Source organism: Mesoplodon mirus (assembly GCF_964341445.2).
Source record: "Mesoplodon mirus genome assembly, chromosome: 9".
Taxonomy (NCBI): domain Eukaryota; kingdom Metazoa; phylum Chordata; class Mammalia; order Artiodactyla; family Ziphiidae; genus Mesoplodon; species Mesoplodon mirus.
In genome coordinates, this window is record NC_138985.1 from 99,648,368 (window position 1) to 100,141,633 (window position 493,266).

The window sequence follows — 493,266 nt, forward strand, 5'->3', positions numbered from 1 at the left end:
TAGTTGTTCTTCTGGGTTTTTATTTTGTTCCTTCACCTGGAACATATTCCTTTGCACTCTCATTTTGTTTAAAACTCTATTTGTATTTTTATGTATACAGTGGGTTAGTTATGTTTATTGACCTTGGAGAAGTCACCCTCTGTAGGGGATGTCCTATGTGCCCCAGCAGTACACTCTCCTCTTATCATCTAGGGCCAGGGACCAGCTAGTTCCACTGTAGGTGCTGACATGTGTTTGCAGACTCAGTTCCACAGGCTGCCAGATCATGCTTTTCTTGCTTCTGGTGTCTGCCCCCTGGTGGGTGAGGTTGGTCTAGAGGCTTGTGCAGGCTTCTTGGTGGAGGGGCTGGTGCCTGTCCACTGGTGGGTGGTGGAGCTGGGTCTTGGCCCTCTGGTGGACAGGGCTGTGTCAATGGGTGTGTCTAGAGGTACCATGGGCTCAAGAATTCTTTAAGGCAGCCTGTCTGCTGATGACTGGGGCTGTATTCCACCCTGTCGGTTGTTTGGCCTGAGGTGTCCCAGCACTGGAGCCAGGAGGCTGTTGGGTGGGGCCAGGTCTCCATGCCAATGGCCCAAGATGGCTGCATGCAGCCAGAGTTCATGTAGGTAAACGCTCCCTGCTATGTCCACTGCCAGCTTTTATGATACCAGCGAGAGCCACAGCCATCCCCTGTCTCCACAGGAGACCCTCTGAAACCAGCAGGTAGGTCTGGCTCAGGCTCCTATAGAGTCACTGCTCCCCCAGGCCTGTGGAGCTCCTACAATCAAAACCCCACTGGCACTGGGCGCTTCTGCTCCCAGTGCCAGACTCCTGGGCTGGGGAGCCTGGCATGGGGTTCAGAGCTCTCACTGCTGTGGGAGAACTTCTGCAATATCATTCTCCCATTTGTGGGTCACCCATCCAGGTAGTATGGGATTTGATTATATTGCAGATGTGCCCCTCCTACCGTTTTGTTGTGGTTTCTTCTTTGTGTCTTTGGATGTAGAATGCCTTTTTTTTTTTTTTTTTTTGGTGGATTCAGTCTTTTTTATTGATGGTTGCTCAGGCTTCAGTTGTGATTTTGGTGTGCTCGTGAGACGAGGGTTGCTCAAGGTCCTTGTACTCCACCATCTTGTCTCTCTCCTCTCCATTTCAAACTTTTGGGTGTATTTCTTGCACATTTTTTTTTCAATCTAAGTTTCCAGAGTTGTACCTTATTTATCACTGTCAAAGTTTTATATATTTAATTTTAAAGACATGCTTACAAGCTACAGGGAATAAAAAGGATTGAGGCAAACTTAATGTTAGGACTTCAATGTCAGACCAACTGGATTTAATGAATTAACTGCTCCAAGGTGAGAGCATTTTACCTGTCCCCTGCCCCACAGTGCAAAGAACAGTGCTAGAAATATGATAATATGCATTTCATCAACGTAATCATCCCCAGCATATTTTCATAGGTGTAACTTACTGAGTTCTTACTATGTGCTAGGCATTGTTCTAAATATTTTTCTAGCAATATCTCATTTAATGTCCATAACAATTCCATTTGGTTGTTGATGGTGTTTTCTATATTTCTTTTTTTTTTACATCTTTATTGGAGTATAATTGCTTTACAATGGTGTGTTAGTTTCTGCTTTACAACAAAGTGAATCAGTTATACATATACATCTGTTCCCGTATCCCTTCCCTCTTGCGTCTCCCTCCCTCCCACCCTCCCTATCCCACCCCTCTAGGTGGTCACAAAGCACCGAGCTGATCTCTGTGTGCTATGCGGCTGCTTCCCACAAGCTATCTACCTTACGTTTGGTAGTGTATATATGTCCATGCCTCTCTCTCGCTTTGTCACAGCTTACCCTTCCCCCGCCCCATATCCTCAAGTCCATTCTCAAGTAGGTCTGTGTCTTTATTCCTGTTTTAACCCTAGGTTCTTCATGACATTTGTTTTTTTCTTAAATTCCATATATATGTGTTAGCATACGGTATTGGTCTTTCTCTTTCTGACTTACTTCACTCCGTATGACAGACTCTAGGTCTATCCACCTCATTATAAATAGCTCAATTTTGTTTCTTTTCATGGCTGAGTAATATTCCATTGTATATATGTGCCACATCTTCTTTATCCATTCATCCGATGATGGACACTTAGGTTGTTTCCATCTCCGGGCTATTGTAAACAGAGCTGCAATGAACATTTTGGTACATGACTCTTTGAATTATGGTTTTCTCAGGGTATATGCCCAGTAATGGGATTGCTGGGTCATATGGTAGTTCTATTTGTAGTTTTTCAAGGAACCTCCATACTGTTCTCCATAGTGGCTGTACCAATTCACATTCCCACCAGCAGTGCAAGAGTGTTCCCTTTTCTCCACACCCTCTCCAGCATTTATTGTTTCTAGATTTTTTGATGATGGCCATTCTGACTGGTGTGAGATGATATCTCATTGTAGTTTTGATTTGCATTTCTCTAATGAGTAAAGATGTTGAGCATCCTTTCATGTGTTTGTTGGCAGTCTGTATATCTTCTGTGGAGAAATGTCTATTTAGATCTTCTGTCCATTTTTGGATTGGGTTGTTTGTTTTTTTGTTATTGAGCTGCATGAGCTGCTTATAAATTTTGGAGATTAATCCTTTGTCAGTTGCTTCATTTGCAAATATTTTCTCCCATTCTGAGGGTTGTCTTTTGGTCTTGTTTATGGTTTCCTTTGCTGTGCAAAAGCTTTGAAGTTTCATTAGGTCCCATTTGTTTATTTTTGTTTCCATTTCTCTAGGAGGTGGGTCAAAAAGGATCTTGCTGTGATTTATGCCATAGAGTGTTCTGCCTATGTTTTCCTCTAAGAGTTTGATAGTTTCTGGCTTTACATTTAGGTCTTTAATCCATTTTGAGCTTATTTTTGTGTATGGTGTTAGGGAGTGATCTAATCTCATACTTTTACATGTCCCTGTCCAGTTTTCCCAGCACCAGTTATTGAAGAGGCTGTCCTTTCTCCATTGTACATTCCTGCCTCCTTTATCAAAGATAAGGTGACCATACGTGCATGGGTTTATCTCTGGGCTTTCTATCCTGTCCCATTGATCTATATTTCTGTTTTTGTGCCAGTACCATTCTGTCTTGATTACTGTAGCTTTGTAGTATACTCTGAAGTCAGGGAGCCTGATTCCTCCAGCTCCGTTTTTCGTTCTCAAGATTGCTTTGGCTATTCGGGGTCTTCTGTTTTTCCAAACAAATTTTGAAATTTTTTGTTCTAGTTCTGTGAAAAATGCCAGTGGTAGTTTGATAGGGATTGCATTGAATCTGTAGATTGCTTTCGGTAGTAGAGTCATTTTCACAATATTGATTCTTCCAATCCAGGAGCATGGTATATCTCTCCATCTATTTGTATCATCTTTAATTTCTTTCATCAGTGTCTTATAATTTTCTGCATACAGGTCTTTTGTCTCCTTAGGTGGGTTTATTCCTAGATATTTTATTCTTTTTGTTGCAGTGGTAAATGGGAGTGTTTTTTTGATTTCACTTTCAGATTTTTTATCATTAGTGTATAGGAATGCCAGAGATTTCTGTGCATTAATTTTGTATCCTGCTACTTTACCAAATTCATTGATTAGCTCTAGTAGTCTTCTGGGAGCATCTTTAGGATTCTCTATGTATAGTATCATGTCATCTGCAAACAGTGACAGCTTTACTTCTTCTCTTCGGATTTGGATTCCTTTTATTTCCTTTTCTTCTCTGATTGCTGTGGCTAAAACTTCCAAAACTATGTTGAATAAGAGTGGTGAGAGTGGGCAACCTTGTGTTGTTCGTGATCTTAGTGGAAATGCTTTCAGTTTTTCACCATTGAGGACTATGTTGGCCATGGGTTTGTCATATATGGCCTTTATTATGTTGAGGAAAGTTCCCTTTATGCCTACTTTCTGCAGGGTTTTTATCATAAATTGGTGCTGAATTTTGTTGAAAGCTTTTTCTTCATCTATTGAGATGATCATATGGTTTTTCTCCTTCAATTTGTTTATATGGTGTATCACATTGATTGATTTGCATATATTGAAGAATCCTTGCATTCCTGGAATAAACCCCACTTGATCATGGTGTATGATCCTTTTAATGTGCTGTTGGATTCTGTTTGTTAGTATTTTGTTGAGGATTTTTGCATCTATGTTCATCAGTGATATTGGCCTGTAGTTTTCTTTCTTTGTGACATCCTTGTCTGGTTTTGGTATCAAGGTGATGGTGGCCTTGTAGAATGAGTTTGGGAGTGTCCCTCCCTCTGCTATGTTTTGGAAGAGTTTGAGAAGGATAGGTGTTACCTCTTCTCTAAATGTTTGATAGAATTCGCCTGTGAAGCCATCTGGTCCTGGGCTTTTGTTTGTTGGAAGATTTTTAATCACTGTTTCAATTTCAGTGCTTGTGATTGGTCTGTTCATATTTTCGATTTCTTCCTGATTCAGTCTTGGCAGGTTGTGCATTTCTAAGAATTTGTCCATTTCTTCCAGGTTGTCCATTTTATTGGCATAGAGTTGCTTGTAGTAATCTCTCGTGATCTTTTGTATTTCTACAGTGTCAATTGTTACTTCTCCTTTTTCATTTCTAATTCTATTGATTTGAGTCTTCTCCCTTTTTTTCTTGATGAGTCTGGCTAATGGTTTATCAATTTTGTTTATCTTCTCAAAGAACCAGCTTTTAGTTTTATTGATCTTTGCTATCGTTTCTTTCATTTCTTTTTCATTTATTTCTGATCTGATTTTTATGATTTCTTTCCTTCTGCTAACTTTGTGTTTTCTATATTTCTGATGAGAAAACTGAGGTTCAGAAAGAGAGAGCTATGTGAACAAGTTCACCTAGTTTCTAACTAGCAACATAGGTGCCAAATCCATGACTGTCCACACTGATTCAGAAAATCCCAAGCAGAAAAGGAATCCACCATGACCTAATTAGATTGAGCAGTGAAGGAGAAACATCCTTCCTTGTTATCAAGACCATATCCTCCATGTAGTTGTAACACATAATGGATATTAAGCATCCATCCTCTGTGTAAGTTCTGGTCCTTTCCATCTGTATGAAACTGAGCTAATTATCTTTATGCCTTTGAAGTGATAGCCTGTAGATTTGAGGAGCTAGCAACCCGTGGCTTGCTGTATTGATCTCTGGGAATAAACACACAGAAAATTCCAAGGTTTGAATCCTACAACAGGTGTGGGGTTGAAGCCATGGATGTCTTATAAAAAGACATTTTAGATTTTTCTTTTTTTTAAACATCTTTATTGGAGTATAATCGCTTTACAATGGTATGTTAGTTTCTGCTTTATAACAAAGTGAATCAGTTATACATATACATATGTTCCCATATCTCTTCCCTCTTGCATCTCCTTCCCTCCCACCCTCCGTATCCCACCCCTCTAGGTGGTCACATACCACCAAGCTGATCTCCCTGTGCTATGCAGCTGGGGCAAATACTACTCAAATGGTAAACTTTGGGGGAGGCTTTAGCAGTTTCCAAAGTGAGGGCTTTGAACAGTGATCATTTTGACACTTTTTTGTCTTTATAATGAATCTTCTATAAAAATGATTCCCATCAGAGAATCCCACCACTTGAGAGAAGAAAGAGGCCAGAGACCATCAGTTTTACAGTCTTGTTTACAGATTAGGAAACTCAGGCCCAGGGAAAGCAAGAAACATACCTGGCTCCTCTGGATCAGAGCTGGGGCTGGAATCCAGTGTATTCTCTTCTACCACGAGTATCTGTTTCATCTTCATAGCCCCTTCAGCTGGAATCTAAAGCATTTGAACATTGCATGTGACACATGTTGCAGATGAGAAGTCCCTGAGCTTTGGTGAACTCTCCCTGTCACTAGTTAGCTATGTGATCTTGGGCAGTGTTTTAACCTCTTGGAACCACAGTTTTCTCCTCTGCACAGTGAAGTTGATGGACTTGCTATCTGGAATCATTTTACTACCATAACATGTGACTCTGTGATTTTAATCTATTTGTGAATGAACTTCTACTTTTCACAAAGCACATGATATTCTTTTTCCTCATTAAGATTCTCTGCATTTCTAATGAAAAATGACTTTGTAACCAGAATTCCAAAGACAGACAAGCTCTAAGTAAAAGATAAGATAGACATTTTCAGATATTCAAGAACTCAAAAATTTATTTCCCTAGTTCCTAGTTTTAATAAGCAATTTGTGGCTATGCTTCAGCACACCAAGAGACTAAGATACATGTGGGCATCAAGAAGTGACAAGACAAATGCAGAAGCCCAGAAGAAGAACATCCTAAGGAGATAATTGGTCAGTTCATCAGAATTAGAACAGGAAGCCAGTGGACACTGAGAAGGATGCCTTCACGAGAAAGAGTGGAATGGATCCCAAGAAATATCAGGGAGCTAGATGATACTAGGGACATATTTTTTAAAAATTACGTGTGTATGTGTGTGTTTTATCTTTCAACAAGAACAAAGAAAAATAACGAACACCAAGAGAAAGAAATTCATAAAAACTAAATCGAAGAGTCTAAATATGAATGCAGAGCGATCCAAAAAAAGTCAGAAACGTGAAATTCTTTGATCCAGATGAAGGAACATTGACTTTCACTGGCATTGGAGTCATGGTCTTGAGTGGTTTCAGGAAACAGTGTGATTGTCACACACTATGACCCTCTGCAGTGCATACTAACATGCCAGGCTAATGAAGTTCTATGCCCCTGCTTTCAACTCTTAGAATAAAATTGGACAACACATAGAACTTCTAATACTGGTACCAGGCAGGGTATAAAAGTTTACATCTGTAACAGGAAATATAGTTAACAGAAGTTGAGAAGGGGAAGAAAGGAGAAAAGATGGGAATGTGCTAAGATTCACACAAAATCTTATTGGTTGCCTCTGTGACCAGAGTGGCAGGAAATGGAACTGAAGTGGGACAACACAGGAGACTGTAATGTTTTGTTAAGAAATAAAAGCTGGGTAGACAGTAACAGGCATTATTCCCAGCCTCGTGTGAGCTGGTTATTGTTCCTCCTCATCATTTGGGGTGGTTCTTTCTCCAGTCTCAGGTGGTTTCCTCACTAGCATACACTGATGAGTATTTTACTGACTAATTGAGTCGGGGGGGTGTCTCTGCAGATCTCTGGGGTTATCCCTCTGTTCAGACCTCTCTTCTCTAACACTTGGCTCTATGAGCTCTAGCTGCCTTGGTCTCCCAAGCTCTCAGGTGTCTCCCCAACTTAGGAAATCTGCCAGGCTCTCCCTCAATTTCCCTTCCCTGAGCTACTGCCAGGAAACTCTCTGAAGTCTGTAAAATGGAGAAATCACAGAGCTTATCTTATTTGATTCTCATCAGTCAGGGATTATTGTCTTTTTTTGCCTGAGTTCCAGTGTCTTAACAATTATTGTTTTATATACAGAATTTTTTTTTATTCAGTTGGGAGAGTAAATCTGGCCTCTGTTAGTCCATCTTGAAAGCAGAAGTCATTTAAAAAAAAAAATTCTGCTTTATCGGAGATCTCTTTTAGTCTCTGCCTTCCCAGACAGCCAACTCTTCGCTTACCTCCCAATTTTGAAAATCTAATTTAACCCCCTTAAAGATAATAATATTCACACCAACTCCATGTAACAGCCAGTAACCAAAGAAAAGAAACTAATTGTAGTTCTAATTTTTATTCTATACATTTCCACACAATTCACAATACAGAAAAAGTGTCCAAAAAGTAACTGTAACTAGTCATTTCTTTTTCAGAGATTAGTTCAGTCTCCCAAATTAATTCCATTGAAAATCTCTGTAGAGCAACACAGTGATCAAGATACTTTGTATAAATAGGAAATGCAAGAAAATTAGGGAAAAATACTTTATGACTTTGTTACAAAAAAACTCCATTCTTCCCCACCCCACCCTTCCCACCCACCCTCCCTCCATTTCATATTATCTGGATCCTACTTTACCTGGAAATAAACCTTCATCATCCTACTGCCACAGATGCTACTCTTTTTTGGATTCCACCTGCCAGCTGGCAGCTTTGCAAAAGCATGGCTCTGGGTTGTGATAGGGCAGAATCAGAAATCATGAAAGAGCCCTTTATAATGTGACTGCAACTCTTCCTACAGATATAGCCTTTGAGAGTGGATTACCCACAGCCAAGGGCACTCTGGATGCCGAGGAACTTTTTCCCACTCAGGAATCAAATTAAATGAAATATATTCATTCATATGGAACTGAGATTGGAATCCTCTATTTCTTTACGGGAATGGTTTTCCTCATTTTCAATCAGCTGTAGTCCATATAATATGCAGATTCATGGCTGTCAACTTAATTATTGGTAATTAAAAAACAAACAAACAGCCTAGCTAACTTTTAACTGAGGCTAATGTGGACCCTAACTTATCAGAGATGTGTTTTGCAAAATATTCTATTGTGCTAGAATATTTTGTCTATAAAATTTCCAAATCTCACTCCCCAGGATGGCAAGAACCCCACACTTCCCAGCCCACAATCAGGATGTTAGCAAGCATCAATCTAGGTTCCAGTTGCACTGGAAATTATACATGTCATCAAAGCCTCAATCCAACCAATGGAGGAGGGGGGCAGGGAATGCAAGATGTTACTGTTAATAAAACCCAAAAGGTTGGGAACCATTTGGTTCATTACACAAGGTGCAGTAAATATCAAAGTTAAACTCTATCTTAAAAGTTGATAAATCTCACTAACCTATTTGAGAGAAATTACCCATAAATTTAAAACAAAATATAGGATAAACCAATTTAGGGCTGTCATCTGTTTATTTTTACAATTTGTAAACATCTCCTATCTCTGTAATTCTTAAGAGGAACGGTTATATAGTCTCAGAATTTGTAAGGATTATGAAAAACTTCCTAAGTTGTCCTTATTTTTCTCAAATTTTATCATAGATCTGCATCAGTCTGTGGTCTAACTTCCAAATGAACACTTAGAGAAACTCCTTCAAAATCAAGCCAGTCCTTTGGAAAGCTCTACTAGAAAGTTCTTTCTATTAGCAGAGTCCTGTTTTCCCCTAAATTCCAGACATAATCTAATTCTTCTAAGCAGCATATGTTGAAAATTTCACAACTGATACTCCTTGAAGCCACTCTAAACAAGTTCACGTTTTTTCTATATCTTCTGAATTTGCTTTCCATGAGGATCAAAGTTTGCTGAGGGGACATATTATTTATTTGTGGGTCACCATGCCAATTTAAGACTAAGAGCCTTATTATTGTACTACACTTGAGAATTTTTTTCCCCCATTACTGTTTTTTCTCACCTTCCCGAGATAGAGGCAGGAGGGGCGGGGGGACGAGGTGGAGTGGAGCAGTTGCCTGAACAAGACTCCAGATATGGGCCCATTTTTCAAGGCGATCTCAAGCATGACTCCCACCCCCATCCAGCCAACCTGAAATCCAGGACCTTATGGAAGTAAGGGAAGGATGGCAATTAAAACTAGTTCACAGGCAGAAACATCACAGGACATGAGTCTAGGGATATGAGGTTGAGCCCTAATTCATGACAGTAAGTTATAAAAATTGCCTCCATGTTTTTTGTACCAGAAAGTACAGGGATCTTCTGCCCCCCTTCTCCAAGCCCCAGTCCCAACTGCACACCCCAAACAAAAAATGGTTAGAAAGTAGGAAACTGAACACTAGATCCTTTGTTTTCACTTCAGTTCCTGAACTTGTGACTGTTATGCCTTTGTAGAAACATATCTTATTCAGGAGATTTGGGAATTGGCAAACAGTGGTGGGTGTATGTGTGTGTAAGCAAAGCAGATTTCTTTTAGGGTCATGAAATACCGGCTTCTAAATGATCTGGGATATATTTACAACGTCTGCTGTTTTTTACAAAAACGCTTTCATTGCATCTATATGGCAGGAACCTGAGAAAAGGGGCTCTGACTGAGTTCTGCCCCAATCCAAAATCATAGAAATCGAAACCTGGAAAACATCACAGATGTCTTTTAGTCCAAGCAATTGCTTTAACATGATCCCTGATCTGGTTGTTCAATTTTCACTTACATACTAGAAGAAACCCTCGGTGTGATAAGTTCACTGTTTTTGGAAAGCCCAATCCACTTTTCTGGATGTAATGTTTAGGGAAAACGAAACCCTTACATAAGAAGTAAAGCGCCTCCTCTCCATGTCTGTTGTGGTCTCGTCTGTCCTTGTTTTATTCTGCAAACTGTCTGCCCTACAGAACTTGAACCTCACAGTCCTAGTTAAGCCATCTCCTCCAAACGTTCCTATTCCTAATCCAAATTTGGCTGCTTCCCAGATCAAACACCCCTCTTCTATGTATTCATCAAACTGCTCACAGAGGTGCCTTGTAAATACAAGATTCAGAACAGAAGGATATCTCAGGCCTGTCCGTTCTTTCTACCTCAAGTGTGGCATCTTCCTGTAGCTGCATTAGACCTCTACGTATGTGACTGTGTATGATGGATGTAGCCTTGTATACCCATCCCAAACTTCAAGCAGTGGAATCTTGAATGGCAAGACCATTTCAACACTTTCTGGTGCAGCATTCTGAAATAATATTATTCCAATAGTGGCTTCCAAGGAGAGAAAATAATACCAACATTTTTAAATGCTGAGAATTACAAAGTAGAGAAGCCAGGAAGTTCCCTTCAGTGTTATTTCGTGAAATCCATCCTGGTACCAAAATATGTGCCCTTTTTTTCCCCTTGAAATATTTCCAAGCTGATAAGCCTCTGAGAGCAAAAATCCTACATTTTTAACATCATATTCTCCCTCAGTCCTAACCAACCCACGCCGTGGAATCTTAGGTCAATATTTTTTCAAGGATTCACCTTCTAAATGATGGAAAACTGAATGATGGATGTAAGATAGCATTGCAAGCAATGGTGGAAAATCACTTAGAAAACATCTGTTGTAGACACGTTAGTTGGTAATATCTGAAGATCTTAGCTGTGCTATAGTTCTACCACTTACTACATGAATCTGTGTTAGTTGAATTCATTGCTCTAAGATACCATTTATTCATTTAAAATGCACTATCTGCATTATCCACCTCAGGGCTTTGTACTGAAGCTCAAAAGTGTCAAAAATGCATCAAAATGCTAAAGCAGTAACAGTCTAAAATTACCGAAATTGTTACTAATAAATTGTACAGATTTGAGTTGTTGAAATTATTTTTATTGAAGCCTATATGCACTAAATGATTGAGAAACAAGAGTTTCAGTTGTTCCCATCACTAAAGTCTCCCATGTCAGATGCCATTTGGCTCAAAATACTGAAACTATGGAAAATGGGTAAAAACCAGAATCATCGCTTTCTTATTTCCATGGGTAAACCCTCCCTTGTAATTATCATGCCAGTAGCAGAAGCCAGGGCACTTTCCATGATTGCCTTTCATGTACATTTACTTGGACCCCAAATATATTTTAGGCAGAATTTTCTTCTGTGGTTATACCAGATTACATTTAATTCTAAGAATATCAAATCACAGCACTTTTTTATATTGAATGGACAGTAAAACAGATTTGTAATAGGACTTTACTTAAGAATGTCTAAGAATATTCATTAAAATCCATAATGCTTCCAGAAGTATTTTGGAGTAACTTATACCTCTTAGTATGCTTTCTTTTCATTAGTTCTTAAATTCATGCTTAGTTTTCAGATTTTTAGATGATAACTAAATGTCATTCTCTTTAAAGACTGTTACAAAGTGATGTTTTAAAAGATTAAAAGTCAAGATTTTCGTAAAATTTTAAAATGAAATCCTGCCATTCAACAAAGTCATTTTAAAAGAACGTTTAAAAAACTCCCAGAATCTAATCCAGCCCCCTCAGATTCATGTCCCGAGTCACAACACCCCTCCATGGTGGTCATGTAGCCTCTGCTTAAATACTCCCCATGACTCAAAGTTTCTAATTCTGGGTCCACTCTGCTGTTTGACGATATTTAAGCTTCACCTTTATATTCGGTCAAAATCCACCGCAAGTTTGGCCTCCTGTTCCTAGTTCTGTCCTTGAGAAATAGGATAAACGTTTTGGCTCTCATTTTAATGGTGTTTCTAAGTCTCATCTTAAAGTCTTGGTTTCAAATCCATTTTTTTAAGAACAGTGCCAAGACCCTAAGGAAACGCAAATGCGAACTATTTCTTCTTTCATGTTCTCATTTCATAGAACTAAAATATGGCTAGCTAAAGAAAGATGGCGCAACAAAAGCCGATCTGCAGGGCATATGCTCCCCTAGTACCGTGGGCTTCTCCTGTACAGAACTTATCAGATTGGAATTTGCATGTTCTCCTAGACTGAGCTCCATGAGGTCAAGAGTTTTGTCTCTTGCGTTCATTCTTATATCCTTGGTATGGTGCCTGCCTCAGAGTAAATGATAAACATATTTAAAAATAGATGATTAAATACATAATTGTATGATCAATTTTGTGAACAGATGATTGCAGGTAAAATAACTGAATGCATGTATAACGAGACTCTAGAATCTGTCCACCATGACGATACCATCCAATATTCAAATCTCTACTTTAAAATGTAATGCTTCAACAGCCTAAGAATTATTTTTTCTGCTTTTTTGGGGGGGGGGACCAGTTCAGTAACTCTTGGTGTCCTGGGCAAGCACATTGTCAGGAGCACTATTCCTTGCTTAGTTCCTATTTTTAGGTTTCTTACTAAACTGTGGGGAGATGGTCTAAAATCCACAGACGGCCAGGAGGGGTATAACGTGCATATAATCCAGTCACCCAGGTGACTTCGTGGAGTGCACTGTTTACATCGCTGGGTGTGGAAGCAGCTGCTACGATTGGGTACTTTTGTGGTGTGACTATGACAGAAATTTGCTAAATCGATCTGGGAGATTACTTCTCAGAATAAGGCCTATTGTAAATATACAAGATGATCAAGGTCAGTGGAAGTCTATTTGTCCTTCAGGAAAAAGGGATACTTGTCCCAGAGAGTAATTTCATTTCGATCCATTTTGAGCATAACATCTGGGGGAGACGGGCAACTGTATTTCAGAATCATTGAAGGTAGTGGCAGAAAGTCCAGGAGCAGGACAATTGCCATGGCCAATCAGAGGGACTAGCTATGGGGTGATGACCAGGACACAGAAAAGGGTTGGAGCCAAAGTCAGTCTGAGAGGCTGGGCAGAGAAAAAACCATAGGACTTATAAAAATCAGCTGAATATGGCATTTAGAGAATAAGAAAGTCGAGCTATTCAGAGATGGTTCTTCTAAGACCTGGGCAGAAGCTATTTTATACTAAATAAAAAGTCTCTAATGGATGTTCTACTTTTTCCCCCTAAAATGAAAATAATCCATTTAAGTAGAGCAATTAATTAGTAGTTTTATTGGATGGTTATGACAAGCCAGTTTAACAACCATCTATTTTATTTTTAAATAGCATAATTGCATAAAATATCATGCTGTTCTCAGTGATTTCATTAGCTACTCCTACTAGAAGGAAGCCTAGCTACTCAGGCCGCACCCATATCCAAGTTACTATGCCTTTTTGCGGTAGCTTACCAGAATTAGATCTCATTAGGCAGCCTACTGAGTGAATCCTGTAACTCAGCCTTGTAAAGGGGTATAAGCATCACAGAGGAAGAAACTCTCCACTTGAGATCCACAAATAGCATAAACAAGTCTCTGGGCTCAGGTAGGTTTCATGCTTCATGGAAGGTAACAAAAACAATTACAAGACCTCTTGGCCATAGATTTTATGACACAGGCAAGAGCAAATGCCATGTGCAATTGGAATGTTCCAGTAATAGAACTAAGCTTAGTAATAGTAAAACTAACAAAGAATAAATGAAAAATTTCTGTTACCTTATCTTTGCCTGTTGGTGTTAACTACACAGGCACAGATGACTAGCATGCTTCTAAAATGTTTTTTTAAACCTATGCAATATGTGTGTGTATAGGACATATACACATATATGTATACAAATAAATGCATTCCTATATGTGTATTGGGGCTTGTATATGCACAGAGTATTTCTGACATAACATACAAGCAACAGTGTTTATCAATATTCCCGCTGTTTATCTCTGGGGGGCGGGACAGAGGACACTACACCAGCAGAGAGGAACAGCTTGACTTTGCATGTGATACTCTTCTGTGGTATTAGAACTTCTTATAAAAAGCACGTTCTACTTTTATAATTTAAAAATCTAAGCATTTAAAATAAAATTGACATGTAAAAAAATAAAACTGCTGCACCCACATTTTCTAAGACATGGATATTGTGAGGAGTCTAGTCAATAAATTCCAGAAATCCTTTAGGCAAAGAAACTGTTACTAGGTCTAAATGAAAACTACCTACTCGTTGAGTATCTCTCAATGCAAACGGATCTGCCTACGCACTAAGGCCAGCTAGGATGGAAGGATGGGGAACAACGGGTAACGTGAGGCTTTCCAGCATCTGTCACTAGTTTCATGGCTGTGTACTTGCCAGCTAAATTCTGTTTCAGAAATTGCATTTATTTTAGGTCATAACCTCTATAGAGGTAACCAAAACTCTCCAAGTGAAATTCCCGGCTGTGGTGTTTATTTCATTCTTGGCTTCTGTTCTTTATCAAGTCCTTGAATGTGATAAAGCATAGCTCAACTGGGTTCTTTTTCATTAAATGTGTAATACTGGAATATATGGCTTCACAAATGACCGCCTTTAAGGTTATATAATGTTGGCTTTTAATAACTCTCCATTTCTCATGCCTTTATCAGTCTAATCTAAAAATGGAATCCCAGAGCAGACAGTGCCACGACATGAAAGGCTCTTCTGAGCCAAACACAGAGGAATGGCAGCTAAGCTAGCTACTCTTGGCAGTACCATCTCAGTTGGTTTTGTAGAAAATTGTATTTCTATAGGTATATAGTTTTATGTCTTTTAAAGTAATGTGGATTTTCAGACCAGGGCCAGACTATTGTTTCTATACTTCCTGATGGCCCATTAGAGGGGATACTACCTACCCTAAGCTGAGTTGGAAACTCCTGAGCACATTCTCTTTGCTCTTTCTAAAGCCCAGGACTGTCACATGCAGTGGCCAATTTTTAAAAAAGCTACAGGAGGTAGATTTAATGTTGAAGCCATTAAATAGGTCACTGTTCTGATCATTTTTGATGCTTTTTTTTTTTTTTGTAAAACCTAAGTTCTCTGGGTGTTTGCTTTTTCAGAGATATTTGCCTTGGTCCTATGTCATTCCCCATCAATAATGTAGGACATTAATGTCTTTATTTTTTTGCTTTGGAACAATTTCCAAATGCACCAGGACCCCTACAGTAGTCATTACCTCATCTGTTTCCATATCAAGGATTTATGTGTGACTTCAGTTGGAGCTATTTGAATTGGCCCATAGCCACCTGTGCCCTCAATTTTCTCTGGGCCGCTTTGAAGCATCACAGAGAAATATGAGATGGTAGTTGGTGGAAGCAGAGTCCTTCATCCCAGCAATGGCAGCTGGTAACTGGCTGCATAGCCAAATGCTTGGCTCCATCTAGGGAATGGAAGGCACCATTCAAAGCCAGATTCCAGTCTGTCATAAGGATTATATTTCTGTCATCACAACATCTCCTTGACAGTCTCACCAACTGGAAAACTCCCAGCAGAAGCCCAGTGATCAAATTCTCCTGGAGCTTTTTTTTTCTCCTAGCTTCTGGAAATAATCTACTCCAGTCCCTTTTGCCCTCACCAGAAAACCCAAAACACAGTTCCATTTCTAAGACTGATGTATGGAAATAGATGACTCACAACCAACCCATTCTCCCACAGCTGGAAATAATGCCAACAATTTGATTTTGAAACAACTAAGGACAGGCTTAGTCCCCATCCACTGAGAGGCTATTCCAACCTAATACAGTATATATCATCTTTGTACTTTCAAAATGATACGTGACCAAAAGCAGTTCAGATAAGCAAGGCATCACCACTGGAGCTTTAAATTAAATGTAGAGAGACAGTCATTTATGTTTACATGCAGAAACACTAGGGAAATACTTTGTCTATGTCTAAGAACTAAATGGAAGAAAGCTCAGAAGACATCGGTTTAGTTTAAAGCAAAAAGGTCACCCACTTTTGCCTTATACCCAAGTCAAGTAGATATTTTCAGTGAAAGAAGACTTTTTCTCCTGATACTTTAGTTATCATAGAGTCCTTAATAGAGGTGCCTGTAGGGACCAATGATCCGTGGCAGGATTAGAAGCTGTAATTCTACTGCCAGCAAGATGTTCCTGGCTAGACTCCCACAGTAGTCTGCACTAAGAACATTCTGGTAGGGGAAACAGAAAAAAGAATGTATTTGACCACCCTGTACTTGAAATATGGGGCTATAGTGCTATCAGGTATGACCTTGGAACCTGACAAGTAGTAGGTGAGGCATCCATCAGAAAGATCCAGGCATCTCGGAAATCTGGCAGTGGAGCTCATAAAACAAGGCTTTGTCCTTGGGACAAGGCTTACTTGGGGTAATGAAAACCAAAACCTTAGAAGGAAAACCTAAAATGGGCCCCCTCTCACCACTGTACCTGAATCTTTTAGCCTCTGTGCAACATTCCAGCGACTGTTTTCTTGCTTAAGTGAGTTATTTTGACATATGTTGCTACTTTTGCTTTTGCTGTTTTATTTCCAGTCGATTAGCCTGCTTTCTATTATCAGTCAAAAAAGCCTAGAAGTAAACGCTGTCGTAGTGCTCCATTTCCTGTAACCACAGTTCCCACACATGGTTTTCTGCTCTGCAATTTCAGCAGCACTTAAAATTGAGTGGTTCTGCAAACTAGCTCTGGGCCTTTGTTGAATCCATTGCTCATCTCTATTGCAGCAAAAGGCAAAGATGGCTACATGTAGGCAGTACGGAGCTGGACCAACAGCCCAAGCTGAACCGGTCCTCCGTGGCTATCGGCAACAGCCCAGCCACCTGGGTTGACCCCTGGGTCCCCTCTCTGAGGTACCTCTGAGCCCAGACAACTCCCATGCCACCTTGCCACGCCTCAGAGATATTGCACACAAGCTGACATTATTTCTGTGGCACTCCCCAGCTCCTGTATAACGAAAAGGGATTAAGGAGGGAGAGGAGACATGCAAAGGTCACTAAGTAGTCTCGGTATATTTAGTCTTGGAAATGGAAGCGGTCTGATGGTTATATTTTTGCAGGACAGCCAGAGGGCTTGAAAAGACCTTCAGAGTCTTCTGGTCTCCAAAGGCTGAATGTAAAGAGAACCGATCATATCATATTTTTTAAATGGATGGGTCATTACAGGAGAATTGTGCGATACAGGGGAAAGGTGAATGCATAGGGGGTGGAGGGAGCAGTGCCATTTATACAAACATCCTTGAATCTTTAAAATAAATTATACAGGTGAACACAGAAGTTCATGCTACTTGCTGGAAGCAATAGGATAGAATTTTGTGGAATTTGTATTCCACAAACCTCCAGGCATCCTGCCTCGTCCTCAGCGGGCTATCATGTTCTGTTGTACATCTTGGTAGCCCTTAAAACTGGTGGCATGGTCTCAGATAGATTCTTGCAGGAGAGAGACAGATTTATGGATTCCATCAGCTTCTTCCAGGGGAGCTGCCCAATCACCAGGAGGGCACAGGTGATATGCTCGTTAAGATTCTCTCAGCCTGTCTACCAGGGTCAAACAGCAGTTTCCAGGTCCTCATGGCCAATGATCTTATAGTTCTGGCGGCTTTCTAGGTAGGCTGCCAAATCCGGGTCTCCGGCCTGCTGTGCTCTCTCTTGAGGTGTCTTACCCTGTAGGTAACAGTGAAAAGGAAAGAGACACAAACACTTGGGATAAGATTTTTTTTTTTTTTAAATCATAGAAACAGAGCTACTCAAAGATGACTTGCTAAAAAGGATCTTTCCATGTTTGCTGTTTTAGAATTGATGAGACACTTTCAGATCTATTATTTGATAGATGCATCTCATCAAACATGTGAGATACGCAAGTTCAAGAGAGATGATCACTTTTCAGAGGTGGGGTTCCATCAAAGGAAATGGAGGCTCACAGAGTAGGTACACAGCAGCAAACTGTGTGGCACAGTGAGTTTGGAAACCCAGATCCTTTCCAGAAGGGGGACAGAAATCACTGAACAGAAAAGCAGGGAAACGGGCATTCTGATTTCTAGTTTGGAACTCTTTCTGTTATACTAAACCCTGGGAAGTAACAAGCAGAAACAAAGAGGAAGGGATGGTCAGAAACAATCTAAAGGGGTTTCTTTGTTGGTTTCAAAGTCTTCAGTTAGGTTCTCCCCAATTTAGAACTGTCTTATCTCTCCAAAAAAGTAAGTTAATTTCTGACGATAAAAGTGATGTGTTGATTAAAGCAAGAGGGATGAGATATGGGGATATATGTATATGTATAGCTGATTCACTTTGTTATAAAGTAGAAACTAACACACCATTGTAAAGCAATTATACTCCAATAAAGATGTTTTAAAAAAAAAAGTATCAAAAAAAAAAAAAAAAAGAAATCTTGGGAAAGTAGAAAAGCATAAGAAAAATCACCAGTAATTCCACTATACTAAGATAACTGCTGTTAACCTTCCATAGAGTAACTATTTTACCTTTTTTCTATAGCTCTACACATAATTATTTTTATGAAAATAAAACCATACTTTGTTTATATACTGTTAGGTAATGTGCTTTTGCACTTAATAATATATCAAACCTTTCTATGTCATGAAATGTTCTTCTGCATCATTTTAAATGATTGTATAACTTTTTGCAGTCTATTATGTTATATGTATATTTATATACACACAGTATTTTTGTTCAGTGATATTTATTTTAAAATATTAAGTTTTTTAAAATTAATTTTTATTAGAGTATAGTTGATTTACAATGTGTTAGTTTCTGCTGTACAGCCAAGTGAATCGGTTATACGTATATATATATATATATATATCCACTCTTTTTTAGATTCTATTCCCATACAGGTTACTACAGAGTACTGAGTAGAATTCCCTGTGCTATACAGTAGGTCCTGATTAGTTATCTATTTTATACCTAGTAGTGTGTGTATGTCAATCCCAATCTCCCAATTTATCCCACCCTTTTCTCCTTGGTAACCATAAGTTTGTTTTTTACATCTGTGACTCTATTTGTTTTATAAATAGGTTCATTTGTACAATTTTTTTAGATCCCACATATAAACGATATCATATATTTGTCTTTCTGCGTCTGACTTACTTCACTCAGTATGACAACCTCTAAGTCGATCCATGTTGCTGCAAATGGCATTATTTCGTTCTTTTTTATGGCTGAGGAATATTCCATTGTATATATGTACAAAATGATATTGAGTTCTAAGGAAAGGGTAGAGGCATGATCATTGCACCAAAGTAATAGCTCCATGTATAAAAATGCACACAAGCATTACAAAAATTATCAAACACTTCTCAGCCTCCATCTCATCTATTGCAGTGGATGGTGTCAAACTCAATTAAGGCTGACCCTCATAGCCTACAAGGGGATATGGAGTAGAAGATAGAAGGGAAGTAACAATGGCTCTAGACTCTTCCTAAAATTTTACTTCTTTAGTTGGGATTTAATATTTAACCATAGCTTCAAGTCCCTATAATAATTTTATTCAACTTGGTTACAGTACTTGTAGATTATCTTGTCTTCAATGTTAATGAGGTTGGGATTCCAAATTTCCAAATATTCAGAGAGAGGGACTGGGGTGGGCCTCTGAGTTGATTTTTAAGGAGCCATTCCCTATTAAGAGAAATTCTCAAAATATTGCTTCTCTTCAAAAATTTCCAGAAGAAGAACCAGTCATAATTATCATATTCAGCTTTCACCTAGCAAAAAATTATGGAATGGAAAAATTATAGGATCCCTGAAAAGGATGAAGCTCTATTACTTCATAAGGTAAGATCTATAAAACAAAATGTTGGGTGAAAGTTTATACAATAGCATGTACAGTATGACTTTACCTACTTGAAGAAAACGAGAAAAGTAGACATACCCACATGTGGGGAGAAATCATTAAAGTTTTAATGGTATATAGGTCTAGATTGTGGGATTTCTAGTAATTTTTACTTAAAATTTTTTTTTTGCATTGCTAGAGTTTTCTATGTGAGAATGCGCTATATTTATAATAAAAGTAATAAAATTTTTTGCATTTGGAAAAGAGCACATACATATGTAACACAAAATAGAAAGGAATCTCAAGGAACATTGAGCCCATTTATTTGATTCAGAAACTTAGATTAAAAAAGAGCCATCTGCTCTGGGGCCGGGTTTCCTGGCCGGTCTTTTAATCGTCCCTCTAGTTCATCTTGCTCCTCCCTTCTCTTTTATCACCTGAGTTGAGACCAGTCTCTGTGTGGTAAACAGGCAATGGCCCTGCTGTGTCTGAGCGGCCCCAGCAAGGAAGGCCAAGTCCACCTCGGATCATGGCCTCAGCTGGTCCTACCTCCATGGGTTGTGTTTCTCAATCAGGTTACACATCAAAGCACCTAAGTGCAAATATCATCTGGGAATAATATCACCGTGAATAATTATCTGCCATTTGGAATCCTACACCCAATTAGCTAACCAGATAGGTAACAGACCAGCTAGAAACCAGGACCCAGCTTAACGAATTTGATAGCCTAGTGCTATCAGAATTAAGGCAGCCTGGGACCTCAGTCAGAGAGCAAGGATCTGGTGGGTTGCAAGGAAAGTGGAGAATCGAGCAATGCGCCTGGCTCAGAACTGGCTCAGAAAGGAAAGAAAGGTCCACATCAGGAAGAAAGTTATGTCACAATGTACACTGCAGTTGGAGGAGACCCCAGGGTGAAGACTGCATATAAGTAGGGGCTCATCACTTAAATGAATCTAATGGGGCTGAAGTCATCAGTAGGCTTCTAAGTAATTTGTCTATGTTTCTTAGCTACATTCACTGACCCCAAACTTAGGTTATTTAGTACCCACTTAATGAAATCCTCATCTCTATATTAAAATTCTTCTTTGTAACCTTCTACAGTTAAGTGGCTTGTCCTTTCTTGGAGCCTACCCAGGGTGCTTTGACCCCAGATCATCACAGAGAATTTCTCTATGGAGTTGATCTTCTGTATGAACTCTTCTCTCTGCCCATCTCTTTCCCATGGGCTGCAGTTCTCGGTCAACAGCACTAAGCTTCAGCTCCTCCTTTACTCCAGCTTTAACCCTTTCCTTGGGAGCTCTCTGTAAACCGGAACAATTCATGGTGCAGCCTGATCTCCCATCCTGGGAGTGCTTGGTCATCACTTTGGCACCCATATATGGGGCCACATAAATCATGGGTTTTAAGCTATTCTGGATTAAGTAGCTGAAGGAGAAATTCCAAAGGGGCTTCTTGGTAGCCAGGCCAATATCTTTTGCACTTGGTCCCGACCCTTCTAGTGCTTTGCACCTCACCCTCTCCACACTTGGCTGCTGGCCGTCAGCAGAAGGAGAAGCCCAAAGTCCAAAGGCCAACGCATTCAGAGGTCTGTAAGTCCCTTAGGCAAGCACACACCCTCCCTTTGTGCTTATACATTTAAACTGCAGTTTCTCTAAATGAAACACTTCATTTTTTCCTCCTTTTTCCGAAGCCCCAGGCACTTCCATAAGTACAGAAAGGATGCCTTTGCTATGGGCACAAGTGAAGGCAATAGTGCCAGAGATCTTGCCCCGTGGGAGGATGCTTGCACTCACTCATCAAGTTACCTTGGAGTCCGTCTTTCTCAGAGATGCTCCTGCGTCCACCAGAAGCTGGCACACAGCCCGGTTCCGCTGGCAAGCTGCCTTGTGCAGTGCGGTCTCACCCCTAAATCAAAGATGAAATGAGAGAAGTGTTGGAGGCGGCAGTGGGAGTAGGGTAGAGGCAGCAGGGAGGGAAGTGAGGGTAGCATCCTCCCCCTGCTGCTCATGTTCTGTGCCCCTCGCCGCTTTCCCTATCATCTGTGGGTGAGACCACGGCTGCAGGGCATGGCCAGGGGAGGTAGGTGAGGGGCTTAGTCATCCACTAACCCTAATATCTGACTCCAGCCTCTTTTTCAGTGTTGGCTGGTCAAGTAGGCTGAGTGATTTTGTTTTAAGCGACTACTGTCTGATTGAAGTACTACCCAATGGCCCTATGAAATAGACTGATGGGTGTAGATGTGTCTGAACAGTGTGGAGCCATTCTTTCTGTGTAGACATGTGGGCAGGGCAGGAGCAACCTAGATGATGCACACACAGGAGCAGCAATGGAGGACCACAGCACAGTGCTTGGTAGACCATCTGGCCCCGGGAGGAGTATCTCCTGGGAACCCAACTTCAAAGACCCAGGAGATTCCCACTCTGCTCTACCTGCTGATTCCTGGTGAGTGGCAGGAGGGGGACAGCCACAGAAGATACCTGGGAGGGATGGTAAGACTCTGGGAGGGTTCTGCAACCAGAGCTGCCCCACTGGGCAGCAGGTCAGCCATCAGTATGGGGAACAGCCAAGGCAAAGTGGCTATTTCCCCCACCCCCACAGGCAGTACAGGGAGGAGGACATTCCCATTCTGAGTCTGAAATTGAAAAGACACTTAATGCCAAAGTGTTTATGGAAAATCAAATGCAGTCCTTAGAGAGGCAAACTGGGGTGAGTGATAACCTTGCCAATGGGATTTGCGGTATGTGGACAAACTCTATGTAGCAATGGACAGTTTCTCCCTTGTCAGTAACTCCTGGTTAAATCCTTCCTACTTGTCCTCCTCCATCTCTCCTTAGCCCCTCCCCACACTCCACCCTGCCCATTCTTTATCCCTTTTCAAATTTCACTGATGTTCTTTAGAGGCTCAACATGGCTTCCAGGGTTAAATGCTTAGCTTTCCTTTGTTTCTGTTTGGGGAATAGTAGCTATTTTGCCGCCTGGGAATGAGAAAGTTGAAAACAAGCATTATCAGTCTGGCAACCATCCACAGAGCTGGTGACTTTCTCAACCAGGGTTTCTCTTCTGAAGCACAAAACATGGAAATGGTTGGAGGTACTATGTTCTTGGTTCTCCAGTGGTTGTATAACTTGTCCCATTCTAGACTCAGCACAGAGAAATTGTTTCACTATACAAAAAGGATGCCTTAGGGCATTAGGGCTTAATTTTCTTATAAACCTCAGTTGAGGAAGAGTAAATGTGATGGGTAATTAAGAGGTAAGTGCATTAATTCAGATTTCTCTGTAGTTCAAGGTGCATCAAAGCAGAAGTACCTCACTTGAAGGAAGTTCTAAATGATGACCAGCAACAGCTACATGTGCAATCATCGTGACGGGTGCCATCTATTTTTATTGTGTATTCTTTGATTTAGAAGATTAGCCCTGCATAGTTATAAATACAACTGAAAGTAGACACTTTTTATCACTGACATTACAATTATCAATTGTATGCCCTAGAGGCTGCATTCTTTTCCTAGATATGTTCTCAAGAAGATAATCTAGACCACATAATGTAAGGCAACACTCACGTTTCGCTGTCTGCCATATCCAATAACTCAGAGGGTCCTAAAGAAGAGGAAAGCAAGATGTCCATCAAAAATAGTTCAAAAACTAACCATTAACAAAAAATTATAGTCACAGAATTAAAATGCCTTGGGAAGCTGAATAAGAAAGAGTATTTGGCGACAGGGATAATAAGACCACCTCCCCTCCCAAAGAGAAAGGATCCCTCTACCTCCCCTCATCAATCATCACCAGGCAATGTGTACAGAATGGGAGATAAAAAAGAATGATATGGCCTCTGCCTTCAAGAAGCTTTCAAACAAGTTGAAGAATAGAACAAATGAAAAATAATTAAGTGGCTACCTAGGGGGGGAAAGGGAGAATCAGATGGACTTTAAAGACCATTTTTCATTCTCCAGCAGCAGGTTGTTTGGGATGTAATCTTATGTAGTATAGCATGAAAGCTATGAGAGACCATATTATTAAGTGTCCCTTTCTCTGACATAACACAGCAAATTACACTAAATCAAGATATTATCCAGTCCAATCTCTTTATTTTAAAAATGGGGTAAAATTCTATTTTTCATGAGATTTCCTTTCCAAAATCTGGAAGAAATGTTATATGTAAACATCAAATGATTATAGATGCTTCATCAGGAATTAAAATGTTCTGTGCTTGCACATTCACAATTTCTCATTTGTTCACTAATTTATTCATTCAACCTGCAAACACTGCTTGGAATGTTCACCTTTTCCCCCAACGCTTCACACAATTCCTTACCTGCAGGTATCAGCTGACATACATTTTCTCCACAAAGCCCTCTATCTCCCCACTCCTAATACTGCATTAAATGTCATTCCTTTGTGTTACCTCACTTTGTGTACTAACCCCATTTCCTAAAATGGTGGGGGTAATAATAATTAATCATCCAAATTGAGACTATCTCTGACAAGTAGGTATATATGATCACCTTACCAATCATGACACTTGTCAAGCCATGTTAAAATCACCTGCTGACTTGTCTCGTCTCTCTCCACAACTAGACTCAGGAAAATCCCTTGAAGTTGTGGCCAATTTCTTGTCCACCGTGTCCTTCCTTGGTGACTGGCATGGAGCCTGGTGCCAAGCAGAGGCTTAAATGTTTGGTTGAATTAATGAATGAATGTGTTTGGAAGGGTCAAACACAGCTCTAGGTATTGAGCACTGTAAACTTTAGAAGTATGATCCTGGTGATTTGCTCTCCATATTGGCAGATATCATTATCATTGAGCATTTATTTATACAACTACTTACTATATAATTAGAAGAAAGAAAGTCCTAACCTCATCTTCCCTAACTCTGAAAGTCAGTGGTCAGTCACTGATGAAAGAAACTGAAGATGACACGAACAGATGGAAAGATACACCATGTTCTTGGATTGGAAGAATCAATATTGTTAAAATGACTATACTACTCAAGGCAATCTACAGATTCAATGCAATCCCTATCAAATTACCAATGGCATTTTTCACAGAACTAGAACAAAAATTTTACAGTTTGTATAGAAATAAAAAAGACTCCGAATAGCCAAAGCAATTTTGAGAAAGAAGAACAGAGCTGGAGGAATCAGGCTCTCTGACTTCAGACTGTACTACCAAGCTACAGTAATCAAAACAGTTTAGTACTGGCACAAAAACAGACATATAGATCAATGGCACAGGATAGAAAGCCCAGAAATAAACCCACGCACCTATGGTCAATTAATCTACGACAAAGGAGGCAAGAATATACAATGGAGAAAAGAATCTCTTCAATAAGAGGTGCTGGGAAAACTGGACAGCTGCATGTAAAAGCTTGAAATTAGAACAGTCTCTAATACCATATACAAAAATAAACTAAAAATGGATCAAAGACCTAAATGTAAGAACAGATACTATAAAACTCCTAAAGGGAAACATAGGCAGAACACTCTTTGACATAAATTACAGCAAGATCTTTTTGGATCTGTCTCCTAGAGTAATGGAAATAAAAACAAAAACAAATGGGCCCTAATTAAACTTAAAAGCTTTTGCACAGCAAAGGAAACCATAAACCAAATGAAAAGACAACCTCCAGAATGGGAGAAAATATTTGCAAACAATGAGGCCGACAGGGGAATAATTTCCAAATATACAAATAACTCATACAGCTCAATATCAAAAAACAATCAAACAATTGGCAGAAGATATAAACAACCATTTCTCCAAAGATGACATACAAATGGCCAAAAAGCATATGAAAAAATGTTCAGCATCGCTAATTATTAGAAAAATGCAAATCAAAACTACAGTGAGGTATCACCTCACACAGGTCAGAATGGCCATCATTAAAAAGTCTACAAATAACAAATGCTGAAGAGGGTGTGGAGTAAAAGGAACCCTCTTGCACTGTTAGTGGGAATGTAAATTGGTACAGCTACTGTGGAGAACAGTATAGAGGTTCCTTAAAAAACTAAAAATAGAGCTACCATGTGATCCTGCAACCCCACTCCTGGGCATGTATCCAGAGAAAACCGTAATTTGAAAAAATACATGCACCCCAGTATTGTACTATTTACAATAACCAAGACATGGAAGCAACCTAAATGTCCATCGAGAGATGAATGGATAAAGAAGATATGGTACATATATACAATGGAATGCTACTCAGCCATACAAAAGGATGAAATAATGCCATTGGCAGCAACGTGGATGGACCTAGTGATTAAGTGAAGTCAGACAGAGAAAGACAAATATCATATGATATCACTTATATGTGTAATCTAAAATAAAAAATACAAATGAACTTATTTATAAAACAGAAACAGACTCATAGATATAGAAAACAAGCTTATGGTTACCAAAGGGGAATGGGGGTGGGAGGGATAAATTAGGAATTTGGGAGTAACCTATACATGCTGCTGTATATAAAATAGGTAAACAACAAGGACCTACTGTATAGCACAGGGAACTACACTCAGTATTTTGTAATAACCTATATGGAAAAAGAATCTGAAAAAGAATAGACATATGGGCTTCCCTGGTGGCGCAGTGGTTGAGAGTCCGCCTGCCGATGCAGGGGACACGGGTTCGTGCCCCGATCCCGGAAGATCCCACATGCCGCGGAGCGGCTGGGCCCGCGAGCCATGGCCGCGGAGCCTGTGTGTCTGGAGCCTGTGCTCCGCAACGGGAGAGGCCACAGCAGTGAGAGGCCCGCATACAGCAAAAAAAAAAAAAAAAAAAAAAAAAAAGAATAGACATATATATATATATATATATATATATGTATAACTGAATCACTTTGCTGTACACCTGAAACTAGCACAAAGTTGTAAATTAACTAAATTTTAATAAAAAATAAAGAGAAAAAAGTAAAAAATAAAGAGAAAAAAGAAAATGTTCTGTGTACTGAACATCAAAAAAAAAAAGAATGAAATAATGTCATTTGCAGCAACATGAATGGACGTAGAGATGATTATACTAAGTGAAGTAAGTCAGAGAAAGACTAACATGATATGGCTTATACATGGAATCTAAAAAAAAAAAAGATATAAATGAACTTATTTACAAAACAGAAATAGACCCACAGACATAGAAAACAAACTTACGGTTACTAAAGGAGAAAGGGGGCAGGGAGGGATAAATTAGGAGTTTGGTATTAACATATATATACTACTATATATAAAAGAGATAACAAACAAGGGCCTACTGTATAGCACAAGGAACTCTACTCAATATTTTGTAATATTGAAAAAGAACATATATATATATAGATATATATCTGAATCACTGTGCTATATACCTAAAACTAACACACTACTGTAAATCAACTATACTTCAATTTAAAAAAAATGTCATTGGGTCAAGGAGAAAGGGGACTTTCACAATCCTCCTGGTCATCCAGGAGCTAAATCACCAACTTCACCTCCTCTCTTTCCCATCTACTGGTCATCTAGGCTGGGTGAATCTTCTCTTGCAATGTCTGTCCTATCTGTTGCTCCTACTTGTCCTATTTGACAAATAAACTTCCTAAAAGGTCTCTGTCAGGAACATATTAGCATGCAGGACTGTTACTAAGAAAACATAAAAAAGATCTTGCAACATCCAGATTTCCAGGTTTTAAATTCATCATATGTCCTGTGTCTCCCCAGGTATTTCAACATTTAAGTTCACAGTCTTTCACTTGGAACTACCCTTCCTCAATTTGTTCTCAAGGCTCCATTTTTTTTGCATAAGCTAAAGTGGTAGCTGCACAATCACCCAAATATTTCTCAGGCTCTCCCAGCTCTGAGCGCTTGCTCTCTCCAATCTTGCTACCCAGAGAGGGATTTTCTACCCACACACCTAAATCTTACACATTCTTTAAAGACCAGTCTGTGACAAGGTCCTCTGAAAAGGCCACCTTTAACAGATGGAATCAACCTGTCTTCTCTTTGACAGAAGGAATCAATCAACAGAAGAACTCCCATAATACTTATTGGAGTCTACCCTTGTACTATGTATTTGCTTTTCAAATGTATGCCTTATCTCCTTAAATAAATTATTCTACATCTTTTAAATGTAAGAACACTTGGATTATTTTTCATATCCTTCTAGCATGTTCCCTATTCTACAGGTTCAACAAGGATTCAATTCATTCATTTTTGTTCCTCAGTCCTGTGGTTCTAAGGAAACATGAATGATAATCCACCCCCTCCCTGCCCTGTACCCCCTGAAGTGCCAAGCAGTCCAGCACAGTGATTAAGAGTGAGGGTTCTGGAGCTGAGCCTCCTTGGTTTCAAATCCCAGATGTATCTTCCACTCACTAGATCTTGGGCAAGTTCATTTCATTTCTCAGCCCCCTGATTGTCACACATGTAAATCAGGATTAATAATAATATTTATCTCGCAGGTTTGTTATGAGGTTTCATAAGTTAATACAAAAAAATGTGCTTAAAACAGTAGCTGGGACACTACATGAAATGCCTACAGTTTAGGTATAATTAAGTGTCCTACTCTCTGACATAACACAGCAGGTTACACTAAGTCAAGATACTGGAATATCAATGGGGGAAGGAGATATAAAAGGGCGCCTTGGCTCCCACTTACATTTGAAGTAAGTATTGACTCCAATTCTGTGTCCTGAGAACCAGTCCTCCAGGCCTATTCAATCGCTGATGAGGCATCCTCCGCAAGGTCAGGAGCAAGAAGGCCTACAGTGCCCAATGGTCCTTTTAGAAAGCTCCTTCAGCAAAGCCATTCATTTTGAAAGGAATTCCATGAGCAGGAGCAGCCTGGCCTCACCAGTGTCTGTTCCCATTGTTACTTAAAATTGTGTAACTGAGCAGGACCTTCCCGGGACAGATCCCTCCCCCATGTCCTCTGCTGTAGCTCCTCTCTGGAGTACCTAGACAATAGTATCTGATGCACACTTCCTGAGTTGTTTTACAGATGCTAAAACCACCACCAAATAGAAAAAGTTAACTACTTGTTGATCATGAGCCCCCAGACATACTGGCACCTAAGGATTGATAATGTTAACCCCTGGGACACTGTCCTGTTACCTGTCACCATCAACCAATCAGAGAATTGTGCATAAGCTGATCACATACCCTGTAATGCCCCTCCCTCGCCTTGCCTTTAAAAATACTTTGCTGAAACCCTTTGACGAGTCCAGGGTTTTGGGGGACAAGCCACCCGTTCTCCTTGCTTGGCCCTGCAATAAGCCTTTCTCTGCTCCAAACTCCAATGTTTCGGTTTGTTTGGCCTCATTGTGCGTCGGGCACACACGAACGTGTGTTTGGTAACAACTGCACAAATTTTTAGGCAACAGGGGCCTTGTCTCAGTTCCTCCTTTCCTCAGCACTGTCACTTGGTGCTCTCAGAGCTGCACCCACAGTGGGTCCATGGACTCTGGGGTCCATGCCTCCATGCAGTGAGAGGATGCTGAAGCAGTTTAATCTGTGCTAAAATGGCAAGGATTTGACACTCTGAAAGTGGGACAAGGAAGAGAAAGCAGCTTGTTCCTCAACTTTCTGACAAGAATCACTGTAAATGAAGCCAACCCAGAAGGATTCCAGAGCTGGTCATCTAATCTGCGAGTCAGGCACGCCTGGAGCTGTTTATTGTCTCCCCCTCCCCCTTTAATCCTCTGCAGCTGACAGAGATGAGAAAAAGAGCTGCTGATACTAAAACAAGATCCTTTTGCTCTTAATATCCAAAGAAACTTCGGTTAAAGGTTTCAGGAACAGCTCTGGAAAGATGGACTTAATTAACTGATAACAAGAAGGGGCTGCAGAAGAGAAAAGGAGAGGAGAGTGCCAGGTGGAGCCGGAGACAAAGCTGTGGTTTCCCTCCCCATTTGTGTCTTCAGTGACCTACAGGGAGCTACTCTTACTAGTACAGCACGCTGTCTAATAGTGCACTGTGTGGGTTAGTAGCATTGGTGTAAGATTGGGAGGTGGAGGCGTAGCCAGAGAAATAAAAACAATCAACAAAGACCATAAAAATTTTCCCTTGAAGGAAAAATACATGTAAAAAAATAGCAACTATGGTTTTTGGAAAAGTTAATTTTAGTCTCACTCATAAGGGAGGGAACAGGAGAAAGAGAAGACATAAAGATGATGGAATTCCTTCAATATATACCAATGGGGAACATCTGGGTTTGGGCTTAGTTTGTATTTCATGAATACATATATCCTGATTGTGGATACCATGCATTTCCCCTAAGGAGTTTGAAGGAATGCCATTAAATTGTCAGCAGAGAATTCCCGATTGTTCCCTGAATATAAAGGGAAGTCTTGGCTCTCTGTCCCTCCCAGGATTTACTAAAATTTCCACACTCCATTCCATAGCTAACCTGCACCAGAAGTTGACTGTTGAATCTCTACTGAGGGGATACGGGTACAAATTTCTCCATGAAATTTTCATAAGATGATCACTGCCCTTCTGCAGCCCTGTACCAGTTGTCACTGGAACACTGCATATGATACTCATTTCAAACTACCCTGTGCTCTGGTTGTTTATCCATGTTTCATTTCCCTCGCTGGGTTTTAGGAATATGGAAGGCAGAAACCAATCTCATATTATGGATGAATTTTGGCAAGTCACCTAACTTTACTACCCTTCAGTTTTTACCACCTGTCAAATAGAGATAAGAGAACTTACCTTGTAGGATTGTTGTAAGAATTAAATGTATGAATACATGTAAAGCATTCAGAACAGTGAAGATGAGCAGTGATTATTACTATAACATTTTTCTTCAAAAGTGCATGGGACTGGGCTTCCCTGGTGGCACAGTGGATAAGAATCCGCCTGCCAATGCAGGGGACACAGGTTCGAGCCCTGGTCTGGGAAGATCCCACATGCTGCGGAGCAACTAAGCCTGTGCACCACAACTACTAAGCCTGTGCTCTAGAGCCCGTGAGCCACAACTACTGAAGCCCACGTGCCTAGAACCCGTGCTCTGCAACAAGAGAAGCCACCGCAATAAGCCCACGCACTGCAACAAAGAGTAGCCACCATTCTCCACAACTAGAGAAAGCCCGCACACAGCAACGAAGACCCAATGCAGCCAAAAATAAATAATTAAAAAAAAAAAAGTGCATGGGAATTTTTGAATGAATGAATGAAACATTTAAAAATCCACTTGGACCCTGGCCAATATATTTTTTCTCAGAAAGAGATCCATAAATGGAACATGGATTTAAGAAAAAGCTATGCTATATGAGAAATGGTCTGAAAAATAAGGGAAAGAAAAATACATTGTGGGGAATACACATCAGTATTCCCTGGTGAAGGCCAGGGAAGCTTTTTTTGCTTCGAAAAGAAGCAAAACTTCACAAACCTCCCAACATGAAAAAGTGAGCAGCATGGTAAGTAGTCAAACCTTCCAAATTTCAAGTTTGCTGCCCAGTCAGTGCTCATCCCATAGGTTCTTCCACTGAACTGATGCAGTTTTATCATCGATACTGCACTTGTATCATATGTGATGTGTCTTTTGTCACACGCATCCTTTAATTTGCTTCCCACACCGAGGCATCCAAATCCCCTTTGCTGTTCCTACCAACTCCCCGTGGCCTCTCTCTCTCTCTCTCTCTGTGGACCTCATTTCCCATTAGTCTCCCTGACGCTGCCAGCAGACCATTCCAAATCCTCCTCTGCCCCAGGACAAAAGCTGCACAGATGTGGGGAGAGCTGGCACTGGGAACTCTTAACAGCACCATCATCCTGTCCCAGCAGGATGGTGGTCGTTTCTCTCGGGGACCAGAGGCAGAAAAAGGGGGGGGGGGGTGAAAAAAAGAAAAGAAAGACTGAAGGCAGAAAAAGAGGGAAGACAAAATAAGCCATTGAAATCAGAAAGGAAATGCATGAGTGAGATTTCTATCAGGAAACGCAGTAGGGGGCAGGGGGGTGGGAGGTGGGAGAATAAAAACAAAAGAGCAGAATGTGCCGGGGTGGGGGGCGGGGGTAAAAGACTAAAACACCATAAAAGTCTCTCGAAGGGCTAACGCTAGGGAGGAGGGAGTGGGCAAAAGTATGGCTGAAAGGAGCTGAAAAGCAGGAACCACCGGGGGTGGGGCGGGGGTCTCTCAGCTGGAATCCCTCCACAACCTCCTCTCTCCACCCTGTCCCTGTGGAATTCTTAAGCTCTCTCCCACCTCCGTTCTCTTTTCAACCCTCCCAATGCCCAAATTCCAGTTTTTCATAAAGGAAAGCAGCATGTCGTGTATTTGAGAGTAGAAGTCCCAAAGAAGATGCGGGAAGAGAAAAATTCAAGCCTCCTGGGGCTTTTCAGAAATAACCACAGGTCCCGCGCCCCCCAGCCCCTCAGCCTGGATTTAAAAGAGCTCTGAGAAGAGAACTTGGTTGCTGAATGTGGTGTCTGGGAGAATGACTAATCTCTCACGACTCCCGTTCAGAGGGCGGCGTCCTCCTGATTGCGGACCCCACTGCTCAGCGTCAATAAACGGTGAAGAAGAAGGCAAAGCAGAGGGGAGAGAGGGGCTCCCTGGAGTAAGGATGCAGAAAGCGAACAAGCCGTATCAGTCATGAGCCTTGAAAAAGGCCCACTGTTTCTGAGGACCCTTGTCATTAAAGGCATCTTTACAGGCAGGTCTTTGAACAGTTTTTAGGATTTATATAATATGAAGACATAAAATTTTAAAAACTAGAACTTCAAGAGGTTTGCAGCAACTGAGATTATTAGGAGTGGCATCTCTTGATTTTTGGCACAGTGGAAAATTTGTATTCATTAATTTTTTTATTTCCATGAATTCAAACTGATCAGACCCACCCACTCTGCAAATCTAATGCTAATTTACAGACAACGATGCCAGTCTGGTAGAAATCCCCAAATCTTAGCCTCACAGAGGCATCTTTGCAAAGGATATTTTCCATCAGATCCGGGGAATTTCAGTCATCATCATTATTAAATTAGGCAAGACTATTCACTGAGCAGAGATCACATTAAGATGATTACAGAGAAAGGGTCGTGTTTTCTGTGTACGCGTGTCCCCGACTTCAAGAACACGATAATTTAAAAGAGTTTCTGTAGTTGAAATGAGATGAATAGTTCTGCAAAGATAGTTTCCAATTCTAAATGCACAGGTTTATAAAATTATATCAGCAACTAAAGATAATAAAACAAATGACAACAGAAATGGTTGAGCCAAAGTTCTTAGCCCTTAAGGAACATGGAGAATTAGGCTGACGACGTCAAAAGATTTTACATCCATGTTCCTGAATAACTAGAGATAATGAGGTTGATATTATGAATGAAATTGACCATGCCTATCAGGTTGATAAATACTAATTTTAGTAAAAATCAACTGCAATTCAGTTTCTGTTATTTGACTGTAGTACTAAAAGGTTAAAAATTGCCACCCATCAATATACAGTGATCCTTGGAATGTAGATCATAGTAAGATTTTATTTTCAAACAGAAGAGATGGATTTTGCTTCATGATCTCCAGTCTTTCCCCCCATGTATCTACTGGCCAATTGGAGACCCTGGTAAGGCAGACACAGTGACCACGAGAACTGTTTGCCTGTGAGTGAAGTTGAGGTGATTACAAAAATCTCAAGTGTTTTCTCATTAGTATAAATATTAAACCAACTAATTTATAAAAGTTAACTAAAAAAATTAGAAAAATAAGCTTCCCCCTACCCCAAGTTACTAACAAATTCCTTGTGTCCTTCAGTTTTGACACAGAGAGCTGTATCACATTATTCACTCTTTGCAAAAGACACCTGGGATCGAAAAGAAACTAGTGTAGTATTGGAATGTCAGGCTTTGATCAGAGCACTAAGAGATTTGCCAGCTGGATTTCATGCCAGAAAGAGTGTGTGTGTACTGATCTATGGCTGAGGTTAGAAACTCCAAGTCTTATGAGCTTGAGTTACAAGGGCTTTTAAAGACCGTCCTAAGGGAGTAGAAAGAGAAGTTGGGGTGTGTGTGAAAATCCATGGTGTTAGAGCAATATCATCTCAGGCCTCATCATTCAAGGCCCTGGGGGGACCCAGCTGAGAAGAGGATTTTTGGTTTTGTTTTTAGTGTAATTATGTCCCAAATACTGCATGGGACATACTTAATGCTTAAAAAAAAAAGTTATTGTTGTCTTGTATTTTTATTTGCTAAATATTGCAGCCTTGGCTTAGGACCCTGAACCAAAGGCAAATATAAACGCAGAGCTCCAGGGAATTCCAAGTGAGTCAGTAGTTCAGGATATTGAGAAGGGAGGGTCATCATTTTCAACTGAAGAAGACAGAGTAAGGGAGGGGGGTAGATTAAATACGGCCATTAATTATAAAGCAGAGGGGTCTATTTCCCCACCCCTTGAGTTGGGGCTGGCTCTGTGACTTGTTTTAGCTGGCAGAATGCCACAGAGATGAGGCAGACTTCCCCAGCCTGACCTCAGAAGGTCTGGAAGCTTCCATCCTCACCCTCCAGGAACCCGAGGACCATCATGCTATGCAGAAGCCTGGGATGAAGGTCCAGGTGTAGAGAAAGGCTCAGGTGTCCCAGCCATCTCAGCTGAGAGCCCCGAACATGTGAGAGTCCATCTTAAATACAGACGCAGTCAAAACGGCAGCTCCCTGAAGCCTCATAGGTAAGACCAAGTGAGATACCAGCAGATCGCTGATGCAGAGCGGATCGCAGAACCAGAGAAGGGAACGCTTGTTCTTCAGGAGAGGTAGAGAGGGGAGGAGAGAGAATTCCTAAGTTGCCTCATCGCTCAAATAGACAAGCCAGTGTCTCACCGAACTCTAGAGTGGTATGTGGGTATGCGGGCAAACACTCAATCTCATCGGGTAAAGGGCAAACTAGGAGGGAAGGATTGAGAATGATCAAGACAACAGCCACCAGGAGTGCTTGAGCCTGAGCTAGAGGCAAACAAAGTGACAGCATATATGTAAAGTTCACCTGAACCTTGTACAGTGGAAATCCTGAGATCTTTTCTATTCAGAGAAAAATAACCACGGAAGCTTTGTGACCTTTATGCACTGTCTATGGGGCCGGGTTCTAATATTTGGTTCTGCCTGTCACAAGCTTTTGGAAGAGTCACTATAAGAAAGAGAAAACACCTATGATGTGTGTTGTTGGGGGCGGGGGGGGTGGTGGTGGGAGAGACAAGCAGAATTGACGCCACCAATGCTTTCGTAAGTCTTGCCCAAAGAGGAATGCTTTAATTGCTGGGGACAGAATGGTCAGGTGAGTAGGAGGCAGAATATGCGCACCCCAGACACAGCACCGGAAATACATCTAGGCTTTCCCGGGCAGACAGGCTTGGGATTATCCAACCTAGCCTACCAGGGGGAAAGAAAGCCCCTAATGGCGACCATCCTACTTTAACTCCCTTTCCTCTTCCTAAACCACTCTTTTTTTGTTTGTTTGTTTGTTTGCAGTACGTGGGCCTCTCACTGTTGTGGCCTCTCCCGTTGCGGAGCACAGGCTCCAGACACGCAGGCTCAGCGGCCATGGCTCACGGGCCTAGCCGCTCCGCGGCATGTGGGATCCTCCCGGACTGGGGCACGAACCCGCGTCCCCTGCATTGGCAGGTGGACTCTCAACCACCGCACCACCAGGGAAGCCCCTAAACCACTCTTTCCACCATAATTCAGGCCAAGGGTTCAAGCAAACTCTCCATGGTGAGAAGGTACTGAAGACAAAGCAAGGTGAGTCTAATGTGACTGACAGTCTAATACTTACCTTACCAGGTCCTTGTAAAGATTAAATGATAGCATGTGCTTAGTATAAGCACATGGCATATAACCCGTGCTTGAGAAATGGTAGCTATGTTATCTATTTGTGGCTTTACAATAGGACTTAAGGCATCTACATACAACTGCTTTAAATTTTATGATGCATGTGCTTATATACTTTTTTAGCCTGCAATTGCTTGATAACAGTGACTGTATTTTGTTTTTGTGTGTGTGCTGTTCTATAACAGGTAGTTCCTGTGAAGTACTCCACAAATATTTGATGAATGAATGAATGAATGGAATAAGACATGTTTGCTGAATTGCATAAAAAGAGGAATAAAAAGGAATGTGAATCAGACACAGAAAACAAACTTATGGTTACCAAAGGGGGAAGGGCAGGGGAGGGGTCAACTGGGAGTTTGGGATTAACCGATACACACTACTGTATATAAAATAGATAAACGATAAGGACCTGCTGTATAGCACAGGGAACTATACTCAATATCTTGTAATAACCTGTAACAGAAAAGAATCTTAAAAAGACTAGATATATGTTTATATGTATAAATGAATAACTTTGCTGTACACCTGAAACTAACACATTGTAAATCAACTATACTTCAATTTAAAAACAGGGAATGTGAATGTGTACTAATGTGCTTACTGTTTACAGCCTAAATATGATACAATGAGGGTAGGCCACAGGCTCAGTGCTAGGGCTCACAGAAAATCTTCCAGGATCTCTGTGTACCTGTATCTAGCAGAGCTAGAGACCCCTCAAAAACAGCCAAGCCAGGGAGATGTTTCCTCCTTCTCTCCTATTTTTCAGTCCTAGAAAAACTATAAACGTGGGAAGCTGAAAGTATGGTCAATATTTGATATTCCTCTCATGTGTTTGTGCCTCTAAAGGACTATCAGAAGTACATGCTAAAGTACATGATCTAACACCAAATTACAGACCCAGTTAGGACACCATCCAGGAGGTGAACATGGCTGGCCACAGAGGGCACAAGAGTACCAGATGTTTTCGAAGAGAATAAAGTGTGACTTGAGTTGAAAAGATGAATGAGACTCAAACAGAAAAAAAAGGGGGGATGACTAGAAAGATGGAAAAACAATATGCTCATTACTCCTCAGAATGATCAGCTATAAATATGGATTAGGTACCTGGTCCCAACTAGTTAGCTTCCCAAAAACATAAAAGCTCTTCCCAAAACAGTAAAGCATGCTATGCCAAGGCCACATTTGGTTTGTCTTCTAGTTTTTCATTAATCAGCCCCCAAATACCCTGCAAAGGCCTTGATATGAAAATTATTTCTGTTAATGGCTTGGTTAAGGTGACCTACATGTGTAAGGGATCTGGAATCCCAGCTCCCTCAAATAAGCAAGGAGAGTCAGCTAAAGTTGGAGAAGATTTCCACCATTCTGAGGACAGCCTGGATGAAAGTCAACTTAGAAAACTCAGTCTATTTCACAGACAAATAATTCCTGGTTCGCTGTGCCTACTCACCGTGGTCAAGGATATATTTCACAATCTCCCCGTTGCCAGTTTTAGCTGCGTAGTGAAGGAGTGAACAGTGGTCTGGTCCCTGAATTAGCAGGCTGCCTCCATTTTTATAGCTTTCTATTAGCTGAAAAAGAAACATAGGAAAAGCAGCTCAGGCACAGTCCAGAACAAGGGAAACAGCTAACCGGTGATAAAATAAAACTAACGTAACAAACCACAAATGTCTCCATCCTCAGAGGACACAGAGAAAAGTCAAGAAGATGAAGTAACCATTCCTGGGTTGTGTTATCACTCAAATAGGTGGCCAGTGTCTCAGCTAACTCCAAAGAGGCTATGTGGGTACTGAACAGCCTAAGGAAATGGAAATATGCTAAATTACTTGTTCCTTTTCTGTTTTTTGTCTTTAACTTTTCTGGGCACTGGTCTCTGACTCAAGGGAGTAAAGGGTGGAGAGGAGAATAAAAGATTTCCTATGTTGGCTCAGCATTCTCTTGAGCGAAAGAACAATTAAGTCTATAGGCAGGAATAGCTTGATGTCTGGTAGCTAAGCTCCTTCCCTGTCCTTTAGTTTTTCTCCAATCTCTAATGAGCCTAGCTACCGAGTACAGAAGCCGCTTCCCATTTTCCAGCATGCGCTCACAACACATATGCACACGGCAGACACATACACACCCATGTATGTCTCCTTCCTTCATCCAGATCTGCAGCCCAGCCTGCATGCCTTCTGTTAACTGTCCAACATATACCCAACAAGGCTTGAGATGATCCATGGGATAAGAACCAGAAGGGTTCAGAGAATGTAGTAGTAGAAACCTAAAAGACTTCAAACATGAGAACAGCCTGGAAAAATCAGATATTGCAGCCTGGGAACTAGGTGGCTAAGTGAGGACACAGTGTAAGTCTGTGAAATACTGAACATTATAGAAAGTGTGACTAGATCTCTGTTCTCTAACCTGCAGTATATCAGAACAAGAAGAGCCTTTCTGGGGCTTCTAAAAGGTAGTTTCAGGATAAATAAGAATCAAATAACTCAGCAGGATATAAGCAAAAGGAATGTGTCTTCCACCAAGAAGTTGGATGGCACAGCATTATAAAAAATCAAACAACTCACAAGGTTCAAGAGAGTAAACTCACAGTTCATGCATTCACTCAACATCATAGAACCGCCATGTGCCAGATGCCAATGAAACAAAGATGAATACAACTCGGCCACTGGCCTCCAAGACCCTGCCGTCCATGGGGGAGACAGATGTGTACAGAATTGCACAGAGACGGAGAAGAACACGAGGAGGGTAGCACAGGGCACTAGTAGGGGATGGAAAAAAGTCAGGAAAGACTTCCTAGGAAATTGATCAAAAAGGAGTCATTGAATGGAAGTGAGGAATATATGGGGTTTTCATGCCTAAACTGTGAAGCAAAGGAACAGGAAGAAGTAGCTAATTGTCTTCCACAAAAATCTAAGAGAATCCTGTTCTGTTCAACTGTCTTGTCTCCCAATGACACTTCCATTCCTTGTGGGCAGAGCCACAGAGGATTTGGGCTCAACAGAATAGCAGAGACCCAACCCATCAGCTGCCCTGATTCTGCCTTTCTGTGGTGTTTACAGACACTGTGAATGTTAAGTTAGTCCACGGGCATTTTATGCAGCCCAGTGTACAGGAGCCACTCATGACAACCTTCACACTGGGATGATCCTGGGTTTTCTGTTCTCGGCTCACTGGTGCACTGCCACCCCCCGCTCCCCACCCAACCTCTCCCTCTCTCTCTCTCTCTCTCTCTCTCTCTCTTTCTCTCTCTCTATCGCTCTCCATCCCTTCCACACACACACACACAGTTTAATATTTAATATTTATTGTACTTTCTATATGGGATAGAAAAATGAAAGGAGATAGAGAAGAAAAAAGAAAAGGGGGAAAAAGTACTTGGGAAGGAAAAGAAAAAAAAAGACAAAGAAAAGAATGAAAGAGAAAAACCCTCAGCCTTTATATTTTACCTCTCAGTAAATAAGGTGTTATTAAGTCATTTCTTAGTCATTTAGGAAATAATTACAACAGAGAATGAAATAAGACAACCAGCTGAATATACTGATTTCCCATCTCTCAAATAATTCTCTACTAAGTACCAAAAAAAAGTGTGGTAATACACCCAGGGACCTGGAAAATCTGTTGCCTAGACTAAAAGTATATACAAAATAAAATGAAAAGGTTTCAAATGTACAATGGTTTGCAAAATTTTCTGGTTTAGAAGCTCTGCAAGGGCAGGAATCAGGTCTTAACTCATGCCTCTCTTTCCCACAGAATCCACTATAAGGCCCTACAGGGAGTACAGGATAGTATTGGTTTAATCCACTGCTGGGAAATGGCACTGAACGCATAGGCACCCACACTGCTTAGAGAGCACTTTCCTCTCGTGGGTAACAATTCCTAGTAACACTATGATCTGGACAGTGGCACAGGCACCATTCCCAGGATTATGTGTCTAAAGATGGCAGTTTATCAAGATGCTGGCAACCTTCTCACCATTTGTCTTCTGCTAGTAACCTGTTAAAAATGTAGCACAGAGATTTTGCAGTTTATTCAACAGATGTGCTTCAGAATAACTTGTATACAAGGGCAGTGCTTCTCAGCTTTCTTTTAAGGCTTCTGGTTTCTCAATATGCAATGGTGCCATACTCCACGAGTAAGGCAGAGTCTCTGCCCAGGGGCAGTTGTCGATATTACAGAACAGATCAATGCCAGTGTGGGTTATACAGGGATATATGGGCAGTCTAAGTCCTGATGCCTGAAAATAACTTGGGGCCAAATACAGCTTTTAGGGTATTCATAGATTATATTTTATAACAAATATTTGCCTCCCCACTATGTTTAGCTACTAAAGAAACACAGATTAACACTATATTAATAAAACAGCTATCATTTTAGAGTCCCTTCTATGTAATAGGAACAGTCTTAAGAGCTTTACATGAATTTTACATTCAATCCTCACAATAAAGCAAAGAGAGGGGCAATGTGATTCCATTTTACAGATGAAGAAACTGAGGCACAGAGAGAGTTAGGTAATTACACAAAGTCACATATACAGTGAATGGCAGAGCCAAGATCTGAACCCACGCAGTCTGACTTCGGAATTCGCATTCACTCTAGAGGCAAGCAGTGACCAACTCCTTCCCTCTGAACTAAATTTGCCAGAAAACATGAGCACAAATCAAAATATTCGAGGCAGATCAGAGTATCTTCTTCTGATTCACTGTGATCCCCAAAGTTCAAAACTGTAATAATGTCGCAAGATGTAGGCTCTTTCCTAGAGGATGTATTTCTGGGTATTGTCCAGGTTATTCCTACAGATGCATTCATTTAAAGACCTATCTAAAAAGAAATCTTTAAACTTCAAATTTCAGAGAGGAGGAAATCCAAGCACTGTGAGCACTGCCTCCTGGGGACATGCATCGGTTGTATCTAGTCAAGGCAAATAGCACAATGCCTTTCCACAGACCCTTTGCTATTAGGACATGTAGAGATGCTGTGAAGACCCCTCTCATCCTCTCTTCTCAGCCCTCAAAAAGAGCATCCTTCCTCCTTCTAACCAGCTAGTACCGGGGGGATGAGAAATGATATACGGGATCATGAAAATTTGGTGAGAAATGATATTGATTTAAAGTTCTTAAAGAATCACCAAAAGTTCTGGTAGGAAGATATCTTACCTTCATAAGATCACCAGCTATTACTGCCTGCAAAATTGCTGTGGAAGACAAAAGAGAGATGTCCCATTAGTAGAAGACCCTCTCATTAAAATATTATAAAGGGCTGGATCCGTATTTTGGAGACACAGTCTACATTTGGGGCAGGAACCAGGGGAGGACAAACATGCCAAAGGGTGAATCTGGGAACAGAGTAAGGCCTTCCCTTTAGCCCTTCCCTACTTGGGCACTCATCTCATACATCATTCTAGAGCCTACCTGAGCCCCCTCCAGCCCAGGGACAGTAAAGAGAACATGAAATTTAGAGTCACACATATTGGATTCAAATCTTAGCCCTGACCCTTACAGGCTGTGGAATACTGGGCGAGTTATTTAACCCCTCTGAGCCTCAGTTTCCACATCTGTAAAACAGCAAGTCTCAATTGTATAGGATCCTTGAAAGGATTAATTCAATCATCTAAATGTTCTTAACTCATCCACTGATGCAAAGTAGGTGCCTAATCATGATTGTTTCTGGTCCCTTCTTTCTAGTTCCTTCTACTTTGTCCTTTTGGGGTTCAAAAATCACTAGTAATTTTGTCTGTGTGTTTTATAATTATAAATAAATACCTACTGCTATGGAAAGAAGGACAAGAGACAGTAAAGAAGAAACACATATTTTGATTATGTTCTGAAGAAAATAACCATATATTTAGCATAAAATTCATTGGTGATTCTTACAGAAAGAACTCTAGAAGTCCTAGGTAACCTAAACTAATTGTAAAACTATGTAGCCGAGGGGAAAAAAATATAAGTACCTGTGCCTGTCAGGTGGGGTGTAGAAGAGGAATGAGAAAATAGAACTGATAAAAGGGGGAAAGAACACATGAGTGTCTAATGACAATTATGGTTCCTAAAGGCAACATGTGTATTAGGTTGAAAAAGGTCCCTTTAGAAGAATAATACTTACATTCTAAAACTGCTCAAAAAAAAAAAAGATTATTTCAAGGCTTTAAAGTCACCAAAAAAATTAGAAGATTTAAAATTTATTTTTCAAAGTGTCATTTTACTCTTCGTGTTTCAGAGTCTCTCATATAGACTTAGCCAAAAATGTAGTATCACGTATCAAAGTACATGGAGCCCTTGACTGTCACTGAACAAAGCCCTTGAAGCATTTGTGATGAGGAGTTATGAGCCCTGGGTGACCAGAGGCAAAGGACCACAGGCATGTTAAACTCGTTCAATGGCCCAGGGCTGAGTGCCTTCCCTCAGACCAAAGCAGAAGCCTTGAAAACCTGTGGAAATGATGAGGGTTCCTTGAGCATATGGGAGGAAGAAGAATGCAGGAAGAATAGAGAAAAAGGAAGAACAGGAAAGAGAGGGAAGAATGTTCTTTTCCATAACAAGCTGTAAGCAATCTGCTTTTTTCACCTCCCTTTGGCTCCCAGCACAATGTTCTTTGTACACTATCAATGCACACCAATCAGTTGTTGAACTGATTGAAAAGAGAGCAAGGAGAAAAGGAGTGAGAAGGCAACGGAGATAAAAATAACAGCAAGGGAATTAATAAAACGTTATGCATCCAAAGAACCCAAGAAACGTGTCTCACTCCTCCTAGTATAGATGTAACACTGGGGTTCAGAGTGCAGTGACTCTCTCGGGGCACAGAGCCAACGGTGGCCCCATCAGCACCATAGTGCAGGTCCCTGTGACCAGTCCCAGCCTCTGTCCAGTGCCCTCTGGGAGGTCACCCTGTAGAAGCTCTACTAGGCCCTGTGAGGCTTACGGAAAATGGAAGAAAATAGTCTAAAGGTTATCAAGCTTATAGTGTTGTGGAAAAGGCACTGGATTGGAGTCTAATTCCAATCTCTATAATTTACTAGATATGTACATTTAAGAAGTCATTCAAACTTTGTGAACCGATTTTCTTATGTAAACTAAGGTTGACAGCTGCCCTGCTTACCTCTCTGTAGTAAAGATGAAACCAAAAAAGAGCTTTATAAATAGGCTAAGTTATATTGACAGACGGTATAGAGTACTTTGTGACTATACGCAAGTACATGAAAGAGACATACAGACACTTCAGAAGGAGCCCAGCCATGAGGGGAAACTGGTGGTGGAGTCAAGCAGACATCTCTCTGTTCATAGGCCCCATCAGAAGTGAGGCCTGGATGAAGGAGCCCGTGGGATGGTTGGTGCTTCACCCCAAGAGGTCAGCTGTACCTCAGAGGACAGGGAGGGAGAGGCAGGGGAAAGTATGAGCAATTGCAGGTCTGGGAGAGCGACTCAGGCTGGGCTTTTATACTGTAGGATGTTCTCCTGACTGAGGTAGAGTGTCCATTTAGGAAAGAAATAAGGTTAGGGAAATTACCTGAGAAGGCAGCTAAGGAAGAGCCTTGAAACTTACGTGCAGAAGGTCCTAACAATGTAGAACCTGCGTTTTCAAGACCATATTGGAACATGTCTCAAGTTTAAAAGAAATAGAAAAAAGAAAGAATAAAGGGGAGAGAAAAGAAAAGTGAATTCGCTAATTTAAAGCACCAGTGAATAAAATTTGGTGCATATAAGCAATAAATCAGGATGATAACAAACATTCCCCAGGATAATACTATTGAAAGAGCCCTGAAAATAAATGAAAGAATGAATGAATGAATGAGAGGCTGGAGGAAAACTTATGCCAGCTGCGGAGTTCAAAGGATTGTTGGAGGAGGTGAAATTTAAGGTGACTCTTCCACAATAAGTGGATTTAATTAGCAAAGAAGATTTGGAAAATCCTTAAAACATGAAGAGAAGATATGAACAAGGACTTGGAAGTTAAGAGTCATGTTGTCTGAGGGGCCCTGGGAAGAGTTCTGCATTATCACATCTGAGGCTGGGTTGTCTTAGGTCATAACTGTAGAGTTCCTGAGGGACTGCTCCAGGGAGCACTCTATGTCAAGAGAAGGAACCTGGATTTTCATCCCAAGAGGAGTGAGAAGCTATGGAGGCACTAAACGTAAATCGAGGGTCGTATAAATGTCCTGACACATGCCAGTTCGATTCCGCCCCTTCCCTCCTGCAAACAGAGTTACGACCTGCTCTCAGCTCAACTGCTCCCGATTACCCCCATTACGGCGGCTTTCCATTGCTACCTCAGACTCACTCAAAAGCATTTTTATTAATGTCTTTTGGTTTCCTACAGCCTCCCAATTTAAAGCCCCCATGAACAGATAGAAGAGCATATAAAAGAATCATAACCACAAATAATTTCCAATTGTACTGGAGACAGAAAACATGAATATTTATTTTTAAGTCAAGCAATACGCTCAAGGGTAGCTATTATGCAAACATTATTAGGCACAAGGCCCTCTTCTCTCCTGATTAATGTCCTTCCCTCCTGAACACTGTTGTTTAAGATTTGCTCTGCATAAACAGAGCCTGAATCCATTAGTATTCAACTTCAGATAATAACCTTCTGAAAGAGCAAGCTTAAAAACAAATAATGAGTTGTTATGATTACAGTATTATTCTTTATTATTTCTTCAGCTCTGAGCCTGCCTTCTTGCCTTTTCCAAAACTCCTTCATACTGAGGCAACAATGCTCCCAAATTCAAAAGAACAAGGGAAGTCAAATGGCCAATGGGACACAAGGGTTATTGAGTAGGTGGATACTAAGTTTCCCAGACAATTAAATCACATAAACTTAGACAGTCAGACAGAAAAGTCAGGGGGTAGAGAACTGAAAAGTTTGTCAGTTTTAGAGTTTAGAAGTTGAATCATTAGTTCACAAGAAATGGTTTCTTTTTCCTTCAGCACTGTGCCTTCCAATCAATTGCTAAACAGTAAACATCCTGAGAGAGAAAGCTGGAACTGAAAAGTCAGGACTACCAGGAAGGAATCACTGTCTTCCTTCTCACAGCCTCTCTCCTAGGCCTGGACTCCCAAAAGCCCGGACATCCTTAGCCATCCGTGCACAGAAGGGAAAAAATGACTCCTATCCCCTGGAATCACGATGGGGAGAAAACAGTCCAAGGGCCCACTGGCTGGCTCGCCTGCTTCTGCCATGCCAGGCCCTGTTCAAGGTTGACCGTACAAAATATACTCCATCCTCTCAGAGAGCTGATGTTTTGGCAAGAAATCCAAATTAGGAAGGAATCTATTTTAATGGAGTCTAGAATCATACTGCCTGAGTTAAGTCTTGTGAGTACCATTAACTAGCTATAACCTTGGGCAATTAACCAAGCTTCAGCTCTTTCATTAGGAAAATGAAGATAAAATCAGTTCTTTTGAGACTCTGCCTTGCAAGTAAGCTCAAGAAACAGCGACTCTGACCACTGTGGTCTTCTGTGTAAAACACCATGGAATACTGATGTTTTTAACACCATTACACAGAAATGAATCACTTTCTTCTATGAAATGAGAAGTTTAGACTAAGGTCAACTATAGTTCTAGAACATGCCATATGACTACTTCCAAAGGGATAGTTTAAGGTTGTGAAGTTTGCTTTGCAGACAAAAATATTTGTAAATAAAAAGTATACAGAACTTGGCAAAGCCACATGTATGTTTATAAATCTCAATAAATCGACCAAAATAACTACACTGTATATAAAGAGTCACAAGCCTGAGCATTTATGTCTATTTAAAATTTTTAATCTTTCATGTTCAGTTATTTTTCAGTTTTAAAATTAATATTGTTGCTGAATTGTTTGTCACTTGCTAATGATAGCAGTCATGTAAATCTTTTTTTTTCAATTGTGGAAGAAAAAAGTAAATGTAACAACAAAAACTGTTGAACAAAGAATGGCTTGTGGAGGCCTAGGCGGTAAAAATCAGTTGATTCATTGAGAATCATAAATATATGTCTGGCTTTGCCAAGTTCTGCGTACTTTTTACTCCTAAATATTTACATCTGCAAAGCAAGAATCACAACATAAAACTAATGCTTCAGAAGCCATATTCCACATTGCAGAGCTCTATTTGGCCTTAGTTAGTCTAACCCTCTCATTTCATAGATAAGGAAAATGGGGCTTGAGAAGTAAATGGACTTTTCCAAGGTCACACAGATAGTTAGCAATCCAGCTGAGAGACAGAAGGGCGCTTGTCTCTTTTATTTTTATTATTTCTTTTATATTTTCTTTTATTATTTCTGACTCCTAGGTCAGAGTTCCTTCCACCATGCTGTTTCTTCTTTAACTTGGAGCAAGGTGGGCAAAAATTAAAACAACCCCAAATAAAAGGTTCATAAATGCGTCACATAGAAAATCAAGTCAATTTATGGCTTTAGGCTGAAACTCTTTTTATGCCAAAGCAGACACTGAAAAACAAGCATCCCTACGGCGAATGTCATGTTCACAATTCCCTTGATCTGATCACGACAGGTGTCTTCACACTTTTCCTTAATTACTTATTGCTCAGCCGCCGGAGAGTCTGCACTGTCAGACGCCCAAGAGCTTACTTCTCTGAGATACATATTTCTGCATAGCTTTTCCTGCATTTACCTTATCAGCAGCATTCTGTCCAATTTTTCTACTTTGTGAGCAGCAAGCCCTGGTACATGAGCAACAAACTGTGAAGGCTTAGCTCCCAAAATGGAATTTAATATAATCTTGAACCACAGTTACGTGAATCAATTACACAAAGGTAATCTAACACACATTTAATGGTAATGGATAACTATCGTGAATTATGCTAATTAGGCATACAGGAGGAAGCAGCTCATGAAAGTGACTGATAATTGATATTACTTTACATAGTCATACTGAACCTAAGACGAGGTGAAAGAAAGGAGGAATTAGATATCTCTAAAGACCTCTGCATTTTAATCTAGGCCTCAAGGAAGTTTTGACAATTGATAATAAGATACATGCCAAGTTCTTTGCTAATAATAGCTAGAATACTAAGGGTTCTTAATAATATATTAGAACAAACTCAAGATTATTCTTATAATGACACATAAACCTGTATCAGTTCCCTATTACTGCATAGCAAACCATCCCAACATGCAGCGGCTCTAACACGGCAATTATTTATTTTGTTCAAAAGCTGGGTTAAGCAGAAATATCTGCTCTATGTGGCATCAGCTGGGGCAGCTTCACTGAAAGCTCCAAGCGCCACTTTTCAGAAGATCACAAGCACAACTGGTAACTGGGAGCTCTGCTCGTGTGGGCTTCCTCGGGTTGCTTGGGCTTCCTCCTGAAATGCTGACTGTTTCAAAAGCAACCATTCCAAGGGAGCCCAGTGGAAGTCACCTTGCCTTGGAAATCACACAGCGTCACGTCCGCTCTGCCGCAGGCTTGAGTTCGCCCATATTCAAGGAAAGGAGACACATACCTCACAGCTCGATGAAAAGAACGTCAAAGTCCTGCTGCAAGAAGAATATGTGGGATGGGAGATACCGCTGTGGCTGTTTTTGGAAAACACAAGCTGTCACATCCCACACTTGCATCGTGATGTGCGAGGAGTCAGTGGGTTGGTGCTGACTTTCAGTTAGGGTTGGGAACTGACCAAGAATGGTAGCTTCTGTCACCTGTGTGATCTATGGGAGTGTATCTGCACACAGTGTCATCTGTTTTACATCATGAGTATCTCAGCAGATAAATAAGAAAAGGTGGAAGACTACTTATCAGAACGACCAGCTTTTTGGAGCAGGAAGTGGAAGGCAAGTAGAAGACCCTGCAGACAACAAATGCCAGTTGAACTGAATTCGGAATTCTGTATAAGGTGTGCTCTCTTTAATCATCAGATGTGAGAAGAGGCTGCCCCTCCTCTGTTTCTTCTCCAGTCAGGCAAACACTCACAGAACTCTAGTCCTATATTCCTCACGCTCTGCCCACTGGCGTCTCCTCCACTGGTGAAATATGAATGGAGGGTTACAGAGCACACACCTCACACAGTTTGTCATTTTATCATCTCATCGTCATTTGGATTAACCCATCAGTGGCATCTAAGGGCCACGAAATGCTACAGTGGTCTAATACTCAAATACCACCTGTGCCAAATCCCTCTTAGCATGTGCACCCAGAGATGGAAGACATAAATAGGTTTTGTGTCTCTCTAATGACAGAGCTAATCCTCTAATTCAATTAGTCCCTGCTAATTGAATTCATGAATGTATATGGGTTCTTTCCATCTGCTACAGTGATCTTTTTGAAGCTGCTATTAGCATGGAAGAGGTTTCCTGTTTGGAGAAAAAATAAACAGCCCCCATCCAGTGTTCCCTCCTGGCAGAAAACGTGCACCTTGCTGCCAGAGGACCAGGACGTGCTCCCTTCAGAAACAGTCAGTTCCATTTCTCTTATACAGCACTGGAATGATCTATAAACAGTGCAGGAACCAGATGTGTCTCCCAAACATCCCACTTGTTTATCTCTTGTTGTGAAATTGTTCTCTGGTTGTTTTACATGTTTAAGTCCCATCTCTGCAATTAAGCCACAAGCACAGGGACTGTGTTTTTAAATTTTTTCCTCTTTGTTTTATCCATACTCCACCTTTCAATGAAAACTCTATAGTATAGGAAATATATGAAGTGCTTACTAACTACCTGGTGGATACTTATGGTCTGGTGATTCAGCTGGCTATCATTTCAATATTCTTCAAACTCTGGGTCAAGGAAGATGTTCTAAGGAATAGAAGAAAGTCTACTTTACTGGCCCCTGCTACACCTGGCAGTAAACTTTGGAGCTGAAAATAGTTCCATATCTTTTTAAGGTATATAGTGGTGTTTATTAGAGGCAGTGACACACCATGGGTCAAATGAGGGCCTTACACTAAGCAACGATGCCTGTTACTTCCTAGGACATTGGTAGTAAGCCTTGGCTCACTGTTAAAACAAATGTCATAGGTTAATTAATCTGCCTTGGTCATTGGGTTAGAGAAGACAAGTTCACAAGTTAAGGGGCCAATTGGGTTCATACTCTTCCACAGTCACAACATGTTACCTTCCACCAACTGTGAAAATATGTGCTAACACTAGTCACTGGGGGACCAGAGAAGTTCTTGAAAATACCTTCTTGACAGTCTATACAGCTCAAAATTAATGTTTTCTCTAGTGATGACAGATTAATATTATCATTTTTGGATGAAGTGGTTCGACACACTTTTTTATGTAGTACCATCTTCTAAAGGAATATCCAGTTATTCCCATAAAACTAGAAAAATATAAATTCATTTTTAGCATCAATATTATAGAATCCTATCAACTATTTTTGTTCAATAAACATTACGCTTCCATCCACAGGGAGGTTTTTTCCTATTTGTAAAGGGTTTCAATCTGATTACAACTTACTAACTTCATGAACCCTAAATAATTACAGTACAGAATAACACTCTTTCTCCTTACGAATAAAGTCATACGTACTAAAATGCTTAGCGCACTGTAAACTGCTTTAGCAACGTAAGAGATTAAAAAAAAAAAAAAGTTCCAGTATTCTCCAAAAGTCCTTCATCCCTAGAATGTTGAGAGAATTTAATTTAGATTGACACACTTTGTTTATTTTTGCTTTCCTGGCATTTGGATGATAAAGCATAATCCTGAGAGGGTAAGAGAAACGGAAGAACTAATAGATAAGGTCCTCGTGAGCCTCACAGATGAGAGGATGGTGCCAAGAAGAGGAGCTGCTGCCGGCCTCAGGTCCTAATGACGTTTGCTGAGGACCTTCACGAGAGCATCAGGGATTCGGCATCATCCCTTCCCTCAACGTCAGGCTGGCGTTCCTCCTGTGATGGGTCTCCTTGAACTCATGTGATGTATTTTAGCAGTGTCCTTCAGGACCTCTAAGAGGAACTTAGGTTGAAGAAGTGCACCCACATTTCATTCAGTGATAGCTGCAAGCAGATCTGACAGGGCCTGAAAGTGATGGATGGTTATCGGTTTTAACCAAATATCAAGACTGCATGGGAAATGGTGTTTAAGACCAAGATCTAAGTACAAATGAGTGTGCTCTTGAGCTCAAAAAGATGATAGGTTTATAGGTCATCCAGTCATCGGGATGTCCTTAAGTACCTTATCATCTCCTAGCAGCACACTGACCGCTCTGTCAGGTAAAGACCTTTGGACTGAGAAGAAGACTAGCTTTAACCAAAACACTCCTCCCTGGAACGAAATAAAGCCAAGGAGGAGGTGACACAGCAAAAGTCACTTTCAGGGACATACCAGCAAAATGCACATACAGCAAAAGTGTACCTTTTTCTAAAAAGGTAAAATTTCTAGAGTTTGTCCTTACTTGTAAGTGTGAAGACAGACAAGACCATTTGCATCTGCAATGAAGTTATAAGAAAAACACTAATTTAGGCTCTTTCCCATATCAACATATGACAGATATTGATTGGAAACACAGAAAAATTAAGCATTTTACTTCAGAGAAAAGAAAAATTAAGTTTTAACTTTCACTTCAATATTATGCTAAGTTAGGACTAAGCAATATCACACCTTAGAAGCAAGAATTATAAGGCAAATGGTTAGTTCTGAAGCTTGCTCAAAGGATAAGATACAAAGTAGAAAAGACTTCAGTATATGAGTTGAACTTCAAAGATATTTATTAAAGATCAGATTCTACTGTTCAGTTGCTAAGAGAGAAAAAAGTAAAACTAAACCTTCATTCTTCTTAGGGATTCACATACTCTAAAGACAGAAAGGTGAGGGCATCTATATAGTAATGTGTGTACACTTACACAACCACATGTGGCTCCGCTTGCTAAAGAAGTGGGGTGATGTATGGGATGATTTCCTAGGGAATTTGTTAGAAATTGTTTAAAAAGGGAAGATTTGCATTGGCAAAAAGATGGCAGGAGCGTTCTCTATAGAGAAGACCGGCAGCATAGAGCCATGGAGGACAAAGTGATAAGCAGTTTCACTTGATAAAGAAGCAGAACTGAAATGGGAGCATGGAGAAGTGAGTCAGAGAGTAAACAGAGGGTGCTTCCAAGACTCAGAGAGCAATGTGAGGTCAAACACTTTTTAAAAAAATGTCAGTGAAAATCACTCAGCAACTCCATTTTCCAAATATAATCTTGGTCATGCCTGTCACTCTTTTCCTTGAAGATAAAAAGAGCTTAAATCTAGAGAAGAGGAAAAAAGGAAAGTTCGCTGGGAAATCAATACCAGAAGAACGTCTTTGGGTGGGTCATGCTTTCCAAGAAAGAGAAGAAGCCCTCAGGGTTAGTTAAGGAAGATTCGAGAACCAGAGAGACGCATGGTCAGAGAAACAGAGCCAACTACTGCAGAAACGGTATGGTTTAAACGACTTTTTTGCTATCTTGTAAAACACCACTCTCATTTTTTCGCAGAGGCTGAAATAACTGCCTTCACTTCCTAGAGTGAAAAGAGGGGATGGGAATGTCACCAGACTGAGCAAAATTCAGTGGATTCTGGCTGCTTACAAACCCCTTTTTCAATAAGCCATGGGGCTTTGCTTTGTCAGGAGAGAAGCTGGAAGCTGCATAATTAAATAGTAATGTATTTTGTTACCTTGATAAAGAAAGCTGCCAGTGTGAAAGCTGCCTGCAGCATTTATGTGCTTTGCAAAGTTTGGTTTCCATCTTTTCGAAAACTGGGTACGTGGTGAGGTGTGAAAAGAGCAGTGCTGTCTGCCATCACAAGCAGAAGTAACAGACTGGCACTCAGCTGCAGGACTCCGTTCCAAACCGGCAGATGACATTTTTGGTTTTGCCTCACGTGTTTCATTGTGCACTATTCCTTCCTAGCTTCGATGCCTCAGTCTACTGAACAGAGGGAGCCTTAGATGTCAGCCAGCTCAGGGTGCTCCGTGAAGACACCAAGGCGTGAGAGCAGCGCTCTGCCTGAGGTTACCCAACCTGCAAAAGGCAGAGCCAAGGCGGTGCCTGGTCCTTCCCACGCCAAGAACAAGGCTCTTGTCTTTGCCTGATGCTACCATCCACGTTCAAGTGACCACTGCCCAGAATGACACAAGTCTTTCTCTGTCCATTGGGCTCCCGAAGGAGATGTTTAGTTCCAGTAAATTTATAAAACAATAGGCTTAAATAAAGTCATAAGTCCGTGCAAATAGATCTATTGGGTCTATTTATAGAAAAATACATTCCCATTTTCGTTATTGGACATTGATAGTTTTTCTTGCTCTCGCATTTTTACACGCCTGCTCTGTCCCTTTCTTTTGTTAATATCTGCAAGCAAACTGTGTGCTAGGCATAGAGCTAAATGCTTTCCCCATATTATCCAATTTATTCCTCACAGTAAGTCGACTAGATATGTAGTATTATTGTTATCACCCCATTTGAAGGATGAAGAAACTGAGGCTTACTGGGGTTGACAGTTGCTCAAAGGCTACTGTCTAACAGAGCCAGGCTGTCAGCCAAGCATGTGAAAGGCTGACGAGGGAGCCTTTTCTCCCCAGCAGGGGACCACACTGCCCCCGCTTATGTGGCTGTACAGACTGTCAGATAGCACTACGGTGTCGCTAGGTGATGAAACGAGGTCCTCTCTTCCCAACATTTCCCTGGTCAGCCACGAGGGAGCAGGTTTAGTTGTCTCCATGCCCCATACTTTTCTAGCTCTGATGAGGGAAGGTGCAGAAAATAAAGCTGTAGCACCGGGGAAAGGAAATGCTGTGGTAATGAACTACTCATAGGTATTGTGTGGAGTTACACTGACTGGAAGAAGGGATGTTGCATGAAGCTAAGAAAGTCATACCCTAAAATTCAGAGCATCTGGGAAAAGAGAATTGACACAGAAAGCCGGCAAAATGAGGAAGGAAGCATTTAGTTAACTTCATTATTTTGAAAAAGAGGGGCTGGACTGATGACTATTTTCCCAGCTCTATCCAGGACAGCACGGGCCTAAGGAGCTATAATGGGCATCATGGGCAAGCAAAAATACACACAGGAAAAATGCTTCCAAGATCCTGGAATGTACAGGTTGAAGTAACACATCCAGGATTAACTTCTAGGAACCACCCTAAAATAGGAACAAGGTATTCTAATATTTTGCAACTGGTACTCGTGACAAGAGAGGCTTAGTCTAAGACCTTGATTCAGTTGCCAGCACCCACCCAGTTCTTTGCAAGAGAAAGCCATCAAAATAAAAAACAAGCTTTAGGTAGAGCAGATTGGGTGAAAAGTTTTCATTGGCTATTAGAGTTTCTAGTTAAGTAGAACACAGACAAATGGAGTAACAATAACAATGATCCTTATATAAAGACCGAACTACAATAACTGCCAATGTACCTGCTAGCCCCTTGGTTATATGGGTAACCCAGATAATATCATTCTACAGAGTAAAGAGCTTAAATAAACAGTAAAATGTATAAAGCAAGCACAGTTCTTCATCTCTGCTCTCACAGATGATGACACGCGGACCAAGCCAGTCATTTCCCACTCCCTTTTTAAACACTTACCTGTAGGACAGGTGATGTATCTGTAGGAATGAGATCTATGAAAGCTTCATTTGTTGCTGGAGGATCCACGACACAACGGTATTTGATGACCTCTTCCCACCCATCCACTTAAAAGCAACCACGAGATTAGCCTTCATCCCTTCCTCTCTCCTTTTTTTCTATTACCTTCTTATTTTGCAGTGTTTTAAATACTTTAACTTAAATATTCTCTGAGGCCAAAGGCAATGTAAGGCAAAATTGTATGTAAATCTTAGTAAAGAATACTCCCCCCTCAACACACAGACATCTATAATAAGGCTTCAAAAGCTAATTAGGTACTGATCACCAACACCACATTCCAAAGAACCCAAAAGGATCAAAGGATTATACAGTTACAGTCGATAGATTTAATAAGGGGGAATGAGAGAGAATAGTAGGGTCAGGAAAGAGCTAAAGTAATACAACCTGATTTTGGAAAGCCCCGGGCAGGGGTTGTTTTGTTTGCTTGTTCTGTTTTATTTTGTTTTTAATCAGCAGTGATTGTCTGTTTTCCTAGGAAATGTGAAAGACTAGCCAAGGAAAAGCATGCTGTCATCTTTTTTTTTTCTTTCTTTTTTTCATGCTGTCATTTTTGTTCCTTTCCTTTCACACAGCCTTTGGGGAGCGCCCAGTGAGACCACCATAAAAGGCCATCTTTTCAGCACATTAGTAACTGAATTTCTTTGGAAAAGGACCAGCACTAACCTATCCTCTACAAGAGGGAACAATGTTAATGAGGCTACAATGGAACTCAAAGATTTGTACTGGAAGGTGCTGTTTGCCAACACCACATACTGCAGCAAATGTGACAGTGAGACTTGTATAGAGGGAATCAGGTCTGTGCCAGGGCATGGCATAGAATGGGGCAACATTTCCATTCATTGAGTATAGAGTTAAATAAGAAGGGCAACACCACCCATGGAGAAAAAATTTGGAATACACTCAAAAAACCAGTCAGCGAATAGGGAAGGACAAATCACGGGCGTTTGAGTTGTTAGAAAAATTCATCATTGTTTGTCCTTAGACTCGATGGAGGTGGTTCGAAAACACAGAATTAACGAGCACAGAGGAGGGGCTGGAATGAAGGACAATGGAGATGGCTTGCCAGAGAGATGGTAGGAGGGTACGTAAGCCATATGGCTGTGTGAATACAAGGGAGATGGGATCTGGAGAGGGGCCCCCAAGCAGGAAGTAGAAATAATTCATTCAAGCAAGTAAACAAAACCAGGGTGAGGAAGAACCTCAAAAGGGAGCACTAAAAAGTTTGAATCTAAATACAAAAGCCAGTAGGGAATCCACAGTCATAAACTGAATTGGGGGCAAAAAAACAAAAACAAAAAAACCCTCTAGCAACTCTGCATTAGCTAGCCCAAGGTCATTGCGAAGTGGCATACTGCGATGGCCAATATTGGAAACTCTTCCTAGCAAGGCAATTAAAGATCTGCAGATGTTTCCATCTGTATCATTAGCCAAGCTTACTTATCACATTTTACTAAAAAATAGCTTATAGAAAATAAAAAGGAAAAACATCTAACTTTCTTAATCCACTCTACTCTTCTGGTCATAAAATAATTGTCTTTCTATGTGATATTTTCTTAAGGAAATAGCTACCTTTCAAGAATTCTACCTTTTTAAGATTGAGTGCTACTGACCGGAAATTAGATCCCTGTTTCCTTGCTTATGGAAGTATGGAGGTAAAATAAGTGGACAAGAATATAGCTTTAAATTGTTTTTCTGTGACAAGGGTACTGCTCACTGATAACAAGAAGAAAAAAATAAAATCTCTTTTCTAACGACCAATTCCAACCCAATAATTATGAGGTCTCCTTTCAACAAAAAGAATCAAGATTTCCTATAACATTAGCTCAAAACTTAGCCATGCTATTGACAGACTATATAGACGGGGGCTAAAAATGGGATCTGGATCTAGAGTATGAGTTTGGATCCTAGTTCTACACATGTGACCTTGAACAAGTCACCTAATAGGTTTGTGCCTTAGTTTCCTCATCTGTAACATGGGAATAATAGTAGTACTATGATTGTTGTGAAAGTTAAATATATATAAAACATTTAGAGCAGTTGGTTCAGTATGTAATAGTTTGGTGTGACCTTAAAGTTACTAAACCTCTCTAAACCTCAGCAGAACATCCCTTAAGCCACTGCCTGGAACTTATTAAGTTTTAATAAAAACTGACCTTGTTTTTCAGTTTTAAGTACACATAAGAGTATATTATGCCAAAGAATTTCAAAGGAGTAGTTGAACTTATTTTTGCTAAAACACAAGGACCCAAACCATTAATCCCTCCAACCTTAGTTTCTCAAAAATCAATTATTCTTTAAAAAAATTTTTTAATTTCAGGAGGTATCATAGATATTTAAAAATATATATAACTCTCAAGATATGTAACTTTTATTCGAATAAAAAAGAATATAGGTTTCTCTTTTTGATAATAAGGGGAATGAGCTACTTCCTTAACAATTTAAGCTAAAATCCTAGATTTAAAAAATCAGGAAATGTGGGAAGATGGTGGTAATAGTTGCAGCAGACTATTTGAATATTCCTGAGTCTCCACATATAGAGAGACAGAGGAACCAGAAGAACCAAAAAACATGGTCAACATTTAAGACAAAGTAACAAGATACCCTTATAAACCTCAAAATTACGAGTGGCTGGAGAGAAGACACCGAGAGTCAAATGACCTGCATTCTATCAACGTCTGTGCTGGAAAGCACAGGGAAGCAGCAGGCAGCTGATGGACCTGAGAACAGGAAGCCCCAAAACAGCCAACAGGTGTTCACTGAACAGTACAGTGGGCCAAGGTGAGAACACCTACGGAAACTGTCAGAAGCTTTTCCCATTCCCACAGCACATGAGTGCAAGGGCCCCCAGTAAGGACTAAAAGTACCTGGAGCACTGCAGCCCCTGTAAACTCTTAAAACTGACCATCCAGGGCTCCCCTTCAAGATAGGACCCAAAGTGAGGGTAATCTTCTAAGTGGAGTACACACTGAGCAGAGCAGGGACAACAGGAGTAAAGGAAAGAGGTCTGGATAAAAGCGAGGCTAGGGGTCAAAGCCAGGAAGTCTGAGAAAGCAAGCTACCACATTAACAATACACAAAACCAACACAAGAAAGAGCTCTCTGAAGTTAGAACAGCTAACAAGTGTTTTTCTTTCTAAATTTCAGAAAAACTAATTTCATATAAAGTATCAAGAAAAAAGCATGTAAAATCTCACATGAAGGAAAAAAAACAAGAATAAGGAACAGAATAACATTCCCACAGATAATGGAAGTGAATCACAAATACTTGCTATACAAAAAAAAGTAGTAACGTACTGTTTCAAATGAGCTTAAAGACACATGATACAAAGAAATATCATGTATCAGAATTAGAATAACTCAGAAATGAGGTGATATTAATTCAACAAAACACTAAAAATAAAAGAATAAAACATTTTGCAAATTAAACTAGAAAGAACACAAGAACAAATAAATTCAACCAATAAAGCCTTAAGTAGAAGAAACAAAGAACTTTTAAAAATCAAAAAGAAAAGAATGTGAGAGAAAATGGCAAAGGTTGAAGATAAGCAAAGAAGATAAAACAAACATACAAAATGAACTTCTGAAGAAAACCAAAGCAAAAAAACAGAACAAACACTTAATTCAAGAACACAGTTCTGAAGTTTAAAAAATAATAAACTTTATATTTAAATAGTGTCATGTCTCAAAATGATCTACATCCAGGCATATTTTCATAAAAATACTGAACATTAAAGGAAAATAAAATATCCTTTGGGTATTAAGACCAAAAAAAGTGACTTTTATAAGGAGAATATTATCATTAGACTTTAATAGCAAATGCTTTATGACAGGAGAAAAATGTAATATTTAAAATGTCAAGGAAAGAACATGTGCCCCAGTGAGTTTGTATGCAGCACAACTAATTTTCAAGGGTGAAAGACTCAGACCAACTGCTATTGTATGAAAAAACTGGTTTTCTAAGGAATCTACCAGAGAATGTGGTTCAGACAACTAAAATAACTAGAGAGACTTAGACATAATGACTGGTGATGAACATTAACTAGTTACTGTCATTATCTGAATACGATACACTCTGAATTAATGTCTCTGTGTTTCCTATGCATTCTAAACAAGAACCAAACAAGCATCCACACACAAAAACTCACAAATGGAGAATTTAATTTATATTAATCAAGTTGGGTAGTTTTCTCTGGTGACTGGAAAACCTCTCTGAAGGACTTAAAGAATTCTCGTGCATAAAGGCCCAAGGAAATGAGCAGCTCACCTAGAATAATCTTAAATGGACATGAATAAAAATCAGTAAAAATGAACGAGAAAACAACTTTGAAGAAATTATCTGGGATGCATTCCAGAGAAACAAAGAGATATAAAATAGGGAATAGAGGGTAAAACATATATAGGATAGCATGAAAATATCTAACACGCATCTAAATGGAATTCCAGAAGGAGATATATAGGGAAGAGAAAGCATTCAGGTAATGTTTGTATTTAAATGTCTGTGTTAGAAAAAAAGTAGAAAAGGAATAAAAATAACCCAAATGGTTAGAAGGAAGGAAACTATAAACATAAGAAACTAATGAAACAGAAGACAAATACATAATACAGAGGACCAATGAAGGTAAAAAATGGTTTCTTGAAAAACCAGTAATATAAAGGGCTCTAAGCCTCTGGTGAGAGGGAGAGAGAGGTGGAGGGGAGACACACACACACACACACACACACACACACACAGCAGGCACAAACAATATTAAAAATGAAAAGGTAGATGTAACCTCAGATCTCATAGAAGTTACACAGACAGTAAGATAGTATTTAAAAATGTATGCCAAAAAATGAAAAATAACTTTAATAAAATGGATGAATTCCTTTAAAAATAGTTACCAATACTGATTCAAGAAGAAATAGAAAATCTATCTCCTCCAACATTAAAAAATACAAATCTGTCATTGAAATTTTCCCCACAAAGGGAATGCCAGCCCCAGACAACTTTACTGATGGGATCTTCTAAGATATTCCAGAAATAGATAACTCAAGTGTTACACAAAGTCTTCCAGATGTTAGGAAATGAGGAGATGCTTTCCAATTCATTTTATGAAGGTATGAACATCATACATGCACCATACTATAAAAAAGAAAAAAGCCAATCACACTCACGAATATGGAAGTAAAAATTCTAAGTAGAATATTAGTAAGCTGAACCCAGCAATATATAAAGGAGATAAATGTAATAACCAATTTGAACTCATCTCATGCATATAATAGTGGTTTCTACTAAAAAATCAATGAAGTGACCATAGTAAAAGATCCAATGAGAAAAAGCATATTGTCATCTCAAAAGATGAAAAAAAATTCAGTAAAATTCAATACCTGTTGAATTTAACAAATTTGAATGAAGGAGAAAATCCTTAAAAGTCTATCCACAGAACAACCACACCATCAACACCACGACTACCTGCCAGTGACCTTCACAAGTAATGGTGACTTGTGGATGGCACTGACTTGGAGGTCAGGAACAAGGCAATACTGCTATCTCTACGTGTATTTGATACGATACTGAGTGTTCTAACTGGCACAGAAAGAATGAGAAAGTACTCATACAGAGCACAGTGACTGGAAAAGATGAAACAAAGTTCTCAGGAAAATACTTTCCTCACAAAAGGACCCTTCAGATAAAGTTTATGAATATAAAAGATTAGCAGGAATCCTGATTCAAGATTTTGAAACAAGATTCTAAGTCAATTGCCTTTTAATACACCAACAATGTTCACTTAGAAAATACAATTTTAAAAATATAAAATCTCACTAAAATGTTAAGTACTTAGGAATATATTTAACAAAAGATGGCCAAAACCTTCATGAAAAAAATCATAAAACTCTGTTGATAGGCACTTTAAAAGGTTAATTAGTTAAAAATAATTAAGTGTAAAGAGATGTGGTTTGAGATGAAAAGACTCATTATCATAAAAATATCAATTCTCTTTATACTCATGTATAGATTCATGCAATTGCTGTGAAAATTGCAACACAAAACTTGATAAGCTGATTCTAAAATTTACCTGAAGAAGCAAAAGTACACATACAATCAAGACACTCTTGAGGAACAACAAATTTTAGGTATCTCCCAGATATCAAGATTTCTACCAAAGTTACAGCAATTAAAACAACATGGTATTGTACAGACATAGACATATGGATAAATAAAACAGAAAAGGGAATCTGGAAACCCACAAATATGGGGAGACAGAACAGGCTTTGCAAGTCAGTGAAGGAAAGTCCCTGTTTGAAAAGATAAACCACAAACTGGAGAAAATTTGCAACACATATAGTCTACACAAATTTTTTACCTAGAATACATTAAAATGTTTATGAATCACTGAGAAAAAACAGCCCACTGGGAAAAAATGGGCAAAGGAAATAAAGAATTACATAGAAAAGTAAACACAAATGACCTACAAATATATGAAAAATGTTCAATCTGATATGTAATTATTTAATGCAAATTAAAATCACAAGATACCATTTGACATTCCCACCAAATTGGCTAAAAATTTTAATCAGTTAATATCAAGTGTTGACAAAGGTGGATTATTAGGAACTCTTACTGCAGTTGGGAGTATAAATTAGAATGATCACTTTGGAAAACAGTTCGTCATTATGTGATCAGTTAAATATGTGTATAACCTACCACCTAACTCTGCCATTGCCAGGTTTAAACCCTAGAGAAATTCTTGCAAATGGACACCAGGAGGAGTTATGAAAAAGAATGTTCATAATATTGTTTGCAATAGCAAAAAGAACAAAAACAAACAAAGAAAGAAACCCTGGAGCCTACCTAAACATTCATCAGCAGAATTTGGGTATATAAATTGTTATATAGTCCTACAACAGAACACTATACAACATGAAAAATTAATGAAATGAATATGATGCTCATCAACAAGGATGAGTTACAAAAGCATTATTCTGTACCAAGGAAGCAAATCACAGAAGAGTTTGCAAAAGAATTCAATTTATAAAAGTTCAAAATAAGCAAAACTATACACATATACACACATATATGGAATACATATATAAAATATATATTTATACACACACATATATCCATAGGTGAAATATGCATACGTGGAGTAAAATGATGAAAAGAAACAAGGGAATTTTTAACAAAAAAAGCAGAGTAGTAGCTATCCCCATAGGAGAGGGAAGAGAATGTAATCAGAAAGGCAATCACGAAGCTTCCAGATGACTACAAGTATTTTATTGTTTAGACTGGGGGCTGGGTACACAGTAGTTCCTTTGGTTATAATTTAAACTGAGCAGATAAATTTTATACATTTTTATGAATATTTCTATTTCAGTAAATGTATATATACATATATATTTATACTAGAGAGAAATATGAATCTATGGTATTTGAGCCAGAGACAGCCACTGATGTATTAAAGAGCTTTAGGCCACTCTGCAATGCGTTTCCCTGCACAACCCACTGCAAAGTAAAACTGCCTCAAATCCTGACAGTGGCTCGTCCTTGGAGACTTAACACTGGTGATTACGGCTGTTACAGTTTTTATCTCCAGATAGCCTCCACTCCCATTCTTGTTCATTGTGTTACCGTTGCAACAGAAGAACTACCATATAAAGTGAGAAAGAACCATTTTTACCAACAACAGGTCTGGGGGCTAGGACAGGAGAGGGATACCTGCTTCAGACATGCCAGGGGGAATCAGATTGTTGGCATTTCCTCCCAATTAATGTCTTTTACTTTGTAAGTGAACAGACATTGGTTGGAAGCTGACCCTCTGTCAGTGCCCCAGCACAGAGGCATTCTGAGAGGCCATAAAGCAAGCAAGCTAAGAGGACAAGACAGAATCTGAGAGCTCAGAGCAGGCGAAGCAGCCTGGGAACCCACCAGAGGTGGCTCCAGGGGCAATAGGCACTAAATGCAGACAAAACTTGTAGGACAGGGCAATTCATCACCATCAAGCTTATCTACTGACAAGGAGTAGGACTCTGGCTTCCAGCTGTAACATTAAAATGTAACGTTCCCCCTGGGACTTAGCATGGCAGGCTTCCCTGAGCTTCAGTTTCACTCAGTTAACTAATTATGAGAGAATGTGACATTGGTATTTACTTTTTCTACTGAGACAAATCATTCCCAGCAGGAGGGAGAAGTTGTTATTTTTGGTCTGTTTTGTTTTGTCATTAAAAGGAAATTACTCACACAGTAGTAAATAACCTCTTGTTAGAGGGAAACTTTTTTCTTTCTATAATTCTATCAATTCACCTGAATGCTGACAATCACTTCTTTTGTTTTCTGGGGACATGGTGGGTAAATGAGCAAGAGTGGAGTGTTAGAACTGGGTTTGAAAATTAACTCTACCACTAACTAGCTGTGTGATCTTCAGCAAGTTATGTAAGTACTGTGAGTTTCCCCCACTAAAAACTGAGGAGAACACATTTACTGGGTAGTGTGCTTTGTTAAAGATGAAATGATGTAGCTGAAACACTTTAGCACAGTGTCTCTGCACAAGAAGCACTCAGTAAATTTTAGCCTTTATTCTTTTTTTTTTTTTTTTTTTTTTTTTTTCCCCGTACGCGGGCCTCTCACTGTTGTGGCCTCTCCCGTTGCGGAGCACAGGCTCCGGATGCGCAGGCTCAGCGGCCATGGCTCACGGGCCCAGCCGCTCCGCGGCATATGGGATCCTCCCAGACCGGGGCACGAACCCGTATCCCCTGCATCGGCAGGCGGACTCTCAACCACTGCGCCACCAGGGAGGCCCTTAGCCTTTATTCTTAATGACTGATACTCTATGATAAAAATAGAAACATTCTACATTTCACTTATGCCTTATATCATCAATTTCCCATATCTAATGATCCCGTATCTAATCAGAAACTGTCCCTTTACTTTGTCACTGCAGGCTAAATTGTGTATTAACCATTTTAGTCCTCCTCACCCAGATATAAAAAGGCTTCCAATAAAATTTAATATTTAATGATAATGCTGAAAGAAACATTTTTCACACCCCTTCTCCTCCCCAGCACATCTTTTAACTTGTCAAAGGCAGTATGTAATGCTGAGCAAACATCATAATAAACACATACTTCCTCATCCACTGCTGACATCAACAGCATTATGTTCAGGGTGCTTTTAACAAATTGGAAGGTGATTTCACAATTGAACTCATAACAATCCCATGAGGTAGGCAGGGTAGATACGAATAGCCTCACTTTACAGGTGAGGAAACTGAAACTAAGAGGGAAAATAACAAAGCCACGATATCCAAGCACATTTTCCATGAAAGGATAATCTGAGGGGATCGAGAAGGTCAGGGTTATTGGACTTTGGAAAATTAGATTTTCTCAAGAATGAAGTCTGTTCTGGGGATAGCCAAAGTGACCAGTCAGAGAGAGGAATAGGATCACTGGTGGAAAGCAAACAAAATAGAAAGTCAAGAGGCACAGAGCTTTCTTTTCCAATTTCACAATCCATTTGCCCGATGTGCCTCGATTTTTCTACCCATAACTTTGAGAGAGCAAAAACGCTACTTCTTACCCCTCTTACAAGTACACTGCAATGTCATTATTGTACACAACACAAGCTTGATGACATGATACTCAAGGTTTTATGCTAGCCACAGCAAACATGAACACTTTAAAATGTATAAACATAAGAAAACACATTTTAAGTACTAATAGAAAATCTTGGTGATAAAAGGAAAAGAATATTTTTCTAAGGATACATGGGCTAGAAGATATGAAAATTAGGTAAGATTAGATCAATCAGCATTATAATTTTACATTACATATTTGAATCATTTTTGGAAGTTGCAGAATCAACGTTTTGAAGCCATGAAAATGTAAAAGCCCTCTAATTTGGATAATGTTTCTTTAACTAATCACATATACCCACTTCTTAAAATAATCGATTCTAAAGTGCTGTTAATACTGAACAAGTCTTCCGGGTAGTTGTCACCGTTCAGGACTCCCCAGGACATTGACACTGCTTGCTGATAGCCCATAACCCTTAAGAATCCCTAGTGGACTACAGAATTGTAATTCAGAAGCCCATCCCCCTTTATTCTGGAATGGGAGATTAAGTTCTTACAGACAGGAAGGCAAATGCAAACAAAGGTCATTAAAGGAAACCCTAGTTCAAAATAAAAACCAAACACAAGTTTCTGGTTTATCATTTGAACCGGAAAATCCAAGGACCTCTAAATATGCAATAAAAAACCTAGTCAATACCAACATCGATGAGCAAAATAGCATATAACAGTAGGTCATCATTAGGTGGGTGATGCCTAATTCTGACTTAATAGGCCTGAACATAATTTCCCCTATGATTTTTCACAGAACATGATACAACTTCATTCCAACACTGGGAGAGACTTTATGATACGGCAGCAGAACAGGCCTACTTAAAAACTCCACCTCTCTCTAAGTATTCAATTAATGAACATCTTTTGAATGTTTGCTGTTTGTTGGGATCTATATCAAAGAACTCACAGTCTAGCAGGGGAGACAGGTAAATCAAGCAACCAATTTTTAAGTTAAATTCTAGGATGAAGAAAAATATGCGATGCAATGTTAAGTAGGGCAGAAAGCTCTCACGGATGATTAACCACGCCTCAGATGGTAAGTATAAATTGTCTATGGCAAAAAGGAGGAGTGACTTCTGTCAGAACAGCCTGGCTAAAAGCAGGGAAACATGATAAACGTGCTGAGTTTCAGAAATTAGATGTAGTGCCGCATGGCTAGAGCACAGAGAGAACGGGAAATATGCCAAAGAAGCAATGAGCAGTAGAGGAAGACAGAGTCCATCACTTAGGACTTTCTATACCATGTTTAAGTTCAATATTGGAAAGATGAATACAATTATTGGTCTATTGAAAAGATTTCATCCTACAGGCAATGGGAGTAGATTTTTACCATAATCAGTTTGGTGATATGTAGGTATACAGGGAAATAAAAGAAGGAATTCTAGAGGTATGGGTATGGCTATCAGAAGACAATTTTAAAAGTCCAAGTAAGATATGGAGTGGCCCTAAATGAAAGGAATGGGGATGGAAAAGAAAACAGAGGTAAAAGAAGTATAAAAAACAGAGTTGATAGAATTTAGTGGCCAGGTAGCAATGGGAGGGTGAAGAGGAAAGCTTAAAACAGCTGTCTTTTTTTTTTTTTTTTTTTAAACTTGCTTGGCTAAATAGATAATGGTGCCTTAGCTGAATTAGGGACAGCATGAAGTGGAATGTCAGTGGTACTCTTAGAGTCCTGGCTTATCCCTCTTTTATAAAAGATTAATCGAATTTCACTTTGTATTGCAGTACGTATGTGTCATTTCACTGCCCCCTTCCCCAAAAGGGAACCAATCAAGCTCCTTGAGGGAAAAAGTTCTGTGTCACACATCACATTGTCCCTGCACATAGCTCCATATAGCATATCTGTATAACATGATTATATAACATAACTGACCCATTGTAAACACTTAATAAAACATTTCTGAATGACTGATTGAATAAATGTACAACTCCAAACCTTAGATGTGTCAAAACTACACATTTTATCCTTTGAATAAAATAGTCATCTCTTAAAATGCAAATAACTCACCTCAACTGCGTAACAACTCAGACTACTACCAATTTCAGACTCATAACATTCTCTGCAAATCTCAATGTCCACTCTGGAAGGGACTTCTGGAAATATCTACTACAAATCCCCACTTTAAAGGTGAAATCTGTGACTCAGAGCAGTTACATGACCAGCCAGAAGTCACACAGAGTACAGCTGACGCTTGAACAACACGAGTTTGAACTGGCAGGTCCACTTACATGAGGAATATTTTTCAATAGTAAAAACTACAGCACTACAGCAACCGCAGTTGGTTGAATCTGCCAATGTGGAGGGACTGCAGATATGAAGGGCCAAGTCTCAGTTACACACAAATGTTTGACTGCATGGAGGGTGCCCCCAGCCCCTGCATTGTTCAAGGGTTAACTGTATCTGGAGATGGGACAGAAATCAGAATACGTTAAGCTTTGAAATATTGGTCAACCAAAATAGTTGTAACAGATTTGAAGATAATACAAGACATCAGATTTAAGTTAAGTTTTTAAAAGCGCTTCATATTGTGCACTAAAAAAACACAAAGTGAACATCTTAAAGACATTTTCTTAAATAATTCTTCCCTCTGACAATGAAATGCAAGGACCACAGCTCAACTTTTAGTTCTGAATTAGTATAAGTAAGACAGATTCTTACCGTGATCTTCTGAAGAGACTGGTGACCTAAAATGAGATAATAAGCATGATAAATCTTTTGTAAGTGACACTGATAATTATAGGTACAACAATGATCAAGAATAAGCTCATAGAAATTATACCCCCAAAATTCAGTTAAATAGAAATTCAGTATAGTAGTAGATGGTGCAATTGATGTGTTGGTTGTATGGTATATTCCAATTAATAACTCCCAAAGCTTACCTGGATTGGTTGAGTGGTAGATGTTACTAAAATAGTCTGTTAGCATGGTGTCATAAGACTGAAACACACTTAAACTCTCTGGATTTATCACACCCAATAAAAGAACTCACAGACATGTGGTGATGGATGAAATCCTGTGAGGTCACTAGTGCTGAAGGCCAGGCCTCCATAGAAAATACCAGGGATGTAACTAAGCACTAGATTAAGTGTCTATATGTAAAAAAGCAATCTACTTGGACAATAAAACATGAGACAGAAGTAAGAGAAACGGCATGTGCCCTTATCAATACTGCTTTTCGCTTCCACTCACTGTGGAATTTAATGTTTCAGTGAGTATGACGTAGACCCTCTACGTGTTGGCCTCATGTCTCTGAACCTGTGAGAGTCAGGATGAGGCAGGAGGGCAGCCATTGGGATCCCACAGAACTTCTACAAAGTGATAACGTCTGCATATCGTTTGAGGCTCAGGTCTAATTACAATATTAAGATACCAACGGATCATCATATCAACCCCTTTCACAAGAATGACCTTCTTTTCTTCCTCGGCTATTAATTGAGTTACTTTGAGCAATACAGACACAACTTTGTTGATGAATTCCCCTCAAGTTTGAAAGATACAGTCTTGACTACTGACTCATGCTTTTCTTGGGAGAAAGAGATGCATAATACTGCATTCAGAGGTGTTAGAATTTTGAAGGGAGAGGCAAGAAACCAGGAGGGAGGGGTCCTCTCCTCTAAATGATGGGCCTGCTGGAGCCCATAGCAGGGAGATGACCAAAGGCAAATGCATGAGTTTGGTAGTAAAGCTACCAAACTTTATATAACTAATATTTATATGTAGTCATAATATAACTAATATTTATGTGACACGATGACAAACGTTGGGACAAGAATGATTCAGTGGGTGCATAGTGGTTGAAGGACAATTCTAGCTACTTTGGGATGCCCGATACCACTTTACTTTATCTACTGATCAGAAATATTTTTGTCCATTATGTGAACAAACAGTACAGTATAAAGACACAGGAATAGGGCCTCCCTGGTGGCGCAGTGGTTGAGAGTCCGCCTGCCGATGCAGGGGATACGGGTTCGTGCCCCGGTCTGGGAGGATCCCATATGCCGCGGAGCGGCTGGGCCCGTGAGCCATGGCCGCTGGGCCTGCGCATCCGGAGCCTGTGCTCCGCAACGGGAGAGGCCACAACAGTGAGAGGCCCGCATACCGCAAAAAGAAAAAAAAAAAAAAAAAAAAAAGACACAGGAATAATGGTGAGACAGCCTTGAACTTCCATTGGGTGTCAAAGTGAAATCATTTCAACCTTATAGGTCTCTTCAAGTAGACTTCTGTGTGTGAAAACTACAGAGTGTCCCCAGATCTGGTGGAGAGAAAACTGGCATCTGAGTGGTGGACACGGGAGCAGAGGGAGAGAACCTGACATAATACTAAGTCATCACTGCGGTGTTGGCTGCTTGAGAAACACTGCTGGGCCTCCTCAGGTGGAGCTGATCTATCCTCTCCCTGGAATCCCCCTATTTCACACTTTCACACACCAGCCTTCCCAATAGGTTGTGAGCTTCTTGGAAACTAGGACTATGTCTTACTTAGAACATAGTGGGTCCCTGATTAAATTGCATTAATTTCAGCACCACACACTAGAGTTCGGACTCAGACACACTCTGGAGCTCCTCAGAAATCACCACGTCACCTTAAAACCACCTTTGAGTTTGCCAGCTCCTAGGTCAGCTGTGAGGGAAGGGTCTAGGGAATGACCTGAAGCTCCAAATTAGTGACAGCGTGGGCACTCTCAGAGCCAAAAGACATCCTGTGCCCCCTGCAACAGAGATGACCACCATCAAACAAAGGGGCAGAGGGAGCTGAACAGAGGTGCAATGGGATTGACATGTACACACACGACTACATTTAAGATAGATAACCAACAAGGACCTACTGTACAGCACAGGGAACTCAATATTCTGTAATAACCTAAATGGGAGAAGAATTTGAAAAGAACAGACACATGTATAGGTATAAATGGATCACTTTGCTGTACGCCTGAAACTAATACAACATTGTTTATCAGCTCAACTCCAATATAAAATTAAAAAAAAAGAAATTAGAGAATTGTTTCAGTTGCAGAGGGCATGAAAAAAGAGTCAGCAACAAGGAAACATCGTCACTCCTGGTGTTTTCTGACAGGACGGAAGCAAAGCATGTCTTGGATGTTTTGCAATTAATTTCTCACAGAGCTATAGGAATAAAGGAAAATCCATACCAATGGACCACTAAATGTCTCAGGTGGAAGGCCAGTGAGGGTTTTTGCTGCCTCTCTGTAAAAGCAAAGCACTAATATTAAATCTGAAAAATTCCAGATGGCTCTTGAGAGCCCCAAGGGGATGCCTTCTGCGGTATGTCCAGGCAGTGGGGAAGAACTATTGATTTCAGACTGTTTTCTAAGGATTAGTCATGTTGAGTTTCTGTGCTGAATGTCTCCCACACGCCTGGGTTTGTGGAATTTTAAGACATATGGAGTATTTCAATCCTCACTCAGTATTTCACCTTTCACTGGAGCGAGTCACTAAATTATTCCACTGAGACATGCACATCATCCATTATTGCTGGAAATGGGCATAAAAAGTTTTCTGGAATTGAGCTCAGGAGAGAAGAAATATCATGAAATCAGCAGTATAAGTTATTTTTACAACAGAGAGGTTGAATCCCTGGAAGAGATAATGTTCCTTAACCTGACAACAAAGGAAGGAAAGAAAGCTCACTGCTTATTCCTCCCACTGCACCTGAAAGACTCGTGGCTTTGTCCCAGCCTGTTCATTTCTCCTCCACATACACTTTATCTTGGAGAACCTATCTGCTCTCACAATGCAGACTATTACTTCACTAGCGCTCAAATAGCTCCAGGATTTAGAGTTTTCCTCCTCACTTCTTTCCTCATCCCTAGTCTTTTATTATGGGCTACAGGATATTTATACTTGATTTTGCTTTGTTTTATTGATTTTGGTATTGTTTTACATTTTTATTTACATTCATTCAAATTCAGCAAAGACACGAAAACAAAAACTCAAGACCCGCATTTAAAAATCTCTCTCCTATTTTATTGACCCTGAATAATTATTATTCAGATTTGAATCTTTCCCTTTATGTTGATTCAAACCTGAATAATAATTATTACTTGAGACCCTTTTAAGTACCAGGCACCGTGCCAAGTGACATGGATCAAAAAACAAACAAGATATCGATTTCAAGGAACTCATAATCTAGTGAATGAGGAAAATATATAAACAAGTGATTATAGTATAATGAAAAAATGCAATAATCAAAACGTGTATGAGTAAAGGGGTAGCACAGAAGAGAGGGAGACCAATTCTCTTCCAAAAAAAGTAAAAGGTGGCTTCAAAAAGCAAGAACCATCTGAGCTGGGCTTTGAAGGATAAGTAGAAGCCTATTAAGTATGAAAAAAGAACTCCAGGTGGTGGTAACAGGCACATGAAATAGGGGTAGAGATAGGAAATTTCATAACATGTTATCAGATATACAAGCAACTCAGTGTTGCTCAAATGTAAAGGAGTCATAAACATCAGGACTAAAGAAAGAGGTGGGAGGGGCATTTCATGTAGGAGCTGAAGGACCAGTTTGAAGTGCTTGTTATTTACCTTCTAAGCTACACAGAGCAAAGTTCTGAAGCAGAGAAGTCACACATTCTCACCTGTGCTTTTGCTCGGGCAGCTGTAGCGAGCAGACTACAAAACAGCAAGAATAAAGGCAGAAGACAAGCTACAGACCAGTATCGCAAAACTGCCCCGTTAGTATCTCCGCTCTTCAATCCTTTTTGAAATTCATGGAAAATAACAGAGAGAATAAGAAACAGAAAAGGAAGTATCATCTTTGGCTAAACTAGAAGATGTCCCTAAACTGAAATTATTATATATGAAGAAGAGCAGCGAAAGTATAGTAAAATTGGACCAAGTTCCAGGGAGACAGAGTGTTTCAACCTTAACTGAGGAGACATGAGCTACATCACGGACCACAAAACCTATGGCAGAAAGCCCTCCGCTCTGAGCCATTCAGTAGCAGAATCAAACCGTGGAGGAGAGAGCTGCTAAGAAAGAGTCTGAAGACAAAAGATTCAAAGTCAAGCTTCCGGAAACACACCAACCCACTATCCCTAATTATCCATCCAAACTAGCGGTTCCAAAAAGAACTCACCCAATACAAATATGAGTAATGAACAAAAAGGAACCATCATGACATCTACACAAAAACACCCAGAGTAGAGAGCAGGACAAGGATCTTCCAAAAAACAAAACTCGGGCTGAGAACATCCTAAAAAGATGATGGCACAAAGCAGGTAAAAACTGTTAACAGGGGGCTTCCCTGGTGGCGCAGTGGTTTAGAGTCTGCCTGCTGATGCAGGGGACGTGGGTTTGTGCCCCGGTCCGGGAAGATCCCACATGCCGCGGAGCGGCTGGGCCTGTGAGCCATGGCCGCTGAGCCTGCGTGTCCGGAGCCTGTGCTCCGCAACGGGAGAGGCCACAACAGTGAGAGGCCCGTGTACCACAAAAAACAAAACAAAACAAAACTGTTAACAAATCTCCATGAAATGGATAAATGGAATAAGGAAAGGAAGGGAGGAAGGAAGAAAACAAGGGAGGGAAACAGAGTCTCTGTGAACAGAAACTTAAAGAAGAAACACAACGGTCAAAAAAATAGCTAAAAGACTACAGCGGAGGAAAACAGCAAAGGTTTGCCCAGATCTCTGAACTATTAAGTTATAGAAAAAGCCGCGGGCTTTCCCACAGTGTCACCACTGCAGTGGGAAAAAAGGGATTAAGGGGAAGTGAGTAACAATTAAAACTATATTAAGTAAGAATCCATTCACTTATTCATCACTTCAAATATCTGCTTTGTGGAAGTGTTTTGCTTTTTAACCACTTTGATTTACTTTTCCATAATTTTAACTGGAACACTTGCTAGTGAAAGTCCCCTTCCCAATGTTAGCCCTGCTTAATTGAATATCCATACTTTTCTTTCCTTTTAAATGAAGGCAAGACTTCCCCAGCTAGGGTCCACATGGGAACTGGAAAATAAGGGAAGCCTCAGGAAAATAAGACACCATTTTTAGATGGGGAATTATAAAATTTAACTGGTAAAATATTATTTTTATGCTGAAACAGGCACAGCCATATTATGGATCCCAAAGCAAAAGTTGCTTGAATTCTTAAAGCAATAAAGTTAAAAAAAAAAATCTGTGTTTGAGACAGTCAGCCTCAGGAATGTCTCCAAGGTCCCCAAGAGGATGAGTTTGTTCTCCTCTGTTCCCAAGGAAAAGACAGAAAATACGGAATTATCCACTTAAATACAGCTATAACATCCTGGAATGAATTATTTTATAAGATTAATGTATGCAGATATCAAGAATCTGAGGGAATGAGACATAGAGTACATATCAGCTGCGGCGGCTGTACTGGACAGCACTGCTTCTAGACCCTGTCATCACTAAGACACAAGGAATGTCTAAGAAACACAAAAACGGTTGTGTAGATTGCCTTCCATCAGCATGTTTCCCTTCAAACCCTCTAATCTTTCCAGTAGATCAATCACAAGGCTGAAGGACACTGAAAAATGTGCCCAGGGTTCTACCAGCAATGTCATAACAATAAGAGCACAAGAGTGTCCTAGTTAGGATAGTGAAAGTCTTTAAGAAATATTGCACTACTTGCAGTGTTTTACTGTCTTCAATCAATAAACCTAGGACGGAGATGATGGGCATCATGACTAGTTCAGCCTTTACGAGGTGCAGAAATGCTTTGCAATACATTTCAGATACGGGCGTTTTCTTGGCAGCCTCCGTGAAGTCTCCAAGCTCTTCCCAACACAATACCTTCTTTAAAAAAATTAATTTTTATTGGAGTACAATGTTGTGTTAGTTTTTACTGTAGAGCAAAGTGAATCAGCTATACGTATACATATATCCCCTCTTTTTTGGATTTCCTTCACATTGAGGTCACCACAGAGCACTGAGTAGAGTTCCCTGAGCTCTACAGTAGGTTCTCATTAGTATCTATTTTATACATAGTATCAATAGTGTATCTATGTCAATCCCCGTCTCCCAATTCATCCCACCCACCCCCTTTCCCCACCTTGGTGTCCATATATTTGTTCTCTACCTCTGTGTCTCTATTTCTGCTTTGCAAATAAGATCGCCTGTACCATTTTTCTAGATTCCACATACATGCGTTAATATACGATATTTGTTTTTCTCCCTCTGACTTACTTCACTCTGTATGACAGTCTCTAGGTCCATCCACATCTCTCTTTTTTTATTTGAGTAATACTGTCCTGACTCCACTTTTCTTAAGCCTCTATAAAATTTTTTTTTTTTCATCTCATGGCTTTAATCCAATAGCATCCATGGCTTTCCTACTTGGCCCTTCCTTGGACTATCTGTATAATTCCCTCCCTTGGAGAGAGAGAGGTCAATAGACTATCCATTTTACATATTCTTTCCTAAAAATAGATTAGATGAATACTGGGGACCCACCTATATGGGTCTGTTACTTTTTGGAGAGAATCACCCACAAATGAATGTTAATCTCCTTCCCCAGTGTCCCCAACACATATACCCTCCACTGAGATTTTCTAAACCACCTCCTGGTGGGGAGTTGGCAACCAAAGGGGCCACCACATAGAAGTGAGCTTGGAATAAAAATATAGGACAGGTGTAAGAGGCATCTGAATAGGCACAAAAGCAGAGATTCATATTCTGAAAATACTTAGCCACGGATTATTTCTATAAGACTGTGGATGGGGGAGGGAGCTCGGAGATATTCATACCAACCCACAGGTCTGGCTGGAGGAACCAAGGCCCTTCATTTCCTGGTTACCATCATGCAATTAAAAGAGAAAACGCAGGAGGAATGGCAGGGTGGTCTAGAAGCTGTGCTACCTCTAGACTCCGCCCGGCACACTGCAAATAAACCATCCTCAGCTGTGCAGTCCTCGTGAACAAGGCAGTCCATAACCACACACTGAAAGCAACTCTCTACATATATTTCACCAATTTTCCTTGTCATGCCTAACATTCCTCTTTACCCTCTAGTTGTTTTTCTTGTTTGTTTGGCTTTTTTGTGGTACGCAGGCCTCTCACTGTTGTGGCCTCTCCCGTTGTGGAGCACAGGCTCTGGATGCACAGGCTCAGTGGCCATGGCTCACGGGCCCAGCCGCTCCACAGCATGTGGGATCCTCCCGGACCGGGGCACGAACCCGTGTCCCCTGCATCGGCAGGCGGACTCTCAGCCACTGCGCCACCAGGGAAGCCCTACCCTCTAGTTTTTCGGATGAGGACCACATCAAAAACACTACTTTCTATAAGCACAGGGTGGATCATCCAACGTACTCAGGAAGAGAAAGAGAAGTATCTGGTTTCTAGCTTTATATCAACTCTGAATGTTGTTTCCCTCTCTCCTTTGTCATTCTACTTTCATTTCTTCTTCCCTCTCCTGACCACAGCCCTGAAAGTTCCCTGGGCTCATCTCATCCACCTTTCTTACACTTTGGTGAAAGCCAGTATCTCTGTACACACAGCCTCCCATCATGTGCTGATGCACCTGCTCCTACTGAAGAAAATCAAGAACATTCAGGCCTGGGCAAAGTTCCCCAGGTTGGACTCTGTTTCCTGCCTGGACCATTATTTCTAGTTGTCTGTTAACAAACTCTTGAGTAATGTCTCAAGTGGAAACTGATTTCCCAGCTGGACATCCCTTCCAGGCACATTTCAAGGGTCCACACACCACTGCTGAAAAAACACCATCTTTGTTTTGCTTCTGTTTTACCTTGAACGGATGAAGCTACAGAATTCAATTTATTTCCTGAAACTGTTGATGGACAAAGAACTTTCATTTAAGTCAAGCCAGCCAAGGGATGATTTAACATGGTCTCAAAGCCTGGCTGTAGGTAATCATCTCTGGGCAACAGGCTTCTCCCTTGAGCTTCCCTCAAGGATATGCATTGCCTAAGGACTGCTATGCCCAACCTATGACATCATTTTGAGGGCTTGAGGGAGCAACAGTGAGATCATAGATCTAGCTGACATCTTCACCACCATCACTCCAGGCCCTAAGCATCTTTAACTAGATAAAATAGAACCAGAAATCCCTTAGCACTGAGAACCTCCATCAACTATACAATCCTCTCTGTTTGCTTTTCCTCCCTCTATTATGAATATTGTTATTAAGACAACAAACAAAGCACATACAGTAAGAGAGCAGGCGAGAATGAGAGCAAAAGAGATGAAAGGTACAGCAACCACACAAAGTGGCACTGAAATGAGAGAAAGACAAACACATTCTCTATTCAAGTGGTCACAAACCCATTCAGGGATTGCCAAACAGCCTCAAAGGTAACATTCACCACCAACAGAAGGGAGGGTTGTGGAAAGAGGAAAGAGAGAGATGGGCATTCGTATGGAGGTAGGGAAATAAGTTCCAGAACTCAAATAATAGAGGCTGCTTGGGGAGTTCTTCATTTGATGTAAATTTCCTCTAATTCTGTTCATGCTCATAATTTCCTATTAAGACTCTCCTATCCAAATATACACCCGATGATCCCAACGTGAGCTGTACTTGAAATATCCTTTTTAATAAGTTCCTGTGTTTAGTTATATTTGGTGTTTTGCAGACAGCACTGTTTTACCACTAGCCTGTACGATTCAATTTCTTCTATACACCCTCCTTAATCAGTCTGCGGCATGAGGAAGAAACTCCTAACGCCCTTTGAGCTTGAAATTTTACTGCCACCTACTATTCATCCCTAAGAACTGCAACAAAATGAGGGGAAGGAGTTTCTTTGAAATGCATGGTTAGAGATGAGGAGAAACGGACAAAAGTGGGAGTCGGCTACAAGAAGAAAGAGATTTTTTAAAAAGAGAGATGACCTGGAAGAACCTAATACAGACCAAGTTCATTAAACATGAAAAACTGACCATCACACTTTTTATTATGTAAAATATGAACACTCCGGGGAAATATTTTAACCGTTTGAAGATGTAAAAACAACAAAAAAAATTGTGCATCAGACGTTGTACAATCATGCAGAAAAGACACAGATGTGATAGTTCCTATTACAAATCGGTCTTTGCAATATAGTTGCCTGCCTAATTTCTAAAAAGGGATTAAAGGAATAGAAAAGGCATGTTATTCTAAAATCTGATCAAGGAAGATATACCTGCAGAGACCTGGTGGGGAGTATCAGCAGGGAATATCTTTTAGAAAGGGCTGCCGGCTTTAGGCTAATGACTCTGGGAGCACTGGCCAACAACTGCAGTTGAGACGCAATCCATCTGGAGTTTTGTAAGTGTGGACTTTTTTTTTTAAAAGCATAAGTTGAAACAGGAAGCTCTAAATTGTGAGGGCAAATCACATGAGTGCCACGTTCGGTATTAACACAAGAAACTTATACAAAATACCATCTCACATATCACATGATTCAGGATAGGCAATATCTACCTTGTGGAGCCAAGGCAACTGAGCAAGGGCTTACCCGCAGTTAATTACTTTTATGAAATACAATACAGATTTTTGAATCCAGCATTGGAAAATGGAAGAAAAAACAGGCGGATGTGGGAGCTGCTTTGGCACTTCTCCTGAAGATAACTATAATATATTCCAGAGGTTTTCCTATCAAAATCTCCTCCCACCTAACCCACTTCTCAGAAGAGGGAATTCATGTTCAAAACACTGGCATGGGAAACAAAATCTCAAAAAAAGTCTCTCTCTCTGCCCAACTCTTCTGTGTCCAAGGAAGGTGCAGTTTCTAAGTGATATATTATAAACAACCCAAAACAGGAAAGGAGCTCTAAGAGAAAACGGTCAATTGATGCAAATAAGTCTGGTCCAAGAAGTGAAAACGGGCTCCACAGACTCCTTGAGAACAACTCAGTTAATCCAATGTTTGAATATTAAGCACCCCTACACGCTTAACCTGTGGCTGATACTGAACTTAGAACATTCGCACTTAGAAATCTCCCACTTTCAAGGAGATTCCAAGGGGGCTATCGGGTGAGGCTACCATTAAAGAGAGCATTGGAGAAAGTCGTAAAGTAATGTCTGTTGCTGTAGTTGCTCTTATGCTTGGTGATCAGCTCAAGAGCCAGAAAAGTTAGGAAAAGGGAAAACGTCCCCATTTCCCTGAATTCCAAGCAAGTAGCTTCTCTACATTGTAGAGCTATTCCTTACCCTAGTCTCTTCGGGGTTGTGGGCTCAGAGGTCCCCAGAGTTTTCCGAGAGAAGTTCCACTCTGTACAACCTCCCATTTCCAAGAGCGATAAACGCACCCCCTTCACCTCCCTGACCCCACTCCTGAGCACACCAGGCGATAACTGGTCAGTATCTCTCCAACCTGAGACTCACAGGCAAATACTTTTGGAAGGATTTCACATAATTATCCTTCACCCTTTAAATCAATTTAATCAAATGATTCACACTGAGACTGACACTGAGAAAACAAGAGGTTTGGTGGGAGTTTGAGAAAGAAGCAAAAGGATGGACGGGTTATTTTGGAGGTGAGTGGTTAGAGAGGCTGTCAGGAGACAGCTGACACCTTGAAACAGACCTCCGAACACTGAATGCACTGGGCTCTGAGGAAGTGGGGTGAATGGGACGAGGAACAGAGGGGCAGGACACAGAGGCTCACTTGCTGTCCCCAGCGCTGTCTCACTGGTGTTCCCTGAAGGCCCGGTCCTCTCTGCAGAGGTCGGGAGGTGGGAAAGAGGGAGCCAGGAGCGAGCTGATTTCTCAGTGACCTTCCGAGGAGATGAGGGCAGCCTTTGAAGGGTTAGTCCCAGGACCAGTGTTGGAGAGAGGACTGACATGCAGAAATATTTCATGTCACAGGTAGATGCACCAAAGTCATATTTAGGAGAAACTACAGCCTCTTCTCTGATTGTTAGAGCGAGAAACAAATATTTAGCTCAGATCCTGACGGGCACCCTTATAAAGTGGCAATCTGTGGGAAAGAGAAGTTGCCTCCCACCTTCCCTTCCGTTGCCAAAACCTGCCATGGAAGCCCAGTGATGGGGCATGTGTCGAGGACCATGGTCCACAGGGTGGCATCCTCTAAAAGTGACATGACAGGACACTTAACTTTGCATATTTGCCCCCTCTTGGAAAGGAAGGAAAATCATTGTTGGAGCCCTCAGAAGCTGTGGGCACTTTCCTGATGGCAGGGACATTTGCCAGCATTCCCAGGGGATGGTTCTTATCACTCTTGAAATTTTAATCCTGTTGTTTAAAAAAACTGGGCCCTTAAGGAGAGGCGTGGCCTCATTTTGTAGAACTAACATTCCCTGCATCTACACCAACATTTTCTAGCTTGAATCCCGTCCAACATACCCTACATCCCTATTTTCCAAACTGATGAGATTTCAATGTCAAGCCTTCAAGGAAGATCCAGCCACTGTTTCAAGGAAGAGAGGACTGACCGCGCAAAAATGGGTTGTACTGTGACCCTGCAGCAGCACAGGGCTGCTCCCAGGGGACACACGACAGAGGAATAAGAGGGGTTCTCTTGTGTGTCCAAGCCTCCACTTGTAGCAGAGCCACTGAAAACAAGACAAAAAAATTCCCGTTCCTATACTGGCATAACAATACTCACTCTAACTTCCCCAGTGCAGAGGGAGATGGAGTTATTTTCCCCATTTTAGAACGGTGCTTAAGTGATTTTGTTACAAAAGACTCCTGTTACTTCTGACCTGCTTTCCTTAATGCCGTAAGGCAGAGCGCGTTGTTGGAAGGAAATAGAAATCTCTTCTGTTTTGTTTTTAAAGAAGACTCAATAATTTCCTAAGAGGCCCTTTCCACTGCTCTCTACCTATTAGGAAACTCAGGAAAAGTGCTTTTCTACACAAATTGCCTCCATACTTCCTAATGCTCTGGCTTTGCCTTGTCTCCTTTAGTTGGAAATCTGAGAATTCTGTTCCATCCACAAAATTTTGATGGTTTATGGTTCCCCACATACCAAGTTTCTTCCCCTCCATCCAAAGAACATCCAAAACCTCTTCAAGAACTAAACTTCACTAACACAACCAAAATAATCCAGAGATACATGGGAGACACGCTAACATCTCACTGCATAGGCTTCTAGAAACAATTTTTCCTCCCTCCTCCCCTCCCCCCACCACTGTGCTCATCAACAGGGCACCTACAACTGCTAATACCCACCAGAGTTACCTTTTACTTGCTCACTTGTAAAATAGCAAGGGTTCCCTGAGTCAGGGATTCAGTGCAGCTTTATTATTTTAATATGTTAATTCCCTGGATCAAATTGAAGAGCAATTATAGAAAGAACTGAGCAAAATTTCTTATTAATTATTTTGCCCACGTAAAGGGACATAGTATCATTATGTGCTTGGCTAGAGAGGACAATGACTGGAGGTAAGTTAGGGAAAAAAGAAGAAAGGAAGATACATGTCAGCTAAATGGCAGTTTTTCCAGCTTGAGTGATTAGCCAGGGAGAGCAAGGTCCCTTCAGTCATGCAAGGGACCATCTCTATCCTGAGAGCACTGATTTCATCTCTACGATATATTCCAGCAAAACCTGTTTCCCACTAAGAGGATTAATTTTCTCCGTCTTATCTGATTGTGATGCTCGAAGGATATTTCCACAACCAAAATCATGGCCCAATAGTCTGTCTTCCTGTTGAGAACCTGGAGCTTCGACAATAAGCGCAATTAACCTTTTTTTTTTTAGAGTCAGGCCATCACCTAACATTCCAAGAAGAAGCTGGGCGAAGGAAATAGCTGGAGACAAGAGAGGCATGAAGCTATTACTCCTATGTTCAGTCCAGAACTTCTGAGTTTTGGGAGGAGGTGAATTTCAGGGCTATCTTCTTGATAGGATGGTTCAGAATTATAGATTATACTAAAAAAGGTCAATTTTTCACTTTAAAATATTGTTAGGTGTTTTGAATATCCCTAAATAACTTGCCAGGTTGTACAAACATCCTTAAATACACATTAGGTAGAGTGATGTGCAACTGTCATGGAGTATTGAATTATTTGAGAGGTATTTCTGGTGATATAATGATGAAAAGCAGATACCTGTTCATGGGCAAAAGTTGAAGAAAATAAGCATAGAGCCCTTAAAAAGCCTCTTTTTTTCTTAGTGGCTTGTGTTTTCATTAATTCTTTAAATATTCATCCTTTTCGTATAAAAATAAAAAAGTAAAATCTGGAGAAAGCAGCAAATTCTCTTTCCTCTTGTTTCCAGAACACTCTATGCATATATCCATTATAGCACTTATCAGAGGGAACTATAATAATTGGTTTATTATTTCCCCTCTGAATATAAGTTCTTCAAAGACAATAATTTCTCATTTAGTTTTACATCGTCAATGCCTAGGTATATGTATTGCTTCTACCTAGAAGGTGCAGAATACATATTTTCTCAATAAATTAATGACTAAATGAATGGCTCAACCCATTTCTTAGATTCTAGTGAAGTCATAAATCAGACCAGATACATTATAGTTCAATTTTTTATAACTGTCTCTTGTTAGAGAGAGAAATGCTCCACTGATCATAAAAATCCATCAACCCTGCTTAAGCTAAGCAGGTAACAGATACCTGAGTATACAGGTGTCTGGATTGAATGTCTGCCTTTGGTGGTTCCCTACACTGTCTCCCCAGTGTCTTAATCCAGTGGCAAGATCTTTTATTTTTACCTGTGTGACCTTCACCTTAGCTCTTCTAGGCTCAGGACTTGGAGATACTAAGAACATGTGCATTTTTTCCTTTTCTTTTTCTTTTGGGGGTTTTGCACAAACCACAAAACATAAGAACTAGAAAAGATTATTTTTATTCATAAACTAAACAATACCTTGCAGTCCCTTTACCTGTTTTCCCTTAACCCAGAGGTTCAGAGATAAGTCTGTCCTTTCCTCAAAGAGGACTTGAAAAGAATATACTAGAGTTTTCACTCAGTGCCTATTTTTTTTTTTTTATCTCATAGATCATGAAGTTGGGAAAACTCTTCCTTTGGAATCAGATTCTGTCTGCTAAAATTTTAGTTGATTACTTCCTTATGAATCTCCTGCCCAAATGAAATATAGTCCTGTTATGAATTGTGGTGGTTCAATTAATGATGAGAGCGAATGTGTTTCCAGAAACATGTTATTTTAGTAGCACTTTCTTAGACACTGAAAACCTTTAAAGACAAATTCCTTATGGTCCTAGCAGTAACAGTGTGAGTCAACTACTTCTCTCCAATTTATTTCAAAATTTTTTCTTAAAGATTGTTTCTGGGGCTTCCCTGGTGGCGCAGTGGTTAAGAATCCACCTGCCAATGCAGGGCACATGGGTTCAAGCCCTGGTCTGGGAAGATCCCACATGCCGCGGAGCATCTAAGCCCATGTGCCACAACTACTGAGCCTGCGCTCTAGAGCCTCCAAGCCACAACTACTGAGCTTGCATGCCACAATTACTGAAGCCCATGTGCCTAGAGCCTGTGCTCTGCAACAAGAGAAGCCACTGCAATGAGAAGCCCCTGCACTACAACGAAGAATGGCCCCGCTCACCGCAACTAGAGAAAGCCCGTGTGCAGCAACAAAGACCCAATGCAGTCAAAAATAAATAAATAAATTTATTTTAAAAAAATATTGTTTTTATTGTGTTCATAGGATTTGAAGATCCTATATGTGTTGTATATCCTTCTTTGGAATTGTAGTCTCCCCTAGAGGACCTGTGTATAAGTAGACAGTACACACATACACATACACACACACAGACATGGAAATAGCTACATATATTAGAATCAGGCCATCACCTAAAGTTCCAAAAAACAAACTGGGTAAAGGAAATAGGTGAAGACAAGGGAAAAATGAAGCTATTACAGATACATACATAATATATATATATATATATATATATATATATTATACATATGTATGTATGTATCCATGAGTTCCAAATCCTGAGTCAACCAATCACGGATCGTGTACTAAGTTTATGATCCACAGTTGGTTGAATTTGCAGATGTGGATCTGCTAATACAGAGGTCTGACTATGGGACTCGAGCATCCATTGATTTTGGTCCTGGAACCGATTCCCCACAGATACCAAGGGATGACTCTATAAATCTTTCTTTAAAACTTGTAATGTATCTAAATGGAATCTTAATATAAATGTAACCAGTGCCAGTAATAACAGAAATCTACTTCATTCTGTTTGTTCATTCTGTCTGCTCTCCCTGAAGTAGGAGGGAGGCTGATGAATCTTAGAAGCTAAAGTTAAAACTATGAGAAAACCCTGAGGAGCCCTGCTCCCCTCTCCGGGAGACTGTGGGGGTAGGTTGGGTCAGTTAGAGTTCGGAGGGGAAAGGTCTCTTGAGCAGATGCTGACTGGGTGCCATGGAGGAAGAATGAGCTGGGAAAGCACTGGAGTTGCATTCCTTTTTATCTCCTGTATTTTAAAATTAACCTTCTCAGAATTTTGTCTCTTATTTACCTTTCGAAAGAACCAATTTTTAAAAATTTTATTCTCGGTTAATCATTTATTTTGTCTGTTTTATTCCCCTTGTCATTGATTTCTATCTTTATTATTTCTCTTCACTCTTGTTTCTTTGTTCTCTACTCTGAGTCTTTTTCCAGTTCATCAAATTGAATGCTTTATTTGTATGGAATCATTTTTCTCTTGAAAATGATTTAGAGTCATAAATCATTCTGTGAATACCACTTCTGTTATTTCCTGCAAATTCTGATAAACAGTATTTTCAGTTCTAAGAATTTAAAATTTCCCTTTTGATTTTTTTATAGAATTATTTAGCCTGGTGAACAAGATGTTAAAATTGAACTTTTACTATCTCCAAGTTGACTGGGGCTTTAAGGCTGAAAGCAATAGATGCCAGTTGTACCTAGAATATTACAATAATTCTTCAGGTCCCTTCACATACTGATTCTTAAATATTCCTAATGGGAAAGTAAATTGTGCAACATGGACCAAAGTTGAAACTGTATACGGACTTCCCTGGTGGTCTGGTGGTAAAGAATCCACCTTCTTGGGACTTCCCGTTGGCAGTGGTTAAGAATCCACCTGCCAGTGCAGGGGACACGGGTTCAAGCCCTGGTCCAGGAAGATCCTACATGCCCCAGAGCAACTAAGCCCATGAGCCACAACTACTGAGCCTGCGCTCTAGAGCCCACGAGACACAACTACTGAGCCCTTGCACCACAACTACTGAAGCCCGTGTGCCTAGAGCCCATGCTCCGCAACAAGAGAAGCCACCACAATGAGAGGCCTGCACACTGAAATGAAGAGTAGCCCCTGTTCGCCACAATTAGAGAAAGCCCGCACGCAGCAATGAAGACCCAAGGCAGCCAAACATAAATAAATAAATAAATTTATTAAAAAAAAAAAAAAAGGTTCCACCTTCCAATGCAGAGGACATGGGTTGGATCCCTGGTTGGGGAACTAAGATCCCACATGCCACAGGGCAACTGAGCCCGCACCACAACCACTGAGCTTGCGTGCCTCAACTAGAGCCCACGTGCCACAAAACTACAAGGCACATGTGCTCTGAAACCCACGCACCACAACTACAGAGAGAGAAAACCCACATGCCACAACTAGAGAGAAGCCTGCATGCCACAACTACAGGGCCCACGCGCCCTGGAGCCCGCGGCGCCACCACTAGAGAGAAGCCCACGCACCTCAATGAAGAACCCGGGCACAGCAACAAAAATAGATCCCACGACCTCAACGAAGATCCTGCAGCCGCAACTAAGACCCGATGCAGCCAAAAATAAATAAGTAAATAAAAATTTTTTAAAAATGTTGAAACTGTATATACACTCTACGACACAGGTGGACACACGCAAAATGTTCATTGTATTTTTAAATAATAAAATATTAGAAATCAATATCTAAATGGAGGAATAAGTCATGGCATATTTGTATAACACAATATTCTATACCAAATTAAATGACTTAAAAGCTACATATATCAATGTAACCGAGGAGGACTCTATGAGGCCGTCCCAGGACAGACCCCTCCCCCACATCTTCTGCTGTAGCTTCCTCTCTGAAGTACCTAGATAATAGTATCTGATGCATATTTCCAGACTTTTTCAGATGTTAAAACCACCACCAAATGGAAGAAATTAACTACTTGATGATCATGAGCAAGTAACCCCACAGACTTTCTGGTGCCTAAGAATTGATCACCATCAACCAATCAGAGAACTGTGTACAAGCTGATCACATACCCTGAGGCCCCCTCTCCCCTACCTTGCCTTTAAAAATGCTTTGCTGAAACCCTTCGGGGAGTTTGGGTCTTTGGGGTATAAGCCACCAATTCTCCTTGCTTGGCCCTGCAATAAACTTTTCTCTGCTCCAAACTCTGATGTTTCAGTTGTTTGGCCTTACTGTGCATTGGGCACACAAACTTGCATTCCGTAACATCGATATGAATGAATTTTAAACATTTGATGTTGCATGAAGTGGCAAGTTCTAAAAGTGTATGCACTGTTCAATACAGGTAGTAAAAAGATAACACAAAACAAAAAAACCCATAAAACAATATATATTTTTATGCTACTGTATGTTGCTATGGATAGAAAGATTTAATGCAAGTAATAACATAAAACAATAGCATGATATTTCAGTGTTGTTGGCACATTAGTATTTTTCATATAATGTTTGAGCTTATTTAGATTGGGGCATATTTAACACATATTTAATAATGTTTAAATAAAAGCCTATCTTTATTTTTTGTTTCAATCTCTTGTTTTTAAAGAAAAAAATGCTTTCAATTAGTTCTCAACCATATTTACTTGTGGGTAAATTTGCAGCTGTACATATTTAATGTGCATATGTAGTCTTCCTATATTGTAGAATTTTTCACCTTACAAATGCTTATAAAGATAGATATCAAAGTAAATCTTTCTTGGGCCCTGGGACTCTGGGCACCCTGCCTTTGCACTGGCCCTTTGGGAAAACAGTGCAGTATGGTAGAGTCCGAAGTCAAGCAGACCTCACTCAAACCACAGTTCCCACACTTGTTATCTTGGGTGACCTAAGATGAATATTTTAAACTCTATGAGCTTCAGTTCATTCATCTGTTAAGCAATGTGAGATTTAAAAGTTGTTGAAAGAATTAAGGATAATTTAATGACAGTGCAAAGCACATAGCAAGTATCAATAGTAGCTATTACTGACCTTATTATACATATCTGTATAAAATATATATTACTACATAATTCCATTGTTCTATAACTGCAATTATACTTATGTGTATCAAAGATGCTCTCTGAAGTAATAAATAAAGAGATGTTCTTCCTAAAGGAATTAATGAACACACATACACAAAAATTTTCAGAATTAATAGACAAATTGGGTAAGGTAAAGTATGTAAATGATTTAAAGCAACCATTTTATTTTGTTCGTACATTCTGTGAGTCAAAGGTTCAAACAGAGCCCAGTGGGGACAACTTGTCTCTGTTACACAATATCTGGAGGTTCAGCTGGAAAGACTCAAAGCTAGAAGTGAATGTTTGTTTTCTAAGTTACTTGACAGAAAAATGTTTTAAAAAGGAGTCAGCTGCTCTAGTGCATTTAAGGCATAAGGTAGTATAAATATCCAGGAAAACTAGTATCTGCCAATCGAAGATCAATAAAATATGAAGAGAAATTCCTAAAAGGATAATATAACCCGAATAAAAAATGAGTTGATTTTGATAAAGGGTTTTAAGAACTTGACTGTTATATAAAATGCACATTTATTTGTGATTCTTGGAAAGAATAGTTACTGTCTTAGAAACAATTTCACATATCATGATATATATATTAACATACTATACACAGAAAAATCAGGGCATAGGAAACTAGATTGAGCTCATGTGCCTGAGCTTTTGTTTCCACTTTTGGAAACAGCCTGTATATAAGAATAACTGAAACACTCATCTGGTTTGTCTAGTCTTAATTTCTATTTCTATGGCTAATTAAAACCCTAATTTTCAAATAAATCTGCCCAAAGCTAGATGGTCACTTTTTTAGCTGTCAGTGGGTGGCTGACTCAGCCTGGTTCACAAGCCTCAATTCCATATACAAAAGAAATGAAAAAAATATCCTGAATTGTAAGCAATCAAATTGCCATCAGAAACTAACAACACTGTTTAATCAAAAAGGAAAATCCATAGTAATTCATTTTTTCTTTTCCACTCTTCATACAACAGAATAAGAGGTAGTATAGAGAAGCAATTAAAACGAAATCACCTTTTGCCCTTGGGGTGTCTGAGTAGAACCTTTACCACCAAAATAATTAGCTTGAGATTTCTCATTTTCCTCCCCTTTGTCACACCGAAATTGCTTCCGATCTTAGAAACAATGCATTGCCCTGCCTCTTCTGTTAACCCTAGGCTTCTAAGAATCTCAGTCATCTTGTTATTTTGTAAAAATGGTAAGACTGCATAGGTACAAGGCCACCATCCCTATTCGATTAGGACCTTGAATCAGACTGGAAACCAGCCTGATCTCACGAATTACAACGAATTTATACAACCTCTGAGATGGGGTGACTGGACTGGAGTCAAACAATGGGTGCAAATGACTGTGTCCATGACCACAGGGTGCACCTTGAACCTGCTCCTGCAAGGAGGGGTGACAGGAGGGAGGATTCTCGGGACACGAGTGTGCCAACACTGTTGCAAAACTCAGTACCCATCCCTCAGATGAAAGCACACCCATTCTCCTGACCTTTGAACAAATGCTGCATCATTTACCCAGAGAGACTACAAGCACTGCACCTCAGCCATCAAAACCACCTGGCAAGGGGCTTCCCTGGTGGCGCAGTGGTTGAGAGTCCGCCTGCCGATGCAGGGGACACGGGTTCGTGCCCCAGTCCAGGAAGATCCCACATGCTGCGGAGCGGCTGGGCCCGTGAGCCATGGCTGCTGAGCCTGTGCGTCCGGAGCCTGTGCTCCGCAACGGGTGAGGCCACAACAGTGAGAGGCCCGCGTACCGCAAAAAAAAAACCCCAAAACAAACAACAACAACAAAAAAACCACCTGGTAATATTACACATCACAGCCAGAGGCTCAGAACTGGAGACTCATGAAACTGACCTGTCACAGCACATCACAATTTTCACACAAATAAAACACTCTACGTCACTTCCAAACTACTCATGTCACTCTCATGCATGTCCTCACAATATGGCAAACACAGGGGCATCTGGTAAACTCTGGGTTCCAGTAAAGCAAACTCTGGTGAGGTTCAAAGTAGTTGTAGGTCCATATGCAAGGTCTCACTGAGGCTCGGGAACAAGAGACATGGAAAGCGAGGCTCCAATGGGGGCTTCAGGGTGAGTAAGAGGGAGCAAGGTGAACAGGGTGACACCATCAGGAGACAGCTGGAGCACCACTGAGAAGAGAATCCTCCCCATTGGCTAGGACCCCACAGAATCCTCTCCCAGCAACCCCAGTGGTACACAGGACAAGAGACAGAAAGAGCTCTTACTGTAGCCCTCGGGAGTGGCTGAAATCTTTCAGATCTGAGTCTTCGTCGTAATACGGAGTGATCATTCCCAGCCCGCTGTCACTCAGCATGCGTCTCCGGAGGGCAGGATTCCACCAGTCTGTCATTCTGGGAGGGAGAAGAAGAGCGCCAGACAGTCAAGCTCAGCCACAGGACTTAGTCTGCTCTTTCTCAGGATGATTCTGTCTCCAAATGTGAGGACGGAAATTAATCTTTATTGGGTATTTACGAGGTATTTCACCCTCATTAGTCCGGTTAATTTTCTCAACCATCAGTAACTCTTTGTATGCTGCCGCCCTCTTTATAGATGAGAAAACTGAATTTCAAGATTAAGTAATTTTAGGGCTTCCCTGGTGGCGCAGTGGTTGAGAGTCCTCCTGCCGATGCAGGAGACACAGGTTCGTGCCCCGGTCCGGGAAGATCCCACATGCCGCGGAGCGGCTGGGCCCGTGAGCCATGGCCGCTGAGCCTGCGCGTCCGGAGCCTGTGCTCCGCAACGGGAGAGGCCACAACAGTGAGAGGCCCGCGTACCGCAAAAAAAAAAAAATAAATAAAAAAAATAAGATTAAGTAATTTTAAATATGACATAGATAAGAAGCAATGGCGCCTGATGTAGAAAGACAGGTTAGAAAATAACAAAGCCTAGATTTGCTCTTTCACAGCTTCCCAGTTCTCAGTTTATTTCCAGAGGGGGCAATGGGAAAGAAATAAGGAACTGATTCAAGTTCTCGTGGATTTGCAGGCTACTTTATCTCTGGAGCTAGAGCTGCTAGAGAACAACTGAGAGGGCAAAGCCCAGGGCGAGCTTGGCAAAATGGGCTCACCCTTCACCAGATCAAACACTACGGCCCCGATCAGGTGGGGTGGGAGGACACCTAGACTCCAGTACCTACCGCTTCTACAGCGGGACACAGCATCACACTTGCTTTCCCCACAACTGACAGCCTTGACTTATCGTATGTGGTTTCCCACTACCTTTGGGACCCCCGGGGTTTTTTATCAGGTCACCCTCCGTGCCTGTCGGCTTTCCCTTCATGCCAGGACAGCTCCGGTATCAGTAGTTCTGGCTCCTAAACACGGCTGTATATCTGTTCCAGCCGCCACTTCTGTTTTCTCTTGGCTCCGCACAGACTTAGGGACGTACCACTATCAGCTGGCCTGGCGGAGTGGGATGCTCAGAAATAGCAGCCATGGTCAAATCAGTGGACAGGGGTGAAGAGGCATGAGGCTTACCTCAAGTGAATATGTCTGTTAATATTGTATAAGTATGTGCACACATTTGCATATGCCGTTTGAGTGCATGTGAGTGTGCTCTCCGGGGAAATCCCTATTTTAACTCTTTAGCGTCTATGTACCAGTAAACTACAAAAGTTCATTAAACTTCACAAGGGCAAAGGTTTCTATGTTTTTACTTTTGCACTGTTGTTTCCCAAGTGCTTATAGTAGTACCTGGCACATAAAAAAGCTCCCTAAATAAACATTTCTGAATTTATGAAATAATCTAGAAATGTTAATATGTTTTGGTGGTTCAATGTGGTGGTTAAAATACACAAGGGCTCTAGCATGGAATAAATCTCAATTTTTCCCCTTTATTTTTTGTGCAATACTGGTCGAGTTACAAAAACTCTCTAAACCTCAATTTTGTTATCTATGGATTTAAAATAATAACAGTACCAAATCTGCAGGGTCATTGTGAAATGATGATGATGATGATGATTTCAATAACATAATTTTTTTTTTTTTTTTGCGCGGTACGCGGGCCTCTCACTGTTGTGGCCTCTCCCGTTGCGGAGCACAGGCTCCGGACGCACAGGCTCAGCAGCCATGGCTCACGGGCCTAGCCGCTCTGCGGCATGTGGGATCTTCCCAGACCGGGGCACGAACCCGTGTCCCCTGCATCGGCAGGCGGATTCTCAACCACTGCGCCACCAGGGAAGCCCTCAATAACATAATTTTTAACGAGTGTCTACCAAGTGCCACCAACTGCCCTAATTTTACATGTATCAACTCATTTAATTTTAAAACAATTGTATGAGTAGGTATTATCATGTCCGTTTTACAGATGAGGAAATAAGCATAGAGCACTTAAGACGATTAAGTCACTATGAAGTAATAGTAGGGATATAAGAAAGGCATTTAGCACAGTATGTGACTCATAATTATAAGTGCTTGATATCTACATGTATCAGGCTGCCTTGATATAGGAGAAAAAAGAGAAGGATGAGGAAGAAGAGGAGGAGAGGAAGAAGAGAAAGGATGTGGAGGAAAAAAATAATTGTCAAACCACCTGTGTCATTTTTTTTTTGTTTTTGTTTGCAGTACGCGGGCCTCTCACTGTTGTGGCCTCTCCCGTTGCGGAGCACAGGTTCCGGACGTGCAGGCTCAACGGCCATAGCTCATGGGCCCAGATGCTCCGCGGCATGTGGGATCCTCCCGGACCGGGGCACGAACCCGTGTCCCCTGCATCGGCAAGCAGACTCAACCACTGCACCACCAGGGAAGCCCCACCTATGTCATTTTTTAATGTGATAATACAGGCATTACAGATGTATATGCACAGACGCAAATACTAGTGTTTTCTAGTTTGGTAGGAAATGCAGGTGTGGTGGGTAAAGAAGGCTCAGACATGATACAGATCTGAGTGGAAACAGTAATTCTACCCAGACATTCATAAGACAGACTTAGAATGGAGCCAGCTGTACTACACTCTAAGGAAACACAAGAAAACCTGTATTTCAAAATAGTTTGATTTCATTAGAAATGTCAAGTGCAAGGCCAAACCAGACACGATGTCACCCTGCGGCCAGCCTCACCACCACACCACCAAGGAAGAAGCCCACTCACCCGGAGGCTTGCTCCACCACCAGATCAGGCATTCCTGGGGGTGTCCCTGCCTGCTGTGACAACACCATATCTGGGTCCAGAATAAAAATCTCATCTTGAGAAATCTCCATCACAAAGTGCAAATGTTCCTAAGGAAGAAAAAGGAGTCTGTCAGATGACTGATAAGGTGTTCAAATCCATCATCTGAAGAATAACAAAGCAAAGCATTCTCGGTCTTGAAGAATAATGAAATTTTATGACATAGCAAATGACCACAGTGTATGTTCAGAGGCCTGACCAGTGGGCATCCCTCCCAGAAACAACATGGTAGCAAGAGGCTGAGGAAGGGGAGTTGAATCCTTCTTGGTTTGGGACTCTGGCCAGGATACTGTTAGGTATAACCAGAGATGGTCTTGCCTCTTCCTCCCAATTACTATCAAAGAAGTGACACCCTACATGCAACTTGGTCCAGCGTGCATGTACTGGACTTCCAGGATCCGGTCAAAGCTCAGTGGCACGGCTAACAACTGGTTTTATCAACGGATTCCATTCTGTACCTTCTTTTCCAGTGGGAGCACTAGCTATCATTGGGCATAAGCATTTTTTTTTCTCATTACTGAACTCTGGGAAGTGGTGAGTTGAAACCAAGCAACATAGATATACACTTGAGGTCTCAAATTTGCTAATCAGAAATAAAGTTAAAAAGGCATAAAATTTGGCTAGGAAGCAGTAAAAGTAGCAGTGTGAATGAAAACTTGGAGTGCAGGCTGGTGACAACATCTATAAGCCTACTTATCTTCTGGATTCATCTTCAAGGTCAAACCATATCACCTTGAGTCCACAAATTACAAAACATGTGAAGACAAATAACAAGCTCATAGCTGAGACTATGAATACCATTCCAGAATTTGTGCACATTTCAGTGCTTTTGTTGAAAACCAAAGTAAAAGATTAGTATAGTTACTGGGGAGTGTTTCACTTTCACACTTACCTGAGATCTGTCTATTCGATAAAAGCGATCAGCAGAAGTAGCTAGGGAAAAAAAATGTATACGGCATTCAGAGAGGCCTGTGTTCTGGCACCAAATTTACAACCTTCTCACCTACGATGACAATCAAAAACCGTACATCCCAGTCATGCTGGACTACTGGCCAGTCCCTAAATCTACTTAGAAGAACTCAGGACTTCACACCTCTGCTGCTGCTATTCCACCGCTTAGGAAGCCCTTCCCCATTACACATGCCTACCTAAACCATGTCTTAACCCATAGAAAACAAACTTATGGTTACCAAAGGGGAAATGGAGGGAGGGATAAATTAGGAGTTTGGGATTAAAATATAAACACTACTATATGTAAAACAGATAACCAACAAGGACCTACTACTGTGTAGCACAGGGAACTATACTCAATATCTTGGAATAACGTATAATGGAAAAGAATTTGAAAAAGAACCTATACACATAGGGTTGGCCAAAAAAGGTCATTCAATTAATGAATACATTGTTCAATAAAGTTCTTGGTGAAAATGAAAAATGTCTTATTTTTATTGAAAACCGAACGAACTTTTTGGCCGGCCCAATATATGTATCTGAATTACTTTGCTGTACACCTGAAACTAACACAACATTGTAAATCAACTATATTTCAATAAACTGTTTTTAATAATACATCATGTCTTAAGGACCAACTCCAATGCCACCTCTTCTGTGAAACCTTCCTCAGCCCCATCCTCCTTGCCCCAGGCAGAATTTGTTGCTCCTACTTCTATATGCACATTTGCATTTTGTGCATGGCTTATAAAAACTATCTTCACAGAGAACTCTGAGACTAAGATATCTGCCTCTTTACAGATCTGTGTTTCATTTCTTCTTTTATGTCTCAAGATATCAGCACAGAACCCTCAACAGAGCTGGGACTCAATATGTATTTATCAAGTAAATAAAGCTAGGAAAAACAAAACAAAAAACAAAAAAAAAACTGTAGGTAGCCTGACTTCCTGAGGAAGTAATTCTCATTTTGGAAAACAGTTTGAGGATGCAGAGCTCGGGACCACATGTGGTATTAAAGGCATCATTTCACTTTAAAACTGAGTCCCTAAGCCATGTCTGAAGAAAGCCAAAACAGAAAAAAAAAAATTATTTAAGCATCCCTATGAGGGACTTGCCTGCATCTGTAGTTTGAGGTGGAAAAAAAAAACCCAACAACTTAATGACAAACTTTGGGCTTCTAGAAATTAATCTGATTATTCTGAATATTCAAAATAATTATGTTCCTCCTCATTTAAATCTATCTAACACAGTCCAATATTATAAGCAGATTTTCTACAAAGTACATAGTACTAGAGGGAAAAACTCAAAATGCAAATAATCATTCAAAAATCATAGATATTTAATGAGTAGCTTCTCTCCAAAGGAAATGAGCTGAGAAATAAGACAATCATGGTTCTTGCCCTCTTACTCAGGCAACAGAGTAAAATTTGCCTGAGAAAGACTTAGTCTACTTTGTTCTTTTAACCATGACTGCAATCACCTGTTAAATGTTTTTAACAAAACCATTTCTAGGGTAAAACTAATATCTAGACCATTAACCACACTTGTAATTTTATCTAAAACTGTATATAAAATAGACTATGTAGAACAATTCATATACATTTTTGTAATTTTCTTAAATATAAGTTGTTCCTCTGTGGATTCAGGAAAAACAAATGATTGTGCTTCTCAGCACTAGGGAATAAAGGACCTGGAAGAAAAGCAGAATAGATTACCTTCAGAGGCAGCTGACAAGCCATTAATGAAAATCGATGTCAAGATTTATGTGGATTAGATTTGATATAGATACAGGTGCTCATCTTCAAAAAGTATTCACACCCTCACACATCCTGTCATTCTCTTATCCACATTTATATCCTTTCAGATGCACACAAAGCTAAACAAAAGAAAGGCCTACAGTGAAAGCTAAATGTCCACACAGACAAGAGAGATACCGGGTAGTAGATACACTGGGAGTATCTAAGCAGGAATGTACTGTAAAATGGGTAATTGGATAGAAAAGTGGGATTAGGCAGCATTTAGGGAGAGAGAGATGGAAAATGGGCTCATGAACCAATCAGAAGATGACCGACCTATTTTACATTCAATAATAGCAGACGGCTTCCCTGGTGGCGCAGTGGTTGAGAGCCCGCCTGCCGATGCAGGGGACACGGGTTCGTGCCCCGGTCCGGGAAGATCCCACATGCCACGGAGCGGCTGGGCCCGTGAGCCATGGCCGTTGAGCCTGCGCGTCCAGAGCCTGTGCTCCGCAACGGGAGAGGCCACAACAGCACGAGGCCCACGTACCGCAAAAAAAAAAAAAATAATAATAATAATAATAGCAGAGCAGATGTGAACGCAACTGAAAATGCCTACCCTTTCACAAAAATTTATACCTCATCCTGAAATGATGGTTTACTGAAAATAATATGGAAGTTCCATAATATGCAAACGACATACCAATTAGTACCCGTCCTCGTGCTTTATGGAATCAATCGACTGGCCTGAGGACAAGCACTCAACACGTTTTTGGAAAAGGGGCATGAAAGGGAAATATCACCTTGAGCAATCTGATGCTGAGAAGTTCGGCCAGATTAACCAACTTGCTTTGAGGGAGATAACTTCAGGAAAGTGTGTTGCAACATCAGCAACTTCACATCGTTTGAGATGCAAATACCAATCACCTGGAGCCACGTGAAGGGTTTCTGAATAGTCTTTTGGAAAACTAGAGTCCACTCTATCCATCCATACCTTGCCCTGTGGCTTCCCCAATCCCCACCCCTCCAGGAAATACAGAAACACTCACCATCTAGAAAGCACCACCGTGGGGAGAGTCTCTGAGCTGAGAGCGCCCTGGGGAAGGAGGTTTCGTGGTCCTGGAAAGAGACATACACATCCTGGTGGCTCCATTTCAATGATCTGAGGGGCGTCCCTCACTCCACATTCTGCCCCATCACCTATTGCTAAGAGTGAGCATCCTTTACCACACAAAGTGCTGGTGAGAGATGGAAGCATACTTTTCACTGCAAGGACACACGGGGACTCTGCTTTGAAATGAATTATTTCACATAACAACTCCCATATAAAGTTTCCAGGAAATTTACAATTATTCCATTAAACATTCATAAATTATACAACTTGGGATATGTACTTCCTTTGGAGACTCTTTTTCCCTTTATGAAGCTGAGGAACTAGTGACAGCTGGCTGTCATTTGTATTTCGGTTCTCCACATAGGTATAAAAATGTCCCCTACTAAAAGAATCTCTGCCGTTAATAATTTCTAAAAACATGAAATGCACATTCTAGTTTACAACACATGATTTGGAGCATTCTGGCCCTGGCTCATAGTGAAATTGAGATCACTGACAGAAATGGAACAAATGATGAGGGAGGCCAGGTCTCTGTGGGAAGACACTGGGAGTTTGACCCTTATGAGAGATTTGAGATGTTCAAATAGAAGGAGCATCCTTGGAGTGAGGCTGGGTGTGCATGATCTTGTGTGTACAGAGGGGGACAGGGGAAGGAAATGGGAAGAACACAGAAGAGATAAGAAGAGAGCGAATCAGGGGTTGCACTGATTTCTCTGGAAGTCTAATCTGCCCCACGTGATCCTCAGGCAAAGCTTCTGCTTAAATCAGTGGTTCTCAAAAGTATGAACACTGGACCAGCAGCATCAGCTGGGAGGTTGTTAGAAACACAAATTCCCAGGTGCCACCCCAGATCTACAGAAACCCTGGGGGTGACACTCAGCAATCTTTGGGGTGAGTCTGATGTATGCTAAAGTTTTAGAACCACTGGCCTAAAGTTATGGGGACAAAGGGGTCCATTATTAGAAATCTTGGGTAGATGGAGTTTTTATATGAATGGATTCTGCCAATTAAATAATTAATAGAGGAAAAGTTGGTCTTACTCAGGACTGGTACCAAGATTTATATGTAGAGATACAGAAGTGATATAGCTATGGATACAGAGATAAATAAATATATAGCCCTCTTTTTTTGAACCAGCTTTGGGCTAGATGAAATCGTGACATGTACCTATTTATATGAGAATTGCATTTAACATTTTGAGAATTATATTTTGACACATGTGATATCTTGTTTTTAAAGGAACTTAGGGTTCTTAATGTATTTTCATAAAACATCTAAAGCTACTAACATGTCTCAGTTTAGTGAGAACTGTAATTATAAATCAAGAAATTCGAAAAGGATCTGAAACATTTAGTGGCAACTGTGAGGGCTAATAAATAAAGATGTCAACAGAAATGTGACTTCCTTCTATAAGAGTAAAGGGGCATAAACACCAAGGTTACTTTCTGAATTTTGATGTCGAATGTGCTACAGAGACCACCATGAAAAATATCAGAATTTCCCTAGGTAAAAATTGACTCTGAAAGAATACAGAAATGCTTGATTTTTTAATTTTTAAAACCTAAAGATTGATAATGTTATTGCTAGAATATTCAAATTCAGGAATGCTGGCTATTATTTAGTTTAATAAAATGCAGGTTGATATATTGCCTCAGCCACATAACCAGCTTACCACAGGCTGTTAACATAATATTGATATAATTGCATACCTTTTCATGTGTGAGTGTCTGTGTATCTGGAGAGTTTTATGTATGTACCTGACTTATTTTGCTTATTTTCTGTTCATTTATTTACTCTGTACCTTGATGCACAAAGCATTTGATATAAGTCAATTTCCTTAAAGGGGTTTTGCTTAAAGAGAATGTTATGTTTGCTCTGTGAAAACATTTTTTAAAGCCATAGAGCTCTTTAAAACACTTCAAATAGGTTCAACAATTCTTGAACTCCCTGCAATTTCCTGTAAATTTGGTGTGTCTATATGTATGTGTATTTTCCACTGCTTTCCATAGATTATCAAAGTGATCTGAGATCCCCAAAAGGTTAAAAAGCTACTAATTTAAATAATCAAAGTTTATATCAGAGGGGATTCAACAAAATAAGAAGATTCTAATCATTGAAATGCCTTAATGATATCCAGACTTACAAAAATAGGAATGACTATTTCAAAGGTACTGAAATACCTCTAGAGTATCAAACACCTGAAGTGCTCTGAGCAGCTGGCTTTTCTCCTACCATCTACTCTACTATTCTTCCTGAACCTCTTTTCTGGGACCTAAAAGCAAGCCGCAAATGAAGAATTGCAGCTTTGAGAATTTAAGTAAACTCACAGAAGTATCCAGATATTAAGTGGTAGAGTTATAATTCAAATACAGGCCTCTCTTACCACAGAAGCCATAATCTTAAAGTCCAGGTTTATGGCTTCTAAAGGAATTACTATCATTTGGGGTTTTGAAGGATGGATGGGGTTTGTATAGGTCAAGTTTGAGAGAAGTTTTTTTGTTTTTTTTTTTTTTTTAACTCAACTCAAGCAAAAACATGAGGAAAGCAAAAGAAAGGATGACCTTCATGGTTATGAAGACCTTCTTTTGACTCTGGTGTTGAAGAATTTTCCATAGCTTCAGCTTTTGTTAACTGTTAAACTAATCTTCAGTATTTCTTAACCGGCAGGTCACTGCCTGGTAACTCAGAATTTTTCCTTCCTCAAATTCCCCAGCCATGTTACTACCTACTCTCCACCCCCATGTACCCATCTGCTTAAGAATCCCCTAGAAATATGGTAATCAATGGGAACAACAGAGACCCAGAGTCCAGAGACAAGGAACTGAGACTACATTCATGTAAAGAAAATTCTGATTATAGAGTTTAGATAGCTTCACTGTATGTGTTATGTGACTGCAATTCGAAACTCTATACAGGTATGGCGAATATTAACAGTGGTTTAGCATGTGATACAGTTACATTTCTGCCACAACTTTATATTCAAATCTGTACAATGATGCTTATTGCAACATTGTTTTTTCAGGCAGAAACTGTATACAACATATGTGTCTATCCACAGAGATAAGGTTAAATCTATACCATGAAACAGGAGCAGTTTTAAAAGACTGAGTTACAGCTTCATGTATTAGCAAGCCAATGTCCATGGTCTATTACTGTTAAAAATAAATTGTGGTATAATATGTATAGCGAGTGCATAAGAAATGTAAATCCATTTTTATTTTAAAAAACCAACAAAACCCCATATGTGTATGATGTACATTGATGTGTGTAACTTTGTATCAATGTGGAGAAAGGTACAAAAGGGTACACGCCGGAAAGGTACTGTCATAAGGTCTACTTTGGGTGGGCAGTTAAAAACCAAGCAGAAGTCTAGAATTATGGGCAACCGGAAAACTAAGATAAGCCAGGATTATAAAACCTGGCAGACTTCATGACACAAGGAGCTAATGAAAGTCAAGAGAAATACCTTGAGAAATGTCTCTAAGAGGCACAGGAAAAGATGCTCAAAATCACTAATTATTAGAGAAATGCAAATCAAAACTACAATGAGATATCACCTCACACCAGTCAGAATGGCCATCATTAAAAAATCTGCAGACAATAAATGCTGGAGAGGGTGTGGAGAAAAGGGAACCCTCCTACACTGTTGGTGAGAATGTAAATTGGTACGGCCACTATGGAGAACAGTACAGAGGTTCCTTAAAAAACTAAAAACAGAGCTACCATATGACCCAGCAATCCCACTTGTGGGCATACATCCAGAGAAAAACATGGTTTGAAAGGGTACATGCACCCCAATGTTCACTGCAGCACTGTTTACAATAGCCAAGACATGGAAGCAACCTAAATGTCCATTGACAGATGAATGGATAAAGAAGTGTTATGTATATACAATGGAATATTACTCAGCCATTAAAAAGAATGAAATAATGCCATTTGCAGCAACACAGATGGACCTGGAGATTATCACACTAAGTGAAGTAAATCAGACGGAGAAAGACAAGTATCATATGACATTGCTTATATGTGGAATCTTAAAAAAAAAGTTACAAATGAACCTATTTACAAAACAGAAATAGACTCATAGACTTAGAGAACAAACTTATGGTTACCAGGTGGAAAGGGTGGGAGGAGGGATAGATTGGGAGTTTGGGACTGACATGGGATTGACACACTGCTATATTTAAAATAAAATGCCTTTCCATGAAAAAAAAAAGAGAAATACCTTGAGGACCTTAATATCAAAGATGAATGTATACTGGGTGGATTAAAAGAAGAGCAGGAATAAAGAGAAGCAGATTGTCAAAAAGGAATTCACAATAACCCAAAGCCAAGATCTGTAAACTTCTTTATACTCTGATGGTACCAACTAATGAGAACCGCAGAGGTGATGAGAGTCTTCTGTACTCATGTAACTCCTGCAGCTTGTCTACCTATACCCGTTTCTCCTACTCAAAAAAGAGAATCAGAATACACGCGAGTGGTTGTGATGTTAGTATAGAGGTTAAGAAAAAACTTACTGTGGTGTTGTCTTAACTCACATTGCTAATGCATTGTAGGTATTACATCAGGTAACCTGTGTCCTCACAGAGGGCCTGGCACACAGGTAGAGTGGGCGACCCTGGCATTAAGAAATCCTGGATTCAGGGGCAGCAGGAGGGTGACCAGCAACACAGTGCAGACCAGGAGTCAGACTTGAGCAGGAAAAGGGGATATAAGGAAACAAAATAGCCCCTAGCAGGAGGTCAAGGCTGGCCCCCAGGATTTCATGGGGCCATGGATCCATAGCCTCATGGACCCACTACGATGGACATGGCAACATCCCTGCCAGTGACAGTGAAAAGAATGGTCAGACATATGTTTGCTTTGTGAATGCTGCACATTAAAGTCAATGTACAAAGACAATTTCTGATGGAGCCAGAATACAATCTAAAAAATATGCACCTTTCAACAGTATCTGACTGTAGACACTTAAGAAATGTGATTGTGTGAAACAGCTACATTTCAGGAGACAGTCACATAATCCCCTGAGCTGTGCCACTAGCAATCACATCAACAGCCTTCAGTACTAGTTTAGGGCTTCTCATCTCCTCAGTCCGCTCAAACTGCATAATCAAATCAATGATTCATTAAAGAGATAAGATACTTGACTTGCTCATTTTGTGATCTGTTATTTTTCTTCGTATAAATGGTATGATTTAGATGAACGTAACTGTCATTGCTCTATAGTGTAGGCAGAATGATATAACCTTGGACATAACCGTGCTCCTTTCTATCTTCTAAAATTGCATGCTCTTTAAATAAATAATATTAACAAAACTACTCATTTCAAAGATCCCTGATATGTGCATTTTCTCTTTTGATGTATGCTAATGGAAAATCTGTTTCTCATGCTAAAAATATAGCATGCACAAAAGCAAACCTGATATTTCTTATATATATTTTTGAAAGTCAACTGGCATGAATTATATGTAATTGATAGGGAAATTATGGGAACCACATTTGCCAAACTTGCCCTTAATTTACATTCAATTACTCGGAGCTGATGCACACATAATTTAATGATTGCACAGCAGCCCCATTATACACTCCAGTAGGTTATCCAATTAAGCAATATTCGCCTAGCATTTAACTACACCTTTACTACAAATGAAATTCTTTTTCTTTCATAAAATTTAGGGAAGATGTATGCAGAGGCAAAATAGAAGTTCCTTTGAATTGGGAATCTCTGCTTCATTGAACAATGTGTACTCAATAATCACTACTTTTAAATTTCTTATGTATAGATCCAAATTTCTTATGTATCCATCCAAACTTCTCCTCTGCCTGCCTTGATATTTCCTGCACTCAACCCATCTATTTATTCATTTTTTTCTCTCTTTCCATCACCAAGTTGTATATCAATATCTCTTCATTCTTAGTGAATAGACCATCAGGGATGATTAGAAATGTGCATTTATGCATCTGTGTCCAACTACAATCCCACTTAATGGACTTGCTACTGTTTTGTTTTATCTTTCAAAACTCTTACTCTTCAAACCTACTCCTTTACCACCCACAACTCCTGCAGCAGAAGAATGTGCAGAAATGGAATAGCCATGTCCAACCCAGCTTTGAAAGATGAAGAAACAGTGATGGTGTGGTACAAGATGGAAATGAGAGAGATTCCAACATTTTCAAGAGCGTTTTTCTGGTGAGAAAGTCTTCCATTAACAACAGCAACAGCTCTGTGTGTGTGTGTGTTAGCTGTCTTGCCTTCACTTGTAACAGCAAACAGACCTGGCCCCAGGCAAGTCTTACTTTAATTCTCCATTTGAGCTATTTCTGACAGTTTTGATCTAGCCCCCACCAAAAAACAACATTCACCAAATTTCCTAGCTAACTCCTGTCCTTCCCTAAGACAAGATAGAGTAATTCCCAGGAGGACTCCCTTGAACTTGTTTCCACCCATCCATTCAGACTCTTCTAGAATCCAGAAAACAAATTAAGGAGGAAGAGATTTCAGATAATGGAGAGAGATGAATAAGGGCAGCCAGTAGGGAAGGAGAATAAATCAAACGTTTGTGGGCACATGCTGTTTGCCTAGGACTAGACAGAGCTCTGATGGACTACAACACGGACCTGTCCTCCAGGAGAAGAGCACGTATGCAGGAAAGAAAAAGAAAAGAGATGAGAGGATGAACAAATGGCTGTAGACTCAGATCTGATCAAGAGTGTTTTCTTATGAAAGTGAAAGATAGATGTAAAGGCTCTAAAGGAAGAAAGGACTTTTTGAAACTGTTATATCTACTGGGAAACATTCCAACCATTCTAGTGTTATTCTAAGTAAATGAATTCTTAAAGAGGAGGAATCACCTGAATAGATCCATTTTCACCTATTATTGAGTCCTACTGTATTTAGTATTAGCTCATTCTGTGTGCCAACTACATTGTACCCCATAGAAATGGGGAAACCCTGAGTGTCTACAACACCCCGAATTGTTCCTGGTCCCATTGCTCCACCATATCCACAGATACCTCTTTCTACTTCCTTTACTACTTTTATTCCTCCTGCTCCTCTTCCCACTTTCTTTCTTCATCTAGCACTTTCATCTGCCTGGTCCCCAGTCATGCCCTGAGAGCCATCAGAATGACTCAGGATTTCTTAAACCCATCACGACTGACATTTGGGGGGCTAGATAACTCTTTGTCGTAGGGGACTGTCCTGTGCATTGTGACATGTTTAGCAGCATCCCTGACCTCTACTCAATAGATTCCAGTAGTACCATGTCCCCTAGTCATGACAAACAAAAATGTCCAAAGTGCCCAATGTCCCATAGGAGGGGCAAATCTCCCCCAGTTGACAATCACTAGAATGGTTGAATCTGCCTCTATTCCTTAGTAACTTTATGACTTGGAGTTAAGAAGAGACATAAAGAAGTCCAGGGAGGGAGCAGAGAAGGAATAATTTCATAGTAGGTGGCTTCAGGAAGCATCTTCATTAAATAGGTATGCAGAGTCCAACTTCCCTATGAATTCTAGTTTATTTGCCAAGCTCAAGAGTATCCCGAATCTGCAAGCACAGTGCATTTTGCTTGTCAAGTTATAACTTATCAGTTACAGGTTACATGAGATGCATTAGGATGGAGGGGCCTTAGTGTTTTGACCTCAGAGATGGCGTAGGCAGGAATATTCAGCAGGCTATAAATATCCAGCATATTCTTGTATAACCTATTATGCCTTGTTAGGTTAATACAAGGTGTCATTTTTGAGACCTAGTACTTTGTTGGCAATTCACTATGAATTTGGGAAAGGAAGAAACCAAAGCAAAGAAATGCTTAAACGCCTAGGAAATGTCATATGGCTCACTAATAAGGTGTCTTGGGCACTTGTACACCTTTCCAAATGCTGATTTTCTCTTGAGTTTCTTCTAGTCTTAGAAAACCGTCAGCTAAAATCCCAACGGCAAATTAGTGAGCCCACTGGAATTTCTCAAGTTTTTAAACTTACTGGTGTTTATTCATTCCATCACAGTTAATTCTCAAGTATGTTTAGCTCCATTGCACACACAAGAAAGGTCATTAAAAAGCATTTAAGGCTTTTTGTTGTCCATGTTTCTTACAGGTCTTTCTCCTAATCACCCTCTAATTCTCACTGACGCAGACTAGAGATGCTGATATTACCAGTTTCTGCATTAGGAAACAAAACATCTAGGGCTAAATTTCCTGCCAGTTGGTTTTGTCACTTTCTACATAAAACTAATACACCTTCCCCATGTATTTTATACGTACTCTCGGGAAAATATAGAAATCAGTCTATGTCATCTCAGCTTCTCCACACCATCTGACACATTTCATTACTTCTTCCTTTTTTGAAACACATTTCAATTTTGGTTTTCATGATACCACCTTCTCCTTGATTTCCAGCTGCCCATCTGTCTCCATGACTCTTTTTGACGGATTGTTCTCTTAAACTTGTGCTCTTCTTCACCATTCAGTAGACAGATATGACAATGGGCCTTTTTCTTTATGCAAACTCTCCCTGAGTGATCTCCAGCCTCATAGTTTCAATTAAATACCATTCATTTGCTAATGACCCTCAGATTTCTATGTCGAGGCCTGAATTTTTTCAATAAGCTTTGAAAGTCATACATCCAATTTTCTACTCACCAAAACCTCTTGCATCTAATAGGCATATTAAAATTGCTATAGCCAAAAAAGAACTCTTTATTCACCATCCCTCCAACTCATTCCTTGTCCTGTCTGCCCAAGATCCCAGCCAAACGGGAAAGTTTATACCCCCTCACTCCTTACCTCAACCAGCTCTCTGTCGCTCTGCTTAGGAAATTTCCTCACTACCCTCTCCCTATTCTCAGGCCACGTTAACTCAAACACCGTCTCCCTCAGTTAAACTTCCTGCTTAATGCGCAGTTCTGGGGTGTCCTTAGACCTCTTATTCCAACCTTCTCTTAATACCCAAAAGGCTCCTGCTTGTTATAATTCTTCAAGGAGGGGTGTGGGGCGAAGTAACACTCCTGAAACTCATCTTGGCTCGCTGCATTGGTTATCCTATGTGGTCAGTGCACAAACCTTTTGTGTACTGACCACATACGATAAATGTCACTTTTTTTTTTTTTTTCTTTTTGCGGTATGCGGGCCTCTCACTGTTGTGGCCTCTCCCGTTGCGGAGCACAGGCTCCGGATGCGCAGGCCCAGCGGCCATGGCTCACGGGCCCAGCCGCTCCGCGGCATATGGGATCCTCCCAGACCGGGGCACGAATCCGTATCCCCTGCATCGGCAGGCGGACTCTTAACCACTGCGCCACCAGGGAGGCCCGATAAATGTCACTTTTGAAGTGACATTTATAATGCAGCAGTTTTGACACCAGGGTTTGACCTTATTGCAAATAAACAAAAAACAGAAAGATTTTGATATGGATAAGTACGATTAAGCCTTCTGCATGTTTTTATTAACAAATAATCAATAAAATAAATATTCTTATCATATTCTAGAGTCTCAACCATCCCCTGATATCTGTGGATATGTACAAACATGGCATAAAGAAAACATGGTATAAAATATCCATATATCAAAACTTATGCCAAAATGACTACATTGAATAAGCCACGATAATAAATAAATGGATCAGTTTCATAAAACTAATCAGAATAAATGTTTTAGATACTTCAGTTTAACTGCAAAGGTTTAAAATGTCCATGTGTAAAAATTAAAAATTCTAAAAAAGAAGACTCTTAAAATCTTATAGCTACCAGTGCCAATCCTTAAAGGGTGGAAATCAGCTCTGACTTTAAAAATACTATACTTTAAAAAATAAAATGACACCTAGATAGTGACTCCAGGTAAATATGCAAATAATGGATACAAGAAATGTTGTGTTCTATCCAAAAAATAAAGTAGAAATTTGTCTTCTAATGGTTGGTAGAAAAACAGTCCGAGAAGTAGACTTTATTTTCTTATTGTAAACACACCCTAAGTGAATTATCATCCTTTCTATTGCAGCCAGATGGAAGACAGGACTCTGGAATAGTGGGGTACTTTGAGCAATAAACATACAAACAAGAACACCAAGGCCATTTTTGTCATCCAGCCTCAGGATAATTAGGCTGCTTTGACTGAGGGTACAGGCTATCGACTGGCAGGGGAAGAAAGTCACCTAGAGGCTACAAGGCACAGAGTTTTTTTTTTTTTAATAGTTGTTTTTTTGCTGTTTTGGCAAAAGGATGCTTAACTAGGAGTTTCAGGTGTAGTGTAATAGACACCAAAACCCAAAGTGAGGTGCTACCAGATTTAGACATTTTAAGTCCTTCCCCCACATGGAGGGAGGTATAGAGGGTCTAGGGGAAGATTTATTTGGAGGGTGTCATTAGCATGCTGTGACTCCCACACACCCCTCCTAGCCAGCAAGGGTACTGGGCTTCTCAGAGAGAAGGGCTTTTATGGGACAACTCAAGACAGCTTTGCATGCGCCCCTTACAGTTGGGGGTGATGGTGTGCATTGGTATCTAAATCATGCCTGGGAAATCTAATGGGAAGAGGATGGCTGGAGAGGCTTGTACCGCACAGTAAGGGTGGGAAAGTGGGGAAGAGACTGCACTCCCAAAGAGTGTTGGGGCAAAGGGTAACTGAGTGTTCTCCCAGGAACTGGATGTGGGTTATTAGAGAGAGGCAGGCTGGGTTTATTGGATCCTGTCCAAGAGATCAGGATGGGACAAATAGATTGCATTTTAGAAAGTTGGTTTCACGGTTGCAGAAGCAGGGAATTTACTTTCCTGGAGGTGAATGAGAAACACACAGCCCCGGTTGCTACTGGCAGCCATCTTGGACCAGGAAAACATCTTGTGCAGAGGTGAAATGTGACAAAAAGAGGAGAACAGAGCAGAAAAAACAACAGAAGAATGGACTATGAACCGTGGCCAAATGGTACACAAAATCCACCCTGCATCTGAACTTTGTGCTGATGTGAACCAACAGACTCCCTGTCAAGCTAGTTGGAGTTGAGTTTTCTAGTATTTGGCACTGAAAGCACTTCATTTTATAATCTTTTCTCAATGATCTGGGAGAACAGCCACAGCCCAAGTTTGCACTAGACTAGGACCGTCCATTTTGCAGGAAAATGCAAAATAATCAGAATGCCAACTTCATCTTGGTTCTTGGAGTGAACTCCATCCCTAGGGAGGATGTGGACTCTAATCCAAATGAGACATTAATTGAAAGATGGACTTCTTTTGGATGGAATGTAAGAAACAAGGAGAGTCAATTATATGTTACCTGGTAATGAACTCTCTGGGAGCCAGAAGAAACTGACTGCAGGTCCTAATGAGAAAATAGAAAAAACAAAAACCAAAAAACCATACACCTTAAGATTAGTTTGAACAAGCTGCCTCAACTCCATCAACTAAACGCCCAATTTTATGTTATTAAGCCCATCTGGAAAGCATCTTACTCTCCCCAGTCCCCCAAGGTTAAACAAAGAAGATAATGCCAAAAATAATAAAAGCACACCCAGTTGGACTAAGAGAAGAAAGGCTATTTAGCTATTGAAACTTATAAATCCTAAATAGCGTTTAGAGGTAAGTGATATAATTTCAAGGATAGAGAAGACCAAAAGTAAAAGACAGGCAATTTTGTTGTAATAAATGGGGGTCCTATTTAACTTGCACCTGGACTTTTGGTTTGTGCAGTAAGCTACTTAAGTCCCCTTAGGCACTTAGGAAGAATTTATTTATCTAAGACCAAAAACATACTGTCCTGATAATTGTGTTTATACTGATAAGTTGCTTGGCAAACACAGGATTTCACAGACTGAAAAGAAAAAATCACTGTCCACCTCTGCATTATCACGAAGTGCAAATTAACAGGGTTGAAATTAATGAGGCTTTACTGGAAGATTCTGAGAGCCAGGCTCCCTTTATAAAGTTTTATAACTAAATTGTCACCACTGTCATGTCCTGCAGGCTTCCTTGTTAACGAGCATAGTGATTCTATTTATAGATGTCAGCAATCCTGGCTACCTGGGTACCTGCTTCCCACAGGCTTTATCAACTTACTCTCTGAGCCCAAGTTTAAAACTTTTCCTCTTTATTTGTGCTTGCTCTTTCCTTTTTTTTAAGAATCCTACTTTTAGTTGTTGAATATCGGTATGATAAGCAAAACAGTAAGTTAATTTTCAACAAAATCAATTCATCAGTCATATATTTTGCTACTGTGGAATCTTAAATTACCCAAGTGTTTAAAAAGAAAAAAAGCTTGGTATCAGTTATGAGTCACTTTTTTTATTGCAGGTTTTTTTTTTGAGGGAAGTTCCACAATAAAAGACCAACATTATTTTGAAAAAATGAGTTACTATATGTTCTAGGATTGATTTGGACCTGAGTCACATATTAAAAAGTTCACAAATTTTAACACATTAAATTTATCTTCAGTAAAAATAGCCAAATGAAGCCACAAGTATAAACTTTGTTGACTTTTCTTCTCTCACCCTTGTTAGTATTCACAGTTTGGCAACTATCTCAAAATATTCTACATTCCCAGTTCCATCTCTATCCTTCACAATGCTGAAGAGAAAAATTAGTAATTTTTACATTCCTTTATGCCTCCTACCTGAGTTTATTTCCACCAAGAGAAACAGACTCTAATGTTCAAAGCTAAGTAGCTACAATTTGAAGGGATTTTAAACATTATATATCTTCTTTATTTGTGATATTTACTTATGTATAATGTGTTGTCTGGAAGAGAGTTGCTCATCTTGGGGTATTTATCAAAATTACGCAACAGCTTTAAAAATATAAACGTCTAGACCACATCCCAGAAAAGTGATTCTAATGTGCATCTTTCACCAAGAAACAAAGACAAAGAAATGGCTGTTTATGCTTTTTGCCATTTGTAGAACAAGACACTGAATACTCTCCCTTGAAATTTTGCAAAAACAACCCATGACCACTGCAGTGATGGATCTGGGTTCTCCTGGCTTTGCTGGTGCAGTTCAAGTTCATGGGAATGTCACATATGAGACCTCCTCCTTTCTCTTTCTCTATGGTAAGACCAGATTGAGAAAAAAAAATAATAGATTATTCCTTTGTGTTCTGATACAAATTCTTCTGAAATATAGGTTTTTCTTTCTTGTAGAAGTTACATTTAAAAACAAATCTAGCTGTCTCTGACAGAAGTCTGTACTAGATGCAAAACATTAAGTAATGCCAAATCTGTTTTCCTTTATTATTTATCAGTGCCCTTTGAAATTCTGTATAGTTCAAAAAACACAGGTGAGCTGTCTGGCAAGACAAGGAGTTCCAGGCTATAGTTATGGATCACACTGGAGCAACATGGTGCTGTACTTAACCCAATCAACCTTTCCCACTCCAACCACCCGAGGAGGAAAAACAGCAGTGGGGATGGGGAGGGAGAAGATGCAGTGTATGCTTAAGAGACAAGAAAGACAAGGCACCCTATTTCCATTTCCTCCCGAAATGCATCATCTTAGAAGTAAATATAGATGGCTGGTAATTACTGACAAAAATGGAAAACTGAGCAGAATAAATTATTGGCTAAAGAAACTCACCTCCTGCAGGCGATCTATGTACATACGGCAAGTCTCCAAATCACAGTCTCCGCGCACAACTAGAATACCCAGAGGGATGGCTAAGGGTGAAGGAAAGAGAAAAGTCTAAAATAACATATTTGATTTTTCTATTTTGGTATAAATGCATTTTTTATGGTTAAAAAGACCTCTCATAAATATAATTGGGTTTTTTTTGATATTTCACTATCTCCCGGCACCTCTTCTATGAGCTCAGTCTCTTTACTTATGCAGTTTTCATATTCTTTCCTTGCATGATCCATGTTGCCCCTTGCCACCTGGCCAGCCTTCATTTCATTTTGTCTTAGTGGCCCTGATAAGAGGTATAATGTCATGGAAACAGTAGACTGACAGGGCCAGAGGCTGTTCACAGCCAGCTGCTAATTTATGCCTGCATTTGCAAGAGCCAAAGTACCAGAGAGGAATTTAAAAATCATGATTCTGGACACTTACCCCTTTCCCTCTTAAATGCATGGGGCTTAATCTTTATGTCACTTTGCAACAGTTCCCTATTTAAGAGACTCAAGCTACTCAAGGCACTGTTGTTACCTGGTGGCCAACGCCAGAATGAAATAGGCAAGAAACATTAAAAAAAAAAAAAAACTTCTAGAAGGTTCATAGCTTAAAAATCCAACTGATTTTAAAGACGGTCGGTGTAAATGTGGTAGCAGCAGGGCTTCAGAAAACAATGAGGAGAAGCTGTTACATGCCTTAAATACCTTTTTTAGGTGGTGGTAAATGTCATACAATGGTTTTAGTGGATAGAAACTCCTACTTCAGATATAACCACGAGATTCCTGAAAGACTGAAAACAGTCTCCTTACCAAAACTTCAAAAAAGAATATATGTGTACACTTCTCACTTTAAAAATTCAGTTATACTATTAAACCCATGACTTAAAAAATATTTCAAAATCTTGAAGCAACCAACTAGAGATTAACAAGGAGATAACAGGACAGTTGTGTCCACTAAAGATTTTAAAAAATCTTTCATTCATTGAATTTTTAAAGCCTCATCGTCAATAAATAGGTCTGAAAATGCAAAGTGCTAGGGCTTTAAAAATGAATTATACAGAAAATAAAATAGATTTAAATGCATGGGAAAATCACCAAGTTGTAGAAAAGACACACATATAAAAAATAATAAATGGAACATAGGCTATGGTAAATGTATGAACTTAATCACTTGAAAACTATAGGAGAGAGGGACTAAGTCTTGCCTGGAGGGTAGATTTTAGGCTCTCTGAAGGATATGGAGCCCCACTGGTCTCTTAGAGAAGCAAGAGTTGTCTAGAGAAAAAGATATAGAGTTTGCTTCTCAACATTACCTCCTAGATTGGTTCCACTAGGGAGATCAATACCACTACCTCATACCTTTAGGTTCCCGAAGTGCTTCAAACATAAGCTGGAAGGCATCCATCAGCTTTCAGAACTACATAAGCCTATGAATCAGTATGGACTCTCTCACCACAGGAATAAGACTTATTTCCTTTTACAACCCCAGTGTCTGGTAGATATTCAATAAAAGTTGTTTAAAAAAAAAAAAAAGGTGGGGAGTGGGGAGGAGGAAGATAGGCTTAGGGCCTGTTCAAGTGAGAAAGAGAAAGTGTGTCTTTAAGAGCTAAGTCTACTTTCCAGGATAGACAAAGAAGAAGGGTTTGGAGCAGGAGTAGAGAGTGTGCATTGGGTTGGAGCTTGCCTTTGCCTATTCTTCCAGAAGCTAAGCAAGAGAACAGCAAGCAAAAGGGTGAGGAACCATGTAAGTATCACATGTTTGGGGGAATAATAATCTGGAAAAATATTTTTTCTCCTTTTTTGAATATATACAGAAATATCCAAAAGGTCTTCAGTATGGTAATCATGCATCTTTGAAAGGAATGAAAGGGAAATTCAATAAAGAGATCCCTAACAGTAGTGACTAAAGTAATCATTCTCAGCTAGACTATTAAATAGGTCCAAATAAGGTGACCTACTTAGGTAAGAGAAGAATAAGGATTTCTAATACTTGAGGAATGATGAGGAAAACCTAGAATTTTAGCCTAGAAAGTAAATCAAAGGTTGTGGAAATAGAATACAGCTATAATTATCATGAGAATCCATGTTAGAATCTTTCTCTTAATCTCAAATGTGCAAATGTAGAGAAATAAAATTTCATTAATATTTACCTATTTACTTAAATGAGGAGACACATTATATGGAAATGCAGGAATTTGGTCAACACCTCTGACTATCAATGCTTGAAGTTAGTCTGGCCATAAATCCAATATACTTGGTAGCAGATATTTTAAACTACAATTAGAGATTGGATATTCCAGACCTAAAATAATGAATGTCTAGGAAAAAGTTTTCAAAGATGTGTCATTAATTTCTACTAAGGGTATAAAATCAGCAACTTTGCTTATTCCTCAAGAAGCTGATTAAGAGAAATGGTGTATTTGATTGATATTAGCTATTCAGTTGGGGTAAAAAAAAATGGCATCCTATACCACAATTTCATAGCATGATTACTGACAACTGTTGTCAAATTTATCCTATGAAGGTACAGAAAGAATTTACAGTCATTTTCTCTTGGATTCAAATCCCAGTGCGGCTTTGGTCTTACAAATTACTCATGTTTGCTGTTTGGTCTTGCAACTTCCTCAATTCCTTTGATCCTTGGATTGAAGGCTATAGTATTTAGAATAGGTATCTTCTAGGATTTTGTGAAGATTAAATACAATACTATATTTAAAAATGAATAACCAGAACATCAATGTTAGTATTCCCTCACTCCCTTTACTAACTTTTGAGCATCTTGAGCTAGAAAATGGATATATCCAATCATCTATCTTTCAATTTATCATACTACAAGGATTAGCTGGTAGTAGTTACATAAGTTATATCCTGTTTACTTAAAACTAACATCTACTCTTTCTTCGAGGGTAAAGATAACTGTAGTACAAAAATATTGTAATATGACACTTCCATTTGAGACTTTACATGGTGAAGAGAAACCAGAAACTTTTGGAAAATTACCACCTTCCTTTTACACTGCTGATGACCAACTGCCAAACCTCACTGCAGTTTCCTTAATCTTAATTGGGAGCAGTGAGGCTACTTATCACCCAAGCATTAGCATTACTATTCCTGATCTTGATGATTCATCTGATTTTAGCCTTAGAGATTTTATTTGACTCAAATAAGCATCAGCCAATACTCAACCTATAGTACATAATGGAACTTTTATTGCAGGGGTCAAACGGAGTTCACAAGTTCTAACTAAGCAATAAAGAACAAGCTGGTTTCTAGATTAAGAAGGCAGATTTAACACATACTTACTTCTCTTGCACCAGAAATGCTACTAAATTACAGCACATGAATTTTAAAAAGACATAAACCAACAAAAAAAAGAGGAGAAACAGTGAGGAGAAAATGGTAATGAATAAAGCATATGAAAAAGTGGTAACTGACTCAGAGCCCCTATAGAGTCTAATCCTAGACTATGGGTGGGGATGGATAAGAACTAATTTACACTTCAAAACCCTCGGAAGATGTGCAAACTGGCAACATCAGTTGCAGCTAAAATAAGAAGCACTGGATATTAAATCACTAGATTCCACCACCCACTCTTGGTAGGTGGAGTTACTTCACAAAAAATGGGGATTAACTGATCATCTACAGAATGCAGAGATCCCCAACTTTCTTCTCTCACTAGACTCTCCAAAAGCTGGCAGCCAGAACCCTACCTTCTTAGAAAGAGATCTGAAGACTCTTCTCTGGGGAATCCTCAGAGTTAAGAGAAAATATTCCATCCATGAAATATAAACATGATTGTATTAAAAGATGAAGAATATGAAAAAGAAAAAGGGAAAGAAGCATCATTCAGAGAACAAACAAGTCCTTGAAATTTGATAGAATAGAGTTTAATAGAAAGGTTAGAAGATGAAGTTGAGGAAATCTCCACAAAAGAAGAGCAAAAATAAAAAGAGGCATAAAATAGGAGGGAAAAGGTAAGAACAATAGGACTGGTCCAGTGGTCCAACATTCCAATAACAGGAGTTCTAAAAACCAGAGAAAAATAGAGAGGAGTAATTATCAGAAACAAACAAAAAATCAAGACTATTTCTTAGAACTGAAGAACATCAGTTTCCCACTTGAAATAGCCCAACAAGTACAATAACAAAAGAACAATAGGAAGACATTTTATTTTGAAGTTTAAGAATATTGGGAACAAAGAGAAGAGTCTACAAGTTTCCAAACAGGAAAAACTAGATGGCAAAGAAAGGATCAGGGATTAGACTGTTTTAAACTTCTCAAAGGCAACTGTACAGTCAGAGAACCAATGAAACAATGCGTTCAGAATTATAAGACTTTTACAAATAATCCAAACTATCAAATTAGTCCAAGGATTGAATAAAGGACACACCCTCTACTAAAAAGTTACTGCAGAATATGCACCAACAAAAGTTGAGTTTGCAACAAGAATGAGGAATGCAGGGGATATAACAAATGGGGAATCCAACAAAGAAAAGATTTTTTAAAAAAACCCTCTAAGGGGATTGGGCTAGAAGAGTCTAGGGTGACAGATATATTGGGGCACTCTGACTCAATAGGCAGAGATGTAGAGAGCTGTCAACATTGAGTCTCATCAACACTGGAGAGTTATTTTTCAACCAAAGGATAGAATGTCTGAGTCTGAACCAGTTTCTTACAATCACCCCCAGATGTGCTCTGCCTTAACCTGTTCTTGAGAGAAAGAGTTAGGTCATGGTGAGGCAGAAAAATTCAAAGAAGTCCATCCCCTCCAACCATAATTCCACTTGATAGCTAGAACCCACCTTAACACCCTGCCAAATGCTTTCTAGAAAGCAGTCATGACCTTGTCCACTAAATCCTCATAGAATGGGCTCATGGGCACTCTCAGGGAAGCCAAAGCCAGACAGTAATCCTGAGACTCTTTTCAGCTCTCTCAAAAGCCTTCAACTAAAAGTGAAAGCATCATCGCTTCCTTGCAGAGGGAGGTTTAGGACTGCTACTTGGTGTTTCAAAGCCACTCTATCTGAATTAGGAATGCATATATTGGTGACAAATATATACCTATGAAGAGAATGGAAAGTACAAAAATCTGTATACTGGGGTTATCTTAGTAGGAGAGGGATAAGGGGAGATACTTGTTCTGTTTCTTAATCTGGGTGGGAGGTACATGAATGTCCATTTTACTACTAATCATCTTATATACATACATATGTGCATATATGTATGTGTGTATATATATATAGGGGTATAGGTGTGTGTATATGTATGAACAACATTTATGAACAGAACATGTATGTATGTGTTTATGTGTGTAAGTATGTGTGTGTTTATGTGTGTATGTATGTGTGTGTGTATATATACACATATATGTGTGTATATATATGTATAGTATTTCAGAATTGAAAATAAGAAATACAACCTATCTGTGGCAACTGATTTTAATGATAGTGGTGCTAAAGTTCACTGCATATTCTCTGATGTTCTCTGTGAATTAGACAAAAGTATAACTTAGCATCAAATAGGAAAGTGAGGGAAAACAGTAGAGAAGCCATCAAAAGCCCCCAAATGACACCTACTGCTGCGATCCATCTCAAGCAATGGACACGGCATATTGAGCAGTCATAACCCTATGGCTTGTCATGGCATGTGTACTTGTTTGCATGTGTGTTTATATAACAAGCAGCAGGATGATCTCTCTGCCTTATCTGGGCCTCAGAAGTCTCTAGAGAAGCAATGTCCAACAGACCTTTCTGCATATCCAATGCAGGAGCCACAAGCCACATGTCATATCGAGTACTTGAAATGTGGCCGGCGTGACTGAGCAACTGAGTTTTTATCTTATTTGATTAATTTAAAGTTTAAATAACCATATGTGGTTAGTGAGCATTAGAGTTTTGTTCTCTGTGGAACCAAAAAGCTGAATGTCCTTAGTACCAGATTCAATATATTTCAAAACCATCCATGTTTTAACCTTCCCATGAGTAGCACATACATCCAACAAACAAAACCACTTTTCTCTTTACCCCTACCTAGTTGGATTCAATGTGCTTCCTAATTCCTAGCAGTAGTATTCCTCGGTTGACTGAGGACAAATTTATTTCCTTTATTCTATATCCTACCTTTCTTATCTTAGCTTTCTTAATCACTTCTCTGACCCTCCTATCAAAACATACTGTCAGATCCTTCTTGGTACTTTGGTATAAATGACTAATAATTAATTAAAGGGTTAACCCTCTAAAAAGCACTTGAGTTTCAACATGTTTGAAATTTGGGCTAACATGATTGTAATAGACTAAATGTTTGGGTGTCCCCCAAATTCATATGTTGAAGCCCTAATCCCCAATGTGATGGTATCTGGAGATGGGCCTTCTTCAGGAGGTAATTATGGTTAGATGGGGTCATGAGGGTGGGACCCTCATGATGGGATTAGTGTTCTTATAAGAAGAGACACCATAGAGCACTCTCAAGCTCACTCTCTCTCCCCCTTTGAGGACACAGTATGAACGCAGCAGTCTACAAGGCAGGAAGAGAGCTCTCACCAGAAACCAAATCAGCCAGCACCTTGATCATGGACTTTGCAGACTCCGGAACGGAGAGAAAATAGATCTCTATGGTTTAAGTCACCAGGCTATGGCATTTTATTACAGCAGCCCTAACAGACTAAGAAAATGAAAAGCTTTGACAAATTTAGGTAAAGAAATACAAAAGAAATTGAGGAGTTGACTGGCAATCCTCAGCCCTGAGGATTATACTACCAATTACTTCTTCCCAGCCGAAACATGAGCCCTGCCCTGGTTCCCCTCTCAGGCTTCACCCTGGCATCCATTAACCTCCTTTCCCTATTTCTGTTTGTTTAAATGCCTCATAATCCAGAATGCAATTAAATTAATTGGTTGAGATGAGGGTGGTGTGGGAAGATGCCGAGTTAGCATCTCCTCAAAACTAGGGTGCTTGCCGGCCACTGGTGGGGGATCCTGACACCCAAGGAGACGGGAGGAACCCCCAAGTGAACCAGCACCCCATGCAGCTTGTGGGATTTTGGTTCACAAGCCGGGGGTTGGGCCGAAGTTCCTGCGGTGGGAGCTCTGAGTCTGAACCACTGGACTAACAGAGAACCTAAGACCCCAGGGAATATTCATCAGAATGAGGTCTCACATAGTTCCTCATCTCAGCACCAAGACCCAGCTCTACCCAACAGCCTACAAACTCCAGTGTTGGAAGCCTCAAGCCAAAGAACCAGTAAGACAGGAACACAATCCCACTCATAAAAAAAAAAAGAGAGATGGCAAAAAAATATGTCACAGATGAAGGAGCAAAGTAAAAAGCTATAAGACCAAATAAATGAAGAGGAAATAGGCAATCAACCTGAAAAAGAATTCAGAGTAATGATAGTAAAGATGATCCAGAATCTCAGTAACAGAATGGAGACACGGATTGAGAAAATATAAGAAATGTTTAACAAAGATCTAGAAGAACTAAAGAACAAACAAACAGAGATGAACAACACAATAACTGAAATGAAAAATACACTAGAAGAAATCAATAACAGAATAACTGAGGCAGAAGAACAAATAAGTAAGCTGGAAGACAAAATGGTGGAAATAACTGCCGAGGATCAGAATAAAGAAAAAAGAATGAAAAGAATTGAGGACAGTCTCAGAGGCCTCTGGGATAACACTAAACGCAACAACATTTGAATTATAGGGGTCCCAGAAGAAGAAAAGAAAAAGAAAGGGTCTGAGAAAATATTTGAAGAGATTATAGTTGAAAACTTCCTTAACGTGGGAAAGGAAATAGTCACCCAAGTCTAGGAAGCACAGAGAGTCCCATACAGGATAAACCCTAGGAAAAACACACCAAGACACATATTAATCACACTAACAAAAATTAAATTCAAAGAAAAAATATTAAAAGCAGCAAGGGAAAACAACAAATAACATACAAAGGAATCCCCATCAGGTTATGAGCTGATTTTTCAGCAGAAACTCTGCAGGGCAGAAGGGAGTGGCAGAATATACTTAACGTGATGAAAGAGAAAAACCTACAACCAAGATTACTCTACCCAGCAAGGATCTCATTCAGATTCAACGGAGAAATCAAAAGCTTTTCAGACAAGCAAAAGCTAGGAAATTTAGCACCACCAAACCAGCTTTACAACAAATGCTAAAGAAACTTCTCTAGGCAGGAAACACAAGAGAAGAAAAAGACCCACAAAAACAAACCCAAAACAATTAAGGAAATGGTAACAGGAACATACATATATATGCTGTCTAAAAGGGACCCACTTCAGACCTAGGGACACATACAGACTGAAAGTGAAGGGACGGAAAAAGATATTCCATGCAAATGGAATTCAAAAAAAAGCTGGAGTAGCAATATTCATATCAGATAAAATAGACTTTAAATTTAAAACTATTAAAAGAGATAAGGAGGGGCACTACATAATGATCAAAGGATCAATCCAAGAAGAAACTATAACTATTATAAATGTTTATGCACCCAACATAGGAGCACCTGAATACATAAGGCAAATGCTAACAACCATGAAAGGAGAAATTGACAGTAACACAATAATAGTAGGGGGCTTTAACACCCCACTTACACCAATGGACAGATCATCCAAACAGAAAATAAATAAGGAGACACAAGCTTTAAATGACACAACAGACCAGATAGATTTAATTGATATTTATAGAATATTCCACCTAAAAGTGGCAGAATACACTTTCTTCTCAAGTGCCCATGGAACATTCTCCAGGATAGATCACATCCTTGGTCACAAATCAAGCCTCAGAAAAGTTAAGAAAACAAATCATATCAAGCATCTTTTCTGACTACAACGCTATGAAATTGGAAATCAATTACAAGGAAAAAAAACTGTAAAAAACACGAATACAAGGAGGCTAAACAGTGTGCTACTAAGTAACCAAGAGATCACTGAAGAAATCAAAGAAGAAAAAAAAACTACATAGAAACAAATGACAACGAAAACATGATGACCCAAAACCTATGGGACACAGCAAAAGCAGTTCTAAGAGGGAAGTTTACAGCAATTCAATTTCATCTCAAGAAACAAGAAAAATCTCAAATAAACAATCTAACCCTACACTTAAAACAACTACAGAAAGAAGAACAAAGAAAACCCAAAGTCAGTAGAAGGAAAGAAATCATAAAGATCAGAGCAGAAATAAATGAAATAGAAACAAAGAAAACAATAGCAAAGACCAATAAAACTAAAAGCTGTTTCTTTGAGAAGATAAACAAAATTGAAAAACCCTTAGCCAGACTCATCAAGAAAAAAAGGGAGAGGACACAAATCAATAAAATTAGAAATGAAAAAGGAGAAAGGAGAAATCACAACTGACACCGCAGAAACACAAAGGATTATAAGAGACTATTACAAACAGCTATATGCCAATAAAATGGACAACCATGAAGAAATGGACAAATTCTTGGAAAGGTACAATTTTTCAAGACTGAACCAGAAAGAATTAGAAAATATAAACAGACCTATCACAAGTAATGAAATTGAAACTGTAATTAAAAATCTTCCAACAAACAAAAGTCCAGGACCAGATGGCTTCACAGGCAAATTCTATCAAACATTTAGAGAAGAGCTAACACTGATCCTTCTCAAACTCTTCCAAAAAATTGCAGAGGGAGAAACACTCTCAAAAATCCTTTCTACAAAGCCACCATCACCCTGCTACCAAAACCAGAAAATGATATCACAAAAAAATAAAATTATAGACCAGTATCACTGATGAACATAGATATAAAAATCCTGAACAAAATAGTAGCAAACAGAATCCAACAACACATTAAAAGGATCATACACCATGATCAAGTGGGATATGCCCCAGGGATGCAAGGATTCTTCAATATACACAAATCAATCAATGTGATACACCATATTAACAAACTGAAGGATAAAAACCATACGATCATCTCAATAGATGCAGAAAAAGCTTTTGACAAAATTCAACACCCATTTATGATAAAAACTCCAGAAAATGGGCATAGAGGGAACCTACCTCAACATAATAAAGGCCATATATGACAAACCCACAGCAAGCATCATGCTCAATGGTGAAAAACTGAAAGCATTTCCACTAAGATCAGGAATAAGACAAGGATGTCTACTCTCACCACTCTTATTCAACATAGTTTGGAAGTCCTAGCCACAGCAATAAGAGAAGAAAAAGAAATAAAAGAATACAAATGGGAAAAGAAGTAAAACTCTCACTGTTTGCTGATGACATGATACTATACATAGAAAATCCTAAAGATGCCTTCAGAAAACTACTAGGACTAATCAATGAATTTGGGAAGGTTGCAGGATACAAAATTAATGCACAGAAATCTCTGGCATTCCTATACACCGACAATGAAAAATCAGAAAGAGAAATTAAGGAAATACTACCATTTACCACTGCAACAAAAAGAATAAAATACCTTGGAATAAACCTGCCTAAGGAGGCGAAAGACTTGTACTCAGAAAACTATAAAACACTGATGAAAGAAATCAAAGATGACATAAACAGATGGAGAAATATGCCATGTTCCTGGATTGGAAGAATCAAAATTGTGAAAATGACTATACTACCCAAGGCAATCTACAGATTCAGTGCATTCCCTATCAAACTATCAATGGCATTCTTCACAGAATTAGAACAAAAAATTTCACAAATTGTATGGAAAAACAAAAGACCCCAAATAGCAGAAGTAATCTTGAGAAAGAAAAATGGAGTTGGAGGAATCAGGCTCCCAGACCGCAAACTATATCAGAAAGCTACAGTAATCAAGACAGTATGGTACTGGCACAAAAACAGAAATATAGATAGATCAATGGTACAGGATAGAAAGCCCAGAGATAAACCCACGCACATATGGTGACCTAATTTATGACAAAGCAGGCAAGAACGTACAATGGAGAAAAGACAGCTTCTTCAATAAGTGGTGCTGGGAAAACTGGACAACTACATGTAAAAGAATGAAATTATAACACTACCTAACACCATACACAAAAATAAACTCCAAATGGATTAAAGGCCTAAATGTAAGACCAGACACTATAAAACTCTTATGGGAAAACAAAGGAAAAACACTCTTTGACATAAACCACAGCAAGGTCTTTTTTGACCCACCTCCTAGAGTAACAGAAATAAAAACAAAAATAAACAAATAGGACTTAATTAAATTTAAAAGCTTTTGCACAGCAAAGGAAACCATAAACAAGATAAAGACAACCCTCGGAATGGGAGAAAACATTTGCAAATGAAACAACAGACAAAGGATTAATCTCCAAAATATACAAACATCTCATGAGCTCAATATCAAAAAACAAACAATCCACTTAAAAAATGGGCGGAAGACCTAAATAGACATTTCACCAAGGAAGACATACAGATGGCCAAGAGGCACATGAAAAGATGCTCAGCATCACTAATTATTAGAGAAATGCAAGTCAAATCTACAATGAGGGGCTTCCCTCGTGGCGCAGTGGTTGGGAGTCTGCCTGCCGATGTAGGGGACATGGGTTCGTGCCCCAGTCTGGGAGGATCCCACATGCCGCAGAGCAGCTGGGCCCATAAGCCATGGCCGCTGAGCCTGCACGTCCGGAGCCTGTTGCTCCGCAACGGGAGAGGCCACAACAGTGAGAGGCCCGTGTACCGCAAAACAAACAAACAAACAAAACACTACAATGAGGTATCATCTCACGCTGGTCAGAATGGCCATTATCAAAAAATTTAGAAACAATAAATGCTGGAAAGGGTGTGGTGAAAAGGGAACCCTCTTGCACTGTTGGTGGAAACGTAAATTGATACAACCACTATGGAAAACAGTATGGAGGTTCCTTAAAAAACTAAAAATAGAATTACCGTATGACCCATCAATCCCACAACTGGGCATATACCCTGAGAAAACCATAATTCAAAAAGAGACATGTATCACAATGTTCACTGCAGCACTATTTACAATAGCCAGGACATGGAACCAACCTAAATGTCCATCGACAGATGAATGGATAAAGAAGATGTGGCACATATATACAATGGAATATTACTCGCCATAAAAAGAAACAAAATTGAGTTATTTGTAGTGAGGTGGATGAACCTAGAGTCTGTCATACAGAGTGAAGTAAGTCAGAAAGAGAAAAACAAATACTGTATGCTAACACATATATATGGAATCTAAAAAACAAAAAATGGTACTGACAAACCTAGTGGCAGGGCAGGAATAAAGATGTAGACATAGAGTATGGACTTGAGGACTTGGGGTGGAGAGGGGGAAGCTGGGGCGAAGTGAGAGTAGCATCGACATATATACACTACCAAATGTAAAACAGTTAGCTAGTGGGAAGCAGCATATAGCACAGGGAGATCAGCTCGGTGCTCCGTGATGACCTAGAGGGGTGGGATAGAGAGGATGGGAGGGAGGCTCAAGAGGGAGGGGACATGGGGACATGTGTATGCATATGGCTGATTTGCCTTGGTGTACAACTGAAACTAACACAGTATTGTGAAGCAATTATACTCCAATAAAGATCTATTTTAAAAAAGTAATTGGTTGAGAAATCCATTATATATTTCACATTGCATGCTCTGGATTTTATGTCTGAAATAAAATGCCACGGGTCATACTAATTAATTTCATTTTCTACAGTTGAAGTTAGGACTACTTGAAGTCATTATGCAAATGTATGCCAAATAGTGCATAAATTAACACCATTCGTCTTCAAAAAATCTAAAATCTTCTAGCAACCAATCCACAAGTATACTCTTTCATCTATAAGAAACTTCTGAAGAATATATGCACTAAAAAAAATATATATATATATATATAAATCATGGTTTCTAAAATATATATCTCACCACAAACGATAAGCAGAGTCAGGAGATAGACCAGGCTTAGATATCCTATATATGGAACTGAATTGCCCAAAACATTGAAAACCAAAGTTCTTAAAGGCTATTAAAGAGAAAATGCCTAGAGTTTTAAGAAAACCTGAAAAATGTTTTCCAAAGAGTCAGAGGTATGATGCAAAAGACAACCAAATAGTTTCCTCAAGACAATCAGTTACTTGATTGAAGAAAGACAAAAGATCCTGTGGACCAACTCTGAGATGAACACCCCTCCCTTCTGCCCCCTCCCCAAGATCTCTGAAGCAATTTTATTCTGGTACAACCATAGGAGTGTGAGTGAACTGTGTTGAGGCCAGTGAATTCCAGTGCATGGGAGTCTCAGGTGAACAAAAATGCAAACTTTGTGAGTTCCCAGATGCAAAACTATTTCCTGCTGGACTGAGTGAGTAGCCCTCATCCTGGCATAGCTGTCCTGAGCCTGATGGTTCAGAGAAGCGGCGATGAGAGGAAGAGGGGGGTGGCTGAAGCCATTCACTGTCTTCTATTAGTGAATCCTACCCTCCGCCTCTAGAAAAGCCAGCTATGCCCGAACAGACATTTTGCACATGTATATTCTGGTAGCATAATCTAAGTCATGTTATATTTAAAGACACAATCTTGAGTTGTGTTACAAGGGTTTAGGCCTGGGTGGAATAAATCTGGGTGAAGAGGAAAATGATAATAATGATTTTGTGATAACTAGTTTTACCGTGTTTGTTAACCTTTGCCACAATCCGAAGAGGTGGATATGATTATTCCTATTTCTAAAATGAAGGAACTCAGTCTCAGGAAGATTACGTAATATGCCCTGAAATGTCACAGCTACGAAACAGAGCGCCCAGATTTCATCCCAGGCTTCTCTTACTCGAGAACCCGTCTCCTGCACTATTCCTCCTTCTCGTCAAACTTGGGCCACACAGAGGGTGGAGTCTCTCCTTTCAACACTGAGCTCAGAGAGGTGAAGCCAGAAACTGCTGACAGGCTGACCAAGGAGTGAGGGCGGAATTACAAGTCCCGTATCCAGAGCTACACAAGAATTGGGGAAAGGCTGTGATCCTCGGGAAGCAAAGCCAAGGTAAGCAATTTCAGGCCGGGACAAAGGAGCATGGCCCTGGGACTCAGAAACCATGAGTCAAGCCACACACATTTTCATAAACACACTTGGCAGGGGTGGGGTCACTTTTAAAGACCCACCATTCCCTTCCCTTCCCCTTCCAGTAGGCCAGCTTCCAAGGGCCTTACAGACTGTGGATCAAGCTTATCTAAACAGTTGACAAGCTCTAACCCTGTCTGTAATTTGAGTCACAGAATTAAACTGACTATTTCTTACTTCATAAAGAACTACATGCAACTATAAAATGGTGAGCAGGATACTCATCATTATGGGGGTAGTAGATATAGCAAGAGTACATCTGACCTTAATCAGAATTGTTATAGACAATCACATGACTTGTTTTGCTATTAAAATCGCTGCTTTAGAATTTCCCATATTGAGCTGAAGAGCTGATTGACAGTTAACATAAACTAAATGTAAAACCCACGTTCTCACTTGAGGTGGAAAAAGTTCATTATGTCAAATGCGCAAGATATTCAAAACATTCGATATCATTAATCTGGTATTTTTTTGCTAGTATAGGTATTTGCATACCATTCATTTTAACATTTATTCTTGGTAGATAACTCTATTCAGGAAAATCCCAACGGCAGATGTTTTTGATCATTTTGATTACTCAATGAGCTTACCTTGCCCTTGATTCTTCTGCAATATAATATGTGAGGTCTCCATGCAAAGATAGATAATCATGGTACCTACCTGTCCGGGTTATTGTGAAGATTAAAGAAGTCAGTGCCTGTAGAACACAATATCTGCAAATCCACCCTATATTCACTCCTATAAGCCTTATGAAATTCATGGATTTTCCCTAATTCTATATCAACATGTACTGGCCATTCATAAAGCCTCAAGCCATTTTCAGCAGACCAAATGTGGTGACTTTTATAGCAGATAATGTGTTCTACCAAAGCTTCTAAAGGCCAGAGCCTAAACCAAAGCATGTAAATAAAAGAACCAACCAAACCTGCAAGGAATCACAGCTGGCTGCTTTATGACACAAGCAAAGACCCTCAGAGCCAAAGCAAGAAAGAGCCACCTTTGCTATGAAATCCACATGAAACTGTTAATGGAATCTATAAAAAGGGAGAAAACTCACAGCAGCTAATTCATTCCCTGCAAGATACTGTGATGCATTCAACAAGGTATCACTGTGGAAAGAAAGGGCTGAAAGCTCAGCATTGAAAAAGAAAGAAAGGATTTAATTATCTGACACATGAGCAATTATAGTGCAATTCCTGTTCAAACAGAATTGCAACTAAATGGGGCTATTTACCTATTCAAATCACAAACAAAACTATCTTCAATAGGGTCATTAAAAGAAGGTGTGAGACCTTAGGGAAAAACTCCTCAGAAACTGCAAGGATTTACAAAGGTTGGATATTAGGCTCTAAATATATACATAAAAATTTTAGAATTGCAAAGTTTCTGTTAAGGCTAAATAAAAAGGTTGTCACTTTCTGAAAAGAACGATAAATGTAACAACAGGGTTAAAAATTCATAAAATAGAAATGAATTTTGAACAGTAGGGGAAACCATCAAAAATACAGATAATCTTAGAATGAATGTACTTTATGTTAACACTCTTCAGAGATACATTCTTAAAAACCTGACATTCCCTTAAGCATTAATTTTAGGTTTACTGACATAATCAAGACAGTTTGTCAAATATTCGCTATCTTTCTATCAATTCATATGCAGTCTTAAGAAACAAATAGTCTGAAAAAGAAACTGTTCCCTAGAAAATAACACAGGAGAAAAGCCAGGTAAGCTTGGGTTTGGCAATGACATTTTAGGTACAACATCAAAAGCATGATCCATGAAATAAAAAGCTGATGAGCTGGAATCAATTAAAATGAAAACTTCTGTTCTGTGAAAGACACTGTCAAGGAAATGAAAATAAAAAACAGACTGGGAAAAAAATCTTGGCAAAACACATATCTGATAAAAGACCAGTATTTGAAATATGCAAAGAACTCTTAAAACTCAACAATAAGAGAGTCAATTAAAAAGTGGGCAGAAGATCTGAACTGACATCTTACCTAAGAAGATGTATAGATGGCAAATAACTGTATGAAAAATGTGCTCAATGTCATATGTCATTAGGGAATTACAAATTAAAACAACAATGTGATACTATTACATATCTACTAGGATAGCTAAAATTGAAAAAAACAGACAATGCCAAATGCTGGTGAGAACATGGAGCAACAGGAACTCTCATTCATTGCTGGTGGGAATGCAAAATGGTATAGCCCCTTTGGAAGAGAGCTTAGCAGTTTCTTACAAAACTCTACAAACCCTTACCATGTGATCCAGCAACTGCACTACTTGGTATTTACTGAAATGAGTTGAAAATTATGTCCCCACAAAAATTTGCCCATGAATGTTCATAGCATCTTTATTTATAATTGCCGGAACTTCAAAGCAACCAAGATGTCCTTTAATAGGCGAAAGGATAAACAAACTGGTTATCGCACTGTAGAATATTATTCAGCAACAAAGAGAAATGAGTTTTCAATCCACGAAATGGAGGAAACTTAAATGTATATTGTGAAGAAATAAGCCAGTTTCAAAAGGCCACATGTTGCATGATTCCAACTATATGGAATTCTGGAAAAGGCAAAACTATGGAGATAGTAAACAGATCAGTGGTTGCCAGGGGTTTGCGGGGAAGGACTGATGAATGGGTGAAGCACAGGGGGTACTTAGGGAAGTGAAGCTATTCTGTATGATACTGTCATGGTGGATACATGTAATACCTCTGTGAAAACCCATAAAACTGTAGAACACAAGAATGAATCCTAACGTAAAGTATGGATTTTAGTTAATAAGAATATATTAATGTTGGTGCATCAGTTGTAACAATGTATCGCACTAATGCAAGATGTCAACAATAGGAGAAACTGTGTGCTGGAGGCTGGGGGGATAACAGGGAGATATATGGAACTCTGTACTTTCACTTAATTTTTCTGTAAATCTAAAACTTCTCTAAAAAATAATGTCTATTAATTTAAAAAAAAAAGCAGGAGAAAAGGGGGAAAAAAGAAACTGTTCCGAGTTTCCCTTAGACAGATATTTTGCTGATACCAGAGAATACTGACATACAGAAAAATAAACTTGCTTTCTTAGCTATAGTGTAACCACTATTCAGAAAGTCAACAGGATGATGGAATAAGGGGCTGGAGGGAAACATCAAGGAGCAGACGTCGTGGACCAGAGAAAGGAAGGAAAGCCCTAAGGGAGGATGGCAGGGGACAAGTGGAGTCTTTCCATTTTACCTCGTTAATTCCAAATGTGTCAGGGTTATCAGGGCACTAAAATTCTAACTTGATGGCTGACGATAATTAAACAGAATGAGTTGGCAATATTTCAATCCAATTTTCCCCCTGTGTACCATAGGTTTATCGTATGACAACCTGTCATTATTACCTGCTCACTGTTCACCTGGAACCAAGAGGAAAAATTAATGGGCATATTAGCATTCAAAAGGAAACATAACACCCTAAGAACTTTCTCTCTCACCATGCCATGCCTGGGTCTGTCAAAGGTTTCACCACCCCTGGTGCCTGTGATTAAAAATGATCCTAGAGTTTGAACTTCATGACTTGAGCTGAGCCGAGTTCCCTCCATGGTTAATTTAAAATGTCACCCATAAGATAAAAGTAACTATGTAGTTTTCATTGCATTTGATTCGAGGATAATATTTTGAAGATGTGCTTTCCAGAAACTAGCAGGTTCTCTACAAATATGGGTTTCAAACTACACGTCAAATTCTGCTATTTATTTTGATGGTATACTACCTAAGAAGGCAACCCAAGGGACATACAAGTCATGTTTCTTTTTAATCCTCTTACATACTTAATAATAATCTTGAATAACAACTTGTGGTATGTATTTTCATTTAATTTGGCAAATGTGCATTGTATATACAAGGGATTGTGCCAAAATACTTTTCAGGTCAGCAAGTCATTCACTTAATTACACAGCAAACAAATTTTAAGGATTTTCTCGTGCCAGGGACAACTCCAGTGCCAGGGACAACTCCAGTGCCAGGAGTTGGGCATATAATACTAAGGAAGACACAGTACCTGCCCTCAAGGTGTCACAGGGGAGCGTGAAAAGGGGAGTGACATAAAAGCATCCTACTGATTATACACATTGTACTAGGAAGGCTGATAGTCATAAACCAAGCGTGTTTAGGACTCAGGAGAGCTACACATTCCCCCAGAGCAGAATCCACTTTCATAAGAAGTTATTTCCCAAGTGAAGAAAACAATGACATTTGACAAGAGACACAAGAGTTTTTCTAGACAAAGGGAATTCTCTAAGTCTTAGATCATCTTTAGACTCTAAGAAACCAAGGCATGAAAAGAAGCAAATGTTCAGGATTGAGAAAGGTAGGTAGGTGAAGAGTAAAAGGGGGTGAGGCCAAGGCCAGAGGCTTGTGGGGTTTTTTTTTCTTTTATGCTAAGGAGTTGGGGCTTTATTCTCAAAAAGATTGGCAGATGCTAAAAGGTTTGCAGCAGAAAATGGTTTCAAGATTTACATTGACCTAGGGGGGCTTAATGTTGCCCCTAACTCGACTAAACTTTATAGACAGGTTTCTCCCTGACTATAGGCCCCTGACCTCCCTTTTCGTAGACTACTTACTTTAGGAGACTCTCACTTATAAATTCTTTCTCTGCTCCTTTGAGAGGTAAATCTTCTCCCAGCCTCCTGCCAGTTCTACAACCCTGGACATCTTTCCCAAAGACCCAGAACCCATCCCTTTGACATGTAATCGTTCACGGAAGATAGTGCTCCTGTTCCTAGTCTCTATAGGTAGCTAGTAAGTGACAATTTGCAAACACAGATAGCCTAATCAAATGGCTAAAGTCCTCTAGCACTTTTCCATTCGCTCACCCCAGTGATGAAAAAGTCTCCCGCCTTTTGTTACAGCAGAGTTCACTTTCTCTTCCCCATTGCCACCGTCTTGACCCCTACTGCAATAGTCTTGAATAAAGTCTTCCTTGCCTGTTTAACTTGTCCATGTGACTTTTCTTTGAAAACATGTTAGAAAAATCATTGGCAGAGATGTGGAAGGCAAATTAGTGGAAGACAAGGTGAGTGGCAGGAAGGTGAGTTGGGAAGCTATAGAAGTAAATGAGATGAGCAATGCTGGAGTCTGGACTAGAGGAAGACAGTAAAGATAAGGGAGAGACACATATGGGAGATGTTACGAATCAGCTCCATAATGAATTGGGTGGTGAGAGGGAAGAGGAACCAGGGTGATTCACAGCTGTTCAGAGTGGCCACGGCAGTTACAACCTTCTCACACACTTGCCTGACACCACAGTAGACGGTGGCCTGCTGAGCTGGAGAGAGGGAAGGAAAACCAAGAAGGCAGGAGAGAGGGAGGGTGGGAAGGGATAGGTGATGGAAATGATATAAAAGCAAGTGGCCCTTGGAAAGATGGTTGATAAGAAGCACTTACAAATGCCTCAAAGGCAACTGATAACACCGAAAATATCTGAAAGGGATTTCAGAGTTAGAATATTGTTACAGGAAGAATTGGGGAGAGAATATTCTCAAGCCTGGAGAATGAAGAGCAGGTGGAGGAAGGGGGAGGGAAGGGGGGACTGTAACTCCTTAGACATCCACCCAAGGCCCAGACCACATCATCTCAGGAACTAAGAGTAATTGATCCTTTTCTTCTTATCTTTCCAGTCATCAGCATGTAGCACATGATGAATGGAAAAGCATAAATGAGAAAGAGAAATCCAGAAAAAAAAAGTAGAAGCTGTGTTCTGAACAAAGATGAAAGGAGTCAGAGGGAGAGTGCAACCCGATCACAGCTAATATGCTTAACATTGCATGAGTTTTCTTTTTTCCTACTTTGGATACATTTGGTTCATGCACTACCAGTAATAATAGAAGAAAGTAAAGGCAAAAGGTCCAATACTGTCTTCTAGTAAATAACAGAAACCAAAGGTCCAGGTCAAACAGTTCTAGAAAATGTCATCATCTTCCAACTTAATCTGAAGGTTTACTAACAATGATGTAAAGCTCTGTTTTTGATGAAGGGAACTCCATGTCAATGAGGATTCCTAATGTCACATACAATGGAATTCTAGAACAACAAAACGATTTATAAAATTCCTTGGAGTGCACTCCCAGTGTTAAATGTGATAGAAGCAATTAACCTAAGGTTCTAGAAGGCACCTGACAATGGGCATTAGAAAACAATATAATTTTTGTCCAGGTACATTCATTAGGAAGGTAATACTCGCAAAATTCCGAGATACAGGGAAGAGCCACCACTGATAATTTACTGCCAGTGCTCTAGTATTTGGGAGGAAGATAACAAGCACTTAACAGTGACATGGAAATCTTGGCTACATGGGTTGGCCAGCCAAATACATGTGAAAGTCAAGGGGAAATACTGTGTCCAAAAGCAAAAAGATTCATAACCAGACCCAAAATTTAGTTAAATACTATACTCAAAATGATGTTTAGAGGGCTTCACTGGTGGCGCAGTGGTTGAGAGTCTGCCTGCCGATGCAGGGGACACGGGTTCGTGCCCCGTTCCGGGAAGATCCCACATGCCGCGGAGTGGCTGGGCCCGTGAGCCATGGCCGCTGAGCCTGCATGTCCGGAGCCTGTGCTCCGCAACGGGAGAGGCCACAACAGTGAGAGGCCCGCGTACCGCAAAAAAAAAAAAAAAAAAAAAAATGATGTTTAGAGACCCTGGTTCAAGTCTCTTTCACAATTTTAACATCTTACTGTCAACTGCACATGACGGTAATGGGCACGGTCACCGACAGATATTGGAGAAACATTCCATCATGCAGCTCTGAATTTGAGCTGATTGGATCCATGTGAAGAATCATAACAGAAGATGTCCTAAAATCTGTTATAGGGGCCCAAGTCTCTTCATGAAAGCAAAAAGAGTAAACCAATTATATATAGACAACTGCCGTGTAGAGATGTGAACTAGAGCAGTCTAAAGAAAACACAATTCTAGCATCTGATAACCAAGGGAATGCTTTAATTCTGCCTATCAGTGAGTCCAGAAGAGGGGCAGTGGATCAGTGATTCGGGAAGCCCAGTAAGTACTAGGAAAGAGTGCTTTCCACCAGTATGAACTATGAAAGGCCTGAAGCTTTTATTCACATAACTAGCAAATACAATTGTGATGCTAAATCATTCTGCAAAGAGGTTATTTTCAGACCAGCACATATTTCTGTCCTTCGTTCTGTTCAGTTCAGTATCTTTACCAACAAGTTGGATCAACATATAGAATAAGTATCCATCTTGTTGAGGATCAAACTCTGGTGTTATCTCTGACTACAATATTCGGTTAGAAATAGCCTGAAATTTATATTACCTTGCCTTTAGATTTCCAATTTCAATTACTCAAATTCCAAAAGGAGAATATTTGGCTTGATAGTAGTTCAGGGCAAACAGAAGCTTTAAGAAAAGGTTAGCATTAACATTTTAGGTTTCCATTTTCCTTAGCTCATTCTGAGGCATCTAAAGAAAGTAATTAGCTTATATTCCAATTCCCTGAATTTGGAATAGCAGGGAGGTCAGGCCAAAAGATGCAAAGAGAGAAACTTGGAGGTTAGTGATACATGAGCCTAATTCCTAGTACCTAGAACAGTGCTTGGTACATAATAAGTGTTCAATAAGTAGTTGTTACATGAAGAAGGGAATGAGTGGACTCAAAGATTTGGGTGTGTGGGTGGTTACATCCTGGCCTTTTAGTTCAAAAATCAGGTGCCGAGTTATGCAGACAAGATGGTGCTTTCAGAACAGATGTGCCCCCCACAGATCCACGATGGGATGGAGGCCCTCATTCCCTCAGCCACTGAAAGTGCTGGCTCTGCTGACAGCTCACAGCTGAGCCTCTCTCTAAGAAGGACGCAACCTCACTCACAGTTCGCTTCCTCCCAGGGGACAGCCTGAACGATCTCCAATGACCCTTGCCTCAGTTGGGACAATTCTAAATGGCGATCCCAGATCCCAATGTCCCTGTGGGAGCGCTCTGCTGCAGTCACATCACAGCTCAGTTTGTCCCTCTGCCCACTGCTACTCCTCGCTCTCCACATCCACCGTTCCCTCCTGGAGAATCTCCAGTAAACCTCCTAACACACCAAGCTCAGAAGTCTCAGAGTGTGTTTCCCAGGGAACACAAACAAGAACAAGAACTACGACCCCAAATTCTTTTTTTTTTTTTTTTTTTTTTTTTTGGCGGTATGTGGGCCTCTCACTGTTGTGGCCTCCCCCGTTGCGGAGCACAGGCTCCGGACGCACAGGCCCAGCGGCCATGGCTCACGGGCCCAGCCGCTCCGCGGCATGTGGGATCCTCCCAGACCGGGGCACGAACCCGTTTCCCCTGCATCGGCAGGTGGACTCTCAACCACTGCGCCACCAGGGAAGCCCCCCCAAATTCTTTTTTAAAACACATTTCTGTAGCATGGACATATATACACTACCAAACGTAAAACAGATAGCTAGTGGGAAGCAGCTGCATAGCACAGGGAGATCAGATCGGTGCTTTGTGACCACCTAGAGGGGTGGGCTAGGGAGGGTGGGGGGGAGACGCAAGAGGGAGGGGATATGGGGATATATGTGTACATAGAGCTGATTCACTTTGTTATACAGCAGAAACTAACACACCATGGTAAAGCAAGTATAATCCAATAAAGATGTTTAAAAAAAAACACATTTCTGTAAGTGCACAGCTATGTCTTTACAAAGCAGGAGGGTTGTGGTTAGAAAGTGTACTGGATTAGGAGAGAGGAGATGTAAATTCGTACTAAAATCCTGTCGCAGCTACGTGAGCCTGTGTGAAGCCACCTTTGTAAGTGTCCCTCTGCTGATGCCTGCGGCCAGTGTATGCGACAGCCCTCTGTAAACTATGAGGCACCAGGCAGACGCTAAGTGTTATTATTTATTATTAAATATGATGTCGTGACTCTGCAGTGGCTAATGCCACACCAAACACACATTAACATAAAGAAAGAAAAAGTATCAAATCTATGCAAAGTTCTTAGAAGAAAGTCTTCAAAAAGAAACGTAACAACCATTTGAGTTCATATCCCAGAGCTGGCAAACTGGGAAGGTAACAACAAAACGGACTAGGGCAGTGAGAATTAGTCATTATGTGTGTGTGTGTGTGTGTGTGTGTGTGTGTGTGTGTGTGTGTGTGTGTGTGTGTGTGTGTGTGTGTGTGTGTGTGTGTGTGTGTGTGTGTGTGTGTGTGTGTGTGTGTGTGTGTGTGTTGTACACAGGATAAACCAACAAAAAGGAAAAATGTTCCTTTGGGCAAGACTTAAAATATACCTGCAAATGATGGTTCTCATTACCAAAGGCTAAGTTTTAACAAGGAAAGAAGAATACAATAACAGTATGAACACTTTAGGCTATTTCCTTGTCTGAGACCTAACTAACATCATTAGCGTCTAATAAAGCACAGCTCTGGAATCACTTCTTATTTCCCTGTACACAAAGCAAGGCTTTGGATCATAAACAGAATTAGATAATGAAGGGGATTATATTAAAAATAAGATCATTGTCCTTCAGCCTAATATTCCCCTGGCATCTGAGTCTTGGAAGCTAGCAAGACAAGGAATGCACTCATGTATAAGCCAAGAAGACCCCCAGGAACTGACAGGTCAGGGTCTCCATGCTTACGAAAAAATCAAGGAGTTCAAGGTTCCAGATCTAACGTGCTGCTCAGCGGTTCCTCCCAGGCCACTCACTGTCTCACTCTTCAAATGGATCTTTCAAACTTTCCCTTTTCTTTCTCCCTGAACACTGATACACGTCCCTTCCCTACTGTTAGCAAGTATGCTTGCTCCTTGTGTCACTGAGAAAATAAAAGTAATCAGAATAGAACTTCTCCCTGGTACCAAATCCCCCAACCTACCTGCCTCTGTACCCACTCCTCTGCCTTCCCTCCCCGTACTCTGGGGACGGTCCCCACCCCTCCACTGTGCACTGGACCCCATCTCCACCTATCCAGAGGCATTGCTCCTGCAGCTGGCCCTCTCTCTCCTGAATCAAGTTCTCCCTTTCTAGTGGACTGGCCCATCAGCACACACGCCACCTACACAGCTGAACTAGCTTACAAATGAAAAAAAACCCAACGACAAACCTCCCTTGATTCCACATCCAGCCCCCATTCCATTTCTCTTCTCTCCAGTTAAACATCTCAGAAGGGCAGTCTATGTGGAATCACTTCCTTTGGTCCCATTGGCACATGAACCTACTCTATTCACCTTCTTCCCTCTACAACCTCTTGTGAGGTTACTAATAACCACCCTCTACCCAAATCCAATGACCAGTTCTTAGCGTGCATCTCTCTCCACCTTCACAGAGCACTTGACCTAGTTGTCACTATTCTTTTATAAAATATTCTTCTTCTCTTGGCTTCTAACCAGCAAGCTCTCCTCTTTTTTGTTTTTTCCTAGCTCACTCTGTGCTGCTTGGTCACCCTTGGGTCCTCTACATCTGCCAACTCTATGCACCAAGTTGCTGAGCCCAAAACCTCAGAGGCATCCTTGAATCACCCTTTCCTCCTACACAGTGCAGCTAATCCATCATCTGATCCTACCAGCACTACCTCCAAAATAGATCCAAAGTCCAACTGTTTCTCCCCAACTCTGCTACTTGAACTCCCTCAACTTCCAGCACACATCTCACTTGGAATATCATGTTAGCCTTGTATCTGGTGCGCTGATTTTTACTTTCACAACCCAGCAGTCAATTCTCCACTCAGCAGCCAGAATTATTCAGAATAAATACAGACATGTTATACTCCTTCTCAAATAATTCCTGGAACTTCTCATTACATTCTGAATAAAACTCAAAGCCTCTCCATGGTCTACAAGCCCCCTCCATGTGCCAGCCCTTTCCTACAACTTCAGAATGACTTCATACCCTTCTCCACGCAACTAACCATGTTTCAGCCACATGAACTTCCCTGTTGTGCATTAAATAGTCCAAGGATGTTTGCACCACAGGGCCTTAGCACTAGCCACTCTCTCTGCCTAGGGACACTCTTCCCTCAGAAATCCAGGTGCATACTCAACCTTTACTTTTAGGTCTCTGCTTAAATGTTACCTTTTTAGAAAGTCTCTCCCTGATCACCTTATCAAAAATAGGATCCTTTGTCACTCTTGCATTATTTCCCATTATACCACTTACTGCTATATCACTTATTCACTTGTCTATTTCTCCAAATGGAGTATAAGCTGTATGAGGGCAGGCACTTTTCAGTATCCCCATCAACTGAAGTAGTACTAGAAATATGGTAAGCAGTCAATAAATACATGGATTTATGAACAGATGATTTATTTGGGGGGGTAGAGAAAGATCCAAAAACAGACAATTGTCCAACAAACCAGCGTCTGGTAAATTAAGGTAAAGTCAGTTTAAATACAAAAAAGCATTTGAAATAGTATTGTGAAAGATTTAAAAACAAGTATGCTATTAAAAATACTTTATAAAAGAAAATAACTACTACTTGGAAGAAATAGGGAGCATAGTGATTAAATAAGTATTCAGAATGTCAGGTCCTTAGAATTTTCCTTAAGTTTCTTGGGCCTCAGTTGCTCTCTATATAAAATGGGGATAACCATGCTACCTAGTACACTGAGATGTTGGGAGAATTAAATTATATGATATGTGTAGAAATATTGACATTTGCTAGCTCACAGTAATAGTACAATATGCATTAACTACAATTATTTTTATTTATCAGCATTACATTTTTATTAAGGATAAATACAAGATACAGACAAAAGACAGGGGAGAACAGTAAAGGAAACTAAACACAAAACTCTGAGTAAATGTCAACTCAGGAAACTAGAAATAAACATAATCACTTGAAAAGCAATGGACAGTGCCCTTCAGAGGACAGACTGACATCATTTAACTCCTCAGACAGATTTCAAATGGAACGCCTACCTCCACCAAATGGAGGCCTAATCTCTACTGAACGGCCCTGTTGTCAACTTGTTAAATGATGGGGAAAGATTCAATTTTAGATGAAGCAATCGATAGGGGGAAAAAATCAGTGTTTTTAGCAAACTCATGAAGCAAAACGCACTTAACACGTTCTGATGCTTGCAATCATTACAATGAATGATGTTGGAGCTTTAAAAACTTTCCTAAGTAAACACGTCAGGAGGAAAAATTTTAAGTCCTATGTCATTTCTACAGGGCTAAACGTTTATTACCATATAGTACACCCTGAGGAAATACAGAGTTTAACCACTGCATTTAGCAGATAAGGCAACTGAAGCCTGAAGAGGGTAAATGCATTGCCCAAGGTCATTCAACTAATTAGTGGTTATTAGATTGGCTTTTGTCATGCTTGCTTATATATTCCATCCCTTCCTTTAGTTATTTAAATGTTTACTAAGAAAATAGATACATAGTGTTTCCTTAGTTCTATCATAATCCTCATCAAATGAGGAAAAGCTCATTTGATGAGCTTTTTCAGGGGTTATTCATGCTTTTCTTTTTCCACCACTGTTTGCTCAGAGTAAGCACTCAATAAATGTGTATTGAATAAATGACACTGTAATGTTACATGTCCTGATTTCATCTTTCAATGTCTAGCATCTAGGGTGATATCCAACATATAACTGATACAAATGTACAGTTTTTGGAAGCATGGATTCATCCATGAGTGAATGGCTCCACCATTTTGGCATGTTTATCAAAGGCAATTGAGTCATACAGAAAAACTGAAAACAAACAAACAAACAAATCCAATGATCCACATCCCCCCATTCTGAAGATGAGTGAAACATGGTGACTCACTTACAAAGAATAGCACAGGGAAAGTAAAAAGACAGGAACTTTACAGTGGAGAAAGCCGGCAAATACAACCTTAACCAAGAGATCAGTTTACCATCACAAGCATGTCATGTGGGAAGCAGGTAACCCCTGATATGACGGGATGGGAAGGGTACTTCACCTCTGCAGTATTCTTTCTAAGAACCTACAACTCCAGTCTAATTATGAGTAAAACAACAGGTGAAGCCATAATAGGGGATATTGTACAGGTCACTGGCCTGTATTCCTCAAGATAATCAAGGTCATGGGGGTGGGGGGTGGAGGAAAGACTGACAAACTGTCAGAGACCAGAGGAGACTGGGATTAGTTAACAGTAATGAAGCGATATCACTTTCTCTGGCAAATGTACTATGGTAAAATAAAATGTTTAACAATGAGAAAAACTGGGTAAGAGGTATGTAGGAACTCCTAGTAGTATACTTGCAACGTTCTTGCAAATCTAAAATTATTCCAAAATAAAGTTTATTTTTAAATATTCCATGATGGATAGCAGATGATACACTTAAGAAAATGTATAAGGACTTAAGAGAGGGAGTTTGCAGACATCTGGCCAGATCACTAAATATGGGTTTCACAGGTGTAAATACCTTGCCATCGTAGCAGTCTCTTGTACTAGCTGACACAATAAAAGTAAATCAAATGATTACTCATATTTTCTTTCCGTAATCTTTAATATATACTAGTGTTTTCAATTCTATTTCTGAAAGTGAGAAAGAGAGTTGGAGGGTGGCGATGGTGTGTGCAGTTTGGTGAGAGGATATATATAAAAAAAAAGGGCAGCTGCTCTGAGCCTGGCTTGTGGACTTGCAGATTGAAGGGCAATGTCACAGCAGTGTCTTTTGGAATAGCAACTCCAATAATCATAGCTACCATTTTGGGAAAGCTTGCTAATGTTGCCAGACTGTGCAGCGGGGCTTTCATATACAATATTCCATTTAACCCTCAGCACCCTACGAGGCTGCAATTATATTCTCGTTTGAGAGATGAGAGATTTGGTCATCAGTAAAATTACTTTGTCAAGGTTGCAAGTGAGATTCAAACACAAATGTTTCTGACACTTCTACTGAGTCATTAAACAGAAGACAAGGAAATTCCATTAGGACAACTGCCTAAATATCTAATTAGCCACAATCATTAGTCTTAACCAGATAATAATATACTGAGATATTATCTACTATATAGAGATACTAAATTGTAAATGGCCGGATAATATCCATGGTACTGAGATACTGTATGTAAAAGGGTTGTTGAACACTGTATTTGATATACAACAAATGTTAGCAATGCCCCCCACCTTTATAGGCTACATCTGTTTTCAATTAGTTCCAAACTGGTTTTTACTTTTCTGCTTTAGGCCCTAGACTCATATGAATTATTATGGCCATTCAGAAGTGCAGAGGAAGCTGATGCCAGAAGTAAAGTTTAGCCAGTTTACCAGAGATAGAGTTACATCTTGGCCAGTATCAGGTTATTCCAAATATAAACATGTATGTCATGTGTCAGTGAAACTCTTTTGTACTTAGAAATATAAGAAAATTAAAAAAAACTGATTACCCTTTGCCTAGACTATATGATTATATGCTTTATTAAGAACTCATTTATGTACTTCATTCTGATTATGGGAGTGAGTTTCCGCTATAATTATTATAGATTTACTTTAAGAATTTTTTTTTAATATGGCTACTTTCTCCTTATGTTCTTTTTTTTTTTTTTTTTTTGCGGTATGCGGGCCCCTCTCTGTTGTGGCCTCTCCCGTTGCGGAGCACAGGCTCCGGATGCGCAGGCCCAGCGGCCATGGCTCACGGGCCCAGCCGCTCCGCGGCATATGGGATCCTCCCAGACCGGGGCACGAACCCGTATCCCCTGCATCGGCAGGCGGACTCTCAACCACTGCGCCACCAGGGAGGCCCTCTCCTTATGTTCTATTTCAAGTTGAATAGACTTTCCTCTCTTGGACCGCATAACCATTATCTTGAGGATTAATAATTCATAAATCCAGTGAAAAAACTATAACTGTTTTAAGCAAGTCTGAAATTTACCAATAAGAGCAGAAGGAGAGACTGGCAAAGACTAACCCTCTCTGTGTTATTATTTTAGAGGAAATGCCGCCAGGTGAGTTGGGGCTAAATGGAAGGGAGACCGGAAGTATTTAAAAGACTATAGCCATCTCTCTCTCTGCCTAAATAAGCATGGCGATGAAAAGGGCTGCCCTCCTGTAATTACCACGGAGTCCTGCCTTACAGACAGAAGCAGGGCTTTGTAGGACAACAAACATTGGAGCTTGTAATCTAATATGAATAATGATCCAGACACATGAGCAAGATTCTATTAAATGGTGAAGGAAAACAGCCACATGCTGCCTAGATGAGTCACTTGGTATATCATCAAGAAAGGCAACTAATTTTTTGAACCCAGTAATGCAGGACTGCTCTAGTTTGGACTCGGATGTTGACAATAAATGAATGACCGAAGAGGATTCACCCCCTTTGTTCTTCCAGGATGCGGGTCAGAGCACATTCCTAGAGTCCCTTTTATCTAGATGTGTTCTCTCTATTTCATTTCATTAATGCTTCAGAAATAACCTATTTTGGCATGCACTGCACATTTGGATTTGAACTGGTTTTTGCCTTTATACTCAGTTTGAGCTGTCGGCCTTCCCATGAATCTGTAGTCACTTGCAAGTTGGAGCCGGGGAAGAAAGGGTGAGTATGAGTAAGTCCATAAACCCCCAAGGACACTCTTTCCTGAGCAGCCACAGTTGAGAAGCATCATCTCCATATATTAAATGTAGAATGACTGAGTTGGCTGCTTTTCCTCCTAATTCATATGTTGTTTTCCTCAAATCTTTAGAATGAGATAATGCTTTGATTCCCTCTTTGAGAGTTTCTTTGTTCTTCTGGGTCCCAAAAGACATGGCTGAATTTATTGGACTTATATTTATATCAAGTCACCTCCCCCAATTTGATATAAGAAGTTTCCTCACATAGATGTTTGATCACATAAGAGATGATAAGCAGAGTACTTGCCAGGAAATGTCATCTTGTAAAAACTCAACTCACAATTACCTCTGGCAATAGCAGACAGATAATGCCCCAGAAAAGATAGAAGAGGTCATTGAAATCCACAGATAAGCTTCAAATCTCATTTCAGCCAAAAATTTCAAAAGCTTCCCCACTCCTAACTGACTCTGCTCAGAGCTGACAGTAAGCTGCAAAATATTACTGGCTTGAGATCCGGTCTCTTTTTTAATTTTTCAAACTGGTAAGCTATTTGTTTAGAAGTTTGTAAGAAAAAGAACATAAAACACCATTCTTTATCATTAGTAGCCTCTAAAAGTCAGTTTAATTTACCCTGTAGCTACATCTCCCATTGCAAACATATAGGTCCACCACCTTATGGGTTAAATTAGAGTTTGTGCTAGTCTGGCCCACATGATCTCATTTACATTAGAAAATATAATCTGCCATTGGCAGAAGGGGGAAATGCAGAAGCTCAGGGAATTGTTCCTCCTCCACCTCAAAGCATTGCTACCAAAGGGAAGAGGAGTGAAGCATGGAGCGAGAAGGCTGGGGAGAAGCTGAAGGATATTGACGTTTACAGAAAAGGATGAAGAGGGTTGAGGAAGCTGAAGCAGTGAAAGCATGGAGAGAGAAATCCCATACAGGATGCCCTGGTAGGTTTAGTGCCTGAGTAACGGGGGAAGCGGATCCTTGCTCACTGTCACCTCCAGGTCTGAAAGTCCCTGCCCCACCCTGAGGCTGTCCCTGGATTTTGGGACTTCCATCCAGTACACCCCACTACAGATCACAGGTTCAGGAATCAAAGCTCAGAAATGTGCCCCCTACTCCCCTCCTGCCAGTGTTAACTATTGCATCTCCTACACCTTCAGGCAGGTCCACACTTGGGGCCAGTTTGGGTTTTAGTTCATAAATCTCTGGTTCTATACAACACTCCCTTCTCTCTGTTGGCATCCCTGCCTGTGCCCTTGGACACTGGCCCTCGTCTTCTCTGCCTTTACTGCACTTGACTACTGGCCCCCACAATTAAGAAGGAACCCAGAACCCTAATATCCAACACACCTGTAGTCTTAACTGCTTCTGGCCGACGTTCCCCAGTTACCTCATATATTTTTATGGTACAGACAAAGATCTAAAATAGTGACTAGAATGTAAAAAATGCCCAATAAATATGGAATATTGAGCAAGGTGATCTAACAGTTATATATATTTAAAGACGCATGTGGAAAATACGAACATTGAAAAGGAATTTGTATGTTGACTCAACTTAAGGTTTCAGAAGCACTGGCACCTCATCAATGACTCATTTTACCATGACATTTACTAGGCTGCGGGCCTTTCTTTGACGTCATACAATCACATAACAGCTAGAAGTGAAGGACGTGTCTTCCCAGATAACTCTGTCACACTGGCCTGAAGAATGAGGACAGTATTTGGTAATGCAGCCTCCAGGAAGAGACGTGTGCTGTCTCAAGAATTTTCTAGATGTTACTATACCATGTTGTATCACCATCATTCTGCTTTTCTCATTTTAGGTAAACCTGAGACTAAAATGGTTAATAAACCAAGAGATCCTAACATGGCCTCAAGAGCGGAACTATTTTATTCTGATTTCCTTTTCTAGTTCCATCTTCTTCAGCCCATATAGCATCACTTGGGGTTCACATGTTACTACACTTCCCTTCATTTCTTTAATCATGACTTTCAGACACAAGGTGAATCTATCCATCAAACCAAGGAGGACCAAGAAGCTGAAAACAGGCTGATCCCATGATATCCATTATGCACTTCCAACTTACAAGCTTCCCGGAGTTTCTCTTTGTCATAGTGGAATCCTTCATAGTCTTGTAAACTGATTTTGTTCACCCGGATCCTCAGACGGTCTGGGACAGACTGGGGACTGTAAAACAAGAACCGAATGGTCAGATATCAAGGAGAGAATGGAATTGGGAGTTATATGCACCCGGACGGACTAAAGGCAATATCATCTCTTATGAAGAAGAAAGAGTTCACATTCAAACCAGAATCATGGGATCTTGATCAGAATACAGCAGTTATCTGGAGAACACTTCTCTGGAACCCTCAAGTTTCTGGAATGGAGGTAAGAGCATGGGAATAAGCAGAAAAAGCTTCTGGAGCCCACTCATTTTTTTTTTTTTACTAACTTATTAAAAACTCCAATAAGATTCTGTGTTCAGTTCCACAATAAATTAGATGCAGCTAATCTGAAGTGCTGAGAAGTGGTGTAGAGCTGGAAAGAACTGCTTTAGCAAATATGCCCACAACAGCTTGGCTCTCAGACGAGACAGGAAAACATAAAAATCAAACCAAGAATCCAGAAAGCACAGGGCTGAGAATGAAATGGCTCCACACACCTCGAACTCCCTGGGGGCACTTCTCAGTCAAAGCAAATTACAATAAATGCTGCCTGTGATGGTGCCACTGAGGACCCCAAAATGGAGGAAAAGTGTTAAAACACGTACAACATGCATTCTTTAGGAAGAGAATGAAGTATTGAATTCATTTTAAAGGAATTCAAACTGGTTCAGGATAGATAGTGAACAATTAAAAGGGGTCGTACCAAACTTTCTGAAGCATCCTATTCACCCTCAGAATGTATTTTACCTGGATTCCTTGGATGTTTTTAACTAATATTTTCAAAATAGTTTAATCATGGGCATTAGTCGAGTGAAATAATTTGATCTTCATCATCACCACTACGGAACAGTATAGTTATTCAATATATTAATATAACACAATCCCCATTTGTCTTTATTGCTTCTCCTGTCTTATATTATGGGGTAAAAGTCCCCATTGACTGAAGCAGAAAGAATAGCATTAGTCCTCAATTCACTTCAGGAAAAGAAAGAAAGGAAGGAAAGGAAGGGAAGGAAGGAAGGAAGGAAAAGAGGAGGGAAAGAGAGAAAGAGAAAAAGAAAAAAGGAAGGAAAGACGAGAGAGGAGGAAGGGACGGGAGAGAGAAGAAAGAGGAAAAGGATGGATGGAAGGACAGAGTGATACTTTAAAAATATTGTCAGGATACCTCTACCCCAACCTCCAGCACACATGCACTCACACACTCAATTTCACTGCAGCTCTGGAAGAGGGAGAAATCATTTTAATTTCATTCTCTTGTCTAAAAACTCATTTTAGGGCAAAGTATAACAACTCCTTCCATACATACTCCAACTTAACAGGCACTGGTGAATAAAACTGACATGAGTAAGTTGGGATGGGAGATGTGGTTTAAAGCACATTTGTGAATGAGCAGAACAGACCTTTAATATCACACATACCCACACCGCCATTTACAGGTAGGGAACCTGAGGTTCAGAAAGGTAAAGTGATTTTAAGGTCACAGAGCTACTAAGTGACAGAGCTGGGAGCAGAGTCTTGGACTCTTCATTCATCCCTTTTATGCTCCTTTTATTATATGATGCCAAGAATCCCACAGATTGACAGCAAAGCCATAGAGCCTGGATTAGCAGAGTCGGACGATCCCTACGTGATGCTCAGACTCTTTGGTCAATGAACAATCGACAGGGGGCTGGTTAAGTAAACTGCTGGTACAAACAGAAGAACGCAGGGCAAATATTACAAATGAGTGTCTACCTTTAGAAGAAAGTCTGAGTACAATATGTTGTTAAGTGAGAAACAAAGTCATCGAAAATTACATATGGCATAATCTCCTTCATGTGAATTGTGGAATTTAGGAGTTTATAGAGAAGTGTCTGAAGAAAATGTTCAGTAAGCTGTTTGAGATGGTTACCTGTACATGGTGGGATTGGGGGATTATTTTACACTGAGTATCATCATTTTTAGAAAAATAACGTAATTATTTGAAAGGTACATCAATAAGTAAATAAATGGTAACTCAGGGCAAGAGTAAAAGTAAGGATTATATCAGTGTTAGGTGTTAGATGTAAGTAGATAGGAAAGAATTGTTAACAGAGTAACCACACACCATTCACACCAAATGCTGATTTTGAAATTAAGAGGGGCCTGATCTTTTTTTTTTTTTTTTTTTTGGCTGCACCACATGGCATGTGGGAATCTTATTTCCCCGACCAGGGATCAAACCTGTGTCCCCTGCAGTGGAAGCGCGGAGTCCTAACCACTGGACCGCCTGGGAACTCCCAAGAGGTGCCTCATCTTTTTAATGTCAAGTTCACTCCAGTGAACTGCAAAGATTTTAATTAGCAAATACTCTCCTGCAAGCGTAGCAGATAAGAGGGAAGCTGGAAACATAGAACGCGGTGGCCCATCATACTCTGTAACAGGAGAAGAGAGAGGGCAGAGGCTGAAAGAGCTCCGCCAAAACATTTTTTGAGGTAACAGCAGATTTAGTGGCAGTGAGCTCTGGTCCTCTCCAGTGAGCTGGAGTCCAGAGCTGGCTATGGCAGCAGCTGCCAAGTTTGAAATGGGATTCAGAGAGAGACTGCAGACCGGTCCCCGCACCCCTCCTCCAGGGGGCTCCTCATGGGCTAACCAGCGTGAACCACCTTTCTCAAAATCCAACAAGTGTCTGCTCTCTGTCCACACACTTCTGCCTTCCAGGTTCTCATCTGAACCCACTGATTCCCACCACACACTACTGCCCCCTGAACCACAGCCTCCCACCAATCTTACAGAACTTTCCAGATCCCAAATGAATTCATATATTATCTCACTTCACCTCCAGAATGGAAAAGAGTGGAGACTCTCACTAACCAGCTGACACTCTGTTCCTTCCACTTCCTACACATTCACTCTTCTGCTCTCATCTCCCGTCTTCTCCCAACAACCTACAACACATCCCACTTTCCCACCAGTGGCAGCTTGCTTGAAACCAGCCTTCTGACTAGGGTACCTGGTATTTGGCCTGCTATCAAATGGTGCCCCAGATCAGGCCAATCAGGAAGGTTGCGGACATTCACCCAGAGGCTCCCTGATGGATAATCCCTTTGAATTACTCTGGACCCTGGTATAAAGCGTAGGTACAGGAGGCAGCTCAGCAAAGTGGTTAAGAGCTCAGACTCTAGGTCAGATGGACTGGATTGGAAATAAAGTTCTTCCAGTTATTGGTTAATCAGGAAACTGTGCTTCAGCTTCCCCATAGGAAAGGTGGGGATAATAACAATATTCACCTCGCGGGGATGTTAGGAGAATTAAGTGAGTCAACACAGGTCATGTGCTTAGAAGAATGTCTGGCACATTGTAAGTGCTCGATATTAGGTATTATCGGTATAATTATTATTCTGAAGCTTGTTCTTTCAGGTAAGTTTCTGCCTAATAAACACTAGCATCTGCTGCTACCAGGTATTGGAAGGAGATTAGGGCATATGCAGGAACTCCCTAGATACTTCTAACAAGCTGCTGGGCTTCCTCTGGGGGCAAACCGTCTAGCCTGGCTGGTGTCATGATTCTCCTGGATCTTCTCTCACTTGGTGTCTTACAGGCCAAGCGATAACATGAAAACAGACAACTAGAACATGGGGGAGAAAAGTGCACAGAGATGAAATGAAAGCCAAGTAATTCGATTGTGTCCCTTGATGGCAAAATATATTAGTGTCCCATTAATGGCTGACCGGAGGTGAAGGACGACAAAGCTATTCCTTGGACTCTGGGGAACAGCACTGCCATTAGTCTTCTAAAATTAAATTTTGCCAAGAAAGTTAGCAGCGCATAGAAGAGACTAACAACCTGGTAAAAATGGATTTGCCTTTGTGCCAACTTCTACCCCAAGCTACTCTATACTAATTTAAGCTCTGTATCAGGGGTTCTAAACCTGACTTCCATGGAACCCCTCAAGGTCCCTAAAAAGGACTCAGCAATCAGTGAACGTCCTTTAAAATCGGGACAATGGCCCCAACCTGTCGCCTTCTCATGAATTTCCTCTGAAACATCAAGAATACATTCCTTGTGTAGAGTGAAAGTTGATGGCTCTGAACTTAACTCATAACATCATGACTTTCTCAAGAACCATAATAAAAGCACCTCTCGCTCAAGTCACTAACAGGGGCCTCAAAATCTCCAGACTGTACCTTCTCTCTCCACCTATGCACACCTGTTACCTTGAGATGCTGGAGGGGGCGGGGGGTAGGTGCAGAGCCATCAAGACAACTCCCTGAACACAACTTAGATCTAATTCTCATCATTCTCTGCTACCCTTTAGTTCCTGCCGATAGATTTTTTTATTTGACTCTTCAAAGACTTTCAATCCATTAGTGTCAAATTCTTTCCTTATGCCTCCAACCTTCTTCATTCTTTCAGTCAATTTCTTTACTACACATTGTCTCTCACAGACTGCTAAAAGACTCCTCTCATCCCAGTCTCCTATGTACAGACACCCCTCATGGGTGGAAGGGATGAGTTGGGTGCTTTTGTTCCCACTTGCAGACAATTGACATCACGTAGTCCCTTCTTCTCACTGGAAACACAAATCACCTGGTAGTAACACCACTTAATGTTAAGACAATATAGCGCAGCCCATAAAGCAGGACGCAGAATCAGGAAAATCTTAGTTCCAATCTGAACTCTATCAATTAACACACATTTGACATTCAGAGCTCTAAAGTTACCTTCTCTAAACCATTTTCCGATCTGAAAACGGGACTAATAGGAATATAGTGAGAACTGAATGAGAAGATGCATGTAAGGCAGTTAGCACACTCCTGTGAATAGTAAGTTTTCAAGTATAACGTATTGTTATTTTGTTACTATTATTAGCATCCTGATGCTTCTTCAATTTCCACAGGCCTTTTAAAAAAACTCAGTTCTGAATAGTAATATCACAGCAGAAGCCACAGTCATAGCTCTAAATAGGAGTTAGTGGATCTCAAACCTTAGCAGGATTTGAGTCTGCTGACATGGGTTGGGTGACAAGGTGCAGAGTTACGTAGCCGTCTATCGTCCGTTGAATGAGAATGCAAGTGGGGACTGTGAATGTTTGCAAGATATTCTACTTAAAGATACTAAGGATATAAATCCTAATTCACATTACAGAGGACATCCTTAAAGCTGTATAATTATTCTACATTTTGTACCTTGCAAAAGTCCTGTTTTAACATTTCTTAAATGGTTCCGTGTAAGACTCACCCCTAAACCGCTATGTAGACTCATCAGTTTTTATGTCAAACTGTAATTTAACTGGGCCTTTGTTACTCATATATAGAGTTTTCCTTTGCAAGGTGGAAAAGCATCACAAGTCCCTTGAGGCCTGATATAATAATAATAATAATGAGGAGGAGGAGGAAGAGGGGAAGGAGAAGAGGAGGAGGGAGGAGGGAGGGGAGTGGGAGGGGAGGAGGGAGGGGGAGGAGGAGGGGATGGAGAAGGGAGGGGAGGAGGGAGGAGGGAGGGGGAGGAGGGAGGGGAGGAGGGAGGAAGGAGGAGGGAGGAAGGAGGAGGGAGGAGGGAGGAAGGAGGAGGGAGGAAGGAGGAGGGAGGAGAGAGGAGAAGTAGAAGGAGGAGGGGAGAGGGGAAGAAGAAGTAGTAATAGTTGTAGATTTAATTTCTTTCAAGAAATGTAAATGTGAGATTCTATTCAGTCATAACCTAGATATAATAAAGGATGTTTCTAACCAATCTTTAATAGAATTCATTTGAATTGGCTCTTGTTTTGTGAATGGAGTTTTGATTAAAATATTAATTTCTAGTGTGAATTCTTGGGATGAAAGACTATTTCCTCATCCTCCTTGCAGCTCCAGCACCTAAAATAGAGTCTGGTCTGTGCTGTTTACAATAACAAATAAATGAGTGAAATGCAAAAAAGTCAAATCCTTCTGGGACTCTCAGTGGCCCTGAGGCTTGAGCACAGTGTGGCATCAGACCATCCATGAGATGCTCACTAGAGGCTTTTCTCTTTGGGAGCCCCAGGCAACCCCTGCTTTGGCTGTGCACTTCTGTCCTTTGTCCATCTGGCTCTCTAGATCTGGAGGTAAATCCATGCTGGATTATGCTCTCTCACCCCCTTGCATCTTATCTCTAGTGGGATCTGCACAAATAAAGAGGGAAGAACTTACAAAAAAAAGAAGATGTCCCTGCCCGAAAGGCACATAAACCATTCAGGACTGCTTGTTCTTTAATTAAATAGTGGTGAACCAGAAACTTTTACTACCAATCCTTTCATCAGCTATCAAGCTGGGCCTTATTAAAATATAACTATACTTAATGTCCTTCCCTTTAGCAACTTCCTAGAAATTGCGTACTTACCCTGGGACATTTCCAAACTATGACTGGTAATAACTTATCCAAGAACACATCCAAGTAGGCCCCTTTACATTGAGCAGTAAAACCAAATTGAATCAAGGCTTCTGAACAGAGATTAAAATGGACTTTTGACACCTACTGATTTCAGAGAGAACTCTAATAATACAGTTGTCTCCTGCCTGGAGTAGAGAACAATAAGTCAGGACTGTGAAATAAATTGTAAAAGGGATTTTGAATTTGGAACCAAGGATAAACCCAAATCACATCAGCGGCGGTCAATCACGACCTCCTACTGTCCGACATATGTTTCTGAGAAAGTACCTTTAAAGGTTGTTAATTCTTTTTTGATAGACATTCACTAAGTTCTTGGCTCCTTAAGACATCCATTTGTGAGGTGGCTAATAGAATATGCCACAGCTTACAAATTATTTGAGAGAGCTAGCATGCCAGATCTCCAACAAGATAATGGAATTAAAGCATTATAGGGTTGGGAGAGATCTCAGATGTCACCTAATTCAATATTTGCTATTCCATCTGACGCCATATTCCCCCATTCCATCTGCAAATGGCTGCTCAGCCTCTGCCTGATTCTTGTCTACTTGTGAGGTACAGGATGGAAGTGCCCTATTCCTTGTTTAGATCGCTCTAAGCATTTGTAAATTTTTCCTAAAGACTCTAAATGGCTCTCTCTCCGTGGCTTCTGTTTATTGACTTTTATTCTACTATTTGGGTCGGAGTTGGGTTTTAAGTCACTGAGGTAATCAGCCACAGGCACTAATGGCAAAGATACGTAAACTTTAAGCACTAAAGCTAGACATATATCAAAGAAATGTTTGCTGACTTCATGGCTAATAAATTAAAAATAGGCTACAAGTAGCAAACATCAAAAGACTTCTATGCCATTGGTTGAAACAAAACTTCATCTTTAAAGTTTCTTGAGATCTTCAAATACACATTGAAATGCAGATTTTCATGCTTCCATTGAAAGTGGAATACATTTCTGTGCTTCTGAAATTGTAATAAATGAATACATGATAGAGTGAAATTAGCATTATTAGGTTCCTGGCATTTAAAGGAGAAGCAAAGAGGATGAACTAGTAGTGGCTTTACTTGGTGGCATCACAAAGCGGCTGGACCAGTACAGCAGTTTCATCATTTCTGCTATAAGGGAAAAGAAAAAGGCCAATAGCCTTGACCCATATTTCAGATTCTCCTTACCACCCATTGACTTTTGTGGCAGTGACTGCCACAGCTGCTAAGGACTCGGTCATCCAACTCTGAGACTTTTATGTGGAACCCGCCCCACATACACTTAATGTTGCAACTTCCGGGTACCAGAGACACAGGTTTATTTTTTAAGTCATGGAAACTCAAACTCTCCTCTCCATAAGATCTCACAGTCTCTTCACTTTCTCCTTTCCCTTTATTCATGCATTTTAAATTTCCTTCCTAGTTTTCACCCTAATGCTCCCTTCAGCAGCATTTCACACGTGGTTAACTCTCTGCTCCTTGAAGCTCTTTTCTCTTGGATTTCAATCCAAAAAACTCTCCTGGTTTCCAAACTAAATTTCTGCCTGCTCCTTCTTTCTCCTCCTCTAAATATCTTCCAAATATGGATGCTTCTCTACCCCCTCCACTAAGACCGTCATGGACCAAGACCAAACTACTATCATCTTGCACCTAACTAACTGTGCCCCTGGCACCCATTAACACCCTCATCACACTGCAGATGCAGCAGTCGGTGTGAAATGTAAACGTGATCATGACATGATGATTTTGATACCTTCCCTTATACTCTGTACAAAAGCAATAAGCTAAAAGGATATGTTGTACAGCACAGGGAATATAGCCAATAATTTATAATAACTACAAATGGAGTATAATCTAGAAAAATTCTGAATCACTATGTTGTACACCTGAAATGAATATAATATTGTAAATCTCAATTAAAAAAGAAGTGAATGCCCAGCTATCTATATACACCTATCTTTACATCTCCCACAATGTGTATTAAATATGAGGCTTTCAACATCTTTAAGTTACTGCTCCCCATCTAGACTTGCTACTTCTGCAATGAGAAAAATGATTTTTCACGATAACTGACTACATGATTCGTTCCACCGAATCATGTGTTATACATATCGTTCATCATTGTCCAGAATGAGAACCACTCAACAGAATTTGGATCAAAGGAAAAATCAGTTCCCATTACTAAAGCCAACAAACAGGGAATAATCTCAATGCTCACGTATCTTATCATTGCTGCGCTCTCCTCACGTATGGAGTTGATTCTCTGGCTTGCCTCTGGTTAATGTGAGTGGAGAATTTCTACCTGTGATTAGATACCATCTACAGATTTAAGTCTTATGAAAGTGGAATCTCCTTCCCTGATATTTGCTGAATTGGTAACTAGGGATGACAACCTTTCAGGAAAAAAAGAAGTCTTAGAATAGGAGTTTTACACCTTAAGTTCCCACTTATACTCTTTTTATACTATTTTATGCTTAAAAGTACAAAATTTGGAGTACATAAAGAGTATAAAAATATCATGATGAAAGGCAAGGAAAACAAATACCACAGGAAATAAAGAGGGATGGAAATCAGAGGAAGAGAGAATATGCATTTTTTTAGCAGAATTCTACAAAGTCAAATTGCTGAGATGAAGAACAGCTGGAATGGGAAAAGTAAAGAACTCGAGCCCTGTCTTTCATCACACCCAGCCAAAAAGCATTTCCACTTTATGAAGTAATTCCATGTAATGGAGGTTTCCTGTATTAAAAATGACCAAAGATTCTATCATAAAACGCTAATATGAGCTACTCTGAGTACTGTAGCCTGCAATAGCATAGAGAATTATTTTGCTGTTCTGCTTGTAGAGGACCATTAATCACTATCTCCAATGAGAAGGAATCACTGGGCTTGAACCAATGAGACATAATAGGATAATATTACTCCTGAGCCATCTAAATGATTTCAGATCTCATGTGCTCAGAAAGGAAAATATTTTTTACTTCAAGTTTCAATTTCGATATATCAAACAAAGGGAAAACCTTTTATGTATTTGCTACTTAAATTGTAAAAATCTTCCCTTGGGTTTTGCAGTCGTTAACTGTTGTAATATCCTGCTCTTATTTGCAACTGATAAAGAAATTGACTTTTCTTTGGGGGAAAAGAGCATGGAGCAAGTGATAGGACTTGAGTAGCTGCAAAAGTATTATTTCACAGAAGAAAAAACTTCTGGCCTTTCACATACATCCTGAAAGACACTGGAAGTAGGCTTAAAACCTAACTTATTTGCTCATCCTCTAGTAACTAAGCACTTTCATGAATCAAGTGGAGGTATTTGAGTGGGTGTCTATATAACATTAAAACAGCATTTTTACAAAAAGAAAAAAAACCCTAGCATACATACAAGTTTTAGTATTTAACATTTATTTCACCTATAAACCTACAGAAAAAATCAAGAATTTAGGATTGTTTATAAGTAAAAATAACCAAACAAAGCAGTGGCCAAAAATGCATAAAGCAATAATGCAGTGAAAATAAATATAACTGTCTTTTGAGGTGGAGAAATGCCGTAACTCCAATCAGTTTGAGAAAGGATTGGATGCATGAATTACAAGATGTGTTTTTATTGAAAAGTTATCATGCAAACTGTGTGGAAGGAGCTCTGCATCCCTAGGAAACAGGCTCAGTAAGGAGAGGATTCCATGTTTTGTTCCATATCAAGAAAATAAAAACTAAGTATTGGCCTGACAATACACGGCATCACATAAGAAACATTTCCATAAATGGTTTCAGCCTTCTACAGGCTGATAGAAAGACTGTTATAAAAAGACTCATATATTTTCCTAAAAACTGGATATCAGAGAAATAATATTTGCAAAGTTGTTTTTTCTTAATAGGTAGTATTTCACTGTGCTATGTTTTTTTGTTTTTTTGTTTTTTGTTTTTGCAGTACTCAGGTCTCTCACTGTTGTGGCCTCTCCCGTTGCAGAGCACAGGCTCTGGACGCGAAGGCTCAGCAGCCATGGTTCACGGGCCCAGCCGCTTCGCGGCATGTGGGATCCTCCTGGACCGGGGCACAAACCCGTGTCCCCTGCATCGGCAGGCGGACTCTTAACCACTGCGCCACGAGGGAAGCCGTGCACTATGTTTTGACTCACATTCCTCCCAGGTTGACAATGGCTCGCCAAGGTTTGGAATACTCAGTGGTGCTGCATTTAGCTCTGGAGAGAGATACGGTGTCATTAACTCTCCTATCCTTCAACCTACAGTTGGTGGAAAGCTAAGTCTCTCACTTGTAGCACAGATGTGCCCCCATTACCCCATGTGTCCTTGTCAGAAATCCAAGAAAAAAGAATCAGAGAATCCTCTAAACCCGACTCTTCTTTCCAACTCAGCAAATTCAGCCAATTAGGGGGAAACTTTTCACCACCTTTCTCTGATTTCTGATCCAATGACTAAGGAATTTTATTTTTGGAACCATCCTTCTTGATAGCATAAGAATAGACAGACTAAAGACACATTGCTAGAACAGAACTTGTAAAAATCATAGAACAATTCTCTTACTACCACAATTACTCATCAACAAAAATAACTTTTGTAAGATTTGACAGTAAACTTGAGAAAAAAAGTTCCTTAGGATAAATTTAGTGGTAGACAAATTACTTGGATGAAGATGAAGAAACACAAAATAACCAGCTGAAATATTAATTGGTTAATATTTTAGTGCTACCAATACTAAAAGGAAAACAGGAAAAGAGAGGAAAAAAGGTTTCTGTTGAAAATGTCACAACAGAAGGTGAAAATAATTTGGGGTACTTTTGCTGGTCCCATTTGTTTCTATCCTCTCACTTATCACATTTAAGTAGATCAAGTCTCTACCAAAGGCAGTATCCTAACATACTCATAAACCAAGAACCTTTCTTCAAGGAAACATGTAGTTGTTGTACTTCGCCTGTACCATAAAATACCATCAGACCAAAAGATTTATGTATGTCCCAACCAGAGGACATAAATCACTTCGAGAGCAGCAGAGCCTAAATGATTAAGGAAAATAATTATAGTTCTCTGTAATATAAAGCTGAAAAGCTTTGTCTTTTTTGTTCCATTTGTAATTCTTCCAATGCCATGTTCATTTTACTCAAATATCTTAGCTACAACTTTTGGAACTTGCTACATTCTTTTCAGAGTTCCATTTTCTGACACAAAATGTGATGATGAATTCTGGGGATTAATTAAATCTAGCATCAAGTATTTTCTTTTTATGTCTTTTAAAATGTACTCTCTTTTCATTTCATATAAGTGTCTCAGGGTATTATGACAGAGGAGGGAAACTCAATTGCATCGGTATAATTCAGCTGAAACTCTCCTATAAATGAAATGCACATTGCATTTCATTACCACCTCAGAAAAGCAATCTGAAATAAATACCCTCTTGGAACACTCAAAACAAAAGTCTAGATTTCTTTGTTATTGATAGTTCTTCATACTCTATGGCAGAATATGGTATCAGTTATCACTGCAGTACCGAAGTAAAAACTGAAATGCTTCTTTTTTTGTCTCTGAATGCAGCAATTCTATGACTAACATCACAGTTGTATCAGTTTATCTAAAGATATTAATAACTGTTTTCTAAAAGTATTTAGTTTTTTTCTGGGTGGAGAGTCCATTTGTAAGTAAATCTTTTATTCACAAAGACTAGCAAAATTACTCCTTTTCCTTGCCATTTATCATCTGTATTTTTATAGCTGTTTTATTATAATAATGTTTTAGGAATTCAGATCTGAACAAAAATTTAAAGTTCATACTGTAAACCACCTTATTTTACAGAAGATGAATTTTGGTCCATAGAGGTCACCAGTCTTATTGTACCCAGAGACTTAATACTTAGAATCTACTATAAATAAAAGAGCAATGTCCTTTAGCCCCTTAGACAGTTTAATAAAAAAAGATTTTAAAGAATTAAACTATCAATACATGTATTGATAGTTGTGTGTATATACAACTCTATAGTTGTATATACAACTCTATAGTTTGTGTATACACAAAGTTCAACCTTCACACAGTTGGTAACAGAAAAAAACCCTACAATTTATTCAAATTTATCTAGTATGATGCTGTTATGGGCTAGGTTGTGTGCCCCCAAAATTCATATGTTGAAGTCCTAACCCCCCAGTGCTGCAGAAATGTGACCGTATTTGGAGATAAGGTCTTTAAAGATGAACTAAGTTAAAATGAGGTCATATGGACACCAATCTGACTGGTGTCCTTATAAGAAGAAGAGATTAGGAGACAGACAGGGACGAAAGACAACGTGAAGACACAGGGAGAAGATGGCCACGTCCAAGCCAAAGAGAGATGCCTCAGAAGAAACCAATCTTACCAACACCTCGATGTCAGACTTCCAGCCTCCAGACTGTGAGGAAATAAATTTATTTGTTTAAGCCACTGTGTCTGTGGTACTTTGTTATGGCATCCCTAGCAAAGTAATACAGATGCCTATTAAAAAGATGCACTAAGAGAACTAACACGCTTCATTTTAATCCTATAATTACTGTTGATTAAAAGATACATAATAGAGGAATGAGATGAATCTAAGTTTTTACTTTCCAAAATTTTAACCTCACTTGGAAAACTCTTCTGGCTTGATATCACTGTTAGGATTATCAGACCCTATTGGACTAATGTTACCTCTAAGGTCAGGCTTTTTAAATTTTAATTTTCTAAAATTTACTTTGATTAAACAAACAAAATTCATGAATTTCCCTCCCCTCTAGACTGCACCCCAAACTTCCTGCAAACCCTCCTCTTTACGCCCCGAAGCTCACTGTGCCCCATGCTCTGCAACAAGCCAACACCTGAGTGAGTATCGGCTTCACTTTTTTGTTGTTGTTTTTTCTTTTGAAGTGACCTTTCATTATACAAGAAGTGCTGACTCGCAGGACTTTTTCTACACCTACACAGACATGAATAATGCATCTCTAAAACTAAATTTTAAAAGCAACGAGATATAACTTTAAATGCTGAGGGAGTCCTAATACCCCTTTACATAACTGCACCAGATGCTCGAGCCATGCTCACCTTCTCCAAGAGAACACAGGCGCCATCCAACCCCCGAGGATGCGAGCAGGACCCTTCCCGATGAGCCTCTTTCACAGACCCAACACCGTTACTGACAAGCCCAAAAGACTCTCCCCCTTCTTTAGCTACACTAGAATTTATTAACTGGGGTTTGTCATTCTGACATTTTTCGTATAATAACACTTAAACTTCAAACCTGTACTACCAGAGATTCATGCATTTGAAACACTCAAATTGAATTCTAAAGTGTTAGTCATCTCTGGGGGGAGTTAGTCATCTCTTAAAAAGGGGAGAAGTTTACATAGTATGATTTGATTAAAACACATAAGTTACATATATATTGATAAACACACAGGAAAATGACCAGAGGTTATATCAACTGCAGAATTCAGTGCCTTAAATGCCATCTTCAAAGAGCCCTGGGTGTTACCTTTATGACTTTATAGCATATGATCTTAGGCAAGTTTCCCAATATTTCTTATTCTCAGTCTTCTCATCTATGGGATGGCAATGATAGCAATCGCTACCACATACAGTTATCAGGATGCTAAATTTGATCACAACTCAATCTCAGGCCCATATTACCTCTTTGGCTAAATGAAAAAATCTGCCTGGGTTCTTGCTGAGAGCAAGGCAAAAGTGTACCAGGGCAGTACAGGGCCTGGCCTGCCTGATCAGTACTAAGGATAAAGAATGACTGTATCACATCCCATGGCAAGTCTCAACTACTCCATGTCTTCAAGCCCTCAGGGGCAGATCTTCACAGAGTCTAGGATCATGCCGTGAATTTTACCATGACAGAACTTCAGAGCTGATAGAAATCCCAGAGATCAACCGCATTTCTTTTTAATATTGGAAAAACTGAAATGCAAAAAGGTTACTATATGGTCAATGTCACACGGACAAAAGCAGGGCTCCCACAGACACTTAAAACAGAGGATGTCTTCATGGGGTTTGGGGGCCTACAGAATAAGGAGGAAGACACTGCAGTTGGAGACCTGGGTCTGCTCCTGCAGCCCCCTGGTCTTTAAGTCACTAAACGCCCCCGCCTGCGTACCTGCATGGGAATAGAAGCACAAGCAGAGTGAGGAACTCTCGTGGGAAACTCACAGAGCGTAAGGAAGGGAAAAAAACCAATGATCCGAGGTGCAGCCTGGATTCAAGTTTGGAAATTGGTATGAGATGAATCTCAAGTAGCTCTTACTTTTCTTGGGAATTTTCAATTTGCTATATTGGTTTTATGGAACCTGCAGAGAGGGGTGGCATAGGAAGACAGGAAACAGGACAATTTGACATGATTAAAAGTCAAGGAACTGTGGACAGTGGGAAGTGAAATCACCAGAAATTCATAAAACATGGGAGTGGGAGTGAGAGAAAGGAGGAAAAAGATGAGTAAAGCTTAGCAGTTTCCTCTGCTCAGAGGATCAGAGAGCAAACAGCTTTTTTTCCCCAGAAAGCCTGAAGCTAACTCTTACGCTTTGCCATCTGACTCTGAGCTAGAATTGAAAGAAATATCATGTACTCAATCAGTGAGTTTAGCAATTCTCTCTGTTCTTTTAAAAATATAAACTTTATTTTTTGCTTTTGGTTTTATAGCTGCAGTCACTGGGGGAGAAAGAAGAATCTGTGCTTACCCACCTTACCCAGAACCAGAACTTCTCTACTGAGCTTTAAAGCAGAGACATTTTTATAAATGGCTCTAATTTTTTTGCTTTCTTTCCCTTTATAGAAGTAATGTGTGCTCATTGAAATCAATCTAGAAAATAAAGAAAGCCAATAAAATTTAGCTAAAATTTGTCTATAATCCTACTACTCAGAGATAATCATCCAGGGACACAAAAATAACAACAGAAGCATTAACAACAAGTGTATTCACAGTATTTTTGAATGCTTAGGCCCTTTTGGTACCCTCACAATTGGTCCAGAAATTACGACTCAAAAGTAATAATCCATGAATTAGAATCTGGACAGATTCCTGGCATGAAGCACTCTTCTTCAGGCATGAAGCACTCTTCAGGCATGAAGCACTCTGCTGAAGGTTCAACTGGCCCAGGAGTCCTGCTGAACCTGAGGTTCTAATAAAGCCACCAGGCTTAATTCATTTGCAGGCAAACCACATCTGGCGGGTCTTCTTAGCTACTTTAGAGGTAAACCCCATAGTTTACAAAGGCATGCATGTAAATTTCTACGTTGGCAATGTTTTTCCTACTCCCTGGTAGAGTGCAGGGTGTGGGAGAGTGAAGTTCACTGAAAGAAGAATGGAAAAGAGAAAGGGTTTTGAAAAAAGCAGACCAAGTCTTATTTTCTAATTAAAGGGCCAGAACTGAATAAACAAAATAAATAGAACTTTTGTAGCATATTACACAAATTCAAAAAAATGGTAAAACAAAAGCTTTGATGTGACTAGTTGGAAAACAGAATTACCGAATTTTTAGAAAGCACTTAAAAGAAATTTCTAGTTTACTTCCTTGGCCAGAGGCATGCAAAGATTAAACCACCTATCACTAATTTATGTGTTTTTTTAAATCATGAAGATTAAAGATTCTTGGTTCTGTCTTGGTAGGTTCTCACTAATAAAATTCTTAAATTCAACCCAAAAGAAAAAAAATAGACATATCAAAAATATTTCTCAAAAAAATATTTCACTTAGTAAAACTCCCTTTCTTCATAGAACAAAAATCAATTTGCTTTCATCCTTTACCAAGAAGGCTTCACTTATTGGAAGCAAGTTTAGAATGCTGAATCATATTCAGCTTGTTGTCAAAGATAACAATTTATACTTTTTTCATGGGTCTGTGTCTGACTCTGCCTTTCCCAAGATAACAAACAAATCCACACAATTTGGCACTGGGAAACATCTTTTTTATGTTTAAATTGTGACTGTTGTGCAAGATAGCCTATTACATTTAACATTTGTTGGTTGCAGTTCAAAAACACCCTGGTTTCTCTGCAGAGCTCTTCTACTGAGTTTAGCTATGGCACTCTCTGAGTAACTGTAGCAGGTAAAAAGAGGGAACCGTGTGAAAACTCTCTGCTTTAAAAGGCAGTAGAGAAGTTCTGGCTCTGGCTAAGGAGGATAAGCACCCACTATTCTTTCTCCCCCAGTGAATGCAGCTATAAAACCTGCACAGAATGCCTAAAGCAGCTATTTGAGAACTCTGAAAAATAAATGATAGCAGCAGATGGGGGAAGAAGAGCAGAATTTAAAATACCGTCCAACTAACGCTGAGCTCTCTCCTCCTCTGACCTCTAATCAACCCTGGTCTGGACTCCAGGCAGCACAAAGCCTAAAATGGACAACACGTGCAGACAGAGAAAGCTCTGGGAAAGCCCTTGAACTCTGGCTTGAGGAGAGGAAAGGGACTCTGAATGATCAGAGAAATTTGGGGAAATCTTCCTCTTTTATACCTCCTCCATTTTCTCGCAACCCAGCACTCAGGCAATTTTGCTGTGCTGGCAGCAGCAATGACAAAGGCCTTTTGGTGCTTAAAACTATAAGGAGAGGGAGATAAACAGCAAGGTCCCACTGTACAGCACAGGGAACTATATTCAATATCCTGGGATAAACCATAATGGAAAAGAATATGAAAAAGAATGTATGTACAGCTGAGTCACTTTGCTGTAGAGCAGAAATTAACACATTGTAAATCAACTATACTTCAATAAAATTCAAAAAAAAAATACTATAAGGAGAGGGAATCTTCTTCTCTGATAAGAGAAGCTGTGGTCCCAAGAGGACGGGACAAACCACCAATGCTTCTTTTTCTCTTTCAGTCACATCATTGCTTGGTCCTGGAGGTGAACGTGGTTTCAGGAGCTCTGCAGCAGCAATGAGGTAACTAAAGCCTTAGCTTTCTGGCTGAAGGATCCAAAAATGGAGCCCGGGAAATGGGAAAGTACTGAGGATGACAAGAGAGAGGGAGGAGCTCGGGAAGACAACTCCAGAAAGACGTCCATGAACTTGGGTTCATCTCTAGGCTGCAAATGTGTTAATCTGGCCCTAAACACAGTACCACAGACTTTAGGAACTGAACCACAGAGCAGACCCTCCCCTCAGATCCTGTCCTGCAACTTGGAGGGGTACACACCAGACAGATAGGAATAGCACTGCAAAGGCTCTGAAAACACAACTGACACTATAGCTACTATCCTCAGAAGATGAGTCAGAAATTGTGGCCTGAAAATTGAGTCAACTGCCTTCTAGAACAAAGAAATGATTAAGCAAAGCACATATCTAACAAAGGCTTGGATCTGGAATACGTGACAAACTCAAAACTCAACAGGAAGAAAACAAACAGCGCAGTTTAAGAAATGGGCAAAAGACTTGAGAATGCTTCACCAGAGAATGTATAAAAGATGGCAAATAATCACATGAAAAGACACTCATATTAGAATGATTAAAATGTAAAAATATTGACATTACCAAGTGCTGACAGAGATGTGGAACACCAGGAACTCTCATACATTGCTGGTGCAAATGCAAAATGATACGACCACTCTGGAAAACAGTTTGTCAGTTTCTTATGAAGTTACCATATGACCCTGGATTCCCTCCTAGGTGTTTAACCTACAGAAGTGAAAACTTATGTTCACACAAAACCTGTTCATCAAGGTTTATGCAGCTCTATTCAGAATCATCCAAAACTGGAAATAACCCAGATGTCCTTCTGGGTTATTAGATAAATAAACAGAAGCATCCATACAATGAAATACTATTCAGCAACAAAAAGGAAAGATAGATGCAGCAACTCTCATAAACATCAAAGATGTTATGTTCACTCAAAGAAACCAGTTTTAAGGGTTGTATATTGTATGATTCCATGTATAGGGCATTCTCTAAAATACAAAACTGTAGCAATCAGTGGTTGCCAGAGATTGAGATGAGAGATGCAGAGATTGGGGGTAATAGATTACAAGGGCATAGATTACAAAGCAGGTTTTTTAGGGTGATAGAACCATTTTGTATCCTGATTATGGTGCTAGTTATACGAATCCATATGTCTTAAAAGTGAGAAATATATATCACAAAAGTCAATTTGAACCTATATTAATTTTAATTACTAAAAGACAAAAACAAATATAATAAAGAGTCAAAAAAAAGTTATTCACATGGAAGTACAACCAGAATTTCTATTTGGATGCTTGTCACACTGCGTTGTAATTGTACTGTAGGCAACACAAGTGGGTCTGGTTCCTGGTGTGTCTATTTCTCCAAGGCAGAAACCTTAGCTTTCTAATCTCTTATCTCCAGTATCCCACAGAGTATCTGATATCTAAAGCAGACACTGAATAATATTTTTGAAAGATGAAAACTGAATAAATTAGATGTAAACAGTTCACATTATTTCATTTTGGTAGGGGAAGAGCAGGAAGGAAAGAGAACTTAATGAAAAGCAATACTAAAAGTTGAAAGCGTTCCAGAGACTCATTTTACAGTTACACATCTTTTGGGGCTTTTTGAGCATGACCATTTAATGTGAATATTCATGATTTATGAGATACAGGGCATGTATGTAGTCTTCAATGAGGATTCTACTATGAAGTCACTTAATGATAATGAATTTATTAATTGAGGTGCTGGTCTAATAATTCTTTGAGCAACACTGGGGAGACAAGGGTGAAATGGGTGAAGGGGGTTAAAAGGTACTATATAATAATACCTTTATAAATACCATTATAAAATTATAAATATAAAATACTTATTATAATAATAAATATAAAATAATACCATTATAAAATAAATAAGTCTTGGGGATGTAATGTACAGCATGGTGACTATAGGTATTGACTATTTGAAAGTTGCTAAGAGAGATCTTAAAAGCTCTCATCACAAGAAAAAACTTGTAACTACACGTGGTGATGGATATTAACTAACTTACTATGATGATCATTTCACAATATACACAAACACTGAATCATTATGTTTACACATGAAATTGATACAATGTTATATGTCAATTATATCTCAATAAAAAAGAAAAAAAAGAAAGTAAGAATGGCCAGATTACAAATTATGTCATATGCCAAGTCTGGAAATTATAACTCTTCTCTGACGTCAAAAAAAAAAGCTATAGTACATAACATTTGTGGTGAAATATTCTATTTACTTTATTTTGTTCTATTGGATGAAGCCACTAAATCCCTTTGATTAAAATTTAGCATTCATATGTGGTCATATATGATCAAAATGAAAGTTTCAAGATTCTTCTTTGTGTAAAGCTGAAATTTCCCATGTACGCAGACGTTAATAGTATGTTGCCATTCCTAATAATTTATGCATTATGTTGTCAAGACCATGACCCCCTCCCTAATTAAAAAAGTCATTAGAAAGCTAGAGAGAAAGGATAATTTAAATTGCTTTAGAAAAGCAATTTTACTTTAGGAACAGCAGAAAGAGAGGCTTCTCCCAAAGGAAAGATCCTCTGGGAGAAAAAGAGTTGTTTTGAGCAGAGAATGGCTGATCCAAGAGTTAAAAGAAAAAAAAAAAAGTCAGACAAAGTTTAGCTCAAGATACTGGAGTCCTGACTTTCGTGAGGACCAGAGCAAGGTTAATGTGATTCTTAAACACTTCCGCGATAGCAGCATGAGAGTAGGTCTAAGCTAAGTTGCCACTGTCATAAGATATAAATACAATACTCATTGTGCTTAGATTTTTCTCTGTGTTCCTTGCTCTATTTGACAGAGTTCTGTTATTGAATTTTTAAAATAATACTCTAATTTAATTTTTATTATATAAATCTTTCATCAGTTATATAGAGACATAAAATCTATAACATGCAGTAATTAATATAGCACATACAAATATAAAATATTTTAGATAAATATTCAAGTTTTAAGTGGCCACATCTAGGTGGACTGCCTGTTACATGCCATGAAAACAAACATGACAGTTCACCTTACTATAGCTTACACACCTGGAAAAAGAAAAAACGAACCTCATTCAAATTATATGATGAAAACTTAAACACAACTAAAACTTAAAAGGTGACAGAAATATGACAAATACCACCTGGACTCCTATTGTTGATACTCTCAATTCCTTGAACTCTATCAATAGAGCTGCTGAAAATAATGGTCACTGAGAGCCATTCTTTGGACTCAAATTTATTGAACAGGCCTTATGGGGTTTATGTAATATACCCCAGCAATAGCCTCCAAATTGGAAATTAAATGTTATTTTCTTACTGATTCTTTGACCGCTCAATTTTAAGTTCCATGAAGGTATAGAGCTGTTGTGCTCACCACTAAATACAAAGCAGAAAACAGTGCCTGACACAGAGCAAGTACAAAATAATATTTTTGGAAAAATATTTTGTCATAAATGAGTAAATAAACGTGTATCCACAAGACTAGGGTTGAAAGTAAAATGATACATAACTGAACTTTAGGAATTACTTTGCATATCCCTAGATGTTAAATATTGCCAACAAACACATGAAAGAATGCTCAACGTCATTAATCATTAGAGAAATGCAAATCAAAACTACAATGAGATATCATTTCACACCAGTCAGAATGGCCATCATCAAAAAATCTAGAAACAATAAATGCTGGAGAGGGTGTGGAGAAAAGGGAACCCTCTTGCACTGTTGGTGGGAATGTAAATGGATACAGCCACTATGGAGAACAGTATGGAGGTTCCTTTAAAAAACTACAAATACCCTGCAGAGTTCTATTTAGACATGCATTCTTTCATTCATTCATTCTACCAGCCAACCAACAATTCTGTTTAGTTTCAGAATACTTTGTGTTAAGGTCTGTGATCAAGGCTGGGAACACAAAGGGTCATAAGAAGATACTGCAAATGATTTCAAGTGGCCTAAGTGTAGTGTGGGATGCACACAGATATACAGCTAATATAATTAGCACCGATCGATTATACCTTGAGAACTATAATAAGTACAATAATAGTATAAATAGTGAACTCCAGTGAGGATGCAACTAGTTCTGCCAGCAAGAATCAAGGTACAATTCTTAGAAAAGGCAGTTATTCAGCTGGGCTCTGAGAAATACATAGGACACTGATAGATGAAAAGCAGCAGATTATAAATTGTTATGAGCATGAATTTTGAAACCAGGCTGCGGGAGTATGAATCCCAGTCTACCACTTATTAGCTGTGTGACCTTCGTCAAATTACTCAACTTCTCTGTGCATCAGATTCCTCATGTATTAACACGGAGATAATAATACCACATATGGCAGTAAGGTGGTTGGGGGAGTAAGTTAGTTAACCTGTGTAAAGTACCTGTAACAGTACCTGAAACATAACAAAAGTATATGTAAGACAGAGAAAAGAAAGAAGGGCAAGACAGAGGCAACAGCATAAAAAAAGTCCTGAAGTGAAGCGCTAAAAAACATTTTCTTTCTGTTTTTCACCAGAAAAATATAAAAGCATAGAGTGTGTTAAGTACAAACTACTACGTACAAATTTCACTTTGCTAACTCATTAACAACTTTGGGTCATTGATCTTTTATTACAACTATGGATCCTCAACCCAGAAAAATCCACAGATGCACGTACCTACAATCAAAGCTCCACGCATAAGTTCAGGGGTCCGTCCACAGAATCAAGTGCAGCGGGAGCTTCTTCAAGGTCATCCCTGAGCCATAGATAATGGAATGGTCTAATGGGTTTACAGACTTTCCATAGAAACCAATGCTTAGTATGGAATTTTATACAACCCCATGCAACTCTGGACCCTAAAGTACCTCATCAAAAAATTAAACTGTGAACTCAGAGGACTGAGACAGATAGAACACAAAGAATTTCACAGCTGCATCTCAAATCAAAGAAGGGCTAAAGCAGACAATTACAGTGAGTTGTTTCTCTGTCTTAAGAAGCAGACCTGTGAAGGGAGAGGGTGCAGGTAGTCTGGCCCTGAGGAGGTGATGAAGGTGAGAGACACAATGTAAAAACGGGACGGCTTTGTACTCACATGGTGAAGGAGCCTGGGGGTGCAGACACTCTCCGCAGGTCCGCAGCTTGCACCTGATGGATACTAGAGGCAGCAGGGAATGAGCAGCGAAGACAGTCAGCAAAACAGCGTGGACAGACAGGGGAACAAGCCAGGAGAGAGAAAGAGAGACACACAAAATTTAAGCAGAAATTAAATGAGCGCATCAACAAACAGTAAATGAAAAGAAAAAGAAAATCAAGCCAGCCACGGAAATAATCAAAAAGCCAGTGATAGCGACGAAGCCAACAGGACACATGGCAGGGCCGGCTCTCAGGCAAGCCACAGACTGGAGCACGAGGCGGGGCGCCGGCAGATGCTGGAGGCGCGCGGATGCTGCGTGGGGCTGCGGGGCAGAGGGTTACCACGGTCCTCTCCGGCTCTAGGTCTCACTGGGCATCCATCTGTGCGCGCGCATATACGCGTGCGCGCACGCACACACGCACACACGCACACGCGCGCACGCGCACACACACACACGCGCGCACACACACACACACACACACACACACACACACACACACCAGTGGTAGGCTGGCACCGTCAACTCAGAGCAGAATCAAGGTAAACTGAATCCTTTAACATAGTCCTCATGATTCCGGGGCTTTGTTGGAAAATTCGTGTCAAAAGACAACCGTCTTTAAAAGAGCGGCTCGACAAAATCTTTAACTTCCTTCAGTTAAACAGAGAAGGCTTTCTAAGAAATCCGAAGGTAATACCAAGAAAGCCTAATTTTATCACAGTGATGCTGTAATTCCACTCATATTCTTGGTAGAGGAGTGAAACCATAGACTTCTCTCTGCTCTCTCTTCTCTTATAAAGGAGAGGGTCTTCGATGGCTACCAGAAAAGACAAAATGTGGAACTGAAGAAACTAAACCCCAAATTTCCTGTCACTTTTACATCATTATTCTCTCCACTCTCTTAGACCATTTGAACAGTTCCACTATAACTGCAATAGACGTAGCCCCCCCCCCCAACCGCCAGCCCTCTTTTCCACTGGGTACATAAGTTCTCATATAAAGCCACCCATGAATTAACTCCTTGTCATCCTCAAAGGGCTATCAGTTAGAACCAGTGATACTTCTCAGCAGCCCAGGATGGTGGAAGTCGGTTGCCCAAAGTTTGCCAACTAGAAATCTTGCCCTTGGATAATACAATCACCCTTACCAATGCTGTCTTAATTGCTAGTGAACTCAGGCTGAGATCTTCCTACGCCACCTGAGTAATGTAGAATTTCTGATCTCCCTCAAAAGTGACTTTCAAATAGAGAACATAATCAAATTTATCTGGCTATCATGTTACTAGTACATGAATATGAACCTAAACAAATCTGCTCTATTACTTTTAGGGGGGAAGATATTTATTGGAGTCATACTTCAAGTAGATTCATAAGCCATAAATGACATATGCTCCTGTACCAATGGGGTGGAGAGGGGAGGGGAGAGTGAACATAACAAGCCTAGCCTTTCAGTTTATATACAGTAATAGCAAATAGAATCATAAGCCAAGAAATTTTTTTAGAAATTTTTTTTTTCCTTTTCGCATACATGAAGATCCAGTGGCATCATGAAAGCTTCCTATTTAGCTGTTTCTCATGGGAATTCTTCCAGCCATCCATGTGCACCAGATCTTGAAATTCTTAAGTATATATCTTCCACTTCTGCCATAAAATGTGACCAAGACATTTCCTATATTATTTTTATATTCACGAGGTTTTATTTTTTTTTTTATTTTTTATTTTTTTTTCTTTTTGCGGTATGCGGGCCTCTCACTGTTGTGGCCTCTCCCGTTGCGGAGCACAGGCTCCGGATGCGCAGGCCCAGCGGCCATGGCTCACGGGCCCAGCCGCTCCGCGGCATATGGGATCCTCCCAGACCGGGGCACGAACCCGTATCCCCTGCATCGGCAGGCGGACTCTCAACCACTGCGCCACCAGGGAGGCCCTATTCACGAGGTTTTAGATTTGTTATTTTAGAAACAACTTCTGAGAAACGTAACAGATAGGACATTATAGAACCGATCCACGTGTGAGTCCCTTGTTCAACATGTAACCGTAAGTCTCAGACACACTAGCAGGCATGGGCGACCCTATGAGGAAAACCCCAGGGTCTCCCCACAGAGCAGGGGAGACAAGCAAACCAATCATTACACTGGTTTTGATCAGTGGTGTGAGAGAAGTAACGAGAATACTATAGGAGCACTGAGTGGTGTATTTAATGGCTAGAAGCAGATAGAAAAGGATTCTTAGGGAAAGTGATATTTCGATGGAGTTTGAACTTGAGCAGGGGCTAGCGGATGAAAGCGGGTGAGGAGGACACCTCGAGAAGAGCAACTGGAGGGCAAAAAAATAATGATACACGAGACAGGCCGTACTGCTCCAGAAATAGCAATATGCTCTGGAGCATAGGAAGGAGAGGACCAAGGCGATGATCAAAAAGGTCGGTAAAGCCAAGGAATATAGGTTTTACATTTTTAGAAAGCTCATTCTAACCAGTCTATTGGAAAAGACACAGTGTGAAAGGCAGCAACACTGGAAACAAGGGAATGAATTGAGCCTATTTTAGCGATGCTGACGAGAGGTAATGAATACGGCTCGCAACTGAGGCTGTGTTGCGAGGGGAACAGGGGAAAGATGGTGTGAGAGTTAAAGGTGTGGGAAATAAACAGAAGGAAGAGTTCAAACAATGCAGGGGACGTGTAAAAGTGGAGGTGACTATGAGATATGCAGATAAAGATGTCAACTAAGATATGTGGGTATGAGTCTTCAGTTTTTAGAAGAAAGCCTGGGCTGAAGACACAGATCTGAGACACACTAGCTTATCAGTCATAGAGGGAACTTGTGCTGCAGATGTGATTTCCCAGAGAAGGGGCAAATCTATGAGGAACACCAGCGTTTCAGCAGAAAGGGGGGCCACAGCCCTAAAATCTCAAATATTCATGTTAACATGCTATGTGAAAGGGGGATAAGTCCTTAAGATGAATTGAAAAGCTACCCCTTTCTGACTGAGAAACTCCCTTCACCCTAACACAGATACACACAAGTTTTTAAACTAAAACAGCTCTCTTTCTTCAAAAAGAAGGCACGTAAATGATGAAGAAACAGTAAAAAGTAAGAAAGAGAGAAAGGAAAAAAAGGGAAAGAAGGATGTTAAAAATAAAGGAAGGAAAGGGCTTCCCTGGTGGCGCAGTGGTTGGGAGTCCGCCTGACGATGCAGGGGACACGGGTTTGTGCCCCGGTCCGGGAAGATCCCACATGCTGTGGAGCGGCTGGGCCCGTGAGCCATGGCCGCTGAGCCTGTGCGTCCGGAGCCTGTGCTCCGCAACGGGAGAGGCCACAACGGTGAGAGGCCCGCGTACTGCAAAAATAAATAAATAAAGGAAGGAAGGAAGGAAGAAAGAATTATCTTTCAATAATCTCTTTCTGCCTTGGCTGCAATAGTGAACTTTGCACACTGTGGCCTAAACAGAGAAAAGCTTGGAGCGCTCAGAAGGCGGAAGAAAACTTCTAAGAAGATATTAGTGGCCAGGCCGCCCTTAAACTGGAAACTCCACTTGGAAATCCAGTGGAAGCAGTTAGATTTCCAAACAAAGATTTCTACTGAAATAGAAAGAAGCAATCTAATTACAGAGGGTGAAAAAGAGTAGTGGTGAGAGATTTTCTAAAAATGTGTTGAATGATAATTTTAATAATAAGTTGTAATAAAGATCTTGGCTAATCTTTAAGATTTATATGTGTCCTTTTAAGAAATGGACAGAATATTATTACTGCCTTTTCACTCAAGTCTTTCCTACAGCCTGAGGCTGCTTGGATGGAGACACCACTGCCCCCTGGTGGGAAATAACTGCATTTTTGAGTTGAGGCTGCTTCTTGAACACCCTCCTGGCTAAATCTATGAAGTCACATCATCTGTCATATGTGCCATGTGTACAAAAAGAAAACAACTCTTTCCATTTGTTTTTATACGAGAAGAAAGCCCAAATAAATTCTTAATACAGTTTCTGAGCAAATACAAATTCTTTCTCAAGGGCAAAAACTGTTTGAAACTAAACACCCAAAAACAATTTCATGTCTCATAAGGTTATTAAGCGTAGAAGCACCAGGCATGAAAATGGGAGCTGTTTGCCTGTAGATATTAAGAATTTTTAGCTCTGTTAACAAACGATCTACAAGTGATCCAAAACAACCTGGACTATCTCAGAGAGGGCTTTTCACTTAGTAGTTCAGAACTTTCTCTTAAACCAGTAGTTCATGGCTTAACTCTAATGTTTCAGGAGAGAATATGGTCAACCATACACTATTGCTGACACACCGCCTGAAACTCACAAAGTGTATATTCAACCTAATAGTGGTAAAGGCAGAGGATAGAGAAAGCAGCAGAAATGAGCTAAGAGTTTCCCTAGCTGCAAAATATAAAAAAAAAATGAAAAAGGCAACTAAACAAGCCCTCTGGATAACGATCTAGGAAAAGTGCTGGGGGAGCCCAGATTGACTCTGGAAAAGGAGGATGCAGAGGAGAGAAGATCCCTCACCCCAGCTTCAAGCTTAGAAGCAGACACTAAAAACTGAAACTCTTCACGAGCCCTGTCGAATGCTGTTCTTCAACATCTGCCATCTCAGAAAGAGAGGTGAAGCTTTGGCAGGGAGCGATGACACCTGTGTCATTGGTTCATTCTAGGCACTTCTGTACTTGTCACATTGACTCAATAAATACATGGCGAAGCATGCCCTTCCTTCACAGGCACTAGAGGAAGCCAGCCATTCAGTACAAATAGGTAACCATGCATCACAGGCCACAAATAGGAGGAGCACCTTGGAGGGACCCTCGCTGTGACAGAAGAATGGCCCAAGGCTGAACCCTAAAACGTCCTTACCTTGAGTCGGGTCAGCCATAGGTGCATGATATATAAAAGATACTCTAAAAGATACCCCAAATCCCCATCTTTCTCCATCCCTTTCTCCAACCCCAAAAAGACATTCCAATCGAAATTAGATTGAGGGACTCTATAAAATGCACTCAAAATATCTAGTCATTTATCACCTTGTCCTAATCAGTTTATCAAAACACCCAAGAAAGGAAAGGGTCCAGGAGGGATACATTTTGTTTAGGCATTGAGTCGTGGGTCAAGTTTCATCTAGACAATAGGATGCCACCCAGAATGGCAAAATTGAGTTGAAGCATCAGAGTACACAGGACCCCAAAATGGGAGCATTGGGGAAGGGCAGAAGGGGATACAATGTGGAGAGAGGGGAGCCAAAGCTAGCTCTGCCGACCTCCTGCACCTGGAGAAACCAACACTCTCCAAGTGACCAGGGAAAAGAGGAGGCCAACAGCCCGCCTTCTTAAACAAAACAGAACCCATTCAACAGGACACGTTTTACGACCCTGAATCACTCAGTGATTTTCTGCTGGTCCCAGTAAGTCTATGCTCAAGGGGTCAGTGAAAAAGCATCATCACTCTAACACATCATACAACAATAACTTCTGAAAGAAAGGTGTGGTCACCGTATAGTAAACATGAAGAAGAAATATGTGTGAGAGACCAAGGAGCTGCTGAGTTTCCCAGACTTGTCTCCTTTCCCAGCACAGGGAGGCCCCTGATCATGCACATGCTCAGTGCCCTCCTCTCCACGGTCTCCATGTTCACAAAGGTGGGCAAGGGTAGACTCACTCATTGAGTAAAGGCATGGACGTCCTTCTCTTGCTCTTCTGTACCATGTTGGCCTGATTCCTCAACGAGATCCGAATCATAGCCGGGGCCAACCTACAGGGCTCCCCATCCACTTGCATGGGGATGGATTTGTAAGTTAGCAGCATGACCTCCCGACACTGGTGCAGCCTTTCTCCGTGGCCCCCCACTTGCAGGGCAGCCTATAAAAACAAGAGGCAAAAGGAAGCAAGAGGTTAGTGCTGAAGAGTTGCTCAGGAAACCTAGAAACCCCAAGCCCACTGCCTATAATCAAAAGGCCTTTGAAAAATACTTACTGAAAGCTGTTAGCCATGAGTAAAGTGGGAAACCTTGGATAAATCATTAATACGCATAAACTGAAATATCTAAATTTTGATGGCTTGATCACAAATCCTCATTGATAGCCATTTTTTGCTTTTATGTATTTTCAGCCTTAAATTAATCATCAGTTTAATACAAAAGCTCTTTGTGTTATCTACTCCCATTAAATAACCAATGTACATAGAATAAAAAGAATATAAAAAAGATAAAATACATGGTTTAAGACAGCTTCCATGCTACACTTACTATATAAATATATTTATATATAATTATAATATATAGTTATATATTACATATTAAATATATTATATTTAAATATGCAACCCATCCTTAGAAAAATTTTCAAACTTCAGGCAAGCTTTTCCTTTTTACTTAAAACCTCCTCAAACTACTTCAAATCTGTGTAAGATCAATGAAATGCAAAATAATAATCCTCAATTGAAAACATTCTGAAGAGTAAAGCAGCTTTGAGGATCAAAATCAAACACAGTACAAGCTCAGTTCACTACAATAGCCACAAAATGAAAAGTCAACCCAACATTAAAATTCTGCAACAAAGTAGCATAATTTCTCTGCCTTAGTAAAAAAAAAAAAAAAAAAAAAAAATTAATATATATTTTAGTATCACTTATCTTTTTAGGGATGAACTAAAACCAAACAATATGTTCGGTTATGCATACAGATAGTGCCCAAATTGTCTTATACAGTTTGATGGACATTTTTATACACATATGTAAATTCTCCATCCAGATCAAGCTTCAGGCAGTTTATAGCAACCAGAAGGTTTCCATACGTCCCTGCCCAATCTATTTACACTCCTCTCACCAACCAATTAGTAACTACTATTCTGACTTCTATACCATAGATTCAATTTGTTTGAACTTGAACTTCATATAAGATGAATCATACAATATGTACCCTTTTGTGTCTGACATCTTTTGCTCATCATTATTTTTGAGTAACAGAAAAGTGTATTTACCTACTCTTCTGCTGGTAAACATCTGGCTGTTTCCAGTTTGGGGCTATTAATGATATAAACTTTCTTGTGTCTATCTCTTGGTGGATACATACCCTCTTGTGGTACATAAGATGAGTACAATTGCTATGCTGTAAGTTCTTTTTTAACTTTAGTAGATACTGCTAACAGTTGTTCAGTAAGGCTTTATGATAATACATTTTGAGTATTAATTTTTAATGAAGTAAACAAACTTTTAAAAGAAGTTAATACTAACTCTAGCTCAAAATCTAAAAGATTGACTTAAAAAGAAAAAGGAAAACCTATATATTATCAGCTTGTTTCCATATGTCTCCTCTCTATCTTATGAATGGGGAAAAAACTTGGTTAACTGAGATTTGTGAAGTCAATTTCCACTAATTTGGTTCCCAGATAGTTGTGTTTATCTGATACTTTGAACTACTTTTGCACTTGCATTAATCTGAACAACAGAAATCTGATTATGTATGAATGCAAAGAGAAAAGGAACACAAAGGGATAGAAAGGAGGAAAGAAAGTAGAATAAAAACTGAAAAGTAAAGAACATACTTCATTATTGAACACCTTTGATGTTAAAAAGCACTCAGTTGTGAATTTTACATACAATTTTATTCAATTAGTAGAACAAGGAGGCAGAGGAGAATGAGGTGAGAATTTACTAAAATTCTTTCCGGCCTATTACCTGATCCTCTGTTACTCAGCTTAAGGTTTTTCTGGCTGCACTTAAATGACTCATTTAAGTTAATCTATGGACTTGAGCCACTAACTCATCTCCCGAACTTTTCCAAAATATTTCCCTTGCCTTCAACAAGTACTTCTCAGGGCAATATTTATCTGACCATACTGTATCCCTTCATCCATAGAGGAAATACCATTTTCTTCTTCTTTTTTCTCCCAGTCTTGACTAGGCCTAATGACAAATAAAAATGCAGAACCTGCTAAGTATGAACTTATTCCTCTGGGTTTGACAGGACTGAAAATTGCTTAAATACTTTCGAACATTTCGGTATCAGAAGGCTTCCACAGTACTGTAGAGAACATTTAAGCCATATTCTCAGCCTCGGTGATAGATTAACAGCAAAGACAATAAACAGAGGTAAATAGCTGTCAGTGGCAGTTCCACTGGCATTTCAGAATCAATCCAAGATCACTGAACAGGCACAAGAGGAATTATAGTAATTAGCTTTCCAGAATAAAGACAGTTCTATTATTGTTAGCACAAAAACACTTATTTTTGGAACAAGGTAAAGGTAATTTTTTAAATTCTTACTAGAAATAGTTATTTTTCATCATTCAGATTAATCTAGACTTAACATCCTATAAGGCACAGGCCCTAATAACCATAATCATCCCCAGCATTTGCTAGAATGAGTCATTTACTGATAAGAAGACATTGGCGTACTAATGACAGATATTCAATTGTCTGTTCAACCTAGCATGTATTATACTCTTGTGAAAACTTCAAATATTGCCTTTCTGGTAGTATATGACTTAGGAGGAAAACAAAGACAGGCCCTGAACTAAGTGCATCCATTGCCATTTATTGTCCTAAAGTCATTATAATAACTTTCTTTCAGTCCACAGTTAAGGTGTGAGGTTTTCTTTCTTTCTTTCTTTCTTTCTTTTTTTTTAATGATTTTTTTGATGTGGACCATTTTTTAAAAAGGTTTTATTGAATTTGTTACAATATTGCTTCTGTTTTATGTTTTGTTTTTTTGGCTGCAAGGCATGTGGGATCTTAGCTCCCTGACCAGGGATCGAACCCACACCCCCTGCACTGGAAGGCAAAGTTTTAACCACTGGACCGCCAGAGAAGTCCCTGGCGTGAGGTTTTCTGACTTTCTGCACTATGCTCCTCCCCGGAATACTATTCTCCATCTAAGTCTCATCCTCCTTCTTACTACTCAAGTCTTTATTCCACTTGCTGTCAGATGACAGGACAGACAACCCTGGGTTGGGAAATCAGAACAGAAATAAGAGCAAGTCTTCCAAACCCTCCTTTCTCCCGACTGCTGCAGGCCCCTGACTCCCAGTCCTAGTCCCAGTCCTGTAACAAAAGGCCCAAGGCAGCGATCAGTGACATGGACAGTAAATAATGGAGATAATCAACAATACGAAAATCTGGGTTTTGTTTTTTGTTTTTTTCTCAAGACGAACAAGGTGGTCTTGTAAAACCAAATAACAAAAAATAGAAAACTATTTTGTTTTATTAAAAAATAAAACAAGAGAGGATAAGATATAATAGAGTTTAAAAGGCATACAAGAATGTTATAAAGATCTATATGATAACAAACTGGAAAACCTAGATAAGGGAAATTTCTGGAAAAAATATAATTTGCAAAATTTGGTGTAATAAATACAGAAATTGGATAGATTAGACTGGTTTTAAAAATTGAAAGTTTTCAAAAATATTACTCATTCCACCCCCAACCCCAAAATGTGCCAAGTAGACTTAGATGTTTTACAAGTAATTCTACCCAGGTTTTATAGAAAGACAGTGTCTAATAAAACTTGTTTTAGAAAATGATGCTATGGCTTCTGAAATAACAAAACCAGATAAGGGCAGCAGCAGAAAACAAACTTTTAACCTAAATTATATTTATAATCACACATACCAAAATCATTAAAAAAATAGCTAATTGCTTTTACTGGTCTGTTACATAAAAACTAAATCGTGATACATTATGGGTTTTTGCAAGAATTAAGAATACTTCAACATCAGAAAATAACAAAGAATGAAATAATTCCACTTACAACAACATGGAGGGACCTACAGATTATCATATTAAGTGAAATAAGTCAGAGAAAGACAAATATCATATGATAGCACTTATTTGTGGCATCTTTAAAAAATGGTACAAAACGAATTTATTTACAAAACAGAAATAGACTCACAGACACAGAAAACAAACTTATGGTTACCAAAGGGATAGCGGAGGTGGGGGGCAGGGGAGGGGTGATAAATTAGGAGTTTGAGATTAACATATACCCACTACTATATATAAAACAGGTAAACAACAAGGACCTACTGTAGAGCACAATGAACTATACTCATTATCTTGTAATAACCTAAAATGGAAAAGAATCTGAAAAAGAATATATTTGTATACATATACGTGTATAACTGAAACACTTTGCTGTACACTTGAAACTAACACAGCATTGTAAATTAACTATACCTCAATAAAAATAAAATAAAAAAGAAAACACATTATTATAATTTCACCATACTGTGGTTTAAGTGAGATAAACCACATTATCATCCCAAAAGATGCAGAAAAAATAATAAAGTTCAGTGCCTTTTAGGGTCAATTGTTAGAAAACTAGGAAGAGAACACAACTTACTTACCTGATAAAGGTCATCTATCAAAATCCTTAGAGAAAACATTATTTGGAATAAAGAAAATTCAAAGCATTCCTTTCAAGGGACAAGATGATCCGCTAGTAACAAAAGTTTTCAACATAGTATTGGAGGTCTTGACCAACATAATAAGTCAAGGAAATAAAATTGGAGGAAAAAGCCATGGAAGAAAAAAAGCAAACCTTGTAATATTTCCACTAATATCATCCCATACATCAAAAGTCCAAGAAAATTCACAGGCCAAAAATTAAACCTTGTAAGAAAGGTACACTATCAACATAAAAAAAATCAAGTGCTCCCCATCTCTAGCAATAACTAAGTAAAAATATAATAAAAAATAGGATGTCATCTATAATATCAACAAAAACAATAAAGCAATAAGACTTTTATGCAGAAAAATGTTAAACTACTGGAGACATAAAAAAAATACCTTAAAGAAATGGAGAACCACACCATAGTCATGGATGGGACAATTTAATACTCTAATAATATGAATTTCCTCCAAATTAATATATAAATTCAATGTAATTCCAAGTGAATATGAGAAATACTATTTTGAAGAATCTTGTCAAACTAATTCTATAATTAATTTCAAAGAATAAAGGTTCACAAATGGCTGAGAATATTTTGAAAACATAAAGAACAATAGATTATCCTTATTAAATATTGAGTCATGTAATATTCAAAGATACAGTAATTCAAATAAAGGTGTTTGCATAAGAAAAGACACAAAGGTCAAAGGAAATGCATAGAGAGAGCAGAATAGACTCATATGTGTGAGGACAGAATATGTGGGATGTGGGATTATAAATTACTGGAGAAATGATGGATAATTTAGCAAATGGTGCTGGGAATATTTCTCACTAAAATAGAGAAAAATAGGGTTTCCCTGGTGGCACAGTGGTTGAGAGTCCGCCTGCCGATGCAGGGGACACGGGTTCGTGCCCCAGTCCGGGAAGATCCCACATGCCACGGAGCGGCTGGGCCCGTGAGCCATGGCCGCTGAGCCTGCGCGTCCAGAGCCTGTGCTCCGCAACGGGAGAGGCCACAACAGTGAGAGGCCCGCATACTGCAAAAAAAAAAAAAATAATAATAATAATAAATAAAATAAAATAGAGAAAAATAAAATCAGTATTCTACCTCACATCATACACAAATATTAAACCCAGATGTATTAAAGGACTAGGAGCAAGAAACAAAAATATTAATATAAAAATCAGCCAGTAGAAAGAGAGGAGAGCGCAAGTAGGTATGTTTCTCCTTAGCTCTCTTTTTTCAAGCAGTGTCTCTGGCAGTGGCTGATTCTCCTCTGTTTCCATTTCCCACTAGCAAGCACTCTTCCCAGGCCATCCCTGTCTCTATGGTTCCAGCACAGACAGGCAGCCCCAGCAGTGACCTCAACTCTTGTGGTCTGATTTCCTTCTCTGGAGTCCCAGCTCCTGCCCGATGACCCTCACTGCGCAGCCCATCAGCGGCCACTTGTCCAAGGTCCCACCACTGCTGAATGGCCCTGGCTGCTGAATGCTGATAACACCATCTTTTCCCTTTGTCCCTCCAGACCTGGAGGTGGCAGAGCATTTCTGCAATTGCTAATCCATGGATTGCTATCTATGGGTTACCTCTTTTCAGTTCTTCTAACATCCTGTAACTAGTCCCCTGTACTAAATTCCCTCAATTGAACTATCTCACATGGGATATTTTCCCTCTCTGACACCCTACCCTAGTCCCCAAAATGAGAAATTTTACTTAAGTAATTTGCAGTGGCACCATCAGTCAATGCATATTTTTCTATACAAGTTTTTACAAGCTGTTTTACTGCCACGAAGCAATGCCATTAAGTTTTACTGCTTTTTTCCATTTTATCAAATATTAACATTTCTGGACATGGGTGTATTTTAAAATCCTACTGTACTACATGTTGTAAGCAGTCTAAATACCACCAGCAATAGTATTACTATTTACTTAATTATTGTCCATATGAGTAACATTTATGGCAAAAATAATTCCATAGATTCAGTTTCTTTATATGTTAACTGATGAGGTTTCGGTAGGCTGCTATGGTCTGTTTTAGCACTAGCATTTTAGGATTCTAGGTTGTACCTATAATTTCATGTCCTCAAATTCTACCACATGCCATTTAACTTTGAAAATATTAGCTGTATGCTAATGCACAGCCAGTATCTACAATGAAGCAGAGAACAGTAAAAAGGAAAGGCTTTATTTGAAAAACTTTCCTTCTGCTCATTAAAATTAATCCAGCAATTATTACTTACTATGAATAAGAACATTTTTTGAAAAAGTGAAAATTCTTATAATGAAGAAACCTAAGTACTCCTTCTCACTGGGGTTTATGGTATACTTATGTCTTTTTCCATTTTTGTTCAATAGAGGTAGATTCACTATTAAGGTGAGTTCATGGGAGGCAAAAAAGCCACAAAAGGGGTCTGTTCAGCTTTTCTGCCAACAGTGAGATGTAGCCTGGAATTTAGTGGTGCACATTGGGAAAAAATCATCTTCATGCTTTCAAGCTATTTCCATAAACAATCAATCCTCTGAAATCTGTAGTATCATGACAGAGTTAATATAGTGTAGTCATATAATCAACAACATATCCTGGGATCAAATAAATTTGTATAAACCTGGAAAGAAACACATCCTATTGATTTTTTTTTTTACACTAGGCTAATAGCATCCATCCCTTATACTAGACTTGTTTTGGGATTTTGTGAAGCAAGAAGGGAACTGAATAGAATATAATGCTGAAACAGTATCAACTAGGTCACAATAAAAGAAAAGCCAGACTCCATACAATATATCATCTACCCAGCATATAATCAATTGTATTAGACACGAAAAGAAGCAAGAAAATGATCCGTGAGGGAGAAAACATTTTTGAAATGATCACTGAATGGACTTAAGAGCAAACTGGACACTGCAAAAAGGGGTCAGTGAACATGAAAACAGCGCAATACAAATTACATAATCTGTAAAACAGAGACTAAAATGTTTTATTTTTTTTCCCAAGACCCATAAGGCAATAGCAAGCAATCTAAAGTACACATAATTGAATGCCAGAAGGAGCAGAAAAGGATGGAGCAGAAAATACATGGATGAAAATATTCCAAATTTGTAGGAAAAAAATAAAAGGTCAACCTTCAGTTCCAAAAAGATCGATGAACCTAAAACAGGATAAATACAAAGAAAACCATGTGGAAGTTAGAATAATGCCCATTACAACAACCAGGAAAAATATGCCCACATTCTAATGCCCAGAAACTATGAAAACCGTACAAGGCAAAAGAGCCCTTTCTGGTATGATTACATTAAGGATGTTGACATAGGAGATTATTTTGGATTATCTGTGGGAGGGGGCCCTGATGTCATCACAAAGGTCTTTATAAGGGAAGAAGGGAGGCGGGAGAGTCAGAGAACAAGAGGTAAGTATAGAAGCAGAGGTCAGAGTGAGGTGGGGCCATGAGCCAGGAAAAGTAGGCCACCTCAACAAGCTGAAAAAGACAAGGACGTAGGTTCTTCCCCAGAGTCTCTGGAAGAAACACAGCCCAACCATCCATCTTAGACTTCTGATCTCCCAAACTGTATGATATTACATTTGTGTGGTCTTAAACCACTGCTCATGGTAATTTGCTTACAGAAGCGATAGAAAAGTAAAACAAACACATAGAGGCTTAAAACTAAAAGAAAGAAGTCTCAAAAACAGAGAAAAAAAGACATAAACAGGTGAATAATGATACAAATGGTACCTGACTGTTCATCCTTAAAACATGGAGGCCTGAAGAAAATGAAACAACATATTTAAAGTGCTGGAAGAAGCCAACAAACAAACCAGTCAATCCAGTATTCTATATTCATAAGAATATAGTTCAAAAAAATGAGGATAAAATAAAGACATTTCAGAAAAATTAAATTTGAAATTATTTACTGCCAAGAGAACTGTACTATAAGAAATGCTAAAGGAAATCTTTCAAACTCAAGCAAAATGATACCAGATGAAATCTTTGATCAACAGAAAGAAATGAAGAAAGTTGGAGATGGTGAATATGTGGGTATACATAAAAGACTATGAACTGTTCTTTCACCTCTTAATTTCTTCAAATAACAACTGACTGCTTAAAGCAAAAATATCAATATTGAAATGTGGGGTTTATATGTATGTCAAAGTGTAATACATGAAAAAAATAGCACAAAGTAGGGGAGAAAAAATGAAATTATAAGAGAAAAAGGTCTGTAACAAATTACTTGTATCAAGAATAAAGGAGGGGATTTTACAGACATTAAAAAAATAATAAGAGAACACTGTGAACAACTTTATGCCAATAGACTTAACAATTTCAATGAAGTGGACAAATTCCTTGAAAAATTCAACTTAGTAAAACTGACTGAAGAAGAAATAGAAAATGTGAATAATTCTATATCTATTCTTGCCTCAAATAAATCTCAAGCCCAGACAGTTCTTTAGGAAATTCTATGAAATACTTAAGGAAAAAAATAATACCAATCTTATAAAAATTCTTTCAGAAAGCAGACAATCCCTATCTCAATTTACGGGGCCAGCATAACCTTGATATCAAAACCCATAAAGGATATTTCAAGAAAATAAATGTATAGACCAGTATCTTTCATAATAAGTCACAAAAATCCTTAACAAAATATTAGTAAATTGAATCCAGCATATAAAAAATGATAATACATCAAGTGAGGCTTAACTTAGAAATGCAAACTGAGTAATTTTTTTAAAAAAATCAATGGAATTTGTGATCTAAAGAAAATAAAGGAAAAAATCAGGTCACTTCCATATATTAAAAATAAAGGATTTGATTAAATACATCACTCATTTGTGACTTAAAAAAACTCTCAGAAAACTGACATAGAATCATAATTACTTAATTACATAAAGGGCTTTTATAAAAACAACAACAACCAAACAGCATACCTCATGAGGAAATATGGAATGCTTCCTCCTATAATCAGGAAGAAGGCAAGCATGTTCATTCTTACCACAGTTATTCAACATATTGCCAGCTCATTCAATAAGGCAAGAAAAATCAAAGGTGTGTAAGGAAATAAAACTGTCCTATTCACAGACCACACAATTATGTAGACAAAAAAACCTAAGGTATATATCAAAAACTACTAGAACTAATGAGTGAATTTAGCAAAGCTGCAAGACAAAGTCAATAAATAAGTATCTACATGTGTGTGTACACAAAGACATCAGTTATTTCTATATATTAGCAATAATAATTACAGGTAAAATTTAAAATCATACTATTTAAAATACTTAGGAATGAATTTAACAAAAGGTATGCAAGGACCTGAAAAGTGCACTGAAACTATAAAAGACTGCTAAGAGAAATTAAAGAACACCTAAATAAATGGAGAAATATATCATGCTTATAGATTAGAACATTCAATAATGTTAATATGCCAATTCTCCTAAATTTACCTATAGATTCAATGCAATCCCAATTAAAATCCAAACAGTTTTATGTAGACACAAACTAATTCTAAAATCTATACACAAATCCAAAAGATGTAGAATAACCCTAACACCCTTAGAAAAGCAAAGTGAAATGATTCATATTACCAGGTTGAAGACTTACAATAAATCTATAGCAATCAACACAGTGTGGAAGTGGCATAAGGATAAACAAATCAATGAAACAATAGAGTTCAGAAAAAGACCCACATACAATCAAGAGGCAAAGGCACCAAGACAATTCTATAGAAAAGGGAAGTCTACTCAAAAAATAGTGCTGGAAAAAAACTGGATAAATGTATTTTTAAAAATCATGAATAAGATTCTTTTATTTCACCTCTCATGATGTTATTAAGAAACTTGCAAAGTTTTGGATAATTGTATCTTTAAAAATGAACCTTGAAGCTACTTTGCAGAATACACAACAGTTTGAGCTGAATCATATACTTATACATAAAAGTTAACACTATAAATCTTCAAGAAGAAGACAAAGGAGAATATCTTCCCAACCTTTCCTGGAGTAAGCAATGATTTAAGAAGGACACAAAAAGCTCAACCATGAAATATGCCTACATCCTAAAACTGGAATTCATAAGAATATTTAAACTTCTGCTGATCAAAAGAAACATTAAAAAAGTAAAAAGATAAAAATAAACTGAGAACATATTTGCACTAAATATATCTGTCAAAAGACTTGTATTCAGAATATATAAACATTACCTGCAATTCAACAATAAAAGATAAACAGCCCATCAAAATATGCAAAAAATACAGACATTTTTTAAAAAATCAAAAAGACATAAAAGGTAAAAATAAAGATAAACAACATGTCTTACTCTTTTTTGTTGGACATAATTGACTGTATAAAACATAATTTCTTTCTTTCTAGGGATTTAATTTTATCCTCTCATTCTGTTTCATCAAGTGTAATATTATAATAGCTTTTTGTCTCTATCCATGAACACATTTTCAGAACCTGTAGGGTATTAAATTCCTAACACTTCCCATCAGGTATTCTTAGACATTGCTGTTGGGCAAATTTCTAGAAAGCAGTTTTATAATTTTTATTAAGAGGCTTTAAAATGTTTATGCCATTGAATCAGTCATTTCTCTCCTGGGGATTTGACATAAGAAAATAATTTGAAATGTTAACTGTGGTTTATAGACATTATGTTAATTACAGGAGCGTTTTATACCACCAAACATCGAGAAACCTAAAAGTTCCATAAAGGAATAATTATTATATAAATTGAGACATAGTTACACAATGAAAGAGTAGGATATACTTATAATATGATTCCCTACATATTTAAAAACATGGAAATAAAGCAATTGAAAGGGAACACATCAAAATATAAATATAGTTAGTTATGGATCATGTGATTCTGTGTGATAGTTTTAGTTCTTATACTTACATGTGTTATCAAAATAAACATTTAATATTACTTTTTTCTAAAAAAAAAAAAAAGATTATCTGGTATGTGTACAACTTCAACCCTGGGAGTTTCTCTATGTAACTTTTCTCACTGAATAACCTTTTGCTTTTCTAATTCATAAATATCAAACAGCCTACATATTTTAATTTCAATTAACAAAAAGAAAGCGGGCTATGCTTTCCTTAAAGTTCAGGAGACTGAAATCTTTGGATTACATACCACATAGCAAATTAGGCCCCCAATTCCTCCATCTGAATAATGCTTTGAACTGTCTTGAAAAGTTTTAGATTACTTAGAAACAGACTCAACATGAAAGGCCCTTTACAACTGTAATGGCAGAAAATTGTGGCAGAAGTAAATACAACTTACAGGGTCTGATTATGGTCTGTGTAGAATCCAAAAAGCTAATCAGGTTACCAAGCACCCAATGAAAAATCATCTTAATTAATAGGAATGCATTTCAACCAGTAAAATGAATTGAATACTTCTGCTTTGAAATGTGCAATTACAAGATAAAGTCTAAAAGAAACAATCTTTTCTCCCATTCTAGTAATTCTATTTCAACTCTCTCTTAAAGCACCACTCTGAATATTTTAAATACACAAAAATACATACACTTTTACCCAAATAACTACACTCTTCTGTTTATATAATCATCTTACACAGATGTGTGAGTTTTCAAATAATTTACCTTCTTAGAAACATAATAGTTTCAAGGCATGTGAAATTTAAGGACTGAAAATAAAGTACTTTCACTATTGAGTAAAAAAAAAAATACAAGTGTCTGCTATATGAATAGGAAGGTAAGATGTGTATGAATATGAAGCAATATTATTTAAAGAACATGGGATGTTCAAAATTGTGCAGTATAATCTACATTTAATAATTTTACTATTCCATTTTCTCTACACCAACTCCCATCTATTATTTTCCTCCTTTTCCTACTAATGATGGGATGGGAAAGAAAAGGATTTGATAGACCCCCCCCTAAATACTCTCTTCTGACCTAGAGGGATCTCCTGAGCTCTAAACATATATTTCAAACTGCACATTTCTATATCTTCTTAGATGTCTCACAGGGGTTTCAATTTTAACTTATATAAAACAGAGTTCATTTTTTGACACTATTACCTTTCTTTTATATTTTCTATCACATATAATATATTCACCCTTTGCCCATGCTGGCCACCTGGCAGTCACTGATACTCCTTTCTCACCCTTCACAATAAGTCCGTATCAATAACTCTTGAATTCACCAACCCCTCCTATCTTCATCACCACTGTCTTTCTTCAGGCTTTCGGATCTCCTCACCTCTTCACCTGGACATTGGTACCAATGTCCTGATTTGTCCATCTGTCTCCAGAAGTTAAGATTCTGGTCACCTTTCACACTGACATCCAGATAACTTTTCTGAGCAACAAATCTGATCCTGTCTCATGCCATCTGCTGCAACCTCCCCATAACAGTTAAAACAACAAATTATAAAAACCCAACTCTTTCTGCCCTTTATTCACCATTTGTATCATCACTCTGAACCACCACTAGTAGCTCTCCTGGTTTCCATGCCCTCTTAGGCTGATCCCTCTAGGGGAGCAGCCACTTGGCCATCTCACCCATAGAGACTCCTGCCTCCTTTGTGAAATTTTTGCTGATCTCCCCAGTTTGTAAACACAGTCCTCCTTTCTATCATCACACATGCCTTTCTCCTAGAATTTATGTCAGACTGTTATTGCTCATTTCTTTCTTCATCTCTCCCCACAACATGAACTGTGGGCATCCTGAGGACACAGCTTTTCTACTGGTTCATTTTGTAACCATTTTACCTAGCAGAATGTCATTTATGGATTCAATAAGTATTTGGGGATTCAACAACTATTCAATAAATATTCATGACCAACATTGAATGAATGAGAGCAGTGAGACATTTTAAATATGTATTACCTTGAATTTACAAAACTCCTGTTAATTAGAGACCATCAATATTGCCCATATTTTCCATATGCTGCATGGCATTTAATGATCCAGCCTCAAAAGTTACGCAGCATCAATTCCACTGTACTCTATTTGCCAAGTATTTGTAAGCCCACCTAGATTCAAGGGGAGGGTATACAGACGCAAACTGTTCATGGGAGTAGTTCCCAAAATTGGATGCCACTTCCAAACCACAGTCACCATCAAAAGATGCTAGTGAACTAACTTATTATGTTGAAAATGTATATATAAAAGAACCATTTATCCTGCTTCTCTGAAACAAACTGTATAACTAAGTAACAAAACAGTAGGAATAGAAAACAATTTCTCTTTAGAGACATATTCCAGTTAATAAATGAAGAAGGATAGAAGTAGAATATCACAATTTTGCAACCACTGATGATTCCTGGATGCAGACATTGATCATCAAAGACTGTTAACGAGAGAGAGAGAGAGAGAGAGAGCGAGAGAGAGAGAGAGAGAGAGAGAGAGAGAGAGAGAACGAGACATTACATATCCTCTTTTGGAAGAATAAAACACTACTTACAAAAGAGATCTGGGAAAAATGTGTCTGATGAATCTATATCCAAATATCAACTTGGCGGAAACAGGGAAGAGAGAAGAACACGTCATTGAGACTTTGGGGATGTTATCAGCACAGTACAGGACAAATAGCCTGGTTTCTTTAATAAATAAATGAAGGGAAAAAAAAGAGAGAGACAGATGGGTGGGTGGGAACCTACAGAGACTTAAGTGTCATACCAACCATTCACAGTGAATGCATTTTATTTGAATCCTGAAGAAAACAAGCAGAGCATAAGAAAACAAATGACATCTGCAAGACAATTAAAAATTTGAATACTGAATATTTAGTGATATTCAGAAGTTATTATTTTAATTTTTGAGATAACATGTTGTGATTGTATCCATAAAAGAAAATCTTACCTTTTAAAAAACACATTCAGAAAATTTCATGGGTAAAATGATATAATGTCTGGGACTTACTTCAAAATAATATAAGAGAGGAGATCATAGCTGGGGACAGAAATAAAATTGTCCACGAACTGATCATTACAGAGGCTAAGGGATGGTGCATGAGGGTCCAATATACTATCTGTTTTTACACTGATCTTTTCCCATAACAAGTATTTATTTATTTATTTATTTATTTTTTTTTGCGGTATGTGGGCCTCTCACTGTTGTGGCCTCTCCCGCTGCGGAGCACAGGCTCCGGATGCGCAGGATCGGCGGCCATGGCTCACGGGCCAAGCCGCTCCGCGGCATGTGGGATCTTCCCAGACTAGGGCACGAACCCGTGTCCCCTGCATCAGCAGGCGGACTCTCAACCACTGCGCCACCAGGGAGGCCCAAGTATTTATTCTTAAACACACTTTAGGTGGAAGCACGTGCTCGGCTTCCCGAGGCACCCCTTTCCCCTTTGTGAGTAGAGCCTGGGTACAGAATGTCACCAACCTTTGCCTGATTTCATCAAACAAGCCTTCTGACAGGTTTCCCATCCTCTAGCTTTCTCCTGGCTTCACTCCATCTTCTCCAGGATGACCCAGCTGTGTGGCTGACAGGGTCTTGGTGCTCCAGCCAGGTGTCAGGCCTGAGCCTCGGAGGTGGGAGAGCCGAGTTCAGGACACTGGTCCACCAGAGACCTCCCAGCCCCTTGTAGTATCAGTTGGCAAGAGCTCTCCCAGAGATCTCCGTCTCAATGCTAAGACCCAGCTCCACTCAACGAACAAGCTCCAGTGCTGGACACCCCATGCCAAACAACTAGCAAGACAGGAACACAACCACAGCCATTAGCAGAGAGGTTGCCTAAAATCACAATAAGTTCACAGACGCTGAAAAACACACCACCGGATGCGGTCCTGCCCACCAGAAAGACAAGATCCAGCCTCATCCATCAGAACACAGGCACTAGTCCCCTCCACCAGGAAGCCTACACAACCCATTGAACCAACCTTACCCACTGGGGGCAGACACCAAAAACAATGGCAACTACAAACCTGTAGTCTGCGAAAATGAGACCCCAAACACAGTAAGTTAAGCAAAATGAGAAGACACAGAAATACACAGCAGATGAAGGAGAAAGGTAAAAACCCACCAGACCAAAAAAATGAAGACAAAATAGTCAGTCTACCTGAAAAAGAATTCCGAGTAATGATAGTAAAGATGATCCAAAATCTTGGAAATAGAATGGAGAAAATACAAGAAACATTTAACAAGGACCTAGAAGAACTATGGAGCAATCAAACAATGATGATCAACACAATAAATGAAATTTAAAATTCTCTAGAAGGAATCAATAGCAGAATAACTGAGATAGAAGAAAGGATAAGTGACCTAGAAGATACAATAGTGGAAATAACTAACACAGAGCAGAAAAAAAAAATGCAAAGAATTGAGGACAGTCTCAGAGACCTGTGGGACAACATTAAATGCACCAACATTCAAATTATAGGGGTCCCAGAAGAAGAAAAAAATAAAGGGACTGCGAAAATATTTGAAGAGATTATAGTTGAAAACTCCCCTAATATGGGAAAGGAAATAGTCAATCAAGTCCAGGAAGCACAGAGAGTCCCATACAGGATAATTCAAAGGAGAAACATGCCAAGATATATATTAATCAAACTATCAAAAATTAAATACAAAGAAAAAATATTAAAAGCAGCAAGGGAAAACCAACAAATAACATACAAGGGAATCCCCATAAAGTTAACAGCTGCTCTTTCAGCAGAAACTCTGCAACCCAGAAGGGTGTGGCAGGACATATTTAAAGTGATGAAAGGGTAAAAGCTACAATCAAGATTACTGTACCCAGCAAGGATCTCATTCAGATTCACTGGAGAAATTAAAATCTTTACAGACAAGCAAAAGCTAAGAGAATTCATCACCACCAAACCAGCTTTTCAACAAATGCTAAAGGAACTTCTCTAGGCAGGAAACACAAGAGAAGGAAAAGACCTAAAAAGACAAACAAACCCAAAACAATTAAGAAAATGGTAATAGGAACATACATATTGATAATGACCTTAAATGTAAATGGATTAAATGCTCCAACCAAAAGACAAAGACTGGCTGAATGGATACAAAAACAAGACCTGATTATATGCTGCCTACAAGAGACCCACTTCAGACCTAGGAATATGTACAGACTGAAAGTGAGGGGATGGAAAAAGATATTCCATGCAAATTGAATTCAAATAAAGCTGGAGTAGCCATTATCATATCAGACAGAATAGACTTTAGAATAAAGCTTATTACATGAGACAAAGAAGGACACTACATAATGATCAAGGGATCGATCCAAGAAGAAGATATAACAATTGTAAATATTTATGCACCCAACATAGGAGCACCATAATACATAAGGCAAATGCTAACAGCCATAAAAGGGGAAATCTACAGTAGTACAATAATAGTAGGGGACTTTAACACCCCACTTTCCCCAATGGACAAGTCATCCAAAATGAAAATAAATAAGGAAACACAACCTATAAATGACACATTAAACAAGATGGACTTAACTGATATTTAGAGGACATTCCATCCAAAAACAACAGAATACACTTTCTTCTCAAGTGCTCATGGAACATTCTCTAGGATAGATCATATCTTGGGTCACAAATAAAGCTTTGGTAAATTTAAGAAAATTGAAATCATATCAAGTATCTTTTCTGGCCATAACACTATAAGACTAGATATCAATTACAGGAAAAAATTCTGTAAAAAATACAAACACATGAAGGCTAAACAATACACTACTAAATAACCAAGAGATAACTAAAGAAATCAAAGAGGAAATCAAAAAATATCTAGGAACAAATGGCAATGAAAACACGATGACCCAAAGCCTATGGGATGCAGCAAAAGCAGTTTTAAGAGGGAAGTTTATAGCAATACAATCCTACCTCAAGAAAAAAGAAAAATGTCACATAAACAACCTAACCTTAAACCTAAAGCAATTAGAGAAAGAAGAACAAAAAACCCAAAGTCAGCAGAAGGAAAGAAATCATAAAGATCAGATCAGAAATAAATGAAAAAGAAATGAAGGAAATGATAGCAAAGATCAATAAAACTAAAAGCTGGTTCTTTGAGAAGATAAACAAAATTGATAAACCATTAGCCAGACTCATGAAGAAAAAAAGGGGAAAGACTCAAATCAATAGAATTAGAAATGAAAAAGGATAACTAACAACTGACACTGCAGAAATACAAAGAATCATGAGAGATAACTACACGCAACTATATGCCAATAAAATGGACAACCTAGAAGAAATGGACAAATTCTTAGAAAAGCACAACCTTCCGAAACTGAACGAGGAAAAAATAGAAAATATAAACAGACCAATCACAAGCACTGAAATTGAAACTGTCATTAAAAATCTTCCAACAGGGCCTCCCTGGTGGCGCAGTGGTTGAGAGTCCGCCTGCCGATGCAGGGGATACGGGTTCGTGCCCCGGTCTGGGAGGATCCCATATGCCGCGGAGCGGCTGGGCCCGTGAGCCATGGCCGCTGGGCCTGCGCATCCGGAGCCTGTGCTCCGCAACGGGGGAGGCCACAACAGTGAGAGGCCCGCATACCGCAAAAAAAAAAAAAAAAAAAAAAAAAAATCTTCCAACAAACAAAAGCCCAGGACCAGATGGCTTCGCAGGCGAATTCTATCAAACATTTAGAGAAGAGCTAACACCCATCCTTCTCAAACTCTTCCAAAATATAGTAGAGGAACATTCCCAAACTCTTTCTACGAGGCCACCATCACCCTGATACCAAAACCAGACAAAGATGTCACAAAAAAAGAAAACTACAGGCCAATATCACTGATGAACATAGATGCAAAAATCCTCAACAAAATACTAGCAAACAGAATCCAGCAGCACATTAAAAGGATCATACACCATGATCAAGTGGGGTTTATTCCAGGAATGCAAGGATTCTTCAATGTACAAAAATCAATCAATGTGATACACCATATTAACAAATTGAAGGATCAAGACCATATGATAATCTCAACAGATTCAGAAAACGCTTTTGACAAAATTCAACACCCATTTATGATAAAAATCCTCCAGAAAGTAGGCATAGAGGGAACTTTCCTGAACATAATAAAGGCCATATATGACAAACCCACAGCCAACATCACTCTCAATGGTGAAAAACTGAAACCATTTCCACTAAGATCAGGAACACGACAAGGTTGCTCACTCTCACCACTACTATTCAATACAGTTCTGGAAGTTTTAGCCACAGCAATCATAGAAGAAAAAGTAATAAAAGGAATCCAATTTGGAAAAGAAGTAAAGCTGTCACTGTTTGCCGATGACATGATACTATACATAGAGAATCCTAAAGACTACCAGAAAACGACTAGAGCTAATTAATGAATCTGGTAAAGTATCAGGATGAAAAATTAATGCACAGAAATCTCTGGCATTTCTAAACACTAATGATGAAAAATCTGAAAGTGAAATTAAGGAAACACTTCCATTTACAACTGCAACAAAAAGAATAAAATACCTAGGAATAAACCTACCTAAGGAGACAAAAGACCTGTATGCAGAAAACTATAAGACACTGATGAAAGAAATTAAAGATGATACAAATAGATGGAGAGATATACCATGTTGTTGGATTGGAAGAATAAACATTGTGAAAATGACTATACTACCCAAAGCAATTTACAGATTCAGTGCAATCTCTATCAAACTACCAATGGCATTTTTCACAGAACTACGACAAAAAATTTCACAATCTGTATGGAAACAAAAAAGACCCCAAATAGCCAAAGCAATCTTGAGAAAGAAAAATGAGCTGGAGGAATCAGGCTCCTGGACTTCAGACTATACTACAAAGCTACAGTAATCAAGACAGTATGGTACTGGCACAAAAACAGAAATACAGATCAATGGAACAGGATAGAAAGTTCACAGATAAACCCACACACATATGGTCACCTTATCTTTGATAAAGGAGGCAAGAATATACAATGGTGAAAGGACAGCTTCTTCAATAAGTGGTGCTGGGAAAACTGGACAGCTACATGTAAAAGAACGAAATTAGAACACTCCATAACACCATAAACAAAAATAAACTCAAAATGGATTAAAAGCCTAAATGTAAGGCCAGACACTATCAAACTCTTAGAGAAAAACATAGGCAGAACACTCTATGACATAAATCACAGCAAGATCCTTTGTGACCCACCTCCTAGAGAAATGGAAATAAAAACAAAAATAAACAAATGGGACCTACTGAAACTTAAAAGCTTTTGTACCACAAAGGAAACCATAAACAAGATGAAAAGACAACCCTCAGAATGGGAGAAAATATTTGCAAACGGAGCAACTGACAAAGGATTAACCTCCAAAATATACAAGCAGCTCATGCAGCTCAATATCAAAAAAATAAACAACCCAATCCAAAAATGGGCAGATGACCTAAATAGACATTTCTCCAAAGAAGATATACAGATTGCCAACAGACACATGAAAGGATGCTCAGCATCACTAATCATTAGAAAAATGCAAATCAAAACTACAATGAGGTATCACCTCACACCAGTCAGAATGGCCATCATCAAAAAATCTACAAACAATAAATGATGGAGAGGGTGTGGAGAAAAGGTAACCCTCTGGCACTGTTGGTGGGAATGTAAATTGATACAGCCACTATGGAGAACAATATGGAGGTTCCTTAAAAAACTAAAAGTCAAACTACTATATGATCCAGCAATCCCACTACTGGGCATATACCCTGAGAAAACCATAATTCAAAAAGGGTCATGTACCACAATGTTCATTGCAGCTCTATTTACAATAGCCAGGACATGGAATCAACCTAAGTGTCCATCGACAGATGAATAGATAAAGAAGATGTGGCACATATATACAATGAAATATTACTCAGCCATAAAAAATGAAATTGAGTTATTTGTATTGAGACGGATGGACCTAGAGTCAGTCATACAAGTGAAGTCAGTCAGAAAGAGAAAAACAAGTATCATATGCTAACACACATATATGGACTCTAAAAAAATATATGGTTCTGATGAACCTAGGGGCAGGACAGTAATAAAAATGCAAACATAGAGAATGGACTTGAGGACATGGGGAGGGGGACGGGTAAGCTGGTATGAAGTGAGAGAGTGGCATGGACATATATACACTACCAAATGTAAAATAGATAGCTAGTGGGAAGCAGCCGCATAGCACAGGGAGATCAGCTTGGTGCTTTGTTACCACCTAGAGGAGTGGGATAGGAAGATGTAAGAGGGAGGGGATATGGGGATATATGTATACATATAGCTGATTCACTTTTTGATACAGCAGAAACTAACACACCATTGTAAAGCAATTATACTCCAATAAAGACGTTAAAAAAACTTTTTTAATAAAAAAAACACACTTTACTAATTCCTCAAAGTCAAAACTCCTAGATAAATTCTATAATGCACTTTGTGATCTCACCCCTGCCTGCCTCTCCAGCATCACCTACATCACTCTCACTTTTCACCTACCTTTATGCTACATAAGACTAACTGTAGTCTCCACAGAGGACTATGATCTCTAATACTACCAAGTGTATGTTAATTTCCCTTTTTCCAGAATGCCAAGTCCATTCTTCTTCTCCTGGCAAAATTCATTCATCCTGTCACATTTACTCGTTGACAATTACAGGTATCAGGCTCGCTGCTGTGTACCAGAGATATACTGGAGTGATGGTTCCCGACCATCTGCCACTCCCACCCAGCACTCCACCCCTTCCCTGCGCTCCTTTTTTGTCCTGTGAAACTGACCCATTTAGACTGTATTAATGGCTCCCTTGTCCTCCGGCTTCTGTTAGACTTCTCCAGAGGGAGACAACGGCAGAAGATCTGGAGGGCAAGAATTGTATTGATGTCCCTGACCCTCTCCCTGCCAGGCTGGCACAGGATGGCTGCTTTCACTTAGCAATACTACTCCTAACAGGTGGTCTTTCCCAAATAGTTCTCTTTCTGGTACAACTGACTGCCTTTGCACCTTTAGCTCAGGAATACAACACCATCCGTTGCTGCTTCTCATAAACCTAGTGCACTATTTGTAAAGAGCCCCTCCATTAAATTCTCCTCTAATTACCCAGTTTCAGTCTGCCATCTCCTTCTTGTTCAGACTTTAATTATATAATTGTAAGCAGAAACAACCCAAACCAAAAAAAGACTATAAAGAGAACCTGACACACATACAGACTGAAAAGTTATAGAAGACGGAGGGGTAAAGGACATTTGAGAGAGAGGCAGCATATGCAGTGTCCCTGTGGTACAAAAGAAGCAAGGGATGCCCAAAGTTATACTTGACTTGTCAGGCAACGAGCTAGAAAACAAAGAGGGCAGTGGGAAAGGATGGAGAATCAGAGAGAAACTCAATTTTGTGATAAAGATTTAGATTTTGATCTTGAGAGCAATGGGAAAGTGTCTTAATATTCCCCCTGCCCTCCCAAGCCTAGGTAAGGGATCATCTTCTCTGAGACATTCCCTGACAGCCTTCTACCACACAGCCAGGACTAGGAAGCTCTCACACATGGTAAACATTCAAGACATGGTCACTGGATTAGTGAATAAATGAATGAGTAAAACACATGTGGCCAGGTTTGTCTTGGGCACCTCCAAGAATTCTCCCTGGCACATACCCTACCTGGACTTATTCCTATTTGCTCTTGGCTGAGTCTTTACCTTAGTTAGCATAAAGACCTTTGGAGAGAAAGAGCTATATATGAGCTACAACTCTGAAAATTAGATCAATCCTAGAGCAATCTTTTACACCTAATGGCCATTTCATTGTAGACATGGCACATGTAACAAGCAACATCACCATCTCAGGCGATGGACATTCTTGCCATAATCATAATAGGGTATTCTGTTAAATCTCACTAATTCGAGGTGATGGAGGAAAAGTCATTTGGAATTCACAAGGTGAGTGAAAAAGAGTTGTTTTGGGTTGTTCAGGACAAGAAATACAACCTTCTTGCTTTGAGGCATAGGTATGGCACAAACCAAGTGCTAGCCAAGTGCAAGTAGAAGCTTTATTTTAATTTGCTTTACAAACTGATAGTGTGGCCTGATTTACACCGGATAAAATGATAAGCAAACTTGGGCTTCCCTGGTGGTGCAGTGGTTAAGAATCCACCTGCCAATGCAGGGGACACGGGTTTGAGCCCTGGTCCGGGAAGACCCCACATGCCGCAGAGCAACTAAGCCCATGCGCCACAACTACTGAGCCCGTGTCACAACTACGGAAGCCCGTGCGCCTAGAACCCATGCTGCGCAACAAGAGAAGCCACTGCAATGAGAAGCCCGCGCACCACAAGGAAGAGTAGCCCCTGCTCGACACAACTAGAGAAAAGCCTGTATGCAGCAACAAAGACCCAATGCAGCCAAAAATAATAAATAAAATCTAAAAAAATGATAAGCAAACTTTTTAATTGGTTTCCTCATCATTCAATAATAAGTTGAAACACATGGCTAAAACCTGCTTGAAACTGACCTTATACTACACATTTACTTTTTTAATGCCAGCAAACAAAATTAAAATGCAAGGTGATCTCGATACTGTGCAACTGAATATTCATTAATGTCACAACAATGATGTTCTTCTATATTCAGGTATTTTGTGATAAGGGAGATGCCCATCTTATGCTTAAGCAGGCAAGATGGGGATGAATGCAAATGACCACTTTCCTTTTTATCTAAGCACTCAAGTACTCAGCAAATCAAAAAAGTATCAAATGGCAAGGTTTCTGCATCAAGGATATGTCTGTGGCATAATGCTTGTTAATTAGCATGAAAACTTTCCACTTCATTCTGGTAGAAAATTCATCAGGATAATTAACACATAATATTCATTTATCTTTGAAGTTTAAACAAAAAATGTGCATCAATGTTTTTAGTGACATGAAGAATTACTTTTTGTTTTTGTCTTCCCTTAGCAACTCTACATTGCATAAAGTTTGTGAGTTGATAAGCCAGGAAAGAACATTATACCAAGGTCCTATAAAATGAATAGTAAAGTCTAACTCTGACTAAAGTACATTACACTTCAATAACATAGATGCATTGCCCACCAAAGAGGCCATGGTGAATCCAATGACTTCAATATAACCATCATCATGACGCTGAGGTTCAAAGTCATGGTGATCTCCTGGGTTCCCCCAAGGCATTGTGCCAGCACAATATCTGCAAGAGAAGAGTAAAAGCAGAATTAAATTTGTTCCAGTCTTCCCATGATTATCATTGGGGATTAATTTATAGTTCGATCCGATGTTTATTTCACACATCTTTCTACTCTTGGTTCACACCTCCCAATAAAAAAGAAAATGAATTTATCACCTCCAAGTATCAATTTATGAAAATGGGGCAAAATTTTACAACAAAAGCATCCCATGGAGCTCAACTTTCTCCTAATTATTTATCAACATGTCTCACTCTGTAATTCACAAATGCTTACTTTCTATCACATACCGTGAGTTATCAATAGGTGGTTTCAGAACTTGGTCTTGGAGGGAGACATATACATGCCAATAGGAAAGGGAAATGGAACTGAGGTGGGTAAGCATCAATGATATACACAGAACGAAGGCAATAAATACCCCAGGACGAAGGAAAGGTAACTGAAGCGGACAGAAGGAGTGAAAAACGGATGAGACAAAGAGGTGAGATTAGAAAGGGAAGGGGAAATCAAGGAAGTTGAAAAGTGGAGGAAGCAAAATCCAGAGGGGGGGATGGGGGAGGAGCAAGAAGAAAAAGAGAAGAGCATTGTTATTGCTAATAAACAATGTTTCCTGAGAATCTACTAGGCCTTCTACTTCGACAACTAAAATGAAAATACTTCCAGAATAGGATGTAAGGGGCTACATTGAGCACTGCCAAAAGTAATCAGGAGACTGTAATATATTTCCCTAGCCATAGATTTACACACAATTCTCATTTCAACTAAATTCAGTCTAAACAGAACTTGCTCATGGATTTTTGTGTCTGAGTTGTCTGGTTTGCAAATAACAAAGGGTCATAGATCCACCCCTTTCAAAATCTTGGCTTGGGAGCCTAGAATCTAATTTGATGCCACTGAGATACATGCTTATTTTGAGACTAGTTAATCTTAAATATCCCTTTCTCCTGAGGTATATAATAGCACCAAAGAGAGTTGACAACCTGGCTAGAAAATGCTACTCTAATTGATCCTATTTTTTCAAAGTAATCATCTGGCAATTATTTTGAATGAATTCCATGCTGAAATCAGGCTGGATGGTTGCCTAATAGCTTTTGGGAAACTGAGAACAGGGATTTGTTCAAGTCTATCATTCCTGGAGGGTGAGGGGATGGAAGGCGTCAGTAATTGAGAATTACATTAAAATGTTCCAATCCAGGGGGCTGCCTGGGCTTCTTAAGGGTGGGTAAGTATACACCATGCATACCGTATCACATAAACACAAAAATACCACAGAGAACACTAAACAAACCAAGTAGGAGAACAAAATTATCAGACTCGAAAACCCTTAATAAGCCATTAAAATAACTGTTTTTCATTGTTTGTGCCTGGAAATTTTCTATAATGAAAGCAGAAAACCTTAAGTCAAATGGAGTTCACATCAAACCAAGGAAACAATATGAACAGAGCTTACCTGGGTATATTTAAAAATACTATACACTGGAACTTCAGTTCCTGAATCTTTGGGGTGAGATCTGTTCCATCACACTGCAACAATCAAAGCAGAAAAAGCAAGGATTCTGAAGTAGGCTCAAGTCTAAAAGACAACTAGGGTGACAATAGCATGTACCATGGTCTTCCCCTTGTCCCTGTCTCTGCTGAAGTGGATGCCCATTACTACGATTGAAAATTTATTCTGATTATAACTTTCCCAGACCCAGGGTTCTGGGCTTGGATTTGTTTTGATTTAATGTAAAAACAAAGCTGCCATTTGACCAAAATGATTTTTCTCTGGTCTCACAATCAAAGGAACTATCATCATTCTTAACCTTGGATTATTATTGGATAGCATAAATTGGCTTGTAGTATCAACATTAGAAAATTTATGAACGTTTAAAAGAATAAAAAGGATGAATCCCCAAGTTGTGGCAGTAGCAATCTCTACCAAAGTCATCTGATTCAAACAATAGTCGTGAATGTGACCATTTATTTTATTTGCATTTTGAGATAATTTTTATTTTGAAAATATTCGACATGATATTTTGAACGCTGTTTAAAAGGAATATACCCTGCATGCTTTTTTTAAAGTATCTGTTATAAATTAGTATTAGCAATCACTAATTAGTGATTTGTTCTTATCAATTTAATCTCTTACAGACTGTGACTGGTCTTCTGAGATAAACCGCTTTCTTGAAGCTGGCCGTGACCCTGGGTTTCAAGAGCCTCAGGGTGGCTTGGCCTCAATGCCTTTGTGTGTGGCTTCCCTCACCAGTTAGTACTTTCCTCAAGAGCATCATCTGACTAATCAAAGAAAGGGGTTACATTTCCCACTGGTGACAAAAGCCAAAAGAGGAACACTCTAGTCATGACTGTAGGCCTCTCAATGTCAAAGGTATAAAGCTTGCTTTTATATTTGCTCTCCTCACACCCTCATCACAGAATTTCCCCCATTGTCTTCTCTGCTGAAGACAGGGTAAAGCATTCCTAAGCTCCCTGCTAATTTCTAAAGATGGCTTCAGAGGGAGTTTCAATCCAGGTAAAATGAATCTGCTAGTGGTCAAGGTTGTCTCATTCTCCTCCCAGCTGATCTTAACACAGCCTAATTTTTTTCATGAGCATTCTCAAAAATTGTTCCTGGGAAATCTTACAATCCTAAATAAACAAAGTATTTTCAAACGTTTTTTAGATAGGAATCAAATTCTGGACATTGATTGAAGGTGTTTTTACACCACTCTCAGATACTTGAATAAACATGAGGTCTCCCAAGTTAAGGACTTGAAATGAGGTGACAGATGGCTCTACCAGTGAAGAAAAAATGTAGACATCTTAAATGATCAAAATTGAGTGTTGAAAGCAACTGAACTTTTAAAAAAATAGCATGTGATACATTAAAAGCATGCAAAGCAGTATTGTTGCATTACAGAAAAAAATTATACTTAATATTATTGTACTTAGAGCAGAATTCATTTTCTAAAAAAATTTTCTACTTTTTCCTCCTGAAAAACTCATCAGCGATTCTGGAAACTCACTGAATTCTATGAGGATGGGCACCTTACAATATATTGAGTTTTACAAAAGTTTCTTATATATTATTGCATTTAAAGTTTACAACTCTTTAGAGCAGCAGTTTTCAACTTTTTCCCTACTTCAAACACACAAAGGAAAATACGTGCATACAAAATATCTTCCTGTGTACAAGCTCACACATTGATACATCAAAAGAAGAAGAACACATGTGAAGTAGAACAAAATAATGCTGTATGTAGGTCTTCATTACTGTCCTCTGGGTGTGTGTGTGTGTGTGTGTGTGTGTGTGTGTGTGTGTGTGTGTGTGTGTGTGTGTGTGTGTGTGTGTGTGTGTGTGTGTGTGTGTGGTATTCATGTGAGATTATTAACTATTACCTTGGAAACACTGACTTCACCCTGTGGCAAAGATAAGATGGTCTGCTGTTATGTGTACATCTAATTGCTCTAAACCCCCCCATCCTTTTCATCGCACACTCAGGAAACATACAATGATGTCGCTGTAGAAATATTCTTGTGTCCCTCTGTGTCACAGCACAATGGTCAGTAACTGTTGCTTCAAATGCATATGTTGTTATGCCTGCTTTACAGATGAGGAGAGTAAACTCTTCTGAAAGGTTGAATGCTTCCCCCAAAGTCATATACCTCATAAAGATAGACCTAGGACTGAATCAGAATTGTTCAGACTTAGTTTCTATTGTTTTTTTTTTTTCTCTTCATAAAAAAAGAGATGATTACATAGACCAATCCACCTGGAATATTACATGTACAGGCTGATATCAAACCTCTTCTAGTTATTTGACTGCCACTTTGGCCTCTCTACAAGCTTCTTTTAATCCCTGATATACAGCCAACCATGCCTGAGATATTTCTCATCAGGAGGACTGCCAGATGTGCATGGAGAAAAGCTTTCTAGTGGTGAGGCGGCATAGAGTTTAATTTCCATCCAGCTGAGTTAAACAGTGGACACCATCACCATTCAATATGGCCACTGCCCTCCGCTCACTGGCTCTCCCAGCAGGTGCTGCAATGTTCCTAATAATGTGAAAAATACTGCAAGAGGAGGGAAAGTTTATTTTTGGCTGGGCTGAAGGCAGCCAAAGAAGAAACAGGGGAAGTTTGAGGCAAGGTTGCTGCTACTTAACTAACCATCATTTTATCAAAATCAAGATCTTCACAGTTCAATGGACCATGTGTCTTTCTTGTATCTAGCTTTAAAAAGGCAATATTTCAGTTTTCAAAAGTCGCTACTGCTATAGGATACTTGCTTTTCGTTAGTATTTCATGAGAACTGAAACATCTGAAAATGATGCCAAGGGTGATTAGTGGTAAACTCTGTTTCAACTGATTTAGGAGATTCATGTCTCCTATAGGTTTTATTGGTGACAACAAATTTGAATTTGTATCCTCTCAGGCTCCTCTATATTCCTCTATAAATCCATTAGTTTAAGGTCATATATTTCTCTCTATTTGCATGTATACCTTTTGTCCTGTCCCCTCCTGTCACAAATGCTATTCTTTATCTATTCCATGATAAATTCAAGCATTACTATATTCCCATTCCTTCTTTCCCATCTATATATTTTTCTCTATCTTCCATGTTTCTCTTTCCTTATACAGGTATGTACAGCAAAGTCATGTTCATTCGCTCTTTTAATTTATTTACTATAAGGAAACACTTTGTCTTTCTTCATAATCAATGATATGTTATTTTTAAATACATCTCTTAGAGAAAAAATGACTTCCCATCTCCCTTACCTCCAAGATGAGTGTCCCTAAAACCTGGGATAGAGACCCAGAAGGAAATAGCACCAAAAAAAAAAGAAATCTCTTAAGTGGTGAAGGACCTTGACCAGGCTGGAGAGTGAATGACCACAAAATAATGAAATCAAAGTATTTTTCTAAGATGGAGACTCTTCAGATAGGCTGGGAATAAAGATACTTGTTTGGTGAGCATCTATTTCTACTTTAAAAGCCAGCTCAACTTCATTCCTTTGATGACTTCCCCGACTGCACCATGGGCAGTTTTCATTTCTCCCTTTGTGCCACCAGTATATTATATAAGTAATCCAATAACAACATTTATTATATTGTTCTGCCCAGAGTTATGTGCCCTTCCCCATGACTCAACTGTGAGCCTCTTCAGTGGTGAAGCCAGTCATCTTATTTAACTTCATCCTCAGCAACTAAGACAGCACCTGACACATAACTAAATGCTCATAAATGTTGGTCGAACAAACTACACTCAATTCAGTTAAAGTTCTATGCAGCCCACTGATTAAGTATATAAACTGGTATTTGGGGTTCATGTTAGGGGGCATGCTTTTTACATTTAAATGAAATGAGTCAACACATTCAATACTTACGACAACTTTAACATGCTTGGATAAATCTCTAGAGCTTCTCTGTAGGAAATCAGAAAAAGCTGCCTATACAAGGAAAGAAAGAAAGAAAAAATCTTCATTGCATGGTTATGCCAAATCCTTACTTCTGTATGATAGACAGGTCCTAGTGATTCTAAGTTACACAAAAATATAAGACAAGTTCTCCTTTTGCTGAATCTAAAGTAAACTAGTGCAAAGGCTAAGTTGAATTCTTTCTCTGTTTTCAAAATGTAACCTATAGGGGCTTCCCTGGTGGCGCAGTGGTTGAGAGTTCGCCTGACGATGCAGGGGACATGGGTTTGTGCCCCATTCTGGGAAGATCCCACATGCCACGGAGCAGCTGGGCCCGTGAGCCATGGCCGCTGAGCCTGCGCGTCCGGAGCCTGTGCTCCGCAACGGGAGAGGCCACAGCAGTGAGAGGCCGGCATACCGCAAAAAAAAAAAAAAAAAAAAAAAAAAAAAAAAAAAATGTAACCTATAATAAAATTTAAGATCACAGTAGCAGAGAGAAAATGTAGGTAATTTCAAGGGTCAGTGTGGAGATCTGACTACCTTTCCTGATCTTCCTATTTGTCCATTAGTTGCTGATATAACCTTTAACTTGCCACTGAGAATGTCTTATTTCACCCCGTTTTACTGCAATTCCCTCTATCCAGTGGTAAAATTTAAGCCACACTTTTTAAAATCAATATTTTAGAGGCCGCTTTTTCTTCTTTCCAGCCATTCACACCCAAGGATGTCCCTGAGTAGGAGGAGAAGGAAATAGAAGGGGGCCCCTTTAATCTCATCTATGCTTCCATGAAAACCTTCCCATATTCTGTCAATTTCTCATCCAAATGTCAGTTCATAGGTACCCCTATGAAAACTACATTCTAACCCCAGACATGCCATACATCTTTCAGTCTGCCTAACTTCCTCATTCTCTAGATTGGCTTTGATGTTTGCTTTTCACACCACTCCTTGAATACCATCCCCTCAGTACAACTTTCAGGGCTTTTAAGTTCAACGATGATGAACTCTCTGCCAACTAACTTAAGAAACACATACTTACTTTCATTCTTAAACCAAGACATGAAACATTAACCATCTATAGACACACATGTAAACATCTGAGATGTGTGTGTAATTATTAGCAGAGTAGAGTTAGCATCTTTATTACCATGAGTGAATTAGTATTAATAATATGTAATCATCAAAAAATGAAATATGTACTTACCCCCGCATAGAACATTTTATTTCGAAAACGACTGTTGAATTTCTCTGGATTTGCTTCTGTAAAAGGGAAAGGGTAGTTTTGTTATAGAGACTTGATCAAAGGTAGTGAGTTAGATTAGCACCGCTACTTCCTCCTTCTCCCTCCCCATCCCGAGGACCCAACGGCTTCATCGTCATCGTTCCCTTAGTTACAGGCAGTTGGCATGGTTGTCCAGTGCTGCAAAGTGTAGCCCCAAACTGGCATCAGTGGCAGCCTCAACTGGGAGCCTGCTAGATATGCAAATTATTAGGCTCTACCCTGAACCTACTGAATTAGAACGTCTGGGGGCTGGGGCCTAGGCATCTGCTTTAACAAGCTCTCCAGGTGATTCACGGGCACACTAAGGGCTGAAACACTCTGGACTCTATTCAAAATAGAGAGGTGGCAGGGATACAGTGCAGGGGTGATAGAAGAAAGAGGAAGGGGGAGGAGGGGGAGGGTCAATTATTTGCTTTGACCTCCATAGGATATGGCTCCCATAAACTATTTATGCAGTTTCAAATTTAATTAAATATGGGGAATTTGGATAATAATTAATAGAGAATATGCTTACATATTTTGCAAAAACTCCTAACTACCATCTGTACTGTTGTTTGTGACAGGCCTTGAAACATCATTTGATTTAGTGAAGTTATATAAATATCTATATAGATATAGATATAGATATATACAGATGACCTGCAGAATAGACCCAGGGCATAGGACAACAAAAGCTCTGACTGAAATGGTTTAATTTTGAGTTTGTTCCTGAATGTTATATAGGTTGAGGACCATAAAACGATTAGATGAGAATTTGCATTGGAAAATGTTCACATGAATTCAATGGATTATAAAACCCCCAAATGAAATACTATTTCCTTACATTCTTTCTAATAAAATTCCAAGACATTCCAAAGGAACCCACTGTAAATATTTGCTTTCTGCTATTTTGTCCGTATGATCATTAATCCCTTCTTAGGGGTGGGTCTTTCTCCAAGTCATTTCTCATCAGACAGCTGGCTGACTAGCTGGAAGTCTCCAAGTCCCAAACCTATCTTTGAATGGCAAGCATGACACCAGATGGCAAAGGTCATGGAGACCAAAATTCTACCTACCATTGTCTACCTTCTGGACCCCATGATTCACATCCTTCACATATGAAAAACACATTCACTCCCTCCCAGGTCCCCAAAGGTCTCATCTCCATTACAGCATCAACTCAAAATCCAAAAATCTCATCTAAATCTCATTAGCTCATACTTCCTAAATCTCATCATCTAAATGATTTGGCTCTGTATGTAATCCATTTATAATAATGATCAGACCCTGGGTATAATCCATTCCAATAGTTTAATATATTAATCCTATCTTTGTATACAACACAATAACGTATGTGCCATTAGAATGGAATCCTAAACCCTACTTTTTTCTGAAATTGGTCTTGCCTGTTAGGGAGTAAATATAAGTTCAACACTATGTTTATAAAAATCAGTAAGTGATTTGAATCTCACATAACACACATCTTCCAAATTCTCTGCATTGGATATCTACTCAATCTTAAGATGTCAGTTATGTATATATAAATGACTCTAAAATCTATGCCCACAGTAACAGTGCCACCTTCAATTCCAATTGTATATATTATAAAAATCTCTCCTTCCAATGTCATCTCCCATTAAGGACAAATATTTTTATCAACACTATCTTCATGTTTCTAACACCATTGCAAAAATCTTACACTATGTATTAGTTGGTCACCTAACCCATATCTTTATCACAAACTCATTTTCCTTCCTGTCTGAAATGCCCTTGCCCACTTTACTTCTTGTCTATAACAAACTCCTTCTTTATTTCCCACTATACCCCCTCCTACCCTTTCTGGAAACTTTCCCCTGATACCTTTGTCCTGCCAACAGTCCCTACCAAACTCCTACATTATACACTGCCTGGACAACTAATCTTACCCTTACTTTATATTCCCTTCTACTTTTATTTATCTTTTTTTTTTTTTTTTTTTTTTTTTTTGCTGTACGCGGGCCTCTCACTGTTGTGGCCTCTCCCGTTGCGGGGCACAGGCTCCGGGCGCGCAGGCTCAGTGGTCATGGCTCACGGCATGTGGGATCCTCCCAGACCGGGGTACAAACCCATGTCCCCTGCATCGGCAGGTGGACTCTCAACCATTGCGCCACCAGGGAAGCCCTATTTATCTTTTATATACGGGCCCATCCTCCAATTAAACATTCCGTTCCTGTAACAAACATTGAGACAGCCACTGGACTTGGCACAAGGAATATTAAAGTAAATAAGACATAGTCTTTTGCCCTCATGTTGTTTAGAGTCGGGGAGACAGGTCTGAAAATGAAAAATAAAATGTCTTTTTGTATATGCCATAGAAAGATGTCTCTATAAGACAAAGTAGGAGTCACACATAAAGGGAATGATCATAAAAGTGTTCCAGAGGCAAGTACACTTGAGTCTTGAATGATGATTAGATGCCACGTTGAGGTTCAAGATGGAAAAGAAGGTTACAGAGAACCTTGGACAGTGAGAGTTTCTCAAGGGCAAACTGTGCCTAAGTCTTACTACCTGGGCAAGAGCCTGGCAGTGTGTCCTTTGCAGTGATGGTGATGATGAAATTTGGCAAGCCACTGAAAATAACACCTTTTTAAAGAAATCTGTCAGTTCTCCATATGAATCATGAAACATTCATAATCCTTTGAAACATGCTGATCTGCATGTCTCTGTATATTCGGTGAAAATAGCAAATCCTAAATCAGATTTAAAAACTGCCTCGTCTAGAGTCATATTTGTATTTCCTTGACCTTGTAGCGTAGGCTCAACTCCTCTGAATAAGAAGTAACTTCAATGAGGCAGTACAACTTCAGCATCCAATCTCAGACTAAAAGTTTGATGTGTTTAATATCCTTCATGTCCCCCCCAAAATGACAATCTAATTCACGCAGCTGGCAAAGTGAGACCTTGCTTTGCTACCTGATAACCATAATCATTGTTAACATGACTATGTTAATAGATTGGAATATTTTCAATGTACTTCCTCAAGCACTGTCATAATGCAGTAGTGATTAAAGCACTGGGCAAGACTCCAACTGACAATTAAATGACCCATCCTATTAAAACTCTCAATTCTGTTCCAAACAATTGCATGTTCTGAAATGCAACAGTTCAGCCACACATGGCTTAGCCACTGTGAGAATAAAAAAGCTTTTGTTTTCCAATCAAATTAAGTATACCTTCTATCTGATGAAATTATTCATGTTTGCATTCTTTATATATAAAATGTTAAGTCAATCAAAATGTTAAGACTATCTTTACTCCTTGCTTGACTTTTTACTGGTAATTCTAAAGGCATTTACACAGTAATGCCACTAATAAACTGTCTCAAAATAAATGTCATTTTAATTGTCCCTTCAAAAGAAATACAATATAAGTATCAATAGTAAGGCAAAAGTCTGCATTTGTCCCATGTCAATTTGATGGGTTATTTCACATCTATGCCAAAAATTGTTTCTGCAATTAAATTTTTTAAGATTCTGCTTTAGTGAGACTTGTTTTTACTACCCATTGCATGTAAATGGATTAGCGTAATTCCCAATGTATTGTATTTTTGGACTAATAACTAATCAGTTATTCTATGCAAGCTCTTTTTTGTTTGTTTTTTGGTAATGGCTCTTATGGGGCTTTGAATCACTCTGCAAGTATTTGATGGCAAATGATACAAGTTTTGTCATGAACTCTCAGTCCCTGAGCAGCTGTATTTGAGAACAGTTTGAAGTCTCAACTATGGTTTGCGTGGCTTGAGAACATCCACTGACACAATCTACCAACAAAGTAAGTACTATGCCCCTACTGAAAATGCGGCCTGCTATCTTTCTCTTCTTTCTGCAGCTGAGCTTGAGATTTCTTGACTATCCAGGTAAAAATACGGGGAAAATCCAAATAAACGGAAAACAGTAAATAATAATAATAATAATAATAGCTTGAGTGATTATACCTTTCATCATAAATAATGATTTTTTTTTAACTTAACGCAAAAAGAATAGACTAACAGATACTAAGAAGTCCACACCTCTGGTCTAGGCATATCAACCAAATCTGGTTCCAATAGTTCGTGCATATTTATTGTGTACCATCTCAATATCCTCTCCATAAGTATGGTATGCATTACCCTCAGTCAAGAGCAATCCTCCCTTATCCAGCTCTTCAGTGGCTGTTTTTCCTCAAGGGCCTTGGCTTACCTGCAGGGAAAATGTTTGCAATTCCTTTTCCGATTGCAGGAAAGCACTTACACTAAGCCTCGGCAATAAAGTTTTCAAAGTAAAGTATTAACTCTTGGCATCTTTCAACCAATTATTTTATAATCACACATATAAAATGATGTAGACATACATATACACCACAATTTGCATGTTCCTCTCTAAAATGAAATAGTTCCATAGTTTAAAAGAAAAGAAAAATATCACTTTCCCACAAGAATTCTTTCTAAGCCTGGTCTTTCCACTATGAGGTCTCTCTTTGCTGCCCTCTCATTCTGAGGCACCAAAGTTTCACCACAGTACAAGGAAACATATCATTAGGATAACTTTCAGATTAATAAGACAAAATATTAGGCTCCCTTGAATGAGCTCTCTGTCCACCACTTACTCATTTAGGCCTCTTTTCATGGCAGGGTGTCTGATTTGGAGGTTCATGCATTGGTGACAATTGTACTACTTTACAAGTACTGTTAAGAAACGTAAAGATTTTATTAGGAAGCCCAGATCCAGAGTCTCCCAAAGAATATGAGAAATAAATGGGGTAAGAAATGGAGAAAGAAATCTCCAGTTACTTCCCCAAATCTACTCTCCTTAAATTAGGAAAGGCAGCAGGTTATAAACGCCAGCCCTAACGTAGGACCCTCTGAACATCTAATCTCCGAGAACTGTCTAGAGCAGGGAGGTGTGGAGCGTGTCGGTGTTTCTGATTTGGGTATTTGATATTTATGGTTCTGTTGTCAACCAACCTTTCTATCTGTGATTTTCTGGTTAATCAGAGAAAACTATGACTCTTTCTTTAATCAGTATTGCTTCTATGTGGCTCAGCATTTAACCCTCAAAGCCTCATGAAACCAGGAATGCAAAGTCTAACAAAATTGCTGAATTCAGTAAGAGAATTACAGGTTTATACTCTACTTTTATTTTGTCTTCTAACAGCCTTAATCTTATAGCCTCATTCTTGATCTTTAGTATATAAAAGTGTTATCAGAATTTTCTCTGCATTATTACTGGAATCTGAACAGTTGAACTTTAGCCTTTTGTACTCTGCATTTCAAATTCTATGAGTTAAAAGCTTAGAGGCTCTTGCAGAATCTAGAGGAAAAGTAAAATAATCCCTCATTATGACTTTGATCTCACAAATTACTTATACCTGCAGCCAAGCATTATTTTGGTTACATGTTACCATATTCACAAGGGACTAGGTACAGGCAGAGACATAGACGTATTGTACAAGAGCGTTTAAGAGAGAGAAAGAGATTAAGAGAGACCAAGAAAGCAAGAGATTGAGGCTTCAAAGCATAAGCCAAAATCCTAAACTTTCTCAGTTCTGAATGACATAAGAAAATTTTGATGAAATATTTAACTTGTCATTATTTCATCTTATTTCTCTTTCAAAAGTAATTTTGCTTCCCCAAATCTCGATTCCATCTCTTCTAGTACTTAAATCACCACCAGCCCTCATTCATACTACCTCGCCCAGTGGAGGTTCCAAGCACTTTCCATGCCTAATCCAATCACCGTCAAGCCCTTTTCTTTCAACCTAGACCACCTATAGCCAGCCCCCGTACTATTCTAAGGTGCCTGTTGTCTCTTTTGTGCACATAGGAAAGACTTTTACGTTTGGCTACAAGATTTCAATGACCTTGGTTATAAAGTCCTGAACTTTAATAATTGGTGGTTTGAGAAGCTGTAAGTATTCTAATGACTTTAGTGAAAGACTCTCTTTTTATCACTTCTTAGTAGTTCACTAGCTTCAAAGTTTCTAGTCAAACCTAAAGATTAGGAGGCCTGAGTCCCGGAGCAAACATCTGGTCCTGACCTTTACCATCTTTGAGACCCTAAACAATGAGGTCTCAAAGTAACATCTGTAATAAGTTCCTATCTTGTCTAGCTCCCAGGGTCAACATGAAGGTTCAAATGGAACAGCATTAGACACACTGTCAACATTTAAGTGATATGCGAACAAAACAGAACATGCAAAACACCTGCTGGAAACTTCCTCCCTGGGAGATGGAAATGGGACGTTGTCCTCACCTCTGGATTCATGGAACTCCAGTGTGACGTGGGCATCAAATCCGAGGCTGAAGTAATTATTGAAAACATTCAGAGGAAGCTGCAATGATGAACAAAGGCAGAACTGAAGTTGTGTGTGACCAGGCAAAAAGAGGAAAATAAAACCTAAAGCCAGACACTTGTCTCTGGGGCAAGTCCCTGGGAGAACGATCAATTAAAACTCAAGGCAGGGGTGCCTATGTAGAAGGAACAAGGGATTTTTGAATTAATTCTTTAGTGAAAGCTCAACTCAAAGGATACTCCTAAGAATTTTAAATAGTTTAGGAAAAAAGGGATACAAATACAAATTATTCAATGAGAACCATTCTTGTGGATACTGTAATAAGAGAACCTCATAAGCTGAGGAATGCACATTTGTAATAGTTACAAAGGATGATTCAACAAGCAAACTTAGCAAGTAAATTCAATTGTAAGGATCATGTCTAACCTTCTTAATCAGTGGATGCAAGTTTTTTCAAGAACTTATGTTCAGCATATTAATACTGCAACTTAAAATGAATAACATTTGTTTACCCTTCACTTATTTTCCAAAAAAAAATATTTTTTGACAAAAGTCATGTAAGCAATAAGTCAGTGGGAGCCATTCAGCTATTCTCAACCTAGAGGAAAAATAAAAATAAAAATATATATGTGTGTGTGTATTTATCAGTATTCAGATTCCTATTTAGTCTATAAACTCTTATCTTTAACATGACTGTGAAATATGCAATGCAGACACATGGATACACATACAAGCCTTAGCTTTCCTTCCCAGAGTCCTCTGGGTCCCTGGCTGTTACTGCTACAAGCTGAGTAAAGGAAAGAACAAACTATGCAGCCTAAAGTCCTGCATTAAAACTACAAAGCTGATATGATTTGAAGGCTTCAATTTAATGTTAGAACAGTTAGAAAAGCATGTGGAAAATGCTAGAAGGCAAATGGTGGTTCTTACACTTTTCCTTCTGCAACTCAGAATGAAAGATAAACGTTAAAAGTAAATGGAGAGGTAATTTTATCTCAGCCTAGATAATGTTTCCAGATAATTATCAGGTTTATCCTCCAGATAGAAATGCACTTCTCTTCTATTAGAAATAAGTGTTTGGCCTCAAGATTTCAAAAGTAAGTTTATTACAGTGTTTCATATGCCCCTTGATCAGTAAGATTTTCTGTTTGACTAGAGCAATAATCGTGTTCCATTAAGAGAAAAATGAAATGAGAGGAAGAGTCAGAGGGAGAGCAAGAGAGATATTAATGCAGAAAGAGAGAAATTGAAATAAAGGATGGACCCTTCGATGGAACACCGAGTCAGAGCTTGTACTGATTCAGAGGTCAGATCAGCCCTTAGAAGTGATTACAACCGACTGGAGAATAGGGAGAGAAACTAAACACATAGAACATTGCCAAAACATGTCTCACTCTCCTGGCTTCAAATATGAGAATGTCCAGTTCCTGCACTGAAACAAAATACAAGTCCTTAGTAATGACAGCAAGGGTTGGCGATCCTGCCAAAAGCGCAGATATGTTCATTTCTACCATTTATGCTCTTTTGGCTACAATGCTAACCCATGTCTTAGCATCCACTGATAACTCAGGAGAACATCTGGTCACCATCTCCTAAATAACATCACAATTTAGTCTGTTATTAAGTTCTTATTCATATTTTCCAGGAAAAATTGCCCTGATTTCCTACACATCTCCTCAAAAATCCACTTTCAAAACCCTTTAATTATCTGGATTAATGTTCCCAGGCTGCACCAAGCAGTCTTTCCATTTCTTAAGCTATTGGGAAGAGAATTAAATAGAGATTGCTATTGATGTTCTAACCATTCCAAGTTGAGTGGGGATAGGTCCATAACGTTTCCATATGGTACACTTCTTTGTACTTTAGCTGTTTTCTATCCAATTTCTGTAAGTCAAATACATTAGGAAGAAGTATTATATCCCAAGATGGCACTTGTTTAAACAACATTGTGATGTTATGAACTCAAGATCAACTGAGCAATCATGATATCTACTAAAAACCTTATAGTTTCTGGATCATAGTTTAGGTGAAAAAACCTAAGGTAAGACAAAACATGTTTTAACCAATTTTAGCCAAATAAGTAACTTGAGCATCTATCACAATTGGTCAGGATCATGGTACTAATCAATAAAGGTGCATTGATTTGGTCTAAAATGATGTTGGATTTTAAGGCTGAAACCACCATGAAATCTTGGCCTCAATCAATGGCACAATCCAATATAGCAGGGATGCTGTTTAAGTACAGATGCCTGGGCCTTCACCCTGCATGTACTTAATCAGAATCATTGGGAATAGGACCTTGTAATCTACATTTTATAGGCATACCTGGATATTCTTACACAACAAAAATTTGAAAACACTGTTATAGAAGAAAAGTGGAAAGTAATAGAAAGCAAGTGTTTACTCAGAAACCTATCAAATTTATCTGAGATTGAGGGCAGAACTTAAAGCCAAATGTTCCCCTGAAGCTCTATAGTAGCATTTTTACAATTATGTCCCTTGGTTTGTCTTGGGTTGAGATACAAGTTCAATCACTGAAGGAAAAACACTAAGTCAAACATATATTTAGGCATCTTGATGTCCCAATCAAGTGATGAAATTGAAATATTTGCTATCAGACCAGAAATCTCAGGCATTTATCTTTCTATTGAAAGACGCTGTGTCTAATGCTTCAGATCATACGATTTTTTAAAATTTCTCATAGGTTAAGAGTTTGCAATGAATTTGAAAGATTAGAAAGCTGATATATTTCTTTCTGGTGTGGAATTTGAGGACAGAGAACAGCTCCCTGCGCTATGGAAGTAGGTAGGAAATCTTGGTCTTTAGAAGTCTACGGGGCAGAATCATCAGGAAGTGTTATACTCATAGCCCTAGGAGCCGTCAACTCAAACACCGTCCTGTCATCTCATAGGAAGGAATCAGCACATGACCCTCCAGCCAGGAACGTATTTCCTGTGACTCAGGCAGATACTCCAGGGTTAGCTTTCTGCTGAAGGGAAGAACTCTCTAACCTTACACACGCCATCTTCAAGTTCTTCTGGAGGCAAGTCTGGGTTTCTTTCCACATGGAGGTTCCAGCGATCTAGCTGTACAATTGTCCCATCTTCTACTTGGCAAAGGATCTTAGAAACAGGTTCATCAGTGTAGCCCTAAGGAATCAAAGAGCATACACATTGCTGTCTGGAGTAGGGAACAGTACAGCCAAAGGTATTTCATGCAAGGCAGAGTCCTTTTTCTACAGCTGTTTATTTTGCAATTAGCAAGGCTGGGAGAGTAAACTGTGTTCCTCGAGGTACTTAGAATTTAAGACAATAGGCATGGGTAATGTGCACAGAAATACTAACTCTAGCTGGTTTGAGCTGAGGAATGACTTTTGCCAGCACCAGGAACCAATAGCCACCGGCAGGCTTTTGAGATCCATGCTGGATGGCTGTTTTTATCAGAGTGAAAACAGGTCGCCCCAGGCCTCCTACTAGAGGAATTTGGAGGATACACAAAACAAGTGTATGTGGAAAAGCGGGAAAAGAATCAAGGTGACATCGGCTAGACAACTTCTTCCACTGACGTTCCATTTCACTCACCTCTCCCTGAGCTTGTACTAGGACACAATTCCTTCCAGGACCTAGGGCAAGTCTGAGTGAGGAATAGCCCTGCTAGGGAGCTAGCTACTTAATTCTTGAGCACACAGTACTGACAGGACGATTATTAAGGGCAGTCAAGTCATTGATTTGGATAAGAGGAATTAATACCAATAATACATTTAGCTGCTTCATGTAAATATATTTATTATTTATACTATGCTTACTTAAAAAAAAAAAAAAGACCGATGGGAGGTTAATTCATCCAAGGCCAAATAAATATCTGCTAATATCCGGACATAATTATCACCTATGTGAGGTGAGTGCACCCAAAAGCCAGATTAACATCTGCTAATATCTGAAGATAATTTTCATGGAGCCCAGCCCAGGCAATGGTCTCATATGAGCATATAAAAAGCTGGTGGGGCAGCATACGTTAGCATATTGTACTTTCTTATTTTCTTAGTACTATAAAAATAATGACGATGATGATGATAAAATGGCTGGTTAGTGACAGGTAAACTACTTTCAACAAGCTTTCCTGAATTGGCTCCATGTTGAAGAGGACAGTTGGTTACCTGTATAACCAACAGTTGGTTACCTGTATAACCTGTATAAAATCATGACGACACTGACCAGAAAACTAAATGTTCAAACAAAGCCATAACTCTTCCAAAGTAAGGATTGTAAATCTGAACCAGACTCACTCTTCTGGAGAGGACTGGGGGTCAGGAGCAATTCAAGTCTCTGTGATTGTTTAACATGAGGACCTGAGGCCAACCCACCCTCTGTCTTTAGTGGGTACCTCAAAAAGCCTCAGGCCTGTGTACTAACTCCCATTTTTTTAAAATATAAAATGTTCCCTTCTTCTCTAGCTGACTATAAGTTTAAACTGAAGAAGTCACCAGATAAAACCATGGTTCATGGGGACCTTGATTCTCAACTCTAACTTGTTCCTTGAACAAGAGTAGCATAGGCCCCTTCCACGTGAGCATCTGTGGGTTTGGGGATCTGTTGCTGGATGACATGGGCAGCCCCTGAGGGCAGTTCTTACCCCTCCCCAGTTGAGAGTTCGAGCCAGGTCGTTCCCAGTCCCCAGAGGAAGGACCCCAACCGGAGGCTGAGGGGTCAGCTGCAGTTCATCCAGAATGGAAAGGATCCAGCCCACCTACAGACATTTTGGGGACCAGAAGAGATATAAGAAAGATAGATAAGTTACAAAGACGACAACCTGAGAACAGGAGCCTTTAAAAGGAGCAAATAGAATAGTCTACTTTCCTTTAAAACATGCATGGTTTTTTTTGTTTTCTTTTTTGTGGTACGCGGGCCTCTCACTGTTGCGGCCTCTCCCGTTGCGGAGCACAGGCTCCGGACGCGCAGGCTCAGCGGCCATGGCTCACGGGCCCAGCCACTCCACAGCATGTGGGATCCTCCCGGACTGGGGCACGAACCCGTGTCCCCTGCATTAGCAGGCGGACTCTCAACCACTGCGCCACCACGGAAGCCCAAAACATGCATGATTTAATCCAGTGACCAGGGAACTGAAAGACCACTTATCTCAAGCAGTTTTCAAAATGGCAAGTCTCTTATAGGAAAAAGAACCATTTTGTATATGCTGTATCATATAAGCAAAACTAGACCTATTCATCTATATGTTAACTAGAGATATACTTTAAAATTCAGAAGAGTTTACAATTTAGGGAGGTATATACATAGGGCACTGCAGGAAATGTAAGACTCAGAATCAGATTAAATCTCAATTCTGGCTCATATTGGCTTTGTTATCTTGATTAAGTTATTTAACCTCACAGACTCATTTATCTGATTTTCAAAATGGAGATAATGCCTACCTCACAAGATTGTTTATAGATTAAACTAAAACGTATATAAAACCCTCATTATGGTGCATGGCCCATGTAAGCTCTTATTAACTGGTTACTCTCCATGTTATCTTAGAAATCAGTCGTGCTTTCCTAAATATCCCTACATTCCCCTTAATGAAACATTATGAAAACATAATTATGGATGAACTTAGTACTTATTATAAGTTTAGGCATAAAATAGATACTTATATACTAGAATCACATTCCTGTTTAATCTTTTTCTAAGATAAATAATACTTTGGGTTTAGTCTTATTATAACTATTTAGAAAAATTACCCTAAACTTGGAAATACCAAAAAGAAACTTGCATATCCTCACAATGTCATTCTAGAGTAGTGTCACAGGCTTATCTAAGAACTTTACGATTGTAGGTTAACTTGAGGATTTCTGTCCTATAGAGATACAAATGTCAAGAAGAGATCACTTTAAAGGTTATGGTTCTATTCCCCCATAGGGCATAAACTAATTTTGTCTCAAATTTAGAAAAATTATTTTGGCATAAACTACATAATCATTTTTCTCTTCTTGTATTATCTTGCTGATTCCTTTATTAAAAAGCTAAATAAATTTTTAACATGTATTCATTCTAAATTTGTATGAGAATTATTTTTTAAAATTTTTTAAAAATTGTACTTTGTGCATTTATTGAACACTACTGCATATAAAACATGGAACTAAGTAATTGAAATAAAAAGGTAAATGAACTACACTAAGATAGGTAAGGCAGAATGCCTGCTCTCAAGGAGTTTACAATTAACAAAAAGAAAAGCATACTGATTGCTTTCTATGTGCTAGTCCCTAAGCAAATTTTTCTACTGAATTATCTTATTAAGCTTCAAAACAACTCTCTACAATAGATATAATTTTTGTCTCCATTTTGTAGATAAGGAAACCAAGACTTGGAAGGTTTAGTGACCTTCTTAATCATTTGCAAGGTAGAGCTGACATTCAAAGCTAGGTTTGCCACACACCAAAGGCCAACCTCTTAGCCACTCTGGTGCAGGGGACCTTTCAGTAAAGAACTAAACCCAGCTCTAGATGTGGCCTGAACATCCCTGAGACCATGGCATGTACCTTGGGAACCTGTGGAACACTGGGGAAATATTGGAAATTGCTTAGTCAAATTCAGTTAATTTGCAGATTTATTAACTGAGGTACACAGAGGTCATGTTATTTGCTCAAGACAAAATAATCAAAAGTGGCAGAGCTGGAGTCATGCCAGGTCTGTTGACTTGCATCTAAAATCCTTTCTCCTCCAAGACGAGTACTTCCCAGGATGTCAAACTTGCCCATCTGGCAAGAAATCTAAAACTGTCTTTACCTTCTAGAAAGGGATACCACTATGTTCATCCAAAGTGGTAAACTAAAAATCCAGATCTACACTAGTGTCCAAAATCCCCCCCTTTTCCCCAAACTGGGCGATTTGCTCCTAGACAAGTCCTTAGATTTCCAGCCAGCACTTCTTTAGCTCTTCCCTTACACACAATACTCACTAAACTTGATAACTGAAGTAAAGGAAAAAAATGCCAGATGCTAAAGTAGTGCTGATGACTATGTTGGATATTGCTCCTGAGCTGCTAAAAGCACAAACTAGACACAGTAAAAGCAGATACTTCTAATAAGCTACGAGAAGGGGATTTAGAAGTCATTAAAAAGGATGTGAAAACTCAGAAATCCCAACAAACTGGGATCACTGGCTGCAGCTGTAGACAGCCCTGAGTAGAGACAGAGAGTCTCAGAAATGTGGTGGAACTTACTAGAAACCAATTCAATATCCCATACAGAGCAGGGAAAAGAAGGCAGTCTCTTTAAACCTTCTGAGAGATGATCATGCAGACCTCCCTTTATGATTTATACTCACAAGTCAGTCCATTTACCTTTAGGTAGATTTTTGTTATGTTTATTTGAAATAGGTCTATCTTTTCTGAGTAAAGATAATGCTATGAGTTCAGACTTTCAACACCCCATTTCACTCTAGACACAAACATAGGAGGAAACAAAAAGTCTTCATGGGCCAGAAACAAATGAAGCACAAACTGGCAAGCAGAGGAAACCAGGAGTTTGGCTTCTGTCTGATTAGGGGGAATAAACGTTCACCCCTGGCTGGTAGGAGGCTGTGTATGAACCAGGCTCCCCACTGGTCAGCAGAAAAGAGGCCAAGAAGAGAGGGTGCCTCTCTTATCACTGCCTGAGACCATAACCCATAGAAAGTTGGAATGCCTTAAGGCTCGAGGCACACAGCCTCTAACAGTGCATCCAAATTCCCACGAGCTCAATGACACACCTGAAACACCCCTGACGTGGCCACAGGATGGGAGCCTTAGCCACTTAAAGAAAACCCGACTCTACTCTCAGGATCCTGGAAACCATTCAAACTACTAGAAAGGATTAGTAAAAGGAGGTAGAGAAAGAAAAAGGAAAAATCATAAAAATAGAACTACCATACAACCCAGCAATCCCCCTACTGGGCATATACCCTGAGAAAACCATAATTCAAAAAGAGTCATGTACCAAAATGTTCATTGCAGCACTATTTACAATAGCCAGGATGTGGAAGCAACCTAAATGCCCATCGACAGATGAATGGATAAAGAAGATGTGGCCTATGTATACAATGAAATATTACTCAGCCATAAAAAGAAACAAAATTGAGTTATTTGTAGTGAGGTGGATGGACCTAGGATCGGTCATACAGAGTGAAGTAAGTCAGAAAGAGACAAATAAATACCATATCCTAACACATATATATGGAATCTAAAAAAAAAAAAATGGTTCTGAAGAACCTAGGGGCAAGACAGGAATAAAGACGCAGAAGCAGAGAATGGACTTGAGGACACGGGGAGGGGGAAGGGTAAGCTGGGACGAAGTGAGAGACTGGCATGGACATATATACACTACTAAATGTAAAATAGATAGACAGTGGGAAGCAGCTGCATAGCACAGAGAGATCAGCTCGGTGCTGTGTGACCACCTAGAGGGGAGGGATAGGGAGGGTGGGAAGGAGACACAAGAGGGAGGAGATAAGGGGATATATGTATATGTATAGCTGATTCACTTTGTTATAAAGCAGAAACTAACACACCACTGTAAAGCAATTATACTCCAATGAAGATGTTAAAAAAAAAAAAAAGAAAAAGGAAAAATCAAACACAGCAAAACAACTTCCTCTGAACACGAGCCTGCAGAGAGAAATTCTAAATCCCAGGAAGAACGCTAATAGTTAGATGGATGGAAAGGTTAGAGGAATAATTCACAGCCCATGAAACACAAATAATTTTCAAATAACTTTGAAATAAGTGTCCCATAACTTCCACGAATTGATAAGGTGTCTTCTAATAGTCCTTTGATCAGTATAATTGTCCTCATTCAAACCTTAAGCGCTGTTCCTGTTTCTGTTTTTGTTTTTGTTTTCTGAGAAGGTTGCCAAGAATCCACATGAAACTGTGGTGTGGTTCCACACAAAATGCCATGAGCCCTCTGGACCCTTTCTTCTCAATTGATTTGATTTAAAAAAATGCATAGGTTCTATCTTCTTTTTCCAATAGCCAGTTAATCAACTATTTAATTTTCCCCTGAATACAAGCAGATAATCTTAGTATTTCATCATGACACAACGCTTGGAGTCATCAAATGTCTCCTGCCTTTCACAGCAGAGATTTTTTGTCTTGAAATTCCCTCATGTACAATCCATGTTAGGCTAACAGTTCTTTGGCTGAAGTGGGCCCGTATCTCCCCTTTGCACAACGCCTGAATAGCTGTTCTCATCCAAGAGCTACATCATCACTGCCCAACAACCAGCTTCCTCAGAAGGCAACATAACTTAGGCGTGCAGGGAAGGCACAGAGTTGGAAGGAGCCCAGCTGCGTCTGAAGCCTGGCTCCATCACCTACTGAAAGTCACACAGCCAGTAAGTCACTTAATCTAAGTTCCCTCCTATGTAAAAAGGGATAACAGTACCTGCCTCATAGGGGTATTTTACCAACTAAATAACATGGAGACATTGCTTAGCATGTGCCTGACAAATAGGAAATGCTAAATTAACATTAACTGCTATGATTAAGTATATTTTTCTTCCTCTTTCTTTATTTCATCCATAAAGGTCCAGTTTCCTAGAAGCAAAATGCCCTCTTCCTGTCTCTCCACTTAAAGAAAAGTTGAGTCTCAAAGTTCACAAATCACTCCCACCTTTGACTGCCATCAAGTCACAAAAATCTCTCTTTCACAGACTATCACAAACAGTAAAAGCCAAGCTGCGCTGCAGCATAAAAAGGAGGGAGGGAGGGAGAGAGGGGGAGGAAGGGAGGGAGAAAGGGGGAGGGAGGGAAGGAGGGAGAGAGGGGGAGGGAGGGAAGGAGGGAGAGAGGGGGAGGGAGGGAAGGAGGGAGAGAGGGGGAGGGAGGGAGAGAGGGGGAGGGAGGGAAGGAGGGAGAGAGGGGGAGGGAGGGAGGGAGGGAGAGAGGGGGAGGGAGGGAGGGAGAGAATATGGAACAAATACACCTACAATAGCAGGAGACATAAAAGATCTTGAGGGGCTTCCCTGGTGGCGCAGTGGTTGAGAGCCCGCCTGCCGATACAGGGGACACGGGTTCGTGCCCTGGTCTGGGAAGATCCCACATGCTGCGGAGTGGCTGGGCCCGTGAGCCATGGCCGCTGAGCCTGCGCGTCTGGAGCCTGTGCTCCGCAACAGGAGAGGCCACAGCAGTGAGAGGCCCGCATACCGCAAAAAAAAAAAAAAGAAAGAAAAAGATCTTGAGTAATAATCCATGTACTTGCCCCTATGACAGCAAAACTATGCAAAAGTCTTAAGGTCCAAATCTGTTATCGGAGGCTCTCCCTTCCCAGGACCGTGCTCCTGCTGGAAGTCCAGACTGCAGGTTCGTGGGCAGCGACTGTGTTTGCTGGGGCTTTCGCATGACCCCAAATCCTCTCCACCAGCTTGACCAGCACCCCTTCAATTAAACTTAATTAATTGCAACACACACCGCTTTGCATCTTTCCCATCACAACTGAAGAAAACGATCTGGATTGGGCAAGATCATTTTCCAGGTGGCAGGGTTCCTTTCTGCCTTTGTGTTAGGAAATGCAGGGCTGACAGGGCTAGAACACCAGGGTGCTGGGCTTCGGCCCTGAGCAGAGCAGCCCAGCCAGACCTGCAGCCGCAGCAGCTGCCCGATGCTGCCACCCCCTGGCCCTGTTCAGCTGTAACCATCACTGAGTGTTTCCCAAGTGCACATGGAACAACGTTTTCATTTGGCAATATGCTAACATTAGCGTTGGCTGAGGGGTGGAGAGGGCCGTGAATTGACATTTTCTCTGAACGAAGCAGATGCACAGTTGCCTTTCCTCATATCATCTGGAGGCACAAAAGTGAGGGATACCCACACGGAGAAATCAAAGGAGAACGAGGGCAACGTTTCTGCGCCCAGAAAGATCATCAAAACGCAGCATTTGACAACTGGGTTCCCTTTCTTACATGTACACAATGATTCTTCCTTTCGATATTTTCATATTTGCACTCAACAGTTTACAAAGTCACTCTGTGTTAAAAGAAATGTTTAAAATCGAGATAATAGTCAAGGTATGAGCTTTTTTGAAACAGAATGTAGATTTAGGCTATCCATCCTCTCATCAGCAAGGACCACTGAGGGTGTACCAAGCTCTTCTTCAAGAGAGGCTGGGACGTCGGGGTGCTGAGGGAGACAAGGCGTGTGGAACCACCCGCTGGTCCCGTCAATTAAAGGGGAATAACAATCCTTTCTTCCCTGCTCCTGCTGTAGTGAGTCGGGGCATGGGGGTGCCTACTGTGTAGGATGTATCCTCATCTAGGGAAGCCAGCGGAATCAGAAATAAGCATAAAGCGTGTGGCTCAAGTCCATTTAATCCCAGCCCTTTGGAAAGACGTTACCAGGGTTAAGGGTGGACCTTTGGATCCAGCCCAGTTCATCAAGGCCAAGGGCAGGTAAGGAGGGATCATGTTTCACCTTAAGGATCCATAATGAGGGGAAGGGACCTGTGACCCTTCTGTCTCAGTTCACGCACTCCTCGATATTTAACCAAGGTGGCAGCCACGGGGAACTGGCTGGGTGGAGACGTGGCCGAGGAGAGGGCAGAATACAAATTTACCCCGTGACCAAAGAGAGGCTGTTTCTAGTTTAAAAACATGAAGGTTTGAGATCGTTCTGAGTTAGTTTTCTCTCACCCTAGAGATCAAAGACGGGACCAGCCCATTTGAAACCTGCAACTATGTGACAACCTCAGGATTATGCAAACCACTTACAAAGAGCCCACACCTGGGCCACCTTCCTCTACAGCCGTCACTGGCCTTGTGTGGTGACGGACTGCTTGAACATGGCTGATCTCAACTGGAGACGCTGTAAATTTAAAATATATGCTAGATTCTGAAGACAGTCCAAATTGAGCATAAAGTATCCCACTAATGACTTTATACTGATTGCATGTTGAAATGATAATGTCTTGGATATAGTGGGTTAAATAAAATATATTATAAAATTAATTTAACCTGCTTCTTCTTAGTTTTTTTAAGTGCCTTCTAGAAAACTTAAAATGTAAAAATGCGGCTTGCATTATAGTTCTCTTGAACAACAATGGTCTATACTAACATAATGCTACAGCTGTGAAGACCCTTAGGGATCCAAACGTATCCCTTTTCAGATTTACAATGTCTCAGAAGTAGTTAAGGAACCTTCCAAAGCACCTCTTCCTCCTCCAACTGCAGTATCTGCCTCCTTACACTTTTTACCAGGATAAAATTAAAGTAACTCATACTGAAGCCAAATAACTTTTCTCCAAATTAATGCAACATGTCTATATATTTAATAAGACCTTGTACACACAATAATGTGATTGAGGGTTAACATATCCTTGTCCTAACCCATCAAAAATATCCCATATCTGATTCCTCCTGCAACCTTGTCACTGACAGAATTCTGACAGCCTCTACAGTGACAGATACACTCACTAAATAAAGGGTGAGCATATTATGTCAAATATATACCCGACACTTCACTTGCCTCGAGCCAATAGCTTTTCTTCATGCATCCATCAGGATGCCTCTTCTTTATATAAACACTCAAAATTTAAAGTTTCATATTCAAAACTGATAAAAATGTCAGTCACGTACCTTGATAAACATTTCATAAACCCCATATATCTTTTACAAAACATCTAACAAGGTAAAATAAAATAAAACCTGGTTTTACATAAGGTATAAGATATGCAAAGTTTTGATTCTGCATGACTGGACTACAGAGGTTACCACTGACAAAAATAACTAGTTCAAAACTATGCATCAGTTCTAGGGGAAATATACTACTTTTCATGGCTGTTGTAAGGGACCCACGTATAAACGTCTAGTGCAGTTGTGAGTTATGTAGAGGATGTGAAAATTGAAGTTAGGATCACAGATAAGGTACCAAAGAAGAAAAAGTGCTTATAATATAAACAAAAAGTTACATTTAGCCTTGTGGAATACCCGTTAATATGGTCTATTTAAAGAAGAGATGCTAGAAAAGCTGGGGAACAAGGTAGTCTGCGTGTCAAGTAGTGACATTAATGGCACCAGAGAGTATAGAAATTCAACACTGTGATTTGATCTGGTCATTAGGACCCATTAGGGAGGTACCAAGTTTCTCTCATTCTGGGTTTTGTCCCAGACACTCTCTTGAAACTATTTCTTGAAAACCACCAGTTACTTCCTAGTCTCCAAATCCACAGTAATTCCTCAGTCTCTTCTCAAGAATGTAATCACTGCCTCTGTCTTGAAACTCCTTTTGGGTTATTATTTTTTTTTCTTGACAGAATAGACTACTGGTGGTCCTTCTGCTTCTATCTTTCCACTTTCCTTTTGAAATTCAGCTCTGACTCCTTAATTATAAATGTTTCACAGGTGTCTGGACTTGGCTCTCTTCTTTGTCCTTTATGCTTTGAATTCCCATGTTTCCAAACACTTTCCTAACTGCAGAGAATACCTCAATACCACATAACTTAGAACAGTGCTTCCTACACATATCTGCTGAGTAGAGGAAAGGAAGAAGAAAGCAGTGAGGCAGAGAGAGGAGATGGGAGGTGCAGTGGATAATGGGGAAGTTTGGAACGTGGAACAGCCAATCCAGGATGAAGCCCAAGATATGGAGATGGAACAGGCAACTGATGTGGATTTGAGGTAACAATCACTTAAAAGTCAAGAAAGAGGAAGGACTCTGAATTCAAGACACCAGGCATATCCCCGTAGTCAAATAATTTTGGAAAACACTGGGTTAAACAAAGTGAAATAGGTTTGGCTTCTTTAAGACTTTATGATGAATTTTATAAGCTAATCATGTGTATTAGAGTCTCCAAGAATAGTAAACATTACTTTCCCAACTGAAAAATGTTTTCCTCTCCGCAGAAAATCTTAAAGGACCAGTGCAATCACTGTTTCATTTTTTTTCTGGTTGTGTTTATTAGTATATAATGTGTATCCAGTGCTGCATTAAGTGTTCACGTGCTGTGAGAGATAAAATTAGAAGATTCCGTGGCTGCCTTTGAGAATAAAACATTCTAATTAGGAAGATTAGAGAAAAGCCAAAGATAGTTCATCATAAAATCCTATGAGATCAGACTCCAAATACAGAAGAAAAGACACTGGACAGCAAAATCTAAATGTCACGATTCTCAATTATTTGCCTTTGCTAAATATAGCAACATAAGTAGAGGGCAAATTGAGAAACAGACGAGACAAACTGGGGAAAATACACCAGTGATATTAAACTTCAGCCCAACTCCATCTTTTCTCCAAAAATGACTACAAAGGGAACCAGTTGTGATCTTTAAGGCAAACCCATGTTAGTCAATATTCTAAGTTTTATTTCCACCAGTTAAAAAAAAAAAGCCATAATTCAATTGTGTACACATACTTCTCCATAGTTGTGACCAATTATTAAGAATATATGGAAATAGGTCAGTTTCTGTTTTAAAAATGATTTAGTCATCTACAATCCTCATTCTAGTGATGTGACCACATCCTTACTTTGTGGAACAGGAAAGGGTATAGCCTAGTGGAGAGAAGGAAATCTAATTTAGAAGATCAAGTATGAATCCTTGAGGGCAATAACAAAGTCCCTCCTAACTCTTAGGGGCTTGGATTCACGTGAGAGACAGAGGTTTGAGGGGATTGGAAAGACTGTGAGGTGGGAATAAAGAAAGAGAAATGTCTTAAGGAAAACAAAAGACAAATGAAAGAAACAAGGGAGAGAACTAGATTCTCTTTCAAGGACCTACCGTTCCATCCCCACCACAGGCCAGAATCCGCAGATTTGGTACTTTCCTATATAATTCAAGCCTGTAGAGGATACAGAAGGAGAAGTAAATAAAAGAGCATATCACTGGCCATAGCAGAGAGCATGATTCCAAAACACACTAAAACGAAGGGGGGCGTGGAGGGTGTCCACTAGAGAAAATGCATAATTGCGAGAATGGTAATACCTTCAAAACTAGTCACCAAGTAGTCACCAAGTACTGGTTCCAACAATCGGATTAGGGGCTGGCAGCAAATGTTACTGGAATGGGGTTTTAGGGTGTCCTAGTGTTTTATTTCCCATAATTCCTATTAATGTGTCAACGCACATTATTTTCTTCACTAGTGTCAAATTCCTTCTTTTTCTTTCCATTCTTCTCCCTCCTTTCTCAAAGAACATCAAATCTGATTAGCTTTTCCCAGACCTATTTATTTTTCAAACCTACACTTCCCACTCTTACTCCTAGAAAACCTTCTTCAGAGAGATAGGAAGGACACCCCACTAGCATTATTACTACCGCACCCACAATTCCATCTCCCTCTCAACTCACCCGCTGACGCTCAAACCCCCATTTATACTCCTCAGCCCCAAAAGGGAAGATTTACTGAATTTTCTTTATTTTGAATTTGTCTGCTTGAAATTAGATCTTTCCTGTTGTCTCAAGAAAATGCAATGATACTGCCCCTGCTAAACTGTTTGCTTAAGTGACAATTTCAATGGCTCTATTCCAGAAAACATCACCTATTTAAATCAAATTATATTTTTTTCTGATAATAGTTCCTGTCCTGCCATGTTCTTTATGGTTATCTGTGAAGTATCTACCTAAAGTCTAACTAAAAATGATAAAATCTTAAGAAAAGTAAATGTAAAAGGGCAAAAGTAAATGTAAAAGGGCAAAAGCAGATTTGCCTTAATACATCTGAATACAGAAAAAAATAAAGAATAAAGAAGTCTTATAGCAAACTCTAGTGGCAAGGAAGTTCATAGATTAAGAGAATGACAACAGAAATTAATTTTCATAATTAATGTTCTCTCTTAGGCTTAAAATATGTAATTTATCTATTTCTACAGGAATATTATTTTCTAGAAATTATCTGGGCTTGTGTTTCTTTGCCTCTGATATTATTATTTATAAGTAATTATAAAAATAATTAGTATCTCTTTAGCTCTAATGTTTACCAGATGACATCTGAACTACCTTATTAGGTGGATTTTAAAAAGGGAACCAGACAACAGCAGAAATGTCTCTGCTCCTTCCCACCATGTACCCCTCCACAAAAGGGAAGATACAGGATACATGTCATCTACAGAGAGACTTTATTTTTCACCACTTCAAACAAAAAACAGAGAATGAAATTTCTGAGAGGCTCAGATGAAGGACTGAGCAGGAATTAGAATGTCTCTCCCACTCTGGTAGGGAATCCATAGGTATAATCAATTCATCGATCAAGCTCTCAAATGGACACAGATGCATACAATTTCTAATGCAAATAAATGAAAATATTCATAAACAGATATGGCCATTCTCCACAAAGATACACTTACATTCCCATTAATGTACGTCTCCAAAATGGTACATGCATAAGTAGAAAAAGGATGGATCCTTTCTCAGTTCAGATTTGCTCATAATGTACAGTTACATGTGTCTAAGCAGCAAACACACTCAGAGTTAACAACTCAGAGGGTAAGTGTTGAAGGAAACTAACCCAATGAAGAGGGAAACATCAGATGAAGTTTTAAGGGGAGGACAGTGCAGGTGAGCAAGTAGATGAGAGACGGTCAGAAAAATACTTCATGAGGTGATCAAATAATAAAGCTTGACTCCAAAGCAGAAAGTCCTTCTCACTCGCCTTAAATAGTAAGAACCATGGCGGGTATTTCCAGACTTACGCGTCTTTTGGCCCTTCCTGAGAAAGATCAAAGACTTGCCGTGGATTCAGGTACCACATGAACATCTGCAGGACCTTGGTTCCCTGTAAGGGAAAAAAAATGACAATAATAGGAAGAAATTTCCAAATATTACCTGCTCATTTAAAGAATAAAAATAAATCCTGTTCTAAAAAATAATATTGAATTATAAACAGTATAGAGTAGTAGTTAAAATCATGGGCTTTGGCCATCGATATACATAGGTTGAACGCTTATATTAGGCTCTGTCTAACCTGTGTAACTCTGGGCAAGTTCTTTAATTTCACTAAGTTCAGCTCTCGTCTCTTTAATGCAGGAATAAAAATGCCTAGTTCACAGACTTGTTGTAAAGATTAAATGCAATAATGTCTGAGGAGAACATCAAAGTGGTTGGCATGCAACAAATGCTTAATGATTAGTATCTATTGGCTTTTACTATCATTATTTAACGTATGAAAATCCACATAGGGAAGTTATTAGTCAACTTATGTAATTTAACATTACTTTTTACTTTATTGTGCAGATTGTTGTCTTTGCATAATATGAAATAAGGGCAGTATTAGCTAAGTATGACTTTATTGAAATAAATGTTTTTAACCACAGCAAAAGTATCTCAGGCTCCACAGACTTAAAATATATAATTTCTCTAGTTACTGCTATTGGCTCTTACTTTGACAGTTTTCAATTTCCATGTATATATCTGTGTCTTTTTCTCTCTCTCATAACCATTTTTGGAGTGTCTTAAGTAACCGTGACATTTATAGAGATATCATGGCAAATACAAAGCAATTCTGGAGATCACTTCTTAAAGTGAATTGAGCAAAAATCAAATTAAAGAAGAATTTTTTTTTAATTTATTTAATTAATTTATTTATGGCTGTGTTGGGTCTTTGTTTCTGTGCGAGGGCTTTCTCTAGTTGTGGCAAGCGGGGGCCACTCTTCATCGCGGTGCGCGGGCCTCTCACTATTTTGGCCCCTCTTGTTGCGGAGCACAGGCTCCAGACGCGCAGGCTCAGTAATTGTGGCTCACGGGCCCAGTCACTCCGCGGCACGCGGGATCTTCCCAGACCAGGGCTCGAACCCGTGTCTCCTGCATTGGCAGGCAGACTCCCAACCACTGCGCCACCAGGGAAGCCCCAGAAGAATTTTTTTTTTATTAAGCAGTATCAAAAGAGCTTTAAAATTGAGTAAGGTGCCTCATTTTAGGTCACTACCAACCATAGCAAATAATATTTGATCGGTTGGGCAGCATCCGTTGCTTATAACTATCATCCCTTTATTAGCTATCATGATCGCGCTTTCTTGAAAATATTCCTAAGTTTGTATACCCATACGCTGTATTTGAGAGTCATCCTAGTACAGTAGAAATAGCACAATATCTGAGTCAGAGCTAACTTGGGTGTTCTAACTGGGTGACTGTGAGAATTTATAATCTTGCAGAAATTCAGCATGTAAAATAGGGCAATGTCTACTTTCCAAGGTGATTATGAGAATTAAATGAATCAGTAATAGTTTTGTATCCAGCACAGTATGTGGCACAAAATAGGCCTTTGTAAATGTTAGTCCCTTTCTCTTTTGTTCCTTGTTAATCTATTCATTAAACTACACTTGAGCAGGTGAGGGCTAAAGTGTAGTGTATAATTATCACATCTCTATGCCAGTTGTTAACAGAGGCCAGTGTATGTCTTTTGTTCCACATTTCATCCAAACCTATAATTTAAAAGTTCTGCTTTATCATGTGCTTGCTATAAATTTAGGAATAACATTCTACCCTTAGTTATTACAACTAATGCTTCAGTTTCGTCAAATGACATACTTTGTTTCCTACAAAATCTAGATATAGATTTAGGTACATAATAATAACTAAACACTAAACCGTTCTCTTCTTTCCACACCAGGCCTTGGTATCAAGCCAGTTGGGGATTATTTCAAGTAATCTTTTATGTTTCAAAGGTAACACCAGAGTCATTCTAATGACCAATCAGTTTATTAAAATTTCCAACTGACTTGCTAGGAAATTAATTTTTCACTTTTAGATTCCTAGGGCAATGTGAATTGTGGATGTTAATTACTCCTTCGTTGTCACCTTTGGCTATGGTGTTCGTCTCAATTCCAGTTTCTCTTATACATACAATACTAGGTAATTAACACCTTTCAAAAAATAAAAATAAAAAGCTTGAGGGGTTTTTTTTATCTTCAAATTTCTCTAAAAGGTTTGAATGTCCACACCATTTGGGGTTTTGCTCATTTTCAATTTGTGTTAGTTTGAATACCTAATTCTCTACATTTATCCTTTTGAGAAAGGGGTATTTTTTAAGGCTGACAAGTTTTGCACCCCACGCTTCTAGGAGGTGCCACTTAATGTTGCAGCCTACTGGAATAATGCTCTCTAGAATTGGACAGGGATGACTTTCATAAACATGCAAGGCTGCCCTATCAGAGTTTATATTCAGGCATGATACAATTTCTTATTTTAAAAGTAATCTTTCTAAAACACATTCATTAGCAAAAATGATAAGTGTCTGAATGGAAGTATTGCATTGTTTTAAATCAATCTTGGTGGGTAAAGAAAAGAGACCTAAAACATTTAAGTTAGTTCTACTTACTCTGCTGCTACCTCTAGGATAAGCTATGTAGTGCTTTAATAGAGATAATTTATGGAATAGAATTGAATGGGTTGACAAGTACTAATTCACCAGGAAAAGAGTAACTTATTTCTTTCTCACTGACAAGATTAAGTCTACTCCATCACTTACACAATTCACTAGCAAGTTTCAAATACTCTCATAGTCATCACATGCTATATGCCTTGTAAAAGCTGAACTTCTGTGCAAGAGCTTTTTTATTTTTCTCTAAATGAAAAAAAAAATAGCTTACACATCAATTCTAATACGCTCTGGAGAGTGTCCTTATACATATGGTTGTAGATGTAATACCTCAATGACCACAGAATTTTCTAAGGTATTTTGAGATTGGGTATTCCTATGGAATGATAAAACTTTGTTCTTTCCAGCTCCAGGTATCAGGGAACAGAGTGGGGCAGAAGAAAACAACCTCCAAGAAAATAGGTAGATTGTTCCAGAAGGAAACGAACAGGATTCATCCATTCAACTACTATGTGCTAGGCACAGTTTTAAGTAAGGGAATCAGGAGATGGACAAGACAGAGAAGATCTTGTTCTCCAAAGGAAGTTCTCTGAATTATTCATTTAAAAAATATAATGGGGCTTCCCTGGTAGTGCAGTGGTTGAGATGGCGCAGTGGTTGAGAGCCCGCCTGCTGATGCAGGGGACACGGGTTCATGCCCTGGTCCGGGAAGATCCCACATGCCGCAGAGCGGCTGGGCCAGTGAGCCATGGCCGCTGAGCCTGCGCGTCCGGAGCCTGTGCTCCGCAACGGGAGAGGCCACAACAGTGAGAGGCCCGCATGCCGCAAAAAAAAAAAAAAAAAAAAAAAAAGATTTGGGGAGTATAGAGAATCAATTAAGAATGGGTCAGCTCAAATAGCAGCACATCAATTGTCATCAAAGCACTGTAACTCTCATGTAGGGTTCAGTACTCTATGTTACTAAGCAAGCCTTGGTTTATATCATGGAGGCATTATCTAGCTCATGAAAAGAACTGTCCAGACAATAAGAAAGACCTGAGGAAAATAACAGTGGGAGGAGGAGGTTAAGAAATCTCTTAACCCAAACAATCCCAAAGGAATACCTTATTGATTCAGTAAACCTGTATTAGGCTCCTACACTGTACCCATGTGCACACCCAGGAGCTCAGGAGACCAGCACAAAATAAATTAGTTCACTAAAGATGGTAAATGCTATGATGAAGATACCTACTGAGATGTATGAGTGGCTGGAGGAGATACTCTAAGTCCAACTATGGGGACTGGACAAAGGCTTCCTATGCATGATATTTGAACTGTGTCTTGAAGATGAGTAGAGTTAACCATTTCTTTTTACATGGAGTAGAGGAAGAAGTTTTAGGGTAAAGGTACAAGATGTGTGAGACAGCAACACATGTCATGGAAAAACTATATTCATTTCAGTCTTTGGACCATGAGGCAGGGGTGGTGGGAGATGAAACTGCCAAAGTGAGTTGTAGATTAAGTCATGTAGGCTATGGAGCTCAGGCTTTGTTTTGCAGGAAATGACAGTCACTGAAATGTCTTAATCAGAGGAACTGGACTTACATTTTGATACATCAGTCTGACTAGAGGCTAAGGAGCTAGACATCTAGGCCCTAGACCTATCTAGGGCTAGGTGGCTTGGTTTAGCCACTGCTGTACACTGATGTCTGCTCCTCCAAAATTCACCCTCAATGTGATGGTATTAGCAGGTGGGGCCTTTGGAATAGGCACACAAAAAGATGCCCAACATCACTAATTATTAGAGAAATGCAAATCAAAGCCACAACGAGGTATCGCTTCACACCGGTCTGAATGGCCATCATCAAAAAGTCTACAAATAATAAATGCTGGAGAGGGTGTAGAGAAAAGGGAACCCTCCTACACTGTTGGTGGGAGTGTAAACTGGTGCGGCCATTATAGAAAACAGTATGGAGATTCCTTAAAAAACTAAAAATAGAGTCACCACATGATCCAACAATCCCACTCCTGGGCATATATCCGGAGAAGACTGCAATTCAAAAAGATACATGCACCCCAATGTTCACTGCAGCACTATTTACAATAGCCAAGACTTGGAAGCAACCTAAGTGTCCATCAACAGTTAAGTGAATAAAGATGTTTATATATATATTTATATTATTTTAGATATATAATATAAATATACATTTATATATATACATATACATACACACACAATGGGATAGTAGTCATCCATAAAAAAGAATGAAACAATGCCATTTGCAGCAACATGGATGGGCCCTGAGATTGTCATATCAAGTGAAGTAAGTCAGACAGAACAAGACAAATATCATATGATATCACTTACATGTGGAATCTAAAATATGACACAAATGAACTTACTTACAAAACAGAAACAAACTCACAGACATAGAAAACAAACTTATGGTTACCAAAGGGGAAAGGGCAGGGAGGGGGATAAATTAATAGTTTGGGATTAGCAAATATACACTACTATATATAAAACAGATAAACAACAAAGTCCTACTGTGTAGCACAGGGAACTATATTCAATATCCTATAATAAACCGTAATGGGAAAGAATACACAGACACACACACACTAAATCACTTTGTTGTACACCAGAAATACAACATTGTAAATCAACTATAGTTCAATTAAAAAAAAATAAAAATAATAAAATAATGTTTTTTGATTTATCCCTAGGTTGAGCATCGTAGAAAATAACGTCTTCATTGAGGCTGTCTGTTCAGTATGTAGAAATAGTCTGGGGACTCAGATTGGAAGTTACTTCCTCTCTTTGTCTCCTCCTTCTCCCCACCTGGGTTGACCTTCCCTGGCCTGACTTAGGAAGGGATGGCCCTGGTCTGGTGAAGCCTGTCCATGAATGGCGTGTGAACTCGGTCAGTATGAGCTTGTCCACAGGCTGAACATCTCTCCCCACTATAACCTGTTGATAAGCTCCCTGGCAACTCTGATCCAGGGGTCCAGCTCATGCCATACCTGTACCCTGATTTCACAATGAACAGCATGAGCACCCAAGGCCTGGACCCTCGACTCTCAGGACTGGGTGGCCAGAATAATTCTAGTGGTCAGAACACCTGCTTACAGGGAAGAGAGCCAACATTTTATAAAAACTTTAAATGGAGTATAACCCAATCACTATGTTGTACACCTGAAACTGATATAGTATCATTAATCAGCTATAGCTCAATAAAAAAAGGACACTTGCCTAACCGTGAATGTATAATCTAAGTCACTGAAAGGTGAAATTCATGACTCATGAATTCTCCTTCATGAGTGTGAAGGAGATGCAGTGTGAAAGCAGGAAACATTGAGAGACATCAGAAGGGTCCATAAGTCTCAGGTACAAACATGTTAATGAGTCATGGGCACCCAAGAAAAATAATAAGTTTTGAAGTTAAAGCAGCAATAAGTGTAAGACAGGGGGCCTATTTCTCAAGCCCTCAGGTTTCCACACCGGGGAGGGCATCATGCAGGGATAAAGTTTCTCTTTCCTGTACTACCTCTTTTCCGCAGGAGGAGACACTCAAAGTTGATATCATAGCCCCTAATTCTGGTGACTATTCCCTCAAATAATTCACATCCCATCAATAATAGCCGTGCCACTAACCTCTAAAGCTTTGCAGAACACCCAGTACATGTCTACCTGAAGAGTGTTAGAAAAACAGAGACAATTATTCTGAAGCATCTGTTTAAAAGAGGGATTGTTTTAAAAAAGGACATAAAAGCAGTCCCTATAATGTGTGCAGCTCAACATATTCCTGCCAAGTGCTGGAAAATTTTCTAACACACATAAAATACTGAAGGAAAAAAAAGCTATAGGCATTTTACTTGCCAGCAGATGGCGATATCGTCTAGTTATTTAAAGAACAGAAGCCTAAGCAAGTTTTGTGCATGTGTGTTTTAAGTTTGAAGTCTAAGCTTCAAAAACAGAAGAGGGGAGTGCTTTATATCTAGATACAGGTGAGCAGAATAAATCAGTTCTTAAAAGACAAAAGTCAGGATTTAACAACAAGAACAACAAAGTGTTTCTCTACTTATTGCTGTAAACTCTTGAGAATCAGTGTGGTCTCAGCTATAGCAAGTGGCACCAGGGAGCGTGTCAGAAAAGTGGGATTTCAGAGCCACCTGCGACTCACTGAATCAGAAACTGCATTTTAACATGATCCCCAAGTGAATCATATGCACATTAAAGCCTAAGAAAAAAAAAAAAACCATGATTCTCAACACCGGCTAGACAAGAAAATCTACTAGGAACTTAGACCAGTTAAGGGGTCCTGTCCTCACAGGCTCTTAGCATGGGGTGCAGCAGACATCGGTCTTTAAAAGCTGCCAGGGTTATTCTGACATGAAGGGAGGGCTGAGAACCATTTCTCTGAGCTAAGAGATGAGCCTCCTTGAAGAAAGTAAGGACAAATACTGTATGCTAACACATACATATGGAATTTAGGGAAAAAATATCATGAAGAACCTAGGGGTAAGACAGGAATAAAGACACACACCTACTAGAGAATGGACTTGAGGATATGGGGAGGGGGAAGGGTAAGCTGTGACAAAGCGAGAGAGAGGGATGGACATATATACACTACCAAACATAAAATAGACAGCTAGTGGGAAGCAGACGCATAGCACAGGGAGATCAGCTCAGTGCTTTGTGACCACCTAGAGGGGTGGGATAGGGTGGATGGGAGGGAGACGCAAGAGGGAGGAGATATGGGGATATATGTATATGTATAGCTGATTCACTTTGTTATAAAGCAGAAACTAACACACCATTGTAAGGCAATTATACTCCAATAAAGGTGTAAAAAAAATTTTTTTTAAAAGAAGGAAAGAAAGAAAGAAAGGACAAGCTAAGATGCTATTTTTTTTTTTTTTTTTTTTTTTTTTTTTTTTTTTTTTTTTGCTGTACGCGGGCCTCTCACCGCTGTGGCCTCTCCCGCTGCGGAGCACAGGCTCCGGACACACAGGCTCCGCGGCCGCGGCACGCGGGATCCTCCGGGATCGGGGCACGAACCCGCGTCCCCTGCATCGGCAGGCGGACTCTCAACCACTGCGCCACCAGGGAAGCCCTGAGATGCTATTTTTCAAACAAAAAAATAAACTTTCATCTCAAATAAATTCTCACCCACTGTGCTCCTCACACAAAGCCCAGGCAATCTCAGAGACCCCGATATGACTCTTGATGATGTTTTCCTAAATGTGTTCCACAAAAGATCTACATCAGAATCATGGGAGATGCTTGCTAACCGGTAGCATTCCTGGGCCTCACCCCAGACCCACTGCATCAGATTTTATGGGGTGGAGCATTTCTAACAAGTGTCTTCATGGGTTTTATTTACAAACAGTTTGAAAGCCTCTGGACTATAAGGAGGGAGTAAGGGGCACATATTCAAATAGAATTAACCCGGACTGAACACTAGTGTCAGGTGGAAATTTCCTGAATTTTCCTGAAACTGAAAATTCCTAGATAAGAATTCTAACGAGTGATATTTCAAATGTTCTCATGACTGAGGATGTCAAACAAATACAGAGGTCATGTTACTAATCTCAACTTGTCTGTAAGGTAAATAGAAGTGAATGGTCTCCCTTCTCAAAACAGAACATCACACTATGTAAGGCTTGAACACAGAATGGTCCGCAGCGAAAAACCAGGTAAGAAACGGTATGCCCCCCACCCCATTTCTCCTTCCTTGGGTTCACTTGCTTTGTTTTCACTGCCACCCTCTGTTCCCCTTTGGCTCTTTGTCTCAACTATGGCTCATTTGGGTCCGAGAGAATAAAAGCAGGAGGGAAAATCTATGAGGAAACGAGATTCAAAGGAACTGAGGAATAAGAAACTCCTTCCTCGGATTGCGTTTTGCCAGATGGGATGGTTTGCTTCATCCTCTGACTCCCCATCCTATGGCTGAATGTGCCTTCATCTGCAATGTGAAGGTCATGTTATGGTCACAGCTCAGGAAAGGCTAGCCCTGACAGGGGAGTTAGATCAGCCCTGACCGTGACTCTGCCCTGCTCACCACAATCGGGGGATCAAAGCTGTACCATCCTAACACTGAAGAAGGAACCGTAAATATATGAAGCCGCTGGAGGTCAGTTTGAATGATTCTAATTGTAGATGGGTGTTCAGAGTTCTTTACAGCTTTCTCCACATTTCACACTGTGCTTAGAAACAATGCACAATGTTCTTCATATTTATTAGGCTTAGTAAAGAGTTCTACTTCAGAGAGGAACTATATAGAAATTTAAAGCTTTGTAATATTAATTTTGATTTGGTTAGTCACACTTTTGAGAGTCCTAGATATTCCGGAGGTAACATCATTAGGGCAATGCATTCACAAGCCAAAGTGCATCAAATGACAGCAAAGTCATGAAGCCTTTTGCATCTAACAACTGGCCATTTAAAAAATTTGAATACCTCACTGTGATCTCAAATTCCTCAAACTCATTTCAACCTCTTTCCCAAAATAATTTTTCCCTTTCCTGAAAACCCATCAATAACAAAGCCACTTTCCAGATAATGAGCTGGAAAATCTTGATGTTCTACTTCCTTTTATGTATCCTATTCATCCACGTGCCCGTCTATCCATTCATCCATGATCCACCATTAGTCCATCTGTCCGCCCAACCATTGATCAATCCATCCATCCATTGAGCTATCCCTCTGATTTTCTAAATTTTAAAAAAATTTTATTGAAGCATAGTTGATTTACAATGTTGTGTTAATTTCTACTGCACAGCAAAGTGATTCAGTTTATATATATATATATTCTTTTTCATATTCTTTTCCATTATGGTTTATCACAGGATGTTGACTATAGTTCCCTTTGCTATACAGTAGGACCTTGTTGAGGGAAGGATTAGGAGTTTGGGATTAGTAAATGCAAACTATTGATATTATATATAGGATGTATAAACAAGGTCCTCTACCCGATTTATGCTAAGTGAATAGACTCCTGACTTACATATATATATTCTCTATGTGTCTAATTAATCTTCCATCATATTGCTCCTTTGTTTAAAAAATATTTTTCAAAACGAAAAACACTTTAAATAGCAAAAAACAAGTTTTCACTATCTAAATCCAAAATCCTCAGCCGGGTTTTAAGACACTGCTCCATAGGTTCATTCTAACCTCTAATCACTTTTCTAGTAACTTAATATGCATCCTCTACTCACCATACTGTACTCACAATGAATCATTTTCATCACAACATCCCATCTTCTACACATACTGCTTATTAAACAATTATTTGTTCACTGCTCTATGCCATATATTAGACATCATAGGTTCAGAGGTGCGGCCCCCGGCATTATGGACACTGTATCGTTGCAGTAAAGGCACACATGGAGCACTTATGCTGCAATTCACATAATACAGGTGTGTGCCATGGACTATAGGGGCATAGTGTACAGGGCGATTAATTTTGAGCAATAGATCAGAAAGGTGCTACAGTAAAGGGTGAACAGAAATGTGACAAGAGAGGAGGAAGAGGGCATGACTCTAGTTTTCTCTCCTCTGCACAACTAAGTAGTACCCATCTTCCATTTCAGCCACTCCCTGACACCATTTCCTTATCACTCCCAAGTCACCGCTCGCCTCTGAACTTCCACAGCACTTGCGGTCTGATCCACTCCATTTACAACTCACATATATTTAACGTTGCTCAGATTCTTTTCCCCATTTGCCCCTTTTGTGTCATTAACAAACACGATATCCTTATCACTTAAGCGTCCATGAACTGTTTTCTATTTAGTGAAAGCGGAAGCAAACTTAGATCATCTCTGAAGTCCCTGTCTTTAATAATTTATACAGAGACTGAAACAGGAAGAGGCTGTATCTTAACTGGACCATCCCCTCCTCAAAAGCAGAGATCACCTACAATTTTCTGAATGCCCTAGGGAAAAAGCTTATGATAATTTAACAAAGGCATTTTATATAAAGACTGTTGTGATAAAATATATCAGACATGAATTAGCATGTGGTGCTCAGGTGGCCAAAATCATGGAGTTAATTACATTAGCTTTGCTCTGTTCCTCGGTCCCCAACCACACCCCCAATCCTAGTTAGGCTACAGTGAGACCAGAGCTAGAGAGGGTGTAAGATTCAGGGCAAACTGAACCTCACTCCTGAGAAACTCCTCCAGTGGTCGTGTCAGGATCACCATCATTACAACATGAAGATAATCATTTAGCAACTCAAAAGAGCAGAATGTTCAAAATAGATTATTTCTCTGCTTACAACACGTTTCTTTTCCCTGTTCTCTACAATGTTAATACAGACTTTTAACACAAGAATTATTATTAAGAATTTTGAAGAAAGGAAGGAAAGGAGTGATAATAGTTTCTTGAAATTACAAGCTCCCATAAGAGAAGCTTTACTATAATTAACGCGACCTGGAAAAATGCCCATTAACTTTAGTAATAAGAACATCGTTTTGGATCAATCCTAATTCTACGACTCCCCTCCTTATATGGGGTGACTAGACAGTTTTAAATCTTTTAGTTGTTTAGCGTGATACTTCAGGGAATCTTGTCTCAAAATGTCAAATGTGCACTTATCTTCATGGACACAGGAAATATTTTATCATCCAGTCTCACATGAAAAGAACAGAAAATCAGAGCCCACAGAAGAGTATTGATAAGAAGCCTCAGAGAGTGGGAAGAAAACTAGATTCTAGAACAATTTCTATCCTTTAAAGAGCTGTGTACTTTAGATATGTCATTAAATTTAACTTTTCTAAGGCTATTTTTTTTTTTTTTTTTTTGCGGTACGCGGGCCTCTCACTGCTGTGGCCTCTCCCATTGCGGAGCACAGGCTCCAGATGCACAGGCTCAGCGGCCATGGTTCACGGGCCCAGCCGCTTCGTGGCACGTGGGATCTTCCCGGACTGGGGCACGAACCCGTGTCCTCTGCATCGGCAGGCAGATTCTCAACCACTGTGCCACCAGGGAAGCCCTCTAAGGCTATTTCTTTATCCTCAAATGAGGTTGATAACTAATGATTCTATAGGACTTGGGCAAAGACCAAATGAAACCTGTGAAACGTAATATAGTTTTGCTAGCCTTGCTGGTATCTGTTGTTCATGTTTATCATGAATAATAAATCATTAATCTCTCTTTCCTCTGAAGAGAGGGAAAAAAGCAGTCGGGTCTAAATTACAATAGAAAGAAAGAAAGATAAGTTCATAAAGGGCTTCCTAACTATAGGAGTTGAGAAACCTGAAACATATTAACTAAGAGTTTATAGAATGACCTTTCTTGAAAATCTGTAAGGAAAATATTAGCAGTTAGGGTTTTGAGTACCTCTAGTAAAGCCTTATGTGGAAGTAGAGGGATAAATCCTAGAACCTCTAGGCTTTGCCTAGCCCAGTCATGTGTGAGGCTGTCCCTTGCTGGAGAAACTGGTTGTCTTCCAATGCTAGGGGTCCTACGTGGTGCTATTTTACTTGGTGTTGGGAAATGTGTTTTCAAGAAGGCATCGAAGCCTCCAGGTGAAACTCATGAAAACTGACTTACCTGGTTGCCTCCACTCTTGGGGTTCACAAACACAAGCAAAGGTTTCATGAGAGGAGAAGAGATAGGTTTTATCACAAAAGGGCGACCTTTGTTTTCCTAATGAAGAAAGAAAGCAGAACTATTGAGACATACGTCTGTGACTTGAAAGGCAGCCCCAAAACAATGAAAGTGAGAAATTACTAGCACCCCCCACCCCCCCAAAAAACTCTGCATCTTGTTTCACAGGACTAACTCAAAGTAAGTGAGACAGTATCTCAAGCTATAACTTGCCCCCAAGAATTAAGCCACGCTTTTGTTTTTATTCTGTATACTCAAAGTGTTCTAGAAACGTTCCAGCTCTTATCTTCATCTTTATAATCTTTGGGATAATACTTCTACAGACAAGTGCAAATGCTCTGATTCTGGAATGGCAGGAGGTTTCATATAAATATATATATATATATATATTTTAAAGGAATTTATATATTTATTTATATACTTATATATATATATATTTTTTTTTTTTTTTTTTTTTTTTTTTAAGGAATAGGCAGAATCCCAGTGTGGTTAGAATAAGGTGAAGGAGAGAGTGGCAGGAGATAGATCAGAAAAACACGCTTGGCCAGGTCAAGTCAGACAGAGGCGGCTATGGAGAGGAGGATGGATCTCACTGGACCATCACCCTCAAGCACTTACTTCAGTTCCTCTTTTACTGGCTTTTCTTTTAAAGCTTGTTCTCTTCTTCTTCCGATTTGAAGCCTTCAGGGAGTTCTGTAGGGAAAGAAGGGACCACCTGAGCTCGCAGGCAGACAGCCCACGAGCTTTCCCATGCAGAACCATCTAGAAGATGACGGCAGCACATGCTGTTTGACGGCATGCTTCTCATGCTTTGACACTTCCAAGCCACTGCTCATGGGTAAGCCACACACAGAACCCAGTCGCGTGCTTCAGAGTGAGCGACTGACTCCCCACCACACGGAGAGGCAGGGACTTAGAACACTGGAGGCTCTCATGGACTCACATAACAACACACGTTATACCTGCCAACCCTCCCAGTAAAAATGGAAGAATCCCAAATTCTCTGAGGGGCTCCAGTCTCCCGCCCAACCAGGTCCGTCTCCCGCCCAACCAAGTTCAAGTTCATCTCCTGGTATGGAGATCACCTATGTGGAAATGTAAAAAAGGAGGCCATTTTTTCACGTTTTCCTTTTGTTTTTTGTTTTTTTCCCTCTCTTTTTACTTTTTATAGGGAATGACCTGTTCATAAAATGACTCAACCCCACTGGAACTTTATGATCCAACTCCCCTATCAGCATTAATGGCTTGGTTTTACTATGCAAAGACTCGAGTTACTTATAATAATAGAGGGGGAGTCACTGTTCTTCCTTTCTCTGGCTAAAGACCCATTGGTTTAAAAAGTCCTCCCTCCCCTGGTAACATTGATTTTTTTTTCTTCTCATAGAATTGCATCCAACTTGCTGAAACACAGTGACCCCAAATTTACATTCCCAGTCTTTCTCTTTCTAGGGATTTTATGGACCACAACTTTGTGATTATTACAGCTATTTATTCTTAGTATTTGATACAGATGCTTTGAGAAGAACCTCTCTCAGGGGACAGTCACAGCTCACTGGCTGAAGACAAGGCAAAGCCAGATTTAATTAGTGAAAAGTCAATAGTCAATTAGATTGCCATCTTTATAAAGGCAAGCTATTACTACCATGTCATAGAGTTTTACAGAGTGTTGAAAGCCTGAAATACAAAATTCTTAACTTAAAAGCTTATATAAGTATATACATCTGCATTGTTTGAGCAATTAAATGTTTTCAAACAGCTTGAAGAAACTTAGGTATTTATTCTTCAACATTTTAGAGTATTTTTTCTTAGCATTCAAAATAAACCTTAGTCTAGAGTACATATAGTAAAACATCCAAGTTACAAGACTGAAACTATTTAGCTTTTATTTTACTTTCATTTGGACCATGAAAAAAATAAGTTGATTTGTGGCCTGTGCTCACCAAGGATGAAGGAAACTTTCTTGGACCAACATTTGTCCCAAGGTTTTCTTCCCCCCATCAGATTGAAAGAGTCTTCAGGTTCTCTGAATCTCCCCAGGAAAGAAATCGGAAGTTAATGGGTGTTCGAGATTCCAGGTGATTTCTCATCACTCACTCTAGACTATACTTCTCCTGCAAACAGATCTCCAAATTTCCTAATTCCGCTTTAAATGGGTGTACTATCGTGCTGCTGTTTGGGAAACTTTTGCATTCTTCGAGTATTTGCTATATTTTGACTACTTTCAGTTTTATTAAAAGGGAAGAAAAATTACTCGGAACCTTTAAACTTTTAATCAGCCAAATATTCCAAGAATGCTGAAAACTATTAGACCGACAGAAGCAGCATCTACTTGATGGCACTCAGTGATGCTCTGAGTGCTGGTACTTGGGCCCCAATAAATATTCTTAGTTAGTTTGTTTGGGGGTGAAGCCCAGGCAAAGATACTTTTTAAAAGCTCCCCAGAATAGAACAGAATAATCAAATAAAATAAAAGCTCCCCAGGGAATTCGAATGCGTAGCCAGGGTTGAGAACCCCTGTTTGAAGTACAAAGGGCAGAGTGAATAGCCATATGTACTGTGGTAAAGCCAATCACTGCAGTGAGGAACATGAGGTGTGGAATCTGCCAGGCTCGATGTGAATTCTGAACCTCCCTGTCACTTAGATCTGTGACCTTGGCCAAGTCAGTCAAACTTCTGAAATAACAGTTTCTTAATTTTAAAATGAAGTTGATAATACCTACCTCACAGGACAGTTGTGGAGTTTAAACAAGAAAAAGGATGTGAAGCAGTTTACTTGGTATCCATCCCATGAGAGGCACTTCCATAAATGTCAGTTGCCTCGTTCATAGCTCTATATCCCCAACACCCAGCACAAATGCCCGGCACACGGTATGAACTCAAATCGTTGTGGAAATAATAAACCAATATTTTTAGAGTTCACAACATTGAGTGAGCCTTTCCTGATTTTGAAAAGGATCCTTAGGAAGTGAGTGATAGTTTCCTAACTTCTTTGCTGTTTTCGTTCATTTAGTGCCAAGAGCAAGGCAGGACCCCAAGTGCTTGCAGGAACATACTGTCGGCCTTGGTTCTTGACAGGACTCAATAATTAAACTCCAAGAGATAGGTCGAATGGATCAAGCTGAGGTTGTTTCCTAAACTTGCCTGATCATAGAAATCATAGTTCTTCAGGTGATTCTGATGATCAAGCATGTTTGAGAAACAGAGGGTTAGAAAAACACATCAAAATACGGCTTGATGTCTGAAAACAGGGCAGGCGGAGAACTGAACTCTAACAGGGAACAGACACACAAAACGGCCTTTGTTTTAAACACAGATACAAATGCTTCTGAGCCTCACTGAGCCACACGCATCTGAGGCCATCATCCCACAGAACAAGGAGGGGGCAAAAATAAAGCACAGTGGTTGACTTACAGTACCTGGACGCTTCTATGTGAGCTCTGAGTAAGCTTACAGCCCTACGGATGGTCAAATAGCAAAAGATAAGCAGTATGGAACTTCACAGCACACATCCAAATTCCAGGCTTCCTTTTGTTCCCGTGTAAATATGTATCTCTGTCTCAATATATCACTTCATTTAGAAGGCAGCGTAATTCAATGAGGAACAGATGGATGTCAAGGCAGATTCGGGTTGTGTTTTGGCCAAGACAAGTCTTCTAGACTTGCTTATCCACACTATCACTTACCCTGCCTGGTCAGTATTGTGAGAGCTAAACAAAACAACATGCTTTCCAAGAATGTACAAATTATGCCAAGACGTTATTGTCTAGAATTGTTGGTGATACAGTCAAGAAACCTTTAATACTTGTCCTGTGTCCTAAAACAAAGCAGCCCTCTTAACAAGAGTGGCTAACGCAGTGATACAAGGGGTTCACTTTGCAAGTTCAACACTTTCCAAACAGTGAAATACTGTGCTCTCATTTGGATTTTTACATTCTTCTGATTCCAACAGCATTCACCCCCTGTACATTCTGTGCCCACTCTTTTGTTAAAGTCCTAAGAAAAGATAAAGGCTTTTTGTTTTCTTGTACCAGGTATTGGGCAGAATTACCTTGCCACAAAAATAATCCTATCAACACAATCTTTATCCTAGTTAGGACTCCTTCCTGGGCTGTTACAAAATCTTATGGGTGAATCACTCAGCTGTGAATGAAGCCTAACGTACTACTCTTATTACTCTTCAGGGATTTCCTCAGGTGATGGGATCACAAAGGATCTAAATAATAACAGATCTAAAGAGAAGATATCTCACTTCATCATTCCAAATGAAGCCCTCCTCCATCATACACTGGACAAAACTTTGATGGATAATAAGAGGGCGATCCATGGACTTTGTCTATTAAAGAACGTTCTCACTTTGCCCTGCTTCAGCTATACCATTGCTGCAAAGGTTGTTGTGAGGACAGGTAAGCAGAAGAATCAATAAAACTCATTCCAAAGTTAAGGACAGGGTCTCTGCAGCTTCTCAGGCATATTTGGCCAAATCACAGCAAGTATCGCTTGACCTTTAGAACTAATCAAAGGAAGTCACTTGGGCATTGAGGGAGATTGTTGGCCATTGCTATTACATAGCATGGGGTCCCCAGCATTTTAAGATCATCCAATCATAAGGAATAAGGACTAGCATGAAGAAAGGCAATGCAAGGCTAGGCAGGAGTTGATAGCGACATTTTTATAAGTAGACCATTAGAAAGAATACAAATATCCATTGGTAAGAAGTTGGCTTATATAAACTGTAAAATATCCATAGTGTGGGATATATACAGTAGTTTTAAAAAAGAGTCAAATCTGTATGTACTAATATAGACTTTTCCCTATGATTTTTTTAAACTGGGAAAGCCAAATTTTAAAGCATTAAGTGGAGAATGATGTTAGTTATTAAAAACGCACAGCTTTAGTGTCCCCTCGCCAAAACTTGACCCACAAAAAGTTCATGTCACACAGGTCTTGCTCCACCAGCTCCAAGTGCTTACACTTGCATTTGAACATCTTTAACTCATTCATCCAGTCAAAATATCATCTGCTAACATTTTCAGTCCAGAGGACAAACACTGACATCTGTAACTTTAAATATAACGTTTACTTTATATCAACAGATTCAGGTTTGGTTGTTGAAATTTGGTTTTCTTGTCATTTTAATTCCTTCCAGTCATCTACCGTCCATCATCTTTTAACTTCTAGGTCTAAGTAATCTGGTGATGAAACCCAGCAAATCATCCAGGCAGCCCTCATTTCCCTTACCATCAAACTTTCATGCAGCTCCCAACTCCACAGCTGGTCATGGAGTAATTAGCCACTCAGAACCAGCCATCTTTCAACAGAGAAGGAAAATATATGGTTTAATTCCACCTCTTTACAACCCACTTTTCCTGACCATTATACACTCCAGCAGATTTCCTTTACTCTTCTTCTCTCATCTGTTTAGACACAAACATCACAAATAAAGCTGACTTTATTTGATGACCTATCTTCACTGCTGTTCTCAGTTATGTCCTATCAACTTGCATTGTCCTTCCTCATCCCTCTTCCCAGGGACGCCGCCCACATCCTTCAAAACCAAGCACAAACGACAGATTTTCCAGTGAGCCTAGGCTGCTCTCCATGACTGAAGCTGCTCAATTCTGCTTCATGTCTCCACTGTGTTTCTACATCTCAGGTGGCATTTACCTCTCTCCGCCTCAGATGTGTAGGCGTCTCACTGACCAGGGCTATTTCAACCAAGCTGTCTGGCCCCTTCCTCTCACCACCATATATGTATCTCTCCCAAGAGATGAACACTGATCAAAAAGACAAACCTTCCCAGACATCTGAAAGCTACTCCTTTATTAAAGATTTACATGTGGCTGAATTCCTCTCCAGAATCCACAAATACCCTGACCAATGATTTAGATTGTTGTGTCTATTTTCCCCACTGGGGAGTACACTCTTTGTGGACATCAAATGAACATCTGATTCATCTTTGGACCTCTCACTGCATGTAACAGCATCTTTGAATGTGGTTAATTAAACATTTACTTAATTCAATTAAGCCTCTTCTTTATCATTTTTAAGCAGTATCATACAGAAATATAGAAATATATAAAGGAAAGATATATAAATTCTAAAAGTTGAAAAAACATTTTATCTGTTCTTTGTCTACTTTCCAAATTCTATTTTTTGATCATTTCCCAATAACTCCAATAAATTCTCTAATCTTACTGCTTCCACACCATCACTAACAGGTTGCCACCCATACTCCACACTCTACAAACTATAGTTTTTATGGTCATCAACGCTCTGGTCCCCAACACGAGGACTTTTCTCAATCCTTGTTATTTTTTTCATGTCTACAGAATTTAACATTGATGATTGCCCTATTTTTCTTTTCATTTTTAATAATGAAACTTTAATGCAATCATAGCTCTCTATCTTGCAGGATTCTCTTCCTCCTCTCACTTTCTGGGTATGGATGTTCCCCCAGTCTTCCTCCATTCTTTTATTCAGTAAATGATCAGGTCTTGACTCTCTCTCATAGGATAGGCATTGTGCTAGTGAATACACAATCCCACTACAGTGTGAAATAAAACAGTTACAGTAGTATTTCAAGGTGCACTTGGAAACAGAGTAGGTGCCAGGCTATGGCCCCTATTCTTGTCTATTTCTACCCTCTCCATTGGAAATCTCACCCTCTTTACATCCTCTTTCACCGTAATACAGACGGTTCAGGGATCAATAACTTCTGTCTTGACCCCCGTATGACTACCCACTGTTGCTACCTGCTGTTGTGCGGCTTCACCTGATACCCTGCACCCCTAAAAGTCAACAAGAAGGAAAATAACAAGAGCTAGCATTTGAGTGGTTACAATGAGCCAGGTGCTGTTCTGTGTGTTTTATTTTTTCTTTTTTAGTTCATTAGTCCTCACGAAAGCCCTATGAGTTAGGTACTAGTATTATTTAACCTTTGCAGCTGAGAAACTGAAACAGAAGGGATTAAGTTGAGATTAACCAAGTTATTAAGTGGCAGAGCAAGGTTATGAATCCAGGCAGCCTGGCTTGCAAGCCAGAGCTCTTCAGCACTACTCTATTGCCACCCTGCCCCCAAGCTCATCATACACTACCCTTTACATAGAACTTAGTTAATTGATTAAACTACCTAATGGCGTTGGAGCCCAGAGGAGGAGGGACCACCAAAATTTTAAAGCTCACTGATTCAGCAAGGCTGGCTACAGTAACACAGTAAGGCAGCATGGCATATCATTAAAAGCTTGGTTTCCAGAATCCCAATTCTTGGGTTCAAATGCCATCTCAAACTATTCAATAATTATATAGTCCCAGCTAATTTATTTGACTTTTCTATTCCTTACTTTCCTTAGCTGCAAAATGGGACTAATAGGATACCTGCCCCATAGAGCACTGTGATGATGAGATACTGAAGGTAAAGTACTTAAAATATTTCCTAACACATGTAAAGCGTTCAATAAATGTTAGCTTTCATTCTTATTATTACGATGTTCTGAATCATAGAAGATAATAAAAAGGTGCGTGATGAAAAAAGTTTTGGACTTTAGCATCCAGACTGTGAACTACTCTCCAAAAAACACCCCCACCAATCATCCACTTAATAAAAGTTGCTAAGATACCAACTTATTATTCTGAAAATTTTAAGGGCAAACAAGTAAGCATTTTTTATGTATTTGCTGGTAATAAGGGAAAGGTCTCTTTATAGAAAAATTGTAGCTAAAAAATGAAGAGTAAAAACTGGAAAAAATCACCCTTTAGCAACCCCTAATGAAATAACAGATTTAGGTAACAATCCTTAATGGATAAAATTATAGATGAAAGACTGACAGATAACTTTATAATAGATGGATTAGGATGACAGCTCCTGAATTCACAGATCAATCTTAACATCACTAAGAGTGAACAACCTGACATTATGTTCCTTTAAAAGCTACACTATAGAAAAAGATACCATTACCCATATAGTCCTTTTGCCAAGAAATTAAACCTGAATCTAATGTCTTTATATCTAAATATTTCTACAAGAAATATGGGCCATACGGAAAATCATTTTAAAACACAATAAGGATACGATCAGCCAAAATTAAAATATGAGATATTCTACAGGTAAAGTGACCCAATTTATTCAATAAATAAATGGCAGGGAAAATAAGAGAGGAGATTGCTATAGATTAAAAGAGATTTAAGAGATCAGTCAACAAAAGGAAGTTGTAGACTTTGGATCCTAATTTGAAAAAATAACTGTTAAAAAAAGATATATTTGAAACAACCAGAAAATATTTAAGGATGCCACCTCAAATTATTTACTTTTGATGGGTGAGATAATTGTATGTAGTTGTCTTTCTAAAGTGTTATCTTTTCGGGAAACAAAATGAAGCATTTACAGATTAAATGGTATGCTAAATTCTGCTTTAAAATACTCTAGCAAAAGAAAAAAAGGAAGACTTCCACTCTGGAGAAGACAGAGTAAATGGGGTGGGACCAGGAGAAAAATGGATGTGGCTCTGAAAAGGTAACATAGGGATACCTACGGTGATGGAATTGGTCTGTGTCTTGACTAATCAATGTCAAGATCCTTGCTGTGATGTTATACTATGATCCTGCAAGATGTTACCATGAGGGGAAAGTTTGTAAAGGGTACATGGGATCCTTCAGTGTTATTTCTTACAACTGCACGTGAATCTCAAAACAAATTTAACTACAAAAAAGAAAACATGGTGTGGCAGGGGTTAGACGAAACAATAATAGCAGAAAAGTTCAGGGTTATACACTTTTATGCGCAAGTGTCTTATTTAGTTATTTTAATGTTTATTATTATCAGCATTGCAGATCAGTTCCTTTTCAGAAAAGATGAATATAGAAAAAGATGTTTAATGATATAACATACCAATAACTAAGGGTTATTATTTAGACACAGGATGAGAAAAGCATTGATTGAAATGAAGACTAAGAAGGACCTGACCTCAAACAGGAATGTATCAGGTATATGAGGTCTTGGTTCCAGAATTCTGACAGTGAGTTAGAATCTGTATATTTAAATGTAATGTTGAACAAGACACATAGTAAAGAAGTGCTTTTATAGGAAGAGATGAATGAGTATGATGTTTTGTCAGTAGTATTCCTTATAGGAAAGAAATAAGTAACCAGTTAGAAAGAAGTGACGACTAATGTGTTATTGAATATTGCAACAGCAATTCAGGATGTGAAATGATAATTGCAGAGTTTGTATTTCAAGTCAAATTTCTGTATTATCTGTGGTGTTTCAGGTATAGAATCTGTTTTATGTCTTTATGAACACTAAAAATATCTGTGACACCAAAAAAAAAAGTTCATGGTTATGGAATTCATTATGATCTTCTCTTTCTCTTCACTTGCTTGAAAATTTCCACAACCAAAAGAATTTTTAAAGTTTAGAAAGGTAAACTTAGAATTCCTCTGCAGAGTGGTAGTCTTCTGATTTTTCTGTTCTATCTTCAGGGGCCCAAATCCCATACCACTAGGTCATGCTACACACTCGTGCTAGTTGTTTTCTTCTAAAATACAGTTTTACTCTATCACTCCTTTGCTTAAAAGGATAAAGTTTACATGAATCAAAATTCTCTCCCAGTCAGCCCTGAGCAACCTTATGCTCATCCCCTACACACCTCCTGCACAAACCTTCCACTGCAGTCAACCTAGTCTCACAGTCCCATGAAGATAATTTTGGACAAAGTTTCCTGGCTTGTGCCATTCTCCTGTTTGTCATTTCCTTCTCCACTGACCTCAATCCCACCCATCTTTAAGGAGGCAGAATGAAATCCACCTGCGTCATGAAGCGCTCCCTGATCTTTTTTTTTTTTTTTTTTTTTTTTTTTGCGGTACACAGGCCTCTCACTGCTGTGGCCTCTCCCCTTGCGGAGCACAGGCTCCGGATGCGCAGGCTCAGCAGCCATGGCTCACAGGCCCTGCCACTCAGCGGCATGTGGGATCTTCCCAGACCGGGGCACGAACCCGTGTCCCCTGCATCGGCAGGCGGACTTTCAACCACTGAGCCACCAGGGAAGCCCCTGATCTTTCCTTAAAATAACTATATGGTTCTTCAGAACAAGGATTGTGTATTGTATCACAATGCCTAGTAGCCTTCTTGATACCATCAAGGTTTTTGATGAAAAACGTGTTGATTTAACTGAATATTTACTATACAGCACATGGAGAGATTACTGAATTTTAGGGGAAAAACACACACAAAGAAGTAAAAATGTTAAAGAGGTTTCAAAATAACACCAAATTGGAAATCAGTACACCTGAATCTCAGACATAGTACTGTCATTGACTTGCTATGTCACCTTGGACAACGTATTTCGCATCTCGTGACATTCAGCTCTAAAATGTAAAAATAACTAGATGTTTCATTTTTAATGTGTAGATACTGTACTCGCCTCTGGAAAACGGTTCCCAAGGGCTTCCATGGATTGTGATGATTCCTACATGTTACTCATCAGAGGCAAAACTTTTATATAAAACACATGAAGCAAAACAGTGTCCCTGATCCACCAGTTTTTAAATAAAACCGAGTCAATGAGAATACACTATATGATAATTTTGGAGACCATCTGAAGTAGGACTGCCATATCTTTTAAAGATACTACATTCTAGAAGACTCCCTAAGATACCCACACCCCGGGGGTGGTATAATCTTCTCCCTGTAACATTAAAAGTCTGCCATCCCATAACTTGGAGATGACTATCTAAGATGTACAGTACAAAGGCAGAAACGTTTCTATCACAGATTAGGACCTTGTTGAAAAACTACCAAGGTCTCCCAGAATATAGCAGCAGAGACTCTCCAGGACAGAAAGTACAATGAGGATGGAATACAGAATGAGATTAGATGTTCAGAGGATAAATTCTACTTTGCCTTAAGAAAGAGTGCTGCTCTCTAAGCAGGCCTTGTGTGCTGGGGAAGGTCATGACCCACAGTCTGCATTCGGGTTGGAACTGGTGATAATAGCAACCAAACAATGGCACAGAGCGCCCTCACAGCCACTCCCTGGGGCTGCCCAGGCTGGAAGAGAAGAGAGTTGTGTGAGAATCAGCTGTACCCACTACGGGTCCTTAATGAATTCAGGAGAGCACCCATCAAAGAGAACATTAGCACCTGAGTGGGGAGGAAACACTCCTGCTGCGGAACTTTGATTTCTTTAGGAGGTGGAGGCTGGTTCCATGAGAGAGCCCAGCGCAGAACTGTGATGGGCTAATGGGATGCACTGGGAAGCATAGGACCTTGGGGATGAGTGAGCAGAGATTGTAAGAACCCAGAGATTCGTCAGGGGGAGAAAAGCAAGAAGCAGCAGTTACTTTTTCTCTGTGCTGTCCCAGCAGCACCAGGGTTCCGGCAGTTACCTGAGGTTTCTTCACCTTAATGATCCAGGTGGGCGGGACAATAACAGCAGCGTGAGCCCCCAGGGAGCAGGGTTCCTCAATCTGATGCAGCATGAAGCAGGTCACCTTATTGTGAAACTGAAGGGAAAAACAGGCCAGTAAACAATTCTGTGCAAAGGACGATGATGCCACAAGAAGGAATAAGTACATGTATATATACACACACACACACACACTCTCTCTCTCTCTCTGAGGTCACACGCTCTCCTCACTGCCCAACCAGCCCCAGGAACTTAGAGACCAGATTTCAAATTCATTCCACTTTACAAACTGATAACGATTGATAACAAGAAATCCATCTTACAGGACAAGCCGGCTAAAATTTGATAAGCTTTTAATAGGATATTTACATAAAGATGTTAGAGACTTGGAGGGGTCTATGAAGGCTAACTTTGCACATAATTTTGTTTCACTTGGCTTGCGCTGGTCACAGACTTGGTTGATCTGGGACGATGTCCAGAAGGAAATGAAGGCAAGCAGAAAGGCAATGCCGACCACCTGCCTCACCTTTTTCTATCCATAGATGTAAATCCTTCCCAGGTAGTCCTTCCAGTGTAGGGGGCCCAGGAAAGATGTCTCTTCTAGAGAGTTGTTAATCCGAGAGGGAACAAAAAGACTGCTTCTGCTAGGTTTGTCCAGGACCACTGAAAAAATAATGGTCCTGTCATACTTGGCAAGTCTAAAGTGCTTTTGGTTTTTGAAAGGAAGTAAAAGTAGACTAATGATCATAATGATACCGCAGTTCTAGGGGCCTAAGTTTATACCCCAATGGACTGAGTAACCTTAGGCCAATCACTTTTTTTTTTTTTTTTAAGATGTTGGGGGTAGGAGTTTATTTTTATTAATTATTTATTTTTGCTGTGTTGGGTCTTCGTTTCTGTGCAAGGGCTTTCTTTCTCTAGTTGTAGCAAGTGGGGGCCACTCTTGATCGCGGTGCACGGGCCTCTCACTATCGCGGGCTCTCTTGTTGCGGAGCACAGGCTCCAGACGCGCAGGCTCAGTAGTTGTGGCTCATGGGCCCAGTCGCTCCGTGTCAATGTGGGATCCTCCCAGACCAGGGCTCGAACCCGTGTCCCCTGCATTAGCAGGCAGATTCTCAACCACTGCGCCACCAGGGAAGCCCAGGCCAATCACATTTTCAATCATCTTTTTTGGTGACTGTAAAGTGATAATGAGTGGTAACATTTGTTTTCTAATAAACATAAAATCCCCATTAAATTAACATTAGCTTCTACTTGGCTTATACTTACTATGACCACATAATTTATCATCTTAACTGAAACAATTTTAAGAATGAAAGGGAGCACTGGTAATAATTATGCTGGAACAGCAGACATAAATTAGGGCTGTTTCAGGAAAACTGGCAAATATAGCCACCCCAATTATGTCACATCAGGGAAATTGTCTTTATCGCTGAATATCTTCAAGATCTGACATGATCCATGGCAAATTACTAAAGCAATTAATTAAGCGTGAAATACTAATTAATAAGATAATAAATAATTCCCCCTACCACCAGTTACTTGTGATCTGCAAACAATTTGCTATACCAGAGAAATGTCATTTCAATTCCTTCTTTAGAAAGTGATTTTCTTTTAGCAATCCAAATAAACCCCCAAATGAATGGCCATTGCATTTCTAAAATGGTAGGGATCTCAGAGACTGCCTACTCCAACTCTCTCAATTTATACCCGAGTAATCTCTAATCTAGAGAGACTAAGAGGTATGTCCAAAACTGCAGGACTTTTAAGTGATAGAGTCAGGACCTGAATCCACGAAACCCAGCTCCCAATCCCAGTTTTATTTTCTGCTGCAGGAAGCACCCACAGAAGGCACTTAATTGTTTGACATCAGATATCCTAGAAGGAATTACCTGCAGTGTTAAAATACACCACCACTGTAATCTGTCTTAAAATGTTTTGTGTTTTCAGTCCTTGAAAAATCACGCTGTAAACCTGGGAAACTCAAAGATATCAATACTTGGAATTGACCAAAACTCTGCCACAGGGGTCAATCGAAAGTTGTTTTTCAGTGATTCAACTGGACTACAGATTAATAAAAAGAGAGCACATGTGTTCACTGTCAAGTGGGATTGAGTTCCCAAATTAAATAACCCTGGATCAACCACCTAACCACAACCTGGCAGCTACAGGGGCACGAGCAGGCACAGCCTTGTCTGAGGCCAGCTTGATGCCATTTGGCAAGTAACATCTCACCAGATCAGGGAAACCAGCAGCACAGACAGAGTTGGGGACCCCTGGGCCCTAAATCTGCTTCTTCCTGTCCAGGTGGAGATACTGCTTTGATGGTATAGTCTCATTCAAGGACTAGGATGGCCTTATGTTTGTGAACATGTTCTTGAACAGAAGCACAAAGATTATTTGTGTAACAATTAACTGAAAGGAGATGGAAATGCCAAGAATAAAAAATGTGCCAGGAGGGTGACACAGCAAGCACTGAGCTTTCCAGACCAAGGCGTCCCTACCTAGTGACAGCAGATCCTCCTGACATGTGCGGGCCTAGGGAAATTATGCCAGAGAGATTATTAGGTTGAACCTGATGGAACTGCCAAAATTCAAAAGTTTTTGACCCACAAAAATGTCAGTTTCATGTGTTTCAACTAAATGCATCTTCTGCTCCTGCCCTATGGCTTTGTTTGGCTAGGTAAAGCTGTTGTATGTAGAGTCCTGATGTTTTCCTTCAAACCCTTACCCTCGCTAAAACAGCACAGCCCTTTCTTTTCAGGTTAGCTGTGCAGTGAGGGGACAATGTATCGCAATTATACAGTCATTCAAAAAAAAAAAAAACAGGTGAATTGAGAGATTAGAGCAGACTTTTTCTATAAAAGGACTGGATAGTAAATATTTTAGTCTTACAGGGTCATACTGTTTCTGCTCCAACTACTCAACTCTGCTGCTGTAGCATGAAAGTAGCCAGAGACAATACATAAAGGATGGGCATGGCTGTGCTCCAATAAAACTTTATTTATAAAAACAGGCAGCAGTCAGATTTGGTCTACAGGCCATAGTTTGCCAACTTATGAGTTAGAGTATACATTGTCTAGTTAAGGAAAAAAACAGGTCCATAGGCAAACAAAAAAATGAACCATCTAGTTGGGACAGAGCTGTTAAAAAATGAAAAAAAGATGAGAGGAAAAGTAAATAGGGAAATTACCATTGGATCCTGATCAGTATATATGTTCAAATGTAAGAAAGACTTACATTTCAATGAGCATACAGCCAACTATAACAACATCGAAACCTAAAGAAGGATACAAGACCACTCTTATCCTAAAATAGCCCCAGTATTAAAAAAAGTTGCCTATATCCAAAACAGAAGAACCAAGATGCCTGAATTTCTGTGTCAGAGGGATTATCTAAGGTTGCAATCTCCCACTATAGGAGTCATCGACAATCTAGTGTAGTGGGGAAAACGTGGCGTAGGAGTGAAAAGCCCTCGATTCTAAACCCAGGGAGAACCAGGAGAGGATTTTCCAATCTGTGATCCCAGGCTTCAGTGTATAAAGGGGTTAATTTATAGTTTTTTCCAGCTCATTTATGCTATAGTTCTATAGTTTTGATCTGTCTTTCTTCCTCCACAGATCCTATGAGAGAGACAGCACATAAATAAGGATAACGTTCCCCTTACAGACAGGAACTCCAGCAATGACGTAAGTCGATTTCGATAAAACACGAGCCCACTTTATTTTATCCGCCAACTTACCGCCTGCTTGCACCAGGAACAGCTGATAGCCACAATCTCTTTACTGTGGAAGGAGAATTTTTGCTGGAAGCCCTGGGATGTCAGAATAAGAAACAGAGAATTAAAACCACTTCAAACACAGTATGCATCTGCCCTCCTGAAGTCCAACAAAGTAAGGCCAGGCTTAAGGTAACTGGGATGGCAAATGCCACACTCGGCACTGCAGCATCTCTAAATTCTACCACGCAAGAGTTTCCTATCCCCAAATCCTCTGGAGTGTGAGAGAGGAGGCACCAGCATTCCCTTAACACTACTCAAAGTCAGACACAAAAATCAGCTCGGTGCTTTGTGACCGCCGGGAGGGGTGGGATGGGGGGGAGGGAGACGCAAGAGGGAGGGCATATGGGAACATACGTGTATGTATAACTGATGCATTTTGTTATAAAGCAGAAACTAGCACACCATTGTTAAGCAGTTATACTCCAAAAAACAAAACAAAACAAAACGTTGTTCTTTTTCTCCCAAGTAAATGAGGTTCTGATACATTTTTATTGTAAGTAAAAGAAAGAGCCACTTTTGGTTCACATGACTCTGTATAATGGTCATCCATCTCAGAGGTTCTATACAACCTGAACATGGAGAACCCACAAAGAGAAATGAAGCATGAGAGAGGCAGGTGACCTAGAAGTGAGAGTCCGGGAGATGCCCCAGGGTAGAGGAGGAAATGCAAACTCTTTCATCATACCCCGGGATGTTGGACTCAAAACAAGCAGCTTTCAATTTCCATTTTTCGCCAGCAAGCAGCAATGAGATGAATGGAATAGCAAACACAATCCTCTTAATGAACAAACAGAATTACTTTTCCATCGAGAAAGGAAGAGATGCTTTTTGGCTGCTTCTGTCCCTAAATAATTACCAGAGAGAAGTACACAGTAACACTCAAGGAATTTTTTTTAGCTTTCCCAAAGCTCATCCATTTCTATCTGCCTGTGAAATCTAAGCCAAACAAAATAATGCAGATCAATGACAAAAAAAAATCTTAAAACAAGGCTTTTGTAAAGTGATCCAAAGAAAACAGAAAGATGTGACAGGCAGGAAAGCTTTTAAGGCATTGGCTGACTAAGTCTTGCTTAACGTATACAGATAACTTTAAGTTAAAAAAAACCAAAAACTCTATTTACACATTATTAAAAGAAGTCCTAACAGCATTTTTGCAGTCCCCATAATTCCTACCTATCTGCAGCATTTTATATACTAATGAGCTTTCCCTCCTTTTTGGTCCTCTCGCCTCTCTTGGTTTCCTAAAACACATTCCAGGTCTCCTTCTCCCTCTCCAATCTCCTGCATGTGGACATAAGGCCAGGACCAGTGTCAATCCTCTGTGCTCTGCAATTCCTCCTTGAATCCTTCTCTTTTCTCCCCAGCCTCAACTCTCACTTCTAGAAACAGGATCTCTTCCTTAACACCGGACTCTCCTGGATTTTGAAAAGTTTCTCCATCAATATCCCTTTCTCAACAACTTAAGTAATAATAGAATCACTCAGGGCAGAGGAGTTCACAGAACAAGCATGAGTCTGCTCTCCTTACAAAGGCCTGCTTGGAACGTTGGTCCTCGGCTGGCATTCGGGAACTTGAACTTCAGGAGAGGTTCCATGGTTCCCAGAACAGTTAAGGGTGACTCACTGTGCCTGAACTGTTTGTACAAACAGCCTGATGTATGCTGAACACCTGCTTTCCTTCTGGGAGTCTGGAGGCTGGGTATGTGCTAAGCAGGGTATGTGCTTATGTCACCAGCCCCCAATAAAACCTACTCACTGAGCTTCTGATGAAACTAGGAGACAATATTTCACACGTGTTGTCACAACTCATGTTGGAAGAATTAAGCACACCCTCTGTAACCGTTAGAAGACTTTTGGAGCTTCCACTTGGTTTCCTCCAGACTTTACCCCATGTGCCTTTCCTTTGTTGACTTTGCTTCGTAGCCTTTTGTTACAATAAATCACAGCTGTGAGTAATATACACTGAGTCCTATGAGCCCTCCTAGTGAATACTGAAACTGGGGTGGTCTTAAGGACAGCAAACATACTCATCTCCCCACAAACAATGAGTCCTGCTATACCTCCTCTGTCAAGGAGAATATCATTCCCCCAAGCAAGGATGCACTTTTGTAAAACACACATGGACTGAATTATTAGGACAGGTTGGCGTCCACAGGTTTACTGCTGTGGCAGCCAGCCACAACCTGCACAGCCCCTGGCATCAGTTATCACTGCCTGACAGAAACAGCTTCCAGGGAGGACACCAAGTCCAGTGGACCACAGGGTTAGGTAGAGAGGTCCCTTCAAAGATGAGGCACAAGCTATTCAATGTGAAACGAAACGGCACTAAATAGGCAGGAACGATTTCACATCAGAGTCACCTGAAAAGTTCTTCCCCTTTGCTCAAGCCACTCGTGATGGACTGAGCAAAAAAAGAGATGAATAAAACTTCTCTTCAGAGCTATAGCTATAGAGCTCCTTCCGCTGTGTACAGAAGGAAGCCAGCAGACAAGAGCAAGCATGCTGAAACTGGGGCAGGGCCTGCGCAGGGACTCCTGAAGACAACCTCGGCTGTGTGGTGGGATTCTCCCACCCTGGACCCCACGTCCAGCAGGCATCGTGCCCCGTTGACTGGTCACGGCCCATCTGGATGTCTGCTCCCTCTGCTAACTTGTCTCTCCACTGATAGTCTGTTTCCCCGTGTTCTTCATTCTATCCTGGGCCATGACACCAGGGAAAATGCTGCTGTTGTTTTTGTTTTTAATATCAGCCTCAATCTTAAATACTCAGATGACTACTTCTTTCCCCGAGATTACAGAACAAACTATTCATACTGACATTCAGCGCCATCCATAATCTTCTCAGCCAATTTGTCTACATCAATCTCCCACTCCCAGCCATTATAAATTCCCGTCTATAGTGAGATGGGATTAATTATATTCTACAACATGCTTTATTCTTTTATGTTTCCATTTTTGCCCATTTTACCATTTTTTGCTGTTTTTTTAAATTCCCAACTCACCATTTAGAGTGCCTACCACTATTTCATACACAGCATCTGGATTTTACTTCCACTACAAAATCTAAAAAGAAAATGTTCCAAGATCACCTCAATTCACTGTAACCTCTCCTCCTAACCCTTCAGGCCTCACCACCTGTATCTCCCCTTGGCATCAATGAACAGCTGCCCTAAGTTGCTGGTTATTTTATGTGCACATGTATTCTCTCGCCAGTGGAATTACAAGCTCTTTGAGAGAAGTCCTTGTAATATTTCTTACTACACCTCTACAGCTTAGCATAGTTCTTTGAACATCATAGGCATGGCATGAATATTTTCTGATTAATTGAACAAGAACGTCACTTCTACCACACTGTAACCCAACTACAAACTTCATGCTATCCAGACTTTAAAAACCTAACCCAAACCACCTGAAAATACGCCCCCTCACTCTGCTCTCGTCCAACCGCTCAAGACACAGCAAACATGCTAGGCAAACCACTTAATCCTTTCTGCTTTCTCCCTTCACCTGGAAATGGTAATAAAAAAAATACAAACCTCTCGAACGGCTCTGAGTAGTTATAAGCAAGAAATGAGGCAATGCATTCGAAAAGTTCTTTATAACACAGTACACGTAACTGAAGGAGTCCATTTAGTGCTGGAGCCCCTTCCAACCCCTTGCTGACAAAGTCCTCTAGTGTGCCACGTGTGAATAGTTAGCAATACTCTATTGAGTGGTGCAGAGTGAGAGCATCAGCCCATCCCTCTATTGATTATTGGCCTTCTGACTTCAAGGAGAAACAGATACAGTTCAGCGTAGCCCTGACAGCCAGGCTGAAACTAGAAACAAACAACAAGGCCAGCCACAACTGGGGCACTGGGCACTGTGCTTATGCAGAACTGTGATGAGTCCCTTGGAAATGAGCCTGGTGTAACCAGCTCTACGCTTTGTTTTGGATTCTCTAGTCTGGCAGAGTCACAGTGGCCATGGCTTCACCGTTACTGTCTAACATAAAGACATAAATAGAACCACACTGGAGCCTTCAGGCACCAAGTTCCTACAGACCACCTGCAATGGGGAGGTTTTGGCTGGGATCTCAGCACAGCAAAAAGAGCCAGATTCCTAATTACCCATTTTTAAATTCTGGCCCAAATCTGATATTATGGTACTGACAGATGCCCTAACTGAATTTCAACTGACTCTGGTTTTTAAGGGCTATTTTGGCTTTGTTGCCTCTTTCTCTTGTGCAATTTAGGGCTTATACCAAATAGCACTCAGGTTTACAGCCTTGGCTGAAACCAGGAAAAAGGGCTTTACTTGAAACAAACTATTTTATTGCTTACGTGTTTAACTGAGGTTTGAGGGAGGGAATTTCCTGACTGTAGCCTGACTCCCTGTTTGATTTGATTTGATCCAAGAGTTGATACTGCTCTTGCCTCCAAAACTTTAACCATCACCAACAAAATAAACCTCTCCATATCCACTTGCATATTCAAAGCTCACAAAGTATTACAAAAGGTAAACCCAAGGGAATTATAAGACTAAATTAATATCTATCTTAACACAGAGAACTTCATTTTTGCTCAAATACTCCCTTTCATTTTTGAAAAATGTATATACTCTTTTACACATTTTATATTTAATATCTAAAATGTTCATCCCACATTTAATTAGATGCAAAGTTCATTATTTCTAGAAAAATTTAAAATAAAACTACTATAGCACTTTTGTAAACTTATCCAGTGGGATAAAAATACCACAGCAATTTGATACTCACAATGCAAGAGGAAATTTTTCCCATCGGAGCCCATCTCAAACTGGTTGTGCCGTTCCCATGCAACTGCTTTTAACCAGCAGAAGCTGACAACCAGTGACGACGTTTCACGGTTTGACCAGCTGAAGCTCGTGAGTAGCTAAGACCTTTGAGTGACCTAGGTGCAGAGCCACACCAATCAACCTAATTGAAAACTTTTTTCTAACCAATAGAAAACGACATTTGTTTGACCTTTGAGTGACCCACATCAACCTAATTGAAAACGTTTTTCTGACTAATAAAAAATGGCACCTGTTTTAACCCATGATCTACAGACTTACGGACTAATTCTGTCCTATCCAGAGCTCAAACTTCAATCTTTAATTAGCAAAGTCACCATGAACCGATCTCTTTCCTTGTACCTGCAAATTGTTGACTTTTTCCCATCAACAAACTATTCAGCCCAGTTTTCCACAGATAGTTAGTTGTACCCTTGCCTGGCAGTGCGAATCACTGGATATTAGGCTAATTTTATAATATGCCTTTTCCTTGGGTTTATCACAGTGTAAAAATGGTACCATTAATACTGTAGTTTATGCAAGATTAGGGTTCATTTACTCATAGAAAATCTAATTTACCTGAACTTCCTAAAACTTCCTATACTGATTTTACTGGTTTTAAGCTAAAATTTTTATAAACACTCAAGATTTTCAAAATGTAAACATACACTGAATTAAAATTGAATTAAAATAAACAATATCTTTATAAATTGAATTATGGTAACCAATTTTTTAATAACTTCTGACAGTGCTGCAACTTATGTGAATCTACAGTTACTTTATTAGAATTATCATTGAAAAATCTAAATTCTTGTCCATTGGGTTTAACTATAATATACTTTATGGCATTAATTAAGAGCTCTGAAAGTTTATCGATGCCCTTATTGTCCATAATATGCCCTCCGTCAAGGGTAATCACTGACTCAGGCACATAGATTGACATTTTATTATTCCTCAATAGAGCCTCTGCATCCTTCCATTCTAATGTTGGTAATTACGATTTATTAACCCGAGCCAGTCAGTCTTATTATCCTCAGATGGTTTCTGCTTTTTCCATTAATTTATCTGACAGCCCCTGCTACAAACTATAGGTCATAAATTGAGTCTCCTGGGGAGAGCGGTGCTGGGAAAAGCAAAATTCAGGGCACAGGATTCTCAGCATAAGTTAACACTGTTACTACAGACTCGTCAGACTGTATGAAGAGAGTAAGACATGATATCCAGAACATTGTCCTCAGAGGCAGATGACTTCATGGAAGTCAATGGCTTAACCTTGCAATGAATGCAGAATTGAAATTAAGCCTATAACAATAGTCACTGGTTTACATTTCAACTTAAGTGTTAACTATTTTAACTGTGATGTTTATATTTCATATTTTTATCACCCTTCTGATTCTAGGATAAAAATGCTGTATTCAGATACTTATATTCAATATGGCCAAAAGTGCATACAGAACTTTAACTGTTGGGTTTATATCTTTGTCCTAGAATACCAGGGAAGTTCCTTACATGAAAATATTTACCTAATGACACAACCAGCTACAATTATAATAATGGTCTTCCATGAAAATTAATGTCCATCTCTGACTGCTCCATAATTGAAAACCTTCCCAATAAAAAGTATAATTTTTACGCTGGTAGTATTCACCAAGAAGGTTGTTTTTTGGAAAATTTGTTTTTAACAAAAAACTGTTTTTTTTAAAGTTGATGTTATCACAGTTACCAGCTACAAATCATTACAGATATTCAGAGAAGCCATATAATCTATAATCTTGCTGACAGTATGACATTCCAGGAAATAACTGGCTGTACTCTCCACTCTTAACTGAGGAAAACGCGCTTTCACTGGTAAAACTAATTACACTTTCTTTCTGTTCAAACTTAGACTGTTTTGCTATAACAGCCCCCAGACAACTGAGAAAAAGACTTACAAAATTTGCCAAAATTACCCTGATTATGTCCCTCCTGGCTTCATGAATTTATGTCAAAGGAATATCACCAGATAATGCATGCCTTAGAGAAAGAAAAGATTCTGCTACCTAGCAATAGTTTTGACTTCGCTTGGGATTTTAATAGTCAACTGATGGGTTTTCCAGCTGTCCCTAATATAGCAACTCTAGCAAGCCAACTGCTGTGAGATTTTAATTTCTGCTACTTCTATCACAGCAATTCTGGCGTCCCTACTCCACTTAACATGAACTGGTTTTTTTGGTGTTTTTGTGTTTGTTTGTTCAAGTTTCAAATGCCATCCTAGTGTTAGATCTACTCTTCCTGGTAGTATCTCAGATGACCTAATAATCTTTTCACACCAATGCACCCAGCCAGGAACGTGCAGAGGCTGCTCAGAGAGAAAAAGGACTGCATCTCAAAAGATCTAGCTGTATGACCTAACCAATATGTACCAGCAGGAATGGGAAAGTGTGTATGGGACTGGGTCCTGAGAGTGCAGGACAAAGGGGGCAGGACTTAAAGCTGGATAAAAGAGGGTTTCTCAATGTCAGAGCACTCATCTACAACAGAGAATTTAACACATTATCAGGAACCCCAGAAGATGGTGCTAACACTACGACAAACACTAATACTAGAATGGCGTTTGAAAACTTGACCAAAAAAACAGACCGTGTTAAGTGAAGTAGCAATGCCAGAATTGCTGTGATAGAGGAAGAAACAATCAAAATCTCACAGAAATAGGCAAGTTAGAGTTGCCGTGGCATGCCAGGGACAGCTGGAAAACCCATCAGTTGACTCTGTCCTGCAAGAGGGCCTAAAGGATATTCCACTTACCAAAACAATAAGTAATGTGCTGGTGAGAAGGGTGTCATCATCGTTGAGAAGCTCTCCTCTCCTCTGTAGGTTAGGCTTGATGGTAGGAAATCCTACAGAGTGAGCACTCTTGATACCAATTAGTATTACAAAGTTCCAAAATAATAAGGAACATGTGGCAGCACTTAACCATTAAAGCAAGGTGGGTGCAATAACTGCAAGACTGAAGTTCCTGCCATGGGGGCTTGACCAAATGGTTAATACAGTACGACCTCCCAGAGGCAAGATAGATCATTGGATAAAAGATGTATTAATCGATACAATAAAAAGAAATCAAGAATGGAGGATCAAGATATATGAGGGCAAATGCTCCAATAAAGGGTCATGATTTTTTTTTTTTTTTTTGCTGTACACGGGCCTCTCACTGTTGTGGCCTCTCCCGTTGCGGAGCACAGGCTCTGGATGCACAGGCTCAGCAGCCATGGCTTATGGGCCCAGCCGCTCCGCGGCATGTGGGATCTTCCCAGACTGGGGCACGAACCCGCGTCCCCTGCATCGGCAGGCGGACTCTCAACCACTGCATCACCAGGGAAGCCCAAGGGTCATGATATTTTGCCCCATTTCTGGACTAAAGGAAATTTTCAAAGATAGAACCCAAAGGGCAAGTTCCCAGGAGAATCCTGCAACATCATAGCAAGAGTCTACGGCAACATCTCCCCAGATTCTATCTAAAAGGATCTACTTGGTCCATTTACTTGGGTAGTTGTACAGTGGGGAGAAAGAAATGTCCAAATATTTTAAAGACTGTTGGGCAAGAGTCCAGGTCAACATGTATACCCAAGCACTGGTGTATGAAGCAGCATCATGGTCCCCTACTAGAGTAGGGATGTATGAGGTCCAGTTTAAAAAAAGGAGTCCTGGATCAGGGATGGTTTATAGAGAGTCTACTGTCTCCACAAACCCAGTAGGGTTATTTCCCCTGGTCCCTAATTTTATAACTGAACATGCTGGGAGTTTGGCAGAACTCCAATACGGGTTTCTTGGCCTGCTGTGTAAGTGCTGGCATAGTAAGAAAGCCCAAGTGAAACACTCAACCACCCTCCCAGTCATATCTAAATCAAAACCAATGTCACATTCTCAGAAGTAATAGGTATTAAATGAATAATTTTGTATGTTATGATAATGTTATTGTGTTTATTTATTTATTTATTTTTAAAATTTTTATTTGTGATATGCGGGCCTCTCACTGTTGTGGCCTCTCCCGTTGCGGAGCACAGGCTCCGGACGCGCAGGCTCAGCAGCCATGGCTCACGGGCCCAGCCACTCCGCAGCATGCGGGATCCTCCTGGACCGGCGCACGGACCCATATCCCCTGCATTGGCAGGTGGACTCTCAACCACTGCGCCACTAGGGAAGCCCCTATTGTGTTTATTTTTTAAAATTATTATCTCTTTATGTGCCACCCTTAAAGACGAAAGGAGGCAGCGGTGGTGTTCCCCAAAATATCCCCATTTAATTCACCAGCTGGGCTCCTACAAAACCAGATATTATAGTGGAGAATAATGCTGGACTACCACAAATGCAACCCAGTATACTCTAATTGTAGCCACTGTGTCAAATTTGGGATCTTTTGGCCTTGAGTATATGACCTATGGTCGTCGATTTAGCAAATGAATTATTTTCCTTCCCTCTCTGAAAGGAGAATCAAAAACCATGCGCATTCACTTGTTAGGGTTAACAGTGTACTTTTACAGCCTTGTGCCAGGGCTTTTAACTCTTCTGAATCTTATCCAAATATAGTGCAAAGTAACCTGAACCATATGAACGTTCTGAAGAATACCACTTGGTCCACCATATCAAAGCTATCATATTAAGGTGGATGAGCAAGAAGTGGCAAGTATATTGGAGGTTTTGGTGAGACAGAAGGTGGGGAGATAAGCCCTATGAAGAATCAGAGGTCCCACACATCAATGAAGCTTCTAGGGTTTAGTGGGCCAGGGTGTGCTAGAATATCTTGCCTAATCTAAAGGACAAATTATTGCATTTCACAATTTTAACGACTAAGAATGAAGCACGGTACTCTGTAGGTCTCTTTGAATTCTGAGGCAGTATATTCCACACTTAGGAATACTGCCTCAATCAGTTTATTGGATGATATTAAATGCTGCCAGCTTAGAGTAGAGCACAGAACACGAAACAACTCTGCAGTGGGTCCAGTCTGCAGTGAAAGTAGGCCCTGTCACTTGCAGCAGGCCCCATGCTATTAGAGGCACTGGGTAGGAGAAAAAATGCGCTATAGAGTTTATGACAAGCACCAATAGGAGAATTACAACATAGACTCTAGGATTCTGAAATGAGGTCGTGCCATCTGTAGGAGAGATTTGTATATCTTTCAAAAGCAGCACCTGGTACGTTACTACGTTATGGTGGAGGAATACCTGAACCACCAGGTAGTCATGAGCTGGGTTCTGTCAGATCCCTAAGTCATAAGGTTGTGTGGGCCCAGCTGCAATTCACTGTTACATTTAAATGGGAATATATGGGATCTGGCACCAGCAGTACCAAAGAACACAAGTAAGACACATGAGTAGGTAGCTCAGACTCCCCATATTATCCACTGTTATAATACTAGGCCTCTCATTCAACTCACACCTATGGAAATATGGGGATCCCTTATGACCATCTGAAAGAGAAGGAAAAAGCTGTGATAGATTCATGGATGGGTCAACTTGGCACATGAGTCCAAGCCAAAAGTAGACTACTCCTTCACTAAAGCCTACTCAGGAGTTGTCCTGAGGGACAGAAGTGAGAAGAAATCCTCCCAAGGGACATAACTTCAGGGGGAGCAGCTGGTCCCCCACTTTCTGTGAAAAGATAAGTAGCCTGATATAAGAATATATAATGACTTACAGGTAGCGTTGAATGACTCGGCTAGTTGATCAGGGGCCTGGAAGGAAACAGGAGATCAGGGGAAGAGGCACATGGATGAACATAAAGTGAAGATCACTGTACTGCACATTAATGCCCACCAGAGAGCATTCATGGTACAAGAACTAAAAACTTAGATATAACAACTCAGACTCCACACGTTGTCATGAGCTATCCATAGCACTATGGGCTCGGAAGTGGAGCAGCCGTGATGGCCGTGATGAATGCTACGGCTGGGCCCAGCAGCATGGGCTTCCACTGCCACCACTGCTACTATCACTGATGACTGTCCAGCCTGCCAGCCAAAGATACCAAAGCTGGACACTCAATATGGCACCAACCCTGAAAGGGTACCAACAGATGCTTGGTGGCAAATTGATTACACTAGACTCCTTCCACTCTGGAAGTGGGAGCCAGTCACCTTGACCGGAATCAACACATATTGTAGGTATGGGTTTACCTTTTCCTTCTGCAGGGCCTCAGCCAGCACTACTAAGCAAGGGCTTACAGAGTCTTTGACCCACCAACACAGGATCTTATACAACACTTTCAGACCAAAGAATACATTTTTGTATTCTTGAAATGGAGGTTCAGGAGTGGGCATATGGCCATGAGATACATAAGTCCTACCACATCCCACACCACCAAGAAGCTACAGGCCTGACAGAGAGATGGAAAGGTCTTTTGAAGATGTGACATGGGCTTCAGCTTTGAGAGGGTATCCTATGAGCACCATCCTCTAGTCTCAGTATATTGACCAAACTCATGATCATTTAATGGTGCTGTGTTTCCATGGTAAAAATACATGGGTGCAGAGACCAAGGAGTGAGAGGAGGAGGAGCCCTGCCTACTATCACTCCCACTGGCCCATTTGGGGAATTTGTGCTTCCTTTCTCCACAACTCTGGGCTCTGAGAGTCTGAATACCAGATAGGGAATATCTCCACCATGGATAACAGGAGGACCTTAAGCCTTAAACTACCACTGCACCAAGTTACTTTGGTATCTTTGTGTCAAGAGACTAGCAGGCACAGGAAGGAGTCACCATCTTGATCCTGATCATTAGGTGGGGGATAGTTATTTGACAATGGAGGCAGTAAGACAATATCTGGCACCCAGATTATCCACTGGGGCATCCTTTCTAATTCTTCGAAAACTTTTGATGGTCAATAGACAAGTGCAACAGCCAAGACCAGGGGATCAGACTGCATAGGGTAAGGGTCTTGGTCACTCCACCAAGTAGGTCACTGCTAGAGACTGAATGCTTGTGTCCCCTCAAAATTCCTATGTTGAAACCTAATCCCCAATGTGCTGGTATGTGGAGGTGGGGTCTTTAGAGGGTAATTAGGTCATGAGAGTGGAGCCCTCATGACAGGATTAGTGTCCTTATAAAATAGACTTTTATAGCTCCCTTGTCCCTTTTACCATGTGAGAACTCAGCGAGAAGATGGTCCTCTATGAAAAAGAAGTAAGCTCTCACCAGAAACCGAATCTGCCAGCATCACAACTTTGGACTCCTAGCCTCCAGACTGAGAAATAAGATTCTGTTGTTTTTAGGCTACCCAATCTAGGGTATTCTGTTACAACAGCCCAAACAGATGATCACCTGGACAAGAAGAGTTAATTGAGCGTGAGGTGACTACAGAAAGAGTGGTTGAGGAAGGAGATGATGAACATCAGTTGCAGACTTAAGACCAGCTGCCAGAGAGAGGGCTGTAGTGTATCCCACTAACCTTCCTCTTAAATGTTTCCCCAGGAAGTCAGACCAACCAGAATCCCGGAGGAACTTTTCCGAACATGTATTTTATGAAGGAAGTGACTCTGAGAAGCACAAGGGACAGACTGTAGTAGATGCTGATGTTCCATCCAGAAAACTCTGCTGCGGGCCTGAGGCACTCAGCTCATTCTCCCAGTTGATAGGAGTGTTGGAGGCTGATGGCTTTCCAAGGAGTCACCTTTCCATCCTTAAGCATTGCCCTAAGCCTGAAAGAGTCACCTTGGCCAAGGACAGCCCACATCCAATGACTGGTCAAGGCAGGGCAACTCTGAGGGGCTATTCCAGATCCTTATGGGACTGGCTGAGGCCTTTGTTGGAGCTGCACTGCAGTTCAACTCCTCCTTCTGTACAATCCTCATGCCTTCTCTTGTGAAGCCTTTTCTGAAGAAAGAGCATTAGGGACCAGAGTGACTAGAGCATCCCATTAGCTGTAACTACTAGGACACCGGCCATGCCAAAGACTAGGGAAGCAGTGGCAGTAGCAAAACGTCTCTACAGGTGAGAACTGAGTGACTTAACCACCTGGAGACCACAGCAAGGAACACTCTGCTTCCGAGCCCTCAGCCCCTATCCCCCCTTTTTACAAACCACTTTGAAGTATGAATGACATACAAAAAAGCTGTACATATTTAATGTGTACAACTTGATGAGTTTGGAAACAAGTATACACCTGTGAAACCATCATCACAATCTGTGCCGTAAACATATCCATCACCTTCAAAAGTTTCCTCCTGCCCTCCTTGGTTACTATTATCTTTTGTGATAAGAACACTTAATATAATATCTACCCTCTTAGAAAAATTTCAAGTATTCAATATAGTATTGTTAACTACAAGCACTATGCTGTAGATCACAAAGACTCATTCATCTTGCATAACTGAAACTCTGTACCCTTTGTACCTCTTCATTTCCCCTTCCCCAGGTGAATCAGGAAGACATTATGCTCAGTAAAATAAGCCAGACACAGGAAGACAAATACTACATCATGTATGATACCACTTATATGAGGAATCTAACAGAGTCAAATGCATAGAAGCAGGGAATAGAATGGTAGCTGCACTTATCTCCTTCCTTGATACTCAGCCAAGGACAGAAAGAAAAGCCAGGCTTCCAGCAGCTATGTGGGCACAGGCTCCATGGAGAGGCTAGATTTCTTTGGACTTGTTGTATTACCCACTTTACATTCTCAACAATCCTCCTGAGGCTAATGGCATCTGGACAAACATACAGACAGGTGAATAACCAAACCTGCCTAACTAGTGAATGGATACTCACCCTTGAACTTCCTTTCCTTGTTCCTAACTCTGCAGGGTCTCTTGAGAGCTGACCTCCAGGGCTCACACATTTTTAAACCAGTAAAGAATGGTGCTTCTTTACTGAAGGAAACATCCCCCAAAGCTCCAGGTCAGTACTTTCCATTATTTTTAGACTCTCTAATCCCTTTCATTATTCATCCATATCTCAACCACACCCCCATGGAATGTCTTAAATCATTTGTGTCATTTTTGCAATACAAAAATGCCAAGGATACTTCCTTTAGATGGGTATATTTCAGTTACTGTACAAGTTCATTTTAAATTCATTTTTAACAATATTCATTACAATAAAGAGTAGTTTTGACATTTTCCCATTTAATTAGTGCTACCTGCAATTTAATTTACTTTAATTATATATGAAAGTACATATAATTTATAGATGAATAATTCATAAGTATGTGGCATGTTTGGTTAGGAAATTGGAAGACTTCAGAAATGTAGACCAAAGTTAGACTATGTATTGTTGTGTTAAAAACTGCTTTCATGATTTGATGTTTGAAATTTAAAATTTTTAAGTTTTAAAAAATTAGCTCGTTTATTTTATGACTTTTATATATGTTTCCAAATGAAGAAATAAAAGATAAAATTTCAAGTTGCAATGGACAAGCATATTTCCACAACTGCCATACTGCTGGGTTTGGATGGTTCCTTTAAAAATAAAAGGTCAAATTAGCTATAATCATGACTATCTTTTTTCTTTGCATATTGATTTTTTTTTAAGTACTACTAGGGATAACTCAGTGTTGAATAAATCTCGATTGAATGAATGCAATGTGTAGATGTGGTGAAGATCAGTAAAGAGGTACGTTTGCAGAATAATTATGCAGCTTACTTTTAACCATTGGCCAAGTATAGGTTTACACTAAATATGGGCTGGATCAATCCCATTGTCCCTCTGGATCCACTCTCCATCTTTCTCTACCCTGTGTCCTGTTGTAAAAAGTTAACTTTTATGGATTGCCTCAACAATGTCTCTTGTGCTCTGGTTTCTATCGGGTTTGGCCACTGGAGACTGAAGGTGAGTGAAGTTGGGATATTTATTCCCCCAGCTGGTAGATCACTTCAGGCTGGCTAAGTCTCATGACTTAGTCTCATGACCCCTTGAGACTTGGCTTGACCACAGATCCCTGCTGTTACTAGCCTTGAGTTTTTCACTATCCCTTGTAGTTTCTTTTCTGCTCACACATTTTAAATATTCTCTTTATTAAACACTTATCAAATTACATAATTTGAGTGTGACAGCTCTTTCATAATGTAGGACTATGAACGAAAACAATGTAAAACTACGTGATGCTCATAAACATGGCAGCCTGGTAGTCAGTGAATGTTAAAGCAACTGAGCAACTGAATCACGAGCTGTCTCATCTGATATTCATTATATGACACACACACTCAGCCAAACGCATATTCAAGGCTTGAGAGAAAATTAGTCTCAAATATTTACTGTTGATTCTAAAAAGTAGAAAGTGAAACCACAAATATTCTTAACCACAAACACTCGCAACCACAAACACTCGCTGATAACCCCAAAAGTTTTCAAACCACTGGTTTAAACATTTTTTTTGCTAAGTAAAGTATTTTTTACCCCATCCCAATGGATAAATTATGGAATAATGTGTATAGAAGTCTGTGTGTGTGTGTGTGTGTGTGTGTGTGTATGGGGAATGGTTTAGAAATCTCTGGATATGTAAGAATGTACAACCAACTGTACTGATGAAAACTATGCATAGCACCAAAGGCTGAAATGAATCTTCAATCCCTTAATCTGTAAATGGAAAGAGAGTCACTCACTAGTCTTCCTCTAATCCAGGGCAGAAGCCAGGCTCCAAAGAAGGGTTATTTATTATCCAGCAAGGAGACACAGGTTTAAGACCATCACATGCCACAATTGCTTGAGTCTCTGAGAATCCATAAGCAGCTGGATTATAAACACAGGACATGAATATAACAATACAATATTATGGGAACTTTACATGAAGAGCTGGGCTCACAGATTTCCCTGTGGAGAGCTGTGATGAGCAGCGAGCTGTGAGTGCTCTGAGATGCCTGCCTGCGGACACTGGGCAGGAAGAGAGACATGGTCACAGCAACTCAGAGTGCAGGGTGTCCAGTTCTTCCCCTTTGGTTGACCATGCCAACAGAAGACAAGCCAGAAAAGGGAGTGAGATACGATGCTAGGGAATACTTGTCACAAGATATATAATGCTTATTGATTTTCTTTTAATAAAATTCCTCCAAATCTATTATGGCTTGAAAGTTGCTGAGGTGGTGCCAGCTACTAGGCTGTCCAGTGAAGGTATTTTCTCCAAAGCAAAGAACCTGTTCATCCAGATCCTTCATACTGTCCACATCTCTGACCTCAAAATTGGCCATGCCTACCTGTTTCTTCTCTCCTACGCATACACATGCACACATTCTTGTGGGAAAGTTGTAGACAGTCTACAATCCACTAAGTAAGAGAAAATCCATAAGCCCTAGGGCAACAGCAGAACGGGAAGGAATAGATGGAGCCAGTGAAGGAAGGTCATGTGAGGGTAGAGGGCTGACCTCCTTTTTTCCAGCCATGTAAAATGGCTGGTAAGCAACTTTCAACTCCTCCTCTCTCCCTCCCTCCTCCTCTTCTTTTTACCTCCTCCCCCTTTTAACCTATTTTGCCTGTCCTCTTTCCAGGCTAGAAAGGAACCAGCTGAGAGTCACTGTGTTGAACTGGAGGAGATAATACCAGTTATAATGGAGGCCCACACCCTTGAGACTAAAGTGTGCCACCTTCCAAAGAAGAGCTTGGTAACCAATGGCTACAGCATATTTCCCTTTCAGGCATTGGGAAAACAGCAACATTAATCAAACTTTTTCCATGTCTCGCTTGCCCTCAACACTACTCAGGCAGCCAAAACTTCCTTGCCTCCCTCTATTGTCAAAAATGCCATACTGGTCAGCTCACCCCAGTGCTTGACCCAAAAGAGTCACATGAATAAATAAACAAATTAGAAATGAATTGATGAGGAATATACTCTCCCAGATTATCTTGCTCTCTACCAAATCAAAACTTTGCTTTATTGAGACCAGCTTACGTCTATGTAATTTTTTTAAAAAAAAATCTTTGTAGTAGGATTCACCACCAGTTTAACTTTCTCTGAGGATCCTTTCATTCCTAAAGTAGATCTTTGTCCACTGAAAAAGCCATAATCCAAATCTGTTAGGGTCAATAACATGGAATCTACAGAGCATGCAGCTGTCAGATCCCCACCTCACTCTTCCAAGTGGCCCTGCACCCTGAGGGGCCTGTAGCCAGTCATACCTAGAGAGTAGACATAAATCACCACATATGAGAAGGGCATCTCTTTCCAAGAACTGGATAATATCCCAAGAGAGCAACACATTTCCTGCTTCCATGCTGTCCGTCTACCCAGTTCTGCTCAACCATAACATATCAACACAAGTAGTATTGCTCATCAACCTACTGATTTTCTGTTGGTGTTCAAAGAAGTATGATGGGCCAGCAGTCCTCAGGAGGGAGTTTTAACAAAATAGGAAGTATCCTTTTTTTAAACTATCCACAATGAAATTCACTGTAAAAGTCCATCCATCTCTCTTAAAACGTGCTAATTCCTTGTATGGAGACCACTGCTTCTTGAGTGAGTTCTAGAACAAATAAAACACCTCTTAAGGGAAGGGGACCTAGAGAAGGGAGGCCTTTGGGAAAGGAAGGGACGTCCTGAGCCCTGGATCCGGGTGACTGGACTCATCTACCTTGGGTGCTTGCCAAGGCCTGAGGAGCCTCCTGTGATGACCGTGGGGTGCAGGCCCCTTACCTTACCACACTGCTTACATTTTCCCTCCTGCCGACGCCTGTGTACCCAGTGATGACGCACAAAATTCTGTGGGAAAACAAAAGTAAATAAACATGTTTCAATTCCCAAACTCCAAGGTTAGTTTTCTTTTTAATGTTTTAAGAATAAAGATTTCCGCGAACAATCATCTAAGCCCATCTAAGCACAAAAACAAATATGTGTATGTGTGATTTGTTTAACAATAAACATGAACCCACTTGGGAAAATGAAGCCAAATCTCCATCTTCAGTGACCTTTTATATCTGTAGAAACCATTAATCATGCCCTCCCTCTGTGGCTTCCTGGTAACTAATGGCCATAATGAATTCCCGTTACTCTGCTTTCCGTCTAGTAAAACATTGTGCAGATTTGTGACCTTGAGCTGGGGCGGTGGGGGGAGGGTGGGTAACTGAGGCAGGTAAAAGAAATATCCTTAAAGAAATGAGAAGGAGAAGGAGAGAAGGACAAAGACATCCCATTTTTTAAACAAATATGTATTTAATGCTTTATAAATGCCAGGCAGGCACTGTACTAAACATTTGAGCCAGAAAGAACTTAAAGAAATTAAATTCTCAGAAAGAAACAGATCTCCTGATTCGGGACTTACATGGTGACAGCTTTTCACTAGTGAAAGTGAAGGAAGAGAAAAGCTGAAGGAAATTGATGACAAAGACAAGAGATGTGGGCATATCGCGAAATTCTGCGATGAGGTTGTATTTAAACTGTCCTTGGATAACCTGAATGAGATCAGCTTCCAAGGTCTATTCTTGGCTTGAGCTGTAGGAAACATGGAAGGTCCTTTTCCTCCCAAATAGAAGCACCCGTCACCCCAGATGTTGGGATACTTTACAAGAGAGAATGTGGTCTTCAGGCCTAATGGTACAGGTAAACCCTAATAACTTCCATATAACTCATCTCTCTCAGGCCAATACACCTAAAATATTTGCTACTGTTTTTCTCCTGCCCTTTTCTGAGAAAACATGCTTTACCTGAAATTAACATGTGTATTTTCAGGCCACAATCCATACTTTCCCTTTAAAATAGGCCCTTTACCATATATTCAGTTTTTCAACAAATACTTACCAAATGCCTACTATCCAGGCATTGTTCTAAGTACAGAGGGACACAGGAAACAGATCAGTGTCGAGAAAAAAAAATGTTATATCAAGGCATGAAATTCAGAGTGACAAAGATACCTCTAACAAGCATTAGCATTATCAATTCCAAAGTGCCACCTCTATTTCTCTTCGTAACGTCAAACCAATTTAAATTAAAACTAAACAAAGATCCTGGAGGAATAATGGTCTTTTAACTATAATAAGATATAAAAAAGCATAATGGTCCCACTAATTAGTCTAGTTTTTATCTTGCTTGTCGCACTGTGGCAGTTTAATGAAACAAGGACACAATTCTTACATTGTTCTCAGAAAGAAGTTAATAATAATAGGTAACATTTCTTGACTGCTAACACTGTCAGGCACTTTTTTAAATGCCTTACATGTAATAATAATTTTAATTTTCATGAGAATTTTCATGAGTATAGGTGCTGTTTAGTTGATAAGAACTAGTAAAACCCCGAGTTGGTAAAATATTGAAATATTTCTGTATTGGTTGATAAATTGCAGTTTAGTGCCCCTACCATCCCCCTGGCTCCTCCCTGGATGCCATACGCCCACCCCCCCACCCCCCAACACTGGAGCCCACTCCTACCTCCTCATTATTAAGCAACTAGAATGTTAATTTCGGGCATAACAGGTCTCCAAGATTCTGGAGCTCTCTTCTGAAAATGAATCACATTACTGGGGCGATGCCATTGGGTTCTCCAACAAGCTCAGAAGACTGGGCTGTGCCCCACTGATGGCGGTTGTCTGTCCAAGCTTAAATATCAATATAAACAATTTTGGGGGCCTATGGCTGCAAGTCCAGAAACCTGCTCAGTTATCAGCATCCATACCTTCAGGTCAGTGAAAAAACTCTACTGGGGATGATGATATTGGACCCTCCATCTCTCTACTTCACAGATGAAGTGCACCACTCCAGCTTTCCACCCACTCAAGTGAGAAGCACTTTAGCCCACTGCCTGTTTAAGAATAAGGGCTGGGGAGGCCTGGGGCCAACCGCTAGTTGTACTCTATCCCAGTTCACATCATTGTAGGGCATGTTATCAGAGGGTTTGACTTGAATTATCATTATCGTCCTCATTTTACAGATGACAAAACTAAGGTATAGAGTGGCGACTTCAAATGTCAGGGACAGAGCAAGGATTCAGACCCAGGCAGGGTGGCAGCACTGTGTTGCAGCGCCTCTCCTCTGCTCTGAAAGATCAGGTTCAAGCTCCTTCAATAAATGATTTCAATGACAGTCAGTAGTGGAAATATTGAATACATAAAAATGTCAGGCAGTATTATGAGAGACAGAAAAATTTACTATAATTGCTGTTAGTTTAGCAGAAGCTGAGGGAGAATGAACAGTATCATTGATGTTAAGAGAAATTCTCTGCTTATTGAGATTATAAATCACCTAATGACTCTCAATTTAAGAATTTAAGGAGGGAAACATTGGAAGAATTTGATGCAATAACCTATGAGAAATCATGGCTGACTCATGGAATTATTTAGCTAGTGACAGCTCTAATCAAAAGATTAAACCAGCAGTTTCCACAAATCAACAATTATTTAGAAAGTATAAGACTGACAGTGAATCATTTCTGCTGCAACATACATCGTTTGGTAAGCAGGTTTATAATACCATGTAGTTTAGTTTATTTAAGGAATAAAAAAGAACTTTTAAAATTGTTTATTTAAATATTTATGACTCTGCAAGTTGTTAAATATTTTTAATACCATCCTTCCTAGGAAATAGGTAGGAAATTAAGGCCCAGATAAAATAACTCAAACAAAAGCACTACTATAGAAACTGAGCAATTGTCTCTAATCTATGGCCCTGATTTGAGATGTCAAGTATCCATCTATTCAGAGGTCTTCTTAGGCCTGATATAAATTTCTTCTATTGCTGCTTAAACATAGCTGGAACAAAGTAAAAGCTGATAAATGTGTGCTGAATTGAATGAAATTCTCAACCTAATTTCTTTGACAATTAAATTGTGTAGTTACCATTTTGGAGGATCATCCATTGTCTTTATCAATTAGGGGAAAGAAACCATTTCTGTAGAATCATCCTTCTTTCCCAAGCACTTAAATTTTTCACACTATTTCCTTTTGACTATTATTTATATCTCCTAAATTATTGAAATGAAATTAGACTCAGGATCTTCACATTGCAAATGTGAGTGTTGATTCACTGCTGTTAAGCTAGCAAAGCAAGGCTGCTGACACCATAACATCTTTTTATTGTTCATCAATCATCTGAATTATTCATACAGCATCTTCAAATACTGGGTAAGGAAAGGGCTATTACTTATGGGTGTTAAAATCTCGGTGATCCATTATTTCAGGGTTTATAGTCAGTATTGTTTGCAGAAATGCATAACACAATTGTTCAATTATTTTCAAAAACAGCCAGTTTAATTCATAGTATTATTCACAGAGCTTTTGAAAGGATCTTAGCAATTACAGCCCAATCCATGCAGCTTATCTCTAAGAAAACTGAGGTCCAGCCAGAAAGGTTCAACTTAGAGGAGTCCAAACAATACTCATTAAAACATTTCCATGTATCAGGCACCCCACAAAGCCTAGGGGACAGTGATTAACAGCCCTGTTCCAGAGCCCAGCCCTAGAGACACCATCAAGGGGAGAAGAAGCAGAGGTGTCCTTTGAACCCAGGTCAAACTAATTCTAAAGTGATTGCTTCTTTCATTTCCATTAAGTAAACTACCTAAGGCCTCTTAATTAAGAAACTCCATGGGTCATAATCTGTCATAAGTATCATCTCCAAACTGTCCTCTTAGACCAAGAGTTCTTAGACACTTGGGGAAAAATTAGCCCCTTTATAAATTCATTCAGTCAAAAGATATTCATTGATCACATCCTCTGCATCCTGCCTGGTACAATGAGGTTGGGACAAATTTCACGAGTGATCTCCCAAAGCTTACACTATAGGAGGATGGCAACAAACAAGCAAATAAGTAATAAATAATTATGACATACAAAGTGCTCTGAAGGGTAGAACAAGGTGCTTTGATAAAGAACAATGTGCAACCTACTAACCTACTTAGAGGTGGTCATCAAGGAAGACCCCTGAGGGGCTGATATTTGAACTGAGGTCTAACTATAAGAATCAGCTAGCCATGCCAAGAGATTTCCAGTACAGCAGTGAAACACACAAATGTCAGAAGGTGAGGAATATCTTGATGCATGACTCAAGAACTGAAAGAAAATCCGTGTGGTAGCTGGATGGGTTGGAAGAGGTAGGCTGGGTCCAGCCTTTGCAGGACTTTTGACTTTTCATGCAAAGCCAAGGGTATGGTTTTCCTCTAAATGATATGGAAACCGCTGAAGAGTTTTAAGTTGGAAAATGATATAATCCAATGTTCATTTTTAAAGATGAGTCTCTTAAATCACGGTGGGTTGAAGGGGGAAACTAAAGAATCCTGGAGAACCTATTGTAGTGGTCAAAAGTGAGAGATCATGGTGTCTTAGTCTAAGGCGCTGACAACAGAGATGGAGATACATGGATGGCTTGAAATCTATTTTATGAATAAAATTGATAGGGCTGGCAAATGAACTAGCTGTGGGGAGTACCTGAGAAAAGTAATCATTATGACTCCCCCTCACCCATTTTCTCGATCGAGGAGCTGGGCCAATAGTCATCTCATTTTCTGAGGTACAAAAGAATTGAAAAAAATTGTTTTTATGGTGATGGAAATAAAGAGTTTAGTCTGTAATGTATTATATTTGAGATGACTGTGATACATTCAGTGGGCATATCAAATGGAACTCCAAGCGTGGGCTGGAAATGGAAAGCTAGCTGCTGTCAGCCCAGACATGATATGTAAAGCCGAGGGATTGGATGAGCTCTCCCAACAACAGTAGGCAGAACATGGCCCAGTACTAAGCCCAACGAATACCAGGGAGTGAGCAATGAAAGGGCTACCCAGTGAAATAAGAGGAACATTAGGAAAGATGTCATGACAGGAGAGCATTTCAAGAAGCATGAAATACTGAGTAGTTTGAACACATTTGCAAGACTGAATAAGAACAGAAAAAGTTCTAATGGATTTGGCATTAAGGAGATACTGGCAACATTAAAAAAGCAATTTCAGTGAACAGGTAGAGTAAAAACCAGATCAGAACAGGTTAAAACGCCTAGGAGGGGACACGCTGGAAACAATTTACGTAGTAACACTTTCTGGAAGTTTAGCACTGAACACAACGCTGAGAATCAGAGCCACAGTTAAGACACAGTTGGTGGTTAAGGACTATTTTTGTTTGTTTTTTCAGATGGGAGCCGTCAGAGCATGTTTATGATGATGGAAATAATCTAGAAGGAAGGTGGGGAGTTGAAAATGTAGGAATGGAAGAAATAGCAAGTCCTTGATATGAAGACAAGGGAAGGCGCTGAAAACACTTATAAAGGGTCTGGCTTCATGGAAGAGAAATAATAACAGCAGCTGAAAACACACCCCAAAAATCCTTGCATTAGAAAATTGCACATACAATTACAATTATCTATCCAGAGAGAAAGAGAGATTAAAGGACAGGGAACCAAAGGTAGACATATGGATTCCCTGGTTAGAAATTCATAGAGTCCATCTTAAAAACTCAAAATGGTTGCTTCTACTGTCCTAAATAAAATTTCTCCTTCATCTGAGCTATCACTGAGTTATCTCGACCATTGCTATAGTGCACTTGGGTGACATGGAGGGTAAAACAACCCTATCATTTTTCTTAGATTTCTTCACCCTACATATGACCCATAACTTTCCTCTTGCTGACATAATAGACAAGCACAGTGGGAGAGGACAGTTGACAGGGACAACTCTTGATATTTTCATCTCTCTCTAAACCTCCACCGCCAGCCTATTCTCTCTCCATGTTTTCTCCCAATCTCCTTGTATTAGCCAGTAACAGTGAGATCATTCTTCTTCACAGTGTCTTTTTTCATTAACTGTCATTAACACCTCTGTACTCAGACGTCTTCTATTCCTATTCCACTCATTCATCTATTCTCGTAGCTTTAATTACTATCTCGATATGCTGACAATTCACCAATGTCTAACCTCTAGCGCCCAATCTTCCTCGTAAGCTCCAAACTTGTCTACCCACTCAGCTTTCTGTTGGGCATCCCCAGCTGGGGCCTCAGGACACCTCAAACGTGAGAGTTCTACAACTGAACTCATTACTTCCCTACCCCATCCTCAGAGCAACTCATTTGCCAACATCTAATTGCTTTTTCAGAGAAGAACCCTTGTTTATTCTGAGCTCCCCTGTCTTTGTGTCCAAACTCCAATCAAGTACTATATCCTGTCAATTCTGTTTCCTTCAAATTCATATTCTCCAATTTTCTCCATCTCAGTATTACTCTTAGTTCAGGTCACCATTACCTCTTGCCTAGATTAGGAGAACAGCTCCTCAATTTTTTTCTCCATGCTTCCAATATTGCTTGAACTATATGGCATTCCCTCCACACTGTAGCCAGAATAATATATTCTGCTTGTAACAGTTTAATGCCCCCTTTAATTAATATGATGATGAGACATTCCACTTGCAGCCTTGCTCACAAGGGCCTTCCTGGTCTAGCTCTGCTTATCTCTCAGGTCTCACGCCTTCCTCATATATCCTCTCACTTTTGTGCTTGTGTGCCTGTGTTCTGTCTCAAAGGCTGTCACTCACCTCCTAGCTAACCCCCCACCCTTCACTTAGATCATCCCTTTGGGTCTCAGTTTAGTTGCCACCTCTTCCAGGAATTAAAATGGACCAAAAGTCAATAAAATGCTATTTCTTTCTTATCTTTTCAATTCTACCACCTCCTCCTCCCCCTACTTTCTAGTTCCATTCAATAAGACCTTAGCTCCCCAATACATTCTGTGAGAAGAAGAAAGGGCAGTAGACACACACTGAAGAGACTTGGGGATTTGATTGATTGTATGTGTTGATGTATCGAAAAGAAACTGATGTGGAATAGAGGGAGATGGACTTTATTTTTTTTAATCCCTAGTGAATATCTATGAATCCGATGAATCAATGGGAAATAAAAGGTGGTATTTGAACCAGAGCTCTGATATACTTACTTCTCTCGGTGATCTTGAGCCCCCTTCTCGAAATGTTGGTTTACATCGGAAATTAATCTGTCATTTAAAAAGAAAAGTGTATTATATTAGAGATAAGCACCCGACTAGAATAAGTTACCTGAAAAAACCAACAGTGACAGATATTGAGACTACAGATAAAAAAAACCCTCAAAGAATAAGGAACATAGTCTTACACTATTCTTAGTCTTTTGAAATCATCACCTTAGATAATCCCAAGTGATCCTGTTATCTCCAATCCATGATTCTTCAGTCTCACTGATGAAATCAAAGTATCTTTAGACAGTAATGCTCTTACACCATAAATTTGAGAAACTGAGATAATAAAGAGGCAGAAGAAAAATATATGGCAGCTGAAATCATCCAGCTGTTTTAGATTTTAAAAGTAGGAAAATATAAACTTGAGAAATTTTTAATATGATGAAGATGATTCACAAAAATACACAAAATTATTCTTCAAGCATTCAGCACTCCCTTACTTTTAGATGGGGAGGTCTCCCTATACATTTACATCTTCTTTAGCTACTTGATAAGGTGAAAGAAGTGTAGAAATGAAGTAGGAAATGAGTAAATGGAGTTGGGACAGCAAAAATATAAATTATTGTACAATATTACTAGTCATTCCCACAAAATATCAGTTGGCAACAATTGATAATGTGTCAGTAAAACTAAATGAATATCCCCGGGGACTAAAATACTTCAATACATTTACACATGGCAGCTCAAGATAGATAATGCACAGAGAATCCCACGTGGAAAAGGGGCAGGAAGCATGGAAGGAAGAGGACAGCAGACAGCTCACTACTGGAGCCTTTCCCTTGGCCCCGATGTTCAGATAAATGGACTCTGCAGAATCCACTTCCTCTGGAGGAAAGACACCACCAGAATGTCACTTCCAGCCCCTCCCACACATTAATGCTGTGTAAGCAGGAACGCTGCTCAAAGCAAGGAACTGAGCTTCTGGCCAGGCTCTCTCCCTTGTAGCCAATTTAGAAAGAAGTAAACTTACAAAGGTCAGAAATGTCTAAACAATGATTTTAAAGAGCTATGGAATTTTTTTTCTTTAATACGAAACATCTTGTGGAAAATCCCATGGGTGAATAACAGCGTTTGTTATTGTGAAGAAAATTAGTACACGTGAGGCTTTTCTCTCTAACCTTATTATTCCTTTTCCTAAGAATCAACATAAAATGATATCAAATTATATCTCAGCAAACAATAAAGTGAATGAAACTTTAGCATTGTCCTTCCATCCTTTCATTATTAATCTGGTGATAATGCTGGACTTCCAGGTTTTTAAAAGAGCATTGTTTTCAAAAAGTTGAAAATGGAAACTGACACCTGGTCTTTGAAGTCCAAACACTTGCAGGGTAGCAAAAATTGCAGCAGGTGGCGCTGTCTCACCTTTTCTAACTGTTCGATGCAGGCGGTGTGGACGACGATCTTACAGACAGCACACTTCCTCCTGAGAGCTGATTTCTACAACAGACAATTCAAAAGACAAGAAATGTTAACGGTCTGTTCTGAAGAGCTCCCTGGTAGTAAAGAGAGTATACATAAATGAAGCAAACGTAAACCAATTTAAAACTTCATCATAAACATTCAATAATCGGATAAACTTCAGCAATAGTACTCTGACCTACTAAGTAACTTCATATCCATGACTGAGGGTGGCCTAAGATTTTCTCTTTAAAACAGAATTATGCTAGCTGCTGTATGCTGAGTATCTACTATGAACCAAGCTCTTTATTCTGTATTTTTCTTAGTTTCATAACCTAACATTGTAGGCATTATTATCCTATGTTTTTTCATGTTTAATAGTTACGGGGTAGGGCCAACAATCCAACATAGGTCTAGGTTCAAAACAAGCATGGTTTCCCTACAGCCAAAGAGTCTACATTTCAAGGGGCCATCCCCTTGGACTTTTATTCCCAGCACAAATCTATACAAAGCTACTTGGTTTCTGCCCAAATCTTCTGGAAGGTAAGAAGACAAATTTAACTTTTACAAGTCACCATCCTTATCACCATCATCACCATCATCATCATAGCAGCAGCAGCCCAGTAACAGCAAAAGCAGCTAAGATGAATTTAGCACTTTCTATGTGCCAGGTATTCTTGTAAGCACCTCACAGATAGTAACTCATTTAATCCTCACCACCCTAAGAAATAGATACTATTCTTACTGCCATTTTACAGATGAGAAAACTGAGGCCCAGCAAGGGATGTGCCCAAGGTCATATAATTAGAGCACAGCGGGGCCAATTAGTCTGATAGCAGGCTCATGCTTAAAAGCATACACAGTTTGGCCTCCCTGACAGTCTGTACCAGTTAAAATTCACAATAAAAATATTCTCTGAGGTTTATCTTTTTTCTAACAATAAAAAACAAGCAGCGGGGAGAGAGAGAAAGGGGTGGAAATCTCGATTCAGTGCTGACGGTGCCATGTAAGATCTGAGCCAGAAATGCTCAGGTCTCTCTATGGAGAACAGGCTACAAGGCGGATCTGCAGGAATAATTTGGGGGTTTGAGCACTGAAAGAAACTTATTGTAACAAAGCCAGTCTGTGACCCAGCCCATCAAAGCATCCGAGTGTGAAAGGCCCGAAGTCCCTGTCCTTAAGAAAGACACAAGACTCAGCTTCCCCTACTGAGGACCAGCTTCCCCTACTGAGATAGGATTTTTAAGCCAAAAATTGAGGTGTGGCTGCTACCAAGGAGCCTGGAAGGACTGCAAACCAGCACCTTGGAAGGCACAGAATCAGGAAAGAAACTGTAGCCTCCCGCCTCCTTGGTGGTTCCACCCGTTCAGCACGGAGTCTCCGCAGTGCCACCAGCCACCAACCAAGCATCCAGAACACTGCAGTCAGTACCGCAGCAACAACACGCGTCGTCTTGATACCCACTGACTAAGGTTTAGGTACCCTGCTTGCAAACGCTTTCATCACTCTTGGCTTTCCTCTGCCTGAGGAAAGAACATGGTCGGTAACCTTACGTCAGCTCGGCAATCGATTGATTTGGCCAAAAAGGAGGATAAGGGAAACCCAGGCATCTAGCTACACTATTGAAAAGTGCCTTGGCTCAACTACTAAAAAGGAAGCTGGGGGAGGTGGGGAGGAAGGGGAAGGGTGGGAGATGGGGAGGGGGAACGAGAAGAGTGACAAGTACTAGAAGCAGCACGAGCAGTGGCGGCATCGCTCAAGGCGACAATAATAAAATTCCAGGTTTGCAAATATTTTCGTGAGCTAAGTGCCCATAAGAAGCAAACTACTGTTGCTCTCCCGTTTATTCCGGATCTCCTGGTGGGGATCACTGCTTTAGCACCACCCACAGCAAATGCGTGGGGCTCCTGAGTGAGTCCTGCTGCTCAAGAGTTATAGTGATGCTCAGGAGTTGATTTCATTCTACTCATTATCCACTAAACCTCTAGTAGATTTCACTGCAGGCAAGCAAAGCAATGCTCTCATGGTAGCAACCACCGACGGGCTTATTTAAGGCCGCCTGAAAAATCTCCTTCCTTACCAGTAACTCCTGCCCTGGCCTAGCCTTTTGCCTGACCGTGTGCTCTGCACTGGGGCCTACAGAGCTCCAAGGGCTCCTTGAGGCTCCTACGGAGTCACTGGGGATGGTGGGAAGGGACAAATGTGTACTTGCTGAAGCCAGAATACCCCTTCCTTGCCTTGTTTTCCATCTGGATTCCAGGTCAGAATCTCCTTTGAATAGGGATCTTGCCTGGAAGAGTTCGAGAACCTGTGGCTCAAGACTGTCCTCTCTCAGCTTCCTAGGGTAACGTGTATCTACACTGATATCATTCATGTGTAATAATTCAAGTGCAATGTTCTACAGATGATAATATATGAAGAAAAGTGCTTTATGTTATAAAACTAATTTTATTTAAACAATGTTAAATTTTAAAAGGCCCTCATAAGGCATGCTTCTATGCCTTCTGAGGCAGAATATATAAAACCATAATCTGAATTTTTGTTTATAATCACTACAACATGATGTATTTTACTACAAAGAACAGTCATTTTTCTGCTTTCTGTCTTTCTATCAGGCTAGATAGCCTTTCAATGTTATTGTGTCTGACTTTAGTTGCCCTCAGTTTCTTAAATGACAGCTTCTAAACAGCTTCTAATCTGATAAATCAGATAATTAAGGTCTATAATCACATGCAAAATTAAGTGAATAAATTCTGAATGAAGGCCTCAGGTCTTTTTCCATATTAGAAAAATACATGGATTTTAGTTTCTCAACTGATGAAAACTGCTCCAATGAATCAGAAGTCTCAACTGCTGACTCCTTGGTTTATGACTATGCTTTAATTAGTTAAAGTTATTTGAAGTAGCTGGATAATAAGCTTCTGGGCAGAAACTGTTCAATTAATGCTTGGTTATGTTCCAATTTTTATTTGCAAGATTTAAACTAAATATAAAGATAAAACACAGGAATCTAGACATTCTCAATACTGTAACTACTCACTTTTTCTTTAAAAACTCTTAAGTCAATACTTCCTTCACTATGAAAAATGATAAAGCAAGAAAAGTCATTAAAATTAAGTCAGCAGGTTAGTTGTTACTCTTCATATCGGGACATAGCTGTTATAGAACCTAGCACAAAGATACAATTTTAAAAATAAATATGTCCTGGGACCCAAACATGCTTAAAAATTAACATTATAAAAGTTTAATAATTCACTCTCATCAATGAATTTAAAGGCCAATTAGGCTTACTGCTTCAAATATCAAGTAACCTCAGTGTCCTTACTAAGGGTTTCCTGATTTTGTCAAAGGAAATCCATTAATTTGTAAGTGTGTGTGTGTGTGTGTGTGTCACATCTGTAAAAACTAGTGGAGGGGGCACATCTGTGAAAACTAAGACAACATAGGCTATAACATAAATTATATCCCATTACACTCTGATCATAATTTACTTATATAATAATGACACAATGAATGGTATGTTACGCTTTAGGATGGTGGGCGTAACCTAACCAGCAGACTAACAGTGATTGTAAGAGAACACACTCAAAGTTCTGACTTGGCCCTTTATGTTTCCCATGCTGTGGGCACTGCTGGCATTCCAAGCAGTGACAGTTCCTCACCAAACTTCGGCTCATATCAAGTATGGAAGTAAAACTGTTACAGCCTTAGACCATTGGCTCTGGGGATGGAAGCTGGAGCGGGGACAAAAGGACCAGAGGCAAGCAATGGTAGAAAGTATATAATTGTCCCTGAGAAACAGTTTAATATCTAATCCTATCCCACCTACCCACTTCCTTTGGTCATAAGTCCCTGATCCATATGTACCACCAAGCAAGCTATATGTTCTTCCTTTGAACAAGAGATGTGATTTCTGCTAAGTAACAATGAATATCTGGTAGTAGTTAACAACATTTGATTCTAGAAGAGAGGGAGGGAAGGAAAGGCTAGGAGAAAGAAAGGGAAACCTAGTTTCACAGGTTTATGATTTCTGACAGGTCAAGGCCTCCTTGCTGCCCAAGGAAACTTAAATTGAATGCCACCCCTCATAGTCTGAAGTTTGACCCCAAGAAGCATGTACGAGGCTGGCTGAGCCCCTTCCCAATAAGCACACACCAAATCTCATTTTTCCCTGAAGATGGTCAAGTAATCCTGCCTCTGACCCCACCTCTCCCACTGTATTCTTAAGGACACCACCCTCCCCCCAACAGACACACACACACACACACACACACACACACACACACACACAGAGGTTTAATCACCAGAGATCAGAAGCGGAGAAGTAGGAGGAAATATTGTCTCCAGAGCTGACATGGCAAACCTTTCTTGGCCTCCTGTCTCAGGAGACCTCAGGGCCAGAGCCTGCTGCTGGCCACACAGAAGTATTGGCCTGGCAGCATCTCACTGCAGACAGAGTTCCCAGACATGGGCTCACAGACGCAGTGCAAGGAAGCACTGCTTCCATCAGCCCCGCCCTTATCATAAGGCCACAGTGACAAAAGGATGCATGGCCAGGGAAGGGGCTCCAGGCAGGAACCCAACCATCCTGGGAGTGGGGAAGGGGGCACAGAAGGCACTAGGGGAAGGACAGGATGGAGCGCCGAGTGGTGAAAAGTCAGGAAAAGAGGGCTGGATGAGGCTGGTGGGATGAGCTTCCTAACTCAGGCTCCCCGCAGCTGTCTTCTTCCCAGTAATTCTCAGCCTCCTCACCTTTCCCACGTCAGAAGAATCATGGTGAGAAATAGAAACTGAGCGTTGGGAGTCAGGCAAAGGAGAGACAGCAAGTGGGGCAAGAAGAATGTTATCTTCCCTTCTGGACACGAAGCTCAGTCTACAGGGGCGCTGGGATGGAAGCGGGAGACGGGGCAACAGGGCCCAGGCAAGGCTATCCTTTTCTTCCTCTCCAAGGGTGGGGTGAAAGGACTGCTGGGTAAAGTGCAGGGAAGGAACCTTCCTAAGCCTTCAGAGTGTCAGGAATTCAGCGTCCTTTCAGTGGGGATTGTCCCTACGGGCAACACGAACAAGAGCATTGCTGCTGTATAATCCCAGGTAAATGAAAACAAGAGTTCTTTGATTTATTTAAAAACCTAATTAGAAGAAATGACAAGCATGCTCAGCAAGTTCTACTCCTCTGGGGTGTCCAGGATGCAATCTGTAAACTGGTATTAGGGAAAAAGAAGACATTATCTGGAAGTTCCATTCATGTGGTTTCAGGGCCAAAGCACAGGTTCCATCGCCACTCACGCCGGCGCCTCTTTTCCTCAAACAGAATACAGGCCGTTTTGGACAAACCAAGAGGGTGGCTGGCTGACGTGCCAGCGCGCCCCTACCGTGGCTCCCTGCTGCGTAAGTAAGTCTCTCCAAGACGGCAGGATTTCAAGAGCCCAGACCAGGGAACAGAGATGCCTCACGCCAGGAGGAGTCTGTGCCTGGGGGCGGGGTGGAGGGGGGAATCTCAGAGCTGTCCTCAGAGGGTCTCCTGCAGGGAGCCCTCACTCTGTGTGAAACCCTCAGCCTGGGTACTGCTGCCAGAGTCAAGGCCTTCACCTGTCAGGGTCCCAGGTGTCTGTGCCACGTGTCCTCTGGACAGGGCTCAGTGAGGGCCGGATCCCTCTGAGACATCCCCACTGCGTCCCCACCCTAGATACTAAATGATGCCAGAAGTACCTCAGAATATACGAAAGAAAAGGGAGCAGGGAGCAACAGGAGGTGGAGGGGTTGGGAAGGGGGTCACGTAAACAAGTAACGAAAATACTCAGCAACACGCAAATACACATGGATGCGCCTAAATCTGCACACGCCAGCTCTCGGGAATCAGGATGGTCTGAGATGTCCCACGTATGAAGTTTGCATGTAGCTGGAACAATGTCAGCATTCTGAGTGCTGTGCAGGAAATAAAGAGAAAGAAGCTTCTGTCCTTCCTGGGAGAAGCTGGCACGCCACTTGAGGCGACACGGAGGACTTGAAAGAAAAGGTCACTAACAAGAGAAGACCGTGCACAGCTAAATGCTGAATGAACAGCTCAGACAGTAAAAGCTGTAATCTAGAGCAGGGTAAAGCCCCACAGGCTGACTCAGTAAAAAGGACGTAACACCAAAAAGAGCAAAGTCTTGAATTGGGCCTTAAAAAGATGTAATATTTGAAAGTTGAAGACACTCCAGCAGGGAGAGGATTCAAAGTCTCTTTACATAGTAGGCACTGATGCCTCCTAAAAGGAATGGAGCTGGCTTTTGTGTGTCCGATGGGGCACTGAGCCAGGGGCTCACAGGCGTCCATCTGCATGAGTCACTGGGCACCATGTTTAATGGTGGAGTGTGGAGGCTTCTCTGTGTGCCTGGTCGGGGGGTCAGGTGGAGAAGGGTGGGGAGTGGGAACACTGGCTGTGGGTCACGAGGGTCTCAAAGAGAAATGGCAAAGCAGAACTTTTCCTGAGAGGACCTGGGTTACAAAGTATAGAGTTACAAGAAGATGGAGATTCCTCTGTATTTCCATTCTGCCCTAATCCAACACTAGGAACACTGCCTGACACATATTAGGAGCTCAAGAGATATTCTGGCAGGGAGGGAGGAGGGAGGGAGGGGGGAGGAGGGAGGGAGGGGGAGGAGGGAGAGGGGAAGGAGGGAGGGAGGAGGGAGGGAAGGAGGGAGGAGGGAGGGAAGGATGGAGGGAGGAGGGAGGGAGGGAGGAGGGAGGGAAGGAGGGAGGAGGGAGGGAGGGAGGAGGGAGGGAGGGAGGAGGGAGGAGGGAGGGAGGAGGGAGGGAGGAGAGGTGAAAGGGCTTGCAGACTAGGGCTTTCTCCTCAGTGTAAGCCCCCAGCCCAACCCCAGTCTGGAGAACTGGTGGCTTTGGAAATGAGACAAAACCCCTCTAGGACCCAGGCATTTTCAGGATAGGCAATCCCAAAAGAAGAGAGAAAGAGGCATTCTATAGGTGTTTGAGGGACAGAAGACCTTCATAAATACTAGAGGGAAAACGGGGTAGAGGCTTCTTGGTGAGTACAGCTGAACAATTTTTGTGACCACAAATGTGATGTCTTTGGGGGAATTCCAGAGATATCGGACGGGAAGGCTATCTTGCAAAAGGCTGAGGTCTTACATAAATGGGTGGAGTTAAGAACAGGAAGCCTGCATTACTGATGCTCATGTGATCCCACCTATGTCTGTAGGCTAGTAAGACTCTGGAATATCTACTTGGGTAGCAAGTTGTGGGGCTGCAAAGGATTAGAGCCAGCATGCAGGCCAGCCTTCCCAAACAGAAGTCCCGGCTGGGCGATGCCAGTCAGGCTAGAAAGGTGGATTGGGAAAAGATTGCTAAAGCCCTTAAATCTAGAGTGAGAAATACAAATTTGAACCTAATAGGCAATGGGGCACTAATAATTTTTGAGACTCATGTGGCCAAAAATAATAATTCAATCTGGTGGCAGGATGCAGCACTATCTGAAAGCAGGAGGAGGAAGACAAAAGGAAATGAGATGATTGATATATTAATTCAGTCAACCAATAAATACTAAGCACCTACTAAGTGCCTACACTGTCCCAGGCACTGGGGATACAGTAGTGAATAAAACATTGAAAAAAATTTGTTTTTATCTCATGGAGCTTCCATTCTCCTGGGAGAGACAGACAATAAACAAGTTAGGTAAGTGCGATACATAATACGCTGATAGAAATACGTGCTAAAGAGAACAATTAAAGCGAGAACGGGGGCTGGGGGTATCAGGGGCAGCGGAGAGTTGAAGTTGGGACAGGTTGGCCAGGAAAGCTCTCACTGAGGAGATACATTTTAAGAAACACCAGGAGGGGGACTTCCCTGGCGGTCCAGTGGTTAAGACTCCACGCTTCCAGTGCAGGGTGTGTGGGTTCGTTCCCTGGTTGGGGAACTAAGATCCCGCATGCTGCATGGCATGGCCAGGAAAAAATATAAATAAATAATTTTTTTTAAAAACGGAGCTACAAAGCAATACTTTAAAAAGAAGAAGAAGAAGAAGAAACACCAGGAGGAAGTGAGGGAGTTGGCCATGTAGTTATCTGGGGGGAAAGCACTTCGGGCAAAGGGAACAGCAAGTGCACAGCCCAGAGGCATGAGGACTGCGGGATGTTTGCAGTGACCAGGAGCCAGGGTCCCTGGAGTGGAGTGATCTAGGCGGAGATGAGGCCAGACCACGACGGCAGGCCAGGTCACACAGGGATTAAGTAATGAACAACAAGAACCTACTGTAGAGCACAGGGAACAATATTCAATATCTCATAATAACCTGTAATGGAAAAGACTGAAAAAGAATATATCGATATATATATAACTGAATCACTTTGCTGTGCACCTGAAACTAACACAACATTGTAAACCAACTATACTTCAATTAAAAAAAAAAGATTTTAAGTCATGAGAGTTCACAGTGGAAATTCACATATCAGGCAATGAGCGCCTGAACTGGAGTGATGAGAATGGAACAGAAAGCAAGGCAGAGAAGCAAGAGCGATGAACTGACGGAGCGCGGCCCTCTTTCCATCGTACGCAGGTCTCTGGAAAGGTGAACACAGATTTCTCACACCTGGGCCTCATGTCTTTCAGGAGAATAACTGATATAGCCAAGAACGGCTTCACTCCTACTCCGCGGTCAGCTTGCTGATTGTGTGCACACCAGCTGGCTACACCTACCACACTCTCGTGCTGTGTTATGGTCGGCATTGCCTCCGAAGTACTGCAATAAAACTCACTTAACCTGCTCTTCAAACAGCTTTGATTGCTCTGTTCTAAGGAACACATTATCTGGAGCACTCTGCATATGAAGTGTTTATGCTTCCAGAGACACCTCCCCTGAGGAACCACAGATGTGCCCATGTATCTGGGGTAGGCAGGGTCCACCCGAGCTAAGGCACAGAAGGGTCTACTCCACAACTTCCCTAGAGACACAGAGAGAAGGAGAAAAGTGCCACTGTTCATCATTGTTTGGACACGGATAAAAGCTTTCTATGTCCCCAACAGCCAGTACATTTTATATTTTTCATCTGAAGAGAACAAAAAGAAATCTTAGAGCAGAAAGCTGTGGGAAGGGAAAGGACTTTGTGAGCTGAATATGAGAACCAGAACAACCCATGGGAACCTTGCCTCATCCTGAAAAGCAGCCCATCAGGGCTCACAGGAGAAACAATTCAGGAAGAACCAAATGAGTAGCTATCGTGTTAATTCAAAGCTAAAGTTGATGGCTGGTTATAAAGAATGACACCTCACTGTGTTTTGACCACGGGATTAGGATTGGAAGCAGTGGTGGTCAGAATGGCACAGGTTCATTTTAAGAGGGGAAAAAAGGTGCATGCCTGTATCTCAGTAGTTTACCCTTACACTGAAATTCGTACCAAATCATTCTCTTTAAGAGTGATTCAAAAGTGGCTTATATCAGTGACTTTAGCACATTTTTTAAATGAGAAGAAAGCGATAGGTACAAGTCTTCTCTAATGGGCTTCAATAGGAAACTACCACAGGACTCTTAGGAGATGTCTACCTCTTGGAACTTGATTGGGTAACAGGCGTACACAGCTACTATCTTTTGTACATCTACATAAAATTCAGGTACAGTTATTGAGACATAAACCAAATATACATTGCAGCTGTTACTTATGAAAAGGATGATGAATGGCCTGCTAAATCTGTATTGGCTGGTACAAGTTTAATGGAAAGATACTAACACACGGCTGCCTCCAGAGCCAGGATGTGAGAAGCTGCGAGTGCCCCTCATTGACTGGTCCAAGATTGCCGCCCTGGTTAGGCATTCCTTCTGCCCGCTCCTGCATGGCCATGATGCATTAATAAAGGGTTTCAGACTAATGAACCTCAAGAACTCTTCAGAAATCCATAATTCTATTTCCCACTGCTGGTTCTCATTTTACCCAAGCACATGCCATATGTCCATGACTACTATTACTGACTGTCTCTGTACTTTGTTATGCTCACCTCTTGTTTCACTGTGTATTTTCTTCTACCTGCTTGTCTTTTCCTCATTTATTTTTTCCTATTTGTTTCCTCTGTGCTTCTCAGCTTTGGTGTCAGCGGGTCTGACCATGGCCAGACAACAGCTTTAACTTTATCATGTGCTATCTTCCTGCTTTGGTTCTTTTCAGCTGCTTTTATGGCTGCTCCCTGTTCAATGTTTATAGTTTCTTCAAAGTTATCTCAGATCAAAGTTTCCATGTATCTTATTGTAGGTTAACTGAAGTGTTTCCATATGTACAAAAAATGTACATAAATATGATTACAAGTATACAGGCACTAATAAATAGATATTCACACAATTAGAGCCCTACACACACGAACACATGTGTATTCCCAATTTTCCAGCAGATAGGTATGAGTGAGGGTGGGCTGGTCGTATCACAGAAGTCATAATAGAGACAACAGGAAATGATGTCTCAACATTGTCTGAATTGTCTAGTTCCAAGGTAGCATATCAAGGGCATAGCAGAGATCTGAAGCTGAATGTAAACTAGAAAACACCAACCAAAGTTTGCCTTTTAATACTTGCTAGTGTGATAGCACCGTATATGCCATCTTACTTGCAGCATGAATCCTAATATGTTCTCATTATGAGTTTACTTTGTGGAAACAGATAAAGTTGGTTTTTTAAAGTTCACAGCTTAAGATCTCTAAGCAATGATTTAGAGACATTTGCTTTAATCTGGAAAATTGTGTCTACTTAAGAAGCCATATCAAACCATGGTAAATTACCTATCCTTTCACTGCCATTTCAAACATCCCAAGCTGCTGATGACACAATTAAGTCAAAGTCTTTCAGCCAATCTGGCCCAAGAAGACCACCATTTCAATCATAGTTCACCCAACACTGTATCTCCAATTGGCCATGTGGTTTTCACTCACATACATACAACTACTGGTACCATTTTTCAATGAGGACATCATTACCACAGACAGAATATTTACCAGGAGGCTAGCAGTATAATATATACATTATGTGCACTAGAGATACAGCTCACTTCAACCATGCCAACTGGGTACCATTCACCTGCTTTATAGATAAGGAGCTGAGACCCTATGAGATTGACCAACTTGCCCAAGACAGACTGGCCAGGAGTAGAACCTAGGTCCTTCTGACTCAAAGCCATCTCCTTCTATTACATCTTACTACCTTCCTCTCATTTTACTAGTGACAGATTTGGGGAGCAGGACTGATAAAGCTAGGTAACCATGATGTTCGACATGGCTGCTTTAGACGATCTACTCTCATGGCAGCCCCAAGGGGATGGACTTACGACAACCCTACCATGACCACCTGTGCCAAGAATGGTCAACAGCAGTCTCTCTCCTCCATGAGAATCAAATAAGAAGGGCATGACACAGGCTAAACAGGACTTATAACCCCGCAATAGCCTGTAGTAGTAAATGTGGAATCTCCCTGTGAAGAGCCTTAAAAATAAGGCAGAAATTCAAACGCCCTGGATTCTAAGTGTAATGATACTTAAATGGCAGGGTTGATCTGGTGACAGGTGTCTGTGTGCGTGTCTTTCAAGAATCACATCACTGGGCTTCCCTGGTGGCGCAGTGGTTGAGAGTCCGCCTGCTGATGCAGGGGACACGGTTTCGTGCCCCAGTCCGGGAAGATCCCACATGCTGCGGAGCGGCTAGGCCTGTGAGCCATGGTCGCTGAGCCTGTGTGTCCAGAGCCTGTGCTCCGCAACAGGAGAGGCCACAACAGTGAGAGCCCCGCGTACCGCAAAAAAAAAAAAAAAAAAAAAGAATCACATCACTGAACTCATTCATTCGTTCTGTGGAAAAGGGCAGGATAACTCCTCAGGGCAGTCACTGTTCTCAGGGCTGAGGATCCGGGAGGGCACAAGACAGGCAGCGTCCCGAGCTAAACGGAGCTTATGTTCTGATAGGGATACAGACAGATAAGTGAGGAAGTGATTTTTTTTTAAAGGTTAGAAAGTGATGTGCACTAGAAAAGACTGAGAGAATGGAGAAGGGGCACAGCTGGGCTGGCTGTTTCACCCTCTCTTTTACTCGGTGAGAGAGAGGGGCATGATTACAAGGCCCTCCAAAGTTAATACCCTGGCACTGCCTGTTGGGTTTCAGTTTCTGACCATCCTCTGGAACCACTTTGACTCAAGGAGGAATGACCCGAGTAACCAATTTTTATTGAGTGCTTGCGCCTGGCCATGTGGTTCACTGCTATACGTGCTCTATCTCATTGAAGTTTCCAACAACCATAAGCAGCAGGTATTATCGACATTTTACAGATATGAAACTGAGGCTTAAAGAGGTTAAAACAATGATGCATGTCACACAACTAGAAAATCCCAGAGCCTGGATTCAAAGCCGGGTCACTTGATTCCAGAGCCCACACACCACCTTGAATGAAGACATCAAAGCAGGCTTTGCCATTTCCTTCTGTCTTTAAAACATTACCTTCTGCCATCTGTATCTGCCTGGCATATGAGGTAAGAAAAACAACAAGAAAAATCTCCTAAAAAACAGACAATATCAACCTTGGGGTCAATAGTAGTTCTGGGTAACTGCTAAAGTAAACGATGCTTCAGCCGAGATTGGGGCCTCTGAGCAATAACAATGTTGGTTAGAATCTGTTGTTCTGGGTGCCCGGCACTGGGAGACACTAGAAGAAGGGAAAGCCCTTCTATACACCTGGGCATTGCCTAGGCGATATGTAAACCCTACACTGAATCCCATGCAAACTATCTCTATTAAGTGACAGAACCGTACCCATATTAAATAAGAAGAGACCCGCTCCACACAAGCACACACCCACATACAAACACACAAATGCAGCCTCAATCTAAAAGTGTCGTTGCAGAAGAGATGACAACCATTCTCAGAGGCTCAAGCTCTAAAAATAAAATAAGACAGACAGACAGACAGACGGCTTAATGAAAGTTTAAAACAAAGGCAAAAGAACTGCATAAAGAGACAGAAGAGTGAAGAAGCCCCACCACAGTGATTGAGTCTCTCTGACTTGTGTTTCCTTTAAGTGGGAGTAAACTGCCCCAATGACCACCCCAAAGGGTCGTTGTTACTGACCAACATTGACAAGAGGAAAACTGCATTGCGTGGATATTTCTCAGATAGTTTCCCACTGAATACTGAGATCTCACGAGATGACAACGGGTGTTCTGTGGGGGAAAATAATGGGTTTTCAACAATCATCCCTTCCCCCAAGCAAACAGAGAGCAAATCCTGCATCCCTAATGCCTTTCTTGGAGCTTCGGAATACATGTTTGATTATCAAAGGTGTTCAGTGTTTTCTAAACTTATTCCATCACAAGCCATTTTTAAGGAAGAATATTCCATATTGCTTTTACAGGAGTTCAATGCTCTCTAGAACACGATTTTATTTTTCTGAAAGCAGACTGTGCAAATAGACAATGGTACTGCTGATGCCGGGTCACCTAGCAGAGTGGCAGAGCCCTGCAGTCCCCTGGGCTCCGTATCTTATCACTCTCTCTAGTGCACGAAGCGGGCAGGGTCAGTATTACAAGCTCCTCAAGCACACGGATAATGCTCTAAGCCAAATAATTACAATGATAACGTTAGCTGTCATAATAACAATGGCTACCTGAGGGCCTGCCCCATGCTAGACCCAGTCCTGTGTGTGCACTTGGACGATCTCATGGACATTCCCGACCATCTGGCCAGACACGTATGGGCAACACCCCTTGCACACACAGAAACACCCCACCCCCTTCCTCCACTCACATCCACTGGCTCGGGGGTCAGGAGCAGAGAGTCTGTCTGAGCAGATGCTTTTTCAAAGCTATTTTTGTTGATGGCTCTGCTCTCCCCGAGTCATCTGGATTCATGAGCTCCTCAATATCTTGGTGGTGGGAGGCACCTCGGGTAGAGAGCAGCCTTAGAAGCGCCGCGGAGATGGCATCTTCACGGCTGGCACCCAAACAGCTTGGAAGGCTGGCTTAGGCTTCTGGGCTTTGCTGCCACACTCACAGCTCCCTCTGCGAGCCCGGCCGCCATCTGGAGCTGCGGAGCGTCAGTCTGCCGTGCTGGAAGACCAGGGGCAGCAAGCGGGGGTGTGTGTGTGTGTGGGGGGGGTCCCAGCGCAGTCTGAGGCTTGCGTCCAGTGTTGGTGCTCTGGGGTGTCTACCCACCAGATCCGAACGCACAGACAGTCAGAGGTCCCCAGCCACCTGTGCTGGGGACCGACTCTCTCATCTCGCTCACAGTGCACAGATGCCCACAAATCAGCAACTGCATGGGCCACTGTCCAGTGCTCGCATCTTCTAGAGATGAAATAGACAGGGCTGTCACCAGGTTCGCCATCTTTCTTCTTTTTTAAAACAACAGAAAGCTGAAAGTTTCCTTCAAATAGGGCAGAGAGCTACTGCCCCTGTACTCTTCTTACAAGTTTCTTCCAAAACCCAGGGACGTAGCCAGCATCCTTTCGAGCAGATGCCGTGATGCCCGATTACAAGGATGAGGCTTCTGACCCAACAGTAAGAAGACACAGACTGTGAGATGTTTTCCAGAATGAGTTACTTTGATTTGTCACGCTCAGCTGGTCCCACCCATGACCTAGGGAGACTATGCACATTACACACAGCAGAGAAATGACAGGAAAAGTGTAAGAGTCTCAGTGTCGGGGCATCCCAAACAGAAGGGCTTGTTGAAACCAAAGTCCAACCAAACTACTAATTAGCTCATTCAACTTAATGACATTGAAATATAGGCAGGGATAGGAGAGAAGGAGGGAGGATATTAACATGTGTCAACTACTTTAATCCTCCTGCCCATTCTGAAGAGCAGATATAATCATCACCATGTTACAGAGCAACCTGAGACTCAGGGCAGCAGGGCAGAGCTAGGATTTCTATCCAGACCTATTTGTCACTGGGTCTGAGTAGCCCCTCACTCTCCACTCCCCACCTCCCCATCTCACCTGACCGCCCTAATGCAATTCATTCATTGACTTAGTAAAACTATATTTGTTAAGTGCTGAGCAGTATTGGAAGACACCTTAGAATTAAGGTCAGGTGTTACAGGTGGGTTTGGCCATTTTTGCCAAACATGACCCACAAGGACAAGAGTAAAGTAAAACACACAAACAAAACGATAACAAAAGCAAAACAGTACCCATTAGCCTACCCACAAAAAGAAGGTGACTGAAGTACATTTAAAAATAGAGAAGATATAACTGGTAACAGCATTCTGCAGTCTGACAGCTCCTGTTTTCTCTTACCCAACCTATGCGGTCTCCCTCACCTTTCTACCTACTCTATTCCTGTAGTTCTCAGCTTCTGGCACCTACCTGTCTGTCTGCTCACGTATCCAGAAAGCCACATACCTCTCAACTGAAATCCTCAATCAAGCCTGATTTAAATGTACCTGTGTGAGTGCATCTGAGAGCCGTGTGCAGGCATCTGCGTGGCCAGGTAAGGTAACTCACCTTAACAGAATATCTTCTGTCTTTGTTTCCTAGGGCTGCCCTAACCAAGTACCACAGCCTGGGCAGCGTAAAGCAACAGAAATGTGAATTCTCTCATAGCCCTGGAGGCTAGAAGCCTGTCGTCATGGTGTGCATAGGGTTGGCACACCTCTGAGGGCGAATCTGTCCACGCCTCCCTCTTAGCTTCTGGTAATAGCCTGCGATCCTTGGCTGGCAGCTGTATCACTCCAATCTCTGCCTCCGTCATTACATGGCCTTCTTCCCTGTCTACAGTTGTGTGTCCTCTCCTCTTCTTATAAGGACGCTTGTCAAAGTGCATGAGGTCCCACCTACTGCAGTATGACCTCATCTTAACTCATGACATCTGCAACAACCCAATTTTCAAATAAGGTCACATTCTGGGATCATGGGGGTTAGGACCTCAGATTTGGGGGGTACACGATTTATGGCATAACAGCCACTGTACACCAGATGCAGGGACCAGGCCACTTCATTTGGTTCTGACGCTCTCTCTGTGAAGTAGATCAGTGGCTCCCTACCCACTATGTGTGACAGCACATATGTCTTCTGTAGAGTTTGCTTGTTTTTAACATATTCATGCCTGGTCCCACTCCCCAGAGATTCTGATGTGGTCGATCCAGGCTGGGAACCAACCATTTAAAAAAATAAAGTTGAAATAAAGCTTCAGAAGTCACTACAATGCTCATCCAGGAATAAGAATCACTGAGGTCTAAAGATGTTAAAATTAAAAAAAAATTTTTAATAAAAATAAAAATAATTAAAAAAGAATCACTGAGATCAATCTTAATAACAATACAGTAAATCAGGAAATGGGGGCAAAAAGAGGCGAAATGATACGCCCAAAATTCAGTGAGTAACTAGATGGAACAACAGGTTTTCAAGTTCAGGTCTGTCTCACTCAGAGTCCCCTTCCTTCCCACCACCCATGTGGCCTTTCTGTGTCTACGTGTCTCTGGGCAGGTGTGACCACGGTTGTTTGTACCTCTACATAGTGACATAGGCAGTGTCTTTTAAGTGTAAAAATTGGTGTGCACAGGTATGTGCTCTATGGATTCTCAGGGGAGGCATGAGTTTCTTTGGGAACAAATACGTATTTCGCTAACATCTTTGTATATCCCATCAGCCACCAGAACGATTTCTACAGAGTGCACCCACTGTGATGTTGTCAGACGAGTGATGTTGGAGGAGGAGTGACTCCATCACTGAAGAGGTGCCTTTCACTCCTTGCTCTATTTCAGCAAAGCAAACGTCACGGGTGGAAGTTAAGAGAAGGGAGAAGGGAGAAATCAGTGTGGGTTGAGTAGACAGAGGCGGCTTTGTGGAAATGGGGCTTGAACACAGTATTGAAAGATGAGTTAGATTTACGTAAGTAGAGTGGGGAAAGGAAACCTTTACAGGCAGGGAGGGGAACATGGGCGAACTCAGAGGCAGGAATAAGCTTTGTACGAGGGAGAAGACAATCATGAGACAGGCATGAGCAGTGTACGCGCTATGAGCCATGACGTTGTCAATTACAATTAACTGTCACCTGTCACTCTCATCTCGGTCTGAAGTTTCTGGTACTGGGTACCCAGCCCGTAAACACTTGTAGAATAAATGAATGAAGAAATGTCCATCAAAATAAATATCACGGGGCTTCCCTGGTGGCGCAGTGGTTGAGAGTCCACCTGCCGATGCAGGGGACACGGGTTCGTGCCCCGGTCCGGGAAGATCCCACGTGCCGTGGAGCGGCTGGGCCCGTGGGCCATGGCCACTGAGCCTGCGCGTCCGGAGCCTGTGCTCCTCAACGGGAGAGGCCACTACAGTGAGAGGCCTGCGTCCCGCAAAAAAAAATAAAACAAACAAACAAACAAATAAATAAATAAATATCACGAAACAAAAGTGTTCCTAGCTGGAATTTTATCTGTTTCCCCCCCATAATCATGATGGAAAACAGTGATCTTTCTACTCTAATTTCATTACTTTTGCATCCCTTTCTTCTCTCCAGACCAGAAAAAGAAACAGTTACTAACTTGGGGACTGCCACTGGTTTGGGAACAACTTTAATCCCATTAAATATCTATTCACAGACATTCTGCAGTGTTAAATGTTTCCACTGGAGAATATACAAGAGGAAGACCTGTAAAGGTCATCTGGTTCAGCCCTGAGACTTTGGAGCAAGCTCTCCTACAACAGTCTTCATGTTCTATGTTGTCACTGCCGTCCTTGCAACGCCTTCCAATATCAGCCCCCAAATGTCCATCCATGTCTGCCAGCAGGAGGTCCTGAATTTGCAGGCTGGCTTTGGTTTTAAATAGACTATTGCACTGTCCCCATACGTTGTGATGGTTTCACAGAAGCCATTTTCACCCTCAAATCTGTCCTGGTTTAGACAATATGGTCATGCTTTATAAGCACACAGACATTTATAACATGCGCCCTGAGTTTCAGTTGAGAAAACAGACACACACACACCCCCATCCGTCCTTATGTCCCTTCTTACCTAACGCATGCCCTTTGGTGTGCTCATGCCTGTCTCGTGATTGTCTTCTCCCTCGTAAAAAGCTTATTACTGCCTCTGAGTTTGCCCATGTTCCTCTCCCTGCCTGTAAAGGTTTCCTTTCCCCACTCTACTTACGTAAATCTAACCCATCTTTCAATACTGTGTTCAAGCCCCATTTCCACAAAGCCGCCTCAGTCTACTCAACCCACACTGATTTCTCCCTTCTCGCTTCTCTTAACTTCCACCCGTGACATTTGCTTTGCTAAAATAGAGGAAGGAGTGAAAGGCACCTCTTCAGTGATGGAGTCACTCCTCCTCCAAGCACTCTGCCTGCATCTTGTTTAGAAGCCAGCAGGTAGCACCCAGTTATGGTAATCTGGTCCCAAACCCAACAGGTTGGCTTTCTTCAAAGGTGATTCTTTAAAGAAATGAGAATATATCATCTATTTACATAAGCTTTTTTTTTTCTTACGAAACTGTGTTCAATACTAAGAAAGCTGCAAATAAAACATTTAAAATGGAGGCTGTCTTGGCGATCTCCTTGCCTAACCTCTTACCCAAAGCAGAGGTGCACCCCCCTTTGGCATCCTTGAAAGATGGCCACCCAACTTATTCATAAACACTTCCTTTGAGCCCATCTCTCCAGGCATCTTGTTCCCCTGTTGGGTGTCCGAGCTCTGATCGTTAAAGTTCTTCCTTAGAATACAGTATTTGTCAAAGTCAAGTTTGTGGACCATCTGTACCATGATTATTTGAGGCGATTGTTAAAAATCACAGGTTCCCAAATCTAACTCCAGACCTACTGCATCAGCATTTGGAGCAAGGATTTAAAACGTAATCTACATTGTTAACAGGTTTTCCAGGTGACATCTATTAGACCAAAGTGTAAGATCGACTGTTAGAGTCAGTGGATTCTCTATCTAGAACTTAGTTCTACCTTCCTAACAGGAGAGAGCAAGACACCTCCCTTTGCTTTCCAATGTTCATTGCAGCACTATTTACAATAGCCAAGACAGGGAAGCAACCTACATGTCCATCGACAGAGGAATGGATAAAGTAGATGTGGTGTATATATATATACACATACACACACACATATACATACAATGGAATATTACTCAGCCATAAAAAAGAATGAAATAATGCCATTTGCAGCAACATGGTTGGATCTAGAGATTATCATACTAAGTGAAGTAAGTCAGACAAAGACAAATATCATATGATATCACTTATATGTGGAATCTAGAAAGAAAATGATACAAATGAACTTATTTACAAAACAGAAACAGATTTACAGACTTTGAAAACAAACTTATGGGCACCAAAGGGGAAACATGGCAAGGTGGGATAAATTAGGAGTTTCGGATTAACATACACACACTACTATATATAAAATAGATAATCAACAAGGACCTACTGTATAGCGCAGGGAACTCTACTCAATATTCTGTAATAACCTATATGGGAAAAGAATCCAAAAAAGAATAGATACATATATATGTATAAATGAATCACTTTGCTGTACACCTGAAACTAACACAACATTGTAGATCAACTATACTCCAATATAAAATAAAAAATTAAATTAAAAAAAGATACTTTCCTTTTCTTCATGGCAGCTCTTCTAATGCTGGAAGATGTCATTTCTCCTTTCTCTCATTAATACTCTTTTGCAACCCAGGTTATTTCACTCTTCCTTCTACTACAAAGTTCCCCACCCTGAACCAAGTTTAGCACACTCTCCTGGGTCTTCCCTTTGCCAGTGTCCTTCCCAAAACGTGATGCCAGAATGAAGTGGAGAGAGTGAGCTAGATTTCTAACGCTTTTACTACATATTGATAATTTTGTGAAGTATATCAACTTACACTCCCACCAGCTGACAATGAGAATACCAATTTTGGTCTAAACTAGCCAGCAGGTATTACCATTTTGTAAATCTTTAACAGGCACATGACGTTGACTCCTCATAGCTGTTTTAATTCGAGTGCTTTTGTTTATATTTTTCATACATATATTGGCCAGCGGTAGTTCTTTTGTGAATCGTCTGCTCTTGTCCTTTCTGGGTCCCCCCTGCCCCCTTTTAATTCATTATGCCCATGGCTGGGGCAAGTAAGTCCTTTCAATGCATTATCTCATCTAACCCTCAAAACAACATTCCTCCCACTTTACAGGTAAAGAAACTGAGCCTTCAGGAACTTATAATGAGGAAACACAGTTAGGTCTTCAGCTTCCTCACCGCTTTATGCCTTCATTTAATCCATGTTTTTTGGAGGAGAGACCTTCATCCTCCAGACACTTTGTAAAGTGAGTTAAGAAAGCCAAGTGTTTGGGATGAAATTATGAGGAAGATTCAAAAGAACACTAGAAATTTTCGTAATTCTATTACCTCCTTACATCTCCCTAATATTTCCTTTTTTTGCTACTTTTCCTGGCATAGAGGTAATAGTGACCGAGTTAGAATCCATTAGTGGGCAGCAATGCTATTTACTGATACAAGGTTTAAGGCAGATGTAGGTACCTGTTCATATTTTTGCCAAGAGAGGTACCATGTGGCTGACCCTAAAAGAGCGTCAGAAAAGGATCAAAGAGAGTAATCTGGAAATAAGGTAGAACTCCATAACAGATTACAGTCCATCAGTTGACAGCAGCATCAGTGGATAATAGTTCAAAAGTATGTACACAAGAAGGATTGGCTTTCATTTTTTCCATTTTATATTATCAAGACCAGTGTTTACACAATTAACTAAGATCCAAATGTTAATTCATCATTTATAGCATTTTAGTCTAATCAGCTGAGCTTCTCTTGGTTTTGGTTAATTTAATCAAATTTCATGCAATTATACTTTAATCAAAAATACATATGCATACAGTTGAAATGATATTTAAATCAACTGAATTTACAACCAGATTAAAAGAAATGCAAACAACGAAGTACAGATCTGAATTGGAAGCAAAATTAATTTAATCCTCCTCCATTTTTCTACCTTGAAGGTGGCCAACACCCAAAGGTCAGGAGTTCTCAATGTCACACAGTCAGTGATAACACTGAGATTCAAATCCAAGTTTCCTGACTTTAAATTGAGAGCCTGTACAACTGAGTCTTTAACTGACATTTAACTATTGCCACCCTCACTCAAACAAACCCTGGTCTTCCAAACTCTAATAAAGTTTTCCAAACAAAACCTATAAACTAGGCGTCAAAACACCTAATGCAATTTAAAAAATCTTGGCTCCCCAGCTTTGTGATTCCAGGCAGCCTAATAAAAGTCCCTTGGGGCTATTCTTCTATAGACGTTGGCAGAAACTCAATTTCTTCGTTATTTGTGATTCATAGAAACATATATATTTGCAATTCCTAGGTTCTACATTTTGCCCCAAATCTCTCTTTCACATTATAAACAAACATAACAAAAAAGAAAAAAATTATTAGGTCAATTATGATGCTCATTTCCCCAAAATAAGAAAGAATACAACTTTTCTTTCTTCTTTACTATTGTTAGCTTCCCATTACTCTCTTTTTTATTTTATTTTTATTATTACTATTTTTTTTTTTTTTTTTAGCCGTATGCGGGCCTCTCACTGTTGTGGCCTCTCCCCTTGCGGAGCACAGGCTCCGGACACGCAGGCTCAGTGGCCATGGCTCATGGGCCCAGCCGCTCCGTGGCATGTGGGGTCCTCCCGGACCGGGGCACGAACCCATGTCCCCTTCATTGGCAGGCGGACTCTCAACCACTGCGCCACCAGGGAAGCCCCCATTACTGTCTTTTTGAACCCATAATTTTTAACTACACAAAAATTTTAAGTTCACTTTCTCAATACTAAAATTTAGTTCCTCCCAACTTACAGCCTGGCAACCATGCTCTTTTCATGGAACACAAAGAGGATTTAACATTTAAACACTGTTCCAAATAGGGACAAAGCAAATTTTAAAAAGCTATACTCTGATGGAGTTGACAGTTGATCACTTATATAGTTTCTAGAATTTTCTCATCTGGAGCCTAGTCTGAATTATTTGTGAGCCTACACCCACCACCAGACCGGTGTTTGCACCCATCTCTACCTTCACCCACCAGTAATGTCGTCCACCACACACGCTCCCCTACGAAGGATTGCCTTCTCCCACAGAGACCCTCCCTCCACCCACAGGTCTCTCCCCACAGGACACTGCTCCATGTGCAAGCATCCCCGTCATGCACACTCACCCTCTCCCCCACCCCCAAACACACTAACAAAAACCAACACTGTTCATCATCACAAAGTAGCACCTTATCCCAAGGTTCGACCTGCAGAATCAAGAAAAAACCTAAAACCATTCAACTGACCCCTTAAAAGCCATGCTAACTTGATAAACTGTCAGCTGTCTCACAGGGACAGGCTCTTTCAAAGCTCTCCTTGGAAATTCAGGCGTGGTGATCCCCGCTGCCTTCAGACTCAACTACCTGCAAGGCTCCCCCCAGGAAGGCCAGAGCACAGGGGTCCCGGGTGCACACTCACTGCAAATCTGACTTGGCAGTTCTCCTCCCCCAGGTAGCACAGGTCTCCCGAGACGTTGGTCTCCAGCCACAGGTGCTCTCCATTCACGGCATTTTCCTGAAAGGAAAAGACCCACCTGACTTCAGTTTTCTTTTCAGGCATAAAGGGACGGGGTGGAGGGGGGCAGATCTCAAATTTAGATTTTGGATGCAAGAAAGTTAGTGAACCCAAATTGTCTAAACACTTCTCATTTTACCCCTGAAAATACCACTGAAATTGGTCCTACCAAAATTCTAGAAACGGAAAAAGGTGTTTGGAAAAACTCTGGGCAATAATTAATATGTTAAGTCCAAAGATGCGTTTATCCATGGATGTGGTCATCTTTGAAATATGTAACAAATGAGGGGCAAAAAACCCTCAAGGTATTCAATCTAAGGCCTTATTCATCCAGGCCCACTGCAGAGTTCATGACAATTGAGACCAAAATTCTATTAAAAGTCGACTCTCAGCAAATTAGCTGAGGAGGAGAGTAGTATTAAAGTACTTTAAAGGCTGCTTGAAAATACATTTATATCAGTAATGGATAAATTATACTTCTAAACCAGGAGCTTCTTATAACTTAGTTTTAAGTCGCTGTGTAGTCAAAGCATAATAAATTACTAATTCAAACATTTTACCAGCTCAATAGGGCCTTCGTCCAATTCTAAATTCTTCAAATTGAATGATTTCCCTACTTCTAAAAATATTCACATACTTAGATAAATAGTTATCTAAGGCCTACTCTAGGCCTTGCAAGGTGCTGGAGCTGGGATACTCCCAAGTGGCAAACAGAGAATAGCTGTAGGTTTGGAACCCTAAAAGTCTTCAGATCATGATGGATGAGAACAAGATAAATAAATTAGTTAATTAAAAGGCATTTCTTTGCCAGGTATCCTAAAGAAATCAAGCTCCACAAACTAAAATATTCTACTACCGGGAACTTATCATCCAGATTTAACTTATAACCATTTACAGAATTAAATCTCTTTTCATTCTTTTATTCTCTAATTCATTCAATAAACATTCCACACACCTGGTGCCAGGCACTGGGTTAGTGCGCAGTAAAATCTAGCAGAGAACATGGAAACTAAACACATAATTATAGCAGCAAATACTATGGAAACTTACTACAGCAAAAATCCCACCAACTCTTTTAAAAAGTGAAGTATAAAATGTTGCAGTGGGGAAAAGGTCAAAAATCCTTGATAATACCAATCTAGGCAGGCCCAAAATTAAGTCCTGGTAGGCCAAGTAAGGTGGGCAGGAGCAGGCAAGCCCAGGGAGTCAGAGACTTGCGAGACATCAGTAACTCACTGGGCTGGCAGGCTTCATCCACGCTGGGCCAGGCCAATTGCCCCTGCACACTGGAGACCCTCTACGAGCGCTCAGAAGCTTGCTGATAAGGATTCAGGCATGGCAGGACTGCTAGGATGAGCTAACCTCACTCCTGAGTGGGGATCTGATTAGAAAGCCCGACATTAGTAAGAGAAGAAGGAAAGAAAAAGGTGGGGGCTTCCTGCCACAGTGGATCGAGCACACTTGTTCTCAAATTTAATTGCTCATTACAAGGACCTGATGGGTTTTGAAGAACACCTGGCTACCAGCCCATCCCCAGAAAGTGTGCTTTAACTAGTCTGAAGTTTTTAGCAAATATTTGCAGCTGTAAGAATGGAAATACCACTTACTGAAATTCAGGGAGAAGATTACAGTAAGAGCAGATTTAGGGAGTAAGTCGAGTTCAGGTTTTTGTTTTATTTTATTTTCCATTGAGTTATAATTAACATTCAATATATTAGTTTCAGGTGTACAACACAGTGATTCTATAGTTTTATACATTATGAAATGATCAGTGCAATGAGTTCAGTGTTGAGGATGTAAAATTCCGAGATGCTTATTAGACCTTCAAGTGGAGACGTTGAGAGGGCAGTTTTTTTATGAGTCTGAAGTTCAAAGAAGAGGTATGTGCTGTATGAATAATTTGGGAGGCAACCGTTAATTGATGGCATCTAAAGCCATGAGAACTGAATGCAAAAATCTAAGGACTAAATGTGGATGGAAAGCTCTGAGTACTGAGCTGTGGAACATTCCAATACTTAGAGTTTGGGAATATAGGAAAGATCCAGCAAAGGGGATTGGGACGGAGTGGCCACTGGGGTACAAGGAAAACAAAAAAGAGTATAATGTTTTCAGGAAGAAAGTGCACCTAGAAGGTCTGTGTCAAAAGCTGAAGAATTGGCCATTGGATTTCACCATGTGAACATGTGAAGTCACTGATGACCTTGACAAAAGTACCAACAGCTGGATGAGAAGGAAGAAAGCCTGATGGAATTGGGTTCAAGAAATAATATTACTGACTCTAGTTTCAAAATGTGTATGAAACCCAATTAATTCTCACCACATCTACTGTTACCATCCAGTCCTCCATTATCTCTGGCTTTGAATAGTCCCAATAGCCCCCTAACTGGTGTCTCTGCTCTACTCTTGTCTCCCCATGGTCTGTTCTCCACAGAGCAACCAAAATAATTACCTCAAAATGTAAATCTAATCAGGGACTTCCCTGGTGGTGCCGTGGTTAAGAATCCACCTGCCAGTGCAGGGGACACGGGTTCCATCTCTGATCCAGGAAGATCCCACATGCCGTGGAGCAACTAAGCCCGTGCACCACAACTACTGAGTCTGGGCTCTGGAGACCACGAGCCACAACTACTGAGCCCGTGTGCCACAGCCACTGAAGCCCACGCACCTAGAGCCTGTGCTCTGCAACAAGAGAAGCCACCACAATGAGAAGCCGGCGCACTGCAACGAAGAGTAGCCCCCTCTCGCCGCAACTAGAGAAAGCCCAACGAAGACCCAATGCAGCCAAACAACAACAACAAAAAAAGTAAATCTAATCAAATCGCTAATCTGCTCATAACTCTTCAATAGCTATCTATGTACTCAGAAGGGTGCAAAGTCCTCACTTACCTCGTCCCTGGGAGCCTCTCTGACTTCCTCTCCTGTCTCTCCGCAATCTTGTTTCCCTGTCCAACTACCTCATCTTCTCTCTCTCTCCCTCTCAGTTGCTGACCTGCCATTACACTGGTCTCATATTTCCCAAGCAGACTAAGGAAGCTCTCATCTCAGGTCCATGAATTTGCTGCTCCCTTGACTAAAAATTGCTTACACGAGACACCTGCATTGTGCATTTCTCATTTCATTTAGATCTCTGTTCAAATGTCCCCACACCAAAGACTGTTGACCACATATTCTGTTTACTGTATCCAAACTGCCTATTCTTCTTCATTCTGACTTATGTAGGTAATTTCTGTTTACCTTTTGGTTACCAGATCAAGTGTTATTTTCTCAAAGAAGCCATCACTGACCCCAAAATCGAAGTCATTTTTTTAGTTACTCTCATAAAACCATGTTTCCTTCCCATGATTTATCCCAACTGGCAATTATTCATTCATTGGCATGATTATTTGATTCGTGTTTCCCTCTTATGCTAGATTCTAAGCTTCATATGGACATTAACTGTCCAGCACTTAACTTAGCACCTGGCAAATAGTAGGTGATAAATAAATTTGGGGAACTGAAAAGATGAGATTAAGAATCAGTGAATGAATCACATTCTTGTTATATGCAACTCCAAGGAGTAGAACGGATAATTTTTTTTATCTGTCCATAAGTTTGGAGTCACAAACTGTGAGAAGTAAACATGGATGCCTAAGAGACATGACGGTCTTTCAAAATCATGAAAGAAACAGAGGCATGAAAGAAAAAAAACAGTCATGCAAGGAAAACATGAAACATACCTTTTCTTAGACTACATTTTCCCCATGCCTCATCCTTTTCTTGTACATCTGTCTTGTTGACGCATCAGAAGGAAGTAACCTTACCCAAAGAGAGGTCTGGCCTTTGCCCTCAACTATAGGAAGGTAATCTCTCTAAGTGCCTGGAATGTCTTGCCTGATAAGAGTATCTTTGTTTACCTGGGGACCCTGGGCCATGCCAACTATTCTAAAATAGCAGTGACTTATGGTGAGGCATATATCAGCTCATCCTCCAGAGGGGCAAGGGGCTAAAGTCAACCATGCAGGTGGTTAACCGTGTCTACATGACCAAGCTCTGACTAAAATTCTGGGTACCAAGTTTCAGATGAGCTTCATTGGTTGGCAATATGCCATATGTATAGCTGTACCATGGTTGCTGGGAGAAGTTATCTCTGTCATAAATCCACCGGGAGAGGACAACTGGAAGCTCCTTGTGTAGAAATTTCCTGGACTTTGCACCATGCACCTCTTTCCTTGGCTGGTTTGAGCCTGTATCCTTTCACTATAATAGGCCATAAATGTCAGTATAGCAGCTTTCAGTAAATTCTATGAGTCCTTCTAACGAATTTTTTTTTTTTTTTTTTTTTTTTTTTTGTGGTACGAAGGCCTCTCACTGTTGTGGCCTCTCCCGTTGCGGAGCACAGGCTCCGGACGCACAGGCTCAGCAGCCATGGCTCACAGGCCCAGCCGCTCTGCAGTATGTGGGATCCTCCCGGACCGGGGCACAAACCTGTGTCCCCTGCATCGGCAGGCAGACTCTCAACCACTGTGCCACCAGGGAAGCTCCTCTAATGAATTATTGAACATGAGTGTGGTCTTGGGGATTCCGGAACCTGCAAGTGAGGATGATCTTGGGAACTCCTGAACTCAGCTGGGTGGCATTCACACATGAATAGAAAAATAAACTGTTGTGGTTTTCTTCTTACACTTCTGATAAATCCTTATCCAGTTCAAGAGTAATAAACATGAGCTTTGGAGTCAGATAGACTTGCTACCTACTAGCTCTATGACCTAGGGTCTCTCTAACTTCCCTAGACCTCAGTTTACTCACCACTAAAATTGTAATAATAATTGTACTTCCCTCACAAGATCACAATGATGTTTAAATGTGAAAATGAATAACGTTCAATGCCTTGCCCACAATGAGAAGTTAATAGGTGTTCAATATAGTTCTTTTTTAAAACATTTATTTATTTATTTTTGGCTGCATTGGGTCTTTGCTGCTGCATGCAGGCTTTCTCTAGTCGCGGCGAGCGGGGGCTACTCTTCGTTGCGGTGCATGGGCTTCTCATTGCGATGGATTCTCTTGTTGCGGAGCACAGGCTCTAGGTGCGTGGGCTTCAGTAGTTGTGGCATGTGGGCTCAGTAGTTGCAGCGCACGGGCTTAGTTGCTCCGCGGCATGTGGGATCTTCCCAGACCAGGGCTCGAACCCGTGTCCCCTGCATTGGCAGGTGGATTCTTGACCACTGCGCCACCAGGGGATTCCCTCAATATATTTCTTATTATTATTGTTGTGGTTAGTCTCCAGTTTTCCTTCTTCCTTCCTAATCCATAGGTGTTGGTATCATCCAACATCTGTTTCTCTCCTGGGTCTTTGTAGTCAAGACTGCTAGCCATTCACCAAAATCATTTTTCTCTTCTTCCTGAACACACAGCTAGACCTTGTTACCCAGACTCGCTTGTGGTTGGATGTGGCCATGTGACCCAGTTCTAACCAATGACACATGAACAGGAGTGACATGTACTGTTTTCAGACTTGGCCCATTAAAACCTCCCTCCCTTTTCCCATACTGGATACCTGGGAAGTTGGCCTTTGGGATGATTTTAGAAGGCTTCTAATGACGCTGTAAGAGCAACTGTCAGTCCAGGTCACTGAATAACTATGTGAACAGAGCTCACCCGCCACCCAACCTGAAATAGTCCTGGTCTGTTACACAAGTGAGAAATAAAGTTCCCTTGTATTGAGCCATTACATGATTATTTTATTTATTGCAGCCTAGCCCAACCCAACTAATATAGGCCTCTTCTCTTTGCTCACAGCTTTGTCTGCATTTCCTTTCATTGTCTACATTTACCCCCAAGTTACCTACCATGCACTGAACAGCATGTCTAATCTCTGAGCCCTGGTTTCTTCTGCTCTGAATTCTACTTCTGACATTCTCTCTGATATTTCACACTGCTGTAAAATTAACTCCCTTAAAACATAGCTGTGATTATGCCTCTCTCTTGCTTAGGAGGCTAAAAAAAACCCTATTATTTATAAAACAAAATCTAAACTTAATCCCATGTACTAGACCTTCCATTAATGGTACCAATCTGTCTTTCTTATTCACCTTCACACATTCTATTCTTTTGTCACTCTTCTCTAAATATAGTCATATTTTCCTTTTCTGTGCCATGTTTTTTTATTTATTCCATTCTCCACACCCAGGTACCTCTTTCTCTCTTCTTTACACATTCATCTTGAAATACCATCTCAAACAGTATATAACTCAGAGTATCCGTCTGTGCCAGACAGAAAAAATAGTTCTGTTTCAAAATGAAGATAACATTTCTTCTGTATTAGTGAATGTTGAAACAAGTCTCTGTAGGTATACATAGATTTATATAGCTCAACCTATCTATAGATAGATCTAGCTACCTAAGAGTAGAGACCCACCTATGTAGATACAGATAGGATTTCTTGCTCTCAAGTTCTACCTGAAGTCCTAGTAATAAATAGTTATAGGTAAAAAGATACAAGTTGTGGAGAGGGAGTGTTATAGACCGAATGACACTTACAGATAGAGTACACTGACACCAGAAGCAAATAATCTACACAAAATGAAGACATTTGCTTGTAAAAAATGTTTTGAAACAATAAGACAATCATAAATATGTATCAAATGTAAATATCCTTACAAATTCAGAAAGGGAAACAAAAATCTGGACTGTCTCCCTCTAAAAATCTTCAAGGTAATAATAGGTAAAATCTGTCTCAGATGGTTTAGATATGTTGTCCAGTAAGCATATGGCAACTGAGCACTTGAAATGTGACTAGCACTAATTGAGATGCGCTGTCAGCGTAAAATTCACAGCAGATTTTGAAGACTGACTTAGTCTGAAAAAAGAATGTGAACCATCTCACTGATCATTTCTCTATTGATTATGTGTTGAAACAGCAATATTTTTATATATTTGGTTAAACAAAATATAATATTAAAATTAATTTTACCTATGTCTTTTCACTTTTTAATGTGGCCACTACAAGTTAGGCTTTGTTTATGGCTCATATATATTTCTGTTCAACAGTGTTAGTTTAGATAATCACTTACTAAGAGGCAAAAGATTAGACCTAGGTACTCCTCACTGACCTGTGAAGTTGTAAGAGTCTATGATTTCTCCCAGCAGCCAAAGTGATTTAATTTAAAATTATCACAATTTTAGAAAATAAAAGATTAGTGAGGGCCTGAAAACATGCTAGATATGTCCCACTATTAACATGGCTGACCAGGTCAGGACCTTTACTAATTTATGGTCGGTTATCTCCTCCTGCTCTGCTTAGCAATCTGATATCTTGATTAAATGGACAATGTTTTTTGAAATGAGGATGGAAGTGGAGAAAGATATCAGGGTATGAGTCGTTACTGGTGATGACACCCAAAATTACTGGTGAAAACATGCTAGATATGTCCCACTATTAACATGGCTGACCAGGTCAGGACCTTTACTAATTTATGGTTGGTTATCTCCTCCTGCTCTGCTTAGCAATCTGATATCTTGATTAAATGGACAATGTTTTTTGAAATGAGGATGGAAGAGGAGAAAGATATCGGGGTGTGAGTCATTACTGGTGATGACACCCAAACCTGAAGTTAAAGAGCAAAGGCCAAGAGCTTGTAAGGAAGGCACAGGTCTGCTTGGAGCTGCCATCTGAAACAAGACTAAAATGAGAGCATGTGCATGTGCATACAGATACACACACACACACACACACACATATACACACCTGCCTCCTCTTGCCTTTTCATTCAAGGTTTCCAAAGATAAAATGACCTAGTTTCATAACCCCATTTAAACCAATCCCACATGAAGACTCTGCTTCCCTAATCTTGTCTCTGAACCAAACAGTGAGGCAGTGAACCCACTGTGCTATGTTTTACCTGCCCAGAAGAAAGCACTCCTTTTCTTAGTATCGTCAACCAGAGGAAAGGAAAGGTGGTCTGGATTTAGGATGTGGGTTTGTTTGTGTTGAGGCTCTGTTTTCCACAGCCCTCAGTCTTGGAGGAAATTTTGCAACGAGGAAGGCAAAAATGAATTGAAATCAAGGATGCTATGTTGAAAACCAACATGCTTTTAAAGAAAGATCTTGGTGGCTTTTCTACCATTGCTTTGAGAGTTGTTTAGGCAGTGTAATGGGCAAAAGCAAATTACAGAACAGAGGACACAGAGTGAAGACCCACATCCTATGTTCTCTGCTCTAACACTAAAAACAGGGAAGAAATCTCCATGTCCAAATTAAGTCTCTGTTGCATGGGAGGCATGTGACATTTAAGAAAAGACACACATTATCTGTGCAACAGACTCACTTCGAAGTGGGCTAACTCACTCTAAACTGGAAGCTTGGATTCCAGCCCAGGAGATGAGACTATTTTTCCTTTTTGAGCACTACTCCCTTCCTTTCTAGCAATTTAGCTTGTTTTCCCCAAAACTGGCTTGGCTGACGTTCATGGCATGGTGTCAAAGGGAGCAGCCCCTGTAGGTTGTCACCATGAAAGGGAAGAGAGGATACCATTGGGAGGAATGGGAAGATCAAAAACTGTGTGTGCTTTAAGTCTTAACACAATGCACTAGATTAGGAAGGAAATTTAAAAAGAGTTACTTGGGACTCAATAGCATACATCCATTTATGTTTCAAACAGGTTTTTGACTTGTGTCTACCAAAGCCTTTCAGGAACCGGAGATAATCTGAGTGCCCATCAACTGCCAGCGAAATGTCCCTTTCTTGCTGATTGAGCAAAAAAGCTGTAATCAATGCATAGCTGACATCTACTAGACAGCTACTAGGCCTACAACACTGTGCTGTCCACTGTGAAGAAGATAAAAGAAGCAGAAGACATTGATCCTCCCTTCAAAGTGCCTGAAATCTTACTAGGACCTAGAATAAGAAAGTCAACCAAAAAACATGAATTTGGCTCTAAGACATGCACTATGGGTAGAGGTTTTATGAGGGATCAAAACAGAAAGTGAATAAAATAAACAGAACCAGTTCAACCAAAAAAATGAGCATAGCCTGGCTGAGAGCAGGAGTGAAGTCTCTGTAGCAAAGAGCCACTTTCACCTTGGGTGAAACTGACTGTCCATTGTAATCAGTAGAAAACCCAGGCTCTGTACTGAGGCCTGATCTGGCTACTCCCCATCATTAAACCTTCCATCCCTGCATGAAGGGGAGGGCCTGTGAGCAAAGGTCAGCAAAGAGTCATCAAGGAAATGACACTATGGGGGGCAGAGAATCCCATAAGTCAAAATAAACTATATGAGTAAATCACAGCAAAAGAGAAGTTTCTGGACTTCAAGGAACAGACTAAAAAGAAGACAGAGATAGTATATATCACTAAGTAGGGAAATGAAAATGGAATACTTCGAGGAAATTATTAAGTTCACACACCCAGAGCATAAACTGACTCCTGCAATAGTCCTCCCACAGCCAAAATGCACAGGTGCCTACAGTGCAGGCCCGCCTGGGTCTCAGGCCCCCCACAAGCAGGCGACTCCTCAAAGCCCTTTGCCGGAGGATGTTTAAGAAACAATTGTGCCCCTTCTGCAGACTTTGGTACATACTAGAGTCCAAACGGGGCCCTCCAGGTACTCTACAATAAGTAGAAACGTGGGACTAAGATCCAAATTCCAGGTTCACCCTGATTTATCTTCAACTTCAGAGGCACCATAAACAGCTTTTGCATCTGTTTTCTCACTGGTGAAATGAGGAGAGGGGAGGTGACATGAGTCAGGGGGTCATAGTACTATAGGTCTTTGAGACGACCCTCAACCCCTGAGCCAAGAGGTGATGGAGCAAAGAGAATCTCAACCCGAGAGTCAAGGGGGAAGAACACAGAACAAGGCAACTCTCTGCAGCTCTTCTCCACCCCTGTTATGCCAGAAGCATCTCTTAGCACTACTGGGGTCCCTTACCTCATCAAAGGCAAGAAATTAAAGTTCCTCCTTTTTTACCTTAATTTTTGAATTTCTGTCACCCTTATCATATGGGAGACTCTTAAGAGGCTCCAAGCCAAATCAGTGCTCAATAAATAGTAACAGTAAATAAGTAAAGATTGATCATTTTAGGGGCTTCCCTGGTGGCACAGTGGTTAAGAATCCGCCTGCCAATGCAGGGGACACGGGCTTGAGCCGTGGTCCTGGAAGATCCCACATGCCGTGGAGCAACTAAGCCTGTGCGCCACAACTACTGAGCCTGCACTCTAGAGCCCGCGAGCCACAACTACTGAGCCCATGTGCCACAATTACTGAAGTCCGTGCGCCTAGAGCCCGTGCTCTGCAACAACAAGCCACCACAGTGAGAAGCCTGCACACCGCAACGAACAGTAGCCCCCGCTCACCACAACTAGAGAAATCCTGTGTGCAGCAACGAAGACCCAACATGGCCAAAAATTAAAAAAAAAAAATTTTTTTTAAGATTGATCATTTTAATGCATTTAGTCCAGAAAAGTGGGCTGATAGAGGGAGAGCAGTGGTCACGCTGCTTTTTTGTAGAGAAGCAGACAAGGGAGTAGAATAAAGAGAATGGTAGTAGGTCAAGCCAGAGGACTAGTCTTATACTTTAAACTGAACAAAGAAAAGCCTGGTTTAGCTTCTTGAACAAGCAGGCAAACTAAAGTAACATAAATGAACTTGGTGTAAAGCACTTAGGTTAGGAAAAGCCAAAAATTTAGAAGCAAGGGCAAGTCTCAGCAAAAAAAAAAAAAGTCATTGAAATGTTTTTAACAATCTGCTTCTTCCCCTCTTCTGAGAAAAATCTTTTACTTTTACATGATTGTCTTAAGGAGGTATTGGGCTGGCTTCTATTTGCTAACAGCAATATTAGCCCACAATTACAGGGATTTTTTTCAGAGTCACATCTTACAACTCCTTCCACATCAGATCTCTAAATAAACCCTGAGATAGAGTGTCTTCAGAGAAGGCTTTCCATTTTACCTCCACTGTTAAACATCCCCGAAGTGTTTCCTGCCACCATGATAATTCATCAGGCCACCAAGACAGGGTAGCCATAACCAAAGGAGCTGAAGGGTTAAAGATCAGCTACGCACCCGGCCATACTTCCTATCTGCTCTTCCTGAACTGTGTACTGCAGTTCACCCACCACCAGCCAAAAATACCACTGTGATGAAATATTAGAGGCTATACCTCTCTACAGGAATCAGAAAAATAATACCTTCTAGTCAAGCTTTGGCTCAGGAAGGAAAATTCTTTCTAAGAGCATTTTCTGGTAACTCTTTCCAACATCAAATGGGGATGGAGGCGTCCTTCCTCACAACCCCAGTGATGCTCTCTGTACGCCTCTACTCTAGCTGTTGCTGCCCTGTATTTTAGCCGTCAATGTCTCTTCTGCCCATGGCATTCTAAGCTTCTTGAAGGCAGAAACCATATCTTTCTCACCTCAGAATCCTAAGGAACTAACACAGGTTCTAGAACACAGCAGGTACTCAACAAATGGTGATCCATCAACCAATTTGTCAATTACTTTATTTCTGAATAGAAAACCTGCCGGCTGTACCGTTTATAAAGAACTTTCACACTCATTGCCCCATTTGATCTTAACAACAGCCCTGAAGTCCCCCTTAGGGAGGGGTCACCATTGTCCCCCTCTACCGTTGAGGACCCTGAGGCTGAAAGAAATCAAGTGGCTTGACTAATGTCACAAAAGGGGCAGAGAAATGATTTAATGGATGTTTCTATCTAAATGATATAAACTCTCTCTCATTAGAATCTTGCATCTCAGATAGGATCCTACTACTTTGGATCAGAGGATTTGGAACACCATGGATATTAAACTAACTTTTTGGGGTCCCTGTAACACGCTCTCATCATTGGCCCATGCACATCCCTTTTTTATTTAATTTACCTGTTTGCTTATATATTTCTTTTTTAATTATGTAAGCACTGCTGTAAATATATTCTACACCCTCTTATGGTTTAAGAGTTTATTAAATAACTGTCCTGGAATAAAGGGAAATTCGAGGAGAGGAACAGTCTTCCTGAACACCAGCTCAACATACACAGACGCTACTGGAGCACTCTCGGACTCCATCAAGGAAGAAGTTGCATTTCAGTTAAATCCAGTCTTTTGCCAGGTACTTCATACATTGCATACATTGGTACGTGTCCAGAGTATAAAATAAGGATGTTACTAAGTGTGTTCTTGGGAAAGAGGGAGAAATATTATAGTATTAAAGGACATTAAATCATAGCCTATGTGCTAAAAATAAAATTGAGTTTAAGAATTCCTCTCCTTCCCCCCACCCTGCCATAGTCTTTCTTATGGGAGGAAAAGAACACGGATTATCCCCTCTGTTCAACTCAACCAGAAATGCTAAACAAGATTCATCCTTAAGACCAGACTGGCAGAATCTCAGAGCAGCCCTCCCCTAGCTTCATACTGTTTCTTACATTCCTTCAGAAAGGGGACAAGGCCTTTCAGTCCACAGTTAAAAGTGTCTTCAGCCAAGAACTTGACTCACCGAAGTCTCTCAATAAAAAGAATTCAGACGGCAATCTTCAAGGTAACAGTTTTTGTAGATGACTTTTGGGTAAAACATTAAAATCAGCTAATATACAGCAGATGCAAACTATTATATATAGAATGGATAAATAAGTTCCTACTGTATAGTGCAGGGAACTATATTCAATATTCTGTGATAAGCCATATGGAAAAGAATATGAAAAAGAATGTATATATATGTATAACTGAATCACTTTGCTGTACAGTAGAAATTAACATGACACTGTGAATCAAGTATACTTCAATAAAATATTTTTTTTAAAAAAAACAGCTAATATACCCACCCCGCTGATATGAGACCCATCTATCTTTGGGTTAGGGGAGGAAGTATAGCAAACAGGAGGACATGGAGTGCCTGGAATGTAAAGTGAGGTCATCCTCTCGCAGGAAAAGAATAAAAAAAAGAAAAAGAAAAAAAAGGACCAAAAAAGAAAAAGCAGCTTGAGCTAAGGAAATCAAACTTGGACTTTGTGATGTCCCTAAGAGTAAACTCTATTCATCATCAACTTGGCAGGGACCAATAAAGCATGTGCACAGAGGTACTTTTTATCTCACAGCTGCAAACCCAGGCAATAGTGCTTCAAAGGATTCATGAAGTTTTTATTTTAGTTTTCAATACGACTGACTTCATATAAAGGAGCTATGTTCTTAGGAATCTGGAAATGGAGCCAGGGCTTAGATACCCAAAGATGGATCAGTGAACAATATTGAAAATTATTAAGTCTTGTCGTAGCTACAGGAATCGTGAGGATGAGAGAGACGCACATGCAATGGAATGATGTTGAAATGAAACAGCCGACACCTACACTCCAGTCCAGAGTCGCTCTGGGCTCCTTCGCTGGCCCGTTTGCCACAGGAAGGCTGAGGGGATGTGCAGGAGCCAGGTGCTGCAGGCCCGCCCGGGAGATTGCTTTCCTGCAGCAAGAAGAAACACAAAGGAAAACCAACATCAGAAGGTAATACAGAGCTAAACAGTTCCCGTGGGGTAGAAACAATGCCTGACTTAGTCTTCCACATGTGAAGATCTTTGCAAATGTACTGGAATATATCTCTCTAAAGTGCATGGTGAAGACAGAGGGTGGCAGGTCTCAAAAGACAGGGAGATTGAGGGGACCACCTTAGGGTGATATCGCTTCAGGACCAGAAGTTAAAATGTAAGCCCCTATTCAGGGCAGAGGGCGGAATGCAGGTCTCTGTGTTTACAGAAAAGGACCTAAGGCTGGGGTGGTCCCAATTCTTAGACAATTTTAAAGCTGCCAGAGACTAAGCAAGAAAAGCAGGCTCATGAGGTTTTCGATTGAAATTCCTCCATTTCCCATCAAAGAGCTCTCCAAGCTGGCTCCCGCCCCAAATTCAGTCTTATACATCTCAAGAACATCCTCCCTTACCCTTGCAGAGGAATTCTACACATGGCCTGAGGTTCTAAATGGGAAAAGACCGATTTGCATCCTAGAAATCGCACACGCTGAAAGACCAATATCTTACCAAGGTCTGTGGTAAGAAAAATCCAAAACACATGGGTTGGATTTTAGGTTTGTTGAGTGTAACGTAACAGAATTTGGGTCAGAAAGGAGCGAATGAATCAGGAGAGGTTGAGAAAGTCGGGCCTGACACTGGTCTGCAAAGATAAGAAATCAGAGGAGCTGCTTTAGCAAAGCAAACATGACTGTTGCTGAACAAAGGGAAGGGAGGAGATAAGAGCCTAGTAGAGAAAATGAGGACAGCAAGATAAAGGAAGAAAGCAGGGATCACCCACAGAGAGCTTGTGGTACCATCATGAATAATAGAAGTCCAATTTCTGAAGAGCTCCATCAAAAATGTCAGACAATGGTCTCAAGTTTAAACGGGAGTGCTGATTTGTGGATTAACTAAGTGGCTCCCTGAGCGGGAGAGGAGTGTTCCTCTCTGGGAGGGTCCACGTGTGCTCTGAGAATGACCTGAGCTAGAATCAGGCGGGCCTTTGTGATGCTGCAGCTCTGAGTCCTGAGTGGGTCTGAGCGGGGTGTGGGGGGCAGGAATCTGCGCTTACACAGGCTTCCCAGGTGCTTCCTTCTGTCGCTAAAGTCTTCACACTGCTCCACGGGAGTGCAAAAAGATTTTAATCTAAAACGGAACCAGAGGATTTGAAATGGAGAGTCTCACATGTGCCCTCAGGCAAACGAAACATAAGAACTAAGAGATGGATTTCCAGTAAATGCCTGATTTACAGGAGACAGAAACTTATCCCTCAAACAATGAACATTCGCCAAGAATCTCTCCCCATCCTCAAACCGATGAACTTGCTGCTTGGATTCTGGCTGGACTCTCCCCTCTTTGCTCTCTTTGACCATAAGACCAGTTCGTCCGAAACTATCAACAGATTCGCCCATAGCTTACTATAGTTTGCATGTCCCACAGTGCGCTTCCTCTGCTATTCCCATATAAACTCAATTTCTGGTCATTTGAGCTTGCTTCAGTTTACTTCTTTATTTAGGCTGACAGAGCAAGAGAGGGGGCACTAACTACCCCAGGCCTATCAAGGGGGAGCCTCAAGGAAAGCACCAGCCACTTCATTACCTACTTTACTTGCATTAGCTCTCTGCAGCCTGTCTCATAGGATGTAAACACTGTAGTAAGAACCCGCCATCTCTGACACTACACCTGCAGAGGCACCAAGTCCCCAGGGAGGCCCAGATGCTCATACAGAGAAACAAGGCTACAGACAGACAGTGAGATGGGGAGAGGAAGGCAGTGATGGCCAAATATATGGTGAATCCCATTATAACCCAGTGGAATCCAAGCTTTATTGGACTCTAGAAGACAGATGATCTCCCTGTACTGTTCACTGATCTCTGCAAATTCCACCCATTCGTGCAATTTGTAAAGGTGAGCAAGATGAACAGCAGGACCAAAACCCAAGGAAAGGCTGGGGAGAATCCAGAAGAGAATCCAGGATTGTATAGCCAGTAATCAAGGATCAAGTATGTCTGAGAGTTCAGCAAGTGTCCAGCCTTCTTCTGCTTCCCCGTCCCCTTCCCCTTCACTTATTCTTTCTTCTTCTCCTTCTCCTTCTTCCGCCCCTCAGTCCAATGTATATTCCATTTTGCTGAGCCATAAGGAAAGAACACTGGAAGCTTCTTCTTCTCCTCCTTCTCCTCCTTCTTTTTTCCTCTCTTGCTCTACACAGGAAGTCCCAGAAACACTGGATAGGTCTTCAGTAGTTGGAAGTGATCATATCAAGCTTGCCAGTAGCCTATATTCAGAAGCTCCCAGTACTGGGCAGCAAGGCCATGTACTTGCTTTATATAATCCCACAAAGAGCCATCACAGGCTATGCAGGCCTTTAATGAAGACGGTCTGATGACACAATATTTTTCTCCCTCACTTTCATCAAGGCAAATAATTAACAACATCCATTTTGGCCCTTCAATCCAAAGTATATGCCATTTTCTTGAGCCAAAGGAAAGAACACCGGAAGATTCTTATACAGTGAGACTTCGTCCCCCAAGCATTTTTTTCTCCACCTGAGTTCAAAGAACTCCTTTAGCATTTTTTCATTAGTACTTTTCTCTGGCTTTGAAAGATCCTGTATGGTGATTCTGAGTCACAGTTTTTATCACAAGAAAGCCAGATCTCTGTGGAGTCTGAATCTACAGGTTTCACTTTTGATTTCCTAACAGACACCACAACCTAAATTTAAGTGTTCTAGCAAAAAAAAAAAATACCAAATGGTGCCTAAGCACAAAGCCTTAGAACAGCAAAGAATTCCTAAATCTTAGGTGAATGAGAAAAACACAAATCCTTCATTTTTTCATGAACAGCCACAGAGAGTTGTGATCAGAAAACAGAAAGAAGAGAGGAAATAAAACTCTGTTGTCACAGTAGAAACCACAGGAAAAATGAGTTTAATTCATCAGAAGTTGGAGACTGACCACCAAAACCTGATTACTCTTGCTAATGAGGGCTGCCAGCAAATTGCTCAAAGAATCAAATTAGGATGCAAGGGATATATGTGTCTCTAGAAGAGCAATGTGGCTATAAGATAAGAGACATACTAACATTTAACCCTGGATAAGCCCTGCAATGAAATTACAGTCAAATCATACTCTCTCCCAGCCTGTGAATAGAAATGATTAAGTAAGGGCTTTTGTTGATTATTTATTCCTCATTGTGGACGCAAATTTAAGGCTGGATTTTTGTAACATTAATAGAAGAAAATTGTATATCTACCACACAGAGAAACATTAATTGGGGGGAAATAAATAAGAAACATCAAAGTGGCTGCCAGTTTGTAACTGTAAATGGGCCTCACGAAAGGACATTACATAAGAAAGGGAACACATATATATGGAATCTAAGGGGAAAAAAAAGGTCATGAAGAACCTAGGGGTAAGAAGGGAATAAAGACACAGACCTACTAGAGAATGGACTTGAGGATATGGGGAGGGGGAAGGTAAGTTGTGACAAAGTGAGAGAGTGGCATGGACATATATACACTACCAAACGTAAAATAGATAGCTAGTGGGGAGCAGCCGCATAGCACAGGGAGATCAGCTCCGTGCTTTGTGACCACCTAGAGGGGTGGAATAGGGAGGATGGGAGGGAGGGAGACGCAAGAGGGAAGAGATATGGGAACATATGTATATGTATAACTGATTCACTTTGTTATAAAGCAGAAACTAACACACCATTGTAAAGCAATTATACTCCAATAAAGATGTTAAAAAAAGAAAGAGAACAGGAAAAATACATAGAGGTGCTACAGGGGGTGGGACGTAACTTCTGATTATAGCTTTCCATTCTTCTAAATAAGGGGGTGGGAGAGGACTCTTTCTTTTCCAATAATTCACACACATATACACATTTTGTTCCAAAATAAGAAAGCAATTTCATTATTTCTCAGACCTCAAATAAAATTAGTATAAGTTATTTTTCTATTTGGATTCATCTTGGCTGCAAAAGACGACATTTAAGAGTCTGGTAGAATTTGATGCATGTTGGAGTGGTGGTTATGCTGCAATGTGTTCCAATAAAAAAATCAATGGAGTGTCAACTTCCCGCTCTTTCCTCCTGCTCAGAATCCTCCCGATCCCACAGTCAGTAAAACCATGAAATGCCAATGATTCCTTCTATTAATATTACAACACTTTGTCGGAGAATGACTATAATGGCAAAAAAAAAGTCTTTGAAAAAGAGAAGCATGATAATAACGGTGAAATAGACATTGAAAGAAAATGTTCTAAAACGGAGTTTCAGGTGCACAAAGTCAAGTTAATGTCAATTACCTGCCATGAGAGACCTTGAACATATTTAAAGTACGAAAGCCATCATATATTTTAAATAGCATTCTATTATTACCTTCACTTCATTCAGTAAGACTATAAACTCTTAAAGGACAGGGCTCAATTCATCTACTAATCTTATTATGTTCTAGCCCAGGGGTAGACACAGCGTACATTCAATGAATGCTTTCTGAGTTAATGAGTGAACTTGACCAAGAAGCTAAGCAAAACAGCTTGCTGATTAGATCAAGGGCTTAGAAATCTGATTAGGGTGATTTGAATTATATCCCAGGCCTTGCGTTTCAGTGATATTCTTTCCCGAGAGAGCCAGAAATCCCTCAAAGCAGCTCTTTAAAGATAAAGGCAAAGAGAGGTAGAATCCAGTGTTGAGAAGCCTGAAAGAACTCAAAACGGCTTTGTGATCAACATTAAAATGGAATCTTTTGCTACAACATTTGTAAAGGGCATATGATACTGTTAATATTTTGGTAATATATTTATCAAAAGAAACATGCAGCATGTACTCTTCATAAACAGAAGCTTTTCTTAATTTATGGGAAAACACATAAGTAAGTGGTTATTTAGCCAGGATACTCTCTAATTATCCATTTTGCAAATTTCCCTCAATTCAGTTTGGTTCTCCTCTTATTCCAGGTTGATGTGGCTCCCATAATCAATCCATCTCCATCTTGCCAACTCCCTCTCCCAGGGATGCTGCCTGTGGGAATAGAATGAGGACCCCGCCTGCTGGGAGGAGACACTCCAGTGAGTCAGGAGGTCCCCTAAGCCATGAAGTCTCGTAAAACAAGCAACTTTCACATTAAAGATTGGTGAACTCATCTCCTTGTTCTAGAAAAGGAACCAGCTGCCTCAAAAGTTACTCTGTACCTTGGTTTAACTCCCCAAGTACCTCAAGCAAGATCTTACTTATGGTGCATGGTGGTGTCTTTCCCCCGATTCATTGGCATTAACTTTGCCTATATTCAGAGCAGCCCACAATGCTTCTAGGCTGATCCAGACAAGCTGCCTGCCATGCTAAGGAGAGTCTACTCAATAAAAAATTGTCTCACGCCCCACATAAATTCCAAATATCCCACCATAGATTTATGTAGAGGAACAAACCTTGTGTAATTTTTTGAGCCTAAATCTTAATTCATTTTACATATGAACACAGAGTAATTTTTGACAATCTTAACGTATATTGACATTTTCAGGAATATAATTACCATTGAAACAAAGGTTGGCTTTAGTTTCCTAAGGGTCAAAAGTCATTCAGAAAATCACCACTGGCATTGATTCTTCAACATGTTATACCTGTATTACTCTACAGTTGTAGCTGTTACTTTCACAGTGATTCTCCAACAGCAGTGTTCAACCTCTGCCTGCAGTGGGGCTTGAGAATCAGTCGATTTAAAGGCCTTCCAGGTATTTCTAGCATGAATCGTGGACTACATAGAACCACTGTTCTACATAGAACCACTGTTCTACATAGATGTACAAGCATCTGACCACTTCATTATGTCTGCTAATGTGACTAAGCCCTGGCATTTATATACTGAAATATATTTATTCATTCAACAGTGTACTTACTACTGAACGTCTATTTCATACCAAGCACTGTTCTAGATGTTTAAGATACATAAATGAATAAAGCATATATAAATTGCTGCCTTTGTGAAGCCTCTAGCAGGAAATACATTTTGCCAGGCACTGTTTCATTTTACATTTCTTATGTATCCCTCACAATGAGGTAGGTACATTGATGATCCCCTAATTTACAATTTAAAAAATTATAGCACAAAACGGTTAAGCTACGTGTCCAAGATCACACAGATGGGAAGAGGTCCAAGTGAGATTTGAATCCAGGCATCTTACTCCAGATTATACATACTTAACCATTACACACCCCACACTTGTATGAAACGGTGACAGCACATACTTACACAGCAAGAGAGACATATGATGCAATTAGCCTCTTACAATCCTAATTTTGTAACTGCCTCAAGTATAAGTGTCTGATCTCCACAAGAAGAACATAAGCTTCTAGACAGAGGCCAATTTGGGAGGCATTAGATCGCACAGGTTGAGAACACACCCTACCTTACCCATCACCAGCTATGTAGTCAAGTTGCTTGACCTCTCTTAGCCTCCATTTCCTTCTATTTCAAATAAGAATAATACTACCCAACTCAGAGTGTAGCTAGGATCACTTTTTTTTAACGTGTGCAGGATGCCTGGCACATGGCATGCACAATAAATAATCACGGCTATTGTTATTCTCTCAGACATACTGGCTGACCCCAAAGCTAGGTATGTGGGAAATCTCTGAATAAATATGTGCTTTTTATTCAATTGCTCTCAAATATTCCAGGTTCCCTGGACTCTTCTGTTCATTCAGTAAACATTTGACAAGCCTCCATTACGTGTCAGGCAGTTCAAAGGGGTTACTCAAACACGAGATCCTTCTCCCAGTCACGGTAAATAATTCCACGGTTGCCAAAGGAATCATTCTTCTTCCCCGACTTGCCTAACCGCCTAGAGAAAAATTAAGCAGCACCACACTCTCCCTTCAGACAAATTTACCAACATATTTTTTTAAAATGCAATCCAAATGACATTGGAATTATTTCATTATATTCATGTAAATGAGCGCAATACCAAAAAGGCACTTGTTTGTTTAATCTGTAAAGCAGACTGGTAAATGCCCCTGAGAACTTGTGAACCCACTGTTGGGATTTATTTCCCAACCCTAATTCATTATCTCACATTCTTAAAGCAATGCTGGCATGGGGCTGGTGTGGGATGTGGCAATAAACCTCATTTTTAAATGAGGCAAGATTTCTTTTACTGGGATTCTCTCAGGAGCTGATGATATTCTTCTCCTTAAGGTATCAGTTGAGGGGAAAAGTAAGCCTTGGGAATGGAGAAGAAGTAATCAAACTGTTTGGAGTTGAATTGTGTTCCCCCCACCAAAATTCATCTGATGAAGTCCTAATCCCCAGTGTACCAGAATGTGACCTTATTTGGCGATAAGGTCTTTACAGAGATGATCAAGTTAGAATGAGGGCCTTAGAGTGGGCCCCTAATCCAATATGACTGGCGTCCTTATGAAAGGGGAGATTTGGATAGACACGCACATAAGGAGAACGCCATGTGAAAATAAAGGCAGAGATCAGGGTGATGTGTCTACAAGCCAAGGAAGGCCAAGGATTGCCAGCAAACCACAGCATCTAGAGGAGAGAGGCCTGGACCACATTCTCCCTCCCAGCCTCAGAAGCCCCTCCCACAGGCCGGCACCTTGATCTTAAACCTCCAGCCTCCAGAACTGTGAGACAATAAATTTCTATTGGTAAGACACTCAGTATGTGGTACTTTGTTATGGCAACCCCAGCAAATAGACATCTTTAATAGCAAATACACACATTTCAAAGCTAGGCCCACAATTTGGATTTACTATGACAGGGTTTGGCTAACTTCAAAATGTTGACTTCTCCCTTCCAATTGCCCCTGTGAAACTTTGGGTACCTTCCTATCATAATTCTACCCTTCAGAAACTAATAATACTTAAACAGAAACACATTCTTATGGAAAAACCACTGTCAAAAACAACATTCTCACACAAATGGTGAGCATCCAACAAAGTTTTATTTAACTCATTAATGAGGTAAACAACAGGGGAGAAAAATGCAAAATCAAAGTGTGTATAAGAAATTGTGTATGACAAATAGACTATTTATTATAGAAAGGAAATGCCTAAATAGACTGCTAAATCTGCTGTAACAGTAGTTAACTTTCTGCAGGTTAATAAGACCTTAGCCCCTGTGGCATTAACTTTTCTTTGATCTATAAAATCATGATGCATCAGCTTTTCACAGGTTAACCTCTAACTTTATGGGGATATAAACTGCCAGCACCTCTATCAGTTGTGGATAATTAATCGACTCTACAGAGACAACAAAATTACAGTACCCAAGAGTATCAGGTAAGAGTCAGTTACTAAGAAACAAGGTTCTGCTTCTATTGCAGCAGGCTAATTAGAATATGCTCTAATAAAATAACGTTTTAAAAAATCAAACAAGACTCCTTTTTCCATCATCAAAATTGGGGATAATTTCATTCTCACTACTCATGGGTCAAACTATTAATCAGAATTTGTTGTGCAGCTTCACATATGTCTGGAATATTCTGGAAAATCTCATAAAATACATGATCTTACCCTCCAGACAACAATAATAATAATCTATTGGGCACCTAGTATGCATTGGACATTATTTTAACCATTTTCTCTTAAGCTGGAAACCAATGTTATTAAGTTTACTGGACGGTTTGTGGGGGAGTGAGGGCAGCAGGACTGGCAAAATAAGAAGCTCAACTGTGATGCGATTCTAACAGAAACCTCAGTTGATCTCACATAAAGTTCTGGAGCCAGAATGGCCCTTCAGAGTTGTCCCAATTTCAGGCAGAGACAAGACTTTGAACCTCCACATCAACCAGTCTTTGGTTATGGGCAGCCCCCTGGAAGGGCATAACACGGGCAAGAGATTCTTTTATGCTGGGGCAATGCCTGGGAACCATCAGCAGCCAATACTCCTTGAAGCTGGAAAAATAAGCACCTTGGTCCTGAGAAGGCACGTGGGTAGCCATCACGGCATCCACTAAACACCTCTAATACTCCTGACAAACTTACGAAATGGGTAATTTTATTATGTCCATTTACTGATGGAACAACTGACATTAGAAAGGTTAAGGAACTTATATAAGCCATACAGCTCAGAAGTAATGAGGCCAAGACTGGAGCCCAGATGTCTGGTTCCAAAGGCTCCATCAATCTGCATTCCCTCTGAAAGGGAAAAGGAGGGAAGAGAAGGGAAGGCAAAGTAGGAGAGGGAGGGAAGGAAGGACAAGATGGTACAAGGACTGGGCATGCAGTGGCTTGAAGTGACCCATGAAATGCTCTGGGGTGGTGGGCAGGGGCAGAAGGGGCTTTTAAGAACACAGTCTAATGTCCACTTGGAAGTTGTAATGCTGTCATGGAAGTATGTCCTTTACCTCTGCCGTATTTCCCACCTGCTCTTATATCTTCAGGGAAGTCTACTCCTGGCTTAAACGCAGTGAGGTTTTATGAATGTGGAAATTGAAGAAGGGGCTAAATTTTACATCTAGGTCAATGAATATAGAATCGACTGCCTACTGGGATAGAAAGATAATCCGAAATTGAGCAAATTTAGAAAACGCATGAGACTGCGAACAGAAATAACCTTAAGAACATAAGCCCTTTGGGAATCCACAGAATTTAGGGGAAAGAATTTAGATTTCCAGAGGGATGTTCCCAGTAAAACTAGCAACAGGAAACGCTTGTCTTTACAGCCCTCCTCCCCATTTCCATGCTAGGACACTTCCCGACCTCCTTCAATTTCCCGTCACCCTGGCACCTTTACTGCTTCCACCGCAATCTTGTTCAACTGGTAATGCCACTGAACAGATAACCCAACAGTTTTGTCAACTGAAAACACTTTAGGATATTTCCCTCATAAGGGTATGTACAGTCTCTAAAGAGACTCATGGAAATGCAAAAACCGTCATGATCCAAAGAAATGGAGTCAAATGATATTCAAAGTAGTTAAAATAATTTTCCTAAGCTACAATCCAGAATATTGTAAATATAGATGGGGTGAGGGTGGGGTTAGAGGCAGAGACCTACTGCCTACTTTGAGACCAGCCCTAGGCATGATGGCTAGGTTTACAGAGAAGCTCAAGAGCATGTGTCTTCTCCACTTGTATCAGTGAAAGAAGGGTCCTGGCAAAAAAAAGAACTCACCTCAGATGGTTCAGATGAAGAGACCTCCATAAAGGAATTACTTAAAAGTAAGGTTAGGGAATAAACCACTCCCTGATCTCGAGACTTACATTCCTGATCTTGAGACTTACAATAAAGCTAAAGAACCCAGGAACATGTGGTATTGAAGAAAAGAGATGTCAAAGCACCCAGAGACTAGAGAGCTGGTGAATGTTTGTCTTGGTGCAGTAAACCAGAATCAGTAACAAATCAATGTACATCTCAGCCTTCTCTTTAGCAGACAAAGGAAGTCCAGGCTCATCAATCTCTTCTCACATTTCTTATTTTTCAAATATTTTAGTCACATTTGCAACTCTACCAGACTTCCTCTGAAATCAACTTGGCTGTCAGCTGTACCTCTGGGTCCAAGGTAGAGGGCAAAGTACCTTACTTAAGGGCAAATAGCTAGTTGGTGGTAGAGCTGGGAATAGAAATCGGGTCTCTTCACCTCAGCCCAACTTATCTACATTATCACTGTATGGCTTTCGTCCATCCCATCCAGCTTGGCCAGCAAGTGTACATGTTCTTTCCATTTTCCCTGCCCCCTAGCAACTAACTCATCACTACCCAGATCCTCATGCTTCATATGCATCCTGCAGGGCTACTTACCAAAAACGAAATCATGACTAAAACTTTCAACAAGGTAGAAAGAGAAAACAAGTCTTCAATCTGATAAAAGGTATGTCTGAAAAATACACAAGTAACATCATACATACATAACATTTTCCCCCTAATATTGAAACAAAGTATGTCTATTCTCACCACTTCTATTCAACATTGTACTAGAAGTCCTAGCCAGTATAGTAAAAGAGAAAAATAATTAAGAAAAAAAATATATATATAGGGAAGGAAAAAGTAAAACTTTTAATCTGCAGATGATATGATTGTGTAAAATCATGTAAAATCCCAAGTAATATATCAGAATTAACATGTGAGTTTGCAGTCATAGTGTCCAGAAGCCATATACAAAAATCAACTGTATTTCTATATGTAAGCAATTACAAATTGAAAACTGAAATTTTTTAAATACCATCAAAAATGACATTCAAAAAAGTGAACTATGGGCTTCCCTGGTGGCTCAGTGGTTGAGAGTCCGCCTGCCGATGCCAGGGGACGCAGGTTCATGCCCCGGTCTGGGAAGATCCCACATGCCGCGGAGCGGCTGGGCCCGTGAGCCATGGCCGCTGGGCCTGTGCGTCCAGAGCCTGTGCTCTGCAACAGGAGAGGCCACAACAGTGAGAGGCCCACATACCGCAAAAAAAAAAAAAAAAAAAAAAAGTGAACTATTAGGTATAAATCTAAGAGAATAGGTATAAGACCTTATACTGAAAACTACAAAACTTTACTGAGAGAAATTAAAGAAGTTGTTAATAAATATATAAATATTTGCATAATGAAAGACTCAATACTGTTAACATGTCACATCTTCCCAAAATGACACATGGATTCAACACAAACCCTGTCAAAACCCAGCTGATACTAAAATGTATATATTAGAAATGAAAATAATACATAAAGTAGTCAAAAATCTTGAATAAGGAGAAAAAGTTGAAGGACTTGCTCTACCCAATTTAAAACTTACTATAAAGACAAATCAAGAGCATGTGACATCAAAGAAAGAATTGACAATTAGATCAATGGAAAAGAATAGAGATTCCAGAAATAGAGCCACACATGTATGACTTCAAAAGTGGCACTGAAACATATCAACGGGGAAAAGAGTATCCTTTTAACAAATGATATTGAAAAAAACAGTTATTCACACTGGAAAAAAATTTAATTTGATCCCTATCACACACTGTATACAAACAATGCTTTAAGATGGATCACAGATACAAACCTAGAAGGTAAAACTATTAAGTTTCTAGAAGAAAATATGACCTTGGAGTAGACAATGATTTTTTTTTTTAGATAGGATTCAGAAAGTTCTAGCCATACAAAGAAGTTGACAAAGAGGAAATCATCAAAATTAAAAACTTCTACTTCTACTATGAAAAAAGGTACCAAAAGATACTTCTCACTCTGCATTCCCATTCCTGTGCCAACAGTGGAAAAGGCAGAATCAGAACCTCTGAAAAACTGCTCCTTCATAGAAGCAATGAGAACACTGGCTAAATTGTCAAAAATCGTTATTTTTCAGAACTCTGGAAATTACCAATTGATCGGATGAGGTTGGCAGCAGCACTGGCCTTGGCTAGCCACAGGGCAGGCTGAGCTCCTCGTCTTGGACCAATGGTAGCTTCAGTCTGCTCCACTGACCAGGGCGTAGCCCACACTGCTCCCTCGGCCTTAACCATCCCGACCAAGATTTTGTCTTCTCGCCCACCTGATGGCAGGATGGAAGTTGCATCAACCTGCAGTCTTCTAATGTCCAGGGTTTGTTGTTGTTGTTGTTTGCCTCCAGCACACCCAGGATATATCATTGTGATGATACTAACAAGACTGCACTTGCTCCACCAAAAAAAAAAAAAAATTAACTACGTGTTTCTGAGAGCCTGAGTGGGATCAATCTTTAAAAATTTTAGGGAACCAAGAACTTGCGGGGATCCCAACATTTGCCCCCATTTTGCCTGGCAGTCCCCCACCAAGTCATCTCTTCACAATTTTGTTTCTTCTACTGGATGGCCTGGCAGCCAAGTCATGAGCTAAGTGTATGCCCTAATGGGGGTTTTCTGCCGGGCCTTTGTGCAGACACCCCCAACTTGCAGGACTATTCTCTCTGAGCCCTCTCCCTTTCCCCCTAGTAGCAACTACAGAATGAGAGAAGCAATGAAACTTTCTTCACTAACATTGTACTCTGAACAAAGCAACATCTTCTCTTCTACCCTCCCTTTCTATCGATTTACAGGAATGGAGAGAAGGGCTGGGTAAAATAATTTTCTGATCTTAGCCCTCCCAGGAGGTGTCTAATCTTAACCTCTGGCAGCTCTCCAAACTTAGAATGTGTGATCCTTGGTGTGCTCGTGGTCTTCAGCTTTGAGACTTGGCCATAAGTCCAAGGTAACCAGAAAAACCCCATTCAGTAAGGGCTTTTAAGAAAGGGGGAGGCGGTATAGTTAGGAAAAATAAAGTGAGTTTCAGAATCAGACTCTTAGACATTCAGTATTTATATTCAATGCCTACTATGTACTACACAGAAGTACAATGAATTGCTGGTTGTAGAGAAGTAAACAAAATGCTCATGGTCCCTCCTCTTGTTGAGCTTATGACCCTGGTACAGAAAACAGATGATAAATAAGTAAATAAACACGTGAATTATTGCTGAGAGATACAATTGTTATGAAGGGACTAATAGGAATAAGTGGTGCAGGAGGGGAATGACGGTGATGAGGGGAGCTACCAGGAGGAGGTGACAGAAGTAGGATTTAAAGTAACCTGGAGTCATAACCACCTGCTAAATATATGATCTACCTATGACTTAATGTCGCTTAGACTCAATTTCTTCATCTGTAAAACAGGAAGACTAATTTACACTACATGGGGTTGTTGTGAAGATTTAATTAAGTAAGAATATTAAAGGCACCTTTTTCCTGTTACTTTCCTAGAACACAATAAAGGTTTTAAAAAAGCGTCTAAGGGCTTCCCTGGTGGCGCAGTGGTTGAGAGTCCGCCTGCCGATGCCAGGGGACACAGGTTTGTGCCCTGGTCCGGGAAGATCCCATATGCCGCGGAGCGGCTGGGCCCGTGAGCCATGGCCGCTGAGCCTGCGCGTCCGGAGCCTGTGCTCCACAACGGGAGAGGCCACAACAGTGAGAGGACCGTGTACCGCAAAAAAAAAAAAAAAAAAAAAAAAGCATCTATTTTCATTAAACAGGATTCGCATTGTTAAGTGGAAACTGAACTGGACCAAAATAAAAATTAAAAAAAAAAACAGATTCAACACTTATTAACTTTATAACTCTGGGCCAGCCACGTAACAGCGCCAAGCTTTCTTTTCCTCAACTGTGAAAGTGAGAAGACAGTACCTTACAGAGTATATGAGGCTATAAACTACTTTATAAAATAAAAATATTTATTCGTAAAGCTCCAGTGTCCTTGATATGATAAAATAATGAACATTCACTCTTAAGCAGAGGTGGATTTATCATGAAACTAATGAAGCTTAAACTTTAAGGTGTCTCACTTGTATGTGCCACTGTGAGTCACAGAATTTTGCATGTGGGAGAGTTAGACAAGATGCAGTGAGGGAGTATTTACATGTAAACATTTCTGGTGTATTGTCTAAAGAGAACTCAGGGAAAAACAGGGGCTAAGTCTCAAAGACTCCATTCATGCATCTACAGGAAAAATATCTGTCTTGGATATTGGTACCAAGTGAAAGAAGGAAAAAAATCTTCCCTGAATATTTGGCTATAAGCTAGCCTTTACATAAGTTTGCTCCCTGGGCTGTCCCAAAGACTACCCAAATAATTAGTCTGAAGTAGGTATGGGTTAATAAATTTCCCTGAGTGTCTAAGAGTAAATACAAGTCCTCCCTAGAGAAACCAGTTTTAAACGAAGGTCTCAAAAGAATTCCAAGAAAGTACCAAGACACCTGAAATCTCTATCAGAAATCATGAACACAGGAGAATAAAAAGGACTCAGTGAGTACAAGCCAGCAAAAACAACAGACTCTAGAATACTAAAATGGTCATAACTAGAATATAAAACAACTATGTTTGGTGTCCTTAAAGAAATAAAAAAAGGGATTAAAATTAAGATTAAAGAACAAGAGACTATAAATAACTATATTTTTTAAAGAATATAGATAACCTTTAATAAGGAAAACTAATTAAAAGCAAATAATAAATGGGTACATGGTATATAGAAGCAACAGAAAAGAAAAATTAGCAAACTATAATGCAGATCTAAAGAAATTATCCAGAATGCATAATAGAGATAGAAAATAGGAAAGGAAAGTTAACAGATGTAGAAAACAACGAGGAAGTAAATCTAACATATGTCTATTAGAGTTTCAGAAAGAGAAGAGACAGAATTGGGCAGAGGCAAACTTAAAGACATATTAGAAAGTCATCAAAACACCCAAAAAAGAGGAGGTCTTTGTTCACGTGTTGGAAGACTTTTTAAAGATGTCAGTTCTCCCCTGAATGATCTATGGATTCATAAAATTCCAATCAAAATCCCCATAGGCTTTTGGGTGACTTGACAGACTAATTCTAAAATTTATATAGAAGAGCAAAGAACAAGAGTAGCCAAGGCTCCAGAAAAAAAAAAAAAAAGGAAGTAGGTCTAGCATTAACAGATATCAAGACTTGTTATAAAATGTTAACAATTAATACAGTGTGGTATTAACCCAGGAATAGACAAGCTGAGCAATGAAACAAAAAAATGAGATTCAGTAACAGACCAAAAAATATATGAAAACTTGATTTATGACAGAACTGGCATTGTAGAATAGTGAGGAAAGATACATTTTTCAATAAATGGTCCCTCAAAAATTGATTATCCTTACAGAAAAAAAAGAAATTGGACCCTACCTCAAAGGATACATAAAAATTGATCCCAGGTAAGTTAAAGATGGAAATGTGAAACACAAAACTAGGTAATGTTCAGAAAATAATATAGGAAAGTATCCTTTTATCAAAGGTGGAGGTGAAGTATTTAATAAATAAACATATACAAAAATGCAGATAGTCTAAAATAATTTATAAATTTAATCAAGTAATTCTGTTTATCAAAAGCACTATGAAGAGAGTGAAAACACAAGCCAGAAAATAAAAAAGATATTGCCCATTTGTATTAATTGACAAAGGATTAGTAGAAATCAATAACAAAAAGACCACCCCCCCCAAAAAAAAACAGAAAAAAGAAGTGAAGAAAGATTTGAACAGGTACTTTACAGAAGGGGAAACCCAAATGGGGTGGGGGGGAGAGAAAAAAGAAAACATGCTCAAATTCATTAGTAATCAAAGAAATGGAAATTCACCTCCGGCCCCCTCTCCCCCATTCATTCTTTTCTCTACCACTGTGAACCACTCTATACACACTGGCAAAATTTTTAAAGTTTATTTTTAATATTAATTCTTGGAAATATTAATCACTGGAGAGAGAGAGAGCTTACATACTGTTAGAAGGTATACAATATGGCACAATCACTTTGGGAAACATGTGGTATTACCTAGGAACACTGAAGATGTACATAGCACAATAATTACCAATTACACTCCAAGGTACAGACCCTAGATATCTCTGGCACATACTCACAAGCTGGTATCAAAAACATTATATCAGCACTGTTTATCACAGAAGAAAATAGAAACAGCCCAAATGTCCAATGAAAGCAGAATGGATACATTCACAATGTGAAATAATACTCCATAGCAATGAAAATGAATGAGCTACAGCTCCACAGAACAAAACAGATGAAACTTGGGAAGAGCGGTGATTGAAAAACACCAATTCCAGAATATGTACAGTTGTATCTCACTTACACTACATTTAAAAAACACAAATAGGGACTTCCCTGGTGGTACAGTGGTTAAGAATCCACCTGCCAATGCAGGGGACACAGGTTCGAGCCCTGGTCTGGGAGGATCCCACATGCCATAGAGCAACTAAGCCCATGCGCCACAACTACAGAGACTGCACTCTAGAACCTGTGAGACACACCTGCTGAGTTCACGTGCCACAACTACTGTAGCCCGCAGGCCTACAGCCTGTGCTCTGCAACAAGAGAAGCCACCGCAATGAGAAGCCCGTGCACCGCAATGAAGAGTAGCCCCTGCTCGCCACAACTAGAGAAAGACTGAGTGCATCAACAAAGAACCAATGCAGCAAAAAATAAATTAATTAATTAAAAAAAAAACACAGATAGAACTATGCTATGTATTCTTGAGAGGTGGCGTGATGTGGAGGTTAAGAGCACACAAAACTGCAACCAGACTGCCTGATTTGGAATTCTGGGTTACTACATTTACTATTCCTATGATTGGACAGTTATTTAGCCTCTATATACCTCATTTCCTCATCTGTACAATGGGTCTACCTACCTCTGAAGATTGTTCTAGGGCTAAATGAGTATATAGCACCTACAAGTGTTTGGCACATAGAAATCACTGTATAAAAGTGTTATGCCGCCATCATTAAAGATATAAATATTTGGTTAAAAGAATAATGAAAAACAAGGGAATGATAAGTAAAAACTGCAGGCCAATTAGAGTACATTCAAGGATGGATTAAGGAAAATACCCTGGTGGACGTCAGAGGTTATGGTAGTGCCCTTTGTTATTAAAATGGGTACTGAGGGCTTCCCTGGTGGCGCAGTGGTTGAGAGTCCGCCTGCTGAGGCAGGGGACACGGGTTTGTGCCCTGGTCTGGGAAGATCCCACAGGCCGCGGAGTGGCTGGGCCCGTGAGCCATGGCCGCTGAGCCTGCGCGTCCGGAGCCTGTGCTCCGCAACGGGAGAGGCCACAACAGTAAGAGGCCTGCATACCGCAAAAAAAAAAAAAAAAAAAAAAAAAAAATGGGTACTGAATTTTCAGGTATTTGTTGTGTTATTATTCTTTATAATTTATAAACACTTTATAAATATTTTGTCATATTCTATGTTTTCTCCTTCCAATGAAAAATACTTTTAAAGTTTGTAAAATTAGAAATAAAGGGGAGTTTAAACAGTCAAGTTATCACTGTCCATTCAAAGCTGCCACCCTAGAAAATAAACACAAAATTACACTCAATAACAGATGGTGTTTTCCTGAGATTACAGTACCTTGTTCAAAACATTAGCAATTTCTCTTTTTTGGAAATGCCTTCTAAGCCTGCAGCCTTTCTCTTGAGCATTCTAAATGTTGACAGTTCTCATCCTTTGAGGAGAGATTTTATTTTTATCCAAACAACAGCAAGCGATTTGAAACCAAGCTTGATAGATGAGATGGGTGATTTTGCTCTATGACAGATAAGTGAGATAATAGTGTGTTTCATAAAACAGTTTCTCGAAGTAATTTCAAAAAATAATGGATTTCCAGGCTTAGCAAAGTAATCAAGTCCAACCTCCCTCACAACTCGGGGACTGGTTCTGCCAGAACCCTGACAAATGGCCAGTCAGCTTCAACTTAGAATTTCAAATAACACAAAAGTAGACAAAACACCCCAGAGCATGGGTGGTGATAGGCATTGATACTTACCCATTAATCTAATTGTCACATTTTCTAAATGTATAATCTTTTGTTATATTTTACTGGTTAATATCGGACCATTGTTTCCGTTGATAGATATCAAAATCTGATTTCTATTGTCAGGTGCATTAGCTCTCTTTCCCAGAGGAGAATAAGTTGATAAGCATTCATGTATGATTCACCTAAGTCATTGATGAAAGTAGCAACGAGGTCATAACCAAGTACAGAAATCCTGCTCAAACAGAAGCCTGCCTCCAGTTGGGAATTAATTAGTAATATTTGTGGGAATGGTTTCCATCTAGACCATAGGGAAATCATGAAAAAGGATCAGATGCACTGTTAAAATTTAGACACGAATTGTCTATGGAATTTCCTAAATCTATTACTGTAATAACCCTGTCCAATAAATGAAATGAGGCTAATTACATATATTTATTTTATTTACATATATATGTATATAATGTATATTTTATTTATGTAATATATATACTTTATTTACATATATTTTATTTATTTATTTCATGCTAGTTCATTGTGATTTTCCTTTCTAAGTCTACATAAAATATCTGTTTAAGGACTCTGGGGAATTTTCTAGAGGTTGTCATTAAACTTATTAAGCTACAATTTCACCTACAGTTTTGACAATGAAATATTTTCCTATCACCAATCTTCCAGAAACGCTACAATATTTACCATAAATATTGCTACCAACGCAATATTTTTCAGACGTTATTGGTCCATGGTCCTATGATCAAATTTGCAAACTCTCTCACTATTTGTGATACAATTTAATTAAATGTGGAAACCTTCCCTCTTCAAAGAAACTAGGTTGATTTAAAATATATTCTTTCTGATTTTAGATTCTTTTCTATTATCGATATTTATTCATTTCTTCCAGTTTGAAGACAATTTCCCTTCCTGGAATTACCTGAAGCAATGTAAGCAAAAATCCAATTTAAAAATTTTAAAGATCTACAATTCTAACATTATTTTTTTTTAGGATTCTTTTAAGGATATATAAGTGTTAAAAACACCCAACACATACTTGCTTTTAAATATATATTTTAAACAATGCAGACTGTTCTAAGGCAGTTTTCATCTTTAAAACTGTGTGCCCATAATTGTTACTTTTAAATTTTTCTTCTATTTCTTTGTACCAACTTTTAGACATTTATCCTAGATAAAAGAGAATGATTCAGCACAGGAGGGAGACAGAGAAGTGGCAAGGTCAAGAGAAGCAGGGGTAGGGACGGGGGAAGCAGCGCAGGTTGCCCAAATTCCATGTTAGACCCTGGTTCATGAAATTGAACCTGCAAAATAAGATGCAGCCAGCATTCCATAATTACCACACAATTGGTCCTGAATAAGGTCCTTCCATATTACTATTTATTTCAATCCACCTGGTTATAAAACTGAATGTTTGTGTCCCCGCCAAAATTCATGTGTTGAAGCGCTAACTCCCAATGTGATGGTATTTGGAGGTGGGACCTTTGGGAGACAATCAGGTTTAAGTGAGGTCATGAGAGCAGGGCCCCCATGATGGGATTAGTGTCCTTATTTAAGAGGAGGAAGAGATCAGAGCTCCCCGCACCCCGACCATGTGAGGACACAGTGACATGGTACAAAGGTGGTCTGAAGGGCTTCCCTGGTGGTGCAGTGGTTGAGAGTCTGCCTGCCAATGCAGGGGACACGCGTTCGTGCCCCGGCCCAGGAAGATCCCACATGCCGTGGAGCGGCTGGGCCTGTGAGCCGTGGCCGCTGAGCCTGCGCGTCCAGAGCCTGTGCTCTGCAACCGGAGAGGCCACAACAGTGAGAGGCCTGCATACCGCAAGAAAAAAAAAAAAAGGTGGTCTGCTGACCAGAAAGATAACTTTATCAGGAACCAAATCAATGAGCACCTTAGCCTTGGACTTCCCAGCCTCCAGAACTGTAAGAAATAAATTCCTGTTGTTTAAGCCACCCAGTCTAAGGTTTTTTGTTTTTCCTGTAGCCCAAGCCAAGACACGCTATAAGCATGGTAAAAAAAGACATCTTATTGAAATTAAACGTTAGCTATAAAATTACTCCCCTGCTTAGAAACAAAGTAACTCCTTGTGCTCGTCAACATTAAATCCATACCCTCGACCTAAGCTTTGAGCTGCCCTATCCACCGCATCCCCATGTCCAGTCATGCAAGAGTCTACCTCATCAATCCACGTACGTAGTCTACCAGCTAAAGTAAATTGCTCATTCCCATGCCTTCGCAAATATTAATTCTTCCACCTGAAATGGCCTTGCCCCTCCCTTCTAGCTGTTCATATTGTTCTCCTCCATTCCTCCTTCCTTATCAGAAAACAAAAATAAAAATAACTACGGTAAAGACAAATAAACACGCGCCCTCTGTGATTTCTCATAATGGAATCACCCCTCGCTGCCCTGCTCCCTTCCACATCTTGATTCCTGGTGGAAAGCAGGAGGAGGAAAGCTTAGATCAGTGGTTTGGTGTTAAAGATTCTGTGTTAAATGGTGTGGGTAGGACCCGGGCCTTGATATTTGGAAGACTTCCCTGGGGAATTGAATGTGCACCCAGGAATGAAAGCCACATGCTTCTCAGTTCAGCTGAGCACAGGGTCAAGGGCTAAGCTCTGGACACATTCTCTTAATTAGGAGTCATCCACAGGCCTACCAAATTAGACTCTCTGAGGCTGAGGCATTTGTATTATTAAACACTTCTTGCCAAACCTAGACTGAGAAACTTGGGCCAAAACAGTACATCAGCCTGATGGTAGAGCAGGGTGGAAGGTTCTAAGGCCCACTGTCCTCTTCCCCTCCCATTTTGAAGTCCTTTAAAGTACAGGAACAATGCCCCTTTTAACATCATCCAAAACATCACTTGGGTATTCTATGATGCCCTAGAGGGGGGTCATTATGAAAGCCCCAGCTTCACCTAGGGTGGTTCTACAGTACATGCCCAACAGAACAAGCAAGTGTGGGCACATGCAACAGTGCCCTGTTTTGTGCAAAAGAAGAAGAGGAATATGTGAAACAACAAAGAAAAACGTGTGTTACTCAGAAGTACTCTGTGCTCCCTGAAAAGCAACCACACAACCATGATACCACCCTCAACTTATTATCTCAGTGGTTCAGCCAGTCTGCAGGGAGCACAGAAAAGGGAATGAGTTCTGCCTAGAAGAGGGTGCAGGTAAAGCTTCATCGAGAAGGTGGCACTTAAGCTCAGTCCGAGAAGAATTTAACCAGGTGAAGAATTCGGTTCAAAGCTTGCTAGGAAGAGGGGAAAGCCCCAAGCTGCAACAGTGAATGTCTCGTTCTGGTACCTAGAATCACCACTGTGCTCACATGTAAGGAGTATGAAGGAAAGAAACAGCACGAAGCTAGATGGCTGAGGGAAAGAGGATGAAGCCTTGAGTGGCCTACTCAAGAGGTCGCAGACAATGGGAATCACCAAAGCTTTTACATCCGAGAATCCATTACCACTCTGGTCTCTGCCAAGTCCTCCTTATTCACAACTTTAAAAGAACCACAATAGAATGTTCAACATTACAGTTCTCTAGGAATCATGGAACATCTTACAACTGTCTCGCTGTAATTTTGTAACATCTTCAGACAACCTAAACATTCATGAAAAGGTTCACTGTCAGAATAAAAATTGCAAGAAAGGTCTTTAAGTGACTGTAAAATTTCCTAAGAAAAGCTTGCAGACTCTTCAGGCTCGTGATCAATCCCCACAGGTATCCCCAACTGCTATCACATTCAGTTGCTATAACAACCTGCCACTCACATCTACTTTACACCAGTAACCTAAAGACAGCTGGATCCAGAAGAGGTTAACTCAAACATAAAGCAAAAGATGCCAGTGGAGGAAAACTCAGCAGGGAGGTAATTAAAAATGAAATCACTATTCTCTTAATGAGCTTTGAAAAAGCAAATGATAATGTAGACCCTTGAACACAGGCAGCGTGTGTTGAAAGACTGAAAGGTACACCAGGAATGAACATTTTATCACTGACCAAGAAAGGGTCTCTTTTCCCAACTTCACTTCCATCCACTCCCTCTCTGCAAAAGACTCTGCATAAATTCCCAAAGGTCCAAGTGGGTACTTCCTTACCTTTTCTCTCCTCCGATTTAAAGAGGCAGGACTACCATTACTGACCTGTCCCTTTGCCTCTCCCTCTGAAACAAACAGAAAAACAACCAGCTTTCCCAGCCTAAGCAAATTTTTCCATCAATGTTGATTTTACTCCTTTCCTGCCTGACTCTTGCACATGTTGTATCAACATCCTTTTGTTCACTGATAACTTTACCCTCTCCTTCCAGACTGGCTCTTATCTTATGGAGCTTGTCCTATTCCACTTGTCCTATAAGGTCAGTTCACCTTTCTAACCTTTCTTATTAAATTATAGAACACTTGGGGACAGGGACTGTGTCTTATTTGGGGCCATAACGGGACCAGCAAACAGTAGGTGGCCAATTTTGTGAATGTGATCGGAGCTGCATGGAGAAATTTTGCCCCATACACAGAAAAACTCCAAAAAGGTTGCTTTCTTCAATTTGTTGGTTTAGAGCCTGTGGGATGTGGGAGGCCCTATTATTTAATCCTGGTCAGAAATGGCTTTGACGTGCTTTTCTTGGCTCTCAAGAAGGAAACAGAGGGCTTCCCTGGTGGCGCAGTGGTTGAGAGTCCGCCTGCCGATGCAGCGGACACGGGTTCGTGCCCCGGTCCAGGAGGATTCCACATGCCACGGAGCGGCTGGGCCCGTGAGCCATGGCCGCTGAGCCTGTGCGTCCGGAGCCTGTGCTCCGCAACGGGAAAGGCCACAACAGTGAGAGGTCCACGTACCGCAAAAAAAAAAAAAAAAAGAAGGAAACAGAAAAGAAAGACTGTGGCTTTTTCCTCTTTCTGTAAGTTTAGAAGAAACCAGACTTCTATTTAAAATGAGTAGTTGGCATTTTGGCTGCAGGGAACATTTCTCAGGATGATGAAAAATGAAATAAAATCAAAGAGCAGACAAGCACGTTTTCAGTGACATCAACATTTTCTAAGATGCAGTGGACCCTCTGTAAGGCTTTAAGATGTGTCCGTTTGCTCATTTACCATGAAGTAGGCGCACGGCTCCGTAACCACTACACTATATGTATGCAGGGGGATGAGTGTGCGGACGCACACTTGCACAGAAATGTCTATTATTTTGATTTTGCTCTTAACATTTTATGTAGATATTTGGAAGTGTTAAATTTCCATGAAAATTAATGGAAAGAGGAATATTATGTGGGTGGGGAGGAGGCATGAAGAAACAAAACATGAAATTCCAACAAGGGAATATGATGAACAAGGGCTTCACACTTCACCTTCTCCTGAAGCCTTCGCATCCAAAGCCCGCTGCCCAGTGGCCACTTCTGGCTGAAAAATATCATACTGAATACTCACCAAACCATTTCCCCATACGCTGCCCTTGATGGTGTTAAATTTCCCCTTATCATCCTGGGTGCAAATGACCACTCCACCTTGTGGCTGTCGCAGTCCACCAGGGAAGGGGAAATCGGGAGCCCTGTTCTCTTCTACCAGAAGAGGAGTGCTCCCCAAAGACAGCCTTCTCAGAAGTGCTCAGGGCGCAGGCCCACCCGGAATGGCAGTGATGACTCATCAAGCGGTCCTGCCCACTCACAGCACCTCAAGTGAATGAAACGAGAACCAACTGGACTGGCTGATGGCTCCTAGCCTTGGGAGGATAACAGGGAAGAGCAATTGAGATCTACTTTCTATCAGACAATACATGAGGAGTTTTTTTTAAAAAAGCAAGCACTAGGCAGTATTATTAGTATTATCAGATGAGCACGATGAGGTCCACGGAGGCCATGGAACTTGCCTAACGTCACCAGTTAATAATGGATAGAGCTGGGATCTGCACCCACCGGGTGGCCCTTTGGAGGAGAGACGCCCACCCTGCCAGGAGGTGTGATGTGAGTGTTGGAAGGGTAGGCTGAGGAAGGAACCAAGGCCAGTGAGGAAGAGGCCCTGTAACTAAAAATGGAGGCCAAAGACTTCTGTCTGACTCAGTCCCAGTCTGTGGGACTCAAGAGCTTTCTCGGCAGGACACACAAGGTTCCAGGCAACACAGCTCCAGTCACAGTGTCACGGCCTCGAAAGAATGTGAGACTTGCTCAGGGCGGCAATACCCAGGTGTGCGTGGAAGGGAAGCCCTCTGAAAACCCAGAATGTCCAAGGAGCACTGCAGAAGGCATGGGAAAATCATAGTCCCGGGAGGCTCATCATTTCTCCAAGTGAGAACAGCAGTACTTGGGCCTCTGCCCGTGGATCCCGCAGCCCTGAGCAACGAAGGGGAACAGAAACTCATACCGGAGGGCACAAGTGACTCCGAGAGAGCTGGGAGGGGGACTGTGCCATGGAAGGTGACAGCCGACTGACATTAGCAAAAACTTCCCATTTGGAGGGACCTGTGGCAATGTGATCACAATGAAAAAGGACCCGATTTTTCAACAGAATGGATTTCTGAATAAAATACACAAGGGCCATGTGCGTCTTTCACTTCATCAGTATTTTGGTCAGCGGAAGGTCCTTGGTCTTGTCACAGAGTATCTTAATGTCTAGATTTTCTGCATCCATTTGCTATCCTACATCCACCTTTAAAAGATGCTGCTGAAACTTAAACAGGGTGTAAAACCTGAATCCACATGAAATGTGCCCTAAAATCACCTAAGTATTGTCTGCAGCCCAACTAGGGTTCTTGCCTCAAACACTGTGTTGAAAAGTATGTGCTGTCAGAGCCCTTGATGGACTTGGAGCCACACGAGGTGAAGTGGGGACACAGCCGCTCCTCCCATCGGGGACCACCTCCATGGCGGGGGTCTCACAGCAGCCTCCTCGGCCAAGAACTAGCTATAACTGTCTCAACTTTTTCAGGAACATCACTTAAAACCAGACGATTTTCCAGGAGAGCCCTGCTGCATTTGATCAATAAGGCACAGAAATTAAGAGCTATATGCCTCCGTTTTCCCCTTGAACACTAGTCTATCATTTTCTAAGCTGAATTCACCAGGGATTTCCTGTGGAGCCACGCTCCTCCACAGGCCTCCATCCTGAACTGGAGGAAGAGCGGGCAAATGAGGCACTCGAAGGGTTCATCTGAGGCTGCCTGGAAAGGCATCATCCCTCAGTATCAAGGTCCCCAAACTACTTTGATTGGAATCACCGGGGGCGCTTGTTAATCACAAATTCTCAGCTCCTAGAGGGATTCCTGGTCCAGTGGTTTTGGGGGATGGGGTGGCCATAAATTTCCAATAAACTCCTCAGGATGTTCTGATGCAAGCCGTCCACAAACCACACTGACCGGTGCAGGAAAAACGTTGCTCCAAAGAAAGAATGAGCGTTTATGGAATGCCTACTCTGTGGGAGTATTTCATACAGACATGAGCACACTCAACCCCATACCTGCTCTCTGACGTGGGCAGTGCTATTGTCCCCATTGTACTCATAAAGAAACTGAAGTTCACAAAAGTTTTGTAACATGCCCAAGTTTACACATCTAACAAGATGCAAGTAGAACTTGAACCAGGTCTGTCTATGTAAACCCCAAAGTCAAGCACTTTCCCCCATACAACATGGGTTTCTAGGACTAGCAAACTCTGTGGACAGGTTGAAGAATTGAGACCTAAGAGGGGTACTGGACTTCAAATCTGGGGAAAAAGTAAATATCCTACACCCTTGAAGATTGTTGGGTTTCATATTTTTGGGGTCACCTAAACATCCAAGTGTCTACTTGTTTGGCCTTCACAGGAAATAGGAAGACCCTGGCCCATCATTTTCTCCCCTGGGACACACCATATGCCTCACTACTTTTTATCGAATCCACCCAACATCACTGTTGTCATTGATTATGGCAACCGGCAGTGACAGAAAGACCAACCAAGAGAGCTCGAGAGAGAAGAATCTCCCAATGAGAATCTGAAAAGAGAAACTTAGAAGTTGATGCATTCTGCTTGGACTCACTGTCAGGACAGAGGAACAATCCTATGCTTCATTCCTGCTTCTCTCTGCACTTATAATGGCATAAATTAACATCCTCTTCAGAGACAATTATGCTGATCATTCTGACAAGGCCATCACAATGCTAGACTTTCGTCTCTGAGAGGATGATTAGCGAGGAAAGAAAGATAATCAGACAGTATAATAAATGTATTTTTATTTTATATGTATATATGTATTATACTCTCGGTTGTTTGTTACTGGTTTCCTACAGATAGAAAATGAATGAAGAGAAAAAGAACTCTCTACCTGGAATTTGCCTTTAATTTGTCATTCCCTTTCCTCAAGGCTTATTTTTAAGGTTTCCTGACACCCATACAATGCCAATAGTGAATTTTATTACTGAAACCATAAAATTTTCCAATTCCAAGCCCACCTAAAACTCTGGCAAATTCTTAAAAAAAAAAAAAAGTCACCATCCTGGCCCTGAAACATTTTTGTGGATGCTCAGATAAGTGAGGGCTGGTGAAGTCTGCCCCGTCTCAAACTACCCCAATTACTTATAGAGATAGAATGGAGAGAACTCCAGAATGACAAATTCCACCTAATATTCTGGTCCTGCCTGTCATTCTTCTCGCTTACACTGTGCATTCATTTTGCAGAATGTTCTCATGTGCCCAGGCGAACAGAGAAAATCCTCAAAGCTGCACTGCAGCTCCGTATCTACTACAGGACACGGAGCTCCTCCCACTTTTTAAGGAACTAATATGATTTAGAACTGGAGGTGTAATCTAAAATTCATCAATCTTAAGAATTTTCACATTTTACATCAAGTCCTTAGAGTAATTTGCAAAGTGAAATTTTTGGTAAAATTATTAGATATTTCAAGTTTCGTTTCTAAATCCAGATCGTCTCCTTCAAATCTTAATCCTGTATGTGTGCACTGATCCCTAAGGCCAATTAATTACACTCATATGCTGTCCCTCCCCTACATACTATTTCAAATCTCACATTTATTACATTCATATTTAACTTTACCTTGGAATTTATATAGTTTAAATTTGTATTGTTGTAGAGGTTTTTAAGTGGTTATAAACTAGTATCATGCTTGCTTTATTCCCATTTGCTTCATCATATAACTATCACTGCATTTTCAAGTCTCCATGATGTATTTTTAAAATTTTATTACTTTAATAGTTAATACATGAAGATAAAAAAATTAGGCAGCAAAAAAAGTAAGTTTCCTTACTACTATTAGCCTCCAGTTTTCCAATCCTTTCACAATTTTATGTAAAATATTTACTTAAAACAATTTTACGGATCTTTTCAGAACCTGTAATGCAGTTACAAGTGTATATGTATGTGTACAAATAGTTTTTTTTTTTTTTTTCAGTACGCAGGCCTCTCACTGTCATGGCCTCTCCCATTGCGGGGCACAGGCTCCAGATGCACAGGCTCAGTGGCCACAGCTCACGGGCCCAGCCGCTCCGCGTCATGTGGGATCCCCCCGGACCAGGGCACAAACCCGCATCGCCTGCATTGGCAGGCGGACTCTCAACCACTGCGCCACCAGGGAAGCCCCAAATAGATTTTTATAACATAAATCATAGCATACCATTCACTGTTCTGAACCCTTTTCTTTTTACTTCACAATGTATCTTGGTAATCATTATTTAGCAGTACATAAAGACTTGCATCCTGCTTTTTAACTGCTGCATCATATTTCATTGTTTGGACATACTGTCATTCAGTCATTAATTTACCAGGTGCACAAATTCAGGGAGCCCCTCACATTCTCTTCTCAGGGGCTGTGCAAGGCCCTGCTCTATATTGTTTCTAATCCTACTACACACAGTCCTGCAATAAATACCTTTGGAAATAAGGCCTGTGTACATGTACCATTAACTAGTTGATCTGTAGAATGAAACCCTAGATGTGAAGTGACTGATTAATCGATCCCTCTAAATGACGCCATCTACACCTCCCTCTTCCTCACCCCATCACTGAGTCCTGTTGATTCTACCTCAAGTCTATACTACCTTTCCATCACCTCCACCTCCACCTTGGACCAGGTCACCGTCACCCCTTTCCTGGGCTATTGCAAGACCTTCCAAACTGGTCTCCCTGCCGTCCACCTGCCTGCCTCCCAGCCCATCCTCTACAGGGCTGCCAGTGTGACTGTTAAAAAATGTAAATCTGTGCACCTAACATTCCTGCTTAAAGCCGCTTAATGTTTCCCTTTGCCTAAGGTAAGTCCAAATTCCTTCCACAGCCTCTCTGGCCCTTGCTTAATAACCAGACTCATCTCTTACTCTCTTACACGCCCACTCTACACTCTGGACATACTGAACCTCTGTCATGTCCTTGATGGAACTGATCACAATCTGACCCTTGGCACATCTGACTCCATTTGCCCAGAACACTAACTCCTGTATAATTCAACCCTCCATCTAGTCAGCTACTCCTCCATTCTCAGTCTTCAGCTTAGACATACAGCATAGTGGTTAACAGCACAGGCTGTAGAACTAAGCTGCCTGGGTCTGCCTCTACCATTTACTAGCTGTACACTCAAGATAAGTTAATCTACTTCTCAGTGCTGTGTTTTCCCCATCTGTAAAATGGGACTAACAATAGTATCAACCTCATAGATTTGTTGTGAGCATTAAATTGGTTAGTGTGCATAAGGCACTAAGCATGATAGATGGCTCATAGTAAGTACTCAGTACCTGAGAGGTATGATTAATTTTTTTTTTTTTGCTTTATAACAAACTTAATCAGTTATACATATACATATGTTCCCATATCCCCTCCCTTTTGCGTCTCCCTCCCACCCTCCCTATCCCACCCCTCCAGGCGGTCACAAAGCACCGAGCTGATCTCCCTGTGCTATGCGGCTGCTTCCCACTAGCTATTTACCTTACGTTTGGTAGTGTATATATGTCCATGCCGCTCTTTCACTTTGTCACAGCTTACCCTTCCCCCTCCCCATATCCTCAAGTCCATTCTCTAGTAGGTCTGTGTCTTTATTCCTGTCTTACCCCTATGTTCTTCATGACATTTTTTTTTCTTAAATTCCATATATATGTGTCAGCATACAGTATTTGTCTTTCTCTTTCTGACTTACTTCACTCTGTATGACAGACTCTAGGTCCATCCACCCCATTACAAATAGCTCAATTTCATTTCTTTTTATGGCTGAGTAATATTCCATTGTATATATGTGCCACATCTTCTTTACCCATTCATCTGATGATGGACACTTAGGTTGTTTCCATCTCCGGGCTATTGTAAATAGGGCTGCTATGAACATTTTGGTACATGTCTCTTTTTGAATTATGGTTTTCTCAGGGTATATGCCCAGTAGTGGGATTGCTGGGTCATATGGTAGTTCTATTTGTAGTTTTTTAAGGAACCTCCATACCGTTCTCCATAGTGGCTGTACCAATTCACATTCCCACCAGCAGTACAAGAGTGTTCCTTTTTTTCCACACCCTCTCCAGCATTTATTGTTTCTAGATTTTTTGATGATGGCCATTCTGACTGGTGTCAGATGATATCTCATTGTAGTTTTGATTTGCATTTCTCTAATGAGCAAAGATGTTGAGCATCCTTTCATGTGTTTGTTGGCAGTCTGTATATCTTCTGTGGAGAAATGTCTATTTAGGTCTTCTGCCCATTTTTGGATTGGGTTGTTTGTTTTTTTGATATTGAGCTGCATGAGCTGCTTATAAATTTTGGAGATTAATCCTTTGTCAGTTGCTTCATTTGCAAATATTTTCTCCCATTCTGAGGGTTGTCTTTTGGTCTTGTTTATGGTTTCCTTTGCTGTGCAAAAGCTTTTAAGTTTCATTAGATCCCATGTGTTTATTTTTGTCTTTATTTCCATTTATCTAGGAGGTGGGTCGAAAAGGATCTTGCTGAGATTTATGTCATAGAGTGTTCTGCCTATGTTTTCCTCTAAGAGTTTGATAGTGTCTGGCCTTACATTTAGGTCTTTAATCCATTTTGAGCTTATTTTTGTGTATGGTGTTAGGGAGTGATCTAATCTCATACTTTTACATGTCCCTATCCAGTTTTCCCAGCACCACTTATTGAAGTGACTGTCCTTTCTCCACTGTACATTCCTGCCTCCTTTATCAAAGATAAGGTGACCATATGTCCGTGGGTTTATCTCTGGGCTTTCTATCCTGTTCCATTGATCTATCTTTCTGTTTTTGTGCCAGTACCATACTGTCTTGATTACTGTAGCTTTGTACTATAGTCTGAAGTCAGGGAGCCTGATTCCTCCAGCTCCATTTTTCATTCTCAAGATTGCTTTGGCTATTTGGGGTCTTTTGTGTTTCCATACAAATTGTGAAATTTTTTGTTCTAGTTCTGGGAAAAATGCCAGTGGTAGTTTGATAGGGATTGCATTGAATCTGTAGATTGCTTTGGGTAGTAGAGTCATTTTCACAATGTTGATTCTTCCAATCCAAGAACATGGTGTATCTCTCCATCTATTTGTATCATCTTTAATTTCTTTCATCAGTGTCTTATAATTTTCTGCATACAGGTCTTTTGTCTCCTTAGGTAGGTTTATTCCTAGATATTTTATTCTTTTTGTTGCAATGGTAAATGGGAGTGTTTTCTTGATTTCACTTTCAGATTTTTCATCATTAGTGTATAGGAATGCCAGAGATTTCTGTGCATTAATTTTGTATCCTGCAACTTTACCAAATTCATTGATTAGCTCTATTAGTTTTCTGGTAGCATCTTTAGGATTCTCTATGTATAGTATCATGTCATCTGCAAACAGTGACAGCTTTACTTCTTCTTTTCCGATTTGGATTCCTTTTATTTCCTTTTCTTCTCTGATTGCTGTGGCTAAAACTTCCAAAAGTAGGTTGAATAAGAGTGGTGAGAGTGGGCAACCTTGTCTTGTTCCTGATCTTAGTGGAAATGGTTTCAGTTTTTCACCATTGAGGACAATGCTGGCTGTGGGTTTGTCATATATGGTCTTTATTATGTTGAGGAAAGTTCCCTCTATGCCTACTTTCTGCAGGGTTTTTATCATAAATGGGTGTTGAATTTTGTCGAAAGCTTTCTCTGCATCTATTGAGATGATCATATGGTTTTTCTCCTTCAATTTGTTAATATGGTGTATCACGTTGATTGATTTGCGTATATTGAAGAATCCTTGCATTCCTGGAATAAACCCCACTTGATCATGGTGTATGATCCTTTTAATGTGCTGTTGGATTGTGTTTGCTAGAATTTTATTGAGGATTTTTGCATCTATGTTCATCAGTGATATTGGCCTGTAGTTTTCTTTCTTTGTGACATCCTTGTCTGGTTTTGGTATCAAGGTGATGGTGGCCTCATAGAATGAGTTTGGGAGTGTTCCTCCCTCTGCTATATTTTGGAAGAGTTTCAGAAGGATAGGTGTTAGCTCTTCTCTAAATGCTTGATAGAATTCACCTGTGAAGCCATCTGGTCCTGGGCTTTTGTTTGTTGAAAGATTTTTTATCACAATTTCAATTTCAGTTCTTGTGATTGGTCTGTTCATATTTTCTATTTCTTCCTGATTCAGTCTTGGCAGGTTGTGCATTTCTAAGAATTTGTCCATTTCTTCCAGGTTGTCCATTTTATTGGCATAGAGTTGCTTGTAGTAATCTCTCATGATCTTTTGTATTTCTGCAGTGTCAGTTGTTACTTCTCCTTTTTCATTTCTAATTCTATTGAGTCTTCTCCCTTTTTTTCTTGATGAGTCTGGCTAATGCTTTATCAATTTTGTTTATCTTCTCAAAGAACCAGCTTTTAGTTTTATTGATCTTTGCTATCGTTTCCTTCATTTCTTTTTCATTTATTTCTGATCTGATCTTTATGATTTCTTTCCTTCTGCAAACTTTGGGATGTTTTTGTTCTTCTTTCTCTAATTGCTTTAGGTGCAAGGTTAGGTTGTTTATTCGAGATGTTTCCTGTTTCTTAAGGTGGGATTGTATTGCTATAAACTTCCCTCTTAGAACTGCTTTTGCTGCATCCCATAGGTTTTGGGTCGTCGTGTCTCCATTGTCATTTGTTTCTAGGTATTTTTTAATTTCCCCTTTGATTTCTTCAGTGATCACTTTGTTATTAAGTAGTGTATTGTTTAGCCTCCATGTGTTTGTATTTTTTACAGCTCTTTTCCTGTAATTGATATCTAGTCTCATAGCATTGTGGTCGGAAAAGATACTTGATACAATTTCAATTTTCTTAAATTTACCAAGGCTTGATTTGTGACCCAAGATATGATCTATCCTGGAGAATGTTCCATGAGCACTTGAGAAAAATGTGTATTCTGTTGTTTTTGGATGGAATGTCCTATAAATATCAATTAAGTCCATCTTGTTTAATGTATCATTTAAAGCTTGTGTTTCCTTACTTATTTTCATTTTGGATGATCTGTCCATTGGTGAAAGTGGGGTGTTAAAGTCCCCTACTATGAGTGTGTTACTGTCGATTTCTCCTTTTATGGCTGTTAGTATTTGCCTTATGTATTGAGGTGCTCCTATGTTTGGTGCATAAATATTTAAAATTGTTATATCTTCTTCTTGGATCGATCCCTTGATCATTATGTAGTGTCCTTCTTTGTCTCTTCTAATAGTCTTTATTTTAAAGTCTATTTTGTCTGATATGAGAATTGCTACTCCAGCTCTCTTTTGGTTCCCATTTGCATGGAATATCTTTTTCCATCCCCTTACTTTCAGTCTGTATGTGTCTCTAGGTCTGAAGTGGGTCTCTTGTAGACAGCATATATATGGGTCTTGTTTTTGTATCTATTCAGCCAATCTGTGTCTTTTGGTGGGAGCATTTAGTCCATTTACATTTAAGGTAATTATCGATATGTATGTTCCTATTCCCATTTCCTTAATTGTTTTGGGTTCGTTATTGTAGGTCTTTTCCTTCTGTTGTGTCTCTTGCCTAGAGAAGATCCTTTAGCATTTGTTGTAAAGCTGGTTTGGTGGTGCTGAACTCTCTCAGCTTTTGCTTGTCTGTAAAGGTTTTAATTTCTCCATCAAATCTGAATGAGATCCTTGCTGGGTAGAATAATCTTGGTTGCAGGTTTTTCTCCTTCATCACTTTAATTATGTCCTGCCACTCCCTTCTGGCTTGTAGAGTTTCTGCTGAGAGATCAGCTGTTATCCTGATGGGGATTCCCTTGTGTGTTATTTGTTGTTTTTGCCTTGCTGCTTTTAATATGATTTCTTTGTGTTTAATTTTTGACAGTTTGATTAGTATGTGTCTTGGCGTATTTCTCCTTGGATTTATTCTGTATGGGACTCTCTGTGCCTCCTGGACTTGATTAACTATTTCCTTTCCCATATTAGGGAAGTTTTCAACTATAATCTCTTCTAATATTTTCTCAGTCTCTTTCTTTTTCTCTTCTTCTTCTGGAACCCCCATAATTCGAATATTGGTGCGTTTAATGTTGTCCCAGAGGTCTCTGAGACTGTCCTCTGTTCGTTTCATTCTTTTTTCTTTATTTTGCTCTGCAGCAGTTATTCCCACTATTTTATCTTCCACCTCACTTATCCGTTCTTCTGCCTCAGTTATTCTGCTATTGATCCCATGTAGAGTATTTTTTATTTCATTTATTGTGTTTTTAATCGATGCTTGATTCATCTTTAGTTCTTCTAGGTCTTTGTTAACTGTTTCTTGCATTTTGTTTGTTCTATTTCCAAGATTTTGGATCTGGGAAATAGAATCTTGGATCATCTTTACCATCATTATTCTGAATTCTTTTTCAGGTAGACTGCCTATTACCTCTTCATTTGTTAGGTCTGGTGGGTTTTTATCTTGCTCCTTCTCCTGCTGTGTGTTTTTCTGTCTTCTCATTTTGCTTATCTTACTGTGTTTGGGGTCTCCTTTTTGCAGGCTGCAGGTTCGTAGTTCCCGTTGTTTTTGGTGTCTGTCCCCAGTGGCTAAGGTTGGTTCAGTGGGTTGTGTAGGCTTCCTGGTGGAGGGGACTAGTGCCTGTGTTCTGGTGGGTGAGGCTGGATCTTGTCTTTCTGGTGGGCAGGTCCACGTCTGGTGGTGTGTTTTGGGGTGTCTGCGGACTTTTTATAATTTTAGGCAGCCTCTCTGCTAATGGGTGGCGTTGTGTTCCTGTCTTGCTAGTTGTTTGGCATAGGGTGTCCAGCACTGTAGCTTGCTGGTCGTTGAGTGAAGCTGGGTGCTGGTGTTGAGATGGAGATCTCTGGAAGATTTTCGCCGTTTGATATTATGTGGAGCTGGGAGGTCTCTTGTGGACCAGTGTCCTGAAGTTGGCTCTCCCACCTCAGAGGCACAGCACTGACTCCGGGCTCCTCAATTTGGGATGATTTGTTGTCCATTCATGTATTCCACAGATGCAGGGTACATCAAGTTGATTGTGGAGCTTTAATCCGCTGCTTCTGAGGCTGCTGGGAGAGGTTTCCCTTTCTCTTTGTTCTCACAGCTCCTGGGTCTCAGCTTTGGATTTGGCCCCGCCTCTGCGTGTAGGTCGCCGGAGGGCGTCTGTTCTTCGCTCAGACAGGACAGGGTTAAAGGAGCAGCCTCTTCGGGGACTCTGGCTCTCTCAGGCCGGGGGTGGGGGAGGGAGGGGCACGGAGTGCGGGGCGAGCCTGCAGCGGCAGAGGTCGGCGTGACGTTGCACCAGCCCGAGGCACGCCGTGCGTTCTCCCAGGGAAGCCGCCCCTGGATCCCGGGACCCCGGCAGTGGCGGGCTGCACGGGCTCCCGGAAGGGCGGTGTGGACAGTGACCTGCGCTCGCACACAGGCTTCTTGGCGGCGGCAGCAGCAGCCCCAGCGTCCCACGCCCGTCACTGGGCTCCGTGCTTTCAGTCGTGACTCGCGCCCGTCTGTGGAGCCCCTTTAAGCAGCACTCTTAATCCCCTCTCCTCGCGCACCAGGAAACCAAGAGGGAAGAAAAAGTCTCTTGCCTCTTCGGCAGCTCCAGAGTTTTCCCGGACTCCCTGCCGGCTAGCTGTGGCTCATTAGCCCCCTTCCGGCTGAGTTCTCGCCGCCAGCCCCAGTCCTCTCCCTGCGCTCTGACCGAAGCCCGAGCCTCAGCTTCCAGCGCCGCCGGGGCGAGCAGACAAGCCTCTCGGGCTGGTGAGTGCCGCTCGGCACCGATCCTCTGTGCGGGAATCTCTCCGCTTTGCCCTACCCAGGTATGTGGGGAGTTTCTTGCCTTTTGGGAGGTCTGGGGTCTTCTGCCAGCGTTCAGTAGGTGTTCTGTAGGAGTTGTTCCACGTGTAGCTGTATTTCTGGTGTATCCGTGGGGAGGACGATGATCTCCGCGTCTTACTCTTCCGCCATCTTACCCGGAAGTCTCCTGATTACTCTTATGTACCCTCCTTTGAGAGGTCTTCATGGACCCCTTAGACAAGGTCAGATCCTTTTGTCATAGTATCCCTGCCATATGAATGGGTCTAAAGAGTAGAGGAAGATGTACTAGTGATTAACTTACTAATGTGGCTTCATCCGTTCATTTAATCATTTATTCACCTACTTGACACATATTCATATGTGCAATCTCTGCTCCAGGCAGCATGCTAGACACCTGTGAGCACTGGGCAGACTCACTGCCTTCCCAGGGCTGCCAAAGTAAGGAACTGAGCTCCCTGATGATTGATTTTGCTATTCAGTCAGTTAATATTTACGGCACTAATAGTTAAGCCTCATGGTCAGGCGATCTTCTGGATGCAAGACATAGAACAGAAAAACCCAACCAAGCCCCTCACTGAGAAAGCTTTCTGTGGGATAGAGACTCAGACAACAAACAAACACACTTTTAACATAGAGTTAAACTGTGATGGCAGCAATGGGGAACAAGAACAAGAGCAGAGTAAGGGAGGCTGTTCTAAATAAAGTGTTAGCAAAGTCCTTTTGGAAGAGGTGACACTTGAGCAGACCCTTAGATGAAGTGAGAGAGAGACAAGGTCTATTTGGTGAGAGGTAACTCCAAGGGCAGAGTCCCTCAGATTTCTGTCTTGTTCAAGGACAAGCAAGAATGTCGGTGAGGCTAGACCTCAATAAGCAAGGGTGAGAGTGACAGGAGATGAGACTGGAGTGGCATTTGGGGCTTTCTAAGTCAAGATGAGGACTTTGGATTTTCTGAGTCAGAAAGGAAACCATTAGAGGTGTTTGAGCCAAGAAGTGACCAGAACAGAATTATGTTGTAAAGAATCACATTAGCTGGTGTGTGGAGAATAGATCTGAATGTGTGTGGGAGGGGACAGGTATCATCAGAGAAACCATTTAAGAGGCTACTGCAATAATCCAGAAGATGGTGGCTTGGATTAGAATGGGAACAGTGCTGGTGGTCAGAAGTAGTAAGATTCAAGATACATCTTGAAAACAGAGCCATCTGCTAATGAACTAAAGGAGGATTACGAGACAAAAAGAGAAGCCAAGGATGACTCAAGGTTTTAGGACAAAATGGCACATTTACTGAGATGGGGACACTAAGGGAGGGCCAAGTGTTGGAGATGTGGAAACCAAGCATCTAAACAAAGATGTCAGGTAGGTAGTTTGGGGTTCAGGAGAGGGGTGAGGACTGGAGGTAACATTTGGGAGTCCTCGGCAGATAAATGGTATTTCAAGTCATTGGGCCAGATGAGGTTCCCGTGGGGAGCAGCTGGGAAGAGAGAAGAAAAGAACTGCACCCTGGGGTCTCCAGCCATTACAAGTTGCAAAGGCAAGATTGTTCTAGCAAAAGAGGCTAAAAAGGAGCAGTCAGGGGCTTCCCTGGTGGCACAGTGGTTGAGAGTCCACCTGCCGATGCAGGGGACGCAGGTTCGTGCCCCGGTCCGGGAAGATCCCACATGCCGCGGAGCGGCTGGGCCCGTGAGCCATGGCCGCTGAGCCTGCGCATCCGGAGCCTGTGCTCCGCAGCGGGAGAGGCCACAGCACTGACAGGCCCGTGTACTGCAAAAAAAAAAAAAAAAAAAAAAAGGAGCAGTCAGTGATGGAGGGGGAAAGTCAGAGCAGAACAGGGAATAACTACTTACAGTTATTAAGTTATAGAGGTAAAAAAGGGGTGGGAAGTGAAAAGGTACAAAAAGGATTCCTGAAGGAACTCATCACAGGTATTCTGCTGGCATCTGCCCCCTCTTTATTCTTTAATGCCACACCCTCCCAGAGCCTGTGGTTTTTCTTCCATGCCTGCTCCCTATGCTTCTTTCTTCTCCCCATTTCTACTGAATCAAATATGTGTGTGTGTGTGTGTGTGTGTGTATCTATGCACATGTGTAATGCTTGCATTAGGCAGCCAACAAAACAACTGGTCAAAAGATATTCAACCTAGAGGAGAAATGATAAATCAGTGGAATTGCTGGTCTTCTTGGTTTTGCTGTTTAAGAAGTCTTGAGATTGACATATACACACTACTATATATAAAACAGATAACTAATAAGAACCTACTGTATAGCACAGGGAACTTACTCAATACTCTGTAATGACCTATATGGGAACAGAATCTAAAAAAGAGTGGATATATGTATATGTATAGCTGATTCACTTTGCTGTACAGCAGAAACTAACACAACGTTGTAAAGCAACGATACTCCAATAAAAATTAATTACAAAGAAAGAAGTCTATAGCTCAATATACTTGAAATATATTCTTCTGGGCAGAGAGACAAGTCATATCACATTGACAAATGGTCAAAATAACCAAATTTCCCCTCGTCCAATCAATCTTCCCTCAATTATTTAAAATTTCAGGCCTATAACATCCTCCCTTTGATTTTCCTTATTATGTCATTATGTCCCTGATGTGACCTGACGTGACGAGACATCGCAACAACATTAAATCCTTGGAGCTTGCAGGAAAGCTTCCCCTCAGCTTGAAAAAAGAGAATCTAACAGAGGTATTTCTATTTAAAATAACTATTTAAAATGTTGTGTAATTTTTTGAAATAACTTTTGTGATATTTTTCTCATTATAAAACATAAATAGGGCTTCCCTGGTGGTGCAGTGGTTGAGAGTCCGCCTGCCGATGCAGGGGACACGGGTTTGTGCCCCGGTCCGGGAAGATCCCACATGCCGCGGAGCGACTGGGCCCGTGCGCCATGGCTGCTGAGCCTGCGTGTCCAGAGCCTGTGCTCCGCAATGGGAGAGGCCACAACAGTGAGAGGCCCACGTACCACAAAAAAAAAACAAAAAAACCATAAATAGATTTAATTAGTCCTAGCAAATTAAAAGTGGTGGTAAACTAATCTGTTTTCTTTCTTCCTATACTTTTGTCTCTTGACTTCTGATAACAGACTCTATTTCCATTTTTTTTTGTTTTTTTTTTGGTATGCGGGCCTCTCACTGTTGTGGCCTCTCCTGTCATGGAGCACAGGCTCCGGACGCACAGGCCCAGTGGCCATGGCTCACGGGCCCAGCCGCTCCGCGGCATGTGGGATCTTCCCGGACCGGGGCATGAACCCCTGTCCCCTGCATCGGCAGGCGGACTCTCAACCACTGCGCCACCAAGGAAGCCCTCTATTTCTCTTTTAAGCATACATTTCCATGTAAACTAAACCAAAAGAGAACAAAATGGCAAGTTTTAAATTTCTCTCTGAATCTAACTCTCTTATTATACTCTTTAAGTCTACTGACAGATTTTATTGGTCCCAACCTGATATCTTTCCTTTGTTTGGGGGGTATTATCAAGTACATCATCTCTGTTTTTATGACTGTCATATAGTACCTAAAATTAGTTATTAAATAAAATACCCCAATTCTCATCAAATGTCAGCTGTTGTAACATGCCATATCTGTGGTCCAAGAGACTCTTTTAAGCCCCAACTCATGTTTCCTACTGCCTGCTTTATATCTCACCTTAAAGATTCCTCATACCTACCATGCTCCAAACTGAACGTCTGGTTCTTCCTCCATCTCAGTGGTCCTTTCATCCCCTCAGTTGCTGAGAGTCCTCCCTATGGACTCCATCACCCTCAACCTCCACAACCGACTGTCACTAAATCCAGTCAATTCCACCTCTACAGTATGTCTTAAAGCTCTCCATTCACTGCATCTTCTCTGCCCCAGCATCAACCCAAGGCATCCGCACCTACATTACATACTGCAAAAGCCTCCTAACTGGTCTCTCCTCTTCTATTCTTTCCCCTTCCAATCCACATCCAATCTCAAAATACTTTTCTCATAGACATCATTCTGAAAAACAAAATCAGGTAAGATAATTCCCTGGTTATCAAAACAGCACTGTTAGACCAAAATCATTCATCAAAGTATAATGGTACTGAATTAGGATGTTAGTTGCTAAAAAGAGCTGAGAGTTCCAAAAATCTAAGAAAACATGCAGATTTTAATTTAATAATTCGCACATGATATGGTCATGAACTTTCTTCTTCTAACTATGAATTCTTCCGTGGAGGATCAAGGATTCACATATAAGGCAAAATCATCAACAACCCTTTCTTAATGAAGAAGTCAGCTAAGAATGAGGAAAGACTTTCTAAAGCTTTGTCCCCTTAAAAAATACCTTTTAGGGTTCAAGAATTCTTGATATATCACTATTGACCTCTGCTATTGACCATACAGCTTTATGAAAGATGTTGATAGTATATCACTTCCTCTGTTTTAATTTCCTCAAAAAGTCTTATCTTGTGCGTAATGGTAAAGCTTTTAGGACTTCTCCTGGGAGTCTATTCCCCATTCCTAAATGACCTCGCTACTTTGTTATTACAGATCTGATAAAAACTCTGATGAAACACCTCTTATATGTTTCTATTTTATTTATCGAAGCATCTATTTATGCATGTTGTTAGTTAAGGGTGCTGCTGTTTTCAAGATGTACAAAAGAAAACAAAATGTTATCTCATGAGGAGGAGACGTTTAGCCCCCAGAGCTACTTCTTAATGCCATTTCCATGGAAACAGGACTTTTTCCCTTAACTGCAATGACATTAATAATCAGGTGTCTCAAGTCATACAAAAGGGAGAAAAGGGGACAGAAATTACCAGCCAATCTTTCCTATGTCAATGGGGGACACAAGGATCATTACCCTCATCTGGGACAAGAGTAGATGTTCAACAAGTTAATCTTTCATCATATTTTCATTTCTAAATACATCATAGGGCAACAACAACAAAAATATTGTCATCAAAAGAGAAGATTCTGAGTAAAACCACTCAAGCAACAACCAAAGAGCCCGCGCTTAATCCCACTGCTCCTCTAAGAAGCCCGTCCACACCCATCATGTGCCACCCAGAGCCAAGCACAGAGGGCATCTGATCAAATGCAGAAGAAAAGGGTTTCGGCAGGGACTTCCCTAGCGGTCCAGTGGTTAAGACTTCGCCCCCCAGTGCAGGGGATGCGGGTTCAGTCCCTGGTCAGGGAGCTAAGATCCCACATGCCTCAGGGCCACAAAACCAAAACATAAAACAGAAGCAATATTGTAACAAATTCAATAAAGACTTTAAAAATGGTCCACATCAAAAAATCTTTAAGAAAAAAAAAGGATATGGGCAAAGAAATATTTCTTTGTAATTTCTTTGTACAGACCTCTGTAGGGCTCTATTTACACAGTGACAAAGGAGCAGATGAAAGAAGTAGAGGAAAACTCAAATGACTCAAATCAGAATGTTTACCAATTTATGAACTTCTCAAACTGTACATCCAACATTCAAGTGACTAAATTTTTTCTTTTCATTTTCCCCCAGATGCTCACTGTCATGTCAATAGCCTTGAGTCTGAGGAATGAAATAATTTGCAAACCATGAGGAGAACCACATGTAATTTTTCATAGCAAAAGCTTAAAACAGAACATTTTGTTTGTGGTCAGAATTGGGAAGCTAGGAAACTATCTTGTTATGATTAAACCCTTTTCTACCCACTTCTTTCAAGATCTGCAAGACAAGTAATCCATCAGACCAGAATTAAGGACAAAGAAGGGGGAACTGGCTTGGGGTCTATCAATCACAGGATGATCCAAAATCATATGAGTACAATTTTGTGAATAAAAAATTTACAAAAGTTTGGAGGTACTCCCTGTAAGGCACAAACAAAAAAAAAAATGTTGAACTGACTAAAAATTGCATGGTGAAAATGGGAAATGTTACTCTTTAACACAGTTTTCTGGGATATCTGGTCAATAAACATGAAATTAATTTGGTGTTTTCTTCAAAACAGTTATTTGGGGAAAATTTTAAAGGAAAAATTATGGCATGTCACAATGTGGTCCAAAATAGTGGCGATGTTTCCTTCAGATGTATACCCAGAAGTGGGATTGCTGGATCATATGGTAGCTCTATTTTTAATTTTTTTGAGGAATTGCCATATTGTTTTCCATTAGTGGCAACACCAATTTATATTCCCACCAACAGTGTGTGAGTATTCTCTTAATCAGTATCTTACAGAGCTATCTGCACCCTCGTGTTCATTGCAGCATTACTTACAATAACCAAGATATGGAAACAACCTAAGTGTCCTTTGATGGATGAATCAATAAACTGTGGTATATATACACAATGGAATATTATTCAGCCATAAAAAAGAAGGAAATGTGCCATTTGTGGTAATATGGATGAACCTGGAGGGCATTATGCAAGTGAAATAAGCCAGACAGTGAAAGACAACTACTGTATGGCATCACTTATATGTGGAATCTTAAAAAAAAAAAAATCCAATTCCATGGAAACAGAGAGTAGAATGGTGGTTGGTTGCCAGGGCCTAGGGAGGGGGAAAATGGAAATGGGGGGGATGTAGTTCAAAGGGTACAAACTTTCAGTTATAAGAAGAATAAGTTTTGAGGATCTAATATACAGCATGGTCACTCTAGCTAATAATACAGCATTGTATACTCTAAAATTGTTGAGAATAGATTTTAAGCATTCTCACCATAAAAAAAAATTTAACTATGTGAGGTGATGAATGTGTTAATTATCTTGATCTTGGTAATCATTCCACAGTGTATCTGTATATCAAATCATCACATTTTACACTTTAAATATATACAATTATATTTGTCAATTTTTCCTCAATAAAGCTGGAGGGGAAAAAAAGATTAAAAAACAATTGCAACAGCGAAGTTCCTTCCCACCTGGGGAAAGTCACAGCTCAGAGTCCTGCTGGCTAACATCACAAGGTCTCAATCAGCCCTCAACCCCGCAGGCTCAGAAACGAGGCTTTGTCAGCACATTAAAGAATCCTCTCCCACAGCTGAGACTGAGGGATAAATCCAGAATGCTAGTTTATGAATTTCTATCGAGAAAAGATCCACACAGGGACATGAATTTTCAGTCTGTGTGAAAAACATTTTACCTCCAGCATGATAACATTCTTTTCCTTCTTGGGAAGCCAAAAAAAATAAAAATAAAAAAAGAATGAGGGTGGATAGAAATGAAGGCGAGTTGGAAGCATTAAATGTAAGGGCTGACATCCAGCCCGGCCTCCCTGATCCAATGCGCCCATCTGGTCTCTGCCAGTGCAACCCAAGAATCCAAAAGCATCCTTTTGCCAAGGTTCCGTTTCAGCTAATCAGGGCTCAGAGAGGCACCACCAGCTTTGTCCCAGTGTCTTTTCTGTTTTCCCATGGTTAATCAACCTCATTGTTTAGCAACACATTCTTCCATTAGATATATTAATACTTTTAATCACATTCAAGTCGTCTGGCTTGCAGGGGAGCCATTCTGTAGCTTTCAGGTGACTTTGTACATTTCTCTATTACAACAGATTTTGAAGTCTAATTTCAGCAGATCATCTCATGCCCTTTATTTGGAAATTCTGAGGGGTTAGACCAACAGGTCTGTAGCTCCCAAGGACTAACAATAATCTCATTATCCCAGTTAGTTCACTTTGTTCAAATTAAGTCTGGCTCAGAAAAGATAAAAAGTTATTTTTGTTGTTGTTGTTTTTTTAAAGATAGCTGTTCATAAGAAATTAAAATCATTGAGAAAAAATGGAGTAACTGACAGAGGGTTGCCAACTTATTTATTTTGCTAAGAGCATTTAAAAGAAAAAAATACCACCTACTAATACTAAGTAAAGATATTTCAACCCAAATATAGGAGAAAAGACAGTCTCAGGATAAAGGAGTGCCCTATAGGGTGGTACCCTTAGTTTTCCCACTTTTCTTTGCACCATATGCACTTCTTTTTATTCCAGTGTGGCCTGGGGGCGGGCACAGGATGGTAGAACAGCACTTGGGAAACCATCCTCAATGGCTCCAACACTCCGAGAGCCTCCTCCCACAACTCAGGGCAGGATGTGGCCCAGAAACAAGGGCATCTGTCCTGTGCTCCAAAGTCTCCTAGCAAAGAGATTCCCAAGATCTTCCTATATTTAAGAAACAAATGTGACACTCTACAAAAACTAACACAACTCTTAGGTTTGGGAATAAATTTACAAAAATAATATATGGTATTTCAATATGCCTACTTCTTTCCTTCCTTCCTTTCTTCAAAATGCCTACTTCTTTCCTTCAGAGCTGAGCTTCTGGGAAGAGCAGTCCTCACTTACATGCCTGGATCCACTCGCACCTGGCCTCTGCCCTCTCGCGCCACTGAAACAGCCCTCAACAAGGTCATGATTAATCTTCTAATGGCTAAACCCAGTGAATGTGCTTCAGTCCTTATAAGATTAAGGTCTATGCCGACTACTTCCTTTTTCTTGAATTTTTCTTGGCTTCCAAAACACCTCTTCATCTCCTTAATGGATTCACATTTATTGCTTAAATCAGGGATGGAAAGGAGAATTCATCTTCCTTACTGACATTGATCAGTTGCAGTGGGTTCTAAGAACACTGTGCTGAGAGATTTCCAAGAGTGTTGAGCTTGATGAGCAGTGTTTCCCATGCGTATGGAAGGAGGCACAGGACAAAATGCATGCCAGACAGTTTTTAATCTCATTTTAAATATTGGTATCCCCCAGAGTTTTATCTTTCACTCCCTTCTCATCCCTGGATTATGTCATCTGTGCCTATGGCTTCAATAACCTCTCACACACTGACTCCCCACGTCCCTGTTTCTAAACCAGAAGTCTCCCTATGTTAAACTATCTATTAACTTGGATATTCCACAGGCACCTCAATCCCAGCATGTCTATAACTACATCATCTTTCCCCAGAACCTGCTGCTCCCCCAGAATTCTACACTTTGGTTAATGGCACCACAGTTAATGGCACTTCTGACCAAGCCCACAAATTGGCAGTCATCCTAGGCTTCTTCTTTCTCTCACTCCTCATTTCAAATAGTCCCCAGGTCTTGTCACCTTTACAGTTGAGTTCCTCTCCTCCTTCCTCTCTACATCACCATAGTTCGGTTCCTTACCAGCTGTTGCCTGGATTTTCGTGATGGTTCTCTAACTGATCTCCAATCCATCCCTCACAAAATATGAATGTCACGTCTTTGCTTTAAAAATTCCTCAAGGAAGGCCTCCCCTAGTATTTTGAAGACATTTTTCTTTATAACTTTACTGAGGTATAATTGATACACAATAAATGGCACGTATTGAAAGTGTTCAATTTGATGAGTTTTAACGTACACGTGCACTCATGAAACCATCACGACAATCATGGTAATGAACACATCCATCGCCCTCCAAATTTTTCTCGCATTTCTTTGTAATCCCTCCTATGGAGCCTGTATATGCTCTAAAATCAGACCACCTGGGTAAAATCCGCATTCCAAAACTTCAGAGCTGATTTTGGGCAAGTCACTTAAGCTCTCTCCATCTCAGCTTCCTCATTAAAGTAAAAAGGGGATAATAATACTACCAATCTCATATATGTGTGACGAGGAAAATATAGCTAAAACTTCAGAGTGCTGAGAGAAACTTCCGGTGGCTCCCATTTCACTAGATTTAAAAGGCAAATCCTCTAAAATGACCACACGCGAGGCTCTGTATGATCTAGCGCCCAACAGCAACTGTTCTGCCCCATTGCTGCTCCTTGTACTTGCCGAGCAATTCCTTACCACAGGGACTTGATGCCCCGCTCTTTCCTTTGTTCAAAACATTCTTCCCCAGGGACTTCCCTGCTGGCCCAGTGGGTAAGACTCCATGCTCCCAATGCAGGGACCCCAGGTTCAATCCCTGGTGGGGGAACTAGATCCTGCATGCATGCCCCAACTAAGAAGTCTGCATGTCGCAACTAAAAGATCCTGCGTGCCGCAACAAGGATCCCATGTGCTGCAACTAAGACCCAGTGCAGCCAAGATAAATAAATAAATAAATATTTTTTTTAAAAAAAGAACAAAAACATTCTTCCCCAAACTTGCCTGGCTTCTTCCCATATTAATATTGTATCTCTGTTCAAAATGCCAAGCCTTTCCTGAGCAAATTTTTACCTTTTTCCCAGCCCTCTTCTGTTCACTCCGCTTCTTCCGTTTTCCAAAGTGCTTATCCCCCTCCAGCTTCCTATGTATTTGCTCATATATGTATTGTCTCCCTTCACTTAAACATAAGCTTCATGAGAACAAAGACTTTGCCTCTTCTGCCCATTGTTTCTCCAGCATTAGGTTCATACTAGGTACTAAAAACAATTGTTGAATTAACAGTGCCTCTGGCCCATAGTAGAGACCTAACAAATAGCAGCTATTAACAGTAATGTGATTGTCATCATCATCATCACATGTGCCCTAGCACCACCATACCTAGGGAACAACCTCCAACTCTAAAAGAAACTGGAGACCAAACCCTTTCCTCCCCAAATCAGGCACACATCTGCATTCTGAGGATAATGCCATTGTTGTCAAGTTACATTTCTCTGAAGTCCCTGACCTTGTCTAACCTTGATTTCTGGAACTAGCTGCTTCCTGTAATGTTTACTTTCTCAGCTTCCTAATTCTGGCCTCACCACTGAATAAACCACAGACCTTCTCTTCAGAGCTTAGCCTATTTGACCCTCAAGAATCTGCCAAAATTAACCTCAGGTTTTCTGGTCCCCAAAATAAAAATCCACACCCTATGTCAATCCTAAGCGCTGCCTGATGAGGCCTTCTCTACAACTAACTGTTCCTACTCTACTTGGACCATATAACTTTAAGTGAATTGTATATTTTTATGAAACAATCTTTAATTCATGTAAACACTTTTGTGTCTTAGTAAAAGTTTCCATCTTCCAGCGATACTTTAAAACCCACTCACAGCTCTTGAGAAAACCTGCAATTCTGTCATGTGTAATACCGATTTATTTGCCTAGATGACAATTGCTATGCTGATATTAGCTATGCAAATACTAACTAGCAAACCAAATAGTGATCTCACAATAGTATGTACAATCACTTTTCAATAGATATTTGTAAATATACATTTTGTGTGCCTTTCGTACCATGGGGCCTTATAGGCAGTCAATGAAGATATATTAAATTGAGTTTGCTTGCGTTGTGGAATCTGTGTGATAGAGCTCTAGTACATAATCCTGGGTCATTTTAAACCTCGCCTGATTTGCAATGCCTGAATACTTTGCATACAACATATTTGTTAGAGCCAAATATTCTAATTCAGAGGCTCTCACAAATATAATACACTAAAAAAATGTTCATCAGTTTATTTCCTTCTATCAATGCTTTTCACTATGATAACTGCCCTAGAGCCTGTGATCCTAACTGCCTTAAACCACCAACCTCTCTTCACAGTTCAGTAAAGCTTAGTCTTAAAAGCAGTTCCCGGGATCTGACAGACACCAGTCTGAATGATGCAGACTGTGTGAGTCATCCAAAGCCACTACGATATTTGCTCCAAATCTCCCATGTACCACGTCTTTATCTATTTGGAAAGTTTCAGATATTGTTCCTACATATGGGTGGACTTGCTTCAGTGTCCTTCCTCACTTCTCCCAACCCACCTTTTGTATTATTATTTATTATTTAATAGCTGTATCTCCAAATGGCCTCCCCCCCCTGCATTGATTCTCTCTGCAACACACACAAACATACACACACTCACACACTCACACAATGACCACTACTCCTCCCAGCCTGAAAACATTCTCAAATCTCACTCATCCTTTATAAAGAAGGGTCCTGTAGCTCCATCCCCCGCCCCCACTTCTCAATCACTCCTCAACCCACAGCAATCCAGCCTCTAATCCCAAATCCCACTGACCTGATCTCACCAATGGTCTCTGTGTTGGTTAATCCAACAGACGTTCCCCAATCCTTATCTTATTCAGTATCTCTACAAACTTTGGAAATGTTTTGTGTGTGTGGTAAAATACACATAAAATAAAATGTACCATTTTAACCATCTTTAAGCATATGGTTCTGTGGCATTAAGTACATTCACACTGTGTGCAACTATCACCACCGTCCATCTCCTTCCCCCAGCCCCTGGCAACCACCATTCTACTTTCTGTCTCTATGAATTTGATGACTCTAGGTACCTCATATAAGTGGAATCATACAGTATCTGCCCTTTTACAAGTAGCTTATTTTCAGTTAGCATTATGTCTTCAAGGGTCATCCACATGACAGCATGTGTCAGAATTTCCTTCCTTTTTAAGACTGAATAACATTCCACTGTATGTGTGTACCACATCTTACTCATCCATCCATCAACAGACACTTGGGCTGCTCCCACCTTTTGGCTTGGGTATACTTCCTTGGGAAACTTTTATCCTTCCTTCCATAACTACTGAGAGACATTAGGGTACATTATCCTTACTAAGCATTAAGGATAAACCAGTGTACAAAACAAAGAATTCTGTTTTCATGGAGTTTACATTCTGAGGGGGGGAGACAAACAGTGAATAATAATTAAGTAAAGCATTAACATGAGAGCTGCAATTTTAAATAGATTGGTCAAGATAGACCTCATTGTAAGGGTGGCCTCTCAGCAACGATTTGAAGGAAGTAAGGTGGTCATCACTTTGATGCTTTCACACAGCACTTGTGACATGATTATCTTCCCCCATCTACGTCTCCATATCAGGGCTTCTGCCTATGTGTTCAAACCTACCTTCTGCCATTCACTACCTTATACATCATGCTTTGGTGATATTAATCTACTTTGATTTTTCTTTACAAACCATCCGTTTTTTCCTCTTTTCCTTGGTTCATACTGTGCTGTTACCTAAAAACCCTTCCCATCTTTCTCTACCTGGTTAAATTCCACTCATTCTTCAAGACTCCACATCAGGAATCATCCTTCCAGAAAACCTTCTCTGAATATGCCAGATTTGGCCAAGTAGCCCTTTCTCGTGCTCCCTGGGGACCCTGAATATACCTGAGTTTCAGCATTTACTTCCGTACAGTTATAGTATCTCTGAGGTAAATGGTAAGGTAGTAAGGTTTTCCCTTCAACATTTTATTTAAAATAAATTAATATTTCTTGATGGTAGAAAGGCATCTCTTAGGTATTTAAATGTCTACTGAGTAGCAAGCCATTTTCTTGGGATTAGGAAGTGCCACAATGTAAAAGTGGTCACTATGAAGAAAGTGGACCAAATTGCAATAAGGAGCCCAAAGGAATGTGGGGAAGGAAAGAGGTACAACCTCAACTCTCGGTCTTACAAATTTAAAGTTAAGGACACTGGTTGGGACAGACCAAGGGGTGGGGGGCTGAGCCCCCGGGCCGGCTGCAGTACACGTGTCAGTGAGACGTGATGCTCTCCTGGACCCTGCCCCCTGGCACCGTGACTACACACCAGGAACAACAGCTGGAAATGAGCGAACAACTGTGGCCTGAGCCCTCGGCACAGGGCTACACACACACACGTGTTGTACACAGAGCCACTCGACTTTCACACGGCTCTCTTCTCTCCTTCCCTGCCTCAGCTCATTCCAACTTCTCCGAAGATAAGCCAAAGGAAAATTCACAGATCATTAATGTGGCCTTGCTCTCTTAATAAACGTCCAAACAGATTTTGCAGCCTGAGCAATATGGATGCTGAGAACATCCATAAACCATTTCCAATATTAAAATAGAATATATTCAGCAGGCAATCTCTGCCAAGATAGGTTTTGGCAAAGGGCAGCCTAATGTAAGGCTTAGGCAAGGGTTTGGGAGACAAATAAAGCTGAACTGCCGACCGGCTCAACCTCTTACTAGCTGTGTGGGAAAGTTATTTAGCTCCTCTGTGGCTTATATCGGAAAAGGCGAATGGGACGAAGAGTAGTCCTTACTTCATCAGGTTGCTGTGAAGGATAAATGAGAGAATCCAATGAACTGCTTAGCAATCAGTAAATTTAACTTTGAAAGTGATCAGCTGAAAGGGAAAACACTTAAAACCTTTCTATATGAGAAGGTCAAACAGCAAACCCACAAATAGCATACTGTTTGTCCTAAGCAAAGCAAACATCTAGGGAAAACACTGGAAGCACTGGGAACTTGAGATTGACCATATGGGGTCTTCTGCAGGTTACAAAAATAGCTTAATTTAATCAGAAACCCCAAGCTTCCAAGAGGCCTGAATAAATATGAGGAGGAAATAGATTTTGTCAATCAAGACCTTGTGTCAGGCTCTCCATATTAGACACAGAAATATGATTAACTTAACCAGAGGTCATATGGACCACAGGACAAGATAAGCATTCTATTCAGTTTTTTTCTAATATCTGCCCTCAGATCATTGATAATAGTGGCTTTAAATAATGATCTTTGTTTGTTGTTATCTCTTATAAGTCAGGATGAATCAGAAGTTTGAACAATCTGTGGAACAACTCCTAAAAATTTAGGCTAATTGGTTTCGGAAATTGGACTGAACCATTGAGTAGAACACGATTGGATGGCAGGAAACAAGACAGTGTTTTAAAAATGTAGATCCCCAAATACTTAGTTTCCTACACTGGGCCTGTGTACACTCACCCAATAGTGTTAGCTATAACTTGAAAATATTTCGATGTGCCTTATTTTAAGAAAACATACATGCAAAATTTCAAAGCAGAGACATCAGAAGATAATGATTTGCATTAGAAAAGATTCTTGATTTACAGGAAATATTCATGGAAGGATTCCTTTGAATAGTAAGATTCCTTAGAATATGAAGAAACACTAATTCCAGGAACCGAATCTGCTTCTATTACGTTAAGATCTTATGGAAAAACCCTAACGAACTTTTTGGCCAACCCAATATACAGTTGTATCTGTATCGATGAATTTAAGGAATTAACAAAAATAACTAAAATCTTACTATCATAAATTGGAAAAGCAGGAAAAGATCTTGAAGATCATGGACACTAACCCTTTCATTTTATTAAAAAAAATGGTCTGTTTCAGCAGGTGAAGTGACATCGCTGATCATCTGGAGACTGGAAGCCAGAAGCTTGGGACTTGGTCCTCCAGGCACTTCTCATCACCCCAAGCTGCATCTCCTTTTCCCTACATAGTATTTGGACACTGTATTTTGAATGCTTCTAAACATCAGCTGTCAATTTTTAATAAGCTAAGAGCCAGAGCTCAAGCCTCCTATAGACTACCGTCTTTATGAAAGGGCAGATCAATCTGGAGGTAAACGAAGTGTGGCAGAAGAGATATGCCAGATTGAAAAGGCCCAGCCACATGGGAACTAATTTCACACACAACATCACTGGCAACCTGAGGCTTCACTGCACGGGAGCCATGAAGAAATAGGACCATTAATTTATCCAACCGATATTTGTTGTTTGTCTATGTGCCCCAAGCTCTCAGAGTAACACAAGGAATAAGAGAGAAGCAGCCCTTTACTATCCATCAACCGTGGCAGCCAATACTGATTGAGGGCTTCCATGTTCTGGGCACGGTGCTAAGCAATCACATAGTTTACCTCATTTAATACACCTAATATACAGCCTGATGAAATATGCCCTATGGTGATCACCATTTTTCAGCTGCAGAAGGAAGCACAGAGAGACTGAGTAACTTAACCAATGTCACACAGCTACTAAATGACAAAAGTGGAATCTGAAACCAGACCTCAAAGTTTCCACCCTTAGCCAGTGTGCTGGATTGACTCCAAGAGAGTGGCGGGAGATGCACATTAAACACATACCTGCAAATCATTATTTGCTTTACCACTGTAATTAGTTATACAAAGGGGAACTTTAAGTTACTCAGTCCTTTACAAGAAGGATCTAGTCATTGTCACGTAGGGCTATGTGCACTACCAGACTCATTCACTACTTGCCAGTGTTATAGTAACATTTACCTTCCAACACAAAATGCCATATTAGTAAAGTACGCTTGTAGTAATGCGGGGGAAAGCTGTGTTTACAAGCTTTAAGCATTAACCACTGACACAAACCTGACTTTGTCCATTCAAATTCTGGCTGCCAGAGGAAATGTCCTTTTGTATTGATGTCAGCTTGAAAATGGGTCTTCAAACCACCCAGCCCTGTCTTGCTTGAACACTTTTTTTTTAATACCAGAGAAGGTGGGGTTTTCTCTTTTCTTTTCACATCCAGTTCACTAACTACTCATGGTGAAATTTGCCAGACTTTAACTCTCTTTTCTTTGCTACAATTCTGAAAATGCCCATCATCCGTCAAACCAGCCCATGCAGGTCTGGCTTCATCTTAGTGATTCATGCCCATAACTGCAAGAAAAAAAAGAAAGATTCACCCCTCATCCCCCAGGTCTGCTCGATTTATGTCAAATGAGGGCAATTAGTAGGCATATGGACAACCTCATCTACCTAATGGAAAGCTTACTCCCTCACTCAGTCATGTTTTCCATCCAAATCTGTTTTAAATGAACTGGGAAAACCATGCAGAGCCACTTCATACAATGCATAGTTAGTGCATCACAAACAGGGCATCGGGATCTGATACCCAGCCTGGGCTCAGCCCTCCAAGCCATGCGCTGGCCTGGCTCTGTGTCCACCTCAAAGAAGGGCATCTCTTCCTCTGCACAGACCTCAGCTTCCCGAGCCACGTTCCCAAAGGCTGCGCTCCCCCGTGGTGCATTTTTGTAAATTCACACCAGGTATCTTATAGTTTAGCCAGAGCCACAGAATTACCCAACCCTGTGAAAGTCATATCTCACTGGCTCTCATCGTCTTCATCTCCAAAGTGAAAAGATGGACAAAATAAATTCCAAGCCTCCTCCCATGTTTAAAACTCTCAATATAAAAGTTTAGGCTTCCCTGGACTTTTCAGAGATGCAGTGTGATCTGCCTAAGAGGGGGAAAAAAAAAAAAAAGGGCATGAACAAGAGATCCCAGAGGCTTCCTATGGGATCTTGGGCAGGACTTCTCTGTGGATTCCATCTCTAGCTCTCCTGAGAATTTCCCAAGGGGCTGCCTTAGATATCTCATCCCTCTCTTCAACGGGAAGAACAGAACCATTTGCCCAGCACCGAGTGTAGTCAGAATGGCCAACGAGAGGGTAGCTATGAAAGCGTTTGGCAAATGTAAAAGGTGTTACATAGATGTGTCAGCTAGGTCCTCCCAGAGGTGTTTATCCTCCGGATTGTCCAGGGGAAGTTCTTTTTGGTCATTTCCCTCCCAGTGCCCTTCTTCCCTATCTTTCCTATTTGTCAATAGAGTATATGAGAGGGAACATCTGCTTTCCAGTCTATTTTTGCCATTTGCAGGATCGAATTGGCCATCCAGAGAAGGTTGACACTGAGGTCTTCATTATTCCTCCTGGTGTTGCCCAGTGATTCTGCTCCACCACGACTTTCAAGGTTGTAGCAGGAAAGGAAAGGCAACAACTAATCAGTTGCCTTGGAATAAAGTTAAAGTTAAGCCCATCACCATATTTTATAGTATATTAAATCTGGGCATCTCCTCTACTTAAAGCCCTACAACAGGATTTGGAAATTGTGGACTCTAACAAATTCAAACACAAATTCTGTTTACGCAGTCTGAGAAACGGACCACAGAAATTCACATTCTTGGGAAATAAATTTAAAATATCTTGGTTTATTAATTCTGGATGAAAGACCAGCTTCTTCTGTCTCCCACTTCTGATTTTATTCACATCACCCTGGGGAAAAAGTGAGACTAAATCAGTACTGTTTGGCATGAATGCAAGATGTGTGATGTGAGGAATTCCCACAGGGAGGATGCCTGAGGTCAGGCTGCACAAGATATTCCCCTGGGGCATCAGCCTGGCTGCTCTGTGTCTCCACTTCAGCCCCCACCAAAGCGTTTCGGCAGTGGCAGGTATACAGAGAACATCCATCAAGCTCTCTCTGGGGATTCACCACAATCGCTCCTCTCTGCCTCAAAACTGGAGACTCAGAGACTGTCTTGCTGTAAGAAATGGGGAAATTACCTAGACAAGCCCAACCCTTCTTTCCCTCTACAACAGTCAGCCCCAACCTTGGCTGTTCAGTGTGTTCAAAAGTGGTGCAAATATTTAATGAAGGAAATATCTCTGGAAAACTTCTAAGACTTGCTGGTGTCATAATGCTCAGCCTATGAGTTTAATTTTTTTTAAATATATTTATTCATTTATTTATTTATTTTGGCTACACCGGGCCTTAGCTGTGGCACACGGGATCTTTGTTGTGGCATGTGGACTTCCTAGTTGGGTCATGCAAACACTTAGTTGTGGGATGCATGACGGATATAGTTCACCAACCAGGAATCGAACCCGGGCCCCCTGCATTGGGAGCATGGAGTCTTACCCACTGGACCACCAGGGAAGACCCTGTGACTATAATTTTAAATAAACACCACAAAATTCAACACACATTTATGATAAAAACCCTCCAGAAAGTAGGCACAGAGGGAACTTACCTTAACATAAAAAAGGCCATATATGACAAACTCACAGCTAACATCGTTCTCAATGGTGAAAAACTGAAACCATTTCCACTAAGATCAGGAACAAGACAAGGTTGCCCACTCTCACCACTCTTATTCAACATAGTTTTGGAAGTTTTAGCCACAGCAATCAGAGAAGAAAAGGAAATAAAAGGAGTCCAATTCAGAAAAGAAGAAGTAAAGCTGTCACTGTTTGCAGATGACATGATACTATACATAGAGAATCCTAAAAATGCTATCAGAAAACTACTAGAGTTAATCAATGAATATGGTAAAGCAGCAGGATACAAAATTAATGCACAGAAATCTCTGGCATTCCTATACACCACTGATGAAAAATATGAAAGAGAAATTAGGGAAACACTCCTATTTACCATTGCAACAAAAAGAATAAAATACCTAGGAATAAACCTGCCTAAGGAGACTAACGACCTGTATGCAGTAAACTATAAGACACTGATGAAAGAAATTAAAGATGACACAAACAGATGGAGAGATACACCATGTTCTTGGATTGGAAGAATCAACATTGTGAAAATGACTATATTACTCAAAGCAATCTACAGATTCAATGCAATCCCTATCAAACTACCAATGCCAGTTTTCCCAGAACTAGAACAAAAAATTTCACAATTTGTATGAAACACAAAAGACCCTAAATAGCCAAAGAAATATTGAGAAAGAAAAATGGAGCTGGAGGAATCAGGCTCCCTGACTTCAGACTATACTACAAAGCTACAGTAATCAAGACAGCATGGCAGTGGCACAAAAACAGAAATATAGATCAATGGAGCAAGATAGAAAGCTCAGAGATAAACCCACGCACATATGGTCACCTTATCTTTTATAAAGGAGGCAAGGATATACAATGGAGAAAAGATAGCCTCTTCAATAAGTGGTGCTGGGGAAACTGGACAGCTACATGTAAAAGAAGGAAATTAGGACACCCCCTAACACCATACACAAAAATAAACTCAAGATGGATTAAAGATCTAAATGTAAGGCCAGACACTATAAAACACTTAGAGGAAAACATAGGCAGAACACTCTATGACATAAATCACAGCAAGATCCTTTTTGACCCACCTCCTAGAGAAATGGAAATAAAAACAAAAATAAACAAATGGGACCTAATGAAACTTAAAAGCTTTTGCACAGCAAAGGAAACCATAAACAAGATGAAAAGACAACCCTCAGAATGGAAGAAAATATTTGCAAACGAATCAATGGACAAAGGATTAATCTCCAAAATTTACAAGCAGCTCATGCAGTTCAATATCAAAAAAACAAACAACCCAATCTAAAAATGGGCAGAAGACCTAAATAGACATTTCTCCAAAGAAGATATACAGATCACCAACAAACACATGAAAGGATGCTCAACATCACTAATCATTAGAGAAATGCAAATCAAAACTACAATGAGGTATCACCTCACACCAGTCAGAATGGCCATCATCAAAAAATCTACAAACAATAAATAATGGAGAGGGTGTGGTGAAAAGGGAACCTGCTTGCACTGCTGGTGGGAATGTAAATTGATACAGCCACTGTGGAGAACAGTATGGAGGTTCCTTAAAAAGTTACAAATAGAACTACCATATGACCCAGCAATCCCATTACTGGGCAGATACCCTGAGAAAACCGTAATTCAAAAAGAGACATGTACCACAGTGTTCACTGCAGCACTATTTACGATAGCCAGGACACGGAAGCAACCTAAGTGTCCATCGACAGATGAATGAATAAAGAAGATATGGTACACATATACTATGGAATATTACTCAGCCATAAAAAGAAACGAAATTTGAGGTGGATGGACCTAGAGACTGTCATACAGAGTGAAGTAAGTCAGGAAGAGAAAAACAGATACTGTATGCTAACACATATATATGGAATCTAAAAAAAAAAAAGAAAAAGGTTCTGAAGAACCTAGGGACAGGACAGGAATAAAGACACAGACGTAGAGAATGGACTTGAGGACACAGGGAGGGGGAAGGGTAAGCTGGGATGAAGTGAGGGAGTGGCATGGACGTATATACACTACCAAATGTATAACAGAGAGCTAGTGGGAAGCAGCCACATAGCACAGGGACATCAGCTCGGTGCTTTGTGACCACCTAGAGGGGTGGGATAGGGAGGGTGGGAGGGAGATGCAAGAGGGAGGAGATATGGGGATTTCTGTATACGTATAGCTGATTCACCTTGTTATAAAGCAGAAACTAACACCATTGTAAAGCAATTATACTCCAATAAAGTTGTTAATAAATAAATAAATAAACAAACATCCAACATACTAAATCCATGTAGGATGAGGATGCTCTCATGCAAAAGCAAAAAAGACTGGACTCTTGGGCCATATCCTCCTTGTAAGGCAGCTGGATACTAGAAGTAGAGTGGGCTTTACAAGTGGCTCTGGGTCCAAATCCTAGTCTGTCATATTCTGAATAATTTGGCAGATTAGTTAACCTCTCTGAGCCTCAATTTCCTCATCTATAAAAAGGGCCAATAAATCTCTACTGGAAGGGTTATTTTGAGAATTAGAAAAATACATTTAAAGAGGCCAATAGAAGAGTCTTCCCAGAGTGGTAGGACATGACCATTGTAACATGCTGCTAGTCTTCACCTCTCCTCTCTTGCCTTCCAGCAGATCAGAAATCCCAAAAAGGAGACAATCGATCCAGCAGCTGCTGTGTACGTGGAAGGTCGTACTGTACAATCTTCTTGATTTTAATTAGTAAAAGACAGCAGGTATACGAAAGTCAGCCCGCCACGGGCACACTATTCTGTACATAAACATCGGAGGTATTACTCACTCCTGCACAGTTTTACAGATGCCTCTTCACACCAACTGGATATCTGCAATGCTTAGAGAAAGTGCAGATGGACAGGTGAAGTGCAGAGGTTTGAAAAGAGGGCCTGTAAAAAACCTTATCCAACCAAAAGAAGAAAGTTAATCCCAAGAGGTTCCTTCTGGCTTATCCCAGCTTCTGATTCTTAATATGTCTCGTCCCTCTGTACCTTGATTCCTTCGTGTTCAGATCACAGAGAGGTCGTGGGTTACGCAGAAAGATTTCGTTGGAAAGCACCACCCAGTGCTCCAAGAGGCATCTGTGTCTGAATGATAAAACCCAACAAACCACAGGTGCCAAATGTGCATGGAATAGGCCGGCCAAACATGACTCCCTGTGCCCAAGTACCTATTTGAATCACTAAGAATGACAGTCCCTCCTGGGTTTGGGGTTGAATCTAGTTGCGATAACTATCTTGACAAATTTGGACACTCGCTCCAATTTCATGAATTGGCAACGTTGGAAGATTTGGAAAACCCAGTCAATAGATCTAACACAAATAAAACCTCTTGATTGTAGCAATGCTGAAAACCATAGTAGTTGCTATATAATAACAAAGCTCTACATTTTGTTAGTGTTTTTACATCTACAAATATAATACATAATCATAATCTTGATTCTCTTGAAAAAATTCCTGTCGAGAATGTACATTTGCCTTATGGATAGCTGGAGAAAAGTTATTTGTGCACAACAAGCTTTTAGTGGCCCAAATCACAATCTCACCAAACCTGTACTAATTAGAAAATCAACTATCTGTTCTTTGATAATGATCCCCCATAAATAGTTCCTGCTTGAGTCAGATTTACAGCATACCTCCTTCCAAGGAGGCAAAGAGACAAACTCTCTCATACGCTCTCATATGCCACAGGCAGTTCTTTGGCTCAGGGATTGTTCCCAAACTGATGATTGCTATTCCTCTTTTCACCCCACCCTCCTCGCCCACCTACTGCCATTCCGATTCTGTCAGCTGTAGCCTCCATAAGGAAAAAGAAGAAAGAAAGGAATAGAACTTTAAAAGCCTTCCTAGGTAGGGTCCCCCTGCATTCAGAGCAGCAGCAGAGAACCTCAGCATCTCTCTGTGTAGAAACAGAGCTTCAATTGAGAAAGTGCCAGCCAGCCTGGAACTCACTGCCATGGCCAGGTATGCACAAGGATGTCCACGGGCGCTCCGCATCACCTCCGCTCTGCCCCACAGACACGCAGGACCTTAAGAGGCAGAACCCTGTGCGTGCAACAGCGATTTCCGAGGCAGAGACACCTCCGATGCACAGGACGAGATCAACATGCAAACCGCAAGCACAGGCTCATGGAATGAAAGCCCAGGTATACAAACAGCCTATGTTTCACTCAATAAATAGAACTGCAAGAAACAGAATAAGTTACTGAGAAGAAACCTGAAGTTGGAAAGGAAAAATTAAGTGTGTGAGTGAGGAAAAAGGACTTGATCCCACAAGTAACCACTAACAGGACTAAAATTTTATATATAATGGAGTTTACTAAATAAAATAATACATGGGAAGATACGGAATGGAAAATGTAAGGCTGTTTCCTTATAATCATAATACCTAATGCAAGGGAGTTCTGGTGGGAACAGTATTTTAAAATTGTTCTAAAGCTGGAAAAATATCCACTTGTAGGTTTCTGCCTTATAAAGTGAAGCAGGCATGGGGGCTGGGAGGGGAGGTGAAGGGGGGCAGAATTAGCCTTTGTTATGGCGAGGATTGCTTTAGTAGGCCTTTTATTCAGGCAGATGGAAGGCAACAGGTACCCTCCCATTTGGAAAGCCTGAATTCAAAGAAACCCATTGTAAAAACATATTAAGTATCTATTTAATAATGGAAATCGACTACCCTAACAGAACTGTGTCTGCAGAGGCAGAATCTTGCTTTTGTTTTTGTTTTTTTCCAAAGTTTGATTGAGAATTGATTAATCCTTGAGAGTCTGGTTTGTTCTTGAGCTACTGTGTTTGTATCACACAGGCTTCTGCTCTCCGAAGATGGAGCTGGAGCTAGACTATCAGGACTGAGGTAAGGCTTCACCCTCCTTCTCCTGCCCCTAGAGGAAAGGCCACAGGAAGGCAATTCGGACTTGTCAAAGCAGTCTGGATAGGCTGCTGGTCCCCACAGAGGCATGATTTGAGCCCAAATAATCCAGATTTGGATTAAGGCACTGCCAATTATATTTTCAGGGACACGGGGGCCAAGCCACACTGTGAATCTCCCCTGGAAGGAAATGAGTTTCTCCCTGGCAGTCATGCTGGGAAGAAGTAATCCAGAGTTTTTATAAAAATAAATGCCTTGAAATAGGTCAGGAAAGTCATCCTCTCTGTCTCCGCAGGCCATTCAGTCTGAAGACTCTCAAGCACGTAGGGGCTTGAACTAGTCCCTACCGTGGGGGGCCGGGTGAGATGGAGACAGAAGTGAGCCCCGGAACCAGGAAAGCAAGAGACTCTAAAAGTGAGACTCTAAAGTGAAGTCTGAGGCTCTACGAGTCCAAACACATCTGGTACCAGCTGTGAGCTGTTCTCTGGGTCTTGCCTGCTTTATCTTCAAGGCTTCAGCACGTTCTTATGAACTGAGCCCCGTGGTGGCTGTCCTGACAGGAACCAGGGAGCACGTGAGAAGAGGATGCAGTGGTGGTGACCGGGGGAGGCGGGGCAGGCTCAGCAAGTCCTTCAATAGCACCAGCGTCAAACAACAGGTGAGATGTGGGGACCAGAAGGTGGAACTCTACAAGACCTCTTAGAGAATCCCTAGGAGGCAGGACTCAACAAATTCCTCAAAATCACTGAGACATATTCTGAAGGAAATTTATTTCTAGTCATTTGGCTAGTTAGGTTCCTTGTCTTAATAATTTAAGATTAAAATCTAAGCTTGATCTCATTTTTTTTTATCACGGGCTGGTGAAAGCTTGGACTCTACCAGCATTTGTTGGAGTTACTATTATTAGCCTCTGTCGTAAAAACTGCTAGCGCTCACCCATTCCTGGGTCCCCTTTTCTTCCTTGGTATTCAAAAACTTTATTTCCAGCCCCTGTACTTGAGTGAGGCTATAGGCCTAGATCAGCACAATGGCATGTGAGCAGAAGTGCATCTAACGTGTAACTTCGATGTCGAGGCGGTTAAGAGCTGGGTGCCAACGTCCGGCTTTCTTTGCCTTTGCTGCGCAGACATTAAAGATCACATGCTGAGATGGAATGGCAGCAACACAAGAAGAAGGTAACCTGGATCCCGAGTCCTCAGAGAGAAGATGGCATTCCACCCCTGCCTCCCTCCCCCTACAACTTGACTCAGACTTTGTGTGAGGAAAACTTACTCTTTTGTTGTACTAAACCAATTAGATTCCAGGGTTTATCTGTTAAGGCAACATACTCTAAGGAGTCTGTCCTAACAAATGCAAACCCATTTTACAGACAAGGATATAAAGTCTTTAAAAAACACCGAAAACACAGAAAAATCTACAAAAGAAAATAAAAATTTCTCATGGCTTCCTCTCTCCCAAGAAACAATACTATCGATAGAATGGAAGAGGTCTATGAGACAGAACTATTGTCTGTTTCATGGTCTGTTTCTGTGCCAAAAAATACTTGGCACAAAGTAGACACTCAGTAAATAGTTGTGGGATGAATAAATGACAATTTTGTGTACTTCCTTCAAGTCTTTTTTTCTATATACACATGTATGAAGAGTATATAATAATGGTTACATTTACATCTTTAAATCATATTCTGTATTTCAGTTTTGTAACTCCTTTTGTTCATTCCAACCATAGATGCATTTATATTTGGAAGTTCTTAGAGGGGTTAGAAGAAAATACAATGAAAACAGCATCATATACGGAATGATTTTGGAATGTTTTGTTCCCACAAAGTCTGATAGTACGTATACTGTTTATATACTATTAGAAATTCATTTTAAACCCACTATTCCCAACCCAATCCCGTCATACAAATCATGATCCAGTTCTTTAAAAACCTTTAGAAAAATCTTAATAAAAACTGAGAGAGGGTGTCTTAAAGACACCTGATAATGAAAGGAAATTATGACTGGGATTATTAACCTTTTATGATTTACAAGTTACTAGTTTCTTCCAATAAAACTGTCCAAGAGCTAATGAAAAAAACTGAGTTGGATGACAAGATAACTTAGTGTCCTGCCTTGCAGACAATAACAGCAACCCATGATTGTATCTTCAGAACCAAATATTGACACACAGGTTATGACTACAGGATTATTCATGGAGACAACAGAATACACTATTTGTAATTGGGATGGATGGTTGCCATATCCACAGCGTGTTCATCAAATATTTAGGAATGGAATCACCTTTTCTGACTCTAGCATTCTATTATCAATAAACTTGTAAAACAAGATTCCCAACTTCATGTCAGTGAAAACAAAAACAGCTCCTCTGTCTTCTGTCTTTCCATGTTCAAATCATAAAACACCTATTCTTTGTTCCTCAATTTGCAAAACACAGAAGAGCACAGCACTAAAATAAGGGCAGGACCCTGTTGCTCTCTGCCCTCCCTCTCCCCTTTCCTCAGCTAATACACCTGCTATCATTTCTGTAGACACTGTTAACTTTCCCCAAGCAGGGCATCCCCTCAAACTCCTGCTGAATTCCAGCCCTCAGGCAGCAAAGGCATCAAACTTCCCACCCGGCCCATCTCATCCAGGGTCTAAAGCATTCTTATTTTCTCTCTCCTCCTCTCTCAATGTCTTTTCGGTTGCTTAAAAAATCCTGGTTGTTTTTACAACTTTAGCTGAATAATAATAATCCATCAGCTGTAGGCAGAGGCTGTGAGAGGGAGAGGGGAAAAGAGACTGAAAAGGAGAAATTATAGACTGGATATTTGAGCTTAAAGGGATGTTAAAGTTCATCCACTCCAAACTCATCATTTTGCATATGAAGAATCAGGATCTCGGAGGTTAGCCAAAATCCAGCCCTGATTCCACTTCTGCAAATATAAGAGCTATGAGAATGGGGACTTGGTCTCTTCATTTTATCTCCCTCTAGAACAGTGCCCATGAAACACTGTTAAATCATCAAAGAAGTGGAAAGTTCTGACTCCAGACACAGCTGGGGTGGGGCTGTTCCCTGCAGCAAATGGGCCCTTGGGTGGGACCCACGATCCAGAGTTGGACACGCTCAGTGGGGTTGGGTAGGAGCTGCAAAGCCGTGGAGCACAGCACAGCATCACGGGAGAGCAGAGGCCACAGGGCCAGGACACAGCACTGGCTTCAGGGAGTCCTAGCAAGAGGCGACAGGACAGGAGATCGTGACAGTGGAGCCTAAGATCCAGCAGAATCAGGAAAGGCAGGAAAGAAGGCAAGCCTCAGAGAGGCTAAGAGAGGGGACCCTAGTCCTAGAGGAACCAGGGGGGAGGTATTAAGAAGGCAGGGTTTCAGCTGCAGGGAAAGGAAATGGAAGGAAAGAGGTGCAGAGCTGGTGAAAAGGTGGTGCCGGAGCTCAGACCCGGGCTGCCCGCTCCAGGTCCAGTGCTCCCCCGGGAAACAAACACCCTCTCCGCTGGTGAAGCACACTGAGAGGTGAGACCCACAAGGGGAGGCTCCTTGTCTCTTTAAATCTCTGTCGCATCCCATGTGCCTGGAACATAGCAGGTGCTTAATAAACGTTGAATGAATGAACAGACGACTATTCATGGACAGTTAAATGGAAGTTCAATTCCCTGCCCCAATGCCTGTGGGTCATCTTCTCACCTATCCACTCCCTCCCCCACTCCTAATGTTGGCATTCCGGGCACTGACCAGCAGCTGTAGGAATACGGAGGGCACTCGAAGAAAGCAAAGCGCCCAGCCAGCCCAGCCCAGGAAGGTCTGCCCCGACGAGCAGTCCCGCAGGGCAGGTAGGTAAGTTCTCACTGGCTTGTCACTATTTCATTCCCTGTCTGTGACCTTGGGGATTCTGGAGGACCAAGGAAAGGATGGGCATGTTAATGAAGGTCTTTAAGACAATGAACGACTTTATGCTGATATTTCCAACATGTTCTCCATTTCTTAAAGTTTGAGAAAAAAAGCTAGTAAAATTTAGGAAAGACCAGGTAGTCAGAAGTCCTAGTTTCCAGAGACAATTTTATACAACTAACTAGATCTCTTGGCCCCAGTTTCTTCAGCTGTAAAATGAGTGGGAGGTGATCTCTAAAGGTCAGTCCTAGTTCCAGACTCACTTCGGTTTTAATTCATATTTTTGTTCCAAAGGTCCAAAATGGGGCATTTCTGAGTCTATGATAACTGTGAAACTCATGCCAATTAACAGGCTAAGTTTCTTCCTATGCTTTCTTTGGAAAAAACAAACCTCCCTCGACCACAGAAGCAAAGGCCTACTTTGGTGAAGAACTGGAGGCTGCAGATAAAGGTCTCCTTCCCTATTACAGGGAGCAGGCAACACCATCATTTCTTAATTTCCATTCCAAAGTTTCTACCTACTAGATTGGGCTAGAAAAGTCATTTTGCCTCCTTTGAACACCAAAACAGCGTGTATTTTTCTACAGCCACTATGAGAACCTGTCAGACAGCTTAGTTATTTTAGCAGATTTCTCCTACTGGACAGTTAACTCTCTGAGGATAGGACCATATTCCATCCTCCTGTGTGTCTCTCACTGCACCTGACAGGCTTCCTTTGCACTTGGGGTCGGTGGGGGGAGGGAGCCGTAAATATTTGCTGGGCATCTTTTCATATATTTTTTTATCATATGTGTTCCATACATGTTTCAGGTGTCTCTCTCTTCCTTGTCTGATTGGTTTAGAAGCTCCCTGAGCACCAGTAATGATCATGCTTTCATCAAAGATCCCCTAAGTATTTAGTATCACTGTAGACGTTTTGAAAGTATGTAAAGGAAAAGAGGAAATCAAACCAGAGCATGGCAACCTATGTCTATTTGAGGGTCAAATACTAAACATTTTAGGCTTTGCAGGTCATAGAGTCTCTGTCACAACTACTTAACTCTGCATTTGTCCTACAAAAACAACCATAGTCAATATATTTTTACATATATGAGCATGTCTATGTTTCAATAAAACTTTATTTACAAACCAGGCCAGACTGACCTGTGGGCTGTAGCTTTCCAACCCATGAAGTAAACCTTGGAACAAAAAAACAAGCATAAGAACAATTTAGTATCATTTTGCCAGTCTCGATGAGCAACATTGAATCCTATATGGACTCTTAAGGAGCAAGTTAAGAAAACAGACAATAATAACATGATAATAACAAAAGGATAAATTAAAACAACATCTTTCAGTTTATTGACTATGTCTAGGCACTAGCCAATCATTTAATATTATGTACATATGACATATGGATTTAAATATATAACCACATACAATCTACCACTATGTTTCAAAATCATAAGCCCTGCAACAATAAACTTTGGACTAAAAATCTGGCTACTTCCAAAACCTATCCCCATAAGAAACTTCCCCTAGCCTGTTCCAAAGAGATTTCTCCCTGAATAATAGAAGCTGGGAGAAAACAAAGAGGAAGAGGTGGGCAAATTATAAAAACCTGTGGGTGGTGAACTGCCATCACACAAGAATAATATAATCCACACAAAAAGAAGAGAAAAACCAGATCTCACAATCCCCACAAAGGTGTAAATGGGGGGTCCTCGTTCATAAATTTCAGTCTGTAAAGAGGAAACAGGAAGGTCTAATATTGATCAACTACATTTTTCTGCTACAAAAAGTGGGAAGTTCCTCTTTACTCACCAGCCATCTGTGGACTCTGACCCTGGCACTAGGCACCTGTTTTGGTTTCTGCAGCTTCGACAGAAGAGATCCATCCACCCCGGACTCATCATTCCAAGACAGCCAGGCACTATCTCACATGTGTGTACTCAGGCACGCACACACACACACACACACACACACACACACACATTATCCGCCTGGAGGCTTGGAGCTCTGTCTCAGAGTAATCATCTCAACCCCTCCCCGTGAGTCCCTAAATAATAAACCAAGTTAATCTTGAGTGGTCTGACTACTGAGAAGAGGAGAAAGGAAAAGATAGACTGGCTCTGCCAAAAGATAACAAAGGCTGCAAACTGATCCCCAGCCCAGACGTTCTCTGGCGCTAGACACTGGTCCAGAAAGTGGATTAGCTGGGCAGATGGTATTAGGCTTGGAGCCTGGATCCCTGGGAGAGCCTGCCAGCAACTGCTGGAGGGCACACCACATACACCTAGGAAGAATTCCAGGCCTGTCAGGACCCAGCCGCCCTGTCCCCAAGGAGTCTGCGCCCACACGCAGCCAGGGGACAGTTTAGTCCCTCGTTGCCAAAAGGAATGGATGGGAAGCAGGAAGAAGAGAGTGGAGAAAACTTAGAGAAGAATGGGTGTGAGGTCTGAGCCAGTTCACACCAAAGGCAAGGCGCTTAGAACGTTTAGTGAATTCACTTTCCGTTCTCTTTGACTTAAGCTCAATCTTTCGCTCAGATTCACAGGCTGAGGTGGACAGAGGATGTGGGGACTGGAAGGTGGTACCAAGAGGCTATAGAAAAGGCAGAAGTCCCTCTCCCACCACCTTCACAAGCAATTCAATTTCTGGAGCTAACACAACAGTGACATCAGCATCGTTACAGCATAGCAGATCTGGCAGCAAATCCCCCCAGCTCCCACAGAGCAACCCCAAATGGGTGGCAGCTAAATGAGAAAATGACACCAGGGCAGCCAGTCACACTGAAGTGGGATACTCGATGTTTCTGTTACCGTATTTTTTTTAAAGGAGAAAGGGGAGGAGGAGGGGGAGGGGGAGGGGGAGGAAAAGGACAGCATCCTTGCTGGTACAGAGAAAACACACGGGTCACCCTGGGCACTCCCGTTTCCGTCCTCCGGCTGCTGCTTCACTCCCACCAGAAGTGCTCCAGGTGGAGGGAGTCCAGCCCCAGCCTCCTGCGCTCCCTCTCCCAGGAGCTCCCTAACTGGGCCTCATCTCCACTCATCCTGTGGCTTTCAGAGTATAACAAAAATGACCTCCTCTGCGCGGAAATCACCGTCTTCACATGCTGCAACTTGCATTTTCCGAACGGGCTTCTCATACGTAAGCAGACACAGGTTAAAAGGGCAGGAGTCTGCCGGCCAACCAGCTCCAGATCTGCCTCTCCAGCCGTCTGGAATCATCCTCTGTCTTCGATGCAGCAATAAATGTCTATTTTACCCTTTTCATCTGAGCTGTCCCCGTGTGACCTCCGCCCCCTCTCTCTCTCTCACCTCAGGGCACCTGCTTCAAATAACTTCCCTAATGTTGTCATTCACCTCCTGGATAATTGATAGCATGTCAAGCTGATGCTGAGAAAAGAACAAGGTGGTCAGACGTGTGCCTACTATAAATAGACCCACGACATGACCAGCATTTGCCAACTTTTGAGCAAAGAAGGCAGAGGCAGAAACAGCAGAGGGAGGCAGAAGCTTCCCCCGGGTCCTTGGGAGAGCTGGCTTCGCACAGGCAGCCACAGCCCCGTAGAGTAGCTTCAGCCAATAGCAGAGGGCCGGGCAGGTGACGCCTCTCCCCACTGGGAGCAAAATTAAAAACATCACACGTGCGGGCACTTGGAGGCTGGTTGGACAGAGGCGGCAGAAATGCTCAAACAACACATGCCTTAACACATTTGCCTTCTTCCTCCCATATTATCTTTTTCTCTTTATGTTTTAGGCACTTAGGCTCTGCATTTTGCTCTCAAGGGCATTTCTGGTTCAAGGCTTTTATATACAACCACTCACATGAGTAAACCAACGTGTATTCGGTACCTGGGCAGACCATGCATGAGGGGCAGGGCAGACGCTGCATATAGAAAGAGGAAGAATAAACTAAGGCCTCCAGGATCATGAGGCATTAAGCAAGAATCCTTTTGTCTCAAGTAGCAAAAATCTATTCAAAATAGAAATATAAATGGAAAAATGATAAGGATGTAAGGCCTTTCACAACACTTCCTAGTAAGGATTCACAACCAAACGAGGGGGCCAGCCCAGGGCAAAGATTCGATCAAGGGTGTTGCCTTCCTATCCCAGCCTATTTTTTCCATCTGGCCTCATGACGCCTGCCTTTGAGAGAGATGGAGATAAGGAGGGACAGAGAACAAAAGCAAGTGAATGAAGTTTTTCAGGCTTAAATATTACTTGTATGTCTAGATTGAGATCTTTGTCTTGGTTACTCACACATGGAACAAATTGGAAACAAATCAATCTGACTGCTCTTGATTTTTGGAGGGCTTTGAACTGCCAAATAAACAAGTAGAGTCTGAAAAGTCCTATAAATGCCCATCGTCCAAAGAAACCCCAGCTTCCCCAAAGCTCCACCAACAAGAATGAGGCTGTGAAAGTTGTCAGGCCCTGGGGAAGGTCACCCTCTCCTGTGCCCCTTCACATACGTCCTGGAGAATAGTAGGCAAAAAGGAAGGTGGAGAGAAACTTTCCAGACACACAACCAACTGCAATCACCGCAAAAAGTCATTACATTTCAGGATCGCAGAAGCGGACTGTATAAACTCCAAGTGTTGGGGTTTATGAGCAAAAGCAGCAAACTGGAAAACACTAGAAATCTGAAGGAAAAGGCTTGGGTCCATGGTCCGGTTCCTAAATGGGTGACTGAGAGAGCCCCTGAACCTTGCAAAAGGAGGTCAATCATGGAAGGTTCTTAGGAGAGGTCTATTTTGAGCTGGCCTTTTCGCCAAGCACATCAGTCAAACAAAAGAAGAAGCTCTTCCTTGACTCAGTCAATCGCCAACAATCAGTGACAGAGCAGAATGAGAGCCGAGAAAGCAATAGAGCCACCAGTGTACATACATATCACCAATAAACCTGTTTCCTGCAGAGGCCTTAATAACCAAGCAGATAGGAGATCTCTCCCCTGTTTCCAAGCAGAGCATCTCATCAATAATCCAGACAGGAGATAATATGGCAAGACCTGCTGTGCTCTCCCTGCACGACCTCAGGGCCCCCCGTTATCACGGCCTGAGTTCACGCCTAGGGAAGGATGGAAATACACCCCTGGCTGCACAGCCCTTTTCTGATTCATTTGTAAGCTACACTAATAATCCCATGATGCAAACACAGGGGGGAAAAAAATCATTTGGGAACAGTCAGAAAGGTTATTTTTGCAAGACATAAGGGAATGATTATAATGATTTATTAAAATCTTACAATGTGAGAAAGTAAGATCGGCAAACAAAATCCAATTAAGGAATTCCAAATAAAAAGGAATTGAACTCCTCCAGCCTGAGGTTGACAAAGAAGCCATTCAGTAAAGAGCTTTATATGCTAAACTTAGCTGGGTAAACCTAGTTATTTTCCATGCAGTGCTGTTCTTAAAAGAGCTATTTAACTTCATCCATCTCTAGGATCTGAAAGGCTAGGTATTCAGACTTGTGGAGGTTTTTTTCGATTTAAATGCCAATTCTAAAATGAACTTCCCTCAGAAAGGACATTGAGTAGATTTAAGAGTTGATTAACATAGTGTTCGTAAGACCGGCTCCTCGACATCTTTCCCCTTCCCTCCCCGCCCCTCTCCCCTCCTCTCTCTTCCCTTTCCCAAAACCTACCCCTTCCGTTTTCCCCACCTCTCAGTCAGGTCCATCTACCTACCTTCTTTCTCTCTCAACCATGTGGGCCCCCTCTATTTTGGACGTGTTTCTGCATATATAACCTGTCTGTTTATTTTTTTGTTTTATATACTTCCCTTTTGTATTTGTTGCTTCTCTGGAGTTTATCAATAAACATGCTCCAGGATCTCAAAAGCAAAGAAAAGAGAGCTGCCCTTTGAGTCTTCCAAACTCCCTTTCCTGGGTACCCACACTCTCTTCTGCTCCATTTACCACGGCATTCACGCCTTCATCCATCTGAGGTCCGCAGGCTTCCCCCTCCCCACTGCCAGGAAACCTCTCACCAAAGCCACCAGTTCCGTCCCAAGGGCGAGACTCTATCGACCTCTCAGTACCATCTGCAGCTACCAGCACGGGTAACCACATCCTCCTCTTGACCACAATTTCCTCCTTTGACTCCCCGACATGATTCACTCCTGATTTTTTGATCCCTTCTCCTTCCCAGGCTTCTCGTCTTCCTTCCTTAACTCTTAGGAATCTGTGCTCAGTCCTCCTCTCTTCCCCCATGGTTTCCCTAGAAGTCACCCAGTGTCGTGCTCTCATGACTCGCCTGTAATGAGGAGACCCAACTTTTCGTCTTGGTCTGAGACCTCTCTCCTGACCAGCTAGAGGTGAACAGCTTGCATTCAACATGTCTAAAACGGTACCAGTTATCTGTCCCCCGACCTGTACTTCCTAGGAGAGCAAATCCTTCAAGCCAGGACCTGGAAATCAGCTTAATACTGCCCTCTTCTTCATTCCTTACATCCAGACACTAAACCCAGACAACCCTCCCTCCCCTCCCTCTGCGGCTACCAGGCTAGTTTAGGACAATGTCACACCTGCTGGGTGTTCCTGCTGCCAGTGAGACTAGACACATTGCTCCTGCCGTAAGATTAATCAGTGGCTCTACATCAACAACAAGGTAAACCTAAGCCCTCTGACATGTCCCTTCTCACGTTTCCCTCCCACCTTCTAGCTACCCTAAATTATTCGTAGTCTCCCAAAGGCAGAAAGCTCCTCCATCCCTTCCTGTCTATTCTTTTCAGGAGGAAGGAATGCATCTACCTTCTCCTTTGACTGGGTAATTCGTTAAGATATATTTCAATTGTTATCTGCTCCATGAAGCCTTCTATTATGGACTGAATGTTTGTGTCCCCCACCCTGCCCCAATTCATATGTCGAGGCCCTACTGTGCATGTATTTGGAGATGGGGCCTTTAAGAAAGTAGCTAAGGTTAGATGAGGTCATAAGAGTGGGGCTGTGATCCCCTAAAACGAGTGTCCCTTATAAGAAGAGACACTGGGAATCTCTCTCTCTCTCCTCTCTCCCTCCCCCTCTCCCTCGCTCCATGGGCACACACCGAAAAAAGGCCACGTGAGGATACTGCAGGAAGGTAGCTGTCTACAAGCCAGGAAGACAGCTCTGATCAGAAACTAAACCCTACTGGAACCTTAGTCTTGGGCTTTCCAACCTCCAGAACTGTGAGAAAATAAATTTCTGTTGTTTAAGCCACCGAGTCTGTGATGTTTTGTTATGGCAGCCCGAGCAGTCTAACCCACCTTCCTTAATCCCCTGTCCCCTCACCCTGGGGAGAGCTGTACAACTATCACTTGTACAACTATCCATCCATATGACAGCACCCACCATGCTGTAACGCGATCGATGCATGTTCACATATCTTTCTCACCTACTAACTATAAACTCCTTGAGGGCAGAAACAATGTCTTACCCACTTTTGTGTTCTTCTTGGTCTAGAACAGTATCCAGCCATAGCAAATGTTCAGTAAATGCTTGTGAGATGAATTAATGAACTAGTAAATGAAATGAGTAAAACTGAATTTCCTATTTGCATCTGGGTTGACATGTGGGCGTTTCTGTGTGCAGATGGGTGGGGGGTTGTATGTGCATGTACGCCTATGTGATGAGATGGTTTATTTGTAAGGGGTGACCATGTGAGTTGATTGATGTGTTTCATATTCAATTGTAGAACCATTTCTCTATTCCCTCCCCAAATCCTCCTGAATTCCTAATGCGATTCCCACACAAAAATCGCCTGACCTCATTTTTTATCTGGGTCTTCCTTGTTTTCTCTCGACTTGGGGTACTTAGCCAGTTACCTCCCACTGCACGTGGTTTTATTCCCTTTGGCTGGTACTGACAACATGAAGCCAGACTGAAGTCACTGGTTCAGGAAATCTCTAAACCAATGAGATCTCAATGTAGAGCCTGTTTTCCCAGGGCTCTGGGAACTCTTTGCATCACTGCTGGACAGATATACATATTCATGAGTTATCATGTAGCTGAGAAGAACAAGATGATTATATCCACCCGGCAGAAGTCAGTTTTTCTTAAAAAAAAAAGGTGGGGGGGAGTTTTAGGCTTATAGTAAAACTGGTGAATTGTGCATACTCTCTCCAGCTTGGAGACAGATCTCCTCTACACCCTGGGGAAATCAGTCCTCATTACATTTTCTCTTTTCACAGCTATTTATGGCAGCTTGGAACAAAGAGCTCAAGTCCTGTACCTCTTGTTTTAACTTTCCCTTATGCAAAAGAACCTTCTTTTCCCAACAGCTTGAACGATACATGCTTATTTGGAGGGAAATGGATATGGATCTGCTTTTCCATTTGGAAATGGATATGGATCTGCTTTACCACCACCACCACCCCCAATCAAAATGGCAAAATCTTGGAAATGACAACTGTGACACTAAGTCTATGGCACCAACATGATTCTAAGAGCCCCTGAGTGAGACACGGGGCTCAGACCTCCCTGAGGTTCACTATGCACCTCGGGCCATGGCCCATCCCAGGAGTCGGTCCAGCATGTGTTTCCGTAGGGAGAGCTGGACGGGAGAAGTCTGTTAAAAAGGGAGAAGGGGTGGACTCTCAAAGCCCTATCTGCAAAGCACTTTGCCAGACTGAGAGGAGGTCTGAGAGGTCCTTCCCAGCAGAGCTGCTGGTACTTTGTTGTGTGAGATCACAATGGGTGTGCTGAGGAGATAGTTAAGCCAAAAGCATCACTTGTAATCATGACAATTTCTTACACTGTCCATTCAGATGCTCTGATCTTACTCAGAAAGGGACAACTGCACTCACATATTTTTTAAAACATCCACATTCTACTTGATAGAGAGTCTCAAGCAGCTACAGAAGTCATTGGACACACAGCAAGGGCAAAAGACTTCCAAGAAATTCTTAGGTAATTGCAGACCTGGGCTGGGCAAAGAGGCTGCATTTAATGTGAACTCGCCAACACACGAACACACACACACACACACACACACACACACACACACACTCTGAGCATCCTCAGAGGCAACGAATGCGGACCACGCCCAATCCTCTTCTGTACCTCGAGTCAGGAGTCCTGCTTGTCCTCAGGAGTGCCTCCCTTTCTTTGAATCAGCTGGGCCCACCTCACCTGCCAATCCCCCTGCTCCCCCCATCTCCTTTCCCTTCCAGGCTCTGTTGGTGACTATGGTGATTTCTGTAACAGCCAAGAGCCCTGAAGGGAGGAATGGCATTTTCCAAAACTCTGGGCTTATACGCAGCCAACTCCTTCCACCTCCCTGCCTCCTGTCCAAATCCTAAGTGCCTCAGCTGGGAGCCTGTTGCCATGGTTACTCTAATCTTTGCTTGGCTTGTTAAACAAGCTGACTTTGCTCCAACCTACCTCCTGGTGGCCCCACCTCCATGCCCTTCAGGGCTTCCCTCCCTCCCTCCGTCCCCATCCTTGGGTACTTCCTCTCCTGAGGGATGAAAGGAACGGGCAGTGATCACTGCTCCCTTCCCACCCCTCCAGTCCACCAGATCTTACCAGGAGGGTTTTCTTTCATGCTCCTAAATGGAAAAGTACCACTCATGACAGAAACAGCCAGTGATTGAAAATGAAGGTTCTACACACATTCCAGAAGTGGAGGGGAAAAGGAGGAAAAGGAGCCAGAAGGGCTCCTTTAAGTGAGAACTATTTTGCTCTCTTCAGTGAGAACTATTTTGCTTGACAAAAAGAGGCTGGTGTCTTGGAAAAGTTGTTTGACAGGCCTGCTGAGGTTGGCTGATGCCAGTCCACCCAGCAAGCTACCCCCAGAATAAGGCCTTGCACCCTATGCTAAAGAGACCGTCCCTCACATCCCTTCCACATCCACACATCACATTCCTCATCCCTCCAGGCTAGAGAGATGACATTCCTTCCTCTGGTCCAGGGCAATGCCCTTCAGGCTGCCCTGGATTCCATAATCTCCTGACCCCTTAGGGATATTTTTTTCAACTCTATTGAGTTATAACTGACAAACGAAAATTGCAGACAGTTAAAGTGTACAACCAGATGCTCTGATATATGTATACATTGTGAAATAATCCCCACAGTCAAGCTAATCAACATACCCATATGCTAACATAGTTACATTTTTCTTTTCTTTCTTTCTTTTAGTCTTTCTTTTTTGGGTCTTTGGGAACCCTTAGGGGTCTTAATTCAACCAAAATTTCCTCAGTCTCCTGAATCTTAAACCAATTTCTTTCTACTTACTCTTTCCCCTCAGCATGTAAACACAATTTCCCATCTGAAGACAAAATCCCCCTTTGACCCTCTGGTTACCGCTCACTAGTCTTCCTTTCTGGAAGCCGTCTCCCTTCCTATCTCTATTTCCTTGCTTTGCATTCAACCCACTGACAGTGGTTTCCTCCAGGAGCATGGCAGAGCCCAGGTTACGAAGAACTTCCCTGTTGTCAAATTCAGTGGACACTCTTTAGTCTTCTAGCCCTTGCAGTCCCTAACAAGTGGCTGTCATGGTTAACAAACAGGATTCTGGAGTCCTTTTACTTATTTTCAGCTTTGGCCCCAGCATTTATCAGCTGCGTGGCTTGCACCAAGTTATTTAACTCTGTTGCCTCAGTTTCCTCCTATTTCACTGAGGTAATAACAGTACCTACCTCACTCGGTTACTATGATGATTAAATGAGGCAACACATGTAAAAAAAACAAAGCAGTGCCCATTCATAGAAAGCACTAGAAAAATCACTGCCGGCTCTTATTATTATCCGAAGCCTCAGCAGCATTCAGTGTTGCTGCTCTTCCTCTTCTTGAAACCCTCTCCCACTTGCTTCTCCTTCCCCTGTGTCTTCCTCCTCAGATTCCTTTGTGAGTACCTCACAAGCTTTCTGAATATCTCACAGAGTTCTGCTTTGGACCTTCTGCTCTTCTGACTTTAAACATGATCCCTGTGCAACCTCAGTCATATCCAAGATTTTAACTACCATAGTGCGTGGTCGACCATCAAATCTCTACATTCAGCCAAACATCTCTGCTAGACTCCAGACTCATATATCTAACTGTTGGGTATCTCCACCTGGATATCTCATAGGCAACTTGAACTCAGTTTAATCAAAGCAGAACTCTCGGGGACTTCCCTGGTGGTCCAGTGGTAAAGAATCTGCCTTCCAGGGCAGGGGACGCGGGTTCGATCCCTGGTCGGGGAACTAAGATCCCACATGCCGCGGGGCAGCTAAGCCCACGAGCCACAACTACTGAGCCCACGCGCCTCAACTAGAGAGCCCACATGCCGCAAACTACAGAGACAGCGCGCTCTGGAGTCTGCGCACCACAGCTAGAAAGAGAAAACCCTCAACTAGAGAGAAGTCCATGTGCTGCAGCAAAAAGCCTGGGCACCGCAATGAAAGATCCCACGTGCTGCAACTAAGACCCAATGTGGCCAAAAAAAAAAAAAACAGCAGACCTCTCCATCTGTCTATTCTATCCCAATGAATGGCACGACCTAGTAGCCCAAGCCAGAAAAGCGGTTTCCCTCAACCCCTCCATCCAGATAATAACCAAATCCAATTAGCTCTACTTTAGTCTCTCACAAGCCCATCTAAGCTGTCTGTTATTAATGACTTTTTCCAGGCACTCAATATTTCAGGCCTAGATTATCAAAAGTGTTTACCCTTCTCAAATCACTCCTTACACTGATGTCAGAACAACCCATTTTAATGTTGACAGGATCATGTTTCTTCCCTGTATTAAATCTTCAATAGCTCATCGTGACCTATAACAGTATTTCCCAAACTTAATTGGGGTTTTCTTACAAATATCTGGGTCCCACCTTAAACTAACTGAAATCAGATTCTCCAAGAGAGACGGTATTTTTAACAAGTGCCTGTTGATTCTCAGGATCAATAAATTTGGAAAAGGCTGGCCTCTAAGGTCACAAAGCACGTCCTTTCTGTTATAGCTGTTCCTCTTTAGAGAATTCCTAAGGTCACTCTCACATTCTATAATCCAGCAGCAGAGAACAAAAAAGTGAGGGAAATATGTAACACGTCTCTCCATTCCTGTCCTCCACCACTGATGGCCATTGTCAACTGGTTTCCCATGTTGTGTCACACCCAATCCCCACTGCTCCTGGTCACTACACCATTATTAATGCTGCCCCCTGAATGTGACACAGCCTCACCCCAACGTTGATCACACAGCCAACTCCTCCTCATTCTTTAAAACTGTTCAAATATCACCTTTTCCAGGAGGCTTTGCTTGGTTCAGTAATCCTCCCCACGCCCACCCACCCCAAGCCTTCATGAGGTTCATCTCATCTGTGCCCCTCCAGCATCCTGGCTTACCCTCATCAACACACCATTACAGGATACTGTCTGCTTCCTGTTCTCCCTTCTATAGGTCATGATTTTCTAATCCCAGCACCTAGTCCAATTCCTGGCAACCAGGGAACTTTGTATTGTTGACAGAGTGACAAAGAATGATCTCAGTAGGCTTTAGCTTCATTGTCCCAACCATTCAGATCTCTCTGAAACCTTATCATCAACCAAAGTATTCATTATCCCTCCCAACTTCAGATCACTTAAAATTTTGCGTTCCATGTACTTTTTATCCTCATCTAAGTGATGATAAAAAAAAAAAAATCTCAATGCACAGAGTCCACAGGAGAAATCTCTCTGCATGCCTGTGAGGTATTGGTTGTAAGGACCCTGGAGAAGTCATTCAAATGGAGATGATGCTATCTGATCATCCCTTTATACAGCTCATATTTATTGATCTTGTCCAGGAAACTTTGGGTGGAAAGTACCTGACACAGACACTGTCAAATGTCTTGCTGAAGCACAGATATACCATACCTGCTGTATTTACTCTATTTAAGGCTTTGCAACTTTTAAATTTCTTGTAAAGAAATTATGCTACTCGGGCAAGACATTCTCAGAGAGCCAATATTTGCATTTAAGGATCACTCCTTTCCTACCCAAGCACAAATTGTCTGTTTCATAACCTGTTCAAGAATGTTTTAAGGAAATGATCTCAGGCCCTCTAGTCTATAGTTCTCTCATTTTTTAAAACCTAGAAAATGTCTGCCTATCTCAGCTTTCCAGCTCTTGTCCCATTTATTATCCATGATTCTCCAAAGATTCTAAATAGTAATTCAATAGCTTCTCTCTGTTACCTAGAATGTAATTCATCCAGGCCACACGGCTTGAATCATGTAGCTCAGGCTGGTGTTTACTTACACCTTCCTCGTCTGGAGAGAATTTGAGAAAAGGGAATGAGGACTAGCTTTTTCCTACGGTTAATTGTGGGTATATCCTACAGTTAGGGGAATATCCTGCAGTTTCCTTTAAAGACTTAGACTAATTAATTATCCATGATTTTTTTCAAGCAGAGAGGTACACACACACACACACACACACACACACATACACACACACACAGGTTCTGGAGTCAGAAAGACCAAAAGTAAGAATCCAAACTTCATCATCTAGTAGCTTTGCACCCCTGGGCAAGACTATGAACCTCTATGAGCCTCAATTTCTTCAAGTTCAAAATAAGAAGAACAATAATGCCATTTTTCAGAACAGCTTTAAGATATCAATGAGTTAATACGAAGGTACCCGTAAACGGTACCTGCTACTGAAACTACAATTAGACTGTTTTTCAAGCTATATGAGTAATTTTTAGCATGTGATTCTTGATGTGAAAGGGTCCAGAACATTGTCAGGAATCAAATGGTAGGAAGAATTAAACCAATCAAGCACAGCGATGCAGGACTTCCCTGTATTACCTGCTGAAAAGTATTTATCCATAAATCTCAGCCTCCTTATACATCTGATGTGAGCTTCACACTGTCTGACTAAAAGAATGAAGGAAGCCCCCCTGAATCACGGGAAAGCAAGGATGCTCCATAGAAAATAAAGAAAAAAAAAAAAAGACCAACATAGACAACCTAGAACAGAGTGAGGCGTTGGCAAAAGCAGACCTGTTAGGGTCAGACCCTGCTGAGAGCTCTAAGATACAGCCTAGAAGTCAGGAGTTTAAAGAGCAGGTGAGCTGTGTATAGCTTCCAGGTAGCAGGCAAATCCTGCTGCACCCAGTTCTCATCTCATTAGGTACAACTGTCTCGGCTGTGCATGCCCCCAAACACTGGTCCCCACACCTGAAGGCATTCTAAGGAACATCTGTAGTGGAAACACACAAATCTTTCTTGGCTTTCAATTCCTTTTATGATTTTTGCTTCCTGTTTCAGTTTTTAGACACAGAAACAGCTGAGATGTCTATTAGCTCTTATTTAGGTGCCCAGGCCTTCAATGACCTCACTTCTTTATGGGCTCAGGTCGGGCTTGGATGAATTAAATTGTGAGATATAGGAAAGAACGTGAGTCCTCACAGGCATCAACTGCTCAGCCATCACCTGGGATGCACCCTGATTCTTAAACCTTTCTATGTGTCTGTGGTTGTTGAGGTGTATTCAAGTTGTAACCAAAAAATACCACTTTTATTTTAGCCTTCTGAAATAGGAACTATATTATAATTAGTCCAGGAATTTTGATCTGCCTTTCATGGGGAATTGTTTTTTCTTCAGTAAATTTAACCTTTTTCTCTAATCTCCTTTCACACTTCTTTCTTACCTCCAAGATAAAATTCTTCTATTTGGAAAATTAGAAAGCACAGAGTTCTTAGGTCCAGGGTCACCCATTCTCATAGGGCAGACTTCTTCCTTCCTAAGAAGAGTCACTTTCACACGTGAAAATTAAAACCAAGAGAGGATCACTTAGCATCTCCCTAACATGAGCCCCTGGATTAAGGGACCCCTACCAGTCACAAGGTCCGCTGTCGGGTTCTTGGGCACAGTGGTGATTGAATGGTCAGTGGGAGAGAAGTCGGAAGGGAGAGAAGGGTTCCTCCCTGACCTGCCTGGATGTTTACTTTCTTCTCAAGGCAAAAACAGAGGTACCTACCCACCCAGGAGGAGCCACTCTTCTCCATGGGAACTGCTGGCACAACATGCCATGTTATCTGCCCCTGGTCCCCAGTACGGCCTCCACCCACCACGGAGCAATTGTCAGCCTCTTGTAACAATGATAAAAGCGTGCCGTGATACCCCTGACCAGTAAGGACAGAGCAGTCTGGGCCTGAGAACCAGAGCCCTAAATAAGTGACAGGTTGTCTAACTGTTTTGGCATTTGCTCCGTGTTTCTGTATCATTAAAACATCTATTTTAAGCCTCTAAAGGTGCCAACTGATGGCTCCTGGGTTGACTTTGATGGGCTCCTACCACAGATCGGGCAAATATTTAATAAATGTGCTTTGCTGCTCATCCTAGATGTGGATGATGTCACTCTAGAACAGATCATGTTTCTTAAGGGGCCCCATCCCTGTTCAGACTCTGCAAGTCCAGGGCGGCACCCTGGGAATCAGTCATTTTAAGGCACTCCCTGAAGGACTGTAGAATTATTGTTCCCAGTGAACAGACTCTCACACTTTAGTTTCACAAGGCAGAAGGAACCTTCTGCACTCTTTTTGCTAAGTATGCACATCTAAAAGAATCTGGGAGAGGCCAGGATGGTTTCTGGCTAACTTGCTTCAGATACCTCCAACAGTGATTGAAGCAATGCATCACTTGTAGCAGTTGGTTAATAAGTTCTTAAAGTTCATTTAGTTCATTTCCACCCAAAGCAGAAATGCTGGTCTATAACAGAAGTATATCTAAGCTCTGCTTAAGTGCCTCCAAGGGCAGGTCATTTACCACCCAGAAGGCAGTTTTCCTGTCCAATAGCACCTTTCTTCCTGGTTTGCCTGGGGTGCCAGTGACAGTCCCATTTTAGATCTATTATCCTGGTGTATTTAACAAGCCCCCCTTTTGCTCTCAATGTCCTGGTTTGGAAGATAATAGAGTGACCATATCATCTACCTAGAGCACAGGATAAACTTTAGATCCCTTACCCTGAGATACAAGACGCTCACCACCTCCTCCCCACCTACCTCCTCTCTCTCCCATCTCGTCATCCAGCGCTTCCTGCCACACACCGCCTACTGCCACCACGTAGAAACGCTCTCCTCTCTCCATTGCACACACACAGCCACTGAGGAACAGGTAGTAACTCGCCTAAAGTTTTGCAGCCAATAAGTAGAAGACAGTTTTCCATCTATGGTTTCCATCCAGTTCCATCAATGGTTTCTCCTGAGATGCCACTTCCAGACCCTCAGGCCCTTTGCTAATTGACCTTCTCAGGCAAACCCTTATTTTGCTCTATCTAATAAAAGACACACCAGCAAACATGAGGCTTCAGGGGAGTCTAACCATCGAAGACAGTGTTACTTCCCAGAATCAATACATTATGGTTCCATTAATGCAGGGTTTTAGTTGCCTCTTCAGATTTAGCAGCTTCTTTGAGCTTTAGTCAAATAAAACCTAAATGTCTTTTCTCTACCAGAACTACTGCCAGTAGATTTTTTTTCTCCCGTCATTACCATTGATTTTTTAACTCCCAAATAAGATTTTACATTTATCTCTTTGTAATGTCATCTAGTTATTTTTAACCCAGCATTCCAGCATATCTAGATCATTTTGAGAAGGGTTTTTGTCACTGATTACATTGGCCATTCTTTCCAGCTTTGCATCTATTAAAAGTATGATATGCATGCCTCTTGCGTCTTCTTTCAACCTCCTGGCAATGTTACTGGCCAGGGAAAGTCCAAGAACTGGGAATCTCTGGGACTTCCCTGGTGGTCCAGTGGTTAAGACTCCGTGCTTCCATTGGAGGGGGCACGGGCTCAATCCCTGGTCGGGGAACTAAGATCCCTCATGCCATGTGGTGTGGCCAAGAAAAGAAAAGGAAAAGAAAAAACTAGGAATCTCAAAACGATTTCACTGGTGATGTTCCTTGTCTGTGCCACCACAGTCTTCCAATGGGCATCCCTGAAGAAAGCACTCTCTTGCCAAAGTTTACAGCCATTCCACCCCAGCCTTCTACAATGAGATGTGAACATGGGGATCTTCCTAGAAATGATGGAGCAAATCACACTGTGACTAAATGATTCAGCCAAGTAGTCCTCAGGCCTGGATTGACTCTAAGGACAGGCAGAGTGTGGTATGGAGGTTTTCAGAAAGGTGCTTAAGCTCCAAAGCAGTCCAGCCTTCCAACTGACTAAGAAGAGAAAATTCTTTATTGGAGTTTCATCCCCAAAGCCTGATCCTTGTTCCTAAGAGAAGTTACACTTAGACCTTAAGCCAATATCAGGCATTTGTACCTCAGTGTGATACAGAAAGATTTTCAAAGACGACCCCTGAAAGGAAAAGGCCAAGAAAAGCCTGGTTGAACACAGGTTTCCCTGAATGTCAGATCTAGCTCCTGAATCCTGACAATCTGCCCTTTTCATCTACAGATAAAGGCAGGAAGAGAAAACAGTTAAGGGATCACTCAGGATTTATAATCCTGAGAGAAAAGGAAGAAAGGTCTACATCAGGAAGCTCCAGTAGGAAGAACAGTGAACCACCCTGTTGTTCCAAAACAATTACTGCAGGATTTTCCAGCCTAACAGGAAGACAAAGCAAACTCCAGAAAACAAATTTTTTCAACAGTGATGTAATCTGGCTTCCATTAAGTATGTCATGTTAGCATGGTGTTTATCTCTGCTCCCTTCCCAAAATGCACTGTAAGGAGAGTGATTAAATTTAAAAAGTAAAATTCCACAAGGACATAGAGAAAAGGAGAAGTGATAACAGTAAGAAGGAAATGTCAACAGTCTTCCAGAAGACGGACATTGAATAAACAAGTCATTACCAACCTATTAGAATAAGGAAAGCTAAAATTCTCAAAGGGCAAAGCCAAGGAAAGAAGCCAATCCACACTGTGGGCCCTCGGCAAGGCTGAGGGACTGGAAGTAGTGCCGTGGACGTCCTATAAGGCACACAGAACCCTCTTGACCCCCACTCAGCGTCAGGACAGGACAAGAGGTTTTCCCCATCAGGACAGGAGACGAGAGGTTTTCTTTCTAGAGAAATTAAAAGAGGGGTGCTCAGGAACAAGACACACAAGTGGGGAGGCTTGCGTGGATGTGAGGGTGGTACAGTGGCAAATGTGAGCCTGCAAAGGGAGAACTGAGTGAAAGTCAACGCCCATAATAAGATCTCTCTGTCCCTGCCCCACGCTTGGATCCCACAACAACTGTGGCAGGCACATGTCCCCAGGAACAAGACTGGAAGATTCTATTCTGGGTAATCTGACCTGCCCACGTGAAAAGCTTCCAGATGATGTAACTGGGGATCCTTCAACTGAACAGATCTGCAGATCCCAGATCACTCATCAGTGAGACCAGCTAACTGGAGAGCCTGGGTCCCCCTCAAGGTGCATCCCATCAGTTCCTTAGAGCCTTCCTATCTATGTGAACTGATGGCCACAGATCTCCTGACAAAGCCACTAATATGAAAGACAGGACCAAAACACACAATCAGGATGAAGGAACTGAAAAATCAACAAAGAAACATGCCACAGATAAACAGTTTTGGGGATTTAAAAATATCACAAAAGAAAAAGTCAACAGAAGAGTTAGAAGATAAAGTTCAGGGAATCTCCCAGAATGTAGGACAAAAGATAATGAAAATATAAAGGCAAGAGAATTAGAGGATCAATTTAGCACACCCAGCTTCCAGGTAGTAGGAGCTCCAAAAAGAAAAAAATATAAAACAATAGTGAAAAGAATGAAATGACAGTAAATGAAATGAAAGGGAGAAAAAGAAGTGATAGTATACATATGGCTCCTCTATGAACAGTATGTATAAAATCACAGTAATTTAAAGAGTGTAGTGGTTAAAAGCAGACTCTAGAGCCAGATTTCCTTTGATTTGAAATCTGGCTCCACCAACAACTACCAGCATGACTTTGAAAAAGTGATTTAAACTATGTCTCAATGTCCACATCTGCATAAAAGAAAAAAATAACACTACCTACTTGATATTGTTGTTACAAAGATAAGTTAATATGTGTCTAAAGCTCTTAAACAGTGTCTTGCATCCAAAATGTACCCAATAATGTTAGCTATTATTTAAAGTGTTATATAATATTACAGTACAAATGATATGATCACTAAATTTAACCCAAAACTTTGATGTAAATATATGAGGAAGAGAGAGGAACAGGAAGTATGTTAAATGGGACTCAGGGGTGTCAGTCTAAACCCTTATCATTCATAGAAGCCAGTGTTATAACATGTTATAATGTCTCTGAAGGGCAAATCAAGTAACAGTAGCACAAACATGGTATTTAAAAATGAAGAGGTAGAGAGGGCAGACAGCAGAAGCAACAAGAACTACAATCCTGCAGCCTGTGGAATGAAAACCACATTTGCAGAAAGACAGACAAAATGAAAAGGCAGAGGACTATGTACCAGATGAAGGAACAAAATAAAATCCCAGAAAAACAACTAAATGAAGTGGAGATAGGCAACTTTTCAGAAAAAGAATTCAGAATAATGATACTGAAGATGACCCAGGACCTTGAAAAAGGAATGGAGGCAAAGATCAAGAAGATGCAAGAAATGTTTAACAAAGACCTAGAAGAATTAAAGAACAAACAGAGATGAACAATACAATAACTGAAATGAAAAATACTCTAGAAGGAATCAATAGCAGAATAACTGAAGCAGAAGAACGGATAAGTGACCTGGAAGATGGAATGGTGGAATTCATTGCCATGGAACAGAATAAAGAAAAAAGAATGAAAAGAAATGAAGACGGCCTAAGAGACCTCTGGGACAACAATAAACACAACAACATTCGCATTATAGGGGTACCAGATGGAGAAGAGAGAGAGGAAGGACCCAAGAAAATATCTGAAGAGATTATAGTCAAAAATGTCCCTGAAATGCGAAAGGAAACAGCCACCCAAGTCCAGGAAGCACAGAGAGTCAGGCAGGATAAACCCAAGGAGAAACACCCCGAGACACATAGTAATCAAACTGACAAAAATTAAAGACAAAGAAAAAGTATTAAAACCAACAAAGGGAAAATGACAAATAACATAAAAGGGAACTCCCATAAGGTTAACAGCTGATTTCTCACAGAAACTCTGCAAAACAGAAGGGAGTGGCAAAATATATTTAAAGTGATGAAAGGGAAGAACCTACAACCAAGATTACTCTAGTCAGCAAGGATCTCATTCAGATTCGATGGAGAAATCAAAAGCTTTACAGACAAGCAAAAGCTAAAAGAATTCGGCACCACCAAACCAGCTCTACAAGAAATGCTAAAGGAACTTCTCTAAGTGGGAAACACAGAGAAGAAAAGGACCTATAAAAACAAACCCAAAACAATTAAGAAAATGGTAATAGGAACATATATATCTATAATTACCTTAAAAGTGAATGGATTAAATGCTCCAACCAAAAGACACAGGCTTGCTGAATGGATACAAAAACAAGACCCATATATATGCTGTCTACAAGAGACCCACTTCAGACCTAGGGACACATAGAGACTGAAAGTGAGGGGATGGAAAAAGATACTCCATGCGAATGGAAATCAAAAGAAAGCTGGAGTAGCAATCCTCATATCAGATAAAATGACATGAAAATAAAGAATGTTACAAGAGACAAGGAAGGACACTACATAATGATCAAGGGATCAATCCAAGAAGAAGATATTACAATTATAAATATATATGCACCCCACATAGGAGCACGTCAATACATAAGGCAACTGCTAAGAGCTATAAAAGAGGAACTCGACAGTGACACAATAATAGTGGGGGACGTTAACACCTCACTTACACCAATGGACAGATCATCCAAACAGAAAATTAATAAGGAAACACAAGCTTTAAATAACACAATAGACCAGATAGATTTAATTGATATTTATAGGACATTCCATCTGAAAACAGCAGATTACACTTTCTTCTCAAATGAATACAGAATATTCTCCAGGATAGATCGCATCTTGGGTCACAAATCAAGCCTCAGTAAATTTAAGAAAATTGAAATCATATCAAGCATCTTTCTGACCACAATGCTATGAGATGATAAATAAATTAGAGAGAAAAAAAACATAAAAAACTCAAACACATGGAGGTTAAACCATACATTACTAATAACCAAGAGATCACTGAAGAAATCAAAGATGAAATCAAAAAATACCTGGAGACAAATGGCACTGAAAATACAATGACCCAAAACCTATGGGATGCAGCAAAAACAGTTCTAAGAGGGCAATATATAGCAGTTCGGTCCTACCTCAAGAAACAAGAAAAATCTCAAATAAACAATCTAACCTTATACCTAAAGAGATGAGAGAAAGAAGAACAAACAAAACCCAAAGTTAGTAGAAGGAAAGAAATCATAAAGATCGGAGCAGAAATAAATGAAATAGAAACAAAGGAAACAATAGCAAAGATCAATAAAACTAAAGGCTGGTTCTTTGAGAAGATAAAGAAAATTGGTAAACCTTTAGCCAGACTCATCAAGAAAAAGAGGGAGAGGACTCAAATCAATAAAATTAGAAATGAAAAAGGAGAAGTTACAATGGACACTGCAGAAATACAAAACACCCTAAGAGACTACTACAACTCTATGCCAATAAAATGGACAACCTGGAAGAAATGGACAAATTCTTACAAAGGTATAACCTTCCAAGACTGAACTAGGAAGAAATAGAAAATATGAACAGACCAATTACAAGTAATGAAATTGAAACTGTGATTAAAAACCTTCCAACAAACAAAAGTCCAGGACCAGATGGCTTCACAGGTGAATTTTATCAAACATTTAGAGAAGAGCTAACACTCATCCTTCTCAAAACTCTTCCAGAAAATTGTAGAGGAAGGAACACTCCCAAACTCATTCAATGAGGCTACCATCACCCTGATACCAAAACCAGACAAAGACGTCACAAAGAAAGTAAAGTACAGGCCAATATCACCGATGAACACTGATGCAAAATTCTCAACAAAGTACTAGCAAACAGAATCCAACAGCACAATAAAAGGATCATACACCATGATCAAGAGGGATTTATCCCAGGGCTGCACAGATTCTTCAATATATGAAAATCAATCAGTGTGATACACCATATTAACAAATTGAAGAATAAAAACCATATGATTATCTCAATAGATGCAGAAAAACCTTTTGAGAAAATTCAACATCCATTTATGATAAAAACTCTCCAGAAAGTGGGCACAGAGGGAAACCACCTCAACATAATAAAGGCCATATATGACAAACCCACAGCAAACATCATTCTCAACGGTGAAAAACTGAAAGTATTTCCTCTAAGATCAGGAAAAAAACTAGCATGTCCACTCTCACCATTATTATTCAACATAGTTTTGGATGTCCTAGCCACGGCAATCAAAGAAGAAAAAGAAATAAAAGGAATACAAATTGGAAAAGAAGAAGTAAAACTGTCACTGTTTGCAGATGACATGATACTATACATAGAGAATCCTAAAGACACCACCAGAAAACTACTAGAGCTAATCAATGCATTTGGTAAAGTTGCAGGATACAAAATTAATGCACAGAATTTTCTTGCATTCCTATACACTAACAAAAAAAGATCAGAAAGAGAAATTAAGGAAACAATCCCATTCACCATTGCAACAAAAAAAATAAAATACCTAGGAATAAACCTACCTAAGGAGGTAAAAGACCTGTACTCAGAAAACTGTAAGACACTGATGAAAGAAATCAAAGATGACACAAACAGATGAAGAGATATACCATGTTTTTGGATTGGAAGAATCAATATTGTGAAAATGACTATACTACCCAAAGCAATCTACAGACTCAATGCAATCCCTATCAAATTACCAACGGCATTTTTTACAGAACTAGGACAAAAAATCTTAAAATTTGTATGGAGACACAAAAGACCCCGAATAGCCAAAGCAGTCTGGAGAAAGAAAAACGGAGCTGGAGGAATCAGACTCCCTGACTTCAGACTATACTACAAAGCTACAGTAATCAAGACAATATGGTACTGGCACAAAAACAGAAATATAGATCAGTGGAACAGGATAGAAAGCCCACAGATAAACCCACACACATGTTGTCAACTAATCTATAACAAAGGAGGCAAAGATATAAAATGGAGAAAAGACAGTTTCTTCAATAAGTGGTGCTGGGGAAACTGGACAGCTACATGTAAAAGAATGAAATTAGAACACTCCCTAACACCATACACAAAAATAAACTCAAAATGGATTAAAGACCTAAAAATAGGCCCAGACACTATAAAAGTCTTAGAGGAAAACATAGGAAAAACACTCTGACATAAATCACAGTAAGATCTTTTCTGACCCATCTCCTAGAGTAATGGAAATAAAAACAAAAATAAACAAATGGGACCTAATGAAACCTAAAAGCTTTCATACAGCAAAGGAAACTATAAACAAGATGAAAAGACAAACCTCAGAATGGGAGAAAATATTTACAAATGAATCAATGGACAAAGGATTAATCTCCAAAATATATAAACAGCTCCTGCAGCTCAATATTAGAAAAACAAACAACCCAATCCAAAAATGGGCAGAAGACCTAAACAGACATTTCTTCGAAGAAGATATACAGATGGCCAATAGGCACATGAAAAGCTGTTCAACATCACTAATTATTAGGGAAATGCAAACCAAAACTACATTCACACCAGTTAGAATGGGCATCATCAGAAAATCTACAAACAACAAATGCTGGAGAGGATGTGGAGAGAAGGGAACCCTCTTGCACTGTTGGTGGGAATGTAAATTGATACAGCCACTATGGAAAACAGTATGGCGGTTCCTTAAAAAACTAAAGATAGAACTACCATATGACCCAGTAATCCCACTACTGGGCATATACCCAGAGAAAACCATAATTCAAAAAGACACATGCACCCCAATGTTCATTGCAGCACTATCTACAATAGCCAGGACATGGAAGCAACCTAAGTGTCCATCAACAGATGAATGGATAAAGAAGATGTGGTACATATATACATTGGAGTGTTACTCAGCCATAAAAAGGAACAAAATTGGGTTATTTGTAGAGGCGTGGATGGACCCAGAGACTGTCATACAGAGTGAAGTAAGTCAGAAAGGAAAAAACAAATATCATATATTAATGTATATATGTGGAACTTAGAAAAATGGTACAGATGAACCAGTTTGCAAGGCAGAAATAGAGACACAGATGTAGAGAACAAACGTATGGACACCAAGGGGGGAAAGTGGGGGGGGGATGAACTGGGCGATTGGGATTGATATGTATACACTGATGTGTATAAAATAGATAACTAATAAGAACCTGCTGTAAAAAAATTTTTTTAATCATCTCCTGTAACAGGCATAAGCAGAATATTACTGATTTTTAATAATCAAGTGGCTCTCAGTCACTTGCATGTTAAAAAAAAAATGAAGAGGTAAACAAATACCAGAAGAAACAGCTAGAAGAATTGAAAGTTGCTGTTCCCTGCAGCCCTTGGCAGGGCTCAACAGTGGGGAGGAGGGAGTCACATGAACATCAGTAGTTTATTTTCATAACCATTTAAAAACACACATATTTAAGTAACTATCACACTGAGCTGAAACCCAGAGGGGATGACAATAGATGACTCTCCCCAAGCAGCTTCTTCAAAAGCTGAGCACTGACTCAGAACAACAAACAAATGTCTTTCCAGCTGCTTCAAACAAAAAGTAAGTGAAGGTCATGTTCCAGGGGAAAGGGAGGTGACCAGACTTGGTGCTGAGCCTGCCTCCCCTCTTCCCCACCCTGGTAAAATCTTGCTCTGCCCTGTTGCACCCAGGTGCCCTGAATTTTTTCTCATCCCTCCTCAGGCCTGGCCCTTGTATTCTTTTTTTTTCTCTTTTGCCACAGGGCATGCGGGATCTTAGTTCCCCGACCAGGGATCTAACCCGTGCCCCCTTCAATGCAAGTTTTGAGTCTTAATCACTGGACCTCCAGGGAAAACCCCCAGCCCTTGTATCTTTGCCTTCCACCTCCCAAGCCAAACCTTCCCCCAGCCCCTCCTTCACACAAAGGGACAAAAGAAATTGCTGCAGCTTGATTGAATGGCTGTTAAATTGTGCTCTCAAATCTTCTGAGTTTTCTATTAAATGGTCCATATGGTGGTTTCATCAGAGAAGCTAACTCTTGCAGAAAAATACTTCTTTTATAAGATGAAATGTGGGCACTCTGTATTCTATCTGAGAGGCACGCTGTAATAGTTAGCAGTGCCAGCAGATGAAAATACCCGTTACTGTAAGAGATTTCTGAAGAAGTCAAGAGGGAAAGACAATTTTGTCTTCTCAAAAAATGGAAAGTGGGTCAGGAGATTCTGAGAAAAGACAGGATTTATACATAGGGATTCATCACGCTGATTATGGAGCCCTACTACACAATAATAATCACGCTTTCTGCTTCTGCCACTTTCAAGGGAGAAATAAGAGCAGATGCAGGAGAAGCCAGAGCACGTTAAACACGGTAGATCACTTCTGGCTCAGGTAGAATGCAGCTATGGAAGTTGAGGACAAAGTTCTGTAAAAAGGTCTTGACCCCAAATGTACCTGAAAATTTGGAGCTAAAGTAAAAGTTATCTCAACCAAAGAAATGGGTTTAAAGTGAGCTGTGAAGAATTATTCTACAGACTTGTGGTTGCCAAGGCAGAGGGGGAGTGGGGGAGGGATGGACTGGGAGTTTAGCATTAGCAGATGCAAAAACTATTATCTATAGAATGAATAAACAACAAGGTCCTACTGTATAGCACAGGGAACTATATTCAATATCCTGTGATAAACCATAATGGAAAAGAATATGAAAAAGATTGTGTGTGTGTGTATATATATATATATATATATATATATATATACATATATATATATATGTTTAACTGAATCACTTTGCTGTACAGCAGAAATTACCCCAACATTGTAAATCAACTGTACTTCAGTAAAACAAATTTTTTAAAAAAGAATTGTTCTAATCAGTCAGTGAAGATAAAAGCAGATAAAAGCAGTACCATTCCCTGGTTGATAACGATTAAATATTTGTTTTAACAAGTATGGGTTTTAATAAGATTTTAGGCATTTTTAAGGTTTATTTATTTAAAAATTTAATATCATCATATAGTCTTGGAGTGGACTGATAAAACATAGGCAGTTACCTACTCCATTTATTTAAGGCAATTGTTGAATGAAATAAGTAGAAGTTGAATCCGTATGATCATCAACTTCTATTTTGGTATAATTCTGCTTTTTATTCCCAATCTGAGTTTATGTTTTATCTTTGAAGTCATGTTCATTCATTTTTGCACAAACCATTTTCTTAAATCTCTAATAAAGTATTTACCTACTAGTTTGTGAAAAAAAGATTCATATCATATGATATGCATCATACCTATTGCAGATATTTTTGGTGTTGTGGAAATCACGAACCCATAAAATTAAACCAAAAAGATTTCTTCGTACCAATTTCAGTAAATTTTCTCTTGAACAAGACAGAGGAATAGGTAGATATTACAAAACATGAATCTATTTCAATGCTATTTTAATGCTATAGTTCAATGATATTTTAAAAATCAAAATGACTTGGTACACTCTGACGATATGCAGTGATGCTGCTTTGCTCTTTGAGGAAAGTGAAGCCTCATTAACTACTGAACAAGCTGATAGATTTACTCAAATCTGTCTACCAGACCCCAGATAAGTCTGGAAGCTTTGTCAGGAAAACCAGGACTTAGGGCCTGCGACAGATGCTTGGCTTGCCTCTAACTCAAGTTGGGAAACACCTTCTAATAATAAGACGACATTGCTCTTAGGTGCACCAGAATCATTGGAAGTCAGTAAAAACCCCTGGCTGTGGACATAGGAGTTGGCAGATGTGGGCTTCAGGGAATAAAGAATGTCCTGGTACATGCACAGCCTTATTCCGATTTATGATTTAGGTCCACTGTACACTGTTGTGCACTCATGCCCAGAGAGAAAGTAGCAAGATAAAACTCATGACTGGTTTTATGCCTCTCTCTTTGACTCATTCTGGAACCTTCCATGTTGGCGAAGCTTAGATAAAATTTCATCTATTCTTTTTCCACTAAAACCAAAATTGTGTTCTTTAGAACGCTGTGGAGATACACTCATCATAAAGATAGAAATTAGAAGTATGAATAGAACATCTGGAGAGGAAGATACTTAACTCTATGGCAACCTCTCTCTAAGCCAATATCATATTATTTAAATATGCCTTTGGCCCGTTCTGCCTCTCCAATTAGACTGTGAACTCACAAGCAAGAGTTAGTCCTTATTCATCCCTGAGCTGAGACGACCAGCACAATGTCTGGCACAAGGCACTCAACAGATTTTACTTAAACTGAACTGAGCCTACTTAAGGGAGGTATCAAAAACTTCAAAGTAATACATACATGTGATTTTAAAGAAGAAAGCATGCAGAATGGTTTATAATGAACAGCCTAAGTCCCCAGACCGGCTCCTGGTCCTACTCCCCAGAGGCAACCACTCCTAACGATGAGAATTTGTTTTTAAGGTTTCATAACATTTATTGCTAATGCAAACCAAAAAAAAAGAAGAAGAAAGGATGCCAGTTTCAAATTATTCATGTCTCTTTACTTAAATAGACCTCAAATATTTAGAAACACGGCTGGCAGTTATTCCAAGTTGTTGTATTCATACCTCAACAAACATATATTGTTTGCAAAGAAAGTGGTGGCATTTCTGTTTTCATACTTTTATTAGTAAAAACCAGCTTTCTCCCCACCTTAGGATGAAGGAGGCATAAGTCAGTGCAACCCTAGAATTAGTGGGGCCAGAGCACATCAGAACTAGACAATGGGGGTGGAGAGAGGAAGGGTGAGTCAGTGTCACAATGGGGTAGAATGCTCTGAGTTAATGCTGCAGGATGGGGAGAATTGCCAGATGCAGAGATCTGCTCCCCTGTTTGCTTTCTCTCAGTAGACGCCATTCTGTACAGATGGGGCCCACAGGGCAATCGCATTATACCCCATTTTACATCTACAAACTCCATGACAGCAGCTCCACATTCTAGGGAACCATCCTTTCATTTTGAACCAGTGAAATAATCTGCAAAGTCCCTTGGAATTATTTATAATGGGATTTGTCTTATATTAGCAAAAATAAGTAGGAGCATAAAATGACGCCACATTTATAGCACATAATGGTAGGAAACACTCTGCAAAGGCATGACAATTTGGGGAAATCCCCACTCTGATCAGAATGAATAAATATGATTAACTTGCAGAGAAGAGAAGATGCTATTAGGCTCTTTGCCAAAGAAACAGATTACTGCTTTAGAGAGTCAGCCTGCAAAGGTGACCTGACGCCCTGGAGGTGCTGGAGCCCTGAAATAGCCACCCTGAGGGGTGCCCGTGTGATGGGGGCTCCATGTACCCAAGGGAGCATACAGGAACTGAGCAACAAGATATTGATCAGGAAGCTGGGCTGAATGGGTGGCTGTTCATCAAGACAAGAGACCAATTCAGGAAAATTCTGTTGGCAGAATCCAGATTTAGATACTTCAACATCACCTTCTACCTAAACTAAGGAGAAACCCAAGGCTCAGAAAGAAAAACAAACAAATAAATAAGGACAATCAAGGAACAAGAAAAATGGGGCTTCCCAGGTGGCACAGTGGTTAAGAATTTGCCTACCAATGCAGGGGACAGGGGTTTCCGGGAAGATCCCACATGCCGCAGAGCAACTAAGCTCGTGTGCCACAACTACGGAGCCTGCACTCTAGAGCCCACGTGCCACAACTACTGAAGCCCATGTGCCTAGAGCCCGTGCTCCGCAACAAGAGAAGCCACTGCAATAAGAAGCCCGCGCAACGAAGAGTAGCCCCAGCTCGACGCAACTAGAGAAAGCCCGCGCACAGCAACGAAGACCCAATGCAGCCAAAAATAAAAACAAATAAATTAATTAATTTTTAAAAAAAGGAACAAGAAAAATGAAGAAACTGATGTTTTCCGAATTCTTAATGGGGGCCGAGGTTTTACAAAATTAATCTGAGTTAATCCTCACTCCAGTACTATCCTGCAGGCATTATCTTCATTTCCTAGGTGAGAAAACAGGCTTACAGAGTCTCTGTAACCTGCTCAAGGCCACAGAAGTAATAAAGTGACTCAAATCCAAGACTGACTCTAAATCCAAGTTCTTTCTATCACGACAGGGTAAATATCTAGAAGGTGAGAAAAATCATATATCTAAATGCACAGACATTATACATGGCAATACCTCTGAGGTTTACAAATGAGTAAGCAAAGTCTGGAGATGGAGATGGAGACTTTACCAAACTTTTTTCAGTCACTTAAGCTTACTTTTGGGTACCTTAAAATATTTCCTGGGTGACTAATTTGGGCCAAAGTTTTAAAATACTACTAGGTTCTGGCAAAAGGATCATTGACATTCAGCTGAAATTTTGGTTCTAGAAAATTAGCTTTGCTTTACAGAGCGGTTCAGTAACAAGAACGTGTCTGTGCCTAAGTTGCCTGGTGGGCCCGTGCCCTGGGCTGGTGTCTCCAGCTGCCTTGAATCAGGGCAGTTATAACAGTGCTCACCTACCCCTTAGAGACATGCTGATGCACCTTCTAACATCAGAGGGGAAAGTAATTACTACTTTAAAAAAGACAAAATGCCACTTTATATGAAAACAAAATAGCGAAGTACACGCAGCATTTGATACAGGCCTGCACGTGGACTGTATTTAAACTCTCCAACAGATTCAATATCGAATCAAACAGAATTTACGGTCATAGTTTGAGCAACATGAAAAGCACCTTAAAAACATTTCCACTGGTTGAAAAGAGGACTAATCTTAACTCCAATTTTCCAAACTGCTTTTGTAAAAATCAAACTTTGAAATAGGTCAGTCAAATGGAGATTTTTCTCAGAAAGTTACATGTTTGTGAAAACGGGGTGAAACTAGAAGCTTCAGTGCAACTTCCACTACATCAAATCTCTAACTCTGGAGGGTCTTTTCCCCCTACTGTAAATAAAATTAAAATGTTCACCCTTATGTGCATGAATATAATAAAATTGCATCTGCTCTTCTGCGGCATGTTCAGGCACCCAGAGCACACACATGTATCATCCCCTCCCATCCACGCACACACAATAAAAAATAAAATTGAACTCAACCTTCCCCCCATCCAGGGGTGTTTTTCTTTCCAGCGGTCCCACATGTCTGAGTAGCTGATAGTAGCGAGTGCTCACAGGTCACCTTTACCAAATGGCATCTCCTCCAAGAAGACCACCTGATTGGTGGGGGAACGTGGTTGTCAGGTAGACTAGCACCTCCACATGCCTTGTTCCCTCCTCTTCTCTCCCTAACTCCCTTGCGCTAAGGTCCTCTATGAAAAGGAGGTGGGATGGGCTTAATAAGAGAATGAGAAGGACGAGCAAGCGTCAAGATTTCTGTGATGTCACAGGAGCGTTATTAGTGGCCGCTCACCATTTCCGAAAAGACATGAAAATTCTTCATCTGCCATCAAAGTCTATAAGCTATTCTCAAGTCTTTCCATTCAGCAGTTTTTCCAGGCAGGTCTCCGCACACAGCTTTTTTTTTTTTTTTTAACACACTAAGCTGACTCAGACGCACAGGCAGAAGTCTTCTGACTCACTTCTCTTCCTTCTTTCTTTCTCTGCTTTTGTTTCTTTTTTTTAACTCCTTGGTTCCTGGAAATGTATGCTCCACTGAGGGTCAGTTCTTCTCATCTAAGTGGGGAAATCAGGTGAAAGATCCAGCAGGGCAGTTTGTGGTCTTTAATGCTCAGAAATATGCAAATGCTAAGCATCCTTGGGAGGACAATGAGGAAACAATAACACTCAAAGGATTTTTCTTAAAGTTTGGCAGACAGACACTCATTCCAGGAGGGTAAATGCTGACACTTCTCTGGACCTGCCGTCTTCCCTCTTCTCCCTCACTTTCTACCCAGGCACCTCTGCTACTCTTATTTCTTGCCTACTTAACTGTGCCTTTGATTTGGGGGTCTGTAGATGCATAAATGCTTATGTACACACACATACACACATATACACATATAATGAATTTAAGGCATGTGGAATATATACAGGGTTGATATACATATTTTATACACTGGTACAGCCATATCCTTTGTTAAACTATTTAAAGACTTCCGTATCAATGGGGAAAGAGAAATCCTCTGCTTAATTAAGTCCACAAACCACTCAATAACACTGTCCAGTGGTGGCCACAGAGGTGGGTGACTGGACCAGGAAGTAGAGCTAGTGCAGATGCACCTGGAACCTAGCATTGATGGGACAGTGGAGCAGGTGGCTTCCAGGGGTGATTCCCTGGGGGCCAAAGCACCAGCTGCCTATGTCCGAGCATTCAGGTGTGTGTCCAGCCACCTTCTGGCTATAACAAAACCCATGGCTCAATGACTGATATTCAACAATGCAATAAGTGAATTGTGGAATAGATTAATGTGTTTCCTATTTCAAATCATGGTTCATACAGGGCTATCACTTAGCTAGAGACAACTGCACCATACCAACTAGAAATCAATAAATGCTCTGGAAATTATCAGAATGATATGATGAATGATTTGCCCTCTAACTTATATCAGTTGGTAAGCACTTATATATAGTTCAGTTCACTTAAAGAATAGAAGAGAACATATTTTTAAGTGATGAATTATGTATTTATTTATATTGCCATACTAGTGGGCAAATATTTTCATCATCTTGCTATACGTAAGCATGTGTGTGCATTCATAGATGCTTAGAAAAAAATATGGAAGGACACACAACACAGCAAATGGTTAAGTGCAGTTACCTCTGGGGCTGGGGAAAGAGATGTTTTGGGAGCAGATGTATTTAAAGGAGAAACTTTCTATTTTTATACTATATTATCTATCCTATATGAATAGTACATTTATTATTTTTATAATTAAAAGTTTTTTAAAAAGTGTACATCCACATACGCACTTGCAAACACACAATCAACTAGTCCAAGTGAACTTAATGGAGGAAGTGGATTATCAGTGCCTTAAGGAATGATAAAAGGAGAGGGCCTTGTGAGAAAGGAGAGGCATTCGAGGGGCCACGTGTACTGCCGGGAGGCTTGAAGCAAAAGTGGAGTGAACATAGGAAGGTAATGTTTTACAGATTAATCCAAGGGGAGAAGGGAAAAATAGAAGAAGAAAGGGGAGAATAATGAAATAATCATTAATTGAAAAAAAAATAACCTTTGAAAAAGTGGGGAAGGAAGGAAGGAAGGAAGAGGAGAAAGAGGGAAAGAAGAGAAAGAAGGAAAGACAGAGGAGAAAGAAGGAAGAGAGGAAGGGAGGAAGTGAGGGTGGGAGGGAGGAGAGAAAGAGAAAAGAGAGAAAGGAAGACAAGAAAAAGGGAGAAAGAAAGAAAAGTTGGTTGACACGTCCAAGTAAACGTGCAAGGATTTTGGCCCCCTGTGTCTGGCAACAGCAAGAGAAGCTATGGCCAAGGTTTGTCAGTGTCCCCTGTGCCATATTGCTGGCCATGTAGTTTAAAGCTTCATCAGATGCTTAATTTTTGAAATCATAATCAGCCTTTTCCTTTGTGTCCACAAAACTTTAAATAGCATCTCAATAAGTGAAATCTTTGCATCATTGGTTCTTTATTTATTTTGTCACTGCTTTCTACTTATAGATGTCTTTTAATCTCTTTAAAGGATTATATATATATATATATATATATATATACACACACACACATATATATAAATCTTGACTTGATACTTTTTCTGAGACTCCTGTAAGGCTTTGCTCTAGATAATTGAGGCATTTCTGTGGTTCTACCTTTATCTTGTTAAATTCATACTGGCAATAAAATATCCAGGGCCATGAGCAAGAGGACTGAGGGAAAATAATCTAGGATGGTCAGGTACCTACAATTTACAATTTGCATTTACAGTGCAACCATATTTTGACTATAAAGTCCATCCATCCTCCTTGCTTTCCTTCAACAAGAATACTAGGTGATGGACAATCAAAAGTAACTAAGACATAGACTCTTCTCTAAAGGAGCTCACAGCCTCAATACTTGAGGTAACAAATAAGGGATTAAATAATTAAATACAAATTGATAAGCTCTACGACACTAACATATAGCAAGAAAAATGGGAAAATAAGAAAGCATGAGTAACACAATTTGGGGACGTTTTCCATAAGGGTTGATGCGCTGAGCTGATTTTTGAAGGACCTTGGGAGGTAGCCAGGCTATGAAGAAGGCAGAGACATTTCAGAAAGGGACCATTATATGTGCAAAGAAGGGGAGACTTTCCAGGGAAGGGTGTGTCTAGGGAATGCCTAATGGTTCAATAAAACCAAAGAGCACATGAGATAAGTATGGAAAATCTAGAAAAGAAGAGGGGAAACCAATGAGGATCAATGAAAGCAATGAGGAGCCTTTGATGGGCTTTAAATTAGGGAATGGTTTGCTCACATTTACATTTTTCTTTTTTTTTTTTTTGGCTGAGCCCAGTGGCATGCAGGATCTTAGTTCCCCGACCAGGGATCAAACCTGTGCCCCCTGCAATGGAAGCAGTGGAGTCTTAACAACTGGACCACTAGGGAAGTCCTGTGCACATTTACATTTTTGAAAGATCACTCTGGGACCATGGAGAGATGGATTAGTGGAGGTGAAAGGGGAGGCAAGGAAATCACTGTATGGTAGCTGAAGGAGGTGTTCTGTCTTTCCTAATAGTAGAGCACCTTGGTTATAACAACTGTTCCACAAATACAATGATGAAATCTAGGCAATTTTTTTTAGCTACTAAAAATCACTGAAAAGTGACCAAAGTCAGGCAAAAACTGGAGCAGAGATTGCCATTAAAAGGGAAACTGCAATGGATAGAATTTACAAGTGTGCAAATTTTTGCCTGAGAGCACTCCCAATCCACACATAGCTGGGACTGCAGGAAGCCTCAGCTTCCTTGCTTGACTGGGATGTCAGATGACTTCAGGGAAGGCAGAACTGCCAGAAAGTTACAGGGAAATGTTGGAAGTGAGGAAGTCACAAAAGAAATGAACACTAAAATCTGCAAATAAAATACCCCCAAATGGGCTTCCCTGGCGGCGCAGTCGTTGGGAGTCCGCCTGCCGATGCAGGGGACGTGGGTTCGTGCCCCGGTCTGGGAAGATCCCACATGCCGCGGAGCGGCTGGGCCCGTGAGCCATGGCTGCTGGGCCTGCGCGTCCGGAGCCTGTGCTCCGCAACGGGAGAGGCCACAACAGTGAGAGGCCTGCGTACCGCAAAAAAAAAAAAAAAAAAAAAGAATAAATAAATAAAATACCCCCAAATCCCTAGCTAACCAATAAACTATGCATGCAAATTAACCAGTTGAGTCAATGCAACCCAATCATAATCCCAGCAGGGCTTTATAAATAAAAATTGACATAATTCTAAAATCTAATTGGAAACGCAAAGGATCTAGAACAGTAACATAATCTTTAGAAATCTTTAGGTTGGTAGTTTACACTACATGACTTCAAGACATCTTTAATCTAGAGTGTGAAATTGGCATGAAGATAGACAAATAGATCAAGAGGATAGACTAGAGAGTCCAGAAGTAGATCCACAATTATATAGGCAATTGGTTTTTGACAAAGTAACCAAAGCAATTCAATAAAGTAAGGAAGTCTTTTCAACAGATTATGCTGGAACAGCTAGATATCCATATGGAAAAAGATATCCTCATCTCATACTATGCACAAAAACTAATTCAAGATGGTTCATAGATATAAGTGTGAAAGCTAAGATATAAAACTTTTAGAAGAAAACACAGGAGAATATCTTCATAGGGGATAGGGTAAAGATTTCTCAGATGGGAAACAGAAAGCATTACCATAAAAGGATAATAAAATTTTTCTGTTTAAGAAAAATAACACTAGGAAAATTAATAGGTATGTATCAGATTGGGAGAAAATATTCACCAAATATATATCCGATAAGAGATTTATATCTAGAAATTTTTAATCCTATAACTCGCTAATGAAAAAATTTTTAACAAAATAGGCACAAAAATAAAAGCTTCGACAGACACTTCACAAAAGAAAATATGTGAATGTTGAATGAGAAATAATGCTTTATATCATTAGTCACCAGGGAAATGCAAAATAAAACCACACTGAGATATCATTCATTAGGCACCCACCAAACGGCCAGACTTAAACACTGATGATACAAATGTTAGTGAGGATGTGGCACAACTAGAACGCTCATACCTTCCCAGTGGGAAGTGAAATTTTACTTCTGGGAAAGATCTGGCAGTTTTTTATATAAGTCAACATAGCCTACCCTTCAATCTCACTGCTAGGTATTTATCCAAGAGAAACGAAAACATATGCCCACAAAAAGACTTCAAGAATGTTCAAAGCAGTTTTATTCACAATAGTAAAAAATCATAACAATGAAAATGTCCATCAACAGGAGATTCACAAGCAAACTGTGCTTTATTTATATAATGGACTAGTATTGAGCAATAATAAGGAATGAACCATTAATACAGGCAACTTTATGGATGAATCCCACACACATTACGTTGAGTGAAAGTCAGGCACAAAAGAATATATACTGTATGATTCCATTTCTATGAAATTCTAGACCAGGCAAACTAAACTAAAATTTAAAAAATAAAAACAGTGATTGCCTCTGAGGGGCAGAGAGTTTGACTGGAAAGGGGATGGGAAGGGAAGAGGGAACTTCTGGGAAGATGGAAATGTTCTGTGTCTTCATACAGGTGAGTTTTACTCCAGGAAAGATGGGCTGTGGATTCACGTATCCAAATTGTATATCTAAGATTTAGGCATTTCAATGTTTATACATTTTACTCTAAAAAAAAAAAGAACCTCTAAAATCATCATCATCATCATCATCAAGCAGGAACTGGAATGTTAGTTGAGGTATTATGTTGATGACTGTCAAAACTAGGTTATGATTAGAGCGGGGTTCTATGATGGTTACTTGAATTATTGCAGTAATTCAAGTGAGAGATGATGAAGGCCTGAATTAAGGAAGTGGCAGGGAAGTTAGAAGAGATGAAATAAGTCTGACTGCTATCCAGGTAGTGACTGGTGACTGACAGTGAACCACTGAGAGAGGTATGAAAAGGGAGGGATAATTCACAGATTCCAAATTATCCATATAGAACTGTATTTCCATATCATTGGTTTCCATAATGGTCCTCTATACTTAAAAACATTATTTTGAAAGGTGTCCATAGACATCACTAGATTGCTAAAGGGGCACCAACGGCACATACGAGCTTAAAAACTTATAGATGACTCCCAGGTTTCTGACTTGAGCAATTAGGTGGATTTTCTAGGTGCCATTCATTAAGACTAAAGAGAAATTACATGAAGATAGATGGGTATTCTGGATGGAGAGTGCGGTTCAGAGTAATGATGTGAGTTAAGTTTGTAATATTGTGATCAGAGAAGCCCAGTAAGCTGCCAGATAGATGGGTCTGCAACTCAGGAAGAGGTCTGGGCTACAAAGAGAAATTGGTGAGTCGTTAGCATGGGGGAGATCAATCGTTGTGAACTGAGTTCCTGTTTGATGCACAGCTTCTCATCTAGGAAGACCCTGTCTACTTGGGAGCTATGCACACAACCCCCACAAACACTGCCTGGTTCCACCCTTGTCATCCACTGAATCCACCCTGGAAGCAGCCTATCCTGCCTCAATGTAGCAAAATTCTCTCCACCACAAGATGGGAACGTTTAAAAGAAATGAAGGGAGAGAAATTATACATATGTATCAAGATGTTCCAATGAATATTCTTTCTGAAGCATCAAGAAACAATAGATAATGAATTTTTAAAGAGGAGCTAGACCACTTGCAAAATTTGCCAAAGAAGGTGGCTACAAACTGTTTATAAAACTCATCACTCCTTTACTACATCAAGGGTATAAAGGGATCAAGAATTGGACATCTTGGGAGGGATTTTTCAAGGCAGCTGTTGATGTGTTGAGAGCGCACATCCCTCTGACCAAGGAGGGTGGTGGTTAGGCTTGCTTGCCTCTCCATCTCACATCAAGAGGAGCTTTAAGAGGCAGACAAACATCTGTCCTCAGCAGTTCATGCAGTTTGGGAGACACATAGATTTGTGCCTGATTCACAGCTGAAATCTAGAAATAGAGATGGGCTTGCTAGCTGCTTTGATGGTTCATCCAGGAGAGGTGGCTGCACTTCCAGAGTCTGCAGAAGCAAAGGTTGCTTGAGTGTCCCCTGTGGAACACAGTGTGGACCATGTACTAGAGACAGCCATATCTGGGCTGGCTTACATGCTCCTCCGCTGCCTTTGGCTGAGATTAGCTGGACGTGTTACCAGGAACCTAAGGGTTGAGAAAACTGTAGCCAGGAGAGCGATGCATTGCCCTGTCTCCAGGAACTGCAAATAGGAGATGCTCAGCAATGAGGGAGGGGAGACTGCAATAGAACTCCAAAGAGAAGCCACCTTAAATATCTGCTAGATCCAGAGAGCGCTGACACTAGAAAAACAATTCTTTACTAGTCACGTAGGAACTTAACTGTTTCCTCCCTCCTCCTCTCTCCCAACCCAACTTCAACTTAGAGAGGTCTGCAATGGAGTCACCATGGAAAACAGTATGGAGGTTCCTTCAAAACTAAAAATAGAGTTGCCATACAATCCAGCAATTCCACTCCTGGACATATATCCGGACAAAACTCTAACTGGAAAAGATACATGCACCCCAAAGTTCATAGCAGCACTATTTACAATCGCCAAGATACGGAAGCAACCCAAGTGCCCATCAACAGAGGAATGGATAAAGATGTGGTACATATATACACAATACTACTCAGCCATAACAAAGAATGAAACATTGCCATTTGCACCAACATGGATGGACCTAGAGATTATCCTACTAAGTGAAGTAAGTCAGACAGAGAAAGACAAATACCAAATAATATCACTTATATGTGGAATCTAAAATATGATACAAAGGAACTTATTTACAAAACAGAAACAGACTCACAGACACAGAAAACAAACTTATAGTTACCAAAAGGGAAAGGGAGTAGGTGAGGGATAAATTAGGAGTTTGGGATTAGCAGATACAAACTGCTGTGTATAAAATAAACAACAAAGTCCTACTGTATAGCACAGGGAACTAATTCAATATCCTGTAATATGGGCTTCCCTGGTGGTGCAGTAGTTGAGAATCCACCTGCCAATGCAGGGGACACGGGTTCGATCCCTGGCCCAGGAAGATCCCACATGCCGCGGAGCAACAAAGCCCATGAGCCACAACTACTGAGCCCATGCGCCTAGAGGCCGTGCACCGCAGCAAGAGAAGCCACTGCAATGAGAAGCCAACATGCAGCAACGAAGACCCAACACAGCCAAAAATAAATACATAAAATAAATAAATTTAGGGCCTCCCTGGTGGCGCAGTGGTTGAGAGTCTGCCTGCCGATGCAGGGGATACGGGTTCGTGCCCCGGTCTGGGAGGATCCCATATGCCGCGGAGCGGCTGGGCCCATGAGCCATGGCCGCTGGGCCTGCGCGTCCGGAGCCTGTGCTCCGCAACAGGAGAGGCCACGACAGTGAGAGGCCCGCATACCGCAAAAAAAAAAAATAAAAAATAAATTTAAATATATATATATATATATATATCCTGTAATAAACCATAATGGAAAAGAATATGAAAAACTATATATATATATATATATATATATATATATATATGCATAAAACGGAATCACTTTGCTGTATACCAGAAACTAACACAACATTGTAAATCAACTATACTTAAAGAAAAAAAACCAGAGAGGTCTGCAACAGGCCCGCAACTGGGACCAACAAATAGGAAGCAGGGGTAAAAGAGCAGTGTGGGCATATATATGGAATCTAAAAAAAAAAAAAATGGTCATGAAGAACCTAGGGGCAAGACAGGATTAAAGACGCCGACCTTCTAGAGAATGGACTTGAGGATACGGGGAGGGGGAAGGGTAAGCTGGGACAAAGTGAGAGAGTGGCATGGACATATATACACTATCAAACGTAAAGTAGATAGCTAGTGGGAAGCAGCCGCATAGCACAGGGAGAACAGCTCGGTGCTTTGTGACCACCTAGAGGGGTGGGATAGGGAGGGTGGGAGGGAGGGAGATGCAAGAGGGAAGAGATATGGTGACATGTGTATATGTATTACTGATTCACTTTGTTATAAAGCAGAAACTAACACACCATTGTAAAGCAACTATACTCCAATAAAGATGTTAAAAATTTAAAAAAAAAAAAAAAAGGGTGGTGTGGGGAAGGGGAGAGGCTGATCACTCCTCCTCTCCCTGACTGCAGCAGGCCCGTGGCCGGCCCCAGCTGGGGAAGGAAGAAGGCTCCATTCTAAACCAAGTCTAGAGCATTTATTATTCCCTACCTCTGGAAGTTTTAGTTACTGAGTTAGTCTGGTGTTTTACAACTGAAAGTTTTGGGGGGTTTGTTGGTTTGTTTTTGTTTAATTACCTAAGAGTGACCAGCAGCACCAGGGAAGGACATGCCCCGTCATGCAGGTTTGAAGAATGAATGGAAACAGAAAGCAAGGCTGTTTTAGGATTATATCCCAGGAGGCTGCTTCCCCTCCCCACAAGCCTTCTCAGATGGTACCCAGATTTCTAGCTCCCATCCACATTTCTTTCACTCCTGGGCCCATATTTCCCACGGCCCACTAGGCAGTCCAATATGGTGGGGCGCCTCCAAAACTCACCACGTCCCAAGGTGAGCCTTGCCATCTTTTACACATCTCCATATCCTTCCCAACCCAATCTGCTCCTTTCCCTTCATTATCCACCCAGCCCACACACCACCAACAGAAATATCTTAAACCAGAACACTCAAGTCGCTCCCCTGCTTGAACTTTTTAGTGGTTTCCAGTATGCAAAATCCCAGACAAAACTTCTCTTGGTGGATCCTGCCTATGTCTTTGGACTGTTCAACCACCACTCACCTGCCTGTTTTTAGAGATCTTATGCACAAAGCCAAGGGCTCCCTCACCACTCTAACTCTATTCTTGCTGGTCCAGAGGTGCTTGGAATGCCCTACGCACCCCCGGCGCTTTAACTGGAAAATGTCTGTCTGTCTTCAACTCAGCCCAGGTGTCACCTCTCTTTCAAAATCTTTCCTATGCTCTCCAGGCTGGAGAGTTAAGTGGGTTACATACTTCTGCATTAGCATTTATCAAATTTTATTTTAAACATCTCAGTACTTAACCATTTGCCCTTCCCTGTGCCAATCAACCAAGCAAAACAATGTTCTTTGACAAAAGCCTCCTTTTTGTTTGCCAGCGTAATGCTTGGTACAGAGCAAGTGCTCACAAATATTTGTTTAACTGAATTAAAGTCCTTAGTGACTTCAAGGAGTTTGTAATTTGAAAGAAGAAATGAGAACAGGGATTCTATCTTATTCATCTCGAACACAGAGTAGGCCTCTATATAAGTTTGGTGAACAAATAATCACATAAATGAATAAAAGATCAGATAGAAAGTAGGGTATCCCTAAAATGGAGCAGATAAAGATGACAGAAATTTAATGGAGAGAGATAGGAGCCCTTTCTCTTTTTCATTTCTTACTCCAGTACTTTACACTGCAAAGCTTAAAATAAATGAATGCAAAACGGTTGGAAGTGGAAGAGGTTTTCTTTAAAAAAATAAAATAAAAATAAAAAGCCTACCACCCACTACCCATGCTGCCCTCCCACCAGAATGACTATAGTTTCTGCATCCCTAATAGGATTGTTGCAGTTTTGAGAATGTTGCCATGGTAACCAACCTCAGCCCTTCCCCTAATATAAGATAAAATTTAGCAAAAGAAATAAATAACAGACGCCCATAGAAACATTATCAGACCTTTCCATATAAATAACCTGGGTAATTAAATGTTTCAAAACAGAATATTTAGAGAGCTGTGAGGGGAAAAAAAAAAAAAGATTCTACAAAGTTTATTTTTAAACAAAGAAAAAAAAATCCCAAAACATCAGCTGGAATACTTGGCTGCCTGCATGGTTTCAAGGAGTCACAATTTCCAGACTTGCCTGGACAAGAACACAGTCAGAACAGAGAAGCACGGGTCTATATTTTGATGCACAAGCAACATTCCTATCAGGAACTCCCAACCCCTATTCTGAGGCATCCTTTCAACATATAACCAAAAGACCTCTCCCTTTTAGATTCCCCCAAACACAACTAGAGGCACATGGAAAACATCTGTAGTGGACCCCAGTACTACTGCCTAGGGAACACCCTTATTTTGCTACAGCCATGCTCCCTTTTCCCTTTGAGAATTCTCTAGGTGACTTGTTATCTATAGAAGGAGTCACAAATTTGTTCTGTAAGGGGCAAGTAATAAATATTTTAGGCTTTGCAGGTCATCCAGTCTCTGTTACAACTCCTAAACTCCGTCGTCAAAGCACAAAAGCAGTCAGTGACAATACATAAACCAATAAGCATGGTTGTGTTCCCATAAAACTTTATTTACAAGAACAGCCAGCCCAGATCTGGCCCAAGGGCAGAAGTTTGCTAACTCCTTATTCATAGTATTCCTTGCAAATCCACAGTTTCTATGTATCACAGGAAAAACCGTAGCACCATCCTAGGCCCGCAGGAAAGCCAGGCCCTCAAGAGTACCCCTGCACTCAAAGGGAGGGGAAAGGGATCATGGTATTGATGATCCTAACACTGACTCTGGAAATGACCTCAATAAGCTATTAAGAGAAACTGTGAACTTGCCTCCTGTGGGAATTTCAAAAGCCAAATAGAAAACCATCTGTCAGGGAAGGGTAGATAAAATGCTCCCTGCAACCCACTGGAAGCTGTTCTACTTTAAATGGATAAGAAGCCTGGCTGGCTGGCTGGCGTGCAACCCAGTGACGCATCTCTATTCAATAAAGCAGTTATTATCAATCTGAAGCCTGGAGCAATTTCAACCAATTTGCAAACTTGGATGATATTCTGAAGTTCCTTTAAGTTCTAGAAAGAGACTTGGATGCAGCTGGCGAAACAGAAAGAGCAGGACTCAGGAGATGGATGGTGCATGTTTCTCCACTACCTAGTTATGTTACCCGGCAAATCCCTGAGTGACGGTTTTATCATCTGTAGAATGGGCATAACAGGGCCTGTTGCTGGATTTGTGAAGGATTAACTTAGATAACCTATAAAGAACACGTGCTACACAGTAAGGATTCAGTTAATGTTCGTTGCATTCTCTTTAAGGGAGCAGGCAAACCTCCAGCACTTGGCTTAATTTTATCTGTTCTCTCAGAAGGATATCACTTGGGTTAATGTTGCTACAGTCCAAAGAAGAATTTTTTTTTCTCCTGGCAAACTGCTGTAGGAGGAGCTATGAGCAACGCTTAAACAACTCATTAGCACAGAAACCAGCGCAAGTGAGCAACAGCATATGACAAGCACCTCACTCAGGAACTCATCTCAAAACTCACAAACCTCGGCCCTCTCGATCCTTCTCTCTTTGTATGGGCATCTGTCTACCTCTGAGTGATTGTTTTTCTCTCCTTGTTTCCTTCTTCTAATCCATCCTATTTCTTCCCCTAAGTTCCCTCCTTCATCTTTACCAACTGGCCATGATATGAGCTAGAAGTATATTTACCTAATAGTTTTGCATTCCCTCTCAATTACCTAAATTAGATTGCACTTGCTTAAGTGTGCCCAATTAACCTTTTTAGTGAGTCAGTGGCCTTGATATAGAAAGATTCTCCACCCCTGTTCAACAGTCTTTGTGGCAAATCTCTTCCAAAAGACCCATCATTATGAAGCACTAAAGAAAAGGCTTGTTTAATGGCAAAAGGCAAAGCCAACTTGGAATAGAAGGATCCAAAGATATCAGAAGATCTGGATGTCATGTTTCTACAGACTTTTCCAAGTGAAACTAAGACATTTAATGGTTGTAAGTCCCTATAATCCTTAAGTATGAAAGTTAGCTGCCACCATATGTGGAAACTTCTCTTTTCTATCACAGAGATGCTCCGGTGATAAGCAAAAAGAATTTTGGATACTTGAAAAGAGATGCTAGATATTTTAATTCCCTCTCCAGCTTGCTGTCTATTTTAATTCCACTCTCCACTTTGCTGTCACCTGGTGATGGGGTAGAAAAAGTTCCTGACTTTTGCTCTCTGGAGCAAAATGTTCTCTGGAATATTTTATTTAGAGGTGGGTGAAGAAATATGAGTGAAATATGAACCACTCAATCCTTGCCCCCTTGCTTCAATTATTCTGTCAAATAATTATGAAACTTCTAGAGATTCAGGCTCATGCATAAATGTTCAATGTATTTCAGCATGAAATAAAGTAGTTTAGCCACTATTAAATTGGTTGTACCAAACATCTTAGTGATCACTCAGAGAAGACAAACTATTTAAAAGGGCTGATTTAAATATGGCAAAGAAAAGAGGGTATCTTTCTCACTGATAGTCCTGCTTTGCTTTGAAGTGTGAGCCATCGGCCTAGAACGCACTGGTTTACTAATTAACGCAAATATTTACTGGGCATCTGCTGTAAAACACAGACAGGGAGAGCTGTTTTCCAGGAATCATGAATATACAGATAAGAATCCATTAGGGTGGGAGTGGACAAAGGGATAAAGAAAGAGAAAGAGAGATAAAGCTAATTTGGAGAGTAAAAGATGAGAGATCAATAACCACTTTCCCCCAATCCTCCATGGGGATTATTTTTACAATACATGTCAACAGTAAAATGTGATTTTATTTAGAATCAATATATTTCATTCCTACATTGAGAGATAATTTATTTCCCATTCACCCATTCATCAAACATTTATTAAGCATCTGTTACAAATAAGCACTGAGTTGGGTGCTGATTTTGAGGACCAGAAGTGCCACTTGACAGCACCAGTAGGTCCTTTCTTCCAGGAAATAATAGCTAATAGCTAACAGGTATTGAGTGTTTACCATGTGCCAGGCATTTTCCTAGGCAACTTACAAGAATTAGCTCATTTAATCCTCACCATGAGGATTATGAGAGTGGTCAAGAATATTTGTTGTTACTACTATTGCCTCAGGTCATTTCTCTCTTTTATCCTTTCTTCTTTCTTGTCCATGTAAGACTCAAACTGCTTGATGAGATTTCTCTCCTTTATAATACCAGGAACTTTCAGAAGCAAACATCCTCTGTCCTGCCATTACCTTGGTCTACATCTACCTGCCTGCATTTCCTAGATTATGAAAACAAACCCCTACCTGGTCTACCTAACTCTATTCTCTTCCCCTTCCAATTCACCTAGCGCTTTACTGCATCTTAATGACTTTCCAACACCACTTTTTCACATGGTTCTCCTGCTTAAGAACATACAACATATAAAAAATTGAAAGGTGCTACTAATGTCTATCATATTTCTCCAAGTTTCTTTCTCCTTCATGTGTGATCTCTACAGTGTATTCTCAAACATCTGCATATCTGGAAGAGACAAGAAGATTTTGGAGGGCTTCTGGAGTTTGAACATGGTTATTTAATCCGTTAATCATTTTCCTAATAACAACCCTAAATAACCCTCCTTCCATCCCCTCATGCCTTACTGAAAATTATTCAACAAATTTAAATACAAACCCTTACCAAGCTTTCAAGGTCCCCATCATGTAGTCTTATCCCAAGAAATCTGTATCAATTCCCATAATTTTTATATAAACCCTCACCTCCAATTAAGCTAATCCTCCTACTGTTCAGTTCACAGAGAATTTATAGTGCACCTACTCTATGCCAGTCACTGAAGATATATATAAGAGAAAGACAACTTATGCCCTCAAAATTTTACAGTTTGGAGATCTGCATATGATAATTCCCACCTCTGTAGGGTGGCCCATATTCTTTCATCCACTTGATATGTACTCACCTCCTCCCCTTATTTTCTTCAAAGCCTAACTCAAATAATGCCTTTTTGGACCACTCCAGCTCAGATGGACTGTCTCCTTTTCTGATATTCTTCAAGTTCAACTCTTTATGTCCACTATCAAGAACTTTACAAGAAGGACAAGATTGTACAAAGACTGGTATTCTCCAAAATTTTAGGGAAGCAGATAATACACTTCTGAGATTTAAGTTGATAAATATCAACATGAATTAGAAGAGGCTAGCCAATTGCAGGAATCTTCCCAGAACAACCACAGAAAGATGTAAAAATTCCATAGGCATGTACTTCTCAAACTTTAATGTGAACACAAATCATCTTGTTAAAATGCAGATTTTGATTCAGTAAGTCAGGAGTGGGATCTGAGATTCTATATTTCTAACAAGCTCTCTCTCGGGCAGTGCTAATGCTATGGTTCCTGAGATACACTTCAAGTAGCAAGTAGACAGCAAGCATATCTCAAGGGTCCCCAGACAACAGCTCACTATCGACAAGTCAATCCCAAAACCCACTGCCACAATTAGGTTCTGCTGGCTTTATTAGGGTTCCAAGCTGAGACTTCCACTCTGACTTTATTATCAGCAGCAAACATCCCTCCCCTCTTCCATGAGCTCAAAGCTTGAGGGAAATATCTCATCATGGTGGATCTTGTACACAGACAGATGAAGTACAAAATTCCCCTGGAGACATAAATATCCATCTCTCCAGAGTAGGAACAAGCACCAGACTTAATATCCTTGTAGCATACCCATTTCCATTTTTCTGATTTTGTACTCACCAAACAATTTTCTGGTCTGAAATTTGTGTTTCAAAAGCAGTCCTGGTATTAAAATCACCTAGGAAGAAGAAACACTTCCAGAATGGTGCTTCATAAAAGCAATAAGAGGAGTGGCAAATATGGTCGAAATTAACATTTTCAAAACACTGGAAATTAACCAAAGGGTGGCAAGAAAAATGGCTGATTCTCTAGAAGAATAAGGTCTGTGGCATTTAAACTTCCCTATATCCATCTCCCTCCTCCCAGGCCTTCAGGAGCCTTGAAAATAAGCACCTTTAAAGACATGGTAGCTGTGAAAACCTGTGGCCCACCAGCTCTTGGAGAGAGCAGAATGGGTCTGGAGCTCCCCCAAATGCCCCATCCTAAGAGAATAAGAACTATTGTCCAGCAGCTCCCTGGGACAGAACCATTCACAGAACTTATCTTTATTTGACTTAACTCAGATATTATTAAGTGAGGAAATCCCTATCCCTGGAGTGTTTTACTAAAAGAATCAGGAATTGTTTAACATCATAGCTACCTGAAGTAGTGATACCAGTTGGGGCAAACAAAAAGCTGACCAAAAAACTTAAAATAAAAATCTGGGGAATGAGATGTCCATAGAGGGCTTTGGAAAACTCTGACATATTCCTGGGAATCAAGAAAGCCATGTGCGTGTGCTAGGCTGTGCATATTCTCAGGAAAGATCTGAGAAGGCCCTGATCTCTCATCTATGGCTGATTGAGTAGGAAGTGAAGGCTAAGGCAGAGTTGTAAACTGTCAGAGCACTGAAGGCACACCTCAACTCACATATATCTGCAGCAAAAGGATGGGAGACTTATTAGTTGAAGGAATTTAAGGAAATACCTGTCCAATCATTAGCTGACCACTAAACTAACCAAGCAGAGACTTCCGAACCTGCACACATAAGGAATATAGACATTACAAAGTTAATAAAGTCACTAAACATTGATAACAATAACTACTACAAGCAGCAACAAAACAAACTGATTTCCAGAAGTGCCTCATTATATTATTTTAAAAGTCTAGTTTTCAGCAATTAAAACAAACAGGGAAAAAAGGAGACACATAATGAAACAGGAAAGAATGGCCCATAAATCAATAGAAACTCTCCCTGAAAGAGCCCAATGTTGAACTTACTACACAAAGTTATAAATGAGCTATTATAAGTATGTTCAAAGAACTAAAGGAAATCTTGCCTTAAGAATTAAAGGAAAATATAAGAATAATATCTCACCAAATAGACAATATCAACAAAGAGACAGAAATTATGAAAAGGAGTAAAATAGAAATTCTAGAGCTCAAAAATACAATAATATAAATGAAAAATTCACTGGAAGGGATCAACAGCACAACTGAACAGGCAGAAGAAAAAAATTAACAAATCTGAAAATAAGTCAACTGAGACTATCGAATTTGAGGAATAGAAAAAGAAGAAAATGAAAAAAAATAGATAAAGCCTCAGAAACCTGTGGGACATGACAGCATTCCAAACATACAAAATGGGAGTTTCAGGAGAGGAGAGAGAAGGGTAGAAAGAATAGTTGAAGAAATAATGGCTGAAAACTTCTCAAATGATGGAAAATATTAATCTACACATTCAAGGAGCTCGATGAATTCCAAGTAGGATAAGCTCAGAGATCCACATAGATACTCAATAGTTAAACTGTCAAAAGCAAAAATGCAAACAAATCTTAAGAGCAGCGAAAGAAAAATGACTCATCAAATGCAAGCAATCTTCAATAACATTAACAGCTGATTCCTCATTGAAAATATGGAGGCCAGAAGCCAATAGGATGACATATTATTAAAAGAGGTGAAAGGAAAAAAAATTGTCAACAGTATCAAATCTAGCAAAACTATCTTTCAAATTGAAGGAGAAATTAAGACATTCCCAGATAACTAAATACTGAGAGAACCCATTACAAGCAGACCTACCTTACAAGAAATACTGAGGGGAATCTTTCTGGCTGAAATGAAAGGATGTTATATGGTAACTTGAATACCCATGAAGAAACAAAGACCACCAGTGAAAGTTACCACATAGGTAAATATAAAAGACAATATTAATGTATTTTTTTCATAACTTTTTTTCTCTCAGATTTAAATGGCAACTGTATAAATTAATAATGATAAAATGGTGTTGGTATGGTTATAATGTATAAAGAGGTGGTTTTTATGACAATAATAGCACAAAGGAGGAGGGAGGAAACAGAGCTACATGTGATCAAAATTTTTGCATACTACAGAAATTGAGTTATTATTAATCAGAACTAGATTTTTTAAAAGAAAAAGTGTCAAATGTAATCCCCAGAGCAGCCATTAAGAAAATAACTCAAAAATGTATAATTAAAATGGAAGGTAATTAAAATGGTATGCTAAGAAATGTATATTTAATGCAAAAGAAGGCAATAATGAAGGGATACAAGAACAAAAGAACATGAAGATAGGTCTCAAATCAATAACCTATCCTCCCACCTTAAGTAACTAAAAAAGGGAAAGAAAAAAATAACTAAACCCAAAGCAAACAGAAGGAAAAAAATAATAAAGTTTAGAGCAGAAATAAATGAAATAGGGCATAATCAAACTACACATAGTAGGGAAAACCTGCAAAATCAAAAGTTGGCTTTTTTGAAAGGATTAATAAAATTGAATATCCCTCAGCTAGGCTGATCAAGAAAAAATAAGGAAGTTTCTAATTCAGGAATAAAAGAAGGACATCACTACTAACCTTACAGAAATATAAAGAATACTATAAACAACTCTATGCCAATTAATTAGATAACCTAAATCAAATAGGAAAATTCCTAGAAAGAAACAAACTAATGATACTGACTCAAGAAAAAAGGAAAAACCTAAACAGACCACAACAAGTAAAGAGATTCAATTAGTAATTTAAAAACTCCTCTATTAAGGTCTTCTGCCCATTTTTTGATTGGGTTGTTCATTTTGATATTAAGCCTCATGAGCTGTTTGTAAATTTTTCTCCAGAGAAGACATACAGATGGCCAAGAGGCACATGAAAAGATGTTCAACATCACTAATTATTAGAGAAATGCAAATGAAAACTACAATGAGATATCACCTCACACCAGTCAAAATGCCTGTCATCAAAAAAATCCACAAACAGTAAATGCTGGAGAGGGTGTGTAGAGAAGGGAACCTTCCTACACTGTTGAGGGGAATGTAAATTGGTACAGCCACTATGGAGAACAGTACGAAGGTTCCTTAAAAAAATAAAAATAGAGCTACCATATGATCCTGCAATCCCACTCCTGGGCATATATTCAGAGAAAAACATGGTCCAAATGGATACATGCACCCCTATGTCACTGCAGCACTGTTTACAATAGCCAAGACATGGAAGCAACTTAAATGTCCATCAACGGATGAATAAAGAAGATGTGGTACATATACACAATGGAATATTACTCCACCATTAAAAAGAATGAAATAATGCCATTTGCAGCAACATGGATGGACCCAGAGATTGTCATACTGAGTGAAGTAAGTCAGAAAGAGAAAGTGAAATATCATATGATATCAATTATATGCATATGCAGGATCTAAAAAGAAGGGATACAAATTAACTTATTTACAAAACAGAAACAGACTCACAGACTTAGAGGACAAACTTATGGTTACCAGCGGGGAAGTGTGGGGGGAGGGATAGTTAGGGAGTTTAGGATTGACATGTACACACTGTTATATTTAAAATGGATAACCAACAAGGACCTATTGTATAGCACAGGGAACTCGGCTCAGTATTATGTAACAACCTAAATAGGAAAAGAATTTGAAAAAGAATAGATACATGTATATGTATAAATAAATCACTTTGTTGTACACCTGTAACTATCACAACATTGTTAATCAACGATACTCCAATATAAAATTAAAAGTTTGGGACTTCCCTGGTGGCACAGTGGTTAAGAATCCACATGTCAGTGCAGGGGACATGGTTTGATCCCTAGTCCAGGAAGATCCCACATGCCGCCGAGCAACTAAGCCCATGTGCCGCAACTACTGAGCCTGCACTCTAGAGCCTGTGCTCCGCAATAAGAGAAGCCACCGCAGTGAGAAGCCCACACACATCAACAAAGAGTAGCCCCTGCTCGCCACAACTAGAGAAAGCCCACTCGCAGCAACGAAGACCCAACACAGCCAAAAATAAAAAATAAATAAAATAAGTAAATTTATTTTAAAAATTAAAATAAAATAAAAAGGTGAATTTTATGATATGTAAATTATATTTCAATAAAGCTGTTATAAAAATAAAGGCAGTACAAATCCTCATAAGAACATACTGAGTTCAATTATTCTGCCTAGAATCTATTCCTTTAAAAGTAATCATTTTGGGCCTCCCTGGTGGCGCAGTGGTTGAGGGTCCGCCTGCCGATGCAGGGGATACGGGTTCGTGCCCCGGTCTGGGAGGATCCCATATGCCGCGGAGCGGCTGGGCCCGTGAGCCATGGCCGCTGGGCCTGCGCGTCCGGAGCCTGTGCTCCGCAACGGGAGAGGCCACAACAGTGAGAGGCCCGCATACCGCAAAAAGAAAAAAAAAAAAAAAAAAAAGTAATCATTTTGACATGGTTCATTAGCTTTTGGCTAGACTGTTAAGAAATCAATTGCCTAAGTAAAAACGGTAAAAATACATTTCTGAACCTCCAAGAATTAAAGCCAGAACATTCAGGAGCTCAATCTAAAATAGTAAGGCAATCAGCCTCATCCAACTCAGTCAAAGGAATGCTTGAATAAAAGAATGACCAAATGAGAGATTAGTTACAATACCTCCCAAACAACATTGGTATTGTCTGCTGTTCCATCAGATGCATCCATTTTGAATCTCTAAGTAGCTTTCAAATTCACTGTGATTACAAAAAATGTTTTGTTTTTTTTTTTGAAATTTCCCTCTGTACTGACCAGTTCATTACTAGTTGTAAGTGTTCAATGACAGAAATCACCTGGTTCAATTCTTCAGTGTGTTTATCTCCAGATGACCATTGGGAATAGAGCAGGAAGAAAATACCAAAGGTAGCAGGGGTAAATAAAGGACATGGTTGTCTTAGTTAAATAGTTCCAGAACCTTCATAAGGGTAATGAGAAATCTCAGGTGCCCCAAAGATTTGAGGATCCCAATTTCCCCATTGTAGAAGGTAGCAGGGTTGGGAGTGAGCTTATTGCTCAAGAGAATTCACAGACATCTATTACATCCTTAGGACAAGTTGGAGCGATACACTATCCAGGTGGCTTCCCACTGGTTTCAGGAAAGGAGTAAAACATACTGATGTTCATTTTTAATAGGTATAAAACTAGACCCAGACAAGATTGGCAGAGCAGAGATTCAGCTCAGGCTTATTGGTATTTAAGTCTTATTTCTGGACTGTATACTCTTTGATATAATCATTTTATTTTTAATTTTTCTGCCCCCATCCAGGGCCCATGATGACCAATCTAGTTGATGCCCTTTCTGTAGTACAAGTGTCAGTACTCTTTGCAACTTTTCATTTTGCAAAATGTTTCATTCTATTCTGTTTAATGAAATCTTGTACTTCTATCACTCTTATCCATGGTTTGTCATTTTTACTTCAGGGGCCTGAGAAACTTTTGACAGGGCATGACTCATGGGTCAGGACGAGAAGAGAAGGAAGTACCAGCTGGTGCTTACAAAGCTGGAAGGGCAAATGCCCCCCAGATTTCAAGACAACCTCTGACTTCTTTATCTACTTTACATTCATACTCTCCTACTCAACATGGAGATGTCTTTTATCATTTTCTTAACCTTCAAAGACATTCTTGATGCTGTTTTGAACATACAAGAGAGAAGGCGAAAATAAATGAAAAAAGGAAAGGAAGAAAAAGGAAGATGCTAGATGGATGGATGAATAACAAGAGAATGAAGGAAACCACCACCTCTCCCAAGCCCATCTGGCCTTGCCTATTCTGCTCCCCAGAGTTGGAAATGCGATCTGTTTTCCTGAATGTCATGAACTGCTAGAAAAAAAACCAAGGTTGGAAGGAGCCAGGAGGAACAGACAGCAGAAAAATAAACAACAATATCCTTTACATCATCACAGCTATTAAGCATAATACAAAAAGAAGCAAACAATAACAAAAACATTCACCCATTAGATCTCGGACCAGAAAGCTTGGGACCCTCCAGTTCCCAACCATGTGATTTGGGAAAAGTCACACTGTAGGCTTCAGCTCTCAGTTTCTCCAACCACAAAATGGATAATAATTCTGACTGCCTGATCGCCCTGCCTGCCGCCCCCTGCAGGCTGCGATCCAGGTCCGCACAGAGGGCCCTGTGAATCAGGACGAAGATCATCCCCCTTGATGACATATCTTATTCCTGACCCTGAATGGGAAAGACAGGGGTGTGTTTCCATGCCCAGGCATGCACCACCAGGGGTGAGGGCAGGAGGAAGAGGATTAGTAAATGTCCTGGAAGAAATAAATACGGGTGTGTGGCTGGGAAAAACACTGTCCGGAAGAACTGCAGGTCTTGGTTCTCTCTTGGTGGGAAAAGCTTTAACTTTAGGATGTGCTCCCTATCACCTCCTGGGAAACTTTATACAAAAATGTCTTTTTGAAAGAACTCCGTTTCAACTCTGAATTTACCGCATCTCTCCCTTTCATCGTTGACTTTAATCCTTTATTCCAGTTGTTCTCACACCTGAAATCATAATCCTTAATGTGTGATACCATAATTGTTGCTAAGTAACCCAGGTGTTGTCATCACTAGGGTTATAGTTTTGGGGTAAGGGTGTGTGTGAGATTTGCCCATTGGTGTGTATAAGCTTCTGCCCGGTGAGGAGAGAGTCTTCCTCACGCGAAGGGAGAAGGTGGTTTGTGGAGACGCCAATTTTCCAGAGTAAACTCCATATCAGTGCCAATTACAGAGGTGCCTTTCTCTCCTACCTGCCTCTCTCCTCCAACTCTTTCCCTTGCTGGGAAGTAGTTTATCTGCAAGTCAGAGAACATCTGAATGCTTGGCGGCTCTGACTACACATTTTATTCTGGCCTTTATTTAATTGGGTTTCATTTAACTGGTATCTACTGATACTCATTAATACAACTTGTGAAGCACTGTGCCAAATTTTACAAGGAATAAAAAACAGAGATGAGAAAACCCTCAAGAAACTTATAGTTTAGTAGGTAAAACAAGTACTACAAGTAATTCATACAAGGCAAAGGAAAATAAGGTTCACAAGATAAATAGCAACACTACAAACAAGAAAGTCCAAATGTGAGTCAGGTCACTTAAGGAAATTTCAGCTAAGACATCCTGGAAACATAAGTGGGCATTTAAAATATTTCCTCATTTAGAGAGAAGGGATGGAGGGATCCTAGCTGAGAGAAGAACGTAGGTGAGATAAAATGAAATCCAGGTCGTAGTGAGGAGACCTGAGTTTTGTAACACAGAGCTAGATAAAGTTTTCATACAAGGAAGTTATAAGAATGGAGCTCTATTTTATGATTCTGATATCAACAAGTATACTAAATAGATCTTCAAAGGGATCCTCACCACTGATTTCAATTTTTTTCAAGAGTTGAATATACTATTTATATCACCAAAAGTTTATTTGTACAATATTCTTTTTCTTGTTGATGTTACCTGTCTCTGTTGTCTACCAACCAAGATAATCCACCTCTCACATTTATAGACAGAGATTTAACATAGAATGACATGTTGAAGACTCTGGAAATTCTTCCCTGAGCAAAAGTATTTCCCCCATTTACCTATGAATTTCTTACACAAATGCCATTTCACCTGCAGTATCTTCTATTAAAATACAAATACTTCTGCAGATGTAACATGCTAAATCCACATCAAATATTCTGGAGAACTTAGTAAGCATTAAACATATTTTGGAAAAAAGCAAAGGTTTAAGAGCTAGACATACCGGGGTCCAGATCCCAAATCGAATACTTACTGACTGTTTGATCTTAGCTGAACGGGATAAATAGCCTGAGCATGTGCCTTTCATTATCTGAAAAATAAACTAAAAAGCAAGTCCACTTTGCAAGATTATCTCCTCTGAGGCTCGAGTGCCATACCTCCTATATGAAATACCTTTCAAACAGGGAACGCTCAATAACTGTTTTGTGAAGCACTCAACAGTAAGTACTTGGTTCATCTTCTCTCACATCTCCAGCACCTAGCAAAATGCCCGGCATACAGTGGGTGCTTAATGCCTGATTTTGATATTGTTGTACAAAAAGGAAGCAAGGGGGCATTGACTTTGGACTTCCACCTCTACCGCCTCCCCACTGGATATGTGAGCTTGAGCAGTATCTTAGCCTCTCTGAGCATCAGTCTCTCTTCAAAAATGAAGAAAATCACCCCTTTACAGTTAGAGTAAAGAGATTCTATAAGAAAAGTGTCTGGAATGTTCTAGGCATATAAATAAAGGCAAGTTTTCTCTGCTCTAGCGGGATGTAATTATGGGCTCTCTGCCCTGTTTCCTCTCTGAAAACACGCATTCTGTCCTTTTAAGGAGTCTCCTTGCCCCCCTGCTCATCCATTTAACATAAATAAAACTATATCTGCTATTATACATTATCTGTAAGAACAGGGCAGAGCAATTTTGAATTCTTAAAGAAAAAATTAAAAATTTAAACTTTTTGTTGTTTGTGTGCTGGGTGTTTAACATTGATACTGGCTGCGAGAGGATGTGAAGAAACTCCTCCCGGACTAAGGGCTTGGGTGGACATAGGAAGGAAGAAAGGAAATGAGGTACATTTTTCCTTTTGTAAAGAATCATTCACTAAAAAAAATGATTCACAGCATAGCTTTGCCTATCCACCAAAAGAAACGGAAGATGATGTTTATCCCTTGAGGGTAGAGCAAAATTTCTGTCTGTTTAATCTAATCTTACTTGGTGGGCTTATGGAGTTGAATGGATATTCTTTCCAAACCCTCATCCATGTCTCCTTTTCTATGTTCAACTTAAATTACTCGTTTTCTAAGTCTGCGTTTTCAGCTGTGTTTCCACCAACTCATTCTCAAAGAGAGTAAGTTAAGAAAAACCCCAGAAGCAGCTGGGTTGTATATTACCTACTTGTTTATACATCCCTGTCATTAAAAACTACAGGTTGACACACATGGAAGACTCCTCTATTATACTGACGCGTGTTGAACACTATTTTGCCAAGATGTTTTAAAAAGATAATTTCACTCTGTATGCCTTCTCCCTCATTTTATTTATGTTTTTTTTAACATAATAGGTGCTGGTTTGTGTACACCTCCAGTAAATCTGCTTCTTTGTCTTTCAGCTGCGCTTGGGGGAAGTGAACGCTGACTCACATCGGGTCTGACGTCTCTATTGAGCGTGACAGCATTCTCCTTACCTGCCTGACAATCTCCAGTGCCATTCCTGGTGCAGGTCTGAATGGAGAGAAAGTGCCTATCATCCCTATGGTGTCCAGTGGGGTGGGGAGAAACAGGCTCCTGGACAAAGGGGAGCCACCCAGAGCATCATGAATTGTTGAGGCAACCTGCTGGCTTGAGAGCTTCCTGGATAAGGTTCCAAAGAGAAACAGCTGTGGTTCGTTCCTCAGCATCTGTGAGACAATGATTTGTGGCCATACAGTATTGCCCCTACTAGAAACAATGGAAAAAAACCACATTCTTCAAGGTCAAACAAGGGGAATGCATGAGCATGCAACCAGGCAGACAGATACAAAAACCTGCCATAAGCTCCTCTGAGCTCAAAAACTGAAATGATTCACATCTATTCTTGCTCTCATCTCCAGCATTTCTCCTTTTGAAGGGCCCGCCTTCATAATTTGTTCCACTTGTTCTCAGATGGGCAGAATCTCTTAGAATTTTATAATTGGAAATACTTTCCAGATCACAAAGGTTCACGCTCTCATTTTAAAGATACAAAAACTGAGGCTAAGAAAGGCGAAGGGACTTATTTGAGTTCACACAGGTCAGCCAAGGCTGGGCCAGCATCAGATCTGTGGCCCCAGGTTGGAAGGAGCTAAACAAAGCATAAGATAATTTCTGTGATACGAAGTGATACTACAGGCTGCACTTGAATTGAGTAAGAGCAAGGAGACAGGGGACTTCATTTCCTCTTCTCACCTTCATCTACTATAAATCACTTGTAAGCAAGAACAACTGTGCAGCCTCCCTTTTCCACCCACCCTGCCCACCCCCTTCTTTAGCATTCTGACTTACCGGATGAAGGCCCCCACCTGAAAGACAGGTGACGGGGGAATGGTAACAGTGGGGACAGCTGCATGGGGGGCTCTCACTGATGGGAGTGTATGCCAAGTGACTTGAAACTCGCATTTCATTCTGAGAATCGCTCTAAGTCAGGTATTGTTATCCCCCCGTTTGCAAATGAAGAAACTGAGTCCAAGAGAGGTTAGGTAACCAGCCCAAAGTGATGGAGACAGGATTTGAACCCAGGCCTAGCTGATTCCAAAGTCAATGTCACACTACACTGGGGAAAACCAGGCACTGGACCTTTGCTTCTGTGCTCAGGACTGAGATGAGTAACACAGCCAGGCGTCTCATCTGCCCTCCTCCCCACCAGGCATGACTTTATCTAAGTCAGTAACCCAGCAGGGCCAAGAAGTGGAATAAAAACTGTATAAAAGCGCTACAGGGCTCCATTTCCACCCCACAGATCAATCATCACCACCAGCCTATTTGCCAGAGGATACATGGGAAGGAGAAGGAACAGGACCATGAAGGTACTTGCTTCCCCTACCCTATGAGCCCTAAGAACAAGATGCTCATACAGTACAAGGCACAAATGTAAGAACTATACCAAACCTCCAAACCCCAGGTCACTGGAATAGCTTGCTGTGTGCTAGATGATTTGTTCTGTTTAAAGAAGAGATGTATTTCACTTTTGATTCTACCTGTGAAGATCCAAAATATTGCGCATCATGCAGTACTGAAAGTATATCGGTTTTCCAAATGCCCATTTGTAAATACTAGGACTCCAAACTTTCATCCAAGAGCTGTTTTCTTTTAGGTTTAGATGCCTGAAAAAAATACATAATGATGAAAAGCTACTAGGAATCAGTAACCCTTCCAAATGAATTTTGTATTTTGCATAATAGCATCTAGGAACATTTGGAACAAAGAAATATTACATTTATGTATGAGCTACATAGTTTATCCAGTTTGAAGACTATATTGGAAGTGCAGATGGATTGATGGACCCCCTGTAATGATCCAGCAGCTCACAGGAGAGGCCTAAGTGAGTCACCATGAAAGTCAAGTCCCCAAGCATCCACTAGACCAATGCTGCTCAAACTTTCATGCACTCGTGAATCTGGAAACCCTTTTAAAGTGCAGATTCTAATTTGGCAGGCTGGGGGCCAGGCCTGAGATTCTGCATTTCTAGCAGGTGATGCTGCTGTGCGTGGACACACTTTGAGTAGCACGGCCCTCATACTAACCCCCACTCATCAACTCATACACCTTCTTGCCACCATTTTTCCGAAAGGGTCACTATAGGTGTGTGTGTGTGAATGTAGCTCCTGAAAAAGTGAATCTCGTCTCCCGGGCCTCGCTAAATCCCCCTCAATCCCACTGCGCTTGTAGGCCAGACTTCTGTCACACAGCCGATTAAGCTTTCTGCCTGTGACTGCATCACTGCTGTTTTATATGCATTTGTGTGGATGTCGGTGGTGTTCACTTGTAATCTCCTTGAGAGCAAGGATGATGCAGTGGTATATATTGTCCACAGCCACTAACATTTCAGCCACTAACATTTGCTCAATAAATGCTGGCTGGTTAATAAAGTATCTGGATGAGAAATATATGCATCCTGGTATGGATATGAAAGTGAAATGATTTAGCATATGAGTGAAAGAAATATACATATTAATTAATCACTATTTCCAAAAAAATGGTAGGTGCCATTTATTGAGTACTTAGAGTCAGGCACTGGGCAAAGTGCCTTTTACATTATCTCATTTAATGTCACAAGGACCCTAGGAGGGAAACTCCAAAGTCCATACTTCAACAGAGTGCTGCTGCTCAGTAAGTGACTCCTATGTACCACAACTCAGTTAAAATCTGGTGGATGATCATAGAACAAGGTACCCTCCTGTTCTCCAGGCAGTTGCAGGCACAAGTAATGAGGCTGCAATATAACAAGTATAATAATACAGGTCAAAGACAATAGAAATAAAAGCAAAAATAAACAAATGGGACCTAATCAAACTCTAAGCTTTTGCACAGCAAAAGAAACCATAAACAAAATGAAAAGACAACCTACGGACTAGGAGAAAATATTTGCAAACAGGAAGACAGACAAGGGCTTAATTTCCAAAATATAAAAATAGCTCATACAGTGCAATAACAATAAAAAAACAAACAAAGCAATCAAAAAGTGGGCAGAAGACCTCAATAGACAGTTCTCCAAGGAAGACATACAGATGGCCAAGAGGCACATGAAAAGATGCTCAACATCACTAATTATTAGAGAAATGCAAATCAAAACTACAATGAGGTATCACCTCACCCTGGTCAAAATGGCCATCATTAAAAAGTCTACAAACAACAAATGCTGGAGAGGGTGTGGAGAAAAGGGAACCCTCTTACCCTGTTGGTGGGAATATAAATTGGTGCAGCCACTATGGAGAACAGTATGGAAGTTCCTTAAAAAGCTAAAAATAGAGTTACCATATGATCCAGCAATCCCACTCCTGGGTATATATCTGGAGAAAACCATAATTCAAAAAGACACATGTACCCCAATGTTCACAGCAGCACTAGTCACAATAGCTAAGACATGGAAGCAACCTAAATGCCCAGAGACAGATGAATGGATTAAAAAGATGTGGCACAGATATACAATGGAATATTACTCAGCCATAAAAAAGAATGAAATAATGCCATGTGCAGCAACATGGATGGACCTAGAGATTATCATACCAAGTGAGGTAAATCAGACAAAGACAAACATCATATGATATCACTATGGAATCTAAAAAATGATATAAATGAACTTATTTACAAAACAGAAACAGGGGCTTCCCTGGTGGCGCAGTGGTTGAGAGTCCGCCTGCCGATGCAGGGGACAAGGATTCGTGCCCCGGTCCAGGAAGATCCCACATAACGCGGAGCGGCTGGGCCCGTGAGCCATGGCCACTGGGCCTGTGCGTCCGGAGCCTGTGTTCCGCAATGGGAGAGGCCACAACAGTGAGAGGCCCGCGTACGGAAAAAAAAAAAAAAAAAAAAAAAAAAACAGAAACAGACTCACAGACATAGAAGACAAACTTATGGTTACCAAAGGGGAAAGGGGTGGGGTGAGGGATAAATTAGGAGTTTGGATAAACAGATACAAACTACTATATATAAAATAAACAACAAGGTCCTACTGTATAGCACAGGGAACTATATTCAATATCTTGTAACAACCTGTAATGGAAAAGAATATATATATATATATATATATATATATATAAACTGAATCACTTTGCTATACACCAGAAACTAACACAACATTGTAAATCAACTATACTTCAATAAATAATAATAACAATAATAACACAGGTCAACGCAAAGTGCCACAGGAAGAGAGAGACAGCCATCGGGAATGTTGGGAAAGGCCTAAGAACTGACTTTTGAACTGTCTTAAAATACACAGACCCAAGCAGAGAAAGAAAGAAGGGCATAGAAGGGGATGAGAATGCATGTACAAAGCAAGGGAGTGTAACAGAGCATGGTAAGGTTGAGGAGGCCCCAGAAGCTTGGCGACATAGTAGAGAGAGGAGCATGGGCCGGTGGTTCCCTCTGGGGAGGTGGAGGTGGTGAGGCGGGGAAGAAGTGGTCTCTGAATCACCCGGGGGCCTTTCTTAAATGGCACATCCCCACCCCAGGAACGTGGTGTCTCCCTTCCCCATCACTCCTAAGCTTATCAGAATCTCCTGGGGAAGCGAGTTTGGGAATGGGAGGTTGGCAAGCTCCATCAGTGGTTCAGATATGGCTAACGTGGGGGGAACCACTGCAGAGGAGGGACGATGAGGTCAGGACTGGGGGCTTTATACCCCGGGCAGTGGAGGGACAGGGCTTTAGTAAAGGGGAAATGACAGAATTGAATCTATTTTTAAAAGATGCAGAGTACGGATCGGAGTGGAGAAAACGTGGAGACAGGGAGAACACGAGGCTTCCAAAATAGCAATAATAAAGATAATAATAGCATATTCTTGCTGATGTCCCAGGCACTGCTCTAATTTAATGGTGTAAGCACAGATTTGAGAGCCTGATCCAAAGCAATGTCTGGAGGAATGAAAAGAAGGACTTGCTTCAAGAGAGATCTCTAATTGGGCAGGATGTGTGCTTAGGGTTATAAAGAGGGATATTTTGTCATCAGGCATCAGACTGAAGGCTCAGGCTGTCCTAACCCCTGTCCCTTTCCCTCTCAGCACTTAATAACGATAGGATAGATAATCTTAGGTGTGTCTTGATGGGTAGAAGTTTAGAGCTGAGGAGAGTCTCCACGGTCAGAAAAATTACAGTTTAGTTGAAAACACGTAAGTTTGAAAAAAAAAAAAAAAAGTGAAAAAACTTTCCAGAGCCAGCAGCAGCTTGGATGCTATGGCCTCGGCCAATTCATGAGCAAGAGTCCCATGCATGTCCTGGGTTTGCTGGGTACCCTGTGCTACTCTCCCAGAGGGCCTGCTGCAGCCGCTGATGCGCCGCGGCAGGGGCTGTCTCTCACTGGGGGGCCCTGATGATGGAAGATAGTATGACCTAAGAGTTGAAATAATAAAAGAATAACTGGCAACAGTAAGTTCAGAGAGAGTCAAAATATTTCTATAATGCTAATGGCAAGTTCCCTTCAAATTAATGGTTTTATATAAAACTCATTCATGAGTCATTTTTTGAGTGGCCGCTACATGCCAAGCAAAACATTAAGGGCTCAGGCAAGGAAACGCAGGAAAAAAAAAAGTTTAAGAAAAAAACTAGACTATAAAGCTACTGATCAAGTTTTATTGCCCCCCAAAACATTTATTAGTAAAGTCTTACATTTTCTCATACTGCCAGACAGACTTTACGGTAAAGATAAAACCGAGAAAACAAGTGCTGTCAAGGTTACATCTTGACTGGTCACCAGAAGTGCAAGCCCTGGACCTGGATCATTGCATTAGCTGGGATGCAGTGGGATACACTGCAGACAAATAAGACATGGCTCATTTGTTAAAATAACAAGAGTTTATCTCTAGTCCACACTGCCTGTCTATACAGGGTTGGCTGGGGGGGGTCTCTGGGACCCAAGCTGACGATGGAGAATGTTGCCAGTAACTGTGGAAGAAGGGAAAGACATCTCTGGAGGGGCTGGCATTGGCAAATAAACATTCCAGCTGGAAGTGTCATACATCACTGCCGATCACAACATATTGTCCAGAACTAATCACCCAAATATAAGGGATCCAGGAAGTACAACCTACCATACTCCCCGAGTGGGGAGAGCCAGAATATTTGGTGAACAGCACCAGCGAGCACCAGGGACACGTGGCAGTGCGGGCCCTATTTTAACAGACCGTGAGCCCAGAGATTGAGCTCATGCATCAGCCTTGATCAGACAGTCTAACGTGATTATGGTCAACAGATAAACTAAAATTGTTCCTGAATTCTGCTCCTGAAGCAACAGTGTGCTACCCAAAGATGAAGCGATAAAGAAACGGGATGGATCTCATAGCACATGAACTTGCGCTTAAAGTGATTAAACAGCAACACCCCTGAGCTACTCCTTACCTACTGCTGTCAGGAGGCTCTTTAATGTCATTACACTGGAAAAGTTACGGGCTTTGCAAATGGCGAGATCCATTCTAAGCACCATTCTGACCAAGAGCTGACAAAAAGGATTTAATACACCTCCTCCCAACACTCCCACCCATAATCGCAGCCTGCAGAAGCTAAACTTCCCCCGGGGCCAAAAAATAATTTCCTGACCAACCTCAGAAGAAAGCAAACACAAAATACTCTGTTAGAAAGACCAAGAAGTGCCAGCATTTTGCAAAGCCTATGAGAACTGAAATCTGCCATGTAAATCCCTTTGACATTGGGAAAAACGGAGACAATATAAAGTCTGATTGCTCTGGCAAAGCCAGGTAGGGAGCAACTCTTGAAGTATCTCTCTGTGCTCGCTTTGTTATAGATGTTACTTTGCTCTGAATCTCTCACAACATCCTGTCCAGTAACTGTCATCTTTAGTTTACAGATGAAAACTCTACTTCAGGCAAGTGGAGTGGCTTGTTCAAGGTCCAACATCTCATAAGTGGTAGATCCCAGGAAGATCCCCTTCACTTCCCATTCCCCCAGGCTTCCGCTTTGCAGGAGAACCAGTCAATTGTTGTAAAAGAGGCAGTTTATAATAATGATAAATAGTGCAGTCTCTGCGCACAGAGACCTGGATACGAACCCAGCTCCAAGTCTTTGAGTCGCCCGCCATTTAAGTTGCAGCTTCAGCCTAACTGTAAAATGGAGATAAGCCTCCCATCATATAGTTTTTATGAAGAATAAGTAAAATTATATATACTGCTTTGGACGGACCTGGTACATCATAAGTACTCTATAAATGTTGGCTACCATCATCATCACCTAAGTTCTATATCCTATAAAACTGAGAGGCATTTAACTGTAGCAAAGGTTATACCCAACCTCTTAAGCAGTTTCAAGCACATTTTACTGGAGTCTCAATGATAGTAAAGGGCCAAAGCAAAATGACTTGATGAAGAAACCCTGCTCTTTCAATTTCAAGGTCATGATACTGAGCCCCTAACATGATCATCATAACTAAGATTTTATATCATAATGCGCAAAAGACATCATTCCAAGCCCTTTGTGTATTAATTCATTCAATCCTCACAATAACCCTATGTGGCAGATTCTATTATCATACCCATTTTACAGATAAGGAGATCGAGGCCAAGAGAGCTTAAATAACTGGGCTAACTCCATACACCTAGGAAGGGGTAGAGTCAAGATTTAAACCCAAGAAGCCTGACCTTAACGCCTGTGCTCCACCCACTAAGCCACGCTGCCTCTGTGTTAAGCGCACAGTCATATTTGAGGCAGTAACAATCCAGGATGTGTTACGTGTGTAACATGAAAGGCTGTAGCCTCCCAAGTCGTTGATGCATGATGAATTGAAGCACAGTAAGCATAAGTTGTGAGATCGGTCAACACTGTGAGTTGTGAGAAATGTAAAGAATTAAAGACGGCAATGCCTCAAACAATGATTCTGTGAAAGTATGCAAGGGACACAACTCGACAAGCAATCAGAAGGAAGGGAGTCCCTCTTGTTAAGCAAAGGAAATAGGCCAAGGATGACGCTGATAGGCAGGATCCATCTACATGAGAACAGAGACTTGGGGGAACCAGCTACGGTGCTCAAAAGTGACTGTGCTAGTTCATGGGCCTCATCATCAATGCCAAGACAAAGAGAAGAGAGTCCTCTCAGGAGCACCCGGACAATACAGAACAATTGCATATGGGTCCACATCAGAGAAGAAGCTGAAAACCAATTCCTGACTTGGCCTTTGATTTCTTATTTGGCTTTGGCAAACTCAGAGTCTTCTTTGTATGCATTAGGGTAAGTGAGTAAGGATGAATCCAATGCTCATATTCCCAGGGCAGATTCAGGTCAGGGGAAGGGACAAAAGTCACCATGATCCTCACTTTGGGTCATGCCAGATTGGGGGTACAGGGCTGTGGATGCCAAGACTCTGGGAATCACCCCCTTGGGTGCTGAGTGTGCCGGTGCTGACTGCACAGCATGAGACACCAAGGATGTCTACCGTTCAAGGAACTAAAGCAGAAAGAAACGGACCTCCGCCCAACTTCACCCTCCACCTGGAGGACTCCTCCCAAGGACCTACCATGTTTATCGCACTCTCCAATTCCAGACCACTTTGCAAAGATGGTGGAAAGTCCTTAGCTCTAAATTTCAAATCCTAAAACAGCTCTTATCATGAGACCGAAGGAAAAATGCATTTTGAGCAAGATTCTAACCCATTCAAATGTAGTGATTTTTCTCCAAGCTGAATCTTAGCATTTCAAGCTGTGCATTTAATGGTGGCAAAACGCAACTTCCTGGTTCAAGATATTCAATAACTCTAATAGTATTGAGTGAGATATGGGCAAATGAGACTAATAACTGGATATAATTTGTCTTGAAATAATCCCAGAAGTGAAAGCCCAAGGGAAAACATGTTCCTAATGAGGCAAAATGGATTTTTGCTAAACACAAAAATAGTGCAGGGCACATTATTAAACCCCAAAAGGCAGCTTTGCTACCTCTATGGATCAATGGTTTGTCCTTTCAATTCTCATTTTGCAAAGGCTCTCTGCACTGGGATGATGCGTGGATATGGAAGTACAATGAAGGATGGAGGGGAGAAATGAGGACAAGAAGCCACCAGAGCAGGATTACCCCCACTCACAAAAGCCTTTACAAGGCCTTTTCTAATAGGGCTCTCCATTCAAGAGTTAAGAAAAACACTCAGCACTGGAATGGAACACTGTCAAGTGTTCTTACGAAGTAGGGAAATGCCAAAAAGGGTTCAAATTCCATCATCAACTTCTTCCCTTTTAGAAAGGGTGAGTCTTTCGCACTCTTAAGCATTTGACAGCTTCCAGCTTCTCTGACTACATGGATTTGAGCTGCTCCAAGCAACCTGGCACACAAACTGAGGCTTGGAATTAGATAAGAAATGCCCCAGACTGTCTAAGTATTATTAAATAGTATAAACCTCCCTACAGAACAAGTATAGAGAGAATTCTGAGCCTACAAATAGTCCAGAGCCAGAACAAAATACACGGGTAGGTCATTTATACTTAAAAACAAATGGTATACTGGTTTTAGGTCAAATAGGTTGTATAAACTGAAAGAAAATCCTTGGGCAGCAATTTCCTGTCTCTGGATTAGTCAAGACGTCTCCAATGGAAGATTAAGCTTCTCCTTCGCTACCTCAAATCCTACGGCAAACAGGGAAATATCAATAATTACCCAAAAGATTTGTTCTCTTTTTGTCTCCCAGTGAAAAATAGCACTAAATAACATTGGCTTTCAGTTCATTAAAGTAAAATTATTTGTTTTATTACTTTTCTTGGGTATTTATAGATTCTTCCCCTGAATCTTTCAGAAAGTCATCCTCCTCTTTCTCGCTGGAGCACCACAGAAAAGCGCACCTGTGTGAATGCACTGGAGAGCAAGGAGAATGCAAGAGCCTTCCACCCTGCACACCCTCCATGTGAAGCCAGGACAGCCAACACCCTCTTTGAGTTACTGGTCCAGCTTTTTTCCCCCAACCTCCTAATTTATCACTCCCTCCATCTTTCCCCTTGGTAAGTATAAGTTTGTTTTCTATGTCTGTGGGTCTATTTCTGTTTTGTAAATAAGTTCATTTGTATCTTTTTTCTTTTTTCAGGTTAAGTGATACCTGAAAAAATATAAGTGATATATTTTATAACTGATATCATAAGATCTCTGTCTTTGTCTGACTTACTTCGCTTAGGATGATAATCTCTAGGTCCATTCATGTTGCTGTAAATGGCATTATTTCACTCTTTTTTATGGCTGAGTAGTATTCCATTGTATATATGTACCACATCTTCTTTATCCATTCCTCTGAAAATGGACATTTAGGTTGCTTCCATGTCTTGGATATTGTGAATAGTGCTGCTATGAACGTTGGGGTGCATGTACCTTTTCAAATTATGGTTTTCTCCAGATATATGCCCAGAAGTGGGATTGCTGGATCATATGGTAGCCCTATTTTTAGATTTTTAAGGAACCTCTATACTGTTCTCCATAGTGGCTGCACCAATTTATATTCCCACCAACGGGGTAGGAGGGTTTCCTTTTCTCCACACCCTCTCCAGCATTTATCATTTGTAGACTTTTTTTTTTTTTTTTTTTTCTTTTTGCGGTATGCGGGCCTCTCACTGTTGTGGCCTCTCCCGTTGCGGAGCACAGGCTCCGGATGCGCAGGCCCAGCGGCCATGGCTCACGGGCCCAGCCGCTCCGCGGCATATGGGATCCTCCCAGACCGGGGCACGAACCCGTATCCCCTGCATCGGCAGGCGGACTCTCAACCACTGCGCCACCAGGGAGGCCCTGTAGACTTTTTAATGATAGCCATTCTGACCTATGTGAGGTGATACCTCATTATAGTTTTGATTTGCATTTCTCTAATAATTAGTGATGTTGAGCATCTTTTCACATGCCTGTTGGTCATCTGTTACGTCTTCTTTAGAGAAATGTTTATTTAGGTCTTCTGCCCATTTTCTGATTGGGTTGTTTATTTTTTTGATATTGAGCTATATGAGCTGTTTGTATATTTTGGAGATTAATCCCTTATTGGTCGCACTATTTGCAAAAATTTTCTCGAGCTACTCGTCCAGCTTCTGCAGGTGGCTATGGTACTAACCTAACTGCTCCCTTTTCAGAAATGAGCACACTGGTTTGCTTAAGAATTTGGGAGGGCAAGTCTACTGTGAAGTAGAGAAAAAAACCCAATTGGTCTACAAATGTCTTCGTTCTCTAACGTGGGTTAAAAACAAATTCTCTAATGAAATGGTACATTATTTCTTTCAATAAACATTTACTAATTCATGTATTCAATATCATCTGTTTATTGAAATCCTACTACACATTAGCCACTGAAGTTCACACTAAGGGCACGGATATGAAAAAAAGATGAGGATCTAGGCCTAAAGAAGCTTACAGCTTGCATGGCAGTCAGAGTACTAGCTATCGCATATTATCTCTATAACATTACTTATCACACTGAAAATTAAACATACGATAGAGTACCAGAGCGAGAAAGAATTAATTCTACAAAGGAGAGACTACAGAAAGAGATTTGCATCTAACCCAAATCTCAAAATGTGATTCTACTCCTTCTTATGGGCCCTTACATGGGATACACCAGTGCCCCCTGGGTCCTCTTTTCTTCTCATCCTACAGATTACCCCTCGATTATCATGTTTGCTCTCATGATTTCTGTTCCCATTGCACAATCTACACATCCAGCCTGGACCATTCCCTTGAATATCAAAGTCCCTTTCACACTGGTCTTTTTTATGCTGATGGCTCACAGGTACCTCGTAGGCAATAATACTGAAAATTCATCATTTCCCCGTCAAGTATAGCTCATCATCCTCTACTCTTTATCTGAGGTGCTAGTTCCACTAACCAACCAAATGTGAAACACAGAAGTCATCCTTGATTCTTCTTTCGTTCCCAATAAATCACACTCGATCATTAAGTCCTCTTAATTTTATGGGTTTGTTTGTTTGTTTGTTTGTTTGTTTGCGGTATGCGGGCCTCTCACTGTTGTGGTCTCTCCCGTTGCGGAGCACAGGCTCTGGACACACAGGCTCAGCGGCCATGGCTCACGGGCCCAGCCGCTCCGTGGCATGTGGGATCTTCCTGGACCGGGGCACGAACCCGTGTCCCCTGCATCGGCAGGCGGACTCTCAACCACTGCGCCACCAGGGAAGCCCAAGTCCTCTTCATTCTAAATCCTAAAGATTTCCTTCATCCCTCCATCTCCTAGCTCTGCCCTTGTCCATCTCCTTTCAACTAGACTGGCACAAAAGCCTCTATTGACCCATCCTCTGTGCAGTCATTTGAATAGTCTAATTGAAAGGCAAGTCTGAAAACTTCACTCCCTTATCTAAAACCTCCCAGTAACAACCCATACAAGTCATGAAATGGCAACAAGTCCTCCATTTTCAGTACTGACTCTCTGCCCTAAGCATTAGCCTCCAGGGCTCACGGCTTCCCCATGAAGGTCCTCTCTCTCTGCATAATTTTCTCACGAGAACTTTCCAGCCTTTCCCTCCCAACTCTACCCTTCCAACCTCTCTGTTTTACAAACTCAGTTTGACTCAAGTCTTTTCTTCCAGACATAGCTGCACCTGCAACTCAGACAAGAAGCCTCTCTTGCACTAGCATCTTCCACTGCTAGACATCAGTTCCAGCCAGTCCCATGCCAGCTCCATCTTCTGGAAACTCAACTTACACAAGAGTGCCAAGTCCCTATTATGGAAGAAAAAAAAATCAAGATATTTCTTTCTGGGTTCCAGCCTAACATGGTAGCCCTAGCTCTCTGCTGTTACCTAGATCTACCTATTGCCCCAGTTGGAACCATCCTTGGCTGGGTGGAGAGGAGACCAAAGCCTTCAGAAACAGGTCCCCAAGCTCTTTCTACTGCAATACCAGCAGCCCCCGCTGACAACAGTGCAGCAACCTCCCTCCCTACTCCACTCCTCGTAACCTAATAGTGCCCTCCAGTGTCGGGCAATCCAACTGCACGTGAAGAAGCTATAAACTCAGAACCCAACGCGCTCTGCCCCATTAACCCCAATGGCCGTTCCCGCAAGTCGTGAAATGTATTCAAAACCCAGAGATCCACCTCACTTTTGTCCATAAGGTGTGTGCACACCAAGACTCACTGAGCTCCAATGTGTAGTTCCACCATTGGGAAAAAGAAAGAAGAGAGAGAAACTCTTCTTTTCTGAGGAGATGATCATCTTCCTCCCTCGTTTCCAGGTTGTTGACAGCAGGAACCACCTGGCATCCCAGCAGGGCTACACTAGACCAGCCACGTTATCTGTGGAGGGCAGGTCAGGGCCTCCCACAAAGCATAGGTTGGGTTGCTTGGACAGGAACTAGAAAAGGACCCAGCTGTGAAGTCTTAGTTCTGAGAGCTCCAGAGCCACCAGGACTGGAACCTTGGAGATGCAAGAGGTGAGCAGTCTTACAATAATGAGGAAGCAGCCTTGGAGGCCAGGGTTTGTTGTATCTCTCTCTGAACCAAAGTGCTCCCTTAAGTAAGAGCACCTGGTCATCAGCTTTGACCTGTCTGGGTCATTAGACACCCTCACTAGGGTAGCACGCTCCATCCCTGGCAAGACACCAATCTTTTCATTATTAAATCTTTTATGTCCACCAACTACCCACTCCCTGATTTCTATCCACCTGGCATCTCTGATTTGGGGCACATTCTTTGAAACCCTTCAAATCCAATTCACAAGTCCCCTTCCTACCCCCCCCACAGTAATAGCCGTAATGAGCATGTATGGGTACACAAATATCACATGAGGTGATCTTATACCTCCCTAGCACTGCCACCTGCTAGATGCATAATCTTAAGAAAATACTTAACCTCTCTCAGTTTTCTCATATGTAGAATGGGAATATTCATAATGCCTACCTCTAAGGTTGTTGAGGGATTAAATGAGTTAATACGTGTAAAATACTTAGAACAGTGCCTGGTATACATAGTAAAAATAAATGTTAACCCCTGTTATAATTCCAGCACCACAGAATCTGTATCCAACATGCTGCATTCCTCCACCCAGAACCCCCAGATATCAAATTTTTCCAAGGATTTGCCTATGTTCCCCGCACTATGCTAGCAGCAGCAAACAAATCAAAAACCTCATAGTGTTTATATTTTAGGGGGGAGAGACAGATAATGAAAAAAAATATGATATGATATCAGATGGTATCAAAAAGCACAAAGGAAGTAAAACAGGGTTACGTAATAAAGAGTGACAGAGAAGAAGAGACAAGCATTTCTATGACAGATGGGGCGGGCAGCACAGCCACTAAAGAAGTAACTTTTGAGCTGAGACTTGAATGATTCAACCCAGACATGATGAAAAGATCAGGAGCAGGGTTTCTCAGCCTTGGCACTGCTGACATTCTGGACCAGGTAATTCTTTGCTGTGAGGGGCTATCCTGTTCACCGTAGGATGTTTCTCAGCAACCCTGACCTCTAACCTCTAGATGCCAGTAGCATCTCCAAAGTCAGGACAAAATCACCCTCACTGAATAACACTAAAATAAAATGATAACATGGTTACCATCTTGGTCTCATTTCTTGGCCCAACCTATCACTTTATATTCCTGGATTATCAACTCTCTTTTAATTTTCTATACAATCAAGTCATTTCCCACAGCTATGTCTCTGCTTGCGTTGACCTCTTGACCTTCTCTCTCTCTCTCTCTCTCTCTCTCTCTCTCTCTCTCTATATATATATATATATATATATATATATATATATGTCTGTCTGCTTACCTATCTCCCCCTACTAATACGTGAGATTCTCATGGTAAGGGAATGGACCTTATTTGTTTGTGTTTGGTGCCTAAAACACACACTGGGTGCTTGACACACCCTAGGTGCTTAAGAAATATTTGTTGAATGAATTACTTGCTGTGCCCTCAAGGACACTACATCATTTAGAGACCAAAAAGATTTATACAGACATAACTCTAAAAGAATACTAAAAATGATATGTGACATAAGAGAAATAACTGTTATTAGAGTTCACAGTCAAGAAAAATTACTTTGCACTAAGTAGTTTACTCATTTGCATAGAACAAAATAAATACTATATTGTTAAATTGTGACTCCCCCCACCCCTGCCCTCAACACAGTGCTATAACCACTGACCATGGTCATAATTTCACTGGTGATCAATAAAGGCCTCACAGACTGGAAGTGAGGATGCTTGTGGTTCATACTGACCATCACTCCTACTGGAAAGCCAATCTGGAGGTACCAGCAGATTATTTCAGTGCTAAGAGCTTGAAGAATACATGGGCCCAAGCTGCGTGTCTGAGTGAGGCCAGTGTTAAAAGGTACCTGCTGGACCTCCCTGGTGGCGCAGTGGTTAAGAATCTGCCTGCCAATCAGGGGACATGGGTTTGAACCCGGGTCCGGGAAGATCGCACGTGGCGCGGAGCTACTAAGCCCATGCGCCACAACTACTGAATCCCACACGCCTAGAGCCCATGCTCCGCAACAAGAGAAGCCACCGCAATGAGAAGCCCGCACACCACAACGAAGAGTAACCCCGCTCTCCGCAACTAGAGAAAGTCCGCGGGCAGCAATGAAGACCCAACACAGCCCAAAATAAATAAATAAAATAAGTTTATTTTTTTTTAATGCCACTCTTCTCATTAAATATTAAAAAAAAAAAGTACCTGCTGACCTCTTTCTTGCCCAGCCTCTTTAAGATGTCACATCTACTAAGTTTCTTTCCTGTATGTGTGTATCCCAGACCTCTCTAGCCACAGCAGAGCTAACATTAGACGTGTGTACTCGTTTGAAGGTATCAGTTGTGACAATCAGTGTCCATGCCCACACTTTACCAGCGTTTCCATATTTCAAATATCCTTCTTGGCTTCACCTGTATTTGTCTGTCAGACCATCAGTGACATTGGTGACATTGTCTCAGAGCTTGAGAACTGAACCACATAGAAATCCTTTATCCCTTTCACTACAAAGATGAACTAACTGGAAAGCATTTTGAGAAGATGGCTTGGCTAGTGCGCTGAAGACTCTCAAGACAAAATCAAAGAAAATACATCCATCTCAAAGGCAAACAGGCAACCCGGAGATTGGAAACTGCCGTGGAGCCGAGTCAAAGTGTCATGTGGTTCCAGAAAACAATAATCCCCTGGGGTTTAAAGTTCAACAAGCATAAACTAACATTTAGAAGTCCAGGAACGTGTCATCAACACACAAGTGCATTCCTAAAATGGCCCGGCTGGAACATTCAGCTAAGGCTTTGCTGTCTGCGTGGCTCCCTAAGCTAGTTCCTACAACACTGTTGTTTGTATACATTTCCATCTTCCCACCCCTACTCCCACCAGATTCCTACTCCAAATGTGAGTCAAAACTCATGAAAAACTCAACACAAGTGTATTACACAAAATTCATGTACAGGTAGCTTTTATTTCTGTGCTTGTTAACAGCTAATAACACAATTAGAAAAAATGCTAAACTTTAAATAACTTTTTTTCCCCTCCGATGCCCTAACCACAGCAAAGTTATTACCAAATAAAACTATTTCAAAAAAAAAAAAAAAACCATCCCAGCTGCACAGAAGTGAAAATTTCCATTGGACATGTAGAGATTCTGAGGCACAGACAGGTCAAGTGCTTTAGCCAGGGTCAAAATCGTGATCAAAGGCTGAAACAGGACTTGGAAATTTCAACTCCAGCTTCACTGAGGACCTGCTGCTCCAAGACCCGCTTGATGTTACCTCTTAACTGAGTCCGGCCTACATTTAAACACCTACTCACAGACGTTATGCCAGATAACACTCCTCAATGAAGCTATGTTCTCAGACCCACATCTTCATACCCACACAGAGAATCCGAGAATTTCAGACGGCAAGGGATCCTAAAAATCATCTAGTCCAGCCTTTTCATTTAGTAAATTAGCACAGTTCTCCAAGCCCACCACCAGCCCTCACCACCAATAAGGAGAGGTCCAAACACACCTTACGATGGACAGAGTAGCACCCTCCACCCTCTGACCCTGTCTATTTCTAGATGCATGGCCTGCCAGTCCACTTTCACCTGCAACCTAGGACCAACAAACAACTTGCCTTTTCTAGAACATACCGTACTTTTTCAAACCTCCACGACTATGCTGTCACCACTCTAGAGTACACTTCCTTGTGTGCCTCCAGAATCAAGCTTCAGCGACTGGATCGAATGTCACCACCACTATAAAGCATTCTCTGACCATTTCAGACAGCACTATTGCCCCTTCTTCCATCAGCCCATGATGCTTTCTACATGCTTCTGACGTAGTTCATTTCTCACCATGGAACTCTGTGTTGTTTACAATCTGTCTTCTGCCACTGGAAGATCAGTTTCTTGAAATATTGACACCATTTCACTCATTTTCGTCATCTTTGCATCTAGGCTGGCACTCGGGGACCTCTTTATCAAATCAGAGAAATGAGATAAAGAGAAATAGGGAAAAAAAGGCAGAGGGTGCTAAAGTCAGAGCATTTAAGAAACTTGCTCAAGGTCACCCAAATGGACCCATGGATTCCACATCGGGGCCCTGTCACATGGGGTCACACAGACCAGGAGGCGCAGAGTCACTTCCCCATCTACGCAACAGCCCGCATCCACCTCCTTCCCTCCTTCCCTCTCCACCAGAACATAGTTTCTGGTTCTAAGCAGAGTTTCTCACCCACAGTTCTGCCACACTCTGGTGGGGACACTTGCAAATGACAACAGCTGAGAGAAGGTTGAACCTTTCAGAAGCAGAGAAGAGCAGCTGAGGAAGGCACTCAGGGGAACAGTTTAGACGGGAGTTTTCATGCGAGGCTGCTGGGCAGACGCTCAGGAGGCATAGATACACGCCCTTCTCCCAGCAGTTGCTACTGGGACCACAATTCCACCAGCAAACCCCCTTCCTCTTAACCTTCTAGCATACCAACCTCAAGGACAGTGTCTCTGGGGGCCCTGGGTCTTCTTGGCTCCCTCTCCAACGTCTGGGAAAGCCCCATGACTGAGCACGGCCTCTCATACTTGCAAGGAAGGCCAGCCAGAAAACCCAGCCAAGAGATTAGCCAGCTGGCAGCAGCTCCAGGCTGGGCCTGTCTGAGTCCAGACCAGCCTCCCGGCACTGTGCAAGGGCCTCCCTGGCCCGGAATCCGGGCTTTGCAGTCCGCAGCCGGCCTCCCCTGCAAGTGTCAGAACGATCCGCCCTCCCATGGGGCCTACAGCCCAGGGACAGCAGCTCCACCCCAGCCGCTGCCAATTTGCACCTCATTAGCAACAGCCTCTCCCCAGTGATGGGCCTTCTTAAATTCCAGACTGAGCACCTCGTTGGTGCTAAATGAACTCTGGGGTGTTTGGGGAGAATGGCATCTGAGCTGCTAGAACAAGTCTGAGGGCTTCCCAGAAAACCAGGGGAGCACAGGCTACAGACAGAAGACAGACAGGCACATTGAGTCTGGCAGAAACCAGTGGTTCAAGGTTGGGAGGGGCTGACAGTCAAAGGGATAGACGGAAACTTTAGCTGATGGCTGCAAGGCAAATGGTGAGCTGAAAGAATGCAACAGGATTGTGCAGAATGCAGAGGGGAGTCACAAGAGGTACCTCCTCCACTTGGATGCTTGAAAGATGATGCAAAATTACCCATCCCTCCTCTGGCACAGAGAAAGTTAAGAGAGGTGAAATACCTGTGAAACTCCTAAAAGTCTTTTAGAAGCAAGAGGCACTAAGGGCATTATTGTCTGTTCAAAAATTCTAAAGAAATACATTGACTTGTCTAATTTTCTATTGTTCTTACTGAGGAAGAACAGAGCGAGAACTTTCAGGTCCCCGTGATGAAATGGGCACACACCTTTACCCCAGCTCCCTCCAGAAACTCCCACTGAAATGCAAGTAAAGGAAATAAAAGACATAATGTCACAAGAAAAAAGGAAAAGGCGTGATGACAGCAAAAGGGATGACGACAGGATTTCGGGGAGCCTGGGGAGTGAATGGGGTAGAGGTAACCATGTGGAGGCAGGGCAGAGAAGGCTGGAAATTAAGTGCATGAAGGAGGAAGAAAAAAATCCAGAGGTGGATTCACCCTGCAGAGCTCCAGAAAAGGTCAGGAACTTGAGGCACCAAGTACCACTGAAGGGGAGGGTAGGAGAAGGGGCCGAAAGCCTTCACGGAGACTAGTTAGAGTCCCACCCCGAGCAGCCTGGTGGGTCCTCCTGGCACACACAGCCCGGAGTCTGGAGATGTAGTTTCTAAAGAATCTAAGCCAGAGGCGAACTAGAAACACCAACCACAACTGGGTGTGAGGATGAGACCCTCCACTGCAAGCTGAGAGATCAACTGAAAATCTGTACAATGAATAATAAAAATTCCAGCCCCAGAGAAATACCAGTTAGATGTTAACGTCTTCAGAGGAAAGTGGAGCATTCTTCTCTGAGGAAACGGAACAGAAAATATTAATGTTTAGTGTTTTCTCAATAAAACAAACCAGGTCCCCAACCAATCGCTTCACAGTGGAGCTTAATGGTCTAACAAGTTACAAATATAAACTCATGGAGCTTCCATTCAGCCTTTGGGGCTGCTCTCTTCAATGTGACTGGATCATCAGACATTTGAACAGAGTCTCCAACATGAAAAGAAGATACTAAAAAGAAAAAATTTTCTGAAGAAAACAGAATTATTACAGGGTTAACAAAGCATCCAGAAACTATCATTAATATCCTCAGAGATAAGAAGATATTAAAGCCATGAAACAAGAATGGAATGCTATAAAAATGAGCACTAGAAAGCAAGAAAGAGCTCTTAAAAATTAAAATAGGACCACACAAAAAAAGAAAATCCAATAAAAGAATGGAAAATAAATGAGGAAATCTCCCAGAAAGCACATAAAAAGAAAGAACTTTAATAGAAAAGAAAATCAGAGGAATAGTCCAGAAGATACAATAGCTTTTTGATATCAATTCCAGAAAAAAAGCAATTGGTAAAATGCAGGGGAAGAAGATATTCTCTTTCACCCTCAAAACTAATACCAGAAAATCTCTTAGAACTCAAAGTTTTCAGATTGAAGAGATCTAAAAAGCCCCCAAGGGAGGGTGGGAGGGAGATGCAAGAGGGAGGAGATATGGGGATATATGTATATGAATAGCTGATTCACTTTGTTATACAGCAGAAACTAACACACCATTGTAAAGCAATTATACTCCAATAAAGATGTTAAAAAAATAAAAATAAAAAGCCCCCAGTACCGTATATATATCTGCCATGCTAAGGCACATCAGTTCTGAAATTTCTAAATAGTAGATATAAAGAGAAAAAAAATGTTTAACCCAGAGAGAAAGAAAAACACAAAGCTGAGAATCAGAATGGAACTGGCCTTCTCCAGTGCAATTATGGAATCAGAGCACCAACAGGGAAATGTCTTCACCATTCTGAGGTGAATTTCTTTCCAGTCTAGAACTCCATACCCTGAAAAACTCTCAATCATGTGTGAAGGTAGAAAAAAGATATTCCCAGACATGAAAGGACTCAAAATATCTACCTCCTATGCACCCTTTCCCAGGATGTGTCCCACTTCCTGGGAAACTTTTTCAACTCAGTCGTCTAAAAATATGATGAAAGTTCCTGGAAAAAACCCATCCGGGGATGTGGTTTTGTTGTTCTTGAAACTGTTGTGTGTTCCACCAAACGAGGTAGAAATCAAAGGAGAAGATATGAAATCCAGGGAATCTAGAAAATGGGGGATTCACCTATGGGAAACAGCAATGAGAAATCAAGAAAATGGTAAAAAATGGGGGTTGTGCTCCCAAGCAGTCCAGGAGGCATGAGATAAAGGAGGGAACCGGGAGGGCTGCCAATAAGAAAAATAAGAAACTGATACATTACGTGACACGTTTAAATGTAATTGAAAATTTATGTTTCTGTTAAGAAGTGTGTGGAAGAATGAGAAATAAACCCACGTAAAAATAATTTTTAAAATGAGACCAATAATACCAGAAAGGAAATGCCTTCACTAGCACACTGCGTGGCTCAGTTGTGCATGAGATTTACAACGTCCATAATACAAGCATTTATGAACAATTTAAATAAAACTGTGAAATGAAGATATTGGAAGGATTAAAGGAGGTATACGTGCAGGTGGGATAAAAGAGAACTAAATTCTTACCTTCTCGTAGGAAACAGTTGAGAAAAATTACAAAACAGCACTCAGTGGCATATTATTAAAAACATAAATGTAGACTCCAGAGGAAACTGCTAACATATCATAGCAGCCTTGGGGAAACGGGAGTACAGGAGGGAGAGGGAGAAGGGAACTGCTGGGTTGGGTTATAACCCTGTGGTTCTAGTTAACTATTAACCATGCATTAAACCATGCTTATGGATTACTTTGTTTAAATATGCACTATATTTTTAACCTAAGCAAAAAGTTGGCTGATCCTCACACACCCGCATTTGAACATCTCCAGAATGACGTGTACCCTTAGCAAATGTAAGCTCCAGAGCCCTCAAGAAGAAACTGAATTATGAGACATAATAATTCACATTCACAAGGTCTTCACATTCACAAGGTCTGAGACATTCACAAGGTCTTCACATCACCCCATGGCAGATGCACACAGGCGATTCAGCACGGTGGTGGAATAGTGATATCTGGCATTTATATAGGACTTCACAGTGTACAGGGTGCACACATCATGCCATTCAGTCTCAACAAATATGCTGTGCAGGAGGCATCACCAGCCTCACTTTTCAGACGAGGACACTGGGGGTCGGCAAGAGCGAGACCTATCTGAGGGTTAGCAAGTGACACATGAACAAGCAGACCCCATTTACACTCACACACACACACACACACACACCTCCCCCCAACACACACTCAGGAGCAGGTAGTAGTATTTTCTAACATGGATGGATAGGGACACATTAACCGATTTGGTTTTTAATTTTAATTTTATTTATGCCTTTCTCAATCTGGGGCAGTGAGGGGTAAACATTTTTGAATGAAGTCTATCAGAAAAAAACAACAAAAAACCATGGGTTATATTTCTTTTTCATTTTAAACAAAACTGGTTTCATTGAGTAACATGGAAAGAAGTAGGAAGTTCTGCATCTTAGAACTTCCTAAAGTTCTAAGTAAATCGAATAGAATTATGACATTGCGTGGTAGTCACTACATTATTAATATCTAGATTTGGTTGAAAAGTAAAGAGAGTATCCTAATCATAAGCCTGAAGTTAGTTTGCAGGCTGTATCCTCACATCAGACAGCTCACGTGGGCCAGTGGGCCCAAGACTGCTCATCTTGGCCTGGAGCCAAGATCCTATTCTTGCCTGCATCTTAATACTAGTTTGATCTCAAAGTTGCTCCCTCTTCTACCCTATTTTCCTCTATTTTCCATTTATATGAGAAAAAATGATGATTTTCCAAAATGCAGGGCATGAGCCAGCTCTCACTCAGGCATTGCGATGAGATGTACCTAATGCAGAGGATAAGCTGGACACTGTTTTAATCCTTCAGGAACAGGCATGAAAGCCAGGGGACAGAATTTGCCACCCTGACTTTCCACCACAACACTGCACTCCATTTACTGAAGATTAGGTCTGAAAAGAGTGTGCAGTTTGCAGCTGAAAGCACATCTTTCCTAGCTGCAAAATTATCTGTGTTTCCATTAACTGGTCCAGCCAATCTCTGCTCACATAATAGTGTTAGACAGGAACACAGCCCTCTGACAGGGAACAATGTTTAAGCTGCTCGACTGCTATTTTCTAATAAATTCAGAATACATATTTCTCCATTAATGTGTTCAGTGATTTCTAGGTCTTGGAATCTGGGGAAAAAAATCTTTCCACTTCATTAAAAAAAAAATTCCGGAGACATGAATTTGGGGAGTTTCTCCAAACACATTAGAGAGAAATTCCCCAGCTCAGAGGCGAGCCAAATTCCCAAGTTTTCTGTGTAGTCACCGTTTCGAACTTAGGACAATGTTGTTTAGCTGAAGTCTTAATGAGTGACATCAAATCTAACCACTTACTATACGACTTTATGTAAAACTGAGTTTCGTGTTCAGACTCTGAGGACATTCTCCTTTTCCAGTCTTTCCCAAACTCTCATGAATTTGAGAGTCACCCTCCTTCCTCCTTCCGACTGTCCCAGAGGCATGAGAGGAGCGTGGCTCTCGGCCATCATGGCCACTGCAGAGAGAACAGGGATCTCCCTTCCCTCTTCACGCCATGGGCGAGGCAGGGAAGCTCACGCCCACTCTGGATGTTGAGTGGCAGGGCAGGGGAGAAGTGTCACTTCTGTAACAATGACAGTGGCTCCAGAACAGGCCCTGGCAATGAATCCAGGGAGAATAAGGACTTCCCCACCTTTGGGTACAGAGCATCACCTCTCTGCCCCAAAACTTCCAATAGCTCTCTATTAACTACAAAATCCCAATTCTTCCAATGGTGTTCAAGGCCTTCTGTAATGAGCACGTAACTTACCTTCCTCGCCTGGACTTCCACTACATACCTCCATGCACAAAGCAAAATTATTCCACGATTCACACTGCTTCCCAAATACAACACACGTTTCCACCCACCGGGTCCTTTCTCATTCAGTTCCTGCGGCCTGGATTGTCTTCCATACCTGCCCTCCTGCGTCCCATCTCTTCCTTCAATCTCCAAGAAAACAGCTCCCAACCGAAACTAACCACTCTCCCCTCTTTTGTGTTCCTACAACCCAGATATGATCATGGGCATCACTTTATGCCTGCTGTTTACCTTTGTTCAAGCTGCTGACGTCTGACAAGTACAGAGTGGAAAGAACTCCTAGTAAAAAGGTCTTTTATACATGGATTTCTAGGTAGTGGAACCTGTTTAAAGCTTCCCCTCCTTCAAGATATTCAAATGATCAATGGGGGGATGCTGTTCAAAAGAGATTACAAATAAATGGACTGTGTTTTGAAATTCTGTTTCTAGTTTGCCATTTAGAACTTAGGGTGTGTTCATGCACCTCTATGTTCATAGCAGCTCTATTCACAATAGCCAAGACGTGGAAACAATCTAAATGTCCATGGACAGATGAATGGATAAAGAAGATGTGGTACATATATACAATGGAATATTACTCAGCCATAAAAAGGAATGAAATAATGCCCTTTGCAGCCACATGGATGCAACTAGAGATTATCATACTATGTGAAATAAGTCAGAGAGATACAGACAAATACCGTATGGTACCACTTATATGTGGAATCTAAAATATGACGCAAATGAACCTACCTACAAAACAGAAACAGACTCACAGACGTAGAAAACAGACTGTGGTTGCCAAGGGGGAGGGTGGGGGTGGAGTGACGGATTGGGAGTTTGGGATTAGCAGATGCAAACTATCATATATAGAATGGATAAACAACAAGGTCCTACTGTATAACACAGGGAACTATATTCAACATCCTGTGATAATCCATAATGGAAAAGAATATGAAAAAGAATGTATATATATGTATAACTGAATCACTTTGCTGTACAGCAGAAATTAACACATTGTAAATCAACTATACTTAAAAAAATAAATGTTAAAAAAAAAAGAACTTATGGTATGTTTTCTGTATTGAACCAGCGGTATGAACAAAGCCACTTAGCTATCTCCACCTAGCTATGTCCTCTTCCTTCTTCAAGGCACAGTGAACTATCACCTCCTCCAGAAAATCTTTGCCACACCCCTCCTCTGGCCTCCCACACCCTGCCCCCAGAATCCTTCTATCTCTGTGTTTATCATTCTGTACTGTTTCAGCTCAACTCGTTGCCTCTCTCCCTCGCTAGACCATAAATTCTTGATAACAGAGATTCTTATTTCTCTTTTATTTCTAGCACTTAGCATAGTATTTAGCACACAGTAGGCACTCAAAATATTTTTTGTTTCCCCAATAAGTTATAAGCAACTTGAACCAACTTTAAGGGAGAAATCATATACTATTTAACTTTGGATTCCTCACCGAGGGCTTGAAATCGTGCTTTGCACGTGTAGCGAGTGAGTATCCCATGACTGTTCTTATCAAATAGGTACATTTTTATCCAGGGAACTGCTTATATTATAAAACATAGGTGAGAAAAACCCAGTGTTTCTCCCAGTGACACCTTTTTTTTTGACACCTTTTTTTTAGTACTTTTTTCTGATTTTCAATATCAAGACTTCAAAGAAAGCACTCAGTGAGGGGGAGAGCCTCAGAGACCGCTGAGATTCATGTATTGCGTTTCTCATCTCTACAGCTTCTCTCCTTTTCCATTTCTCATCATCCTCACAAATTATCTCACTCCCTTCGGCAGGAGATGCACGTTACTCGGGCTATTTTTAGAACACCCTTGTATGCAGTATTGGCAGTTCAAAGCACCAGAGAGAATCCACACAAACACACAAGGATTCTCCTGGGGCTTTTGCTTTGTCCTTGAAACTCTTTTCATAGCTTTCTAAGGTCTTTCCTGTAGGAGCCAGGTGAGCCACATTAAAGGTTTAAGTCCAGGCTTTTACTTCCATGCCTCCCTGGTGAATTTACAATAAATACTGAATGCCACGGGAACTAATGTTAAGAATAAAATAGGGCATAATAAGCAATTTCTCCATGACATGGACGGGATCTGAAGCTACACGTCCATACTCCAAGTTTACACCCTGTATCTTGGGCCATGCCCTTGCCCGAATTTCAGGAATCTACAAGTAGAGAAGCAGTACTGCTCTTCCCCCACCCTTCACTCTACCCCCAGATGCAACTAGTACAAGCTGAGCTAAGTATTTTCGATGACAAAACAGCCAGTGCATCCAAAAGTCACAGAACATGTTCCCTCCCGCACAGAGCCATGTGTGTCTGGCAATGCAGGGGAAGATGCAGTTTATAAAGAAAAGAGAAGACAAACCCCATCTCTACCCTTGTGAAAATCAGTCACCACTGTAGTGAGGAGGGGAGGAACACATGACAAGCAGGATGATGGAAAGCACTCAGAATGTCTTTCCCTTTTTCCCCATCTACAATGCTCTCGCCTTCCTAGCTATACCTCTAAAGTGTAACTTCTTAATTATGGAACTAGACTTCTTAATTCAAGGACTGTGTCATTCAAGGTTGTTGTTTAAGGATGACCAGCTAGAGGTTTCTGTAGGTTTGATAAATTAGTGCCTTGACACTAATCCTTCAAAGCAGCACCATTCAGTAGAACTTTCTGCAATGATGAAAATGGTCTACACCTGTGCTGTTCAATAGGGTGGCTACTAGCACCCATGGCAATTAAGCAGTTAATGTGTAGGGAGTGTGACTGAGGAACTGGATTTCAAATTTCATGTATTTAACTGCTCTTGAGAGGCTCATGTGTCTCGTGTCCACCACGGAACAGTAAAATGCTCTCCTCTGGACAAAATAAGTAATCTTCTTGACCACCAAATATAGGCTTAGCCAAAGTACAGATGGACTTCTTTATCAGCTCTGTTGCAACTCACTAAAAGAAAGTTCACCCAAACCTCTCGGACAAATAGCTTAAGTCAGTGTTAGAAGAGCTGACCACAGGCATTTCTCTATCATCAGTAGGGTCCAGGGGAGGGCAGGACAGGCATAAGTCTGAAAAATAGAGATAATAGTAAATAGTAGTTGAAAGAGAGCTTTCCCTTTCTTATTTAGGAAAGAAGAGAGAAATAAAGGGAGGGAAGGAGGAGGAATCTTGAACATTCTAGAAGTGTTTGGTGTCTAAAGTAAATATAAAGCATGCCAAATAAACATTTAGCCAAACTGAAATGACGAATCTTAAGTGAAATGTCTGCAAACTAAGCAAAACTATGGAAATGTCATCAGTAATTTGTTGAATTGGCAGCCTGGAAATTTGGCTTTTGGAATGAGTTTTACAGCAATTGGCCTGCACCCATGCAAATCCATATACTCATGGCAACCAGTGGCCACAGCAAGGGAACTAAGTCCCCCAGAGCCATACCTACACTTGTGCAGATGGTGTCTTGCACTAAGGCATCCAGTCAAGGGTCAGATGGAGATTGAAATCCAGCCTAAGTGCCACCCACCATATGCCAAATCCTAGCTCTTGAGCTGACAGAGCTTGGGATTAAGGGAGGATTTTTGTTCATTTGTCCACCTAGACTCGAGATCTGTTTCCAATTCTAACAAAGACATCATATGCGCTAGTGGTGGACCTGGTTAGACCACATTTTTAGTTTACTGCTCAGTTCTTATAGAGAAGGCCATATATGGATAAACTAGTATGCTGTCAAATTAGGAATAGCCAGAAAAGGGAAGGTGATTCAAAATCACCTTTAGATAAGAGATAAGTGAAGAATAAAAGTGGAGATGGTTTAGTCCAAAGAAAAGAGGGCTAAAGAAAAATGTGATACCTGACTTCAAATATTTGAAGACCTATCATATAGAAGAAGGAGGAGGGGAATTCCCTGGTTAAGAATCCGCCTGCCAATGCAGGGGGCACGAGTTCCAGCCCTGGTCTGGGAAGATCCTACATGCCGCAGAGCAACTAAGCCCGTGCGCCACAAATACTGAGCCTGCGCTCTAGAGCCCGCGAGCCACAACTACTGAAGCCCACACACCCTAGAGTCGGCATGCCACAGCTATTGAGCCCACACGCGGAACTATTGAAGCCCGTGGGCCTAGAGCCTGTGCTCCGCAACAAGAGAAGCCACCACAATGAGAAGCCCGCGCACTGCAATGAAGAGTAGCCCCCGCTCGCCGCAACTAGAGAAAGCCTGCACGCAGTAATGAAGACCCAACGCAGCCATAAATAAATAAATAAATAAATTTTTAAAAGAAAGAAAAAGGAGGAGGGTTATCCTGAATATGCCCCAGAAGTGAAACTGTAATACCAGTAGGTAAGAAATAAAGGAGTCCATTTTGGACTCAGTATGGAGACAGCATGGTATAATAGGAAAAAGTGTGAGCTTTGGGTGACCTAGAAATGAGTCTGAATCCTGACTCCATCAATTAATACCTCTTTGACTTGAAACAAATTGTTTCCCCTCTGTAAGATTCAGTGTCCTTGTCTGTATAATATAAATAACTAACTCAGAAAGTTTGGATAATTAAATAAGAGAACAACAAAAACGGAGGCATAAAGTACCTAATTCATGCTAAATATACAGGAAATGGTAATACTTTAGTTTTTTCTATGACAACACTTTCTAACCATTAGATCTAACCAACAGGATCTCCCTAATGTAGCCAAGAACTCCTGGCATGGAAGACAGTCACCAGGAGAGGCTGGTGGACTTTTTGCAAAGATATTTTATCAGTTCTTTTTTGTTTTGTATTTTTAGTTGCAAAAAATAGAACCCAACCCTGGTTAACTTAAACAAAAAGGAACTTCACTGGAAAGATGTTGGATAGTTGACAGTTCAATAGAAAGGCTGGTGATCCATGGTTGGAAAGGACAGGAACCAAGGAAGCAGGAACTGCCCTGCTGGGGCACTGCTAATGGAAATGAACAGACTGGCACTTCCTTTGACAGTCCTCTAAGAGGCCAAGTCCAAAAGAGTCCATGTCCACGCTCATGTCTCATGCCTTAAGGAGGAATAAGGGTGGTGAAAGGAGCCGCCTACAACAACCCCCAAAGACCTCACTGCCTTCCACGGTACAGAGCCAGGCACCGTGACGTACGATCCCACAAGACTGCACACAACAGGGTAGAGATAATTCCAAAAAGGAAAACAGGGTATATTTATACATTTATACGAGCGTACAGCCCAGAATAATGCTTAAGGGAACTAGCCAGAGTTCTTTTGGCATTCGAATCCTGGCTTCAAAGCTCGCTATCTGTGAGGCCCTGGGATGTTACTCTGTGCCTGTTTCCTCCTCTGTAAAACTAAATAGCAATCACACCTACCTCATAAGGCTGTTGTAAGAATTAACAGAAATATTATATGCAAAGCACTCAGCACAGTTCCTGGCACACATAGTAAGGCCTCATAAATGCTGTTATTATTATTGGTATAACCATTAATAATGCTGCGAGTACTCCACTGAGCACCTCCCAGACATGCTTTTTCTGGGAGACACTTAGCATCTTGCTTCTCTATGGTTTCATACCAGGCCAGGAAGTCAATTATTTTAGTCCTCTCCTCCCCCGTCCTTCTTGACTTGATTTTCCCATGTGGATAACGGGTTCCTATAGTGCCAGAGATGCTTCACCAAAGCTGTTTTGAGTGATTGTAAAAAGTACACAATGGGGCTTCCCTGGTGGCGCAGTGGTTGAGAGTCCGCCTGCCGATGCAGGGGACACGGGTTCGTGCCCCGATCCCGGAAGATCCCACATGCCGCGGAGCGGCTGGGCCCGCGAGCCATGGCCGCGGAGCCTGTGTGTCCGGAGCCTGTGCTCCGCAACGGGAGAGGCCACAGCAGTGAGAGGCCCGCGTACAGCAAAAAAAAAAAAAAAAAAAAAAAAAGTACACAATGAAATATATGAGAAGCACTAATTGCTGGAGAGATGCTGAAAACAGCCATGCTACAGAACCCAGCACCTCAGTGGGAATAACCGTTCACCATTTGTGAACAACGTTCGTCCATGTGTTATTTCTTCCGAAGATGACTTTTAGTTCCTGGAAGAGGTACTTTGCCATAAATGGGAGGGTAATTTACTAGAAGTTAAAGACCAGTTTCCAAGCATCCCATCTGCTCCCGGAAAGAGCTATTTCCTCCCAAATGGCCTGGAGAGAAGGACTAAGGGGTGATGGTGTGCAGTGCACTGTTAGAAAACAACAAAGTTTGCTCTCTGGAGACAAGATACTTGTCTAGATACATACAAGTTTCACCACAGTCTGTCTAAGCTAGAACAGAGATGGCGGAAATGCCTGGAAAGGCAGGACCCTGAGCTCCCACACGTGGATCATGCAGCCTTCAAAATTAATGACAGCGCAACTAAAAAAAACAGATCACCTGCCACCTTTGTACTCTGACATCTCCCCTTTCACACTCACACTTATAGGGACATTAAACACATCTTTTCCTCTAATACCCCGACCCTTCTTCCTGATAAACTCCACGACTTGTGCTAGCCTTATACAGTACTTTCTTTTGTCTTCATTTTTTATGTTTTTATTAAAAACATTTATTCTTACTACAAATGGAATACATGGCGATTGTGGAAAATTTAGAAAATACTGAAAAGTTTAAAGCAATGAAAACCTATCATTTGACTTTTGTCTTCATTTTAAGAGTCCTGAGTTGCCTGCAAAATCTCAATACAATGAAATCTTGGCCAAAATCCAACTCCTTAGCTGCAACCAAATTTTGCGTTACGCCATATTACTTCAAAAAACAGAATTCACAACTATCCAGAGTATTCCATCAAGATGTTACCGGTTCACGTCAGATATGGCCTCCAAAAACATACCTGTTCGGCAGTGCTTCCAAATCCTTAAGATTGCTGCCCATTTTTAATCACAGAACATGGGAGTGTGGCTATTAGGTGATCAGCTATATTGAATTTTCTCCATATATTCAACAAATGTGTTGAGGCACCTATTTCTTCTCCTAAAATCACTGAGCCACAGGAGCATATGCTATACGGAGACATGAAATGCAGTTGCTATAAAAATGAAATGCTATTCTGGGAATACCTATGTCATTCCTTGAGCCGAATCTCCTTTACAGTGAAATGGCTGCTGTTTAGCAACTAATGCAAAGGAAGAGCCTCAACAGCTCTCTGTCTTCTTCCCCCCCTACCCCGTAGGAGGAGTACTAAACATCTACCATCATGCTGGTGGTGCCGCTGCAGGGTTTTCACGTAAACAGGAAGAGTCATGAGGATGTTAATTAGGTCATCATCCTCGTCAGTGCGACATGGACCCGGTATGCCAGCCAGTGGTGGATTCCAACTGTGTTCACCATGATGAACAACTGAGAAAAATCCAAGTAAGCAAAATTAACAGAACAGGAGTGTTGAGAACTCTCTTTCCAAAGAGCAGTGCAAGGAGGCAGGGCACTGAAGTGAAGGGAACATGGGACTCCAAATCCAAAAACTAGACTAAGCCTGGCAATGCCCCGTCACTGGCATGTGACTTTGGGACAGGCACTTAGTGGTCATGGCTGTTTCCGGTACTGTACAAGGTCTATGAAAACAACACCTGCTCTACCACTCTACCTGTTTTGAGGGTAAAATTAGATCAATTATGTGAAAGCAATTTATAAATGGTAAAGCTCTAAAAGCACCAAACACATTTTTATTATAAGTACCTAAATTTAGTCAGTATTAACAACTTAAGAAATCTGTTTTCTTTAAAAAAATAAATTCCCTTAGATTTTGTTATAATTCTGCACTGGCTCATAGAAAGCTTCTGTTTTAATCTTTAAATAGCTTTGACGTTTATTTTTGAACTAGAGATTTATTTTGCTAAGGAATTCTGAAGGTTTTCTTCAAATGTGAAAGAATGACTCAGGGTTTTTAAATGATCCTTTGGAACTTTCTAGGTGTCTATAACTACACACACGAATATATTTATGAATTCTGAAACATGCTGTTATGGAAAAACTTATATTCCAAGTACCTGAAGCCTGAATAGGCCCTTCAGTTAAAGGAGAAAGACTCAACTCTTCTTAGAATATTAAAAAAAAAAAAAAAAAGGTACCACACAAAGTGCACATAAATTGTTCCTAACTTCTTCACTGGACCCCAAGTCACTGAACTATTACCTACCTCCCTTCAAGTTCCACTCTGATTACAAGAACTCATAAGGTCTTGTCCTGGAGGTGGAATTGGAATCCATGAGTACCAGGCTATAATCCCTGCAAATCATTTCCTGGCCCCAGAAAACTGGATTTATTCCCCCATTCACACAATGGAAAATTCATATAGTTTTAAAAAGAACCACCAAGGAAAGCTCAGTCTTGGCCTCCTTACAATTGCCAGTAGCATGTAGCTATTCACAGAGCTGAATCTATGCTTGAACAGGGAAGGAATTCTTGTTTTCTTGGCCAATCAACCTTTGTAAAGCCAATCAGCCTTTCTCTCTGTCCTGTGTTAAGACTGCCTGGGCCCACCACGATGAAACACACAGCTCTCTCTTCTCAAGGGATTTTGGTCTAATAAACTACTAGATGGTAGAAATATGGCTATTTGCACACAGGAAATGGAAAAGGGTGAAGAAGAACCAACGTGAAAAACTGTATTAGGGAGGCAATAAGCAAATATGGGCATAGATCTAAACTCTGACATTTAACTGGCTTTGTGACCTCAGGCAAGTTGCTTAAAGTCTAAGTCTTAATGTCCTTATCTGTAAAATGGAAATAATAATAGTTCCTACTCAATTGAGGGTTAAATGAAATACTATATATAAAATGTTTAACAGCTCTCGACACAGATTAAGCATTTCATAAAATCAGTAACTTGTACTAATTAATATTCACACAAGTAGGTAGGTAAGTAAATTAACACTTGCAGTCCAACTTGAACCAAGAAAAGCTTTTTCCTTCTCTTAGCTGCACTTCAAAAGAACTTTGGAAGTACACAGGCTGTCTTTGTAGTCTCAGGTAACAGTCTACCAATGGCTACTGGGAAGGGTGAGAACAGTGATGTCTGTTGCTTTTTGGTCATTGGGAGAAAAGACAGGGTGCATTGGGAAGGTAGGTGGCCCCGTGGGTGTTCACTCTGCCCAGGAAGACCATGCTCTGCAGCTTTTGGGGTTCAGGGTTCTTCTGCTTCCTGTCTAACTTCAGGTGCTGAAGACGCTTCCACTGGAGAGAAACAAAAATACACTACAGCTTACTGATTGAGATGGGGCCAATTTAAGAGGAAGAAACTTTTAAATCAGGCTGTCTTCTTAAAAACCTCTAAAGGGAGTGCTCTCTGTCTGAGAGATTGCCTGAAACCCTGTCATGTACATAGTACAATGATAAGAACAAAGTCCTTTCAATTTGAAGAATTTTCCAGAAGTTTGTCTCCAAGTGATACACAGAACCCTTTCCAACTGCTTCCAGTTAAGCTTACGTAAAGCTCCTTTTTTAAAAAATCTTTAAACAAATTGCTTTCAAGTGTTTTTAAAACAAAAATTAATTTTTCCATAAAATTTTGACATCTTACGTACAAAGGAATGACACATTTTAAAATGTTCTTTGGACCTTGCAAGAAGTCTATTTTCTGGCTATTTCCCGAAGATCTACATGATACACAAAAGCAACCAAACTGCCCTATCTTTGCCTTTTGAAGAAAAAAAATGGATTCACTTCCTCAGTGCTTACTTCACAGTCCTGAGCCAGTTTTATTTGCTCAAGAAATATTGAATAATCTTCTAAAATTAAAAAAAATAAAATATGTTGTTTGGTCTGGCTGAGATAACCGATAGCACATCCCAGAAGGCTGCGCCTTCCATTTCTGAAATAATCCAGGACAGGTAGCATCTGGGAGCTTTTTTCTCTGATTGCCAGGACACTGCAGCCAGCCATTGTCGGCACATACAAAGAAGACATCATCCAGCCAGGCCAGAAGAGACATAACCTCTTTCCTGGGGTCCCTGGTGACAACTCTATTTCTAGTACCTCTGGCTTTATCTACTTGTCTATTCCTGACACTGGGAAGCTCTGAGACCCCTGTTCCCCAGCGCTCCATGTCTGGCTTCCTGCTCCCAGCCGACCAGCTGGGCTGTGGGCTGCTGTTCCCTGATTCCTCTGCTCACTGCGCCTGTCTTCTGCGACCTTGGCCTTCTGCCTGATCCGATTTCCAGAGCACTCGGAAGCAGCTTTCTCCTCTTCACATCCTCTAGTACGAGTGAACTAGTTTTTAATAAGTTGTGAAAGGAAAAGTACATATTCTATACCTTAATGAATGCCAAGCCTGTAAATTAAATTTCCTAGGTGTATATCTATCTCATTTTCACATAATCTGAATAATTTTATCACTAGCTACCGACGTTTGATGAATGTTCAATATTTTGAAGATTAAAAAAACGGGGAGTTCCCTGGTGGTGCAGTGGTTAAGAATCCACCTGCCAGTGCAGGAGACACGGGTTCGAGCCCTGATCTGGGACGATCCCACATGCCGCGGAACAACTAAGCCTGTGAGCAACAACTACCGAGCCCACGTGCCACAACTACTGAAGTCCATGCCCCTAGAGCCTGTGTTCCGCAACAAGAGAAGCCACCGCAATGAGGAGCCCACACACCGCAACAAAGTGTAGCCCCTGTTCACCGTGACTAGAGAAAGCCCGCGCATAGCAACGAAGACCCAACGCAGCCAAAAATAAAAAATAAATAAATAAATTTATAAAAAAACGAAATCTGCTCCTTTAACTGGGCTTAAGTATGGATGATACCACCTTAACAAACACACTCACAGCACTTACTTTGTGACAGGGAGCATTATCAGTGTCAACCTTCAAACAATCATACAAGGTAGGTACTATTGTCATTACCATTAGACAGGGAAACTAAGGCACAGAGGCGCTAAGTAACTTGCCCGTGGTCCCACAGCAGGCAGAGGTGGAGAACTGAACCCAAGAGGCAGGACTCCAGAGCTGGGGTTCTTAGCCACTACTCTACTCTGCCTCTCATAGAATTGAAGAGTAAGAACAGTAAGATTTGATTGTGGTTTAATTATTACTGTTTTAAGCTTTGAATGTTTCCCCCTCCATCCAACAAAAACCAGACCATTAGTATTATAGCTTAACTTAGAATTGGTTCCTTATTTATGAGTCTGAAAATCTAAAGGCCATTCTCCACTTGAGCAAAACCCATGGAGGTTAGGCACAAGAATTCTCCAAGTCCCCATCTAAAAGCCGCTGCCTTTAAAAAACGGTAATTGCTCCATTTCAAAGGCTCACAAAACCTCAGGGCTGGAAGGAAAAAACATTAAAATTAATCTGCAAAGAGCCTTCTTCCCACCTCTACCCAACCACAGCTCCCTCCCTCAGCCAATACACACAGCCCTGATGGGTTGATTTTTTCTAAAATTACCCAAACAGTGCTCATGCCACCTCTCTGAACCCTACGGATGTCAGGAAACTCATCAGCCATTCTTCAGGGGCTTTATATGTTACGTGAATAAAAAGGAGCTGGCACATTTTCAAAGACTTTGTTATTAAACAAGTTAAAAACAAAACAAAGGTTTAGTTTAGAGTCACGAAGTTGACTGAGGAATTCTTCCTAAAATAACTTTTCCACAGCAGTCAGTCAGGTGAGTTGGAAGGAGAGAATGAGTGAAGTAACAATACAGAACAGAGGTCATGGGGGTTACTTCGGGGTGGCTGGACCACGGTCAGGGCAGATTCCGGGAACAAAGGGCAGCCATCTTTCTGCACGTTCTAAGTTCTACTCACAGAAGGACAAGTCAACAGAACATTCCCCGAGGAGAAAATCAATGATGCCCCTTGGAAAGGGATGAGACAGACAGAGAGCTGGAGAGCTAATTAGTGCTACTCAGAAGGCAAATTAAGGCCTTTTCTTTGACAAGCTGCAAATAGCTGGTTAAGCAAGAGATTCTGCCACCCCTCTCCAGCCTCCAACAGCTGGCCGAATGGCTGGCGCAGGTACTCACACAGGAAGTTGTAAACAGAAACAGTCCTGGGCCGTTGCACAAAGTATAAATGAGAAAAAGGCAGACCTTTCTCTGAGTAAAAAGGAAAAATCACAGTTGAAATGGACAGGGAATGAATAATACAGTAGTTTATTTAAAGAAGGCAATTAGGGCTTCCCTGGTGGCGCAGTGGTTGAGAGTCCGCCTGCCGATGCAGGAGACATGGGTTCGTGCCCTGCTCCGGGAAGATCCCATGTGCCGTGGAGCAGCTAGGCCCGTGAGCCATGGCTGCTGAGCCTGCGCGTCCGGAGCCTGTGCTCCGCAACGGGAGAGGCCACAACAGTGAGAGACCCGTGTACCGCAAAAAATAAAAATATAAATAAAAATAAAGAAGGCAATTAAATTCATTCATTCAATAAATATTTATCCAACACCTACTGAGCAATAAGAACAGGATTCAGAGATTCAAATGATAAGGTGCAATTTTTGTCCTCAAAGGAGCTAACAACTTAGCAGGGAAGCAAACGACATTTAAAGTTAACTCTGTGCAAGGCACCGTGCCCAGTTCTCTACCTAAAGTAGCTCATTTAATTCTAACAAACCTCTAAGAGAGGTATTACTATTACCACGTGAGCCTCAAAGGGGTGACATAACATTCCCAAGATCTGCTAGAACGTGCCAGGTTCAAATCCTAGTCTAATTCCCAGGAGATAAAATTACAATTCAGTCCTAACACAGCTGTTTAAAAGCATCATGTGAGGACAGGAGAGGACCAACCACCTACCACAAAAAGTGGACCCTTTTGAGTTCAAGCCTAAGGAGGAGTTTGCCCGATGAACAAGCCAGGGATGAGTTATGGGAGCGTTACGTGCAAACAGACCTAACTTGGCGTTTTTCTTTCTTTAATCTATACTGCAAGGGTTTGTCATGCCTTGTAACAGGCCCAACATTCCATCCAGTTCAAACAATTCCAACCACTTCAAACCATTTGAAATTTGTCCATTTTTATAGTGATTTCAAGCAAATTCAACTTCAAAGAAACATAAAAAGCCTAACAACTTAGATTTTGCTTTGCTCCTTACCTTCTTCCCCGAGCTGTCCATTCATATACCAACATTAATGCAGTAACTACTGTCCTAAAATGACAGTTATAGGGTCTCAGAAAAAATAATTAGGATCAATGTTACCAATATAACACTGTATAAGAAAGCAAATGTCACAGCCCAACATGTAGGCAACAGTCCTTCCACATGTTTCCGGTCTCAGAGCGAGTGCTTCTGAACCCACTTCAAGGACACCTTTAGGTTGGGTAAGGAATGTGTATCCCAGATCCCAGTCCAGAAAAGCCTGGAAGGTGCAGCTAGCCTGGACCCTCACTAGGAGTCCTCATTTTCTCCGATTAGAAAGTAGAGTTCCAAAGACTTAGTTCTAGTCTAACTGAATCTGACCCTATGAGGCAATGCTGCTGTTGCCACAGCAGAAATGAACACCAACAAAGCTCCCATCAACTTCATCATCCCTTGATGCCACAAGGCACAGGGCTGTCACTCTCCCATGTGAAAACTGAGCCTCTAAAAGATCAATTAGAGCAGATTAAGGACTCTGGACAGTAGTTCGAGTGCAATCTTGCCTGGTGTGTGCCTTGATGGAGGAAGTGTACACTTAGCCAAGTCCTAAGTAATTACTGAGGAAGGAAACAGTAAACTGAAACCAAGTTTTGGGGTTTTTTTTTAACATCTTTATTGGAGTATAATTGCTTTACAATGGTGTGTTAGTTTCTGCTTTATAACAAAGTGAACCAGCTCTACGTACACATACATCCCCATATCTCCTCCCTCTTGCGTCTCCCTCCCATCCCCCCTGTCCCACCCCTCTAGGTGGTCACAAAGCACCAAGCTGATCTCCCTGTGCTATGCGGCTGCTTCTCATTAGTTATCTATTTTACATTTGGTAGTGTATATATGTCCATGCCTCTCTCACTTTGTCCCAGATTACCCTTCCCCCTCCCCGTGTCCTCAAGTCCATTCTCTACATTTGCATCTTTATTCCTGTCCTGCCCCTAGGTTCATCAGAACCATTTTTTTTTTAGATTCCATTCATATGTGTTAGTATACAGTATTTGTTTTTCTCTTTCTGACTTACTTCACTCTGTATGACAGACTCTAGGTCCATCCACTTCACTACAGATAACTCAATTTCATTTCTTTTTATGGCTGAGTAATATTCCATTGTATATATGTGCCACGTCTTCTTTATCTATTCATCTGTTGATGGGCACTTAGGTTGCTTCCATGTCCTGGCTATTGTAAATAGAGCTGCAATGAACATTGTGGTACATGACTCTTTTTGAATTATGGTTTTTTCAGGGTATATGCCCAGTAGTGGGATTGCTGGATCATATGGTAGTTCTATTTTAAATTTTTTAAGGAACCTCCATACTGTTCTCCATGGTGGCTGTATCAATTTACATTCCCACCAACAATGCAAGCAGGTTCCCTTTTCTCCATACCCTCTCCAGCATTTATTGTTTGTAGATTTTTTGATGATGGCCATTCTGATTGGTGTGAGGTAATACCTCATTGTAGTTTTGATTTGCGTTTCTCTAATAATTAGTGATGTTGAGCATGCTTTCATATGTTTGTTGGCAATCTGTATATCTTCTTTGGAGAAATGTCTATGTAGGTCTTCTGCCCATTTTTGGATTGGGTTGTTTACCTTCTGATATTGAGCTGCATGAGCTGCTTGTATATTGTGGAGATTAATCCTTTGTCACTTGCTTCGTTTGCAAATATTTTCTCCCATTCTGAGGGTTGTCTTTTCATCTTTTTTTTTTTTTTTTTTTTTTTTTTTGCAGTATGCGGGCCTCTCACTGTTGTGGCCTCCCCCGTTGCGGAGCACAGGCTCCGGACGCGCAGGCCCAGCGGCCATGGCTCACGGGCCCAGCCGCTCCGCGGCATATGGGATCCTCCCAGACCGGGGCACGAACCCGTATCCCCTGCATCGGCAGGCGGACTCTCAACCACTGCACCACCAGGGAGGCCCTGTCTTTTCATCTTGTTTATGGTTTCCTTTGCTGTGCAAAAGCTTTTAAGTTTCATTAGGTTCCATTTGTTTATTTTTGTTTTTATTTCCATTTCTCTAGGAGGTGGGTCACAAAGGATCTTGCTGTGATTTATGTCAAAGAGTGTTCTGCCTATGTTTCCTCTAAGAGTTTTATAGTGTCTAGCCTTACATTTAGGTCTTTAATCCATTTCGAGTTTATTTTTGTGTATGGTGTTAGGAATTGTTCTAATTTCATTCTTTTACATGTAGCTGTCCAGTTTTCCCAGCACCACTTATTGAAGAAACTGTCTTTTCTCCATTTTATATCCTTGCCTCCTTTATCAAAGATAAGGTGACCATATGTGCGTGGGTTTATCTCTGGACTTTCTATCCTGTTCCATTGATCTATATTTCTGTTTTTGTGCCAGTACCATACTGTCTTGATTACTGTAGCTTTGTACTATAGTCTGAAGTCAGGGAGCCTGATTCCTCCAGCTCTGTTTTTCTTTCTCAAAATTGCTTTGGCTATTCGGGGTCTTTTGTGTTTCCATACAGATTGTGAAATTTTTTGTTCTAGTTCTGTGAAAAATGCCATTGGTAGTGTGATAGGGATTGCAATGAGTCTGTAGATTGCTTTGGGTAGTATAGTCATTTTCACAATGTTGATTCTTCCAATCCAAGAACATGGTATATCTCTCCATCTGTTCGTATCATCTTTAATTTCTTTCATCAATGTCTTATAGTTTTCTGCATACAGGTCTTTTGCCTCCTTAGGTAGGTTTATTCCTAGGTATTTTATTCTTTTTGTTGCAATGGTAAACGGGAGTGTTTCCTTAATTTCTCTTTCAGATTTTTCATCATTAGTGCATAGGAATGCAAGAGATTTCTGTGCATTAATTTTGTATCCTGCTACTTTACCAAATTCACTGATTAGCTCTAGTAGTTTTCTGGTAGCATGTATAGTATCATGTCATCTGCAAACAGCAACAGTTTTACTTCTTCTTTTCCGATTTGGATTCCTTTTATTTCTTTTTCTTCTCTGATTGCCGTGGCTAAAACTTCCAAAACTATGTTGAATAATAGTGGTGAGAATGGGCAACCTTGTCTTTTTCCTGATCTTAGAGGAATTGGTTTCAGTTTTTCACCATTGAGAATGATGTTGGCTGTGGCTTTATCATATATGGCCTTGATTATGTTGAGGTAGGTTCCCTATATGCCTCCTTTCTGGAGAGTTTTTATGATAAATGTTTGTTGAATTTTGTCAAAGGCTTTTTCTGCATCTACTGAGATCATCATATGGTTTTTCTCCTTCAGTTGGTTAATATGGTGTATCACATTGATTGATTCGCATATATTAAAGAATCCTTGCATTCCTGGGATAAAGCCCACTTGATCATGGTGTATGATCCTTTTAATGTGCTGTTGGATTCTGTTTGCTAGTATTTTGTTGAGGATTTTTGCATCTATGTTCATCAGTGATATTGGCCTATAGTTTTCTTTTTTGTGACATCTTTGTCTGGTTTTGGTATCAGGGTGATGGTGGCCTTGTAGAATGAGTTTGGGAGTGTTCCTCCCTCTGCTATATTTTGGAAGAGTTTGAGAGGATGGGTGTTAGCCCCGCTCTAAATGTTTGATAGAATTCACCTGTGAAGCCATCTGGTCTTGGGCTTTTGTTTGTTGGAAGATTTTTAATCACAGTTTCAATTTCAGTGCTTGTGATTGGTCTGTTTATATTTTCTATTTCTTCCTGTTCAGTCTTGAAAGGTTGTGCTTTTCTAAGAATTTGTCCATTTCTTCCAAGTTTTCCATTTTATTGGCACATAGTTGCTTACAGTAATCTCTCCAGATCCTTTGTATTTCTGCAGTGGCAGGTGTTACTTCTCCTTTTTCATTTCTAATTCTGTTGATTTGAGTCTTTTCCCTTTTTTTCTTGATGAGTGTGGCGAATGGTTTATCAATTTTGTTTATCTTCTCAAAGAACCAGCTTTTAGTTTTATTGATCTTTGCTATTGTTTCCTTCATTTCTTTTTCATTTTTTTCTGATCTGATCTTTATGATTTCTTTCTTTCTGCTAACTGTGGGGTTTTTGTTGTTCTTCTTCTTCTTTCTCTAATTGCTTTAGGTGTAAGGTTAGGTTATTTATTCGAGATTTTTCTTGCTTCTTGAGGTAGGATTGTATTCCTAAAACTTCCCTCTTAGAAGTGCTTTTGCTGCATCCCATAGGTTTTGGGTCATTGTGTTTTCAACATCATTTGTTTCTAGGTATTTTTTGATTTCCTCTTTGAGTTCTTCAGTGATCTCTTGGTTATTTAGTAGTGTATTGTTTAGCCTCTATGTATTTGTATTTTTTACATTTTTTTGTCCTGTAATTGATATCTAGTCTCATAGCGTTGTGGTCGGAAAAGATACTTGATATGATTTCAATTTCTTAAATTTACCAAGGCTTCATTTGTGACCCAAGATATAGTCTATCCTGGAGAATGTTCCACGAGCACTTGAGAAGAAAGTGTATTCTGTTGTTTTTGGATGGAATGTCCCTATAAATATCAATTAAGTCCATCTTGTCTAATGTGTCATTTAAAGCTTATATTTCCTTACTTACTTTCATTTTGGATGATCTGTCCATTTGTAAAAGTGGGGTGTTAAAGTCCCCTACTATTATTGCGTTACTGTCGATTTCCCCTTTTATGCTGTTAGCATTTGCCTTATGTATTGAGGTGCTCCTATGTTGGATGCATAAATATTTACAATTGTTATATCTCCTTCTTGGATTGATCCCTTGATCATTATTTAGTGTCCTTCTTTGTCTCCTGTAATAGTCTTTATTTTAAAGTCTATTTTGTCTGATATAGAATTGCTACTCCAACTTTCTTTTGATTTCCATTTTCATGGAATATCTTTTTCCATCCCCTCACTTTCAGTCTGTATGTGTCTCTAGGTCTGAAGTGGGTCTCTTGTAGACAGCCTATGTATGGGTCTTGTTTTTGTATCCATTCAGCCAATCTATGTATTTTGGTTGGATCATTTAATCCATTTACATTTAGGGTAGTTATCGATACGTATGTTCCTGTTACTATTTTCTTAATTGTTTTGGGTTTGTTTTTGTAGGTCTTTTCCTTCTCTTGTATTTCCTGCCTAGAGAAGTTCCTTTAAGCATTTGCTATAAAGTTGGTTTGGTGGTGTTGAATTCTCTTAACTTTTGCTTGTCTGTAAAGGTTTTAATTTCTCTTGTCAAATCTGAATGAGATCCTTGCTGGTTAGAGTAATCTTGGTTGTAGGTTTTTCCCTTTCATCATTTTAAATATGTCCTGTCACTCCCTTCTGGCTTGCAGAATTTCTGCTGAAAGATCAGCTGTTAACCTTATGGGGGTTCCCTTGTATATTATTTGTTGCTTTTCCCTTGCTGCTTTTAATATTTTTTCTTTGTATTTAATTTTGGTAGTTTGATTAATATGTGTCTTGGCATGTTTATCCTTGGATTTATCCTGTATAGGACTCTCTGTGCTTCCTGGACTTGATTGACTATTTCCTTTCCCATGTTAGGGAAGTTTTCAACTATAATCTCTTCAAGTATTTTCTCAGACCCTTGCTTTTTCTCTTCTTCTTCTGGGACCCTTATAATTCGAATGTTGGTACATTTAATGTTGTCTCAGAGGTCTCTGAGACTGTCCTCAATTCTTTTCATTCTTTTTTCTTTATTCTGCTCTGAAGTAGTTATTTCCACTATTTTGTCTTCCAGGTCACTTATCCGTTCTTCTGCCTCAGTTATTCTGCTATTGATTCCTTCTAGAGTATTTTTAATTTCATTTATTGTATTGTTCATCATTGTTTGTTTGCTCTTTAGTTCTTCTACGTCCCTGTTAAGCATTTCTTGTATTTTCTCCATTCTATTTCCAAGATTCTGGATCATCTTTACTATCATTACTCTGAATTCTTTTTCAGGTAGACTGCCTATTTCCTCTTCATTTGTTTGGTCTGGTGGGTTTTTACCTTGCTCCTTCATCTGCTGTGTATTTCTTTGTCTTCTCATTTTGTTTAACTTACTGTGTTTGGGGTCTCCTTTTCACAGGCTGCAGATTCGTAGTTCCCATTGTTTTTGGTGTCTGACCCCAGTGGGTGAGGTTGGTTCAGTGGCTTGTGTAGGCTTCCTGGTAGAGGGGACTGGTGCCTGTGTTCTGGTGGGTGGGGCTGGATCTTGTCTCTCTGGTGGACAGTGCCACATCTGGTGATGTGTTTTGGGGTGTCTGTGAACTTAGTATGATTTTAGGCAGCCTCTTTGCTAATGGGTGGGGTTGTGTTCCTGTCTTGCTAGTTGTTTGGCATAGGCCATCCAGCACTGGAGCTTGCTGGCCATTAGGTGGAGCTGGGTGTTAGCATTGAGACAGAGATCTCTGGGAGAGCTCTCACCGACTGATATTATGTGGGGCCGGGAGGTCTCTGGTGGTCCAATGTCCTGAACTCAGCTCTCCCACCTCAGAGGCTCAGGCCTGACACCCAGCTGGAGCACCAAGACCCTATCAGCCACATGGCCAGGTATGCGGGGATTTTCTTGCCTTTTGGGAAGTCTGAGGTCTTCTGCCAATGTTCAGTAGCTGTTCTGTAGGAGCTGTTCCACATGTAGATGTATTTTTGATGTATTTGTGGGTAGAAAGGTGATCTCTACATCTTACTCCTCCGTCATCTTGAAGGCCCCCCTGCAATAGGAGACTCCACTGAAGATGCCAACCTCCGCAAGAGCTAGAGGTGCAGAGGCATTTTTTTCAGAGGGTTTGCAGCTTGCTTTTTTTTTCTTTTCCTTTGTGCTTTGTCTAGTTTCACTTGTTCACGAGGTGCTTCATGCAGAGGTCTCACACCCAGCACTTCAGATCAGAGTGCCTAGTAAGAAATGGCTGCGCTGACACCTCCAAAAGCCAAATTTTTAAAAACCTCCTTTCCCCAGCTCAGTGTGAAGGAAGGTCTTCTCCAGGCACATGTCACCAAGAAGGCAGGGCTCCCTTTCCACCTTGCTCCCCATCCAGGGATATGGTTTCACCCAGGGAGGGGCTGGCCACCAGCACTTCTCATCTCCAGCCTGCAGTTCTGTCTTCCAGAAGCACTATTCCAGGCAGGCTTGGACAAGAGAACCTGTCTTCTTTCCTCAACTCAACTCCCATGCACAGAGAGGAAACTCTAGTCCAGGGGCAGTAGGTGGAGAATCTAGAACGAAGGTTTTTATCTGATCCTGAAGTCTCTAAATATCAAACAAATGTGTAAAGAGCAGACCAAAAATTTTAAAAATAAAATAAAAGTATTTACAAAGGAGGATGCTTCATACTGATATTCAGGAAAAGAAAACTACCCCCCATACAATATTGATTCCCATGCAAGGAAGAACAATGTCCATGCTCTCCTACTTGGCTTTCAACATTCTAATAGTCTTTCCTTAAAATCACAATCTTGTGTTGCAGGATAATACTCAAAACGGAAATACTTTGTTCTTATCAACCTGTAAAGAATGAGAGACCCTTTTTTACCTTACAGCATAATCTAAGACGTTAAAAGCTCCTTGCTGCTACTTTTATCTCATACCAAAAACTCCCTTTCAGGAAGGTCTGGTATTACCATCCTGGTTTATAAGCAGAGAAACTGAAGCACAGGCATTACTATCTCATAAGTAATGGTAACTGTCCAGTCCTCCTTACAAACAAAATCACACTTCAACATTTATTCTGTGCTGCTCAAAGAGGTACAGACAGGCCAGCTCTTCACTGGATCTAGGTTCACCTACACAACTCCTGTGTAGTTTTTATTAAAAGGCATATAAAATTCTAACCTGGGTATCTTCACAGACATGGCAGGTGTCATGTAGGTGGTTTTGTTCTCAGAAGCAAAAGCAATATATTTTCTGGTGATCATGAATTTATATTCATTTCTATCTCAGAAAGAGTACAGGAGTTACTTAAAGTTATATGGTCAAAGGGACATGGTCCAAAGAACAAAGTATACAAGAGCTAATAAATAATGACCTGTGATATATTACAGAAGAGGTAAAAGAACAGCTTACGCTACACACACACATGCAAACCCAGACACCCAAGGGAAGAGTTCGAGCCAGAAGTGAATGGTTAGGGAAGCATGATGGGGTGTAAAGAAAATGTCATTTAGAGTCAGATCTGGGTTTAAAGCTGCCTCTTACCCAAGGTCTAAGCCTCAGGTTCATTTGTTTATAAAATGGAAATAACCATAATCACATCATAAAACTGTCATTGAATAGTAGATACGATATAACATGCAAGAATACTTAGTGCAGTGCCTGTACACAGAAGACAACGAACATCAGCTACCTTCTCCTTCCCCTCCCCTGCATGTTTCTAAATGATTTTTTTTTTTTTTTGGCTGACTTAAATGGGAATTCTTACAGTGGTTAAAAAAAAACAGTTCCTACACATTACATAGTCATCGGCACATATGTATCTGTTGCAGCACCATAATTTGCAAAGAAAAAGGAAGTAGTAATTTTAAGAGAAAAGTACCAGCTCACTTGCACTGCCTTCTAAAACCTTCAGCTTTACAATCTACCGAGACTATTTGCTCTAGGGGAGCAGAATCTGAAATAAAGGAAAAATTCTCCTGAGAAAAATGGTTCCCAAAAAAAGAAAGAGAAGATAATGAGGGGAAATCAAGGGGTATATAAAGGAGTTTATTTTACTTAACAAAGTAAAAGTCGAGCAAAATGAATAATCTGCCTCCAGAAATGGTTATTTAAAGGTTTTCTGTAAAGGGCTCTGGTTCCTAAAAAGACAGGAGTCATTGCATATGCCCACCCACTCCTCATTTATTTTTAAACCCTAGCTTATAGGTTCCTTAGCAACAGAAGAAGCAGAGGAGACCCCCCCACACACACGCACACCATCTCCCCCAGCCCCCTTCTTCTCTCCTGTCAAGTGTCATTCCGCAAATACCCATGTTCTTCTAAAGATTTTTTTGACCACCTGCAGATCTCTTCTTCCCCACCTCAAATGATCCCCCTTACACAGCAGCGACACTTCACACCCTAACTCAACCCCTTCACTTAGATTCCATTCTGTGAGGTCTTCCTGACCCCTCTCCATCACCTTCCACCAGAAGCCATCCTCAGATGCCCCCCAGAAGTGAGGGGATGTGGTCCTCACTGAGAAGCCAATGCCCAGCTCCAGCCAAAGCTGCTCTTTTCTTTCAGACCATTCATTAACCCACCAGCGAAATGGCCAGGCCCAGCTACATCTGAGTCCAACATAAATGGCTGCCCTGGTGAATGGGTAGGCCATTCACCATGATTCTAAAAAAGTCATCATCATCATCAAAATGGAGACGCTCTCCAGGTTACCCAGGACAAACACGTGCCCGATGAAATACCTACCTTCTGCTGTCTTTCCTCTGACTTTGGGACTGCCTGGCCTTGTTCGGCTGGGCATGGCTTATGAGTTCAAAGATCAATTGTTCAGCCTTTGGAAAAAAAGAGCAGCGCAGCAATCCTCAGATATTAGTGTGCTTATGCATTGCCTGAGGAGCCTGTTAAAAATTCCTACCCACAGAGAGTTTGATTTTGTAAGTGTGGGGTGGTGGGCATTTTTAACCAGCCACCTGAGGTGATGCTGTTGCAGGAGCCTTCCTGAACTGGGGACTGTAAAGCTTTATTTAAAAGGAAATGATGTTCACAAAGTGGGATCCACCTCTGTGGATTGTAAGGCAGATGCGGTGTTATCCTTTTGCTAGAAAAACACCATGTCTGGGTCGATGTCTATGTTTGCGTGTGCACATCCTTACACATGCATGTGTGAGCATGCAACCCAGAAAGCCATGGCCTCACAGAGTACTCATTTCCAAGACAGAGGCTCAGGGAATGACCCCTGCCAAGAAGCGAGCTGAAATGATTTCCCTTGCAAACTCTGGCTTTGTAGCCCTACCCAGTGAGGTGTCACGATGATGAATACCAACGACACAGGAACGATTCTGGGCCCAGGAGCCCAGACCCACAATGTGCTCTGCATTATCAACTGTCCCTTCCAACTCGCAGTTCCTAAATTAGGCTGAATGTAGCCCCTGGTCCCCTAAGGGCCAGACAGGCCATCATAGCTAAGAAGTAGAACTGCCTGTGTCCTAGCATACCTCCCTAGAGCTACCTCACTCTCCACCACGTGTCTATTTTTAGAAACCAAAAATATAAAAAGAAAGATCCATTTCATCCTGATCTACATGAGTAACTAAAAGAGCAAGTCAGGTAGGAAACTCCCTCAATGCACAGTGAACAAAATGCACATGGGGGATGAGGGAGTAACACCCTCCCCAGGAAGGCCGTTTCGGAGTCGTCAGGAGCCAACACTGAGACACAGAGCACATGCCCTAGTGACCGGGGCCTCCAGTCCAGGCAATGCCAATGGGGATCCCGGTGATTCACACACATGCTCCCAGAAATACAACACACACCCTCACAAACCCACACACCTCTGTCATCTGCTTTTGCTTACATAACACCACATGGTGTGACAGGCTTAAAACTTTATAAGCACTTCTGGAAAGGACTGCTAACTTAAAATGAGGAGGGTCACAAGGATGCTTTTACTGACCCCTTTTCAAGAAATACTCCAAGGCCAAGGAAGTGCACATCTTTGTAATTCTGTGCTTACCACCTCAACTTTTAAAATTAACAAGCAGTAAGGGTCTCCAAAACTCTCCAAATCTACCAATATCTTTATTCTTGCCTTAAGGTGGGGGGCAGGGGGGAGGAGAGAACCTACTGGATCCTCATTTCTCATTCGTGAATCCTGACACAATTTGGGGTAGTCTTTTGGCGTCATTCGGTGGCCATTTACCCCACACTGTCCTTGTCTTGTAAGTACACCCATCCTAGGGGCAAGCACGGCCCCATTCTCTCCCCCACCCCTTGCTTGCCAGCAGGCTTCCCAAGTAGTCCTTCTGGGCACACCCAGGAGAGAGGGAGAGACCACGTGTACGTGTGACCCTCCGGAACCAGTTGCGTATCTACAGACACAGATTCACAACGACTCTTCCTTAATGGGATATTTCAATGCAGGTCCAACTTCCATAAGGATTTCTCTTCAGGATAGAACGCTGTTCTTTTCTGCCTGTCCGTGATCTCAAGTATCAAGTTAGTGCCAAAGGTTCACCCAGTAAAATCGGCAAGGTAGGGGGAGTGGTTGAAGATGACCCCGGCGTAGGGACAACTTTGAGGACTTCTCTCAAGAAAACCTGGCATATGTGTGTGTGCACCCCGCTCCCACACACACACACACACACACACACACACGCGCGCGCGCATTTTTACTGTTGTTGTTCTGACCTCAGGGACCCAGTCTTCTCTCCAGTTCCGGGGGGGAAACCTGGCGCACGTAGCTTCCCTCCAGCCCAGAAAGATGGGAATGAGAAGTGAACACATAGCCCAGAAGGGGGAGGGAGAAGGAAAGAGAGAGAGGGAGGGAGGCAGAGAGAGAGAGAGAGAGGGCGCCAGGTGCCCCCAAGTCCGAGGAAGCGCCTTTCGGGGGCGCAGAGCGGGTCTCGCGCCCCGCGGCGGCACCTGCCTCCCGCTGCCGGGCTCGCGTTCCTACCTGTAAGAGACCTGCTTCCGGAAAGTTAAGTTCCGCAGCTTCTCCTCCAGCGCCTCGTCCTTCTCTTTCGGGCCGGCGGCCCCGGGCTCTTCCAGGGCAGCGGCCCCAGCCGCCGCCGCTGCCCCCGCGCCCCTCGGGTCCACACCGCCCTCGGCGCCCAGGCAGCAGCTCCCGGCGCCGCTTCCGCTGCTGCTGCTGCCGCCCGTTGCCCCCTTCTCCTCTGCCGCCGAGGAGCTGGGGTTCATGGCGACCGCTCCGGCGGCCGCGGAGGGAGCCGAGGCGGCGCCGCTGCAGAAGTCGGACAGACGAACAGCGCTGACGGCGGCCGCCACCGCCGGAGAGCGAACAGGTCTGCGCGCCGCTGGCAGGGGCGGCAAATGGCAGCCCCTTCCCGCAGCATCCATCCGCGGCGGCCCCGCACCGGGGCATTGTGGGAAACTCCGTGCCTCCACTCCCCCTCCCCGACCAATCAGAGGCCACCTCCCTCCGCCTGCCCCTCCCTTCCCGCTGCAAACCCGCGCCCTCCCGCCCCCCTGGCCTTTTCCTAAATCGGGGGCACCGGCCAGGGCCGAACCTGAACTCTGCCCTGAGGCGTCGGGTCGCCGGAGAGGTGGACAGAGGGCAGGCGATGAGGAGGCGTCGGGCTGGGGGCGCGGACACTGGCAGCAAGAGAGGAGAGCTCCGGAGGGAAATTCGGAGGACAGCGTGCCGCACCCCGGTTAAGACACGAGGAAGCGGAGACCGGGAAGGGAGAGGTGCCCTGCCCAGGCAGCCGGCCCGGGAGCGGTAGCGCCCACCTTGGTCCCCGTCCCCTGATGCCTGATGTCCGGGGCGGCATTCTCCCCACCGCCGCTACCCGACCGTGCAGAGCCGGAGCCTGGCAGAAGCCTCCCTACGTGGGGAACCTCGGGGGGAATGCAGCGGGCGCGTGGTCGGGGCGAACCTGGGAGAGAATTCGTGAGCAGGGTACATTAAGGGATGAGGAGGAGGTCCAGTTTAAGATGCAGGCGAAGCGCCTACCTCCTCTCTCAGGGCGAGGGCTGGGACCCTTTCATCCCTGAATCCCCCAGCCCAGAGCCTTCCTTACACATAGAAAGATCTTCCGAAACAGCTGTTCATAGATTGAATCGGATCACAGGCCCCTCAGCGAAGCAGAAAGACTGAGAGAATCCAGGAGGCAAAGTGAGGACGTGAGCGCTGGGCGCTGCCGCGGCAGAGCGGAAAGGAAAGGAAGGGCCCGCGCGAGGAGGGGCTTCCCACCTCCGCGGACCCCACTGTCGACACAAAGCCAAGCTTGCCGTCTCTGCAGATTTAATTGTCCACCGGTCTCTTGTTTTTGTTTCTAAGGTTACTGAAAACTCTATGAGGTTTGAATGCTGTGCAACAAAGTGTGTGAGACAGATAGTTTTCCAAATTAGGAATTTTCACGCAAGAATCACTGCTGTCAACAAACACGAGAAAGATTTATACTGAAAGCTAAGTGTAGTAACCAAAATACATACGTATTCAATACATGGACAGGCAATGAGAGAACCAGACCAGGGAAGAACTTCAGGTCGGTGTTGCTGACGCCAAACAAGTTGCTTGATTTTTCCCCCCCTTTATTTTCTCACGACTAGAATTAGGAGATTGAATAAGATACCTCAGAGCTCTCTCAACTCCCCCATTCTGTAATTTGCTGTGAATAAGATACCTCAGATCTCTCTCAACTCCCTCATTCTGTAATTTGCTGCACGTGTACATTATAATAAGCCAAGGGTCAGGGCATTTCCACAGTGGAGTGAGGAAAGGTAATAATAAAAAAAATAATTTAAAAAACAGCTAGTGGTTATTAAGCCCTGGTTTTTACATGATGGATGTTGTGCTAAGCACTTTGCGTGCCTATCTCTGTGCTTTTTACTCTACCCCTCAAATGTATGCTCCCCGTTGCTCAGGCTTATGCAACTAGAAATTGGCAGAACCAGGTATTACACCCAGGGTGCCTGATTATAGGTCTCTGCCCCTCACCCCTCAGCCCCCCGCCACCCCCCACGCAGCGTGCTCCATTTTCAGAGGAGAATGGGCATGTTAGGTGCTTCAACAGTCATGTTAAATGAGATCTGTGACGACCTAGTGTATCGTAACACCAAGGAAATGTCATCTTATCTGAATTACTAGACAGCTTCCTAACTCCTCCTTCCTGCTAGACAGCTCTCCATATGCTCCTCCAATCAATTCTCTAGCTCAACCCCCCAGAGATTTCGGATATGTTTTCCTCTACCTAAAAGTCTTCCAATTACATTGTATTGTCATTAGGGCAAAGTTCAATTAACCCCTTCACTGATTTTCAAGGCCACATTAGTGGGTGGTGTGCCAGCCCTGCCCACTTCCCCTCCACCCTGTCCTGATAGTGTCACTCTGAACTGGACTGTGTACCAGTCCCAGATGCTCTCTGCTCTCTCTGCTCCCATCTTTGCATACGTGGGTCCACTGCCTCCTTTTCTGAGTTCCTCCCATCCCTAATATTAGCCTAGCTAACTACATGGAAACGACCTAAATGTCCATCAACAGCTGAATGGATCAGAAGATGTGGTATATTTATACAACGGAATACTACTCAGCCATAAAAAAGAATGAAATATTGTAATGCCATTTGCAGCAACATGGATGCAATTAGGGATTATCATACTAAGTAAAGTAAGTCAGAAAGAGAAAGACAAATACCATATGATATCACTTATATGTGGAATCTAAAATATGGCACAAATTAACCTATCTACAAAACAGAAACAGACTCACAGACATAGAGAACAGACTTGTGGTTGCCAGGGGGAGAGAGGTGGGGGAGGGAAGGACTGGGAATGTGGGATGAGCAGATGCAAGCTATTATATATAGGATGGATAAACAACAAAGTCCTACTGTTTAGCACAGAGAACTATATTCAATATCTGGTGATAAACCATAATGGAAAAAAATATTTAAAAAAAGAATGTCTATACATGTATAACTGAGTCACTTTGCTGTACAGCAGAGATTGGCACAACATTGTAAATCAACTATACTTCAATAAAAAAATTAAATTAAAAATTAAAATAAATTCAATTTTAAACTATAATATGATGCCATTTTTTAGAATAAACAATTTGAAAATAGATGGTATTGGCTAAGGAGGCAGGAAAACCAACACTTTCTCAAATTGTTGGTAGAGTTTGATATAGTCTCTGATGGGAAATTTGGAGAGATCCACCAATATTTGAAATGGCAACCTAATTGACCTAGCAATTATGCTTCTAGGAATCTGTTCTCTGATATCCTTGAAAGTGTACACTAAAAATTTAAGACTAAAAACAATGTAAATGTTTGTTAATATAGGACTACTTACTTAAATTATCTTTCACCCAAATAATGGAATTCTCTGCAGTCATTAAGAGGAATAAGGCAAACTGATAAGGTATTGATATAAAACAATCTCAAAAATATAACAAAGAAAAACAGGGTTCAGAGTACTTAGTATGCTACCATTTACAGAAAAAGAGAGGATAGCTACAAACATAATATTTCAGGAAAGATACATAAGAAAACAGTGATAATCAGTCAGAGTTGAGTGGCCTTAGCTAGAATCTTGAGTTTTGCCTGATTAAATAAATATATACCAACAGGAGACAGAATGTCTTCCAGGCTAACAGGAAAGCCAGATGGACCAATCAGGTGTGTGTTTGCATGTTTAAAGAGTGTATTAACACAGCCACTATGGAGGTTCCTTAAAAAACTAAAAATAGAACTACCATACGACCCAGCAATCCCACTACTGGGCATATACCCTGAGAAAACCATAATTCAAAAAGAGTCATGTACCACAATGTTCATTGCAGCACTATTTACAATAGCCACGACATGGAAGCAACCTAAGTGTCCATCATCGGATGAATGGATAAAGAAGATGTGGCACATATATACAATGGAATATTACTCAGCCATAAAAAGAAACAAAATTGAGTTATTTGTAGTGAGGTGGATGGACCTAAAGTGTGTCATACAGAGTGAAGTAAGTCAGAAAGAGAAAAACAAATACCATATGCTAACACATATATATGGAGTCTTAAAAAAAAAGGTTATGAACAACCTAGGGTCAGGACAGGAATAAAGACGCAGACGTAGAGAACGGACTTGAGGACATGGGGAGGGGGAAGGCTAAGCTGGGACAAAGTGAGAGAGTGGCATGGACATATATACACTACCAAACGTAAAATAGATAGCTAGTGGGAAGCAGCCACATAGCACAGGGAGATCAGCTCGGTGCTTTGTGACCACCTAGAGGGGTGGGATAGGGAGGGTGGGAGGGAGATGCAAGAGGGAGGAGATGTGGGGATATATGTATATGTATAGCTGATTCACTTTGTTATAAAGTAGAAACTAACACACCATTGTAAAGCAATTATACTCCAATAAAGATGTTAAAAAAAAAAAGTCTACCAACAAAAATGGGCTGCTACACAAAGGAAAATAAAGTTAAAAAAAAAAGATCACTGAACATGCACTCGATTTTAAGACAGAGAGAAAGAAAGAAACTTACACCAGAGAAGCACAAATAGTTCCAGCATAAGACAAATGAATTCTTGTTGTGGGGTGGCCTTCTGAGAAGTTACTTAAAATATCAGTTATCCTTTTAGACAATTTATTTTCCTTCTTGTTTTTCAGTGGTCACTAAGCAACCTTGTAATTATTCATTCAACTTCTTAGTTACCTTGACTCTAAAAAGTGGAATCCTTGGGCATAGGTCAAAAGCACTCCAATCACAGGAAAAGAAATTGACGTTCAGGTTTAAAAATATATCATGTATGATTTGGAGGAACGTAAGTACATAAACAAGAAAATGAGCTTCTCTGGGTATACTGAAACACGCTGCTTCTCATCTCAGACCTCCCCTGGAAAAAATCTCCATCACTGGACCCAAAGCCATGCCCCACTATTGGGCTCCTTACCTTATCTTTCTATTATTAATTACTGTTCCTTCTAACATAGATATCAGCGCAGTCTTACATACCAAACTTGAGTCTCCCAAATTTTAGGCCTGATCAAAACAGCCTCAAGCATGAAATTTTAAAGAAAGAAAAAAAAATTTTTTTAGAGTTTAGATCAGCCAGTAAGACAAGTAATAAAGAGAACATCATGTCTAACATTTTTAAAATGTATGTAGTGATTAAGAATTTTCAGGAGATAATACAGCATCATTTATTTTTTTAGAAAGCAAGTAACACACATAAACCACACAAAACACACATATACCACATACACACACACAAACACATACCATTTAGGGTCTAAGTTATTTAAAGACTATTCTAAGCTTAATAGAGCTTTGGAAAATATTGTCAGTAAAGGAAAAAATTAAAGGAAGTTTCCAGGTTGGAGCTGACGTGTGTAAGTTTATTCCTGCCTACCACCTTTATACTTCCTACTTTTGCTCCCTGGAATGCTCTACCTCAAAGATTCCCAAACTTTCTCAGTTTACAGAACACTTAGCATCTCAGTAATTATTTTTCCTGGAACCTCTAGACCAAAAGAAGAACCGAACACTTAGGTTTATTAGGTAGTTAAGTGCTAACGATTTAATAACCATTTATGCCTCAACAACATTCGTTGCTGTTTTAAAAAGTGATACATATAAATTGAAAGGAAAAAGATAATGTTTGTATTTCATCCTTAAATAGCCCCAATTACTTACTAATGAGATAGTAATGGGCATGATACAACTTCTCAAACCTTGGAATCATAATAGATACCACTTTGCTTTTTATCAGAGCAACCACTGAACACCCAGCTCTGCCAAGATAATAATGTCAGTGAAAATAATGTAGCATGATCCAGTGTGGAAACTGTCAACTACCTATAGTAATTTGCATGGTGTCTAACAGAGGTTGAGTATCACTGTTTGCCCTGAAATTTTTAAATATCCTTCAATGTCCCTGTGAATTCACGGCAGAGACCTGAGCTCCTCCACGGCGTTCAGAAACCATGGCTCTACCCCAATATTTTTACATGATGTTTGTTTTTGCATGGGTTCCCTAGAAAACACATTCTTAGGCAAAGCTTACAAGCCAAGGCTTTACGGAGAATTGTAGTCCCAGGACGTTATGAAGGGAAAAGAGAAGTAAGGCAGAAAAAGAGGGAAAATAAATTCAAGGTGGTGAGTATGAGATGGCTGCATCCTCACAAATAAACAAACCTTGTTGCTTGGTCACCAGAACTTCATCCAGACAGAACTTACATCATCACTGTATCTGGGAATTCTGTCTGCAGGAAGAAGGGGCATTTCTCTGCCAGTTTCTTCCTGTCTCCTGACTCCTGTCTCTCACTGGTTGAAGTTTGTCCCTTAGGGAATTGACTCACTCTCCCTTCCAGGTTATGTTCCTGGGGAACCCAGCATCCTGCCACACAGTCGGACTTAGTCCTTTCTGGAAGTGATGGGAGGAAACTCTAAAACTAGAGACTGGTTGAGCCTGAGCATCAAGTTGTTGAGCTTCCTGCCACTCCCTGAGTCCAGCCCTTCTTGGGGGAGGCTGAGACAGCTGGCAGAGGTAGGATATGAGGCAATGTCAATGTCCATGGTGGAGGCTTTCCATTAAGCAGAAAAGAAACAATAGGTTGGGGGGACAGGGGAGGCCAATCATTCTGGAGACGCACATAAACTGGGTCCTGGAGACTCTGCTTCTTCTCGTCGTTCAGGTCTTACCTCTCATGTCACATTTTCAAAGAAGCCTCCCTGACACTTCCTAAAATGCCCTTCTTAGCCATAGCTGACACAAAACTGTGTGTTTTTTTCTTAAATTCATAGCACTTCCCACTGTCTACATTGTACTGTCTATTTACTTCTTTGTTTTCTCGTCTTAGAACATTAGAACATGAGCTCTATCTTAGCTAATGTCTTCAACAAAACTACGAGACATACAGTAGGTACATTAAAAATGTTTATTGAATGAATGAATAAATGTTATCTAACATTCATGGGCCTAGAAAGAATATCAGAGGGCCAGTCAGGAAGGTGCTGGGATTGTAAATTTACTAGGCAATAAGGAAAGGAGAGATCTGTACGAGGACTGTATTAAAAAACCCAAGATTCTCAGGCTTACACTATTGCATACAAAATATGAAGCTGCCATACAAAATATGGATACCTGTTGAAATAGAATGGAGAACAATCATTTAGGTTCTATTGATAGGAATTAATAGGAACTTATTAGCATGGGCAGTCTCTAAGCTAGATTTAAATTAAAATAGAGCTATTCTTTCTCCAGGATGAAAGGGGTCTTAAACTCATCCAATCCAGCCTTCCATCCACGCACAGTACTCCCACAGCATTCCTTCACATGATCCTTTTCAGCCTTGAACAACAGAAGTTATGGGGAGTCACTACTTTCTAAGACAGCTCAGTCATTTTCAGCAGGGTATGTCATTTTCAACGGGGTATGTCATAAATTTCTTCTCAGTTTTCGTTATTATTCCTTACTCTGTTTGTGCACCCAGAAGACATAACATAATTTACAATGTTCTTGTACTTGAGCAGCTGGTTTGGGGGGCCAAATTGAAGGAATTAACATTTATTTTCATTAAATTTCCCCTTGCTGTGTTCTGACCATCATTCACCCACCCAAGAGTCTTGGGGATCTGAAGTATGTCATTCATTGCATTCACAGTCCCTCCTGACTCTCTATCAACAGCAGATCTGATCTGCAATATACTGTGAAGTTGCCGATCAACTTCCTGAAAAGAATAAGGTCAGAAACAGAATGAATGGTGTACCGCTAGAAACCTCGATCCAGGCTGATAGTCATTGGTTTTACAGGCAACCACTAAACAGTGATATATACTGTTCTAGGCGCTAGCAATTCATCAGAGAAAAACTAAAGACCTCTCTCTTTCTGCTCTTTTGGTGCTAAACCTTCTAGTGGTCTATTTTTTTTTTTTTTTGCTGTACGCGGGCCTCTCACTGCTGTGGCCTCTCCCGTTGCGGAGCACAGGCTCCGGACACACAGGCTCCGCGGCCATGGCTCGCGGGCCCAGCCGCTCCGCGGCATGTGGGATCTTCCGGGATCGGGGCACGAACCCGTGTCCCCTGCATCGGCAGGCGGACTCTCAACCACTGCGCCACCAGGGAAGCCCTCTAGTGGTCTATTAATCAATAACTCTTGTGAATAGTTATTAAAATCCAAATTAAAACATTGAGCTGAACTTTTATCTGCATTTCTCTATTTGTGGACAAATTTCAGTTGAGGGACTATGTGCAGTACTCTATTTCTATTACATATCCCCAAAGTATCAGACAAGAAACCCTATCAAAGAAAATGAGGCTAATCTAATGTGACTTTTTAATTAACCCATCTTAATTTCCAAAAATCATATCCTTCTTTTTTCAACATATTACAAACACTTCTTCAGCCTCTCCTATAGAAACAGTATGCTAATGCTGAGGATTCAAAGATAGATACAATTCAGTAAGTTTCCTGAAAGAGTTTACTATTTAATTGTAATAAATGAAAACCATTTCCTTTCTTTTTTACTGAAAGTGATGAAAGCCATGTGGCAGACCCCAAAGCCTTTTTATTCAAAATCATTCATGTCCCCTTTCTCCCTCATCTTCTTAGACTACAGAGATATACAAATAAAATACTCCTTCCCAAACTGCCCTGCAGTGAAGTGTGACTATGTGACCTGGTTCTGAACAATGAGATTGAAGCCAAAATAACCAGATGAGGCTTCTGGGAGAATGTTTTACTAGTACAGAAAGATAATTTGCCCTTTCAGTCCTTTGCCCATCTTCCTTCTTCATGTGTAATAGCCATTTTACAACCATGAAGATGCAAATCATTTACTAAGGATGGAAAAGTCAGTTGTAATGTGCATTGGTCCCTAATGACTTCCTTGAGGAGTTGCTAGCCCAAGACAGTTCATCTATTACTAGACTTTTTATTATAAAAGAAAATTAAACTCTTATCTGTTTAAGCCACTGTTGACTGGATTTTTTATTTGCTTGCAGCTAAATGCATTTCTAACTTTTAGTTGGCACAAATGAATTCAGGAAAAAAATCAATATATTGGTTGAAATATTCATAATAACCTAAATCAAATGGGGTAGTTCAGTTAGAGCCCCCTCCCCAATTGTATTTTGTGAATAATTTCCAAAGTTAACTATGAAGTTAATAATATTACTCTTTAATGAAATCATTCCAATTCTAAAATGTATCTTAAGTAAAAATCCCAAGTAAGAAGAAGTAAGGAAAGGAAAATATTTGTTGTAGAATGATTTATAATGATGAGGAAGTGATCTAACAGATAAACAATAGGAAAATAGGTAAAATTTTCAATGTCCATTGAAGGACTATTATGCAGATCCCCCAAATAATAGTTATGGATCCATGCAAATTTGTCATACAAATTGCTGATGATGTACTAAATGAAAACACTGCAATATGAAGTTGAATAACATCATTATTGAAACTATATAAAATATAGGTATATAAGGCAGAAAAGGAATGCACAAGTAGAAAAATAATTGGTTTTGAGATGACTCAATTTTTTCAAAATTATTTATACTGTTACATTTTATACTTATAATTGTAAGACATTTTAGATGATAAATATTATTTTATTAAATACCATGTTCTTTCAAAAATATCTTTTTGTATTCCTACCAGGGACAGAGGTATCATAAACTTTTGGTTTAGAATCACTGTAAATTTAAATAGATATTTAATTTAAATAAATTTCATAAAACATTTTAACTCAGAAAACAGATGAATTTTTGTAATATTAGGAAAGCTCATTAAGATTAGAATGGTTACTCTCAAGAATGAACATGAAATGTAGAGTCAAATGACTTAAACAAATTTGATTTTGTTTTCATTTCCCTTGCATGTCATGGACAACAAATTTATCTTAATGATTAAGACTGTCTTTTGCACAACTAAAAATGGCAATAATACAATGTCAGAGCTGGGAGGAATTTAGGAGATTATCTGTTCCCACCTTTCATTTCAGAAATGAAGAAACACCTAGAGAAGTTAAGTGACTCACCAAAGTTCACATAGCTAATCAGTGGAGGACAAGGATAGTGTTCAGGTCTTCTTTATTCATTCTCCACAATAAACATTTATTCATTAAATAAGCATCTATTAAGTAGTCACTCTGTACTGCTATACTGGACACTGTGCTAGGTACTGTTTTCAAAGATAAGTTGGGGATAATACACCACTCTGTGAGGATCAGAGTCTTGTGGGGTGAACAACAGGATAATAATTATAAGCAATATTGACATAAGTGCTTTATGTTCTACTAGATTCCAAATGTCTTGGAGTATGATCTTGGAGGACCTAACAGATGATGTCTGAGGAGCCCAGGGAAGAAGAAACTTTTGCCTTACTTCTGAAGATTTAAGTGGAATTTCACCGTCCAGAAATAGTATATTGCAAAAGTGCAGAATAATAAAAAGAACCAGGTGTGCTGAAAAATGCCAAATACTTTGATATGGCATAGACTTAGAATGGAAGAGCAAGGGAGAAGTGGAGGTAGATGAGGCTGGGGGTTAAGTTACAGACACTTTGAGAAATCCTTCTATTCTCTGAGGATTTTGAACTTCGTGGAATAAGCAAATAAAAAGTGCAAATTATTCCTAGGGAGGAAAAATAGTATAATTAGATTTGTTTTAGAAATCTATAGAGGTGCGAAGGACAAAACTGAACAGGAAGAGGCAGAAAGACAAGTTATGAGGTTATCGAAATAGTTTGTGCAAGAAATGCTAAAGACTTGAACTAAGGCAGTGGCAGTGGTCTAGAAAGAGGAATAAATATCTGAGAGATATTACTGAGATAGAACCAAAAGTATTTAACAAATTAATTATAGATATTGAGGGAAATGGTAGAATCAAAGTTGAAACAAACAAATAGTTCTAGAAATTTTAGGCAAATTCTCATAACACAAAGAACCTAATGGAATTTAACATGGTCTTTTCTATATGTCATAAATTGTTGCTCAAAACTTCCATATCTAGTATATCAAATTCCGGCTAATCAAACACAAGTTATGCAAGGGAGAGGTTAAATCAAGAATACTTGTTATATTTACCAAGACTGAATTATGAAGAAATAGAAAATCTGAACAGACCAGACCTATAACTGGTAATGAGATGCACTGGTAATCAAAATACTCTCGGCAAAGAAAAGCCCAGGACCAAAGGCCTTCATTGGTGAATTCTATCAAACATTTAAAGAAGAATTAATACCACTTCTCCTCAAATACTTCCAAAAAATTGAAGAGGAGGGTACAATTCCAAATTCATTCTATAGGGCCAGCATTACCCTGAGTCAAAGTCAGACAAAGATACTATAAGAAAGTTATAGGCCAATATCCCTGATGAATATTGATGCAAAAATCCTCAACAAAATACTAGAAAACAGAATTCAGCAACACATTAAAAGAATTATACTCCATGACCAAGTGGGATTTATTCCTGGAATGTAAGGATGGTTCAACATATGAACATCAATGTAATATATCACATGAACAGTATGAAGGGGGGAAAATCTGATTACCTCAATTGGCATAGAAAAGGTATCTTATAAAATTGAACACCTTTTGATGATTTTAAAAAAACACTCAAGAAACTAGAGATAGAAGGAAACCTCAACATGACAAAGCTCACATATTAAAACAAACAAACAAACAAACAAACAAACAAAAAACCATAGCTAACATAATACTCAGTGGCAAAAGACTAAAAGCTTTTTCTTTACAATCAGGAAAAAGACAAGGATGCCTGCTTTTGCCACTTGTATTCCACATAGTACTGGAAATTCTAGCCAGAGCAGTTAGGCAAGAAAAAGAAGTAAAAGGTGTCCAAATTGAAAAGGAAGAAGTAAAATTATCTCTGTTTGCATACATGATCTTCTGTGTAGAAAATCCAGAAGATTCCACATACAAAAAAAATTGTTAGAATTAATCAATCAATTCAGCAAAGTTTCAGGATAAAAATTCAACATGAAAAAATCAGTTGCATTTCTACACACCAGCAATGAACAATCAGAAAATAAAAGTAAGAAAACAATTTTATTTACAATAGCATCAAAAAGCATAATATACTTAGGAATAAATTTAACCAAGGAAGCGAAAGACTTATACACTGAAAACTACACAATGTTGTTGAAGGAAATTAAAGAAGACACAAATAAATGGAAAGACATCTTGTGTTCACAAATTGGAAGACTTAATATTGTTAAGATGTCAATACTACCAAAAGCAATCTACAGATTTAATGCAATCCCTATCAAAATTCCAGGGACACTTTTTGCAGAAATAGAAAAATTTACCTTAAAATGTACTGTGGAATTTCAAAGAACCCTGAATAGCCAAAACAAGTTTGCAAAAGAAAAACAAAGTTGGAGGTCTCACACTTCCTGATTTCAAGTTCGTTACAAAGCTATAGTAACCAAAAGAGTGTAGTATTGGCATAAAGGCAGACATATAACACAGTGGAACAGAAAAAAATGCTCAGAAGTAGACCTTCACATATATCATCAAATGATTTTCAACAAGGGTGTTAATATCATTCAATGGATAAAGGATAATCTCTTCAACAAAGGTCATTGGAAAAACTGTCTATCCACATGCAAAAGAATGAATTTGAACTTGCTTAGTCAGCCCTAGTTGTTGTAACAAAATATCATAGGCTTGGTGGATTAAATAACAGACATTTATTTCTAACAGTTCTAGAGGCTGGGAAGTCCAAGATCAAGGTATCAGCAATTCGGTTCTTGGTGACAGCCCTCTTCCTGGTTTGTAAACATCCTCTTTCTGCCTGTATTCTTACATGGCAGAGAGAGGGAGCTCTGATGTCTCTTCCTCTTCTTATAAGAACACTAATCTCATCATGGAGGTTCCACCCTCATGACCTCATATAAAACTAATTACCTCCCAAAGGCCCCACCTTCTACATTGGTGGTTAGGGTTTCAATATATGAATTTTGGGAGGACACAAACATTCAATCCATAACACTTACACTTATAGAAAAATTAACTAAAAATTGTTCAAAGACCAAAAAAGTAAGAAAGACCTAAAACTATAAAACTCTAAGAAAGAAACACAGGGGGAAAGTTTCATACCATTGGATTTGGCAAATATGCCCTAGATATGACACCAAAAGTACAGGTAACAAAGTAAAAATAGATAAATTGGACTCTATCAAAATTTAAAACTTCTGTATATCAAAGGACAGAATCAGCAAAGTGAAAAGGCAACCTATAGAATAAGAGAAAATATTTGCAAATCATATATCTGATAAGGGGCTAATATCCAGCATATATAAAGAACGTATACAACTCAACAACAAAACAACAAATAACTTGATTAAAAAATGGGCAAAGGACCTAAATGAACATTTCTCCAAAGATGATATACAAATGGCCAACTAGCATATAAAAAGATGCTCACTATCACTAATCATTAGAGGAATGCAAATCAAAACCACAATGAGATTTCATCTCATATGCATTAGAATGGCTACTATTAAAAAAATTTTTTTAAACCCAGAAAATAACAAGCTGTTGGTAAGAATATGGAAAAATTGGAACCCTTGTCCACTACTGGTGGGAAAGTGAAATGGTATAGTCACTATGGAAAATACTGCAGCAATTCCTAAAAAAATTAAAAATAAAATTATAATATGACCCAGCAATTCCACTGCTGGGTATATATCCAAAAAAAAATTGAAAGCAGGATCTCAAAGAGATATTTACACACCGACATTCATAGCAGCACTATTCACAATAGCCAAGAGTTGAAAGTAACCCAAGTGGATGAATGGAAAAACAAAATATGGTCTATACATACAATGGAATATTATTCACCCTTCCTTAAAAAGGAAGGAAATCCTGATATATGCTACAACATAAATGAACCTTAAGGCCATTATGTTAAATGAAATAAGCCAGTCACTAAAAGACAAATACTGTATGATTCCACTTACTTGAGATACCCAGAATAGTCAAATTCACAGAAACAGAATATAGAATGGTGGTTGCCAGGGGCTCGGAGGAGGGGGAAATGAGGAGTTATTTGAATGTTAATGAATACAGAGTTTTAGTTTTGCAAGATGAAAAAGTTCTGGAGATTCACTGTACAACAATGTAAATATACTTAACACTACTGAAACATATAAATGATTACAATGGTAAATTTTATGTTATTCTTTTTTACCACAATAAAAAAATTTTTTTTAACTGCTTGTGGAAATCCTCTGAAACAAGGGTTTAAAAACCATGTTTGAGGGAAAAAAATAAATTAAAATAAAAAATTAAAATAAATTTATGCTGAGACCACAAATTATTAAATCTGTCTTTGACTTTACGTCTCAGACCTTGAGCATGGAAAATAAATTCTCCTAAGAAGATGAGTTCAAATGAGTAGGAGTCAGGTAGGGGCAATTGCAAGGCAAGGGAAGAAATAATTTCTTGATGGAGCTTCTACACTAAGATGCAATCCCTGTACCAGATTTCAGGATGATGGAGCTTGCTCTTTCCTCTTCATTAATCAAAGATAATGAAGAATTACAGGGTGGAATTACTTGCCAAAGAGTTTTCCATTTTCTACCTCCCTCCCTCTGATGATGCTGATTGGAATGAGAAAAGTTCCCTGAGGACAAATGTTCATGCTCTTAGGACCAGAGTTTGCTTGCAGCAAAAACAGAGTGCTCAGAGGTCTGGTTTTGTTATTACTCACAGTCCCTTTGGTAGCCGAGTACAGTCAGCAATACTCATCCAGGCCAATCCACCATTAGGGAGCTGCAGTGGGAACATAGGCATTTCCCCTTTTCTTTCAAGCGAGTCAGGTCTTTAATTGGATTGCGGTAATGTAACCTTCCTTGTCCAACATTGCTATCCAAGGGGTGTGAAAGCAGCTCCTGTTACATTTCTTTGAACTCCTATTTGACTCATAGTTTATACTACTGTTTCTCAGTCTTCTCTCATATACTGAACTCTCTTAAAGGAAAAAAGATTCTTATAGACTCCCACAGATTCATTTAAATTCTTTCTATCATAATTTTAATTATGTTTGGCAAAACAAGGCAAAAGTCTTTATATTAGTTATAAAGACCCCCCCAAATTTCAAATACAATACAAAAGCCCACAACCCAAGTATTCAAAATCACAATATTTATGTGTGATGAATAACACTGTTTTCCTCAAACTGAATCACCACTTTCAACAGGAATATGGTTGTGTTTGCTCCAGAGCAGGCTCTTGAGATGGTTGCTTTGTGACTACTCAGCTCTCTGGTCATATTTCTATACTGAAATTACTATTAAGCCTTTGCTCATACAGCCCATTCTGATGCCACTTGGCCTTACTTAGCACAACGGTGTCATATACATAGTAATTCCACCTCTATTCTTTACTCATTAGCCCACAGTCACAAAACAGTGCTACTTGGTGATCGGTGTAAATGGGGCTCCTGAAATTACAGGTCATTTCGTAATGAGAGGTAATCCAAGTCATGCAGAATTGACATATACTAATTTTTTAGACAACCATATAAATTAAAACAAAAAAATTAACTTTGAAGATAAATGACAGAAGATTTAGTTTCTTGGAATCAGTTGAGGAACATTATAGTACACTTCCCTTAGCATCCACTTAATGTATTTCATTGTTTCCTATGTATCTCCACCAAGTTAAAGTGACAGCAACTTAAAGGCAATAAGTTCAATGGTTCTATGGCTTCTCCTATAGAACCCAATAAAACTATGCCATTGCCACAAATTATAATTGACCAGCTATTTGCGTCAGAAGTTGCTGAACTGATTGATTAAGGTTTCCTGAATGTTTACTCCTTTGGAGTCTGTATCAGTCAATTTATTTTTTCCAGTTTTATTGAGATAAAATTGACATATAACATTGTCTAAGTTTAAGGTTTACAATAGGTACCAATTTATTGAGTTAAAGAAGATATTATTATTGGGACCAGGAAATGCATTCAGTCCACGTGTGGGCCATTTTGAGACATGAAGAGAAGTTCTTCTGGCTCACCATGGGTAGTGTTCCGTTGACCACCTGCATTCAGACCATACCACCTGAGCACTCAAACTTGTTGACTTCCTTTCAGTTGGAAAATGGGAACTGGACAAGAATGACAACTATGAAAACCTATACCAAACCTTCTATTGTCAAAGCCCTTTGCAGAAGGACTTTGTAGTGGAGAGGATGCTGGGTGAGAAAGCCAGAGCCCTGCTTGCTCTATCTGTACCACAAGTAGTTGTGTGACCTCAGGCAAGTCACCTAACTCCTCTAATATTTAGTTATCTTATTTACAAAATGAAAGAGTTGAAATAGAAATTCTCTAAGATTCTTTCTCACTCCAACAATATAATAACTATGAATGAGAGGGAAACGGGAGAGTTGAGGTAGGCTGCCACCTTATCCTATATTTTGCTGTCCTAGAGCAGCCTGAATAATGCCCTTACTACTGAATTGTTTCATTTTTCTCTCCCGTCTCTCTCTTTCTCTATCTTTCCCTTCCTTCCTTCCCTTCCAGATGGTGATCAGCCTCAGGGAAGAAAGAGGAATGGCATCAAGAACACTTTCAAAGGGTATAACCGTAGACCATCTTAAACATACGCATGTGTTCCCCTTCTCTCAGGAATAGATATGGCTCTTTTGATATTTTTCTGTCTCCGAAAGTAATTTCATGCGAATTTGCCAATCTGAATGTTGAATGTTTTCCAAAACATCACTTCATCAAAGCTAATGGGTAACTGTGTCTGGTAGTCAAGAGCTCATTGATGTGTTTCCTGTTCCATTACTCAATAAGCATTAAATAACAACAACCGAAACACTACTATTAAAACCACTCTGGAAGAATTCTTTGAGATGGGAGGAAGTAGGAAAGAAGAGGAGAAAACACATTATGTAGAAAGTTGTAACTCATACAAAAGGAGATGCATTTGTTCCCTAGCCCAAAAGGACTTTTGATTTGCTTTGAATGTTACTCTGGCAGGTGATGAGGTGGAAACTTCTTCCCTCCCATAGGGATATGTAATCACATTGAACACACCAGCTCCACCGTGCTGGTTAAATTGACGTTACTCTAAGAGAAGATATGGTGAAATTTAAGAGAGTTCAGAAGCAAGTAATGAAGACTATTAAAAAAATGGGGGAAATGAAATGAATTGGACATGTTTTATGAGTTTGAAAAGGATGAAGCTAATGGCTAACTCAACTACTATCTTGTGGGAATATTGGTATGGCTGTCAGGGGACAAAGCTAAAGAAAACAAACTTTCTGTATCCCTCTAATAAATTTTTAAATTCAGAATTTCTTTTGATTCCAAAAACTCTAATTTGTTCTTTAAGCAAATAACCTTAATAGCCCTCATTATATTTTTTATTAACATTGTTTTCAGTTCTTCCATAGAAAGAACCTAATGTGATGATTCAGCCTGAAGTCCCCTTTTCAAACATCTCTATCTCCTTCAATGGCTAGTGATAAATGGCTGGTGATGTTTCTTTGCCTACTTGTGCCAGCCAGCCTGTGGTATCCTTAACACCAGTGTAGACGGGCTGTTGGGCCTCTTAGGTAGAAGTAGTCAAGAAGTGAAAAGTAAGGAGGGTATCATTTCTCCCTCCAGGAGGCCTGCAGCAAAAAGCCTGGTCAAGAAGGGAGTACCATGAGCACCCCTCTGGTGCAGAGGGATTCTGCCAGAGTAAGTAGGAACAGGCAGCCTCTCTCCCAGCCAGCTCCATAAAGGTCCATTGGCTCAGCCAGTTGGTTACCCAAGGCAGCTAAGCAGACGACAGGCCTCCTCTGCAGCTTTCTGGTGTAGGGACCATCCTGTCTGGTATAGTTACCTGAGCTGTCCACCAGCTTCCTAATTTGGGGGATGGTCCTATATGGACTGTCTATCAAGTTCCAATGTTTGGCCCCAGTTACTTTAGCAGCTGAGTTGCCCATGCAAAAAGCAGAAAGATTAGGGAGTCTGAAATCTGTACTCAAGTCATCATATTCCCCAAACCCATTCATCTAACCTAGAGCTTGAGAAAATGATGGGGAAATGTTACATGGATTTTGAGGAATTCTTGGTAGCCCTAAGTAATTTACTGATTTCTTTCACTTTCTGTTCCACCCACAATTTCATGTACCTATTTTCATTTCCTCATGCTTGTCTTGGCCACTTACATTTTTCCATGCCAAAAAAAAGAGAAAAGTAAACAAGAAAACCCTACAGATTCTTTCCTCCTCCCTACCTGCCTATTCTTTTGCATGTAGATAGCCATTAAGGTGGATAGGAATGTTTACAAATTTCAAAATGTGAGTATCTCAGTGGAAGCATGTAAGAAATACTGATGGCTGAACTTCACCTCAGACCAAATTACTCAGACTCTCTTGGAATGAAGCCCAGGC

General features: G+C 40.6%; 1 protein-coding gene across 2 annotated transcripts; it reads right to left on the bottom strand.

The window, feature by feature from the left end:
* Positions 1-17,211: 17,211 nt before the first annotated feature.
* On the bottom strand, positions 17,212-475,246 carry DGKI (diacylglycerol kinase iota; the record flags this gene model as incomplete). Of its 2 annotated transcripts, XM_082631690.1 has the most annotated exons (34): positions 17,212-17,708; positions 21,636-21,735; positions 23,393-23,429; positions 37,057-37,177; positions 40,754-40,791; positions 65,397-65,422; positions 86,132-86,257; positions 88,994-89,121; positions 89,964-90,004; positions 92,808-92,877; positions 104,141-104,185; positions 106,431-106,510; positions 138,150-138,250; positions 160,564-160,626; positions 166,254-166,453; positions 189,958-190,069; positions 191,515-191,588; positions 195,431-195,493; positions 196,665-196,720; positions 202,991-203,069; positions 206,042-206,179; positions 207,663-207,776; positions 217,771-217,831; positions 219,678-219,760; positions 231,845-231,940; positions 232,520-232,594; positions 243,281-243,397; positions 247,043-247,114; positions 264,466-264,531; positions 271,673-271,729; positions 273,095-273,169; positions 295,594-295,689; positions 309,007-309,115; positions 474,843-475,246. In XM_082631690.1, 34 exons carry the CDS (start codon positions 475,244-475,246, stop codon positions 17,592-17,594), a joined length of 3,240 nt encoding a protein of 1,079 aa, XP_082487816.1. In that variant the 3' UTR covers positions 17,212-17,591. The 2 variants fall into 2 exon arrangements, with proteins under 2 accessions (XP_082487816.1, XP_082487817.1); XM_082631691.1 differs by lacking the exon at positions 160,564-160,626.
* Between the last annotated feature and the right edge of the window lie 18,020 nt (positions 475,247-493,266).